The following is a 576,716-nucleotide window of genomic DNA, read 5'->3' as shown; positions in this document are numbered from 1 at the left end:
CCCACCTGGTCTGGGTTTTCCAATGTCGGTTTAAATAGGGTTGCCAGGAATTTAGTGAACAATTTAATGTCAACATTGAGGAGTGAGAGGGGACAGTAGTGTCCAGGGTCTTGTAGGGTTTTGTTCGGTTTTGGTATTAGACTGATGTTAGCCAGTAACATGTCAGGGGGCAGTGGTTCTCCTTTGAGAATGGATGTGAATAGGTCTCGGAGGTGTGGGAGTAAAACCGTTGAGTATGTTTTGTAGTATATCCCTGAATACCTGTCCAGTCCTGAGCATTTATTGGGTTGGAGTAGTGCTTTTTTGGAGTCTTGTGCCATGAATGTGTGGATGGCTTGTCTGTGTGTCTGGAGTTGTTACATGAGGTCAGTGGTAGGGTTAGGTTTGTGGAGGTGTTCCACTCGTCTGAGCTCCGTGATTTGGAATTACAGTTCTGCAAGGTTCTGTTTCTTGTGGGCTGTAACTGCTGCAATGAGACTACCTCTCTGATTACTGCCTTCTGGGCAGTCCACAGAGTCTGAGGATACCGAGCCTTTGTTAGTCGTAAAATAGTCTTGGATGGCTTTTCGGATTGTTTCTCTAATGTGTGGAAAATGGAGGAAAATGGAGGAATGTTGGGTTTAGTCGCCAGGACCATTATCTAGTGTCATGTGGGAGCGTTATGGAAATTGTCACGTCTGCATGGTCCGACCATGTGATTTGGCCGATCGCCGTTTTGTCTTGCTGCAGCAGGGAAGGGAAGGTCAGGAACATGTCGATTCGAGAGTAGGACGTGTGCAGGTGGGAAAAGAACGTGACGTACGCTGTCAGGGGGTGTTGTGTCCTCCAGGCATCTATCAGATTAGTTTTTGTCAGGAAGGATTGTAGTAGTTTATCTGCTTTCGCAGTGGGTGGGGGTTGTGATCGCGGTGATGGCAGCCTCCTTCTGTCGTGTACCGGGGACAGCACCATGTTGAAGTCTCCCCCTACCACCGCATGGTGGGAGGGGAAGAGGCTCAAGTGTGCCTGTAGGGATATCCAGAACTGTCCGTTCGAGAACCCTGTTTTGTTTGCCCCGGGGCGAGTTCGCGAGGTGTGTAGTGCCTGATGTGGAGTGGTAAAGCCCTTTGTTGTTCAAAGTGTGTTTCCTGGAGGAGGATGACATCCATCCGGGATCAATTGGCACACCGTAGGACCCGGTGTCTCTTGGTCGGGTTATTCAAGCCTTTGCAGTTATTTGAAATACAAGTCAGTTTTGTCGACATGTCCACTCCGGCTGTTCTGGCCCCCTCGGGGCCCCAAGCGCTCCACTTTGGGGGGTGTGTGGCAGGCAAGGAGGGGCTGGGAGGTACCAGGGGGAAAGAGGATCCCCAGGGGAGGAGCGAATAAGGGAGCGGGGAGGCGACCAGCGGGGGGGGGGGGGGGTGGGTGTAGGGGACCGGGAGGGGGGAAGGGGTCATGTCTGAGTGAGCTTGGTCTTAAGAGTGGGCGGTGGTACTGTGGTGGGGGTTTAGGTGGGTGGGTTTACCCTGGATAATTGTGTAGTGGTTGTGGTTTGTGAGGGAAAAGAGGAGAAGAGGAGGGCTACTCACATCTACTCCCCCCCCCCCCGTGATGTCTTGTACTGTATACCTGGCACTGATTTAGTCCTATCGCACTGTCTAACTATAACAAACTAATTCTCGTATAAGACTGTGTGGCTAATTATACACACAAACGATGCAAACGGTTTAAAGTGTGCACTGCAGGGATGCAGTGGGGGTTGTGATCGAGGTGATGGCAGCCTCCTTCTGTCGTGTACCGGGGACAGCACCGCGTTGAAGTCTCCCCCATTAGTCGGCTGTCGTGGTGTAGCATCTGATATCCCTTGGGTATATATGGTGGTGTCCATGACGATCTCATGTATGGTGATTCCGTGTGAGCGGTCAGGCTAATGTTAGGGTCGGGTATGTGGGGGGTGGCGTGGAGCTTTTATTTGGCCTATTACCTATTCCCTTTTCGGGAGGCTCGCATCCATGTTCGGGGCCTGGGCGGAGAAGTCAGTCTTCTCCCTGTGCTCCCGTGTTGAAGGGCTCAACGGGTTGCTGCCAATGCTCCTGTGGTGTCTCGTGAGGGGGCATCGTGATGAGTTGTTGGGGAGTGTGCTAGAGGGAGTGCACCCTGGGTCGGGCCAGACGTGGGTTTTAAGGTAACTCTTAGTGATTTGGGCTTTGCGTGTCCTTTGACCACCATGGTCAAGTTCAGGGTACATTAAGCATGTCTCATACATAGTACATGTTACATACATACATATTTCACATAACTTTCTTCCCATGTAAACCCCTCATATCTGTCGTGCCGTGGGATCCCTGGGGTTGTTTCTGTGGCGAGTGGTCTCCCCGTCCCTCAGTAGTCGGCCCCCGGTGTGGTAGTGCCCGGGTTCGGTCAGGTCCTATGAAGGGAGGCAGCCCAGGGAGGGAGGGGGCCCCCACTCGGGGAGGGGGCCCCCACTCATGTGAAATCCATGGCCTGGTAGTATCCCCTATTAACGGAAATCAGTTGTGGTGCCATTTTGCCTGCGTTAAGCATGGTACCCATTGTGGACCCGTGCCGCCCCCACCACCTGTGCTCCTCTCCCATCCCGATGCCAAATGAGATCCTAGGGGTCGAGACGATGAGGGGAGTTAGGTTCCCTTACAGGCTAGGGCCTGTGGCGCCTTGTGCCCTCGAGTCGGGTGGTTCTGTGTGTGGCTACCACTTTCCCCTTGGCTTTACTGGATGGAAGTCCCTGGATGTCATTTAAGAGTGCACTGCAGGGTGGGGTTCCCCAGGTGTTCTACCCCCGTGTGGCTGTGGTATATGGGAATTCTATCAGCGTATGAGGGGTATAGCACTTTTCCCTGATACCATAAACCCGGCTTGCAATTTACTGACAAGTCCGCGGTACTGGTAGATCTGAAGGACCGGGGTGAGAGAAGGGAGTGTCGGAGGCCATATGAGCGGGCTTCTGTGGTGAGTAGTTTGCCCATGGCGTGGGCAAAGCGGGATAGTGGAATAGTGTGGCCACTGATGGGGCTCTTTCATGTTTTTTTCTTGCCTCCACCCATACCAGTGTGGTTATGGCCGGGCTTGGTCAAGTGGGTATAGCGTTTGTGTGGATGTAGGGTGCCTGTGGTAGCGGATGTTTGCGTATTGTTTCACTGGGGAGAGAGAGCTTTAGGATTAAGCGTCCATTTCCTACCAAGGTCAGGCTCCGCCCCCCTGTTTTTTTATTTTTAACACACAAACAAATATAAATGCTCACTTTTGCCAGTGTTTGTGACTATGTTGCTACTAAAAAAAGACTGGACATACCCCATATTGAATACCCTGGCTTTTCTACTTTAAAAAAAATATGTACATGTGAGGTGTGGTTCTGAGATTTATGACAGATACAATGTCACTATTGATACATTTTAAAAATATATATTTTAAAACAGCAATGTCCTACTTGTACTTATAGTCCTATAACTTGCAAAAAAAGCTAAGAACATGTTAACATTGGGTATTTCTAAACTCGGGACAACATTTAAAAATGGGTGTTATTATTTAGCACGGGTGTTATTGGCGGTTGTACATGCGTAACAGATTTTGGGGGTCAAAGTTAGAAAAAGTGTGTTTTTGAAAATGTTTAATTTTTTAAAGACAATTTAATGGCGAGAAAAACAGTATATAATATGTGTGGGTTTAATAAATGAGTAAGAGGAAAATTACAGCTAAACACAAAATGCAATAACAGCCCTTGTCCTTAATGGCAAGAAAAGAAGAAAAACGTTCTGGTCATTAAGGGGTTAAATATATGGCATGTGATAGTCTTAGAATAAGCAATTGTTCTCTTTCACAGACAAGAAAAACATTATATGTGTATGAAATCTCCAGTATTCCTCCTGATACATTTAGCAGAATTATTTTTTTTTAAATATAAACTTTCTATGTGTTTATGTATATATATTGATGATACATTTTTAAGATTTTGGAAATATGCAAAACCTTTACACAGCAGCTGAGATTCTGCTCAGGTTAAAAGTCCATCAGCAAAATGTAAACCTCAGACACTTCTCCAAAGAGTTCCACCAGTGAGTGTAATTATTCACAAAATGCATGATTTGCACTGGTCAACACTGAAACAAGCTTACTATTTATTGAACCGGTTTCTGATTTTATCGCAAATGTTTTGTTTCGTTTCATTGATCGTTTTTGCATAACTCACATATTTTTGCATGTAGCATTCCCAAAGACAAAAATAAACAGTCAACATTCCAATTTTCATTTTAACATAGCACCTGCGTATCTTCAAGATTAAGCATAAGTAAACAATATCCCAGGGAGATAACAAAATCTGTTTCTGAAAAGGTTATTCTCCACCGATTACAAAAACAAAGAATCAATTTGCAAATACAAGTGCATAGACATATATTGATATGTGGCTTGTGATGGGTAGAGGGGTAAGTACTGCTGCACATCTTTCAAACACCGCTATAACACATCATTTTACCATATTCAAAACTTAGACATTGCTTTATCTTGTTTTTAATCAAGCAAAAGTTTGAAGCATTATTATACCGAATTTGAACGTGTGCATTTTGGTTGTAGGTTTTTTTGGTTTTAAAAACAGGTGTGATTAATTCGTTGGAGTAATTATTGTTCAAAATGTACATAGATATTATTGTTTATCCCCTTAAAACCGGAGGGCGTACTATTACGCCCTAATCTAAGCGGCTCTAAACGCTGCAGGGCGTAATAGTACGCCCTCCGTTTTTTTGTTACTTACCCGATCGCCGGCGATATATATTAATATCAAATTACACGTAGACTGATACTGATTATATATATATATAATTATTGTTATATATATATATATATATATATATATATATATATATATATGTATATATAATATAAAAAAATATGTAAATACGAAAAAAATTAAATTAAAAAAATAATTAAAAATAAATAATTAAAAAATATATAGATGTGTGTTATTTCGTTCAAACTGTATTGTGATATTAATATAACTGTAACTGTAACTGTATTGTGATATTAATATATGTATATATATTTATATCAAAATACACGTAGAATGAAATAATATATATATATATATATATATATATATATATACATAAATATATACATATATATCACTATATATATACCTATATATAAATAAAAATATTTATCTTAATTAATTACAATTAGCGGGACCTGCCTGACAACCCTATAACTTTCCAAGACATCATCAAACCTGTACATGGGGGGTACTGTTTTACTCGGGAGACTTCGCTGAATACAAATATTAGTGTTTCAAAACAGTAAAATGTATTAAAACGATGATATCGCCAGTAAAAGTGACATTTTTTTTTCCATTTTCCACGCACAAACAGCACTTACACGGACGATATTATTGCTGTGATACTTTTTACTGTTTTGAAACACACATATTTGTGTTCTGCAAAGTCTCCCGAGTACAACAGTACCCCTCATGTACAGGTTTTATGGTGTTTTCAAAAGTTACAGATGTCAAATATAAGGCTTGTGTTTCATTTTTTTCACATTAAAATTTGCCATATTGTTTACGTTGCCTTTGAGACCCTATGGTAGCCCAAGAATGAAAATTACTCCTATGATGGCATACCATTTTCAATAGTAGACAACCCAAGGTATTGCAAATGGGGTATGTCCAGTCTTTTTTAGTAGCCACTTAGTCACAAACACTTGCCAAAATTGGCGTTTTTTGCATTTTTCACACACAAACAAATACTAACGCTAATTTTGGCCAGTGTTTGTGACCAAATGGCAACTAAAAAAAGACTGGACATACCCCATTTGCAATACCTTGGGTTGTCTACTATTGCAAATGGTATGCTATTATGGGTGTAAATTTAATTCCTGGGCTACTATACAGTCTCAAAGGCAACGTAACCAATCTGGCGAATTTCAATTTCAAATTTAACATGCTATATTTGACCCTGTAACTTCCCTAAACACCATAAAACCTGTACATAGGGGGTACTGTTTTACACGTGAGACTTTGCTGAATACAAATATGTGTATTTTATTGCAGTAAAAGCAAACAGTATTATGACATTGAAATTAACAGTTAAAATGTCATGTAGAACTAAAAAAATAACAACATTTCTTATTTTCTCCCATTTTTTTCATATTAAATTATGTTTCATAGCTAAATATTTAATATTAAATGAAAGCCCCGTTTCCCCTGAATAAAATGATATATAATAAGGGTGGGTGCATTTATTTTTGAAAGAGGTGAGTTATGGTTGGACAGACATATAGCGCAAATGCCAGGTTTTGTTTACGTTTTGTTTTGTTCACAACGTGTACATTTTGCTCAGTCTTTAAGGGGTTAAGATGTACCATTAATTATTTTTGCATTTGGGTTACTTTGCGGATTTTACTAAATAGAAAGCACATATTTCTATGTGATAGAGTGTTTACCAACATATTTAACCCCTTAAGGACCAAACTTCTGGAATAAAAGGGAATCATGACATGTCACACATGTCATGTGTCCTTAAGGGGTCAAAACCATTTCCGCATGATATAAAGAGTTTGATACTGAAGGGATAAGTCTGTGAAACCCAGAGGTCTTCTGCATTCATAGACAATTATATTCGACATGCCTAACCTAGTCTTATAAGCTAGTTACGGATCCTGTTTGTGAGATATTTTTTTTTTTTTTTTTTTTTTTATTGACAATTTATAAAAGAGTTTACATTCTTAAAAGAGTTTACATTCTTAATACAGGGCAAACAAATACAGCCATTTTTCATAACAAGGTTATAATATAATCTGTGTATTGCGGTGCTGATGAACACTTTCTCATTGCATGACAAATTCAAACAAAGTATTACTTGGATTAATATCACATATTGCATATTACCATGCAGATTAATATACTTCTTACAAGCTTTGTCAGTCATTATATTTGTACCAACGTTTCCTATAAATTGCTATTATAGACTTGATCAGGAGATATTTTGGGCCTTAAATAGTTTTCATTGCCCTAATGCTTAATAGTCGTTAACTTGGGGGTGTGGCAACTTGGGTGTGAAAAGGGGAGATCTCAAGAGGAGGGGAGAAGGAGGGGAGGGTGGAAGGGGGGGGGGGGGGTGTCCATTAATATAGTTCTTTTTGTAGGCCTACTTCACGGCCTTTGAGGTGCCCTCGTGAATTTCCTCCAAATTTTAGGGAATAAGTTTACACATTATCCTATATACAGGTTCAATTATACTTTTAGTTGCAACTACCCGAGAATACACTCTTACATTTCTAAGCTTTATGCTTTAGAATATAGTATAGTGTGATCAAGGAGGGGGGATGAGCTATTTTTTGTCGCTGTTGGTACCTATCCCAGGTCTCCCATGCCTCTATCCAAAATTTTTGCGGTAGGTTATTGGATCTGGCCATCTTCTCAAATTTTTTTTGTGTCTTCAATTTGTGCTATACAGCTCTGGATGTGGGGGACAGTTTGTTTTTGCCAGTGTCTACTGATGTGCATCAGAACTGCTATTATTATGTGATATATTAGATATCTTGCGGATTTCTCAATATCGAGTGGTATATACTGTAGGAGGTAATGCTCCGGGGTGTTTGCCAGAGCCGCTCCTGTTATGTCCTTTATTAGATTCTTCGTATCTTTCCACAATGAGCTCAGGGCACCACACTCCCACCATACATGTAACATAGTACCCCTAGTTGAATTGCACCTCCAACACATCCCCGTGAGCTGGGGTTTTATGCGTTGTAGACGGGACGGTACTAGGTACCAACGGTATAGCAGTTTCCTTGTTAGCTCTAGATGGGCTGTGTTAAGTGTGAATTTCTTGTTTGCATTCATGATATAAGACCACTGCTCGCTGGTTAGCTGTCTGCCTAAGTCCAATTCCCATGCTTTCACAAAGTGTAGTGTGCGTGGATCCTGCTTCTGGTGATGGAGACTATACAGTGTGGATATAAGCTTAGTTGGTTTGTTTGTCTGTGTGCCAAGGCGTTCTAGTGTTGTTAGATTCTCCCATCTGTCGCCCGTCGGTAACATGGTTTTATGTTTTTGTAACCAAGAGCAGATCTGTCTGTGTGCAAACCCTGCTGTATTGGGTAAGTGAAAGGCATTATGCAGTCATTGAAATGGGATTATTTCTCCCTGGTCAAACAGTTGATGTAAGTATTTTAGTCCCCTACTTTTCCAGGATGATATGTTTAGTGAAGGTATTAATCCATAAAAGGTGTCTAGAGGTAAAACGGGGGATAGAGTCTCGTTGAGTCCCTGTTCTCTGTGAAATCTATCCCATTCCCGTATTGTTGTTTTCGTAAGTGGTGACATATCTTTGAATTTTTTTCGAAGGCATGGTGGTGTCCAGGCTAAATGCGTAATGTATACAACAGATAGATGCAAATACACCTGTGTGCAGATCAAAACACACACAGTGGGTAATAAGTGAGGGAGAACACACAAAAATTACCCTTAATTAGAAAGTATTGTAGATGAAAGGACTCCTCTCATGTCCTCATAGCAAATACAAAAAATACCAAAACGGCAATCTACAATACAACAATGAGAATAGACATAGGGCAATATTGTTTGCAAAAGTTATGGGTTAATGGATAAGAATGATTTGCACTCACAAACCCAATTTGATTGTAGGCATATCACTAGAATCAATGTAGCGACTTCAGGACCTTGGAACCTCAGTAGCATGCATAGGAAGAATAGAAAATAATAATAGTGCAGAGTATCTCAGTAAAAAATATACATTTTATTATTAACTTATTTATTAACTTTTGCAAACAATATTGCCCTATGTCTATTCTCATTGTTGTATTGTAGATTGCCGTTTTGGTATTTTTTGTAAATGCGTAATGTGTTGGCCTCCAGTGAATTCTGCTTCTACTGTTACCCTGGGGGTTGGGTGGTCGTGTTGTTGCGTCTCAGTTAGCAATGGAGCGAGAATGGCCGATCTATAATAGGTAAGTATGTTTGGAAGGCCCATTCCCCCATGTTTATTTGCTAGGTGCATAGTTTTGGCTGCTATTCTGGGCTTCTTATTGGACCAGACAAAGGCATTAACTAATCTCTGTGCTTCTTGAAGGAATTTCTTAGGTAAACTAATTTGTAAAGTGCGGAATAGATATTGCAGCCTTGGGAGCGTTTTCATTTTCACTACAGCTATTCTACATATCCATGATATGTATTTTCCTTTCCAGCTCATTAATTGTTGTTTGATGGATGTGAGAAGTTTGCCGTAGTTTTCCCGATGTAAATTCCTCTCTAATTTAGTGAATTTTATGGCCAAAAAGGTCAAATAATCCTGTCTCCATTCATATGTGTATTTCTGTTTTAAGGTTGTGTGTAGTGCCGTGGGTGCGTGCAAGCACATTGCTTGTGTTTTGGCTTCATTTAATTTATAGTAAGAACACCTGCTGTATTGCTGTAAGGTGATCTGTAATGCAGGGATGGATGTGGTCGTCACCTGCGCTGATGGGTTGGAGTATAATGCCGAGATTAGGGATAGGAATTGTTGTGGAAATTCAAATTTTTGGAGGACTGTTCTCAGAAAATTCCAATGCAGCCTGTCGAACGCCTTCTCGACGTCCAGAGACATAAAGACTCTGGGTTCGCCGGGGGGCGCCTGACTGTCGAGAAGGTTGTGAAGTTTCCTGGTGCCATCTGATCCCTGCCGTCCACGCACAAATCCCACTTGGTCGGGATGTGTGATGAAAGGGACAAGGTTCGCTACTCGATTAGCGTAAATTTTGGCTAAAATTTTCGTGTCTGTATTTAACAGCGAGATGGGTCTAAGATTTTTGGGTTGGGTGGGTGGTTTTCCCGGTTTTGGTAGCGTGGCAATATGGGCTAAGAGCATCTCTGGCGGCATCACCCCTGTATCTACAATGTGGTTTAGTGTGCGTAGTAGGTGGGGGCAAAGGGCTTGCGAAAAGACCTTATAGTAGTGGTTGGTGAAGCCGTCCGGTCCGGGTGATTTCCCAGTAGGGAGTGAACGGATAGTTTGTTGTAGCTCTTGCAATGTAATCGGTGCTATCAGGGAGTCTTTCTGTTGTTGTGTTAGCTTTGACAGCTGTATTTGTGAGAGGAAATTATCTATTTCTTTTTGTGTCGGTTGATGTGTGTGCGGATCCTCCGCTAGATTATATAGATTTTGGTAATAGGACGATGTTTCAGCATTTATGTCTAGAGGATTGTATACCCTCCCTCCCGCATTGGTAATTATGTATGGGATTTTTGAGTGTGTTAATTGCTGCCTTAGTAGCGATGCTAATTTTTTCCCCGCTTTGTTTCCTTGAGTGTAGTGTTTTAGCTTAAGTGCTTGCAGAGTGCGTGCTGTTTTGTGAAGCAGGAGGTCATTTAGTGATTTGGTAACTTGTTCAATTTCCGCGTTAAGTGCTTGACTAGGTTTTAAGAACTGTGCGGAGTTTAGGTCACGTAGTTTAGTCAGTAGTGTGAGATGTAACTTTTGGGAAGTTCGGTTAAGAAAAGTCGCTCTACTTATAAGGTGGCCTCTAAGGACTGCTTTATGGGCTTGCCAAGATGTGGTAGGTGAGATTTCGGGCTGGTTATTCAGTTTGAAATATTCTACTATTTCGGCTTCCAGTTCCTTCTGAAAGGAGAATGTGTTTAGGAGTGTATCATTTAATCGCCATGGGGCTTTCCCTCTGTGTTTGTAAGTGTCCCGGGTTGGGAGAGTCATTGGGGCGTGGTCCGACCACACTAAGTCCCCTATGCTACTTTGTACTGAGGAGGGCAACATATCTTTAGAAACTAAGATTAGATCTATTCGAGAGTACGTTCTGTGTACTTTGGAGTGGAAAGTATAGTTTTTTTTCATTTGGGTGTGTCGTTCGCCATATGTTGTAGAGATTATATTCTAATAGCAGCTTAGTAATGGCTTTACATTGGGTTACTAGAGATCTATACCTAGGGGTGTTAGGAGATACTGTTGTGTCCATAGTCGGCTGGAGAATATGATTCATATCTCCACATATTATGGTAGCAGCTGTAGCTTGTTGGGGTAGTTTGTTCAACACCTTATATAGGAAATTGCGTTGGTTGGAATTTGGGCTGTATATGCCCACTAAGATGTATGTGGCATTATTGATGTGACAGTGTAATATTAAGTAACGACCTTGGGCGTCCGTTTTTACACTTAGTAACTCAAAGGTGAGCGATTTGTGAAATAAGAATGACACTCCTCTAGTTTTGTATGAGTAAGTTGTGTGATATTGTATTGGATAGTCCTGTTTCCCAAACTCTGGCACCCTCCCGCGTACAAAATGTGTCTCCTGAAGGCACACAATGTCTACTTTAGCTTTCTTAACTTCCTCTAGAAGGACCCTACGCTTATGAGGGGTATTCAAGCCCCTTACATTATGAGAGTATATTTTCATAATGGGTTAATATATAACATTTGCGACTGATACTGAGCTGATTTCTTCTCCCCATTTTCTCACATTCGTACCTGTTTGTGACCCTGAAATGATGGAGGACTTTTTCTGCAGGAATGATAGTATTCCGAACTGATATAAACAGTAGCTTGGGCTGTCGCGTCCATTCGGGACTAGGGGTGGGGGTATAGGGTAACATAAACTGGGGGGTAAACAAAACTAAATATGTACAAAGATAAAACTTGGTACTGGAGGGGAGTACCATGGGGGTGGAATTGGAAACTGCTATGTTTCCGTATCGTGGCTATGGGTCTTTCTCTATCTCTTAAACCTGTAGATGGTAAGACATACTTGAGTGAGGCATACATCAATATACAACAGTCTTGCAGTGTGTCCAGGAAGTGTCGTTCAATACCAATGTAAAGGTAACTAGCATTAGGTTGAACGAGATTAGGCAAGGTTATACACAATTACAAACATCTATGATTGTACTGTCACAGTTCCGCATCATAATATACATAATAATATCTTGTGTAAGTGTTGTCCTGTTCTTTAGGTACCAGGGGCCCTTCTTTAAACAGTATTAAACTATATATCCCTTTAAGAGTGGTGTGTACCTAGCTAGATAGGTAATATCTGGGGATATCAGGTGATTATTGAAGCCTATTTAATATTTTACTTAGGTATTAGTTACAAGACTTTGTGACGTAGCATACTTAAGAAGCCACTCACAGTTACAGCTCTATTAGTGTACTGTCACAGTTTCACTCCATATGATGTATGATAATACCTTGTGTAAGCGTTGTCTCATTCTTTAGGCGCCAGATGGCCCTTCTGTAAATAATATTAAACCATATGTCCCCTTAAGATTGGTGTGAACTTGGATAGACAGGCCAAGTAATATCTGGGAATATCAGGTATTAACAGGAGCCTATTTAACACATTTACCCAGATGCTAAATTCAAGACTGTGTAACCAAATATGCCAAATATAACCACACATAATTGCAAACACTTATGAATGTGCTATCACAGATTCACACCTTATTGTACATGACAACACTTTGTGTAAGCACTGTCTTGTTCCCTAGGTGCCAGAGGGCCCTTCTTTAACCATTATTAAACTGTATGGCCCCTTAAGATTAGTGTGTCCCTGAATAGACAGGCCAGGCAATGTCTGGGGATGTCAGGCACCTGCAGGAGCATATTTAACACAATTACCTAGACACTGTATGCAAGACTGTGTAACTTAACGTGTTAAAGAAACCAAACACGTGTGATCAACTTGAGACCTAATGTCAGTCCTTGGTGACTGTGCAAGTGCGTACATGTGACAATCATTATACTTGCGAATGTCTAGTAGCCTATGCCTTTTGCCAGTCCAGCTGAAGTCGTTTGGAAGGTGAGGAGCCACATTCTTGTCCGCGGTCCATGAGTCCCCATGCTTGCAGTTTGCGCAGTCCCTCTTCAGGTGAGGTTATGACTTAAGTGGTGCTGTCCTTTGTCACTAACATTTTGGTAGGGAAACCCCATCGGAATCTGAGGCCATGCGCTCTTAAGGAATTAGCCACTTGTGCAAACTCTTTTCTTCTTCGCAAGGTCGACGCGGAAAGGTCAGCAAAAATCTGCAGGTTGGGGTAATTTTCCAGTGGTGTCTCTTTATTTCTGCTCGCTCTCAGGATATGCTCTTTAATATGAAAATAATGCATTCTCAGTAGCACGTCGCGTGGGGCAGTTTCTGGCAGGAACCTAGGTCTGGGCAGATGGTGTACCCTGTCTAGGAGTAGCATGTCAGCAGGTATATCTGGGGCATAGGTGTGAAACACACCTCTTACATACGTCTGCAGATTCTCCGGAACAACGTCTTCAGGAATCCCTCTTATGCGCAGGTTGTTCCTGCGGGCGCGATCCTCCAGATCTGTGATTTTGTTTTCTGTAGTTAGCTGTTTTTGCTCCAGTTGTTTCACATGTGAGGCTATGTCATTATGTGCTGTAGCAAATTCCGCCATTTTGTTCTCCATGTGAGAGGTGCGCTTACCAAGTTCCTGCATGTCTTTCCTTAGTGAATCCGCTGTGTGCTGCCAGGATGAGATAAGTTTGCTTGACAGGGTGTCCAGGGCTTGTTGTAAGTAGCTCTTTGTGAGTTTATCAGGATCTCCTGCAGCATTTGTCTCTCCTTCCTCTGGGCTCTCCGTGACGCGGCCGCCATTTTGAGACAAGGCCTGAGCCTCCTCCGTCTCATGGTGCGTTTTGGTGCCGAAAAAATTAAGTTTTTCTGCCTTAGAGGCAGCCTTCTTCCCTCTCTGCTGTGCCATCTTGTAAATTTGATTGCTTTTACCGCCCGATTGTGATGGATGGAGTCGGATTGCGACCCGTGAAGCCGGAGCGAAGGGATCACACGTCCATTCCTCTCGGCGGTTAGCCACGCCCCCCCCCCCTGTTTGTGAGATCTTTTAATATTTTCCATTGTTATCATAAAGCCATAACTGCCAACATGTTTAGAGGATAAGGGATAACAACAAACATTTGGATTCTTGTTACTGAGATGTGATTGTGTGTGGTTGTTTTAAACCGAGACAATTTGAACAAATTTAAGTTTCATGATCTTTCATCATGTTTGATTTGGTGGTCATGGGTCATGTTAGCACTGCATATTAAATATTAGAAAAAGTAATTGCTATTACTTCTATTTGGTATCCTAAATACTAATTGGTCTATGCAGTAGATAGTTTTGTTTGAAAACTAGGGCTCTAATTAGCTTAAGTTATGTTCTGAATTTACTTCACTAGATAATTTGGGAAATTGAGTCTAAAGTAGCTTATTTTAAAAGATGCAGAACTGCTTTCTTTAGAAGAAGATGTAAGTTTGCCCAATAAGCTAAAAATTAAATATCCACATTTCTTGGCTCCAAAAGGATATTTTATGTCATGGCATGATTGAAGCTGTAGAGATAATTGTGGGGCAGAGTGCTTTGATTAGGAGAAGACTACCTTGGATTGAAAGTAGTATAACAATGATCTAAGACTTCTTCATATGTGGAATAGCAATCTTTTTTTGCCACAAACACAGCTATTTTTTAACCATAAGAGGTCCTTGTAGAGCCATGCCTCGTCAAAACGTGATGTGTTTTGACACATGTAAAACAACTGATTTTCTACATATGAAAGATTGATTTTTCACATACCAAAGAGTTTTGTTATGATGGGACTGGTGTCTCTGGACATGTATTCAAAGGCTATTGGTGAGTGCTTTTTACTTTATTAATGAATAACTTGAATTGCAGGCATTCAATGATATACTGTGCAGAAAAAAACTGAGCTGGACTGTTGCTTGCTCCTGTAGTTTAAATAGACAGAGTATGTGACAAACTGCCATTTGCCACTGGGCATTGGAGATGACTGATTGCTAGCCTCCTGCCCTGCGACTATGGCCCTGGGATGTATTGCCCTTTAAGAACTGATTTGGGCTTATGTACTTTTATTGTACAGTGCTGGCCCTTTTAAAAACAGTGTATGGACACATGGAAACTTTTTGGACACTTTTTCTTCCCCTTTGCATCCCTGGGAAGGTGAGGCTCTTCCCCTCCCCCAACTCCATTGTTCACCAGGAGGGCATTGTCCCAGGGACACTGCCAGACCAGTGGGAACTGGTTTGGGCAGGAAAAGCCATGCTTGCAAGTGATAATAAAGGGACCTCAACCTAACTTTTTAACCCCTGGACGGATTCATGTGATTTTTTACATATGTAAAATCAGGGGGTTATACAAATGTATAAAAAGTATGATTTTTCAGCTTGGAGATAATTGAGTAGATACAGTAAGAAACTCAATTATCTCCCAAGCAGAGGGGAGGAGATGTATGGGAGTGCTTGTACTGTATACTACGTGTTTATTGGTTGTTCTGTAAGCCCCTGTGGGCGGTCCTGTATGTGTTAAACCTGCATAAAAGAAGGCCCTTTGGTGCCAAGTAAACAGAGTTCTTCTTGACCCTCAACACGCAGTCTTGTCTCGTGATTGGAGGGTACAGCTATATTCACACTGGGGATTGCTATGCGCTGCATACTCCCTTGAGCTTTAATTACTTAGCTCTTTTGAGAGCTTGCTCCTGTTACACTCTCCTTGGAGGAGAGGTCTCCCACACACGGTCCTGGATGCTGGAGGTTCATACAGGGTGGAAGGATGACGGCGAGACTCCAGTTAAGCTACGGCGGTTGTGGAGTCTGCGGTGGTTGTGGTGTCTGCTGCAGTGCTGGGAGTCCTCAGGAAGCGCTAGGAGCATCCGTCAACAGAAGGTATCCGTTACAGAGTATTTTACACTTCAACAAAAAATTGTTGGGAATTAAGCAAACATGTGCAAGTTTTTTTTGCTCACAGGTGCTAACTTGGAAAAATAGTATACATTTTTCAAATTGGCTGCATTGCACATTAAAATGCAAAATTCCTTATTCCATTTCTGACAATTCCTCAAAGAATGACAAGTGTCTACTGCCTCTCTTTTGAAGATGCTGATATTTATTAGTACAGAAATCTGGCTTACATTTGTTCTCTGCAATGTAAGTTTTTTACTCCAGCTATCCCTACTTTTACCTCTTCAATCTTTTGATCTAACCCTATAAATGCAAGGGACTTGACAGAATGGGACTGGTAGAAAATTGTCCAATTATATTTTCATAGTCCTATTGTAGTGGTGGACTAATGAGTAAAGGCAGCAGGGGCTGTTATTTATCATCTATCTTTGACAATGAAATGCTAGGTCACAGACTTGTTGCTACTTTTTAACAGTCAGCCCATACACACTAAAGTGCCTACTGTAAGTGAGTAGCAGATGTTTACCTACAACCATATTTCACTAGTACTGTCAAAACATTACTTAAACCTGTCAGTAAGTAGCAGTTAATAACTCTTGTTATTCTCTATGGAAGTCACTAACTGCTATTTAGTACATGGTTTCTGACTGGTGTCCAACACTGTTGCTAATGATTGATAACTGCTGCAAACCAAAAAGCTTATCTCTAGTCTTTTGTCCAGTGCGAAGAAGTTAACAGCAAACTCACCATTCATCCTATAAGAAAATACATATTAGCCATATAACATTACACTGAGACCCTAACGCACATATCAGAGCATAGTAAACAATATCAAATAGCAATAACATTGAAGAAAAGGCCAGACAACTTATGTAACAAATACAATTATTATTTATATAAGTAAAGTGCAGTAAATTCAATGGCAGAAATAAATCTCGAACATACATAAATATGTATCTGGCAGAGCTGAAAAAAAAAAAAAGTTTAATGCACCATATACACTGTCATTGTCCTCTGCTAAGGTCAATCACATTCTGAAGTGTGAATGCTCAAGGTGAACATTTTTTACCAACACATTGATTGCTATGGTGAGCATTCAGCTGGTTGAAACCTTTGTGAGCATACCTAATTGGTGGGCAACAGTTAAAATACAGCAAGAAGGTTGGAAACCAGTCAGTAATTAGTAGCTGCAGCAATCTAAAGGCTATTGTTAAAGGGACACTGTAGGCAACCAGACCACTTCTGCTCATTGGAGTGGTCTGGGTGCCAACTCCCACTACTCCTAACCCTGTAAGTGTAATTATTGCAGTTTTCTATAAACTGCAATAATTACCTTGCAGGGTTAACTCCACCTCTAGTGGCTGTCTACTAGACAGTCACTAGAGGTCTCTTCCTGGTCCATAGCACAGGAAACCTGTGCTAGAGCGTCGCTGGACGTCCTCACGCTGTGTGAGGACCTCCAGCGTCGCTCAAATCCCCATAGGAAAGCATTGAAATTCGTTTTCAATGCTTTCCTATGGGGAGACCTAATGCGCATGCACGGAATTGCCGTGCATGCGCATTAGGTCTCCTCGGCCGGTGGGCGGGATCAGTCTCGCCCGCCGGCCGACGGAGCCAGTAGGAGGAGCGGCAGGGGAGGAGCAGGCAGCGACGTGGGACATGTCGCTGCCTCAGGTAAGTGACTGAAGGGGTTTTCACCCCTTCAGTAACTGGGGATTGGTGGGTGGGAGGGAGAGGGACCCTCCAGTGCCAGGAAAACGGATCGTTTTCCTGGCACTGGAGTTTCCCTTTAATAGCTACAGCTCATATCTGTCATTTACTGACCAGTTTGAAACTAGTGTTTTTTCTATTGTCAGTACTAACACAAATATAAAAATAAAATATGTAATATGCCAGCAAACCAGCAATTATTTTATGTATACTGTAGTCTAGTTAAAAGAATAAAGATAATTGTATTTAATTTTCAATAACGTTCTCCATTTATGACACTATAGGAGAAGATATCAATATAAACTAGATTGTATACACAGTGGAATTAAAATTGGTTCATTTGACATGTCCTATGCCTTATGAAAACCTTTAGATAACAAAGCTCAAGCTGTATTTATGAACACATCTAGAAGCAAGTGGTTTAGACTTTCAATTATAATTTGAGATGCTAAATGAAATTATGTTTTATTATAAGAAACCATCACTTTTTGTTAGAACATACCATTGCTTTCTAAATTGTATATTGAGATTTATGTGTCTTTACAGAAGATACACAAGAGAAATTATCCAAAGAGTAATGAAAAAGGGAACAACAATAGGAACACAGTCATAATAAAAACCTGAATTAAATTATTCAAGTTAATTCAAGTGAGAAAAATGATAAAAAAAAAATAGAATTGGAGTTTTATTTTGTACTATTCAGGTGATTGGCTAAAATTCTAATTTCCAAGCCGCCACGTGCAAGAATCTCAGTGATTTGGAGTGCTGTTCCTGGCACCAGAAAAATTGGGATAGAGTTGAGGCTTTTTACTTGGTGTGGGCAAATGAGCAACTTAGTTTGACATGATGGACAAGAGATCTGCCCAATCATGTAGGTTATGTCTCCTTTCAAATCAAGGTAGAAAAGAAGATTGATTCTTAGGAAGCATCCACTAAATGTTGATTTTATTCACAAATGAAGTGACAACTTAAAAATAGAGGGAAAAAAGGAGGAACATTCAAACAATCTATAGTCCAACAATATTTTTTTTCAGACAGTTCTCAATATAGGATGGGTGTGCTACATAGTGTGATTCTGCAACTGTACAGGGTACTATGTCCTTGGAAAATAGCATGGTCTTCTGGGGTATTAAATAGGCACTGTCTTGTGAAATCAATGAAAAATCAATGTCAGTTTGCTGCACAGTCCTCAAAGGAGAAATCAAAATAAGTATTTCTTGCCGGTCTACCAGGGAAAAATGTATTTCCTTTACTGCTGCTAAACTTGCAGCTAAGCAGTGTTACTAGCAGCAGGATACACTATGGGACGAAGGTACACCAGTGGAGGCAGTGTTATGCTCTGGGCAATGGTCTACTGGGAAACCTTGAGTCGTGACACTCATGTGGATGTTACTTTAACATGTACCACCTACATAGAGATTTTTGCAGACCATGTGCACCCCTCATGGCAATGTTGGTCCTTAATGGCAGTAGCCTCTTTCAGAAGAATAATGCACCCTGCTACACTGCAAAAAATGTTTAGGAGTGGTTTAAGGAACATGACGAAGAGTTCTAGGTGTTGCCTTGGCCTTCAAAGTCCCAGATCTTAATCCAATTGAGCATCTGTGGCATGTGCTGGAACTACAAATTTGATCCATGAAGGCCCCACCTTGCAACTTGCAGGACTTAAAGAACGTATACAACGTTGTGCAAGATGACACAGGATACATTCAGATGTCTTCTGGAGTCCATGCATCAATGCATCTGAACAGTTTTTAGCACCACAAAGGGGGACTACATGATATAAGGCAGGTTGTTTTAATGTTTTTGCTTAAAAAGGTATGTGATGTATGTAAACGATAATATATCAGTAGTATAGCAAATCCACTAAGTAGCAATCCATTTTTAAAAGAAACATAAGCCAAGGTGAAACCACTACAATGAAGTTATGAAAAAGAGAGGTAGAGAAACAACAGTTGCACCACCTCCATCACTAATACCATCCCTAGACAAAGCAGGGGGAACAGAGGCACCATTATCTCTGGATCCGACCAGCATGCCTTTCTTTCCTTGATGGCACACTGACTGAAGCCTACGGTGCATGGGTATGGTGGTCAAACCTTACTTTAAACTATACTTTAGCATTGCAGGAGACATAATGTTAGGGCTAGCCAACTCTTGAGGCAGGAGCAAGAAAAAAAACAAAAAAAACAACTTACCACACACCACAGTGGGAAAAAAATCAACAGCAGAGGGCAATCCATAGTCTATCTTTCCACACTAGATTGACATAGACTTCTCGCTTGGGGGAGGTGGGCATTAGCCATTAATTGGGCATTTTCCGTCAGTTTTTAAATAATTTAAGGGCATGACAGAAACAAAATAAAATAAAATAAATGTAAGTTAATTGCTCCTGATGCTGCTGCTGCTCCCATTTTTAACAATTGCCTGGTATTAGAGTGGTTTTGGCCTGCCTAACTGAGTCTTGCCTGCTACCTCTGCAGACACAGCTGGTATAAGCACATAGGGAACTGTGTTTTTCAATACAGTAGGAAGGTTACTACTGTTGCAAACTGGATAAGCTGTAAAGCTTTGTTCTTGCAAGGATGGAAAGCATGAGTGTGTGGTCAATTGCCTACTGACTTTTTCAATTTTTTACAAATTTCCTATTTTTACCTTGAAATTACTCAATTTAGTTTATTAGTATAAGATAGCGAGAGGTAAAATATTACAATCAATCATGATAAAAAAAAAGAAGTTTCTCCCACTTATATATAATCTAATTTTGTCAACTCAGGGGGTCCTTATTTTATGACCTACCTGCTTTACGACGGCTCGCACTTACGACCAACTCTCTCGCGGGGTGGTAAATGCGAGCCGTCGTGGGAATTAGAGGGATTCCCTGCTCTGCTGTGATCTTCTATGTTTGGGGATATTTCCCCGAACATAGATGAACAAAACAGAGCAGGGAATCCCTTTAATGTATGTTCGGGGAAATTTCCCCAAACATAGATTAGAGGGATTCTCTGCTCTGTTGCATTTGTCTATGTTCAGGGACATTTCCCCGAACATAGAAGAATGCAGTAGAACAGGGAATCCCTTAACTCCTCAATTACTGACCAATTCGTTCCACGGCCGGGTCATAGGAACGGAACCTAGTCGGTAAGTGAGGAGTGTCTGTATTGCAAAAAATGCCTCATGTTATGTAACCATTAGACAAGTCAATGTTGTAGTTGTGTTTGTATGTCAGTGATAAGCACAATTTGTGCTGCTTTTTTGGCTATCCAAATTTATTCCAGACTAACAGCAGCTTAAACTAAATTCTGTTTTTTTTATTTTTTTTCTCTTCTGTAGTGGTTCTGAACAAGCAAACGATTTCTCCGTGCACACATCTAAAAATAAACATTTCAACATTGAAAAAAAAGAAAGAAAAATAAAATAAAAATCAAAGGAAACAATACAAAATTGTAGTAACTTAAAGCTGCATATTTGTGATTATAGCCTTAATTTAAGATTTAAGATTTTCAAATGATTTAATACTTTTATATAAACATTTAAAATGTTTTAATATTTTGAGAATTTTTTTAATATTATGATAGTTTTTGGTACATTGATATATTTTTTATCTATGATATATTTTTTGATATTTTAATATCTTGAAAAAAATGTATATTTCTTAAGTTTATACAAAGATATTAAATAATTTGTAAAGCTGATTGAAAACTGTTAAAAATGGGCCTATAAAACATAGTGAGTAGAATGAGTGATTTATATTCTCTTGACAATAAAGGATTTATAATTTACCTCTACTTTTCCAACCAGTAGAGTGATCTTTTGGAAAAAATTGGCTAATGAATTTTAAAAATAGAATAGGAAGTTTATGTGTTGTTGTTTTTTATTTTTTTTTTATTTTTTTTTAATTTCCTAATGCCCCTTGTTTTTTAATGATAATACTCTTGTCTTTAGAATATTTTCAAGCATGTCCCTGGTTTCCCATAGCCAAGTCCCCACTGGAAGTACGGGTAATTATGAGAATAAAACATATTTGAAGCCATACCAATGTATGACACTGTAATTGACTGGCACTCTCAGCCAATCACAGCTGTCCATTGATGTTCAGGCTAATAATTCTCTTATTAGCCATTCCCCATTAGCCTTCTCCATGAAGCACTATAGGTAGTGATGTCGCGAACACGAAATTTTCGGTTCGCGAACGGGAACTTCCGCAAACGTTTGCGAACCGGGCGAACCGCCATTGACTTCAATGGTCAGGCGAATTTTAAAACCCACAGGGACTCTTTCTGGCCACAAAAGTGATGGAAAAGTTATTTCAAGGGGACTAACACCTGGACTGAGGCATGCCGGAGGGGGATCCATGGCAAAACTCCCATGGAAAATTACATAGTTGATGCAGAGTCTGGTTTTATTCCATAAAGGGCAGAAATCACCTAACATTCCTAAATCACAATGGATATGGATTGACACCTGACATATGACATATTGACACCTTGACATATGGATTGACACCTGTCCTCATAGACCCTGATACACACTGACACAGAGCAGAATAGGGACTGTTCACCCTACATAGGATCACTTGGCAGGTATAGATTGACACCTATCCTAAGGATCCCTGATACACACTGACACAGAGCAGAATAGGGACTGTTCCCCTTACATAGGGTCACTTGGCAGATATGGACTGACACATATCCTAATGATCCCTGATACACACTGACACAAAGCAGAATAGGGACTGTTCCCCCTACATAGGGTCACTTGGCAGGTATGCATTGACACCTATCCTAAGGATCCCTGATCCCTGATTTCCCATGGACAATTACACAGTTGATGCAGAGTCTGGTTTTAATCCATAAAGGGCATAAATCACCTAACATTCCTAAATCACAATGGATATGGATTGACACCTGACATATTGACACCTCGACATATGGATTGACACCTGTCCTCAGAGACCCTGATACACACTGACACAGAGCAGAATGGGGACTGTTCCCCCTACATAGGGTCACTTGGCAGATATGGATTGACACCTGTCCTCAGGGACCCTGATACACACTGACACAGAGCAGAATAGGGACTGTTCCCCCTACATAGGGTCACTTGGCAGATTTGGATTGACACCTGTCCTCAGGGACCCTGATACACACTGACACAGGGCATAATAGGGACTGTTCCTTCTACATAGAGTCACTTAGCAGGTATGGATTGACACCTGTCCACAGGGACCCTGATACACACTGACACAGAGCAGAATAGGGACTGTTCCCCCAACATAGGGTCACTTGGCAGATATGGATTGACACTGTCCACAAGGACAAGCTGCAGGCTTCCTGGCAGGGCCCATACAAGGTGGGAGAGCAGGTTTGTGATACCACCTTTGTGATCGGTGCGGTCACAGGCTCAAGCCATACCACGAGCGCACGGAAGAGGTAACCGCGATCTGTGCACCTGCCACTGAAGATTATGATAATTTGCCAGTCCCAGGTCTCCTAGACCAAGAGGGCCAGAGCGGAGACCTGGGAGAAGTACAGTTAGGAGAACGGTTAGACCCCCAGGAGCGAACCCAGGTCCAAAGACTAATCCAGATCATGGGGGCCGCGTTTTCCAACCTACCTGGGTACACTCCATTAACCACTCACAAAGTTGAAACCCTAGACGAGACCCCCCTTTGCCAAACCGCCTATCGCATACCCGAAGCAGTAAAAGAAAATATGCGGAAAGAAATTGAGGAAATGATGCAGTTAGGGGTGATAGAACACTCTGACAGCCCCTGGGCCTCCCCGGTAGTACTAGTACCGAAACGGGACGGCACGACCCGTTTCTGTGTAGACTACTGGAGGCTAAACGATAAAACAACCTCAGACGCCTACCCTATGCCCCGGGTAGACGAGCTCCTAGACAAAATGGCCAGAGGCCAGTACCTCACCACAATTGATCTGTGCAAGGGGTACTGGCAAATTCCATTAGCCGAGGACGCCATCCACAAGTCGGCATTTGTCACCCTGTTTGGCCTATATCAGTTTAAGGTCATGCCATTTGGGATGAAGAATGCCCCGGCTAACTTTCAGAGGATGGTAGATCGGCTACTGGATGGGTTTCAGGAGTATGCCTGTACCTACTTGGAAGATATAGCCATTTTTAGCTGCTCCTGGCCCGAACACCTGACCCACATAGGAGCCGTTCTAGACCGGATTAGGGAGGCCGGACTGACCCTAAAGCCCAGTAAGTGCCATATAGGAATTGCAGAAGTTCAATACTTAGGGCACAGAGTCGGGAACCTTCTACAGAAACCAGAACCCGCTAAAATAGAGGCAGTCGCCAAGTGGCCAACCCCCGCACTAAAACCCAGGTCCTCGCATTCCTGGGTACCGCAGGGTACTACAGGAAATTCGTAGCTAATTACAGCACCCTAGCTAAACCTCTCATGGATCTAACACGTAAAAACCTCCCCAAGATAGAGGTATGGGCCCCAGAGTGTGAACAGGCCTTCCAACAGCTCAAGACGGCGCTCATTACATCACATGTACTTTCTGCTCCTGATCCAACTAAACGCTTTCTCGTCCGTACAGATGCTTCTATGTTTGGATTGGGAGCAGTACTGAGCCAAGTCGGAGCAGATGGCGGCGAGCAACCCGGGGCTTATCTAAGCCAGGAAACTTTTGCCCAAGGAAGTAGATACACTGCCATTGAAAAGGAGTGCCTGGAGGTGGTGTGGGCCCTCAAAACAAAAAGCTGCAACCTTACTTGTATGGACAACCGTTTACCTTACTCACAGATCACAACCCGTTTATGTGGCTGAACAGGGTGTCAGGAGACAATGCCAGGCTGTTGCGCTGGAGTTTGGCGCTACAGCCTTTTGACTATACAAGTCACTATTGCCCTGGCAAGCAAAATGGCAATGCTGACGGGTTATCCAGACAAACAGACCTTGAACAGTGATCTGTGAGTACTCCTCCGGACATCCCCAAGCCGATCCTGGCCTGCTTCAGGATGTCCTGTAAGCCTGGGTACTTATGCACAAAGCACTTTTCCACCTGTGCGTTCAGGGCGGACAGGAGTGCTGGTCCGGTGTGACTCTCTGCTTTCAAGCAAGTCAAACCCAAGACGGCATGACACTGCCGTATCCGGGATGTGGAATAGTACCTGGGGAGCTGGGGGGGTGCCGTTGATGAGGAGCAAAACGCACCAGCAGAAGAGGATGGAGTAGGAGGAGTAGAGGAGGTGGCAGCAGGCCTGCCTGCAAGTCATGGCGGTGTCACCAACTCCTCTGCAGAGCCACGCATTCCATGCTTGGCAGCCGTCAGCAGGTTTACCCAATGCGCAGTGTAGGTGATATACCTGCCCTGACCATGCTTTGCAGACCAGGTATCAGTGGTCAGATGGACCCTTGCCCCAACACTGTGTGCCAGACATGCCATTACTTCCTTTTGCACAATCGAGTACAGGTTTGGGATTGCCTTTTGTGCAAAGAAATTTCGGCCGGGTACCTTTCACTGCGGTGTCCCAATAGCTACAATTTTTTGAACGCCTCAGACTTCACCAGCTTGTATGGTAAAAGCTGGCGGGCTAATAGTTCAGACAAGCCAGCTGTCAGACGCTGGGCAAGGGGGTGACTTTCTGACATTGGCTTCTTACGCTCAAACATGTCCTTGACAGACACCTGACTGTGGGCAGATATGCGGGAACTGCTCAAGGCGAGAGACGGAGTGGCGGATGGTTGAGAGGGGGCATGGAGGACAGCAGTGGTTGACGTGGCTGAAGATGCTGGACCAGGAGGAGGATGGCGGCTTTGAGTTTGTGTGCTGCTTGTACTCATGTGTTGATCCCATAGGCGTTTGTAATGTGCGATCATGTGCCTACGCAAAGCAGTTGTACCTAGGTGGGTGTTGGACTTTCCACGACTCAGTTTCCTTTGGCACAGGTTGCAAATGGCATCGCTGTTATCAGAGGCAGACACACAAAATAAATGCCACACTGCTGAGCTCTGCAATGACGGCATTCTGGTGGTGGACACAGCATGCGTTGATTGGCGTGCTGTCGGGCTGACCCCGGGTGCCGATGCATGCTGTCTGACTCTGCCACTAGCTCCTTGCGACAACCTCCCCCTGCTTCCAACTCGTCTCCTCCTCCACCTCTCTATCTCCCCATCTGAACTTTTGCCCTGTTCTTATTCTTGCCGAGTGGGCACCCACGTGACATCCATGGACACATCGTCATCATCAACCGCTTCACTTGTATCTGACAACTCAGCAAAGGAAGCAGCAGCGGGTACAACATCATCATCATCACACCGTACATATTGAGAGGTGCCCGAAGTTAAGCTGGAGGAGGATGGTGCGTCAAGGTTCCAAGCGGAAGCTGTAGAAGATTGGGTGTCCTGTGTTAGCCAGTCAACTATGTCCTCAGAACTTTTCAAGTTCAGGGTACGTGGCCTCTGAAAACTGGGCATTATTCTAGGGCCAAAGGGAATCACAGCACCACGACCACGATGGCCCCTGCGGGGTGGCCTGCCTCTGCCTGTCATTTTTTTTTTAGATTAGTGGTACTGTGCGTGCAAGCTACTGTGAGACCAGATATGAGTGGCAATGTGCACTGGCAGAGGTTGTCAGAGTACACGCTGTACGCCTGATACCCGCTTGAAGACAACTAACTGCTATTCAATCTATAACAGTGAAAAACTTTTTTTCTTTTTAAATGCACGCTATAGTAACACCAGATATGAGTGGCAAAGTGCACTTGCAGAGGTTGGCAGAGTACACGCTGAAGGCCTGTCACCCACTTGAAGGACACTGACTGCTATTAGCTTACAGTGAAAAACGTATTTGCTCTTTAAAGGCACGCTATTGTGACACCAGATATAAGTGGCAAAGTGCACGCTGAAGGCCTGACACCCGCTTGAAGGACACTGACTGGTATTAGCTTACAGTGAAAAACTTTTTTGCTTTTTAAAGGCACGCTATAGTGACACCAGATATGAGTGGCAAAGTGCACTTGCAGAGGTTGACAGAGTACACGCTAAAGGCCTAACACCCACTTGAAGTACACTGACTGCTATTAGCTTACAGTGAAAAACTTTTTTGCTTTTCAAAGGCACGCTATTGTGACACCAGATATGATTGGCAAAGTGCACGCTGAAGGCCTGACACCCGCTTGAAGGACACTGACTGCTATTAGCTTACAGTGAAAAACTTTTTTGCTTTTTAAAGGTAAGCTATAGTGACACAAGATATGAGTGGCAAAGTGCACTTGCAGAGGTTGGCAGAGTACACGCTGAAGGCCTGACACCCACTTGAAGGACACTGACTGCTATTAGCTTACAGTGAAAAACTTTTTTGCTTTTTAAAGGCACGCTATTGTGACACCAGATATGAGTGGCAAAGTGCACTTTCAGAGGTTGGCAAAGTACACGCTGAAGGCTTGACACCCAGATGCTTGCAGACAACTAACTGCTATTCAATCTATTATAATGAAAAAAAAAATGTTTTTAAATGCAAGCTTAAGCTATTGTGACACCAGATATGAGTGGTGGCACTGGGCAAGTGGGCACAGTATCCACTGTGAGCCTGACACAGAAGCTGGCAGACAACTAACTGCTATTCAATCTATTACAGTGAAAAAAAATGTGTTTTTAAATGCAAGCTTAAGCTATTGTGACATCAGATATGAGTGGTGGCACTGGGCAAGTGGGCACAGTATCCCCTGTGAGCCTGACACAGAAGCTGGCAGACAACTAACTGCTATTCAATCTATTACAGTGAAAAAATTTTTTTTTGAAATGCAAGCTTAAGCTATTGTGACACCAGATATGAGTGGTGGCACTGGACAAGTGGGCACAGTATCCACTGTGAGCATGACACAGAAGCTGGCAAGCAGGCAGGCAGGCAACTGCAATTACATTACACAGAAAAAAATAAATTAAAAAAAAAGCAGACTGATGTTCTAGCCCTAAAAAGGGCTTTTTGGGGTGCTGTCCTTACAGCAGAGTTCAGATGAGTCCTTCAGGACTGTAGTGGACACTGAATACCCTAGCCTAGCTATCAATTTCCCTATCAAATTAGCAGCAGCTACACTTTCCCTCCTCTATCTAAGAATGCAGCTTCAGAATGAATCTAAAATGGATGCTGTACAGGAGGTGGGAGGGTCTGGAAGGGAGGGTCTGCTGCTAATTTGCTGGAGGTGTCTGCTGACCGTGAGGCACAGGGTCAAAGTTTACTCAATGATGACAAATAGGGGGCGGATCGAACCGCACATGTGTTCGCCCGCCGTGGCGAACGCGAACACACTATGTTCGCCGGGAACTATTCGCCAGCGAACAGTTCGGTACATCACTAAGTATAGGGTTAAAATCTTAAAAACTGTTTAATACTAAATGTGAGTGCAGGGGAACTCTAAGCTCTATAACCACTTTAATGAAGTGAATCAGTTATGATGTCTACTGTGTCCCTTTAAGCGAACAAAAAAAAATTAAGAGTGAGCACAAAATACCATATTAAAAAATTTAGTTACTTCTGTAAAACGGTTGCTCACTGCAAAATTATTCTCCACAATGCCTAAGCAATATATAATACAGCCAGCAGAAGAAGCATATAGAAACCACTTTTGAAACAAATCTATTGTTCTAGCCAATTATATTTCAAATATATCAGCAGGTTCCATGTAACATCCATATAACAAAAAAAATGCATATTGTGTAATATTATTAAAGAATCAGAGACTTTATTTGTAAAATAACGTGAGTGCAATTACACAGCACTCTACCAAATTCAGCTTAAAAACAACATGCACAGAACTTCCACTGCCCCACTCGAGTTACTGCTGGTGTTGTGCTCCTTCCTATCAATGTGTTTTGTCAATCTAAATTGCCAAAAATCCCTAATTAACTATTAGAGGCTGGATTTAATCCCATTGTCTGAGAATGAAATTACATTTAATTCTATATTATCCCATTGCCTGTTACACCCTCTGTTATGCAATAAACTTTCCATTAATAAATAAATATATAGCAGTAATACCCAAATGGACAGTGAATTTAATAAATTATTAAACATATCTACTTTTACTTGATGTATATATCATGTTTTTAAAAATCAAGGAATAGTATATATGGTTAATAGTTTATTAGATTATTTTTCTTGGGGTATTACTACAATGGGTGAGTGAAACATTGCCATTTAAGAACAGAGAATTAGGTATATTTATGTCCCATGTTAGGTGTAATTGAAACATAGAAACATAGAATGTGACGGCAGATAAGAACCATTCGGCCCATCTAGTCTGCCCAATTTTCTAAATACTTCCATTAGTCCAATAGGACTTGATTGTGGCCTATAGGCCCATTGCCACCAGGTATGCAGGGATCAGAAAACTGGACATTCTTTGCTTATTGCATAGGTTTGCTAGGGGATTTGATTCTACCTAACCTACTATATGTCCATTACAAGCGCTACGGAATCTGTTGGCGCTATATAGATGGCAATGATAATAATGATGCCATAGGTAGACAGTATACAAAATGGATGGAAAGAATATAGCCCCACAATAAGGTTTTATTGTTCTCTACCATAAACACTGATGAGATAAGTAAAGTGAGGAGATACTTGTCATGCCTCCAGGCAATGAACTTCTAATCATTGCCCTCTCCTTCTCCTTATAACTCTCCTTGTTACAAGGATCCTCTCTTTTTAGAGTAGAAATCACAAGTCCTTACTAGCTAGTAGTTATCCAGTACATAAACATTTTTTATATACAGAATGGAGGAGTTTGTTCATGAACAGATGAGACTATCAGTATTTGAGTTAGTTTTTCCATTGACGCTGACAGAAATATGAGTAAGCAGATGGCAAGTTATACAGGGCATTTGAGCGCTTATAATAAAAAAAAAACCACACACACACAATATGGGTGATAGCTTCAAAGAAAAAAAAATGTGCTTGATTAAGCATCAAAGTTAAATATCACGTTTCATTTGGTTGCAGTTTTAACCCTTTTATATGTTTTTTAGCAAGCAGTAAACCAAAAATAATTATGTTATTGCATTTACAGACTAGGGGTTCCTTTATAACCTTGTTGCTATTTTTTCTTAGAGACCTCCATTACTCATTAAAATGCTCGTCATTGTTAGTGGCTGATTTTTAAATGCAATATTTTACTATCAACAACAGGGAGTTACAGACTGCTGTTTTAAAGTCTAATGTTCTAAAGAGTTGTCTAAAGCAGTGGCCTTTTTTTTATTCAAATAGAGATACTGACAAAACCTGAACTGTTAGTGGTCCATGAGGACTAGGCTGGTGACCACTAGTATAACATACTAAAAGTTGGGAAATTATCATGGAAATCAGTAAAACAAACAAGCACGTTCCATTAGTGGCTCCTCTAATTTAAAACTTTTGTTCCACTTATTACAGCAGAACATTTTCAGAAATCACTCCCATAATTTCGGTTTCTCCTTCTCCACTTATAGTTAACCCTTCTAGTTACTGTTTATCTCCACTACCATGAAAATATTTGATGCAAGTTGTGAAAATATCTGTATGGTGACTGACAGGAGCAAACACTCTTTTTATCTATTTTAAATTTTTTACCTCTAGGATGGAGGTAAATACAGTGTTGTGGATTCATCCATTTAGTTTTATGTTACAGACCTCACAAACATATTATTTATTAAATATGGAGAATAACATAGTATTAAAGCTCTGTGAAGTAATCGTTCCTCTAAATGTCTAGAAACAAAATCTTCCAGTTCTCTACATGTCATATTGTGACGAGACCAATCTCGCCACATTGCATTGGAGGAGCCTGGTTGCCCGCCTGTTACCTCTGGACTATGGCCCTGGGAGATCGGGCCCTTTAAAAACAGTATTCGGCCATACCAGAGTGTATGTCACTCATTCTGGCCCTTTAAATACTGTGAAGGAGGATTGGCACTTTTTATATGGCACTTCGGATGCAGCCGAAGTGCCGAAGTGGCCAAAGTCGAAGTGGGCGCCATTCGACAAAGGAACACGTGGCGGCGGCCATTTTAATTTAGTCGAACGCGGTCAGCAGTGTATGCTAAAGAATGTGTGGAACTAAAATCGGCTACGCAAATACACGAACACCACTGACCCTTACCGTCGCCTCCACTTCGACACTTCGGTTAAAGTCGAAGAACGTTCGACAATTCGAACATCCTGTTGTAATGTGCTATTTGAACGGACCTGTTCGTGCCTTTGAAGGGGACTTAGCCGTTTTTCTGCAGGAAATTGACCGACCACATAGCCCAAATCTATGGAACTGTTTTGGGCAGGAAAATGTGCTTGCGGTCGGTCATAAAGGACTTCCGGCTATCTTTTTATCCACTGGAGGGATTGGTATGAGAGTGTTTATGTTTAAAGTATGCTGAGTTCAAATATGTAAATTTTATGGAGATTGGATGTATGGTTTTAAAGTTACAGGGTATGTGTAAAAACTGTATTTTTACTGTCTGTAATAATTATGTTAAACCATTGTGTAACATACTTATATCACAGGCAGAGGGGAGGATTTTGTGTGTAAATGCTGGAAGTGTCTTCTGTAATGTACGTGTATGATTGGTTATTTTGTAACACCCTGTTGGTGGTCCTACCTAAGAGAAACTGTCATAAAAGAAGGTTCTTTTGGTGCCATTAAACAGACCACTGCTTGACCTTCAACATGGAGCTCTGTCTAGTTCTTGGGGGGGGGGGATTTACTGTATGCGATTAGAGACTGATTGCCAGGAGTGTAAGCTGATTGTCTGCTTTTCCTGTTCGTCTGCTAGCAGCTATTAGTGAGGTTCCAGTTCGGGAGTTGGAGTGCTATTTTGTATCCAGTTCGGGAGTTTGGTGTTCTACAGTAGCTGTGCCTGTGTCTCTAGAAGGGGAAGATCTTCTAAACGGCAGTTTAACCCCTTTTATGCTTGGGGGTGCCGTTACTCATATCCTTTAGAGCAGGGGTAGGGAACCTTCGGCCCTCCAGATGTTTTGGACTACATCTCCCATAATGCTCTTAACATCATAATTCTGGCAAAGCATCAAGGGAGATGTAGTCCAAAACATCTGGAGGGCCGAAGGTTCCCCACCCGTGAATTAGACTTTGCCTTTATAACTTGACTTTTACTAATGCTTTTCAATGTGAAACCTTTTTCTTAAGTGCTGATAACTGACAGTATTCATCCGATTCTGTATAACACACTTAACTACTAATTACAAAAAACTGTGATTACATGCAAATGCAGTAACGTGAAATTGGAGGTAGCAAAAGATGAAAGCAAAGCACATAAATAGGATATCATTTATTTCAAGTAATGTTACTACTTCTGCTGTGAATAATAATAATGACAAAAAAAATGTAATTCGTGACTCAAAGGGTGCAATTTTTGGGAGACCGACTTTAGAATTTGGCAGATGACATTTCCCACATGGTTCGGCTGCTACAATATTTCATAAAAATATTATATTTCAAAATATCACAACAATTGCAACAGTAATATCAAATAATGGCAAGTAATTATTTTTATTTAATGAGTGAAAACTGGAGGAAAAATCTAAAATAAAATAAAATGATTAAACGTCAAATATATAATAAACCTAGTAAATCTTGAATGTATCAGGAAATGGATTACTTAAATAATGTATTTATGCTGGATTTTATTTTTTTTAGATTGATGATATTCATTTTGATATTTTTTTAGAGGAGTCGATACAGGTAATAACACTATGAGTTACAATGTAGACCACAAATGCAAAGTCACAGACAAAAAAAAAAGGAAAACTTTTCATAAAGTTTAACAGATGATCCACAACATGGTACTGCACTCAATTTCAGACTTAGATGCAGAGGTAATGAATTAGGTAATTAATTAAGAATACTCTATAATTAAAATTCACTGCAAATGTCTAAAGATGGGTTTTACATCTGTGGGTTTATGTCCCTCTTGTCTTCTTCCACCTTTGTCCGGTATCCACTATTAGTTTGCTTTTATTTGAAATCAGTAGATAATTGGAAACTGGAAACAGAACCTTAATGTGCATTGCCTCTGTGATGTTATCCAGGGTGAGCAGGACACAAGCTGATGACAACACACATTACATTATAAAAAACAATACAGATTATATACTGTGCCTAGAAAAATCTAAACCTTTATGTGTAGTAACACATATATACATACATGTTTCAGAGGGGCCTTCTGTACGATAATGCCAAATATCTCATAAACAAAAGCAAATAGACAATAGCATAAGACGTATACAAAAAGTGTAAGAAAAGGCTGTATAACCACTCTTAATTTGAAGAAGGTGTTCTGTGCAAAAGGGCGCTTAAAAAGTAATATAGAAATTTTGTATATTATAGATGCTACCACACCCGTGTGGGAATCTCTTAACCAACCAAAAAATTGGAATGGAGGAAAAGGAAAGGTGCTGGAAGGTAAAAACCCTCCACCTAACTCTTATGGTGGAGCGCTAAAAAGTATAAAAAAGGAGTACACTTACCACTATTTATACACTATAAGATGGAATCTATAGCTGAGCTATAAATTAGGATAAAGTAATATAGTGTAGATTGTACAAAAAAGGGGAATTGAAGAAACATATTGTAACGGATCGCCTGGCACCCCGACTTGGTACCTCCGTTAATGGATGCTCCTAGTGCTTCCTGAGGACTCCAAGCACTCTGGCAGACACCATAATCACCGAATCCGAGAAACCTTTAAATTCTCCCAAGCGTATGAATGCTGTAGACCATTGAATAGGAACCATACGAATAGGCTTGTACTCCTAGCAGTCAACTGGAACAGCATACAATAAATCCTTCCCCCAATAATGAGACGACACATCACTTTGAGGTTAAAACAGGAACTCTGGACTGGCTCATCCAGCCTGGCTTTTATTTCCAACTCACACATACAGGCCACACCCAGGGGGAGGCATAAAAGAACCAATGACATAGATGTTACCTCCCACACATCCCCTCCCCTTACTGTGACACATAATCCCATTATGCATACAGTGTAAAATATACTTTTACACAACTTTCATAACTTTAAAACCATACATCACATTCACATAAAAATACATATCCACAATCAATCCATTCAGGGGAACAACATATTATAAAATGGCATGAATCCGACCAGGGGTTCAAAAGTTACTAAAAGTATCTTTTGTTCCTTTCTGGCTGGCAGAAAAACATCCCTACAATGCACCCTGGTTTCCTCCCTTCTGCCCTGGAGTTAATTGGAGAAGTAATCCAATTACCCATGACTAAAGGCAGACTCCATTAACCACATGGTTGCAAAACGACATAAAACACTTTAAAATACATAAAGTCACATTTACACATAACACACAGACATTTCACCTATCCCCAGATAGCTGGGATCTGCACGCACAAAACTACCGAATAGCGCGCAGATCCTACTCACACAGTACAATTGCCATGGAGCTAAAGTCTTTCCCATAGTCTTTCATTATATGAATAGGCTCCATGGTATGGCTATCTGGGGTATCACATTCCCATAAAGTCTGGTCCATAGTCCAAAGGCAAGAGGCGGGCAATCAGCCCCCTCCAAGGACACGTGGCGAGGTCGGTTTCGCCACACTTCTCCCCTTTACCCCTCAGACTAACAGGGTACTTGACCTCCTGCCGGTCAGTGCCCTTGTTAGTCCAGCAGCCCACCCACAAGACAGAAACAGCAGAGCAGCCCACCCACAATAAACAGTTACTACACCTGGGTGAGGGAGAATCTTGTCCAGGTTCAGGTGCCTCACCACGGCTGTGTGGGGGACTGGTAGGCTGCCTTGGTAGGTTGCTGAGGGGGCAGAGACCAGCGGTACTCTGTCCTGTTGCCAGCACTACCACGGGAGTAGTCTGGTTGGAGCCTGGTTGCTGGAGACCGACTGTCTCCCCTTGAGTTACACCGCTCTGCTGCTGGAGACCGACTGTCTCCCCTTGAGTTACACCGCTCTGCTGTTGGAGACCGACTGTCTCCCCTTGAGTTACACCGCTCTGCTGCTGGAGACCGACTGTCTCCCCTTTAGTTACACAGCTCTGCTGCTGGAGACAGACTGTCTCCCCTTTAAATACACCGCTCTGCTGCTGGAGACCGACTGTCTCCCCTTGAGTTACACCGCTCTGCTGCTGGAGACCGACTGTCTCCCCTTGAGTTACACAACTCTGCTGCTGGAGACCGACTGTCTCCCCTTTAGTTACACAGCTCTGCTGCTGGAAACAGACTGTCTCCCCTTTGGCTAAACAGCCCTGTTGTGGGGGGGCAGGACCGACCGTCCCTACCCCCTGTGCTGGAAGTGCAGAGACCACGGTCCCATCTGCACAGGTGTGGGGCTTACAGTCTCCCCTTGGTGGGTTAGGCTGCCGCTGGAGAGAGGGTGTAACAAGCTCCTCTCTCTGAACTGTAACCTGCCGCTGGGGATCTGGGCCGACTGCCCAGCATCCCTGTAGGGCCGGTAGAGAGACCTCGATCCCATCTCCACCTGCCATCTGTGGGTCTCTCCAGGACCAGTCTATGAGGTCCCCTACTTCTGCAACTGGTAGTGAAGCAGGGGGTACCTCTGCCGCGTTTTCCCAGCTATAGGCTAGCAGGTCTGGGTCTGCCACCCAGTTTTCCCGGTCTGCGTCCCTGCTCTGCGGCTGGCAGGAATTTAATAGTTCTACATAGTCCATCTCCAGCTCTCGTTCCATGGCAGCGAAACGGCGGAGGTCTTCTCCCAGTCCAATAGATCTCGGGCCCTGTATCATCTCACCTCGATAATGAAAGATAGCCCAGTACCGTGACTCTGCTGGACTGCCGAAGTCGACATCCTCCACTAAGGCTTTCCACAACAGGCCAGGGCTTGTTTAGTTCTCCCCCTCTGGCTGGATGCCCTCTGCCCTCCACGTCTCTGGCTGGACAGTGCACCACCACAGTGCCCGGTATGAGGCGTCCAGGCTCAGTTCCCTTTCCACGAGGCACTCGAGTTGTCTTACCCGCTGCCCTCCAGGTTGATCTCCCAGAAGTGGCATCCGCCAGGCCATTTGTTCCTCCAACTGGTATGTGACACCAGGAAGGCGCTGCTGCCGTTGATACTGGACTTCCTCCAGGGCATCGTACCATAATTCTTTCCGGGCATTATCTCTACATTCTAATTCACTCTCTTCCTCAGGTGTGTGTGTTGCCCAGGGGTCTACGAACCCCATTTTCCCAAATCTTTGTGTAGACAGGGACGCTGTAGGCACACTAGCGTCGCCCTCAATTTGTAAATCCAAACGTACTGTGTCTCCGAGCTGCTTTACCTCGCACTAGGACGCCATCCCACCGCTTGCCACCAATGTAACGGATCGCCTGGCACCCCGACTTGGTACCTCCGTTAATGGATGCTCCTAGTGCTTCCTGAGGACTCCAAGCACTCTGGCAGACACCATAATCACCGAATCCGAGAAACCTTTAAATTCTCCCAAGCGTATGAATGCTGTAGACCATTGAATAGGAACCATACGAATAGGCTTGTACTCCTAGCAGTCAACTGGAACAGCATACAATAAATCCTTCCCCCAATAATGAGACGACACATCACTTTGAGGTTAAAACAGGAACTCTGGACTGGCTCATCCAGCCTGGCTTTTATTTCCAACTCACACATACAGGCCACACCCAGGGGGAGGCATAAAAGAACCAATGACATAGATGTTACCTCCCACACATCCCCTCCCCTTAGTGTGACACATAATCCCATTATGCATACAGTGTAAAATATACTTTTACACAACTTTCATAACTTTAAAACCATACATCACATTCACATAAAAATACATATCCATAATCAATCCATTCAGGGGAACAACATATTAAAAAATGGCATGAATCCGACCAGGGGTTCAAAAGTTACTAAAAGTATCTTTTGTTCCTTTCTGGCTGGCAGAAAAACATCCCTACAATGCACCCTGGTTTCCTCCCTTCTGCCCTGGAGTTAATTGGAGAAGTAATCCAATTACCCATGACTAAAGGCAGACTCCATTAACCACATGGTTGCAAAACGACATAAAACACTTTAAAATACATAAAGTCACATTTACACATAACACACAGACATTTCACCTATCCCCAGATAGCTGGGATCTGCACGCACAAAACTACCGAATAGCGCGCAGATCCTACTCACACAGTACAATTGCCATGGAGCTAAAGTCTTTCCCATAGTCTTTCATTATATGAATAGGCTCCATGGTATGGCTATCTGGGGTATCACATTCCCATAAAGTCTGGTCCATAGTCCAAAGGCAAGAGGCGGGCAATCAGCCCCCTCCAAGGACACGTGGCGAGGTCGGTTTCGCCACACATATAATGGTCAAACTCACAAGTGTGGAGACAATAAATGGACCTGCTCAGATCACAAACACCTTGGAGTATTAAGGTGACAACCTCCCTCTTTTCTTTGTAAATACACTCAGGAGAAAACACAGGGAGAAAAGGAAATTCTTGGTTTAGCATAAAGTGCAATCCAGTGAATAAAGATAATAATATATACTGCTCACCTGGTTTAGAGCCACAGAGAAACCTGGCTCTAGGTGTAAAAGCTTGTAGCTAAAGGGGGGCAAACCTTCTTTTCCAAAGTCGATGGAAGGAATAACCAATGGGACTTAAGTATCCAAATTTGAAAATGTATTAAACAGCATTAGTTAAATACAAATACAATTAATATAAATACTTGTCCACAAATAGTTCTGGTTCAGACGGTCCATAGGCTTTTTCAATCAGAGTAGTTCCTTCCTGGTTTGTTTCTACCAATGAGGATAAACTGGGATTCAAAATTAGAAACAAACCAGGAAGGAACTACTCTGATTGAAAAAACCCAAGGACCGGGTGAAACATGTCTTAGAGAACCAGAACTATTTGTGGACAAGTATTTATTTTCATTTTATTTGTTTTTAAATATGGTTTTTAATAAATGTTCAAATTTGGACACTTAAGTCTCACTGGTTAATCCTGTCGGTTTTCGGTGATCCTTCAATATTGATAGTTATGGCTCGCTTCAGGTATGATGTGGACCTTTACCGACAAAAGGTCACTCCGGGTCATTCTAAGCTTAGTGTGTCTTTATGCAATCTATAGCTGTATACGGAGCAGACCCTTCCGTTCCCAAATTACTTATAAATACTGTTTTCCTTAACCATTCTAGATGATAACTTGACTATCACTAAAATAATCCAGTGTCTGAAGACCCAAAAGGCACTGTAATAATATTGTAATAAATGAAACAATGACTCAAATAAATCTAAGATAAAAGTGTATTGAATGAATGTTACAGAATGCAAAAATAGTCAGTAAATAATTAATCTTACCAAATGTATTAGTGGCTACAGCATATGTCCCTGTATACCTTTCAGATGTGTGGTGACAGCATGCAGAGTAAGAGTAGATGAATGAATGAATGGATGACTGAATGTATGACTGAATGTATGAATGAATGGCTGAATGTATGACTGAGTGAATGAATGACTGAATGACAACGTCCCACTCTTTCTCCTTCAGTTAAATAGCCATTTTGTCCTCCATAAAGCAGCCCCACCTGTGTAATACTCCCAAAAAGGTTTTCTAACGTGTTGCATGATGTAATGTATTGAATATCTAAGTTTGGGATATACCCTAGATGGCTCTGCCTATAGTTAGCTTCAAAATTAAGTGAAGTGTTTTGTATACATTTGACTGACAACGCATGTGTTTGTTCTAATTTTATTACATGACAGGAGGCTTCCTATTTTGCATAACTTTCTTTACTTATGCCTCCAGCAGCACAAGTCAATCAATCAAAAACTTTTAACCAATCGTAGGCCAACATAGCCTGTATATAAGTCTTTGGTGGGCGTGTCTATTCCTCTTTCTTTGCTGCTTCCGGAAGGCACAGGTCAGAGTACTACTTCTGAAATTATTTATTGACTTTTATTGACTTTTATACTGTTAGAATTTCATTGGTTTCTTCTATTTAATACTGTCAGTAATATAGTTCATTTATTTATTTCTGTACTGTTCCCTCTTGCCCTACCTCTCCTCACCACTGTCTCCCTTTCTCCCTGTCATCTTTCCGCGGCATTTTTACGCGACCGCGTTCGTTTTTTTGTGTTAGGGAGGTAACACAGAGACTTTTCAGGAGGGGGGTGTGGGGTTGGAGGGACTATTCCGTTCAGGGCGACCTTTGTAACGGACGGCGGACCGCGATCATATCGGACCGCGATCATATTAGCGTTTTGGCTCGCGAGACCCACGACGGCCATTAGCGTTTTCCTACGGTCGTTATTCAAACGACCCATCCTCATAGTTTCTAATACTCGTTTTTTCCATACTGTGTATATATACCTTTGTCACATACAATCCTATTAAGGACACAGTGCCTGCAGGCTCATCCCCTGCTGCACATATTTAAAGGCACAGTTCATGCAGGCTCATCCCCTGCTGAACTTCTTAAAGGCACAGTTCACGCAGGCTCACCCCCTGCTGTACATCTTAAAGGCACAGTACTGTCAGGCTCATCCCCTGCTGTACATCTTAAAGGCACAGTACAGTTAGGCTCATCCCCTACTGTACTTATCAAAGTCACAATACAAGCAGGCTCATCCCTTGCTTTCCATCTAGAATCACTAGTGCAAGCAGGCTCATCCCCTGCTACACACAAAGAGTCACTATACTAGCAGACTCATCCTCTGCTATAATACAAGTGCCAGTGCCAGCAGGCTCATACCCTGTTTCAAATCAAATGATACAGTGCCAGCAGGTTTCTTCCCTGCTAAATACACAAGTGTTGTATGTATGCAAGTGACTCACTGCTAGCAGGCTCATCCCCTGCTATAAATCAAGTGTCTTAGTACAAACAGTCTTACCCCTGTTTTTAAAACTAAGTGACTCAATACTAGCAGGCTCATCCCCTGCTATACCATTATATGAGTGACTCACCACAGTTACCACCATCAGATTGGCAAACAATTATTAACTCAGCGGTAGCCGCCTCCGTGGAAAAAGCTATTGGCAGACTGCTCATGCAGAACCCAAAACCTGATACAGCTACTGATCTACCCACGGAAGTAATGGAAGATGTCCTCCCCGGAGACCTCCACGCCATAAAACGGCAACGGAAGGGCACCGTATTGGACACCCAGAGACAAAGAGGCAAAGCTCCAGTGAAAAAGAGCCGCCAGGCAGCGAGGAGAGAACCTTCCCCTCCATACTCTCCGTCCTCAGAGGACGACGATCGCAGTCCCCCTCCATCGCTCGACATCATGGACGAATGGAAGGCGGGGGCTTCACACTCGGAAGATGAAGACTGGCTAGATGTCCAAGGAGAAGACAAGGAATGCAATCAAGACACATACCTTGATCAAGAAGAGGGCACCTTCATAGACCCCCAGGGGACGGCCATGTTCGACCCCCGCACGATCCGACACCCAAGATCGACAGAATGGGGGTTGCCAGATCACCTGGCTCAGTTCATCCACTTCTGGCTGAGGAAGCCAATGGACAAGGAAGTCAGGGCAAGGCTTCGGGCAGAATGCCCAAGACCAACTCTACCAGACAAAATCGCAGTGACCCCAGAATTTGATTCTACTGTATCCCTGTTCATGTCCCGCGCGGGCCGAGACCCGCGGAAAGGGATAGAAAAAGGCCTTAGGGAATCCCAAGACAAGCTCCTTGACATCCTGGGTCCTCTAGCGAAAATGCTATACCTGGCTGACCTAGCCCTTTCCCAAGGCACTACACTGGACGCCCACACTATACGCGAATGGGCACAACGGGCTATTTGTATGCTGGGCAACACCAATGCAGCAATGTGCGCAGAATGCCGCAGAACTGCATTATTGAAAATGGACCCGAAACTGATGGAGCTGGGCAAGAAAGAGATGGGACCGCTAGCGAACGGTCAGCTATTTGGGGACTCATTCATAACTGAGCTCAAGAAACATGTGAGCATCTTCACCACTCTGAATAAGGCTCAGACCTCCATCAAACAAGTATTTCGTAACTCCACACCACGCAGGGGAGTTTTTGCCAGGGCTGGTCGCCAAAGGGGCCGAGCCACCAGCCGATTCTGGCCTACAGGCCCCAGATACCAATCATCTCAAGCATTCTTCCCAACCTCGAGATCCAACTTCCAGCGAGGATCCTTCCGTTCAAGAGGCACCCGCACCCGTGGACGTGGACGCTTCAATGCAGGTGAGCATTCCCGACATACCTTTTCTATATTCGCACATGACTGCAGGCAGACTGTCTCTTTTTTCACAGGAATGGGAAAAGATATCCTCGGACAGCTGGATCCTCAATACAGTAGCCGGTTACGAGATCGAATTCTCAGACACCCCGGTACAGGACTGACGCCCACCACCAATAAGAGCGTCGGCCTTACACACCGAAATCATAGATACGGAGATCCAAACCCTGTTCGACAAGGGGGCGGTGGAACCCGCCCCAGACGATACGGGTTTCTTCAGCAACATCTTCGTAGTCCAAAAGAAAACCGGAGACTACAGACCGGTCATCAACCTACGGCAACTGAACGTTTTTGTCACCTACAGACATTTCAAAATGGAAGGAATCCACCTTCTAAGAGACCTATTGTCGCAACACGACTGGTTCACCCGACTAGACCTAAAGGACGCCTACCTATCGGTATCAATAGCTCGCGTCAGCCGTCCTTTCCTTCGCTTCACATGGAAACATCTCTCCTACCAATTCACCTGTCTCCCATTCGGCCTCAGCTCAGCACCATGGTGCTTTACGAAACTAATGAAGCCGGTAATGGCTTACCTAAGAGAGAAGGGCATCCGCTGCCTAATATACCTGGACGATATTTTGATATTCTGCGAATCAGCACCCAGGCTTCAATCTCAAACGAGATCCATAGTGCTCTTGCTAGAGTCTTTGGGTTTCATCATCAACAGAGAAAAATCTTCACTCCAACCAGCCAAGGTGGTTCAATTCCTGGGATTCGAAATAGATTCGAGAACATGTACCCTCCGGTTACCCACTTCAAAGATTGCAACAATACGGAAAGAGATACGCAGGGTGCTTCGAAGAGACTCAATTCCGCTTCGCCTCCTGGCCAGAATCATAGGCCTTTTGTCATCTTCCATACAAGCGATCTTCCCAGGACCGCTACACTACCGGGCCATGCAACGGGCAAAGGCCCATCACCTGAGGCAAGGACAGACCTACGACCACTGGATCCCAGTGTCAACAGAAATTCGGACAGAACTCCGATGGTGGCTCCTCCACATGGAGGCCTGGAACGGCAGAGCCATATTCGGTCCGAACCCGGACTTCGTCCTGGAGTCGGACGCCAGCCTATGGGGCTGGGGAGCCCACTGTGCACAGGCGTCCACCGGAGGACCATGGTCGGAGGAAGAGAAACTCCTACACATCAACTGCCTGGAGTTGATAGCGGGCTCCTTCGCGATCCGGAGTCTGGCCAAGAACATGTCCAACTGCTGCATTCTCTTGCGCATGGACAATTTTTCGGCAGTCCGGTACATAAACCACCTGGGCGGAGCCAGATCACGGGCCTTGACAGAAGCGACGAGGGACATCTATCGTTTCTGCCTACCCCGCAACATCACGATCAAGGCAGAATACCTACCGGGAGTCAACAACCTCACGGCGGACTGGTTCTCCCGACATTGGAGAGACAGCAGCGACTGGCGCCTGGACACTACTACCTTTCACAGGATAAGACAAGTAAGAGGTCCGCTACACATAGACCTCTTTGCATCACGGACGAACACTCAGCTACCGAGGTATTACAGCTGGCTTCCGGACCCTCAAAGCGAAGCAGTCGACGCATTCCTCCAACAATGGCCACAAACGGGAGCTTACGCGTTCCCACCGTTTTCAATGTTGGCGAGAGTCCTCCACCACCTACGCAGAGCAAGGACTTCTCTACTCTTGATCACACCATTGTGGAAGAGCCAAGCATGGTTCCCGGACCTTCTAGCTCTGTCTCAAGACCATCCGCTACTCCTACCAGTGTTCCCATTCCTCCTAGTGAACCCGGACAGGGAACCTCATCCGTTGATTACACAAGACCGATTGGAACTGGTGGCCTGGAATCTTTCCGGGGATCCTGGAATGTCTCAGGCCTATCGCAAACAACTAGAAACCTATTATGGGACTCCTGGGCACCTGGCACTAGACGCAGCTACCTATCAGCATGGAACACGTGGAATCGCTGGTGCATGGAAAGGGACCTCGATCCCTTTACAGCACCTATTCCCTACATTCTAAATTTCCTGTCAAACCTTTTCTCAGAAGGACGAGCATACCGCTCAATTAATATCACCAGATCCGCCATTTCGGCGGCCCACACCCCAATAGATGGTACACCAGTGGGTCAAAACACCCTAATATGCCGTCTGCTTCGGGGCATCAGACTAGCCAGACCTCCGGCCCCGAAATATAACACTCTCTGGGATGTAGATGTAGTTATCCAATTCCTGAGGAACTGGCCGGACAACGAGGCCCTGTCTCTGAGACAACTATCAGCCAAATTGAGATAGTCGCGGACGTTAGGGCTTTTGACGTAAACGGTTTCACTGTAACACCAGAAGGGGTTACCTTCACGGTGTCTCGCAGGACTAAGACGGACTCCACATCCGTATCTTGCCCTTTTTTTCCGACGGTTCCGCGGCTATGCGTCGTGAACACCCTACTGCGGTACGTAGAGGTTACCGAAACGCTCCGTTTTCACCAATCGGGTCAACTACTGGTATCTTACACTAAACCGTACAAACCCGTAACTACCACTACGTTGGCTAGATGGGTTCGATGGCTCTTATCCCTGGCAGGTGTAGAACCGAACTTCGGGGCCCACTCGGTACGCGGGGCGGCGGCTTCGCGTGCATATTCAGCGGGAGCATCTCTTACGGACATCTTGCGCTCGGCAGACTGGACTAGAGTCCACCTTCAGAGTTTTCTACTTTCGACAGACATCTCACGCATCTTTTTCGTTGTTACCACAGCGTTAAAAATGCAAAATAGGAAGCCTCCTGTCATGTAATAAAATTTGTAGATTATGTTAACGTAGTGTACGTATAATCTTAATTTTAATAATGACAGGAGGCGAGTATTTTCCCCCCCGTAGACATTGGTTTTATTCCCACCCAATACTCGCCATTCAGCATTTAACAGTCAGTTATGACGACCTTACAGACTGATATCTTCATACTGTATGAAATCTCACATACACAGTTTCAGCATAGATATAACTGTAGCTAACAACTCAATAGACTTGTTAATGTAATTCTCAGACTTTAGATATATTAATTAACTAAATTGGATATATAGGTCTTGCATGCGGACAATAGTCCATTTCCACACCTTTCACCTATTTCTGTTTTTTCCAGCATAAGATGATTCGCATACCGGGCGACAACACCTCTCAAGCTTCACTCCAAGCTACATTCGTTTAAAGTTACAGAGTTCCAGTTTAAAGGACACTCCACAACCTGACGTTACAGGATTTCACACATCAAAGAAAGAGGAATAGACACGCCCACCAAAGACTTATATACAGGCTATGTTGGCCTAGGATTGGTTAAAAGTTTTTGATTGATTGACTTGTGCTGCTGGAGGCATAAGTAAAGAAAGTTATGCAAAATACTCGCCTCCTGTCATTATTAAAATTAAGATTATACGTACACTACGTTAACATAATCTACAAATTTAACTTCAACCTTTTAGCTGTTAACCTTGTGGAAATGTCATTGAAAATTTAACTTTTTCAAATCTAAGCAAAAAGGCCTGCAATATTTCATACACCTATTTTATAAAGCTAAATGTGCATTCATATTATATATATATATATATATATATATATATATATATATATATGCACCATACCATATAATACACATATATATTGAAAACTACACATTAAATAATGATCAACACTCCACAAATCCTTCCATCGACTTTTGAAGAGAAGGTTTGCCCCCATCTAATGGGCTACAAGCTTTTACACCTAGAGCCTGGTTTCTCTGTGGCTCTAAACCATGTGAGTAGTATATATGATATGTGGGGGAAACGGCTGTATCTACCCTGGGAATGTATATCACTATACTCCCCTGGGATTATAATCACTTGCTCTGGAAGCTGGATACTGGTCTTGTGTAGTGATGTACCGAACGGTTCGCGGCTAATAGTTCCCGGCGAACATAGCGTGTTCACGTTCGCCACGGCGGGCGAACATAAGCATGGTTCGATCCGCCCCCTATTCGTCATCATTGAGTAAACTTTGACCCTGTGCCTCACAGTCAGCAGACACATTCCAGCCAATCAGCAGCAGACCCTCCCTTCCAGACCCTCCCACCTCCTGTACAGCATCCATTTTAGATTCATTCTGAAGCTGCATTCTTAGTGAGAGGAGGGAAAGTGTAGCTACTGCTGATTTGATAGGGAAATGGATAGCTAAGCTTGGGTATTAAGTGTCCACTACAGTCCTGAAGGACTCATCTGATCTCTGCTGTAAGGACAGCACCCCAAAAAGCCCTTTTTAGGGCTAGAACATCGGTCTGCTTTTTTTTCCTGTGTAATCTAATTGCAGTTGCCTGCCTGCCAGCTTCTGTGTCAGGCTCACAGTGGATACTGTGCCCACTTGCCCAGTGCCACATATCTGGTGTCACAATAGCTTGCATTTAAAAACAAAAAAACTTTTTTGACTTTTATAGATTGAATAGCAGTTAGTTGTCTTCAAGCGTGTGTGTCAGGCCTACAGTGTGTACTCTGCCAACCTCTGCCATTGCACAGTGCCACTCATATCTGGTCTCACAGTAGCTTGCACGCATAGTACCACTAATCCAAAAAAAAATGACAGGCAGAGGCAGGCCACCCCACAGGGGCCGTCTTGGTCGTGGTGCTGTGATTCCCTTTTGCCCTAGAATAATGCCCAGTTTTCAGAGGCCACGTACCCTGAACTTGAAAAGTTCTGAGGACATAGTTGACTGGCTAACACAGGACACCCAATCTTCTACAGCTTCCGCTCGGAACCTTGACGCACCATCCTCCTCCAGCATAGCTTCGGGCACCTCTCAAGATACCACTCACCTGCCTGCCGCCACCACCAAAACTAGCACCACAGCCGCTTCACTTGGTATGTCAGAGGAGTTATTTACACATCCGTTTGAAGAAATGAGTGATGCGCAACCATTATTGCCAGAGGATGTAGATAACAGGGATATGTCTCAGTCAGTCAGCATTACACACATGGACGTACGGTGTGATGATGATGATGTTGTACCTGCCGCTGCTTCCTTTGCTGAGTGATCAGATACAAGTGAAGCGGTTGATGATGGCGATGCGTTCATGGATGTTACGTGGGTGCCCGCTCGGCAAGAAGAAGAACAGGGTGAAAGTTCAGATGGGGAGACAGAGAGGAGGAGGAGGCGAGTTGGAAGCAGGGGGAGGTCATCGCAAGGAGCTAGTGGCACAGTCAGACAGCATGCATCGGCAACCGGGGTCAGCCCGACAGCACGCCAATCAACGCATGCTGTGTCCACCACCAGAATGCCGTCATTGCAGAGCTCAGCAGTGAGGATTTTTTTTTGTGTGTCTGCCTCTGACTACAGCGATGCCATTTGCAACCTGTGCCAAAAGAAACTGAGTCGTGGGAAGTCCAACACCCATCTAGGTACAACTGCTTTGCATAGGCACATGATCGCACATTACAAACGCCTATGGGATTAACACATGAGTACAAGCAGCACACAAACTCAAAGCCGCCATCCTCCTCCGGGTCCAGCATCTTCAGCCACATCAACCACTGCTGTCCTCCTTGCCCCCTCTCAACCATCCGCCACTCCGTCTCTCGCCTTGAGCAGTTCCCGCTCATCTGCCCACAGTCAGGTGTCTGTCAAGGACATGTTTGAGCGTAAGAAGCCAATGTCAGAAAGTCACCCCCTTGCCCAGTGTCTGACAGCTGGCTTGTCTGAACTATTAGCCCACAAGCTTTTACCATACAAGCTGGTGAAGTCTGAGGCGTTCAAACAATTTGTAGCTATTGGGACACCGCAGTGGAAGGTACCCGGACGAAATTTCTTTTCACCAAAGGCAATCCCCAACCTGTACTCGATTGTGCAAAAGGAAGTAATGGCAGGTCTGGCACACAGTGTTGGGGCAAGGGTCCATCTGACCACTGATACCTGGTCTGCAAAGCATGGTCAGGGCAGGTATATCACCTACACTGCGCATTGGGTAAACCTGCTGACGGCTGCCAAGCATGGAATGCGTGGCTCTGCAGAGGAGTTGGTGACACCGCCATGACTTGCAGGCAGGCCTGCTGCCACCTCATCTACTCCTCCTACTCTATCCTCTTCCATAACCTCCTCGGCTGAGTCCTCTTCTGCTACTGCGTCTTGCTCCACATCAACGGCAACCCCCCAGCTCCCCAGGTACTATTCCACGTCCCAGATACGGCAGTGTCACGCCGTCTTGGGTTTGACTTGCTTGAATGCAGAGAGTCACACCGGACAAGCACTCCTGTCCGCCCTGAATACACAGGTGGAAAAGTGGCTGACTCCACAGCAACTGGAGATCGGCAAAGTGGTTTGTGACAATGGAACACATTTGTTGGTGGCATTGAAGTTGGGCAAGTTGACACATGTGCCGTGCATGGCACATGTGTGTAATCTGATCGTACAATGCTTTGTGCATCAGTACACAGGCTTACAGGATGTCCTGAAGCAGGCCAGGATGGTGTGTGGCCATTTCAGGCGTTCCTACACGGCCATGGCGCACTTTGCAGATATCCAGCGGCGAAACAACATGCCAGTGAGGCGCTTGATTTGAGACAGCCCGACACGCTGGAATTCAACACTCCTAATGTTCGACCGCCTGCTCCAACAAGAAAAAGCCGTTAATGAATATTTGTATGACCGGGGTGCTAGGACAGCCTCTGGGGAGCTGGGAATTTTTTTGCCACGTTACTGGACGCTCATGCGCAATGCCTGTAGGCTCATGCGTCCTTTTGAGGAGGTGACAAACCTAGTCAGTCGCACCGAAGGCACCATCAGCGACATCATACCATTTGTTTTCTTCCTGGAGTGTGCCCTGCGAAGAGTGCTGGATCAGGCCGTAGATGAGCGTGAAGAGGAAGAGAAAGAGTTGTGGTCACCATCACCACCAGAAACAGCCTTATCAGCATTGCTTGCTGGACCTGCGGCAACGCTGGAAGAGGATTGTGAGGAAGAGGAGTCAGAGGAGGAATGTGGCTTTGAGGAGGAGGAGGAAGACCAACCACAACAGGCATCCCAGGGTGCTCATTGTCACCTATCTGGTACCCGTGGTGTTGTACGTGGCTGGGGGGAAGAACATACCTTCATTGAGATCACTGAGGAGGAGGAACGGGAAATGAGTAGCTCGGCATCCAACCTTGTGCAAATGGGGTCTTTCATGCTGTCGTGCCTGTTGAGGGACCCTCGTATAAAAAGGCTGAAGGAGAACGAACTGTACTGGGTGTTCACGCTATTAGACCCCCGGTATAAGCAGAAAGTGGCGGAAATGTTAACAAATTAAAACAAGTCGGAAAGGATGCAGCATTTGCCAAATAAATTAAAAAGTATGCTTTACACAGCGTATAAGGGTGATGTCACAGCACAACGGGAATCTAACAGGGGAAGAGGTGAAAGTAATCCTCCTCCTCCCATGACCACGCCACGCTTTTCAGACGTGTTGTTGATGGAGGACATGCGGAGCTTTTTAAGTCCTACGCATCGCCACAGCCCTTCGGGATCCACCCTAAGAGAACGACTCGACCGACAGGTAGCAGACTACCTCGCCTTAACTGCAGATATCGACACTCTGAGGAGCGATGAACCCCTTCACTACTGGGTGTGCAGGCTTGACATGTGGCCTGAGCTATCCCAATTTGCGATAGAACTTCTGGCCTGCCCCGCAAGTGTCCTGTCAGAAAGGACCTTCAGTGCAGCAGGTATTGTCACTGAGAAGAGAAGTCGCCTAGGTCAAAAAAGTTTAGATTACCTCAACTTTATTAAGATGAATGAGGGATGGATCCCGAAGGGACTGACAGTGGGCAATACATTCGACTAAAAAAGGCCTGATGAGATGAGCTGCCTTGGGCTAAAAATGGTCCACACACTGCTGTATTTTAGCTCTGAATGCCGGTTGACTTGCGTGATTTATCCGCCACCAACTAGGGTTCAAGCCGCAATGTTTTAGGGCACTTTCTGCCTGGGAAACAAACATGAATTTTTTTGGCCGCTGCTACAGCAATTACAGCGGCTTCAACATTACCTAATTTTTCAGGCATGTGCACATGCCTAATTTTTCGGGCCTCTGGTGCTGCACTGTGGCTTCAAAAAACAAACCAAAAAAAGGCACATAACAGGGATTAAACTGATAGGAATAGTACTACTTAACACACCACTCCTATCTGGTGGCACATTAGATTGCACACGCAGTGCCCCAAATTTGAAGTAGGAGGACCGACCAAACATCTTTTTCCATCTCCCGGTTCCTAAAATTGATGCCATATACACGTCCCCTGATAGGGCGCCAGCTCGTTATTCTCTTTTTCACTTCACTAGGGACACTTTACTGCACTATGGGCACTTAACCCCACTCTTTGTCTTGCACAGTGTTATTCCTAGCCAGCATCTGTGATGGGAAATCAGGCAGTCATCTAAACGTTTAGATTGAGCTTTAGCTTAGAACACCCTTGAAGGTGTTTAAGGAGATTAGGGCTTGTTTAGATGATTCTTCTTAGACCTCTCTGAGTCTTTATAGCCCTTCTACCTATCCAGCATTTCTGGAAACTAGCTAAGAGAAAGGGTGGCTGTGTGTCTGTGATACATTTAACTTTATATCACCTTATTGACACTTTTTATGACAGCATCACTCCGGTCTCCATACTCTCTGCCTATACCCATCTATTTCGAGGGAATTTCCTTGCCCCTGGCAATTTTATATAATAGGTATTACCATTATTACACAATTAGCCACTATAGGGGAATGAGTATAGTATCCCTTTGTTATTTATAAATGATACAATAAAGAATTTTGTCCATTACTCAATTTACTTTAACAAAGGGTACTAACGGTATTAGGAAGCATTACTCTGCTTTCCCTTTATCCCTCTATTATACACCTATGCTCACTAGGATTTGTAGGTATCACTTTATTATAGTTGTCTAACCTTTTCCTATGCCAGTTTTAGATCTCCTTCTTGGAAGATTATTTCTTTTTTCAGTTTATTAGCATACCTGGGTACAAGCACTCGGTGGGGCTGGAACCACCACCTGACCACATTTCCTTGTTTCTTCCACTCATACCGCTTTTTCCATCTTTGAAGGGGTTTGGCGAAACAAGGAAATACTCCTCTACTCGTAACAGGGATTAAACTGATAAGAATAGTACTACTTAACACACCTTATAATAACGCAGAGAGAGGCAACGCAGAGAGAGGAGTCTGAAGAAGGAGTCAGAGGAGGAAGGTGGCTTTGAGGAGGTGGAAGACCAAACACAGCAGGCGTCCCAGGGTGCTTGTTGTCACCTTTCGGGGACCCTTGGTGTTGTACGTGGCTGGGTGGAGGAAGAGACCTTCAATGACATCAGTGAGGACAAGGAACGGGACATGGCTAGCTTGGTATCCAACCTTGTGCTAATGGGGAGTTTGCTGTTGTTCAAATGGACTGTTTATGTATTTAAAATTTATTTTCCTTATTTTAACAGCAGTTATAACAAACTTTAAACTGTGAGTTTCTAATTATACAATAAGTATTTTAAGTGCAAAAATGTTTTGCTTGTGTCTGAAAACTGGATATTATAAATATATGGATAAATTAATGGGGGAAGATTTATCAAACTATTGTCAACATCTTTTTGTCTAATTATCAGCAAATATTTGGCACAGTTTACTTTTTTCTCTTTCATCTGTTGCTTCTTTTGTGCCCTAACCATTATTTTCCAACTTTTTTAGACAAAAAATAGTTATCTTTTAATTCTCTTCACACTATAAAATGTGTCAGTTTTCAGAAATAGATATACTGCGATAAATTGGCAAAATTTGCTACAACAAAAAAACATAACTTTTTTGATCACTATTAGAACATCTTAACAAATATGATCAAAATAATGATTACATTTAGCTGTCATTTTTTAAAAACACCTGGGATAAATATCTACCATTGTATCATTCCTAGATGTCGAAATCAATTGAGTAATTCATTTTAAAAAATTTCAACAGTTTTAGCACATCAGACACCACCTTACCACTTACTGTGGGAACTATAGATTATGGAAGATAATCATTGTTACGGTTGCATCCAGGCTGGCTGGAAGTTGGACCATAGAAAGGATGCTCCTAGCGCTCACCAAAGGACCATCAGCACCATAGACACCATAACTACTGCGTAGCCACCATAAGTACTGCAGACTCCACGAACCACTGCTGCTGGGCTGGTATCTCGTTGTCTGCTCTGCGCCCTGGACCTACGACCAGGCTCTAGTAGGTGAACCTCTTCCTTCTGTAGAGCGAAGCAGGATCAGGAACAAGAGCTCTTACAAGAGCTCAGTAGCTAAGGGAGTATGAAGAGCATAGCAATCCCTGTAGTGATTATAGCTGTCCCCTACAAACATGAGTCAAGGCTGCAAGTTAGAGGGTCAAGTCATTCTGTTTTATTGGCACCAAAAGAACCTTCTTTTATGCAGGATCCCCTTAGATAGGACCACCCACAGGGTGTTACAAAACAACCAATCATACACATACATTACCGAAAACACTCCCAGCAATTACACACAAAATCCTCCCATCTGCCTGTGATATAAGTATGTTACACAAGTGATTAACATAATTATCACAGACAGTAAAAATACAGTTTTTACACATACCCTGTAACTTTAAAACCATACATCCAATCTCCATAAAAATTACATATTTGAACTCAGCATACTTTAAACAAACACTCTCAAAAATCATACAAATCGCTTCAGTGGATAAAAAGTTAGGTGGAAGTCCTTTATGACCGACCGCAAGCACATTTTCCTGCCCAAAACAGTTCCATAGATTTGGGCTGTGCAGTCGGTCAATTTCCTGCAGAAAAATGGCGGGTCCGTTCGTGCAAATAGCCCATTGTAACAGGGAGTTCGAATTGACGAATGTACTTTGACTTTAACCGAAACGTCGAAGTGGCGGTAAGGGTAAGGGAGGTAAGGGAGGTAAGGGAGGTAAGGGAGGTAAGGGTCAGCGGTGTTCGTGTATTTGCGTAGCCGATTTTAGTTCCATAGATTCTTTAGCATACACCGCTGACCGCGTTCGACTAAATTAAAAAAAATCTTTTGTCGAATGGCGGCCACTTTGACGACTTCGACAACAGTACCAATCCTTCCCCACAGGATTTAAAGGGCCAGAATGAGTGACATACACTCTGGTATGGCCGAATACTGTTTCTAAAGGGCCCAATCTCCCAGGGCCATAGTCATGCGGGAGGAGGCTGGCAAATAGGCTTCTCCACAATCCAGGGAAAGAGGCCAATTTATCATTTAAAGGGCCAGTTACAAATAGCAGTTTGTAACAATCATGCATTTATTATAGTGAATAAAACATACAATAAATTAGCTCCAGATGCTTACCAAATACTAGGACAGGGGTCAGCAACCTATGGCATGTGTGCCATGCATGGCACTCAGGGATGCTGGAGCCAATCTGGTTCTGGCCTATCATGAGTCCCAGTGGGACTTCAGATATTTGCAAGTACAAACCAAGCTGAGATTGCAGGTGGTGAGGGACAATTTATGCATTGCAGCACTTAGAGGAAGCCGCAAGTAGCGGCATGTCGCCTAAACAAATTTAAAATGACTAGTTACTGGGCAGCTAGAGCTGCCCAGTCACTAGTGCAATAAAGGGGTCCTGGCCCAGGTTAAATCCTCAAGCATGCCCCTACCTGTGCCAGGCCCCCCATGTAGTATTCGCATGTCGCCTAAACAACGAGCAGCCAGTGGCATTTAAAACTGGACATAAAAATCTGTAACTTATATAGACGTGATAGAGTGCTATGGTAAGAGTACGTGTAACCAAAAGTTATAGCAAAAACTATAACAATTTTGCAATATAAAAATTAGCTATTTAGATCTAAATAGCTACTTTTTACACGTTCTCTTACCATACTCTTTACACTTCTATACAAGATACATTTATATCCAGTTTTAAATGACAGCAAGCAGCCAAGGGCTGCTCCCTGTCATTTAAAACTAAATATAAATCAGTATTAAGGTAACTATAACAACCATATTGAAAAAAGGGAGATTCTATCCTCCAGCATTCAACTGCTTGTGGCATGCCATGAGTAGGAGCATGCTGTCATTTAAAACTACTTGTGACTGGGTAGCTATTGCTGCCAAGTCGCTAGTGCAATAAAGGGGGACCTGCCACAGGTCCCCCCATGGTGTGGAACACAAATAACTAAAATGGGGGGGACATAGTGCCCCCCCACGCCTCCACCAGTGACCCGCGGGTGGTGGCTATTAATAGAAACGGGGGACCTAATGTCCCCCTGGTCCCCACCCATGAGCGGCGGTGGGGACCCTAATTAATTAAAGGGGAAACCTAATGCAGGTCACAGGTGGTGGTATGGGGGGTGCACTATGTTCCCCCCTGTGGCAGACGTCTCTGCCTTTGAGTTATTATTTAAAATCTAATTCGTCTGTTTGTTCGGCGGTTGCCGGTTGTTCGTATATTTCCTGCTTGCATTCATCAAAAGACGAACAAACTACCAAATGGCAGGACACCCAGCAGGGAAGTGTGCTGCTCGTTAACCTTTCTGCCCTCATTAACACTGCCCTCATTAACCGCAGACACTTCCAACCCCCTGTATGGTCAGCTGGGTGGTTGTCGTTCGTATAAACGAACACGCGGTGGCGGCCATCTTGGACAGTCGAACGCCCAGTGGTGTTTGTCGACAAACCTATGGAACTGATTTCGGACACTTCTTCCCACGAACACCGCTAAAATCACCGACCATCCGTCGCTCTGTTCCAAATTCATACGAACGCCGTGACGTTCGGTAAATTGACAATACAGGAACGGAACTGTACCAGATAGTAAACCCATGGAGCTCATTTGTTTAATTGAACGCCCATGTATAAACTTGAACTCCATGGCGATTGAACTATACGTATAGGATCTGAGCGCTGTTCAGTTATATTGAGTTCTCAGATCCAAGCTATCTGGGGATACGTTGAATGTGGGGGTTCCATTCAATATATTGGGAATTATGTATTTTAATGTGTTTTTACCATTACTGTAAAATGGGGATAATTCGTATAGATCCTGTTTGGCGCTTAGGAGAGTTCGGTAGCTGACTTCGCATTTGTCAGGATGGTAGTCCGGTGCCCGGAACCCAGACACAGTGTCCAGGGGGCGGAGCAAGGACCGGGACCCAATATGCCTGATGTTAAGTGGGAGTCTTCAGCGTGGAGGTGGATTAGCAGGGTCGGGTGCAGGGTAACCACACGCCCCCTGGTGTTGAGCACCAGCGTTTGTGCAGCCACATACCAAGACCCCGAATCAGCTTCAGCGGATACCAGGAACTAGGAGCTTAGAAATTAAGCAGACCTCCCAGGAGCTGAATAGGGAGGCTCTGCAGCAAGATTGTATCCAGTACTAGAAACAAGGCTAGACTAGAGATAGGCACCAAACATAAAAACAAGACAGAACTCGTAGAACCCAGAACCAGAGAAAGATAGTAAGCTAAACCCAGAACATATACACAAGACATGAGGAAAACAAACATAACATGGGCATGACTAGACAGGACTATACATGGACTGGGATACAAACTAAAACCAGACAATATAACATAGGCAAAACAAGAGGAGAAATAACTAAGTACTAGATATGGAAATTATGGGGATTTAGTCACACTATATGATCATACATTGCATAAACCTGCCAACAACGCCAATGTACCCCATATCTGGCAGGTCCTACACTGCCTAATGTATACTAAAACACCCTAAGTAGACATATATAGCACTTACCTGCAAGAAAGGGCAGAAGCTTTGAGCAGCTGCCTGCAGGAAACAGAAAGGAATGATGGAACACAAACAGGTGTGGCAACATAAAACAAACATTTAAAGGAAACCTGGAGACTGGGAAATACAGGGACAAACTATAGGAATGAACCCAGAAATCCCAGCATAAAGAAAACCAGACATAGACTAGAAAACCAAAAAAACAAGGAAAACTAAGCAAGAATAGCAAAAAGAGTACTGGATACCAGAAGCCAAGTCCAGACATCAGAAAAGAGCAGAGCAGATCATAACAGTATTCGCATAAATGTATTGATTTATAAAGTTAGAGTGTGCTTTTAAAGTGCTTCCTAGTTTATTTATAAAGTGCAATATATTTTGTGATAATGATCAATGTTTGTGTCTCAACTTTTGGATTTTCTTCAAGATAATATTTTTTTGAGAAAAATCCCAAGTGGGAACTGAAATGTTTGTTGTTACATCAAAATGCATTGCACATTATAAGTAATAACAGAAGCATTTTGACTTAGGAAGAATTAAGAGCACTTGCGATTTCCCAATGACCTACAATTGGCGTTGACTTGATTAAAGGGAAACTCCAGTGCCAGGAAAACAATCCGTTTTCCTGGCACTGGAGGGTCCCTCTCCCTCCCACCCCCCAATCCCCAGTTACTGAAGGGGTGAAAACCCCTTCAGTCACTTACCTGAGGCAGCGGCGATGTCCCTCGCCGCTGTCTCTTCCTCCGCAACGCTCCTCCTGTCCATTGCGTCGGCCGGTGGGCGAGACTGATCCCGCCCACCGGCCGATGAGACCTAATGCGCATGCGCGCCAATGCCGCGCATGCGCATTACGTCTCCCCATAGGAAAGCATTAAAAAATAATTTCAATGATTTCCTATGGGGTTTTGAGCGACGCTGGAGGTCCTCACACAGCGTGAGGACGTCCAGCGACGCTCTAGCACAGGTTTCCTGTGCTATGGACCAGGAAGTGACCTCTAGTGGCTGTCTAGTAGACAGCCACTAGAGGTGGAGTTAACCCTGCAAGGTAATTATTGCAGTTTATGAAAAACTGCAATAATTACACTTGCAGGGTTAAGAGTAGTGGGAGTTGGCACCCAGACCACTCCAATGAGCAGAAGTGGTCTGGGTGCCTGGAGTGTCCCTTTAATTATTTTTAATATGTACAATTTGGTACATGTGTTAAAGTTTAGATGCTTTTAGCCTTGTGTTTGTCTGTCAGCGAGTGTGTTTGCTAGTGACTGTGTCTGTCACTGAATGCGTGTGTCAGTCTGTCAGTATGTGTCTGTCAATATGTGTGTGTGAGTGTGTCAGTGAACGTGTGTATATTTCAGAATGTGTCTGTCAATGAATGTATCTAATCAGTCAGAGTGTGTCTGTCAGTGTGTGTGTGTATGTGTATTTGAGAGTGTGTGTCTACCAGTGAGTGGGTGTAAACGCGTGCCTGTCAGTAAAAGTGTGTGTTGGTTAAACAGTGTTTATAAGGATAATGCAGGAAAAGGTGGAGCCTAAAGAGGAAGGGGTGGGTCTAACAGGAACAGATGTGCCTTTGAAAGGAAGGGGTGGGGCATATTTAGATTTGGGGGTTGCCCACATTTTGTCATGCTAGGACAGTACAAAACAAAAATACACCATTGTGTTTGACTCTTATAAAAATCCAAGTTTTATGTACACAGAGAAATAAAGCATTAGCACACAATTTCCCATAATGGAGGAAGGTAAAAATCGGATTCAGGATTTTAATGGACTTGCTGACTTCTTTTGTCAAAGTCAAATAAAATATATTTTCTTTTTTATTCACACTTAATACAAATATATATTATATTTGTACTTAAAAAAAATGGTAACTTGAATAAATCAATGACCACACAGCATATAATTTAAAAATATAATTGTACCTTGAAGATCAGGGATTGCTTTTCAGTGTCTCTTACTTGTTCTATAAAGTCACAAAAGATGAAACAGAAATCACAAAGGTTGAGATTCCCAGCATACTGGAAAATATTTATTTTTTCTCTAGTTTGAATGTAATTACATTTTTCATCTGAATTACAAATTTAGGTCTAATTCAATTTTTAATTTCTATGCAAATGAAGTCTGGAAAGTTGCATGTACAGACTGACTTTTTGCATGAGTAAAGTTCTAAAATGAAAAGCTTTGATTATAAAGAAGTTCTGATTATAATAAATGTCGTCCTCCACCATAATGTAAGTAAAACCAGTGTAATGTAATATATAACAGAAAATTAATCGTGCTGTGCATATTTTGTTAATATGAACTTGAAAATATTAATGAGACATTTTAAGCACCATAACAGCTACAATTCATTGTATTGGTCATGATGCAAATAATCTTTGGGTGTCATCTCCAAGGTTGAGTCAAACACTCTTTAATCAATTTCATAAAAAAAAATGAAGGTTCACTCAGCAACCAAACTATCCATGATGCTCAGCAAAGACAGAAGTGATTTTTTTTTTTGCCTTATTTCATTCAACTGTGCAGGGGAGTTGGGGGTAGGGGTGGCTAGCTTGTTTCCAATGCTCTCATCCTATCAATTATATATTAAAGTTCCGAACCCCATTAAAGCTTCAGGATAGGGTTAGAGTCTTACGTGCTAGAAGGACCTTTTTTTATTAACACACCACTTAAAACCAGTTTGACACAAACTGGAAGAATTGCAACAAAAACCTATTTACATCATACCAACTGCAGTGAGGCATAGTGGTTATGGTAACTATTTATCTCAAAAGGAACAGGGAACAGGACAGAAAAATGTATATATTTATTAGATGTCCAACTTATGCACTATTTCTGCATTTTATCACATATTATTAAATCTGCAATTTATCGCCCATGTAAAAGTCTAGCATGTATGTTCAAAAACTCAATTTTGTGATGACTAAATCAAAGTAACTTGCTTTACCACACCCTATGTTACTAAGATCCCATTGCCTACTATGGACAACGAAAAGCATATACTAAGGATTTTTAATGACATAGGAAGTGTTTGCTAGACCAAAAATATGAAATGATCTAATTTTAATAAGCATCTCACTGAAAATCTACCAACACTCTTTGCTGGATTGCTGCAGGCATGATATCACAACCAATTTAACAACATTTGCTATCAACACATAATGGCAAGGCATTGTGCAAACTATTGCTGGAAGATAATGCATATTATGTAAGCCTGTGCATGCGGGACAATTTCATAATCTTTGCCATAAGGGGTAGATGCATGACATCATGATTAACATGATTTAGTGATTGTGTTGTTTTCTATACAGAGCGAGTCCCTTAATGGTTCACTGTACTATATTACTCATCTCTGTTTCTATTTCTTCATTCTAAGCTTTGGAGCCAACTGAGGCTAACTAAGGTCACCAGAAGAAACAGTTTAACATATCCCTTTGTCCTCTCCTTCCATCTGTTCAACTATCATTGTAAGTGGTACAATGCATTATTGCATTTGGCATCACAGCATTATCAGAGCAAATGAGGACCTATCTCATGAAGGTACTATCCCTCATTTAGGAGCATGACTATCGTCAAGTACTAAACACTTTAAAAATTCCCTAGGTTAATTTAGATAAATTTTCTGACTTTAAAATACATCAGAGACACTGGTTAAAAACTTAAGTAAACTTATAACAGAGAAAATATGAAATATAAATTATACAAAAAATATTATTAATTGTAAAACACTCTAGCCATTCTAACAATTTGAAAGCCAAGGTCGTATTCACCACAAGGTCCAGAATTTGTTTTTTTTATTCAATACATTTCTCCTAACTGCTGGTTCTGAGAACATTTTGAACTGTGTGGTGAGTTTTCATTCAATTTAGAATTTTGCTCTGTATTGCAATAAAACATGTGCTTGAAAAAGACATTGAAAGTCATGTTTCAGTATTTGCAGATGACACAAAGCTCTGTAAAGTATAACAATGTGAGCAGGATATTATTTGGCTGCAGAGGGATTTAGATAGATTGGGGGACTGGGCATTCAAATGGTAGATTACATTTACTGTAGAAAAATGCAAAGTTAGACATGTCAGGGTAAAGAATGAATAAGCAAGGTACACCCTAAATGGTAGTGAATTTGGATAACAACACAAGAGAAGGATTTGGGAATTGTTATCGACAGCAGACTAGGCAACAATGTGCAATGTCAATCGCCAATTGCTAAGGCCAGTAAGGTATTGTCATGTATAAATAGGGACATTAATTCTCGGGATGAAAGTATAATTTTACGTCTACATAAATCAAAGGTAAGACCACAACTTGAATATGCTGTGCTATTTTGGGCACATGTTCTAAAGATGGATATTATGGCACTAGAAAAAGTGGGCTCCAAAACTAATAAAAAACTAATAAAAGGAATGGATCATTTTAGTTTTGAAGAAAGGTTAACACATGCAGCGCCTCAGAGGGGATATGACTGCATTATACAAAAATATATGGGACCAATACAAGCATTGTCTGGAAATCTGTTATAAAACAGGACTATGCATAGGATGTGAAGTCAAGGATTTTGGGAAAAAGTAGATTTTGTTTGTCAAGGGAAAGGTGTTTTTTTTTTTTTTACTGTAATAACTATAAGGATGTGGAATTTTCTACCTGAAGAGATTTTTTTATCAGAGTCTGTACAGATGTTTAAAAAGCAATTGGATGAATACTTGCAAAAAATATAATATTCAGGGATATCATTTTTAATTTGTGGGGTAATAGCTTCTTAATACAAGAAGAGGTCTGACTACCATTCTGGGGTCAAGAAGGACTGGGTTTTTTGCCTTCTTTTGGATCAGCTGCAAAAACAGATATGAGAAAGGTTTCACTTGATGGACACATGTCTCATTTCAGCTATGTGACTATGTAAAAATATTTAAATACATTTATTTACTATTCTTTCTTACATGTGTACACATTTTTTGCTTTTGTTAATGTAGGTAGGAGTTGAACTAGTTAACAGTTAGGCATAAAAAAATACACAGATAGGATAAGCACAAGAGTGTCACCTGAGTATAGATATGATAGCAAGCAGCAAACACTAATAGTAAGGGTTACCCTCAACACCCAACTGAAAGATATAGAAAAAAACAATATACACAAAATATAGGTTGCACCAAAATAAAGTTCAATGCTGGAGTCTGATTTCAGCTGGTAACTGTACAGACTTCAATGGCGGGATTATATGAAATAAAAGCAGAAAATAACCAGTGATGGTGCAGAGCATATGGAACTAAGTGCAAGACATATACGACAATAATGTATATATGGTATATCACTCACATTTCAGAGAGCTGTAAAACCAGTTCTGAGATTCACAGCATGCAGCGGTACAATTCCTCCTGATGGATATATAGATCTAGAGCTGGTCCCTCAATGTGTGGTTTTATATATAAAAGATAAAAATGGCAAACAATAGTGCTCACTGTAATCAATGTAATAATGCTTGTAAAAGTAATGATATTCTACTCACATGTAGTGAAGCAGTAGATCCTACTCAGGTGGTAGTGCTTTGGTAGTATAATCTTCACCAGGGATATAATGTTGGGTAGATTCTTTAAGAAGAAGTTTCCTTATTAGGTAAGTTTTTAAGTGACAGGAACAGAAGAAGATAAAAAAAAATAATCAAAGCAACTAAAAGCATAAAAGTGTAATAAATGGACAAACATAACCAGTAATGAATGCTAAATATACTTTATATCAAGGGTTTCTTCCTCAACGCTGGGATTTATGTTATTTATTACCACCAAGGATGAGGAAGAATCCCTTGATATTAAAATAAAATCGATTAACCTAATAGAAAAGTAAATATTTTACCCAACAGGATATAAGTCTGGCCCCCTTGAGTTTTTTTCAAAATCTAGTAACTAAAAATCTAGAGAAAATTAAAAAAGGCAAGTTTGATCAACATCATAAGAGATGTCATTAAACCTGCCAACCTTGTTGGCTGTAATCAATGTAATAATGCTTGTAAAAGTAGGAATATTCTACTCACATGTAGTGAAGCAGTAGACCCTACTCAGATGGTAGTGCTTGGGTAGCATAATCTCCACCAGGGATATAATGTTGGGTAGATTCTTTAAGAAGTAATATCTAAAGTTTCCTTATTAGGTAAGTTTTTAAGTGCCAGGAACAGAAGAAGATATCATCTTAGGAAGAGGTCATTCTTCTTAAGGATATGTATATAACTGAAGCCTTAAAGCAACTTAATGATAATAAGGTATATTATTAACTCCATATATGATCTTACCACTACAATTAAAAATGCATGTACTACGTATCTGGAAAAAGGGATGATAAAAAATATTCTTAAAAAGCAAGCATTCAACTATCTTAATGTTCTTTCCCCCAAATCATTGTCATATACTTCCTCCTATAGGATCAAGAATACAAATGTGTATTCTGACCATATAGTGTTAAAACACTATTTAGGTGCTCCCTTCCCCCTTCCTCCTTAAATAGTGTAAAAAATTTACCTTTATTCCAGCGTATCACAGTCCTCTCATTTTGGCTACACCCCCCTTGGCTGAGATCGTCAATTCTGATGAGGAAAGCATTAGGAGGCTAATGCGCACAGGCGGCAAAACTCTGTGCTGCATCAATTAGCACCTTATCATAGAGATGGATTGAATCTCTAAATCAATACATCTCTATGGGGAAAATGTAACGTCTCCATGCAGACCCAGGAAACACATTTGGCAACCACTTGAGTGAGTGCGCTATAGGTGTCTCTAGGCAGTAATGTAAACACTGTCTTTTTTCTGAAAAGGCAGTGTTTACTTTAAAAAGCCAACAGGGGCAGGTTATAAAAACTAGAACACCTACGATAAGTTGTACTTGTTCTGGTGACTATAGTGTCCCTTTAAAGTAAAGGAAACTTTTATTCCAGGAACATAAGCACCTCAAGGGTGATCTGGCCTTTATTCAAGAGACACAATTCAAGAGAATGTATTCAAGAGATCTCAAAAATCAAAAACGTCCCAGAAATTCAAGAAGTCAAAGTGAGCGTCTTTATGAATAAGTTGGCATTATATGCCAATGACATCATCCTCAGTATAACAGAACTAATCACCACCGTGGCACGGTTACAGACTCTGTAAATTGAATATGGCAATGTATCCTTGTATAAGAATAATCTTAGCAAGACTCAGGCACTGCCTATAGGGATACCTAATGAGATAATTGACACACTGAAACAACATCTCCCCTTTGAGTGTAGAAGTAATCTCTTGCCTACTGTTTATGTATTGTTTTGGTTTTATGTGTATCTTTCTTACCTGCATATGTCTCAATGAAAATTACTTATGGAACTACGTCTATATTGAAGGAGGGAACAGCAATATCATCATCACCAGATTAATAACTGCTGCCATCACATAGACCAGATATTGGGGACACTACTTTGGTACTCTACTTTACCTTTAAAGAAAAGGCTGGATCTGATGGCACCCACAAAGCTGAGCTCCTTTTTATTTGCTTCTCGGGGGAGGAAGAGGGACCAAGAAGCTATAGCGCTTGAACTAGCTGTGGTAAAAATAGCAGCAGTGCCAGTGAAGCTGTTCTATGGCTGGTGGTCATCATGGTAGCAGTTGCTTATGCTACTGTGGACTTTGAGACACCAAATGCTGCGAAAAGGAACAAAAAACAAAGAAAGCAGAGAATAAAACACATTTACCTCCTGAGTGGTGAATTAGACATCACAGGCATGCTAGTCCCACTATCTTGGTGGTGGCGGCAGTGGTGGAAGCAGGGGGTGAGGCAAGAGGTATTAAGACTCTGAAAGGAGTAGATACTACTGGTGATGGTGGATTGAGGAACACAGACACTCCCCATCAATTTTAGATGGTGGGTTTGTTTGTATTATTAAAATATATTGGGATATTAATGTGTGTTGTGTAATTAGTAACACAACATTTTTAATCCCATTCTCATGTAATTCTCATTTTGAAAAATGAGTTGCTGCTTTGTTGATTTACTAGTACTATAAAGCAGTTAATGTCTTTGACTATAAGAAACACAACATAACACAATCCCCACAGTGCACTATGCTTGTATACTTGCACTGCACACAGTGTACTGAACACCCCTTTCCCTCACCCAAAATGATGTATTTTCTACCAACAATTAACAAAAAAAGACCTGTCAAACTTAAACTCAGTGAATCAAACTTGGTGTAAGTGGCATATCAGTAACAAGTAACCACCAGTCTCACACTAGGATCAAGTTAGGCTAGTTATAGCAGAAGCCTAACCAGTCTCACACTAGGATCAATGACCCAGCTATATATCACTCACTGTCTGCTGGTCTGTGTCTACCTCAATAGCTAAAATCAAAGTGTCTAAAACAATCCTGCTTAGAAATATATATATTTTGTTTTACAGCTCCTTCATTTTTCCCTGTATCGGTCAGTTAACCTGTGTATAATATCAATATTTAGTGGTGGTCCCCTAACCACCAATCATCTTTTCATTTCCACCTCTTGATTTGAGGAGATGCAGCTCTCATCATTGGACAGACTTCTTATTCAGCATGGCAAAATAAACTGCTTATTGGGCCTCCCTTCATTTTTTTTTTAAATCAACTTCCTTTCTATTTCATCACCCTTTTGGCATTACATGCAAAACTAATTTTCGTAATGCAGCCGAACATGTAGGGACTTTTGTGTAACAGCCAATTGGCCCAAATCCGTCTAAATCTCAATTTGGATGAAACCAAATGCTCTAGTCTAATATAAACCTTCTACAAGACTTTATGAGTTTCCTGTCATGATTTCTATTAACCGAGAGTGTGCTCTGTATTCTAGTTTTGTATTACAAATATCTTGTTTCTTGATATCCCTGACCTTTTATATATATTATGCTAACTTCTCTGATCCTAGACCATTGCTTGTTTTTGACATATCTGTTTTTGTTTTTGTCTTGTCTGTTTAAAGGTTTACCCTCATAGTAGGAACCAAATTAAAACTGGACAGTCAAAATCTGATAATATGTCTTGGTATCCCTGACCTTTTATATATATTATGCTAACTTCTCTGATCCTAGACCTTTGCTTGTTTTTGACATATCTGTTTTTGTTTTTGTCTTGTCTATTTGTAGGCTTCACCTCATGGTAGGAACTGAATTAAAACTGGACAGTAAAAATCTGACAATATGTCCTAACCTGTATTCATTCTATATAGGTTTGGTAGAGTGAGCTAAATTCTGCATGTCAAAGTCATGGTTGGTTCTTAACAGACAATTTTGCTCCAGTTGTCAATAATCTAGGGACCACTTTGAAATAAGGTAGTTTCATGCAAAATAATGGGTATTTAGTCACATGGTGAAAATATAATTTTCATGTTTTATCTTTAATACAATGGAATGAAGTAAAACAAAGTACAAACACGTACAACAAAATTACTAATGGGATGGAAGATTTTAGTTATGAAAAAAAGCTAGAAAATATCATAACTTTAATTATATATATATATTTATTTATTTTTCGACATGATAAGCTAAATAATAAATGCATGGCCAATACCGACACCGGTTAATTACCAAAGGACAGCTAAAATGATCAGTTTCAAGAGGAGATGGCAGTTATACTTCTGAGAGCAGCTGCTATTTGCTCTTGCTGCCCTTACTGGCATTACAGAGAAGAAACATTATGGCTGAAAAATAAGTAATATGAGTGGTAAATATTTAAAGTTATGCTAAAACATTATAAAAGTCTGCATGTCAAAGTCATAATATTGTAAAGTGCTACGGAATCTGTTGGTGCTATATAAATGGCAATAATAATAATAATAATAATAATAATAATAATAATAATAATAATAAAAGTAAAAAGTAAAAAAGTAAAAAGTAAAATACTCTAAGGAATAGTATCAATCATATAAGATACTTATGAATGATTGTAAATGGCCCTGTTAGTCTGTTTTCTTAAAGGCATATATTTATATAATTTACTTAAAGGGGTATCATCTTTAAAATTCATGAGTGATTTTATAAAAGATTTCTCTTTTTTGTGGGTGTACATACACATATATCGCTTATTACAGAAAAGGGAAAAATAAACATACAAGACAATTTTAGAATATATTTTAGTCAGTCGTCATCCATTGAAAAAAGCCGCAGCAGCAGAGAAACGTGTTTGGAATTGACTCCCATCACTTCTATCCAGTACCTTCATTCAGCAGCACAGCAGTTTTCACAACATCCTGTCACAGACATGACCTAAGACATACTTAGGACGCCGAGCTACTAGCATCAGGTCTCAACTTCAGGATTTTTTTTTCATACCCGTTACAGCTAAGCAGCATTACACAGTTCATAATTTGTTACATATTACTTTCCTGAATTGTTCCCTAAGTATTAGAAATTTTGTATCTCATTAAAGCATTACCTTTTTAACTATGTTGGATTTGAGTCTCTTTTTTTTATTTTATTTTTTTTATATAGTGGGGTATGATGGAATACGGTGAATAAAAGGCTGGATTAGAAATGGACTTTTAAGGATTGTTTTACCTACACTTTTCTATATTATATTTTATATTTTTTATATAATCTCTTATTGTTTATTGTTCTCTGTTTTTGCATACTTGACAGTACCATATTATGACAGGGTGAGATTACTATTGTTTTTTATATCTTATATTTTATTAGGTTCCCTATTTTTCTCTACCCTATATTACTACTTAAGGTAGTGGAATACCTACTTTCTATGTGCTCCACCTTTCTACTTTCTATTACAGAGAAGAGCTTGGGATATTTTCTATAGCTCTCCCAGCATATCAATAATGTGAAAACTTCAAACAGCACCTGCTACCTGAGAGTCTAATTCCCACCAATTTTGAGCAGATCAGGACATCAGTGACGTTGGGTCCACTACATTGGACAGTGTCATTCATATCACAAAATAAGTTTTTTTTTTATTGTATGGTGTGATGTCACCCACTGTACAGTATAGGATTTCAGTACATGATAGAGACAGTATAAGAGACATTATAATATGATCACAAACCAATTATATACATACACTACCAGTCTACGTCCATCTAGGATTGTGCTTTATTTACTGCAGTGTCAAATAAAGGGCAGAAAGGATATAGTCTCTATAGGGCCATGCATATATCAGTGGTGACTGGTGATGTTTTAAGATTGTTGTGCCCCATCCTGCCCCAAAATGGTACTCCTCCCTCTGAATTTTACTCCTCCCTGTACAGTATACAAGATACTCATACAATACACAGAGCTGAGTACAATACAGAAATAACCATACCACAAACAAAGTTGAGCATGGTGGTTGTTCACTGATGTATTGGGGGTGTGTGAGCTCTAAAGGCATGGGAAATCTTGTGAAAATTGATGACAATAGGAATGCAGCATGTTATCAGAAAATACTGGCAGACAATTTACATTCTTCTGCATGAAGGCTGCACATGGGATGCTCTTGGAATTTCCAGCATGACAATGACCCAAAGCACAAGGCCAAGTTGAGCCCCCAGTGGTTAGAGCAGAAAAAAGGTGATTGTTTTGGAGTGGCCATCACAGTCTCCTGACCTTAATATCATCAAGCAACTTTGGGGAGATTTCAAACGTGCGGTTCATGCAAGACGACCAAAGACTTTGCATGACCTGGAGGCATTTTGCTAAGACAACTATTACAAAAGACTGAACACTGTCATTGATGCTACAGGGGGAAATACACAGTATTAAGAACTAAGTTCAAGACTTTTGAACAGGGGGTCATTTCATTTTTTTTCTTTGTTGCCATGTTTTGATTTATGTTTGTTATAACCTACAGTTGAATATGAATCCCATAAGACATAAAACAAATGTGTTTTGCCTGCTCACTTATGTTTTCTTTTAAAATGGTACATATATTATCAATTCTCCACGGGTATGCAAACTTTTGAGCACACCTGTATGTATATATTATATTACACATATTTTTTCTTAAACAGCCCAGAGTCAGTCATTGGGGGATAGGAATCAATCCTTAGGGCTATTGGGGGAGAGAAAAAGTTAATATTATACACTATACACAATACTTGAGAGTGGCCACGAGCTGCTTCTGCTGTCAGCTGTGCTCTCTCTGTGCAACTTTTATGATGGCTACTTGCTTCTCTCTACTGTGGACACTGTAACCCCACCCCCTGGTGCTATCTGCCAGTCATGATCCCTGAATAGAGAGGCCAATAGCATGCACCCATTCACAACTGCCTCTGCTGCCTGAATGGAAACGTAATGGAAATTCCTGAAATCCCTTCTTAAAGGAAACTAGGCATGTGCAAAACCTTCTGAAACAGGGCAGATTTCAAACCAGCCCCATTTTTTAACATGCCAAGATGCTCTCAAGTAAACTTTCCAAACAGCTTCTATGCGGTATGGTCCCTGCAGAACTAAAACTGATTACATAGTTTAAGAGACTGATTTTTTTTCCCATATCTTTTTGGCTTACCACCCTCCTCTCCAAAAAAAATAATTTTAGTGTTTCTAAACTACTGCAAAAAATGTCCCTTGTGCCCCTATGGAGCAGCCTCCACAGGAATATATTTCATTTTTGTTGGTTGTTTTATTTTTTATTATTTTTTTTTAAATAAAACCAGAACTTGCCATAAATGTAGTGTCAAATCATGCTCACAATCTGTTATGTATAGGAATTTACAGCAGGGATTTTCCGATTCCTTATTAGTATTCAATATGATACTGCTTCACTGATTTCAGACTTATAATTGATGCAAATTATTGTAGTGTTTTCAGTTAAAGTCAACAATGCCTACCTTCTAAATGAAAACTGTAAGATTGTCTGAGGGAAACTCGTGAATGAAATTAAGTTAAAAGAGATAGATAAAAATAGATAGATAGATAGATAGATAGATAGATAGATAGATAGATAGAAATGCCAGCTTTGGATCAAATGCATTTAAAAAAAAAAATAAGATGCATCTCCTTGCCAAGAGACTAATGTAATGATCAATAGCCCTTAACTCTAACTACTTTTGACTACACTTCCCATTATGCTTAGCAGCTGGAGTGCCAAAGGTTAACAATCATTGAACTATGTGTACCTGGCAGCAGACTGAGACTGTTTTATACCAATTCACTGACTGTTGCTCTGCTTCATTTGCTTTTTGGCACCATTCTTACAAAAGAAAATCAAATTAAAAAGCAGCAACCGAACTGTCTAAAATCAGAGATGGCCACACTGTCAGAAAAACCTGTAAAATCCTGATTTCCCTGGAAACCTTGACAAAAATAAATCACCAACTCTTACCCAGTTCTATGATGGCCTGACACTCTTTGTCGTGACACTGTCTCGGCTAAGAGTCAGCTCTTAAATATAAACAAAAAAACATATAATGTAACTTTACAAATGGACTAATGATATTAATGCCAACTCTTTTTGTTTTCCTTTTACAAATATAGTTCTGTAAGTCTTTTAATAATATTAGTTTTTTAAAGCCATATATGAATATGTTCAGTTTTTACATAAATGTAAAAATGTCAGATTAAAAACCAAAATGTACTTACAATATATACATGCACCGACTCGGAAAGTCACATATTTTATCAACAAACAGACATAGACATTAACACATGGACTCACCACACAGTGATGCACAAATCACAGTTACCCTCAGCATGCACTGTCGGGTGCCATCGAGGCAGAAGGCATCGAAATTCATCCAACCAGGAAAATAACCCACTGTGTAGATAATAAATACAGACATAATCGTTGTGGCCTGTGGTCAACATGTGCACTGCAGGGTTGTTGCTGGCTGCTGCACAGCCAAACTGTCTTCGCATGAAGAAAGATATATGCCTCCTTCTGTTAGAAACTTATTGCAATGAAAAATAGGAGTTTTCTGGTTTACACAATACATCACAATATATTCTTACAAATAAATAATAGTTTTTATTGCTTTACTATAAAATTATATTATAACATTTCTTTGTTTGTTGGTTGTTTTATTTTTTTATTATTTTCTTTTTCATTATAGTGTCACAATTCCACCATGCAAGATCTAGATTAAGAAACAGCGCACACATAAAAAATACAATTTTAAATGGGGATTTAGTTTCATATGGTCATATTGTGTAACAACCACCAATATTGGGGTACTGTCAAGTAGTCGTATGAATGACACGATATGGCCACATGGTGGAAATGATCCCCCATATTTGTTTGCTGAGATAGGTGATTTTATGTTACCTTAACATTTAAATGTAACATTTAAAAATTTATTTGTATGTATGCGCTGTTCTGTAATCTGTATTTTGTATAAATTGTGGTCTCTATGACCGCACCATTGTTGAGAGAGAAATGCATGTTCCATGTGTACCCCCAATTCCCTTTTTTCATTACCATCCACTAAGTACTGTATAAAGTTTATTCAAACAGAAAAAAAGAACATAAAAATATGTTTACATCTGCCAAGTCTACCAGATTATATGAGCTGCCAATATTTTGGTTTCTTGCAAATGTGTTTTCTTTTCCTATAATAATTCTATGATTCTCCAAGTTGTGTCAACTTAGGGAGATAAGGTCACATTGACAGAATGTGACAGAAGGTGGACAAGTGTACATGAATACAAAAGTATATAGATCAATAATGTATATATATTCTGCACAGACAGTCTGGTAGAATAGGAAGTTAAGTAGCTTTTAACATTCTGGCAGGGACTTTACAAAACTAAGGGGAAATATGTAAAATATGTAAAAACAGTAATAATTGATGTTATTTACTAGATTCAAAAGTAGCTCAGATACAGCATATAAATGAAAGTGGTATAATATAATAAATCTGAATTATACATTTTACCTCTATGAAAAAAACTGTATCTGGGATGTTAGCATTGCTGATTTATAGCACAAATTCTACTTCAAGATTTCTATAGAGAAAAATAACAGTTTACATATTAGATAGTGGGGGAAATAATTTGATCTCAAAGGAGTTTATTCACTTAATCATAAATGCCCCCGTACTGCAAAACCATCCAATTGCAAGGGCATTCGAAGTGAAAAATTTATCAATATCCCGGTTTTACAATTATGACTCCAAATGTGTTAGAATTGTGTCTGAATTTCAACCTGTCTGAAGGAAGATTGAGGTCAGAAATATGGGCCCAGATTTTAATTATCTGAACTATTTGCCTACTATCAGTAGCTAGCAGGCAAATAGTGCAAAATAACCCTCTACAGAGCAAGGGCTAAATTATGTGGCTACTGGCTTGTGAAAAAGTAAAAAATAAATAATAATTATGTTAAGAACACTACTACAACACAATACTCCAACATCGATGTGTCCTTTGCTAATTTTAACATAGGAAAATTTTACAATTAGCGTAAGACTCAGCAATATTAGGGTACTGTGATTTACTGGTGGACTTAACACATTATGTTGATCTGGTAACCAATTACCTATATTCATTTGCTAAGACAGATGATTTTAAATAGCCTTGTAAAATTTAAAACTGTATTTTTTTAGTGTTTCTTAATTTGTATATATTTTGGTGTTTACAGCAGCACCACTGCTGAGAAATGCAAGTTCTGGATGTGCTTCTTAATCCTTTTATTTCTGTAGGTTTTGCTGCCTGCTCATTACAAAGGTCCAACTCTATCAAGATGGGCCTGGTAAATTAATAGAGGGAAACCTGACATCCCCCCTCTTGATATCGATCAACATAAAATCTAAGGATTGATGTATTTCACAAAGGTCTGTTGGCTGCTTTAATTGCAGAGTATGTTCTCGTGCAAACCATTCTATTTATGGACACACAATATTTATTACTCTGATTAAACAAGTGCAGAAAACATTATGCATGGCTACATTTGTAACTATTGTGTTGTTTCCCCTACTAATCCTTTTTTTTTTCTTTTATTTCAATATGTCAGAAATAAATAATTGGTGTTATCTATTTAGGATGTTAATTATTCAGAAAAAAAAGTCTATAGTATTAAGAATTGTCAATTATATTTTGTAAAACACTGTGTGCTTTATATGCAAAGTACTAAACTTTTCCATGGTGTTTATAATTTCGTGCCAATAACAGGTTAACAAGAATAAAATTTTTCAAATTTACTTAAGCCAAATCTGGTCAAAACTTCGTCATTCTGAGCAAATGAGCATCGTTCGGTCAGATCCATTCGATGTCAGGTTTAAAAACAGTCGTTTTCACATGCAAGTAATATATAAAATAAAGATTAAGTAGCCTTATATGACTTTGATAAACTCATCCTTCTCTGCTTTTCTTTGTTCGTTATTACAAGAAATGTGATTTTATTTTGCTTCTTTTTTTTTTCCATTACAAATTTTCTTTCTACATGTTACCTGATCAAAGATTTTCCAGGTTGAGATTTTGTAGTTCATATAGGTCCATCAGTTCTGCATCAGGCATGATTCTTTCTCAAGCACAGAATATTACACTGCATTGTGTTAAATAAATGTATAGCAAGTAATGTTAATGGAATCATAGCAGAATCATCACTGTAATAATATGCCTTCCTTAATCTATCCTGAGAACATTGTACATTTGCTAAGGTGAACTCTTCGATGTGATTAGTTTCTCAAGGTACTTTTTTGAATCCAGAACGGTACTTTAATATGTTCTATGCCTGGTGCAATCATGCTGTATTACATTATGTATATTTATTTGGTAATTGGGTAGCTTTCATTTCATGTAGCATTATTCTACATTCTAACATTAGCTATTCTCAGTATTCTTAATGCTTTCACCAGTAATTCAATACCCCCACATATAGGCTGTTTTTCATGAAAAGCATGAAATGGGAGTGGGGGGGGGGGGGGGGAGAAAGGGTGTCCATATAAGTGGTTTATGATGTTTTCCAAACCCCCAGATGTTATTGATTTGTTTTTCACTTTGTATGAGAGGATAACTGTCACTAATCTTGAGAAGATGTGAATCCTGTTCCTGGATGAGATTAGGAATCACACACTGCACGTGATGGTCCAACTGTGGGACAGTATTGCAAAAACATGACTCGCCTGTTGAATTAATGAGTATTAAAGTTCAGTTCATAAAAGATTTTTTTAAATTCTTTATTTTTATTTTTTATTTTTTTAGTGATAACATGTAATTACAGAGTATAACATGTATTATTTTTAAATTGTATACATACACTTTTAAATAAATGTTACTTAAATGCCATTTGTATCCATTATATAAACATTCAATATGTCTACAAGTAACTGAGATGTAAGTCTGGCCATGCTGTTGTTGTGAGTTGGTCAACACCATACAGCTTTATAGTATAAATCAAACAGGGGGGTTGGTGTAGTGCATTAGCTGTCCTTAAAAAAATTGTTTCTGTAATGACAAGAAGAGAAAAATACAGGAACTGATAGTGTAGTAATATTTATGTAGCGATGAGATGTAGAAAATAGTAAGATGTACACTGAAGTCCAGCTCCAACTGAAACATCTAGAAAGAGGGCCTCTTAGGTATAAAAGGAAAACAGAATGCAATAAAATAGTGTGACATTTTGAGGATTAGGTTCTAAAAGTAAGCAAGAATATAGATGTACACTCAAATGTAATGGAGCCTAGCAGTGGCTCCTAGGAAATAGCATGGAGTGATATTACCCCACTCTGGGGTTGTATAAAAATAGAGCAAAAACATAACCTGCAACCATTGTTGTACCTTTACCATGTTAAATATTGTGTAGAAAGGTGAAGGTGAAGCGCTGATAATATGTATCTTGTGATATAAAGTGCGGAATATAAAACAGTACCTCGAACCTTTTGATAACGCTTAATATAGAAATCACAATGTAGGTATGTAGTACCTTAAAGACACAAAACAAAATTGCCACACATAGTGTATACTGTGATATAAAGGGACAGTGTACAAAAATAGGGAAAATATGCCCACTCACACTTTCAGGAGCTAAAATTATATAGCTCACTGTAGTCGCTTGTAGGGTCCGTAGAGGCGACCCTTTCCCTTCTTGGATGGTTATTCTTTTTGTTCTCTAGATTAAACACAAACATATATGGTGCAATATTGTGGGTCCCAGTAGTGATATCCAAACAGTAAAATATGTACTTACAAACCCAGAGCCCTCCACATCGGTTTTGGTCTAAAGGTGGATATAGTTAAGGACTACAAGCCTTCTTTGCAAAAATAGCAGGAAATGCCAAAGGTGGTATATAAGTAGTAAACAATTTATTAATATATAAAATGATAAAATAATATAAAATACCACTATAATGGCAAAAAAGTCCAATGTATCAAAGTCTCTTTTCCTCACAAGGTCCCCAGAACGCGTTTCGCCGCTCTGGCTTCTTCAACTGGTGGTTTGGGAAAAAATCTTTGTTTTCAATCTGTGTTCTATTGGTTACTATTTGTTTGTGAGATGAATACATGGCTTTAAGTAGCTCTGTTTGTTTCACTATGATTCTACAAGGTGGTTTGTGTGTGTTATGAGGGACTAAGTGTCAATCAGCTTACTTTACATTTATTTATAATATAGTCTTTTGGTCTTGGTGTCTGGATATAAGTAGATATAAGTAGATATGTCTGTTTTACTTTACACATATGGTTCTTGTTAAGATAGATTGATGAAAGCGTGTTGATATTGACCTTTGACCCAGCGTTGCAAGCCAGACTCCCTGAACCATGTATATAGAAAGTCCTTTGTGTAACTTATAGTTTATCGAAAAATATAACATATGGCTTTATTCATAGATTTCAAATAGTTACTAAGCCACCAATTTTTTTATGATAGCCAATTATTAAAAAAAAAAAAAAAAGGCAACCTTATGGGTATGCGTTCTTATTAAAGGGACACTATAGTCACCCAGACCACATCAGCTCAATGAAGTGGTCTGGAAGCCAGGTACCCCAGGTTTTAACCCTTCAGATGTAAACACAGCAGTTTCAGAGAAACTGCTGTGTTTACATTGCAGGGTTAATCCAGCCTCTAGTGGCTGTCTTCCTGACAGTCGCTAGAGGCACTTCTGCGACGCTTGATGCGAAAATCGCATTCAGCGTGCAGAACGTCCATAGGAAAGCATTGAGAAATGCTTTCCTATGGACTGTTTGAATGCGTGCGCGGCTCTTGCCGCACATGCGCATTCTGCTCCACTTGGGAGCTGACGTCGGTAGGGGAGGAGAGGTCACCAGCACCGAGGGAGCCCAGCGCTGGATTAAAGTAAGTAACTGAAGGTGTTTTAATCCCTTCAGCACCAAGGGTGGGGGGACCACGTTAGGGTGGGGGGGACCTAAGGGTAATATAGTGTCAGGAAAACGAGTTTGTATTCCTGACACTATAGTGATCCTATTACTGAATTTAGACATATAAAATATTTTGCAACTAGAATTTCTTTACCAATACTTTTTAACATCAAAAACGATACTATCTTGAACATTGCTGTATTGGTCTACACAGCTGTGTGCAGGGACTTTATGCTATTTTTGGATTGTGTGTATGTTTGAATAAATTCATATTTTTGGCTGCAAAACACTCTGATTCGATTATTAGAACACTGGTGTGACAAACAAAAATCTCAAGAAAAGCTAATTTTCCTACAAACACTGATGCATTTCACCTTCAGTAAGACTTTCTCAAAGTGTTGACACTATAATTATCTTTATACAACTTATGTCACATTAAAAATAAAATAATTTTTTTCACGTGGAAATCCTGGTGGATTTTAAAAGAATATTCATCGGGCATTCCTCTAGACATTTATTCTTAAATTTGAATGATGAGAGCTGCCTGAGCCATAGCCTGGTCACAGTTATGCAAGTTGCTCCTCCATAAAACAATCAAAAATATTTACATAACCTTGTGCATCCAAATATCTTTAAAAATTTTTATATATGGTTCTTCAGAGTTTGTCAACATCTCTGTTAGGATCACTATAGGGTCAGGAACACTAACATGTATTCCTGACCCTATAGTGAAAACCCACCATTTAGGTTACTTGCCCCCCTTCCCCCCCCCCCATAGCCTCCTCAGAATGGGTTAAAATACCTTATTTTCAGCTCTCCACGGGTCCGCCAGCGTTGGCTCCGCCCCTTGGTGACATCATCAAAATGGCCAATTTTTAGCCATACTTGGAGGTGTTCCTAGGGGCAATGTAAACACTGCCTTTTAACCCCTTAAGGACAAAACTTCTGGAATAAAAGGGAATCATGACATGTCACACATGTCATGTGTCCTTAAGGGGTTAAAGGCAGAGTTTACATGAAAATGCCTCAAGGTAACTGTTATACTCACCAGAACAACTACATTAAGCTGTAGTTGTTCTGGTGACTTTAGTGTCCCTTTAAGCGTTATCCCTTCCAATAATGGCACCAGAATATGATAGCAGATCTACAGTCAAAAGGGAATGGTCACTTCCCAGTTTTTTAATATGAAGTTTACTTATTTCTGTAATTAATAAATATGTGTTTGTGATGTTTAATCCTGCATTTGGGCACTTCTGTCTTAGCTCATTTTTATCTTAGCTTTTATGTACTCTATCCTTTGCACTTGTGGCAGATTGCATAAAACGCATAGAGAAAAGAACTGAACAAAGTTTCTATTTCTGCTCTACATGTACAATGCTTGCCCTAGCTTTGCCTTGTCTGAATGGGATTATGATGTAATATACTAAATATTTTTTATACATTTAAAAGAAAATCTTTTTTTTTACATGTTATAAGAGATTTATAATGTTGTAGTCAATGGTGTAGTTCCCTTTAAATGTCTTGGTATGGTGATCAATCCATCATTTAAAGTAAAATTTATTTTAATCTATGTATATATTTTACATGACAAACTAAAATGTGGAACATGGAATGATAAATGAAAGCAGCATTAAAGCAGAACATTCAGATAGATGTCCCAATGAGATATTGATTACTATAGTGTTTGGTGAGCAGATTTAACAGAAGCTAAAACAAAAGAAAAAGTGGTAATATAAAAAAACAGGACAGAAAAAAAAAAAGAATTATGCCGAGATTAATATTGGGAGAAGAAAAAGCACGAAAGACTAACAGAGCATGGGAAAATGAAAATGGAATCCTTCCTAGCAGGAATAATGCATGCTTTGCAGCAAGCAGGCTATGCCAAGAGCTGACACAGCATCACACAGCAAGTGGACTTCAGCGCACATCATCATACCTCCCAAAAATTCCCATTTAGGTTGGACAGTCCCTATATTGTACCCAAACCCATCTGTACCTCTTTTCTATCCTAATGTACCTCTTTTCTAGTAGCTCCATCTTATTGGTGTGTTTAAGTGTGTGTAACAGAGCTCCACAGCAATAATACTCACAGCAATGTGTCTTCAAATACAATAAATGTGTTTATATATCAGTTTGTAAATAAGATACATTGCTATTGTTCTAAATCACATTTTAGTTGCAGCTGTTATTATTAACCACTTAAGGAAACATGACGGAAATATTCCGTCATGATTCCCTTTTATTCCAGAAGGTGTGTCCTTAAGGGGTTAATGCCTACAATTCATCAGAAGAGCTCTATCCCTATCCACACACCCCACTCACAACCCTAAAATTAAACTGTCCCTCTTTGTCCATTTGAAATATTGGGAGGTATGCATCATATTTCCAAAATGCAGGCCAACATCTTTATCTTTGCATTGTTGCTAGTTAATTGTGATGATAATAGGTCTTATTCACTCAACAGTTAATTGTAGTGAATTCAACAGAAATTGCATATTTAAGGGGAAACATTCTCCATTTCAGCCCGTTTTCCCCCATGGCTTATTTTTGGCTACATTTTGCAATGCAATTTTCAATTCTCTGCAATTTACTGTTTAGTGAATAAGCAATTTTGAAAAAAAAATGTATTCTGTATAACAAACTGATTTGTTTTCCTATTTTATTGCAGACATTTAAATATGTATACATATACGGTTAATTAAGATGTGCGCCTAGTGATATTTTGTTAATGAAAGAAGAATATTTATTAAAATCTAAACGATAAAAATGCTTATAACTATTAACTAACAAACTAAAATGTGGACAAACTTTCATTTAAAATTACCAGCTGAACACTTGCATTTCCAGCTGAGCACACAAGCTTCACAATGCATAAAATTGTTTTTGATCTACTTATAAATATAATTTACACAGATAAATTAAAACCTTAATCTCCAGTTAGATAATGAACCTTTTAAAATTAGCACATACATGCAAGTAGGGACCTAAATGGGGTGACTAAACCTTGCATTAAGGCACAAAAGGGAATTTGCACATATGCATAATATGATTATTAGAACAAGATGAAAAACGCAGAGAGAATCAGCTGCAAAAAGCAGATGTATCTAGCTGCATAAATCTAGAGGAAATGAAGTAGTCCCACAGAGAAATATAAATAAAATAATAGTACTTAAACAATGAAAGAATGTGTTATTCAACTTGTGACAATGAAACTAAAAAATAGATAGACAACATATATCCATTCTCCCTAGTGTTAGGTATGAGTATATATAAACAGAATTGCGCACCAAAAAATGAGCTTTAATAGATTGTGCTCTAAGTGTTCTCTGGTATATATAATATAACTCTATCTGGATAAGGAAGAAAAGGACAATAATATAGGGATACAATCCCAATAAACTACCACTAAATAGATCCTCTAAAAAATATAGATACTGAATACCTTCAAAGGGAGTCCCCCCCCCCCCCCAAAATATATTAATATAATATATGGGCTAATATAGTATCAGAAATATATACAAGTTAGACTAATGAGAGGATATAGATATCGTGGAGCTTAGAGTGCCCACGGCATATCTATAGACAGAGCAAATAGTAGAAGTACATATGTAGAAAAGAAAGTAGCAAAAAAAACAAAAAAACTTGCTTGACAGACTATATAGCAGTCTAAATAGCAACAAAGTAATAATGGTATACAATGCACTCGCTACATATACTTAACAAGCTCACTAGTGGTAGAGAAAAAATAAGACTATCTATTTGGACATAAGACAAATATTAACAATACATTATAGTCCCATTATAGTACATTATAAGACGATCCGTGCATTTAAACAGAGGATCCGAGAACATATTACATCTGTTAACCCTAGGAGACTAATTGATACTCCAATCTCAAAACATCTAAAACTCCATCATTTTCCGCAGAAAATATACGCTTTTGCGGAATTGAAAAAGTCACACTTGGCCCAAGGGGAGGCGATCTCGATAAAAAACTTCTACAAAGAGAGAGTATCTGGATATACAGATTAAAAACCCTCTCCCCTATGGGCCTTAATGAGGGTTTCTCATTCACACCCTTTATTTCTGACTAAAAATATGCTTGGTACACTACATGATTCAACTATTTATTACATATTAGTAGTCCTAAACAGTATTCTATGTACATAATTCTTTTTTCTATTTATTTTTCTATTTATGTTGTTTTTCCTTACTTTTAATTATTTTTTATTTATTATTACAATACTTTTCTTATTATTTTGCTGATTTGTAATACTTAGAGCTTAATACCCTCCTACATTATATAGGGGGACTTTACCTGACATCTAATCATTGATTCTATATCTAAGCCTTTGTATTTGGACAATATCATAATTTGTATAGTTCATTAAGCTTTATGGTAATTTGTAAAGTATAAAAGATTGACATACAACCATTATTTATTAATCTGTTTATTTAAATATTAGAGTATCTGTGGTTTACTGCATGTACTTATGTTTATATTTACATCCACTCAAGAGTTGCCTTGTATCAATGCTATATTTTTGCACTATACAAACCTCAATGGATGATTTTTATTGCATAATACATCTAATGCCCTTTTTGGATCCTTGTTATACATCCATCTGCATTGTCCACTTAATTCTATGGTGTCCTGATATTTTTCATATCTAAAGACCCTTTTGGATCCTTGATATACTTTCCATTTAGCTCTATTCTGGTATGAAAGAGGTCAAAATACAGTTTCTCCATTTACGGAGAAATGTGGGAGGAGTCTATTCTTATTGACAAGCTATGTCCCTCCCACTCCCTCTGATGGAGCTAATGAGGCTGTCCCTGTGTGGGAAACATTTGGCCACGCCCCCTATTAGGTGAAGGACTCCTATTGGGTGAGAGATCGTTTGAATAGGGTATTTTAAGCTCTCCACGAGCAGCTTCACATTTGCCTCTGACGGAGGTGCTAGTAAGAGCACTGAAACGCGCGTCAGGCGTTTTCATTGTCCGTTTTCTGGACATCACTTTTTGCCCACATTCTCACCATATGGCACTATAATGTATTGTTAATATTTGTCTTATGTCCAAATAGATAGTCTTATTTTTTCTCTACTACTAGTGAGCTTGTTAAGTATATGTAGCGAGTGCATTGTATACCATTATTACTTTGTTGCTATTTAGACTGCTATATAGTCTGTCAAGCAAGTTTTTTTGTTTTTTTGCTACTTTCTTTTCTACATATGTACTTCTACTATTTGCTCTGTCTATAGATATGCCGTGGGCACTCTAAGCTCCACGATATCTATATCCTCTCATTAGTCTAACTTGTATATATTTCTGATACTATTATATTAGCCCATATATTATATTTATATATATTTCTTGGGGGGACTCCCTTTGAAGGTATTCAGTATCTATATTATTTAGAGGATCTATTTAGTGGTAGTTTATTGGGATTGTATCCCTATATTATTGTCCTTTTCTTCCTTATCCAGATAGAGTTATATTATATATACCAGAGAACACTTAGAGCACGATCTATTAAAGCTCATTTTTTGGTGCGCAATTCTGTTTATATATACTCATACCTAACACTAGGGAGAATGGATATATGTTGTCTATCTATTTTTTAGTTTCATTGTCACAAGTTGAATAACACATTCTTTCATTGTTTAAGTACTATTATTTTATTTATATTTCTCTGTGGGACTACTTCATTTCCTCCAGATTTATGCAGCTAGATACATCTGCTTTTTGCAGCTGATTCTCTCTGCGTTTTTCATCTTGTTCTATATATAACCTGGGGTTAGGCCCCTGGAGACTGCTGGAGTCTCCATTAGGTACTGGGTAAGTCTCCCTATACCAGTAAACGCCAATTTTATTAGGCGCTATATGGTAAAGGTTTACTTCCCTTATCCTTTGTTTGTCTAATATGATAATTACCAGGGAAATAATTCCTGAAAATGCGGAAGGAAGTTCTAAATAATGCTTAATAATGTTTATGCATATTGTTAAAACCTGTGTCTTGAAAGTGTGCCATTTGTATTTTAATACTTAATTTTCCTATAGTTTTATGTAATTTTGTGTCTTTATTTATCTGTACTATATAAAACATCTCAATACAAGAATAAATAGCTCACTGTCACTTAAACTGGATACTAAAGAGAATACTTGTTGTGTTTGATAAACGGATAAACGGATATCCAGACTGACTGATGATGGTCAGATAGATAGATAGATAGATCTATCTTCCTTGTGCCTTCAAACTTTTTTCCTCTCATGTGGCTCTCTAAATTCAACTTCAGTACCCTTACTTACAAATACTCCTTAAAATATCTTCCCTTATTATTAACAGTATTCCTAGTCACTCCTCTTTTAATTACATGAGAAGCAGAGGTGATTGCAGACTTTACAAGGCTGTAGGCATAACTCGATCTTGAAGCCCCCACTAACACACATAATGAAGAAAAGTGATAATTAAAATAACTGCATAAATCACTTTGCACACGCTGCCTATACTGAGATGCAACTCTCAGTCCACTCTGCAGTGCTACTATTATAACACTTAGGATTTCTTTATTGTGCCTACCAAGCCAAACCTACTCACACACATGATTCCAGACACATAAGTACACACTCAAACACATATATATTCTAGACACACTCACACACCAGACAAACACACATTGATTCTGAATGCCAGACACACTGACAAACATACTCACACCTGCTGACAGCCAGGGCCGGAGAGTCCATAAGGATACACAGGCAGCTGCCTCAGGGTGCATCGGCTCTGGGGGTGCAAGATTCGAGTGACCAGCATGAAGGAAGTGCACAGCGCTCCCTTCTACCAGTCACTCAGTGTAGCATGGCCGGGCCGAGCTGAGCAGAGCAGAGGGAACCGTGGTACAGGAGCTTCTGATACCTGTACCTGGCTGGACTGACAGGTACAAGTGAGCACTTATTGTCAGTCTGGACAGGTACAAGAAACAGAAGCTCCTGTACCATGGTCCACTCCGCTCAGCCATGCTGCAAGATGAGGCACAACAGGGAAGAGAGGGGAGAAGAACACGGGGGGGGGGAGGCATTAACGGACAGGGAAGGGAGAGGAGGGGAGGGGAGAGGACCACTAAGGGACAGGTAAGGGAGGGGAGGGGTGGGGAGGGGAGAGGAACACTAATGGATATGGAGGGGAGGAATGGGGAACACTAACAGACAAAGAATGGAGGAGAGGGATGGAGAGGGGAGAGAAACACTAAGGGACAGTGAAGGGAGGGGCAGGACCACTAAGGGACAGGGAAGGGAGGGGAAAGGACCACTAAGGGACAAGCAAGGGAGGCGAGGGGAGAGGAGCAATAAGAATAGGGAAGGGAGGGGGGAGGAGGAAAGGAATACTAAGAACAGGGAGGGGAGGGGAGAGAAACACTAAGGGACAGGAAAGGGAGTGGGGAGAACTACTAAGGAACAGGGAAGGGAGGGGAAAGAAAGCCACTTAGGGACAGAGATGGTGGAAAAGGTAACCACTAAGGGGCAGGGAGAGGATAGGAGACCACTAAGGGACAAAAGCGGAAGAGATCACAAAGAAATGTGGGAAGGGGGGAAAGAGACACACAGCGAGGCCTGAGTTTCCAGTTGTGTATGAGGGTGGCTCCCATCTCGGGATGATGCTGCAGCCTGACTATTGACAATTTAGATTGCCACCTCATACTTTGCATCATTTCATTTTATTTTCTCGGCCTTATGACTACTTAGTATGTATACGTTTGACTAACAGGGGGGTTAGAATTTTATTTAAGGGGTGCCCTCAAAGGTGCAATAGAAGTACATTATACTTGGAAGGCACTATAGGGACATTTACGCTCTTTTTTTTCTGATGCACCCTTCATGTCATTTGCATCTAGACGTCAGATACTTTTTCATAATTTCCCCCAGCTTTTTCCCTCCGAGTTTGATTCTTGTTCGGAAGTTATTTTGTATCCATATTAGTCACGATATGGTCTTCACACATTTTATAGACTTTTTTTAAGACATGGTAGCTAAGATCTAGTATACATACTTTCTTTTTGACTATCTTAATACATCATAATAAATGTTGTTTTATTTTTCTACTTTATGGGTTACCTTCTATCATGAAAGTAATCCTTTGAGTGACCAATCCAATCCAGTGACCACTTTTCTTTCATGCATGATTCTTATGTGTGTTTTTTACTTTATTCATATGGGCTACCTTCCCCCTCCTCCCCCCCCCCCCCCCAACACTCAGGCAGCAACCTGAAACACTTTCCCTATAATACATAATTTTTCATGGCCTGAGTAGAAAGAATGACACACAGAAGGACATGGGGGGAGGGGGAGGGTGAGGTACCCAGATGAGCTGGGGACACAGAAGGGCCTTGGGGAGAAATACACAGCGGACTGGGGGTGAAAAAGATACTGAGGGCCTGGGGGGGAAAAACAGGGGGGCTGGATGTGAAAGAAACACACAGAGGGTCTGGAGAATGGAGAAAAGAGACACACAGAGGGGCTGGGGGAGAGGCAGATGGGCTGGGAGACACACAAATGGGCTTGGGGGAGTAAGACACGCAAGATGTGGGAGGATGCAAGAGTCATACAATATATAAAAATAAGGGAAACACAAAAGGGGAGTTAAGAGGAGCGGAAAAAAACAACATCTTCCCCTATGTACCCAAAAATCCTTGCACCAGCCCTGCTGACAGCCATGCACAGATAAACATATGCACGCCCACTGTCAAACACACATGCATACACTGATGGAGACACACATACACACACTAACAGATACACGTTCACAGACACACACATTCACACACACACACTGACAGGTACACATACAAAGAGACTGACATAGACACACAAAAATGTAAATATTGAAAATCTTAATTTTAAATATTTGCATTTTTTGTGTGTATCTCCTAGTGTCAGCATTTCCCATCTATTTTGGTTTATTAATCTGGATGTTGGTGATGCCCTCAGTGATATATGTATGGGCCTCTAGGCCAAAAACAGCATGATGAATTACACACACAATCTCAGACTCTTCCACACACAACATTCAGCCACCACACATACAACACCCAACCACTACAAACAGTCACATTCAGCCTTGCTCCACTCCACATACAGTTCTCAGCATCCTCTCACTACACACACTTTCACGCACAATACTCAGTCTCATTCACACATATACAACACTCAGCCACCACTCACATATAAACAAGAATCCACAAACATGCCCCGTGACTTTAGGAGGAGGGTTCTTTCCCTGGACCATTTTAATATGGCTCTGGTTACAATGATACTAAAAACATTTTATTCAAATGTACATGTAATTTGAACAGGGATTTGAGATGGTGCACATTTAACTTTGTTTAGTTTTAATTAAGAAAAAAATGACATTAGATGGCAACTGAATTGACTCACTATGATCATCACAGTCAATGTACAGGAAAAGACACTGTAGCATTATAATAATAGTACACCCAACATTGGCAGAGAGAGAGGGGGCTTTGCAACCAATTTGCTTTAGTGAGATTTTTCCAAAAGACAACAGCAACTAAACCTTTATCAGAAAACACCAGGATAACACTCTTCCCATTTTTCCTAGCAAAAAAGTATACCCTTTGCATTGTACTGTAAAAGGCACATCTTTGGACATTTGAAAAGTGTTTAAACCTTTTCTACATACATTAATGCTTTATGAATTCACAATCTCTCAAATAGTGCAGATGGCTTATGCAGGGACATTTATCAATAGTGATGTCCCGAACAGTTCGCCGGGAACCGTTCGCCATTCGCGCGATGTTCGGTCCGTCCCCTATTCGTCATCATTGAGTAAACATGCTATGTTCGCCGGCGAACGGTTCCTGGCGAACTGTTCGGGACATCACTATTTATCCAGTTTCGCCACATGTGTTTTAGAACAGAAGGGTAGAAACAATACAAGAGTCATAGATTCTGCACATGACCAACAAGGTTTAATTCCCAAAGTCCTTTAAGAGATCCCTCTTTACAGAATGCATGTGTCATGGTTGATTATATATTCCCTACCTGTTCCATGTTAAATTTTGTATATATTGTGTATTAATATTGTTTTTGTATTTTATTGTACCCTAATGTATCAATGCAATGTTTTGTGGACCCTGGACATACTTGAAAACGAGAAAAATCTCAATGTATCTTTCCTGGTAAAATATTTTATAAATAAATAATTAAATCTAGTCCTTATCACATGCATTATATTTAAACTTGTTCATATAGAATGTCAAGATTAGAGCTAGATTGCATTGCCTTAAATGCAGAAAATCCCTCAGAAGCAGATGTTTGCCGAATGTCACCTGAAAGCTGTTTCCTCTTAATTATTATTAACGTGGGTTACATGAATAGAAAATATATTTTGGAAAATCATAAGAATGAGTGTCCATTGCCAAATCATGTTTTGACCTTGTAGGCAAGCTGTGTATGAAGATTCAGTAGTATTGCAAAAAAAAAAGACTTAATAGCTCAAATGCTTAATCGAGTACAAATATAAAAATAAAACAAAATAAAATAATATTGTGCATGACAAGACACTTAAAAAAGACAAACAACTCAATTTTATTTTAGAGTGATTTTATTGATCCATTTATTGTCAATTACTTTTTTTTAAAAGTGACCCTCTCTTTTAATTACATAAGTAAATAAAAATGCCACAGCACTCAGATCCATTGTATTGCTAGAAGTCAGTATAACAGCAGTTAACCTCAATATCAACTCTCAGTCACTTGCCCTGCTACAGAAATACACAATTTTAAATTATTTTTATGTTCCATTTTATAAATGTCATAAGTGTTGTTACGATTGAACAAAGTGTACTGTACTTATCCACTCTCATTAAATCAATGATTACACTATTACATGATCTTTAATCGGAACCTGATAATTTTAAGAGTTTTTCTGGCAGTAAAGGAATGGAAAATTTGCAACACCTGCTGAATACATTTCTTGTCCATATTATATTTCCTAAATGTTAAAACTACATTTAATATTTTAACACACAGCAAATAATTTTGAAAGAATGTAAGAGGGCAGCTTAGCATTCACCAATTCTTCATAATTTTCACCAAATGTATTCCTGCCTATTATTACATGAAAACAAACTAAACTTGTGATTATTCAAAATGAATAAAAATGAATCAATACAACATTCTTTTAAGAATATTCTACTTCCTGGAATTTTAGGTCTTTCTGCATTATGAATGTGTATGTAGGTGTGTGTTGCTATAATTTCTTTCTATATTATTGCTAGATTTTTGTATTTTTTTTAATATATATTTTGATATATATTTTCGTGTCTACTGCCTAGCCAAAAAGGAGTCATACTGCCCTAACATAAAGCTAAAAGAAGAGGGATCAATTGTTAAAAATTATAGACATGTGGTTAAGCTGGTTAGAATTCTGCTTGAGTGAATATAAATATTTTGGCTTATGTATGGCTATGAATGTGGACATTGCACATGGCTTTCTTAATGAAAAGGAGCAGATGCCCTTCTTATCCTATTTCTTTTTTATTGTAACCATGCCTTTATTGTTTGTTTGGAGAGTGTTGAAATACCTGCTCTGTAAGGTTGGAAGAGATGAACAATATACTACGTGGTGGCATTTAAGATTCCAAACTTGTTCAACCGAGTAGATCGTGATTGTAAATGCCTATATGCAAAATAGAGATGCAATATTCATGTCAAAACCATTTTTTGTATGATGAGTTATTATAGGCTTTATGGATAATAATAACATTTCAAATTAAGTTAGGAAATGCCATTAAAAAATAAAGAACCACAGACAATGATAATTTGCATTTTGCTTGCTATTAAAATTGTTATTGTTTGATCATGGAAGAAACAAGAGGTCCCATTATAGTCAACTTATTTTTCAACAAATTATGTCATAAAGTTGTAATAAAGAGGGGTTATGAATTGATTACACATTAAAATTTCACCAAAAATGGGAGCAGTGACAGACAAAGACTTTAATTACGTAACTGGCCCTTACTCGGGACCTTGCTCAGTGTTGATGGCTCTCTCCTTTCCAGTTTCCTTATTTATCTTATTATAGAAACTTTGGCATCTTCTTTTTAATATGTCCAGTATATATTTTGAATGCCTTTAGTAATACTGATGTGTGATTTATGTAAATGAATCATGGTGTATTTACAAAGGATACATTTGTTAGTATTTTCATATATACTACTTATTTAACAAAGATTTTCAAATTAACTTTAAAAAGACCATTTAATTATTTAATTAATGATTGTTATGTGTCATTATATATTTCATGATATGCTACTTTCCGGTACCTGTAGGATTTAGTATTTTAGTCAATATATTCTTTGTAATGTAATCAGTAAAGCATATGACAATTGTTAAAACCCCAAAAAATTTATGTTTTTGAGATATCCTGAGTCCACGAGTCCATTGTGCTTCAAGGTCATTTTGTTGTGAAGCAGAACAGCATGTTCTGGCTGGTGTGAAATAACTTGTGTCAGGTACCCCATACACTCCAGAAAGCACCACCGTGAAATGTCAGATAATAGTAAATGGTGTGCCTAATTATTATTATTTTTTTAAACAAAGTTTTTCTTTCAAAAAGTTGTTTTGAAATTGTCAAACATGTGAAATAGTATTTTAGAGTTGCTTGTTTAGTTCTGTGCAGCATGGAATATATATAGGGCATGACAGTATCAGACTTTTGATGACACACGTACAGCCCCCAGTTAAACAATCATCTATTCACTAGACTTGGAGATTCATTTTGGGACAAACTGCAATTCGGCTGCATTTGTGTAGATTGTGTGTTCGGCCAACTTCCCGAACTCCATGCAAAATTGTACCTGTATCACAAGCCAGTCAAAAGCCCAATGTCCGTTTTAGTCCCCAAAAAAAGAGATTATTAATGGGAAAAAATGATGAATAATTGATAGGGGACAGTCACTAAATGTTGATTTTATGCACAGGTCAAGGGAGAACTGAGTAAAATTGGAGCAGAAAAAAAAAGAAAAGAATATTATATATCTGAATTAAATGAACCAATCAGAATAAAATGAACCTCCAAGTTAAGTTTGGGAGATTTCAAAGCTTAGGTAACAACCTAGCACAAGTTTTTTTTTATTTAACTTTCGAATGAGACACTTTCCAGCAGTGTGAGTACCTGTAATGTAGAATGCTTGAAAAGTTTATTAAAATGTGAATTTTTTTATTTTTCTCTTTTTCTTAATGGAGTTCTGTGGACAAAGTTATCAAATGCAACTGCTAATTAACTAGTAAATATTTGACACGGTTCAATACCTATTAAAATTATGACGATATACAGTTCTAAAATAAATAATGAACAAAATAAAAATTGTCAAAACATGTCAAGGACAAATTATAATTACATTTAATATTATTTCAAAATAATTATATCTTCCTCAGCCTAATTGCCAATCTTTTATACATATAAAAAAAGTAGATATATATATGGATAGAGAGTGCTAGAGAATATATTCTCTCTTGGAGGCCTCTTAAAATACTTAAATCCCTGAACTATTTTAATCATGTTACAAAGCTAAAGTTAAATGTTCCATTGCAAAATAAAAACAACTGGTGAGCCAATTTAAAGTATTTTTACATAATTGCTTACAGTGCCCAAAGAATTGCACTGGACGTCAAATTGTGTTAAAATTTTCTTAAAATAAGAGCGAAACGTGAAAAAAAGTGCAGTCAGAAAAACTGTATCGAGGCACATTAGAGTAGCACATTTGTAGGTATCTTGATATGTGAATATTCATTATTTTCTATTTCTTACATATTAGTAGTACATATCAGCATGAAATTTATTACAAAAACGCACATGAGAAACCAAATACTTAGAGAAGTTCCTGAGCATTTTATGGCAACATGAGGGGAATATCCACCTGTATACTTAGTTGACTTGGCACCTTATGGACAGTTGATGTGACATTGCAGTCCACAGCAATATATGTCTTATTTAAATGCACTGAATTATTCTAGACAGTATTAGTATCACAGCTTGGCTTTAGTAGATAAAAAAAAAATTAAGAAGGAACTTGGAGGACATACTGCACATTTAAAACCAACACTATAACCAGCTCTAAATTCTTCTAGAACAAGAGTTTAAAATATTATTGGAATTCCTACAGAGAGCCAGAGGGTCTGATGGTTAAAGAATATTAATGTTACAATAGAAGTACAAAGACTGAAACAGCACAGAACACGGGTAACAATCATATCCTTGGGATTATAAATGAGGCTGAGATATGCACAAAGGAATATTTGTACAGAATATACATGGCAGATAACTGTCAAAGGTAACCTTTAATAAACAGTTTTATGTTTAAAATGTACTGCTTATGTTAAGGTTAATAAAAATAGTTTTAAAAAAGAATTCTTCATAACTAGAGATCATATGATGATAAAATGTGAATTGAATATAATAATGCAACTTGCAAGTGTGATAGAATGCTGTTAATGTCATGCGGGGCATTGAATATTGAGAGTTTTCATTGTTTTGAAATAGATACGGACACAACACATAACTTTACTTCAAATAAAATTAAAACCATGACCAGAGAATCACCAACACTTATATGTTGCAGAGTCTAAATTATTAATTTCTTCTGGACAAAGGTTCTATCAAATTTCATTTTGTCACTGATATATGATATGGTCTGCTATCTGTCATCAGAGGGTTAAATTATATAGTTACTACAATCGTATCCTCTACAGCCAGCTGTAGGGATTATGATATAAGAGTACCCTGGTGTCATTCCTCAGAAATGGTTCTAATCATTTTGCAATGGTTTGACATTTTACCTGTGTCCCAACAGACATCAAGCCTCCTCCGATGGCCAGTGATGTGCATCTGGCCTATGCAGAGCTGCAGTAACTGGAAGACCATCCCACCAGTCATGCACTGGCTCAGATCATTAGCTAGGTGCTAATGAATGACACTCTGTGCAAAGAATATGAACTGAATAGGCCCTAGCCAACCAGGAACTCTTATTCTGGGCTGTTTAATGGTGTACTAATAAAACTACTGAGGGTGGAGTTACATCTCTGACATCATTAAACATTTCTGTATATGCATACTGAAATGCTGTACATACAGACTCCAAGCATAATGACTCCATGTCACTGAATTGGCCATAGTGCTTGATTTAACCCTTTCAAAAAAGAAAGTTTTTATTTTTTTACTCTCTTTCAAAGTCTTTGAATTTTATTTGCAAAAATTAGGTATTTGCTTTAGATTAATTAACTAGCAATATGCATATTTTAATTTTAATAGTATATGATTTGTCTAATTTTCCAGCTTTAAAATAAACCGAACATAAAATAAGACTTGACATTAGCAAGCTCATCAAACGTTCACACGTTTTCTAGATTCAAAGTTCCATTATAACTTTTGGAAGTGTATTTAGCTAAATGAGTAACACATTTGAAAGGGTAGCGTTATGGGTTTTGTATGGAAGCCCAGAGAGGTCATGTATTTTTAATATTTTTCTGACTTATGTTGAGAAAACAAGTTGTTTTATCTAGAAAACACTTTGTTTTCTTGACATAAGTTGTTTTCTCAACATTACATGTCATAAAAATATTAAAAATACATGGCTCACTGGGCTTCCATAGTATTCAGTGCGACATTGAGTGATACAAAAAAAATTAAAAGACAAACTGATATACTATTGTATTTGGGTCCTATGAAATCAACAACTAAATCTCACGATGAACAACAGTAAGTACCCTTTTATTTTTATCATTGATCATTTAATAAATATATTGTAACTTGCTCATTTTCCTACAGGCCTCAGTATTTCAGAATATAAGATAACCATCTATGGTGCACTTAGCAAACCCTGATAAGCCAACCGTTCTCATGTCTCCTGTAATATGAGAAAATTAAACATAAATGTATACATTCCCAATGCTGACTAATGATATAAAATGAGAAACATTAGTGTCCTTGAGGGGACTTGCTATTACGGTTTAAATTACATTTTGCTTTGAAGTCATAGAAGATGTTTCACTAAATTTGGAGTTGCATTGCATAAAAAGAAAAATAATTTCTATATACCAAATCCCACGTCTTATTTTTTGTATAAGTTAAAAAAATTATCCCAATCGAATCCTTTATGCCCTAGTGTGAGACATATTATATCCCCACATAAGAGCATTTCCTACCTTACTTTTCCTTTTCAAAATACTTTTAGAATATGGAGACCTATAGTTTCCAGCTGTACTTAGACACTTAATTATTTTTTCTTTGAACATATTTACAATTTGTAGGAGTATTTGTAAAATACAGAGTAATTGCAACACACCCATCTGGCCTCTGCAGTGTGATCGTTAATTAAAATGGGCACTTATATGGAAAATACGTTATTGGATAAAACATTGAAAATCACCTAAAACTTTTATTAACCTTTCTTTGTTTTCTCATGCTCTATTTCTTTCAAAATGTATATTACATATCTAGCAAATGGCATACAATCTATTTATTTCCAAATAGGGAGAACAGAGATATTGTTATACATCCTTCTATTCCATTAACAATGTTTATTTAACTCCTTAAGGACCAAACTTCTGGAATAAAAGGGAATCTTGACATGTCACACATGTCATGTGTCCTTAAGGGGTTAATGGCAGAAATAATCTATATTTATAGTTGGACAGAGAGCAAATATGGAAGCTCCCAGTTCAAAGATAAATGCGTCAGTTTCTATATTTAATTTTGTTTTTCACTAATTACAAATACATATTTGTAAAATACAGGGAATGAATAAACATAATAATTAAAAATCCTGTAAAGTAACATTTCCCTTTTAAACACCTCAACTAATACCTTAACAAGACATGCAATGTTGTTTTTTTATTTCAAAACTATACTAAACAACTGAAGCTAGACGATAGCTGGGCAAAGGATCAAAGTTCCTATAGCAGCAAAGACATTTGAAACATGCAAATTTATTTTTTTATTTTCATTTTCTATCCCATGTGTCGTTACAGATATCTCATGATTAAAAAAAAAAAAAAATGTCTGCCTGAGATTTCTGGCTGCGGTTTATCAAGTGACCTACAAATCTGCATTTTTAAGATTAGCCTTAATTAAAATTCTAATTTCCATATACGATTAGCAGGTTAAGGCATTGTGGAATAGAATGACACAGACAGAGACAAGGATTTTATGCAAACTAGTCTTGTCGAAATTTCTCCTTTTGTTTCAAATATTTGTATTTTATGTCAATCCAATACCGTAGAACATGTTATGTTTTTCTATAAACAATAGCAATAGTGATTTACTGAACAAGAGAAATTTTGGTGGAAAACAAATATGCCTCCATTGGAGATTTGTAAGCATGTTACAAGAGAAATTAATGTTTTTTAAGTGTACATCTGCACATACCATAACACTTACTATCATTATTTTTAAAAGGGCAATTTATGCGAGCTTACGTCATCTCTTTCGACACAGAAGAAATTTAAAAGTTTAAAGTTTTATAGGATCATTACATACAGTACTAGGCAAATTTTTAAGGCAGACAATAAAAAAGCTAAACAATTTAAGAACATTTTTTTAAATAAAAATGTAATAAGATAAATATAAATGCAATTAAGGTAAGTGGATGACATTTTTAAATCAAATAAATATTTGGTGTGGACAGCATCAATTTTAGTTAAACGTGCACATTTTGGGGAACTAAGCACAGTTTTTAGATAGATTTAGGCAGCCTCAGTTGCTTTTGTCTCTTCATGTAATACCAGACAGACTTGATGACGCTGAGATCATGGCTCTGTGGAGGCCATACAATCACTTCCAGTATTCTAGTATCTAGTTCTTCTTCACACTGAAGATGACTTTAATGACTTTAAAATCTCAAATTCTGCTCACATGTAATTGTAACTAAATTGTCTTTAGGTATTTGGATGAGGACTCTTAATTCTTAATGACTGTAACTGTATGTTTGGGGGCATTGTGATCTTGGAGTTATCTGATGGCTCCAAATGTATTAATTTGGGGCCATCAGATTCCTCCCTGATTGTATTGCATAAGGGATAACTATCTGTCTATACTTTTCAGCATTGAAAAGATCATTAATTCTGACAAAATCCCTAACCCCATTTGCAGAAATGAAGCTCCAAACATGCAAAGAAAAACTTCACCATGCTTTCCTGCAGACATTAATTCTTGTAATGCTCTCCAGCACTTCCGTGAACAAACTGATAGCCAAATATTTTGAATAGAACTCCTGCTGACATTTTTTTGCACCCCAGTTCCTGTATTTTCATACATAGTAGAGTCACTTAGCCTTGTTTCCTTGTAGAAGTATGGATTTTTGTCCCCAGGTTTTCTGCCACTTCTGGGCTGGTGCGGAGGATCTTCTGATTTTGAAGAGAAGTAAGCATGATATGCCTCTGATTAAGATTTTTCTTTATATCCACTCACTTTGCCTTTGATAATTGCTAGAAAGAAACTATTAACAATACTATTATGGAAAGCATTCTTATGTTAAGGCATTTTTTAAAATTCTTTTTTTTTTCTTGTGCATGAAGTAACAGCAAGCGTGCAGAGCCACGACAGCAGGTGCAAGCATTTTCTTAGCATTTCAATGTGTGGCATTTTAAACAGCACTTTTTTGTTTCTTTTAAACATGAAAATAACTGACTTTGTAACATCATAGCTCGTATTAAACATGCTAGGCTAGACATGCATTTGGTCACGTTTAAGATAATGGTAAGGCTTGTGGCATTGCTTTTCTGAGAAGGGTAAACATTTATGCCATAGTGACAGTCGAAAATTTACAAGCAATAGACCACTGATATGAGGAGTATTAACTTAAATGGTCGTGTGAATGAGCCAGTAGGCAAGTGACCACTGGAGTTGAGCAGGACCCTGCGCGACTACAAGGCTCTGTGTGGGGTCTGGTGGGGAGAAGAGGCCAAAAAGGGCAAGGTGGCAGCGGTGTACCGCTGTGCATCTTAGGTCTGAGGCTGCCAGCAGGTTACATGTAGCTGCTGTCTCTTACAACGTCCACGTGTTTTGGGACTGCGGGTGTCTCTGTGCTTGCATGCCAGGATCGGTCTTCCCAGACCCCGGTCTGGTACCACAGCTGCTCGGCACATAACGAGAGAATTGTCGCAGGTACCAGATTGTGTGTTTCAGATCCGCTTTTGTTATGTCTGACGCCCGGGTGAGTACAGCGTTCGTCCTGTTTGTCGACTGCTTAGCTCCGTTTGGTAGATACACGCTCACTCTCTCCCAGCACTGTAGCCCTCGAGTATCTGGCTTTGGGGACCTCCGCCGAGGTGATTGGCTTGGTTGCAGCTTAGCGATACTCCATCTTGTAGGGGTAGATGATGGAGAGTCAGAGGCCGCCGCCATCTTGCAAGGTAAGTCTCGGACGTTTCTAGTGCACCAGTTTCCCCACCTCTCAAGCTCTTCTCAGTGGGGACCGGGATGACCCCCCCGGCCCAAAGGGGGGGGGGGGGAACGGGACGGCAAGCTGCTATGGCAATCGGCGTGTGGCAGTTGGGAAGGGAGGCCTGGCAGTGGTCGTCCACCTCGCTCCCCTCCCGATTAGGCCGCAGCCCTCAAAGCTTCGTTCTTCCACCATGGGGTTCAAAGCTCCCGATCTCGGGGTCCGCTACCTCTCCCACAGCCGTGGGTATTTTGTAGGCTTGTCGGTCAGCAAAATAATCTGCTATTTGTAGCTTAAAAGGCCTGATTGCTCCGGAGCCTCTCCTGCATGCGACCGGTTAGCATGGCGGTCCGGCCCTGCCCCCGTTACAGCATTTTTTAACACCTGCCTAAAACCTTTGCACAGTACTGTATTTAGTAGAGGTCTTACCAATCTGGTAATAGAGAAATAATTCCTAAAAATGCTTCATCTCTCTAAACCTAGACTTCTACCTCTTCATCTTTCCATGTTGTTAGTAGAGAATTTAATGAATTAATGCTGGCCACGGCAGACAGCCTTTTTATATTTTTATTTAACAATTAAGGTTAGGAATCCAAATGTAAGAGTTTAGAATTAGGATAAATACAATTACAATCGAGAATTTACACCATTGAATAAAATATTAAAAAATACTTATAAAACTAGGGTTATCCTTTTTTTCGTGAGATAATTTGGTACATTTTAAATTTATATTAAAGATTTAGCAAACGACATAGTCCAGCTCAGAAAAGATAAAGTTAGGGCAATTAAAACAAATAAAGAGAAGAAAAATAAACTGTTTTTAATTTCTCCTGCTTCTCTCCTTACTGTCTCTTTGCTGACTGCAAGGTGCACAGGGCACAGTTCAAAACAATGATTGACAGGGAGCTAAGATGGAGGCACGCTGTTACACAATAAAGAGGTGTAGAATTCCACACTCAATTTTTATTTTCGTAGCTCACTAATACATATTTGTTAAATCTATAATAGTTAAAATCTGGAAAGTTCCACTTTAAGATTAAACCTATTTACATTTATATAAACCAAGTTAGGTTTCTGTTATATAAATGCAAACTCCAAATTCTTCAATTGTTGACACCAATACTAAGATTAGGGATAAGTAATTGTCATTACTGTTTGACCGATTTCAAAAAATTATGAATAAAATAAATTGTACAACATAAATAAGTTGTAGTTTAAAAAAAAAGAAAAGTTTGATATATCCTTTTCAATACAGAGAGATATTTAGTTATGCTTTTGGATCTCAATAAAAAATCAGAGTGGGATGGTAGGTTGGGTTATTATCCTCTTGTTCAACATCATATATGGCTTGTATGAAATAATACACTTGATAGATGTTTCAACTTAAATTATTACAGGGGTCCTGTGTACATAGATATCATTTGGTAAAATTGATACAGTCTCTTTTAAAGTCTATATTATTAATTATTTAAATTTTAAATTAAATTATGAATCTTTCCAAACAAGTTTAAACTGACTCACAGAACAAACCGTAAATATTGCAATAAAGGAAATAAATAATATCCGAATTAAGTGTAACTTATGATCATTTTGAGATATATATTACAATTTTGAAAATGATGTTACAGTTATACACTGTATATCAGGGGACAGCTCATTCATTACATGTGTACATAGGCTCGTTGACGGATACATTAATACAGACAACTATGCTATGCAGAAGAGCATCTGTGAGGACACAATACACTGGATCTTTAAAGGACCACTCTAGTGCCAGGAAAGCATACTCGTTTTCCTGGCACTAGAGTTCCCAGAGGGTGCCCCCACCCTCAGGGACCCCCTCCCGCCCGGCTCTGGAAAGGGGAAAGGGGTTAAATCTTACCTTTTCCAGTGCTGGCTGGAGAGCTCTCCTCCTGCTCTCCTCCTCCGATCCTCCTCTTCTCCTCCCCGTCGGCTGAATGCGCACGCGCGGCAAGAGCTGCGCGCGCATTCATCCGGTCACATAGGAAAGCATTCATAATGCTTTCCTATGGACGCTTGCATGCTCTCACTGTGATTTTCACAGTGAGAATCACGCAAGCGCCTCTAGCGGCTGTCAGTGAGACAGCCACTAGAGGAAATAGGGGAAGGCTTAACTAATTGATAAACATAGCAGTTTCTCTGAAACTGCTATGTTTATAAAACAATTAGTTAACCCTAGCTGGACCTGGCACCCAGACCACTTCATTAAGCTGAAGTGGTCTGGGTGCCTAGAGTGGTCCTTTAAGTTGATAGACAACAGCAACAAAAGACCCCACCAGGTTCCTCTACTATCAGCTAAGAACTGGAAACTGATAATGGTGTCCACTAAAGTGAGAACTCAAAGTGCATTCAAAGGGATTCAAAATTTAAGGTAAAAGTAGATGACATAAGATTTTGCCAAGTAAATCCTCAATAATGCTATGAGGATACAGTCAACTCAAGAACAGCAGTAGACTTATTTACGTTTTTGCTTGATTGTCTGCATAATATATTTGTTTGTGTTGGACTGCATGACCTACTCATTTTTTTGACTACAATTAAAAAGAGACTGATTTTCCCCTAAAAATCATTCCATGCAGTAGCACACCATGCAATTATTTAAATCCTATATATTTAATATATGCACACAATTTAAATAAATAGAGATTTAAAACTGCTCCATCTCAGATTATTTCAAACCTGTGTAGTAAGGGCCAGACTATCATGCTAAGAGCAAAGGCACACCATTATCTTAACCCTGGTAATGCTTTGCAGACACCACTGGATGAAGAGGAGAGCCTGCATCTACCATACTAGAGTGTCTTTTCTAACTCTTCCCACCTCCCATTTCTACTGTGCCTCTGCAGGCTGAAACAGATCAGGAGCATAAATGAAGACTTCTTAACTTAATCTTCAAATGATTTCTCGAAAGGCTGAGTGGATGTGGCATGAGTACCAGGCAGAGGAAGCATCTGTTTTGGAAATTGCATTTGGAATAATGTAGAGAGAGCACTTCATAGCTAATCAAAGTACATGCAACAGAACTACAATACGTAACAAACTACCACAGAGGGAGGGAATTGAGTGTTAAATTGCATGGATCTTGACTGCGGAAGTGACTCATTAACCTAAATACAATAGTAACTGATATACCCACGTGCACCAGAAAAAAACATGGAACTAATGTTATTTGCAGATGTACAATCAGTCCTAAATGAGGGAGTACAACTGGAAAGCACAAGAGTGGGAGAATAATGCCTGGTTTGTCATAACTCCTTTTATACTGTGAGGTGCAGTTGGGTCACAACTGATGTGACCTGGCAAACTTTGGCACTCCAGATGTTGTGGACTACATCTACCCTGATGCTTTGCCAGCATTATGGGTGCAAGAGCATTATGGGAGATGTACTTCACAACATCTGAAGGCTGCTAATCCCTGGTTTAAATCATGCATCCTACACAAGTACTGTTGCTGATAATGAGTATTTCTGTATGGTCAACGTACTGTTACAAAGTTCATTTCATCTCAAGCTGGTTCAAAGACATGTGAATGAGTTTGATAAACTCCAATTTGCACTGTTTTGTTTTTGTCTTTTAATCTCTACTATATATGTTCTGTGAAAAAATAAATCAGATTCTGTATTTTAATAAAAACTTCCCCAGGGATCTAAAAGTTGTCTTCTATTTCTTTTTTGGACATTAGTTTTTGCCCTTCCGAAGTGTACCCCATGACATTAAATTAAATGCTCTATTGGTGTGGATATTGTAGACTGATGAGCTGCTTGCCTCTTTCCTTTTACTGGTGTTATATATCGATAAATAGCTTTGAATATTATAAATAGTGTATAAAAAGTTTCCTTTTTGCAAGTTTGTGAATCTGCACAAAATATGTCTGCAGATGGTGTTGGCTATAAAAAAAATGTTATACAACCTGTATTGCTCCAGCTGTAATTGTTCTGTGCATGTTGTGCATGCAAGAGCTGAATGTTACCCCAGAATACTGACAATCTAAATAATGCATTTGACAGAAGAAAAATGAATAGTTTTATATTGAATATTTTATTTATTATTTTGAATCAGGACATTTTACAGAATTTTACAATGGATTAGCTAGAATTGATTCCCTGTGAGTAATAAAAATAGAAAAAGGCAATAACCACAGCAGGACGATCTGTAGTGAAAATTGGGTCCTGGGAAAGCCTCAGACTGTGAACCTCACCTGTTTCACAAAGTATATAAATATTTTATTAAATATAGTATAATATAGAACACAATAGACATTAACATTGTAATGGCTATCTGATTACTATGGGTTAAAGATTGCTCATTTTAAGAATTGCATTTTTTTTTCTTATTCTGCACACTTTCTTTAACCACATAAACACACACATACACATCTGCATCAACTCACAAATTATACCTCACTACCTCACTGCACACTCATTTCATTCAAACTTGGCTCACACATGCATACATACTTATTACCTATACTTGCAGGCACACTTTTTAAATTTACGTTGAGATGACATCTGTGTACATATACACATAGATATACATACATATACACTAATCTTACATATACACACAGTGATATTGAATACACTAACATACACAGTAATCTCACAGATACTACAATCTCACAAACAGTCTCATTTCACTCTTAGAAAGCTCACACTGACAAATCCAGTCATTTGTCACATATATGAGCTCATACAAACACTCATCACACCCACATTTACACACACTAGCTCAGAAACACAACACTACTCACTTACATAGCAACAAAGACAAGCACATACAAACAAAAAACAGCAACAAGATAGCAAAATGTGTTACGAAACACGCTGGGGTCCATTCACTAAATGTCAAATTGCAACAATTTATTTTTACAAAATGTAATTTGTTTGCCTATTTATAAAAGGCAAATGTGATTATTGCAACCAAATATATATTTCTGTTCTGCTTAAGTTGTTTTATAAAATTAGCCTAAACTCCATATAATGTTGTGATTTCAGGAAATTGCAACAAAATTCTCTTTACTTCTTTAATCCAATTCTTCTGAAATAGAAAAGAGAAAAGGGACATGCTAAGCTACCATAACTCTATGTAAGCCTCATACTACCCTCAACACCCATAATCCTATAAAACAAAATCCCAATCCTAAAATCCTTCCAAAATCTACTCACACCTTAGCAGCATATTTCTTTTTTCTTGTAGAAGTGAAAATTGGCTGCAGTTTGGTTGAACCGTTTTCAAATAAATATCAATGCAGCAATGAGATCCATTTGAAAATAGCAGGGATCCTTTTAGCTCAATTCATGGAACATTCACTTGATACTGTTTACAATGAATGTTAGAAGAATTTAATCAACCGAAAACTTGAAAATTGAACTACGTGAAAATAGTTTAAATTATGTTAGGAAATTTTTCATTTAGAGAATAGATATCTATTTCTATAATTCATTAAATTAGAGTGTAACACTTAAAGGGCACGGTGAGAAGAGACACACAACTGTGGCGGATTTTTTAGCTGGAAAGTGGAGAAAAATATATCCTTTCCCTCTGCTGCTAGTAGGATGATTTCCCTCTTTCCATATTTCAGCTACCAATAAAAGGATTTCCCTCCCACGCAGAAAAGACACCCTCTTTATGCTATTTGCAATTTGAAATCTCATTATTCTGTGGCAAGCATTTAAGTGAGTGAAGAATAAAAACTTTAAAATTTAGAGGCTATACGCCAGGAGGGGCTGCTGCTTCCTTCCTCCCTGGAATTATTCACCTCTAGGCAGCTGCCCCTATTTCCCTGTATTGAAAACATCTCTGAAATGTACATTACCTACTCTGCAGTCATTTCTTTAAACATATTCAAATATATATCCTTTGGATAACGAACATCTGTAGTCATATTAATGATGTTATTTTCCATTAGTTTGTAAATGATCTGAGAAGAGAGAGCATGTTTTCTGCACAATGTTATGCCAGTCATCCAAGTGTGGAATGGCAAAATCATTTTACTGGAACTAAAATGAGTTGCTATTGTTCTATTTCTATCATTCACAACAAACTAAACACACTTACTTAAATAATATATGCACGTAAACGGACTGACTCTTATGAGACGGTAGATGAATTCTCTCCAGTAGGTCTTAGTTTCCTGGAAATAGAACATTAGATTATGTCTATTTCAATTTGGAAGATTAACTTTTTTTTATGTATACAATATACTATACTAATCTTCAATGCATGAAGCATAAAATTGCTGCCTCACATTATAGTGAACTGATTATTTGGACACATACATGAATGAACACCTGAAACGATTGGAAAATAGACTTTGCTAAATAATCTCTGCAAATAAAAATCATTAACTAGAAAAACATGTGGTAGAACTGTGTACTACTATCATAGATGGAAAACATACCGAATGTTATCGTGTGAATGACATACAATTAAGTACCGAATGGCTGCCAAGTGCTCATAAGAGCTATGCCTACTAGATTTTGTTTTAATAGGCTTATTCACCACACAGGGACTTGAAATGCAATATGCCGTTAGTTCTAACACCATTGGAAGGGTTAACTTTGTCTCAGTCACTCACACAGACAACGCCACAAAAACTATTATACATGCTGATAAAACAACATACCTTTTTTTTTTTTTTTTTTTTACCAATAACAGAGCTAATGGCTTTTACCTGTCTTGATTGTCAGTGTCATAGGGAATGGATTGGCTCATTTTATGTATCTTATCCTTTGGGTGTTTGGTTAAATCATGATATTTTGTGTATTATTCTTTGTATTTCACATTTAAGCCAATGTAGTTTAATTGTGTTAAGGACAATGCGATTTGAGGATACCAACAATATGACACATATTTCACAATAAAAATACTCATTATTTTACTTCTGCTAGGGCAAAGATCAAATATTGGTCTCTTATTGGGTGCTGATGATGGCTATTGATCTAGTACAAAGATGGCTTACCTTTTAAATACTAGCTGTTGAAGACTATGTTTGTCATGATGCTAAGTAAACCATCAAAGACAATATAGTCCATAACATCATTAGTGGAAAGTTTACTGAACTGAACGAGGCACGAAAGGGTCAAAATGACAATATTAGTCATTCTTAGTTACTTCTGTAATTTAGGAATTTCTAAGGTACTCCATTATTACAAAATACTTCCCATATTTTTGCATACATTTCAAATACTTACTTACTGGAAATTAATTTTGGATAGGGCATCTGAATAGCAAGTGACAGGAACATACGATTCCGGTTTACTTGATATTAAAATAATCTGTAGTCTCAGCAAAGTTCAATCGTTGGGGAACACGTGTGTCAAATAAAATATAGTATTCATTGTGTAGTAATGTAACAATGAGCCCAGATAAAAAATAATCATTTTTATTGGCTCTGTCTTTTTGTCAGTATTCTCTGATATGCAAATAAACTGCTAAGTAGATGAATAATCAGTTTGACAACAGAATGCTTTTTGAAATGGACATATTCTTTTCATAAATAAATACCATTTTTGCCATTATTGGCTTACAGGTTCCCTTCTAAATATTGTAAAAGTGTGTTATAGTTATTTACTAAACTGTGAATTGTCACACATTTACCAAAGATCTACAGGTTTTAGGCTAAAATAACCAAATCGGAACAATTTACCATTTTAGCTATGTTACCAGCTCATATAACGTATATTGCGCCTAAAGCTTACATTTCCTGGTGGTATAACCCTGTTTGTATATCCACCCCAATTGAGTTGTTCCCTCTTTTAATTAATAGACTACAATTAACCAGTATCATTTTCCTACCTATGAATCGGTTTGGAACATGAAGCCTGTTTAGCATTTTGTGGCACTTAAGGGTCACAGTGCTAAGTGGATAGTCAGTTCATATATACTCATAGCTAAAAAAATAAAATAAAAAAAAAATAAACAGCAAGTTGTATCTGTACAACATACATTTCGATTTTGGTTGGTGCAGTGTATGCAAAAAATGTTCACAGGTTGTGGTTATTGTACACAGAACATGATGATTTGTTTCAGAACCTACCATTAACAAATGCTCCATCTGAAAGAGTGAGCAATATGACATCCGGTGATTATATTCGCATGTGATCAAGGTGGTACATACGGCCGTGCAGTTGAGTTCTATATGGACAGATAACAGTTCAATGTATATCCAACCAATGAGGTCTCAATGCAAATATGTGCAAGGACTATGCATTGTGCAGATTATTTTCATACAGGTAACTGCAGGATTCAGTGCTACGACATACAGTATTGAGTTCCACCAGAAAGGCCAATGGCTTTAAATGCTACATGGTTCAAGCTACAGTTTTTCTTCTGTTTAAGTTAAAAATATGCCACTTGGCAAAAACCAGTATCAAATTCCACAAGAAATAGGACTTAATGATCCATAATCAGTCATAAATCCTTAAATAACTTTTGACATTTTGAACACCCTTTACAGATGTAACTATTAAAATGAATCATAAAAATATGTAGTCAAACATCAAACAACAAAACAACATGGGGCTATTCAAAATCACATTTTTTTTATCTATATATCACAGTTTTGTCTCCAGAATTAAAAAAGGATTAAAAAAAAATCCTTACAGCTAACAGATGTATTTCATATATTTAGTTTTATATTTTACATTAAAATGTCAGCTTTTAAGCTAAGAAGCATAAAGCAGTCAACATGTTTTTCTTCATCTTGGCTGAGAAATAATAGAGAAAAAAAAGTTTTCTAGGAATATGATTACTAATTAATTATATAAGTATACTAATTTCATCTAGTCACATCTATGTATGTATCTATTGCAGTGTGCTTAAAAGTGGTATAAACAACTAGATAAGCCCTTAACATATCCTCAACAGTAAAATCAGAAGAGGAGAGGGATGAAAAAATAATGTCCATAAATCTACTTCTTAGTTACTCTTCACCTCTCATGCCTCTAGTGTTTACATATCAGAGCTTAAGCACATGTAATGTCCCTCCAACAGTTGCTAGTAACTACGTCAATAACTTTACAACTTCTGTATCATTGAAGAGGATCTTTGCAAAATTATTGATTCCAACTCCCAACCTGCTGTAACATTAGTTAGGGCTCAATTTGTGATTCTTCTAGTTCTTAAGCTGTGGCTCTTTCCATCACTTGATATTGTGTCCTTCTGCTGGTCCAGCCAGTAGCATTTAAGTTTAATGTCATCTCAAATTATTTACAGTTAATGCAAAGCTGTAATAACATAACTATATAACAGAAAATCTGTATTTTAGTAGGAAAACTGGTAGTTTAAGCTTGAAGTCAAACATGATGGCCAACATTAGAGAGCAGTCATTCCAAATGGTGACTGAAAGTTTTGGTTTCAAAGTATATAGTAGATAGGATAAAATCTCCCAACCCTTAACATGTGTGGTCTTGGCATAAGTTGGGTGTTCTTCTGGTCATACCTCCGATTCCAGGCTCGAGAAATGTGCAGATCCTCTTCTTTTATAAAGGTTTCCACTGTGACGTGACCTAGGTTGACATTCTGGTGAGAAGATGTGTCTGTGACATCTCAAGTGGCATCGGCTGAGGTCTTCTAGACTGCGGGAAGTGGGATGAATGGGGGCTAAGTCACAGGAGTGATGATGGTGGTGTGGGTAGGAACAATGGCCACCACGTAGGTGCTCCCAGTCTAATCGCCTTTCAAGCTTTTCATCTGAGCAACTGAAAAATCTTGGTTCTTTGTGGCAATGAGGTGGCAGCATTTCCAAGCTACTGCAATAACAAGAGCCATGACATGTGGCTGGAAGGTATTCTTTGCTTAACTGATGGTATTTTCCCAGTTTATCTACAGACCAGTATCGCATTGGTTTGTGTGGTGCTGATTGTGCCGGGCGTTCCCTAGAAGGATATGTACAGAAGTAATTTGGAGAGTACCAGCAGTTGTGGCCCATTTCTGATTTGACACATGGGGGCTCTCTTTCACACACATCTGAATCAGAATCTGAAAGATCAGCATATTTACTTTGACCTGCATTCATTACAAGAGGATGGGAATGGCTTCGGCACATATGAGACCGGTTTGACTTCTTGTGCAGTAGGGGCTGGGATTCCATGTCAATCTCATCACGACGATGTTGGCAGTCCCTTCCACAACTTCGTTCATCTTCATAGGTGAATCTTGTGTGTCCAGCATAGTGTGGTGCATCAAAAACATCCACACTGCCCTTGTTTTGTCGGTTGGTACTGCTGTTCGGGGCTCCACCACTGTAAACATCACAATCAACCTCACATGTAGTCTTTGACTGATAACTGCTTCCCAAATGATCAAACTTTTTTACTGTTGTTTCAGGTGTACGAGACCCTCGTGCTCCACTAGTTGGCTTTGGTGTCCTATCTTTTCCAGACTGGTAATTCTCATAAAGTCCTCTAGAAACCTTTGACTGCCAGCCTGGTGGCTCTGGAGTATCCTTTTCACGAACTATGGCAAAATAGGAGGGTGGATTTTCCAAAAAGTGTTCTCTTTGAGATTGAGGTGACATTTGACAAGGCCCTATCTTCTTATCTTTTCCAAATGCTTGCCCAGATTCAACCAGATGATCTGACAACCCTTCTGGTTCAATGGGGCCATAATAACGGTGAAAGCCATCAGAAAATGTGTTCTTATGAGGATGTCGGGGAGGAGCAACTTTGTTGTTTGGCTCATGCACAGCACGAGTTGGAGTGTATATATCTTTGTAACAGTTAGGACTTCGAGCATGACGCCACCTCTCCACAATGCGTCTTTCTCGAGGCAGAAAGTTAGAACAAGGTAAAGGAGCTGTGGGTAGTGGAGGTGGGATTATAGGGTTCGACAAGGCTGGTATTCGTTGTGGTGGATAGCAATGATTTAAAGTAGGAAGTGGCTGGTCTGTAATCTTGGGATCTTCAGCACTGCAACAACTATACATACCCTGTGAACAGAAGGAGAATATGGTATCATTAATATGTATATAACACAACTGACAAATATAAAATCCCATGATTTGCAAGGGATTATCAGAAAACACTAAACTAAAATCACAGTACCCATGTATAAAGTATAAGGTATTACAATTTATACTCTTAGAAGCATATTTGATAAATACAAAGATTGTAACATTTTTATATCAGATATTCTTATTTAACATCTAAGATGGTATGGAAAAATGCACATTAACCCCTTTGCTCCTATGGATTTCCTGGATTACGTTGAAACTCTTGTGTAACCTCTTGTGTGATACATAACAATATTTATTTTTGAAAATTTGTATAAAACACCAACTGGCAGGGATATATTATTTTTCCATCTTAGTTCATTTCAAGCATTTTAGCCTCAATTTAAAATTTCAGATTTCATGCACTAAAATTCATTGGTGAGTGCCTAACCGTTTGTGTATATGTTCCTGAATAGCATGCGTTACAGTTCTCATTATATTAAACAGTATATGACCATTACTGGTTTATTTTGCAATCTGTAGCTAAAAACTACAAGCAGGAATTACCAGATAATGCAATATTAGGTCCTGACAGGAGAAAGCAGACACATAAACAAACATACTAATCACGTTTTGGAGAATCAGTTGCAAGCAGGTCGGAAAATACACGTAAACTCACAATGTTTATAACTGTCTGTTTCTCTGTTTCTCTCTCATTATCTGTCCCTGACAGCCTGTTCATGTCTGTCTCTCAAATTCAAATGTTCTTTCAAACTGTCTCTTTCTCTCCTTGTCGCTCATATCATTTGTCTCTCCACTATACTTTGAATTTTATAGTATCAACTGGGTGGGATCACTGTTGTGATGATGTTTGAAATGTGCAGAGAGACTATGGTTTTCAAAACCGTTTTGAATATTCCGAATGTGTTCCTGGATTCACACTTTTAAAGTCTACATATCCTAATCCACAAGTAAAAACGATTAAATAAATTACCCTCTTTGAATGGCAGGTAATAAGTTGTTAATCCTTTTTTACAACTATTCTAAACATTTTAAAGGATTTTAACATATTTTTGCATGGTCACTTTAAAAAGAAGTATCTATCCACACAAGTCACTGTGCAAGCATGGTGTGTATGAGAAACCAGCACTGTTATAGGATGTATTGGCTGTGTATAGGTATTTTAAATATACTCTTAATGTTTTCAAATTACATGTTTATGTTCTCTGAAGTATTTTTTAGTTGTTTTAAAACGTATGTCCCTTCCCTGTATAACAATATAAGTAATTTATAGCTACAATAGTTATACATCTCACAACATAGTGAGATATTGAAGATGTGGATATTATGTTTTTTCAACTATTTTTATATTTTCTAGAGCATACAAATTTAACATGAGTTTAGGTGTTTATCATTACACCCACTTCCTGAGAATGATTCCCTAATATGTGGTATTTATTTCTTCCCCTTTTTTTTCATTATGTGGAGATACTCAGTGAATAACTACTCACCAATAAATGCTTAAATGCTTTTTTAAATCATTTTACTAACTCAATATGGTAATACCGGGCATCAAGGAAACGACACATATGATATAATGTGTGATGTCAGCTCCTGGTAAATACCTAGCACTTGCCCGGAGATAAGATGGGGAATGATATATTGGAAGTGACGCTGCCTATAAGCAATATGTCACTTCCGGTACGGATACACTGTGATAATAGAAATCAGCTGAGAAAAACACAAAGAAGTAAAGTCAGATCCTAATTGGTTGAATCCCACGGAGAACCACCAATGAACAAGAACACAACCATATTTAAAACCGGACTGATTTGGAGCAGTACACACGGATTGAAAAAACCCTTACATGTGGTGAAACGCGTCTCGGAACAAGAATCCATGGTGGACTTTATCAATTTGTTTATTTATTTTTATCGTATTTATTTTAACTTATTTGTGTAGAGTTTTATTCCAATAAATTTATTTATACTTCAAGTCCTTTTTCTATCTTCCTGGAAGCTTCTTCAAAGAAGGGTGGTGTCCTCTTCATAGACACCCAAGCAATTCAATCCAGAGCCAGTTATGCAGGCTCTGGACAAGGTGAGCAATAATTTGCACTTTATACCCCATTATTCAAATATTGTGGTATATACTACACCAGAAGGTGGTTTCCTGTTTTGTTGCTTTTGTCTCGCTTTCTGAGGTAACATTTTGAACAAAAAGGGAGAGTGCCACCAGACGGCACTAACATTGAAGAGACTTGAGCCTGTCCTATTGAGGTTAAATGCTTTTACAGCTCTTTTCCACGTTTCTCTATGCATGTTTTTGGTGGGTAAGAGGGATTCCCACTAGTGTGTTGTAGCAGAACATATATTGATAAATTCTGTATTTTAAGCACCCTCTATCACACAGAAATGTGTGCATACAACAAAAAGATACCTATAAAATACACAGAACTTGGTATACTGCAGAAATACACATACAACATGTAGAGCTGAATAAAATACAGAAAAATAACACAGTGTGCAAATGGTCAAAGCTTTAAAATACTGATAGACTCCTTATTACCTTTGCAGTTGGCAATATAATTAATCTGAAGTGGTAATATGAAGCCAATAAGAGTTGACGTTGTTAACATAAGTAACAATCGTTACAGATTAAAACAGATTAAAATCATAATCAGATCAGTCATCACAGTCACAGCCCCAGTCATTCAGTTTGAAGTCATGCACTTTTCACCTAGCCACTGCATGAGTGTCTTACGTCACATTGATAGAGTGACTGAGCACTTTAAAGTAGATGGTGTGTATGTGCAGTAGGAGTTATTAAAAGTATTAGTGACAGTCACCACTGTGCTTTCCTGAATTTATAAATAATTATATATTTTAGTAAATGGTGCTATGAACCAATAATGGCCCCTGAATAGAGAGGCCAATGGCATGGCTCCCCTCAGGGCCTGCTAGCTATGCTCCCTGAATGGTAACTCAAAATTACTGAAATTCCTTCTTATAGGACACTAAGCATGCACAAAACATGCTGAAACAGGGCAGATTCCAGAAGCATAGATGCTCTTAAGTAAGTTTCTCTAAACAACTACCGATCAGGTGGGTGGGGCCTTGCAGAACTGAATCTATTACAGAATGAAGAAATTGTTTACTTACTACCTTTTCTTCCAGAAAAAAAGAGTCTTAGTGTTTCTAAACTACTGCAAATGCTTTTTTCCACCACATAAAAACTAGTGGGGTGCTAAGCCAGGGTCTTCCATAGAGGAGCCTCCATTGCATCACAGTCCCTTCCTCTCTACTCCCTTGGATTAGCTAAAGTATATCAATCTCTCTGTTAGTCTGTCTCTCAACATTCATCAGTCAGTGTCTATCTTGTACTATCATTCTGAACCACATAATCTGCAAAATAAACAATGAGGACTCTGATCACTCAAGGATGCACCGACCCTGGCTCCAACCCAGCCAGCAACAGCATAGAAAAAATAAGAATGTCCAACACAAACCTTTAAGTCCACAGATACTTTATTAATGTGCCACAGAAGAAAGGTGATGTTTCAGCCATGCACTTTACCTTAATTCTTTGACACCTTAACAAAAGATCTGTGGATTTAAAGGTTTGTGCCGGGCATTTTTATTTTTTATGAACCACACCGTCTCATACTCACAGGGTTGTTTACTAAATAGAGAATTGTCAGAAATTCAAAATGTATTTAAAGGGAATTTCAAATTTACCCCTTAAGGACACATGACATGTGTGATATGTCAGGATTCCCTTTTATTCCAGAAGTTTGGTCCTTAAGGGGTTAAAGGAGCACTGTAGTGTCAGGTATTACTGACACTATAGTGCCGGTGTGGCTGTTTAGGTCGCCTAAATTAGCTCACTTTTTCCTCTCACACCAGTTTTGCTGCAGGGGGCCTTACCTGGCACTGCACTGCACCAATTAGCATCTCCTCATAGACAGGGCCGGAGCAAGGATTTTTGGCTACACAGGCAAAGATGCATTTTGTCGCCTCCTCTCCCCTTTATAAATGGGTCTTCACCTGTGTGTCTCGTAGCCCCTCCTTTTGAATTTCTTACCCTCTTTAACATATTTAAACCCCTTCTTTATTATGTCTTGAATGCATCTTCACCTGTGTGTCTCTTACAACCACCCCCCCCCTGTGTACTTTCTTGAGCCTCTATCTGTGTATATTTCTTTCCCCCAGCCCCTTTTCTGTCTCTTTCTTTTGCCCATCCCCATTCTGTGGTTCTCTCCCCTCAGTCAGTTTTTTGTCCCCCCTCCCCCCACCCCCCTACCCCCGGGCCCATTGTGTGTCTTTTTCCTCCAATGGCACATAGACATAGATATATAGCAACACACAACCATACAGGCAAACAGAATTATTCAGGCACACAATCAAGTAAAACAGAGTCATACAGGCACACAGTCATACAATCTACACATACAGGTACAATCTACACACAGTGACATTCAGACACTGTCATACAGAGACATTCACACACTACACACTGTCATATACACATACAGACACAGGCATACAACTATATACTGCCTGTATCCCGTATATAGTCATACAGATACAGGCATACAGAACAGGGGCGGTCCAGAAATTAATCTCAGGAAGGGCACTGATAGTGGGTTGTAGTGGCTGTAGTTAGTTGAAAAGTTAGGGGGTGTAGTAGGGGCTGTAGTGGGATGACAGGGGCTGCAGTGGAGGGTATGGACTGTAATTGGTGGATGAGGAAATGTAGTGGGGGGATAGGGGTGAAGTGACGGACCGCCTGGCACCCCAACTGGGTACCTCAGTCAATCGCTGCTTCCTAGTACTTGCGAGCACCATAAGCACTGTACTGGAACACTATAACCACATAGACTCCAACAAACCGCCACAGCTTGGTTGGGGATCTCGCCGTCATCCACCTACCCTGGACCCAAGACCAGGATGCAGCTTCCAGTGGGAAGACCTCTCCTAGTCCAGAGAGCGTAGCAGGAACAGCTCTTAGAAGAGTTAGTGATTATACTCAGGGAAGTATTGTGATATAGCAATCCCCAGAGTGAATGTAGTTCTCTTATCCCCCAAACATAAGCCAAGACTTCATGAAGGGGTAAACAAATCTTTCTTTAATGGGAGACACCCTTGGCCTTATATGACAATCCCCATGCAAAGGGTACGCCCACAGGGACCTTGTGGGGGACTGATTTGCAACTTCACAGACCAATAACCATAAGGTTACAAGGCACGACACTTCCACACACAGCACACAATCCCTCCCCTCTGTTTGGGAGATAATTTGATCAGTAACTGTACAAATTCTAATCCAATTATCTCCAAGCACAGAAAAAAAAACACTTTTTTAAAACACCCCAAACATACCCTAAAAATACATAAACCCCAACAAATGTTACATTCCCTGCTAGCCCTGATCTGGGTGACTAACATATCCAAAAATCACCCACATCAGTTCAGGGGTTCAGGAATTTCCTGGAAGTCGTTTATTTGACTGACCACAGGCATGGTCCCATAGCCGAAAATAGTTCCATAGAATCGCGACTAAGTGCTGCTAGAGGACCGACCGGGAACCACGAAAGTTTCATGCCGAAAATAGTTTTAGGGTATTCGCGGCTAAGTCCCCCTGAAGTCTCTGCGCGGTTTTGGTCCATGTGAACAAGATGGTCGCCACCTCGTGGTTGTCCATAGGAATTGCGGCCACCCAGTGGAACACTTAGACCACTGCAATGGAAATTGCAACAATGTATAAATTAAGCTTAACAAGCTCCACGGTTGAGGCTGTTCGGTAGACGAACCATATAGTCTCAATTGCACGAACAGAGCCTGTTTAAAGTATTTTAGCCAGGTCTATTGCAGGGGCCATAGTCACAGGGTAAGAGGCTGGCAAACAGGACCCCCCAAAAAACAGTGGTGAAGCTACTTTCATCACAGCTGCAATTGGGGGAAAGGGGCTGCAGTTGGGGTGGTATGGGACTGTAGTGGGAGGTAAGGATTGTAGTAAGGGAATAGTGACTGTAGTGGAGGTATGGGGTGCAAAAGTGGGATTAGCTGGATGTGGGGAGATAGAGGTTGAAGTTGAAGGGATGTGTAGTAGAGTAGTTAGGGCTATGGTGGGGGCACAAAAGGTTTGGTGAAGGGACAGGGGCTGTGGTCTGTGGTATGGGGGACATGGGTTGAGAGAGGGAACATGAGCTGTCATAGGGGGCACAGGGGCTGAGAGAGGGGACAGGAGCTGTAGAGGGTTGCACAGGGACTGTAGAGGGGGAACAGGAGCTGTAGAGGGGGGCAGGGGCCGTGGTGGGGGCACAGGTGCTGTAGAGGGGTGCATGTGGGCTATAGGGGGCACAGGGGCTGTGAGAGGAGGCTGGGGCTTTGGTGAGGGGTCAGGGGCAGAGAGGGGGCACAGGGGCTGAGAGAGAGGGGGCAGGGGCTAAGAGGGGGCACATGGGCTGAGAGAGGGGGAACGGGCTGAGAGAGAGGGACAGAGGCTGAGATAGGGGGACAGAGGCTGAGAGAGGGGGCAGGGGCTGTGGTGGGGGGCAAAGGTGCTTAGTGAGTGAGAACAGGGGCTGAGGCAGGAACTGTGGTGTGTGCAGAAGGGCTGAAAGACTGGGCAGGGGCCAGGGCTGTGGTGGGAGGCACAGGGGCTGTGGTGGAGGGCAGGGGCTGTGGTGGAGGGCAGGGGCAGTGGTGGAGGGCAGGGGCTGTGGATGGGTCAGGGGCTGAGAGAGGGGGCACAGGGGCTGAGTGAGGGGGGACTGGGGTTGAGTGATGGGGACAGGGGCAGAGGGAGGGGGCAGGGGCTGAGAGAGGGGGCACAGGGGTTGTGGTGAGGGGACAGGGCCTGAGAGAGGGGACAGGGCCTGAGAGAGGGGGCACAGGGGCTGACGGGGGAGGCATGAGTTGTTAAAAGGGGCAGGGGTTGTGGTGGGGGCATTGGTGCTGTATAGGGGTTTTACATGGTCTTTAAGGGGTGACATCATCAGGAGAGGCCGGCCGACTCCACTGGCTGCAGGCTGCAGGGAGAGAGAGGTACATTGAAAAATCTGAGCAACCAGCCAAAGGCAGGGGATTTGGATTTTTGCACCCTAAGGTGGCCGCCTGTGCTGCCTTATGGCCGAACTGACTGACCCTGCTCATAGAGATGCATTGAAGAGTGTGGAGATGCTGAATGCATTGTGCAGCATTAACACAGGAAGCACCTCTAGTGGCCGTCTGAGTGACTGCCACCAGAGGTGTTACTAGACACCAATGTAAACACTGCCTTTTCTCTTTATTTGCTTGTTTCCAATTACCCTGTCTCTCAGCCAGTGAGGAGAACAGTAGTGAGTATTGTTCTTGTAATGTTCTTATAAGCTAAAGTTGTTTTTTTGTAATTCGTGTATTTCTCTACACCTAAATTTCGACAGCAAAGTTTGTAAAGCATAGTTTTCAAGTAAAGCTCATCCTTCTCTTTGGATATATAATGAAGTTAATTTACTGATGCATATAGCAGTGTTTTCTGCAGATAATAGATGTGTCATACAGCTGCTTTATTGATAGCCAGTAATAACTTGCCGTATGTACAGACAAACAAAAACAGAGATAAAGAGTCTCTGGAGAAAGGGCTCTAACATTCCACAACAAACAATTAATAATAACGCTGTCCCCACCAATATTCTTGCATGTAGTGCAAGATTGATAGTTAAGGGCCATTATCCTACTTATGGTGTAGCTCTTTTCTAAAAGAAACTCTCTGCAGATTTTTTTTTAAAGATTTTGTATTTTCTGCATGCTTTTATTGGGGGTATGTGAAAAGAAAGATTGCAAACCTGCTGTCTGCAGCCTTTCAAAGCCTTCCCCTTGTTCCACAGTACAGACATTGCCAAGGAATACTCAAATTAGAGACTTCTGGAGCCACAAGTGCATCTGTACAAGCGGTTATGGCTTTTTTATGCTTCCCGGACCTGTATTACAACTCATTGACAAAGTAGTTGGCAGGTTAGTTGTGCTCCAGTTTATTCGGTAAATTAAATTATAAAGTAATTTAATTTATTGCTTAAACTATTGTCTCCTTCAATTAATCCACTACATGTCCCATCATTACCAGGCACTGCAACATAATAATCAAGCCACAACAGTGCAAAAATGGGGATAAGTGCAATAAAACAGACATTGGAATATATCACATCCAGAATAAAAAAAATCTAGCACAGATTGTACAAAAGTTGCATCCAAAACAACTCAATCTGCAAAACTAAGTCCAGTTGTTGCAAGCCTCCATGCCAGCAATTACCAATAATATTAAACCTGACATTCCTTTAGCAAATAAATTAAGTGGAGAGAGATTTCAGTTCAGAAATGCTAAAAGTGAGTGTCAACTGCTGTTTAAAGGGACTCTATTGGCACCCAGACCACTTGAACTCACAAAAGTGGTCTGGGTGCAATGTCCCCGTACCCCTTAGACCTGCATTGCATATCTTTGCAGGTTTAAAGAATTTTCAGGACTAAGATTGCCTCTAGTGGCTGTGAATCAGACATCCACTAGTGGCACTTTCTGGTGGCTAGGCACTTTCTGGTGGCTAGGCTGTGTGTGTGTGTGTATCTCGCTGTGTGTGTGTGTATATGGCTGTGTTTATGTCAGTGTGTGTATCTGGCTGTGTGTGTGTGTGTATCTGGCAGTGTGTGTGTGTGTATCTGTGTGTCACTGTGTGTACATGTCACTGTGTGTATTTGAGTGTGTGTATTAATGTGTCACTCTGTGTGTATATGTGTGTCAGTGTTTGTGTCCCTGTGTGTTTTCTGAGTGTGTGTATGTGTCACTGTGTGTACCTGTGCCAGTGTGTGTATCTGAGTGTCAGTGTGTGTATCTTTTAGTGTGTGTGTGTGTATCTGTGTGTTAAAGTGTGTGTGTGTGTGTGTGTGTGTGTGCCAGTGTGTGTATCTGTGCCAGTGTGTATGTGTCACTGTGTGTATCTGAGTGTGTGAATCTGTGTATATGTGCCATTGTCTGTATCTGTAAGTTACTGTGTATCTGAGTGTCAGTGTGTGCATCTTTCAGTGTATCTGTGTGTACCTGAGTGTGTGTATGTGCTAGTGTATGTATCTGTGTGTCAGTGTGTGTGTGTATATGTGCCTTTGTGTGTGCCAGTGTATATGTGTCAGTGTGTGTATCTGAGTGTCACTGTGTGTATCTTTCAGTGCATTTGTATATGTGTGTCAGTGTGCGTGTATCTGTGTGTTAAGGTGTGCATGTGTCACTTTGTGTATCTGAATGTGTGGATATGTGTTTATCTGTGCCAGTGTGTGTATCTGTGTGTCAGGATGTGTTTATGTGTCAGTGTGTATCTTTGTGGCTGTGTGTTTATCAATGTGTGTATATGTGAAGTGTGTTTGTGTGTATCTCTGTGTTAATGTGTATGTATATCTGTGTAAGCATGTATGTGGCAGTGTATGTGCATACATCCCAGTAATCAAACACCAATACAACATGCAAACACACCCCTGCAAACACAAACATTACATACAAAAACACTCCTGAATTCAAACACTAAAATTATATACAAACACACCCTTTACTCAAACACCAATACTACACACATGCATTTAAAAGCCAAAACTATATACAAACACAACTCTACATGCAAAAGCAAACATTACATACAAACACCAACTCTACACACAAAAGCACACCTGATCCTAAATACTACAATCTGTTTACTATCTGTAGAAATAATTGTTTATATACCAAAAAAAATAATTTGTGAAAATAAATAAAACATTACTCTGCTAATTCAAAGTTTTGTGTTACTGCACCATTTTTTTGTAATTTTTTTTTTTGAAGGCCACGATGTTGGTACACTTATGTTAAAGGGTTTCCTGGAAAAAAATAATTGGCAACTCAAGTCACAGTCAAAGTAGAACAAATCTGCTAAGACCTCCTTCCTGCATTTAGGTATTAAGTGAAGGCCCTCAACTAAACCTTTTCTGATTATGCTTAAGTAATGTTTCAGTCTACTTCCTAATTGCTCAATTTTGTTAGAGGCTGCTATAAATTTGAGTTCAAGCGTATGATTTATGGATGAACAACTAGTTTTAAACCTTGCTATTCCCATTCAAAAAAATAATAATAAATAATATTGGAAAAACCCCTGAGCAAGATTCAATAAGCATCCAGACCATACATTTAATTATCTTTATTCATGATCAACCTACTGAACAAATTGTAAGTATATCATGCATTCGCCATGATTCCAAATAATTTTAGTGTTACCACGGTTACACAATACAACCCTTTGATTGGGAAAATCATGTTTTACTTCTAATAATTGTATTATTGTTTTTCAAATTTGTTATGATGTTATTGCTTCATGTTATGGCTCAGAAGGAATGTTATCTCAACACTATACAGAGTCGTCTAAAGTTTTTTCTGAAGTTAACTATTTAGAAGAAAATATGAAAAATCTATTTATTCTGTTTTTCTACATTCCCTGCTGGGGTTGGGATATTTTTGTGACAAATAAAGACCCATGATTGATTACACAAAATGAATGTGAAGAATAATTATCCGCTTCCATCCTAAACCCATGAAAAGGTTTAAAGTGGCTAAAATCCTTACTAAAATCCACATCTCGAAGGTAAATGAGTGGAAAACCAGATATGGTCACTAAGAATATTTTGTTAAGCCATTTAGGCTTTGTAATGCACCTACTGCATCCCAATATTTTGCACAGAATGTCTATTTGATGAGTATGTTATTATACACTTGGACAATATTCAGATATACTCTGCTGCCACTCTGGTTCTCTAAGGCAGTGTTTCCCAACCCAGTCCTCAAGGCACACCTACCAGTCCAGGATTTAAGGATTACCCAGTTTTGTCTAAGGTGTTTTTAGAAAAAAAAGAAAAAACACCTTAGACAAAACTGGGTAATCCTTAAATCCTGGACTGGTAGGTGTGCCTTGAGAACTGGGTTGTGAAACACTGCTCTAAGGATCAACAAAATTGACAGAAGAATTTTAAGGAGTGGGACAGAAATGAGGAAGATGGTATTAGATACCTCTGCTCAATCTCATTCTGCATATCAACAGAGAACTTTTTGGAACCGAGTCCCATATTGTGGGTGTCCAGGAAGGAATATATATCCAAAATATTTTTTTTTTAATTATTTGTGAATCTCTGATGGGTTGAGTAGGCTAAACAGGTGAGGGCATTAAAACCAATAAAACATCTTCTCCATATCAAACAAAGAAACAGAGATGAAGGTGTTTCTGAGCATCTGTAACGGATCTCCGTGTACTCCGACCGAGTACCCTCCGTTGATGGATGCTCCTAGCGCTTCCAGAGGACTCCAAGCACTCCACCAGACACCATAAGCACCGCAGGCTGCAGCTATCTACCTGCAGAACGAAGCAGGAACAAGCTCTTACAAGAGCTCAGTGATTATAGCAAGGGAATATGCCTAGCATAGCAATCCCTTGTAGCAGATTCCCCCAATAAGAGACAGGACTCAAGTTGAGGGTAAAAATAGAACTGAGGACTGGAACAGCCAGCCTGCCTTTTATTTGCATTTCACACACACAGGCCACACCCAAGGGGAGGCATAAAACAACCACTGGCATCGATGGTACATCCCACACATTCCCTCCCCTTGGTGTGACACATAATCTTATTATACAGGCAGTTTAGAATATATTTTTATACAACTTTCATAACTCCAAATCCATCCATCATATTCACATAAAAGGCACATATTCAGATTCAGCATACTTAAATCATAAACAGTCTCAAAAATCACACCAATCCCTCCAGTGAATCCAAAGTTACTCGAATGTCCGTTTATGACCGACCGCAGCTACCGTTTCGTGCCCAAAAGAGTTCCCTGGATTCGGGCTATACGGTCGGTCACTTGTTGGCCAAAAAATGTCTACGTCCTGTTCGAAGTGGATCGGTACTTCGACTACGTTGTACTGTCGAAGTATCGTCGATAGTACGGGTCGGCGGATTCGAAGGTAAAATGGCCGCCGCCACGTGGCCCTTTGTTCGATGTCGGCCACCACGAGGCTTTGATAGCTTTAGCGCTTCGTTGGTTTCGGCTGTATTCGAACTGTTAGTTGTGCAAAGTCACAACTCTCCGCAGGATCTCTCAGGGACCATAAGTACTGGGCAAATCAGACGAACCCAATAGGTTTAGCCCAGCAGGATGGGTCTGTCACATGGCTCCCTCCTTGTGGAACACTCCGGCAGACCCGGCTTGACCCTGTGGCGGGTCAACTTGGGGATGACCGGACTTAGAGAGAATAGGGACGTCTATTTGCCGGGATAACCCATCCGCATTCCCATTCTGCTTACCGGGTCGGTAGCTGATAGTGAAATTATAAGGCTGCAAGGCCAAACTCCACCTCAGCAGTCTGCCATTGTCCCCAGAGACCCGGTTAAGCCAGACGAGGGGGTTGTGGTCTGTTACGAGGGAAAATTCTTGTCCGTATAGGTAGGGGCTCAGTTTCTTCAGTGCCCAGACCAGGGCTAAACACTCTTTCTCTACTGCCGCATAACTCACTTCTCGAGGTAGTAACTTTCTGCTGAGATATGCGACAGGGTGTTCTCCGCCATCCTCCCCGACCTGGCTCAGCACAGCCCCCAGTCCATACATGGAAGCGTCTGTGTGGACAAGAAAACGTTTGTTAGGGACTGGGGCAGCCAGGACAGGGGCATTCACAAGAGCCTGCTTCAGGGCTTGAAACGCGGCTTCACAAGCTGGAGACCACAGGACCTGCCTAGGTAAATTCTTTTTAGTCAAATCAGTTAGGGGCTTGGCAATCGTACTGTAGTCGGGGACGAAACGTCGATAGTAACCCGCTGTCCCTAGGAAGGCAAGTACTTGGGTCTTGGTGATAGGTGTGGGCCAGTTAGCTACTGCTTCCACCTTGGCCGGTTCGGGTCTCTGGCTCCCACAACCCACCCGGTGACCCAAGTACTGCACTTCTGCCATGCCTAAATGGCACTTGTCTGGTTTCAGAGTCAGGCCGGCGGCCCGAATCTTGTCCAGCACTACCCCTACGTGTACTAGGTGGTCTTCCCAAGACTCACTGTAAACCGCGATGTCGTCCAGGTATGCACATGCAAATCCCTGGAAGCCATCTAGGAGCCTATCCACCATACGCTGGAAGGTAGCCGGAGCGTTCTTCATCCCGAATGGCATAACCCTAAACTGGTATAGGCCAAACGGGGTGACGAAGGCCGACTTGGGGATAGCATCCTCGGCCAGGGGGATCTGCCAGTACCCTTTACATAGGTCAATGGTGGTCAGGTAGCGCCCCCTGGCAATGCGGTCTAATAACTCGTCTATCCGGGGCATCGGGTAGGCGTCCGTGGTAGTCCGCTCGTTGAGCCGCCTGTAATCCACACAGAACCGGGTGGTCCCATCTTTCTTGGGTACTAGGACTACGGGCGACGCCCACGGACTATCGGAGTGCTCAATAACCCCCAGCCGGGTCATCTCCTGTATCTCCTTCCGCATTCCTTCTCGGACTGCTTCCGGGATACGGTATGGAGGTTGTCGTAGGGGGTTCTGTCCGGGTGTCTCGACCTTGTGTATAGCTAGTGGGGTGTACCCGGGTTCTTGGGAGAATGTCGCCTGCTTCTCCCACAGAAGCTGTCTTGCCTGGGTTTTCTCGGCCGGGCTTAGTCGGTCACCTAACTGTACGAGGCTAGTAAGGTCGGTCTGGGGATCTCTTTCTAATAGGTCAGGTAAAGGTAAGTTCTCGGGGTCGTCGGTAGCTGGGGCACAAACTGCTGCAACATCCTCGGGTCGTTCCTGATACTCCTTGAGCATGTTCACATGAAAGGATCGTTGTACCCTTTCATCCGAACAGCTGGCTATGAGATAGGTAGTATCGCATACCTGAGCTAACACCTTGTACGGGCCCTGCCAAGATGCTTGCATCTTGTTTGCCTTCACCGGTTTGAGCACTAGGACCTTCTGCCCAACCTGGAAGACCCGCTGTCGAGCACCCCGATCGTACCATCGTTTCTGTTTCCCCTGGGCCGCCCGGAGATTTTCCCTTACCATCAGGGATAGTTTCTCCATACGGTCCCGGAGTTCCAGCACATACGGTACTATGGGGGTCCCTTCTTGCTCCGTCTCCCCCTCCCAGTGTCCTCTAATGAGATCTAGGGGTCCACGAACCCTTCTCCCATAGAGCAACTCAAAGGGGGAGAACCCAGTTGATTCCTGGGGCACCTCTCTGTATGCAAATAGCAGATGAGGCAGGAATCGCTCCCAGTCTCTGCAAGTGTCAGTAAAGGTCCTCAGCATTTGTTTGAGGGTGCCATTAAATCGCTCGCAGAGACCGTTAGTCTGTGGGTGATAGGGTGAACTAAGTAGCGGGTTGATGCCGCACACCTTCCACAGCTGCTGGGTGAGCACAGCGGTAAATTGGGTTCCCTGATCAGAGAGGATCTCCTGAGGGAACCCGACCCTAGTAAAGACTTTAACCAGGGCATCAGCAACCGTCTCTGCCTCTATATTAGACAGCGCTACTGCCTCTGGGTAACGGGTGGCGTAGTCTACCACAGTAAGAATATATTTCTTACCGGATGGACTAGCCCTGGCCAGTGGACCCACAATGTCAACGGCTATGCGGGAAAAGGGCTCTCCAATGATAGGCATCGGCTGTAGCCTAGCTTTTGGATGATCTCCCCGCTTACCTACCCGTTGACAAGTGTCGCACGTGCTACAATACATCCGCACATCTCGGTTAAAATTGGGCCAGAAAAAGTTTTGGGTGATTCTATGAGCTGTGCGGTGGGAACCTAGATGACCTGCTAACGGCACGTCATGCCCAATCCGCAGAATCTCCTGCCGATACTTTGCAGGTACTACTAGTTGTCGTTTCTGCGGAGGGGCATTGGGTTTCGGGGAAGGTTTCGGGATCCTGTACAGCCTATCCCCCACCCACTCGTAGTGTTCCCCACCTACTCCTTCTTCCCCAGCGTCGGCCCTGGCTCTGTACTTGGCTAACGTCGGGTCCTCCCTAGTTTCTTTCCCGTACATTTCTGGGGTATCCCAGCCGAACGGGGCCTGGTCTAAGGTACAAGTCGGGGTAGAGAGTCTTACCTGGGTCTCAACAGCAGGTGGGCCGGCCTCAGTGGCACGGGTCTGGGCACGGGTCGTAACAGCGTCCACTGCAGCGGGGCCCATGGGAGCAAAAGCCGAAACCAGGGGGGCTAAGTCGTTGCCAAGAAGAACATCAGCGGGTAAATCCTTAATGACCCCCACATTCACGTGTCTAGCGCCCACTCCCCAATCCAAATGTACCCGGGCCACGGGTAGGCGAAATACTGCACCCCCGGCTACTCGTACTGCCACGGTATCCCCGGTATGTTGAGCTTCGGACACTAGGTGCTTTTGGAGCAAAGTCAGGGTTGCACCAGTGTCTCGTAGCCCACTGGCTTCCTTTCCGTTGACCTTTACACTCTGTCTGTGGTGTTGTCGATTGTCCTGGTGGGCAGCCTGAACAGGGTCCGCCTCATGTAATATGCCCCAGCATTCCTCTTCCTCTACACAGTGGACTGCTGGAAGAGGTGCTGGGGAAGGGGCCCCCGTGGGTTTCCTCCAGGACTGGTTCCTGTTGGCACGGTTCATCGGGCACTCCTGTCGCCTGTGCCCTAGCTGATTGCACAGGAAGCACCGAAGGGGTTCAGAGTACTCTCGGGCGTTAAACCGGGGTGGACATTGGTACTGGGCAGCCGGAGGGGGTGCGGATGGTCTGTTTATGGGAGGCTGATACGTGGCAGCGGCTGGTTGGTATTCCGCTCTGGCTGTGGCCTTGGTGATGGAATTGTCCAGTCTGCGAGCGTCAGTGTACTCATCGGCCAAGCGAGCCGCCTCGTGTAGAGTGGAAGGCTTACGGTCTCGTACCCACTCTCTGACCCCTGTCGGCAATTTGTCGAAACAATGTTCCAATAAAAACATCTGCAGCACCTCTTCTCCCGACACCGCCTGGCATCCCGCCATCCAGTGGGCGGCTGTGCGATGTACCTTGCAGGCCCATTCCACGTACGAGTCCCCAGTTGTTTTTGCAGTGTCCCGGAACCTCCTCCGGTATGCCTCGGGTGTAACGGCATACCGGGTGAGTAAAGCTTCCCTGACGGTAGCATAATCCCCGATCTCCTCATCCGGAATAGCCCGAAAAGCGTCGTTGGCCCGGCCGGATAACTTGCCGGACAGTATAGCAACCCAGTCTGCCGGGGGTACCTTGTGTAGGGCACATTGCCGCTCAAAATCCGCAAGGTACCCGTCAATCTCTCCTTCGGTCTCACTGAAGGCTTTGAAGGCCGCAAATGGCACTTTCTGTTTGTCCCCCGGGTTTGCTGTGACTGGGGCCGCTGCAGTACCGTTTTGGCGTAGCAGGCTGGCCTCCACAGCGGCTTGAACCTGGGTGACGATCTCCGCGGAGGGGTTGGGGCCATAATGGGCCAGCCGAATTCTTACCGCCCGGTCAAATCTTGCCTCCTCGGGGGTTCTGTCGTCTGGGCTGGGGCCATTGGTTCCCTCTGCCGCTGGTACTCCATCCATTTCCAGCAATAAAGCAATAATGTCCCTCTTCTTGAGGTTACTGGCCTGTCCGCCCCTTTGTTCCAATAAGTCTTTTAAGGTAGCTCTTCTCAGGTTTTGGTATTGTAGTTCCATTTTATTCTTGGTCGTAGCGGTTTCTTTGGGCGTTGAAGATCATCCCGTCGCTTGCCACCAGTTGTTACGGTACCACCTTCCGAGCTCCAGACACAGTCGTTAGTCACTTGTATTCCCGGTTCCCCCAATAACGAGACCAAGCTCCATTATGAGGGTAAAACATGAACTGAGGACTGGAACAGCCAGCCTGCCTTTTATTTGCATTTCACACACACAGGCCACACCCAAGGGGAGGCATAAAACAACCACTGGCATCGATGGTACATCCCACACATTCCCTCCCCTTGGTGTGACACATAATCTTATTATACAGGCAGTTTAGAATATATTTTTATACAACTTTCATAACTCCAAATCCATCCATCATATTCACATAAAAGGCACATATTCAGATTCAGCATACTTAAATCATAAACAGTCTCAAAAATCACACCAATCCCTCCAGTGAATCCAAAGTTACTCGAATGTCCGTTTATGACCGACCGCAGCTACCGTTTCGTGCCCAAAAGAGTTCCCTGGATTCGGGCTATACGGTCGGTCACTTGTTGGCCAAAAAATGTCTACGTCCTGTTCGAAGTGGATCGGTACTTCGACTACGTTGTACTGTCGAAGTATCGTCGATAGTACGGGTTGGCGGATTCGAAGGTAAAATGGCCGCCGCCACGTGGCCCTTTGTTCGATGTCGGCCACCACGAGGCTTTGATAGCTTTAGCGCTTCGTTGGTTTCGGCTGTATTCGAACTGTTAGTTGTGCAAAGTCACAACTCTCCGCAGGATCTCTCAGGGACCATAAGTACTGGGCAAATCAGACGAACCCAATAGGTTTAGCCCAGCAGGATGGGTCTGTCACAGCATCCAACCGCACATAAATCAAGCACATACTTGTTGAGTATTGTTATATGATTTTTTTCCTGTGTGGCTTATACAATGTTAAGTTGGATTATAGTGATTTGTCAGAATTTATGCAGATAGGGAGGGATATTGGACTGCAATTCATGGGTGGGACCTTGTCCTCTTTAGAAAAGACAATTATATTGCCCAACTTGACTTCATCAGGAATGTACCATGAAATGAAACATAATTAAACAAATCGAAATTTTATCTAGTTATGTAGATTTTATAATATTGCCAAAGTTGTATGGGCATGCTCAGAGTCTTGTACCGATTCCTTGGAGGAAGTAATTAAACTCTGGAAGCAGCAAGTGATGTTTAGCTGAATAAACTCTCTGTCAGCTCTGCCCAAAATGGGCAATTATGTGTCTTATGTGTCAACTTTTTCGTTGATCTCCTCAATTGAATCCTTTCAAATAGTCCACTTGATTTTGAGGACTAGAACTGGACTTTCATACCCTTATGTAAACAGACAAGGCAATTTAAGGACTCATCATGCTATCAGATATGATTAACAACTACATAGCTTTAAATTGCAAATTGTTTAAAGCCTTACACTATTAGACAGGCAAACATATCACTGCGAGCCTATAGAGTACTTTGTAAACTCATTGAAGGAGTACATTTTTACTCGCCAGGGCTAAATTTTCATTCGTCAACTGCTAGTGGGGGAGTAAAAATGTTGAACCCTGATTATTCCCTAGTTTTGTAGTATCACCTACTGATTTGTCAGTCAGAGGTTTAGGAATAATGAAAAATGTATAAAAAATATCACAAATAAGACAGAAGAAAAATGTATAACCAGACATGTATAGTATGTGTCATGAATTCATATTCATCTGCTCGTTCGTTTAAATCTGTTACTGACAAAAGCAAGATTAAAATAGCTACACGGCATTGACATTACAGTATTGACATGCATGTTGACTTTGCCATTCTCTGTATCAAACTAATGACTAAGTGTTTAATCTAGATTATATTTTATGATTTAAATATTGCAGTGAAGCGTTAAATATGTAAGTAGGAATCACACTCTAACTCTTGAATATTTCATTCATTAATAGAATTAAAAGTTAAAAAGAATGTCTGTAGAACAGTGAAAAATTAACAAAAATCTTTGTGGGTAAATGGTGATATATGCTGACTGACATTGTACAAGTGATTGTCAGGACTGAAAAAAACACCTTTGTAAACACAAATAGTTATTTCAGCTTAACTATTGCAGAAAGGGACTGATCTATCCTGAGGAGAGTTACACAAAACATTTGTCAAATTAAAGGGACACTACAGTCACCAGAACAACTACAGCTTATTGGATTTGTTCTGGTGAATCAGTGCCTTCAGGCTTTTTGCTGTAATCACTGTCTTTTCAGAGAAAATGCAGTGTTTACATTACAGCCTAGTGTTTGAATCATGCTGGCTCTTCCCCTGATCTGCCTCTTTGTCAGTCTCAGCCAATCCTACGGCAAGCACTGTGATTGGATCAGGCCACCACTTCTGATGATGTCAGCAGACTTTTTTTTTTTGAGGCAAACAGCTTGCAGAGTTACAGCTTCTGGCTTGAATACAGTAAGATGTTGCTATATTTATGGAGGCATGAGGGGCCATGGGGGCTAGATGGTGGTGTTAACAGTATAGGGTCAGGAATACATGTTTGTGTTCCTGACCCTATAGTGACCCTTTAACCCCTTAACCCCTTAAGACCGGAGGGCGTACTATTACGTCCTTTTAAAAGCAGCTCTAAACGCCGCAGGGCGTAATAGTACGCCCTCCGGTTTTTAGTAACTTACCCGGTCGCCGGCGGTCCCACGCCGGCGATCGCGGTTGGGGGGACTCCCAGGGAGCCCCCCCGCGGCACATCTTCCTCCTCCGGTCCCTCCCGGTCATGTGAGAGTGAGGTCCTTGCGAGGACCTCACAATCACATGGCCGGTATAGCTGGCTTCTGTATTGCCAGCAGGGGGACCAACTGTAATGACAGTTGGTCCCCCTGCTGGCTGAAAATCAAATAAAAATAATGTTAAAAGTGTAAAAAAAAATTTTATACTTAGATCATATATATATATTATATATATATGATCTAAGTATATATATACACATATACATACACACACATACACCGTCTAGGTGTATTTTAATATTTATATATATAATTATATATATATTAATATCAAATTACACGTAGACTGATACTGATTAAATATATATATAATTATTGTTATACATATATTTATAAATAATATAAAAAAAATAAATATGTAAATACGTAAAAAAAAAATTAAAAAAAAAATTACAAATAAAATATTAAAAAATATATAGATGTGTTTTATTTTGTTCTAACTGTATTGTGATATTAATATATATATATATTTATATAAAAATACACGTAGAACGAAATAATATATATATCTATATACATAAATATATACGTATATATCACTATATATATACCTATATATAAATAAAAATATATGTAATTCTACACATATAGTTATGTAATAATTTTACATAATTAGGTATCCTAATTAATTACAATTAGCGGGACCTGCCTGACCACCCATGCCGAAAGTATAGGGAATTTAATTTGCTAGCACTATATTTAACCCTATAACTTTCCAAGACACCATAAAACCTGTACATGGGGGGTACTGTTTTACTCGGGAGACTTCGATGAACACAAATATTAGTGTTTCAAAACAGTAAAATGTATTACAACCATGATATCGCCAGTAAAAGTGACGTTTTTTGCATTTTTCACGCACAAACAGCACTTACAGGGACGATATTATTGCTGCAATACTTTTTACTGTTTTGAAACACAAATATTTGTGTTCAGCGAAGTCTCCTGAGTACAACAGTACCCCTCATGTACAGCGTCAATTACAGCTTGTGTTTAATTATTTTCACATTAAAATTCGCCAGATTGCTTACGTTGCCTTTATGACCCTATGGTAGCCCAAGAATGAAAATTACCCCTATGATGGCATACCATTTGCAATAGTAGACAACCAAAGGTATTGCAAATGGGGTATGTCCAGTCTTTTTTAGAAGCCACTTAGTCACAAACACTGGCCAAAATTGGCGTTTTTTGCATTTTTCACACACAAACAAATACGAACGCTAACTTTGGCCAGTGTTTGTGACCAAATGGCTACTAAAAAAGACTGGACATCGCTTATTTGCAATACCTTGGGTCGTCTACTATTGCAAATGGCATGCCATTATGGGTGTAAATTTATTTCCTGGGCTACTATACAGTCTCAAAGGCAACGTAACCAATCTGGCGAATTTCAATTTCAAATGTAACACGCTATATTTGACCCTGTAACTTCCCAAAACACCATAAAACCTGTACATAGGGGGTACTGTTTTACACGTGAGACTTTGCTGAATACAAATATGTGTATTTTATTGCAGTAAAAGCAAACAGTATTATGACATTGACAGTTAAAATGTCATGTAGAACGAAAAAAATAAAAAAAAATCTTATTTTCTCCCATTTTTTTCATATTAAATTATGTTTCATAGCTAAATATTTGATATTAAATGAAAGCCCTGTTTCCCCTGAATAAAATGATATATAATAAGGGGGGTGCATTTAATATGAAAGAGGTGAATTACGGTTGGACAGACATATAGCGCAAATGCCAGGTTTTGTTTACGTTTTGTTTCGTTCACAACTTGTACATTTGGCTGCGGTGTTAAGGGGTTAACCCCTTAACGACGAGTGACGGACAAGGTCCGTCACTCAGGGGATTGCCTTAACGACGAGTGACGGACCTCGTCTGTCACCCGTTAAAATTAATCCCAGATCGCCGCAATCGCGGCGATCGTGGGGTTAATGGTGCTCCGGTCTGCCTCTGCATTAGAGGCAGACCGGGAGCACCGGATCCGGCTGTCCCAGTACATGTGCCCGCTCTGACAGCATGCCAGAGCGGGCACATGTGCTCTCTATACTCACCTCCGCCTCCCTGCACTTCCGGGTTCAGTGTGAAGTGCAGGGAGACGGATCAGTGTTGATCCTGCCCCCTGGTGACAAAACAATAAAGTTTAATTAAAATCCCACCCCCTTTACCCCCCCTTTACCCATTTTAATATAAAATTAACCCCTTCCCTGCCAATTGATCACTGACTACAGTGATCAATTGGCAGGGATTACATTTTACTATGATCTGATTTTTTTTTTAACCCCTGAGGGTTAACTATTATTTTTTTTTAACCCTCAGGGGTTAAATTTATTTTATTAATTAATTTAAATATTTTAAAGTTATACATTTAGCTAGCTGGGGAGGGTGGAAGTTAGTGGGGAATTGGGGGATTTAGTATTAGGCTAACTAGGGGTTAACGTTAAAAAAAGTTTAAAAATAAGCTTTAAAAAGTTAAAAAATTAAGTTAAAAAAAGTTTTAATAACGTTTAAGTAAAAAATGTAAAAAAATAAACCCTTTACTCAGTCCAAATAAAAATTAACCCCTTCCCTGCCAGTCGATCACTGCCTACAGTGATCAAAATACAGATCACAGTATTATACTGTGATCTAATTTTTTTTTAACCCCTGACGATTAACTTTTATTTATTTTTTAACCCTCAGGGGTTAAATTTATTTAATTAACTCATTTAAATATTGTATAATTAAATATTTTGCTAGCTGGGGTGGGTGGGAGTTATGGGAAAATGGGGAATTTACTGTTAGTGCTGCTTACTGCTAGTTAGGGGTTAACGTAAAAAAAAAGCTTAGAAAAATGTGAAATCTGTAAAAAAAAGTTTTACGAAAGTTTAGGAAACTTTAAAAAAATTAATAAGCAAAACAAAAGTTTAAAAAATAGTTTTAAAAAGTAAAAAAAGTTTTAAAAAGTAAAAAAAATACATTTAATAACGCTCATTACCACTACACCTGGTACAAGCTAGCGGAAAAATGATCCCACGCTAAGGTTCAAAATATGCCTTTTAAAATACCCTGGGATGTCTTCTTTAAGAAATGGTATGGCTTTATGGGGTATTTGGTTTATATAGCCTGGTAAAATACTCTAAAATGGGACATGGGCACAGCGTAAAAATGTAAAGTTTGAAAAAAAATTGAATGGCTGTGTCCCAAATGTGCCCCTCCGATGTCCACATATACCTGGCAAAGGTACATACGGGGGTATTTTTGTACTCAGCAGACATAGCTGAGCAACATATGAAGTATTATACAGTGGTAGTACACATAAGGTTTGCAAAATATACTGTGCAAACTCACTTTGTGTGTCAAAAAGGCAGAAAAAACGCTTATTACCACTACACCTGGTACAAGCTAGCGGAAAAATGATCCCACGCTAAGGTTCAAAATATGCCTTTTGAAATACCCTGGGGTGTCTTCTTTAAGAAATGGTAGGCCTTTGTGGGGTAATTTGAATTTAAAACCTGCGAAGATGCTTGGAAATTGCACTTAGGCCCGGCGTCAAAATTCAAAGTTCGGTAAAAACTGATATGGCTTGGTCTCCTATATGGCACTGTAGCTTCACGAAATAGTGCCATAGACATACAATGGGGGTGTCCTTTTACTCAGAAGACTTAGCTGAGCATAATTTGGGGGGTTTGAACTTAGTGGCACATATGAAATATACAAAATGCCCAGCAAAAATGCAATCCGTATGTAAAAAATGCACAAAATTATTTTTTACCACATACTTTGGCATGTAATGGTATAAAAATGGGGGCATGTTAAGGCACAATATGCACCTTATGAGATACCTTGGGGTGTCTACTTTTACAAATGGTAGGCCTTTGTGGGTTTTTTTTGAACAGTCAAACTGTTATAATAACCCAAATGGAAGCATAGGCTCATTAAATCCGTCTCTCAAAATTCTACTGTGAATACTGAAAAGGACAGGTCTCCTGTATGGCACTGTAGCTTCACGAAATAGTGCCATAGACATACAATGGGGGTGTCCTTTTACTCAGAAGACTTAGCTGAGCATAATTTGGGGGGTTTGAACTTAGTGGCACATATGAAATATACAAAATGCCCAGCAAAAATGCAATCTGTATGTAAAAAATGCACAAAATTATTTTTTACCACATACTTTGGCATGTAATGGTAAAAAAATGGGGGCATGTTAAGGCACAATATGCACCTTATGAGATACCCTGGGGTGTCTACTTTTACAAATGGTAGGCCTTTGTGGTTTTTTTTTGAACAGTCAAACTGTTATAATAACCCAAATGGAAGCATAGGCTCATTAAATCCGTCTCTCAAAATTCTACTGTGAATACTGAAAAGGACAGGTCTCCTGTATGGCACTGTAGCTTCACGAAATAGTGCCATAGACATACAATGGGGGTGTCCTTTTACTCAGAAGACTTAGCTGAGCATAATTTGCGGGGTTTGAACTTAGTGGCACATATGAAATATACAAAATGCCCAGCAAAAATGCAATCCGTATGTAAAAAATGCACAAAATTATTTTTTACCACATACTTTGGCATGTAATGGTAAAAAAATGGGGGCATGTTAAGGCACAATATGCACCTTATGAGATACCCTGGGGTGTCTACTTTTACAAATGGTAGGCCTTTGTGGGTTTTTTTTGAACAGTCAAACTGTTATAATAACCCAAATGGAAGCATAGGCTCATTAAATCCGTCTCTCAAAATTCTACTGTGAATACTGAAAAGGACAGGTCTCCTGTATGGCACTGTAGCTTCACGAAATAGTGCCATAGACATACAATGGGGGTGTCCTTTTACTCAGAAGACTTAGCTGAGCATAATTTGGGGGGTTTGAACTTAGTGGCACATATGAAATATACAAAATGCCCAGCAAAAATGCAATCCGTATGTAAAAAATGCACAAAATTATTTTTTACCACATACTTTGGCATGTAATGGTAAAAAAATGGGGGCATGTTAAGGCACAATATGCACCTTATGAGATACCCTGGGGTGTCTACTTTTACAAATGGTAGGCCTTTGTGGGGTTTTTTTGAAAAGTCAAACTGTTATAATACCCCAAATGGAAGCATAGGCTCATTAAATCCGTCTCTCAAAATTCTACTGTGAACACTGAAAAGGACAGGTCTCCTATATGGCACTGTAGCTTCACAAAATAGTGCCAAAGACATACAATGGGGGTACCGTTGTACTCAGCAGAAGTAACTGAACACATAATAAAACTTTGTACAGGAATAGCACACACCAACTTTACAAAATACACATGAGAAGTTCTTTGTTATAAGTTTGTGTGCGAAAACCCCCAAAAAACACAATTTTACTCCAATATTTAGCAGAGGTTGGCGGTAAAATGGCTACGTAGAAAGTGTCAAAACAACCTTAGGTAAATAGCCTGTGGTGTCTACTTTATATAAATATATACTTTTGTGTGGCAATTTTGTTTTCTTTTATGGCTATAAAGCTTACAAGACAAACATACCAAATTCTAAAATCGCTCCATATTAAAAGTTTATTTTACTCCTTGTGCTTTGTGACCTGTAACTACCAAAAAAAACCTGAAAATCCCAGACACATTATATATTCTGTAAATCAGAACAACTAAATGAATTTATTTTTAATTACTTTCCTTAACCTGCACTAATTAGGCACACATTATTATTGCAAAAACTGTAAAAAAAATCAAAATTTTTCATTTTTTGCATTTTTCTGTATTTTTTTATAATAAATAAGCATGTATATATATATATATATATATGTTACATCAAATGAAAGCCCTTTCTGTCCTTTAAAAAACGGTATATAATATGCGTCGGTGCAATAAATTAGTCAAATGCAAATTGCAGTTGAACGCAAACAGCAAAAAATTCAAAAAATGCCGTTGTCACAAAGTGAAAGACAAGCTTCCGAAGCTCTGTCCTTAAGGGGTTAAGGACCGGACTGTTTTTGCGATGTTGTACATTTGCGACCAGGCATCTTTTTACACTTTTGTGGTGTTTGTGTTTAGCTATAATTTTCCGCTCTCTCATTTACTGTTCCCATACAAATTATATATTGGTTTTTTCAGGACAAAAGGGGCTTTCTTTACATACCATTATTTATATAATCTCATGTAATTTAATTTTTAAAAAATGAAAAAATATGATGAAAAATTGAAAAAAATACATGTTTTTTGACTTTAAGGTGAAAAATCTTTTACTCATCTACAAAAGCGAATGAAAAAAAACTCCTAAATAGATTAGAAGAATAGAAGTACAAGTAGGATATTGCGGTTTCAAAACATACATTTTTAAAATGTATCAATAGTGACATTGTAACACTAGTATCTGTCATAAATCGCTGAATAACACCCCACATGTACATATTTTTTTTAAAGTATACAACCCAAGGTATTCAATATGGGGTATGTCCAGACTTTTTTAGTAGCCACTTAGTCGCAAACACTGGCCAAAGTTAGCGTTCATATTTGTTTTTGTGTGAAAAAAGTTAAAAACTAAATTGAACGCTAATTTTGGCCAGTGTTTGTGACTAAGTGGTTACTAAAAAAGTCTGGACATACCCCATTTGCAATACATTGGGTTGTCTTCTTTTGCAAATGGTATGCCATCATGGGGGTAATTCTCATTCCTGGGCTACCATACGCTCTCAAAGGCAACGTAACCAACCTGGCCATTTTCAATGTAAAAATATTTGACCCATATATTTGACCCTGTAACTTTCAAAAACGCTATAAAATCTGTACATGTGGGGTACTGTTATACTCAGGAGACTTTGCTCAACACAAATATTAGTGTTTCAAAACTGGAAAATGTATCACAACAATTATATCATCAGTAAAAGTGCTGTTTGTGTGTGAAAAATGCAAAAAAAGTCACTTTCACTGACAATATCATCGCTGTGATATGTTTTGCTGTTTTGAATCACTAATATTTGTGTTCAGCACGTAGAATTTAAATATATATGCATATTTATATATTTGAAGTCTACGTGTATATTTATATAATTATTTATGTCATTTTGTATATGGACATATGAATAGTTCGTATTCTTTTTATTTATTTATATATACATAGATATATATACAATTTCATTCTAAGTGTATTTTGATATAAATATATATAATACAGTTAGAATAAAATTTCGTATAGATATATAATTTTTTTTTAAAAAAGTATTATTATTTTTACATGTTTAATTTAATTTAAATTACTTATTATTTGTATTTTATAATAATATATATATATATACAATATATATAGTTATTATATATATATATTATATATATACGTGTGTAATTTAATTATAAGTGTATTTTTATATTAATATATGTACATATTAATATAAAAATACACTTAGCATGACATTATATACATGATATATAGACATATATTATATAGGTATAATATATGTCTATATATCATATATATATACACATATATAATAATATTTTTTTTATTCACTTTACCTTTAATTTTTTTTTATGATTTTACACATGCAGGGAGACTGCCTGTCAGCACAGACAGTCCCCCTGCAGGCAGACACTAGGACACCTATTGTGACCATGTGGTCGCCCTGTTGGGCGATCACATGGCCAGAGGGGTCCTAATCCGCCATGGGGAGACTGTCTGGGCTGCAGGCAGTCTCCCCACAACGGGAGCACCGCCGATCGCCGCCGGGGGAACGACGGTGATCGGGTAAGTACATATTAAATTTAGGACGGTTCAGGACCGTCGTCGGTCGGCAATGGAAAAATGCCGATGATGGTCCTGAACCGTCCAGCGTCCTTAAGGGGTTAAAGATCAGCCAAAAAGGTCAGAGGAAATGAAAGAAAGTTCAGAGGAAAATAAGTAGAAAGATGTCATGGAGTATAACCCTAACACGCAGAGTTAGGATAGCAAGGAATGGACAAAGGAAATATAAACATATTACCGGGCCTTAGAGTGACCAGACTAAACATTTGACAGACTAAAGAGTAGTCAAAATACAAGCCAAGGTCAGGGTAACAGAGATACAGAGAAAATGAGAACTAGCCAGAGTTAGGGTTAAAGAGAAACTCAAAGTCAGGAAACAGAGCCAAGGTCAATACCAGAAACAATACTATATTACAAGGAACACACTAAAGGGTACTGGGAACAGAAACCACAATGGGGCACAAAATCTAGGGCCAGGTAAGTTTAAATATGATTATGTTTAATTTGATTAGTCCACATCATGCCTGAACCCCAAAACAGGAATGAATGGGGTCACCGGAATGATATTGGCCAATGTACCACAAAATGAAACATAATTAAACAAATCTAAATTTTATCTAGTTATGTAGATTTTATAACATTGCCAAAGTTGTATGGGCATGCTCAGAGTCTTGTACCGATTCCCTGGAGGAAGTAATTAACCTCCGGAAGAATCAAGAGACGTTTAGCTGAATACACTCTCTGTCAGCACTGTCCAAAATGGCAATTATGTGTCAACTTTTTCGTTGATCTCCTTGATTGAATCGTTTCAAATAGTTCACGTGATTTTGAGGGCTAGAACTGGACTTTCATACCCTAACCACGACGTTATACTCCCATTTCTCCTTTAAAAATGTGCTCGCAATGCGAGCAGCGTTCCTAATACTGTACGGGCCGCGTGCCTGATCAGACTGTTCGGCGTGCGCGGCTCGTATGGAGGCAGAAGTGCTCGAGCCGCGTGCAGCTGGATTGGAGGACTGCTGCACACGGACCAGATAAGTAGCGTTACAAAAGAGAAGGCAAGGACTAGGGAAAAAGATTATCGCTCTGTTTAGGTATACCTTTCAAAATTTCAAATGGACAAAGAGGGATACTTAAATTTTAGGGGTGGGCGTGTAGGAGTTGCCTGGAGCAAGGCTGTTATTATATATTTTGGTTGATTTACTAAAAACTAGTGATGTCGCGAACATAAAATTTTCGGTTCGCGAATGGCGAACATGAACTTCCGCAAATGTTCGCGAACGGGCGAACCGGGCGAACCGCCATAGACTTCAATGGGCAGGCGAATTTTAAAACCCACAGGGACTCTTTCTGGCCACAATAGTGATGGAAAAGTTGTTTCAAGGGGACTAACACCTGGACTGTGGCATGCCGGAGGGGGATCCATGGCAAAACTCCCATGGAAAATTACATAGTTGATGCAGAGTCTGGTTTTAATCCATAAAGGGCATAAATCACCTAACATTTCTAAATTGTTTGGAATAACGTGCTTTAAAACATCAGGTATGATGTTGTATCGATCAGGTAGTGTAAGGGTTACGCCCGCTTCACAGTGACAGAACAAACTCCCCGTTTAACGTACCGCAAACAACTGCAAACAGTCCATTTGCACAACCGCAAACTCCCCATTTGCATAAGGTTGGATACCAAGCTAGCCATGTCCCGTTCCTTGTCCTCATTGATGTCATTGAAGGTCTCTCTTCCTCCACCAAGGAAGCGGGAGATGGAAAAAGATGCTTGGTCGGTCCTCCTACTTCAAATTTGGGGCACTGCGCGTGCAATCTAATGTGCCACCAGATAGGAGTGGTGTGTTAAGTAGTACTATTCCTATCAGTTTAATCCCTGTTATGTCCCCTATCAGGGGACGTGTATATAAGGCATCGATTTTAGGAAGTGGGAGATGGAAAAAGATCCTTGGTCGGTCCTCCTACTTCAAATTTGGGGCACTGCGCGCTCAATCTAATGTGCCACCAGATAGGAGTGGTGTGTTAAGTAGTACTATTCCTATCAGTTTAATCCCTGTTATGTCCCCTATCAGGGGACGTGTATATAAGGCATCGATTTTAGGAAGCGGGAGATGTTAAAAGATGCTTGGTCGGTCCTCCTACTTCAAATTTGGGGCACTGCGCGTGCAATCTAATGTGCCACCAGATAGGAGTAGTGTGTTAAGTAGTGCTGTTCTTATCAGTTTAATCCCTGTTACGTCCCCTATCAAGGGACGTGTATATAAGGCATCGATTTTAGGAAGCGGGAGATGGAAAAAGATGCTTGGTCGGTCCTCCTACTTCAAATTTGGGGCACTGCGGGTGCAATCTAATGTGCCACCAGATAGGAGTGGTGTGTTAAGTAGTACTATTCCTATCAGTTTAATCCCTGTTATGTCCCCTATCAGGGGACATGTATATAAGGCATCGATTTTAGGAAGTGGGAGATGGAAAAAGATGCTTGGTCGGTCCTCCTACTTCAAATTTGGGGCACTGCGCGTGCAATCTAATGTGCCACCAGATAGGAGTGGTGTGTTAAGTAGTCCCCCTCATCAGGCATTTTTTAGTCGAATGTATCGCCCACTGTCAGTCCCTTCAGCATCCATCCCTCATTCATCTTAATAAAGGTGAGGTAATCTAGACTTTTTTGACCTAGGCGACTTCTCTTCTCAGTGACAATACCTCCTGCTGCACTGAAGGTCCTTTCTGACAGGACACTTGAAGCGGGGCAGGCCAGAAGTTCTATAACAAATTGGGATAGCTCAGGCCACAGGTCAAGCCTGCACACCCAGTAGTCAAGGGGTTCATCGCTCCTCAGAGTGTCGATATCTGCAGTTAAGGCAAGGTAGTCTGCTAACTGCCGTTCGAGTCGTTCTCTGAGGGTGGACCCCGAAGGGCTGTGGCAATGCGTAGGACTTAAAAAGCTCTGCATGTCCTCCATCAACAACACGTCTGTAAAGCGTCCTGTCCTTGCCGGCGTGGTCGTGGGAGAAGGAGGATTACTTTCACCTCTTCCCCTGTTAGATTCCCATTGTGCTGTGACATCACCCGTATACGCTGTGTAAAGCATACTTTTTAATTGATTTTGGAACTGCCGCATCCTTTTCAACTTGCCGTAATTTGGTAACATTTCAGGCATTTTCTGCTTATAACGGGGGTCTAGTAGCGTGGACACCCAGTACAGGTCGTTCTCCTTCAGCCTTTTTATATGAGGGTACCTCAACAGGCACGACAGCATGAAAGACCCCATTTGCACAAGGTTGGATGCCGAGCTACTCATGTCCTGTTCCTCATCCTCAGTGATCTCTCTGAAGGTATGTTCTTCCCCCCAGCCATGTACAACACCACGGGTACCAGAAAGGTGACAACGAGCACCCTGGGATGCCTGTTGTGGTTGGTCTTCCTCCTCCTCCTCCAAGCCACATTCCTCCTTTGACTCCTCTTCCTCACAATCCTCTTCCAGCGTTTCCGCAGGTCCAGCAAGCTATGCTGATAAGGCTGTTTCTGGTGGTGATGGTGACCACAACTCTTCCTCTTCATGCTCATATACGGCTTGATCCAGCACTCTTCGCAGGGCACGCTCCAGGAAGAAAACAAATGGTATGATGTCGCTGATGGTGCCTTTGGTGCGACTGACTAGGTTTGTCAACTCCTCAAAAGGACGCATTGCACATGAGCGTCCAGTAACGTGGCAAAAAAATTCCCAGCTCTGCAGAGGCTGTCCTAGCACCCCGGTCATACAAATACTCGTTAACGGCTTTTTCTTGTTGGAGCAGGCGGTCGAACATTAGGAGTGTTGAATTCCAACGTGTCGGGCTGTCGCAAATCAAGCGCCTCACTGGCATGTTGTTTCGCCGATGGATATCAGAAAAGTGCGCCATTGCCATGTAGGAACGCCTGAAATGGCCACACACCTTCTTACCCTGCTAAAGGACGTCCTATAAGCCTGGGTACTTATGCACAAAGCGTTGTACGATCAGATTACACACATGTGCCATGCACGGCACATGTGTCAACTTGCCCAAATGCAATGCCGCCAACAAATTTCTTCCGTTGTCACAAACCACTTTGCCGATCTCCAGTTGGTGCGGAGTCAGCCACTGATCCACCTGTGCATTCAGGGCAGACAGGAGTGCTGGTCCAGTGTGACTCTCTGCTTTCAGGCAAGTCAACCCCAAGATGGCGTGACACTGCCGTATCCGGGATGTGGAACAGTACCTGGGGAGCTGGGGAGGTGCCGTTGATGTGGAGCAAGACGCAGCAGCAGAAGAGGACTCAGCCGCGGAGGTTATGGAAGAGGATGGAGTAGGAGGAGTAGAAGAGGTGGCAGCAGGCCTGCCTGCAAGTCATGGCGGTGTCACCAACTCCTCTGCAGAGCCACGCATTCCATGCTTGGCAGCCGTCAGCAGGTTTACCCAATGCGCAGTGTTGGTGATATACCTGCCCTGACCATGCTTTGCAGACCAGGTATCAGTGGTCAGATGGACCCTTGCCCCAACACTGTGTGCCAGACATGCCATTACTTCCTTTTGCACAATCGAGTACAGGTTGGGGATTGCCTTTTGTGCAAAGAAATTTTGGCCTGGTACCTTCCACTGCGGTGTCCCAATAGCTACAAATTTTTTGAACACCTCAGACTCCACCAGCTTGTATGATAAAAGCTGGCGGGCTAAGACTTCAGTCAAGCCAGCTGTCAGACGCCGGGCAAGGGGGTGACTTTGTGACATTGGCTTCTTACGCTCAAACATGTCCTTGACAGACACCTGACTGTGGGCAGATGAGCAGGAACTGCTCAAGGCAAGAGACGGTGGGGCAGATAGTTGAGAGGGGGCAAGGAGGACAGCAGTGGTTAACGTGGCTGAAGATGCTGGACCAGGAGGAGGATGGCGGCTTTGAGTTTGTGTGCTGCTTGTACTCATGTGTTGATCCCATAGGCGTTTGTGATGTGCGATCATGTGCCTTCGCAAAGCAGTTGTACCTAGGTGGGTGTTGGACTTCCCACGACTCTTCTTGGCACAGGTTGCAAATAGCATCGCTGTTGTCAGAGGCAGACACACAAAAAAAAAATGCCACACTGCTGAGCTCTGCAATGACGGCATTCTGGTGGTGGCAACAGCATGCGTTGATTGGCGTGCTGTCTGGCTGACCCCGGGTGCCGATGCATGCTGTCTGACTGTGCCACTAGCTCCTTGCAACGACCTCCCCCTGCTTCTAACTCGTCTCCTCCTCCTCCTCTCTGTCTCCCCATCTGAACTTTCCCCCTGTTCTTCTTCTCTTCTAGCGGGCACCCACGTGAAATCCACGGACGCATCGTCATCATCAACCGCTTCACTTGTATCTGACAACTCAGCAAAGGAAGCAAAAGTTGGTACAACATCATCATCATCACACCGTACGTGTGTAATGCTGCCTGACTGAGACATATCCCTGTTATCTACATCCTCCGGCAATAATGGTTGCGCATCACTCATTTCTTCCAACTGATGTGTAAATAACTCATCTGACATACCAAGTGAAGCGGCTGTGGTGCTAGTGTTGGTGGTGGCGGCAGGCGGATGAGTGGTAACTTGAGAGGTGCCCGAAGCTAAGCTGGAGGAGGATGGTGCCTCGAGGTCCCGAGCGGAAGCTGTAGAATATTGGGTGTCCTGTGTTAGCCAGTCAACTATGTCCTCAGAACTTTTCAAGTTCAGGGTACGTGGCCTCTGAACACTGGGCATTATTCTAGGGTCAAAGGGAATCACAGCACCACGACCACGACGACCCCTGCGGGGTGGCCTGCCTCTGCCTGTCATTTTTTTTTCGATTAGTGGTACTATGCGTGCAAGCTACTGTGACAACAGATATGAGTGGCACTGGTGTGACACTGTGCCCTGGCAGGCCCTGAAACGCACACTGGTGAAGGAAACTGACTGCTATTATATTACAATCCAAAAAGTTTATTTTTTTGTTAAATGCAAGCTATTGTGACACCAGATATGAGTGGTGGCACTGGGCAAGTGGGCACAGTATACGCTGTGAGCCTGACACACACACTGGCAGACAACTAACTGCTATTCAATCTATTACAGTCAAATTTTATTTTATTTTTTTAAATGTACACTACTGTTACACCAGATATGAGTTGCACTGGTGTGACACTGTGCCCTGGCAGGCCCTGAAACGCACACTCGTGAAGGAAACTGACTGCTATTATATTACAGTCCAAAAAGTATTTTTTTGTTAAATGCAAGCTATTGTGACACCAGTGAGTGAGTGGTGGCACTGGGCAGGCCCTGAAACGCACACTAGTGAAGGAAACTGACTGCTATTATATTACAGTCCAAAAAGTTTTTTTCTTCTAAATGCAAGCTATTGTGACACCAGTGAGTGAGTGGTGGCACTGGGCAAGTGGACACAGTATATGCTGTGAGCCTGACACACAGGCTGAAACAAAACAAGATATACCTATACCAAAAAATACAAAAGAAAGTACGCTCATAGGGGATTAACGTTCATATAATGAAGTGCCCCTTGTTTATGTGTCACACTCACAAGATTATGGTTGTTTTCAAGCCCATCAAAATATGTAGATTCTCATGGATCTCCCGTTGTTGAAGTGATGGACATTACATGCAAAAAATGAAAGATAGCATAGTATAGCACTATTTGAAAAAGTATAAATTGCTTTAATGGTTACACTTACAGCATAAAAGATGTAAAAAGGCCCATCAATACAAATCTGTCGTCCAGACAATGCAGAGTAACGAAGTCCTTGTGGAAATCTCAGGCAAGATAACAAAAAAATATATAAAATCAAGTAAAATCAAATAAAGTAAAAAGTCCAGCAAATAACTCTACGCGTTTCGTCTGTTTGAACAGACTTCCTCAGGAGTGATGAAATGCTTCAAACCTTCTGGGTGCTTTGTCCTCCATTTATAGGTCCTCCCGCCGTTTTTTTCAAACCACTCATTCCAGTTGTTATATTCTATCTTTTATGTTTATGCTTATTTTTACTTTTGTACCTCACTTGAATCTTGTTGTTATGTTTTGATGTTCCATCTTGTGTATCTTATTTTAACTTTGGACATCTTCCAATTATACATGGATGATGTCTTCTATAAATAGATTGTGAACAATGGATGTGACTAACCAATATTGAATCACTATATGTGATAAGTTTTCATGCAGATATCACTTTAAGATCATGAAAAGCCATGAGTATCTTATCTCTCTGGAACACATTTCAGAGTGTGATCCTAGTTTTTACATATACCCTTTGATTTGGTTAATAATAACAGTGCTCTGAATGAATTATTAATACCATGTATTTTTTTATTTATCTTTACTTTATGATGACTGCTCAATCTTCGTGGGGGCGAAATGGAACGCACGTGCGTTCCAGCGGGATGCACTGCGTCCGGCAGAGCAGACTACTTCCGCACAGCCGAAATGGATGTGGATGTTTCCGGGTTGGTGGAACGCACAGAGACGCTCCGGAACTCCATATATGGAAAACCATCACGGACTGTAATAAAGGAGATCAGAGACAGCTGATGGGGGAAAATTGGTTTGAAAAAAACGGCGGGAGGACCTATAAATGGAGGACAAAGCACCCAGAAGGTTTGAAGCATTTCATCACTCCTGAGGAAGTCTGTTCAAACAGACGAAACGCGTAGAGTTATTTGCTGGACTTTTTACTTTATTTGATTTTACTTGATTTTATATATTTTTTTGTTATCTTGCCTGAGATTTCCACAAGGACTATTGATGGGCCTTTTTACATCTTTTATGCTGTAAGTGTAACCATTAAAGCAATTTATACTTTTTCAAATAGTGCTATACTATGCTATCTTTCATTTTTTGCATGTAATGTCCATCACTTCAACAACGGGAGATCCATGAGAATCTACATATTTTGATGGACTTGAAAACAACCATAATCTTGTGAGTGTGACACATAAACAAGGGGCACTTCATTATATGAACGTTAATCCCCTATGAGTGTACTTTCTTTTGTATTTTTTGGTATAGGTATATCTCGTTTTGTTTCTGTGTATATTGAGGGTTAAGAGGAATCCTTTTGTTATACCTGACCAACTAAGGGAAGTAATTATTCTTTTACATATATTTCACATACTGCACCTGGGTGGTCTAAATTTGTATTGACACACAGGCTGGCAGGCAGGCAGGCAACTGCAATTACATTACACAAAAAAAAAGCAGACTGATGTTCTAGCACCTAAAAAGGGCTTTTTGGGGTGCTGTCCTTAAAGCAGAGATCAGATGAGTCCTTCAGGACTGTAGTGGACACTGAATACACTAGCCTAGCTATTAATTTCCCTATCAAATCAGCAGCAGCTACACTGTCCCTACTCTCACTAAGAATGCAGCTTCACAATGAATGTAAAATGGATGCTGTCCAGGAGGTGGGAGGGTCTGGGACAGAGGGTCTGCTGTTGATTGGCTGGAATGTGTCTGCTGACTGTGAGGTACAGGGTCAAAGTTTACTCAATGATGACAATAGGGGGCGGACCGAACAGCGCATGTGTTCGCCATCCGTGGCGAACGCGAACAAGCGATGTTCGCCAGGAACTATTCGCCAGCGAACAGTTCGGGACATCACTACTAAAAACAACTTCTGCAACTAAGATATAATTTAGAACAAGAGCAATGTATCTTATTTACAAAGACTTATTTCTAAACACATGTATTGTAGTTTAAAGACACATTACTGTGAGTATTATAGCTGTGGAGCTCTGTTATACACTCAGACACACTAAAAATATGGAGTGTCTAGAAAACAGGAACATTAACGTAACAAAGAGGGACAGAGGGATTTGGTCCCAAAATAGGGATTGTCCCTCCTAAAAGAGATGACTTGGGAGGCATTGTTTAGGTAAAGCTATCTACAGTAAAAAGAACCCCAAAGAGTGTGCTTTAGCGTTCTACCTGAGATGTACAAGGGGTGTATATGGATACCTATTTAATAAAGGTTTAATACAGGTTTTAAAGATTTAATTAACATTTTCTTGCTCTAATCAAAGCTAAGTTTTGTGTTTCATATCTTAATCTCAATACTTTAGCAAATTCTGGCAACCAATTATATTTAATACTTTAAGCTATGGCTTATTTGATTTGTCTTGTGTAATTATTCCAATGACCTAGTGGCAATAATTTAAACATCTGATTAAAATCTAAATACATACCGATACTAGTTTATGAATATCTGCAGAACACTATAGCTTCCCTAATACTTTCTTCAGTATTATGTATATTTTAAAAGTGATGATTTTTTTTTTTAATTAGGTTTAAAGGGAGTCTGTCATTAATTAGGAATTGTTATAGTGTGTTTACATATCCCTTCATATTTAGCAAACATGTTTTTGCTAAGTCAGAAAAATAAAATTAGATGTAAAAATCCAAAAATCTGTTCTGGAACTGGGTGCATTTATCTTGGATCTCTGTCAATAGCATTACTCTTTTCTAAAATTGAATATAGTTAGTGGAAAAGAAAATGCACAGTGTACCCTGGCTGTCTCTGGAATGAGCTAACTGTGATGTCAATTGCAAAATCTTTTATATGAATATTTCAAAAGAAAATGGAGCATCACATTTAAAAATAAAAAAACAAAGGTTAGCACAAGTTCTAGCTGATTCGCCGTTTTTGTCGGTGTCAGTTAAGGGTATGGTGTGTATAAGAATGAAAATGGCATCACAGGACATTTATGTCCCTTTATGTCTTCAACATAAAGTAGAAGGTAAACTCCCACGCAGCAGCTGATTTTTTTATGACTGCTCTCCTTAGAGGACAACTATCATCAAAATTTCACTTTTCATTTTTAAAGGTGTATATTACATTTAATGAAACATTATATTTTGTTTTTATTTTTTAAACAAAGTATATTGATTTTGTTCAATACAAATTCACTTTTTATCAGGCTGAGCAGCCATTTTGTTTCATAGTCTATTGTTTTCTGATCAACTGCTATTAAACCTAACTTGCATGCGGCAACAGCTTCACATAGAGCAAGTGACAGCAAAAGGCAAGTGTTAGGTTGATCAGCACCTAGTCAGATAACGTTAGACCCAACATGGCTTCTCAGACAAAAAACATGAAATAAAAAAAAGAAATATATACACACAAATACACACAGACACACACACACACACACAATTTAAAAATAGTTCTTTCAATTTTATTAAATTAAATAAAAGTCTGAATTTGATGATGGATGCCCTTTAACTTCGCATCTATTACATAGTTACATATATAGTTACATAGTTACATAGCTGAAAAGAGACTTGCGTCCATCAAGTTCAGCCTACCTCACATTTGCTTTTGCTGTGGATCCAAAAGAAGGCAAAAAACCCAGTCTGAAGCGCTTCCAATTTTGCAACAAACTAGGAAAAAATTCCTTCTTGACCCCAAAATAGCAGTCAGATGTCTCCTTGGATCAAGCAGCTATTACCCCACTAATTAGAAATTATATCCCTGTATGTTATGTTTTTGCAAGTATTTATCCAATTGCAGTTTAAACATCTATATAGACTCTGACAAAACCACCTCTTCAGGCAAAGAATTCCATATCCTTATTGCTCTTACTGTAAAAAAAACTTTTCTTTGCCTTAGATGAAATCTCCTTTCTTCAAGCCTAAATGTGTGACCTCGTGTCCTATGTATAGCCCTGTTTATGAATAGATTTCCAGATAATGGTTTGAACTGGCCCCGAATATATTTGTATAATGTTATCATATCCCCTCTCAGGCGCCGTTTTTCCAAACTAAAGAGATTTAAATCTTTTAACCTTTCTTCATAACAACTATCCTGTTGGCGATATACCAGTAGAAAAGCTTGTGAATTAAACATACAAAGCATCTGTTCTTATATATTACTCATATAAGTGGCTTGAAAAAAAGGTAATGAGATGGCAACCTTTATTTCTTCTCATTCCAATCACTGAAGATAATATATCCTGGCAACTTGAATAGCAAGCAGTTAATTTAATTACAGGTGCAGTATCACCAAATCCCTAAAGCTTACCTAAAAAATATCACAAATTTCTAGTTTTCAGCCTGCACATCTATCGTTCCGTATTTGCTTTCTTTATTAAAAAAATAAATTATTTTCCAAGCTCTTCCCATAAAGAGCAGAATAGTAGTTTTCGGTAAAATAAATTGTATTCAAGCCAGGAAAGGGCCCCAGCAATTATACTTTCAAGAAAGCATATGGAATTTGTTTGAACTACACATGTAATTAAATTAACCTCCAACTATTTATTCTGCCTGAAAATATTAGCTTCTATCATAGGATTTGAATAATAATAATAATAATCAAGCAAATCGAGCCAAGACATCCAGGAATTTATATGACACGTTTATTAGATATAGAAGAGCACAGGTATTTGTATGCAGACACAATAAATCTATTCTTTTGATAGATTCTCAGTTTTAGATTTAATCAGCAGGTATGGCCTTGTGTTCCTTCTATCAATGCAATGTAAAAGTATATGTTTCTTATTGCAATTAACATTTTGTGACTGTACAGAAACTGTGAGCCTCCATTCTTACTTGTTATTATTAATAATATTCGCGTGTGCAATGAAATGTAACAGAGTATCTGAAAGCATTATCAAATTTAACAAGTCTGACATTTGCTTAAACCATAGGTTGCATTGCCTGCCCATAAATAATATATGTGTAGTATTAAAGCAACACTATAGGGTCTGGAACACAAACATGTATTCCTGACCCTATTGTGTTAAAACCAGCATCTAGCCTTCTATTCAAGTCTGCAGCTGCTGCCTCTGCTGGCTCTGCCCCTGACCTGCCTGCTGACATCTTCAGAAGTTGTGGTCTGAGCCAATCACAATGATTCCCCATAGGAGTGGCTGAAACTGTCAAGGAGGCAGATCAGGGGCAGAGCCAGCAAAAGTCAAACCCAGCCCTGACCAATTAGCATCTCCTCAAAGAGATGCATTGAATCAAGCCATCTCTACGAGGAAAGTTCAGTGTCTGCATGCAGAGGGTGGAGACACTGAATAGCAGTACTGCACAGTGTGCCGTACACAACCCCAGGAAGCACCACTAGTAGCCATCTGAGCGGTGGCCAGTGGAGTTATCACTAGGCTGTAATGTAAACACTGCATTTTCTCTGTAAAGACAGTGCTTACTGCAAAAAGCCTAAAGGTAATGATTCTACTCACCAGAACAAATACTATAAGATGTAGTTGTTCTGGTGACTGTAGTGTCTGATTAAGTAGAGCCTGTTCAGACGCAGCCAAGCATCAGGACCAATTATATAAACAAATAGTGAGATGGGACAAGGCCCCAGCGGATCTTTACAAAATTGGATTCACTACTAAGTCGAGATATGGGGGGGCGAGGGAGGAGATCTAATTTACCTGATTTGCATTACCCAAAAATGTATACATTTTGCAAGTTGGAGGAAAGAATAAAGAAGTTTATGGGTCTAGATTTTTCATTATCCCCAGTGTTAGTAATTTTATTTCATACTGATATTCTATACACATGTTTAAAAAAATAATTACTAATTTCTCTTAATTAATACTGTAAAATAACTTTTTTTTTGGTAAAAGGAAACATTTAGACAGCCCCGCTTTTTACGAATGGTGTGTTTCTCATAATAAAGAGATTTGAAATACCTTACGCAGTATGCCAAGAGAACAATTGAACAATATAATAAGATATCTCAAATAGGAGATGGGTAGATTTGTTTATAAATTATGTAGAATAACTACTTTGCATATAATCCAGGTAGCCTGGTAGGGCCCCTAGACAACTCTATTGAAATAGTTTATTTTGTTAATTTTTTCAGCACTGATTATTCTCTGATTATTCTCTGGGCCTCCGGTGGTAGTGCCGTTGAGGTGGTTGAGTGTGTCTGTAATGTCTGTTATGTTGTGGTGTGGTTAGTCATGCATGTTTTTTTTTGTTTTTTTAAGGGAGGACGAGTAAATAGGGAGGTATTGAAGGAAAGGGGTAATATGGGATAAGAAGAAAGAGTAAATGATGTTTAAAGTGTTAGGTCATGCAAAGGGAGGGAAAGGGAAAGGGCAAGTAAAAAGGTGGGAAAGGGAAAGGAAAAATATAAAGACGTGAAATGAGGGGGAATTAACAATCCCGTTTCAGAAGGAAAAGGCAAACTTCATTCTCTCTCTTTCCTGCTCCTTATCTCCTAAGCACCCAGTGTTGAGAAGCATCACTTATCTTCTATGCACAATTTTAAGATCTGAAATTGTCCCAGAGATTATTTTTGATATGACCAGCATTTTCACATGATATCAGCATTCATGAATACACATCAGTTCTTCTGCATAGTCTTTGGTCAGATAAACTATGTTTCCAATTAAAAAAAAAGATACAGTCGACTGCCAACATAAAGCAAGGGTAAGCCAAGAGATTAACTGAAAACATGTATTTACTTATATGTGTGAATTCAAGACAAATACAGTCATTTATTGCTTTTTTAAATTATCATAAACAAATGTTGGCAGTTCACCTTGAGAGGTACACAGGGTTAAGGAGTCTAAGATTTTGGAGATGTATAGGGTATGTCACTCTGGAACACATATCCCCCCCAAACAAACAGATAATCCCCCTGTCACATTGCCCACTGCACACTTACAGTTACTCTCACATCACTTCCTCTCACTGACACACAATCACCCTGCACATCCCCCCTTTTCCACCATACACCCTCACCTTGTCACATCAGTCCCACCGCACACACAGTCACCCCGTCACATCACCCCCCCCACGCACACACAGTCACCATGTCACATCATCCCCTAAGTGAGGAAAAAGGTATATATTACATGTTATTTATTTAAAACTTTGTTTTCCTATTTGTAACCTCATTAATTAGGATTTTGTAAGTTTTTCTTTACAGTCAACATTGTTGTTTTTGTTTCCATTACATAACGTGCTATCGAGGCATACTGAAATGAATAATACCGTAAGCATTACTTTCCACGCCACACATATTTTTTTTGCAAACTGCTTGGTAGTGAAAGGGTTAGTAGCTCTTTATATTCCTGATAGTCCTGGTTCCTGCTGGGTTAATAAAACATTATGTTTACAGCTGGTTTACTTGTTCCATGGCAATTTGTGTCATATTGTAGCAAGAGTGTCAAACTCCAGTCCTTGGGGGCCACACATGCACCAGCTTTCCCGGATACACTTTGTTGATTTTGTTGAATCCATGCTAATTAGAAGAAATCTAATAAACTGTTTCTGTTGCCTCTGAGGAACATTTCTGACACTGCTGTCCTCTAGGTCTCTCTCATGTACTCCAAGCTAGTTCAACAGAATTCCAGAAAGTAAAAATGTTAATATATGCAGCAAATTATATTAATTGAAACAAAAATGTTTCAAAGTCACAAAGTGTAGACATGGCATGTTTGAATAGCAGCACTATCAAACTGTTGATCCATTTTAAGTAGTTTTCCGTCCATTGCAATAGCTTTTATGAGGCCAGGATGAAAGTTTCCCCTCAAAATCCATAGATGTTATAAATCAGCTCTGAGACCACAAAAGCATTTCCTTTAGAAGTTACTTCTGAAGAGGAGACTTTTGCAGTCTCAAAGCTCATGTATTACAGAGCCTGTGAAAAGCACTAAAAGGAGAACTTTTATGTTGCTCGCAAAAAGGTATGATAGCTTACAAACATTACAAGCACCTCCAAAACCACTGTGGCTGCTGTTCTGCATGAAAAGTAATTTTGTGCTACAAAAGATACAGATATTGCATTTAAGACTAACGTTTTAAAATTGCTTCTTTCTAGTCAAAAGTTTTGTAATGGAAAGTCAATGTTAAAAAAAATAAAATAAAATCAAGAAGTACCAAGCCAGCTTCTCGATCACTAATATAGATGATTTTTACCCCACTGGTGACTTCTATGCATTACCAGATCCCAGAAGAAACACAATTCATTTTCCATGTATGTTTAATGAAAGGTAAATCTTAACTAAAACGGCATCAAAGGTGACAGAGTCAACGTGTGACATTGCGTCATGGGAGAAAGCATCCAATAAACTTTAAATACACGAGTATGTCAAAAATAGTATAGCATATACTGTCTTAACACTTTTGGTGCTGGGCAAGTAAGGAAATAAGGTTAAGAAGTTTAAAATTTGATGTACGGTATTTAGCTTATGTAGGTGCAAGTTCTACAGACGAAACTAAGTGGGTTCATAGCTGTGTTCTATGAATCAAAAAAGGTGAATGACAGAATACCCATAAGATAAAATTAAAAGTTGCATATACAGACTTAAAATGATAGGTGAACGCTCTCTCTTGACGGAAGAAATTAGTAAACAATTTATTTGTACTTTTTTTAAAGTGGCATGAGGTCAAAACCACAAAAAAATATTGCATAAATTAAGTGTGGTTGGGTAATGCGCAAGTGAAGATGCAGATTATGGGAGCAAAATTAAGTGGGATTATAGGCAAATTACTATATATACAGTGACAAAAAATACCGGCACTCAACCTTGGTTATAATGGCCTTCATGCGTTTCTCAGCAGGTTTTTGTGTGTGTGTGTGTGTGTTTCTGTGTGTGTATGTAGGGATGCACTGCATGTGTGTTCGGATGTATTGTGTGTGTGTGTGTGTATGGATGCATTGTGTGTGTATGTAGGGATGCATTGTGTGTGTGTATGTAGGGATGCAGTGTGTGTGCGTGTGGGTGTGTGTGTATGTAGGGATGCAGTGTGTGCGCGTGTGGGTGTATGTAGGGATGCATTGTGTGTGTGTGTGTATTTAGGGATGCATTGTGTGTGTGTGTGTGGGGGGGGGATACTGTGTGTGTGTGTGTTTGTGTGTGTGTGTGTGTAGGGATGCAGTGTGTGAGAGCGTGTTTGCTGGGTAGGGTAGGGGCTGTGGGGGCTAAAAAGGAGCATTTTTTTAATATTTATTTTGTAATGTAATAAAAAATTTGTTTTTAATATATCTCCCCCTCCCTGTGTCCTATCAGTATCCAGGGAGGGGGCAGCATATTCCCTGGCGGTCTGGTGGTGCTGCAGAGGCTCTCTGCTGGCTTAAGGCTCTTTCCGCGAGTCCGGGCACCATGTGTAAACGAGCTTTGCTATAGTTAACACTGCAATGCTTGGAAAGCCAGGACTCAGCGCGGGGGTGAAGGCAGAGAGCCTCCTCCCCTTCCTGTTGCACAAACTCTGCAAAGACCCAGAGAGGGAGATCAAAAGGTCTCCCTGACCGGGTCTGTGTACTTGTAAGAGGCCAGGGCTCGCGGGGCCAACAGGTGGCCTGGGCCCCTTACAAGTGAAGTGACTGTACCCCCCCCAACTGGCCCACGATTGCAGGGTTTGCAGCTGTGGCCGAACCCCATGGAATGATGGGACCGGTCGCACCTGCGACTCCTGCAACCATGGTAGGTACGCCACTGCCCACCATGGATACAATGGAGGCAGGAAATCAAGCAGTACATAGTTTTCTCCAGAAGGTATTGGTAATGGAGATAATTTTATTAAAGGGGAAGTATAAAACAATTAATAGCAAAAGTAATGTAAAGCTAATCCAAATGGAATAACACTTTCAACGCATTTCACCTTGAGGGCTTTTTCAAAAGTGTGGAGTTCTTCTGGGTCTGTCTAATTTATATAGAGGTTGCAATTAATCCTAAGGAATTTCCAGTGCTGTTTCAGTCTTGTTCCGTCTCTTGTTTTTTCCTGTACCCAGTATTGACGTAATAACATGTTGAAGGTATCTACTAGTCTACTATCTCTGGCTGTCACATATACTAAGACTAAGAATGTATCATCTGTGCTATCATCAGTAGAGTGCTTCCAATAGTTCCACAAGGCTTGAGTGCATTTTTGACATATTTACTAAACCCTTACTTGTCATTACATATTGCACTATTATTTGTATGTATTTATATTTAAAGCTGTATCTCATTGCATATACAGAAGTTTCACACTAATATTATGTATGTATAATTATATATGGTATCGTGTTTGTTTAAAAGTTTTTCTCTTTTTCTTTTTTTTTTGCGCGGTCATCGAGAAAACCTTGTTTTTTTTGTCTAAGATGATATATGCATCACTTGAATGATACCTTAATCACTGGAGTGAAATTTTTATATTTACAGCTATATTTAGATTTCAGATACAATGGTAACAATGACTAAGGATATTAAAGCTGATGTATAAAGTGGTATCATCAAACAATCAGTGACAGCTGGTAAACGCTTACGTCTATGCAGTGAGTTAACTACATCTTTGAGTATAGCAGTTGATTAATTCTACAGCATCTGTTGCATAATGGTAAGCAACCTTTGACTGGAAATATGGCAATGTGTGATTGCTTCTGTCTCCGTCACATGATGAGAATTCCTACCTCTATAAAATGGCATTTGGTAAACGCTGCTGCATTGGCCAGTCCCTTGACAACAAGTTTAAGCTAATTTAATTAAATCAAATCATAAGAGTGTTCTGTGTTTCTGTGTGTCATTTATTTATTCAAATTTTTCTTTTATACTTCTAGATAGCCAATTTTCTATAGATATACCATGCTGCTAAAGTGAAATAAGTTACTGCAAAAGGAAGACTTGTGCCAAGAATATATTCTTAGCATAATTAAACATTCTACATGTAGTCTCCACGTGCTACAAGGCAGCAGGCATAGCAGTGCATTGATTTTTAATTACAAATATTTCACAGCCGTCGCACAACACTGCAAATGCAAGTATTTTAACCACTTCACTCACTGCCTATTGATTTGCTCATCCGTCTGGCAATGAAAGGATTAAATGGGGTTAACACACTCTATACTATAACTGGGCAGGTAGTCCTTGATTAAGAGGACCGGTGATACAAATTATTTTTATATGCCTCTTACCGGATGTCTTTTTTCCCTTCGCATCTCTGTCTCTCTCCCTCTCTCTCCCTCTCTCTCTCTCTCTCTCTCTCTCTCTCTCTCTCTCTCTCTCTCTCTCTCTCTCTCCAGAACGATATAATAATATGTTTTTCTGTTTGTCCTTGTTTCAGGTCATTAATTCCTGAAAAACAGTGACAAGTGGTGGAAAAATGCATATATGAAAGAGGGAGGTTAGAATAGGGGGAAAATGAGTGGAATCACCTGAGAAAGCCAAGTGTGATAAAGAGACACATTTCTCAGGCAGTTGCTAATGTGGTTGGCATTTTAATTACATGATCGCTGTCACGGCAGAGGAAATGAATGCAGAATATTTCAAAGAAGCGGGAGGGGAAAGTCATAGATAACTGTGATGTTTATGCACAGCCTGCAGTCCGATGTAACTCTATAAAGATAACTGAATGGTTGGGCATTGATGTAGAACTGAACAAGGTACACCCTAAAGAGAACAGACTACGAACAAATATAGATATCCACCAATAGTTAGATTTAAAAAGCAGCAGGCTATATGCCATCCCTGCTGATAATAAGGATCTGTTTTAATGTCATACTATTATTATGTAGAGTACCAATTAGATGAGCTGGTGTGTCTTTAAACTGGTTTAAATAACATAGAGAATGATAGAAATTAAAATGTTGGTGTATCAGAATCTATAACCAAGCTTTTAAAATGATAACACTCATAGTAATGTGTCTGTAAACTACAAGAAATATGTTTAGAAATCAGTCTGTAAATAAGACACATTGTTTTTGGTGTAAATTTACATTTTAGTTGCATACATTGTCAGAACTATCCCAACCTTTACCATATCCCCACTCCAAAATTAAATTGGTTTCTTAATTATGGTTGCTTTTTGTAATGCTTTGTAATATACCCCTTCTTAAACTTATTTCTAGATAAATCTAACACAGGAAAACATTCCCTCCAAAGTCATGGTTGGATAGGAATGACACTTTCATGAGAATACGAAGGTTTAAGTGTGATGGAAACATTAACCCCTTGACCACTTTGCATATTAAAATATTAATATTAGTATAAAATTAATTTGAAGCATGGGATGGGTAGTTACCTGTACTGGTAGTACTACTGGTGGTGTAGGGGCACTAGGGTAGCTAGGCCTGTTGTGATCATGGAGCTCTGTGCCAGATTACTTTCAAAGCAACCTAAGAGATTGCCAATGGATTGGTAAGTGAAGGGGAACTTGGTAATAGTGGGCTGGTAACGGAAAGTTTAATGTGCCTCTGTCGGAGCGACCTACATTAGCAGCAGTATCAGCAGCCTGGTCTCATAAGTCTCCCAGGACATACTTGAAAGCCCAAGACATACTTGAAAACGAGAGAAATCTCAATGTATCTTTCCTGGTAAAATATTTTATAAATAAATAAATAATAAGTACCATGTCTCTGGTGACCCTTTAGAGTTAAAAACACTATTTAGCCAGCCCCAGTGCCCCTTGCACCCCTTCAATAGACGTAAATCTTATTTTTATTCCCTACCCCCCCCCCCCCGATCTGCCTCCTTGACTGACATAATTAGAATGGATTATCTCAGCCAATCCAATGCTTTCCCATTGGTAAGTCAAAGTTTGCACTATATTGCATTAAAAGGGATCAATATTATAATGTTTTACTTATGTCAGCTAAACACAGAACAGCATGAGTTGCAACATTAGCTACACCAACCATGCTTTGTATGAATAGTTATTTCAATGATAGAGAGTTACATTAATCAATAACATGTCAAAACGGGCTTCAAATTATAGACTCAACAGTAGAAGGTAGAACAAACAACTACATTAGGAAATAGAGGGCAATGTGGGTCTATTACAAAAGGAACATCCTACTAGATTTAGAAGAAAAGTTGGGATTGACTATTGCTAAACAATTGCGGCAAGACGTTTGCCATAATACAAAAAGGATAGATGAGAAATAGGAATACCGCACTCCCTTTAGAATCAAGATACTAAACAGAATTCAAGGAAGGTCAAACTTCAATCCTGTAGTTGAAAGACAGAGAATGGTCCAGGCACTCAAGGATAAAAAAATAATCAGGTTCATTGGGAAAATGTACAGCAACATTTCAACCTCTCAAGAGGTATTTTTCAAGCTACTATACAAAGGCAACTATATATATATATATATATATATATATATATATATATATATATATATACATAGTACATAATTAACAATAGCAAAACAGGGGAAGGTGTAGGTTTAACAATTAGTTTAATTGGCATTAAAAAAAAAAAAACTGGGGGCGGCGCTTGACTTCCGGTGTAGATGGCGGCGTTCTGCTAGAGCTCCGCACTACCTGGTCCTACAAAAGCGAATATTAGCAACAATTGCAGCCAAAGCCACCCAAAAAAACTCACCCCTAAACCTGCCATCGACGGTGTACCCGGCAATATGGGCGGCGGACGTAAATCCAAGCAGGGGTCGGCAGTGGCCCCGATTTTCAAAACCCGCAGGCCGGAGGAGGAACAAAAGGCCGGAGACCCAAAGGAGTATGACTCCGACTCGACGGCAAGCGATATTAGCCACCACCAAAACACTAACCCTATCACAAGAGAAGACCTCCGTGGATTACTGCACGATATCAAGGCTAATATGGCCGCAGAATTCTCTAAGCATCTGGCGCCCATAAGAGCAGGCCTCACCGACCTCGTGCAACGAACCAGCTCACTAGAAGATAAAATGGCCGACACCACCACCAGGGCAGATACGCAAGATCAGGCCATCAAAGAACTAAGGGAACAAATGAAGCAACTCGAGGATGCCCAGGAAGACCTCAACAACAGGTCTCGCCGAAATAATATAAGAATTAGAGGCATACCCGAAACGATCGACATGGAATCCCTCGCATCCACCATCAGGGAGACATTTTGCAGCCTGCTCCCAGAGGCACCTCCGGCCGAGCTCCTTCTGGATCGTGCCCACAGAGCCCTGCGAGCCCCTACACCAGGCATGGCCCGACCGCGGGATGTGATAGTCCGGCTCCACTACTTTCACATAAAAGAGGCCATAATGAGAGCAGCCAGAGACAACCCCCTCCAAATAGAAGGCCACCCGGTGATGTTTTTCCAGGATCTAGCCCCCAGTACTTTGAGGAAACGAAGAGAATTAAAACCACTCACCCTGGAACTAACGCGACGAAGAATTCGATACGCCTGGGGGCACCCCTTTAAACTCACGGTACGCCGGAATAATCACACGTACACCCTGCACGACATCGCAGATGCGGCCAACTTCGCGGAACGACTGGGCCTACCTCACCCTGAGACCAACCATGGAGAGGGATCCGACCTAGCCCAGACACCATCCACCCGAAGGGAAAGAGATTCTCACCACCAACGCCGGCTACCTCCTGATAACCTGAACCCCAGCGCTCAGAACTGAACACCGCAAACTGACATGAAGACCCCGATCAACACATTGCCACAGACTGTTTGCTCCCACACCCAGAGACTCCAACGCTTGACATACTGAAGTTCACCCAGAGACGATATGCCGACAGCCTCAGACGCCACCGCCACCAGCAAGATAAACGGACGATGATCCCCCATTACGGACACTTAAGTATTCCTTGCTTATGCATGACATGATAATAACCAAATGTATACCCATAGCTGAGACATATCCACGATTCCACCCACTTGCACACTCATAACACCCCCAACCATTTGGGCTTATCCCACCCAGCATCCAATCTTAAGGAATAGCCATAACTATAACATACGTGGGTTCAAAGGGGACACGAAACACCTAAAGCAATATGGTGCACATACCCTGACCCAGGTATCACCGCACCTGAGAGACCAACATCTCAACATTGACTCAATAAGAACAGATTGTGCTTATATCCTCCAATGTATAATTGAATATATCCCCCAGGCTAAATTAGCTGCAGGCGACCCTATGAGGACAGGGTCTAGATTTACTATCCGCCTTATCACTGCTAAAATGTACATACGGTACCAATCTATACGCTTATATGCCAATCCATAAGGTATGCGGTAATTGAAAAAAAATAAAATAAATAAATTTAATAAAAAAAAAAAAAAAAAGGGGACAAACAAACACCACAGTCCTTTAATAAAGCGAGTAATCTGGGGGGGGGGAAATTTAGATCAAATGACCATGATATCAGGATACACACTACCTCTAGAATGAACAAGGTGCAATGGACGCACCACAACATCCACATGACAGCACCTGAGTAAAGCTACCATAAATAGATCCCGTTATGGGAAAGACGATACCCAGGGACACCAGAGAACCGAACTACTCACAATAGAAACATAGATACTTAGCCACACCAAAGCAGCCAGGACAGACCTAATGGCCTAATACCATGCACGAAAGAGATACCATAGATTGTATAGTATTTGGACAACTAGCAGTCTATAACATAAAGGCAGCTCAGTCCCTGCTCCTCCGCAACATGTAAACCACTAAACCTACTTCACCTAAGGGGAGAGCATGTAGAGGTAACACAACTAAAACAAGATGGGAATGAGGCGAAATCACAATACTGACAGGAATGGGTATGGTATAAGAATGCGAAGAGAATGTACTAGCACTTATATAACCATAACTGTATTAATGTAAAGCGATGATGTTCAAATGTTTTTTACTTTATCTTGCTCAGGAACGCTAATGTATAACCAGTGGCCCCCTACCATGGCACCCTAAACACCAGTGATGACTGCAACAATAGAAGACGACCACACTGAGACGCATCGCCCTATGGGAAAGACCCACATCCCTCAAATGACGACTGACTCTGGGTACAGTACACAAACCTACCACTCGCCCCTTGGCGACACACACACGCGGCCTTTCCCCACCCCCCCCGGCTGCCCCACCCTATGGGGGGGCGGCTGGGGGGGGGGGTGATGCCGCGGACATCGACTTGTGGCACACACAACTACGTGCTAATAAGATAACTGCAATGACTTGACCAAAGGACCAGACCGCGACTCTGGCTACCCGCCACCGTAGACCACTACTCTATCCACTACCACTTTTGACCCTTAAGGAGCCGTCAGGCGACCCACCCCACCACCTATTGGCAACGTATAAGACCAATAGACAGGCCCCCTAGGGCCCTTATAGGGAGAACCCCACCTTTAGTCTACTTTTATCCCCACCCCACCCACCCCTCGCCCCTATTCCTCAACCTCCCTCCTCGCCCTATACCCAAGGCACGGGACCCCGGCCCACCTTTGGGCGCGACCACCGCCCCGGCCACTGACCACAGATACTCTACACGTCCAGGCGAATAGTATAACCATATTGGACGTTTAACCGCCATAATGCCCCTCCTACTGAAATGTGTCTCCATCAATGCCAGGGGTCTTAACGCACCCACCAAAAGACATAGCCTCCTACGATGGGCCCACAGGCAAAACATAGATATACTACTCCTACAGGAAACACACTTCACAACCAAAAGGTCATTCCCCCTTACCAATCGATACTATAATCGGAGTTACATGGCCCACTCCCCGACCACAAAAACAAAAGGCGTAGCGATACTACTAAAAACCACTTGCCCCCTGACAGACGTCAGGAGCACCGCAGACCCACAAGGCCGATATGTCACGATAGAAGGCAAACTAGGCGCAACCCCCTACGTCGTAAGCTCGGTTTATGCCCCTTCTGTGCCAGATAGCACGTTCTGGAACCACTACGCATCCCACTTACAAGTCTACACAGGCAAGAGAATGATAATAGGTGGAGACTGCAACGCCACGCATATCCCAGCCATAGACAGGTCGACCCGCGGGGTGCCTACATCTCAACCATCAAGAAATGACGCATACTTTGCACAATTCCTAGCCACACAAACACTAGTAGATATATGGAGAGCACAACATCCATCCGACCGCGACTATACCTTCTACTCGAATCCACACAATACATACTCACGCATAGATCACTTCCTTATCTCTCCGAACCTGACAACCCAGATAACCCACACATCCATAGGTAATATCTCGTGGTCAGACCACGCAGACATAACTATCACCATCCGCATACCAGACCTGAAAAGGCCATGGACTTGGAGGTTAAACCCGATACTCCTCCATGACACCCAAATAAGACTATCACTCGCTCAATCCATAAAAGAATACTTCGACACCAACGCAATAACACTATGGGCTGCACACAAGCCAGTGATCAGGGGAACCCTAATTAGCATTGCCTCTGCGCATAAAAAGAGAAAAATGCAACAGATAACGGACACGCTAACTGAATTACGAAGATTAGAAATGAACCACAAACACAACCCACAACCACAAACTTTGCGCGATCTAACCGCCACTAGAGACCTCCTTAAACAACTCACCCTTACAGACACAACTAAAGCAATGATGTGGCTTAAACAAAAATACTACGAAAAGGGTAACAAAGCCGACACCATGCTAGCCCGACGACTCAAAAAACGCATAGAAGCCAAGAAAATATCCTCCATACGCACAAAAACGGGCACACTTACCGATCTGCCTGACCAGATAGGCGACACATTCCAACAATACTTCAAATCACTATATAACCACTCCCCACACCTTAACCAAGAGACAGCAACATACCAAGAAATAATAGATAAATACCTACAGCGCTTAAAACTACCCACCCTGCCCCAAAATGCTAAACATGCCATAGGGGCTGAAGCGACGGTGGAAGAGATGGCAGCGGCATTGGGGGCCTGCAAACCAAACAAAAGCCCTGGCCCTGATGGATATACCGCCCTCTACTACAAAGAATTTAGCCCATTGCTCCTCAAACACCTCTGCGCAGTATTTAACGCTACCCTGAAGGGAGACCATCTCCCACCGGACATGACGACAGCGAACATATGCTTGCTCCCCAAACCTAACAAAGACCTCACAGAGCCGGATCACTATAGACCTATCTCTCTACTTAACGTAGATCTCAAAATCATGAGCAAGATGATGGCCACAAGACTTAATCCATACCTAGACAAGCTAATACACCCAGATCAGGTGGGCTTTATACCCAACAGGCAAGCGTTAGATAACACACGAAGAAACATTGATCTCATCTGGCTAGCCAAACACCGCAAAATCCCCACCGCAGTGATCTCCTTGGATGCCGAAAAGGCATTTGACCGCCTACTATGGCCCTTCCTCTATCGCACATTAGAACACATGAATTTCCCGAACCCCTTTCTAGCATTCCTACGGGCAACATACCACTCCCCACAGGGAGCCCTTCTGCTCCCCAACATTTCCCCACCTAGATTCCCGATCCTAAACGGCACGAGACAAGGCTGTCCTCTCTCACCCCTCATGTTCGCATTGTCACTAGAACCTCTCCTCCACGCTATCCGCACCAATCCTAGCATAGAGGGAATAACCATCAGGGGCGAAACGTACACGGTATCCGCCTACGCAGACGATATACTCCTCACACTCACTAACCCAGATCACTCCATAGACTCCTTATTGGACACCATAAACGAATACGCTGAAGTGGCAGGGTACAAACTAAACATCGCAAAATCGGAAATACTACCAATACAAATCTCGGAAACACAACTAACTGACCTCAAACACAAACACCCATTCCGAATAAGCCCGGCAGCCATAACATACCTAGGAATTCAACTTCCAGCTGACCTACACACCCTATACGAAAACAACTATACACCGCTATTACGCCAAGCACATGCCGATCTCCAAAAATGGGAGACCTTGGGAATATCATGGCTTGGTCGAGTTACTTCCGTAAAAATGAACCTACTTCCCAGGCTACTATATCTTTTCCAAACACTACCCATACCCCTCAACACAACAGACTTCAAAACGCTACAAAAGGCGGTCGACAAATTCATCTGGAGCGGCCGCAAACCCCGGGTCCGCAGAACCACCCTCTATATCCCAAAAAAGCAAGGAGGCCTAGGACTACCTAACTTCTCACACTACCATGCAGCTGCTCAACTGGCCCAAATCCAACATTGGCACGCACCCCCGCAAACCAAAAGATGGGTAGATATAGAACATACCATATATGGAAGAGACCTTCCATCCTTCTACATGTGGGTCCCAAGACCCCACCGACCCCTGCCCCCCCCAACTGCCCCAGCCATTACCCACTCTCTAGACCTATGGGATAAATTACAGAATAAATTCGATCTATCCTCATTCCTTTCTCCAATGACCCCGATATGGAGAAATAAGCTATTCCCACCAGGGCTCACTCCAACTCAATTTGCCAGCTTCGATCAAAGGGACATAGACAGACTCCAACACCTATATCTAAATAACAAGGTGATTCAATACACGGAAATCAAAGACGCCGACACACTGACGACGTTCGATCACTTTAGGTACATCCAGTTACGAAGCTTCGCCTCAAACCCGACAATCCAGCAAGCAGGCACAGCAACTCTCTCCCGATTCGAAAAGGAGTGCATGAAATGCCCGACCAGACAAGGACAAATATACGACCTATACACGACTTTAGCAACCCATCCCACCCAGGTCACCCTCCCATACATCGCGGCGTGGGAGAGGGAGCTGGGACCTCCAGGAGACAACACAGACTGGGCTGATATCTGGGACGCTACGGCGACCATTTCCATCTGTGTAACACATACAGAACAAGCATATAAGATGCTATTCCGATGGTACCTCACACCCAAACGGCTAGCAATCATACACAAAACACCCGACACATGCTGGAAACAATGCGGCGAACAAGGGACATTCCTCCACTGTTGGTGGACTTGCCCCAAGATCAAACCTCTATGGACAAAGGTCACAAACCTACTGACTAAAATACTGCACAAACCATACCCACTAGACCCATGGGCGTTACTATTATCAAAACCACTGGAAGAACTCACAAGAGCAGAAAACAAACTTAGCGCCCGCATAGCTCTTGCAGCTAGAAGAGCAATAGCGGAACTGTGGTCGACCCCCCGAATCCCATCCCCGACAACTATCACAAAAAAAATATTAGATCACATACAAATGGACAAACTCACATCCTTGCTCCACGACACACCTAAACGCTACCACAAAATTTGGGACCCTTGGATCGAGGGAGACACATCCCTACCTTGGTAACTATAATATAGGAAACAAAAGACTCGAAACAATAGGAACCCCCCACTGCGCAAGAACAGGGAGTAACCCTAAAACCAAAAGAACACCCAGAGCATATCTGACCCCTCCGGACCGGGGCCCCGTGCCTTACCGTACCCCATATAACAGCAGAAAGAGACCCCCATGAGAATGTACTACCTTGAGACCAACCCTCCACTCATGACCCCATCGACTTACCTTTGTACGCTCACCGACTCGGCCACAGACTAATATGCCGACCATGAATACATAAGACAACATAACTACACGGGGACACAAACCGAACGGTAAAACAGGTCAGATAGGGGACCCGACACCCCCCTTCAACCCTATTCAACCCCTCACCTGTTCTACCACCTATACCTATCAAGGTACACAACCCAACACGCATGTTAAATTGCGGAAAATATTGAACTAGAACGTGAACGAACTAGATAGGGCACCCGTACCCCCTCCCTCTACTACTTTTGTACCCCCCCCCCCTCTTAGATTCAGAACAATCTTAAAGGTTACACACAAAGTATTGGTACCCGGATACACAGCAATTAAAGTAACCAAAGACGAATTGTACCTAACATGCTTATACAGTATGACTGTTAATGCCAACAATGTTACGCTTGACACTGTTTGAACCACCTCCCTGTTGCCTCACCCTCCCCTGTACCCTCTACCAACGACAAGGAACATAACCTTTCTTGAAAACAACGAGGTTAAAAACCAAAAATAAGAAAACAGGGTACCCGTACCCCCCCTTCTATTTTTGTACCCCTCCCTAACCCTTAGAATCAGCGCAGCAACAAATGTTGCATGGATAGCACAAAAGTACCAACATACGTGTGATATTGCAACCAATGAAAGACCTTACCTTGCAAGTATATTATGTATGATTGTCATCACAATGGTAAATAAGCTTTATGACCTCTGTAACAATAATTTTATTCCCTTGTTCTTTTCTGTACCCCCACCCCAATGACACTGAAAATATTATAAAATATTATAAACAATGACAAAAATAAAGAATTTAAAAAAAAAAAAAAAAAAAAACTACAAACTAGAGGGTACAGCCAATAGCAGTACAGAGGCATCATATACCCAAGTGGTTAAGATTCAATTAACTTGCAGTAATATCAAAGTTCATTACAATATTAATTGTGTCATTAAAGGGTCACTATAGGCACCCAGACCACTTCAGCTCATTGAATTGGTCTGGGTGCTGTGGCCCTGTCACTTTAACCCTGCAACTGTAAGCATTGCAGTTATTGATAAACTGCAATAATTACATAGCAGGGGTAACTTCACTTCACGCTTCTGGGACGTTGGGTGACCAACGTCAGCTAAAATCCCATAGGAAAGCATTGATTCAATGCTTTTCTATGGGGTAGGCCTAATGCAGGAGCGGCACTCGGTGTGCATGCGCATTAAGTCCCCAATGTTGGCTGATGTCATGAGAGGAGGCGGAGTCTGACCCAGCACCAGGAGACATCGGTGCTGAATTTAGGTAAGTGACAGAAGGGTATTTAATAAGAGTTAACAGAATTAAGAGATTATTGTACAGGAAGGCTTTTTGGATGCATGAATTGGATACGCTTAGCCTTAGATGTCTTGACTCGACTTTACTTTATTTGTTTTCATTTTCGCTTGAGGTTTTATTTATTCTCTAATGAGGGTTTTACAGTTTTTTCCTCTGCAGATTACTATCAATGAAACGTCTGGTGCTGGTTCCTTATGTATACTACCATTTGCATGAACTATTCCAAGAATTAAATTGGTGAACACTGGATATTAATATTTTCAATATCATTTAGTTGCACATCTTTTATCAATGATTCTTTCTAGTGAATTTTAGTTTAGCACATATTATGAATGTAATTACATATACTAGTACCACTTTTATTAATTTATTTTTATTTATAACACTCCAGCACTTTATTTAACCATGCGGCTATTTGAATTAGCACAATCTGTGATTACACTTGAAACTATTGCACTATAATTAGTATTCTTTACTAAATGTAGTCTTTATATTGCAGATGTTTTGCACTTTTTGCAATTCATGTAGCATGCTGTGATCAATTATATTGTACACATTATTTTTCACTGCTATATATGGAATTTTACAGTATGAACTTGGTTAAGGTGTACTGATACATTTATGGTCGATTTTTTTGAAAGTCTAAATATATTTTTTGACAGTTATTATATTTCCTTTCATATGTATTTGCTGGTAGGAATTTAGACCTTATTTTCTTTCTATATTATTTATACACTTATATATCTATTTTATATTACACCTTTTGCATTTTGAACATTATTTTTCTTATTTGGCTTTTTTATTCTTTTGTCAATTTTCCCTTTTGAGCCACAATGTGTTGCCTTTACTACACTCACATGACACGATTTCGCCAACTGATTGTATTACTATACATTTTTTGGGGGGCCCTTTGAACGACCCATATGTGACTTGACTCTTAAATTTGCCCTTAGCGTGGACCATGAGGTGTGATGTCTGGGTGCAACCCCCGACGCTGCGCCTATGAGCCACATCATCACTTAACGTGATGGTGATTGACGTGATGGCGCCGGCCGTGGCGGTCTGGAGGGGTGGAATTTCTCATACGCCAAATGTGGATTTGTTATTTATTCAGGTCTTCTAAACAAATGATTTTTAGCATTTAAAATTGGTGTGTTGATCTTCAGTGTCTTTTTGACTTTTGCACACATTAGGTTAGTAATAATGCAGTTAATATTGTAAATTCCTTTAATGTTACTGCAAATAATTTAATCTTAAACAGTTGGGTATATGATGTCATGTGTTGTCTCTGTGCCGCTATTAGGTATACCCTCTGGTTCGTACATGTATTTTATTTTTAATGCCAAATAAGCTAATTGTTAATGCTGATCCTTGCCCTGTTTTGCACTTTAGTGTTAATTATGTACCACATACGTATATGTTTTGCTTGCCTTTGTGTATTAGTTTGACAAAGACCTCTTGGGAGGTCAAAACATTGCTGTACATTCTCTCTCAATAAGCTTATTTTTTGAGCCTTGAGTGCCTGGACCATCTTATGTCTTTCAATAATATACAACAACAGGGAATTATTTTTTTTACATATACTGATCAGCTACCACATTAAAACCGTTTACAGGTGCGTGTGTAAGATTGACTATATAGTTACAATGGCACTTGTCAAGGGTGGGATATAGTAACAAGTAAGTGAAAAGTCAATTCTGGAAATTTCTTTTTTTGGAAGTGGGAAAAATGGGCATGCGAAAAGATCTGGGTGACTTTAACAAGGGCGAAGGCTAGCCATCTTGTCCAATCACACAGAAGAGCTACTGTAGCTCAGACTGCTGAAAAACGTAATACTGGCCTTGATAGTAAGGTATCAGAACAAACAATGCAGCAGAATGCATTATGGGGAGAATGAAGGCCGACAGAGGCAGTGTTCTCATTTGTTATATGTACTATACTCGGATAATATCATAAAGCTCCTATTTTCACTCTAAAATATCATTATCTTCTACTTTCCACCTAACTCCTTATTAAAAAGGCCTCAGTTTTGAGAAAAATATATAATGGGTGAAGTCCAAGGAATAGCTATTGGATGTTCCATTAATTGTGTATAAATGAATGTATTACCTGCAAGGATTTATGCTAATTCAATCCCACATGGAGCTAGCTGAGTCAGTCAGTCACGCTATATAGCTGAAAAGGAGAGCAATACCAGAAAACCAATGTTGAACTAGAATAATTATCCTTTGTAGGTTGCACATATCCTTAACCTACAGAAGGTTGATTTTATTATATTTGGCACCACTATCCCCTTTGCTGACCATTATAAGTGAATAGTTAACAAGGCAAAGAAAGACAAAACCATATTTTTTCTGCCGCAAGAAACGACAGGATTAAATTCTTGAAGCCTTGCTAGTCTTTAACATATATAACATTGTTCTTGTGATTATGGTAATACAGCACAGATTTCTATAGCATAATAATGCAGAATCAAAAAGCGATTAAAATGAACAAACCAAGTTAATACAGAACATACTGTATTTTCCTACCCAGTTTCTGAAACACATAATTTAATTGTGTTCCGTAAAGATGACGGATAACCACTTCTATCAACTTAAGAAATTCTTGTTTGAAATGAGATAGAGGTTATATAAATACGTCTTGGTGCTGAACTGAAAACCAATATAATAGAACACAAAGGAAGAGCTTCTCTGTGTCTTTATATAGCATTGTTCATATTCCTTAGACCTTCAATGCATTGTAAGGTACAAATGATAAAAAAATAAATCATAAAAGGGTAATAAAGAATATAAATAGGCAAAATAAAGGTCACATAAACAACATTTAGCTAGCAAAGCACCTCAATATATATATATATATATATATATATATATATATATATATATATATACATATATATATATATATATATATATATATATATATATAAAACTTCTCACAGTGCAAATAGAAAAAATACTGTTATGCATCACCTGTATATCTCAAGCTGGACCTTATAAAGCCCCCTTTGGGCACAGAAGCTAACAAGATCATGTTTCCCCAACTATCCCAGGATTCACAGTTTATTATGCAAATGAGCCCCGACAGAAATCCTGTTTCAACTTCATGCTGCATTTCTGCAAACATTATTACGAATGGACACTGTTTTAAAGACAGCTTTTTAAAAAAAAAAAAAAAACTTAGCATGGACTATGATCCAGAAGGATCAGTGACCAAGTGACCAGGAACAATGGACTGCAAATTTGACCTTGTGGGCCTCATCAGCATGGCGCTGGTTCTGGTCTGGAAGCTGAAGTCTCTCTGAGAATGTGGCTCGGTACCAAAAGCATTATGGTGAGACCAAACAAGATAAAACCTTTCCACAGTGCGCACAGAAAAAATATTGCTATGCATTACCTGCATATCTTAAGTTGGACTTTAAAAAGTCCAAAGAGACCATTTGATTTACATTCCATATCTAAAAAAATGACATTTATTGGATTCTTAAGTATTTTTCAGCCAGAGTCAAAACTAGGTATCTGAATCCTGAAATTTTGTCCATTCATCTTGCAGAGGACAATTAGTCATCAATTGCAAGGAGGTCATAGCTTTCACTGGACCACTCAGTCCAGACATTCATATTATTGGTTTCAGACCACTCTAGTTTAGCTTTGACATAATGGTTATGGTCATTATCCTCAATCCCATGTGTATTACAAACGTTGACATATTTTTCTCCCTGCATTTGTGTCTGTCCATCCATCTTCTATTTAATTTGGACCAATGCCAATGAAAACCATCCCTAAACATAATATCAACACTATCATGCTTTACAGAGGTTATAGTATTGTCGGAGTGTTGTGTATTAAACATCATCTTTTGCTTTTAGCTAAGAAAGTTCAGCTTTGTTATCATCAAACCACAGAATCTATTTTCATATTTTCACTGTGTCTCTTACATGACACTATACAAACTCTGAATGGAATTTGTAATGTTTTTTGTTTGTTTTATATGCCTTTCTTCATCATTAAAGCTTAAGTTTTGTATATATTTAAAAGGTAATTCTAAATGTAATTGTTTGCACCAGAGTTTAAGAAGTTTAACAGCTATAGAGGTGAACACTTTTGGAACCAATACATTTATGTTTTAATTTTAATAATTTTTTGTTTCACAGTAAAAAAAATACAAATGTTTTGAACCTTCAAATGTCAGGTTTGTTGTGGAAATATTGTTTTAAACATCCAAACACCATCCTTTTAAATTCAAAGACGTAATGCTACAAAATGAGGAAATACGCACACCTAATATTGTTATTAACCCCTTAAGGACACAGCTTTAGAAGCTTGTCTTACGCTTAATGACACAAGCAATTTTTGCATTTTCTTGCTGTATGCGTTCAACTGCAATTTGCATCTCTCTCGTTTATTGCACCAACACATATTATATACTTGAGACAATTTAAAATACAGACGGTGAGAGCACTCAAATAAAATAAAAAATATAATAATATTACCCAAACACGGACACAATCTGGAAATAAACACAGATAGAGAAAAACATAGGGTAATAACGTAAAAACTAAAACTTAAGACTCTAATACTGGCCTCACTCACATAGAAAGAGCCACATCCCAGGGTAATTCAAAAGGCATATTTTGAACCTTAGCGTGGGATAATTTTTCCGCTAGCTTGTACCAAGTGTAGTGGTAATGAGCATTTTTAAATGTATTTTTTTTACTTTGTAAAACTTTTTTTACTTTGTAAAACCCGTTTTTAAACTTTTTTTTCTTATTAAATATTTTACACTATCTTAACTTTTTTTTACACTTTTACATTTTTTTTCTAAACTTTTCTTTTACCATTAACCCCTAACTAGCAGTAAACAGCACTAACCCAAAATTCCCCATTTTCCCATAACTCCCACCCACCCCAGATAGCAAAATATATAATTATAAAATATTTAAATTAATTAATTAATTAAATAAATTGAACCCCTGAGGGTTAAACAAATAAATAAAAGTTAATCCTCAGGGGTTAAAAAAAATTAGATCACAGTATAATACTGCGATCTGTATTTTGATCACTGTAGGCAGTGATCAACTGGCAGGGAAGGGGTTAATTTTTATTTAGACTGGGTAAAGGGGGGAGGTATTTTTTTTTTACTTAAAAGTTACTAAAACATTTTTAATTTTTTTTTTTACCTTTTTAAAGCTTATTTTAATTTGAAGTTTTTTTAACGTTAACCCCTAGTTAGCCTAACACCAAATTCCCCAATTCCCCACTAACTTCCACCCATGCCAGCTAGCTAAATATACCATTTTTAAATATTTAAATTAATTAATAAAATAAATTGAACCACTGAGGGTTAAAAAAATAATAATTAACCCTCAGGGGTAAAAAAAAATAATCAGATGACATTAAAATGTATACCCTGCCAATTGATCACTGTAGTCCGTGATCAATTGGCAGGGAAGTGGTTAATTTTATTAAAGCAGGGGAAAAGGGGGGTGGGATTTAACTTATTTTTTTTTTTTACACACAGGGAGAGGAGGATCAGCACTGATCCGTCTCCCTGCCCTTCACACAGAACCCGGAAGTGTATGGAGGCGAAAGGTGAGTATGTGGAGCACCAGTGCTGGGATAGCCTGATCGGGTGCTCCCGGTCTGCCTCTAATACAGAGGCAGACCGGAGCACCGTTAACCCCGCGATCACCGTGATCGCGGCGATCACCGTGATCGCGGCGATCTGGGGTTAACTTTAGTAAATGACGGAAATTTTATGTCAACGGTCGTTAACTGATGGACAAGGTTGATGGACAATTTCCGTCCCCGGTCGGGAAGGGGTTAAATAGGTAAAATATCTATTTACTGTGTGTGTTTGTGTGTAGGAAATTATTTTGGAATAACAATAAAATAGCAGAATTATTTTGCTGTACTTACCCGGCTGAATGCCAACAAGAAATCCAGCTTCCCAGAATGTCTCATGCAGTGACGTAGCTTCCAGTATATCAGATGTTCCCATGCAAACACTAGAAGACTCAAACCCATAGCTACAAGCAGCATGTAGAACACTCCAGCCATATTGTCAATATCTAGTTTGCTGCTCATCACCTCTATCTTGTCATTGTGGCAAATGCCAGACAACCATAGTCTTTCCAGCATCTCAATCTCATCTGTCAAGATAAACAAATAGACACAATTCAGAAAATGTTACGTATGAGTGCACTGATAATCAAACTGGAAAAGCTGTGTAAATACTGAATATAGGCAAAAACACACACAAATAGCTTAGTGGCAATCATGCAGACAATGGCTCTAGAAGCAAATTATACACAACTAGTGTTTGGATTAGATGTGACACACAGAAAAAGAGGCCGAGAGAGTGAATAACCTAGAACAGGGATAGGCAGCCTTCGGCACTCCAGATGTTGTGGACTACATCCCCCATAATACTCTCACACCCATAATGTTGGCAAAGCATAATTGGAGGTGTAGTCCAAAACATCTGGAGTGCCAAAGGTTACCTATGCCTGACCTAGACAGTGTCCACCGTCCCCTCTAACCTATGATGAATTTGTTTTCAATAAGTTTTTTTAATGGTTTAATAGTTAAAGTCTTAGGTCTCACATCTGGCATGTTTTTCACACTCCCCAATCCTTTGACATCATCTCTAACTATAATTCAGCTAAGACAGCTAATAGTAGTGGCATCTAATGTTTCCCTAACTTTGTGTCTGTTTTTGAATAGACTCACTTTTCTGCACTATTTCTATTTGAGAACCTCTTTAGAAATGCTTTATTCTGAATTTTGTGACTACAAAAACATTTGAATTAATAATTGACAATATTTTATTTGTGTAATATGTATAAATGAGTGTGTATATTGCTAAGGAGTTGTATGTTACGTTTTTGGCTTACCGTATATACTCAAGTATAAGCCGACCCGAATATAAGCCGAGGCCCCTAAATTTACCCCAAAAAACTGGGAAAACTTATTGACTTGAGTATAAGACTAGGGTGGGAAATGCAGCAGCTACTGGTAAATTTCTAAATAAAATTAGATCCTAAAAATATTATATTAATTGAATATTTATTTACAGTGTGTGTATATAATGAACGCAGTGTGTGTGTATGAATGCAGTGTGTGTGTATGAATGCAGTGTGTGTATGAGTGCAGTGTGTGTATGAGTGCAGTGTGTTTATGAGTGCAGCGTGTGTGTATGAGTGCAGTGTGTGTATGAGTGCAGTGTGTGTATGAATGCAGTGTGTGCATATGAGTGCAGCATGTGTGTATGAGTGCAGTGTGTGTATGAATGCAGTGTGTGTGTATGAGTGCAGTGTGTGTATGAATGCAGTGTGTGTGTATGAGTGCAGTGTGTGTGTGTATGAGTGCAGTGTGTGTGCGTGTGTGTTGCAGAGCCTTGGTGGGGGGTGGGCAATGTTATTTTTTTATTATTATTTTTTATTTTATTTAATTATTATTTTTATTTTTTTGAATTATTTTTTATTATTATTTTTATTTTGTTTCCGTCCCCCTACCTGCTTGATACATGGCAGGGAGGGGGGCTTTCACTCCCTGGTGGTCCAGTGGATGGGCACTGTGTAGGAGGGGTCTGGCAGAGCTGTTACTTACCTCTCCTGCAGCTCCTGTCAGCTCCCTCATCCTCCGCGCCGGTCCGTGCAGCTCCCAGTGTAAGTCTCGCGGCCGCACTATGACCCCGCGGCTCTCGCAAGACTTACACCGGGAGCTGACAGAGGTGCTGAACGGACCGGCGCGGAGTCGGAGGGAGCTGACAGGAGCTGCAGGAAAGGTAAGTAAACGCTCTGCAGCCCCCACAGCCCCCTGTCTGTATTATGGCAATACAAATTGCCATAATACAGACAATTGACTCGAGTATAAGCCGAGTTGGGGGTTTTCAGCACAAAAAATGTGCTGAAAAACTTGGCTTATACTCGAGTATATACGGTAATTAGAGGCAGTGAGAGAGTCAAACATATTTTATGGTAAATACATTCTGATAACAATCGTAGTAGTTTGACTATTACTAGTTTTACTCAATATTAATATACTGATGAAAGTACTGTATAATGATATTAATATTTAATATTTTAAAAATAAATATAGGTCTGCAGAGTTAACAAACATGCTATATGGGAGAATACATTAATCAGTTTATAAATTGAACTGTGTTATAGCACAAGGACACATAAATAATATATGTTCTAACGCAATAAGCAGTAAGGGTTCCTGAAACAGTTTTACAATGTGAGGGCATACACCACCCAAGCAAATATTATTTACTGACAACATCACTAGCTCTATGAAGTCATGTTTAAGGTAACTATGCTATTTGCAGAATAAACTTTGCTCAGCTGAGATTCTGAACAACACATATAAAGGTGTATTAATCTTCTGAAGAATTACATCAGGAATTCATTAAATTATTTATAAAATATTTTACCAGGAAAGATACATTGAGATTTCTCTTGTTTTCAAGTATTTCCTGGGTATCATAAATCATTATTTCCAATCATCAAAGCTAATTTCAGGACAATTTAAAATGTTCTGAAGATCTTTACGTAGAAAAGAATACAACACAGATTAAGAATTTTACAATTCAAAACACCTAAAACCTCTTAGTGGATAATACATTACATGACATAGAAATGGACAATAAAAGGTAGTTCCGATATAATTATTTGCATTGCAGAGAGCTTAAGGTTATGTACCCCTGGACATTGGATCTGAGGACCAGGGAAACACAGACAAAAGGTAGTAGATAGAATAACAGGAAAGAGAGAAGGGGGTAGGGGAATAGGAAATAAAAGGGGGAGGGAACTATCCCAGGGGCCAATCATAGCATTATGTATGTCCCAGAATCTGTAATAGTTCTCTCTAACTCATACATTTTGTTTCATTTTGCCTTAATTAAAAATTTATTTCAATTCACTTTGAATTCTCTCTTTAGTCAATAACCCTGCTTGTGTGAGCTGATAAAAGAAGAAACATTTAAAGAGAGGATAAATTTGCCTTTCTCTGATGCATTTTTTAATTTATGAAATGTCCCTGAAAAACTTAAAAAAAACCTCACCAACAATATAACCATGCTGTAATGGTTATGGTACCAGCACTACCTTGGGTCTCTGTCAGTTTAAGTAGTAAAGCTTTTTACTAACAGTTTGACTTCTTATCTAAAGTGCGCTGTTGTAGTTGTATTTTTTGCAGTGTTCCTTTAAAAATTGGACAATCAGCAATAACTTAAACAGGACATAGTAGAAGGCAAAAAAACATCCCAAAGAGAGAATTAGATGAACTTGATTATGCAAAAATAAACTCAACAGTTTCACTTTAATTGAGTTAATCCTAAAGCTCTTTGATGGCAGGAAGTTTTGCAGAACTAATTGGATTGCTGTGTGCTAAAACATTTTCAAAAATGTCTGGCTAACTTCACCAGGTCACCTGCATGTTAATGTATTTTGCACAATACATTTTGAGAATTACAAAGCCTACATTGTGAGAGCTTGAATTCCTAGAATAAATTAAATGTACACCAGCATGGGACTGTATGCAGAAGGTACTGTCAAATTGACTGTATGCGCTGCCTAAAATAGGGCTGTAGGAAGCTTTTTAGTGCGGTTTCAAGTTAAATACACTACCAAGGCACAAAACAAGTAATATACTGGGAACTGGGTGCACAAAACAAGTACGATGCAATGTGTAGGTTAAGTTTAGTTATTATTATTAATATTATTAATATTATTATTATTATTATTACATACCTCCCAAGTAACCCAATTTAGAAGGGACAGTCACTATTTTAAACCTCTTTTCTAGGAATTCCATATTAATGGTGTGCCTTATTGTATAACAGAGCTCCCTTGCAATAAAACTCACAATAATGTGTCTTTAAACTACAATAAATTTGTTTGTAAATCCATCTATCGGGGTTACTTATTAGAGTAAGAATTAAAGTCTTTAAAGTAAATTTTAATTTAAGGCCAGAGTTTCTCAAATGAAATCATAGCTGCCTTCAATTAGAATTCACTTTATATTCTCTCTTTAGTTAATGAATAACTCTCTATATACACACACCTCACATTGTTCTTGTTCTAAAATGCTACAATTTCTTAGAACAGTCCTGTCCCTGGTGACAAGCCCACTCACACTCCTAAAAATTAAAGTGTCCCTCTGTATCCATTTTTGTTGTTGGGAGCTATGTTAATTTTACTAATAGTTTATTTACAATAATATTACTTTAGCTCTGTAAACCTACCCTTTCTGCCTCTCTCTTTCAACCTGCAGGGTTTTTCCTTTTTTTTTTTCCCCTAAAACACTGTTGTTTAGGAGTTGTAGTTCTGCTTCAAAAGAAAGCTGACAACTGAATGTCCTTTATTTACATTTCAAAATTTCAATAAGAATGGGCAAAATTATTCCTAAATTTGCAAGTTTTGAAACTGAGCAGAATATACCCATGGCTAGTAGAAGGTTATACTCTTAACTGAGATTAAAAGGTTACTCATCCCTAATTTAGATGTTAACACTAGTTACTGCTACAATTTAAGACCTTTCACCTTTCTATTCTATAAGAGAAAAACTGGAATGGAGAGATGAGTGATTTTTGACTTCACAAATGCTGCTAAAGCTCCTGAGCAGCTGGACTCAAGATTAATTTGGATCACAGGTCAGATCTTAATGCCAAGGCCTAGACTGGAAATAAACCTGATTTTTAAATTTATCAGGACACCTGCCTTCTCAGTGAGAGAGATACAGGGATTCATTCGGTCTTAACTATGTATCATTTTTGACATATCCAAAGGACCTATTCACATATTTTATGTAGATATAAAACAAACAATCCTATTTTTTAATGTAAAGATGTTCTAAATTAGTCATAATTCACTTTTGTTAAGTAATGATTATAAAAAAAAGGATACTATAGCCATGTAACTTAAAGGGACACTGTAGTCACCAGAACAACTACAGCTTAATGTAGTGGTTCTGGTGAGTACAATCATTGCCTTCAGGCAATTTAATGCAAACACTGTCTTTTCACAGAAAAGACAGTGTTTACATTGCCCCTAGGGACACCTCCAAGTGGCCACTCCTCAGATGGCCACTGGAGATTTTTCCTGGGTCAGTGCTGCTGAAAAAGCAGCTCAGCCGTTCAGTGTCTCCACGCTCTGCATGGGGACCCTGAATTGTCTTCATAGAGATGCATTGATGCAATATATCTCTATGAGGAGGTGCTGATGACCAAAATGGTGTTTGGCCCCGCCCGCTTGCTGATTTTAGCCAATCCAATGCTTTGCCTATGGGAAAGCATTAGATCGGTTAAAAATGGGCAATTCTGATTATTTCACCAAGGGGGTGGAGCAAGTGCTGGCAGACCCATAAAGAGCTGAAAATAAGGTGGGTTTTAACCCATTCTGAGGGGCTACAGGAGGGGGTGGGGCAAGCCACCTAAATGGTGGGTTTTCACTATAGGGTCAGGAATACATGTTTGAGTTCCTGACCCTATAGTGTTCCTTAAAGTGCAGCAGTTATGTCTAATTATGTATTAATGTCTTTTAAAAGTGTCACATAAGTGGGCGTGACCAGAAGCCATGCTGATCAGATGCATCTGTAAGAGCTCCTCTACATGGGAATATCAGCTTTTTGATGGCTAAATTGACCTGCCAGTCTCATTGCTCCACAATGTCACAGAGAAAAAATCTGAACGCCTGAATCTGCCACAGACATAGACACCCTGACATGCAGCATGTTCCAATCCTCTCTGGATGCCTTATAGGCCAAGCTTATAACCACCTGGCAAACCGGCATGGACACACGCAAATATATCCAGGACCTGGGCACTAGAAGATGAGCAAATACACTGAAGCCCATAACTCCATGACAGATACTATGCAACAAATGGATGCTAGGATGGAATCCTGTGAAGTGCGTATGGCGGATATGGAAGATAGGTCTCGCTGGAATAACGTCCAACTGCGCGGCATTCAGAACTCGTCAAGCTGCAAGACCTACAACAATTTGCAGTGGGCTTGTTCCACAGCCTGGCCCCAGATTTACCAAACGATCTCTTACTGCTGGACAGAATACAGGCTCCAACACCCACACCATCTGCCTGACACTGTGCCAAGATATGTCATCCTGAGAGCACATTACTTCCATGCCAAGGAACTCATCCTGAGAGCCAGCCGCACTAAAAAAGATTTGCAGATGGAATACTCCTCCATAAATATATTTAAGGATCTGTCCGCTGCCCCCTCCCCGGACCAGAAAGACCTACCAGTCGTTGACAGAGGTCCTGTGCAAGGACCATATCATATACCGCTGGGGCTTTCCTGCCAAGCTCCTTATCAACAGGAATGGGACTTACACCACTGCAAAGTCCCCTGAGAAAGGCCTCCGGATCCTCCAACAATGGAACCTATCGACCGGTTCAGTTTCACCGACAACGTCCCATCCTGGAAAGCTGTGACCGGACTGGCAGAGGGCACTGGAGAAGCACAAAGCTTAAGGTTAACCTTGAGCAGTACGAGAGACTCGCACTATACTTTTGTAGATTTGTAGTCTCACACCGCTTCCTTTGATTAATCACATATAACTGTTATCACCAGAACATACTGTTACTATTCTACTGTTCAGTATGCATGCATATTGCCAATATAGCCTGTGGCCCTTTGGCCCTAATGATAGGACCCGCGCCATTTACCATTCGCAACTCAGACCCCACAGACCCCATAGGATCCCTTATATGCTTACTGTTACAGGTTTAGAAAAAAAAAAAATATATATATATAATAAGTGTGCACACGCATGTTTTTGACTTTAAATACTATTACCGTTAGTTACCTAAAATGCAGTTGATAGGCTGTTCTCCATTGTACTTTTATGCCGTAGATATAATGTTCAGAATATTTGACATATTGTTCCGGCCTACCCTACCTATTTTGGGATCCACTAGGCCATTATCCATGCCCCCATGGAACTTATTTCCGCAACACACCCGCTGACATGGGTATTGATGTATATACTTTATTTTTGTTATTATGTTTTTATCCCCCCATGACTACCCTCCCTATGGTACCCACACCTACTCACTTCCGACACACTAACCAAGACCCACTGTATGCAGCCCACCTGCCAACATCATATCAGTGTCCCAAGTGGACCTTCCCATATCAGCTCCAACTGAGTGATCAAACAGGTCATAATATCTCCATCTCGCGGAGAAGCGGGACCCCTCCATGCAGATTCATAGGTTTATTTATGTTTTTGCCATTAGGTACTTTCTCTACTTTGCAGAGCACCTTGTTGCTAGGCAGGATGGCCTGTACAATAATAACCCATATACCCCATTTTCACACACAATACATTTTAGCCAACAATAAGCTTGCTTGGTTTTATATTGAAATTCACTCAAAAAATTAAGCATTTACTTACATTCTATTTTATGAGAGTATACTCACATAATGTCCAAGGTCTTAATACACCCCACAAAAGGCACATGTTCCTTAAGGAAGCAAAGCAGGCACAGGCGGACATAGTATTTTTGCAAGAAATACACTTTGCCAAAGCAAAACTGACTTCATTTGGTATGGCCCACTATCCGATCCAACACCATGCTGCCTACCTTACTAAAGCGAGAAGAGTATCCATATTCATACATAGATTGGTGGCCTTTGAGCTGCTTCTTAAACTAGCCGACCCACAAGGCCGGTACCTTATACTGGTGTGCTTACTAAACGACAAGCTTTAAACACTAGTCAATATCTATGTTCCCAATTCGGGACAATGCAGATTTATACAGCACGTCCTTCACAAGGCTACCCCTATACAAAAAGGTGTCCTGCTGATCTGTGGTGACTTAAACCACATATTAGACCCGTCACTAGACTCCTCTGCTCCAATTGGGGCACCCAGAAAAAGGAGACATGCCTCCCACTCCAGAATAGACATTGGCCTCATTCGAGGCCCTTCACTAAACGCTATATGCGAAAGCTCATATGGCGACATAATATCGTCTGATCATGCTCCCTTTTCATTACCCTAGCTGACGACTTTCAATTTAGAGGCAGTAACCCATGGCATCTAAACGACTCACTCCTACAAGATACATATTATACATCCACATTACAGGAGGAATTACACAACTACTTTGCACGTAACACGGCCAATACTCCTCAATCTGGGAAGCTTACACGTCGGTGATTAGAGGACTCATCATTAGGCTCCTTCCTCAAAAGCAAGCCCAAATCCAAGAACTTACTTTACTCAGGAACTTGAGAGACGCATCCACAGCCCATTTCCTACACCCATCAGATGACCTAGATAAGACTATAAAATGCCTGACCAAACAAATTAATGACATACAACTTCTCAAGACCACCCACACACTCCAAAAACTGTGATCCAAACATTACTCCTTGTGACGAGACTAATCTTGCCACATTGCATTGGAGGAGCCTGGTTGCCCGCCTGCTACCTTTGGTTTATGGACCGGCAGTTAAAGGGTTAATTTTACTGTGCAGAAAGATGTATTTCTCCCTTTCTGCACAGCCATTCGGTAGATGCTATCTACCGAACAAACAGCCGTTTTTCAGCCTCCCCAGAGCTGTTGGAAGCCGGCAGGCGCTGTTAATGGGCCATCCAGAAGCTGGCATGTGCCCTCCATCTACCTCCCTGAAGACGTGGTTTAAGGAGCGTGTACCGGCAATTGACCACCCAGTAGCTGCGGTTAACCGCAGCTTAATTGATTGTTACTGGGTGGTCGCAGTTACACCTAGCCGCTACACGATGCCGGTGTTCTGGAGCTCCCCGGGCAGCCAGCGCTTTTCTGCCCGGCTTTCATGCACCAAACCCGGACACTTTTACGTGCAGGCACCGCTGAACCTCCAGCCCCTGGTTCTAATTCGTACTGATTTAACGAATGCATGTAAATTCTGTATTTTATGTTGGAGGAATGTTTTAACCCAGATAGCTGTGCCATGGAACATATTAGTGTAATTAAAGACTTTGGCTCCATGGCAATTAAACTGTATTTGTGTGGTCTGAGTGCCATTCACCTAATAATGTGCACTCAGACCTGAGCTATCTGGGGATATGTTACATGTATATATTTACTGTACCATTTGTCCCATTATGTATTTTAAAGTGATAGTCTTTCTTTGTGTCCCCACATGTGTAATGGAGTTTTGCCTTTGTCCTGGGAGATAATTAAATTACTTCTCAATTATCTCCAGGGCAGAGGGGAGGAAGCCAGGATGCATTGTGGGGATGTTTTACTTCTGTATGTCCTGAAATGCTACTTGTCTGTCCGTTGTTACAGTCTTCCATCTGGTCCCCTAAGGGAGTGTTCACCAGGTGGGAGACCTGCATAAATACAGGGGCAGGTAGCCCTCAATAAACAGACCACTGCTTGACCCTCAACACGGAGCCTTGTCTCGTTCTTGGGGGGATTCACTGTATGCTGATAGAGACTGATTGCCAGGAGTGTAAGCTGATTGTAAGCTTTTCCTGTTCGTCTGCTAGCAGCTATTCGTGTGGTTCCAGTTCGGGAGTTTGGAGTGCTACCTTATTCCCTTGTATGCAGTTTGGGAGTTTGGTGCATTCACTTATATCCAATTTGTGAGTTTTGGTGATTCTACAGTAGCTGTGCCTGTCTTTGAAAAGGGGATTATCGCCTAAATGATTTTAACCCCCTGTCTGCTGAAACGGTCCGTTACACTCCCTAAACAATAAAGCAGGCAGAATTCTGTACAACAATTTTAGAGATAGACACTCTTCCACTAAAATCCCCTTCATTCTAACTGATTCAGGACAAAAAACACTCTGACCTCAAAACATCTGTAACAAATTCGCAAATTTTTATAGGAAAACATACAATCTTAAAAATCTTTTATCTCTGATTTTAATTTTAAACTCTGGGGGTGTTCAGGAGTGCACTAACTGCACCAAATATGTAATCACGATCAGTGTGATACCCACACATACTCAAATACAGCTCAATTCTCACCCATTCCCAGCCCATAAAGGCAACACATTGAATGAAAATTATGTACAGGTGGTAAATGATGCTGATGATACTCGCCAGAATCTCCCCCTCATACTCTGAAATTTGCTGGAGATGCAAGGCTGATCGTGGCACCTGGTGACAATGTCCTAGCTTTGCTCAATACTGGGAACAGACCCTCTCATTAATTGAAAAATGCACTGATATGAGATTGCCAAACTCCCCTGAGTGTTGCCTCATTTTAATCTTACCAGACATGAATCTTACCATACACACCTCATACCTGATATTCCACATTCTAGTAGCCGCACCTATGTTACTAACATGCAGATGGCTATCTTCCTCTTCCCCAACGGAACCTGAACTGATAGCACATATCACACAAACAAGCAAATTCGAAAGGGCGACTAGATGAACACAAATGAGAAACGCATTTTGACAAATAGTCTGGGGACCACTTAGCACGACCTGACCCTGAACGCCTAGAATTAATATAATCTAAATATAAATAGAGCTTGAAATTTTTATACAGTACCCAAATGCAGGTACCCTCCTTTCACCCCTTTTCCCTATCTCCTTTCCCTATTTGAGGTGCCCACAGGGCATCACTTTGAACGGTAATACTTACTGGTTATACATTCACCCTACCTCCCCAGTTCAAAAGAAAATCAGAGTGCCCGAGCTCATCACATGTCCTACCTACTATTACTGATTAGAGTGTAACTCTTTGAATTATTAACTGCTGTGTATGATGCCATGTCTCACTCTTACAACTATGTTACCTCTTTTTTATCTTTTGGACTCCCGATCCCGCGTGACGTGAGATATGTTAAATCTTTTTTTGATGGGCATAGTATGCTCGTAATGCACCAATAAAATTTTAATTTACAAAAGTGTCACATATTTTTAAAACTTAGTTTTGCTTCTGTCTAAATAAAAAAAAATCTTACTCAACAGCTGATTCACAAAAATAGCATTCACTAAAAAAAAGATGCTTATTTTAAGTGCTAACAAGCTCAATATAATGCCTTCAGACAATCAGTAAACCCTGCAAGACAAAAGGCACTCTTCTCATTAGGGTACAGTGTTATAGGAAATATAGTCTATTGCCATACTCTGTTCTCACAAAAAAAAAGTTTAAAAAAAAAAAAAAAAAAAAACACACCACAGTTAATCTTTGTGATTCCTAGTTAAGATTGCTTCTATTGATTACACTTGGGAAGAAGCATTTTTCATGTACAAAAGCTTTTGACATCCAGAGTCGTAATCCCTGTTTTATTCACGGTAAAAGCAGCTAGGCTGCTAATGGGGATAAATAAGTGGACATGTGTATTTGTTTTGAGACAACTGTTAAAATGACTGAAGATATCGGTGTTCAGTCATTTCAGGATGCAAAATATATATTTCACAAATGACCGAATTAATTAACATTTCCGTTCATACTGTATTTTTAACCGGTTTTATTCATTCATTTTAATGCATGAGAAGCTGCAGCCAGTGCAGCAGTGAGTATTTTCTTATCACAATTAGAGACCACAATTAGAGACCAAAAAATATGCAGTGCTAAAGAGTCTTTTAGCAGCAAATCTTTTATAAATTTCCTAGGAAATTAGACCAATCTAAGACTGCCTGTCAGGTTTTTTTTTACTTCCTACTGTTTGAACATTGAGTAGTTTAAAGCCACCACAAATGTTTGTTTCAGCTCACAATAGAACATAATTTAATAAATGCCCCATTGTGAGCTGAAACTTTGTAATATTTTTTTTTCTCTAATAAATCTGCCTCTGGACCACATTCATGAATTGTCCACAGTCCTTTCTCTTATCACAATGTCATCTCAGACACTAATAATTACTAGATAAGTTAGGGGGATGAACAGAGTTTTGCTTTATTTTTAATGTTTCAGAAAGCCATTTGCACAAAACACATACAATTAACACATTTACACTTACAGAGGTATAGACAAAATTGTCAACTGGATGAAGGACATAACCCATCTGGCTGAGTTGCAGTCAGAGAGAGACACCTGGAATTATTCCTTTCTATTCTGTCTGCAAAAGTGTCCACGTCTTCTAAAAACCTGCTGATTTGTTTATAATTATTCTCTGTCTGTCTCTAGTAGATACTTTGCAAATTAATTTTATGACACCATTCAGTTTCCTCTGAGCCTGATTAATAAATGCAACTCCTTAGACAATGTATTTGGTAATCCATGCAGGGTTCTTCAAGATTTTTCAAAATCCCAATTTGTTCAAATTTGGAACCACTTTACCTGAACACCTCACATGTTCTCACTTTAAATCCCATGATAGGTAATTTCTCAAGTGCACCTGAAGTTTAACAATATTTTTACATATAACAGGAATTATTTTATATATATATTTATATATATATATATATATATATATATATATACAGCATATGTACAGAAAGAAAAAATAATTGTTACCTCCATGAACAGGGCCAAATCAAGAGCCCATTGGGCCTAGTGCTGACATTTATGATGGGTCTTATTACAGAATCTTATCGACAGAAAATACTAACACTAACAGTTATACCTCCCAAGCATCATGTATCTGGTGCTGGAGGAAAACTCACAGGATATAGCTATCAGAAAATATATACCCTATGCAAATCTCTCTCTTTCATCTTTCAAGTAAATCCATACCCCCTAACAGCAGAGTCTGGTGAAGCAGGATTTCGGTGGGTGGGGTAAAAGGGTGGGCCACTGATGTGAATAATGAACCAGAACCGCACAAAGGACAAACATACCTGCAAAGGGAGGGTGTCTGCACAAAGAATTAAATGGTCAGCCTGGTGAGCGTGCACGTCAGGCTGCCTGCCAAACATGGTGATTGACCAACCAAGGCCATAATGTGCAGACAGCACCCTGAGCTTGGCATAAATGCATCTAATGATGCGCTAGCGCTACACTTTCTAAGGACTACCCCCTAGCACTCACTCTGGAACAGAGAAAAGTGTATGTAGTGAACATAGAAGAAAGGGAACATGAGATAGTGTTAGAGAGACTGAAGCACCAAGCGCATTTGCATAGTGACCAAAGTCAGTTTTACCTTAACTAATTTCATTGTCAGCCAGTCCACACCATTTTGGTTCCCCTAAATCCCTCTTAAGTTTCCATACTTGAGCAAGAGCATGTAAAGAGTAGTAAAATAAACAATATATATTTTTAAATCAATTAGCCTATTCCATAGGCACAGGAATGGAGCTTCAGCTCCATCAGCCCCTATGTTAATCCAACCTTGTTAATGAATGATGTTCTAGACAGAGTTGAGCGGACACCTGGATGTTCGGGTACACCGGTTCGGCCGAACTTCGGCAAAAAGTTCGAGTTCGGGACCCGAACTTGACCCCAAACCCAAACCCCATTGAAGTCAATAGGGACCCGAACTTTTGGGCACTAAAATGGCTCTTAAAATGTCCTGGAAAGAGCTAGAGGGGGGAGAACCTACTGTCCTCCCACAAAGCCCCCACCTCTGAGTGGTGGGTGGGGGCACAAAATAAGAATGAGGGGGGCCTACTGTACTACCCCCTGGCCCCTACCCCTACCCCTGCACGGCAGGTGGGGGCGCTACATAACAATGAGGGGGGGGGCTACTGTCCTCTCTCCTGGCCCCCACCCCTGCGCAGTGGGGGCCCTAAATAATAATGAGGGGGACCTACTGTCCAACCCCCCCTGGCCCCCACCCCTAAGCGGTGGGTGGGGGCCCTTAATAAGATGAGGGGGGGACCTACTGTCCTTCCCCCCGGCCCCGAAGCCCTGATCGGTGGGTGGGGGCCCTACATAACAATGAGGGGGGACCTACGGTCCTTCCCCCGGCCCTGAACCCCTGATCGGTGGGTGGGGTCCATAAATAAGATTGAGGGGGGAACCTACTGTCCTCCCCCTGGCCCCCACCCCTTTGCGGCGGGTGGGGGCCCTACATGACAATGAGGGGGGGACCTACTGTCCTCCCCCCCAGCCCCCAACCCTGAGCGGTGGAGGCCCTAAATAAGATTGAGGGGGGAGACCTACTGTCCCCCCCCTGGCCCCCACCCCTATGCGGCAGGGTGGGGGCCCTAAATAACAATGAGAGGGAGGGACCTACTGTCCTCCCCTCCCCGGCCTCCACCCCTGAGTTATCCCCTACATACCCCCCTCACCCTAAAAATAGTGAAGCGGGAATAAAATAACTAACCTGTAAATTAAAATAAAACTTACCATTTGATGTCTTCTTTCTTCTAAAATCTTAATTTTTCAGCCAAAAAAAACCAAATAAAAAAACCCTGGCGTTCGGTAGATTCTCGGATTTACTGAATGAACTCATTTAACCCAGATAGCTATGCCATGGAGCCTATTCGTGTAATAAAAGACTTTGGCTCCATGGCAATTGAACTGTATGTGTGGGGTCTGAGCGCCATTCAGTAATAATGTGCACTCAGACCTAAGCTATCTGGGGATATGTTGCATGTCTGTATTTTATGTAATAAATGTGTATTTTATTGTATTTTACTGTATTTTGTATTTTGTATTTTGCAACCGTGTGGCTAATGGAGTTTTGCCTCTGTCCTTGGAGATAATTGGATTACTTCTCAATTATCTCCAGGATAGAAGACTCAGTGGAACTGGTTTAGGGCAGAAAAGCCATGCTTCATTTGGTCACAAAGGACTTTGATCTATCTTGTGAACCAATGGACCAATTTGGATGATGTAAGTGAATGTGATGCATACTTTTAAAGTTATGAATAATGTGGAAAAACTATATTTCTCTGCCTGTGATAATTACATTACCCATTGTGTAAGGTACTTGTATCACAGGCAGAAGGGAGGATTATGTGTGGGAGTGTCTGAGTGTATTGTACGTGTTTATTGGTTGTTTTCCGAAACCCTGTGGGTGGTACTAATGTGTATATAAGAACAATAAACCCACAGCTCTGTCTGTTTACTGCTTGGCCCTCAACACGGAGCTTTGTCTCGTTCTTGGGGGGATTTATTGTATGCTGTTCCAGTTCGACTGCTAGGAGTGTAAATCTTTCGTATGGTTTTTCCTATTCAGCTGTTTACAGCATTCGTATGGTTCCGGTTCGGCTGTTTACGGCATTCATATGCTTGTCCGGTTCGGTGTATTGGTATCTACAGTGCTGTGCCTGTGTCTCTGGAAGGGAAGATCTACAAAACGGCGGATTAACCCTTTTATGCCTGGGGGTGCCGTTACAGTAGGTCCCCCCCTCATTGTTATTTAGGGCCCCCACCTGCTGCGTAGGGGTGGGGGCCGGGGGGAGGACAGTAGGTCCCCTCCCTCATTCTCATTTAGGGCCCTCACCCACCGCTCAGGGGTGGGGGCCAGGGGGAGGACAGTGGGTCCCCCCTCATTGTTATGTAGAGCCCCCACCCGCCACACAGGGGTGGGGGCCAGGGGGGGACAGTAGGTCCCCCCTCATTCTTATTTAGGGCCCCCACCCACTGCTCAGGGGTGGGGGCCGGGGGAGGACAGTAGGTCCCCCCATTGTTATTTAGGGCCCCCACCCACCGCGCAGGGATGGAACCAGGGAGGGGAGGACAGTAGTTCCCCCCTCATTATTTTTTAGGGCCCCCACGCACCGCTCAGGGGTGGGGGCCGGAGTGGGAGGACAGTAGGTCCCCCCTCATTGTTATGTATGGCCCCCACCCCCCGCGCAGGGGTGGGGGCTGGGGAAGAGGACAGTAGGTCCCCCCATTGTTATTTAGGGCCCCCACCCACCACTCAGGGGTGGGGGCCAGGAGGGAGGACAGTAGGTCCCGCCCTCATTGTTATGTAGGGCCCCCACCCACCATGCAAGGGTGGGGGCTGGGGGAGGACAGTAGGTAGCCCTGTTATTCTTTCTTAGGGCCCCCTCCCACCTCTCAGGGGTGGGGGCCGGGGAAGAGGACAGTAGGTCCCCCCATTGTTATTTAGGGCCCCCACCCACCACTCAGGGGTGGAGGCCAGGGGGAGGACAGTAGGTCCCCTCCTCATTGTTATTTAGGGCCCCCACCCGCCGCGCAGGGGTGGGGGCCGGGGGGAGGACAGTATGTCTCCTCCCCTCAATCTTATTTAGGGCCCCCACCCACCACTCAGAGGTGGGGGCCGGGGGGGAGGACAGTAGATTGGAGTTTAATTTATTTGAATGAATTGCGATACGAACAAAGTCCCGAATTGCGTTCTAACACGAATGGAGAAACTGTTCTCATTCTGTTAGGACGCAATTCTGCAGTTTTGTCAAATGCTTGTTGATTAGCTGCCCTGCAGCTTTTCAAAACGTGCCATTAAATCACTCGAACCTGAACTGTTGCTGAAATGTCTGGGTTCGGGTTCAGGGTCAAAATATCGTAATGTTCGGGTTCGCTCAACTCTAGTTCTAGACTTATTTTCTCATTTCATGCACATGGACCTAGCATCAGAAAAAGAGAGAAGAGTTCCCATTCTACCTCAAGCTTTTTTTCCCTCTTTTTTTTCCAATTTATTCATGGCACAAATCGTATCTAGACAAACCTTTTGTCACAATACTTTAGATTGTATTGTGTTTCACAGAATGCCAAGCTAGAATTTATTCATGAACTGCCCTACAAATTCATTGCTCTTTATCTTTAGTAAAAACGATTTTGTGTCTTTGAGCTATGCTTCAATGTGATATTGTAAGTATGAGAGAAGAAATTCAATTAAAGTATATTACAACAATCATATGTACAAGTATAACTGTAACTAAATGTGAGAAAGGTGTGATATGCATTTTAAATGGATGATTTGTACAGGACAGTGACATTTCTGCTTTACTTAGAATACAGATCGGCATCTACTGAAATATAGTAATTTGTATAATATACCAAGAATCTCCACGGAATCTTCACAGAACATGAATAAATCAAATGTTTGTTTAGACATCATACTATGAGATGTTTATGACATTAACATTTATAAAACCCATGAAAGAAAATGTATTTGAATGTTGGCACCTGGGAGATAGTTGTGTGATAACTCATACCCCTTCTTTGATCCAGAGTCTGTCAAATGAGGATTCTTATACTCCCAAATTCTACTAATGAGTTAATGATTTGGTTTAAATCTTAAAGTTGACAGTGAAGCAGTTTTAGGACTCGGGATGAAATAGTACTAAAAATATGTATTTTATTTTGATTATTATTATTTCTAAAAAACAACCATTCAATGGACATAACTAGAAGTACATTTTAATAATAAATCATATCAGAGTTAATTTATTTTATTATTTATTTAAATGAGCTAATTTTCAGCTTCATTAACAGTTAGTGATAACACAAATTTGCACATTTGCATAAAAAGGCTGATTGTATTTTAATAAACAAAATGAAATAGAAATCCTTTAAGAGGTTTAGATATGTGATAAAAGTTTTTGGAAGCAGTCAAATGAAACGTTTTATTAGATTTCTTTTTTTTACTAATGCATGAACTGCATTTATAAAAACTTTTAGAATTCACTGAAAGACAATGATATCCAAAATAGCTATAGTCTATTTTAGCCATCAATAAAAGGGTGTATATTTTAAAATGAATAGCATAAATTCAAGTAATTCATTTGCAAAGATACATATTTGCTATGACAATATTTGTGAAAAAATTCTAGTTAATACTTAATCTTGTTACATTTTAATTTAAATTACAATTATAATTAGTAAAACTTAGCAGTAAGACTTCCTGCTACCCATAAATAATTGGAACACATTATCATTTAACATTGAAAAGAAAATATATAAAAACCCACACTTCTACCAGATTGTTGGAGATGTGGCAGGGAACTAGGCTCATTCTCTCACATTTTGGGGGAATGGGAGGAGTTGAAACCTATGAAAATAACTTTATCGGATTTGGTAAATCTTATTTTGAAGATACAAACTGTTATTACTGCTCAAATGTTTCATTTAGACATGCCAAAGGTCAATATAAAATTAAACATTCTTATGATTCACATCTTTATGGTAATCAAAATAGTTATGGCTAGAAATTGCAGAAGCATGGGTCCGTTTATTTGGCAAGATATTTGTATACAAGTGGATTATCAATGCAGGATGGAAGCAGGTATAGCAATAAATAAGGTATCCAAAGAGAAATATGATGAGATCTGGGCCCCTTGGAATAGATATCTTAGTTCTAAAACTTAAAATCCCCCTCCCGCCCCCACTGGATAACCACTCTTAGGTAGTAGTTTTATGTGGAATTGTAAGAAAGAGGATAATGTATGTAACTTTCTGTTTTTGATTGTAGTTAGTGTATAATTGTATAAAATTATGGTTTTACTAAAAATATATACAATGTTTAAATTAACTGTAAATTGACAAACCTATTTTTGAAAGTGTGTAGATGGATGAAATTTTAAAATGAAAAATAAAAATTCATATATATAAAAAAAAAGTTAAAAAGTGTTTTTTTCATTTTTTTTTCTAGTTCCTGGACTATCCATTAATAAATCCAAAAAAAGAGTGCCTACCAAACCAATAAGCAGCTAATACATTACTGTCAAAGACGGTGCTATGCATGTCCAGAACCCACTGGCCAGCCGTTTTGTTGCAGTATGTAGGTTCAGAGGCGGCTCTCTAATTAGACGATTTAGGTGGCTGCCTAAATCACCATAGGGAAGACTGATATGTTGGGTCTTTGGTCTATGACCGAGGGCCCGACACAGGACGGGGCCCGGCGGCTTGCCTATAATGCCGCCATGTGTAGGGGTGTATTTACCCTGAGGAAAACAAGGCATTTGCCTTGAGTGGCACTTTTTGGGCCCCCCGAGACTGGCAGCGGCAGCACTTTCCGGGTGGGTGGCTAGGGAGCACTGATCCTCCTATTCAGCTCCCTCGCGTGCACCGCAGTGATGCCGGAGCCGGAATATGACATCACTCCGGCCCTGGCATCACTACGCGGAACATGAGGGAACTGAACAGGAGGATCATTGCTCCCTCGCCGACCGCATTGACCGTCCGGTCACCCAGCAGCCCCACTGGACCCCTGGGAAAGCAAGAATCCACCCCAGCATTCCCAAAGGTAGGGAGGCTGTGGGGGATTGATTTAAAAAAAAAAATGTGAGTGTGTTAGTGTGTGTGTCTGTTAGTGAGTGTGTGTGTCTGTTAGTGAGTGTGTATGTGTCTGTTAGTGAGTGTGTATGTGTCTGTTAGTGTGTGTCTGTTAGTGAGTGTGTGTGTGTCAGTGAGTGTGTCTGTGTGTCTGTTAGTGTGTGTGTGTGTGTCTGTTGGGGAGTGTGTTACTATGTGTGTGTCTGTTAGTTTGTGTGTGTGTATGTCTGCTAGTGAGTGTGTTAGTGTGTGTGTCTGTTAGTGAGTGTGTATGCATGTCTGTTAGTGAGAGTGTATGCATGTCTGTGTCTGTTACTTAGTGTGTTAGTATGTGTGTCTGTTAGTGAGTGTGTATGTATGTTAGTGAGTGTGTATGTCTGTTAGCTAGTGTATGTGTGTCTGTCAGTGAAAGTGTGTGTCTGACACTGAGTGTATATGTGTCTGTCAGTGAGTGTGTATGTCTGTGTATTTAGAAGGCTGGGGGGGATGGGGGGGTTCCTGAGTTTTGTCATGCCTAGGGCGGCACAAAACCAGGATACACCACTGGCCGAGTGCAAGGCCCTTCCAGTCAGTCTGCCCAGGAGAGAGACAGCCTTCAGTCTGCAGCTCTGTCGGGTGCAGAGCTCCAGACAGAGATGTCTCGCGATCGCAGCCAATCAAAACATTGCCTGCCCACCGGACCACCAGGGAATCAATTTAATAAAAAGGTATTTATGACCCCCTGCCCTATCAAAGTCTAAGCTCCCCCCACCTCCTACTCTGTCACAGGTCCCCCACCACTCCCTACCCTCTCACAGCCCCCCTACCGCCCCCTGCCCTGTCACAGCCCCCCTACCAGCCCCTGCCCTTTTTACAGCCTCTCCATCACCCCCTACCCTGTCAAAGCCCCCCTACCAGCCCCTGCCCTATCATACCCACCTACCACCCCCTACCCTGTCACAGCCCCCCACCACTCCCTACCCTGTCACAGACCAGTACCATTTCCTACCCTGTCCCAGCCCTGTCACAGCACCCCCCCACACCCTACCCTCTCACAGACCCCCTACCACCCTATGCCCTGTCACAGCCCCCTACTTCTCCCTGCCCTGTCACTGCCCCCACCACCCCCTACCCTGTCACAGCCCCCCACCACTCCCTACCCTGTCACAGACCAGTACCATTTCCTACCCTGTCCCAGCCCTGTCACAGCACCCCCCCACACCCTACCCTCTCACAGACCCCCTACCACCCTATGCCCTGTCACAGCCCCCTACTTCTCCCTGCCCTGTCACTGCCCCCACCATCCCCTATGCTGTCACAGCCCCCCTACCACTCCCTGCCCTGTCACAGCTCCCCCACCACACCCTACCCTGTCACACACACCACCACCACCCCCTGCCTTGTCACAGCCCCTACCAATCCCTGACCTGTCACAGCCCCCTACCACCCTCTGCACTGTTAATGTATCCAGCCCTGCAAGCTTGTCCTTCAATACAACTACAGCACCTTATACACACAAAGCAAGGCCTCTCAAAGTCTACAGCCGCCACTGTGTAGGTTAGTACTTGGCAGCAATTGTGCTCATTAAACAAATAGCAAAACTGCTGACCAAGCTTGTGAATCTCTATCCTTCTCTATGCCCCGCTTACATAAACCTCTCCATACCCCCTTGTGTGTTAATTGCCTTAAACCTGTGTGTGTTTGCTCCATGATCATAGTGCCTTCTCCTACCTGCTGTGCCCCTCTTCCTGCCTCCTGTATTGTGTGCCGCTTTCCATGTCCTCATTGTGTGCTCTTCTGTCTGCCCTGTTGCATGTGGTTTGTTTAATGCCTCTTTGTGTGTCCCTCTCCTACCCATTAATCCCAAAGATGGCCTTGATAATCAGTGATTATTTTGTTTTCATTTTACACATTATTTTCAAGAATTCAAATCAATATACTAAATTAGTATAGCCATGTCTAAGTCAATGACTTCTTTACATTCTGGCAAGGTCTAGTTCGTCCATAATTTAGGAATGGTCAATTGAATGAGAACATGATAAAGCTCTTAGAGTACACGAAAAGGGAACACGCATGACCTGTCTAGTGTTCCCTAAGGAAACAGCTATAGACCACTAGTCTGAATTCAAAAACATGCAGTGACTACATCATTTTAAAATACATTTATCTAATATACTGTATTTCAAGCATTGACTTCATTCACATAGAATGAGTAATCGTCTGTCTTTTAGTTTTCCTCTTTAGGAAGCCATTTATCAATGGCTATAGTACACTAAAACCGTGATTTGTGATACAAGGCAATGAAAGGTTACAAATCTATAAAATATGGTTTGTTGATGTCTTTAACCCAGGCGTCTTTAGAAAAGGAAAACAACAGTCTATTTTGAATTATGTGTATTCTGTGTCTTAAAAATAATGAATAAATGAAATTAAGAATATAAAAAAAAACTAAAATAAATTAAATTAAAAAATACTACAAAACTAAAATGTCCTTGCTTAGTGCCTGTGGCTCATTCAAGGTTGTGCTGTGATGCACATATGCCAAATGCAAAAGTTGGACAAAATTGATCTTCCTAACCTTTAAGATCAATCTCCCAGCTGTCTTTCTGACAGCAGGAGGGTAGAACTACAGGCTCAAAAGAGTAAAGTACATAAAGCTCATTTACAATTTACTTTTTTTCTGGCCAGCCACTGCTCACTAAAATACATGCTGCTAAAGAGTCGCGGCTGAGAAGTAGTTTGCAGCTGGTTATTGACAGCAACATTTTAAAATGAGTGAGAGGGTGCTACTGGCAACTGCTACTGAAAGTAGGTCATTACGTAGGAGCTTCCACTAGTTTCTATGGGAGCTGCTAATTCCCACTTAGTAAGGTCTGTCAGACTAGTTTACAACACTGTCGCTACTCATTACTAACTACTGCTAACCCCCCCAACAAAAACTTTTTATTCTGACTTTGTGTAAAGAGGTTAACAACATCTTGTTATTAGCGAAAGGCTAAAAAAAATTGTAACCTGGTTAAAAACCTGGTGGTCATATGCAGCCCGGATGAGCTACCATCTGTTCCAACAGCTTATTTAACCCCTTAAGGACACATGACATGTGTGACATGTCATGATTCCCTTTTATTCCAGAAGTTTGGTCATTAAGGGGTTAAACTATTTATAAACAAAGTTGTAAAGGAGTTCTTATAAAAGGTTAGACTTAATTATTGCACCATAACCTGGAGTAGCTTCTGCAAGCTGGAGTAGCTTTAAAGGAACACTATAGTGACCAAAACAACTTCAGCTAAATCAAGCCATTTTGTTGTATATAGATCATGCCCCTTCAGTCTCACTGCTCAATTCTCTGCCATTTAGGAGTCAAATTACTTTGTTTCTGTTTATGCAGCCGTAGCCACACTTCCTTGCATGTGACTTACACAGCCGTCCTAAACACTTCCTGTAAAGTGAGAACTAATGTTTAAACTGTCTATATTGGACAATCTGTTTAATTTAGACTGTCTTATATCCTGTTCTGTTAATAGCTTGCTACAACTTGCAGGAGCCTACTATGTTTGATTAAAGTTATGTTTACAGAGCAGGAGATAAAATGTTTGAAACTGAATCCATTTATTATCTTTTGGTTATTTTACAATGACTATGCTATTGCTCTATGTGTTACTTTCTGTTTTGTTTTGTTTAGTATTTTTGCTGTTACATTCCTGTTCTTTTTTTATTCCTCCTGCTCCTTGAAGTCTCTTCTCACTTTCACAAAACCATCCCTTTTGTGTTACCCACTCCCTTTGTATCTTTTTGATCTGGTTATCTTAACTTAAATGAAGCACTCTCTGCATGGTCCTGTTGCCCAATGTAGAACACAAGCTCATCTAACAACTGTAAGACAGGACATATAAGATTCTTAACTGATTTCAATCAATCTTATCTGATAGAGCACAATTTGTTCCATTACCACTAGTGTCTCTTACTCACTCAATGTTATATGTGGTGTTCAATAGGTTTCAAAATCTCCATCTTTTATCTATATGTATGAATGTGACACACCATCATCTATGCATGTAAATAAATATTATCACAGCTTGAGGCCGTGTTACAGGGTGATAAAATAAATAGCTAAAAATATTTTTTTTCCATTTATTTTGTTTAACCCTTTTAAGGACACATGACGGAAATATTCCGTCATGATTCCCTTTTATTCCAGAAGTTGTGTCCTTAAGGGGTTAAATAATTTCAAAAATGTTTCAATGGTATAAAGAACAAAGCTTTAGAAGACTAACCACAAATTACACACTGTGACAAGATCTTAGCATTACCGAGCCTATAAATATCTTTGTATATCGTTGATCCCATTCAGCTTACATAATCAAAAATTGTCCTCTAGATTTTATCCCAAATTATGTGTTCCATACTGATATAAAGCCAGCTTAGATTTTCCCATACTAAAACAGGTTGTATACCAAATAGTAAAGGAACACACCATCATAATAGAAATAAATACATTTATCAATAATGTTGGAGTGTTGATGAGTCTCCTGGGCCCAATTTCCGATTAATAGCTAGAAAATAGAGGCTTACCATAACAGGAGTGAGATTGTCCACTGGAAATGCTAGCAGAATGCTTGGTTTTATAGGGAGAGGTATTAGCAGTAGAAAGAGAGAAGTGCTCATGCCATTGTACAGAACACTGGTGAGACCTCACTTTGAGTATTGTACGCAATACTGGAGACCATATCTTCAGAAGGATATTGATACTTTGGAAGGAATTCAGAGAACGGCTACTAAACTGGTTCATGGATTGCAGGATAAAACTTACAAGGAAAGGTTAAAGGAACTTAACATGTATAGCTTGGAGGAAAGACGAGACAGGGGGGATATGATAGAAACATTTAAATACATAAAGGGAATCAACACAGTAAAAGAGGAGACTGTATTTAAAAGAAGGAGAACTACTGCAACAAGAGCACATAGTCTTAAATTAGAGGGGCAAAGGTTTAAAAATAATTTAAGGAAGTATTACTTTACTGAGAGGGTAGTGGATGCATGGAATAGCCTTCCAGCTGAAGTGGTAGAGGTTAACACAGTGAGGGAGTTTAAGCATGAATGGGATAGGCATAATGCTATCCTAGACTTAAGATAAGGCCAGGGACTAATTACAAGTATTTTGACATATTGGGCAGACTAGATGGGCCAAATGGTTCTTATCTGCCATCACATTCTATGTTTCTATGAAGGTCTGCTCTCTACACGGGGAGATTATCTGATAATCTACTGGGAAAAGAAAATGTTTCTGAAAGAGAAACAATGGATTAGGATGCAAGGCACAGTCGCGGAAATCACCACTATGTGTTTACATTGCTTTGTATTGAGAGCATTATTACATCCAAAATTCTTTATGATTAACATTTCTTCACACTTTTTGCACCAGCAGCCTTGGAAGAATACACTTCCAGTTGTTTGACTGACAGCTAGTAGGGTATAGTTAAGCATCTTTAATAGGTGCGTTTTTATGAAGTGTGAAACAGGGGACACACTTTCCATAGAGGCTTTAGCCATCACAGACTATGGAGATGTAGTATAACTGTGTAGCTCAAAAAATTTTCAATGTATTCTACACTCTAATTTCATATGCCGTTTTGTTCTCCATTGTAACTAAGGTACCCCTCATTGGGATACACTGACTAAATTGATGGCCAAAGCTCAAATTCGGGGCTTCTCTGTTAACCTACCACACTTCCTGAACAGTGTGCTCACTCCTGCAGCCACTTTCCTTATTTGATCTGCTCTTTAATTTTCATCCTCACTTCTAAAATGTCAGGGTACCTGAAGTCTCTACCTCGGAGGAGGTTAGACTTCCCGACGTCCGTTCTCTCAGCGGGTCTGATTCATCTAATCCTCACAGCTCTCATAGTCATTCCCACGCCGGCCGCGAGAACCCCACTTCCTTTTATGACACGACGCTCAGGAGCCGACGTCATGACGGCCATCACATCCCGACCTGTCAATCTGGTTCGGAACAACGAATCAGGGCTCGGCAAGGGCGGAGCCATGATTTAGAGAACCAGGGTATAAAAGAGGGATGTGGCTAATGGTTCATTGCCCTGTCGTGGTTCTAGCTTGTCTGGTCCCTCAGTGCTCTTATGTTTATCGTTCTATCTGGTTTTGACTCGGCTTGTACTATCGTTCCTGTTTACCTCTCGTGTCCTTTGACCTCGGCTTGTCTCTCGCTTACCTGTCCTCTCGTTCCCTCGACCCCGGCTTGTCTCTGACTATTCTCTGCTTTCTCCTTACGTTAGTCCGGCCATTCTAAGGTCCGGTATACGTACATCTCTCCTGTTCGTACTCTGCGTGTTGGATCCCTGTCCCGATCCTGACATTACGACAGGGCCATGGACCCTGCAGGTACTAACGCTCAGTTTGGTACACCTGACTCAAGGTTTGAAGCCATGGACCATAGAATGGACCAAATGGCTCTGGCGCTGCAGGCATTACTATCCCATCCGAGTAATCAAGCAGAGGAAATTTGTACTCCATCTATCTCTCTTGCTAACACAGGCCTAGAGGTAGCCACAAGGGGAATTTCTTCCCGTGTTACTTCCCCTTTACGGTATGGCGGTGCTCCAGATACTTGTCGTGGTTTCCTAAACCAGATAGGAATTCATTTTGAATTAAAACCCCGCGCCTATCCTACTGACAGGGCGAAGGTTGGATTCATAATATTGCTACTCATTGACAAAGCTCTTAGATGGGCTAACCCTCTGTGGGAAAATGATAATCCAGTAGTCTATAACTATAATGCGTTCCTTACTACGTTTAGGAGAACTTTTGATCCTCCAGGGAGAAAGGCCAGTGCTGCTAGATCACTATTACGTCTTAGACAGCATAGGCTAACCCTTGTGGATTATGCGCTAGAGTTCAGATCCTTGGCGGCAGAGGTCAAGTGGAATGAACAAGCCTATATGGACGTATTTCTGAACGGATTGTCAGATGCGATCCTAGACGAGGTTGCCACTAGGGATCTTCCTGAAAATTTAGAGGAATTAATTTCATTTATTTCTCGTATAGATGAACGCATGAGACAGAGGCAGAACACTCGTGATTTTGGTTATAGATCTTCCTTAAGTCTAACTCCCGCATTTCAGAATTCTGAAACTACTATTCTAGCTCTCCCAGAACCTATGCAGATTGGTAACACTCACCTTTCAGAGAATGAAAGACAAAATAGGAAAAGGGAGGGTCGGTGTATGTATTGTGGAGTAGGAGGTCACCTACGCCTTAATTGCCCTAACCGTCCGGGAAACGCTCGCACCTAAGTTTCTCCAGAGGACAGGCCTTGGGTGTTTCTATTTTGTCCTCTACATATGATTACAGGGATCATAGGCTACTAGTACAGGTTTCTTTAACTTGGGAAAAGGGAGCACTTAAAGCTATGGCATTAATAGATTCCGGAGCAGCTGAAAGCTTTATTGATCAAACTTTTGTCAAGAAACATGCTATCCCATCTCAGTTAAAGGAGACTCCTCTGGCCGTTGAGGCCATAGATGGTAGACCATTGTTAGATCCAGTTATTTCTCGTGAAACTTTACCAGTTAAACTAACCATTGGTATTTTACACGAGGTGGAGATTTCTTTCATGCTTATCTCATCCCCTTCAGTTCCTATAGTTTTGGGGTATCCCTGGCTTAAAAAGCATAACCCTACTATTGATTGGGAACAAGGTGAAATAGTCTCTTGGGGTCAGGGTTGCCAGAAAGGTTGTGTACAGAAAGTCTCACCGTTGTGCCTAGTGGACACACCTAGCAACTCTAACAAGCCCACAGATTTACAGATACCTTCCCAGTATCAGGATTTAAAGGCAGTCTTTGATAAGAGGAAGGCTGATACTTTACCTCCACACAGGTCCTTTGATTGTAAGATTAATCTCCTGCCTGGTACTATGCCCCCGAGGGGTAATGTATATCCTCTATCCGCTAAGGAGAACTTAGTCTGTGAGGAGTACATTCAGGAGAATCTAGACAAAGGCTTTATTAGGAGGTCCTCTTCTCCAGCCGGAGCCGGTTTCTTTTTCGTAGATAAAAAAGACGGCACACTACGGCCTTGCATCGATTATCGGGGCTTGAACAAGATAACAATCAGAAATGCTTATCCGATTCCCCTGATTACTGAACTATTTGATCGCCTGAAAGGTTCTAAGATTTTTACCAAGTTAGACCTGAGGGGAGCTTATAACTTGGTGAGAATTCAGCAGGGTGATGAATGGAAAACGGCTTTCAATACCCGGTATGGCCACTATGAATACACGGTAATGCCCTTTGGGCTTTGCAATGCTCCTGCTGTATTCCAGGACTTGATTAATGAGGTTCTTAGGGAATTTCAACAGGAATGTGTTATAGTTTATTTGGATGATATACTAATACATTCTAAAGAGCCTGAGACTCATCACAAACAAGTCAGAAGGGTATTACATAAACTTCTACAGCATGGGTTGTACTGCAAATTGGAGAAGTGTAGCTTTGACCAATCTCAGGTAAATTTTCTTGGTTACGTTATTTCTGGAGAGGGCTTTAAGATGGACCCTGTTAAACTCCAATCTATCTTGGATTGGCCATTGCCCAAGGGACTCAAAGCCATTCAGAGATTCATCGGTTTCTCGAATTACTATAGGCGCTTCATTAAGGGATACTCGTCTATTATCTCTCCTATTACTAACATGACTAAACAGGGTGCTGATACTAAGACATGGTCTCCAGAAGCGCTTGTTGCTTTCAGTACTCTCAAGGAACAGTTTGCCTCAGCACCGATATTAGTTCATCCAGACACATCTTTGCCTTTCTTACTCGAGGTAGACGCCTCAGAGACAGGTGTAGGCGCTATTCTGTCCCAAAGGTTAAGTTTGAATAAACCACTGCATCCATGTGTTTTTTTTCTAGGAAATTGTCTGGGCCTGAGAGCAGGTATGATATTGGTGACAGGGAACTGTTAGCGGTAATTTGGGCTTTAAAGGAGTGGAGACACTTGTTGGAAGGGAATTTACACCCGGTTACTATTTTGACGGATCACAAGAATTTGTCATATATAGGGGAAGCCAAGCGATTATCTGCCAGGCAGGCTCGTTGGTCTTTGTTCCTTACTCATTTCAACTATGTTCTCACTTATAGACCTGGTTCTAAGAATTCTAAGGCCGATGCATTGTCCCGCCAACATGAACCTTCTACTATGCCTGAAATGGTTTTTTCTTCTATAGTTCCTAAGCGTAATATTATTGCCAGCACTAGCATTAAGATTCACTCTCCGTTACTGGAGGAGATCAAGAAGTTACAACATCTGGCACCCGGACCTATTCCGGGGGACCGTTACTTCGTGCCTCCTAAACTCCAACTGGAACTTATGCAGTGTTTTCATAACAGTAAATTTGCCGGACATCCTGGCATACGCAAGTCATGTTCTCTGATTTCTAAAGATTTTTGGTGGCCTTCATTACGTAAGGATCTTAAGGAATTCGTCGGGGCATGTGATGTCTGTATGAGGACCAAACAACCTCATACGCTTCCATGTGGACTTTTGCAACCCCTAGAAATTCCTGTGAAACCATGGTCCTGTCTGGCTATGGACTTCATTGTTGATTTACCGGTTTCTAAAAGACATACGGTTATCCTCACAGTAATTGACAGGTTTACCAAAATGGCTCATTTTGTACCTCTGCTCAAATTGCCCTCTTCTCCCGAATTGGCTGAAATTTTCGCGAGGGAGATTTTTCGTTTACATGGGATTCCTTCTGAAATCGTTTCTGATAGAGGTTCCCAATTGGTTTCCCGGTTTTGGAGATCCTTCTGTTCCCAGCTTGGTATCAAATTAAATTTTTCCTCTGCCTATCATCCCCAGTCCAATGGGGCTGCCGAGCGCACCAACCAAAAGGTTGAACAGTTCTTGCGTTGTTTTGTTTCTGAACACCAGGACGATTGGGTCGGTTTGATTCCTTGGGCGGAGTTTGCGCACAACAACAGTGTTTGCGATTCTACTCGTTCTAGCCCCTTTTTCATGAATTATGGCTTCCATCCTTCCGTTCTTCCGTCGGCCTCCCCCTCCCAGGGGATACCGTCGGTTGATATTCATGTTGCCAATCTGAGAAAGTTGTGGGATCAGACTCGACAAATCCTTGTTCATAATTCCATGTTGTCCAAACAACACGCTGACAACCGCAGAAGGGTGGCTCCTGTATTCTCTCCAGGCGATAGGGTATGGTTGAGTACCAGAAACATCCGCTTGAAAGTTCCTTCCATGAAATTTGCTCCTCGTTTCATAGGCCCTTACAGGGTTCTGTCTCGGATAAATCCTGTTGCATATCGTCTGGCTCTTCCGCCTGCTTTACGCATCCCGAACTCCTTTCATGTTTATTTATTGAAGCCTTTGGTATGTAACAGATTTTCCTCCACTGTGCCGTCCCCTCGTCCTGTCCAGGTTGAGGGTCAGGAGGAGTATGAGATCAATTCCATCCTCAATTCTCGGATTTCTCGGGGGAAGGTGCAATATCTTGTGGACTGGAAAGGATATGGTCCTGAAGAGAGGTCTTGGGTGGCCCAGGAGGATGTGCGTGCTCCTCGCCTTCTCAGGGCTTTTCATGCTCGCTTTCCGTCTCGCCCCGGTTCCTTCCGTCCGGTGGGCGTTTCTGAAGGGGGGAGTACTGTCAGGGTACCTGAAGTCTCTACCTCGGAGGAGGTTAGACTTCCCGACGTCCGTTCTCTCAGCGGGTCTGATTCATCTAATCCTCACAGCTCTCATAGTCATTCCCACGCCGGCCGCGAGAACCCCACTTCCTTTTATGACACGACGCTCAGGAGCCGACGTCATGACGGCCATCACATCCCGACCTGTCAATCTGGTTCGGAACAACGAATCAGGGCTCGGCAAGGGCGGAGCCATGATTTAGAGAACCAGGGTATAAAAGAGGGATGTGGCTAATGGTTCATTGCCCTGTCGTGGTTCTAGCTTGTCTGGTCCCTCAGTGCTCTTATGTTTATCGTTCTATCTGGTTTTGACTCGGCTTGTACTATCGTTCCTGTTTACCTCTCGTGTCCTTTGACCTCGGCTTGTCTCTCGCTTACCTGTCCTCTCGTTCCCTCGACCCCGGCTTGTCTCTGACTATTCTCTGCTTTCTCCTTACGTTAGTCCGGCCATTCTAAGGTCCGGTATACGTACATCTCTCCTGTTCGTACTCTGCGTGTTGGATCCCTGTCCCGATCCTGACATAAAAGAGGTTTGGCCAAGCAGCCTTCTCATTCTGAGCACTGTATCTGCAGAATAACCTACCAGAATATATATAATATATTACCAGCTTGGTAGTTCTTTGAAACATCTGCATCTGTCTTCCTTCAATCAAAAACTGATTTAATACATTATTAAATTAGTATTGTACTGTATATGTCTATTGTATGTGTAAAAAATATATTTATAGTTATATAAGTCTTATCTTGTACTTGAAAATAAAGAGAACCATTAATATATTCTTCCAGGTAAAATGTTTTTATAAATAAATAAATTTAAACTGTAATTTTTCTGGAATTAACACCAATAAACAATAAATGGAAAAATAATCTTTAACTTGCACTTCTTTTTAAGAACTCCTCCTTCCTTCTGATTGGTGTATAGTCTCTGGGTGATGGATTTCCTCCATTCGTAGTGACTAGCTTCCAGGTTTTGACATCTATGATGACCAGCTCTTTTCCTGCCCAGGTTATTATTCCAGCTGGGTACCTATTGACTGGTAGGACATATGTGTTGATGGCTTGCCATTGAGTTGGGGCTTAAGGTCCTGTCTGACTCCCTGGAGGTACTTGGGTGCTACTATCACCTTTGCCTATATATATATATATATATATATATATATATATATATATATATATATATATATATATAAATATATATTTAATAACTCATTTGGACACAATTGCACGCTTCTTATTCCTATGGATATGCTATTTTATTGTAATTAGAATTAATTCATTCATTTAATTAAAAAAAATTCTAGTCAATTTCAGGTAGGAGTATGTAATTTTATTGAAAAGTGTCTTATGTAGTGATGTCCCTTACGGTTCGCTGGCGAATAGTTCCTGGCGAACATAGCTTGTTCTCGTTCGCCACCGCGGGCGAACATATGCAATGTTCGGTCCGCCCCCTATTCGTCATCATTGAGTAAACTTTGACCCTGTACCTCACAGTCAGCAGACACATTCCTGCCAATCAGCAGCAGACCCTCCCTCCCAGACCCTCCCACCTCCTAGACAGCATACAATTTAGATTAATTCTGAAGCTGCATTCATTTTTTTTATTATAATTTTTTTTGTGTGTTTGAGTTTATTATACATTATCCTCCATAGCCAGTAACCTGTGTTTATTATACATTATCCCTCATAGCCAGTAACCTGTGTTTATTATACATTATCCCCCCATAGCCAGTAACCTGTGTTTATTATACATTATCCTCCATAGCCAGTAACCTGTGTTTATTATACATTATCCCCCATAGCCAGTAACCTGTGTTTATTATACATTATCCTCCATAGCCAGTAACCTGTGTTTATTATACATTATCCCCCATAGCCAGTAACCTGTGTTTATTACACATTATCCTCCCACAACCAGTAACCTGTGTTTATTATACATTATCCCTCCCATAGCCAGTAACCTGTGTTTATTATACATTATCCCCCCACAACCAGTAACCTGTGTTTATTATACATTATCCCTCCCATAGCCAGTAACCTTTGTTTATTATACATTATCCTCCCTGATAATGCAACACTTACAACAATCAAGTAACATACATTCATATAAAATGTAAGTTAATTAGCCAGTCAGTGTAATGACAGGAATGAATAAGTAGATAACTTCCTAATTCCCACGGTATTAGGGAGCTATCTACTAAAAGGCTGAAAGACCTAAATTGGTCTTTCAGCCAAATTTACTAATACTAAGTAAAGATTACTTAGTATTAGTAAATTATGACCCTACTCGCTATACCGCCAGTAGGTGCCTGTCTATTAAACAGTGAGCAGCCTGTGGCAGCTCACTGTTACAAAAAACAAAAAAATAAAAAGGGTCCCCCCTCCCTGAGCGAGTGGGGGCCCTAAAGTAAAAAAAAGGGGGGAAGACCTATTGTCCTCCCCACCGGCCCCCACCCCTGAGCAGTGGGTGGGGGCCCTAAATTAAAATTGGGGGGGACCTAATGTCCTCCCCCCTGGCCCCCACCCCTGAGTGGTGGGTGGGGGCCCTAAACAAGAATAAGGGGGGACCTAATGTTCTCCCCCTGGCCCCCACCCCTAAACGGTGGGTGGGGGCCCTAAATACAAATTGGAGGGACCTAATGTCCTCCTCCTGGCCCCCACCCCTGAGCGGTGGGTGGGGGCCCTAAACACAAATTGGCGGGGACCTAATGTCCTCCCCCCTGGCCCCCACCCCTGAGCGGTGGGTGGGGGCCCTAATCAAAAATAGGGGGGGCCTAATGTCCTCCCCCCTGACCCCCACCACTGAGCGGTGGGTGGGGGCCCTAAAAACAAATTGGGGGGACCTAATGTCCTCCCCCCTGGCCCCCACCCCTGAGCGGTGGGTGGGGGCCCTAAACAAAAATAAGGGGGGGACCTAATGTCCTCCCCCCTGGCCCCCACCCCTGAGTGGTTGGTGGGGGCCCTAAATACAAATTGGGGGGGAGACCTAATGTCCTCCCCCCCTGGCCCCCACCCCTGAGTGGCGGGTGGGGGCCCTAAATACATATTTAACCCCCTCCCCCCAGGTGACTAGGGGTCCAATAACCCCTAGTCACCCCCTCCCCCCAAAAATAAACTCCTACCTACCCCCCTCACCCTAAAAATAATGAGGGGGGGACTGTTAACTAAATACCTGTAAAAATAAATACAAATTAAAATTACCATTCAATGTTTTCTTTCTTCTAAAATCTTATTTCAGCCCCAAAAAGGCCAAATAAAAAGCCATAATAGACTAGGGGTATGGGGACCCCTAGTCACCTGGGGGGAGGGGGGATACATTTTGATTTAGGGCCACCACCCACCGCTCAGGGGTGGGGGCCAGGGGGGAGGACATTAGGTCCCCCCCTTATTCTTCTTTAGGGTCCCCACGCACCGCTCAGGGGTGGGGGCCAGGAGGGAGGACAATAGGTTCCCCCATTTGTATTTAGGGCCCCCAACCGCCGCTCAGGGGTGGGGGCCAGGGGAGAGGACAATAGGTCCCCCTCATTTGTATTTAGGGCCCCCACCCGCCGCTCAGGGGTGGGGGCCAGGGGGAAGGACAATACGTCCCCCCTTATTTTTGTTTAGGGCCCCCACCCACCGCTCAGGGGTGGGGGGCAGGGGAGAGGACAATAGGTCCCCCCCAGTTTGTATTTAGTGCCCCCAGCCACCGCTCAGGGGTGGGGGCCAGGGGGAGGGCATTAGGTCACCCCCCTTATTCTTGTTTAAGGCCCCCACCCACCACTCAGGGGTGGGGGCCAGGGGGAGGACAATAGGTCCCCCCATTTGTATTTAGGGGCCCCATCCGCCACTAAGGGTTGGGGGCCAGGGGGGAGGACAATAGGTCCCCCCCTTATTTTTGTTTAGGGCCCCCACCCACCGCTCAGGGGTGGGGGCCAGGGGGGAGGACAATAGGTCCCCCCAGTTTGTATTTAGTGCCCCCACCCACCGCTCAGGGGTGGGGGCCAGGGGGAGGACATTAGGTCCCCACCTTATTCTTGTTTAGGGCCCCCACCCACTGCTCAGGGGGAGTTTTGCCATGGATCCCCCTCCGGCATGCCACAGTCCAGGTGTTAGTCCCCATGAAACAACTTTTCCATCACTATTGTGGCCAGAAAGAGTCCCTGTGGGTTTTAAAATTCGCCTGCCTACTGAAGTCTATGGCGGTTCGCCCGCTTCGCCCGTTCGCGAACATTTGCCGAAGTTCGCGTTCGCCGTTCGCGAACCGAAAATTTTATGTTCGCGACATCACTAGTCTTATGGAGACTGGGTGAGCATCTAACGGAGGAGGGAAGCGAATTCCACAGGAACGGTGCAGCCCTCTAAAAGTCTTGAAGGCGAGCATCAGAGGTGGGAGTACGGACAGAAAATAGATGTAAGTCTTCAGCAGATTGTAAGGGCCTAGACGGGACATACTTGTGTATTAGGGAGCATAGATAGGTGGGAGCAGCATTATGTAGAGATTTGAAAGCAAGAACCAGAATTTTAGATTGAGCCCTCTATCTTACAGGAAGCCAATGTAGGGACTGACAGAAGGGTAAGGCGTGGGAGGTTTGGGCGGACAGAAAGATGAGTTTTGCCGCCGCATTCATTATGGACTGTAACGGCGCAAGTTGGGAGCACGTAAGACCATTGAGAAGCGGATTACAGTAGTCAAGGCGAGAAAGGACAGTGGAATGAACCAGCACCTTAGTCGCATCTGGCGTTAAGTAGGGTCGGATGTGCGCAATGTTTTTGAGATGGAAACGACAGGATTTGGCGATAGACTGAACATGAGGCTTGAAGGAGAGGTCGGAGTCAAAGAGAACACCTAGGAAGCGAGCCTGCATGGTGGAGCTGATGGTAGCACACATATATATATATATATATATATATATATATATACACACATAACTAGTACTTGTTTTTATAGGGGAACTCTCTGAGACACTTGATGCTAAGAACTGATTAATTTCCCCTGTTGTATAGGTTGTTGCCATGGTAGCCCCATACAGATCATGGAGACACTGAACACCAGTACCAGCACTGGACTAGGAAGCACCTCTAGTAGCCGCCTGAGTGACTGCTACTAGAGGTGTTAGTAGGTACCAATGTAAACACTGATTTTTCTCTGTAAAGGCAGCATTTACAGTGCTCACCCTACAGGTACAGGCTGTAGACACCAGAGCCTCTACAGTAAGCTGTAGTGGTTCTGGTGCCTATAGTGGCCCTTATACAAGAAATAGGTGAGTACATTTTAGGGATTTTTCATGGTTAGGAAAAGTTTAGAAAATATGTAACAGGGTTATTTGCAAAATAATTTGTAGGAATTTGAAATTAAAAATACTAAAGTAAATATATAGATAACTTTTCCAAATTATCTATTGTGTCTTATATGTTGCCATTCAGTTTTCAATTGGCTACAATTTGGGGTTTAATGGTTTGTGCAGGTTTTGTGTTGTCCACACGAATTGACAAACAGACTTAAAAGGGGCTTTATATTGTATTCAACATGTCAACTACAAGTGGATATCAAATCAGCTTTTACCTTTCAAATATGCCAAGCTATAACCTTGCTTTAATATTGCCGGATAAGCTTTTTTATTTAATTTATTTAATTGTTTTAGGTAAACTTTTTAAATAATGTTTTCAGCATGATAAGTTATAAAAAAATATATTATGTATAAAGAAATATATCAACATATTCAAATATTACAAAATTAAAATACATTTCATGATTGTAAATCATTAAAAAAGGTTACAAAATATAAAATTATTTGGAAAGCACGTCCAGCAGTATTAAATAGAAACCTATATAAGTCATCAGTGTTTTATGCGAAAATGCTTACCACCCAAAAACCTGAATGTTATATAAATTAGGTGTATTATATATATATACACACATATACAGAACTGTAACAAGTTACATCTCTACTTTGAATAATTTTTAGTGTTAAGGTTCCAGAAATCAAATGATTATTACATTCCTATTAGCTTCTGAATACCGGAAAACATGTTTCCTGGGAAATCCATCAAGGCTCTACTTATTTCATGATTACTGGACCCTTAAGGTCCACAATATTTTTTTATAGTACAGATGGTCACCTTGTTAGTGTCCAAGATGCTTCTAGCCTAATTACCAGCTTGTGCAGCCAGAGGTGATTTACCAAAGCAATCAGTTTAGTATTATGCCCACTCAATAAAGCCTCTTACTACTGAGATTTGGACCCTAATTTGCAAAATCTTGTAATAGTTGATGGTTGGCTCTAAGGATAACTGGTAAAACTCAACCCTCAAAAATATATATTTTTAATTTAACCTGTCACACAAAAGTTTTGGATATTGCGTAAAGCAATAAATAATTCTATAATTAATGCCTTTTGCAAATTGAATTGCTATGCACAGATCTGATTTACGTATATCTCAGGTCTTTTTTTCATCTTAGAGAAAGTCTCCCCATGGGCATTGCATGTAAATGAGAAACTCAGATAGCAAAAGATTTGCAATTCAGTGTAGTGCAAATTTCAAAAAGCCATACATAAATATATGGTTTCTCATTATAAAATATTTGAGAAGGAATGAATAGATGACAGGGATTCACTTTAATAAGGAGTGTATACATATCACATACTTTAATAAACAATCACAAGTGACAAGTTCATAGGCGTGCGCAGCCTATTGCATTAGGGTGTGCACCCTCAAGCACAAGCACACGCGGCGTGTATATATATATATATATATATATATATATATATATATGTGTATATGTATGTATATATATATATACACATATATACACACACACACACACACAAAGCTGTGTGTGTGCTGTGTGAGGGTGCTGTTAGTGTGATGTGTGTGTGCTGGTAGTGTACTATGTGGGTGAGGGTGTTTGTGTGTGCGTGCTTGTGAGGGTGCTGTGAATGTACTGTGTGTCAGGGTGCTGTTTGTGTGTGTGTGTGTGTGTGCACTTGTGAGGGTGCTGTAAATGTACTGTGTGTCAGGGTGCTGTTTGTGTGTGAGGGTACTGGTAGTGTTTTGTGTGTGTGTGTTTGTTAGGGTCCTGTTTGTGTTTGTGAGGGTGCTGTGTGTGTGGGTGCTGTATGTGTGTGTGGGTGCTGTATGTGTGTGGGTGCTGTATGTGTGTGGGTGCTGTATGTGTGTGGGTGCTGTGTGTCTGTGGGTGCTGTATGTGTGTAGGTGCTGTGTATGTCTGTGGGTGCTGTGTAGGTCTGTGGGTGCTGTGTATGTCTGTGGGTGCTGTGTATGTCTGTGGGTGCTGTGTATGTCTGTGGGTGCGCTGTGTATGTCTGTGGGTGTGCTGTGTATGTCTGTGGGTGTGCTGTGTATGTGTATGTGTGTGGGTGCTGTGTATGTGTGTGGGTGCTGTGTATGTCTGTGGGTGCTGTGTATGTCTGTGGGTGCTGTGTGTGGGTGCTGTGTATGTCTGTGGGTGCTGTGTGTGGGTGCTGTGTATGTCTGTGGGTGCTGTGTGTGGGTGCTGTGTATGTCTGTGGGTGCTGTGTATGTCTGTGGGTGTGCTGTGTATGTCTGTGGGTGTGCTGTGTATGTCTGTGGGTGTGCTGTGTATGTCTGTGGGTGTGCTGTGTATGTCTGTGGATGTGCTGTGTATGTCTGTGGGTGCTGTGTATGTCTGTGGGTGCTGTGTGTGGGTGCTGTGTATGTGTGTGGGTGCTGTGGATGTCTGTGGGTGCTGTGTATGTCTGTGGGTGCTGTGTATGTCTGTGGGTGCTGTGTATGTCTATGGGTGCTGTGTATGTCTGTGGGTGCTGTGTATGTCTGTGGGTGCTGTGTATGTCTGTGGGTGCTGTGTGTGTGCTGTGTATGTGTGTGTGTGTGCTGTGTATGTGTGTGTGTGCTGTGTATGTGTGTGTGCTGTGTATGTGTGTATGTGTGTGGGTGATTGTGGGGGGTGGAGGTGGGGGTACATTACTAAATATCCCCCCTCCCTTCTTACTTTATGTGGGGAGGGGGGATTCTTGTTCCTTGTCCCTGGTGGTCCAGTGGAGGTGGAGGCAGATCAGTTATCCCCCCTCCCTTCTTACCTTATGCCTGGGAGGGGGGATCCTGCTGCTGCTGCCATCCCTGGTGGTCCAGAGCTGTGTGTGTGTGTGGGTGCTGTATGTGTGTGGGTGCTGTATGTGTGTGGGTGCTGTATGTGTGTGGGTGCTGTGTGTCTGTGGGTGCTGTATGTGTGTAGGTGCTGTGTATGTTTGTGGGTGCTGTGTAGGTCTGTGGGTGCTGTGTATGTCTGTGGGTGCTGTGTATGTCTGTGGGTGCTGTGTATGTCTGTGGGTGCGCTGTGTATGTCCGTGGGTGTGCTGTGTATGTCTGTGGGTGTGCTGTGTATGTGTATGTGTGTGGGTGCTGTGTATGTGTGTGGGTGCTGTGTATGTCTGTGGGTGCTGTGTATGTCTGTGGGTGCTGTGTGTGGGTGCTGTGTATGTCTGTGGGTGCTGTGTGTGGGTGCTGTGTATGTCTGTGGGTGCTGTGGGTGCTGTGTGTGGGTGCTGTGTATGTATGTGGGTGCTGTGTATGTCTGTGGGTGCTGTGTATGTCTGTGGGTGTGCTGTGTATGTCTGTGGGTGTGCTGTGTATGTCTGTGGGTGTGCTGTGTATGTCTGTGGGTGTGCTGTGTATGTCTGTGGATGTGCTGTGTATGTCTGTGGGTGCTGTGTATGTCTGTGGGTGCTGTGTGTGGGTGCTGTGTATGTGTGTGGGTGCTGTGGATGTCTGTGGGTGCTGTGTATGTCTGTGGGTGCTGTGTATGTCTGTGGGTGCTGTGTATGTCTGTGGGTTCTGTGTATGTCTGTGGGTGCTGTGTATGTCTGTGGGTGCTGTGTATGTCTGTGGGTGCTGTGTGTGTGCTGTGTATGTGTGTGTGTGTGCTGTGTATGTGTGTGTGTGTGCTGTGTATGTCTGTGGGTGCTGTGTATGTCTGTGGGTGCGCTGTGTATGTCTGTGGGTGTGCTGTGTATGTCTGTGGGTGTGCTGTGTATGTGTGTGTGTGCTGTGTATGTGTGTGTGCTGTGTATGTGTGTATGTGTGTGGGTGATTGTGGGGGGTGGAGGTGGGGGTACATTACTAAATATCCCCCCTCCCTTCTTACTTTATGTGGGGAGGGGGGATTCTTGTTCCTTGTCCCTGGTGGTCCAGTGGAGGTGGAGGCAGATCAGTTATCCCCCCTCCCTTCTTACCTTATGCCTGGGAGGGGGGATCCTGCTGCTGCTGCCATCCCTGGTGGTCCAGAGGAGAGTGAACTCTAGCCCCGCAGGGCTAGAGTTCACTCACGCGAGATCTGAGCGTTGCCGCGGCAACGCTCAGATCTCGCGAGAGGAACCCGGCGGAGCTGCTGGCAATAGCTCCCCGGGTCCTCTCCTGCCTCCCTCACTGCCTGTGAGCCGGTGAGGGGAGGCTGAGAGCAGAGCCGGCGCTCGGATAGCTGCATGAGCCGACAGGGGAGATCCTGAGATCTCCCCTGCCGGTCTCAATACATAGGCGTGCCGCGGGGATTAGGGTGTGCCCAGGCACACCCGGCACACCCCGTGCGCACGCCTATGGACAAGTTACATAAGTATACATAAATATATTACATGAAATATTAATTAAGATCTGTTAAGTATTAAAATATATAGCATTATGTAAACTGAGACAAGCTTTGTCACCCTTGGCAGATTAGATATACACAGAGTTAGCCAGCAAAATGTATACACACTTTCAAAGAGGATATCTACAGACTTTTTAATAAGTTGGACTTTTGAATTACGATTGCATTATATAGTGTGATGTTTTACCCGCATGACTCTAGCATCAACATGTAACCAGGGTCAGTCAAACAAAATGAGTGCCGCGTAGGATCGGTGGTACACTCCAGGTAAAATATTTTTCGGATATATTCCGACATAGGACTGCAAAGTGTCTATACATTTTTGTGGCTAGCTCTGTAGTTTAGTATTAGCTTTTCCGTTCTGGGACAGTTTAGAATTTTCTCCCATTGAACGGAATTTTGAGCTTTTAAAGGAACACTCCAAATACATAAAGCACTTCAGCTTGCTAAGGTCAAGAACATATCCAAAAATGTACATTGGCGCTGGCATGCTTCAAGGGAGGAACAATATTAGTTCCCTCATGTGCAGTGGACTTTTTTCCAGAATTTAATATCCTTGCTGCTGCTGCCTCCAATAGAGTCAGACACATTGTGGTAGATTTATCAAATTGTTTTGTTTTAAAAAGAGGTGTAAAGATGTAAAAGGATGAGTCACCAATAGAATGTGCCTGCTGGTTCCACTTTGATCATTCTCCCCAATATATATTTGAAGTCGGCAGCAACGGTAAAATATATATTCCCCAGATAGATTTCTAACTGTTACAAAACCACAACACATATGCCTATTGGCTGCCAAAGTATTATGAAAGTTATGGATCTACTACAGTAGTATATTTTGTAATTACAAGAAGAGTGAGAAGTAACATAAAATGTGTCATTCATCCTCTGCTAATCAGAGCACTTGATCTCATGTCTACCTCATACTTTATTTGGGCACTCAACTTCAGAAAACAGTAGTACGGATGGATCACAGTAAACATTACATGTGGGGAGATAGAGCAAATGCTCGCATTACTGCAACATACCCCCCAACCTCAGTGTCTGGTAAAACAGGGAAAGTGGGCAAAAGGGGGTGGGCTCGTAATGTTAACTGTGTCACTGGCAGCGCCATAACGGGTGGAATGGATCAGCTCAGAGAATAAGCAGGTTAGACAGGCATGAATGCACTCTAGGCTGACTGCTGGTCATGAATGCCAGTCCACGAATAGGGGGCAATACACACAACACTGTGATAGTACTCTCTGCAGACTCATGGTCCCAGTGTCTAATATTGCGCTTGTGTAATGCTTTCTGGGGACAGTACCCTGGTTTCATACACCAGTGAACAAACCTCAGAATGCATGAAAGGACCCTAAAATAGAGATTGTCCCACAAAAATTGGGACCGTTAAGAGACCTACTTTTAATCCCCATGATGCTTGGCCAATTTAAAGGTAATTTGAAATTTAAAGTAAACAGTGTCATGAGGACCCCTTGCCAAACAGGTACAAAGGATAGTCATAGACTCTTACTCTCAGAGGACTGGTTCTCTATTAGGAGTGGGTCTCATCGTTATGAGGCTTGGCAACCTTCGCTGTATGTTTAACCTTTCACAGACAACTAATTATAATGCCCAGTAGGAGAATTAAACTCTGAATTAACAAGTATACATCAGGCAGAGGCAAACAAGTATATATTTTGATTACAGCAGGTCATTTCCTTTAACAGATCTTCATTAATCACTGATGGAAAATGTATGTAACATGACTGTTTTAACCCCTTAAGGACACATGACATGTGTGACATGTCATGATTCCCTTTTATTCCAGAAGTTTGGTCCTTAAGGGGTTAAAAGTACTACCATCTTGAATGATACATTTTCCGTTAGTGTATCCGTTAAGTGATAAATCTGGTATTGATGCACACTTACTAGAATATGGGCCAAAAAAACACTATTTTATCCATGAAATTGACACATACGCTAGATTGCATGCTCATGGACTGAATCATCAACTCATATTAAATGTATCAAATTGTTCTTTATAATGTATATAGACTCACGTAGACTAATATTGTTCATCATTTCAGAATAATCAATCTCTTGCAATTTAATAATAATAATGATAATAGTAATAATACAATTGAATGTTTTTCTAGAGGTTAAAATATTAGCTTTTTCTAAAGATGTATTTGTTGAATTTTTATTGCTGTTTATTCTTGCTGAAAAAGTGTGCTTATTGTATAAAGCTAAGGAATTACCAGAAAAGAACACGTCTTCAAGAGGAAAAAATGATTACATTGCAAAGTAGCTTTTAAGTGTCAGTCCTTGTTAAATAAAGGTTTGATCAACTAGTGCAACGTATACTTACGGCTATGTAAAGCTGTTCAAAGTAACACCACACTCTCTATTTCTCACATACGCACATAAAAATCAATACACTCATCTCCTGGGGGGAAAAAAATGTATTTCTCTCTTTTTGTCACAATGCCTTTAATGACATCCAATTGCAAAACACATAGCACTATTAGTGCTAATAGTCATAACTGATTGGTCCATTTTCCTTTAACTATTGCACTAATTAAGATTTCATTTAAATATTAAACTGTGAATGAGTCAATCATTTTTATTATTTTTTCCACGTTTTTAATTTTATGCATTGGGTAAGCAATTCTACTTAAGGAGAACGTATAGGCTAGATAATGTACAGACAAATATGCATTTGGCAATAACAGGTTTTTAAAAAAAAAGAAACAAAAAAAACAACAACAACATAAAACCAAGTCAATACCAAACCAGCTGTTTTAAAGTCTTTCTCAGCTTTCTCTTTTAAGCATTGCATATCAACAGATTGATTTAGATCATTTTATTGAAAAGCTGATAGTTTACCATAAAAACTCATTTGCAAGCCTATTTTACTATTATCAAAAATATAAAATTTGAGTCTGGATATACAGTGAACATGTAATTTAGAGTTGGTTGTAAAGCTGTTACGGACTTTACATGCAATTTAGAATTCATATTTACAAGCAGTACATTTTACATGTGCCTTCCACAGGCTTTTTGTTTTGTGTGCAGAAATTATTAGAGGTGTTTGTCCATGACTTTTGCATGAAAATTGCAAAATGTATGCTCACATTTATGTATGAATGTATGTATCTACTTTATCTAACGTTTACATCTAGTTTACCTCTCGTGTCATAAAAACGTTATGCCAAAATCTTTCATGTGTTCTTTACCGGACCCCATGGGGTGAAAAAAAGGATATATATCTATCCTCACTGCAGCCCATGGGGTGAAAAAAGAGACTACTAACTGAGTCTCTCCGGTTTTATTTGAGTTGTCAGTTAACCAGTTTTTATTATTTATTTTATTTTAATGCTGTGGAGTGCTGTTGAGCCCTCGTTGATCATTCTATTTGTACATGCTCAGTGTGTGAATTACAGGCTCATCTTACATACATTATTTTCAGTTTCCTTCCCATTGCCCTGGTCTCACTAGCTGTAGCATATCTGCCAGAAATGAGTGCTTTTTTTTTTTACAAAATTTGAAACTGCAACACAATTTAGTATATGAAATGGTGCTGCAGTTTCAATGGTTTTCTTGCAGAACTCTTACCTAAAAGGAAATAATTGGCAAGCCAAGAAAGATTTTGGTGTAACTTTGCTGTGACACAAGAGGTAAATCAGGGTGTTTGTTTTAGATAAAGAAAACAATGTTAGGCCAATAACCTTATTTGGAAAAATTATTACAGTAAAACTTAAACATGCTTTCAGTGAAAAAATATATAATATTGTGAGCGATTATTAAATATACCTACTGTATGACGTACATAACGCTTGGATAAATGAAAACAAATCTACTCACTCAACAACAAAAAAATCTAAATGTACCAAATATTCACAATACTACATTGCCATTTTTTTGAGGTTTTAGTTACACCTGTCTCACAACTGATGGTATACTTAAAAACAACATTATTCTTTTAAAAATCAGGCTAGTGACTAAAGAAACTTGACCACTTCAGCCCACTGACAAGTGTACAAATATTTTTGGATAGGTAGGAACATATATAGCAACAGTAAATAGAGACACCTTGTCTTATTTAACTCTCCTAGACTCTTTATTTGTGTTTCAGAATGAGCATCACAAGAATTCTAAAAATATAAATAGAATTTTAGAATTCTAAAAATATAAATAAGGTTTTCATGTATTCTACTAGGCCTGTAGGTTGTTGAAGGTACAGCGCCTAACAAATATTTACCCCCTTCTCCACTTGTGTATTTCAACATTGTTTAGTGTTACAACCTGGGATTAAATGGATTACATTGGGCATGTTACCATTTAATTTGCACAGAATATCCAAAATGTTGTGAATTCAATATTTTTGTTGCTGTTGCACATGTAAATTAGACAAACAACATACATTTGTTGGTATCATAAGTACCCTCCCCTGCCAACATAGGCCTTCATAACTCATGTTTGTAGTTATATGTAGATCACCTTCATTCAATTACAATCTCGTATGATCTAAAAATAAATATATTTGTTTCTGAATGACCCCAAAGTTTGTACACAAATCTACACAAACAGCATCATGAAGACCAAGGAGCTAGCAAAACAAATCTGAAACTGAAAGTTCTGGAGAGGCAACAATAAAATGTGCAAACGTGTGTTATAAAAAAAAAAAAATATCCCAAACATTCAGCATCTCCACTAAGAAGAATGGAAAAACTTTGATTGCAATTCTGGCGATCCTGTTTGTTTTTGTTTGTTTTTTTTGTCTTAAAAAAAGTGTGTTGTGTAAATCAAATAGCAAAACTACCAATGCATCCCTTTTAATTCCAGGATGTAATGTTACACAATTTGGAAATATCCCAAAATTTTAAATATTTATACAAGGCACTGAATTTACTAACCCCTCTGTACATTACCATTTCAAATTATCTCTCCGCATTCCTCAAATTAAAATCATGAACTCTTATTCTAGTAGAGAAAGAGATTGCGAGACAATGTCACCAAGTAGCAGGTAAAACATATTTGGGAATACTCACCAAGGAATGTGCACAAGAAGCTTGATCTGCTGGATCATATCCAGCCAGAGAAGTCACTTGCTTTTTATGCAAATTTGTATAATTTCCTTATGCACGAATGGCTGATCTTATACATAAAAGCAATTCAGATCTGAAATGCCAGGCATGCAGCAGAGATTTTGCAATGCCAAACATCCTGTTTATCTTACTATAGACCTCCTCTTTAATGTATGGCTGTTTGCTTTATAGACGTAGCAAGCTTGAGTAAAGAACCTCTTGTTCTGTGTACCAGCTATGTGTCACTGATAAGGTTTATAATCCATTGAGGTTCAGGCACACACCAGCTTACTAGGAACAGCTGTTTTTGGATCTTAGAACAAATAATCCAAGATCCAAGATCTCGTAAAAACTGCTCCAATTAAGCTGATGCTGGATTTTATTGGATTATACTTTCGATTTTAGGAGATTGTGCCAAATCCTGTTTGTGTGAGCACCAACCAGGGCTTAACATGGATGTGCACAGTCCCTATCTTTTATGCTTATTGACAAGGTTTATGAGTGACTAAATCTTATATTTGAGATTCTTGGATTTCTGATTCTAAGAGTTATTTTATAGTATTTCATACTAAAATCATTTCCCACCAGTCATTTTAAAAGATGGTTTGAGACATTCGGGAAATTAGATCTGTTGGTAGGTCTTGGCTGGTATATACTCTACAGTACTAAACCAGCATCAACAGTCCACAAAATTGTAATAAAACAGAACTATAATAATCAATATATAGAAAATTAAAGTTCTCAAAATACACTTAAAGGAACATTGCAGGCACTTGACAATGATGACACTAATGGTAAACTAGCATAAATGCTTAATGCTATCCAGCCAATCGTGTGATAGTTTTGACCTAAAATGTTAATATGTTGTAATCCTACAACAATATGAATAATTATCACTAAAAGAAGAAAAAACTCCATATCGTGTGAGTAAATGTACGTCCAAACAATGCAAGAGTTGGATAAAAGCGGAACGGTCACTTCTCGTGATTTTTGTTAGCGTTATGTTTCCTTATCTATTATATTTAAGAAATATGTATTTGTGAGGTGTGAAAAATAAAATTACATTTAGAAATTAACACCTGTATTTGGCGCAAATGAGTGCCTCCATCTCAGCTCCCTGTCAGTTATAGTGATAAACACTGTCCTCAGCATGGGGGAAGCATACAGAAAAGAGGAGGAATTAAATAATGTTTCTATTTTTTATCTTCATTTGCAATGTTTACTCTGGGTTTCCCTAGTCTGAATCGGATTATGATGGAACTTGCTAAATCTTTAATATATTTGTTAAATAAATCAGAACTTTCTTTCAGTTATGTAAATTCCAAAGAAGTGACATTTCACCTTTAACTTCAGTCTGCTAGATTAGACAGAAAATAAATAAGCAGACAACGGATAGAAATGAGAACAAATGATATGCTATTTAATTCATCTGCAAATTGGAAACAAAAAAAACCTAAATTATTAAAAAACATTATAAATAATATATAGAAAATATTAAAAAGAAAATAATTACCGTCTCCTAGAAATTGTAACAGTGCGAGGTCAATGGGCCGTTTCCACTTGGAACCTTTTTGAAGGGCAATTCCATAGCCTGTGGTAGCAAACACCTTCCCACTGCCGATAGTAACCAGTTTACAGCCTTCATCTTTTCGAGCCATGTAGTTGAGAACAGCTGCATCATAAATGAAAGCATCCAGTTTCCTACAGAAATACAAAAAGGTCATCTTATAAATACATTCATTAAGCAAATTAAACATGAGGAAGAGTCCATCATTCAAATCCAAAAGTCATCGATTTATCTCAGGCAAAAATTATAGATACATAAAAATTATGTCTTTTAGATCTATATACCGTCCATGTGTGACATTTTCTCGTCATGTATGGTTGTCTGATCCGATCTGCACCTTTCATTTTTTGTCTATGTTCCTTTTATGTTTGCAGTGTGCAAACACTTGGATTATTTGCCCACTTTATAACCGTCTCTGGCCACACATCAAATATGTGTCACCTTTATTCTGCTAAGAGTACTTTTTAATTATTAATTTGGATTGATATTTTTCAGATCTTAGGGTGAGATCAACAGGGTTGGTCTCAGGTGGCAAATGAAATGTTTGTGTCCCTGCTTAAACTGTAGAATTATTTCTACAACCATAGAATTTAAAGATCAAGCTTGTGAACTAAAAGAACATTTTTTAGAAAATAAATTCCTCCCCAAAAACAATAGATGAAGAAATATTACATGCAGAAAAAACAGAATAGAGATGATCTTTTAACTTATAAAGACATAAGAAAAACAAACACTCCGGTTTTACCTATAATTTTAGATTTTAACAAAAATAAATAAAAACCTGAAGAAAATAATTAATACACATTGGCACGTGTTGCAACAAGATGAGTTACTCAACAAAATTATTCCAGAAAAACCACATATTACATTTAGAGGCGCACCCAATCTACATGCAAAATGAACAAGAAATTACACTAAAAAGCCCACAAACTCAAATATAAGCACACTTACAAATGAAAAAGGGTTTTACAGATGCAAGAATTGTGCAGTCTGCAGAAATGCTAACTGTAAACTAAAGAAAATTACCTCTTTTAAATCCAACATAACTGAAACGTTTTTTTCAATCAACGATTTTATTACTTGTCACTCTAAAAAGAAGCCTACATATTAGAATAAGTGAACACTGTAGAAACATCAAAAGAGGCTATGAGAACCACTCCATCTCAAAAAATGTTTTAACATATGATAAAGACCCCTACATTTTTAACAGCTTTTGGTACACAAAAACGTGCAAAGCCTTGGAGAGGAGGTGATATTAGAAAAATATTAGGGAAGACAGAAATTAATTGGGTTTTTAATCTTAAAACATAACAACTAGACTGACTGAATGTAGATTTTGACTTATATAATTTCGTTTAAATTTATTTCTTACCCTATTGCTTTATTTTGTTATATATACAGGTTTTTATTTATATTTATTTTAATTTTTTTCTCCAGATATTCCCACTAATTATAGCTTCATTGTATTTGTTTTTAACAATAGTTATCTGATCTCTGTGTATGTACATGAGTTTGTATGTGTATATATGTGTATATATATATATATATATATATATATTTATATGTATGTATACATATATGTCCATTTTTATATATTGATATATTTTTTTAATTCTTATCTGACCTATTCCCTTCTCATTTTACTCTATAACACCTATTATTATTTATATCAATAATATCCTTCATTTGTTAACATAATCTATACAAACATATTAAATTTTAATAATAAAATATTCCCAGTGAATATTTACATATATTCTCATTACCTTGATATCAGGTTACTATGGTAATCCATGATACACCCCTCCCTAGCTGTCAGCCTTAAGACAGTATGGACTTAGTAGTCTGTAAATGGATAGCTGATATGATCAGCTTTCCCTTATTGGCTGATCATATACATTTTGAAATCAGATATATGCAAAGATCTCATACATTTATTCCCCAAATGCCTGCTTTATCTATGCAGGCACCTGGGTTGCTATGGCAACCTAAGCCGCAACTACCCAGTGTGCCGGCCGTGGAGCAGTATGGGATCAGCAGTCCATTAGACCGATGTTATGTATTTTGTCTCCCCGCCCTGACGGGCGATTGCAGTGCAATCAAGGTGTGAGCACCCTGATCCTACTATGCCTTCTGTGCCACTGGTGCCACAGATATAAATAAATCGCACGAACTAGGATCATTACATTTTTATTTTTTTTTAGCCATCTCATAGCCGGTGAGTAGGCATAATAGTCCGAGAAAAGTTCCCATCCACCTATTGCGAGCCCTTTACATGACCATGTTATCGCAACCCCATTGAAGGATCCTGGTTGTAAATCATTTGAGCCTCTTGCATTGAGGACAATTACCATCTTCCCCTGCATTGTGCCATCTCTAACACACTTGCGTAATAGGTGGTTTGCTTTCCTTTATACAGAAGGCATCAAGAGGGACAAATAACGGTTTTGATTGTCTTGCTACCATGTACCGTGACATCTTTTATTATTTATGGTGAGTTATCAAGTGCAGTTTTATTTTGCAACTCAACTGTGCTGGCAAACATTTTGCCACTTAATTGTCAAATCACCGTAACTGCCTCCTAAATATTCATGTTAAATCTTCACTCACCCAGTTTTAAGATTTTGCAGGGCATCCTCCACATGTCGCTGGTTATATTTTATCATGTATGCATGCATGTCTGGGTAATTGCTACGAATGTTCTTCTCAGTGCTGCCATTAGGTACAGTCCCAAACTTCAGTGGAGGATATTGTTCGTGGGGTCTCTGGAACTATTGAGAAATAAAATGTTAATGAAACAACAGAATATGGAATTCCACTGTTGGTTGACTAATGCTTTCAAATACTTTAATAGGAAAATACACCAATGTTTTGGGGACTCCATTGAGGTTAATGAGCAGAACAAAGATAATTTCCTATTACTACAGGGTCCGCTCACAACATAGGGAAAGGAAAGCTACTCAGTAATAAAGACCAAACTGTAAGACCCAAGACACATATATTGTAACATCAACTGTAAACTAGAGCTGAACTAATTGTGTTAATGAAATGGTGTGTGATTTAAATTAATATATTAAGGTTGATAATATGAAATTGAGTTTTTCCAATTAACTTTCACATTGTTTGTATTTTGTGAATGATAGTCATAATATGTATGCATGCAAACTGTAAATATATTTGTTTATCTGTCAGTATAATTGCTTTGACGTTTTTGGTGTACAAGTTACTAATTTGAAGTTAGGACATTTTTAGATGCAGCTCAAGCTGAGATCAGTTCCTACAACGTTGCAAAACATTGATTACCCAACAATTTTCCTGTCCTAAATGTCCCTGACTACCTACCAATTCAATTTCTAAGAATAACAAAGCATTGCAAAAAATCACATGACAAAAACTATATCTGGTAGACTTGGTCATTCAACTCGGGAGAATGCTAATTCGTCCACATATTTATAAAACACGAAGGAGTATTCATGATTTAATAGTGCCTACTAAAATACAAATATGTAAAATTATGATTAAAAAACAGAAATTACAAGTTATAAATGATTTACAAAAATAAACACATTCAAATTTGTGAAAAAATTAGTTAAGCAGATGTTAGAAAGTTAAAGTATATACATTATTGCTGTATTTAGATTTCAAATAGTCTCTTTTTTTCTTTCTGTGCTCATTATACATTTACACTGATCAGTTCATAAAGAACGTAATGCAATAACATTCCTTTGCTTTATATATTAACTTAGAGACGAAATAAATATGAAAAGATATGTGGAAACAGCACAAAAATTTACTACATTTTTTTTCATTTGTTCTAAAAAAAAAATCAAATAATACATCGTTTGATCCATAGAGACAACATAAGAGGCATTACCATGAAATCATAAAATGTAAAATACAACAGACTTATCGTATAATCAAAAATATATTGGCATTGCTGGTACTTGCTAGTTCTGGTTATCCCAATATTAAATTTAAAAAAAAGAAAAAGTGAATGCCATTTCTTAATATATTCCATCAATAATTTAACAACGAATGAGAAAATATGGTCATTTTACTATACCTTGGATGTATATAACAAGGTTGACCTGATGGATGAATCGTATGTTGTTTGTTTGGTACAAAAAAGAAGCAGTAAGTCCTAGCAATAAACTAGCAAAAAATACTCTTACACATCAATGATACATAATGATCAAAACAGATCTCTTGTGCTTTTTGCCTCCTGTTTAATTTCAGAGAAATCATTTGAAACAACTTGTAAAATGCACACGAAAAGACAAGGACATTTCTTTCCTCTTGACTGTCTCTTTTATTGATCCTTAAACTACAAAGAGAAATTACAAGTATCGTATAAAATTGATCTTATATTTTCTTTTTCTTCCAAAAGCTCAAATCTCATTTAGCATTGTGCAGTTAATCTCAATGTACATCTCCCCTTCATAATTAAATATCCACTCCAGAATAGATTAGGGACGAATGACAAGATTCGATTTATTAAGATGAAGTAAAGTCTGCAGTTTCGCAGTTTTGGGGGCTGAATGCTCAGTCCAATGAACAAAATGAAAAATTACGGCTCCAGGGAAAAGGACACAGTTCAAAGGATCCATATGACAGAGACTAATTTTCAAACATTTCACCTACAATGGTAAGGATTAGAGCTGAGACATAAGAAAAACTAAGCATTATCTATTTGAAGGGGCAGCAAAAAATAGCATAAACCTGTTAAAAAAAACATCAAAATTCTTTCAGATCAGATAAGCCAATTTCCAATTTTAATGCACTCACAATTCTAATAAAATGTTATGTCAGTAGAATATTTAAGAGTGAATCTACCTACTGTAATAGTGTTATGTTATCAAACTACTGTGTGACAGCATCAGTTCCTTGAGTAAAATAACTTGCATGCTGATATTCATCTAACAAAAAGTGCATACGTGTAAGTTAATTTGAGCAGGGCCCTCAACCCTATGCACCCAACTTATCTGGTTACAAATACTTGTCTGTTAGTCCACCAATTGTACAGTGCTGTGGAATTTGTTGGTGCTTTATAAATAATAATAATATAATCTTAAGACTTAGTACAGAAATATGAAATAACAGAGCTAAATATTACTAACAGTAAGGCCAGAAATCCAAAATATGAGGTAAAAAATGTAACTGGGTTAGGGCTACTGGAAATACAAATCTAGGTCATAAAACAAGCCTGGACAGGTGTCAGGGTTTGCACCATGCCAAGCAGACTGCCAGGCATGGTCATCACTTCTCAGGGCCTGGCTGAGATTAAACCTGGGTCCTCTGCATCCCAGTCGGTGACCTTACCTTGTCGCCACTTCTCTTATTATTTCTGGTTCTTTTCTCATCCTGTGAATCTGCATCTCTGGGCCTGGACTGCTTCACACCTGCTCATGGTTCCTGATTGAGTGGCTAATAAGGCCCTGTCTTTCCCCTTTCTCCTGGTCAGATTGTTTTGTTATCCTTCGTGGATACTGCTTTGTTCATCTGACTCCTGTTTTGACCCTCTGCCTGTTTACCGTATTTGCCTGATTGCCGCCTGCCCTGACCATTGGTATCGTACCCAACTACTTTCTTGGATACCCCCTGTCTGTTACAGCGTATCCAGAAGCATTTTTCCTGTAAAGCCCCAGTGCACTGTCTCACAACCTTGGAGATTGAGTCTCCTCGGTTTGTGTTAAATTGCAAGGGTGTGCCTTAACTCTGCACTACAGACTCCCATCTCCAGGTAAGATCCTAACAAGTAAACAACTAGGAAACCAGAGAGATTAGGTCAAAATGACAAGGCCAAATAAAAAAACAGAACAACACTGTACGCAATAATAACACACTAATGTGCCAAAACACAGACTAACGCCAGGTTGTACAGCGTTTAAATGGGATCAGGCACTGACGTCATAACACTTCATTAGTTACACATGCTCTCTTGCATTAAAATTGACACATTAAAGATATAAAAATGGAATAAAACCAATTATAAGAGAGACCAGTATTAGAATGATGCTATGAAAAATTGCGAAGCCTGAAAGATGAATCTAAAATGACGTGACCTGTACAAAATTGACGCAGGAGCATCATTTTTAGGTGCACGGAACAGCTGACACAATTGCTGTAGGTGTGTATTCCTGAAATGGATTCATGAGTATAATTTCTGACATAGGGTATTCTTGTTAAGTATTCTTACAGGTGTCAGGTACATCATGCTGACAGCCCATCTGGCTAGCTCTCAAAAGAACAGTGTCAAAGTCCATGGTTCTTTTGACTCCACACAGTGTGTGTATGTCTAATGATGCGCTGCCTGTGGACAATTCATTGGTGTCCACATATACAGGAGACGAGGAAACAAAATCAAGACCGCAGGATAGGACCATAAAATAGGCAATGTCTCATTGAAAGTGGGCAGTTGTTAGAGAGAGGTAGGTGTTAATTTAATAGTATGATAACCCCGTCACATTTTAGTGTAGTTGGTCAGAAATGATTAAATACATAGAAAAGTATAAGAATGGATATAAATCATTCTCTCAAAATTTTACATTGTGTATTGTTGACTTGGGAGCTGCTCGTGATATTATAACAAATGCAAGGTTCCTTCAAGGAGCTATTGGACAGAGACAAAAAGTATATTAACATCATGTGTTGAATGAGTAAAAAAAAGTTTTTGTTTTTTTATGTATATGTTGTAACATAAGATCTGACTATTAAATTAATGATGATGTGTACAAGGTATTTTGTAAGCTAAGGGAATATCTTGCAAACGTACGGCCATCTGCATCTTTTTTAGTAGTATCACTTGTGTATTTTGTAGGCAAAAGTTGAGTTTGTCAGAACATTTGTCAAAAAGAAAAGATCAGAGAGAGAGATGAATTTAGAGGTATTATCGACAATAATTTAGGTAAATAGATACATATTCCTAATTCCAAGAATATATTATTATTCAAAGAAAAATATTCTAAAGTTAAAAAAACACAAAATCAAGGTTATTTACTCGAGTGATAAGTCAGAATGAATTTCAAATTTAAGGTCAAAATAACAGAACTGGGAATATTTTCAAAGACAGCTATGCTTTCAGTTCAGTTATTCTGGCTTTAAGTATGAAATTCACTTTGAAATCACTTTGAATTCTCACTTTAGTAAATAACCCTAAAATATGTTAATTCAAGAAAAGTCACATTTCAATGGAAATATTAGTTTACCAAATTAAAAATATGACATCATAAAGTGAAATAATGTATAAGCATATCTTGCATATGGTCCTTTGTTTTGGTCCTTTTTGTGCAAGATGTGCTATCAAATAGCACGTTCCCAAAATAATTTTACAAGCACAACACATTGCATTGCAAATAACCCTCATAAAATGTATATTTTAAAGGATTTTGTTCTATCACACTGGAAACTGATGAGGCAAAGAATTAGTCCAGAATGGATTCTAATCTTTTTAAATTGTTTAAGTTCATAATAACATTTTATTACTTGTTATGTAGATGCATTGTAATGACTGAGATGAATCTGTGTGAGAATGCGCAGAGCTGCTGTACATATTAAGATGAGTACAAAGCATTTTTAGGATGATCATCTAACTTTATGTTTCACTATAGTTTAAAAAGGAATATTGGCTCCCTTGAGATTTAAAAAGATACATAACTTTCCTTTGGTGTGGAATATTTTATCATTCACAAAAGAACAAACACGGCATGTAAAATGTCACATTTTAATTATTAAAACAGAGATATTGGCATGTACACAGAAAAATGGGTCGGCTTAGAAAAATAGCAGAACTCGGATTTAAACAAAGTAATAGACACTAGAACAAATATAATACAAGCAATACAAGTAATCATGAGATTTCTTAAAGAGCTGGAAAACAGCAACCAACTGCACTTCCTTTTAAATAGGAAAATACACAGCAATAAATGTTAAATATTTACTTGTTTTAACTCTCCTCATTGTCCAAACAAATATTCTATAAATGATGCATGGTGTTCTAAAAAATACTTTATCAATACACAGTCAGGTTAAAAAGGTACTAGAACAATGGGAGGCCTGGCATCCTTTGACTTAGGAGCAGATACAAATGGATGGTATTTTTAGCAGCACATGAAACTAGCAGATCTCAGTGTGGATGGTCCTGATTGCGTGGAGCAATCAATATACATAGATTTGAGAGATTGGGCAGTTGAAATTGCAAGGTTTACATCATATATCCCTACATCCTCTATCCATATGACATGTGCAGTAAGAACTCTGAATGATCAGGATTCAGACCCTGTTTTCCATGGACTCCATTGGCAACAATGACAACTGATATTCATTTTGAATGTCATTATTGCCATCTCATTTCACCATGAGGTCACTGTCAAACACCTCCAGTGACAATATACAAACGCATTGTATTCTGGCAGCTTTATCAGATAATGCTGTAAAATAGTCCAATGAGTTAAGCCAGTCCAAGACTGGAGATCGTTGAGAGCACAGGCCATCTGCCCATGTAAAAACAGTGTGTAGTTTACCCAGGCGCTAAAGATATACATAAGTGGCAGCACTGCTAAAATTCCATGGTGAAATCAATCACACAATTTCGCAATAAAGTATTGAAAACACACAAAACAAAAAAGTGGACAGCACACTAATGTAGCATGCACAAGTGGATAATAAAAGAGATGTGGTAATATATAAAGTTTATATATACCATATAGCACTCCTTTTCAGTGGAGCTGCAAAAAATAAGCACTCACATAGGGCAATACAATCTGTATATAAATATTAAATATGTGTAGACGTCTTTATTGATTTCACTCACATTTCCATGAGCCTGTATATAACTGGCTCAGGTATAACAGCATAGAATTGTATCAGTGCCTTGGAGTGAATTTCTTGATCCTCCCAGGATGTAATAGAAACAGTGGAAATCAAGTTAGAACCAGGTGAACATTTATTAAAACAAGATAAGCATAAAAAAAATTACATACAAGTAGGCAAGATGCTGTGTAGATAAAATCCTGTGGGTAGGGTAAAAGCACAATGCGTTTCGGCTATTCAGCCTTCCTCAGATACACATCTTTCGCACGGTGCTATGCAAGAAAAGGACCTGCATAATTTATGTCTGTTTCCTCACTTCTGTAGAAGACATCCCAACTCAACTCACACTATTTTAAAATTCAGAAGATTGATTTGAGTCTGCCGCCCAGAACCACTTTGCCAGCTCTTCCATACTAGTGGCCTGGTGAGGGCAATTGCCCCCTTGAAATCCTTGTCAGCACCTCCATTAATAGGACATTTGAATATTATTTTTTTCAGGAGGAAGCTTTATTTTAAATTTTTTCAGTACTTTCAAGAAACACAGAAGATTCTTCTAGTACAAGATTATTTGTGACCCAACTGATTGCAATGGTAAAGAAATATGTTATTTTATGTATAAAATTTATTTATTAATATTACAGGCTGCATCCTAAGCAGTGACTGACATTAAAATGTGTATTTATTAACTTGCTCTGGTTAAATGAACATCACTGAAACAGGTTAAACAGATGTCTCTTTAATTTTCTTTTAATTAATTAATTACATTTTCTTTTTGCTCAAAGACATACTAGTGGACTTAAATATCAGGTTGGTATCACAAACCATTCCCATTTTGCCAACAATATAGAAATTCTTAGTCATTATGTATCTTTCTGAAGACTGGCTAGATGTTAAAGTCTATGGCTCTTCCACATGTAGGCATGTCCTATGTGTTATTGTGTAATACCTCTAGTTAGAGTCTGGGTCTCCTGTCCTTGGCCATTTTATTAACAATGGGACCATCTGAATGCTCATAGAAAAGCAGTTCCAATAACAATAACGAGGAGCATTAAATTGGACCATAGTTCGAAGAAAACAATGCCTCCTTGATGATGTTGCAGGAGAGGTGAGCAGTGCCAAGAGAGTCTTGGTATTGTTAGTAAAACCTTCATTTTATTAATATTTTTTTTTAGGGGGAACTACAATAGATTGGGTCAGAGACACTAGGAATAGAGACTTGTATTCGTAACACTATAGTGATCCTTTAAGCACATGTTTTTTTTTAGCACATGTTTTTTTTTACTTTTATGTTTGTATTATTATTTTTAACAAGTAGCATCATCATCCTGTTCAAACAAAGCAAATATTACAGATAAAGAGAAAAAACTGAAACATTATTTAATTTCTCATCTTCTCCTCATGCTTGCTTTCTTTGTGCTGATTGGCAGCATGGGACAGATCTTATCAATGATTGACAGGTAACTAAGATAGAGGCACCCAACTTCAGTATAAAGAGGTATGGATTTCTCCATGTAATTAGTTTTTCTCACCTTACAAATACATATATTTTTTTTTAAATATAGGGAAAAGAAAATCTAGCATTAAATATCCGGAAAAGTGACAGTTCCTTCAATAAAATGAAAACATGATGTTGGTAAAGGATAATATGATACGAATATCTTGGAATTGAAAGGGGTCAGAATACAAAAATCTAGAAACCAAAAATTTTAATTACTCCTTCTGACATATCGTGAATTATGACCATTTGGAATTTATTTAGTAAACATTTACTATATGGAAATGCAAATCAAGGAAAGCATGGGCGAGTAAAAAGCAGGTTAGATGCTGCCAATTGTAGCAATATATTTGCTACCAAATGATCCCTGCAGGCTTTGGTCTATTGTTTTTGCTCCTGTGTGCATGAGTCTAGCACCAATCTCCTATACAATACCAACAGCTTGATATGCACATAACATCATTCATTTCTATGAAAACTTTGATGTGGTGGCCATGTCAACTGCCAACATTTAGTAAAGTTGGAAAATCAATAAAACTCGTATGCGGTCTGTCCGGAAAGTATTCTGCCATGTAATATGAGAAATAAGACATTTAACCCCTTCAGGACCGGCCTGTTTTTGCGATGTTTGTACGTTAAGGACCAGAGCAGTTTTAACACTTTTGTGGTGTTTGTGTTTAGCTGTAATTTTCCGCTCTCTCATTTACGGTTCCCATACAAGTTATATATTGTTTTTTCACGACAAGAAGGGCTTTCTTTACATACCAGTATTTATATTATGTCATATATTGTATTTAAAAAAAATAATAAAATATGGTGAAAAAAAAACAAAAAAACATGTTTTTGGACTTTTACTTGAAAAATCTTTTACTTATCTACAAAAGCTAATGAAAAAAACTGCTAAATAGATTCAAAATGTTGTCCCGAGTTTAAAAACACCCAGTGTTTACATGCTTTATTGCTTTTTTTGCAAGTTATAGGCCTACAAGTAGGAAATTGCTGTTTCAATATATATATATTTTAAATGTATCAATAGTGACATTGTAACACCGTTATCTGTCATAAATCCCCGAAACACACCTAACATGTACATATTTTTTAAAGTAGACAACCCAGGGTATTTAAAATGGGGTATGTCCAGTCTTTTTTAGTAGCCACCTAGTCACAAACACTGGCCAAAGTTAGCATTTATGTTTGTTTGTGTGTTAAAAATGCAAAAAACGCTAACTTTGGCCGGTGTTTGTGACTAAGTGGCTACTAAAAAAGGCTGAACATACCCCATTTGCAATACCTTGGGTTGTCTTCTTTTGCAAATGGTATGCCATCATGGGTATAATTCTCATTCCTTGGCTACCATACGCTCTCAAAGGCAACCTAACCAATCTGACAAATTTCAATAAAAAAAAAAAGTAAAATCAAGCCTTATATTTGACCCTGTAACTTTCACAAACACTATAAAACCTCTACATGTGGGGTACTGTTATACTCAGGAGACTTCGCTGAACACAAATATTAGTGTATCAGAACAGTAAAATATATCACAGCAATAATATCCTCAGTGAAAGAGCTGTTTGTGTGTGAAAAATGCAAAAAACTTCACTTTCACTGACAATATCATCGCTGTGATATGTTTTACTGTTTTGAAACACTAATATTTGTGTTCAGCGAAGTCTCCCGAGTAAAACAGTACCCCCATGTACAGGATTTAGGGTGTCATAGAAAGTTACAGGGTTAAGCACAGTGCTAGCAAATTAAATTATCTGGACTTTTGGCCTGGGTTGGCAGGCAGGTCCCTCAAATTGCAATCATTAAAATTACTTAATTAGGTAAAAATATTACATAAATATGCACGTAGAATTTTAATATATATACATATTTATATATTTGACGTCTACGTGTATATTTATGAAATTATTAATGTAATTTTGTATGTGGACATATGTATATTTCGTATTATTTTTATTTATTTATTTATACATAGATATATATATATCATTACATTCTAAGTGTATTTTGATATAAATATATATATATCAATATCAAAATACTGTTAGAATAAAATTGAATATATATATATAATTTTTTTTATTATTAAAAATTATTTTTATTTTTTGTTATTTATTTTTATTAACATATTATTTGTATTTTATAATAATATATATATACCATATATATAGTTATTATATATATTGTATATATTCGTGTGTAATTTAAATATAAGTGTATTTTTATATTAATATACGTATATATAAATATAAAAATACACTTAGTGTGACATTATATATATGATATATATACATATATTATATATAGGTATATATAGATATAATACATGTATATATATCATATATATATATATATATACACATATTATTTTTTTTACACTGATTTTTTTTTTTTACACTTTATTTTATGATTTTACAGATGCAGGGAGACTGCCTGTCAGCACAGACAGTCCCCCTGCAGGCAGATACAAAGACCCCTATTGCGGTCATGTGATCGAGTGATCACATGGCCGTGGGGTCCTGATCTGCTGAGGGGGGACTGCCCGGGCAGACAGGCAGTCCCCCTGGACCGGGAGGAGAGCTGATCGCCGCCGTGGGACCGACGGCGATCAGGTAAGTTGCCCAAAACCGTTATGACGGTTCAGGACCGTCAGCGGTCCAAACGCACGTTTTGCCGCTGACGGTCCTGAACCGTCAGCGGTCCTTAAGGGGTTAAGATACATTTGAGATACAAGAAACATTGTACATAGCACAATGACGCCTCGGCTCCCCTCAAAGTAGGCATCTTGGGACCTCACACAGTTCTTCCAGCTTCTCTTCAACGGTTCAACACTCTGTAAAATCCTATGTTGGAATCGCCATCAACTGCCATGTTGTATTTACCTGAATCTCCTCAGCAGTTTAAAATTTCTTCCCTTTCAAAGGTGATTTTAATTTTGGGAAATGGTAGAAGTCCCAGAGTGCCAAATTTGGGCTGTAGGGGAGCTGAGTCACCTGGGTGATTTTATTTGCGCTGCACTCATTTGATCATCATCTAAAGCCTTCTGAATTAGCCAATTAGTTTCCATGGAAGAATGTTCAAGCTTAACACACAATTTGATGCAGATTCATTGCTCTACTCGCTCAGTTATTTTGAACGCGATGGCCACACACTACACATGCTCACATAACAGTGTCTAGCACCCGCCATTGAAAAGTACAGTGATGTCGTCATTGCTCATTCATTCACATTCCAATCGACTCTCCTTGGTTGTCAGGTTACATCGATGTCACGCAAAACTTTATATTAACAGTGGCTGGATACTTTCCAGGCAGACCTCGTATATAATATTTAGTAAAAAAAAAAAAAAAAAAATCACCACTTTAAAGTTTTACCTTTGAAATTTGTACCTTTTTAAAAACATTTTTAAATTCAACACTTATGCAGATATCTACATATTATCTCAACATTTCTCAATTTGCCCATCATTCAAGGTTTCCACCAGTGTGATTGAAAGAGTTGATTATCCCATGATTGCCAGTGTAAAAAAAAAAATCTAATTTCAGCATCAGTGATATTTTCTGTACGGCTTTCTGCCTTCCTCCTATTAAGTTTTATATTTAGTCTGCTTTTCATGACTTTAGAAGTTATATCTGGAGAGGTCGTGTGAATAAGGGTATCTGCAATTATGAGCTGTCTCAGATGTAATAACATGTGACTTAGACACTGTTTTAAATAATGAATTTGCATTAATGGTGCATTTTTAATTCTGGCTGACTAACCATTAGCCTTAAATGTTATAATGTGCCTTTCTTCCTTTACAATTTGACTTCAGCGTAAAACAACTGATTGTGATGCCAGCATGCACCTGTTCAGTTACTTTGAGGTTACATCATTTTGTGCAAATTACTTGAGTACAACTCATTAGGCTAGAAATGGATGCCACATTTAATGATAGGCTGCATTTCTCCTATCCAATGTATTGTCAACCAACATCCTCTTTTAGAAAATGATAAACAAATCTGATACAAGGAAATCCCAGTGCTCTTTTTGGACTTATTATTATTATTATTGTAGGCTTGGTAGTCTTATCAAGACACCAAGGATTTCTTCCCCTATATATTTATTTAAATGTGAATCAAAACACGCCAATTATAGTAAAACAGTTTCCCTATGGGATTAGACTGTATCTCTCACTAGAGTTACTTGAAGGTAGTCTCTTTTAAATAGGATAATTTTTAAGAGTCCAAAACAGGAGTAATCCTTGCAGAACTACATATTGTGGGCACAGGTATGTATTTTTTTCAGTAAATCTGTCTAACTTGAAATGGTTAAAAAGCTGTGTTTTTTCCCTCTATTGGAGTGGAAGAAGATATGACAGCTATGTAACAGGACAGTACCTAGGTAACAGTTGTATACAGTAGAAGTGTGGAGAGGAGAGGGAAGGTTTAGCTAGTCCTGAATTTGTGCAGTCTGATTTGCACATATGAGTGAAGTTGTTGGGAGCACCAGCTCAAGTGTAGCTGTACTGGAGGAAGTTCCTTCTAACTGTAGAAGGAACAGCCCCTCTAGTGTGGATGGGGCTGAGAATGAAAGAAAGACTAGACAGATTATTAAGAGAGTAGAAAGGGTAATCTGCTACTCTGAACTTTGGCAACTTGTTTTCTCTGGTGTGCTTTGGTCCAGCATTTTGCTTACAGAGTGGATGGATTATTTGGAGGAAGGGGATGACTCAATCCATACTGATATCAACAACAAAGTCAGAAAAAACAGAGGGTCCTAAAGAATATCTTCAGGGAAGTACGAAGTAAACTGAAGAAAAGGACCTCCAAGGTAATATGTTTAAAGATATTACCGGTGCTGTGGACTACTGTAGAAAAGAAGTGGGGGTTAATTGCATGGCTAAAGTCATGTTATATGAAGGAGAGTTTGGGCTTTTCAGAGCACTGTGCTGATTTTGTACTTGGGTAGAATCTTTATAGCCATGGTGGATTGCACCTAAATTAGTGATGTCGCAAAGATAAAATTTTCGGTTCGTGAACCGCGAACACGAACTTCCGCAAATGTTCGCGAACCGGGCGAACCGCCATAGACTTCAATACGACCGATCCATCCCAGAGTGGAAGAGGGTCCTCAAGAATGGACCAAGGAAGCACACATAACCCGCAGATTGCGGCAAGTACTAACAAAGAGACTCTGGGGCAGATAGCATAACCAGAGGGGGCAGTTAACAAGGAAATGGGGGGCTTGAGAATGTCAATCATGCCCCAACATAGCCAATGTAATATATAACAAAAAAATAAATAAAAAATCAGGGAACTCAAGGGGACATAGCATAGCATGTAAATGGCTGACTACAGCCAATACAGCTACTAAAGGGGGGAGATAAAAATAGGATATAGAAATAGCGAAGGCCAAGACCGAGATGTACAGGCATGGAAGCAAGATGCTTCCTACCCCATTGCGCCTATCACTGGCGCCAGGCCATACACATGGCGAATTGTTTAGTTAATTGTTGGAATGTTTATTTTATTATGTTGTTTTTATGTGAATCACATTGTACACACACTATGGTTATACCAACTCCGCAAACCAGCGAAGTTAGAGCACACTACCCGCTTGGGAATACAAACCCACAATGCACCCCCAATAGGGAGACGCCACCTAGGTCGATGCTGCTGGGAAGGGAGGTGCTCCCAACCGAAAGAGCACTAGCGACACTACCACTCACACCCAAAGTGCACGACCCCCCATGAAAATATACACCCATAACACTAAGGGACTTAACCACCCATCGAAACGGAGCCTACTCCGTAAAGACGTGATTAAACACAAACCTGATGTAATATGTCTCCAAGAAAGACACTTTAAGACCAATGCCCACACACCCCTGCTGTTGCGGGAATACCCGCATCAATACCACGCCACCAACACAAGCAAATCCAAGGGCACTTCCATACTAATTAGCAAAGACATAGCGTTTAACCTTTCCCACCTAGACATAGACAAAGAGGGGAGATATGTCATCGTGAGGGGGACCTTTAATGACATTGAATATACTATAACAAATGTATACGCCCCCAACACAGAACAAAAGAACTTTCTCCACCACATACTTAAGAAAATAGAGCCCGTAAAGAAGGGAATAAAAATTATATGTGGGGATTTCAACCACGCACTAGATGCCATAATGGACACCTCCTCAGTACACTCGGTAGCGAGGATGAGACCACTCAAGAGACAGAGCAAAGCGATAAACAAACTACTAAATGAGCACCATTACTATGATATATGGCGAGCGACACATGTGGGGGAGAGAGGATACACGTTCTTCTCTACCGCACATAACTCATACTCTAGAATTGACGGTATACTAATAACCGGTCAACACTTAGAACAGATTAAGGGATGCACCATAGAACAGATCACCTGGTCAGACCACGTCCCAGTGGTGGCAACCCTAGCCGACATATATGAATCCACACACAGGAGCCCGTGGAGACTGAACGACTCCTTCTCACAGACCCAGCGTTCGTAAAGTCAGTAGAAACGGAACTTGAGCACTACTTTACTGAGAATGCCACAGACCACATGCCACACAACACCATATGGCAAGCGCATAAATCAGTAGTTAGAGGTCTGATGATACAGAGAGCGGCACATCTAAAGAGGCATGCACAAGCACAAATGAGGGAGTGGCAAAAAGAACTCTAGAGTCTAATGACCCAAAACCAACGGGCACCCACACAGGAGCTCAAAAAAACGCATAATCAAAATTACCCAAGATATACACAAACAGGCCCTAGAAAAGACAGGACACCAACTTCACAGACTCAAAGCAACTCAATACTCCCAGGGTAACAAGGCGGGAAAATTGGTAGCTCAACACCTCAAGGCCAAACAAATCAACCAAAAGATTGCATACCTATAAGACATACAGGACTACTTAGACACGATACAATTACCCACCCTCACGCAACTGCAAAAACAGGAACTCACCACCCCTATAACACACAGAGAAGTGAAGGAAGCTATCCTGAATCTACCAATAGGTAAATCCCCAGGACCAGACGGCTTTGCAAACGGCTACTATAAAAAGTTTCACGAAACCCTAATGCCACACTTGGTAAAAACGTTTAATGAAGCCACACACACACAACAACTGCCCACTGAGACCTTGATGGCCCACATTATCACTCTCCCAAAACCAGGAAAAAAAAACACTTGCCCACAAAATTTCCGCCCCATATCCCTGTTAAACACAGATGCTAAACTGTACGCTAAAATATACGCAACGCGTCTCAGCAAGATACTACCACACATAATACACACCGACCAAGTTGGGTTTATAAAAAATAGACAGAGAGGGGACAACACCAGGAAAGTACTAGATATCATTCAGAGTGCCCAACGCATGAAAGTGCTTGTGTCGCTAGATGCAGAAAAACCCTTCGACCGAGTTGGGAGTTCCTGGAAAAGGTCCTCCTTCGATTTGAGGTGCCAGAGGGCTACCTCTCAGCGGTTATGGCACTATACAACTCACCCACAGCAAGGGTTCTGAATGCAGGATTCGTCTCAGACCCTCTTAAGATAATGAATGGATCAAGACAGGGGTGCCCCCTTTCACCACTGCTATACGTGATGGCCCTAGAACCGCTGGTAGCGGCCATAAGACAAAACACATCAATTATTGGAGTGAAAATAGGAGACAGAGAATATAAAGCGAACTTATTCGCAGACGATGTGCTACTGACCCTAACGCAGCCACACATATCATTACCAAATTTAATGGCAACTATTACCGAATATGGGAAACAATCATATTATGAACTGAATGTCACCAAGACGCAGGCCATGGGAATGGGGATCCAATCTAACACGTTAGAGAGACTCAAAGCAGCTTTCCCCTTAGACTGAAGAACAGATCACTTAACCTTCTTGGGTATCAAAATCCCACCCAACCTCAACAACTTACTGGACAAAAACTACATCGCACTCATGAAGGTTAGGGCCACCACACTCAGATCATGGGAAGGGAAATACTTATCATGGGTGGGGAGGATGGCAGCAGTGAAAATGATGCTACTCCCAAAATTCCAATACCTACTACGCACCCTACCCATCGCACTGCCAAACACACACCTAGCCACAATACAGAGATTAATTACCCGATTCGTGTGGGCCAACAAAAAAACAAGGGTGGCATCTGGTATATTACAACAACCCATCAGGAGGGGGGGGGGGCTAAGCCTACCATGTATTAAAGACTATTACAAGGCAGCGCAGCTAGCGACAGTCAAAGCAGCCACAGCGGAGGGGGAAACACCACAGTGGACCAAAATAGAGGACCATTGGATCAATAAACAGGACCTGAGGGACCTTTTTTGGCTCCCGAAATCCATGCGCTCACAACACCTGAACCCCCTACCGACCACTATTCTGACACTTAAACACTGGGATAAGGCAAGAAGCGCCAATCACATGCCTTAAAGTGGGAGTCCCATCCTTAGACACGAAGCAATGGGAAGAGAGGGGCTGCACCACGATTAAGGATCTTTATAAGGAAAACAAACTGCTACCCTTCCCAGAACTCCAAACACTTTACAACATACCTAATAGAGCGCTGTTCACGTACTTACAAATGAAGTCGTTCCTGGCAGGCGAGACAATGCAGAGCCAGGAGACAACACAAACAAACAGCATCGAAAAACTGTGCCTGGCGGGCAGACCCCCTAAGAAAGCACTGTCTACAATGTACACCTCCCTACTAACACTAGACACAGGGACGGTCATGAATTTCCAAACAGCATGGCACACAGAATTGGGATATAACATTGAGGCGGAGGTATGGCAAAGGGCATGCACAATACACAAGGTGAATACACTATGCACAACCCACCTAGAGACCATCCGAAAATTACAATACAGGTGGTACATGGTGCCAGAAAAACTAGCGGCGATATACAAGGGCATGACAATTGAATGCTGGAGATGTAGAGGGAGGGAAGGCTCAATGAGCCACATATGGTGGTCATGTAACAACATAAAACCGTTCTGGAGAGATGTGGAAAAAGTGGTGACGGAGCTGCTGGGTAGAACATGGCCTATAACCATAGAACAAGGTATACTATTTATGATACCAACAACACTAGGCAAAACAGAAGAGAGATCGGTATTCCACCTACTTGTAGCAGCAGTGACCATTATAGCAAGGGCATGGAAATCACCACAGACACCCACTAGAGAAGCACTAATAACACAAACATCTCTCAACTGGAAATATGAACTAATGGCAGATGAACACATAGGGCGAAGGAAGCACACAAGCCAAGCGGGGGAAAGATGGAGAACGTACCTTGACGAACACCCAGTTTAACTAGATGGAGGTGGGGAAGACACAGAGCTGAGGAGGGAAGTGGAGGGGGGATGGGGCAACGATTAGAGGGGACAGGACAACGAGCAAACAACACATACCCAGAACGAACTACACGTATTGACAACAAGGGGACCAGGAGATTCCCAAGCCAACTTATAGACGAAATAGTAATGCTGAACAGAGTATAGGACGGAAATGTGTTAAAGCACCAATATTTGAAAAAATTTAAAATGTACGTGACCCCAATGATGTAACAAAATGTCCTGCATAACCCCCTCTCTTTTATTCTGTACCCTGGCGAGCAGGAGCCAAACACTAAACAATGTGATGCACCAATAAAACCAAGTTTCAAATTGAAAAAAAAAAAAACTAGGGGTAGGGGGAAGGGATTCAGAAATCTTCAAAATGAATCTAGGACAAAATGAGATGAGCTTTAGCTCAGCACAAGGGGTGGAAATGGGAGGGGGGGGCAAAATCAGAACAGATGAGGTATATAATAGTAATACAATTTAACAAGAACAAGTGACTAATGGTGATATTAAATGTATACTTACAAGGAGCCTAAATAAAATGGTAAACTAAAGACAATAGCATACAGTAATCAATATGACATAATAGAAATAACATAAAAATGGTGGGATGAGACACATGACTGGGCAGTTAATGTAAATGGTTACACATTGGTGGTGGGGTTTGTTTGTATGCCAACCATAAGTTAATGCCAAATATTAAGCAAGTGGAATGTGGCAAAAAAATATGTGGAGGGTTTTAGGTAGACATACTCGGGGGGAAAGGGAAATCAATTACCTAATAGTGATGTCGCGAACATAAAATGTTCCGTTCGCGAATGGCGAACGCGAACTTCCGCAAATGTTCGCGAACGGGCGAACCGGGCGAACCGCCATAGACTTCAATAGGCAGGCGAATTTTAAAACCCACAGGAACTCTTTCTGGCCACAATAGTGATGGATAAGTTGTTTAACCCCTTCAGGACCAAACTTCTGGAATAAAAGGGAATTATGACATGTCACACATGTCATGTGTCCTTAAGGGGTTAAAGGGGACTAACACCTGGACTGTGACATGCCGTAGGGGATCCATGGCAAAACTCCCATGGAAAATTACATAGTTGATGCAGAGTCTGGTTTTAATCCATAAAGGGCATAGATCACCTAACATTTCTAAATTGTTTGGAATAACGTGCTTTAAAACATCAGGTATGATGTTGTATCGATCAGGTAGTGTAAGGGTTACGCCTGCTTCACAGTGACAGACCAAACTCCCCGTTTAACGCACCGCAAACAACCGCAAACAGTCCATTTGCACAACCACAAACTCCCTATTTGCACAAGGTTGGATACCAAGCTAGCCATGTCCCGTTCCTTGTCCTCACTGATGTCATTGAAGGTCTCTTCCTCCACCCAGCCACGTACAACACCAAGGGTCCCCGAAAGGTGACAACAAGCCCCCTGTATTTGTTTTTTAAATGTACACTACTGTTACACCAGATATGAGTTGCACTGGTGTGACACTGTGCCCTGGCAGGCCCTGAAACGCACACGTGTGAAGGAAACTGACTGCTATTATATTACAGTCAAAAAAGTTTTTTGTTTTTTTTTAAATGCAAGCTATTGTGACACCAGATATGAGTGGTTGCACTGGGCAAGTGGGCACAGTATACGCTGTGAGCCTGACACACATGCTGGCAGTTAGGCAACTGCAATTAGATTACACAGAAAAAAAAAAGCAGACTGATGTTCTAGCCCTAAAAAGGGCTTCTTGGGGTGCTGTCCTTACAGCAGAGATCCGATGAGTCCTTCAGGACTGTAGTGGAAACTGAATACACTAGACTAGCTATCGATTTCCCTATTAAATCAGCAGCAGCTACACTGTCCCTCCTCTCACTAAGAATGCAGCTTCCGGGGGGGAGGGGGGCGGGGCCTAGCTGTCATGGAGGAAAGACGCACTTCATGTGAGCTCCCTCAATATCTCACTTTAAGCACGTCAAGCACTCGCCTACACCTTAAGCCACCACAATCCCGCACCGGACGTGAAGCACCACCGGGAGAGATCCGACCACCCGACAAAACAAGCTTTCACCACCTCAAGCCACGAACCAGGCACTCAGCCAGAGACTTGCCTTTGTTGTTCCAGGTATCAGGGACTCCCAGGGTCTGCACCTGGTGCCCAGAAGGGATCGGATGAGCACAAGCAGTAAACAGCAGCCTGCCAAGCATGTCCCACTATAGCCGATCCTCCACACCATGCCTTTGATCACATGAACTGCTCTCTGCACATTAACTAATCGTAAAGTAGCAAGCGTTTAAACATGTCATTATTTCACCTCCTAAAGAGTTTATTGTTGTAGTTCCTTACATGCCTTTACCTTAACTGTTCATGTATTATGTTATTCACTAGTCTCATCTCATGGGGCGACTCACACTTGATTTATAACTAGTGGTGGAGCTGCTGATATAAATACACAGTTGATAATGTGCAAGCTATACCCTAAACATGACAGCCATCTTTCACAACAATGTACTGCTATATACTCATACCCTCAGTGCAACTAGCCATGATATACGCACATTCAGCCTAGCATGCTCAAATATAACACACTTCTGTCTAAAAAAATAATAATAATACAATACAAAATGCAGTTTCCGAATGAATCTAAAAGGGATGCTGTCCAGGAGATGGGAGGGTCTGGGAGGGAGGGTGTGCTGCTGATTGGCTGGAATGTGTCTGCTGACTGTGAGGTACAGGGTCAAAGTTTACTCAATGATGACGAATAGGGGGCGGACCGAACATCGCATATGTTTGCGGTCCGTGGCGAACGCGAACAAGCTATGTTCGCCAGGAACTATTCGCCAGCGAACCGTTCGGGACATCACTATTCCCTAATGTTACCTAATGTTAATATTGATGAGGAAGAATATCTGTAAGAGCAAATAGGGAAAGCTGCACATCTCGAAAACATGTTAATTATTGTAGATTTTAATTACAAGGATATAAATTGGGATAGGGGGAGTAGTAGTTCAGAAAGGGATATCAGGTTTTGAACCTGTACAAGCACCAACTAGAAAGGGTGCTTGTCTGGATCTGGATATAGCACATAATTATGATCTTTTGACAAATGGTCAATTAAAGGGGAACTTGGGCAAAAGTGATCACAATATGGTGTCTTTTGAAATAAACTCAATAAAGTAAAAGCACACGGGGTATACTAAAACATATAATTTTAAAAAGGCAAATTTAAATAAGTTTAGGGCAGCTTTACAAAATATTGACTGGCATAAATTCATTAGTGAGAAAGAACCCACTGATGATAAATGGATATATTCAAACAAATATTAAAAAAGGTACACTTCTCAATATATACCATTGGGTAATAAATATAAAAAAACAAACTAATTGAAACCAATGTGGCTTAGTGGGAGGGTAAACCTCTAAATTAAAATAAAGATAAGGGCATTTAAATCAGACAAATCAAAGGCATCCTAGATAAGATGCAAGAAAGCCAAAAAAAGATGCAAAAGGGTGATTAGATGGACTAAAGTAGAAATTGAGAAAGTGATAGCCAAAGAGAACAAAACTAACCCCCCCCCCCACATATTTTATAATAAAGTGTAAATAAAGTGTAAATACACTGAAAACAGAAATTAGTGTGTTTGTTAAAAAGACCAGGAAAATGAAGAATATTGTAATAACTATTTTACATCAATATATTATGGAGGAACCTATGGCTAGAGAGTTTTGATTGGAAAAAATGTGATTGGATGACTCAAGACAAGGTGCTATAGCAAATAAAGAGAGTTACTGTAAACAAAGCCTTAGGTCCTGATGGCATTCACCCATGAGTACTTAAGCAGCTAAGTGTAGAAATAAGTTTTTTTTTTTTTATCTCCCAGGGTTCCTTTCTTTTAGGAATTGTACTGGAGGGTTGGCGAAAGGCAGATATGGTTCCTATATTCAAAGGGGGCTCAAAATAGTTGCCTAGAAATTATAGATCTGTGAGCTTAACTTCTGTGGCTGGAAAAGCATTTAGAAGTGTTATTAAGAGATAATTTGTAGGAATTAATTTGGGGTAAACATTGTTGTTAGCAAAAACCAGCGTGGTTTTAAGAAATATAGGTCCTGTCAAACTAACTTAATTGCATTCTACAAAGAAGTAAGCAGACTTATAGGGATGTGATCTACTTGGATTTTGCATTCAGTATAGTTCCACAAAATATGGTATTGTTCAAATTAAAATAAATTGGTCAAGATGAAAATTTGTGCTCTTTTGTAGAGCATTGGCTTAAAGATAGAGTACTGAGAGTTGTACAAAAATTTTCAAGTTTAAGTGGTGTTGCTCAGGGTTAAGTTTTGGGACCACTTCTATGTAATATATTTATAAATTATCTTGATTGAAATTCATGTTTCAGTGTTTGCAGATGACACAAACCTTTAAAAAGTAATACAATGGGGGCAAGGTATTGCTTTACTGAAGAGGGATTATACTGGGGGAGTGGGCATTCAAATGGCAAATTCAATTTAATGTAAATAAATGCAAAGTTATGAACTTTAGGATAAAGAATGCATGATAAATACACATCCTAAATGGTAGTAAATTAGGAAAAACAACACACGGGAAGGTTTTGGAAATTGTTTTAAACAACACACTAGGCAACAATGTGATATATCAGTCAGCAGTTGCTAAAGTTAGTAAGGTATTGTCATGTGTAAAAAGGGTCTTTAATTCTCAGGCCAAAAATATAATTTTGCCTCTTTATAAATCATTGGTAAGACCACACCTTAAATATGCTGGGCAATTTTGAGTACTATTCTAAATAAGAATATTATGGCACTAGAAAAAGTGCAGAGTCGGGCTACAAAATTAACAAACAGAATGGAACAGTTTAGTTATGCAGAGAGGTTAACAAATGTAAATCTCTTTCGCTTTTTTTTCCAAGTTTGCTGCAAAATTGGTAAGTGCCTTAATATGTTTTTTTTGCATTCTTTTGGATCAACAGCAAAACCAGATGTGAGAAAGGCTAATCATGAAGGGCGCATGTTTATTTTTAGTCTATGTAACTATGTAATGTACGACTATATTTAATATCTTTGGATACACTTTTCAGGTGAATTAATATTTTGTATACATTGCTAAAATCATTTTAATATTTTGATATTGTTGATATATATATTTTTATATTTGATATATTTTTTAATATTTGAATATCTTGAAAACATTGAATATCTTGAAAAAAATATTTTAAAACGTATTAAAAATGTTTTTTAACATATTAAAAATAACACCCAGAGAACCAGAGATGAGTGTGGACATTTTGAGTTATATAAAATTAACATCAAGTTACCAGAATTTTTCTTGGATTTTTGAACAACCTCTCCTGCTGCAATAATAGCCCATACATCCAAGATTGTCAATGCCCCAAAGGAAAAAACAGGATCTTAATCAATGAATATATCCTTGAAAATTGTTCCATTATGGAAAGTAGTATGGTACAACAGCAAACAAAAAGCAGGAAAGCTCAAGGTAGAGGGCTATGCTAACACATTTTATTTCTTTAACGTATTCCTTCAAAGAAGTGAACTCTGAAATGTGCCTTTAAAGTACAAAATGTAAATTTAGCCCTCAACCGGGTGCTATCTGCTCTCCTTTTAATTTTCCCCCCTATTTTACTGCATTTTGACCATAATGGAATAAAAATTTTGAAGGATATACTTGCTCTTGGCTGACTGTATCCCAATATATAGATAGAGTTATTTTGTCTGTACAGAGCCTGCACCTCCAGGACACACAACAGGACCCTATCTAGGTTTCTGATGTACATCAACCACATATCACATGTTTATGCTATTTTGATGACTTGCAAAATGTATATGTTCCACAGATACTGTAGATTGCATGATATATATATATATATATATATATATATATATATATATATATCTTTTTTTATATTTCCAATAGACTTGTGCAAGGCAGAAAATATTTGTTTCATTTGTTAAAAAAAAAAAAAAAAGGAAAGTTCAGGTACACCCAAAGTCATTTTGGCTTATCCGAATGTCATCCATGCAAAATATTCAGGGAAACAATTCTGACAACATAAATATGGTCCAGTTATATATAAGCCAATTACAGTAAACTTTAATCACCAATGTTTATATTTTAAATTATTAGAAGGAATGATCCTAGACGACCCAAATTAGTAATGTAGTTCATTCCAGTTTCTAGCAGAACTAAGTCTTTTGAAGTAGGGAGTCTCACAGAGGTCTTTCATGTAATTTTGAAGATGTATGGCTTAATCCCAATTTGGGACAATTCTTTGAGGCAAGAACATAGCTTTTTAACTCTTGAAGTTTAAAAAAACCTGTCACCAGCATACTATCGAATCCGAATGTAACAGGAAACGACAATCAAATCAGTGAGAAAATGTTGAATGTTTATTGCTGAATTTAGAGTAAAATGGTCTGGAGCTGAAAACTTGATGTGCCTAATGAGACTTTATTAAACATTTACTCCATTAAGATCTTGGTATTTATGGACCACATGCGTGACATAGTATACTATTGCTTATCCACTGACCTCTGAATTCCCTCTCCTGTAGTTTTGAAATATCTTATATGTGGCTTTCAAGCTGTGTGCATAACACAAAACCTAGCCTCTGTGCACAGTATAGGCTGGATACTGGGAAGACAATAAATAAAAAGACAGTTTGATAAGATGTGAATTTTTTTGTAGGGTCAGTGGTCTATTTTATAATAAGTACATGGGAGAAATTAAAAAAAAAAGCAATCATTTATCTTTTCCACTTTTTGGAACTGTTTCAAAGCATGGACCTGGAGTTGCCATTTCAATAACCCTGCTAATCTGGTTCAGGCTGTGTTTCAGTTTTTCACAGCCAATGTTAATGCTTACTGATGTTTGAATGTATAAAATATTCCACATTGAAAATAATGGCTTAAATACTACCAGTAATATTAATCAAGCTTATACTGTGCTTAAAATTCATTCTGCAGGTTGTGCCATACACCTTATGTGACCTAAAATGAGTCAAAGACTTTTATCACATCACGGTTATAATAGTGTGGGTTTTAATGGGTTTAAAAGTTTACAATAACATGGTAGAATCCATTCATCATATTACAACCAACTGTGTGCACTGCATAAGTGCACTCTGTGTGTAAATAAGCAATGGGAACTAACTTTGTTGTGCCTTCTTTATAACGTTATTTAAGACAAACCAAACTGAACATAGCATGCCTCTGGTGTAATTCAAAACAAGGCCATGATTACCAGGCAAGTCTCAATGCAAGGAAAGAATCTCAATACACTTCAAATATACTTTGCAATTTTGGTCAGATATCGGTTTCAAAGAGGCTCTGTCAAATTTACTCGACATAATATATAGGCACATAGGCACAATAGTGGAAGCCAAAGAAGAATCAAAGGGACCTTGTGTACATAACAATCATGTTCCAGACAGTTGAGAGACAATCTAGAAACACACAGGGTTATTCACTAGAGTGAGAATTCAAAGTGAGTTGAAAGTAAATTTCAAATTTAAGGCCTGATTAGCCAAACTGAAAGCATAGCTGAATTAGAGAATTTTTGCAGTTGGGTTGTTTTGATCTTAAATTTGAAATTTGCGTTAAATTCACCTTGAATTCCTTATAGTCAGATTAGGTCCAAGGTCAATATTCCAGAAGAGGGGTCAGCAGTAGGTAAGCCAAAATTTCAGACAATCCGAGAAGACACCACAAGCCAAGATCAGGAAAATGGCAAAGTTATGTACAAAAGAATCACAGGTCACCGCAGTATATATCACCAGAAACAAGATTTCAAATGCTATTTAAATTGTCTGGTCAAAGTTTAAGTGAGGATTACACACACCTTTGTGTCAAGAGAGTGGCTTGGGATCTCAAACAGCATACAGTACCCTTCTGAGTACTCACAACTATGGCAATTTAGAGAGTATAAGGGATAACGTTTTTATGTCTTAGCATAATGTCATAAAGACACCTTTATTTTCTAAAGTGAGAATTCTAAGTGAATTCTAAGTCTATTTCAAATGTTAGATATAGCTGACTTTTCTAGTTTGGCTAATTTTCTAGTTTGGCTAATTTTAACTTCGATTTGACATTTACTTGTTAATTCACGTTCAATAACAATGTTTATATCAAGCAACTAGTCAGTTTCAACTAGCCAGGTTATTTGTTTAATAATTCAGGCAGTTTTATGAATTCATGTATTTACATTGTATTTGTGTGGAGTGACAGTGTGTATGCAAGAGCAAACCTATGTGGGATGTAAGTGTGTGAATTCACGAGTGTATATATTTGTGGGGAGTAACTGTGGGTGCGTGCGGGAATGCAGGGGTGTATCTATCTGTGTAGGGTGTCGATGGTTGCATGTATGTGAATGTGTGGGTGTATATCTGCGTAGAGTTTCATGTGTTTTAACACAGGGTGTCTATGTACACCTTTCCTATTTCATTTATCTCCTTAATCTCTTGTCAAGGCACTTCCCACTGTAACAATTTACAACTGTAACTTGCCCTTAACAATGTCACCTCTGCCTATAACATAGGTTTTGCTATGGAGAATTTTGGTGAATGGAGCCCCACAATTTTTTTTTTTAATTGTTTATTTTTGGTTTGACAGCTGGTACATTGTATATCAACAAAAGTTGATGACATAGAGCATTTAGCACAATATATGTCAGTAAAGAATAGCAGTTGGTGTAAGAGATGCATTGTATAAATGGCAGTGTGCAATACATCCTCCTTCTGTTATTATTATAATTTTTGATTTTAATAAAAGGAAAGGTAATAAAAAACTGTTAAAGCTAAGATAAAGTATTGAATAACCTCAATACATAAGTCCAGGCACATTGTGTTGTGTCTCTAAGCATGTTAGTAAGCAGTTGGGTGTCCTGTTTAATTGGTGGAGCCATATCTCCAGTACAGCTCCTCACGTTAAAGGTGGAGCATTTTTTGCCCTGGATCTCTACAGTTTGACTGCGGTAGGAGAGGAGTAACAGTGGTTTGTTGTTGTTAATTTCAAATTTTACATAAGGAGCTTCTTCTGAAAGCAACTGCCTATTACAAAAACAAAGATCAGTTCCATAGTGTTCTTCCAGGCTTCTAATGAGGAAGGGGTAACTATCAAGCATGAGTGCTAGGGAACAGAACTTTGCTGCACAACTCTCTATTAGTTAAATTGCGTGTCGGATCACATTGAATAACTGGCTATGCAGCTTGTGCTTGTTTCGGACTATACTTTCACTGAGATAACAGAGAGCACCAGCTGGCTAATAGAGTCAGGAAATTATATTGTTCTCTCATGTATACCTACATAAAATAGATAAAATGTATTATAATGTGATCTAAGTTACACACTGTGCTAACAAAATTACCCCAAAAATGTAGAAAAATAATAAAAAAAATTCAGAAGACTTTTACATTTCTAAAATATAAAACCATGCCATATTTGAATTATAGGTTAACTTATAAAAGTGTTATGCCATTGGCAATAAAGTACATTTTTCAGTTAGATCGTTTAGTGTTTTTTTGTTTTTTTTTAGGAATTATTTTCATGACTCAATGGTTATGGGTGCATATATTGCTTTATAAAATAATATGTCATTAGTATGAATTATAAATCCCTTACTTTTTTATCACTGAGTCCAGACACTGTATCGACATACTCCTCTTGGATCATGAAGGCAGCCAGGTTGGCAGTGTAGCTAGCCAGGAAAATAACAGCAAAGAATGCCCAGATGAGTACCATAATTTTGCTAGTGGTGCCTTTGGGGTTTTCTACTGGAACCGAGTTGTTAAAAACCAAAGCCCATAGCAGCCAGATGGACTTCCCAATTGTAAACTTGGAGCCACCAGGACCTGGAAAGAGAAATACATTAACATTATATATTTACCAGGAGGAATATCAACATTTACCACATAGATTAGTTATCATGGTCAGAATAAAATATAGTGCATTTAGCCTTCATATTAACTTGTAAAATGTATTTATTTATTTTTTTCCAATTCTTATTTTACATATCAAGTACTTATTATGTTGACGTGAATATGCGAAGCATGGTGTATCATAGAGGGTTATTTATTAAATGTTCAATAAATATAACCAGCTAAAATGAATCTAGGCCATGCTGGTGAGACCCAAAGCAATGCTTTAATATGAAAAAAATGCCTGAGTATACAATGGTGATCAGACTTTATACCAGCTTAAAGCAGAATTTTGGCTTTCTACTCGAGCCTTTATTAATGCTTCCTAAAGGCTCGAGTAGAAAGCCGAAACCTTTATTTAAGCTGTAGTAAAGTCTGCTCGCCATAACCTCTTTGTGTGCTTAGGCATCTTTTTCATATTGAAGGGTTATTAACTAAAAAAGTGAAAATTGTCATAAACTAAAAGTGAATTAAAAGTGAATTTCAAACTTTAGGTCAAAATAAGTTAAAACAACATTTTTCATATCTGCTATTTTGGCCTAAAATACGAAAATCACTTTAAATTTTCAAGAATTTATCAAATAACCCTCGAAATGTTACTCAACTTGTAAGTCACGTGATTGTATATCAGGTTATTGCTTGCTACCTCAATTTGGTTATAATCAAGTCATCTGTAGAAATCTAGAAAATATTTGCATAGGATAGTGATGCAATTATACAAGAGAATAGATATTATTAAGACAGAAACAATTGCTGACATTTGTGTGAAAACCCAACTGTTGGCATCTCTGATATTCAATATAGAAAGAATATGTCTATCTGGCTTCGCAACTGAAATAGGTAACATAATTTGGTAGCTTGGCTACCTAATTTGTAAATTAATGGATTGCTGCTGAGATTATCTAAATGTCATATTAATTTGCAGATAAACAGTTCTTCTAGCCAAGTCAAAATGGTATTTGTTCAAGCAAACTACAAGCTCTTTGCTTGTAATTAATCTTTATTTAAGATTTAGTATATTAAAGCAAGAACTACTGTAGATTATAATGTAATATCAAGTAAACTTGAGCAGAGAGAAAAAAAAGTGTTTTTAGAATATAGCCCAATCACCCAGTTCTGCACAAAACAAATATCCAAGTAAAAAATCTAAATTCTATCTCTAAAAGTTTCTGTATCTATGCATCAAACGTTGTTGTGAAACGTGTAGAAGTACTGGAAAATATGTCTAAAAACCTAGCCGAGAGGCTGAAAGAAGTTCTCCCAGACTTAATTCATTTAGATCAATGTGAGTTCATTAAGGGAAGGAGTACTAATGATAACACCAGAAAGGCGATAAATATAATTTATCATATAAATCAACTAGATGAAGGTGCGATTATGATGTCCCTCGATGCTGAACAGACGCAGTATTGGGATCCTTCAGCATCAAGGGTACGTTCAGGAAGAGTATTATGCTTTTGTACACTAATCCTCCAGCTAGGATTGCGGAATATATGCTTTTATCAGATTGGTTTAATATTAGAAATGGCACTAGGCAGGGTTGTCCCCTCTCCCCATTGCTGTATATGATGATGATGGAACCTTTGGCTCACTTGATTAGACAAGAAAAATAAATTAAGGGTATAACAATTGGAACATTGGAATGCAAACTAACCTTACATGCGGATTACGTTCTTTTAACTAGCTAGTCCGAAATTTTCTATTCCTAAAGTAATTCAATTGATCGAGAAATATGGTCGCTTTTCCAATTTTAAATTAAATTTCAACAAAACCCAGATACTATTAAACAGAGTATCTACAGATGACTCTAAACATATCAAATCAAAACTTAAATTTTGATTTGTACTCTAAATATATAGATTATCTGGGGATTCAATTATATATGGATCTAGATGAAATCATAAAATTATTATTTAAAACTGGGTGATCTTAGAAATCGTTTTTCAAATGTGAAATAGATGGAATTATCTTGGACGGGTAGGGCGGAGGTAGTAAGATCTTACTTGCTCACAAACTTTAAGTATTTGTTTAAAAACATATCACTCAGAATGAATAATATTGTACTTTGAAATTCAACTAAGAATTAACAAATTTATTTGGCAGGACAAAAAACCCAGAAGAACCTCAGACATTTTATATAGAGATTTTAAAAAGGGAGGTATATCTTTCCCGAATATATTTTCTTTGCGCAATAGTAATATGATAGCACATATTGATATTGCTTGGGATAATTTCTCAAACTCCAGACCGATATGGTTGGAGAATGAAAAACAAGATTTAGGAAAATTAGAACCTTTATTTCTACTCTGTTCAAATATAGATCCTAAGGGTAAAAAAGCAGGTTTAGTTTTACTCAAAACCCGATAACTAGAGACATCTATACAATTTTTTATAATTTAAAGATCACAGCTTTAGAATCACAAAACGTGTCAAATAGGAGAGAAAAGAGCATTAAATGCTTAAACAATTTAGCACCAGATGGGACACTGTTGTCTTTTGATTCACTTCAGTCTAGATTTAATATTTTGCTTAGAGAAGTTTTCAGCTTTCTTAGACTGAAAAACTTAATCTTAAAGAAATCGTTTGTAATGGATAATACTTTCATTGATTTTTTTTAAAAAAAAAAAACATTATAAGCACAAGATCACCTCTAGAGTTTCTGATTTTCTTACCCAATTGCAATTGCAAGAAAAAATCTTACCATGGATTAAATGGGAAACTGAGATAAATATTGAATTGGAATATGAGGTGTGGTTAAAGGCTTTGATAATAGTAAGGAAGAACATTCATAGTATGAATCTAATAGAAACTCAGTATAAACTAACATTGTGTTGGTATTTGTAACGGACCGTTTCGCTCAGAAGGGGATAAAAACCGTTTAGGCGATAATCCCCTTTTCCATAGACCAGCAGCTACTGCAAGCACCAATCTCCCGAACTGCAAACTGTATGAATTCACCAACTCCCGAACTGGAAACACACAAACCCTGGAATCAGCCGAACAGGAAAAGCATACAATCCGCTTACACTCCTGGCAGTCAGCATACAATCCAATTCCCCCAAAAACGAGACGACACATCGGTTTGAGGGTCAAGCAGAATCTGAGGTGCTGGCACACCCAGCCTGGTTTTTATTGCAGTTGTTACAAATACAGGTCCGCCCACAGGGAGGTATAAAACAACCACTCACACATCAGTTATATCCCACATATTCCCTCCCCTTATCCTGAGAGGAAACTCAATTATACAAACAGTTAAAACATACTTTCTACCCAACTTTCACAACTCTAAAACCATACATCACATTCACATAAAAATACATATCCACAATCAATCCATTCAGGGGAACAACATATTAAAAAATAGCATTAATCAGACCAGGGGTTCAAAAGTTAGTAAAGTATCTTTTAAAACCCCTGCCAGCATGGCTTTCCGGCTCAGACCGGTTTTACAGAGCCCTCTCTCCTGGAGACAATGGAGAAGTAATGCAATTACTTCCCAGGACAGAGACAGACTCCATTGAGCACATGGTTGCAAAAAGACATAAAATACCATAAAATACACACGGTTACATTTACTACATAAATTAAAGACATGCAACATATCCCCAGATAGCTTAGGTCTGAGCACATATTATTGAATGGTGCTCAGACCACACACATACAGTTCAATTGCCATGGAGCTAAAGTCTTTCCCATAGTCTTTCATTATATGAATGGGCTCCATGGCATAGCTATCTGGGGTATCACCGCTCACACAGGGCAAGTACCGAATGACCCCACTGTATTTAAAGGGCCAGAATGAGTGACATGCACTCTGTTAGGGCCGAATACGTTTTTAAAGGGCCCAATTTCCCAGGGCCATAGTCCAAAGGCAGCAGGCGGGCAACCAGGCTTCTCCAGTTCATAGTGGCGAGGTTGGCTTCACCAAAGTATTTAATTCCTGTTAGACTACACAAAATGTATTCTAACATAGCACAAATGTGTTGGAGATGTGAAGTTAATGATGGTTCTTTCTTACATATCTAGTGGGAATGCCTTGAGTTATGAAATACTATTAAGTCCCTTCAAAATCTTTTAGTATCTTCATTAGCAATTAGATTTGACTTATCCCCCTTTAGATGTTTCTTTTTAACATTCAGCTTCCGGAAATTATATTCAGAATTGTCTAATTGTGCACTTAATGTTAGCAGTTAAAATATGCATTGCACGTAAATGGAAATCCATAGGCGGTCTAATATGGACAGAGATACTGCATCAACTAGATTACCAATATAGAATGGAGGCAGCCTTTTATCAAGATCATTCCCAATATGAAAAATATCTGAAGCATATCTGAAACATATCTGAAACATTATAGAGAGAATAGCAACGGTTTATTATAGATGGGAACTTACATCGACTCCCCTCCCCCTCTCTAGGTACCTTGAATGAATGATGAGTGAATGATGGTTTTGTCTTTTTAAGTTATTTAATCATTTGCGTGAATATTTACTAAATGATATAGGTACATTAAACTTATATTTAAAAACACACATGAGGGAAAGTTACTTAGCTACTTGTGCAAACAACTTTTGTCTTGAAATTTGCACTTCATATCTAAAGACTGTAAAAGTGTATCTTCGATTTGATAATTTTTTTGTACTCATGTTAATTGTATTTAATTAACCTGTTTATTTTCTTTCAATTGTAATAAAAATAAATAAATAAAAATATATATAATAAATATATAAATATAAAAAATTGGTTTGTTATACACTAAACCACAAGTATACTAACTGTGCATCCAAGGATAATTACCATAACAGTGCACAACTGTCATAAAAAGGAGCCAACAAACCAAGAAAAAAAAAAAGATCTGTTAAGGTCTTGAGCAAGTCCTATAGAGTGGACAAAACATGTTAACCTGGGGAGTGCTACTGTGCTTTTTAAGTGAAGGATTCATTTCCAGTGGAGTGTATTCGCAGTGTGGAGGCACAAATCACCCAGTTCTGCACATAACAAATATCCAAGTCTAAAATCAAAATCCTATCTGAAAAAATTCTATATCTATGCATCAAAAGTTGTTGTTAAACACTAAACCACAAGTATACTAACTGTGCACACAAGGATAATTACCATCACAGTGTACAACTGTCACAAAATGAGCCAACAAACCAAGAAAAAAAAGATCTGTTAAGGTCTTGATCAAGTCTCGTACAGTGGATTAATTTCCAGTAGAGTGTATTTGCAGTGTGGAGGACTTTGTTTCCCTACAGAGGTTTATTTGACTCATGTTTACCAGCTGATGATTGATGTTGAGTGCAACAGAGGGTGGAGTTTGGATTTACTTGCAAGTTTGCACAGATACCACATGTCCCACACAGGGCCAAGCCAATGTTCACCATTGTAGTGGCTGTGCAATTTCTTGCTTGTACCTTCACATGGTGCAGATTATACTATGGATAGCATGCTAGAATATTTAGTTTGCCCACTGTCAGCTAAATACAAGCTTATACCATTGACTGACCTACTGTTTATCTTCCCACCACTACTTTGCTCATTTATGATAACTCCATAACCCCTTAAGGACCAAACTTCTGGAATAAAATGGAATCATGACATATCACACAAGTCATGTGTCCTAAAGGGGTTAAATGGCTACTTTTTATAGTTGATAGTTTAGTGAAATTATATGTATAATGCAGAGCTACCATTGTAAATATAGTCATTTATCTAGAGAGAGAATGTCTGTGTTTATGTGTGCATAGAAATTAGAGGTGGCCACCATCTATGTTTTATAGGCTTTTTTATTTTTTATTTTTTTTAAATGGTACGTGCCTTGAGACATACCTAATGCATCATGAGAACATTGTTGTTTTTTCCACCTGTCATTTTAATTTAGTTTGAATCAATAATTTTAGATAAAATGCTTTACAAGATAGAATAAACACACAACATGCAATTATATTATATAGGAAGATTGAAGAAGCCTATTAGGGGCAACAAATAAACCAAGAATCTTCCCAGAGCATCCCCAACCCCCACTTGGAGTTCTGCCTTTGCGTAACAAGACAACAGAAGTCAGATGGACCATGTCAGGTGGACTTTGAGTGGTGTTCTGTATTTCAGCAGTCATCCATCCCATTTCATGTGTTTATCATTATTGTGTGGATTTAAATAGCAGGATATGCATTGAGATATTTGATGGCACGTTACAGTAGGAAAAATAGGGCAGCACATTTGCTAGACCAACACTTTGTATACTTGTGCATGGGCTAGGGGCCTCCAATCACATATTCTTCAAGTCTCAGGTCATAACTGTCCCATTTGGATATTTCCCAATGGATTGCCAGGATGCCAGATTAAGAGGTATTAATAAATTAATAAATATAATAAATATAGTATGAAATGAGAGTGTGTATGACATTTGTAACACCCTGTGGTTGTCCCAATATCCATTGGGATATGCAGGAAACAGATCCCGCATCTCTTTTTTTTTTACTTTCTTTTTCCTTTTTGTTTCTATAGAACAAAAAAACAGTTGCATTGAGGGTCGCAGCCCTACTTGTTTCTAACTATAAAACAGTATGCAATTCAATGCGTCACACATCACTTACATTTCATTACTTTACAAAACATTACATTACATTAATATTACATTGACACCTTTGGGGCATTTTTGTGGATCTTCCGTTCTGGTCTCAATAAGCTATGACAATAATATAATTTATCTTATTCTAAGTCTTTTGCTCAGGACATGTTACTCAAACTCTCCACTCTCTCCATCCAATATTTGCATAACTCCAGATTATATTTTGGCATAAACATTAAAGCTTCAATCCTTAGTTGGTATAGAAGTTGTATTTTTCATTGTTCAAATTCAAAATTCTTTGAACACTTCCATTTTTGTGTAATAATTAATTTGGCTGCAGCCACAAAATGTACGTATATATATATCTCTCCTTGAATTGTAGTGTTTGTAGGTTGAGTTGTAATAAAATATTATGTGGACCTCTAGGAATCTTTTTCCCTATGATTCTCTCTAATCCACTGAGGACCAGAAACCAGAACTCTTTGATTTTCTCCCACTCCCACCATATGTGCAGAAAAGATCCTTCATCCCTGTTACATCTCCAACAAATCGGAGAACTAGAGTTATACATTTTTACAATTTTTGATGGGACCATATACCAACGGTTCAGCACTTTAAATACTACTTCTAAGATATTTAGGCAGTGAATAATTTTACTAGTTTGTGATAGCACTTGACCCTAATCTGCTTTTAAGATTTTAACATTCAATTCTTCTTCCCATTTTTGAACATTTATATTTTTAGTAGGAGCTTCTATTTTTAACAACGCATTCCCAGCTTTTGATGCAATTTGTCCTACCATTTCATTGTTTAATAATACGCTTAGCATTTCTATACCCTCTACAAGATTATAAAGTTTTTTATCCTCAAATAATGAAACCACTCTTTCTGAGATAAATGAAATTCCTGAGTTAACAACTCAAAAGACTTAATTTTATAACTTATCAATATTTGATTAATATATTTTATACCCTTTCTTAACAATTCTGCTATATCCAGATCCATCATCCGTGATGTAATAACGGAAAGTTTAAAGTTGCTTAGAATTGTATTACCCAAACCGCTACTATATTCAACCTGTTCCATTCAAACATTATCGATCCTAAACACATATTTGAAGCACTCGCTTCTTTCAACTGGCTCAGATTTTCTATCTCGCTCATTTCTGTTTCAAGCATAAACTATCCCTCTTCTTTAGAGCGAAGTAGTTGAGTTTTATATGGATGAAAAAAACATATTCGAAAAATATGTATGATTCACATTTGGGAAGTTTAGTCCACCTTCTTGATTTTTCTGCATCAATTGTTTTTTATTGATTCTCTGTCTTTTTACTTTCCATATAAAATTCACGATATCTCTCCGTATCATATCTAGCCATGGTTGGGGCATTTTTAGGGGGATCATACGGAAAAGGTAGGACCATTTGGGAAGCATTGATCAAATTAATTCTCCCCAACCATGATAATTCAACATGTCTCCATTTCTTCAAGGCGTCGTGGGTTAATTGAAAGGTATTTAAAAAATGTATTTGCATAATTTCAGTTGGGTTTTCCGTGATTATAATGCCCAAGTATGGTAAGTGTTTTTTAGACCAATTAAATTTATAACGTTCCTCTAAATAAGATCTGCTATTTCTCGGTATATTAATGACCAGAGTAGTTGATTTGTACACATTCATTTTATGGTTTGAAATAGAACTATAATCCTCCACTTATTTCATAAGTGCTTCTAATGATTTGACAGGGTCAGTTAGAGTCAAAATCAAATCATCTGCATACAAATTAAGCTTATATTCTTTACTTTTATAACAGAATCCTTATAATGTTATTTTCAAAAATTTCCATTATCATAATGTACAGGATTGGAGATAACGGGCAACCCTGCCTGGTCCCGTTATGTAATGTAAACCAGTCTGCACATATGTTTGGGGCCAACGTTCTTGCCGTAGGACCCTCATATAGCGCTAGGATTCCCCTTAACATCCAACCCTGAATACCAAATTTCTCCAAAGTCTTTCTCAAGAACTCCCAACCGACCCAGTCAAATTCTTTCTCAGCGTCAACCGATAATAGAAGCAAAGGGGCTTTAGTTTTATTGGCAGCGTCCAATATGTCTATTAAGCGTCTACTATTGTCAACTGCTGCCCGCCCAGGTACGAAACCAATTTGGTACTTGTTTATGATGCTATTTAAAACCTATTTAAGTCTGTTTGCTAGAATTGCCAAAAATATTTTTACATCAGTATTTATCAAGGATATTGGTCTTTAACTTTCCGCTTTTGTTGGATCTTTATCTTGCTTTGGGATTGGTAGAATGTTAGCTCTCAGCATTTTTGTAGGAAATCTGCCTATCAAGGCAATGTTATTAAACATATTAGTCATATGGCTACTAATCATGTCTACAAAAGATTTATAAAACAGATTTGAAAAGCCATCAGGTCCTGAGGTTTTCTTGGATTTGAGTTTAAGGATGTCTTCCTCTACTTCTTGTACAGTTATGGGAGCATTCAAATTATTACTATGTTCGATCAATATATTAGGAGTTTTATTATTTGCCATATATTCTTCACCTATATTTTTAGGGGTTGGAAGATTATACAGTTTTCCATAATACATATTAAACTGTTCTCCTATCTCCTTAGGGTTTAAATATTCCCCTTCCTCATCCACCAGTTTCACTATTTTACATGCCGCCAACTTATCTCTTAATTTTTTTGTCAGTATCCTGTCTGCACGATTTCCTTTACTATAGTACTTACATTTTAATTTATTCAAGATTTTTGCATTTTTTTTCCAGGTATTTATGATTAATTTGGTTCTGTAGCTTTTGTAAAATATCTGCGTTTTCTCTAGTGGTTGTTTCTTTATTTTTTTTTATTTTAGCTTTTACGCGTTCGGATTGCAAAGATACCATTGAAGCATTATTTTCTAAATTAAAATTTGCCTGCATACTAATTAAATTCCCTCTCATAGTGGATTTAAAAGCACACCAGTTATTTGAATATGAGGTGACTTTGGGGTCGTTTTCTATAAAGAAATCTCTGATTTGCTGCTTAAATATTTCAAGATAAGACTGATTCCTTAACAAATAGTCATTAATCCGCCAGGAGTCTTTATTAATTTTCTCCCATTGATTTTTCATTGACCACATATTTATACTGTGGTCTGACCAGGAATTATCTAAGATCTTAAAATCTATTAAGTAACTTAAATCTATTAAGTTACCCCAGATCATATCAATTCAAGAATACGACAGATGAACTCTAGAAAAGAACGTAAAATCAGACAACCCAGGATGTAGAGTTCTCCATAAATAAATAAAAAATTGTACTTGTTCATATTACTCCTCAGTGTTGTAGCCATCTTGGCAAGTCTATCATATGCCGGTACTATCTTAGAATTTTTTTTGTCAATTTTAGGATCCAGCACACAATTAAAATCTCCTGCAATCAGACATGTTCCTATTTTATTTGTTTCAGCCAATTCCAAAAATGTTTTCGAAGTTAAGACTGGAGATTCATTTGGGAGATATATGTTAATTAAGATATATATCAGATTCTGCATCTCAATGATGTTGGACAAGTCATACTTATAGAGATTGAAGGGATTTATGGTGTCACATGTTGCAACACCAAATGCTTTTTTTTATCGTATCCATATGCTGTGTGCTCTATATGACATATTGTGAACAAAAAAGTTTTGTGCACAAAAAACTTCATCCATTTGTACTAGTCCCCCAGGCCCAAGGTTGCCATCTCTCCCTGATAGATATATATGATTTTTTTACTTCTTGTGAATGTGAACACACCCCACTTCCCAACCTGGGCAAGAAAGCATGTTTCTCTTTATGAGGATTTTTTTAACCCCTTAATGACAAAAGCTTCAGTTTTCTTGTTTTGTACACTTCAGGCACCAAAGGGCTTCAATGCATTTGACAGATATTGGCCTCATTAATATGCTGTATTTTTTGCCATACTAAAATCTTAATAGTTTTTGCACACAAAAAATGTTTGCAGAATTCTACATGGTAAGTGTGTCTCATTAGCCATACCCTTCATGCCTGAAAGACTTCCTAATCAAAAGGCTCAGCCACAACAGCACTGAGTGAGTTACTTTTAATTCACATTGTGGCTCAGAGAAACTACAAACAGGTAGTGACATCCTTACTATATGCCTCACTGATTGTCCTCTCTTTCTAATGCAGGTTGTTTTGTTGCTCTGATCATTTAATACTGCCAGCTACTGAGCTGTGCATACCTTTTTGATGAGGAAGTCTTATTCTTGAGTGAGGGGGTGTGGCTAAAGAGGCAGGCTTATGGATGGTTCAGCATTCTGCAAAACATTGACTTATTTTATCCAAACACTATAAAGATTTAAGCATACAAAAATACAGCATTTTAATGAGGCCAAATCCTATCAAATGCATTAACCCCTTAAGGACCAAACTTCTGGAATAAGAGGGAATCATGACATGTCACACATGTCATGTGTCCTTAAGGGGTTAAAGTAGTATAAGGGGAAAATCGGAAAATAAATAGAGTTTTGTAAAATTAGATATATGTAAAAATAATAAACAAATAAGAAATAGCACATCTTATCTCTACATAGTGAATGACAGGATCATTCAACCATATGCATGCACCTAGGGTGGAGGAGCACAGAAGCCGAAAAGATCATAGAGACCAACTGTCGGTTTTAAAACACTGTACGACCCAAGGTGCGTGTTTATCGCTGAAGGGTACTGTCATATACTTATGGTAGGAATGAGTTTTTCTAAAAATTTTGAAACATATTTTTTGCACATAGCTAATTTAAAAACAAATCCATTTACAAAAAAATTATAATAAAACAAATTTTGCTGAAACTTTTTCTGTGAGTGTAGGATGGAATTATTCTGTCATAAAATCTTAAGGGATTAAGGTTCTATATTGTTGCAAAGTCTACACATCACAAAAGGAGACTGTCAGCAGTGCATTGACTGCTTTTGTTGTTTTAAATGTTTTACTTTCCCACAGACTGTCAAGCTGTTAGAACTTTGTGAACCTTTTTGATAGAACTTAATGTAAAGGTTTTTACACTTTGTATAATTTATATTTGTGCTATTTGTTCATATACGTATTGAATCAATATAGTACCAAACAGTAACCTTTTGAGCACTAACATATTTTGTTTCCCGGTGTAGTGATGGCACCTTCTTGTGATTGCCTTTCATTACTATGTCCCGTGCCAGGGGTCCTTGAAGTTACTGTTTGGTGACCTCTGTTACATCACTGGTACCTTCCTGTCTCCAGAACAGTCTACATAATCTGGTATTGCCTCAGTACCTAAACAAATCTTCAAAAATGGTTCATTGCAAATCTGATTAATCAATAAGATGCTATAAACTAGTTTCAATGATATTGATCTTGACAAGACCCATTCCAAGCAGGAGCCCTTGGCACTACCCATGTGCAAATAGAAATAATTACAAATTCACAAGAGAATATAATGTCATGTCTTATAGTATTGAGTACAGTCTACTTTTGAAGGGCTGTAATCATTAAATTGAGCTGATCAAATGTGTTTCTAATTTGATCCAGAAAATTGACAAGCTCTGCTTGGGTTTCTCATATGAATAGACAGTTCAATTGAATCATTTCCAAGTTGTATATGCAATTTTTATGCTACCAAAATGATGCTAAAGCAGTGGTGTTATTGAAATTTACATTGGTCCTATCACAAAAAATAAACTTTATTACCTTTTTATATCTTCCCTGAGCAATCTAGTTTTCATAAGCTCTAAAAAGCCCCTACATATTCTTATGTATAACATTCAAGGTGACCGAACTTGACTATAGCAGAGCTTAAAAGACAGACGTCACCTCAAAACCATTTTAATAAAAAACTCCTTTCATCAGGTTTTTAAATGAATTTTTTTTTAATAATGATGCATATGAAAAAAAAAGAGAGAGATAATAATAATTGTGTCCAGATATTAATATCATAGAATAGATCATTTTAGAAAGTGGCAAGGGGGTGGGCATATTCATAAAATAAAGAAAACAAAAAAACATGACAGTACCGCTTTAAATACTTCACAACCAGCAACATCTTCTACTATTTACATAAACATACATTTATACAAGGTATAAAAAAGGACAAGCTCCGCACTTTAAGAAGATAAATACCACCTGGTTATATAAATAGCATATCTAGAATAAACAAAAACTGTACATAGCGTTATACAGTAAAAAAAAAAAAGGGGGCAAAACAGGGAGGGGGAGGGAGGGAGTGAGAGAACTCACAAGACGTCGGTAAATTCAAGCTTGTCTCCCCAAAGAAGGGGTAAAAATACGCCTGATGGTGCTTCAACTTGCAGCTGTAGGTTATAAAAAGGAGGAAAGCCAATAGCGTAATAAAGTAAAAACAACACTGTTAATGATTAAAAATGCACTTACAAGAAGGCAATATGTTCAGGCATATCTCCACCCAAGGTGGACCTTGAAACAGCACACTATTATGGGCTGCATGGAGCAGGAACAACAATCTTCTAATTACATATAGTGACATTTAAGTTAATTGCAACTGTAATCATCTATAAAGTATCCACTAGACAAATTCCATGAAGTCTATTAAAAATAAAGAAATTATAGAAAATTGCCTATTTCAGGTATTTTTAACCCTTGTTCTTAGACTCACTACTTCCTTAACAACTTTAAACTTCCTCCAAAATCTCTGTAATAATTTACTTAATACATTGCTAATACTGGCAAAAAGCACCATATTATCCACAGACTAACCAGTACATTTTTTTCATTATCAACTAACCAGGTAGGAGTTTATCTTAAGCCACAAAATGTTGCTTGTTCTAGCAGTCATGTACCCACTTTTGTTTTCACAGAACCCAATAAAATAATGATGATGATTGCCTTAAATGATGTACTTTGGACCACAAATTTTTTCTTCATCAATATTTCCATGCCATCATTCAACTTGTATTGAGTTTATTTTTATTTCACTAATGCGTTCATGGAATAAAGATAGTGGTATATTTAAAAATTAAATATTTTCTTCATTAATGTCATTTTTGGTAAGCCCACACATTCAAACGTTGATGTTGTGTTCATTTAATAGTTTAAATAACTTTTCAGGTCAGTAGAGGGCTACTGCTCCAGGGACTGAGGCTTCCCTGACAACCTAATGCAATACCAATACTACATTTTCATCAAAGCTATGCATTTTAGTAATGTTTTTACTGTTTTTATCTAGTGTCCATATAGGGGCTATAGAACATTTTAGTCACATTTTGGCCCATCATGTTTCATTTATATTTGGCAAGCAGACTTTCATCTCATTTACTAAAATGAACTAATAAGCTTCCAGTGCAAATCTAACAAGACTTGAACTGATCAAAACAGACTGATGATAGTGTTTTGGGTTTATATGTTATACTTGATATTTACTCACATATTATATTTGTGAACTTCTAATAACCATGAAAAAGTCTTCTTACTCATTTTTCATAAAAAAAAGGAATGAATATAACAAAGTGGGGTCCCATGACTGCCCCTGCCCTTTTACCTTTACTACAGCTATGGTGAGCCATAAAATCAAAGAACATACCAGAGGGCTCAAAGTCCCCTGGCTCAAAATGCACAGAATACCGAGGGGATCAACAAAATACCTCTCAATACAGCTTTGAGTTTAAGGGATCACATATTGCACAGTGCAAATTACAATGTATATTATCTTTTCTTATTAAATAAAATGTCACCCACAATGCAGTGTGTGTGTGTGTATATATATATATATATATATATATATATATATACACACACACACACACACACACACAGATTTATATACTTTAAATTATGAGATACAAAGAAAGCACTTCTTACATTTCAGTGAATAGCAGGATAGAAACAAAACATACATCATATTACAATTATTCCTGTTGCAAGGTGGACAGAAACAATTTGCTAGTGGGGTAATACACGTGTGAAAAACACAAATTCAATACAAAAATCTGAGTGACACTAACTAAAATATTGCATTTCTGCAAAACAAAAAGTGTCATTTCAACCAGTGTTTACAATGGCAGCTAAACCTACAGGGAACTAGAGGTTGTGATGGAATACACGAATATTAGATTCACCTTTAGACCCCCTTTGTTCAAAGCTAAAGCATGACACATTGTATTAGATCTATTACAACAGCACTCCTGATTGAAACAACTGTGTCTGAAATAACAAAAGAAGGAGATTCATTTAAAGGGAATGTGACAACCAAATAAAGCAGGATTTATTTTGATGAGCTTTCACATGTTTTACCTGTTCTTTTGATTGGTTAAATTGCATGCATTTAGAATGATGGCCCAATTAAAAGGTTTAAGGGACATCTCAAGTGGTCTGCATGCAGTTACCCTGCCCTTTAGCTCTTCAATGCTTATAGTATAGGGTTAAGACTGCCTCTAATGGATGTCTACCAGACAGCCACTAGAGCTGCTTGATGCTGTTTTACAGCATTTAATTCCATGAAAAGATGCTGGACCTCTTCATGCAAAGCATGTTCGGTGTCTTCTAAATTCCAATAGGAAGGCATTATGTCAATTCTTTCCTAAGGGGAAGGCCTAAAGCCTGCATGCATCTGACATTGGAGGAGGAAGAGACTGACCCAGCACTGAAGGTGATTGGCACTGGAATCTGGTAAGTGTTTAAAGGGTTATTTATCCATTTCATGGCTGACGGGAATGGGAAGGAAGGACGGCACAGAGGTAGAGGGACACTTTTGTATTAAGAATACAGTTTTGTGTCCCTAATGCTATAGTGTTCCTTTAACTTTTATTCTTAAAGTTAAACCTGTTTCATTTTGTGTGTGACTTAAAATGAGTGCTTGGTCCTTTTAGGGATTGTTTGTTTTTTGTTGTTGTTTGTTTTTGCATATTTCATATCTCGGCATTACTCCCAGTCTGGGAGGACTGACTGACAGCCAAGGCGGTCACCCCTTGGGTAAATTATGCCACCGCGGGCCATGTGATCCCTCTGAAAAAGCAGTCGCATGGCCGCATGAGACGTCCATAGTGCTGCCTGTGGTATCAGGCACTCTCACTGCTGCTGTAAAATAACAACTTTTAGTAAATTAAAAAAAACAAGAAGTACGGTTGGACTGAAAAGTCGACACTGACAAGTTTGATGTATGAATTGCTAAAAAAACGCATCTTCTTCACTATTGCGAGTCCTGTGAGTGCTCTCCATCAAGGAATTCTATACTATAGGCTGGAGGTTGCACTGAGGCACTGACAAGACGGGGAGCTATTGAGTGCGAGACACAAGGGATAGTATATTAATATATACGTATATTATAAAAATACATGTAGAATTAAATTACACACACATACATATATATATATATATTAACTATATATATTATATTATAAAATATAAATAATAAAAAAATAGTAAAATATATATATATATATATATATATATATATATGATTTTATTCTAACTGTATTTTGATATATATAAAGCGCTACGGAATCTGTTGGCGCTATATAAATGGCAATAATAATAATAATAATAATAATAATAATAATAATAATATATATATATATGTATAAATGAATAAATAAATAAAAATAATACAAACTGTATGTATATCCATATACATAATTAAATAATTTCATAAATATACACGTAGAACTTCAAATATATAACTATGTATATATATATATATGTATATATATATATATATATATATATATATATATATATATATATATTCAAATTCTATGGGCATATTTGTGTTATATTTTGACATAATTAAGTAATTTTATTGATTGAATTTGAGGGACCTGCCTGACGACCCAGGCAGAAAGTCCAGAGAATTTAATTTGCTAGCACGATATTTAACCCTGTAACTTTCCAAGACAACCTAAAACCTGTACATGGGGGGTACGGTTTTACTTGGGAAATTCCGCTGAACACAAACATTAGTGTTTCAAAACAGTAAAACATATCACAATGATGATATTGTCAGTAAAGTGAAGTTTTTTTGCATTTTTCACACACAAACGTCACTTACTGCTTTGAAACACTCATATTTGTGTTCAGCAAAGTCTCTTGAGTATGCCCCATGTACTGGTTTTATAGTGTTTTTGGAAGATACAGAGTCAAATATAAGGCTTGCTAATTTTGTTTTTTTATCGAAATTTGCCAAATTGGTTATGTTGCCTTTGAGAGCGTATGGTAGCCCAGGAAGAAGAATTACCCCCATGATAGCATACCATATGCAAAAGGAGACAACCCAATGTATTGCAAATGGGGTATGTCTAGTCTTTTTTAGTAGCCACTTAGTCAGAAACACTGGCCAAAGTTAACATTCATATTAATTTTTTGCATTTTTCACACACAAACAAATATAAACGCTAACCTCGGCCACTGTCAAAGGCATCATAACCAGTCCGGTAAATTTCAAAGTGTAGAAACTGAAAAATGTGCCATGCTATATTTGACCCTGTAACTATCCAAAACATAAAAACATAAACCATAAAACCTGTACATGGGGGGTACTTTTGCATTTTATTGCAGTAAAAACTAGCAGTATTGTGACATTCACAGTTAAAATGCAACGCAGAACTAGCATTTTTTTTAAATCTTAATTTCTCACACTTTTTTTTATTTTATTCATAATAAATTGTGTTTTATATATGAATAGTTCATGTGAAAATAAAGCCCTGTTTCTCCTGAACAAAATGATATATAATAAGTGTGGGAGTACTTAATATGAAAGAGATGAATTACAGTTGAACAGACATGTAGAGCAAGTTCCAGTTTTTGTTTACGTTTTGCTTTGATCACAACTTGTACAATTGAAAATATTTAAACTAAAAAATAATTTTTTAATGGTGACATTTGTTTCCATTTGAAAAATACTTTGAAGAATAATAAAAAAAACGAATATATGCAGTTTGTAAAAATGATGCAGTAGTCAAGAGTTCTCCATCAAGCAGGCCTGCATGGGATGGTGTCATTACACAAAACCAGACATATGAAAGCACGTCTAGAATTGCTAATTAGAATGCAGCTGACCCAGCAAACTTATAGGAAAAGGTGTTGTGGCCAAAGGAGATCAAGGTAGAGATTTTTGACCATACTATATTATATCAATAGCAAAGTACGGTGGTGGTGCGTGCGAGAAAGTTTACCTTTCAGCAGGACAGTAATCTCTGTGCAGTGTGTGTCCCTCCGTACATAGAGTGTGTGTGTGTCCCTCCGTATATAGAGGGATTCTGTGTGCAGAGCAGAGTGTGTCACTCAGAATATAGAGTGATTCTCTGTGCAGAGCAATGTGTGTCACTCAGTATATAGAGTGATTCCAAGTGCAGAGCAGTGTGTGTCCCTCAGTCTATAGAGGGATTCCCTGTGCAGAGCAGTGTGCATCTCGGTATAAAGAGGGATTCCCTGTACAGAGAAGTGTGTGTCACTTAGTATATAGAGGGATTCCCTGTTCAGAGCAGTGTGTGTCACTTAGTATATAGAGGGATTTCCTGTGCAGAGCATAGTGTGTCCCTCAGTATATAGAGGGATTCCATGTGCAAAGCAGTGTGTGTCCCTCAGTATATAGAGGGATTCCATGTGCAGAGCAGTGTGGGTCCCTCGGTATATAGAGGGATTCCCTGTGCAGAGCAGTGTGTGTCACTCAGTATATAGAGTGATTCTCTGTGCAGAGCAGTGTGTGTCACTCAGTATATAGAGGGATTCCCTGTGCAGAGCAGTGTGTGTCCCTCAGTATATAGAGGGATTCCCTGTGCACAGCATTGTGTCCCTCAGTATATAGAGGGATACCATGTGCAGAGCAGTGGGGTCCCTCAGTATATAGAGGGATTCCCTGTGCAGAGCAGTGCATGTCACCCAGTATATAGAGGGATTCCATGTGCAGAGCAGTGTGTGTGTCTCGGTATATAGATTGATTCACTGTGCAGAGCATTCTGTATATCACTCAGATTATAAATGGATATACTGTACTATTTTCTAAACTCAGAATTTTCACAAATTACATCTGAATGTTAAAACTGAGGCAAAAATAGCTGATCTGATAAAGATTCCCTCTGCTATTGTCACAGCATGTTTGTTTGGTTTTTTTCATCTGTTTTCCCATTTGGGTTTATTTTGCAAAAAGAATCAGAGTTTTGTGAATGACCCTCTGCACTCTCATAGTCTCTTACTCCGTCAACGTGTGTATGTGTGGTGTTTGCTGGCTCTGTGTCATGCATGTTCTAGCTGTATGTAATGTGTGTGTGGATGTGGGTGTCTTTATGTGCGGAGTCTGCGGTCTGCATGTGATATGTGTGCCTTTATATATTCTTGATTCATGTGTCTTTTTCTATATTTGGTGCACTCTAATTTTTGCCTTAAACTATTTTATCCCAGTAATGGATTTTAGCACACATGCCTGACAACAGATTAACCTAATATCCTTGACAGTAAATAGATATCCTTTTTCATGGGATCTAGCCAAACCAGAGCATAAAGCAGGCTAGTGAAAAGTCTTATAATCCTCATTATGTATTGTCTCTTCTCTGTGAGATTACATTTGGCAGTTATTGGTTTATCCATTGTGATTATCTTGAGTCTTTGGGTGATACCTAACTCACTTTATCTATACATATAATTAATTTTAACAGTTGGTTTGAACAAGTTAAACGGCAGTCGCTGTTCTAGGAATGCCATTGTATATAAGTTGACTTTTTCTTGACTAAGGCAAGTAAATAGGCTGGTCTCACTGGAGTGGAATGAAAGGAAGCAATAAAGAGGAAGAAAATAGTGCAGTAAATCAGGTGAAACACCAGTTTGAAAAGATAGAGGTGAAGATAGGTATTTAAACACAAGAAACACAAGAGGTGAAGATAGGTATTTAATAGCATAAATAAAGTGGAAAAAGTGAGGTTATAAGCCTTTATGCCATGTTTAAACACCCATGACAAATTAAGGACTCCTGGCATCTACTCTACATATCCTTTAACAAATCCCCTATATAACTAAAGGGGACTTATAGTTAGGGAGTCATGCCTTCACAAGACTGTTGGCTGTAACGGTGATTACTCTCAGCCAGGATTCACTAACACAAGGAATTGTGACTTCTTGACAAGGACATGTCCATCAGCATGAAAACTTGGTATGTGTTCAGTAAAATATGGTGACACTGGTAATTATGGGTGCATGTAATCTGCACATGGAATAAATTAAAAGTGGCAGAGCAGCTTAACTTCCATTTGGCAATGCAATGGCTTACTGGACACCCCTAGAGCTACCATAAAACTGTGCAGCAGGACTACTTTGAACTAAATAATATACAGCACTCAGAACTAGCAAGGCAGCGTAGAAGTACGATTCGCTAAGCATTATGGGAGTGTAGTCTTAAAGGGTGATATGCAAGGAGAAAGAACCTTGAAGGAGAAAGAAGTCACCATGGAAGCAGAATTATTAATTTCATAGTTGTATATACATAATTGCACACGCATTGACATAGAATACACACTTAACAATATGTTCCAGCACACTAGTGAATGAAAAATCAATAAAGACTATACCTTTGGGCAGAAGCAATGAGAGTGCTTACAGACGTATACCTCATTAGATGAAGCATTACTTATTAATAGCCCATAAAATGTTTTTAACAATTGCGTGTCTTTTGAAACAAAAGGCTTGATTGAGGATTTCATTGTACATAATGAAATAATGAAAATAAAATAGAAAAGTGAAATATGCAGTAAATCATTGCCTTGTATGTCATTGGGATGGATAGAATTCCCACACCCTGTACTGTTCCGAATGGAAGGGAGTGAGGATTGCCGGCAGTGCACGCACGGTTACACGCATTCAAGGCCGGAGGTCGTACTAGGGATTTCACAAAGATACGGATGACTTCGCAAGATCATTTGATTGCGCATGCGTGATGGGGTCGCACATTATTTCTAGTGATCAGACACTGATTGGTTAGATGGTACCAGGAAAAAGAAGCAGGTAAGTATTAAAGAAAAATCATATTTACCTGCCCTTTTTGTCTGCAGAATGAGATGAATGTCTCATTCAAAGCTAAAGCTTTTTGAATGAAACAATTGTCACAAAGTGAAGTCCTAATCTCAATACTATTGAGAATCTGTGGTACTATTTTAAAATTGTACTCCAAAGCGCCCCCCCCCCCCCCTGACAACCTGAAGTACCTGTAGAATATCTGCCAAAAAGAATGGGCAAAAATGACTTCAAGTCACTGTGCAAAGCTGGTAAATACTTATCCCGAAAGACTTAAAACTGTTATTGCAGCAAAGGTGTAAAGTAGTTTTATAATACCTCAGTTTTTTTTTTTTTTTTAATATTGACTCAGAACTAACTAAATTTGGCTTTAAAATGTACTTTGTACAAGTTTGTAATACACGTATTGAGTATTTGTGAGTATGTATTATTTGTAATCCGAAAAATAAATGATCACCTTCAATAAGTTTGAATACTTTTGCCAGACACTATAGACACTATATTTGCCAGACACTATAGTTTGTAGGGACAAGCTAAAACCAGTTTCTTATTCCTTCACCCCAGCTCTTCACCTTTCTTATTCCTTCACTACAAATTCTGCATTTACTGGGGTTTATAACGCAGTGGAGTAAAATAACAATCTTACATAAACAGAAACTGTAACTGTTTCATCTCATTGAAGTAGTTATAGTGTCTGGAGTCTCCTGGGACTGAAAATCTATTCAATGTTACACGGTTTTTAAAGCTTTAATGAAATAACCCCAGCAGCCCATCCTCTCTGTGCTCCTTAGACTAATAAGGAAAAATTAGCCCAAGCAGCAATAGGCCAGTGGCGTACATACCGGGGTCGCAGGGGTCGCGGCTGCGACCGGGCCCGGCCCACCAGGGGGCCCGGCCGCCCTGCGACCCAGGTATGTATGTCACTGGGCCAGCCTCTTCTCCTGGGCCTGGTCCTGCGGGAGAGCGAGGGAGCACTGTCTCCTGGGTGCTTCCTCTTCAGCTCCCTCGCGCACCGCACTGATACCGGAGCCTGAAGATGACGTCATCTTCCGGCTCCGGCATCAGTACGCTGCGCGCGAGGGAGCTGAAGAGGAAGCACTCAGGAGACAGTGCTCCCTCGCGCGCCCGCAGGACCGGAAACACCACTGGACCCCAGGGAATCCCCTCAGCTCTCCCACAGGTAAGGAGGCTGGGGGGATTAAAAAAAAAATATGTTTGTAAAAATGTGTTTGTAAGTGTGAGTGTATGTTATTGTGAGTGTGTGAGTGTATGTTAGTGTGTGTTTGTGAGTGTGAGTGTATGTTAGTGTTTGTGAGTGTGTGTTAGAGTGTGTGTTAGTGAGTGTGTTAGTGTGTGTGAGTGTATGTTAGTGTGTGTTAGTGAGTGTGAGTGTATGTTAGTGTGTGTGAGTGTGTGTTAGAGTGTGTGTTAGTGTGTGTGAATGTATGTTAGTGTGTGTTTGTGAGTGTGAGTGTATGTTAGTGTGTGTGAGTGTGTGTTAGAGTGTGAGTGTGTGTTAGTGAGTGTGTTAGTGTGTGTGAGTGTATGTTAGTGAGTGTGTGTTAGTGAGTGTGTTAGTGTTCGAGTGTGTGTGTGTTAGTGTGTGTTAGTCTTAGAGTGTGAGTGTGTTAGTGTGTGTGTGTGTGTTAGTGTATGTGTGTGTGTGTTAGAGTGTGTGTTAGTGTGTGTGTCTGTTACTGAGTATGTTTGTGTGCATCTGTTAGTGAGTGTCTATGTATGTATGTCTGTCACTGAGTGTGTGTCTGTCAGTAAATGTGTGCGTCTGTTCATGAGAGTGTGTGTGTGTGTCTTAAGCACTTACCTTTCTCCAGCACCGGACTCCCTTGGCGCTGGGAATCTCTCCGCCCCGATCCGCCTCTCAGCTCCGAATGCACATGCGTGGCAAGAGCCACGCGCGCATTCAAACCGCCCATAGGAAAGCATTGCTCAATGCTTTCCTATGGACGTCCAGCGTCTTCTCACTGTGATTTTCACAGTGAGAATCGTGGAAGCACCTCTAGCGGCTGTCAGTGAGACAACCACTAGAGACTGGATCACCCTCAGTGAAACATAGCAGTTTCTCTGAAACTGCTATGTTTTCAGCTGCAGGGTTAAAACTAGAGACCCGGCACCCAGACCACTTCATTGAGCTGATGTGATCTGGGTGTCTGTAGTGGTCCTTTAAGTGTATGTGTTTATGCATGCACTGGTGTACATACCGCGGTCACACAGGTCGCAGCCCTGCGACCCGGTGCCCGCCGCCATGTGTTGCGGCCCCAGCCCGCGCAGAGTAAGCGCGCGGGGGGGCCCACGGATCAGTTTTCGCACCGGGGCCCCATGGGTTGTGTGTACGCCACTGCAATAGGCAGATGTGATTGGACAGACTGAGAGCAGCCAGGGACCCTCAATTAGAGTTAAAGGACCACTCTAGGCACCCAGACCACTTCAGCTTAATGAAGTGGTCTGGGTGCCAGGTCCTTCTAGGGTTAACCCATTTTTTCATAAACATAGCAGTTTCAGAAAAACTGCTATGTTTATGAATGGGTTAAGCCTTCCCCCTATGTCCTCTAGTGGCTGTCTCATTGACAGCCGCTAGAGGCGCTTGCGTGCTTCTCACTGTGACCGGCTTTCCTATGTGACCGGCTGAATGCGCGCGCAGCTCTTGCCGCGCGTGCGCATTCAGCCGACGGGGAGGAGAAGAGGCGGATCGGAGGAGGAGAGCAGGAGGAGAGCTCTCCGCCCAGCGCTGGAAAAAGGTAAGATTTAACCCCTTTCCCCTTTCCAGAGCCGGGCGGGAGGGGGTCCCTGAGGGTGGGGGCACCCTCAGGGCACTCTAGTGCCAGGAAAACGAGTATGTTTTCCTGGCACTAGAGTGGTCCTTTAAACTTAAAAAGGGTTTAACACACTGAATGGCGGGCACTATAACCAATTCAATGAGATGAAATAGTTAGAGTGCCTACAGTGTCTCTTTAACTGTGCTGCATCTTTATTCACTCAGGAATCTAACAGAGAAATAACATGTATGTGTATGCTCGATAGGGATTTCCTCCCGAAGTATGTAAATTAGTACATATATTAGTTAAATATTACATGCTGAACCCCTAGTGCATGCATGCGTATGGCACTGCAAGATTTAATTAATTTGCATATTTTGCCAGGCTTTCTCTAGGTTTTAGCAGCCGTCAAAAAGCATAGATCAGATAAGACTTATAATAGAGAGAATCAATATTGCATAATTCATATATTTTACTTAGATATGTTTGAGTGAAATGTAAGATCTCAATGGATATTTTAACCAGTGTTAGAATGTCACAGCAGGTGGCATGGATTACCAAAGTTCCCATTATTTTATCATCAGCACTTCTTTCTTCCAATGACGGCACCAAATCCCCAGTCAGAGCATGGGGATCAATTTGATTTCGTGTTGGTACAATAAAGAATCTAATTTCAAATTATAGAGTTGTGCTACTAATATATATATATATATATATATATATATATATATGCAAATGACAAATTATGGTCAATGCCACAATAAATTATCTATACAATTCATAAATAAAATAGTAATGTGTTTTTCCAAAGCAAATTCAATTGATAATTTGTGTCCCTTATCATCTCCAGTATCATATAAGCCTGAATGTTAAATCCCGAAGCTCCTATAAACTAAATATAAAGTAACACTATAGCACTGTGATTAGACTGTAATAGTTCCCCTGTTGAACTATTTGTCACATTCGCAATTCGTAAATGTTAGTGAAAAACAAATTCTACCCACAGATATTTCTAATGAGATCACAAACTAATTCTTCTTCTAATGGATAATCGTTAACATAGAGACCAATTAGTCTTAAAATTATTATATCCTTTCGGTACAGTCAAGTTTTTTAATTATGGTAATTGATCCCAAGGAAATGTGTCTCCGCTTCTTACACTTCATTCTCCAATTGGCTAGCAGTCCATTTAACCAAAAACATCTGGCACTGTGATAGCTACTGATATCTGTCAATTAAAATCTAGAACTGGGGTGAACAACTTTAGCCGCAAAATTGTGTTCATCTGGTAATGAGGTGGAAACTGATTCTTCCCAAGGGAGGTTTGTGATGATTGTATCCTATTGTATAATAACTACAGACATGCAAAATCGTACTAAAGGGGCTCATAAAGACCAAGAAGACATTTTGTCTTAAGGATGGGAATGGCAGAACATGTCAACTAACTAAAAAAGATTGAGACTCTAAGAGTATAAATAACAATAATTAACATAGAAACAGGATCCTAATGAATTTTACATTTAAAAAGCTGCAGGGTGCCACCTCCACCTAGGGTTATGTATATTTGTTTCTTAAGTTTCAAAGAACATGATATATTTTGAGCAGTTGAGGATATGTATAAACCATAAGTCTTCAAATTGAGTGGTTTTAATAAAGGCTCCAGAATAAAGAGACAGCATCCTTCACATTATCTTCACAGCAGTTTTAATTTTGTTGACTAACAATTTTAGTCCAATTTTAGTCAACTAAAAGTTTTGAGAGTTAGTCGACAAAAACTAGACTAAAACTAAAACAATTCAGACGACTAAAACTAAATTGAAATTTGCAACCAAAATTAACACTGGTGGGTAAGACACATGGGGGAGGGAGGAGAGGAAATTAGACACATGGGGGCTGGGGGAATGAAACATAAGGGGAACTGGGAATTGAGACACCCACAGGGGCTAGGGGCCACAAAGAGACACAGAGGGTCTGTGGAAATGGGAAAAGAGACAGACCAGGGCTTGGGAGGGAGACACAGAGGGGCTGGGGAAGGGGCACACGAGACAGATAGAGGCTTTAACTAAACCCATTAGATATTAATTGTGTCAACTAAAATCTACTGGAGATTTAGTCAACTAAAACCAGACTAAAACAAAAACAATTCAAAAACAATAACTGAAATAAAAGTAATATAAGTAAAACACATAGGGGAGGGAGGAGAGAAAATGTGACACATGAGGCCTGGGGGATTGAAACATATGGGGGTTTAGGGGATTGAGACTTTGTGGAGAAAATGCACATATATCACCCACTATGTGGAATAGGATTTGATAACATAATCTGCTTTGGAAATAAATAATTAAATACATTTTAATAAAAGGAGATGAGCTGAACACACACACGCACACATACACAAAGTGATTTAAACGTAATATTATCGATTATAAAATGTATTCACGCAGAACAGAAGCAGCCATATTATACATATATTAAAGTAAATAAATGGACACTATAAGCATATTGTTCAAATAATTTCCCCTTGTTTAAATGCTTACTTCTTTAAAATGTCTGTATCGTATTGTAAGTAGCAGTTTGATAAAACACTATACCTAAATATCACACATGGAACTAATCATTTTATTTTTCTATGCAAGTGAATGATAATCATATTACATATTGCACTAATAATAAAACATATCCTCTGGGAATCGCAATTGTATAAAACCTGATTAGTTGTGGCGAAAACGTAAATGTAATGCAAAAATGTATTTATTTCACTGTAACATGTAATAGATTTTATACAATTAGTACTGGGAGGAATTCTATTAAAATGCATCACTGGGTTTTGGCCACCACTGTTTTTTTTTCTGAATCTGGGTTAATTACACTCATAGCTTGGAGTTAAAAGGAGTTACCATTATTATTTTGTTAATTATATTAAACCTTAAATGCAGATTTTTGCAGAATAACCTGTTGTTTCGTGTGAGATTTGTCTCACCGTTTACAGCTGAAAGTAATATTCTTGGAATCAGTAAGCATAAATTGGTAAGGTAAATATACCAAGTCTATGTCTGAATATGTATAAAAACATAAAAAAAGTAAAATATAATAATAATAATTTGGCTTAAAAATTGAAATTCCATTATCCATTTTTCAAAGTTGTTGGCATGAGAAATTACATTTAAAAAATGCATGCAAAAATAGCGAGGTTTAAAGGTCTTTCCAACTTGCTGTAATAAAGAATTTATTCAATTTGATTATTTCCGAAAATATATCGCAAATTGGTTGTCGTATAACCACAGTTTAGTGAACAGACATCAATACCTGGTTGGAACATTAGAAAAATACTGTTGCCGTTTTTAAAAATACTTTTATTGGATCAATATTGTCATCAATCTTTTTTTTGAAGGAACACAAAAGGATCAGGAATACAAATGTGTATTTCTGACCTTATAGTGTTAAAACCACCATTTAGGTGGCTTGCCCCTCCTCCCAACCCTCTTAAAAGGTAGTCCTTGCAGTGTTTTTGCTGTAAACATTGTCCTTTCAAAGTAAAGGCTGTGATTACATTGTACCCTATTGACACCTACAGTGGTCACTCCTCAGATGTCCATTGGAGGTGCTTCCTGGGGCAGTGGCCACTATCTGCATGGAAAACTGAACTTTCCCCAAAAAGATGGATTGATTGAATGCATCTCTACGAGGAGATGCTGATTGGCTAAGCCGGCATCTGGCCCTTTCCCCATCTCCTTGACAATCTCAGCCAATCCAATGCTTTTCATTGGGTTGGCTGAGATAATCAATTCTGATCAAGTCAGCCAAGGAGGCGGACACACGCTAGCTGGAGGTACGGTGAGTAAACCCTCCCATGCTGCTGTGCCCTCTCTGTGGCCTGTCCTACCTCCTTGACTGAGATCCTCATAGGAAATCATTGGGAGGCTAGTGGGCATGCACAGCAAAATGTAATCTATCTGACTGAAATAGCTCCTGCAGAAAGACAACATTTTTAGCTGCAGGGTTAAAACTACAGATGTATGGGACCTAGACCACTTCATTGAGATGTCCCTTTAATTGTGCTCAAACTTCCAAATTGCATTACAAATATAAAGTGTATCCTGCAAAAGGAATAACAAATAGCTGAACTGTAAAATAATGGATATAACAATGACAAACTATACTGCTAGATATAAGGTTAGATTGCTGATCCAGCTTCTTCCTGTTATAAGACCTTTTGTTAGTAGACATTTAATCAGATGATCCCTGGCAGGTAGTGGAGGGCTGCTGTACACATGGCACAGCAATTAAAAGGCAAAGACATACTTAACATGTCAAAATGTATATTGCATGTAAAGTAATAATTAAACAAGGATCTCCCCAAAAATGTTAATAAATTAGTTAATGGTTTCTTTTTTTGTATTACTAGTTGTTTAATCCTTGATGAAAACAATCTCAGAAAATAATATAAAGCATGGTTGTTAACACCAAATAGGTTTCTTTTTGTTTGTTTTTTTTTGTTTTTTGTTTTTTGTTTTTTTGCTATGTTGTGATAATAGATTTTTGAATAAAATCAACCAAAATATAATTCCACTGGATTGTATTCCTAAAATTGGAATAGAATAGGCAAAGTGACCTTCTAGTATTACTTTTAGTTGAACCCATTTTATGATGTTTCCATTTAAATTACCTTACTCTCACCAATTTCCTTTCTAGCAGTTAACACTGACCTTTTTTAGAATCATTGATTTACTTATTTTATCCCTCTATTTGCATCACAACATGACAAAAGAGGTACAATAGCAGTACCTACCTATAGGACCATGCCTGACTTGGGCACCACAGGCATTCTCTGTCTGATAAAAGCTCTCCCTCCCCACTGCTTGCTGTATTTGCAGTCTTCCCACGCAGGATAGATGCAAGCTGATGCTACAGGATACTGGGTTATATCTAAATTAAAGGGACAGTCCAGGCACCAAAATAACTTAATCTAAATTAAGTTGTTATGGTGCCAAGAAGCCCCTGAAGGCACTCTTACCTCAAGGGGTTAAACCATTCCTTGGTGATTTAACCCCAAAGATGACTCCTGTGGCGATCTCCACTCCTACACTGGCAGCATCCGGCTTCTGAATTTTCAGATTCAGGAAGCACAAAATGTCACCGGGCAGGAGCGCCGCAGAATGGCTGATAGCGGTCAGTAGTGATGTACCGAACTGTCCGCCGGCGAACAGTTCCCGGCGAACTTAGCGTGTTTTCGTTCGCCGCGGCGGGCGGACACATGCGCAGTTCGATCCGCCCCCTATTCGTCATCATTGGGCAAACTTTGACCCTGTGCCTCTCGGTCAGCAGACACATTCCAGCCAATCAGCAGCACTCCCTCCCTTCCACACCCTCCAACCTCCCTCCCAGCATCCATTTTCGATTCATTCTGAAGCTGCATGCTTAGTGAGAGGAGGGAAAGTTTAGCTGCTGCTGATTAGATAGGGAAATTGATAGCTAGGCTAGGGTATTCAGTGTCCACTACAATCCTGAAGGACTCATCTGATCTCTGCTGTAAGGACAGCACCCCAAAAAGGCCTTTTTAGGGCTAGAACATCAGGCTGCTTTTTTTTTTTTTCCTGTGTAATGTAATTGCAGGTGCCTGCCTGCCAGCTTCTGTGTGAGGTTCACATTGGATACTGTGCCCACTTGCCCAGTGCCACCACTCATATCTGGGGTCACAATAGGTTAATCTTTAGATTTAAAAGAAATAATTTTTTTTCACTGTAATAGAAGAGCAGTTGCCTGCCTGCCAGCTTCTGTGTCAGGTTGGATGCCTTGCCCATTTGCACAGTCAGTGCCACCACTCATATCTGTTTTTACAATAGGTTAAGCTTTAGATTTAAAAGAAATATTTTTTTTTTCACTGTAATAGAAGAGCAGTTGCCTGCCTGCCAGCTTCTGTGTCAGGTTGGATGCCTTGCCCATTTGCACAGTCAGTGCCACCACTCATATCTGTTTTTACAATAGGTTAAGCTTTAGATTTAAAAGAAATAATTTTTTTTCACTGTAATAGAAGAGCAGTTGCCTGCCTGCCAGCTTCTGTGTCAGGTTGGATGCCTTGCCCATTTGCACAGTCAGTGCCACCACTCATATCTGTTTTTACAATAGGTTAAGCTTTAGATTTAAAATAAATACATTTTTTTCACTGTAATAGAAGAGCAGTTGTCTGCCTGACAGCTTCTGTGTCAGGTTGGATGCCTTGCCCATTTACACAGTCAGTGCCACCACTCATATCTGTTTTTACAATAGGTTAAGCTTTAGATTTAAAAGAAATAATTTTTTTTTCACTGTAATAGAAGAGCAGTTGCCTGCCTGCCAGCTTCTGTGTCAGGTTGGATGCCTTGCCCATTTGCACAGTCAGTGCCACCACTCATATCTGTTTTTACAATAGGTTAAGCTTTAGATTTAAAATAAATAATTTTTTTTCACTGTAATAGAAGAGCAGTTAGTTGTCTGCAAGCGTCTGGGTGTCAGGCCTACTTCAGCGTGTGCTCTGCAGACCTGTGCCAGCGTGCTTTGACAGTTGCCAATCATATCTGGTGTCTCTTTAGCGTGCTTTTACAAAGAAAAAAGGTTTCCAGTGTAAGCTAATAGCAGCCAGTCAGTGTCCTTCAAGCGGCTCTGTCAGGCCTTCCTTCAGCGTGTGCCCTGCACAACACTGCCAGCGTGCTTTGACAGTTGCCAATCATATCTGGTGTCTCTTTAGCGTGCTTTTACAAAGAAAAAAGGTTTCCAGTGTAAGCTAATCGCAGCCAGTCAGTGTCCTTCAAGCGGCTCTGTCAGGCCTTCCTTCAGCGTGTGCCCTGCACAACACTGCCAGCATGCTTTGACAGTTGCCAATCATATCTGGTGTCTCTTTAGCGTGCTTTTACAAAGAAAAAAGGTTTCCAGTGTAAGCTAATAGCAGCCAGTCAGTGTCCTTCAAGCGTCTCTGTCAGGCCTTCCTTCAGCGTGTGCCCTGCACAACCCTGCCAGCGTACTTTGACAGTTGCCAATCATATCTGGTGTCTCTTTAGCGTGCTTTTACAAAGAAAAAAGGTTTCCAGTGTAAGCTAATAGCAGCCAGTCAGTGTCCTTCAAGCGTCTCTGTCAGGCCTTCCTTCAGCGTGTGCCCTGCACAACCCTGCCAGCGTACTTTGACAGTTGCCAATCATATCTGGTGTCTCTATAGCGTGCTTTTAAAACCAAAATTTGTTTTTCACTGTTATAGATTGAATAGCAGTTACTTGTCTTCAAGCGGGTGTGTCAGGCCTACAGTGTGTGCTCTGCAGAACTGTTCAAGTGCACATTGCCAATCATATCTGGTGTCTCTATAGCGTGCTTTTACAAAGAAAAAAGGTTTCCAGTGTAAGCTAATAGCAGCCAGTCAGTGTCCTTCAAGCGGCTCTGTCAGTGCTTCCTTCAGCGTGTGCTCTCCAGAACTGTTCCAGTGCACATTGCCAATCATATATGGTGTCTCTATAGCGTGATTTTAAAACCAAAATTTGTTTTTCACTGTTATAGATTGAATAGCAGTTACTTGTCTTCAAGCGGGTGTGTCAGGCCTACAGTGTGTGCTCTGCAGAACTGTTCAAGTGCACATTGCCAATCATATCTGGTGTCTCTATAGCGTGCTTTTACAAAGAAAAAAGGTTTCCAGTGTAAGCTAATAGCAGCCAGTCAGTGTCCTTCAAGCGGCTCTGTCAGTCCTTCCTTCAGCGTGTGCTCTCCAGAACTGTTCCAGTGCACATTGCCAATCATATCTGGTGTCTCTATAGCGTGCTTTTAAAACCAAAATTTGTTTTTCACTGTTATAGATTGAATAGCAGTTACTTGTCTTCAAGCGGGTGTGTCAGGCCTACAGTGTGTGCTCTGCAGAACTGTTCCAGTGCACATTGCCAATCATATCTGGTGTCTCTATAGCGTGCTTTTAAAACCAAAATTTGTTTTTCACTGTTATAGATTGAATAGCAGTTACTTGTCTTCAAGCGGGTGTGTCAGGCCTACAGTGTGTGCTCTGCAGAACTGTTCAAGTGCACATTGCCAATCATATCTGGTGTCTCTATAGGGTGCTTTTACAAAGAAAAAAGGTTTCCAGTTTAAGCTAATAGCAGCCAGTCAGTGTCCTTCAAGCGGCTCTGTCAGGCCTACAGTGTGTGCTCTGCAGAACTGTTCAAGTGCACATTGCCAATCATATCTGGTGTCTCTATAGCATGCTTTTACAAAGAAAAAAGGTTTCTAGTGTAAGCTAATAGCAGCCAGTCAGTGTCCTTCAAGCGGCTCTGTCAGTCCTTCCTTCAGCGTGTGCTCTCCAGAACTGTTCCAGTGCACATTGCCAATCATATCTGGTGTCTCTATAGCGTGCTTTTAAAACCAAAATTTGTTTTTCACTGTTATAGATTGAATAGCAGTTACTTGTCTTCAAGCGGGTGTGTCAGGCCTACAGTGTGTGCTCTGCAGAACTGTTCAAGTGCACATTGCCAATCATATCTGGTGTCTCTATAGCGTGCTTTTACAAAGAAAAAAGGTTTCCAGTGTAAGCTAATAGCAGCCAGTCAGTGTCCTTCAAGCGGCTCTGTCAGTGCTTCCTTCAGCGTGTGCTCTCCAGAACTGTTCCAGTGCACATTGCCAATCATATATGGTGTCTCTATAGCGTGATTTTAAAACCAAAATTTGTTTTTCACTGTTATAGATTGAATAGCAGTTACTTGTCTTCAAGCGGGTGTGTCAGGCCTACAGTGTGTGCTCTGCAGAACTGTTCAAGTGCACATTGCCAATCATATCTGGTGTCTCTATAGCGTGCTTTTACAAAGAAAAAAGGTTTCCAGTGTAAGCTAATAGCAGCCAGTCAGTGTCCTTCAAGCGGCTCTGTCAGTCCTTCCTTCAGCGTGTGCTCTCCAGAACTGTTCCAGTGCACATTGCCAATCATATCTGGTGTCTCTATAGCGTGCTTTTAAAACCAAAATTTGTTTTTCACTGTTATAGATTGAATAGCAGTTACTTGTCTTCAAGCGGGTGTGTCAGGCCTACAGTGTGTGCTCTGCAGAACTGTTCCAGTGCACATTGCCAATCATATCTGGTGTCTCTATAGCGTGCTTTTAAAACCAAAATTTGTTTTTCACTGTTATAGATTGAATAGCAGTTACTTGTCTTCAAGCGGGTGTGTCAGGCCTACAGTGTGTGCTCTGCAGAACTGTTCAAGTGCACATTGCCAATCATATCTGGTGTCTCTATAGGGTGCTTTTACAAAGAAAAAAGGTTTCCAGTTTAAGCTAATAGCAGCCAGTCAGTGTCCTTCAAGCGGCTCTGTCAGGCCTACAGTGTGTGCTCTGCAGAACTGTTCAAGTGCACATTGCCAATCATATCTGGTGTCTCTATAGCATGCTTTTACAAAGAAAAAAGGTTTCTAGTGTAAGCTAATAGCAGCCAGTCAGTGTCCTTCAAGCGGCTCTGTCAGTCCTTCCTTCAGCGTGTGCTCTCCAGAACTGTTCCAGTGCACATTGCCAATCATATCTGGTGTCTCTATAGCGTGCTTTTAAAACCAAAATTTGTTTTTCACTGTTATAGATTGAATAGCAGTTACTTGTCTTCAAGCGGGTGTGTCAGGCCTACAGTGTGTGCTCTGCAGAACTGTTACAGTTCACATTGCCAATCATATCTGGTCTCACAGTAGCTTGCACGCATAGTACCACTAATCCCCCCAAAAATGACAGGCAGAGGCAGGCCACCCCGCAGGGGCCGTCGTGGTCGTGGTGCTGTGATTCCCTTTTGCCCTAGAATAATGCCCAGTTTTCAGAAGCCACGTACCCTGAACTTGAAAAGTTCTGAGGACATAGTTGACTGGCTAACACAGGACACCCAATCTTGTACAGCCTCCGCTCGGAACCTTGACGCACCATCCTCCTCCAGCTTAGCTTCATGCACCTCTCAAGATAGCACTCACCCGGCTGCCGCCACCACCAAAACTAGCACCACAGCCGCTTTACTTGGTATGTCAGAGGAGTTATTCACACACCCGTTTGAAGAAATGAGTTATGCGCAACCATTATTGCTAGAGGATGTAGATAACAGGGATATGTCTCAGGCAGGCAGCATTAAACACATGGAGATACGGTGTAATGATGATGATGTTGTACCCGCTGCTGCTTCCTTTTCTGAGTTGTTAGATACAAGCGAAGCGGTTGATGATGACGATGCGTCCATGGATGTCACGTAGGTGCCCGCTCGGCAAGAAGAAGAACAGGGCGAAAGTTCAGATGGGGAGACAGAGAGGAGGAGGAGACGAGTTGGAAGCAGGGGGGGGGGTCGTCGCAAGGAGCTAGTGGCACAGTCAGACAGCATGCATCGGCACCCGGGGTCAGCCCGACAGCACGCCAATCAACGCATGCTGTGTCCACCACCAGAATGCCGTCATTGCAGAGCTCAGCAGTGTGGCATTTTTTTTGTGTGTCTGCCTCTGACAACAGCGATGCCATTTGCAACCTGTGCCAAAGGAAACTGAGTCGTGGGAGGTCCAACACCCACCTAGGTACAACTGCTTTGCGTAGGCACATGATCTCACATCACAAACGCCTATGGGATCAACACATGAGTACAAGCAGCACGCCTACTCTAAGCCGCCATCCTCCTCCTGGTCCAGCATCTTCAGCAACGTCAACCACTGCTGTCCTTCTTGCCCCCTCTCAACCATCCGCCACTCCGTCTCCCGCCTTGAGCAGTTCCCGCTCATCTGCCCACAGTCATGTGTCTGTCAAGGACATGTTTGAGCGTAAGAAGCCAATGTCACCAAGTCACCCCCTTGCCCAGCGTCTGACAGCTGGCTTGTCCGAACTATTAGCCCGTCAGCTTTTACCATACAATCTGGTTGAGTCTGAGGCGTTCAAAAAATTTGTAGCTATTGGGACACCGCAGTGGAAGGTACCCGGCCAAAATTTCTTTGCACAAAAGGCAATCCCCAACTTGTACTCGATTGTGCAAAAAGAAGTCATGGCATGTCTGGCACACAGTGTTGGGGCAAGGGTCCATCTGACCACTGATACCTGGTCTGCAAAGCATGGTCAGGGCAGGTATATCACCTACACTGCGCATTGGGTAAACCTGCTGACGGCTGACAAGCAAGGAATGCGTGGCATTGCAGAGGAGTTGGTGACATCGCCACGAATTGCAGGCAGTCCTGCTGCCACCTCCTCTACTCCTCCTACTCCATCCTCTTCCATAACCTCCTCGGCTGAGTCCTCTTGTGCTGCTGCGTCTTGCTCCACATCAACGGCACCCCCCCAGCTCCCCAGGTACTATTCCACATCCCGGATACGGCAGTGTCACGCCGTCTTGGGTTTGACTTGCTTGAAAGCAGAGAGTTACACCGGACAAGCACTCCTGTCCGCCCTGAACGCACAGGTGGAAAAGTGGCTGACTCCGCAGCAACTGGATATTGGCAAAGTGGTGTGTGACAACGGAAAAAATTTGATAGCGGCATTGAAGTTGGGCAAGTTGACACATGTGCCGTGCATGGCACATGTGTGTAATCTGATCGTACAACGCTTTGTGCACAAGTACACAGGCTTACAGGACGTCCTGAAGCAGGCCAGAAAGGTGTGTGGCCATTTCAGGCATTCCTACACGGCCATGGCTCACTTTGCCGATATCCAGCGGCGAAACAACATGCCAGTGAGGCGCTTGATTTGCGACAGCCCTACACGTTGGAATTCAACACTCCTAATGTTCGACCGCCTGCTCCAACAAGAAAAAGCTGTTAATGAATATTTGTATGACCGGGGTGCTAGGACAGCCTCTGGGGAGCTGGGAATTTTTTTGCCACGTTACTGGACGCTCATGCGCAATGCCTGTAGGCTCATGCGTCCTTTTGAGGAGGTGACAAACCTAGTCAGTCGCAACGAAGGCACCATCAGCGACATCATACCATTTGTTTTCTTCCTGGAGCGTGCCCTGCGAAGAGTGCTGGATCAGGCTGTAGATGAGCGTGAAGAGGAAGAGGAAGAGTTGTGGTCACCATCACCACCAGAAACAGCCTTATCAGCATCGCTTGCTGGACCTGCGGCAACGCTGGAAGAGGATTGTGAGGAAGAGGAGTCAGAGGAGGATTGTAGCTTTGAGGAGGAGGAGGAGGAGCAAGACCAAACACAACAGGCATCCCAGGGTGCTCGTTGTCACCTATCTGGTACCCGTGGTGTTGTACGTGGCTGGGGGGAAGAACATACCTTCAATGACATCAGTGAGGAGGAGGAACGGGAAATGAGTAGCTCGGCATCCAACCTTGTGCAAATGGGGTCTTTCATGCTGTCCTGCCTGTTGAGGGACCCTCGTATAAAAAGGCTGAAGGAGAACGACCTGTACTGGGTGTCCACGCTACTAGACCCCCGGTATAAGCAGAAAGTGGCGGAAATGTTACCGAATTACAACAAGTCGGAAAGGATGCAGCATTTGCTAAATAAATTAAAAAGTATGCTTTACACAGCGTATAAGGGTGATGTCACATCACAACGGGAATATAACAGGGGGAGAGGTGGAAGTCATCCTCCTCCTCCTCCCACGACCACGCCGGCAAGGACAGGACGCTTTAAAGACGTGTTGTTGATGGAGGACATGCGGACCTTTTTAAGTCCTATGCATCGCCACAGCCCTTCGGGATCCACCCTCAGAGAGCGACTCGACCGACAGGTAGCAGACTACCTCGCCTTAACTGCAGATATCGACACTTAACTGCAGATATCGACTAGACTCAAAAAAGTCTAGATTACCTCACCTTTATTAAGATGAATGAGGGATGGATCCTGAAGGGACTGACACTGGGCGATACATTCGATTAAAAAAGGCCTGATGAGATGAGCTGCCTTGGGCTAAAAATGGTCCACACGCTGCTGTATTTTAGCTCTGAATGACGTTTGACTTGCGTGACTTATCCGCCACCAACTAGGGTTCAAGCCGCCATGTTTTAGGGCACTTTCTGCCTGTGAAACAAACATCAATTTTTCTGGCCGCTGCTACAGCAGCGGCTGCAACAATACCAAATTTTTCAGGCATGTGTACATGCCTAATTTTTAGGCCCACTGGTGCAGCACTGTGGCTTCAAAAACCAAACCAAAAAAAAAATCCTCCAAGATGGCACCAATATACCAGTGGTCTAAGCATCTTCCCACCTTGGCCTAAAAAGGGGAGGTGATTCAACAATTAAAAATCTCTGCCATTTACACGTCCACTGATAGGAGACGCGAAAGGTATTAAACTGATATGAACAATACTAAACTCACCACTCCTATCTGGTGGCACATGAGCTTGCCCACGCAGTGCCCCAAATTTCAAGTAAGAGGACCGACCAAGCATCTTCTTCCATCTCCCTGTTACATAAATCAATGCCATATCCATAGAAATTGTAGAGAATATCCAGGATAGTTTTACAGGGCCAAATCATGTCGCCTGTTGAAAGAGGTGACCTTGCTCGGGTCCCAGGTGTGCGGTTCCTAAAATGGCTGCCATATACATGTCCTCTGATAGGAGACGCGGAAGGTATTAAACTGATATGAACAATACTAAACTCACCACTCCTATCTGGTGGCACATTAGCTTGCCCGCGCAGTGCCCCAAATTTCAAGTAAGAGGACCGACCAAGCATCTTCTTCCATCTCCCTGTTACATAAATCAATGCCATATCCATAGAAATTGTAGAGAATATCCAGGATAGTTTTACAGGGCCAAATCATGTCGCCAGTTGAAAGAGGTGACTTTGCTCGGGTCCCAAGTGTGCGGTTCCTAAAATGGCTGCCATATACACGTCCACTGATAGGAGACGCGGAAGGTATTAAACTGATATGAACAATACTCCACTCCTATCAGTAGGTCCGTCCCATTGTGATTTATGCCCCCCACCCACCGCGCAGGGGTGGGGGCCGAGGGGGGGAGGACAGTAGGTCCCCCCATTGTGATTTATGGCCCCCACCCACCGTGCAGGGGTTGGGGAGGACAGTAGCTCCCCCCAGTGTGTATCATGGGCTTTGAGGACAGGTGTCAATCCATACCTGCCAAGTGACCCTATGTAGGGGGAACAGTCCCTATTCTGCTCTGTGTCAGTGTGTATCATGGTCTCTGTGGACGGGGAACAGTCTCTATTCTGCTCTGTGTCAGTGTGTATCATGGTCTCTGTGGACAGGGAACAGTCTCTATTCTGCTCTGTGTCAGTGTGTATCAGGGGCTTTGAGGACAGGTGTCAATCCATACCTGCCAAGTGACCCTATGTAGGGGGGACAGTCTCTATTCTGCTCTGTGTCAGTGTGTATCATGGTCTCTGTGGACGGGGAACAATCTCTATTCTGCTCTGTGTCAGTGTGTATCATGGTCTCTGTAGACAGGGAACAGTCTCTATTCTGCTCTGTGTCAGTGTGTATCAGGGGCTTTGAGGACAGGTGTCAATCCATACCTGCCAAGTGACCCTATGTAGGGGGAACAGTCTCTATTCTGCTCTGTGTCAGTGTGTATCATGGTCTCTGTGGACAGGGAACAGTCTCTATTCTGCTCTGTGTCAGTGTGTATCAGGGGTTTTGAGGACAGGTGTCAATCCATATCTGCCAAGTGACCCTATGTAGGGGGAACAGTCTCTAGTCTGCTCTGTGTCAGTGTGTATCATGGTCTCTGTGGACAGGGAACAGTCTCTATTCTGCTCTGTGTCAGTGTGTATCAGGGGTTTTGAGGACAGGTGTCAATCCATATCTGCCAAGTGACCCTATGTAGGGGGAACAGTCTCTATTCTGCTCTGTGTCAGTCTGTATCATGGTCTCTGTGGACAGGGAACAGTCTCTATTCTGCTCTGTGTCAGTGTGTATCAGGGGTTTTGAGGACAGGTGTCAATCCATATCTGCCAAGTGACCCTATGTAGGGGGAACAGTCCCTATTCTGCTCTGTGTCAGTGTGTATCTGGGGTTTTGAGGACAGGTGTCAATCCATATCTGCCAAGTGACCCTATGTAGGAGGAACAGTCCCTATTCTGCTCTGTGTCAGTGTGTATCAGGGGTTTTGAGGACAGGTGTCAATCCATATCTGCCAAGTGACCCTATGTAGGGGGAACAGTCTCTATTCTGCTCTGTGTCAGTCTGTATCATGGTCTCTGTGGACAGGGAACAGTCTCTATTCTGCTCTGTGTCAGTGTGTATCAGGGGTTTTGAGGACAGGTGTCAATCCATATCTGCCAAGTGACCCTATGTAGGGGGAACAGTCTCTATTCTGCTCTGTGTCAGTGTGTATCATGGTCTCTGTGGACAGGGAACAGTCTCTATTCTGCTCTGTGTCAGTGTGTATCAGGGGTTTTGAGGACAGGTGTCAATCCATATCTGCCAATTGACCCTATGTAGTGGGAACAGTCCCTATTCTGCTCTGTGTCAGTGCGTATCAGGGGTTTTGAGGACAGGTGTCAATCCATATCTGCCAAGTGACCCTATGTAGGAGGAACAGTCCCTATTCTGCTCTGTGTCAGTGTGTATCAGGGGTTTTGAGGACAGGTGTCAATCCATATCTGCCAAGTGACCCTATATAGGGGGAACAGTCCCTATTCTGCTCTGTGTCAGTGTGTATCAGGGGTTTTGAGGACAGGTGTCAATCCATACCTGCCAAGTGACCCTATGTAGGGGGAATAGTCTCTATTCTGCTCTGTGTCAGTGTGTATCATGGTCTTTGTGGACGGGGAACAGTCTCTATTCTGCTCTGTGTCAGTGTGTATCATGGTCTCTGTGGACAGGGAACAGTCTCTATTCTGCTCTGTGTCAGTGTGAATCAGGGGCTTTGAGGACAGGTGTCAATCCATACCTGCCAAGTGACCCTATGTAGGGGGAACCGTCTCTATTCTGCTCTGTGTCAGTGTGTATCATGGTCTCTGTGGACAGGGAACAGTCTCTATTCTGCTCTGTGTCAGTGTGTATCAAGGGTTTTGAGGACAGGTGTCAATCCATATCTGCCAAGTGACCCTATGCAGGGGGAACAGTCTCTATTCTGCTCTGTGTCAGTGTGTATCATGGTCTCTGTGGACAGGGAACAGTCTCTATTCTGCTCTGTGTCAGTGTGTATCAGGGGTTTTGAGGACAGGTGTCAATCCATATCTGCCAAGTGACCCTATGTAGGGGGAACAGTCCCTATTCTGCTCTGTGTCAGTGTGTATCAGGGGTTTTGAGGACAGGTGTCAATCCATATCTGCCAAGTGACCCTATGTAGGAGGAACAGTCCCTATTCTGCTCTGTGTCAGTGTGTATCAGGGGTTTTGAGGACAGGTGTCAATCCATATCTGCCAAGTGACCCTATGTAGGGGGAACAGTCCCTATTCTGTTCTGTGTCAGTGTGTATCAGGGGTTTTGAGGACAGGTTTCAATCCATATCTGCCAAGTGACCCTATGTAGGGGGAACAGTCTCTATTCTGCTCTGTGTCAGTGTGTATCAGGGATCATTAGGATAGGTGTCAATCCATATCTGCCAAGTGACCCTATGTAGGGGGAACAGTCCCTATTCTGCTCTGTGTCAGTGTGTATCAGGGATTTGACTATCTTTATTCAGATTCAAAAATTACAATTCCAGGGAAAAATTAACAAACATTTACAAGAACATGTTATGCACATCATAGAAACAACGTGAACCTCTTTAAAGCCACAAACTTAAGACAAAAAATACGTACACACAATGTGTAAGGGTTTGAAAGAATATTCTGAATCCTTACATGTTTACTTTATCATTTGTTTGATTTTTGTGAACCATATATAAACTACAAGCAGCGTGAAAACTATAAAAACTCAAGTGGCCATGCTGATCAAATTAAATAGTATGCTTTACACAGCGTATAAGGGTGATGTCACAGCACAACGGGAATCTAACAGGGGAAGAGGTGAAAGTCATCCTCCCCCTCCCACGACCCCGCCATATCTGCCAAGTGACCCTATGTAGGGGTAACAGTCTCTATTCTGCTCTGTGTCAGTGTGTATCATGGTCTCTGAGGACGGGGAACAGTCTCTATTCTGCTCTGTGTCAGTGTGTATCAGGGGCTTTGAGGACAGGTGTCAATGTTAGGTGATTTCTGCCCTTTATGGATTAAAAGCAGACTCTGCATCAACTGTGTAATTTTCCATGGGAGTTTTGCCATGGATCCCCCTCCGGCATGCCACAGTCCAGGTGTTAGTCCCCTTGAAATAACTTTTCCATCACTTTTGTGGCCAGAAAGAGTCCCTGTTGGTTTTAAAATTCACCTGTCCATTGAATTCAATGGCGGTTCGCGCGGTTCGCCGGTTCGCGAACATTTGCGGAAGTTCGCGTTCGCCGTTCGCGAACTGAAAATTTCGGGTTCACGACAACACTAGCGGTCAGTATAAACCTCAAGCCAGTTTAGTTAATGACCATCCTCAGCCAATCAGCCGCCCCCCTGCGTGATGGCACTCAGTGCTTTCTGAATCTAAAAATTTGCAGCAGGATGCCGCCAGGGACGGAGTGGAGATTGCCACTGTAAGCAAATTTGGGGTTAAACTGTTCAGAAACTGAATGGCCTCCTTGCACCACAACAACTTCATTTATAAGTTGTTTTGGTGCCTAAAGTGTCGCTCTAAGTTTGAAGGAGCCTTAACTTTGTATGGCCCCTTCCCATCAGACTTAACACAGTGACCTCTTGTCGAGAGGGAAAAGGATAACGTTCAGAGGGCCAACTCCCATAAAGCTTGGCAGGTACACACAGAGATACACACACTACTACACTCGCTGCTACACAAATACTCATTCGGCTACGTAAGCTATTACGCAGACTAGAACCCACACTGTTCTCAGCACACACACATATACACACAGACATATGCTCTGATGCACATAACCACGCAGCTACACAGACAACCTATATACACACAAATATATACGCATATACTCATTCAGGCACATGCATTCTATATCTGTGTGTATACAAAACATATTTTACCATATTTAAGTAATCAAGTTTTTGCCTTTTTTTATTATTTTTTTTTAACTTTAGAAGAGTGTGGTAATCTGGGAGTCCATGCCTCAGGTGCTTGTGATATAGTTCCGGCCCTGGCTACAGGACAAATATATGTTTCTTTAAATGCTAGATGGAGATGACATGCTGCATTCATTTAAATTAAATTATTTTGCAAGAACACATAAACTATCTAGATTTGGGTCAATGTTACACTGTGTGATTGCAGCACTAAGCTATTTTCATCCTGTCAATTGCTTTTGCACAGATTGTTAACCCGACCACCTCCCTCCCCCTCTTCTCATGGCTGTTTGGATGTGCAGTAGCAATAGCAGAATGCTGTATGCTTATGTATGCTATTTCCTATGTGCATGGCTTTAAGTCATTGGCACTGTATATTATGTAATTTTTGAACTATAGACATTATTTAACCCCTTAAGGACCAAACTTCTGGAATAAAAGGGAATCATGACATGTCACACATGTCATGTGTCCTTAAGGGGTTTTAATGAGATTTTAATCAATGCAGCAAAAAAACAGAATTGATGCAGGGATTTAATATTTAATAACTTTGGTTCTGAGTTACGAGTTGTCAGCACTAACAACCCCCTGGAGTTACAACAACAAGAAAGTCACCCATTTTTAGTGTCTTTTGTGCCAGGGGTAGCATTTCTAATTTGATGAGGTCTACTGACCACACATATAGCTATTGTTGCTCCACAAAATGAGAAGAACATCTACAGGAATAGTATTACCACTTCATCAATTGCTAGAAAGTTTGTGATGATAAAATGCAATTCACCTGTGTGTTTCCTCTGTGACCATGATGCATGTATCTTTGGGATGTTATCTTTCAACATTGGCTTGGAGAGCAAGATTCTCATTGGACGTTGGTAATTGGGTCACTATGTTCTGTCAGTCAATCCGAATGTTAACATGTTTATATAGCGAGAAGTGTCATGAAAGGTACATGTTAGGAATGTATAGCCATGCTCTTTATCCTGCATATGATGCTGGTTATGGATGCAGGTCATGGCTTCCAACTTCATAGGCCAATTTCTAAACCCTAGCTGATAGGAGGTACAATGAGGAAGTAGGACTATAAATGTAATTGAATAAACCATTGGCTGGAGGGACTTCTACAATACCACGATTGTAAGGTGTGCCAGCATGTGTTCTGCGTCACAACATTTTTGTTGATCCATAACGTTTTGGGGAACAGCATACTAATGGACCCTGATATGTTTGTTTTTTTTCGCCTAGGAGAGAGACAAAGGGAACGTGGGAGAGACAGAGACACATAACATTCCTATTCAGGGATACTTTAAGAGTAAAAAAAAAAACAAGCAATCTAACTGACATGGACAATTTCTCCAGTTCGGTTAGTGTTGCATAAAATTAAAAATTCTGCATAAGACTTATTCCTGTCCCTTCCTTTCAATAGCCAGTGGGGCTTGTTCATAAATTCAATACCCAAGACAAAGGTGCCTAAAATTAGTATAATATAACTTCATATTCTGAAAAATATTTCACTCATTTAACACAATAATACTTGTAAGAACATAATATGGTTACTATAACAACTTTATCTCAATTAAGTGGCTGTGGTGCCTAAAGTCCTGGGTGTCTTACCGTAAGGAGCTAAAGCGTTTACAGATGGTTTAACCCCAAAGATGTTTAGATGTCACCTATTTGCTCTGCCCATTTGTCCATCTCAATCTATCACTTAATGCGGACATGTCTGACTTGGCTCTGGTGATTGTCTGAGAGATCAACTGATGCTCTCAGCCTATCACTAGCTTCCCACTGAGAAAAATGCATGAGGAAGTTGTTATGATGACCCATAGTGTTCCATTAAAATAAAAGCAAAATTGGTTCTTAAAACCCCTTAGGGACCAACAACATTTTATACCTTTGTGATAATGTGGTCCGACTGACCTCGTAAAAACATAGAGTCTTATATGTTAGCATCGAAAGCTCTATGGAGTCTCGTAGTCAATAAATATGTAAGGCTTTAAATGTAATTGTACGTTTTTAAGAATCAACCTGTTGCAGTGCCAAAAGCTATCTCTGGTCTGTGACAGTTAAGCATTCACATATTAGGAAGACTCCTCTTCAACCTATATTGATAGATGTTTTGATTGTTAAGGCAAGTGTTCGCTAACTTTAGAACTGACTTTAGACCACACCATGCAATGTAATTTAATAGCATTTGTGAGGAGATTGAAGCTTCCATGCTATAGTGTGTTGACATTAATACATTTTATTAATATGTGTGTGAGGGTTCTGATTGTCTTTGCTATTCTGTTTCCTTAGGTCCTCGAGGTAATATGAATCAAAGTTTTCCTGTTGAACCTGAGGATTACTTAAAAATAATAAAATACAGCTCTGGTTCTCTCTTCCTTGTTTGCCTTTCATCGATTCACATGCAGTCTTTGTCAGTTACTGAAATAATAATTGGAATTTTTATGGCACATTTCACCACAGAGAATATTCTTTCATTTATTTTTGTATAAATTGTGACAAAGACTGGGCAATCGGCCACCAATGAGATAAAAAGAGGGGGGGAATGAAGCAGTAGATTTGGGTAATGAAGTAAAACACATTTTCTGCAATTTTCTAAAGATGTCAAATAATTGTGCATATAAGTTAGGACTACCTTTTGCATCCGGCTAATATACTGCAAGGAAGACACAGAGGAGACATGACAGGATAGACATTTTCATGTACACTATCTGTTCTGAGAACAGGCAGTGTTTACATTGCCCCCTAGGAACACCTCCAGTGACCACTCCTCGGATGACAACTGAAGGTGTTTCCTGGAGCAGTGCTGTACAGTGTGCAGCACTGCCATTCAGCGCCTCCACACTCTGCATGGAGACGCTAAACTTTCCTCATAGAAATGCATTGATTCAATGCCAATGCCAAGCCGGCGTTGTTTGGCACCGTCCCATCCTTCCTTCTTGCCGATTTCAGCCAATCCAATGCTTTCCCTGTGGAAATTATGATGATGTCAGCGAGGAGGTGGGTCGGGGGTGGGACCAGTGCCAGCCAACCTGCATGGCACTGGAAATAAGGCAGATTTTTAAAAACTTTTTAGGAGGAGGGGGGCAAGCCACCGAAATGGTGGTTTTAACACTATTGGGTCAGAAATACATGCTTGTGTTCCTGACCCTATAGTGTTCCTTTAAGCATGGAAAGCACAGAGAGTGCACAAAAATTGAACTGATGGTATTTTGGTTTAGTCATTTCTTGAACACAACATCAATGAAAAATGGAATCATTATTTAACCCCTTAATGCCGTTACGGCATTCTATTATGTCCCGCTTTAAATGGGCTTTAAAGTCGTTGCGGCGGAATAGAACGCCGTAACGGCTTTGAGCCCTGGAGCACTTGGGATACTTACCTTCCTGTCACTCTACTTCAGGAGGACTGCCTGACAGCCCAGGCAGCCCTCCCATGGCAATTCAGGCCCCTAGGGGCCATGTGATTGCTCTTAAAGAGCGATCACATGGCCAGCATAGCTGCCTGTGGATGTGCCTGGGCTTTATTACACAAATAAAAATAATTAAATTATATATTTATATATATACACTAGTACTGGATATTCTTTGCACTCAGGCTGTAATCTAATTAAAGTGCCGGGTGCATTCAGCAGGGGTAACCAAATGTAGAAATCACTGTAGAAAAGCTTGAACTCACGGTCTTCTCCATTTAAAAAGTCAAAATTTATTGAAACAAGTTAAATGTGTCTGTCTGCCTATTTTTATGGTTTTAAATATAATATAAGTCCTGCTTTGTTTGCCCTATCGGAGCACAGCACACTCATTGCCCGATGGGTAGATTCCCCCCATATGGCGTCTCTGGTTGCCACAGCAATCATAGTTTGTAGCTGTCGCCTAGGCAACAGAGATTGTGCCATTACGGCACATAGGGGAGGAGCTTATTCCGCACCCCCCAGCAGCACCCCTACCCACCACAGCACCACCCCACCCCACCCCCCCAGCAGCACCCTACCCCCCAGCAGCACCGTACCCCCCCAGCACAACCGCACCCCCCCAGCAGCACCCTACCCCCCAGCACCACCGCACCCCCCCAGCAGCACCCTACCCCCCAGCAGCACCCCACCCCCCCAGCAGCACCCCTACCCACCACAGCACCACCCCTACCCACCACAGCACCACCCCTAACCACCACAGCAACACCCCACCCCCCCAGCAGCACCCCTACCCACCACAGCACCACCCCACCCCCCCAGCAGCACCCCACCCCCCAGCAGCACCCCTACCCCCCAGAAGTACCCCTACCCCCCAGCAGTACCCCTACTCCCCCACAACAGTACCCCTACTCCCCCACACACAGTACCCCTACCCCCCACACAGTACCCCTTACCCCCCACAGCACAGCACCCCTCTCACACACATACAGCACCCCTCTCACACACATACAGCACCCATCCCACACACACACAGCACCCCCCCAAACACACACACAGCACCCCCCCAAACACACACACAGCACCCCCCCCCCAAACACACACACACAGCACCCCCCCAAACACACACACAGCACTCCCCCAAACACACACACAGCACCCCCCCAAACACACAGCACCCCCCCAAACACACAGCACCCCCCCACACACACACAGCACCCCCCACACACACCCAGCACCCCCCCACACACACCCAGCTCCCCCCCCACACACACCCAGCACCCCCCACACACACCCAGCACCCCCCCACACACACCCAGCACCCCCCCACACAGCACCCCCCCACACACACAGCACCTCCCCACACACACACAGCACCCCCCACACACACATCACCCCCCCACACACACAGCACCCCCCCACACACACACACACAGCACCCCCCCACACACACACAGCACCCCCCCACACACACAGCACCCCTCACACACACACAGCACCCCTCATACACACACACAGCACCCCTCATTTACACATACAACACGCACCCTCCCCCACACACACGCAACCCCCCCACACACACGCAATTGCCGTGTTGGCACTTTAAGGAAAAAAAGTTGGCATGTATTGCGGTTTGGGCACTCGGGCTCAAAAAGGTTTGCCATCACTGGTCTAGATGTTTTATGTCAATTTGTAAAGATCTTGAGAAAAAGATTGCCACTCCCCCTTTCTTCTCTATGTCTCTAGAGGCCCTAACCACTATGGGAAATTGTCTACCAGTCCATTTTATTTCATCTATTTGATGCCAATGCGTCTCTTGAGCAAAGGCAATTTGTATATTTTCTTTCTGCAGATACTCATTAAAGGCCCATCTTTTTTGAGGGAAATTAAGTCCTTGGATGTTTATAGATGCTACTTCAATCAAAGCAATATCTCTTTTTGTTCCAGTATAAGTCAAAAAATCTTATTGGACCGACTCGTTTACTCACCATAATGCCAAACAAACAACAACAGGAAAAAAAACGTATATGCCACAAAAAACAAAACATACAATACCTATTACTCTAATACTGGAAGTCTGATCAAAAGGCTTCCTCTCTACTTCCCTCCATGTATGTATTTCCTACACACCCTAAGTTCTACTGAGAACTTAAGGCGGTTCGCGTGAGCGATTTACCTTAAATTATTCACTATATATTCCCTTTCTTTGATTTTTACCATCCCTTCTTATCTGAAAGTTAAATCTCTTTTTGGAAGAACCCCTAGAGGAAATAATATTAACTTATAAAATGGAAAAGTGGAGAAAAAAAAAAAAAAATTCTACTAAATATCTTCTATAATGATATATACTCAGACTCTTAAAGCTTGACTCGAGATTATTTTTCTTGTTACACTCTCTGTTCTTATTTAATAATTAAATCTAGTAGCGTTATTGTGTACTATATATTAGTGATCTCACCGGGATAATGTGGTATGAATTATCAAAGTTTCAACTTTTTTATTAAACCTATTTTTAATTTATCTATAAATCTATAATTAGTACTTTACTTCCTTAATCCTTTCCCTGCCACAACTACCTATTTTATTTTTATCTTGACTCTCCAGTGCTCTTATCCTTATACTGTCACTTTTTGTTTTACTTTTTCCTCCTTACTGCTCTCCTTAAGATATTAAACCCCCACTACAGTAAGAGTGACTTTCACTGTAAAAACATTAACAAAAACCCAATAGGTTGCATACTTAAATTTTCCTTATAAAACATCACAGTAAGCACCTCAATACAGTGGCGTACACACACTCCATGGGGCCCCGGTGCAAAACTGATCCGTGCCCCCCCCCCTACTGTGAACCTCTCCCCCCTGACTGTGGGCCCCTCCCCCCTGACACATACATACAGACACAAACACATACACACATACACACATGCAGACACATACATACAGAGACACACACGCAGACACATTCATACAGAGACACACACAGACAAATACAGAGACACAGACATACATACACACATACAGAGACACAGACATACATACGCACATACAGAGACACAGACATACATACACACATATACATACAGAGACACAGACATACACACATACAGAGACACAGACATACACACATACAGAGACAAATACATACATACACACATATAGAGACACAGACATACATACACACATACAGAGACACAGACACACATACAGAGACACAGATATACATACATACACACATACAGAGACACATATATACATACACACATACAGAGACACAGACATACATACACACATATACATACAGAGACACAGACATACACACATACAGAGACACAGACATACATACACACATACAGAGACACAGACACACATACAGAGACACAGATATACATACATACACACATACAGAGACACAGATATACATACAGAGACACAGACATACATACACACATATACATACAAAGACACAGACACACACATACAGAGACAAATACATACATACACACATACATACACACATACAGAGACACAGACATACATACACACATACACACATAGACACAGACATACATACACACATACAGAGACACAGACATACACACATACAGAGACACAGACATACATACACAGACATACATACACACATACAGAGACACAGACATAGATACACAGACATACATACACACATACAGAGACACAGACATACACACATACAGAGACACAGACATACACACATACAGAGACACAGACATACATACACACATACACAGACATACATACACACATACAGAGACACAGACATACACACATACAGAGACACAGACATACATACACACATACACAGACATACATACACACATACAGAGACACAGCCATACACACATACAGAGATACAGACATACATACACACATACACAGACATACATACACACATACAGAGACACAGACACACACATACAGAGACACAGACATACATACACACATACACAGACACAAATACACAAAATGTTTCCTACCATGTGTGGGTCCAGTGGTGGCTCAGCCTGATGGGAGTCAGAGTTCCCACTCTGACTCCCTCCTCCTTTCAGTTTCCTCCCACGCGGGTTCTCAGTATGCTGGGAGGAGTGACGTGCGGTCACTTCCTCCCAGCAGTGATGATGTCATCACAGGGGGCCCGGTCGCGCACTTTAAGCGCTCAGCGCAGACCGGGCCCCCTTAAAATCCATGTCCATCGGGTGGCCCTGACAGCATGGGCCACCCGATGGACCCCTTGACATGCGGCCCGGCGGTTTGCCGCACGGGCCGGGGCCGTAAAGTGTGGCAGCTGCTACCCGGTCGCGGGGGGCCGCAGGGCGGCCGGGCCCCCTGGAGTGCCGGGCCCGGTCGCAGCTGCGACCCCTGCGACCGCGGTACGTACGCCACTGCCTCAATACAAACAAACCTCTTTTTTAATAATTAGATGTATATATGCTGCTGCGAGGGCAAAGGAAAGTAGTGACATATACCTAAACTATTACATCTTAACAACTTAAATCTCACGTGAAGTTTTTTGCATTTTTCACACACAAACGGCACTTTCTCTGATATTATTATTGTAGTACTTTTTACTGTTTTGAAACACTAATATTTGTGTTCTGTGAAGTCTCCAGAGTATAAAAGTACCCCCATGTGCAGGCATAGACACACACACACTCACAGACACACACACATACCCATACACTCAGACACACACATACTCACAGACACACATAAACTCACAGACACACAAACACACGCACATACATTCACAGACACACACACATACATTCACAGACACACATACAGACACACACACATACATTCACAGACACACTTACAGACACACATTCACAGACACACACACATACATTCACAGACACACATTCACAGACACACACACATACAATCACAGACACACTTACAGACACACATACATTCACAGACACACTTACAGACACACATTCACAGACACACATATATTCACAGACACACTTACAGACACACACACATACATTCACAGACACACTTACAGACACACATTCACAGACACACACACATACATTCACAGACACACTTACAGACATACATTCACAGACACACACACATACATTCACAGACACCCTTACAGACACACATTCACAGACACACACACACACACATACAAATAATTTTTTTTTTATTACAAAAATGTCCACCCAGCCTCCCTACCTGGAGTGCTGGCGTGGACTTGTCCCTGGGGTCCAGTGGGTCGGATGCCTGTGTCCATCTCAGCCGCGGTGAGGGAGCTGTGTGCTCTCTGCTCCCTCTCGCCGCGCGGGCGGTCTGCTGTAGCTGGGAGCCGGAATATGACGTCATATTCCGGCTCCCAGCATCAGCAAACAGCGTGCGGCGAGAGGGAGCAGAGAGCACACAGCTCCCTCGCCGCATCTGAGATGGACACAGGCATCCGACTGGGGGCCGGAAGGGGGCATTTGGGGGCACTGAGTGCCCGCAGGAACAGCGTTCCTGCTCAAATAAAAGTGCAGGAACGCTGTTCCTGCAGGACTCAATACATAGGCGTGCCGCGGGGATTAGGGTGTGCCCAGGCACACCCCGTGCGCACGCCTATGTGTGCAGGGTTTATGGTGTTTTGAAAAGCTAGAGAGTCAATTACAAGGCTTGCATTTCAGTTTTTTTCACATTGAAATTTGCCAGACTAGTAAAATATTTTTTATGAAATGAAAGCCCTGTTTCTCCTGTACGAAATTATATATAAGTGTTGGTGCATCTATTATGAAAAAGGTGAATTATGGTTGAACAGACATATAGCGCAAATTCCAGCTTTTGTTTATGTTTTGTTTTGATCAGAACTTGTACAACTGACTCCGTCCTTAAGTGGTTAATCTGAGCACTTTCCTTGTATTTTTCATGCAAAAGACACAGGTTATTTGCAAAAACTTCCATGAAACTTTATGTGTACAAAAACCATGCAATACTGGACATCCAAATCAAATTCATTCCATCTCAGAGCTGTAGAGAATTGTTTACCAGATAACCCAATTCGAACACCACTGTGCCCTGTACGAGTGCCATGTTTTACAACTCATAGCAGTATGTTAATTAATACTATCCTACACTATACAGTATTGCTCTCATTTGCTTTATTTGCCAGATATTGTATTTATTCTTCCAATTCAAAATGACTTGTTCTCGAAAAAAAACCTTTCTTATACTTTCACCCAGACTTTCACCCAGTCTCCACTCCTTTCAAAAAATCTTTGAAAACACAATTCTTCAGGAAAGCATATAATTTAAACTGTTAGCAGGTTTTCATTCCCCCCTTCGCCCTCTCCCTCCCCCCCCCATGACTCCTCTCCTGCAACTGTCAAAAATAAACAAAAAAGTTCTCAGTGAATATTTTTCTAGCAACCAATTTCATTACCCCTACTTATACCATTTGTGTCATTATACCCCACTCCCTCTAGCATATAAACTTATGAGCAGGGACCTCAACCCTTCTGTTCCTTTGCGTCCTTTTGTCTTGTCACAATTACATGTCTGTTAGTCCACCCATTGTACAGCGCTACGGAATTTGCTGGTGCTATATAAATAATAATAATAATAATACCATTGTGCCTAGTTTTATACTTGACAAATATGTTGCCCAATGCTCAGACATATGCTACAGTATCACAGTGAGCACATTTTTTTTTCTACACAAAAGTAAAAAAAAAACTCTCAATGGATTTCACATGAGCTGTAGTGGTTATGGTTGAAACATTCTTTTACTCAGAGCTACCAATTTAGGTCTTTACACAACTGACAGACTAACATTAGATATGTTGGTGTTATTTGGTTATATTACATTATCATATTCTACATAACAAATAGTACAATTACATTTTTCAAGGCTTTTGAAAAGAGATTTTATGTTTAAGTATTTATTTTTCTATTATTGATTGAGTACATGCAGTTAAAAGGACATGCCAGGCTAATAAAAAAAAAAATATAAACTAAAATGTAAAAATTAAATATACTTAGCTTTGAGGTCCTTGTCACTGAAGCAAACCTCATGCAGCTTCCTGAATTGCATTCTCCCCAGACCAGGAAGTGCATTCTCTTAGCTGAAGAAAACAGTGGGCCGGTTACGACAAAAAACACCATACTCCAGCAGAATCCATAAATCATTCCAACTTTATTAGTATAAACAACATCGGCATGAGGAACTGCACCACAGGGAATCCTATGAGTAAGGACCTTTGTGCCTGAAACGCGTTAGGCTTTGGCTTCCATACGTAAATGCAGTTCCTCATGCTGATGTTCATACTAATAAAGCTCCAGCAATGTGTGTACTCTGTTGTAGCATGGTGTTTTTGGTGGTAATCGGCTCATTGTTTTCTTCATCTAGAGACCTTCCTCTTTCACCTGGCCAGCAGCAGCAATTTAGTGACCATCTGCCCTTTTTTTCTTGTTAATTGAGTTCTGATTATAATTTTTTTTTTCAATCTCCTAGTTGTTCTTATCTTAGTGTTCCAATGGCTTTTAACAAAAGTGCTGATGATATCACATGGATCAATGGACATTTTAGTATCACCAGTTGCCCCATTCAATTAAACAATGTTCCCTAGAAACAATGAACATTAATTTGTTCAGTTACCACAAAGAACTTAAAAATCCTTCAAGTTCACCCACATTTGTTAATGTTTTTGTGATATCTGTAACATATGTCAACTCCTCTTTCTAAACAATTGTTTTTAACTAATCTTCTTGGCTATTATGTAATTCTGTAGCTTTTCCAATTCCTATTACTAATGGATGGTACTAAATTGAATTTTAAAGCTGGTCACAGCTGCACCCTTATATTTCGACTAATTATGATATGTTTATGATTAACCTCCTGTGGGGAAGGACAAAGAAACAAGATGTGACAGGGATTATGTATATCAGTCTGTCTTCATATACTTTGTTATTTCTCTTAAGAAACCTTTACATTCCTCATTGCAATGCTATGCTCTCACGCAGTAGGTATTTAATTGTGCATTTGTGCAATTATTTTGCAGCTAGTGAAATTACCTCCTGTTAAAATTAGGGTAGGATCCACCAATACTGGAATGTTTTGACAGAGTGGTGACTTAACACTACATGGCTTAGGGTGTAAAAAAAACATTATTTTTTTTTCTTCAATCAGCTTTTTTTAAGAATCCTGGACATATTTGAAACTGTATTCTGCTAGTGTGCCGTTTACTTTTTGTTCATGTGTAAAGTAGAACCAGATTATCTATTACATGGCAAAGGTGGCCATCCAGGGCCAGGGCTCTGCCAAAAAAATCCTTCCTGCTTGACTCTGCATCCCTCAATACAGCATTGCAGGTTTTACCTGAAGATCACCGTAATAGCTTGCTCATGGTCCCAGCACTTCTCATTGACTCAGAGTGATGTAAAACCCAAAAGAGATGTTCCCCCACTGGACTACTAGCTACTAGTGATAACACTCTCTTCATTTCAAAAGGTAAGCAGGAAGAGGACAAAAAAAAAAGGGAAATGTACGGGGAGGCCTCCCGCAAACACTCATCGCCTTCTTCAATACACTTAACACTCAGTCACACACATTCTCCTCTACACACATAATTCATCCACCACACACACACTATCTCAACAGGCACACACAGGCACACTGCCACCTCCTCACATATACAACACTCAACCCTCAGTACACACAACACTTACACCATACATAGCCACACTCAGCCTTCTCCAAACACAAACACTTAGCCACGCTCTCTACACACCAAACTCAAATACCACACACCAAACTCTCAGATAACAGACATGACACTCAAACAACCACACACACATACTTAATACTCAGCTGCCCCCATTCTTAGAACAGAGCCTAAAGCTCTAGGAGGGGACCCCAGTAGGGCATCCTGTATAGGACAATGGGCAATCTTAATCCAGCCCTGGTATTAATTTAACTTTCTGCAATACCACTGTAAATAAATTAGGTTATGAATACTTACAAATGTTCTATCTTGTGAGTAACAATTTTAATATTAAATCTTGCACCTTGGAATATTTGGATGTGTAGTAAGATATCATGTAGTTTTCTTGTCCTAATCAATGGTAAGTGAATTTATATATACTTTGTGAGATTAAGGTGCACAGACATACCTCTTTCTTTTCTCGGGGGACAGCTGTTTGTTGGCAAACTGATACACTATCCCAGGGGAAGGCAATAATCTGTGTATTTTAATTACCTGACCTCACCTTTTAATAAATATTAGAAAACAAATGCTCACAACCAATCAGTTATTCATTTGGTGTACCTTATCTTGTCTGCACATGTTGCCAGTATTGTACGGAATAACTGGTGCACTCACAAATACATCTTAATTCTGTCCAACTGTCGTCACTCTCTCCTCTTTAAAACACTTGAAGATTATAAGCCAGCCGCTAATGCCAGCAGAATTAAGGAAAGTTCTTATCTGGTGTTCTAATTAGCTAATCACTCTTGATCAGTAAGAGATACTAATTGTCCCCTGAGCCTTTCTTTGTGATTGGAGCTTGCTATATACATCAGAACAATTATCTAAAGCAGATGCAAAGTGGAAAAAAAAAAACTTTCTGACAATCAAACAGTCCTTATATTTATTTTAGCAAAGTGCTGCACTGTGGAAGGATTCTGACTCAGATCTGAAACTCACCGCTTCATACAATTCTAAAGGCGGAATAGCAAAGGAAAGAAAACACAACAGCTTCCAGGGAATGTAGAAAGGTAAAGAATACACTTGTTGCTTATCATTTCTGTCTAGCACAGCAAGATAATGGATTACAAAACTGCATATGCTGAAGCTCCTTAAAGTGTGACTTATTCTTGCAAACATCAAGCTGCGTATTTCTGCTTGCTGGGGTTAAATGCCCATTCAAGCTCCTGGCTGACCGTGAAGGAATACCTTCACCATACTTAAAAATGGCATTCAGCCCCCCCAAAAATAAAAAATAAATACATTACCACCTGCTATGACTGTAACATCATTATGGGTAATAGCATAGCACATGTTAGGTAAATAAATAATGACATTTGTAGTTAGGTCCAAAACTATTTGGACACTGACACAATTTTCACATTTTTGGCTCTCTATGCCACCACAATGCATTTGAGATGAAACAACTGAGATGTAATTGAAGCTTTAATTCAGGTGGTTTAACAAAAATATCATATGAAACATTTAGGAATTGCAACTATTTTATTTCAGGGCTCAAATGCAATTGGACAAATTAACACAATCATAAATAAAATGTAATTTTTTAATACATTGTCGAGAATCCTTTGCAGGCAATGACTGACTAAAGTCTGGTACGCATAGACATCACCAAATGCTGGGTTTGCTCCTTTGTGATGCTTTGCCAGGCCTTTAATGGAGCTGTAAGTTGTTGTTCAGTTGTTGTTTGTTCGTGGGTCTTTCTGTCTTAAGTTTTGTCTTCAGCAAGTGAAATGCATGCTTGATCAAGCTGAGATCAGATGATTGACTCGACCATTGCAGGATATTCCACTTCTTTGCCTTAAAAAACTCCTGGGTTGCTTTCGCAGTATGTTTTGGGTCATTGTCGATCTGTAAAGTGAAGTGACGTCCTATCAGCTTTGCTGAATTTGGCTAAATATGAGCAGGCAATATGTCCCTATACACTTCAGAATTAATCCAGCTTCTTCTGTTTTCTATCACATCATGAATAAACACTGGTGACCCAGTGCCATTGGAAGCCATGCTTGCCCATGCCATCACACTGCCTCCACTGTGTTTTACAGGTTACAAGGTATTTTTTGGATCATAAGCCATTCCAAGCCTTCATTGGAAGCCTTCTCCATTCTTTTTTCTTTACATCATTCTGGTACAGGCTGATCTTAGTTTTATCTGCCCGAAGAAGGCTGTTTCAGACCTGGGTTTGCTTTTTTAGATGTTTTTTGGGCAAAGTTTAATCTGTCCACCACTGTTTTCTGTGGACGTCCAGGCCTTTTGCGTGTTACAGTGCTCACCAGTGCGTTCTTGTTTCTCATAACGTAACAGATGGTTGATTTGGCCACTCCTAATGTTCCTGCTATCTTTCTAATAGACTTTTGTTTTAGTTTTTTTTTAGATTAAGGATGGCCTGTTTCATTTGCATTGAGAGCTCCGTGTGGGTTCACAGCAACAGCTTCCAAACGCGGATGCCACACCTGGAATCAACTCCACACCTTTTACCGGTTTAATTGATTAAGTAATAATGAAGGAATATCCCACACGTTTCCAGTTTTTGAGTCAATTGTCCAATTACTTTTGGTCTCTTGAAAAACAGTAGCTACAAATTAAAGAGCTGCAAATCCTAAACCCTTCCTCCAATGGATGTAAATACCCTCAATTTAAAGCAAAGTGACTTCACTTTAACCCCTTAAGGACACATGACATGTGTGACATGTCATGATTCCCTTTTATTCCAGAAGTTTGGTCCTTAAGGGGTTAAGCCCATGTATCCATTATTTAACTGTAACTTGAGTTCATTAAACAGCCAAAATAGCAAAATTGGTATCAGTGTCAAAATATTTCCAGATCTAACTGTATATGTGACCAACAGTCAACAATAAACATCTATCAAATCACCAAAACTATTAACAGTTCCCATTAACATCTTGTGGGACCTAATTTGGGTAAAAGTCAGGAACAATTACATCTTAAATATGAAACCAGTCATGTTCAATCTAGTGACTTTATATTTTAGTAAGCACGTTTGTATATAGCACATACACAGTCTGGGAAGAAAGCACTAAACTGGTAGTAGTTTTTTTTTTCTAAAATAAGGAGCAATCATCATGTAAAACAGTGAATTCACAATTTTGCACTCAGAATAGTACCTGTTTTACCTTCAGAAGTTTTCTTACTTGTTTTTTACTACAGTGAACATGGAGAGTAGTGATGTCGCGAACATAAGATTTTCCGTTCGCGAACGGCGAACGCGAAATTCCGCAAATGTCCGCGAACGGGCGAACCGCCATAGACTTCAATGGGCAGGCGAATTTTAAAACCCACAGAGACTCTTTCTGGCCACAATAGTGAAGTTGTTTCAAGGGGACTAACACCTGGGCTGTGGCATGCCGGAGGGGGATCCATGGCAAAACTCCCATGGAAAATTACATAGTTGATGCAGAGTCTGGTTTTAATCTATAAAGGGCATAATCACCTAACATTCCTAAATTGTTTGGAATAACTTGCTTTAAAACATCAGGTATGATGTTGTATCGATCAGGTAGTGTAAGGGTTACGCCCGCTTCACAGTGACAGACCAAACTCCCCGTTTAACGCACCGCAAACAACCGCAAGCAGTCCATTTGCACAACCGCAAACTCCCCATTTGCACAAGGTTGGATACCAAGCTAGCCATGTCCCGTTCCTTGTCCTCACTGATGTCATTGAAAGTCTCTTCCTCCACCCAGCCACGTACAACACCAAGGGTCCCCGAAAGGTGACAACAAGCCCCTTGGGACGCCTGCTGTGTTTGGTCTTCCACCTCCTCAAAGCCACCTTCCTCCTCTGACTCCTCTTCTTCAGACTCCTCTCTCTTCGTTGCCTCTATCTGCGTTATTATAAGGTGTGTTAAGTAGTTCTATTCCTATCAGTTGATCCTCCTACTTCAAACTTGGGGCACTGCGCGTGTAATCTAATGTGCCACCAGATAGGAGTGGTGTGTTAAATAGTCCCCCTCATTAGGCCTTTTTTAGTCGAATGTATTGCCCACTGTCAGTCCCTTCGGGATCCATCCCTCATTCATCTTAATAAAGGTGAGGTAATCTAGACTTTTTTGACCTAGGCGACTTCTTTTCTCAGTGACAATACCTCCTGCTGCACTGAAGGTCCTTTCTGACAGGACACTTGAAGCGGGGCAGGCCAGAAGTTCTATCGCAAATTGGGATAGCTCAGGCCACAGGTCAAGCCTGCACACCCAGGAGTCAAGGGGTTCATCGCTCCTCAGAGTGTCAATATCAGCAGTTAAGGCGAGGTAGTCTGCTACCTGTCGGTCGAGTCGTTCTCTGAGGGTGGACCCCGAAGGGCTGTGGCGATGCGTAGGACTTAAAAAGCTCTGCATGTCCTCCATCAACAACACGTCTGTAAAGCATCCTGTCCTTGCCGGTGTGGTCGTGGGAGGAGGATTACTTTCACCTCTTCTCCTGTTAGATTCCCGTTGTGCTGTGACATCACCCTTATACGCTGTGTAAAGCATACATTTTAATTTATTTTGGAACTGCTGCATCCTTTCCGACTTGCGGTAATTTGGTAACATTTCAGGAACTTTCTGCTTATATCTGGGTCTAGTAGCATGGACACCCAGTACAGGTCGTTCTCCTTCAGCTTTTTTATACAAGGGTCCCTCAACAGGCACGACAGCATGAAAGACCCCATTTGCACAAGGTTGGATGCCGAGCTACTCATGTCCCGTTCCTCGTCCTCAGTGATCTCACTGAAGGTATGTTCTTCCCCCCAGCCACGTACAACACCACGGGTACCAGATAGGTGACAACGAGCACCCTGGGATGCCTGTTGTGGTTGGTCTTCCTCCTCCTCCTCAAAGCCGCATTCCTCCTCTGACTGCTCTTCCTCACAATCCTCTTCCAGCGTTGCCGCGGGTACAGCAAGCGATGCTGATAAGGCTGTTTCTAGTGGTGATGGTGACCACAACTCTTCCTCTTCCTCTTCATGCTCATCTACGGCCTGATCCAGCACTCTTCGCAGGGCACGCTCCAGGAAGAAAACAAATGGTATGATGTCGCTGATGGTGCCTTCGGTGTGACTGACTAGGTTTGTCAACTCCTCAAAAGGACGCATGAGCCTACAGGCATTGCGCATGAGCGTCCAGTAACATGGCAAAAAAAATCCCAGCTCCACAGAGGCTGTCCTAGCACCCCGGTCATACAAATATTCATTAACGGCTTTTTCTTGTTGGAGCAGGCGGTCGAACATTAGGAGTGTTGAATTCCAACGTGTAGGGCTGTCGCAAATCAAGCGCCTCACTGGCATGTTGTTTCGCCGCTGGATATCTGCAAAGTGCGCCATGGCCGTGTAGGAACGCCTGAAATGGCCACACACCTTCCTGGCCTGCTTCAGGACGTCCTGTAAGCCTGTGTACTTATTCACAAAGCGTTGTACGATCAGATTACACACATGTGCCATGCACGGCACATGTGTCAACTTGCCCAAATTCAATGCCGCCAACAAATTTCTTCCGTTGTCACAAACCACTTTGCCGATCTCCAGTTGGTGCGGAGTCAGCCACTGATCCACCTGTGCGTTCAGGGCGGACAGGAGTGCTGGTCCGGTGTGACTCTCTGCTTTCAGGCAAGTCATCCCCAAGACGGCATGACACTGACGTATCCGGGATGTGGAATAGTACCTGGGGAGCTGGGGGGTGCCGTTGATGTGGAGCAACACGCAGCAGCAGAAGAGGACTTAGCCGAGGAGGTTATGGAAGAGGATGGAGTAGGAGGAGTAGAGGAGGTGGCAGCAGGCCTGCCTGCAAGTCGTGCCGGGTCACCAACTCCTCTGCAGTGCCACGCATCCTATGCTTGGCAGTCGTCAGCAGGTTTACCCAATGCGCAGTGTAGGTGATATACCTGCCCTGACCATGCTTTGCAGACCAGGTATCAGTGGTCATATGGACCCTTGCCCCAACACTGTGTGCCAGACATGACATTACTTCCTTTTGCACAATCGAGTACAGGTTGGGGATTGCCTTTTGTGCAAAGAAATTTTGGCCGGGTACCTTCCACTGCGGTGTCCCAATAGCTACAAATTTTTTGAACGCCTCAGACTCCACCAGCTTGTATGGTAAAAGCTGGCCGGCTAAGAGTTCCGTAAAGCCAGCTGTCAGACACCGGACAAGGGGGTGACTTTGTGACATTGGCTTCTTACGCTCAAACATGTCCTTGACAGACACCTGACTGTGGGCAGATGAGCAGGAACTGCTCAAGGCGAGAGACGGACTGGCGGATGGTTGAGAGGGGGCAAGGAGGACTGCAGTGGTTAACGTGGCTGAAGATGCTGGACCAGGAGGGGGATGGCGGCTTTGAGTTTGTGTGCTGCTTGTACTCATGTGTTGATCCCATAGGCGTTTGTGATGTGCGATCATGTGCCTTCGCAAAGCAGTTGTACCTAGGTGGGTGTTGGACTTCTCACGACTCAGTTTCTTTTGGCACAGGTTGCAAATGGCATCGCTGTTGTCAGAGGCAGACACACAAAAAAATGCCACACTTCTGAGCTCTGCAATGACGGCATTCTAGTGGTGGCAACAGCATGCGTTGATTGGGGTGCTGTCTGGCTGACCCCGGGTGCCGATGCATGCTGTCTGACTGTGCCACTAGCTCCTTGCGACGACCTCCCCCTGCTTCCAACTCGTCTCCTCCTCCTCCTCTCTGTCTCCCCATCTGAACTTTCCCCCTGTTCTTCTTCTCTTCTAGCGGGCACCCACGTGACATCAACGGCCGCATCGTCATCATCAACCACTTAACTTGTATCTGACAACTCAGCAAAGGAAGCAGCAGCTGGTACAACATTATCATCATCACACCGTACGTCCATGTGTGTAATGCTGCCTGACTGAGACATATCCCTGTTATCTACATCCTCTGGCAATAATGCTTGCGCATCACTCATTTCTACCAACTGATGTGTAAATAACTACTCTGACATACCAAGTGAAGCGGCTGTGGTCAGTTTACTGTCAGTTCAGTAAACTTTCCTTGGTGCTAACCTGCGTTTGTATATAATCTCTTGAAGAAAGAGGTGCACTCGAAGGTCTTTCCAATGTGCTTGAAAAAGACCCATAAAGGGTTGAAACGGTGGTCAGGACAGACAGTATTTGTTGATAATAAAAAGCATATTGGAAAGACCTTAGAGTGCATCTCTTTCTTCATTGGATTATATATGTATCTTATATTATTCATGCTACACCTAACATAAATAAAAGAATATCAGTAATAATACAATTACAAATATAGAAATGACCACATAACCATATAATAACAATAGTAAAGTGTATTTTCAAAAGTAGAAATATAAATTATTTAACCATTTATTTTAATTTTTCAAATGTATGACTAATGCATAGCTTTGGAACTCATAGTGTTAAAATCAGGTGTGATACACAAAACAATTACTTGAAAAAGCTTACTGACCAGTAAAGGGATTAGCTATGGAGCAAATTACAAAATGATATATGGATGCATATATTAAAGACATTGAGTTACTTACGCTTTCCTGATTCCAGGCTTCGGTTATATCCAACAGGGCTGAAATACTCAAAGATGAAAACAGTCACAGCAACCACGGTAAGACACATGACAAACATCATGACCCAGACAGCCGGACTGTACGGTTCTGTTAAAAAAGAAGGAAACTGCTAAGTGGCATACCGTCAAATGTGAAGTTCAAACACTGATATTCGTGTTGAATGTTTCCTTTAGAGATTATGTAAAGATCTCCCAACAGTACAACTTGATTATAAATACATTAAAATGAATACATTATTTAGATTGCTGATGGAAGAGTCAACATAAATTATCCCAAGCTGTATAGTACATATAAGTATAGTTAAAACAAATCTTGTTTTTCTAACATAGAAACATAGAAACATAGAATAAGAGCAGGTAAGAGCAATTTGGCCCATCTAGTCTGCCCAAGTATTTAAAGGGATACTATAATGCTAGGAATAAGTTGTATTCCTAGCACTATAGCTCCCTCACTACTTCCTCCTACCGCGTGCCAGACTCCCCCCTCTACAGTGTAAGGGGTCAATAAACCCTAACTGTACTTACCCGATTCCAGAGCCTATGTCCCTCTGCGCTGGGTCGGTGCTCCAGCCAATCCGATATAACCTGACAATGGTGTGCTAATGCGCACTATAAGCCCTCCTCATAGGAAAGCATTGCTGCAATGCTTTCCTGTGGGGAATTGATTGATGTTGGATGTCCTCATTTAGTTATGCATTATGATTTTATTTTAATAAAAAATTTAATTGAGCAAAACAAAAAAAGCAAAAAGTTAAATCTCAGTAGCATTAAGGTTTGTGATTGTTTTTATTAACATGGCATGCTGAATGGCGTAGTACATGTGTTGTGTGACATTTCTGCATAGTTGTCCAAGTGCACTTGAGAGACCCTATTCTCCTACCCAGAATTATTTTTGTGGTTTTATTTTTCTTTTTATTTTATTTTGTATATAACACATCCACATATCCTGTGTGCCATACATTATTCTAGGATGATGTGTATTTTGTCTTTTTAGTTTGTCTATTTTATTATAAAAATGTATTTGCCGATCCTCCATTGTTCCTAGTTTAGGAAACAAACTCTTGTGTAGTAATCAGGCCTGGAAAGCCTTAGGGCACATCAGCCCAGGGCTGGATTGCCAAGTGACTGATGGGGTAGGTGTCCACATAGCTCTCTCCTTCCGTTACTCACTCTCTGTAGCATGGTCTTGTGCAAGAGGTCTTTCTTTTTCCTCTATCTGATCTGGCAGGGAGCTGCTCTCAGAGACGGATTAAGAGCCCACTGGGCATAATTACAGAATCTTATCGACAGAAAACACTAACACAGTTATACCTCCCAAGCATAATGTATCTGGTGGAGGTGGTGCTGGAGGGAAACGCACAGTATATAACTATCAGAAAACACATACCCTATGCTAATATTTTACTTTCAACTTTGAAGTAAATCCATACCCACTAACAGCAGTGTCCAGTGAAGCAGGATTTCAGTGGGCGGAGTAAAAGGGTGGGCCACTGATGTGAATCACATAACCAGAATCGCCCAAAAGGACAAACATGCCCAAAAAGGGGATGTGTCTGCACAAAGAATTAGATGGTCAGCGTGGCATGAATGCATGTTAGGTTGCATGCCAATCATGCAGGATGACCAACCAAGGGCATACTGTGCAGACCGCACCCTGAGCTTGGCATAAATGTGTCTAGTGATGCGCTCGCTCCATGCTTTCTAAGGACTGTCCCCTAGCACTCACTTGTCCACTCCTCTCCTAACCTTCTTACTAGTAGGCAGAAGCTCCTGTTATACAGTCTGGGAAAGAGAAAATGTGTAAGTAATAAGTGCAGAAGAAAGGGGACATATCACAGTGTTAGAGAGAATAAAGCAGCAAAAACATTTGCATAGTGTGCAAAGTCAGCTTTACCTTAACTAAATTCATTGTCAGCCAGTCCACACAAGTTTTGTTCCCCCACATCCCTCTTAAGTTTCCATACTTAAGCAAGAGCATGTAAAGAGTAGTTTACTATATATATATTTTTTTATTTTTTTTTTCAAATCAATGGGTCTATTCCAGGCAAGATTGACAAAAGGGGGATGCAAACATCAAAGACACTAAAAGGGGGTAAGATACACAAAAGGGGCTAAAGGTTGGATAGGAGAGGCAATCGGGGGTTATGTAGCCAATACCCGTGCACCGGCTCTGGATGTAGACCTAATAGAGTGGCAGAGTGGGATAACGTTAACTGTATTTAATAAAGTATTGCTTCTCCATCATAATTTTTTGGAAAATCTGTTTACAACTGTTTTGTACAGAGGCTCATGGAATAAACGTATTTATCTGGTGTGTTAATGCATCTTTACATACATGGATGTATATGCATGAATTCAGGATGTATATGAATTCAAGATAGTATTTGTGTTAAATGTCAGTGTGTAAATTCACAGGTGTATCTGTCTGCATAGTGTAGTAATAGTTATTCCACTCTCTAGGTGGTGGGAGAAAAACTTAAGCCCTGATTTTCATCAAAGTATGCTTTGGAAGCATCGGTTCCTTCTCAATCCAATAGAAGTTCCTACCAACAAGGATGTAAAAAGACAAAATCCTATGTAAATTATCACCATGCCTAAAGTCATTGTTCTTCTTTTTCAAAACTGTTAAAAAATCTCATCTAATTTTTGATTATGTAAAAACAACAAATGTATATATACTTATTTAATAAAAAGTTTTAATATGCCAAGAAATGTTAAATAAAGTTCCATCTTGGAGTGTTAAGTTTGTTAAGGCTTTGTAAAGCTGTTCAGTCTAAAATGCTTTAGGGAAATATTAAATACAAACATATGAGCAATTTAGCTAAAATGTGCTTAAATATAAACATTTTCTAATCTGTTCAATTCTCTAGAACATTAAGATGTATAGTCACATCCCAAGTATTACTGTTCTATAGGGGGTCTCTTTAACCTAATCCCTCTTATCCATTTACATACTATAGGATGTATTCCTAATGCTATTCCATTCAACTGAAAATGTCCTGCAGGGATGGCTAAGCTATAATTATGTATGGCTCTATACAGTTTATCTTGTTTGAAACAAAAAGAAAGATAATTTATAGCCATCAATTAATTTGCACATACAGGAATAACAATTTATTGCATATATCAGCTGAAACACCATACAGCTAGTTCTGTAATTATTTTGCTTTTCTGGTGTCCATGGCTCTAAAACTATCAAGGGAGCCTACTCTGAAATGCCTTTGAGAGTTTCTAGAAACTAAAACCCAAACCACACCAACAGAATAACTATATTTGATTTCTATTTCTATCAAAGGCTTTAAGCTTCAAGATGGCTCTTGCAAACTTTATTAAAAGAATAGGAACATCTGCAGATTTTTTTTTATACTTGATTCAAGAAGTGGAGAGATTAACGGCAATGTTAGATAAAACTGAATAATTTGAATATCATCACTAACTCAACATTAAAAACGCTCCCATGGGTATATTTATATATATAAAAAAAGACAACAAAGCATGAATGTCAACCTAATAATTATGGTGAAAAAAATCTAAATATATCTATAGATGTTTCAGCTTTTGTAAGGTGAGGATAAGTCCAGACATATCATGATTAATATGCTTAAATGGCTCTTGCTCCATGCACCATTGCATATTATGTACTCCATATTATGTACTCCATATTAAAGTAAACTTCAGAACGTTTCTGACTGCTTATAAGAGCATTTAACCCCTTAAGGACAAAACATCTGGAATAAAAGGGAATCATGACATGTCACACATCCTTAAGGGGTTAAGCAATGTGCTCCTGGCTGAATGTCAGGATCATCATTGTGCTTTGCACAATATTGTGTATTTGGGTCTGGCTGGGATCGAACCTGAGTTTCCTGCATCCCAGTCAGGATCCTTACATTGGGCTCCCCGCATCTTTGACTGTTTCTAGATGTTCTTGGTATCCTGTAGTCTGAGCCTGTTTGCCTGGGATTCGCACACCTGTTCCTGGTTCCATGATCATTGGCTGAGTCTTCCTATTTAAACCCCGCAAGTCTGGTTCTCGTTGTCAGATCGTGTTTCCTGTTCCGTTTGGTTTCACTGCTGTTCATCTGACTCCTGGTTTTGATCCCCTGCTCGTCTACTGTTTTTGCCTGATTGCCGCCAGCCCTGACTTCTGATTCTGTTACCGACTACTCTTCTGGATTTCCCTTGTCTGTACTGCGTTCCAGGAAGCACTGGTTATTTCAGCCCCAGTGCACTGTGTCACAGCCTTGGGGATTTCTGTCCTGAGTCCCCTCGGTCTGTGCCGAATTGCAAAGGGTGCCTTAACTCTGCCTGCCGGACTCCCACTGCAGGTAAGATCCCTGACACTGATTAGGCATAGACCTATATAATTTACAGCAGAAATAGATGTTGTGCCTCAGGGTACGCTTGTCAATATGTGGAAACAATAAAAAGGAGATCCAATAGTGTAGTATGGTCACAAATAGATGTAGTAAGAAATAAATAGATAAACTTGTAATAATCAGAGCTGTCAATCAGTTCTAATCTATGGACTTGATGGATGATGGTGTAAGGCTCGTATTGCTACAGCTCCTTGAGATATATAATAAAAAGAACACAGAGAGAAATACTCTATGGTGTAGTAGATTCTGAGATATATATATATACATAATGATCTAAAGGTAGGTATAAGCAGTGACATTATTGAGCCCAGAATGCCTCCTTTGTGATGGTGTGGTGTGGTATATTCTTCACTCTGGGATGCTTATCACTTAAATGCCATCAGCAAAAAATATGCAAGAAAAGAGAACACAACAACATTGTGCACACTGCAGGTATAAATGCACAGATAAGAAATCCAACTTACAGCTTTTGGAGCAATAAGGAGTTGCCCGAGTATAGGTGGTTTTTAATTTCCATCAAATGATATAGCTGGATCTGTGCAACAGGAAAAACAACAAAGCTCCAGGACAAATTATTAAAAAATATATATTTATTGAACACAAAAAATAACCAAAAGAACACAAACTACAATGATGGGTTTTGACCCTTGCAGGAGACCTTTTTTTTTTTTCTTTTTTTTTCCACATATTGCCCGGCATACCCTGAAACACAATATCCATGTCTGCTGCAAGTTACTCCAATGTATTGCTAGGAAGAGGAACTCTAAGCATTACCTTTAGCCTCTTGTGTAGTAGTAATAACAGATTATGGTGGCAAAGCATTACATATGCTTCTTGTTCAGACCATGATAAATCCAATTTGGGCAAAGACCTTTACAGTCCACAGTCTTCTTCCTGTGCTGACATTTTTCTACATAATTCTAGGAAAGAGATAAAAACTTCTGCCAAAGCAAGCAATAGTGTCCTCTAGTCTAATACATGGAAAGTCCTCCAGCAGTAAGGATGTGCGAGGGACATTAGGTGTAGAACGAATCCACAGATCAACAGAGAGGGATAACCGTATATTTGTATGTGTAAAAATGACCATTATTTCTGTATTTATGTCATGTTATATAATCACAAGTTTTATGCTGTATGGTTCCTAAGTGCTGTAACTACAACATGGGTGTTTGTTTGGGGTCTGTAATGTGAGTCGATGATGGGTATTTCATGCTATGTGGTTCCTGTATGGCTGCCATTTGAGTTCTGTATCAATAATATAGGAGCTTTGTATTGGCTGAAATGTGGATAGGAGTTGGGTGCTTTTGTCAATGTGATTACTGTATAGCAGTTATGTGGGTGCTCTTTAATGTGGCCATAAAAAGCTGGTTTACAAACAGTGGATAATGATTTCCTAAATGTACCTTGACCCAAGGATACAACAGCAATAAAAAGAGTTACAACTAAATAGTACTTATTATAGTTTTAGTTCCGTTGTTCTGCAGCAATATAGCAGATTTCTTTTTTTTTTTTTCATCAGTGTATACTGATATTGTATATTGTTTGGTGTCCAAAAAAATTATGTGTGGCTTACATATCTGAACTACAGATATTAACATATCTACATAAATTTCATCACTTTTGGGAAATGGAGGAAAAAATGGGGGAAAACACAAAAGAATACAGAAGCATTAAGAAAAATCCAGATATTTCAGTATTTCTCTCTCTCCCACGAAATCAACAACACAACACCGCTTCAAAAATCATCTCCTTTTTGGCTCAATATAATTACTAGCATGTTCTACCCAATCTAGCTAGCTTTCCATTGAAGACGTGCAGAAGTAATCCCCCATCTATCATATAAAATACCGACAGTTTTCAGTAAAATTAAGAACAAAGTTATTACTTTGAGCCATTTTTTAAAACTTCGGGATGTTCTTTTATATTACTGTTCCTCTTTGCGAGGATTAGCTGTTACATAGCAAAGGAATAAAACTCAAAGAAATGATGTGAGCAGCAAACCAGAAATATAAATACAGCAGTTAGCGCAACGATTCCTTGGTTTTTAACACATTTTCTTTTTGTAATCCCTATCCTACGAGTAGAAATACATATTAATTGCACTAATTGACTTAAGACTTAAGTGTGTCAACATCTACATCTACAGAGATATTATTTTGAGAGAGCACAAGATGATACCTGCAATGGACAACAACTCAAATAGCTTGCCTTTCAGTGGGTCCTCGTTCAGTTCTCAAGTTGTTTTTTGCTAATCTTGTGCTATTACAGAGACAATCTAAACCAACACATCAGACTAATACCACCCAAAAGGTCAGTCTAGATTCCGAATGCAGGGCAGTTTCCTCTGCACAAGAGAAACAGTAGCCCGAGATGATCATTTCAGCCTTGTTAGGCCTCATCAGTGAGGGATAAGTGGATACTCCTCTAGAAGAGTTAAAAAGGAGTCCAGATCTGGAATACCCTTTAACCTTATGGAAAGCAAACCATCTAAAACAGCGGGGCAAGAGAATACAGAAAATTCTGAATTGTATACATTGTTTTGTATTATTTCCTGTATTTGACAGTTATTTAAAATATCTAAAATATTAAACACATACAAATTATATTTTCATTACAGTTTTAGAAAAATAGTCCTAAAAACAAAATGTGAAAGTATGATTTAGAAATAAAGTAAATGTTTGTCCCCGTGTGTGAAATTTTAGCTATTTTACAGGGGAAGAATAGGGTTTCTTTACATGAAGAAAATTCACAGGGATGAACCAGTGAAATAGCTCAGAGGATTAATATACAAATATTAGTACTTGTTCAACCAAGGTTAATAAAACAAGTATCAGTATATTATGTAGTAGTAGCATATGTTATATTCTAAATCAGTTAAATCAGAAGACCCTTATATATTATTAATTATTATTATTATTATTATTATCATCATCATCACTGACTACTGAATCTTTTCTTGTTAAATGAACACTCACTGCAAAACCCCAAAGCATTTCCGCTTGCTGAAGCACTTAATGGGTTATCAAAATTCTTAAAAGTATTCCTTAGTTTTGAGTGGAACTCGTCTTGAGGAATAAACTAGTTATCCTATCATTCAAGAAAAAAATGCACTTTTTTAAAATTGGATGCTGTTTCTGATTACTTTGTGGCCAGCACATAGCTATGCCTCTCAAAGAGAAGCCTTAAAATCTGTGTCCCAATGCTTCTCCATGACAATCAGTGAACTGGCTGGGTTTCATGGGGTCGTACCCTAAATTACAGAAAATTACGAATCCCTCAAACAAATGTTCTACTATAGATGTATTAACAAGCCTTATAATGACCAGACTTAATTTAAGAAAGAAACAAACTCTGTTATAGCCAAGGTAAGGATTATAGGAATACTCAGTCAGAAATTAATAAGGTATGGTGTGTTCATATGATTAGAGACCAATATAGTGGAGGTAAATAAATTTGAGTGCTTATACCTTGGAATATTTATTGATATTGATAACTCACAATCCACATATAATAACACAGATATGGAGTTCCAAATCTTCCCAGTCTTTACTCACTTAAAACAAATAAAAACATGACATAGTGTAAAACTATATACAATAGTCCAATAAAAATAGATATTGCACTCACAAGCAGAAAGCCACTATAAGTGGCCAGAAGGGCACATAGTTAGGTCTGAAAAAACCTCAGTCCCCAGTGTTTCACTCAGTCCTCAGTCCACCTGCTAATTCTGAGTGGCAGGGAAAAGTCTTGTCCTGATATGGGTGAAATAACAGTCTGGAAAAAGATAAAAAGCCCCACAGTGCTCCTGTGCCCCAACTGGTTTTGTCCTGTGGATTTCTTCAGCGTAGATACTGAATGTCCCACCTTATAAACCTCACCAATCAGTGATAATCGGGTCCACATATCTCTCACACATGTTCCCTTTATGCAGTTTCCCAAACCACCAACAAAATGGCTGTTGGGATCAGCTTTGGTGACCAATACTAGACCTAATATGGTCCAGATGTTAGGGACACAGGCCCGACTCCTGGGCTCTATTTAGGTCCAGCATAGTTGACAGTATGCCTAGCATGCCTAAAAATGCCCTCCACTGGAAGGCCCTTCCATAAACATTTTGGGAATGGCAGAAACCAAAAACATAGCCTCCAAGATTCATTCCGGTTTCTAAAAAGTCAGTTGAGCCCATTCTAAGTCGAGATGCAGATATTACCTTGGTTGCTCAATGCACAGTACCACTAGGAATGGATATACAATGTGGGTATGTGGATTGTGAGTTACCAATATCAGAAAATAAATATAAAAGGAATAAGCACTCAAATTTATAAGTCAAATACAAGGTCAATATCAAGATATTAAGAGAGACTTACTATAAGCACTAAACATCAAGACAGAAACCATGATAGATCCCTGCATAAAGGCCAAAATAAGCTTTATATAGGCTTACACAATTGATTGGTCATCTCTGAGTCTCCAAAAAGGAGGGGGTCATCTAGATGATGTAGTCACTTTAAATGTCGGGTTTGACATCAAATAATTTAAACTACATTCAAGAGGGCAGCATCCAAAAGACTTCAGGTAAGACACAGATGTCTACTGACGCAGCTGTCTACTGAATTTGGCCAGAGTGTTCAAGGAGAAGGAACTGTTTGGCACTGAATTGATAGATCATTCAACTTTCACGGCCCACGGAGCGGAGCAGAGTGGGCTTTTGGAGCAGGAACGTTTGTCACACCAGGATCCCATCAGTTCTCCAAATACGTTAAGCTATGGCAAGGGACCCTTTTACTGCTAGACTCTAGGTTAATACTTTTTTAATTTTTATTTAAAAGTACTTGAGTGGAATCTGAGGGGGGCAATGAAGCTTTCCAACACTCCTGTTTTAATAAAAATGTATTTATTTAATAATCTGAAGTGTTCAATTCACTAGCTATTTAATTATGTCTGATGAGATGGTTGTTAGTGCTCTAGCTATGTTATCTCTAGAACCAATTTAAAAAAAATACTAAGTAGGTTGGATCCCATTAAGTTGGGCAATAGTAACATCTACAACCTGGTAGAATGGTTAAAAACTAATGAAATATAAATGTATCATTCCTGGTTAATTAATATACACTTCTTTCAGCATACATGTGAGCATTTCGACAATTAAATTGCCTGTGCTTCATTTGTACAATGGTTAGATTCGGGTAGCTTCAACATAGAAAATAATTATGTTAGTTGCAGTCCAAACCTCTAAAAGAAAGCTGGTAAAATAAAAAAGGTATTACAGCATAAAACATTAACTTGATAATTTAAACAAAGTATCACATCTACAGCTGATTAAACCATTATCAAACTCTTCATTGTGTTAAAAATGTATCTATAAATTTAATTTACAAAGCAGTGGGACTGTGCATTTCTGCTGTGTTATAATGGTATGCTATGGATATTTTGGGCATGCATCTGACTTGCGTGCTATTTTCTGATTCTGCACCAGCTATAAAACATGTTTTGAAGACATAATAAAATGATCAAAAAGAGGAACCAGGTGCAGGATGGGAAACACTCTAAACACAAGAAACAGGCTAATTAAAGTACAACGTACTATATTACAAGCTAATTACTTATTTCCAGTTATTTTAATCTTTATCTGATTTGTTTGTCTTTGTAAATTAACTTTTGAATTAAAGAACAGTGGGACTGTGTATTTTCTGAGGTTGCAAATGAAATTGCATTAATCAGTTATCTTCATTGTTGATATTGTTATATTTTTTTTAGTATATTTACCTGAAAAGTTACTTTTTTTTTTTTTTTGGTCTTTCGTAAATATTTACTTGGTCATTATTATGTTTATGCTTTTATAAAATATTAAAGGCACCTTCCTTTAACTCTTTACGAAGAAATGTTGGTTTATGGAGTAAAACATTAATACTAATGAATATTTTAACCCCTTCCCGCCGTTGCGACGTACCATGCCGTCACGCATTAAATGGGCTTTAAAGCCGTTGCGACGGCATGGTACGCCGTAACGGCTTGCAGCCCCAGGAGGTGAGTTGTACTTACCTCCACCGCGATCCTCTGCTGGAGGGCTGCCTGACAGCCCAGGCAGCCCCCCTCCGGCAAATGAGGCCCCCGGGGGCCATGTGATCGCTCTCAAAGAGCCATCACATGGCCCCCTATAGCTGGCTATGGATCTGCCAGCAGGGGGACTGTTTGAAAAATCAGACAGTCCCCCTGCTGGTAGGAGGTGTAAAAAAATAAAATAAACATGTTTAAAAATAAATTAAATATATTTTTATATATATATATATATATATATGTAATGTCATACAAAGTGTATTTTAATATTAATATAAGTACATATATTAATATTAAAATACACTTAGAATGACGTTACATATATATAATATGTATATTATATATATATAATGTACATATATATATTATATATAAATACGTATAATTAAAATAATAAATAAAATAATAAAATAAATAAAATATTGAAACAAAATTTAATATAAATTATATATGCATATGTAATTTCATTCTAACTGTATTTTGTTATTAAAATATATATATATATATATATATATATATATATATATATATATATATCTATCTATCGGTAACAAAATACACTTAGAATGACATTCTATATATATCTATCTATATATAAAATACAAATAACCGCAAATATATATATATATATATATAGATAAATACATATAATTACATAAAAGACTACATTAGTATACACGTAGAATTTAAATAACTATAAATGCATATATATATAAAAATTCTACGTGTATATTTAAATAATCTTTTAACGTAATGATGTGATTTGATTAATTAAAATTTGATTGACATGCCTGACAACACAGGGAGCAAGTGCAGAGAATTTAATTCGCAAGCACTATATTTGACCCTGTAACTCTCCAAGACACCATAAAACCTGTACATAGGGGGTACTGTTTTACTCGGGAGACTTCGCTGAACTCAAATATTAGTGTTTCAAACTGGTAAATTGTATTATAACGATGATATTTTAAGTAAAAGTGACGTTTTTCGCATTTTTTACAAGCGAACTGCACTTTTATGGTCTATATTATTGTTTTACAGTTTTAAAACACTAATATTTGTGTTTAGTGAAGTCTCCCGAGAATAACAGTACCCCCCCATGTACAGGTTTTATGGTGTTTTGGAAAGTTAGAGAGTCACATATAAGGCTTGCATTTCATTTTTTTCACATTGAAATTTGCCAGATTGGTTATGTTGCCTTTGAGAGCGTATGGTAGCCCAGGAATGAGAATTACCCCCATGATGGCATACCATTTGCAAAAGTAGACAACCCGAGGTATTGCAAGTGGGGTATGTCCAGTCTTTCTTAGTAGCCACTTAGTCACAAACACTGGCCAAATATTCGTTTTTTTGCTTTTTTCACACAAAAACAAATATGAACGCTAACTTTGGCCAGTGTTTGTGACTAAGTGGCTACTAAAAAAGACTAAACATACCCCACTTTCAATACCTTGGCTTGTCTACTTTTTCAAATGGTATGCCATTATGGGGGTAATTCTCATTCCTGGGCTACCACACCGTCTCAAAGGTAACATTACTAATCTGGCAAATTTCAATTGGAAAATGGAATGTTCTATATTTGACCCTGTAACTTTACAAAACACCATAAAACCTGTTAATGGGGGGGTATTGTTGTACTCGTGAGACATCGCTGATTACAAATATGTGCATTTTTTTGCAGTAAAACCTAACAGTGTTATGACATTCACAGTTAAAATGTCAGACGGAAATGCAAAATTTAAAAAAATCTTATTTTCTCACTTTTTTTTATTTTATTCATAATAAATTATGTTCCATATATGAATAGTTAATGATAGATTAAAGCCCTGTTTCTCCTGAACAAAATGATATATAATAAGTGTGGGTGCATATAATTTGAAAGAGGGGAACTACGGATGAACAGACATATAGCGCAAATTCCAGTTTTTGTTTACGTTTTGTTTTGATCAGAACGTGCACTATTGACTCCGTCCTGAAGGGGTTAAACAAATAGATAAATTAAAAAAAATAAATAAAAAATATCAAGAAAAAAACAAAAAAATAAACATGTCTAGCTACAATGACGCAAACATGCTTGTGCTTTGGGTTCTCCGTCAACAAGAATAAATATAACTAGATGCATTAAAAGAACAAATAAACAGAGAACCGTAGCTGTAAGTAAAGAAAAACACACATTGTGCAGATAATAAGAAAAATTGAGATTCTTCAATCTTATATCTTCCCTCTAACTAAGATAACAACAAACGATAAGGATTTGGGAATTGTTATAAACAACAAACTATGCAACAATATGCAATGTTGATTTGCAGCAGTTGATATGGCCAGTAAGGTATTGAAGATGCTGTGCAATTTTGGGCACGTGTTCTAAAGAAGGATATTATGGGATCATAAATAGTGCAGAGGTGGGTTACAAAATTAATAAAAGGAATGGAATGTTTAGTTACGAAAAAAAAAAGGTTAAAGGGACACTATAGTCACCAAAACAACTTTAATTTAATGAAGCAGTTTTGGTATATAGATCATGTCCCTGCAGTCTCACTGCTCAATTTTCTGCCATTTAGGAGTTAAATCACTTTGTTTATGAACCCTAGTTACACATGTGACTTGCACAGCCTTCCTAAACACTTCCTGTAAAGAGGCATCTAAAGTTTATCCTTCATTTATTGCAAGTTATGTTTAATTTAGATTGTCTGATTTCCTGCTAGACCATGCAAGAGCCTCCTGTATAAGATTAAAGTTCAATTTACAGAGAAAGAGATACAATTGTTTAAGGTAAATTACATCTGATTGAAAGTGAAACCAGTTTTTTTTCCATGCAGGCTGTGTCAATCAGAGTCAGGGAAGGTGTGACAATGGCTGCATAAACAGAAACAAAGTGATTTAACTCCTAAATTGTAGTGAATTGAGCAGTGAAACCTGAGAAGCACGGTCTATACACTAAAACTGCTTAATTAAGCTAAAGTTGTTTAGGTGACTATAGTGTTTCTTTGAGTCTGTACAACATAACCAAGAACCCAAATGATCCTCATGCTTTTGAGACATTTTTTTAAACCAACTTTGATGCTACCAGCAAATAAACAGGATCTGTTATACGCTCCATTTGCATCTAAAGAGTTTGTAAAGCTATTTAGTTAGTAACATAAACAGAAAAGCTAAAATTCACAAACTGGATATAATGCTGACTGGAGATAAAAATGTACCTACCAGTGGGGGCACCAACAAGTGCGGGAGGTGTAAAGCATGTAGGTACATACAGAGAGACACTGCAAACTTTTCCAACTCTACACAGACAGACCGCTTCATAACTCACTCCTTTTTTAACTGCTAAACGAAGGGATTGATTTACCTTCTCAAATGCAGCTGTCAAAAACAATATGTGGGTAAGACACTCCGTGCATTTAAATTGAGGATTTTAGAGCATGTAAACTCTGTTAATCCATTGCGACATGCTGATACCCCCATTTCCAAGCACCTAAAACTCTACCATGAGGGTTCCTCGTCTGGACTGGTCTTCAGTGGCATAGAGAAAGTTACTCTGGGGCCACGCAAGGGTGATTTGGACAGGAATCTCCTACAAAGAGAGAGCTTCTGGATCTATGAATTAAAAACCCTGTCACCATTGGGCCTTAATGAAGGCTTCTCGTACACCCCATTCATCTCGGATTAGATGCCCTCTTTTGAGGACTGGCACTGTATATATGGGCACCACGCACCGATTTATTATTGCTTTGGTTAATATCTATGTATCCACTTAGCTTCTCTAGAACCTCGGAATTTGTTTTCCGCTGTATTATTGATCTGGAACTTTGTATAATTTTGTTATGATTTATGATTTACATTCTTTTCAATGCCTATCTAGTAAGTCCCACTAAGAGAGAAATGTATTTATTTTATTTTATCAGTCTGTCTATGTTTGGTTATTAGGGCTGCCAATCTTTTAGACCGTGATATTTCTCCCTTTGGCACTTTTTCTGGTGCTTAGGTACTAAGTGGAGATTTACTAACACCCTATGCATTAAAGGGCCAGGACTAATAAAGCCTATCTGTATATTGCAGAACTGGGTGTTTAGTAACTTTATCCCATCACTTACTTAGGCATGGGAGTAGCCTTTTAAGGCTATTTATTATTAGTTGGAGTTAGTTTATTTTTGTGTTGACACTTTGTTATTTCAGATATTTAGTGGTCTCCTTCTGGTTACATTGTTCCATACCACTGGATGCTTTGGTGCCTACATTTTTATCTCCAGCCAGCATTATATTCTGTTTGTGATTTTTTGCTTTTCTGTTTCTGTTGCTAGTATCTAGGGTTAAGCCCTTGGACATTGCCAGAGTGCCCTCCTGGTGCATGGGATCAGTGTGGAGGTGGTGTTTATTCCTTTTTACACCCATTTTCACATCAATCCCATTTCTTTCTATTTTTTCTATTTAGTTACTACCAAATAGGAAAATTCCCACACCTGACAGTTATACCAATAAGTGTTATCAAATATTTGCAGTGATATATCACTGATATATTCATAGCTCCATCTCAGAGATAATGGACTTTCAATGGCCCTTGAAGCTACAATTACCCTTATACCAAAACCAGGGAAGGCTCACAGTAGCAGTAGTAACTACCACCTGATTCCTCTAATTAATACAGATCTTAAAATATTCACCGAAACGTTTGTTTTGCGACTCCAATTGGGATCAGTTCAATTTGTCAGTCTGGACTTGTACCACAAAAAAAGAACAACATCTGTAGAGAAATTAACATTATCCATAAGGCTAATTCCTCTAAAATGCCAACCCTTTCATGTATTGCTATCATACATACAATTAATTTTGTACCCCAATGGCAGTATTACCTTTTAGTGATTTTACCATGGCAACTTACTGCACTCAGAATGCTTGGTTATTGGATGCACCATTTTAGTATCTGACCCTTAAATTATAAAAACTACAAAAATCTACAAAACTACAAAAAAGGCCTACCTCTGCCCGTATCTCCCCTATATTCTATCTCCCATAATCCCAGTAGACATGGTCCCGTGCCGCCTTTTATACAGCAAAAATCCACACTAGGTTATGATTTACAACAACAACAGTTCATCTCTGATTGTCGAATGCTTACATTAGAAATGCTTAATTCCCCCGAGAACAACTACCTTGATGAAAACAATTCAATATTACCAGCTCAGTTCCTGCATATAGTATAACTACCTCTTCCTGGACAGGAACTTGGTCCATTTGAAAAAGCCTTTGAATAAAATGAAGATCTGTGAAGATAATCCTATCCCAGATATACACTTTACCCAACTCCCCTTCTCTTCTGCATTAGTGTCATGCACTGAGATATATAACTCCAACCTGGGTAGCTCACTCTCAACTAAAGAGTGGTCAAATATCTGATTCTTAGAACACAAATCATCTATACATACAGCAATAAAGGAAATAAACTATACAGTTGTGCTCAAAAGTTTGCATACCCTGGCAGAAATTGTGAAATTTGGGCATTGAGTTTGAAAATATGACCGATTATGCAAACAAATGTCTTGTTTTGAAAGATAGTGATCATATGAAGCGAATTATTATCACATAGTTGTTTTAAATCATAATGATAACAGAAAGCACCCAAATGGCCCTGATCAAAAGTTTACATACCGTTGAATGTTTGATATTGCTACACAAGGGGAAACACAGAGGTTAAAATTACAATTAAAGTTTCATTTCCCACACCTGTGGCTTTTTAAATTACAATTAGTTTCTGTGTATAAATAGTCAATGAGTTTGTTAGCTCTCACGTGGATGCACTGAGAAAGCTAGATACTGTGCCATTGGGAGCAGAAAAGATCTGCGTAACAAGGTCATGGAACTTTATAAAGATGGAAAAGTATATAAAAAGATATCTAAAGCATTGAAAATGCCATTCAGTATGTTCCATCACTTATTGAGAAGTGTAAAATTGGGGGATCCCTAATACCAAGCCAAGGTCAGGTAGATCATGAAGGATTTTAGCCACACCTGCCAGAAGAATTGTTCAGGATACAAATAAAAATCCACAGGTAAGTTCAGGAGAAATACAGGCTGTTGTTTAACCCCTTAAGGACACATGACATGTGTGACATGTCATGATTCCCTTTTATTCCAGAAGTTTGGTCCTTAAGGGGTTAAAGGAGCACAATACAATGCCACAAAAAATATCCCTGACAACACCTTGACACTCCTCACAGCTTCTGGCACACTGTAATTTGGAGTGATGAGACCAAAATAGAGCTTTTTGGTCACAACCATAAACGTTATGTTTGGAGAGCAGTCAGCAAGGCCTATCGTGAAAAGAATACCATCCCCACTGTGAAGCAAGGAGGTGGCTCCCTGATGTTTTGGGGTGGGGGTGCGGTTCATGCAAGATGACCAAATACTTTGCATGGAGGCGTTTTGCCAAGACAAATGGGCAGCTATACCACCTACAAGAATTAGTAGTCTCACAGACAACTATTAGAAAGGACTACAGGCTGTCATTTATGCTAAAGGGAGGCAATACACAGTATTACGAACTAAGGGTATACAGACTTTTGAACAGGGGTCATTTCATATTTTTCTTTGTTTCCTTGTTTTGTTTTATAATTGTGCCATTCTGTTATAACCTACAGCTGCATATGAATACCATAAGAAACACAAGAACTGTGTTTTGCATGCTCACTCATGTTTTCTTTAAAAATGACACATGTATTACAAATTCTCCAAGGGTATGTAAACTTTTGAGCACAACTGTACATTTTCGTATGGTCATATAAAACCCCAGTGTTTCTACACAAACCTTTCCAGCCTGTGCTAAGTGTTGTTGGAGGTGTCAGAGGGAAGAGATCACACTTTTCAATTTTTTCCATATTTGGTGGACATGTAGTAAGATTCACCTCTATTGCCAGGAGATCATGCAACTCATTAGTCAAATCACAAAAATTCCTGTCATGACATAAATACCCTCCAATCTTTTTCATCATAATCCACAAAACCCATAGGTATATAGAAAGTCGCTTGTCTGTTATTGCTTATATGCTGCGAAGACCTAAAATCCACCATTTTGTAAACAATCTTATTAGAGTGATGAATGATCTACCAACATCTGTATCCACTAACCCACAAAAAAAAATATAAACATTTGGCCATATTTGATGGAGGATTTATAAAACACACTGATGCTATTACTGTATATTTATATACATATATTTATAGATATATTACTGTATATTTAATTTATTTCATTAGTTTCCTTGATGGATATGATATTTTTGATCAACATATTTTGACTATTAAATACTATAAGGTATATATACTTTTACATTTGTATCTGAGGTGCCTGCTGTTACACTTTGTTGTACTTATTTGAGCATGTTCTAGTTATTTTGTTTACAATTTCTGAAATTTAATTAAAAAAAGGCATGGATTAGGTGATGGAAAATCTGTAATAAAGTGACCATGAAAATGCATTACATTCTTACTTTATGGATTATAGCACAATAGGGTGAATTTACCGTAAACAATAATAAAAAATGTTTTTAAAAAATCAAAAAATCCTTCATGTTCTTAAGAAGACACATTTTGAAGTATCCAGGTATACAATAAAAGGACTGCAGTCTGTTATTTGTGACAAATAGATTATTATTCAAGAATGTTCATCATGTTCTGTCATTGCATATAGTACTCTCCATTAATCAAATGGAATTACATACATCTGCAGGTGTGGGTGTTAGTAGTCACCTTAACATGAATGTTTGTCTACAGAAGAACAATTGGTTTGAGTGTATTACCATAATGTAGAGACAGTTTAATTAAAAAGTGTTGGAATTCTTTTTTTTTGTGATGTCTAGGACAGTTTTTACTATACTGTACTATAAAGAACTTTTGACTTTTGTCCAATTTTAAGACCTAACTTTCATTGTAGTAAAACTTGCCACATAAGGAAACATATTAAATATAGTCTTTCAAAGATTAAAATAATAAATTGTGGAGAAACAATAACTAAAATAACTATAAAGAAAAGAAAACTTATCACGTCACGAACCCCTTGTACTTCGTATAGTACATTTGTTTGCAAACCCCCGTACTGCTAGAGGCTTGAGTGAATATAGCCCGTTCGCATAGTATGCAAGTTCGTACTCTTCCGAAATCCAAGCAGGTCATGAGAACAATCACTTTGTCATTCGCATACCCAAACATTAGTCGAGACTTGATGAAGGGTACAACTGGAACGGTTTTCTTATGGCCAGATGGCCCACTTTTATACACAGCCCCCCAGCATAGGGTCTCCAGCAAAAACATTAAAACACACCCAGGCGTCTCTGTGTCTGGGAGATAATTGAGTGTACTTTGTTTAACTTTGTTATCTCCCAGGCACTAGAGGTGCAAAATATAAAACATAAAACGCTCTAAGACATACCTAATATTAATAGGGACCCTCATAAATACTATATCCCTAGATAGCCTGGATCAGAATGCCCAACTTGTCAAAATAGCGCTCATATCCTAGGAATACAGCTGATTTGCCACTAGTTTTTGACTGAAACGGTCAATCACTTTCGGGAGTCCCAAAACGAAAAAAATACCGAACGGTTCCCCTGGCTCATAGGTAGCGATTGTTCCCTTGTTCGTGATTACCTTTTCACTGAATAGCGCTCTCTTGGCTTGTCAAGAATAGAAGCAGGCGTTCGGACCAAATCACTGGTGTTAGCGAAGTTGAGTGTCCGACTTATAGTTCCAGATACTCAGCGGCCAAGGCCCGCTGCCTGCTTTTGGGAGACAAGATGGCCGCCGTTTCCAGTGCACATGTTGTTCAGTTACACGAATGGTGGCTGCCCAGGGAGAGCACTTAATCTTGTGGTTTTCTTTGAAGTTAAATGAGCCAGGGGGTGGTCGGGGTTCGGTAGATCAATCTACCGAATGAAGGGAAAATAACTGGGACAAGGAAATACAGGGTTTTGTCACAACCTGTTTATATTTTATTTATGCGAATCTATGTGGTTGGAAATTATTTTCTTTATACTATTGTATGTGCAGAATGTGATATATAGTCACATAATGTCTCTACTAATTCAACTAGTCTCCTCAATATTTCACCGAAGACAAAGTTGAAGGGCATTTCATATAGAATATCATTATAACAAGCCTTACAAAATGTATATTTTTTTTTTTTTTTTTTAATTCTTTATTTGTATTCGACATGGGTGGTGTGAATACGGTCAACCAAGGTTACAAATATGTTATGGTACAGATTACAAATTGTATACATAGGTAAATAGAAATCGCGTTTGTGTCAAACCACCTAGTACTATTGGTCGCCCGTGCTTGTAGGGTCTACTGATCAGGAGGTCCTAGCTATCGGTGGTTCCCCTGTTCGTTTGTTTGCCTTGAGGACTGCTCCCCACTATTTGCTCAGTGACCCTCTGTGGGGTCTGTTCGGGTGTTGTTTCTTAATGGATTCGTGTGGTGAGTGACTTGAGTACCCTGAGAGATCGTCTTATATCACATCGTTTGTGAGTCGAATTTTTGGTTCGTGTCGAACCGTATACAGGAGATAGACAAGAGAACAGAATGAGAGGTGGGGGTGGGAGGAGGGGGGGGGGTATGGGGGAGGGTACTTAGGTTGTGTTGGCCATGTTGAGGTGGTTTATGGGAGATTGGCCAGGTTGGAGTTTTCCCACGGTTCCCATACCTTCTGAAAGGTTTTTAAGGTGCCTCGTAATCTAGCCGTTAAATTGTCCATCAAGTGGACTTCCTTGATCCGCCTTATGACCCCGGCCCTGGAAGGTATGGTTGGTCTGAGCCAGCCGGAGGCCACCGATCTCCTGGCTGCTAGAGTGATTTTGTGGATTAATGTTTGCTCGTGTCTAGGCCAGCCGTCTATGGTTCTGCTTAATAGGAAGAGCCACGGATCCAGGTCCGGAGCTCTAGAGAGGACCTGGGAGACTAGGTCTTGGATCTGCTTCCAGAATGTGCCTATTTGCGGGCATTCCCACCACATGTGGATGTACGTTCCCCTCTGGCCGCATCCCCTCCAGCAGGTGTCTGTTGGGTTTTTTTGCATTTGATTCAGCTTAACTGGTGTGGTGTACCAGCGCAACATTGTTTTTATAGATTGTTCCTGGAGGGTAACACACACTGATGAGGAATGGTTAGCCTCCCATATCTCTTGCCATTCCACACCTTCCAGGGTTTCGCCCAGGTCACGTTCCCATTGATCTGTGTAGGTTAATTTACCCCAGTCCCTGGCTTCGGAACAGAGGTGGGCATACAGGAGCGTAATCATGCCTTTGGGTATAGTTTCTTGGAGGCAAATGCGCTCAAAGAAGGTCTTTTTTTTTCGGGCCGCTGTGTGTATGGTTGGTGTTTTTGCAAAATCTTTGATTTGGAGGTACCTAAAGAAATCGGCTGGGGTAAGGTGGCCTCGCAGTCTCAATGTGTCAAAGGGGATAATTTCCGTCCCCTCATATAATTGACAAATGCGTTGTAGGCCTATCTTCTCTAGATTCCTGAAATCTCTAGCTGTCATTCCGGGGATGAAGGCCTTATTGCGTAAGAATGGTGTAAGGGGCGAGGGGTCGGACGCTAAGTGGAATTTTAATTTGAAGGTGTCCCACACCCTCAGAGAGTTTGATATGGTCGGGCATGTGATCCTAATAGGTGGCCTATGTTCCCTGGGGACCCACATTAATAGCTGCGGTAGATCAACACCCGTCATTAAGGATTCTATGTCTGCCCATTTTCTTTCGCCGGGGGGGGAGTGCCACATCGCTATTTGTGCTAATTGAGTAGCTATATAATAGTAGTAGATGTTCGGTAGGCCCAGACCCCCTCTCGTCTTAGATCGGTACAGGATAAATCTAGAGACTCTATGTCTTTTGTTTTGCCAGACAAAGGTTTCTATCGCCCTTTGTAGGGGCTGTAGGGAGGATCTGGAGACGCGGATGGGCAGCGCCTGAAACAGGAACAGAATTCTTGGCAAGATATTCATTTTAACAGCGTGTATTCTCCCTATCCAGGAGATCGGTCTGTCCATCCACGTCTCCATCTCCCGAATCAGTTGTTTCATCATTGGGGTGTAATTTTGCTCGTATAGGTTTTCTGGTTTAGTTGTCAGACGTATACCCAGGTACTTGAGTGTTTGGTGTTCTACTCTTATCTTATGTGCGTCCTGTATTTGATTCATTGCCATTGTCGGTACTCCTAGTGGGAGAACACTAGACTTCGTCATGTTTACCCTGTAACCGGAGAAGGTCCCAAATTCATCCAAGACCTCACTTAGGGCCCTCATTGAGGGCACCGGGTCGGTGAGCGCAAGGAGGACATCATCCGCATATGCTGATACCAGGAAATCTTTACCCCCCACCCTGATACCTTGTATCCGTGGGTGCTTCCTCAGAGCTTGCAGTAACGGCTCTAACGATAGGGCGAAAAGTAGAGGGGAGAGAGGGCACCCCTGTCTGGTTCCGTTAGAGAGTTGGAAGGGATGGAGCTGGGCTCCTGCTATCTTCACCTGTGCTCGGACATTGCTGTACATGGCTCTTAGTAAGGTCATAAACTGTTCGGGAAACCCGAGCTGAGTCAGTAGCATAAAGAGGTAGGGCCACTTCACTCTATCGAACGCTTTTTCAGCGTCTAGCGAAACGAGTATCGTTGGGGTCTTTGTGGCCACCTGACGCCATATTAGGTCGATGTTTCTTCGAGTGTTTTCGAATAACTGCCTGTTAGGTATGAAACCTACTTGGTCAGCATCTATCAAATAGTTTAGGAATGGGTTCAGTCGTTCTGTCTGGATTTTAGCTAAAAGTTTCATGTCATGGTTAATGAGGGATATTGGTCTATAATTACCTGGAGCGAGGGGGTCCCTATCTGGCTTTGGCAAAAGCACTATGGTGGCCAGTGACATATCCGGATTCGGGGTGCCTCCCATCCGGAACCTGTTGAATACTGTCGTTAGGTGTGGCACCAGTTCTTCACGGAAGGCCTTATAATAACTACCGTCGTACCCGTCGGGTCCTGGGGCTTTATTGCCTTTTAAGGTAGTTATCGCCCGATCTACTTCGTCGGGGGTAATGCCTGCGGCTAGTACCTCCACTGCCTCTCTTGGGAGCGTCGGGAGTCCTAGGTCCCTAATAAACCTAAGGGTGGCGTCTTCGTCCTTTTTCGTCATCGTCTCTGTGGATGGAGAGTGGTTGTATAGGGATTCATAGTATTCCGTGAATACCTCTGCTATGTCCTTAGGTGCGGTTTTAACAGAGTTATCTGGATGTCGGATGGATGCTATGTGTCCACGTCTCATTCTCGGCTTTAGGACTCTAGCTAAGAGGGTATGCATTTTATTGGCACGTTCATAGAACGTGCGTTTGGACCAGGTCATTGCTCTAACAGTTTCATCTAGCATGAGGGTGCGTATGGCTAGTCTAGTCTCTTCTAGTCGTCGAAATGAATCGTCGTCCGGTTGTCTCTTGTGTTGTTGTTCTTGCATCCGTAGCTTAGTCAGTAAGTTCGTCAGGGTTTGGGCTTTTGCCTTCTTTTTAGCGGTCGCTAATTTAATGAGCGTCCCTCGTATAACCGTTTTATGTGCTGCCCATATTGTCTCTGGTTGCAAGTCTGGGGTAGTATTGTATTCGAAATACTCCACTATGTCCTTGCGGACCTGTTCTACAATCTCTGGGTCATTTAGTAGTGAGGCGTTCAACCTCCATGTCCACGGGGAGCTACTACACAAGTTACCAATGGTGATGTGGATGTCGGCGTGGTCTGACCACGATATGGAACCTATGTCAGATCCCGTGACTCTGTCTAGTGATTTGTCGTTGATGAGGAACATATCAATTCTTGAGTACGTACCATGTGGGGCCGAATAGAAAGTGTAGTCCCTCGTGCTTGGATGATGTGCTCTCCACACGTCCACCAACCCGGCATCCGTGATGAACCCATGGAGCAATTTGTCTTGCCCTCCCCTTCCCTGCGATCTGGGGCCGTCCCCTAGCGCACTCCTGTCAACTACGGGGTTTGCTACTGCGTTTAGGTCTCCACCTAATATAGTGAGGCCGTGTCCTAGTGTCTGTAGTTTGGACTTTAAGTCGTCCCAGAATCTTGGGTCAGGTTGGTTCGGGGCGTATATGTTAAGGAGGTGTATCTTGTGGGACTGTAAGGCGCCGGAGGCTATGATGTACCTTCCTTTAGGGTCTGCGTCTATGGTGTCTATGTGCAGTGGGCAGCTATTACGGATAATTATGGCCACTCCGTTGTGTTTAGTGAGGGCCCTGGCTTCGTAAGTGGTTCGGTACGTGTGATCTTTTAGCTGGAACGAGGCTTGTTTCGGTAAGCGGGTCTCCTGTACAAAGGCTATATCAGATTGCATTCTCTTTAGTTCCCTGAATAGGAGGCGTCTCTTGGTCGGCGTATTGAGCCCTTTTACATTTAAAGAAGATAATTTTAGTGACATGTGGGTAGGTTATGGATGATGCCTATGGCATGCCCACCTCTGTTCGCTTCCACCGTATAGCATCCTATAGTGAAAGTCACAACCCCCAGGGTGGGAGGGAGGGAGGGCAACTGGGAGCGGGTGGGATAGGGTGAGGGGGTAGAAAGAATGAGGGGGAGAGAGAGTGAAGAAGAAAACAAAAGGTGAGCACGTACAGTGCTCGGTTGTGGTCGTCTGGACTTATCTGTTGCCAGACTGGTATGGGGTGTACATTTCCCCATCTCGTCTGCGCTCCGCGCTCGAGCGAGGTGGGTATGTATGGCTAACTGACCAATTTGCGCTGTTTGAAATGAACGATTTTGCAATGAAGGATATGAACTCTTGCGTATTTTAAGAAAGAAAGAGAAACAAGTAGGAACAACTGTTCCTGGCCGGCTTGTGTGCCTAGCGTGATGAGGGGTAGGCCGCCTGATCATATTGGTTGCGAGGCAGGCGGCATGGCCCCTTCTGTATTCCTGTATGGTATACCTCATGCTGGCTGCTCGCGCCTGCCCGTAACTTTGTAATTTTATAACTTCATAACATTAGAACTAGGCGTCTGGGAGGGCGGTTCCCTTACTGCTCTGAAACGTCTCGAAAGGGGGCTGTCTCTGTCGGGGTGGGGGGCAGGGACCCCAGGACAGGGGCGAGCATTTTGTTGTTCAGTGGGTGCTTGTTGTTTTTTTTTTTTTTTTTTTTTTTTTTTTTTGGGGGGGGGGGGGGGAGGGGGTGTTTAATCTCCCTGCTACACCCTTTCTTCGTGTCCCCCTGAATTCCATCTCCTTTCCGTTTGTTGTTGTATGAGGTGGTATACTGTGGGAGTATGTGGCTCCCCGTCAATTCCCGCCATCAGGAGTCACCCTCCCCGCTCTCCACGTGTATGCCTGCTAAATCCCCCCTATATTGCAAACGTTTGCCTCCCGCCTCTATTAACTACCCCACTTGTTTCCCGCCTAGAGTTCCGTCTGCCGGTGTGACGGTCAGGCTCTCTGTCCCTCAGCGGTGGTATGTCCTGTGGAGCTGAGGCTGCGGCCGTCCATGCCCATCCTGCCCAGACCGCCGTCCAAACTCGGACCCCCAGGTACGAGCCCCCCCGCCCCCCCTCCCCCCCTCCCAAATGGCCACTGACCCCTTTCCCCAGGGGCCCATAGAAGAGGGGGATACCCTCGGGGGCTCCCACACTCTGGACACCGTGGCTGCTACATGGGCCCTTACCCCCAGCCCCAAAAATAAGTTTAGATCCTCCCTCCTCTGCTTACAAGTCCCCCTTCTCCTCGTTGCGCCATTAGTTACTGTACCCGGTCCGGTCGCTAGCGTCTCCGTCCTCCGACATCCTGCCACTCCGTCGGCATAGGTAAGAGCTCCTCTCTGGTCTCCGCTCCCAGTGACAGTTGCACCGGTATCTGCACTCCAAGGCCTCTGAGGAACTTCTCCGGGTCTCCGCCAGGCAGCAGCACCCGAGCCTCGCCATTTCGGAAAGCCAGCAGCTTGAACGGGAAGCCCCAGGCATACCGGACTCCCGCTTTTCTTAGGGCCTCAGTCACCGGTCTCCATTCCCTCCTCCTTTGCAGAGTACTGGGGGCTAGGTCTTGGTAGAGCTGCAGGGTGGCTCCCTCATGTTGTATCTCCTCTTCTCTGCTTCTCCGCATTAGTGCCTCTTTAGTCTGGAAGTGGAGGAAGCGGATGATCACGTCTCTTGGGGAGTTGGTGTCCTGTCTTCGGGCTCGGAGTGCCCTGTGTGCTCTCTCCATACACCACTGCTCTGCCGGCAACGTTGGTAGCAGCGGTCGAAAAATGGAGAGAAGCACTTCCTGCAGTGGGCCTTCGTTTTCCCGCTCCGGTAACCCCCGCAGCCGGAGGTTATTCCTCCTGGAGCGGTTTGCTGTGTCCTCCAGTGCCAGCTCCATCTCTGCAACTTGGGCCTCGAGTTTCTTCACGTGCGCCACCACTGAGTTATGGGCCCGGGTCGTATCCTCCATGCGATCCTCCAGTTGGGAGGTCCTGGTGCCCAGCGCCGAGATTTCAGTGCGTAGGACGGAGGTGGCCCGTTCTATTTCTCCTGCCAGGTATGTCTGCACTTCTGTCAGCCTGGCTAGGATCTGTGCTGAATCACCTGCCTTGAGGCCAGAGGGCTCCGCTGTGCGTGGTGAGGAGGACCTCGAAGAGAGGCCTGCTCCGGCGCCATCTTGGCTCTCCGCCGGCCCCGACTTTTGGACTGTGAGCATGTCCAGCACCGATGTCCCAGTGTCCGGTCCTTTCTTAGGGTGCTTTTTGGTGTTTTTCTTGTCCATTATGGAATGTTTTTGCGTGCAAAATTCGCTTTTGTGGGCTATATTCAGCGCTAGGGTGCCGGAGCTCTACTCCCGAGCGTCCAGCTTGTTCCCTGGTCAGGCCACGCCCCCAAAATGTATATTTTTATGACTAGCAATGCTTTCCACTACAAGGGTTGAACATTTTTTTATTGTGAATTGTTAGATTTGTTTTATCTTTAATAAATATTTTTTTCATTTAGAGTTCTTGTGATTCTGAGCGTATATCAAAGAATTATCTACTATCCTATATTTACTAAACAGAAAATCTGCAGCATATTTAATAGGGTGACTTTCGAACAGTGAGTGAGAACAAACTCTAAACTCTATTAATTTCACCTTGCAGTGTACTTTACTATAACTATAATTAATCTATTTTTTCTTGAACACTAATAAAAATTGTGGGTGTAAATGTACTTTTTAATATCTTTAATCTTGATCTCTCTGTGTTGTTTCTTACAAAAGAATAAAAAAATAGATCTTGCTGTACCTGTCCTTGAAACGATAGTCGTTAGTAATCTTTGTAAACTGTAACAGATATTAATCCATCAACAAGATATTAAGTAACATAAGTTTTCAAGGCTTTATAGATGTATTATTCATTAAACTTTATTTTATATAAAGAAAGCTCTCAAGACCTCAAAATTATCTCTAGGCTTCAACAAACACTTCATTGAACAGTGTTAGAGATATATGGACATAGCAACACATCAACAACACAGCAAACAAAATAAGGAAATCACAATAAACACTGTTCACACTCAGAATAACTGATGACCATTCAATTTTCCGGAAGACATTGACTATTCTTCAAATAACCTCCTTCTGTGAGGTGGTCGGAGAGTGGTCAGTGATTCTAATACAATCTCAAAATATTGTAATATAAAAAAAATATACACATTATCTCTGAAAAATCGTGTTCCACAATACTCTAATGCTGACATGAATCAATATTGAAATAACAAATAGTTTATGTTTTTCTTTAAAATATTTCCGTAGATATACTTAACAAAGGCCTGCTAGTGTAAACACAACATTTGTGCCAAACTATGGGTTATGACTTAAGTGAATTGCATGTAAAAAAAAAATATATATATTCTAACACAGTGTGACATTGTGTTTTATTTTGTTTATGGGAAACTCTTTTGCAACTTTAAGCCTACATATAATTCAATAATTATTCGAAAAGGGTAAATTAAGTTCTCCACTAATTCAAATCATGTATTTAATAAATAATTCTGCATCATCTGATAATCAATATTATAACTTTTTAAAGGTATAACCTTTAAATAGTCAAACATGCATTGGAACGTGTAGGCATTTCTATTACTGGTACCCATTGCATGTATATACAGTGATACCCGCTGGTGGGAGTGAAATCTTTGCTTCAACCCCGTACAATGTATGGCACTTCTGCCATTGGCAGTAGAAAAAATTGTTAATAATTGTGTAATGTTGTGCTGCATCCTTACACTTGAAAACTATTAAGTATATTTAAATCACAACACAAAGAAACAAAAAAAACCACAACGCACATATACCATGTGATTTTTATGACCTAGTACTTTTTAAAGTTAATTCCATTTTTTCCATAATTGTCTTTCTGCGTGTCTGTTCTTGCCAGTCAAGAATGTATTTTTAAGTATGTTGATTTTGTTTTTTTAATTCTCTTTCTTTTTCTCACAAGCCAGCTGGGGTTTAATTTAATTTCATTCCTTTTTTATTTAAAAAGATGGGCAAGTATAACAAAAACAGGCACACAGCTTGAAGAGATCAGAATTTTAACAATGGACTCAGCCATCCACAAAGGAAGGGCTGTGTACATTCTATATTTGAAAGACTTTACAATGAACCGCATCCCGCATATCTTTGACAAATACTTTCTGTTCTAGAAAATGATTGCATTTGGTGTACTATATTTTTTTCTGTGGTTGTATTTATCGTTAAACGTTTCTAATATATGTCTCATGTGGCACCAGCTTCTTTATAAACATAAGACTTCTGTACAGTGGGAAGAAAATGGTATGGCCAAATCGATTCATATGAGAGAGGAAAAAAAATGTTGAGGACCTAAATTCGTCATGGGGTGTCTCAGTTTGGACAAATTTCACCCATGCAATAAATCTGGGATAAATTATTCGAACAAACAAAAGGAGTGGTTCGTCCGAATAATTGTAGAGCAAAATATATCCATAACTTTGTTATTCATTTATATATATGAAAATATATAGTTATTATATATGTTATTCAGTAAATCTGCTCAACTTGAAAGGATTAAAAAGCATTTTTCCCCTGTGTGCTGCTGCTGAGTTAAGTAGAGGAGTTGTCCTTTAATTTCCACCTATGTGAACTTTTGTATACATATATAAACCCACAACCAACTCTCTAAGCTTGCTCACTTAGAGTAGTAGTTCAAAACCAGGAGGTTAAACCAACAAAGAGTTTAAACCAACAAGTATTTATTGTGAAATATTTACAGTAAAGGGGTTCTAGCACATATAATTGAAGGCAGCTCAAACCAGAGTTTCTCTGTTCTGCGCAAAAGAGAATGTGTATGGTAGACAGAGGGTGTAGTGCCTTAATGTGATCTCTGAGGTAGAAGTAGTCTCAGTAGTAGTTGTATATATAAAAGAGAAAGAATATAACAAAATATAGTGTAGTATATTCTGTACAAAATAGCTCAGAGCAAGAAGAAGTGCCCTTACTGAGTGAAGAGCTCGAGTAGCTCTGCTATGTACCGCATGTACTATGCATATATAATATTCATGTTATGTATATATTTTGCAGTACACTAATTGACAATAAAGTTCAGACCCTTTTGGTTCATCTAATTAGTTTTTCCCAAAATGATTAAAGGAACACTATGGTCACCTAAATTACTTTAGGTAAATAAAGCAGTTTTAGTGTAGAGATCATTCCCCTGCAATTTCACTGCTCAATTCACTGCCATTTAGGAGTTAAATCACTTTGTTTCTGTTTATGCAGCCCTAGCCACACCTCCCCTGGCTATGATTGACTGAGCCCGCATGAAAAAAATACTGGTTTTACTTTCAAACAGATTTAATTTACCTAAAATAATTGTATCTCAATCTCTAAATTGAACTTTAATCACATACAGGAGGCTCTTGCAGGGTCTAGCAAGCTATTAACATATCAGGGGATAAAAAAATCTTAATTAAACAGAACTTGCAATAAAGAAAGCCTAAATAGGGCTTTCTTTACAGGAAGTGTTTATGGAAGGCTGTGCAAGTCACATGCAGGGAGGTGTGACTAGGGTTCATAAACAAAGGGATTTAACTCCTAAATGGCAGAGGATTGAGCAGTGAGGCTGCAGGGGCATGTTCTATACACCAAAACTGCTTCATTGAGCTAAAGTTGTTCAGGTGACTATAGTGTCCCTTTAAATGCATGAAATGTATCTAAACTGAAACACCTCGTGGCCGAATGTCAAACCTCTATTCTCAAAATAAAATTAGAACGAATCAAAGCTAAACTAATAAGCCTAACAGTTTTTTTTTCACAATACACATGTCTACTGTCTACTGTCTCAAGTAGGATAGCAGCTAAGCAAAATGCTTGGCATAAAAATTGCAATAATATACAGTTGGCAAAAAAAAAAAAAAAAAAAACATCCAGCATCATGATGGACTTAAACATTTCACTCTTTCAATAGATCCTACTTGTACAAATAAAAGGAATAGATTTTTAAAATCACTAACAAGGACATTAAGGGCAGGCTTTATAAAGCTGCAGCAAACGTTGTACAATCCAGGGCCAATATATGTCAAATCGTAAGGGGGAGATTATCTGACAAGAATCCAGTTCCAAGCATGTCTTCAAACATTTAAATAGAGGAACTCTGTCTCCATTATGCCAGCTTGTTCTATTTCCTGAGTTGGGTATTATCTTTTTATTTTATTCATTAAACTACTTTGTCACATTTTATTATATGTAATTCTCGCCTTTTTTTGATAATACATAATCCCTTTCCTCTTTGTGACTTATTATTCTTCCCTTTATGCTAATTTCCACATTTTTATATAACACAGTATGTAAAATCCTCTGACAGTGAATGATGACCTTGGAACCACAGGTGCTGGCTGAGCATCATGGGAAATCTAGTTCACAAACATCTGGGGTGCCAAGATAAGCCATCACTGTCCCGCTGTACTTAATTTAACGGCTTGATCAGTGCCGACATTTTTCTTAAGTTATCATGAATTGTTACTTGCCTGTTACTTTGACCTGACAGCTCTGTAAAACCTGTAAATGGGATTTTACAGCATATAATCAAGCACAGACACAGGAAGGTCTTGCAGACAATCAACTCATACAATCCTGTAACACAACCTATATATACCTACATATTGGTATTATGCAACATCGTGAATGGTCAAATATTATAAACTAATATTTAGCTAAGAGTAAAATATTCACATCTGCAATTAAATATGTATGCAGTTGTCACAATGTGGATATCTCAATGTTCTCCACAAATTTATAATTTATACCTATAAAACATAAAACATTTAGCTGCAATGTTATCAAATAAAAGTGTGTTAGTGTTGTTCCATAGAAATCAAGAAACAGTATTACTTACAGTAGTAAAATAAAATTCTAAGTCCATAAAACCTAAGCTCAAACATAGTCCTGGCACGGTGTATACTAATCGGTTTCTAATATGAGCCTGATTAACATTTATAGGGGTCTAAAGGTGCCATAGACCTATTACACGTAGGAGTGGAGTAATTATATTCACATAGGACAGAAGCATTTTCTGTCCTATTACCCTATTACAGATTGGATTCTATGTGCACCATGACTCATAGGACATGCTGTGACCATGTATATTGCTCGCTTTTCCAGGGTATTTCTCTAAGACTGCTTGTGAAGACGGAATCTATTTGCTTTGAAAATGTATAGACCCAGTATAATTGTTTAACTCCATTTCCATTTAGTCCCTAATTCAGCACGGTCATATGGTGCATATCGTACAACTCTTAGCAAGAAAAAAAACATGTTTATGATGTGTATGGCTGACCAATAGTAATTGGCTTTGTTCATATAAATATTATTATTATTATTATATATAAATATATATATATTTTTTTGTAAATATATTTTATTTAGTTTTCTTTAGTCATGCAAGAAACATATGAACAACATGTACACAATTGGACTCACAGGTCCGTTATTGTAGCAACAGGTTGGCTGCGCAGGGACGAAAAGTAATATGCAATAATAGTAGAGTTCAAGACTCACAGGTTCCTTGCCTAAAATTATAGACAAAACTAACTTGGCTAGCAGTCATAGTATAATGTTGCAAGTTGGTGTGGTGGCTACCTCGAAATGAAGCACTGTTCCCCTCTGGACTGCCAGGATGCCACCACATATTCCATAGCCCAAGAATCTCCTGTGAGCAGGAAGGTAAGATCTACTAATGAAGTGCATTAGCTGGACCAAAGGAGGGATAGGGTGGGGGTAAGGAAGATTCTAGGGGGAATATGGTTGGGAATTAGCCTGTCGTGGAAGGTATGTAAGTAAGGGTGTGAATGAGAGGGTGATAGTGAATGCCAAGGAAAGAAAGTGGAGAGAGGCCTCCGCATCTTATTCGAAGAGATTAAAGCAGACTTTGAAAGTCTGCTGTGTTGGTGGTTAGGAACTAATGTGACCATTTCTTGGTGTAAGAGGTACATTTGTCTATTGCATTGAAATTAACAGACAGATCAACAGAACAGAGTTCCTCCATCCTCTCAAACCATAATTGCCTGCTGCCTCCATAACAACAGGAACAATTGGTTTGCTACATTAAGTATTCCAATTGTAAGGGAGCTAGAGGTGGCTGTAGCAGGGTGGTAGGGTGGTGCAGCAATATGGGTGCTGGCTGGAAGGCAGGTGGAGAATCCAATCTTAACCCCCTATTTTGAACTATTGTGAATTGAAAAAATATTTGCAAAATTCAGGCTAAAAAGGCAAGCTGTTCCTATAGCTGGAGTTGGATAATTTTTCCAAATAAAAAAATAAATTTTGTCTAAATTTTACAATTTGTTTTTTAATTCATTGCAGTCTGTTTTTCAGTAAAGGAACCAAAATGTGCAGAATTGCATACATGTCAGATTTTAATTTTGGAAAGTATGTACAATTTATGTGTGACCAGTAGGTGAGAGATTTTGCTTACATTTGGCTGCACACAGTTATGATCAATCCTTTCATTCAATCTTTAATCTTCATCTACCATCTGTTAAATTAACCTCTTAGGGACACTTGACATCTCTTACCTTTACCAAAAAAAACATGAAGTTTACACACCCTTTAAAATGCATATCAAATATTAATGTATTCAGGACCCACATGCTTTGCAAGACTCAAAGCAAAGTTAAATAGTAACAAAATATTGGGAATTCTCCAAAATTAATTATCTTTTGTTTTGTGCATGATTACAGTATTATTATGTAATTGTGATTGATATCAACCCGCTTGCAAATTCCATTTGAAAATAATAAACAGGTTTTGCTGCTTCACACTATCAATAAAAATGCACTTTATTAGAAATGAAATACACATCTCAGTGTAATAGTTCAGCCATACTAAACTTAATTTATATTGAACACTCAGATCCTTATACTGCAGCATCAATTGAAACGGCTGAACAATTTTTTTTCAGTTACAAAAACAGCTTTTAAAAAAAAGAACCTGTAATGGTTCATCTTAAATATTGCTCTTATGAAAACTCGGCATAAGATAAGTTAATTATTATGGTGCATGTTTATGTTTTATTTTATTACCCCTAGAAATCATTGTTGCAGGGAGGCTGGTCCACTGGCTCACAAGGCAAAATGTGTATTTAGGTTTACATGGCACCTCGGGCAGAAAAGTATTTTGCCCTCCCCCGAACTGTAAAAAAAATATAAACATTTTTGTCTCCCTCTGCACCACTCCTAAACCCCTTTTGTTAGTAAAAGTACACATACATACTGACTTCCGTATGCACATATTCATGCACATCTATATTCACAAGTACTTACATTCATGCACACACATACATTCATATACACAGACATTGACTCATATACACATAACGATTCATATACACACTCCTAATTACATCCATACACACAGACACACACACACACAAACACACACCATTTTTATGAATAATACAATGGTACAATTTTATTTTATTTTTTTTAAAACAACAAGGCATCAAGTTATTAACTTGACAGTGATAGCTGGAATGGAACCTCATCCCTGGATTTCAGTGGGATGCAGATGGTATCAGTCTCTGTAGTACTGATTTCCTAGCTCCTTGCTGCTCTTTACTGTTGCCGTGGCTGGAATTACATCATATCTCGGCTCCAGCAACAGCCAACTGCCTATGACTGCCAAACTTCACATGTGGCAACAAAGACTTACCAGCTGCCACTACTGAAAGCCAATTACTATGTATTGGCTAATGACTTCCATAATTTCTTATAGGAGCCACTGATGTCTACATATCAATTTGTCTCCAACTGGTTTGCAACCCTGTCGTTAACCATCACTGGCTGCAGTTAATCCACAAAACTTAACACCAGCCTCTTGCCTAGTGCAAAGAGGTTAACAAAAGCTATCCCTAGAAATCCCAAAGGATAAATACATAAAGGAAATTACTCAAGGTGAAGAGTGTGAGAAATGTGAATAATGGGATTGAAAGGTGGGAGAGGCAGCAAAATATATCTTGTGCAAAGAGTTCTGCCCATACAGCCAGAAATCCTTGTTTTGGCCATGGATAAAATTACTTGTAGAGGTCCTTTAGAAGTTGTGTGTATGATGCTTATATTTTATATAAATCTGAAACATCTTGATGATGAAGAGATTCCATACTGTTTCCATTTGCTCTGTACATGCACACATTTGATTAACCTATCTACCCATAGCAAACAAACACAATAACTGTGAAGTTCAACATTTTGAAATGAAAACATCATTTTTAATTTTTTATTATTTTTTTTGTATTTTTCAAATTATGTTTTAGTGGTAAGATTATCATGTGATAGAAGTATGAATTCATGACAAAAGCACACACACACATATATATATATTATTTTTTTTTCAGATGATGGCCACCAGTAGCTGTTTGCTAACACACAGAAATTAAGGCACTAAACCTATGGCCAAACTTACATATACCATACACACATCAATGTTGACCAACTAGAGAAAAAGCAAATGTAAAATTTTTGCACTTAAGTCTAGAATATAAATCCAGCAAAATCCCTACACCTTGTTATTTTTGCACACATTAGCGCACAAGGCTAAGAAACGTAGGACAGATTGAAAATTATAAACAAAAAGGCATATACTATAGCAGTGCTGCACAACCCTCTCCTCAAGGCACACCTAATAGGCCAAGGTTTAGGGATTACCCGGATATGTCTAAGGTGTTTTAAAAAAAAAAAAAAACAACAAAAAAACTAAAAACAATATAAACATTTTACACACACCCGAGTAATCCCTAAATCCTGGAATGTTAGGTGTGCCTTGAGTAGAGGGTTGAGAAGCACTGCACTAGAGTGTAGGAGACAGAGTTACAGTGAGTTGCAGACACTAGTTTGTATATAATGTACACAATACATTCAAATTGATATATACATAAAAGGAAAGGAATTGGGAGAGAAGACCTAGTTAGGACAACTTATGCACAGATAAATTCTACATTCCAAACAAAAGATTACCCTCTTCTGCCTCTGCAGCCACTGAAGGTTCCAATAACAACCGACGTGTCTGCTTTACCTTTTTATTTTTTTCACTAAAACTAATTAACCGATATCTCTGTGTCTAGATAGAATTAATTATATAATGAATAAAGACAGTCTAGCTATTTCTGCTTCTTTTTTTATTTATCATGCTGACAAAAAGACACAAAGAACATTCAAAGCACGTTCAAAAATTAGAGGGATACAATTAAGCATTGCTCTTTTAGAATTATTATATTCCATTTCCATTTTGCTTGTTTCTGTTTATTCTATGAGAGCAACATTAATATACCAAAAGGAGATACAAACTTTATGCTGATCCTTTTCTCTGTTTTTCCTTTTTTAGAATTAAGGATTCACGTAAGAGCTTTTTTTTTCTTTACCTCCCACCCTTCCACCCCATTTTAATAGGTTTCTCTAATAAGAAAGATGATGAATGGCCTGTGTGATTGAATTAGCTAGTAGAGTGGCAGTGACATGTAACGAAGAAGGATACAGTAATCTGTCACATGCTTTGAAAGAGAAATATATGATTCCGAATCTTGATTCCTTAAGATTTTCTCTTGTGAAAAATATTTTAACTGCCATATGTATATGTAGTTATGTCAAGAAGAATGATGGAAGATCCATTTGTATACAAAATTACAATGCAACATATTCAGATCAAAAGAGTAGAATTGAAGAAAAAGAAAAAAAAGAACAGAGCAAGCACTAAATGAGGTCAGAACACCTATTCTTTAGACACATTCTTAACCATGGATGGGTGGAAGTACCCAGAATAATCTTCTTTAACCTCCCTGGCGGTATGATTATGTCAGGAATTTTGTACCAAAAGCGGTACCATTTTTTTGCATGGAAATTTGGTGTTATGTATTGTAGGCCAGTAATTACTTTCTTAAACCTGACCAAAAGTACTCTCAGATGTGATAAAGTTTGAAACATAAAATCATGAATTATAATCTAATAAATAATACAATTTTATTCAATAATGTAATAAATAATGAAATTTGTCAAACAAAGAAAATTCAGTAAACATCCTGGGTGTGGTAAATTTTGAAACATGGGACGGCACATAGACCGACATCACAATCAGGGCAATGGAATCTGGTTTCCTTTCGGATTTTTTTTCCATTGCTATCTCGCTTTGAGCAGCAAACTACGCACATCCTTGTAGGTGCTGTCTTTTTTGCGGTTGGCGGGATGTAATCCATAAAGTGACGACCAGTCAGGCGTTCTGGGTTGAAAACGTCAACAGCATGACTCCGCCACCTTCCAGATAAAGTCAGAATGAACAAGAGGCTCTTTCCTTTGTGCAGTATATAGGCATTCCAGAGGCATTGTTCCAGTAGATGCCTGAAGATTTTTTTGTAATATTTTTTGTTGTTGTTTCCGCATAGCCGGATAAAATGTCATCGCCTGATCAGCTCTATCAACTCCTCCCATGGTGTTGTTGTAGTCAATCACAAGTTGTGGCTTCATGACATCTTTCCCACCTCTTGTGTGGACCATGGCAGTGGAGGTGTTATGCACTGTACTCATTAGGCATACTTCTTTTTTGTCACGCCAACGCATTGCCATCATCTTTCCTTTCTGCCAGGCAACCATTTCTCCTGTTTTCAGTTTTTTCTTGGCAAACATAGATGGCAGGTCACGTCGGTTGGCCCTAACGGTTCCATATCCATCAGTCTTGTGTTTTATCAGAAACTCGTACAGCTCAGGCGATGTGTAAAAGTTGTCCGTTGTCACACAATACCCCTGATTCAGCAATGGCTCAAGCAGTGTAAGGACTGATGACGTTGCCATCCCATAGCCGCTGTACCTGGGGTTGAATTGTGTTCCTTTACCAGTGTATATGATGGAATTCCATATATAGCCAGTGGCACACTCGCAGAGCATATAGGATTTTATTCCAAACCGTGCTCTCTTGGATGCGATGTATTGAATCCAGCTGAGGCGTCCCTTGTAAGCCATCAGACTTTCATCAATGCTGATGTCTCTATCTGGCACATAGGCCTGCTGGAATTTTTTTAGGATCATTTGGTATACTTCCCAGATCTTCTTGAGTTTTGGCGCTGGATGTGTGGCTTCGTCAAATTCCTCGTTGTTGGTGAAGTGCAAATTCTTCATTATGAGGGAAAATCGGTACTCGGACATGATGGTGCCAAAAAATGGGGTTGCCAGCAATTTATTGGTAGTCCAGTACCATTTCTGCTGGGGTTTCCCCACCACCCCCTGAAGAAGTATTAGCCCCAGAAACTTCCAGATGTCCTCTTTAGTCACCGGTTTCCATTTTCTGTTCCTGGAAAACTTGCTATGCAGAGTAGCTGATTGCTGCTCGTTGTAGCGATTTGTCTCCGTGACAATCTTTTCAATGACGTCATCTGTGAGAAATAATTTTAGGTATGCCAAAGGATCATTGTGCTCAACGTCTACCTTCATCCCAGGTGATCCAGTAAACGGAAATCTTGGCGGCGGTACCTCATCCATACCGCAATCAATAAGGCACCAAGTGCGCACATCACTGAGCTCGGGTGCAGAATCGTCGCTGTCGCCACTACTCTGGTCACTGTCAGAGTCGGATGACGAATCTTGCCACGAATCGCTATCGCCGTCGCTCAATTCTGCGAGGGGCTCTGTGTCGCTGCCGCTGTCACTCATCTGATCCAAACCCGCTTTGGAGATGCTAAAGTGACGCTTTGATGCCATGGTAAAAAAAATATTTTATGGGCAGAAATTACAGCAAAAAGGGCAGGCAGGGCAGTGTAGGATGATCTGAGGTGATACTGTGTCAAATCTGAGGTGATACAATGTAATCTGACAGGATTTCACTGTATCACCTAACTTTGTGTGTGTGTCACTTTTAAACTTTTATGCATTTGAATTACCCGCCCAGTTCCGCCCCCATGAGCCTCTGCGGCTCACAGAGACGGATCCGGGAGGGCAGATGGAGGCATCCGCCGGGGATCTCACCGGCAATCACAGCGGGGACATCGCTGGATCGCAAGGAGAAGGTAAGGAGACTCGGAGTTATCTACCCCGAGCGTGACTCGGGGTTACCGCTTCTGGCAGCAAAAATTAACCCCGAGTCACGCTCGGGAATACCGCTAGGGAGGTTAACACAAAATATTTCAAATCACTAAACGGTCTCTCTGAGTCTACAACCACACCTCAGTCTCATAAAAGTCATTGTTTGTGTGTTTTTCTTATTTTACTATGTAAAATTGTAATTGTATTTTTCATTCTGCACGGGACACACTTCTATTCTTCCTAGTAAAAAACTTTATAAATGAATAACTTCTAAAATAAAACAATCCAGATATTTGTGTATGAGTCACAAACGTGTAATTGACATATATAATTCCCCAAAGAATTGCAGCTTGAATCGAGCTTGTGTATTCAATTGACAAGTATGTTCTTGGGTGGAGAAAATTATTAAAATCAAAACCCTTGGGGAGTATGTTTCCCCTGTCACAATGACATTATTTAGAAATAAACACACATTTCCGTGACTGTCTACAATTCAGATAAGCCAGGCAAGAAAGCATAGAGGTTAAAAGCTAGCAGCGTAATGCAGTCTAAATTAATGTAGACTAGAACTACAGAATGGAAACGTGTGGATATATATTCCATGTTATCTTTAGGCCAGATCCGTGACTAAGTTACGTTGTCTAGAGTATGTCACACTAATTTACATAGAAGATGAACCATATTTTTATGTTTGTCAGTAGTTACCACCCCAGTACGCTCTTTGGGATTTAGCTAAATGCTCACTATTAACAAAAGGGGTAAAAATGTAGTATTATTTTCATCCTAACTAGAGGAATAAATAAAGTGAAATCATGTTTATACACTGTTCCTCTTTGTGGCATCTTTGTAAAGCCCTTGCACTCCTGCTGAAATCACAGTTTAGTTTGACGGTGCCAGTCCTTGGCTCACACGATACAAAACAAGCAAAGACGTGGCTGCACTCAGGGTCTTTCAAAGTAAAGATTCTTTATTGCTCCCTTTAGGAAGGGTTCCCATTACTGTGTGAGACATGATATAGTCGACTTTTACTTCCCGGTTCGTGACTGAGGAATGGTCCTGAGGAAGGTACCAAACAGGGACTGAAACGTCAACTAGAATATATATATAAAAATAAAAAATAGATATCAGGAAGAGCAGAGGATGGACTGGAGATGGGTGTTACAAAAAGAGTAACTCCCACAAAGATCTGAAGATGGCAGTGCTGGAACAGCGGTGAGGTGAGTATATATCAAATATTTACATTGAATACACCACTTTTCTTTGTGGTATGTGTTTCAATGTGCATTGGGCAATTTAAGGTAAGTAATTGTTCCATCACAGGTTCACTTCAAGCCTCCTAGCAATAGCTGGATAAGTTACCCAAATCTTTGTTTATGGGCTAGGCCCTATATTTTGTTTCTGTCATTGCATGTTTCTAGATAACTATTTTGTTTTTCTCATTTCAAATGGAAGTAATTTGATACCATTAGTTTCAAATGATAATTTTTCTCAATAAAGTCGTAACATCGATAAAGTATTTATGCCATATCTGTGAAGTATTATGCATTTGATTCACTCACTAGTCCTTATCATCATTTGTATTCATTTATTTTATTGCTTACATAGCATCATCCACTAGTTTTCACTGTACATCAAGCTGTGGCTGTATTGACAAGATATTTTCTTCACTACCGGATGACCTTTCATCTAAAAAGCTTTACAATAATCAATACAGCATTGTATGACTGTTCTATCGAATCTGCCAAAGTGCTTCATCAGTTCTTTTATTGTTTCAGTAACACTATAACATTCACATTACAGGATTCTATCTACTAGCATGAAATGCATTATTGATATTTATGGTATATGATTATTATCAACAATAACGGTATACAAAACTAAATCAGCGATCAGCAATAATTTTAATTGTAAAGTAATTGTTTTTGTACTCCCATTAATATGGTCACAGACTTGGAAGGCAAAAAGTAAAAGTTTTTATTACATATATAGATACACATATACATACAGTATCTCACAAAAGTGAGTACACCCCTCACATTTTTGTAAATATTTTATTATATCTTTTCATGTGACAACACTGAAGAAATTACACTCTACTACAATGTAAAGTGTAAGTGTACAGGCTGTATAACAGTGTAAATTTGCTGTCCCCTCAAAATAACTCAACACACAGCTATTAATGTCTAAACAGTTGGCAACCAAAGTACACCCCTAAGTGGAAATGTCCAAATTGGGCCCAAGTGTCAATATTTTGTGTGGCCACCATTATTTTCCAGCACTGCCTTAACTAGAGCTTTACAGGTGGCTACTGTAGTCCTCTTCCACTCCTCCATGACGACATCATGGAGCTGGTGGATGTTAGCGATCTTACGCTCCCCCGCCTTCTGTTTGAGGATGCTCCACAGATGCTCAGTAGGGTTTAGGTCTGAAGACATGTTTGGCCAGTCCATTACCTTTATCTTCAACTTCTTTAGCAAGGCAGTGGTTGTCTTGGAGGTGTGTTTAGGGTCGTTACCATGTTGGAATACTGCCCTGCGGCCTAGTCTACAAAGGAAGGAGATCATGCCCTGCTTCAGTATGTCACAGTACATGAACTGTAGCTCCCCAGTGCTGGCAGCACTCATGCAGGCCCAGACCATGACACTCTCCCCACCATGCTTGGCTTTAGGCAAGACACACTTGTCTTTGTACTTCTCACTTGGTAGCCGCCACACACGCTTGACACCATCTGAACCAAATAAGTTTATCTTGGTCTCATCGGACCACAGGACATAGTTCCAGTAATCCATGTCCTTAGTCTGCTTGTCTTCAGCAAACTGTTTGCGGGCTTTCTTCTGCATCATCTTTAGTAGAGGCTTCCTTCTGGGACGTCAGCCATGCAGACCAATTTGATGCAGTATGCGGCGTATGGTCTGAGCACTGACAGGATGACCCCCCACCCCTTCAACTTCTGCAGCAATGCTGGCAGCACTCATACATCTATTTCCCAAAGACAGCCTCTGAATATGACGCTGAGCATGTGCACTCAACTTCTTTGGTCAACCATGGCGAGGCCTGCTCTGAGTGGAACCTATCCTGTGAAACCATTGTATGGTCTTGCCCACCGTGCTGCAGTTCAGTTTCAGGATCTTGGCAATATTCTTATAGCCTATGCTATCTTTATGTAGAGCAAAAATTATTTGTTTCAGATCCTCAGAGAGTTTTTTGCCATGTGGTGAACTTCCAGTGACCAGTATGAGAGAGTGTGAGAGCGATAACACCAAATTTAACACACCTGCTCTCCATTCGCACCTGAGACCTTGTAACACTAACGAGTTACATGACACCGGGGAGGGAAAATTACTAATTTGGCCCAATTTGAACATTTCCGCTTAGGGGTGTACTCACTTTTGTTGCCAATGGTTTAGACATTAAATTGCTGTGTGTTGAGTTATTTTGAGAGGACATCAAATTTACACTGTTATACAGGCTGTACAGTTACTACTATACATTGTAGCAGAGTGTCATTTCTTCAGTGGTGCCACATGAAAAAAAAATATTTACAAAAAATGTGAGGGGTGTATTCACTTTTGTGAGATACTGTATTTACATGATTTGCCCATTAATTCAACAGTTAAATCATATTTTGGAATTCCATACTACATGGATGACGATATTGTCCATGCAGACAAAACTAGGTAATTCATATCCTTGTTTACCAGAGATGAATAGGAGTTACACTGCTGAGAGGCATCTGCTGCCATTTTAATGCTTTGTCAGCTGCAGCCCAATATTATAACTCCAACTAATTTCAGGCAGACCAGGGACATTAATGTCCCCAGTGTTGCTCTTACAGTAAAGACTCATCCTTAACCTCTACACTACCCTAATACACTGCATTATTCTACATTATCACTTGAACGCTAACCCCTACACTACCTTAGAAATACTACTAAACGTAGGCCAGTATATTACACTAATGCTAACGTTAACTCCTACAGTAATCTAACACTTACACTGAACCTAACCTAAACATATAGTAAAATTTAAATGATACATAATGGAAAAAGTGTATATTAGGGGAAAACAATGTCATCTTGAGGTTACGGAGACATTCTAGAGGCAACCTCTCAGTGACATTGTTTTCCTGTAGCACAGTGCTATTATATACCTATATTGTTCAGCATATACATATATACATAAACATATATTTAAATATGAAAAAAAAACCACACACAATATTACCTAGAAAGGCAGATGGAGAAACCGTCCCATTGCTCCTAGATACCATTACACTGATTCCTGTCTCCACAAATGGCACTGAGAAGTCAATGATCTCTGATCGCTCTTCATTTATGGTCAGTGAGCCAATGGCCATATCTGCCCTCTGGTAAAACACCTAAGAGAAAAGAGAAGTAGAAAGGATGACCATTTTTGATCGCAAGATGAGTTTTTGATGACATCTTATTATTCTTAAAGTTGAGCTATAGCTATAATTATCAACTTGTAAATTTCAGTAGCAATTTCAGTAGTTTCATGAATGTGCCATAAATAAAATAAATACAAAAAATAAATCCAGTGGAGTGTTTCTTTAAATTAGTAACAAAACTATTAACAGTTACAGTGGAGGCTTGTCAATAGGGCCACTAGGGCAGTGCCCTACAAGTCTATATGTGGGGAAGAATTATTTCAGAAGTTTAGAAACACACACATTCTTTTTCTGGAGGGCAGAGTGGTAAGCCTAAGAATTATAGGAAAAACTTTGTGTCTCTTTAATTCTGTAAAATATTTCATTCTGCAGGGCACACAATACAAGCAGAACAGTACTCAGTGCGTTTTTAAATATAGTAGATATACAGATAGACTTGTCTGGTTACAACTACATGTCTGTTCGTCCACCCATTGTAAAGCGCTGTGGAATTTGATGGCGCTATATAAATAATAACATCATAATAATAATAATAATAATCTAAGGAAGCTCAGGGGTGACAAAGGGAGGGTGACATTTATGACAGAGCACTGTGCCAAGCTGGGAATTTTAAGCAGACTTTGAGACAGATAAATCAACCAGTTACTTGGTACATGGGATGCCTACCGTACTTTGGCACAATATCATGGCCCATGTACCCACATTTGTTTTGCTTATTTGTGGGTTTTTTTTAGTAGTAATATTATGCTGTGTTAATTTATTTGCTTATATTTCAATTTCAATACAAGGAAAGGGACGATGCTACAAAGGTCTCAACTTAAGACAAAATATGAGACCCTCTGCATCCCTGGGTATAAATGTAGCAATGTAGAAATCAGTAAGAAAGTAGATATATGTGTATGTGCTACCTACACCACAGCATAGTGTAAGGTCATAAGGACCCAAAGAAATACAAAAAAATAAAGTATATACAAAAACCTCTGACTCTCCAAATGGATATAAGGGGGGAAAAACCCTAACTGCTGAATCTTTAGAGGGAGAGATACTCTTAGAATAAAGCTTTATTGGAGTGAGGCTTATCAATAGATATCAATCCCAGCAGAAACCCTTAATATATCCACACAGACTATGTCCAGAAAACTGGTAGGAATCCAAAGGAGTAGAAACTCCAAATACAATGTACTGGTTAGGCACACACACTCTATATCCCTCAAAATGGGTAATATGAGAGATAGGTTCCTGAGGTACAACAAAAAAGAGAGTAAACAAATAAAAAGATTCCATATATCCCAGTTGTCAAATACCAGACATGCAGCATATAAAATATAGAGAGAAGTAGGGGGAGGAATTAGAGATAAGAAAATCAGTTCAAAATGAACTAATAATGTAGATTATCAAGCCTCTCTCCCTGTTAAACTAGCTAGATAGAGATAGTGGTAAAAGAAAATAAAGAGATAGTATAGGGTTATCAAATCATAATCATGCTACACAGTACATGGAGCAAGGATTGTCCAAAAAGCCATGATTTGAAACCAGAGACAAAAACGCCCGACGCGCGTTTCAGGTGCGTGGTAAGTTGCACCTTCGTCAGGGGCCAATTCAATGATCGTCCAGCCTCACTTAAATATGAGTGGCGCCAAAAAGGACTACCTACCCTTCACCAATCCTGTCCGTTGATCGCTTTGGCTCCAGGTGATGCTGATGTGTGGAGACACGTGATCCCAGAATGACAGATCTGTGACGTCAGTAGCCCACGTGGTCGCAACCACACGGAAGCTGATTGGTTGCTAATACGAAATGGGCTACATACAGATTTAACCCTAGAAGCTTGGATGAGTGATGTCCAGAAAGGACTATATTACAATGTCCCACCTCTAGGGGCGGAGTTATCCCGCTAATATCTAGCGAACTTCTAAAAATATAGCAACTCCTATCACATACAGGCATCCCCAGATAGGATCACTGTGCCATACAGACACAGGGGTCCTGAATACTTAACATAATAGCTCCAATGTAACAAGAAAGGCGAGGGGGGGGGGGGATTTTGATGAGTAGGATACATATGCATACTCAGAGGGGGTGCTAAGACTAACTTTAATATAACCACTAGCCATATATAATATATCCAATATAATGGAGGTTATATATAATATGTATAACCACCAAGTGTATTAGGTGATAAAACGGTACAATGCCCCGATATTTATAGAGCTAGCTGGACAACCTCCTTCATGAGTCGCAGTCCTATTTTGAAAAAGGTAAATAATAAAGAGTGAATGTGATAAATATAATAATAATAAATAATGAATCGTATAAACAAATATATACAAAACATGAAAAATGTTGCTACAAGCGCTAAGTAGCAGAGATTCGGTGTATCAGGCATATATACATATTTACAAATTTACAGGTGAATGAATAGTTCTTCATCCAACTTCTGCAGGGATTAGATCAGGTTAATCCGATATAAAGGACGTATATGAGAAACCCTCATTGAGACCAAAGGGTGATAGTGTTTTCAATTTATAGATCCAAAAGCTCTCTCTTTGTAGGAGCTTTTTGTCTAAGTCACCACCCCTTGGCCCCAGGGTCACATTTTCTATACCGCAGAATCGAATCCCATCAAGGGATCCACTGTGGTGTAGTTTAAGGTGTTTCGAGACTGGTGTCTCAGTCATTCTTCTCGGATTTACCGAGTTCACATGTTCTCTTATTCTCAGTTTAAATACGCGGGAAGTTTTCCCCACATAAAGTTTCTTACAGGAACAGGTGAGTAAATAGACTAGACCTTTCGATTGACAGTTGAAGAAGGTATTTACGTCAAACTCCTGTGAAGAGGAAGAGTTTGTAAAGGTCTTGGAGGGACGGCGTATGAAATTACACGCTTTGCACCTACCACACTGGTAAGTACCTACTACTGGGGACTTTAGCCAGGTTGGATTTTTAGGTGTATTTTTGAGGTGTCTAGGGACAAGCATGTCTTTAAATTTACGTCCTCTCCTTGCAGTGACTGAGGCGTGGGGTGTGATCACTTTATGTAGATGGGGATCTTGGTGCAAAAGGGGCCAGAATCTTTCCAGTATTCTCATGATTGGGTGCCAGCCAGCATCAAAATTCCCTATGCACCTGATCACTTCTTGTGATGATTTTAAATTAGACGTCTCAGAAAGTAGATCTTTACGATCGGCTAGTAGTGCACTTTTGCATGCGTATTTTATGCATTTATTTGGATAGCCTTTTTGTTTAAATTGGCTTCGTAAAGATTTTGCTTTTGATTTGAAATCCTCTATAGTCGAGCAATTACGTCGAAGACATATATATTGTCCAGTGGGAATACCCCTCTTAAGGGGTGGAGGGTGATAGCTCTCCCAGTTCAGTAGGTTATTAGTGGCTGTTGGTTTACGGAAGAGTGTGGACTTCAGGTGTCCATCATCTGTCAACGTAATGGTAATGTCCAAGAAATTTAAACTCTTGCCCCCAATTTCACTTGTGAGTCTCAAATTGATGTCATTCTCATTCAAATTGATGTCAACTCATGGAAGAGATCTGTGGTGTCTGTCCAAATTAGTAAGACATCATCAATATATCTCTTCCATAGTTTGATGTGTCTAGTATATTTGAGCATCTCAGTGCTGAACACTGTCATTCTTTCCCACCATCCCAGATAGAGGTTGGCGTATGAGGGGGCACAAGCCGTCCCCATAGCCGTTCCCCTTATCTGGTGGTAATATTTTCCTTGAAAAATAAAATAGTTGTGTGTCAGGATGAAATTAATCAGATCATGCACGAAGATGTTGTGGAGAGAGGAGACTATAGGTCGTGCGTCTAGAAATGCTTGAACATGTTTTAAACCCACTTCATGTGGTATAGAGCTATAGAGGCTCTCAACGTCAAGACTACATGAGATGGCGTCTTCCCTAAGCAAAGTTTCCTCAATGATGTTTAGGGTATGTTTCGTATCTCTCAGGTACGAAGGGAGTTCTACAGGCAATTTGCGCAGGAAATGATCAACATATAGACTGGCATTTTGAGTTAAGTTACCCTTGCCCGAGACAATTGGTCTCCCACATAGCTCCGGTTTTCAATTTCAATGCTATGTTTATCATTTTAACAAAACTCTAATCGCACCAATAAATTTGTATGAACTACTTTGATGCAATTAGATATACAGCTGCTATATGTGTGCTATTATAAAATAATTAAGGGTGGCTTAATGGGGAAAAATGATTGTTTGCTAGGGGCAGTCACTACATTTTTATTTTATTAAAAAAATCAAGTAAGCTGTGACAAATAGAAGGAAAAAAAGGAGAAACAGGTAGAAAAAATAAATCTATATTTAGATATTACATATTTAATAAATATATAGTATATAACTTTAAAAACATGGAGTTGAAAAAAGGTGTCTAACAGTCTACTGAAAAATGTCTACATAATATTTATATTTTATATATTTTTTGCAGGACATCGATTTTTGCTGTTTTTTTTGTACTGAAATTCTGCCAAGTCAAACCAACATATTGCTAAAAAAACAGTCCGAGCCGAAATGAATTTTGATGCCGTGCACTAGTCTATTACTTAATTATCGGTAAACATAACATGTATATTGTTAAGCAAAACAGTACTTCAATGCAGTCTATTAGGGATAAAAAACAGCAATCCTGGTCTAATGATTTCTTCAGCTTCAATTACGCACCTCCAATATCTTTGATTGAAAGGCAATTTGATGGCAGAACTCCCTGACATGTCTTTCTTATTTACAGCCATGTTGGATACTTGAAAAAGCTTATTAACATTACAATCACAGATGATGCGAAATCCTGCCACAATTCTATTTTTTTCTTTTCTTCAGAGGTGCAGTGATTCAAGGCAAGATTTATAAGCTCAGCATTCACAAGTCCATTCCAGGCAGGTAAATGAACCATTACATTTGCAGGCTAATTAAATAATGTCAGGCCAAAACTAATTACAGAAGAGGATGGTTTGTACCATAGAGGTTATCTAATATATGGTTGTTTTAGGCTTGAGGGGCCTATATTTTAGGTAATTTTGAAGTAATTACAATACATCAGTCAAATTACTAAGATCTAATGAACACCTGGAGTACCAATTTTAATGTATGTTACTCCTTCAGCGTGTGCAATATTCTGATTGAAATACTAGATTTTAGATTTTTTCATTATATTGTGTATTATAAAAGTTCTCACATATTGTCTAGGTTAGTAGCTGTCAACACTTTTCTCAAGGCATACATCCTTGCAAGATTCCAAAGGAGGTGTTAACTAAACGGGTCAGTTGAGCAAAAATGTTTTAGGTCATCATTGTTAAAAAAAAATGATTTGGGGGCTATAAGGAGTAGGTTAGCCTACAGCCTCTCTGCACTGTAAGGGTTAATAAACCCTTACTGTACTTACCCCATTCCAGCGCTGCCTCCTGTGACGTCACCCAATGGGGGGCGCTAATGTGCAATGCTTGGGGAAACAGCAGATGATGGATGTCCTAATGCAGAGCGTGAGGACGTCCAGCGTCAATTAGGCGACCAAAAGTCACCTAGCAAGAAGGAAGTGCCAGGAATGGATGCAGATGTGTGTTTAAGGTGGTGATCACTTTGGTTTATGTATGTGCTTATGGTATGTATATCTCTCTTCTCATATACAAACTAGAATTTCACCTGGCTTGCTCTCTGCAAAAATGCAAACATCTTATGATTAAACATGTTCTGGTCACAAGTAAAGGAAATATACAACAAAATCAAAATACACTGAACAAAATTATAAACGCATCCCTTTTGTTTTTGCCCCCATTTTTCATGAGCTGAACTCAACGATCTAAGACTTTTTCTATGAAGATGCTGGATGTGGAGGTCCTGGGCTGGTGTGGTTACAAGTGGTCTGCAGTTGTGAGGCCGGTTGGATGTACTGCCAAATTCTCTGAAACGCCTTTGGAGATGGCTTATGGTAGAGAAATGAACATTCAATTCATGGGCAACAGCTCTGGTGGACATTCCTGCAGTCACCATGCTCCCTAAAAACTTGCAACATCTGTGTCATTGTGCTGTGTGATTAAACTGCACATTTTAGAGTGGACTTTTATTGTGGCCAGCCTTAGGCACACTTGGTGCAATAATCATTCTGTCTAATCAGCATCTTGATATGCCCATCTGTGAGGTGGATGGATTATCTCGGCAAAGGAGAAGTGCTCACTAACACAGATTTAGACAGATTTGTGAACAATATTTGAGAGAAATAGGCCTTTTGTGTACATAGAAAAAGTCTTAGATCTTTGAATTCAGCTCATGAAAAATGGGGGCAAAAACAAAAGTGTAGCATTTATAATTTTGTTCAGTGGATGAACGCAGACTGGATATTGACATTGTCAAAGAAAATTCTGTTAAAAAAACTGCAAGATTTTTAGTGCTGTGTTGCAAACAAGGCAACATATTTCAAAACATGACTTGTATATAAAAGAAGATACATTAACTGATTATGAACAGTCAATCCAAGACAATAATCACTACAAAATAAACACTTTAAAGAGTTTATGGGAAAAAAAAAACAACTAAATATCTTACAAGTTCAGGTGCACAGTGCAGACCTATAAATCATGCATGCAATTTTAATGTTAAATATGTAGATTTTATGTGTTTTTTATGTATGTGGATACAATAATTAAACACGTTAATTGTGAAATAAACTGGTATAGCCTTTCAAATCTAATACAAGTCATTATTCCTGTATTACATTGCAAGCAGCAGTGTGTTTTAATAATCTGAAAATATATTCATGATTTGCATTAATGCTGCTCATTTTATGCATAAAGAATTCATAATTGCATTATAGTTACACATTTGAGATCCACATGCACGCACGCAAGAGTTAACCCTAAGGGCACGTAATAAACAAAGGTTTATGTTAGTGATGTTCCATGTCTTCAGATGGACAGATACAAATATATAAAGCTAAACGTAATTTATGTGTACATTAACCAGGTTAGTTATTTCAGAATGTAGCATAACCATAGATGCTTTTGCTTAAATTGGAAATTTTGACAAATTGTTATTCCTTACCTTTTTAGTTCATTATTTGCCTTGTGTCTTGTAAACAAGAAATATTTGGAATGTAGTAATACATATAGCTCTGTTTATAATTAAAACCATTCCTCTTTAAAATCCAGGAATGTCCTTATAGAAATGGCTTTTATGTTATATTTTACTATGTAGTACAAATCTGTTCATGAAAGTTTTTTCTTGGGCGATCAAATGCATTAAAGGGTTACAATAGTGTTAGGAATACAAAGTCCCTCCCCGAGGCATAGTAAGAGTTAAAGATACCCTTACTGTACTTACCCAATTCCAGCGTTGATGACAATCGGTGCCGATCAGCGCTCTGCCCCCTCCAACGTCACCCATGTGTGGGGGGGCTTATATGCATGTGTGGCAAACGCTGTGAACATATTAGGCCCTCCCCAATGGAAAGCACTGCTTTACTATGGGGAACTGACTGATGCTGGATGTCCTCATGCAGATCCGAAAGTCGCCCTACCACCAGGAAGTGCCTCCATCTGATTGACAGCCACTATAGGCAGTTTTAGTCCTGAAAGGCATTTGTTGACGTTTTTCAGGGTTAATGGGACAGGGACGTTGCACCCAGACCACTTCAATGAGCGGAAGTGGTCTGGTACCTATAGTGTCTCTTTAAATGTCTTAACGGCATGCTTCTATACAGGAATATAAGTGACGGATGTGGCGAAACCAACCTCGCCACTGGGCCCTGGAGAAGCCTGTTTGCTAGCCTCTTACCTGCTGACTATGGCCCCTGGGTTATTGTATTTTATTGTGCGACTGCTGGCCCTTTAAGCACAGGGAATGGTATTTTATTGTACTGCTGCTGGCCCTTTAAGAACTGTCTGGGGACATATTGAGACTTTGGGTAACAATACCCTTTAAGACTATGGCCCCTGAAAAGTATGAACTTTTATTGTGTGTGTATGGCCCTTTAAGAACCGTCTGGGGACATATTGTGACTTTGCTGAACAATACCCCTTTAAGACTATGTCCCCAGACCTGTAAAATAACTTGTCCCTGGCTCTCTCCCACTTGGTTCAGTAAATAGGGCTTACTGAACCAAGTACCACACAGGCGGACCACCCAGAAGTTAAAGTGTGCAGGCAATTTACCTCCCAGGCTGTGAGGTTACTGCAGGTTAATTGCCGAGCGCTGGGTGGCCGCCATTCGACAGCCGAACACGTGGCGGCGGCCATCTTAGGTCATTCGAATGCGGTCAGCGGTGTATGCTAAAGATTCTGTGGAACTGAAATCGGCTACACATTTTGCCGAACACCGCTGACCCTTACCTTCTCCATCATTTCGTTTTTCAGCTCCAGAGACTAAGTCCCGTTCGAAATGGGACTTAGTCGTTTTTCCGCATGAAATTGACCGACCGCACAGCCCAAATCTATGGAACTGTTTTGGGCAGGAAATTGTGCTTGCGGTCGGTCATAAAGGACTTCCAGCTAACTTTTGAACCACTTGAGGGATTTGGCTGATTTTTGGAAGGGTGTATGTTTAAAGTGTGCTGATTCTAAATATGCATATTTTAAGAAGATTGGATGTATGGATTTAAAGTTATAGCACATGTATAAAAACTGTAGTTTTCCTGGCTGTATAATTATGTTAACTGGTTATCTGAGGGGAGGGGATGTGTGGGTTGTACCATGTATCTGACTGGTTATTTTATGCCTCCCCCTGGGTGTGGCCTGTATGTGTACAATGGTAATAAAAGCCAGGCTGGATGAGCCAGTCCAGAGTTCCTGTTTTACCCTCAAAGTGATGTGTCGTCTCATTATTGGGGGGGAAGGATTTATTGCATGCTGTTCCAGTTGACTGCTAGGAGTACAAGCCTATTCGTATGGATCCTATTCAATGGTCTACAGCATTCATATGCTTGGGAGAATTTAAAGGTTTCTCGGATTCGGTGATTGTGGTGTCTGCCAGAGTGCTTGGAGTCCTCAGGAAGCAATAGGAGAATCCATTAACGGAGGTACCAGTCGGGGTGCCAGGCGATCCGTTACAACGGAATAGAGCCTGGGACAGGTTTGAGGTAGAAAGTATAGTAAGGAAGTCCAATTAATGCAGTCAACACACAGTTCTAGTGAGCAAAGGTTAACAAACAATAAACAAGAGACAAGAGAAGGTCAGATAATTAGAATTACTGTGGACAGTAATTAGCAATAACAAATAACACAGGGACATCTCATTGAAGATCTGATAATTGCCATAACCATCCACAAGCATGACATGCAAGAACACAATTAATTTACAACCTTGTGTACTATTGCTGTCTCACCTAGGGAGGCGTAGGATCCCAACCAATTCTGCACATTACTCTGAAAGGTGTGTGATTCAATTGATCAAAGTTGTATTCTGATTGGTTGCTTGAGGCATCTCGACAATCACAATACAAATGGAATACAAATAATGGTAATTGATCAGAAAATCTAAAGATATGGGTAAATTAATTCTTATTCTCAAATATAATGTAGATTTTCTGAGCCAATAAAAAGGAAAACAAACATGTAACAGATAGATAGATATAGATTTATATGTGGGCGTGCATATATTTTCCCCAGCTATGCTCTTTTACATAAACAGAGCATAAACTTAAAGGGACACTCCATGTCCGAAATACAAAATAAAAATTACTGCTTACTAGACATTTAGTTATGCATTTTTTTCATTGGGGGTATATATAATAAAATATTGCAAAGGTTCTCTTGTCTGAGTCATTTGCAAGCCCTCCCCTTCTTCCTCAGCCAAGACTTTCTGTTGCAGTCCAATCACAGACTTCCTAATGCAGCTCAATGAGAAATATTGGGAAGGCAGGTGCTTTGGGCAATTGCCTGTCTCTTGGGTTTAGCTCCACTGAGCTATTCAAACCAGGAAGTAACAGGACCAGTTGTCCAATTGACAGCCAGAGAAATTTAACAATGTTTATTTATCAGGTTTATCAGACTGGAATATTAAGTATGTGGTATACAGCTGAATACCTAAAACCGGTTTCTTTTTTTGTTGTTGTATGTTTTAGGTATTCAGCCGTATCCCACATATTTCATATTCCATTTTGTTTTGTAAGAGGTCACCAGCAGGGAAGTGACCCCCCAAAGTTGTTAACACAAAGTTAAGTGTTTATTATCCCTTTGTAACACTAATGGGTGGTTACAGGGAATATTGGCACTGGCTATTTATCAAGGTGTCTATTTCTAATAAAATATGCAATTGTTGTGAAATGAAAAAAAAAGACACACTCTCTTTACTTATAAAGCATTTCAACAAGCTAAAGTGCTCTAGTGGTCTGGAGTGTACTTTGAGCACTTATATTCATGCAAAAAAAGTAGTACACAAGTAAAATTTGACTTGGGAGTAGACTGAAAAGAAGAGATTTTTAAATTGGAAATGTGTTCATTTCCCATTATATATTTCAGGACCAGGGACAGCAGATAAAGTATAGCGCATAAGCAGTGCTTACAGCTATTGCATTGACAGGTTTTCATGAGCAAGTAGTGTTATACAAATTCTGCTACATAAAGTTAATATATGTATGTGCTGATAAAATACTATTTAAATATAATACAGAGTGAAAGAGTCATCTTTTCCTCCTTAAACAATTCCACATTGCTTAACTAAAACACAACACATCAGGGGTAGGCAACCTTCTGCATTCCAGATCTTGAGGACTGCATCTCACCTGGTGCTTCACCAGCATTGTAAATGTTAGAGCAGTATGGGAGATCAGAAGGTTTTCCAACCCCACAAATTGGTAGCAGATGCATAGATGAAATTATATAGTAAATTTACATATTTCAATCTTTCTATGATTTGCTGTTATGCCTTCTGTCTAAGCAGCCACTCAGTGGCGGATCCAGAGACTGATATCAGTAGGGGCACTTTTAGATTATTTAAAGAAATAATCCATGCACAATAACCACTACAGCTCTGTGTAGTGGTTATGGTGCCAGGAGTGCCAGGACCCCCTCCCAGAGTAAGTAGTCAAAACATTTAAGAACAGTTTGACAGCTTACCTGGGGTCTGCTGGGATATGGGGCTGCAGTAGGGCATAGGAGCACCTGGGCAATGAGTGTATAGGGGCTGCATATGTGTGTGTGGTGCAATGTGTGTGTGGGGCAGTGTATATGTGTGTTGGGCAATGTGTGAATGTGTATGGTGTGTGTGGCGGTGTCAGGATTGGGACAGGGATCCAACACGCAGAGTACGAACAGGAGAGATGTACGTATACCAGACCTTAGAATGGCCGGACTAACGTAAGGAGAAAGCAAAGAATGGTCAGAGACAAGCCGAGGTCGAGGGAACGAGAGAACAGGTAAGCGAGAGACAAGCCGAGGTCAAAGGACACGATAGGTAAACAGGAACGATAGTACAAGTCGAGTCAAAACCAAATAGAACAATAGACATAAGAGCACTGAGGAACCAGACAAGCTAGAACCACGACAGGGCAATGAACCATTACACACATCCCTCTTTTATACCCTGGTTCTTTAATTGATGACTCCGCCCTTGCCGAGCCCTGATTCGTTGTTCCGAACTAGATTGACAGGTCGGGATGTGATTGCCGTCATGACGTCGGCTCCTGAGCGTCGTGTCATAAAAGGAAGCGGGGCTATCGCGGCCGGCGTGAGAATGACTATGAGAGCTGTGAGGATTGGATGAATCAGCCCCCCTGAGAGAACGGCCGTCGGGAAGTCTAACCTCCTCCGAGGTAGAGACTTCAGGTACCCTGACAGTACCCCCTCCCCCTCAGAAACGCCCACCGGGCGGAAGGAACCGGGGCGAGACGGAAAGCGAGCATGAAAAGCCCTGAGGAGGCGAGGAGCATGCACATCTTCCTGGACCACCCAAGACCTTTCCTCAGGACCATATCCTTTCCAGTCAACAAGATATTGCACCCTCCCCCGAGAAATCCGAGAATCGAGGATGGAATTGATCTCATACTCCTCCTGACCCTCAACCTGGACAGAACGAGGGGAAGACACAGTGGAGGAAAATCTGTTACACACCAAAGGCTTCAATAAAGAAACATGAAAGGAGTTCGGGATGCGTAAGGCAGGCGTAAGAGCCAGACGATATGCAACAGGATTTATACGAGACAGAACCCTGTAAGGGCCTATGTAACGAGGAGCAAATTTCATGGAAGGAACTTTCAAGCAGATGTTTCTGGTACTCAACCATACCCTATCACCCGGAGAGAAAACAGGAGCCACCCTTCTGCGTTTGTCAGCGTGTCGTTTGGACACCATGGAATTATGAATAAGGATTTGTCGAGTCTGATCCCACAACTTTCTCAGATTGGCAACAGGAATATCAACCGACGGTATCCCCTGGGAGGGGGAGGCCGACGGAAGAACGGAAGGATGAAAGCCATAATTCATGAAAAAGGGGCTAGAACGAGTAGAATCGCAAACACTGTTGTTGTGCGCAAACTCCACCCAAGGAATCAGACCGACCCAATCGTCCTGGTGTTCAGAAACAAAACAACGCAAGAACTGTTCAACCTTTTGTTTGGTTCGTTCGGCAGCCCCATTGGACTGGGGATGATAGGCAGAGGAAAAATTTAATTTGATACCAAGCTGAGAACAGAAGGATCTCCAAAACCGGGAAACAAATTGGGAACCTCTATCAGAAACGATTTCAGAAGGAATCCCATGTAAACGAAAAATCTCCCTCGCGAAAATCTCAGCCAATTCGGGAGAAGAGGGCAATTTGAGCAGAGGTACAAAATGAGCCATTTTGGTAAACCTGTCAATTACTGTGAGGATAACCGTATGTTTTTTAGAAACCGGTAAATCAACGATGAAGTTCATAGCCAGACAAGACCATGGTTTCTCAGGAATTTCTAGGGGGTGCAAAAGCCCACATGGAAGCGTATGAGGTTGTTTAGTCCTCATACAGACATCACATGCCCCGACGAATTCCTTAAGATCCTTACGTAACGAAGGCCACCAGAAATCTTTAGAAATCAGAGAACATGACTTGCGTATGCCAGGATGTCCGGCAAATTTACTGTTATGAAAACACTGCATAAGTTCCAGTTGGAGTTTAGGAGGAACGAAGTAACGGTCCCCCGGAATAGGTCCGGGTGCCAGATGTTGTAACTTCTTGATCTCATCCAGCAACGGAGAGTGAATCTTGATGCTAGTGCTGGCAATAATATTACGCTTGAGAACTATAGAAGAAAAAACCATATCAGGCATAGTAGAAGGTTCATGTTGGTGGGACAATGCATCGGCCTTAGAATTCTTAGAACCAGGTCTATAAGTGAGCACATAGTTGAAATGAGTAAGGAACAACGACCAACGAGCCTGCCTGGCAGACAATCGCTTGGCTTCCCCTATATATGACAAATTCTTGTAATCCGTCAAAATAGTAACCGGGTGTAAAGTCCCTTCCAACAAATGTCTCCACTCCTTTAAAGCCATAATTACCGCTAACAGTTCCCTGTCACCAATATCATACCTGCTCTCAGGCCCAGACAATTTCCTGGAAAAAAAACCACATGGATGCAGTGGTTTATTCAAACTTAACCTTTGGGACAGAATAGCGCCTACACCTGTCTCTGAGGCATCTACCTCGAGTAAGAAAGGCAAAGATGTGTCTGGGTGAACTAATATCGGTGCTGAGGCAAACTGTTCCTTGAGAGTACTGAAAGCAACAAGCGCCTCCGGAGACCATGTCTTAGTATCAGCACCCTGTTTAGTCATGTTGGTAATAGGAGCAATAATAGACGAGTACCCCTTAATGAAGCGCCTATAGTAATTCGAGAATCCGATAAACCTCTGAATGGCCTTGAGTCCCTTGGGCAATGGCCAATCCAAGATAGATTGGAGTTTAACAGGGTCCATCTTAAACCCCTCTCCAGAAATAACGTAACCAAGAAAGTTTACCTGAGATTGATCAAAGCTACACATCTCCAATTTGCAGTACAACCCATGCTGTAGGAGTTTATGCAATACCCTTCTGACTTGTTTGTGATGAATCTCAGGCTCTTTAGAGTGTATTAGTATATCATCCAAATAAACTATAACACATTCATGTTGAAATTCCCTAAGGACCTCATTAATCAAGTCCTGGAATACAGCAGGGGCATTGCAAAGCCCTGAGGGCATTACCGTGTACTCATAGTGACCATACCGGGTATTGAAAGCCGTTTTCCATTCATCACCCTGCTGAATTCTCACCAAGTTATAAGCACCCCTCAGATCTAACTTGGTAAAAATCTTAGAACCTTTCAGGCGATCAAATAGCTCAGTAATTAGGGGAATCGGATAAGCATTTCTGATTGTTATCTTGTTCAAGCCCCGATAATCAATGCAAGGCTGTAGTGTGCCGTCTTTTTTATCTACAAAAAAGAAACCGTCTCCGGCTGGAGAAGAGGATCTCCTAATAAAGCCTTTGTCTAGATTCTCCTGAATGTACTCCTCTAAGACTAAGTTCTCCTTAGTGGATAGAGGATATACATTGCCCCTCGGAGGCATAGTACCAGGTAGGAGATTAATCTTACAATCAAAGGACCTGTGTGGGGGTAAAGTATCAGCCTTCCTCTTATCAAAGACTGCCTTTAAATCCTGGTACTGGGAAGGTATCTGTAAATCTGTGGGCTTGTTAGAGTTACTAGGTGTGTCCACTACGCACAACGGTGAGACTTTCTGTACACAACCTTTCTGGCAACCCTGACCCCAAGAGAATATTTCACCTTGTTCCCAATCAATAGTAGGGTTATGCTTTTTAAGCCAGGGATACCCCAAAACTATAGGAACTGAAGGGGATGAGATAAGCATGAGAGAAATCTCTTCCTCGTGTAAAATACCAATGGTTAACTTAACTGGTATAGTTTCACGAGAAATAACAGGATCTGATAAAGGTCTACCATCTATGTCCTCAACGGCCAAGGGAGTCTCCTTTAGCTGAGATGGGATAGAGTGGTTCATGACAGAGGTTTGATCAATAAAGCTTTCAGCTGCTCCGGAATCTATTAATGCCATAGCTTTAAGTACTCCCTTTTCCCAAGTTAAAGAAACCTGTAATAGTAGCCTATGATCCCTGTAATCATATGTAGAGGACAAAATAGAAACACCCAAGGCCTGTCCTCTGGAGAAACTTAGGTGCGAGCGTTTCCCGGACGGTTAGGGCAATTTAGGCGTAGGTGACCTCCTACTCCACAATACATACACCGACCCTCCCTTCTCCTATATTGTCTTTCATTCTCTGAAAGGCGAGTGTTACCAATCTGCATAGGTTCTGGGAGAGCTAGCATAGTAGATTCAGAATTCTGAAATGCGGGAGTTAGTCTTAAGGAAGGTCTATAACCATTATCACAAGTGTTCTGTCTCATGCGTTCATCTATACGAGAAATAAATGAAATTAATTCCTCTAAATTTTCAGGAAGATCCCTTGTGGCAACCTCGTCTAAGATCGCATCTGATAATCCGTTCATAAATACGTCCATATAGGCTTGTTCATTCCACTTGACCTCTGCCGCCAAGGATCTGAACTCTAGCGCATAATCCACAAGGGTTAGACTATGCTGTCTAAGACGTAATAGTAATCTAGCTGCACTGGCCTTTCTCCCTGGGGGATCAAAAGTCCTCCTAAAAGTAGTAATAAACGCATTATAGTTATAGACTACTGGATTATCATTTTCCCACAGAGGGTTAGCCCATCTAAGAGCTTTGTCAATGAGTAGCGAGATTATGAATCCAACCTTCGCCCTGTCAGTAGGGTAGGCGCGGGGTTGTAATTCAAAATTAATTCCTATCTGGTTTAGGAAACCTCGACAGGTATCCGGAGAACCGCCATACCGCAAAGGGGAAGTAACACGGGAAGAAGTTCCCACTGTGGCTACCTCTAGGCCTGTGTTAGCAAGAGAGATGGATGGAGTACGCATCTCCTCTGCTTGATTACTCGGATGGGATAGTAATGCTTGTAGCGCTAGGGCCATTTGGTCCATTCTATGGTCCATGGCTTCAAACCTCGAGTCAGGAGAACCAAGCTGAGCGTTTGTACCTGCAGGATCCAAGGCCCTGTCGTAATGTCAGGATCGGGACAGGGATCCAACACGCAGAGTACGAACAGGAGAGATGTACGTATACCGGACCTTAGAATGGCCGGACTAACGTAAGGAGAAAGCAAAGGATGGTCAGAGACAAGCCGAGGTCGAGGGAACGAGAGAACAGGTAAGCGAGAGACAAGCCGAGGTCAAAGGACACGAGAGGTAAACAGGAACGATAGTACAAGCCGAGTCAAAACCAAATAGAACAATAGACATAAGAGCACTGAGGAACCAGACAAGCTAGAACCACGACAGGGCAATGAACCATTACACACATCCCTCTTTTATACCCTGGTTCTTTAATTGATGACTCCGCCCTTGCCGAGCCCTGATTCGTTGTTCCGAACTAGATTGACAGGTCGGGATGTGATTGCCGTCATGACGTCGGCTCCTGAGCGTCGTGTCATAAAAGGAAGCGGGGCTATCGCGGCCGGCGTGAGAATGACTATGAGAGCTGTGAGGATTGGATGAATCAGCCCCCCTGAGAGAACGGCCGTCGGGAAGTCTAACCTCCTCCGAGGTAGAGACTTCAGGTACCCTGACAGGGGGGCAGTGTGTGTATGGGGGCAGTTTGTGTGGGGGCATTGTATGTGTATGGGGGCTGGGAATGTGCGTGTGGCAATGCGTGTGTGTGTGGGGCAGTGTGTGTATGGGTGGGCAGTATTTATGTGTGGGGCAGTATGTGTGTGGGGGCAGTGTGTGTATGGGGGCAGTGTGTGTGTGTGTGTGGGGACAGTGTATGTGTGTGTGGGGACAGTGTGTGTATGGGGGCAGTGTATGTGTGGGGGGGCATTGTGTGTATAGGGGCAGTGTATGTGTGTAGTGTATGTGTGTGTGGGGCAGTGTATGTGTGTGGGGCAGTGTATGTGGGGGCAGTGTATGTGGGGGGCAGTGTATGTGTGTGTGTAGCAGTGTGTGTATGGGGGGCAGTGTGTGTATGGGGGGCAGTTTGTGTATGGGGCAGTGTGTGTATGGGGCAGTGTATGTGTGTGTGGAGGCAGTGTATGTGTTTGAGGGGGCAATGTATGTGGGGACAATGTGTGTGTATGGGGGGCAGTGTGTGTGTGTATGGGGGGCAGTGTGTGAATGTGTGGTGAGGAGGGTAGGGGAGCTTTTTTATAAAAAAATTTTTTTTTAGAAAAACAAATACATGACCCCCTCCCTTCTTAACTTTACTGAGGGAGGAGGGGGACATTTCTTGATCCCTGGTGGTTCGGTGGGGAATCCCTGGTGGTCCCAGTGGTGAGAGTGAACTCTAGCCCGAAGCTCCAGGGCTAGAGTTCACTTTTGTGATATTTGGAGTGCCATGGTAACCGCGGCAACGCTCGCGAGAGTAGGACCCGAAGGAGCTGAGGGCTGAGCTCCCAGGTACTCTCTCACTCCCTCCCCTGCCGGCTGCGAGCACGGTGCCTGCGGACCAGGGAAGAAGATCTCTGAGTGACCAGGCCATTTTTCAATTTTCTTACCGTTAAGGACCATGGCTGTTTTTACATTTCTGTGGTGTTCATATTAAATGCACCCACACTTATTATATATCATTTTGTTCAGGAGAAACAGAGTTTTGATTTCATATCAAATATTTATACATAAAACATAATTTAATATGCAAAAATATTTTTTTAGTTCTGCATAGCATTTTAATAGTGAATGTCATAATACTGTTAGCTGTTACTGCAATAAAGTAAGCTTGCCGGCCAGACACCACTGAGGATACTTATCCTTTTTATTCGTAGCACACCAGTGCAATCACAAGCAACCCACTAGTCCTAGTGTTTTAGGTACCCTCTTCCTTAAATTTGTCTATTTTTTGCAAATGCTAGGCTGATGTTTTAATCATTTCTCCAGTGTTCTTATATATACAAATGAGGCAGCTTGATCTCTTATCTCTACTTATGCATTTATACATGCCTTTCTATTTTACTGCGCAATCTACCTCAATAAAATAAATCACAGTGACAAAAAATATACAGCAAGTCAGGGGAACACCTACAATATAAGCCTAGAACATTCTACCTGCAATAAGCTCTTCCACAAGTCATGTAGTCTTTTTACAGCATGTGTGAGAAGATGACAGGTGAGTAAGCTGCTGTTCCTAGTAACATGATGGAAAAGGCGACAGGAACATTCACAAGAAAGGGGAAGGTGATTCCATCACGTGAGCATTGTCTGATAGCTGAAGGCTACCTAAAGATTGCTGTCATCCATGTTCATCACTTTATGGCCAGTCTACTCATCTTACAGCTGGTATTGCCAGCCAGATCATACAATACACCCACTTCATCTCTACCTGGTTCAAAAAAAATGTCAAGGATAGTTACTAAAGTGAGAATTCAAAATAAAATTTAAATTTAAGGCCAGATCAGCTGAACGGAAAGCACAGCTGACTTAGAGGAATTTTCAAGTTAGGATATTTTAAATTTGAAATTAATTTTAAATTCTCACGTTATTAATTAACCCGGTGAATTTAACCCTGTGAATGTTCTCCAGTAGTCACCACATTTACCTAATCTCATTGCAATAAAAAAAAAAATCCCACACCTTAAAAATGAGAGGAATGGGTGATTCACAGCATGAATACCTCTGCCGCAACTTCATAATACTATTTTGTTGACAGGGATGAGAATCTCAAAGAAATGTTACTAGCATCTTATTAAATTCATACCACAAATAGTGCAAGCTGTTCTGGGAGTTCTACTGAGTAGTAGAAAGGCGCACATCAGAGTTCAGTTTACATAGATGTCCATCAATTGCAAATTCCTAAAAATATTTCTTAGAATGGACAATGCTGTTTTCGTATAAAAATATCTTACTGAAAGGTATATTTATACGTCTCTATATTTATTGCTGGAGGCTTTCTATGAAAGCAAAATAACAGCATTATCAATAATGCAACATTTATTCTGCATAAGGCATAGGCAAAAAAAAACATTTCAGTCTTGGACCTTTATCAAGATTAAACAAGGGTTCAAATGATGACATTTGACGTATGTGCATGCATTCTCCATTTTTTAAGCTCTATTCTGCGTGATCCCAACATTATTTACTGATAGACAGGTAGATAGAAAGAGGTAGACAGGCAGGCAAGCAGACAGAAAGGTGGACAGACTGTCAAAAAGACAGGCAAGATAGTAAGAAAGATAATTAATGACCCCACAGAGACACATTGACAAATTACAAAATAATAAACCTTAGCAAGCACGTCCATGCTAGAATGTAAATATCTGAATATATACACATGTGCATCTTGTATAATGTGCATACACTTAGAATTTGTTTAGATTAGGCAAAATGAGCTATGCAGAATTCAAAAGATATAAATCCTGTCTGGTTTATGTTCAAGGAACTCAAGGTGTTTTTATTTAGAAAGATTAATATGTATCACTATGATGATAAGGGTAAAGCTTCCCAAATGCCTGAAGATATATCTCGCACCTAAGTATGGCTTAATGATTAGCTAGGACAACAAATTACACAGTGCTCTAAGTAAAGGAACATGAAAAGTACGCATTCACAAACTGCAAAATGGACTCAAAAATGATATTCACACTCACAGGATATAAACTGGCTACATCATTACAGTTTCCATAGCAGCAAGGAGGCATGATTAGACAAAGATGTGGACGATTTCAGTCAAAAGGTTATTAGGCCATTAATAAGGGTTCCTGACTGCCCCCTTATGATATATTTTGATCAACCAACCTAATCGAACAAGTATAATCGTTCATGTCTTTATTGAGTATTAACCATTCACAAGGGAAAGTAAGTGAACACTTGGATTTAATATCTAGTTGATCCTCTTTTGGCAGCGGTAACCTCAATCATGCATTTCCATGTGGCTGATAATTAGACCTGCACAACGTTTCTTTTTTTTTTATGATTATTGTCTTGCTGCATCACACCACTTTTACTGATCTTTAGCTGGCACACAGCCACTCTGATATTATCCTGTAGGATATCTTGATTAACTTGGGAATTAATTTTTCCTTTGATGATTACAAGTGGTCCAGGCTCAAATCATGATGCTCCCTCCACCTTGCTTAACATTGGGATGATGTTTTCATGTGGTTCCCTTTTTATGCCATACTCAGTGCTGTGTGTTCTTCCCAAATAACTCAATCTTAGTTTCATCAGTCCACAAAACATTTTCTTTGTAGCATTGTGTAGTGTGAAAGTAATATTTGGCATACATCAGAAGTGCAGTAATGTTTTTTTTTCTTTTTGGAAAGCAGTGGCTTTCTTATTGGTGTCCTTCCATGGACCATGGTTGTTCATGGTTGTTCAATGGTTTCCATATAATAGTTCCGATGATTTCTTCAAGTCTTTAAGTGTAACTCTTGGGTTCTTTTTTAACTGAGAATTGTGAATTGTGTAGCATGCCATTCTAAGGAGAGTAGCCACTATGCTAAATTATCTTCATTTAGACAATTTGTCTACAGTCGACAGACGAATAACTAAGCTCTTGGAGATGACTTTGACACTAGGTTTGCCAATTTGAAATCATTAGCCCAGGCTTTACAAACTTTATCCAACTTATACTGTGAATATTTGAATGATATAATCAATATGTGCAAGAACAAAAACTATTTTTTTTAGTAGTTACAGGAACACTATAGTCATTACAACACTTTAGCTTAATGAATCAGTTTTGGTGCGTAGATAATGCCCTTGCAGTCTCACTGCTCAATTCTCTGCCGTTTAGGAGTTAAATCACATTGTTTATGCAGCCCTAAGTATACCTCCCTGAATGTGACTTATGCAGTCTTTCTAAAAAAACTTCCTGTAAAGAGTCTTCTAATGTTTACACTTACGTTATTGCTAAATATGTTTAATTTAGAATTTCTTATCTCCTGCTATGTTAATAGCTTGGTTGAACATGCAGGATCCTCCTGTGTATGATTAAAGAGCAGGACATAAAAAACTATTAAAGTAAGTTACATCTGATTGAAAATTAAACCATTTTGCAATGCAGGCTGTTGCAGTCACAGCCAGGGGATGTGTGGTTAGGGCTGCATCAACAGAAACAAAAAAGATTAAACTCATAAGATGTAGTGACTTGAAACTTTAGAGGCATGATCTACACAATAAAACTGCTTCATTAAGCTAAAGTTGTTTTGTTGACTATAGTGTCCCTTTAAAACCAATTGTATTTGTTGATTACTATAACTTAGTTGGCTATCAAGCCAGATTTTAAGACAATTTTATGCATAAATGCAGTAATTTCTAAAGGGATCAATTTTTTTCTTGCAGATACTTGCATTTCATCCATTATCAACCGACATTGCTCTGACCTTGGGGCTACTACATTAATTCAAAGAAATACTCTTTAATTAGACTTTAGAAAATAAAATGTTAGCCAATCTTACAGCAAGAAAAAAATTATAATTACATCCATGCCTAATATTAAAAAACATGAATGCCTATCATAGACACTTGTTATCGAGGGATTTTACCAACATCAGCATTAGATTTTTGACATGGGTGATTGAATATTAATCAATTAGCATCTAAAACGAGGATGTCTAAAGGGTAAATTATCAGATATCATAGAACAACAGCTCTTATGATGCTTTTCCAGATTAAAGCATCATAGGAGAATTTGTTCTTTAACAGCCAGCTGGGAATCTCCAGTTTTTCTATAATGTATTTACTTATTTATTTTCAAAAACACAAAAGCATAAGTAGTATGAGAAATTAGAAATAATAAAATGTGAATAAGGCTAGAGATATTATGTATCAATGTAACACTTAAATACACCCAGTTCTTTTATTACCCCCTTCCCCCCTTATGTTACATCATCCACATATAGCATATCAACTATTGGGGTGACAGGATAGCAACATGGAGAAGTCGAATAGGAAACAGATCCACGGTACGACAAAGGCGACAGGGGGCTCCATCCCCAGATTCAATGCTGATGTACGAGGGGAGCAAACATAGACAACCCATTGCAAAAATGAGCTAGTGACAGCACTATACCTTTACTGTTGAAAATAGTATACTGTGGTAATAATAGTCTAACAACATAAGTACATGTTAATGGAAGAAATCATATCTCAAGCTATATTTCGTGTATTGAAATGTACTGTAAATCGAAATGCACATGTAACATCAACTGCATAATTTTACCTTATGGATTGTGTAACATTAACTCTGCTAACCTGTCTCCGATGTATCTCCAATGTACATAATGTGTGCTATATCATATGTATTATCGATAAAAAACCCAATAAACTATTTTACAAAAAAAAAAAAAAAAATGTAAATGAAAATTGTACCCTATCTTGTTAATGTTAGCGTAGTGAGCATAGGACAAACCATTATGCTCTTTCTAGTGGAAAAAATCCTTATTTGCCAAGTTTTTAATTTCTATTCAGACACTCCAACTTAAGCCTTGCTTAAAAATGGAATATTCCATGGCAAAAACTAGAAAAAGGACACATGACAGCAGCAATGTGTTCTATATGATCTTCTGTTTTATTTGTGGTTTTCCTGTTCTCGTGACCTTTCCAGTCTATCCAATTGACTCTGCTTTTGACTTCAGGGCTGAGGAGTTTTCACAAACAGAGACAACTTTATACATTTGGCTCTTTGCTGTCACTATCCATCACATCATGCTGAACTTTAACGCCATCATTTTAGAACTTTGGTTGCCATAAATGCAGACAAGCTTTGCTTTTGTGTGTGTTCCTATATTTAGCAAGTACATTGCCTTCATCTGTAAGAACATTTCCCTGGGTCATTTAAAAAAAAAAAAATGTATGAAATCTTTGGTGCTCAGAGGTATAGACAATCTGATATAGTTTTCTCTAACCTTTCAATAATAAACACTTATCATAAAAAAGTGGTTAATGAACTTTTGAAATGATATTCACAGGAAAATGTATACAGTCTATTTACATAGGAGATCCTCCAATTCAGATCTATGGAACGTCGAAAAGAGTCATCCTCTAAAATCCACCTTTTCATTTTAATTTAAGTTTGTTCGACTGACTGTAGGTTAGTTCAAGACATCTGCTTTAAGCCACTCATGCTAACCCTATTTATTAATATCTGGGTATTGGATGAAAATTGACAGTTTACGTCAGCAATGCAGATTTGATCCAACATTGAATGCCCTCTGGATACTAACTGGATGTTATGTTATACTCCTTGACAGACTATTAAATTGTTGACTACTGAAGAGGCAAAAAAAAACTGAAAAATATTTGTAATATATGTTAGTAACTTTTTTTTTTGCTCTTTACTGTACCTTAAACATTAAATCCCAAGGAGAAACATTCTCTTTATGAATGAAGAAAATTATGTTTAATCACAGTTCTAAATGCTTGAATGTGTTAAAATTATAAAAGTGAGTCAATACGTGCTAGCATGTGTTACATAGTTATTATGTGTTCTTAAAGTCATTAAGTGATAAAAGCTGAAAATTATATATTTTCAGTAAATTATAGAAATAATGAGTGCAAGAAAAATGTAAGTTAACTTATTACCTGTTACTGTGAATGAAAAATTGCAATTTCACCATTATACAGATCATTGTCATGTGGAAAAAAACAGTTTTCCTCCATTAATTCACAATAACAGGTAGAATAGACATACAGATAGAAGTAAATGAAATATAAAGAATGTGAAATGTATATAAACATCACAATAAAAAAAGAAAAAGATCCTACGCTAAGGTTTAAAATATGTCTTTTGAAATTCCCTGGGGTGTCTACATTAAGAAATGGTAGGCCTTTGTGGGGTAGTTTGAATTAAAAACCTGCTAAGATGTTCTAAAATTGCACATGGACCCAGCGTCAAAATTCAAATACTGGAAGAAACTGATATAGCTTGATCTCCAATGTGCCCCTTCAACATCCACATATCCCTGAAAAAGGTACACATGGGGGTATAGCTGAGAAACATTTTAGGTGTTATACTGCCGTAGCACACATAAGGATTGCAAAATATACAGTAACATCTCCAAGTGTGTGTCAAAAAGGCAGAACAAATGCTAATTGCTACTAGACTTGGTACAAACTAGCAAAAAAATTATCCTACACGAAGGTTTAAAATATGCCTTTTGAAATACCCTGGGGTGTCTACTTTTACAAATGGTAGGCCTTTGTGGGTTTTTTTTAACAGTCAAACTGCTATAATACCCCAATTTGAAACATAGGACCATCAAATCCGTCTCTCAAAATTCTACTGTAAATACTGAAATGGACAGGTCTCCTATATGGCGCTGTAGCTTCACAAAATAGTGCCAAAGACATTAATCAGAGGCATTGTTTTACTCAGAAGACTTAGCTGAGCATAATGTCTGAGCTTTGATCATAGTGGCACATATCAAATATACAAAATGTCTACTTTTACAAATGGTAGGCACTGTATGGTAGCTTCACGAAATAGTGCCAAAGACATACAATGGGGGTATCGTTGTACTCAGCAGATGTAGCTGAACACAAAATAAAGTGTAGATGAATAGCACACACCAACATTACAAAATACACATGAGAAGATCTTTGTTATAAGTTTGTGTGTCAAAAAACAAATAACAAAACAATTTACTCCAATATTTAGCAGATATTGGCAGTGAAATGGCTATGTAAAAAGAGTCAAATTAACCTTAGGTAAATAGCCTGTGATGTCTACTTTATATAAATATATACTTTTGTGTGGCAATTTTGTTTTCTTTTATGGCTTAAGCTTAAAAGACAAACATACCAAATTCTAAAATCGATCCTTTTACTCCTTGTGTTTGTTGACCTGTAACTAACAACAGTATTTTTCCTTTTTTTTGCATTTGTTTTGTATTTTTGTTATAATAAATGAGTATTTATATATGTATATGTTACATCAAATGAAAGCCCTTTTTGTCCTGTAATAAAAACAGTATAGAATATGTGTTGCTGCAATAAATTAGTAAAATGCAAATTGCAGTTGAACACAAACAGCAAAAAATGCATTTTTACTGCAATTACTTGTGTTATTAAGTGCAGGACAAGCTTTTGAAGCTGTGTCATTAAGGGGTTAATCACAGGTCTTCTGAGAGATCTTTTTTTATGAGGCATGATTCACATCATCATCTATTTTGTCTATTACCTATTGGTGAACAGATACTCCACAATTAATTAAAGGTACTTACCTAGAGCAACAGTACATTTATTCTGATGGAACTGAGTTCCCAAACAGAGATTTTATCAAGCATGTATAATGAGGATGTATTTACACTTCAATACATACGTAGAGGCTATATTGGTTTCATATGCTCAAACAGATGCACAAGAAAATCCAATCAATATATTACATTCCACTTTTTGAAAGAAGTCTGCTAAAGTACTAAAAGGCACAGGTGGGAGTAATCAATGCTGCATACCTTGATAGGAACACGTGTATTTGTAGACTTTTAAGCATGTTATATACAAGTGTGTATGTATTGTCGCACAGGAACACTTTCTCTCACCATGAGTATCGACATTTTCTCTGTCAAGCAGGCTTGACACAGCCAGTATAGCTATTAGCACTATTTTATAAAATTCAAACATTGGATGTATACACTTACCTAAATACTCATTCAATACGAAGAAGAAAAAAAAGGAATCAAAATGCAAAAAAGTTACTTGTAGTAATTGAACATACAGGAACCTATATCATACTGGTTATACTTACATATGTACTTACCTGAGATGAGGGGGTGAAAAAGTAGCCATATAGACAGATGGACTACTGCAGGTCTGTATTTCAACAGCCTAAACTGCTTAAACTATATGCTTCCTTAAAGGGAAACTCCAGTGCCAGGAAAACAATTGGTTTTCCTGGCACTAGAGGGTCCCTCTCCCTCCAACCCCTCAATCCCCGGTTACTGAAGGGGTGAAAACCCCTTCAGTCACTTACCTCAGGCAGCGACATGTCCCACGTCGCTGCCTGCTCCTCCCCCGCCGCTCCACCTTCTTCCTCCGTCGGCCGGTGGGCGAGACTGATCCCGCCCACCGGCCGAGGAGTCCCAATGCGCATGCGCAGCAATGCCGCGCATGCGCAGCAATGCCGCGCATGCGCATTGGCGCACCCCATAGGAAAGCATTGAAAATGAATTTCAATGCTTCCCTATGGGGAATAGAGTGACGATGGAGGTCCTCACACAACTTGAGGACGTCCAGCAACGCTCTAGCACAGATAATTTGTGCTAGGGACCAGGAAGTTCCCTCTAGTGGCTGTCTAGTAGACAGCCACTAGGGGAGGACTTAACCCTGCAAGGTAATTATTGCAGTTTATAAAAAAACTGCAATAATTACACTTGCAGGGTTAAGGGTAGTGGGAGTTGGCACCCAGACCACTCCAATGGGCAGAAGTGGTCTGGGTGCCTGGAGTGTCCCTTTAAGCACTCCATATCCCAGTTGTCACCATCACTGGGGGAAGGTGTTATATCAGACCCTGCACATAATGTTATAAATAAAAGTGGCACGCAACTTATGACTAAGCGTTGTTTACTAGGTCTTCCGGAAAAGTGGCTGGACCTTGGCTTGGACTTATACATCAAACTGACAAATGTATCACTTCAAGGAGAGAGGTTAGGTCAGACATCTGGTCACTGAAAGGAGTACACCCATTAAGGCAACATGTATGCTGGATCTTCAGGGAACTATGTTAAGCATAAAATAAAAATCCAAACCTGCTAAACTAGGCTACTTCCTAACTGCTGTGAAAGACACAAATAAAGACTGCTTGATGGGGAGGGCATGGTGTTGAGATATAAACCTTTGGTACTATCAATGGTGTCCATGTCCATGGTACAATAAAGTTGTCGTCCATCCTATACCTCTGTTGAGTTTTGGAGCTGTAATTCTCTAAACACATGTGAACTGTTGTTCCTCCATTACTGTGTTAATTTGCCTGGTTAACCTAGCATTAGTATACAGATTGTAAAACGCAGATCAATTTATACCAATTTTTTTGGTTCTATTCCATGTCCTTTCCTGTGTGAGGAGGAGTTAACCAATATGTTAATGCTGTTGCATGTTTGATAAGGAAAATTTGATGAAGAATCCAGATTTAAAAACTTTGTGTGTATTATTTAAAAAACTGTTTAGAACCTTTTATAGAATATGTTGTACATACTTTATGGATATTTTTGTACTAGTAAAGATCTTTTTGATAGCTGAGGTGTGCTAGAGTCCTAGTAAGGTAACAGGAATGTACAATTTATCACCCATCATTTATAGTTTGTTATTCTACTTACTATATCCTCACTGTGGTGTGGTCTTGTTATTGTCTTTATAACCCTAATTATGACAGAAACAACATCTATAATTTGAAGAAATCAACAAGTGGTGTATTACCTCCCCAATCATGCCATTCCATACACCTTCAATCTTCTTGCCATGCTTTCCATTAGTCACTAGATAGAGATCGTAGGTAAATCCAATGGTTTTTGCAAGACGCTTAAGAATATCAATGCAGAAACCCTTACAACATTGCTTGACAAAAATGATAGGGTCAGTCAAGTGGCTGCAAGAGACAAAGAGAAAAAAAAATATTTTTTATTAATAGTTTGCCCAATCTAGCACTTGTAACAAGCTTCATTAAAGTACAATCCAAGGGCTTCACAATGTATGTGCTCAGTTGTAAAATTTATTGGTGCTTAGAGGATGCAACAAAAAATAAATGCAACGTTTCTGCCTACTCGGCCTTAGACCTTAGTCAGGCCGACAAGGCTAAAACTTTGCATTTATTTTTTTGTTGTTTTTTGAGCACCAATACATTTGACAACTGAGTACCCACATTGTGAAGCCTGTTGTTTGTACTTTGATTTTACAGTGGGGAACCGCATATCCCTCTTACAGTCACAGTGCTGGTGAACCAATTCTAGTTATTACCTAGGGCAGGGGTTCCCAACTCCGTCCTCAAGTACCCTCTACCAAGCCAGGATTTAGGGATTACCCTGTTGTGTCTAAAGTGTTTTTGTTTTTCTTCTAAAAACACCTAAGACACAATTGGGTTATTCTTAAATCCTGGACTGTTAGGGGGTACTTGAGGATTGGGTTAGGAACTACTGACCTAGAGTACCACACCACCCTATTTATGATACAGGCTTAATAAAAAATTATACCAAATCAGATATAATGAAAATCATTTGTTCAGGTCACAGTGGAAATAAATAAATCATTTGAGTATTAAAAATATATACATTGTTAACTTGCCAAGTCTACAACATTACCAAACTGAGACAGAACCCATGAATTGCTTCATTTTTCCTGGACAATGTGTATCTACATGGGGTATCACTGTATTACCTTTAGCTGCCTCTGTACAAAATTGCTGCTTTGACATGGTAAATTGCTACTTCAGCTGCCTATCACTTTGAGATGCCTTACAGAAAAATTAGAAAATTCATAAAATAAAATTTGGCATGTATAGACAAGAAAATGTCTGAAAAGATTTACATCCTGTATGGACACAGATAGAAGGGTTTTATTTTGCTTTTCTTTTCTCTCCAAGTAAATGCTTTATATATCAGTTTGGTGATGTAGTAGATTTGATACACACACTATATGGGGAAATGATCAATTTTCATTTTGTTAACCTACAATTAGGAGCCACTTCTAATCAATTAGCTATTACTGTAGCAAATCCTTGGCTAATACTGTAGACAATGTAATTAATCTCAATGTATTAGACACATTGAGGCCATACCCAGGCATTATATATATATATATGTATTTTTTATTTTTTTTCCAAATCATATCTCTCAGTACATTATTTTAAAATGTTTAATACATATTTTTTTAGTTTACATTTGTGTTTTTATTCTGGCTCTTTATGGAAAAAGTAACCTTTGCCAGCAGACCCAGGTAAGTTTTCATACCATAAGCATATGGTTTGACTACTTACATTAGGTAGTGCCAGGGCATTCCTAGCAGCATAGCCACTACAGATTAAAGGTTCACTATAGTCACCAGAACAACAACAGCTTGTTGTATTTAGATACCAGAAAGTTGGAGTGCGCTAGCAACTGCACTGGAGTCAGGGTCTTCTCTGAGTACTCTGAAAAAATATATACAGTATATAGTGCAGACTATCTGTATATACAGGGTATACAAGATTAAAAGTATATATGGGGATCAACTCACATGGACCAGAGCCCTATCACCCCTGGCTCTGGGTTTGAATTGCTCCAATGGAGAGGGATGCCTCTTCATTGGAGCAAAACAGGATACTCTTCTGGATCAGATGTAATATCTAGGCAGTATAAACACATAGAGAGGCAGGAGCCCAAATTGAATAGTATCAAACACAGTATTTATTTAAACAAAAGGTTAAAAACTCTTACTTGAAGTAGTGGGTTTGCCAGCAATAAACCCACAACTAGATAAGCAGGAATTTACACACAAAAACGATACAGCTTAGACACTTCCTGGTTCCGGCTGCGTTCCGGTCACGTGACCGCTTGGACCGCCTCTCTCTGATGTCAAACGTACAGATAGTCTGCACTATATACTGTATATATTTTTTCAGAGTATTCAGAGAAGACCCTGACTCCAGTGCAGTTGCTAGCGCACTCAAACTTTCTGGTATCTATTGCTAATTTGTGTCACTGTGTGTCACTTGGGGGTAGTGCAGCAGCACTGCAGATATTCTTAAGCGCTTTGACTCCATCTGGTTTTTCAGCTTGTTGTATTTGTTATGGTGAGTAGAATCATTCCCCTCAAGCTTTTGCAGTAACCACTGTCTTTTCAGAGAAAATGCAGTGTTTACATTACAGCCTAGTGATAACTCCACTGGTCACTCCTCAGATTTCTGCTAGAGGTGCTTCCTGGGGTAGTGCTGCACAGTACTGCCATACACTGTCTCCACCTGCATGCAGACACTGAACTTTACTCATAGAGATGCATATATTCAATTCCTCTCTATGAGGAGATGTGAGTGGCCACGCCTGTGTCTGGCTTGTGCTGGCACTGCCCCTGATCTGCCTCCTTGACAGTCTCAGCCAATCCTATGGGGAAGCTCAGAGAATCACTGCTAATTATGTCAGCCAAGCAGACAGATCAGGGGCTGAGCCAGCAGCAGCAGACTGCAATACAGGTAAGATTTTGCTATATTTAGCGGGGTAAGGTGGGGCCACGGAGCTAGAATATGGTTTTAACACCGTAGGGTCAGGAATACATGTTTGTGTCCCTGACCCTATAGTGTTCCTTAAGTAATACCAGATTCCTCCTTGAATCAGTTGAGAATGGACCATTTTATTTACACAATGACCTGAATAGCAATTTTCCTATAGACCTCAATAGAGGAATTGCTATTCAGTAAGCAGAGTAAACCCTTATTCTAAAAAATAATCCAGCCCAATGTTAGTTTTATGTCAGTATACATTCAATCTATGCATTATGGTAGCTTTCTCCTCATCCATGATTATCCTTACAATGGATTGTAGATGCAATTACCATACTTCCAAATGATGTTCACAAAAGCCAACATACATCTGGAGGCATTATTTATTTATTTATTTATTTATTTATTAAAAATTCTTAAGAAACGCAGTCTTATTACCCATAGGGTCTCGATGTGCATACCAGCAATAAAACAGACACAACAATATCCAGCAAACAACAGCATTATAATCACATGCATTTGAACCAGCTTAAAAGTTTCATGTCATCCCATACGCCTGAGCAAATAAAACTGTTTTTAAGCTCCGGCGAAACTTCAGTAGATCATTCTCAAGTCTTAATGTCAGAGGCAGGGAGTTCCAAAATTGCGCTCCCTGAACACTTTTTCTTTTTAAAATTTGGAATCTTCAATAAGGCTAAATCAGCCGATCTCAAGGATCGACTGGGAGTATAGCGTGTGAATTTATCCTTCAGATAGTCTGGTCCCATACCATGGACTGCCTTATATACCAAACAACCATTTTTAAACAGAACCCGTTCACGAACGGGCAACCAGTGCAAGGCTCTTAATGATGGAGTGATATGGTCATTACGGGCCACACCCGTAAGTAGCCTTGCAGCTGCGTTCTGTATCAACTGTAGCTTGTGTATGATGTTCTGAGGCAGTCCAATGTACAGAGCATTGCAGTAGTCCAATCGGCTACTGATGATGGCGTTGACCACCGAGATTTGATCGGAGGGGGCAATGAATCTGAAAATAGACCTCAGAAGCTTCAGGTGGTAGTGGCAAGAGCTTACCACCTGATTAATCTGAGGCTTCAGTGTCAACCTGGAATCGAGAATGACTCCCAGATCTCTGACCTTAGTGGCAGGACTCGGAGATGGAGAAAACGAGTCCGGCCATGAGGGAAAGATACTATTCACCTCCTGGTTACTGAAGATGATGCATTCAGTTTTGGAGCCATTAAGTTTTAAATAATTGGCTCCCATCCACGACTGGATATCCTGTAGGCATGAAGAAAGATTGATTTGATCCTCCTTTTTCTTGGCCAGGCGAAAGTACAACTGGGTATCGTCGGCATAGATATGATAGGGAAGCATGTGGCGGCGGATGATATGGGTCAGTGGCCTCATATAGATGTTAAACAGGATTGGAGATAAAGCCGAACCCTGGGGGACTCCACACGTCAGGGAGATGTTAGAGGAGTAAAATGTCCCCAATTTTACCCTTTGAACCCTGTCGTGGAGAAACGAGGTCACCCAAGCTAGCGCCCTGTCATCCACACCAGCCACAGTAAGTAGCCTCTCTGTCAATCTATCATGATCGATGGTATCGAAGGCCGCCGATAAATCCAGGAGTACCAGGGCAATTTCCTCCCCTCTGTCCAAAGCCCACAGGAGATCGTCGTGGACTTTAACCAGGGCAGTTTCTGTCCCTCTACCAGGTCGAAATCCCGATTGGAAGTCATCCAGAATGTGATTAGATTCCAGGTGAGGCTGAATTTGCCATACCGCCGCTCTCTCGATGATCTTGGCCAAAAAAGGCAAGGTGGAAATAGGTCGATTGTTGCTCAACTCGGAGCGTGGCACAGTTAGAGTCTTCAGCAGAGGGATAACCACAGCCTGCTTCAGAATGCCAGGAACAACTCCGGTGGCAAATGACATACTAACAATGTCTGCAATATAGGGGGCCAAAGCATCAGCGGCATCCTTCACCAGCTGAGCAGTGCAGGGATCCAGCGATGAGGACGATGCCCTGAGAGACTTGAGGATGAACAGAATCTCAGATGAACTAACGGGTTTAAAATTCGAGAACATCGAGCCATCATAGGGTGTAAAAGTTTCTGCATCAGGTTCCAACACTATGTTGCTCCTGATTAGATCAATTTTTTGTTTAAAAAAGTGAGAAAGGGATTCACAAAACTTTTGAGATGTTTCTTCTTGAGGAAGCGAACAGTTAGGATTTGCTAGGAGGTTTGTTGTGCGAAAAAGCTCTGCCGCTGAGTTTTTCGCTTTTGTAATCTTATCTGTGAAATATTGTTTTTTCGTATTTTTAATACTAGATTTATATAATTTTAAAGATTTTAAATATTCCAATTTAAGGTCGGTATTGTAATCTTTTCTCCACCGTTTTTCAGCTGCTCGACATCGCCATTTCATCTCCCTGGTTGCCTGATTAAACCAGGGAGGGTTTTTATCTGCTTGTCTTACTAGACAAGTTTTTTTCAAGGGGGCTAGAAGTTCTATTGATTCTACGATCACTGAATTAAACAGTAAGATTTTCTCTTCTACTGTGTGGGAATCATGAAATTTAATAGGGTCCATTTTGCTGGAAAAGGTTGTGCTAAGAAGAGGTCCGGTGACTTTGGAAATGTCTCGAACCCATGAGCATATATTATTTCTTTTTGGGATGTGGGGGATTTTCTTCATTTCAACACCTACTGCCTCAAACTTGATCAAATTATGATCACTCCAGGCCGTGGGTTGAGGAGTGGCAGTCGAGGAAATCAACCCATTGTGGAAAATCCAATCTAGTGTATGTCCGGTTCTATGTGTAGGGCCGGATACTGCTTGGTTATACCCTATGGTTTTAGCGTAGAGTATTAAACTCTGGGCATGAGAGTCCATAGGAGAATCAGCCCATAAGTTAAAGTCTCCCAAAATGATGGAGGAGGTAAACTTAAGACTTATAGTAGTTAGCAGTTCAGATATCTCCTCCATAAAGACGGGGGTACTAGTATTAGGCGGATGATAAATAAGAGTTAGGCCTACCGTTTCCCTCTCAGTGCGCTGCCATAGGAGAGAGAGATATTCAAATGTGGTGGGGGATGTCACCTCCATCTCAATTTCACTGATTTTAAGGTGTTCTTTAAAAATAATCGCAATCCCCCCGCCTCTTCTTGTGGCCCGATTACACATAAGTATGTGATATCCAGGGGGGGCCAGTTCATCAAGACAAGGTGGGGTTGAGGGAGAAAACCATGTTTCTGTTAAAAACAAAAAATCAAGGTTGTTATCCTTAATTACAATATTGATGGCCTCAGCGTTCTTAATTGCTGAGCGAGCATTCAATAGAGCACCCTTAAAAGACGGGCCATGATTACTCTTTAGAGTATTATTAGTCTTGCTAAGGTTGCTAGCCAAATTAAGAATAGTTTTAATCTGGGAGCTTCCATAGTGAGATAATATTTTATTTTTCTTTAATTTGAGGGCAGTACGAATATCTATTGGGCCATTAGTATTTAAAGCCTTCAAATCAGAGGCAGAGTAATTCAAGTTACTCATGATGCTACAAGGTTTCATCAACTGAGGCACAATCTGCAGATTATATATAACAATAACAGATAACGACCAGGTTTACCAATTGTCAAAAATATGCGATCTTAACTTTTAGCAAAAAATGGTCAATAGCCAACAATGCGTAGAGTAACACTTACAGTTGAAGACAGGCTAAAGTTACCAAAATAAAATAAAATAAAAATAACAGCATTAAAAAATAAAATAAATAGATAAGCAATAAGAAAATAAAAATGGGGGGATAATTAATAAAAACAAGTAAGAGGTAATTAAATTGTCGTTGGTCCGCCCGTCAAGCCCGTCCGGGGCACGGACGGGCACAGACGGGCTTCCCTCTGGCGCGCCTCCAGCACCCCTTATTTTTGTGTGGGAATCTACATTGAACCAATTGAGATATAATTTGCAATCTTTCAACACTACGCAGATAGGATCAAAATAAAGGCTAGAATAATGAAAATGTTAATTTGTGATTTACCAAAATGTTGCAAGAATCCTTTTGCTGTGACGTGCCACAATGTCACATTTCCACGACAGCTGCACTTTGAACTCAATAGAATACAAACTGCAGATATGTTCTGCCAAGATCCAATAAAAATTGCCACATACTTGCATTCGATGAATGCTAAAGCTGGTAACTATTGGAAAAAGTGTAATTTTTCTAGCTCAGCTCAATGACTTTGGGGAGAACACAAATGGCTCCTTTATGCAATGATTGTACAACAAAAACTGAAAAAGCCACATGACAGTGATTCGAATTCCTTGATTACTGTAATGGTGTAATTGTAATTGAGGATGCTATGACATGATACGTGACTTTTCTATGTCAATATTCCTATATATCATAGTATGAATCATCATCTTGCTAGGAGCATACATGGAAACAGTTAAACAATTGTTTTTTTTTTGTTATTTTGCAGCCTGGTATGCAGTGGGAAATACATGCAACACTGCTCTAAACTGCTGAATGATTTTCATCTGACGTGTTGCCTGTTTTAGAATCAAGAATACGTTTTATTAAAGTTACAGTTTAATTCTGTATCTCCAATATTTTATCATGGATTCACAAGTTCTACCTTTGATTGAAAAAAAAAAAATCATGGAAAATTAATTCTAGGTATTTTTCTTGTAAAGCCAAGCAGGAAGCTTATTTGCATTTATTTTTAAAATGCACTTTTATATAGTACATTTAGCTAAACCCTAGCATAGAAATATCATCATTGTGTCAAATGCCTGATTGAATGCTATGCTGGTTACATGAACATGGTTGTTTTCATGATCTCCCCAATATTCAATATTAAAAAAACACATTCAGGTGACAGATGTTCTTGAAAAAAGAATATTTGTTTTTTTTTTACTATTTATTTAAGAGTATATTGGATATTGTTGGATTTCTTTTATTGTACACTAAAAACACTAAACATTAAAAACAGGATGCAATATTATATATTTTTATAAACATTCCTTTCTATCATATCTTGGGTGCTTAATTAAGAAAAATGCAAACTTGCATTGCCTCTGATGGCCATTCACAGATACAGAAGAGCATTAGTCTGGCTTTTACTAAATGCCTCTCTAACCTCCTAATACTTTCGGGAATCAGAGACGTAGCAGCGGGTAAAGCAATGATGCCCACTTTTTTAGAAATGGGTAACATGCAGCTTTCCTGACAGTCTCTACATCATTCCAGTATTTCCCCTCTAGTCCAGTCAATATGAGGGTTATGCTTGGTCAGCCAAGGGAACCGTAATACGATGGGACAAGAAGGGGAAGCGATTATCTGGAAAGTAATGTCTTCCTTATGCAAAGCTCCTATCGTAATGCGAATAGGCAAGGTCTCATGGGTAATAAGAGGTTGAGATAGGAGTCTCCCATCAATAGCCTCAACCGCTAGAGGTGATGATCTCTCCTTGACTGGTATGGTGTGTTTTTTAACAAAATACAAATCAATAAAGTTACCAGCCGCACCTGAGTCAACCAGGGCTTTTCATGAAAAGCCCTCCTCATTGCAAAAGGTGGAAATATCAAGGAGAAATCTTCTTTGGGAATTACTAGAGGACGTATCCATTACACCTAAGACCTGTCCCCTTAAGGTTCTTAGGTGCAGAAGTTTTCAGGATGTATAGGACAAGCATCTCTCTTTCTTGCCACACTATAAGCACAGACCCTCTCTTCTCCTATACTGTTTCTCTGCCCCAGACAGTCCTGTAACCCCTAACTGCATAGGTTCAGGTTCAGACAGCGTCGAGAGGTCAGGGACAACAGGTTTGGAGTATCAAGTTGCTAGTAACATAGTCAAATGTTTCGTTCTGTTTCTAGTAATTTCCCTGGTCCTGAGTCTGCATCACATAGGTAACAAAGTAGTTTAACCCCTTAGGTAGGTCTTTGGCAGCAATTTCATCAAGTATAACTTTGGATAATCCTTTTTTAAAAGCAGCGATTAATCCATTGTTAGTCCAGTCTACCTCAGATGCCAAGTTACTAAATTCTATGGCATAATACGAGATAGACCGGTTCCCTTGTTTGATATGCATTAGGGCAGTGGAGGCGTCTTCCTCTCTGCCTAATGGTTCAAACGTTAGTTTGAATTCTGCCAGGAATTCATGGTAACAATGAGCGATATTTTACTGTAAGGACAGTAAATGCCATTAACCACATTTTTATGTGCGATGAATACGTGACACACTGTTGACGAGATGACCCTTCTGTACCCCCAACTATATATTGTGACCCACACAGTCACAATGTTGTATTTCTTTAAAAATCACAGTGCTTTTATTAATAGGTATGGTCAATGAATCTATTTAAATAAAACAAACAAAAAGAAAAGCCTTGCTCTTTAGAGAACTAACTTACATTTGCAACTAACTGGGCGGCTTACCTACTGCCAACAAAACAAATCATTTTTTTCTCAGTATTTTCTCAGATTCTATTGGAGAGAAATGCAGTCTTACTCACTACTTGTGTTCTCTCTCTCTCCGGATCCTTGACAGGGACATTTAGTAGCAGCCTTTTGCTGCTATTACCTAACAGGTGAGAAACTACCTAGGTGATCCAAAACTCAAAGACTGGATTCCTCACCTGCTGTGCTGTACATTAACTGACGAGTGGGTCACTGACCCTCCCACCTCTCCAAATGTTCAACAAATTCTATAGCTCTGTAAAAAAGTTGGACAAACAGACATGTATTTGCAACAAGATGGGCTGGTCACACAGGGACAGAGGGTGTTGAGGGCCGTGCTCAAAGGAGATTACATTCTAGAGATACTATATATATATATATAATTTTAAATACATTTAGAAAAAATGCTAATCACCTCTTATTCCTGCATCTATTGGTTGTCACAAATTATTTGTTTCATTTATCTACCTACTCCACAGAATTTTTGAATATTAGGGTATTTAAAAATTAAATGTAAAAAAGAATAATAATTATAGGGTATGCTGCACAGCACTCAAAAAGAAAAATGAAAGCTTTAACCCCTTAAGGACCAAACTTCTGGAATAAAAGGGAATCATGACATGTCACACATGTCATGTGTCCTTAAGGGGTTAATCAATATTTTCCAACTTTTTTATTAAATTAACATATAGTAAGTAGGTTTTAATCTCCTTGTTTTTATGAAAATGTATTGTAGTGATTCAAGTAAATCATTGATTTCATCCAGGATTTAAAGTGAATTGGGAACGGTCAAGATTGATAGCTGAGTTGGAAAAATAGTTATGAGAATTCTTGCAATTCAACTATTAAAGTCTAACATTTGCAATTCCTGTGTCAATTCATGACAATGTGTGGTATAGGGAATAACTGGTTTATAACTTAGTTTCCCTTTAAGAACCTTAATTGACACTTTCTACAATTGTTAGTATAAATAAAGTTCAGCTATAAATTCATGCAAACAGTTCTGACAAATGCATAGTGCTTGACGAAACAGTTTAAGAGCGTAAGGTATGGCTGCTGCTGTGGAAAAGATTGATTGATGCAATAGATTTATGCTAAAGTTTATCACACTACAGTAGTTCTTGGAAATACACACATCAATGATCCCAAACTACAGCAATAAAATGGGAACTATAGGAGAAAGGGAAAATAATTTTAAGAATAAGTGCATAATCAATGAGAGAAGATAGGCAAGTTAAAGAGAAAAATAAAATAGCTTCTCATTTGGAAGAATATGGCTGGACCCATGGTAATGTAACCCTTTTCTTTTTCCCCCCTTAAAAGCTACTAATTTGTCACATACTTGTTGTAATCTACATCCCAAAATTTGCTATTAGTAAATATTGTAGTACTATTTTTTTTTTATTATTATTATTTTTTTAATATTATGAGATTGTTATATTATTCACCAGTGAGGTAAATGTGGAACATAATTGTAAGGAGTCCAGTCCATGAATAGTCCTGCATCAAAGCTGTTCTTTATTAATCCTTTAGTTAATCGTTTTTACCTTGTCTCTCTCCTAACCAGTTTATTCATTAACTTTTTTTTCTATATTGTTCCTTTTCCTTTCCTGTATGTTCCTTTTAGTGTCACCAAAACATTGAATTCAAAATAATTTGAGCATATCTGTGAATTTATCTGCGTTCTGCAAAACATAATTATATGATAGTACTAAAAATAATGGATTAGGATCAGCTGGTGGTCAATCTATGAGTACTAGCTTTTTGGTAATCCACCATTTATCATGAGGAGTTTTTGAATCTTGACATCCATTGTGTCCAGTTCCACCCATGGCCCAGGTTATTGTCTCAGCTGGGTACCTGATGACTGGAAATGTGAATGTATTCGTAGCTTGTACTTGTCATTGAGCTGAGAATTCAGAACCTGTCAGACTCCGTGGAGGTAAATTGATGTTGCTATCCTCCTTCACCTTCTGGGACTCCTTTAGTTCTGACTATTTTCCATCTTTTTGCTTTCATCCACCTACATGTATAGTCTGATCAACATAACAAATTCCTCACTGCGTATACCAGTGAGTCAATGTCCCACTCATTCTCAGCATACAGTGTGATGTCATCTATAGAGAAGGTGGCTGATGTCAGCTTCATTTTTGAATCTGTATGTGTTCTTCATGATGATCTGGCCAAAGGGGTTGAGGCCTAAGCAGCCTTGAGGATAGCATATGATTGTGGTACATGCCTCATTCGATGTTCACTTGTGCAGTTGTTCTGGATTGTATTATTGTTCACCATTTCCCGTTGAATTCTTGTTGAAGGTTCTTAGTGTCTTGTTGACCTTGCATAGAGACAAGCATTCCAGGATCCATAAGTGTGGCATTGTGCTGTAGGCTTTCTTGTAGTCAATCAAGGCCATGCACACGCTGGTCTTTCAAGTTTCTGAATTTAGTGTGACTGCTTGTTCTAACAGCCAGCATCTGGTGTTTTGTGAACCTGGTGCTATAAATGGGTTAATTTGTGCTGCTAGGTATTAATGCAGCATTGTTAGTTTTTTTAACCACTACGCGCAAATACTGCCAGGTCCTGGTGCTGACCAGCTCTTCATTTTGTCTTCATGTTGTCGTTATTGGATATCTCCTACTGTGATGGTGGCAGGATCCTGTTCTCCTGTTCTGAGTGCATGCAGTGGTCTGCTTTCAGGTCTAGTAGCCTGTCTTGTTATGTTATATGTTAGTCTATACTTCTTTCGTTCCTATGATCTCTCATTACCGTTTATTCTCTGGTGAACAGGGCATTTATTAGTTAGCCTCTGTTTCTCCAGTATATCTGCTCAGTCTGGTTGCCAGTGCTGCCAGCTTCTGGTATGGGGATACCCTTGTATTAACTCAATAGCCAGGATCATTGATTCTTCCAATCCTGCTTACTAACATCCTTATGAGTTGACTTTACCTTAGTCTCCGTGGTGAGCATTGTTTCTCTTCTTCTGATCTTCAAGCATTTGGAGGACCATTAATGATGTGGCATATATGAACTTGTTGGTCTCTACGGTGGTGTGTAATGGGATTGTAGATAGTGCCCCGTTACCTGCTGTAGATATATATTTTCTTTTTGTTTTTTTCAATTGTTTTAGGATATTTGAGCTCCCTCTCATGCATATTTTTGTCGATGGGAGCCTCTAGCCACTTCTGATGGGGTCTGTGACATATAAGAGCTTGTTGGTCTCTATGATGGTAATGGTTGAGATTGTACATAGTGATTCACTACCTGTTTTAAGCATACTGTCTGGTGGCAGTTTGGTAGTCTAGTCTGGTGGTCAATGATTGCTAACTTTTCTATCGTCATGTCTCCTGTATTTGCAGCTATGCCATTTTGGGGCGCAGAAGCAGCTTGTCAACCCTATGTAAGTATAGGTGTGGATACGTGAGGGCCTTTCTCTTCATGGCTCAGATATATGTAAAATCTTAAACATATTTTTCTTTGCAGCATGCTATTTAAGTCACCTTTATGTCATCCCCTCTGAAAAGTTTTTTACACTTTTGATCTTCATATAACATTTTGAACATTTAGTTGAGCGTGTATTTCAGGAATTGTTAATTGACCATTTAAAAAATGCATGGCTGAACTTGGTAAGCATTTCTAAGGCTACCCCTGGCACACATATCGATCTACATTTACAGGCATTGTGTATCCCTCAGCTTTGGAAGATATATTTTACGTGTGCATTCCCAAGGTCATTTTAAGAAACTCTTTCTATAGACCCCCCGGAATGTGCTATTTTTGTTTTCTATTAATTCATATACAGTTTTTAAAAAGATTCAAACACTGTATGATTTATGATAGAAGCTTCTTCAAAAAATAAAAAATTATGATAGACAGACACAGGAGGGGACCATATTACAAAGAAAATAAGCGTAAGATCAAGAGATTATTCACTAAAATGTGAGGGTTTGATGTGCAGTAGAATTCTAAGAAAGCTTTTCTTTGAGGAATAGCTTGTAAATTGTAAATCAGAAAAAAGGACAGATGTGGAGGAAAGTAGTAATATATCAACTCAACACAAAATTTTAAATCTATTTTGCATGTTTAGAATATCTTCTTTTTTTTTTTTTGACGAATTTGCCGATTTATTTAGAACAATCCACCATGGAAACACGACTTCTATTTCAAATATATTTGGGCAATGCCTGCAGGTTGACAATGGCTAAAATAAAACATTCACAGCAATTAGTGGATACATATATGTATAAGGAAGTAGAATATATATACATATATGTACCTGTGTATATACAGTACATATACATTATATATATATATATATATATATATATATATATATATATATATATATATATATATATATATATATATATATATACATTGTAGTAGCTTGCACTCCAAGAAGACTTTTGTAGTGCCCTGTGCTGGTTGTGGCAAAGGCAAAGGTGTCCTGATGAAAGCTCTATGTTGGAGCTGAAACGTTGATATTTTATATGGAATAAATAAAAGCTACATTTTACTACTTCAACCAAGTCCCAGGAGTGCGATTGTTTCTACACCCATATATATATATATATATATATATATATATATATATATATAGAGAGAGAGAGAGAGAGAGAGAGAGAGAGAGAGAGAGAGAGATAGTGGATGCAAAACAATGAATCATGTATAATGGGAAAATAAAGAAAATAACACCATTAAGTTGTTCGCAAGACATCTTCATAAAACACAAGTTTGAAGATAGTATCAGCGTAGTGGTTAATGTAAGAAATGTGCAATCCACGTCTCCGAACCACTATGGCAGAAAAAAAATTGGGGCAGGGCAGAATTTAGTTCATGTATCTGTACGACTCAGTTAAATTTAAGTACTGAAAATACAAATCACGCAAGCAATTTAGACAACAACAAACAGCAGGAAACATGGTGACTATGACTATCTTGACATGTAAATACGAATATAATATTGCCAATTTGCAATGCTAATTCTAAGTTGCCAAAATGAGACTATTATATATCTGGACTAAAAAAAAGAAATTAGAAGTGAGATAACCTGATTTTGTAATGACTAATTGTAATTGGGGAGTAGGGGTAATTTTTATGGGCAGCAACCCTAGAAGGGAGATCTTTCCAAGATAGTGAGAAAAATAGAAGTAAGGGCTGCATCAATTATTATAAAAAACTATAATGAGCAGTGAAAATCCCAACATAAAATAAGTAAAAATCCCAACATATAAAATAAGTAAAAAATCCAAATATCAGTAAAAAAAGTTGAATAAAAAGGATCTTACTCAGATCAAATATAGAATAAAGTGCTTAAATGGGAGTAATAGCCTCAGTGTCTTTTTCCAGATGAATCCATTCATATGAAAGACAAAAAAAACAGATAAAAAGAACCAATAGTGCAATATAAATGGTCCAATATGTATATAGATGAAATAAACGGGAATAAACTCACATTCAGTAGAGCTATAGCTAGCTCTAGTGTGAAGGGCATACAACGGTATAAACCCTGTTTATGGGATATGTTATGGGTTTCTTCCATCTGGGGTATGGTCCACACTCAAGAAAGAGGGTAAAAAGAGACAACTAAAAGTGCTCACTGAATAAAAAAAAAAACAGTATATATAATAACTAAACCACTATTCACAAGCAAAGAGCAGGCTAACTTCTTCTTGGTAACAGCGCTGGTGGTATTATCCCCACCTTGGATTTCTTGGAGTGCAGGATACTAAAAAATGCCAGATAAAAATCAAGTGTATAAAAAAGATATTTGGCACAAGGGAAGTGACCAAACAATCTTTATTACAATACACAATTAAAAATCCACAAACGCGTTTCGTCTCAGGGCTTCGCCTTTTCCATTTTTATAAAGACATTTTTTTTTTGTTTGGGCTTAGTTTGGGCTTGTAGAAGTCAGTTCTTCCAAGATTGTAGCATGTGGTGACTCGGAAATCAAAACTTCAGCCCAAATTGCAGTTCAGCCCAAAATTAATCTGTGTTAAAGTAGGATAGGGATTAATGTATAGTCTAGTAGGTGAATGTTAGGCAGCGAACTAGGGGAGTGTTAGGGGGAACACTTTATTGTAAGGGCTGCCGGAGATTAGTGGGAGTTACAGTTTCAGGCAGCAGCTATTTCTGTTGCATAAAATAACAACAGATGCCAACTTAGTAGTAAAACTCACTGATCTCTCTCCTGCGCCAAACGTGAAGTCCATAAAAATCAAAAAATATGAGAGCAGTAGCTAGCTGCTAACCACCTGACACCCCAGTGGAATTTTTGTGACCACATGTAAATATTGACATTCCTGAGAAACAGCAATGTTTTACATTGTCTGAGAAAAGGAACAGGACCTATGTATCAAATACACTATATTATGATATAGTGGTTTTGATGCTATTGTTTCCATTCCCTTTAAAGTTATAGGGGGAGCTTTATCTGAACAAAAATGCTGCTATTTTGGGTCAAACTGCTAAATGTTGAGAGACATTCTGTTGGTTTCCATGGTGATTGCTCCTTATGTTGACATCAGGGCATCACCTGTATGCCATGATAAACATACCCTATAGTGCTATAAAACGGTCCTAACTATATTGAAAAAGCTCCTTTGCACAACATAAAGATCACAGGATAATTGTGCTGATAATAATCTGAACATAACAGCATTTCCAGGACAGGTAAAAACAACTCACAACAACCAATGCCACTTCCCCTTTCCCCCTCTACTGCTTTCTTAATTTTCGATCAGTTGCTCATTGCAATTTTTGCTTTCTAGGTTCTTCGGAGATTAAACCCCCCCCCAAAAGAACAGTAATATTAATTGGAAGATATTATCTGCGAAACTGAGAATAATAAATTAGTTAATTTCACAAATGTTTGATTCTGTGGAGGATTTCAGTCCCTCTTGGTCTGTGAAACCAGAGGAAAAGGGTCTGCTTAGTCTTAAAGCTTTTTTTATAGTTATAGTAATGATTTTCTTTTTGTATGTTGATATTGTGTAGTTTAACAAGTAAGAATTTAGAGAAAGACATACAATTGCATCACTGATAATCTGATCTTTTTTATCCCTGGCAAGTTTATGATACACATATATCTTGATTAGATGGGAAATGATGCAAATTTAATGCCAGATGTGTTTTAATTTACATGTCTATAAACATGGTTGTAGGATAATGATAGTTAACGCCAGTGCTGTCTCCTGGTTTTGTACTGGTTTTGACGCTCCCCCCCCCACCACCCCAACCTTCCCCCCTGCCCCGCCTTCTAAATACACACACACACACATTCACTGACAGATACGCATACACTAGCTAACAGACATACACACTCACTAACAGGCACACACACACTAACAGACACACACACTAACAGACACACTCACTCACACTAACAGACACACACACACACACTAACAGACACACACACACTCACTCACACTAACAGACACACACACTCACTAACAGACACACACACACTCACTAACAGGCACACACACACTCACACACACTAACAGACACACACACACACACTAACATTAACACACTCTTTTTTTTTTATTTAACCCCCCCAACCTCCTTACCTTTGGGAATGCAGGGGGAGGGGCTTCTTGGCGGGCGGGCGGCGCTGGTGAGGGAGCACTTTCCACTGAGCGCTCTGCTCAGCTCCCTCCCACGTATGACATCATATTCCGGTTCCCGGCATCACTCTGCGGCGCGTGAGGGAGCTGAGCAGAGCGCTCAGGGGAAAGTGCTCCCTTGCCAGCGCCGCCCGCCCAACCGGCTTGTCAGTTAGCCACAAGGCTAACAAGGCATTTGCCCTGGGCATTTGGGGCAGCTTTTTTTGCCGCCCCCTGAAAAGTGCCGCCCAAGGCAAATGCCTTGTTTGCTTCGCGGCTAATATGTCCCTGGTTAACGCAACTACTATAAAACGTTGTGACTGTCAGTGCATTGTGGGTAAAGTAGTGCACATAGCATCATGATCAATCAAGTCCATAAACAAAAAGTGACAAGCTCGTGCCATCATTGAAAAATAATTCACAAATTCGCACAATGTCAAGGTTTGAAAAAAACGTTCAATGTGTTCCTTATTTGATTACCATGAACTGGTCTCTATGTAACCATTAATAATAAAAGAACATGATATTAAAAATACATAAATAAATAAATAAAAACACATCATTTTCTTTATGTTTTATACATTTATGCATTATCTTTGTTGGGATTTTTTTTTTTTTTAACTATGTAGAGTCAGTAACTTTGGTAGCAAATTCAGCCACATTTTTTCTGTTTCTGTTCATTAATATTGCACACAGACATGGACATATCTTTGCACATTGCTCTTTCTAGAATTCCTAGAAGTCATTGCTATTTCTGGAATATCTTGCTTGAACTAATCATTTCATTATCACCACCCTGCTTCTTCTGGCAAATAACTTGTAACTATTGTGCGTGACAAATTATACATTAGTATGTGCTACAGTGACAGGAATCTTTCATATATCAGACTTCGATTTCAAGCGAATTGCGATTTTGGGTGATCAACGGGTTGTCCGGATTTCATATGTTTGAAACGCCATATGACCAAATTGCAAAACAAACAATATGGACAGGTTTGTTTGTTTCTTGATTCAGAGTTCTGACAGTGACACCAAACAAAAATGATTATTGATGAAAAAAAAGATGATTGATGGTTAGAGATCAGCCACTAAATATTGATTTTATTCACAGATCAACTGAGAAGTAACAAATAGAGAGTGAAAAGTAGGAGCAGTTAAAAAATACAACAAATAAATAATCTCTATATTTTTTATAAATATATAAAATATAAAAATATAGACTGTGTACTTGTAGTCCTTTTTTTACCTATATTGGTTACTTCTTCTCACATGATCTGTCAAATAATTTTCACTCAAGTGCTTCTATCGGTGTATTGCAAAATATATACTTATATGATGCTGCATACTGAATGGCCCAAATTCATGTCTTTTGGTTCGTCCAAATCCTTTCACCAAAACAATTGCATTTCATGTAAAAAGATATGTGCGACCTGAAACTCGCATGGACGAATCCTGAATTGATCAAAACAATACATTTTTAGGTCAACCCAAATTTTTTTCACCATGCTCAAATCTATCATACACATAGACTGATATTAAAGAATATCACTATACATGTTAATTTCTATGATGCGTGTGTTATCCAACCAAATGTTAAATAACAGCTCACTAAAACATGTAATGTTTTGAAAAACTTTTATATTTGTTTGTTTTTTAAAAAACATTTTAACAAAAAACTGCAATACTAGAACAAAGGGTCATGATCTCGACTTGGAGGGTATCAATTTCTGGTGGCAATGTGCATAAGCATTTCTTTACAGAAAAGGTACGTAGTCTATAGAATAAACTTCTAGATTTCAAGAATACTTGGTATAATCCTAAGGCCTTAGGTCAGATACAATACAATACAGAAATGCAAATCAAGAATTCAGAAACACAAATCAAGAATTCACAGGTATTCTTAAATTACTGTTGATCATATTTCCTTTTCAGTGAATGTCATATTTTAGAAGTACATCCTGTATATATTTGCTTGTCGATAAGATTATTATATCAGAAAGACAAATAACTTTATTCTCAAATAAAAATTATCAGGCTTAGAAGCCATTCTGACATATTATAATCGTATATCTGGAGTGACTCTCAATCATTTTTCATTAAAGTATTACATTTGGTGATTTAGCTAATTATTAAATATTGGAAACTGAGATGCCTTGATTCTTAAGTCCATAGTTTGAAAATTGCTGAGACACTTCAGCCGCTGAAGTTCACATAATTGAAATAATATTTGCAATTTCCTGGTTAATTCACAGTTTACAGAGAATAGATAAAAAATGTTATTCAAACATAGAACAAAATACAGATTAGGGAAAAGTGCACACACACAAGAAAAATACACTTTTCAATTTTACAAGGCTACTTAAAATCACCCATAGAACAAGAATGCTTTTTCAAAATCATTGATGTAGACACTTGTTCCAGAGCTTTTGGTCCCCAAACCAGTCATCAAGGCACACTAGTAGTCTAGGTTATGTCCTTACCCACAATACAACTGAATTAGGAATAGAGTCACTTTAATTTTAGGCGTGTGAATGAGGGTGTAGCCCGCCGGCAAAACAACTTATGCAACTAAAATATAATTTAGATCAAGAACAATGTATATTTTTACACTAATTGCTGGACAAATTTATTGTAATTTAGTCAGATTACTGTGAGTATTATTGCTGTGGAGCTCTGTTATACAATCAGACACACCATCAATATATCACTCCTAGAAAATAGGGAAATATAATAGAAAAAAGCACAGATGGATTTGGAGGGACTGGTCCCTCCTAAATAGAGACATTGGGAGTTGTGTTTGTGTATCTCATACATGTGCTTTTCTGTTATCTACTCTACTGTCAATGTCATGTAGCACTTCCTGCTACCACAACAAGAGGACATAGTCTTAAATTAGAGGGGCAAAGGTTTAAAAATTATTTCAGAAAGTATTACTTTACAGAGAGGGTAGTGGACGCATGGCATAGCCTTCCAGCTGAAGTAGTAGAGGTTAACAGAGTGAGTGAGTTTAAGCATTCGTGGGGTAGGTGTAAGGCTATCCTACATTTAAGATAAGGCCTGGGACTAATCAAAATATTTAGAAAACTTGGAAGACTAGATGGACCAACCGGTTCTTATCTGCCGTCACATTCTGTGTTTCTATGAATTCACTAGGTTTCAGTAAGCCCTAGACTTCTTTGAGTATCTACCGTCTATTATTTGGAATAACATGAATCACATGTGGCTAAATAGTCACATGATTTTGTGACATAGTCTGATAAATATAAAGCATGTTAAAGTAACACTAAATTCAAATATATGAAGAAGGGATACAAAACAAATGGACTGCGAACACGGTAAGATGAGACATTGTTCACAAGCATACAGGAGTCTCAACTCTAGCATTGCAGATGAATTATCACCTATGTCAAACAGAAAATTCCATAGCACTAATTAATTAAAGTTGTGTTTCAATATAAATATGATTACACAAGCTATTTTATGATAAGCAGTAGATATTATCACACCAAAGTCATAGGATCGGTTTATTTAAAGTGCATCCTGGCTATGAAAATTCTCTAAAAACGTGTCAACTCTGCAGATTTGATTAGCATGTGTAAATTTTCCTCTCCTGCTTCGTAGGCTTGTATACATTGTATAATATTTGGCTCATTATGAAAATCTGACTTCTCTACAACTTCATATATAATGTGATAGCCATGCTTACATTTTTGTTTCCATTTAGACACAAGTAAATCTATTTGTACTGGATTGTGTATTGATTTTAGCCCATGAGTAGACCTCACACTTCAACAGACTTATACAGAACTCTTGGAATTAAGACTGAGCGAGCATACGTTTACCCTACATGTCAGATGTTGTTATGTGTTATGTGTAATGGTCCAATTAATTACAACTGCCCCTTTCCTGTATGGCTAGTGTGACTCTTCCTTTGTATAACAATCTGTCTTTCCTAGAAAGATCGGATTTATAGCAAAACACAATTGCCAGCAAATATGTCAAGGTCTGTGTCCCATTTAGTTATGCATTTGGGTTTGCTGTACCAGCACAAGTTAAGTATTTAAAGGGCAATTAGCATATGTTATACCTATAAAGACCCATTGAGTCTTAATTACTAAATAGTGATTTGTGATGACTTTATATGAATGGAAAATTGTGGAGCAAAACGTAGGCAATAAATCCCAAAATAGAAACAGTGGCACAGTCCCAGTAAAGCTATTTTGGTTTAGACGTTGCATTTTACTTGACACCATCATTTATTATTTATTGTGTAATCCCTCGACTGCTTAAATGGACTCTCCAATTTCCAAATACAAAACAAATCTGTATTTACTATAGCAAATAAAAGTCTTTAAATATTGACTTAAATAAGCCTATAAACTTATATTTATATAAATATTTTTTGAGTCAAATCATTTTTTTTTACAACGTTCTTACAATTGTTCTTTAAACCACACCATTACAAATAATTTGTTATTACTATATACATATAGTGTTTACGAGAAAGTGTGCTTACTGACTTTTAACAAATCTGACATTTAAAAAATCAGTATAATCACTGGTGCAGTGTGGTAAAATGCAGCTTCTCTCCAAGTACCATTTAAATTCAATGAACACACAGGGTCATGTTATAGGGCCCTCCCTGGGGAATGATGTAGAATCACATATATTCCTGCTAGTTTATAGGATTTGTAGAGGTGTACCGTAAACTGGACAGCATACTAACCCTTTGGCTGCTTCTAATTCATGATGATAATGTTTCATGACTGAGAAATGGGTGTAGGAAGTGTTGGAATAAGGGGCCGTACGAATCTCCCCAGAAAAACTAGTAGGGGAGGGGGGATGATGTGGGTAAGATTGGGGGAATCTTATCCCCTCTCATCTCCTTACAATGTTTTCTGGAGAGATTGTTTCTGTTTGTCTCCTTACATACTCCCTGCTGATAGATGGTGAAGCTTTTTAAATCTTTTACTATTTAAAAAAAATATGAGAAATACAAACAATACATAGTTTAAAGGAATTGGTTATGGTCTCTACATTTTTTTTAAATGGAAAAATTATAAATATATTTTATAAAACAAGGAGATGCAAATATTTCAGTGGAAATCAGTTGCATATTTTTATATATATATATATATATATATATATATATATATATATATATATATATATATATATATATATATAAAATACATTTTGTGAGAAATGAGATATTGAGGTCAGTAAACTTAAAGGTACACTATAGTCTCCCAGACCACTTAATCTCAATGAAGTTGTCTGGTCACAGTGTCCCTGTCCCTTTAACCATGCAATGTAAAACATGTGATTAACTGCAATGCTTATATTGCAGTATTAATTCCTCCTCTACAGGCACTTTTGCTGCACTGACCAAGTAAAACTCGGTAACTAGACATGGAAGAACCAAAATAATGTTTTTCCTGCTATCCTATGGGAAAGTTTGAATGTGCATGCAGCACTCTCTATGAGAAGCATTTGATTGGACCATACCATAGGAGGCCTTGCCGCTTCAAGAACACCATGGATGGAGGAGAGGTGAACATCAACCAGGAAGCCTTGGTGCTGGAAACAGGTAAGTAAAACTTTGTTTTCTATTTTTTATGCAAAATGGGAATAGATTTGAAAAATAGCATGGTTTAATATATGCTCCCCAAGGGGTACATATTTGTTAGTAATGGTACTCTTCCCTAACTTTCTTTGGTTCCTACACTGATGTGTGGTACATTCTCACTTAGAATATACATAGGAAAGGTAGTTTCTATGCGCAAAGCATGGGTTTCTTGTAAATGCACACCTACTTGTAGGTTTCATAGTTTGTATCTTTTTCATATTGAAAAGACTGCACATGTATTTGTTATGACATTATATCAAATGTGTTTTAAACCAGAGGTGCGTGGAGTGATTTCATCGGGACAGTCCCAACTTTCAGATTCTGTCCCACCATTTATACTTTCTGTACATCAAGGAACTGTCCCTAACAGGGCCGGTGCTAGGATTTTTAGTTACACAGACGAAGATGCATTTTGGCGCCCCCCACCCTCCTTAAAAAAACAAAACAAAAAAAAGCATCTTCACCTGTGTGTCTTTCCTCCCAAGCCACAGCCACACAGGCATCATTTTTCAGTCACACAGTCAAAGTCATACAGGTACACTGTCATTCAAAGACAGAAATAATCATACAGAGACATACAGACACATACAGTCAGAGACATACAAGCAGAGACATACATGCATACAGAGACATGCAGGCATATAAAGACATACATGCATACATAGGCATACCGTCATACAGACACATACATACAGACAGGCATACAGAAACATACATACAAAGACATTCAGGCACATACATACATACATACAGAGACATACAGGCATAAAGAAACATACATACAGAGACATACAGGCATGCAGACAAATACATACATACATACAGGCATACAAAGACATACACACATACAGATACATGCATGCATACAGAGACATACCGTCATACAGACACATACATACATACAGGCATACAGAGACATATAGGCATACAGAAACATACATGCAACGATATACAGGCATACAGACACATACATACATACAGAAACATGCATACAAAGACATACAGACATACAGAGATACACAGACACACACATACGTACATACAGAGACATAAAGGCATAGTTACATACATGCATACAGAGACATATATACATACATTCAGAGACAAACATACATCCAGTTACATACATGCATACAGAGACATTCAGAAACATACGTACAAGACATACAGGCATACAGACACATACATACATATATACAGAGGCCTACCGTCATACAGACCATACATGCATACATACAGAAACATGCATACAGAGACACACAGACACACACATACGTACATACAGAGACATAAAGGCATACAGTTATATACATGCATACAGAGACATATATACAGACATTCAGAGACAAACATACATCCAGTTACATACAAACATACATACAAAATTACATACTTACATCTGTTAAAGCGTGTCCCTGGGGTGCATGCTGTCCGGCTCTGTGGAGTCCTGTCCTGCAGCCCAGCCTCATCACTGAGCGCCAGCCACGCTGTGTGATCCACAGGGAGCAGGGATATGATGTCATGTCCCCGCCCCCTCCACACAGCCTGCGGCAGACAGCAGGGTAGGAGGTGGGCGGGCGGAGGCTGGGATCCGCAGGCGGAACGGTAAGGGCTGCACTCGGCCACGCTACAAGTATTAACCAGCTGGAGGGGAGCGCAGTGCGCTTCCCTCCTTCCGGTCACCCTGATTTTGCGCCCCCAGGTCCGGTGCGCCCTAAGGCGGCCGCCTGGGCCGCCTTATGGTAGCGCCGGCCCTGGTCCCTAACAAGCACAGCATGAGCGCATCATTAGATATGTCATTAGGAAATTGTGCTCCCAGCAGGTTCTGCACTCAGTGTACTGTCTTAAATGATGGACAGGTTGCCTGGTGTGCATTCTCACCAGGCTAACCTGCCAGCAATATGGATGAGTCCACCCCTTTGATGGAAGAGCTATTAACTGGATCACATCACTGGTGTCCCCTTTACTTCTCTATTACCTGGATGCAGGTGTTGGGAGGTATGTGGTCTTATAAGCAGAAGGCTATTTAAACTGACTTCCATTAGGCCCTGTGAGTCACTGGGCATACTTTTTAGCTTCTGTTATCTCTGAAGAAAGAAAATGTAATGGATCATATTTAAAACAAAACAAAAAAAGTTTCTTCTAAAAGGTCAAAATGTGTTTTAACAATAAGGGATTATAAGCAGGCTACATGACTACATGAAAAGAAGGCTATATGAAAAGTAGCTTTGTTTACTCTAAATACATTATTACCATCTTCATGGAAACCTAGCTGCACACTGCTGCTTAATGGCCAGTTCTCCTTTAAGTAACAAAAAATGCGTACTTGCCAAAAAATCACAGCAAATAAAAAATGCATCTTCCTTGTTTATGTCTATGAATTTCCCATTAAAACACTGGCATGACTTCACACTTTTCTTTCTGCATCAATATACGGATGATATTGCAACTTAAATCATTTCTCTGTCCTCTTCACTGAAGTATGTGTCTATGTAGAATTCCTTCATAAATTTTAAATATTGCATATTTAATGTCTTCAGTGCTTAATGATCCTACAGTGGAACAGGCCCCTCTAGCAGAAAGGAAAACAAAAGAACTACACAAAATTAAGAAAGAAGTCTGCAAGGCAGGTTTTACAATTATAAAATAAGTCTAAAATGTGAACATTTTGGTAATGTATCGAACTGTATATTATAGGGAATTGTTTTGCTAGGATCAGTTTGTGCTTTGTTTTTCTTGGCTTTACAGTATCGTCAAATATTATTCTAATCATTCTTTTTGCAAAATCTTTATCATAGACAGGCACACAAATATTAAAAGTAAAAATAGCTTTAGGTTTAAGAGTTCTTAAGGACTAATCTATGCTATTTATTATACAATGTGAATGTGTTTACTGCTTTTATATGGTTTTAAAAGGTATATAAGCAACATTTTGAAAAAAAAGCCTAGATTACACTTGGTTTGTTATTTGTTTTCACAACCAGATGGGAAACGATAGGCAGGGCCTGGAGAAGTTGCTTCAAGACACAGCAGACTCTGTAAGTACCTCATTTAATTAAAGTGGTTATAATGTGTGGAGTCCCCTGGTGATTTCCTTATTATGTTATTATGTTATGTTATTATTTATATAACGCCAACAAATTCCCCGGACATACTTGAAAATGAGAGAAATCTCAATGTATCTTTCCTGGTAAAATATTTTATGAATAATAATTCCGCAGCACTTTACAGTGGGTGGACAAACAAACATGTAGTTGTAACCAGACAAGTTGGACACACAGAAACAGAGTGGTTGAGGGCCCTGCTCAATGAGCTTACATGGGGGGGGGGGGGGAGTGGGGTAAAGTGACACAAATGGTAATGATAGTTTTAGACTAATGAGAGCTGCAAGATAGGAATCTGTCGGGAGCTATTAACAGTTTAATTGATATGCTTTTGTGAAGAAGTGGGTTTTTAATGATTTTTTGAAGGAGTGGAGACTGGGTGAGCTTCTAACGGAGAAGGGAAGTGAGTTCCACAGGAATGGTGCAGCCCTTGAGAAGTCTTGAAGGCAAGCATCAGAAGTGGGAGTACGGACAGAAGATAGACGTAAGTCTTCAGCAGAGCGTAAGGGCCTAGACTGGACATACTTGTGTATTAGGGAGGATAGATAGGTGGGAGCAGCATTATGCAGAGATTTGAAAGCAAGAACCAACCAGAATTTTAAATTGAGCCCTGTATCTTACAGGAAGCCAATGTAGGAACTGACAGAAGGGTGAGGCGTGGGAGTTGCAGGTGGACAGGAAGATAAGCCTCGCCGCCGCATTCATTATGGACTGTAATGGCGCAGGTTGGGAGCACGTAAAACCACTAACAAGTGGATTACAGTAGTTAAGGTGAGAAAGGACAGTGGAAGGGACCAGCACCTTAGTCACATCTGGCGTTAAAGGGACCACTATAGGCACCCAGACCACTTCAGCTTAATGAAGTAGTCTGGGTGCCAGGTCCAGCTAGGATTAACCCTTTCTTCTATAAACATAGCAGTTTCAGAGAAACTGCTATGTTTATAAAAGGGTTAATTCAGCCTCGAGTGGCTGTCTCATTGACAGCCGCTAGAGGTGCTTCCACACTTCTCACTGTGATTTTCACAGTGAGAAGACGCCAGCGTCCATAGGAAAGCATTGAGAATGCTATCCTATGGACTGGCTGAATGCGCGCGCGGCTCCTGATGGAAGTGGCAGGATTTGGCGATAGACTGAACATGAGGAGTGCAGGAGAGGTCGGAGTCAAAGAGAACACCTAGTGAGCGAGCCTGCGTGGTGGAGCTGATGGTAGCACAGTTGACTTGGAGGGAGACAGACACAAGAGTAGCAACACTTGAGTGAGGAAAGACCAGATTTTCAGTTTTGGTCAAGTTGAGTTTAACCCCTTAAGGACACATGACATGTGTGACATGTCATGATTCCCTTTTATTCCTGAAGTTTGGCCCTTAAGGGGTTAAGGAAGTGGGCAGCCATCTAGTTACAAATAGCAGAGAGGCAGTCAGAGACACTAGTCAAGAGGGATGGGGAGAGATCAGGGGAGGGCAGATAGATTTGTGTGTCATCCGCATAGAAATGATATTGGAAGCCAAAGGAGCTAATGAGTTTACCAACGGAGGCGGAATAGATAGAGAACAGTAGGGGACCAAGGACTGAACCTTAGGGGAAACCAACAGAGAGGAGTTGGGGAGAAGAAGCAGAGCCAGAGAAAGAAACACTGAAAGAGCGCTGGGAGAAGTAGGAGAAGCACCAGGAGAGAGCAATATCTTGTAGACCAATATTGCAGAGGATGAGAAGAAGCTGTTGATGACCAACATTTAACAGTGTCAAAAGCCGCAGAAAGGTCAAAGAGAATTAGGATAGACCACACTACCCAGCTAATGGAGGAATGTGTAGCAAAATTATGTTCTCCAACACCCCTTCCTGTATGTTACCCCCTCAGACTTAGTAGCATTGCAGATAACTAGAATGATATTATAACTATTTATTTTTATATCAGGTGGCTGCTCCTGAAAGTTTTTGCTTGATGTAAAATTTATAGTAAAATTACACTAATACCCTTCTGCCCCAGTGGTGGAATGTCCAGGCTGCAGTTTTACTTGACAAGAGGGGTCCAGGCCAGGCAGGCTCCCCTTCCAAAACTGTTTATTAGTAGTTTGCAAATTCAGTAATATATTATAGAGTAAAATTTGTGAAAACCTGGGTGGTACACTGGTATAGTACCGTCCTGGTAGACACGGGGTAGGGAGAGGAGACAGGCTATACAGGATATGGCAATAAAGTGCAAAGTAGAGGATACAACAGATTGTGGGCAATGAATACAGTAATAAATTCAATAGTAAGATCAATACATGTACCATATCTCCTACTACAACTGGCGAGTTATAAAAAGCCCCCACCCGAGGCTAGAAGAAAATAAGTTAAATAGCAAGAAGTTGTTTCACTGCTTGAACCAGGAATAGGAGATAAATGGTATTAAAGGAATAAATCCACTTAGTAAAGGCTAAACAAGAAGAAAAAAGGGGTATATTCACTAAACAATTTAATATTTAAAATGCAAACATGTTATATCAAATCTTAAATAAGACTAGATGATAAAAGAATAAAGGAAAAGGGTAAAATATTTCGCAGTTTTCTCAGTTCAAAGTCCTCCACTAAGTGATTTTTTTTGTGAGGTAGTCAAGTTGTTATCGTCCTGGTATTTAACAATGTATCAGCTTAATGAAAGTATAGTGAAGTAAGCCCTACTATGGTAAAAAATCTGGAGATTTGCTAATATCCAGTATTTGGCATCAGCATTAATATAACTTAAAAATTGTGATTGTTTGTATATTCCAGATGATTATCTCTGGGTCAGGATCCCATGGTGGGCTAAATCTATAATAAGAATAGCAGAGACATAGTGTTTTTTGGTAAAACTTTTATTTGAATAAATGTAAAATATATATTTTTTTACCAGAGAGCACTATGTCTCTGCACTGAGAATGTATGTGTGCTTGTCAGTGAGAGTGTATGTGTGTCTGTCAAAGAGTATGTGTGTCTGAGTGTGTGTCAGGGTGTGTACCTGTGTGTCAAGGTTTATGCATGTGTCACTGTATCTGAGTGTGTGTGTGTGTGTGTGTGTGTATTAGTATGTGTGTATTGGGTGGTGGGGGGGGGGGGGGTGTTTGTGTGTGTGTGCCAGTGTATATCAGTGTGTTTGTATGTGCCTGTGTGTGTGTGTGTGTGTATGTCAGTGTGTGTGTGTCAGTGTGTGTATATGACACAGTGTGTATGTGTCAATGTGTGTATCTGAATGTATGTATGTGCCAGTGTGTGTATCTGTGAGTGCAAGTGTTTGTATATCACTGTTTATTTGTGAGTCAAGATGTGTATATGTGTCACAGTGTGCATCTGAGTGTGTGTATGTGTATCTGAGTGTTTGAATCTGTGTGTCAAGGTGTGTGTGTCTGTGTGTCATTGTGTATCTGTGTACCACTATGTGCCAGTGTGTGTATCTGTGTGTCAGATACATACACATACACACACACACACACAGATGCACACTGACACACATATACACACACTGGCACATACAAACACAGATAAACACACCTTGACACACACTGGCACATAAAAACACACACACTTTGACACATAGATACACACACATTGACACACAGATACACACACACACATAGATACACACTGTGTGTCAAGGTGTGTGTATCTGTGTGTCAGTGTGTGTATCTGTGTTTATCTGTGTGCCGCTATGGGCCAGTGTGTGTGTATCTGTGTGTCAGATTCATACACACTGACACACAGATACACACACTGGCACATGCAAACACTGATACACACACCTTGATACACAGACACACACAGGCACTTACAAACACATATACACACAATTTCACACACAGATAAACACACATTGACACACAGATAGATACATGCATACACACACACAGATACACACTGTGTGTCAGTGTGTGTATCTGTGTGCCAATATGTATCAGTGTGTGTGTATGCTGCTGAAGTGTAGAAGCACAGGGTTATGATAGTGTGATCATGATGTCATAACCTTGTGCCTTGTACTATACAGGTGCGAACCACTGGAGAAGCAAGGGAGCAGCATGCAGAGGGTAAATGCACACTGGATGCCTGCTCCCTACATCTCATCACAGTGAGAGTTCTTGTTTGAATGATTGTTACTCATGAGTGGGAAACACAGTAAAGTGATGTTCCTGATGTGAGAGAGGTGACCTACATCAGTGGGTATACTTAGTGGGCCAGATGCTACCTCACAGTGACTCAAGTACCTCCAGTGAATTGTATATCATCCACATGAATTATACAGCCATGAGCAAATCCCACACACACAGTTATATTCATTTAGCCCTCTCCCCCCCCCCCCCCCCCCGCACACAATCATATTCTGCCATGTACACACTCAAACACATTTAGCCAAATCCAACAAAAAACACATTAGGTCATACACCACACGCAATAACATTAAGTCATACATCACACACAATCACACTCTGCTAGCCCTAATACACAATCACTTTTAGTCAGCCCTCACACACAAACAAATTCAGTCTGCCACACACATTTAATGACATTCAACTAGTTCCACACACATAATCACAATCAGCCAACTCCATACATACATATCACACTCAGCCAACCACTATAATTACACTCATGTGCATTACATAGAGAGGAGTGAAAAAGGGGACCACAAACGCCCTGTTGTTCCTAAATATGCCTAAGCATTCTTACTTTCAAATGAGATCTGTGGCTAATGAGACCCACATCTGTGGCTTTAGCCCTGAAAACTCGGTCTAGCAACACTTACATTGTTAATCATTTTTTAATGGTTTATTGCTAAACAAGTATCCCAGCAGCTCATCCCCTCTATGCTGCTTGGGCTAATGAGGAAGCATTAGCCTGTGCAGCAATGAGTGACAGTGATTGGCTTAGTATCAGCTGAACACTTTCATTTTGCCATTTTACTGTGACAAGAAACCTTGCCCATTAGAAAAAGAGTTATATGAGTGACAAACAATTGCCTACGTGACATATATGATTTCCATGATGTATCCGAGCTAAACCCGAGAAACAATCAAAATACTGCTAGTTCTTTTTCTACTGAATACACAAATATTCCTGGAGAGGTACAAGCAAAGCTAACATTTTAAAGCTATATTAGAATTCCTCAAATATGCTTTTTACCAACAATCAACGTACATTGAAGCTTTAATATCCTTTTAAGCAGCACCTAGTAGTTTTTCACATATTCTTTATTTTTTATTCTTTTGCCTTATAAGCAGAACTTTTTCTCATATCATATCATCTTATAATCAAATCAAAATGAAAATCTCAAAATTGTATACATCTAAGTTTAATCTGCAGATGTATAAACAAATTCCAGTCCTACATTTTCACTTATTGCATTAAAAACACTGCCTGTGCAATTTGGTACATTGTCATACTCTTTTCATAACTTGCAATGTAATCCACAATGACATAGTCACTCTCATGGATATTTGCCTTTGCAATGCTGTCTGCAATGCAATAGTAATTTTCATACTAATTTGACTATTAGTTATATACATTGTAGTGATATTATTAAATTCATAGAAACTTTGTTGATGATGGTAACATGAACCTTTTAACACAAAATTTAACAGAACATATTTCTGCTTAAAGCAGACCAAATGACGTGGCGTTATATACACTGCTCAGCCAAAACATTAAAACCACCTGCCTAATATCATAGAGATCTCCATTATGCTGCCAAAACAGCTCATATGCATTAAGGCATGGACTCCACAAGACATTTGAATGTGTTATATGGTATATGGCATCAAGACATTAGCAGAAGATCCTGTAAGACCTTCAAGTTGCGAGGTGAGGCCACCATGAATAGGATTTGTTGTTCCAGCACATCCCACATTTGCTCAATAGGATAGAGATCTAGGGAACTTGGAGGCTAGGTAACACATTGAACTCTTTGTCATGTTCCTCAAACCATTCATAAACAATTTTTGCAGTGTATCAGTATAGGGCACACCATTGCCATGAAGGGATGTACATGGTATGCAACAGTCTCTGGGTAGGGGGTATGTGTCAAAGTAATATCCACATGAATTACAGGCCCCAAGGTTTCCAAGTAGAACATTGCCCAGAACATAATGCTATCTCCACCAGCCTACCTTCTTCCCATAGTACATACTGCTGCCATCTCCTGCCCAAAGTAAACAACACACACGCACTAGGCCATTCACCTGATCCAAAAGAAAAAAAAATGGACCAGACATCCTTCTTTCATTGATCTATGGTTCAATTCTGAGGCTCACATTTTCATTGAAGGTCTTACTTAATATGTAAAAAATACAAGCATTAAAGAGAATTTTAAAGACTCTCATGAACAAAAGCAATTTGAGATGAAAATGATAACACGTTCAACACCAGAAGTGAAGGACTTAATGTAGACTCTGACTATCTGACACACTACCAAGGCCTTGTATAGACACACATCTTAATGTCTTGTATAGTTATTTTTCAATACTTCTGCTTCACCCCTATTTCATCAATTTATGTATATGTCTGTGTGTATGTGTGCAGCTGTATATTTGTATGCCCTGGCAAATGAGTCTGGTTTATTGATGTGGTATTAAAAAGAGTGAGCTGAATAAAAAATAAAAAAAATTACAACTCAGAGTGAAAAATGTCTGAATGTTTGACTTTAAAAAAATAATCAATTTTTAAATCCTCACTTACTTTAAAATCAATAACTGGAATTTTAAGCAGTAGGTTTAAAATGGAGAAAATTAAGCCTCTGGAACGGTAAGGAAAGTACATTGGAAATGAAAGATTAAAGAACCTGTATGAAACGCAGAAAGTTAAGCTTATCACTGGGTTTGTTAAACATATAGAGGATAGATACTCTACTTGTCAGTTTTGTTAAGTTGTTTACGGCAAGGCACAGAGTCTCGGATGCACGTTCCAGTTGCCGGATCAACACTTTCAACAATAACAAAAGGGCGCTCTTCTAGCGTAGCCACTGTCAGGTGCTGGTCATCATCAACAGGCTGCAAAAACTTGCCGTATCGAGACCACACTGGGTATTTCATCCGCAAATCTCCATGTTCCCAGATTCCAACCTGGAGACAAAAACACAAATGGCATAAGTATTTTAAATATTGTATCAACATTCTAAAGTGAAAATTGTTTGTTTGCAGTAAATAATTCTTATTCCAAAATATATTCCTAGATACAAGACAGCAGATGTGATAAAATTAAAAGGTGATACAGCAGAATGAAATATACATTTGTATAATTAAATAACACTTGGCAAATGTTACGGATAGACCCAACTAATTCTGAAAAGGACCCACCACACACCTAAATAACTTTAGTTTGCTGACATACTTTATGTTTAAAGAGTGTATCCTCTTTCAAAGGAAGAGAGATGGAGATGAGAAGATAAGAGAAGAGAAGAGAAGAGAAGGAGTGAGAAATGAAGGGAAGAGAGAAAATGAGAAGGGATGGGGAAAGGAGAAGGAATGGGAAATGGTCGGTTAGCAAAAGGAGAAAAGTGCATTTGTCATAAACTTAAAGGCTTTATTTTTATTGACTATTTGGGGAATTTTAGGGTTGCACAACAAGATTTTTATACATTTATTCTTATTTACTATTTTTGGATAAACTTTTCAAGTGACATCTATAGAAGTAGAGCATTTATGGGAATATTTGTATATAAATATTTGAAAAGCTTATCAAAAAAATATTAAATCACTTGGGGCTGGAGGGGTTGTGTGTGTGTGTGTGTGTGTGTGTTAATAGAAATGTGAAATAATGAATAGGAATACTTTGAATAATGAAAAAACATTTTCATCAAAATACTAAAAACACTGTCATTTTTTCCCATCTAAATGAATTTCAAATAAAATATGTAGACCAAAAAAAGCTTACAACTAGTTAGCTACTTTTTCAACCACTCACTTTATCTAAATGTGCAAATTAGCTTATTGTTCTCGATTTAGTAGATGGTCTTTGATGAATTAATTACAGCAATGCTTTGATTTAAAATAAAACAAAAAATAGATATAAAAAATAAAAAATAGAAAGTTTTCGAATTAATTTCAGTACATCTTAACTTTAAATCTTGACTTCACTCAACTAAAATTATAAAACAAATTATGAGATAAACTATACTCATATACTATTACTATGGATCTAACAATTGTAATGCACACGTGCATGTGGTTGTAAAATGTATGTCTTTAAAATGATTTGCTTCATATTAAAAGGATGTTATAGAATCAGATTAAAGTCAAACCATTTACAGACTTGCATCTTTTTCAGTCTAGATTATTACGTAACTATGTCCTCGATTTAATATTTTTGGATAAGCTTTTACAATGATTGCAATATGTTAGAAAAACGTTTCAAAATATTTATATACAGAATAACCAGTCAATGATAGCATGACATATTTAATATAAGTATTTGCTGTTTCTACCATGTGTTTTCTGAGATGTGCGTTCACTATTTGTAAGTTTCCAAACAAAGCACAATCTCTACTAAAATATATCAGAAAAAATATATCATGCACAAAAAACATTGTATAAAAGGAAATAATTTTTCCTTTGTTTGTTAGGGGGCAATATTTCCAGGGCAATCTGAGGCACAGTTTTATTCACACTCTGGGCTAGATTTATGTTTTAGGTGCCTGCACATGCAGAGTTCTAACGAGCCCCCTCCTTCCACCCACCCCTAAAAAAGGCAGATAGAGTAAGTTTAATAAATGTATTAACTGGACATTGCAGTAATACTGACATAATTAAATATCCCTAATTAAATAAAGTGGCTGGACCTAATGTCCCCCCCTGGTCCCCACCCATGACCGGCAGGTGAGGACCTTAATTAAATAAATAATGGGAGGGACCCATGAGCGGTGGGTGGGGGCCCTAAATGACAATAAGGGGGGATCTATAGTCCTCCCCCAACCCCCACCCATGAGAGGTTGGTGAGGACCCTAAATGACAATAAGGGTGGTCTATTATCCCCCCCCCGGCCCCTACCCATGAGTGGCGGATGGGCGGGTGGGGGGCCCTAAGTGCTACCTATTGTTTCCCTTCAGGTCCCCACCATGAGTGTGTCCTCCCCCCACAGCCCCCACCCATGAGCAGCAGGTGGGGGCCCTAAATCACGATAAGGGGGAGACCTATTCTCCCCTCCGGCCCCCACCCATGAGAGGTGGGTGGGGGCCCCAAATGACGATAGGGGGGACCTATTGTCCCCCCCATCCCCCACTCATGAGTGGCGGGTGGGGGTTAAATATAAAAAAATCCCCCCCATAAGTGACTAGGGGTGCCCAAACTACTAGTCACCCCTCTCCCCAATAAAATTAAACCCTACCTACCCCCTCACCCTAAAAATAGTGAGGGGGAACAAAAAACTAAATGCCTGTAAATAAATAAAATGTATAGTTACCATTAGATGCCTTAAACCTTCTTTTTTCAGCCCCCAAAAAGGCCAAATAAAAAGCCATAATTCCTGTTGAACTTTGAAAAAAAAAAACAGAGAGCAAAAACAAAAACCACACACAGAAAAAAGAAAAACATGACGCCAAAAAACAAATATCCATCTTCACACAGCAAGGGCACCGCAGCACAGACTGAGCTCAGCAGGGCAAAGAAAGGCTTATAAAGCCTTCCCACACCCTGCAATGACTCAGAGCACTCTGATTGGTTGATTCCAAGCCAACCAATCAAAGTGCTCTGACAGGTAAATGAGGAGACTGACAGGTAAGTCTCTACATTTACCTGTCACAGCACTCTGATTGGTTGGCTTGGAATCCAACCAATCAGAGTGCTCTGAGTCATTTTACACAGCATGGGAATGTTCTTTGGAATTTTTAGGTCTCCTGATTATTTATTTAATTAGGGTCCCCACCCGCCGCTCATGGGTGAGGACCAGGGGAGACATTAGGTTCCCCCTTTTAATTAATTAGGGTCCCCACCTGCCACTCATGGGTGGGGACCTGGGGAGGACATTAGGTGCCCCCATTATTTTAACCCACCATTCATGAGTTGGGACTGGGGGGGAGACAATAGGTCCCCCCTTTTGTTACTTAGGGTCTCTTAATTTACCTGTCACTCTGATTGGTTAGCTTGGGATCAACCAATCAGAGTGTTCTGAGTCAAATTGCAGGACGTGGGTAGCCTATATAAGGCTTACCCCGCCCTGCAAAGCTCATTCTGTGCGGAGCCTACCCTGGGTGAACATGGATTTTTTTGCAGCAATTATTTGGGAAGGGTGTTTTTTGGGGGTATTATTACACTTAGCCCCCACCCATCGCCCAGGGTGTTGGGGCAGGGGGGAGGACAATAGGTCCCTCCCTTATAGTAATTTAGGGTCCCCACCTCCCGTTAATGGGTGGGGGCCAGGGGGAAGTACAACAGGTACCCCATCCATTTTCATTTAGGGCCCCAACCCGACACTCATGGGTGGGTACTGGGAGGAGGACAATAGGTTCCCCCCTTTTTGTAATTTAGGGCCCCTAACCGCTGCTCATGGGTGGGGTTCGGGGGGGGGGGCAGTAGGCCCCCCCTTCAGTTAAATAGCCCCCACTCGCGCTGCATGGATGGGGACTCGGGAAGGGGGATACTAGGTTTGTACTTGTTTTTTAGTAGTTTTTAGTTGTTTAGTAGACATGCCCCTACTCACGATATAGCGAATATAAGCAGAATTTACTAATACAAAGTAATCTTTACTTAGTATTAGTAAATTTGGCTGAAAGACCAAGATACTGTGGGAATTAGGGAGTTATCTACTAAGCGGCTGCAAGATGCACGAATCAGATCGGAATTTCATTCGTTCGAATGGAATACCGATCTGACCAAAGTCCCAAATTGCATCCTAACATGAATGAAGAAACTGTTCTCATTCTGTTAAGACGTAATTCGGTAGTTTCGTCTAAATGACAGGACGTTTTGGGAATACTGACAGGAGGCATTGCGAGATCACGGAGGAAAGGTAAGAATTGGGGGGAAATTCCTCTGACCACACGAAACGGAGCACTCTTTGCTCCTCCGCTGGTCAGAGATGGTCAGGTGTAGGAAACCTCCATAAGACAAAGTAATCCCTACTTTGTCTTATGTTTTAAAGAAGACTAGAGCAGACAGGAATAAATGAAGAACAGATCCTGACAGAGGAAGAGATTAAAGAAAGGTAAGTTCGGCATGACAGTGCTGCTTTCATTTTCCTTTTTTTCTCTACTGGTTAAATTTTTGATTGATAAGTTGATGTGTGAGCCAAATGCACAAAAATTGACCAACATGTGTACTGTAAAAATATAAAAATACAAACTTACGGTATTTATATTATTGCAGTACACTGGCCCATTTTCATGCCATTTTTGGTTTGTCTGAATGATTCCCAAAATATTTTTTCATGAACAACATTCGGCAGAGCTGAATTGTCACAAGAACGAGTGTTGGACATCCTGAACAGAATTTCAGTTTCTGGAAAAAGTAGCCTGCTTTGCACAAGTCTAATTATTATTACAAGATTGAGATTAACACACTGCAAGCAAGTTGATTATAATGTACTGCTTGGATTCTAAAATTTCTAATAACATTTGTCTGGCAAGAGTTCATATTTTTCTCCTGTGTCTATGAGAGTAAGACATCAGAGGGGAGAAGTAGTTCCTGAATCTGGACAATCCTGTGGGAATCTGGACACCTGGAAGGTATATTTCTGAAGACACCAGTCACTTGCTATTTGAACACAGTGTGAGTTTTATTACAATAACTGCTGTAGGGTGACTTTTGCTCAGCCCTGTAGTGGCTGTAAAAATATCTTTGAAAAGCAGTACCATGTCTTTTTATATATAGCAAATATCTTGAAGCCTGCTGATCTCAATTTCATCCTGCTTTCATGTTGCACTCTCTCGTCGAGAGCCTAAGGTAGCAGGTATTATAATCCTTTATTCTGTTTTAATCTTTCTATTTTAAACCCATACTCCTTATTCTAAAATAACCACAAAAGAGCACGTGAGCCTCAAAATAACAACTCACAGCAAGGAAAAATGCCTGGCTTTCAATAGTATTTCCGTAATTAATAACATATTAAATGACGCAAGCACTCTATCACGCAGTTCAAACAGGCTATGTTTGAATGTCAACATGGCAGCCTGGCATTACATCAATTTGTACTGGAAATAATAATCCGAAGAGGCTGACAGAAGGTTGCAGGTACAATTTAGTAGAATCACCTTTGCTGTGTATCTGTAAATGTTCCGGTAAATATAGCTGTGGTTCTAACAAGAAGCAATCAATCAAAATTAGTTCACCATGGCTACTGTTATTCATTGTGGCCCAATTTCATTTTGTTTTCATGTGGAATAAAATGTAAGTGAAAAATAACATGGGCTGCAAATTCTTGAAATGAACACATCCCCATGAAAAAAATAGAATGGCATGAATTAAAAAGGCATACATTGTGTGCATGTGTTAACAATTTTTAAAACTGTTCAATAATTTGGAATGTATTTATTTAAACAAGTGTAATTATATTTCCTACTTACTTTGCTTAAAAGAAAAATCCAGATACCATAACAACTAGAGTACGCTGAAGTGGTTATGGTGCCATCAGTGCCCTAACACCATTCTACAAAAAGGATGTCAAACTGTTTGAGTGAGGTTTGACAGCTTACATGGGTTCCATTTGGTGCCGAGTGGCTGCTTAGTCTGTATCCAGTCTTTCTTTGAGGGACAAGACAGATTTCTCTCCAGAATAAAGTATAGCCAATGCAGGACCATGCTTACTGGCAGAGTGGGCTCTGCAGGTACTCTCAGCTAATTCATTAAAGTCGGCCCTTCTTTGCTTTGTAGAGCAATCAATATTCTACTACTGGAGAAGACAAGATGCAGGGGATGCAGCCATGGGTGCCGGCAGAACCTCGGTAAGTTGTCAGGCTTTACAAACTTTGAGATAATTGAAAGACCAATTTAGGGGATTACACAGTTAGAAGTGAAACACTGTTACAAATCTCAACCTACAATAAAATTGATTAAACAAGCAGTTAGAGTAGAAAAACTCTCTCCGTAAGAACAATAAAAAATATACACAACATAAACTGCCAGGGCATTAATTAAATAAATAATGAAGTCTACACAAAATGATGTACTCTCGTGGTGTCCAAAATTTAGCAGAGTGTAGAAAGCAACTAAGTAACTTGAAGCACAGTCACCATTCCAGGAACAGTCGCAGCAGTAACACTGCTGCAGTGAATGGATCCTCTGTTCTTTAACCCCTTAAGGACACATGACATGTGTGACATGTCATGATTCCCTTTTATTCCAGAAGTTTGGTCCTTAAGGGGTTAAACAGTGTTACTACTTGTTTGGAGGTAATAAACCTCAAAGAAAATGGAAAAATTCCATAGAGTAGCAATGTATTTTATGAACATTTATATCACTCAGAGATATTTAAGAGACAAGGAAGGGTTACCGATCAGACGGCACAAGCACAGTCACTGCAGGTCAAGAGCAGACAATTTATTTCCAAAATACGCCAGTCCTTCTCCTCACCTATGAGGCTCATGAGTGAGAAATTAAACAACCTTAGTCCAAGGATTTTATCTTTTCTAAGACAAAGCTGCCATTATCGTCTGCTTTTATCACAGCACTCCGTTATTTCTTAAAGATATATAAATCTAAAAATTCAATCACAACTATAAAAGTGACAAAATCCCAAAATGAAACATAGAAAAGTAAAACAAAAAATAATACGTTCTAAGAAACATTTTCAAAACCGGTATACTCATAAAAACATTGACAAATACATCAATCCATTTGTATTACCTATTGTGCTATATGAAAAACAACTAATGTACAAAGTATTCAATTTAAATTCAAAATAAAAATGATAAAGGAGAAAAAAATATTTTCTTAGGAGGTCAAAGAGAAAAAAACGTTCATTTTAAACTGTTTGAATGCATTGTTATTAATTAGAAATTCTAGCATAAATTACTTATTAAATCTAAAGTTTTTTCAAGCTAAACTAAAGATAATAATAATTTAAATAACATAGAAGATTAGGCAATTATCATTCTAATCCAAAACATTTCCTGAAAGGATAACCTGGCAGCTAAATCACCACACCTCCATTAATTCTTAACGAATTGAAATTAAAAAATTAGGGTACCCAATCGTGGAATTTTTCAAAACATTCACAAACCAAAACCTTTACTCAATATTTTCAATATGTTTGGCCAAACATGCTTTTAGTGATATTTAAAGCGGCACTGTCTTGCCGAACTTACCTTTCCTCAATATCTTCCTCTTCTCCCCCTCTCTCAGGATCTGTTATTCTTTTCTTCCTGTCTTCTTTAGTTTTCTTTAAAATCATAAGACAAAATAGGGACTCTTTGCCTTATGGAGGTTTCCTCCGCTTGACCAGCTCTGACCAGCGGAGGAACAAAGTGTGCTTCATTTCCGCTGGTCAGAGCAATTTTCCCACAATTCTCACCTTTCCTCTGTGATCTCGCGATGCTTCCTGTCATTTTAGCCGAAACTACCGAATTGCGTTCTAACTGAATGAGAACAGTATGTTCGTTTGTTTTAGAACGCAATTCGGCACTTTGTTCGTGTCGGAATTTAATTTGAATGAATGAAACTCCGATTCAATTCGTGCTGTGGCTGCATCTTGCAGCCGCTAAGTAAATAACTCCCTAATTCCCACGGTATTAGGGAGCTATCTACTAAAAGGCTGAAAGACCTAAATTGGTCTTTTAGCCAAATTTACTAATACTAAGTAAAGATTACTTAGTATTTATAAATTATGCCCCTACCACGAGAATGGGCATGTCTAGTAAGCAGTGAGAAGCCTATGGCAGCCTATGGCTGCTCACTGTAAAGAAAAATAAAAACCTATTGGCCCCCACCCCTAAACGACGGGTGGGGGCCCTAAAGTAAAATAAGGGGGAGACCTATTGTCCCCCCGCGGCCCTCACCCCTGAGTGGTGGGTGTGGGCCATAAATTACAATGGTGGACGACGACACCTACTGTCCTCCCCTCGGCCCCCACCCCTGGGCGGCGGGTGGGGGCCATAAAGATAATGATGGGGGGGCCTACTGTCCTCCCCCCGGCCCCCACCCCTGCACGGTGGGTGGGAGCCATAAATTACAATGGGGGGACCTACTGTCCTCCCCCCGGCCCCCACCCCTGGGCGGCGGGTGGGGGCCATAGTGATAATGAGGGGGAGGACCTACTGTCCTCCCCCTCTCCGGCCCCCACCCCTGGGTGGCGGGTGGGGGCCATAATGATAATGAGGGGATGGGGGGACCTACTGTCATTCCCCCCACCCGGCCCCCACACCTAGGCAGCGGGTGGGGGCCATAATGATAATGAGGGGGGACCTACTGTCCTCCCCCTCTCCTGCCCCCACCCATGGTTGGCGGGTGGGGGCCATAATGATAATGAGGGGGGGACACCTACTGTCCTCCCCCACCCGGCCCCCACCCCTGGGTGGCGGGTGGAGGCCATAATGATAATGAGGGGGGGACCTACTGTCATCCCCCTCTCCGGCCCCCACCACTGGGCGGCGGGTGGGGGCCATAAAGATAATGGGGGGAACCTACTGTCCATCCCCTGCCCCCACCCCTGGGCGGTGGGTGGGGACACTAAGTCAAATCCCCCCCCCATCAAGGTGACTAGGGGTCCCCAAGCCCCTAGTCACCCACCCCCACCCAAATAAAAAGGCCCCCTCCTACCCCCCCTCACCCTAAAAAATAGTGAGGGGGGGAATAAAATTACTAACCTGTAAAGTAAAATTAAACTTACCATTCAACGTCTTCTTGTTTCTAAAATCTTTATTTTTCAGCCCCAAAAAAGGCCAAATAAAAAACCATCATACCCGTCAAACTTAAAATAAAATAAAAAACCTGAGCGCAAAAAAAAAACCTGACGAAAAAGAAAAAACTCGAGCGCAAAAAAAATCCATCTTCATCCATGGAGGGCTCCGCGCAGACTGAGCTCTGCAGGGCGGGGGAAGGCTTATAAAGCCTTGCCCCGCCCTGCAATTAGGCTAAGAACACTCTGATCGGTGGGTTTAAGCCAATCAGAGTGTCCTTTGTCGCTTTACACAGCGTGGGAAAATTCCAAAGAACTTTCCCACACTGTGTAAAATGACACGGAGCACTGTGATTGGATGGCTTGACATCCATCCAATCACAGTGCTTTGTGTCATTTTACACAGCGTGGGAAAATTCCAAAGAACTTTCCCACGCTGTGTAAAATGACACAGAGCACTGTTATTGGATGGATTTCAAGCCATCCAATCACAGTGCTCTGTGTCATTTTACACAGTGTGGGAAAGTTCTTTGGAATTTTCCCACGCTGTGTAAAATGACAAAGAGCACTCTGATTGGCTTAAACCCACCAATCAGAGTGTTCTTAGCCTACTTGCAGGGCGGGGCAAGGCTTTATAAGCCTTCCCCCGCCCTGCGGAGCTCAGTCTGCGCGGAGCCCTCCATGGGTGAAGATGGATTCTTTTTTTTGCGCTCGGGTTTTTTTTATTATATTTTAAGTTCGACGGGTATAATGTTTTTTTATTTGGCCTTTTTGGGGCTGAAAAATGAAGATTTTAGAAAAAAGAAGACGTCGAATGGTAAGTTTAATTTTACTTTACAGGTTAGTAATTTTATTCCCCCGTCACTATTTTTTAGGGTGAGGGGTGTGGGTAGGGGCCCTTTATTTGGGTGGGGGGGTGGGTGACTAGGGGCTTGGGGATTTGACTTAGGGCCCCCACCCGCTGCCCAGGAGTGGGGGCTGGGGTGGGGGAGGACAGTAGCCCCCCCATTATCATTATGGCCCTCACCAGCCACCCAGGGGTGGGGGTCGGAGAGGGGAAGGACAGTAGGTCCCCCCCTCATTATCATTATGGCCCCCACCTGCCGCCCAGGGGTGGGGGCCGGGGGGCGAGGACAGTAGGTCCCCCCCCTCATTATCATTATGGCCCCCACCCGCCACCCAGGGGTGGGGGCCTGGAGGGGAGGACAGTAGGTCCCCCCCTCATTATCTTTATGGCTCCCACCCGCCACTCAGGGGTGGGGGCCGGGGGGAGGACAATAGGTCCAAGGTTGGATACCAAGCTAGCCATGTCCCGTTCCTTGTCCTCACTGATGTCATTGAAGGTCTCTCTTCCTCCACCCAGGAAGCGGGAGATGGAAAAAGATGCTTGGTCGGTCCTCCTACTTCAAATTTGGGGCACTGCGCGTGCAATCTAATGTGCCACCAAATAGGAGTGATGTGTTAAGTAGTACTATTCGTATCAGTTTAATCCCTGTTACGTCCCCTACTAGGGGACGTGTAAATAAGGCATCGATTTTAGGAAGCGGGAGATGCTTGGTCGGTCCTCCTACTTCAAATTTGGGGCACTGCGCGTGCAATCTAATGTGCCACCAGATAGGAATAGTACTACTTAACACACTAATCCTATCAGTTTAATCCCTGTTACGTCCCCTTTCAGGGGATGTGTATATAAGGCATCGATTTTAGGAAGCGGGAGATGGAAAAAGATGCTTGGTCGGTCCTCCTACTTCAAATTTGGGGCACTGCGTGTGCAATCTAATGTGCCACCAGATAGGAATAGTGTGTTAAGTAGTACTATTCTTATCAGTTTAATCCCTGTTACGTCCCCTATCAGGGGACGTGTATATAAGGCATCGATTTTAGGAGGCAGGAGATGGAAAAAGATGCTTGGTCGGTCCTCCTACTTAAAATTTGGGGCACTGCGCGTGCAATCTAATGTGCCACCAGATAGTGGTGTTGTGTTAAGTAGTCCCCCTCATCAGGCCTTCGGGATCCATCCCTCATTCATCTTAATAAAGGTGAGGTAATCTAGACTTTTTTGACCTAGGCGACTTCTCTTCTCAGTGACAATACCTCCTGCTGAACTGAAGGTCCTTTCTGACAGGACACTTGAAGCGGGGCAGGCCAGAGGTTCTATCGCAAATTGGGATAGCTCAGGCCACAGGTCAAGCCTGCACACCCAGTAGTCAAAGGGTTCATCGCTCCTCAGAGTGTCGATATCTGCAGTTAAGGCGAGGTAGTCTGCTACCTGTCGGTCGAGTCATTCTCTGAGGGTGGACCCCGAAGGGCTGTGGCGATGCGTAGGACTTAAAAAGCTCTGCATGTCCTCCATCAACAACACGTCTGTAAAGCGTCCTGTCCTTGCTGGTGTGGTCGTGGGAGGAGGAGGATTACTTTCACCTCTTCCCCTGTTAGATTCCCGTTGTGCTGTGACATCACCCTTATACGCTGTGTAAAGCATACTTTTCAATTGATTTTGGAACTGCTGCATCCTTTCCGACTTGCCGTAATTCGGTAACATTTCAGGCACTTTCTGCTTATACCGGGGGTCTAGTAGCGTGGACACCCAGTACAGGTCGTTCTCCTTCAGCCTTTTTATACGTCCCTTAACACGCACGACAGCATGAAAGACCCCATTTGCACAAGGTTGGATGCCGAGCTACTCATGTCCTGTTCCTCGTCCTCAGTGATCTCTCTGAAGGTATGTTCTTCCCCCCAGCCACGTACAACACCACGGGTACCAGATAGGTGAAAACGAGCACCCTAGGATGCCTGTTGTGGTTGGTCTTCCTCCTCCTCCTCCTCCTCCTCCTCAAAGCCACATTTCTCCTCTGACTCCTCTTCCTCACAATCCTCTTCCAGCGTTGCCGCAGGTCCAGCAAGCGATGCTGATAAGGCTGTTTCTGGTGGTGATGGTGACCACAACTCTTCCTCTTCACGCTTATCTACGGCCTGATCCAGCACTCTTCGCAGGGCACGCTCCAGGAAGAAAACAAATGGTATGATATCGCTGATGGTGCCTTCGGTGCGACTGATTAGGTTTGTCACCTCCTCAAAAGGACGCATGAGCCTACAGGCATTGCGCATGAGCATCCAGTAACGTGGCAATAAAATTCCCAGCTCCGCAGAGGCTATCCTAGCACCCCGGTCATACAAATACTCGTTAACGGCTTTTTCTTGTTGGAGCAGACCGTCGAACATTAGGAGTGTTGAATTCCAATGTGTCGGGCTGTCGTAAATCAAGCGCCTCACTGGCATGTTGTTTCGCCGCTGGATATCGAAAAAGTGCGCCATGGCCGTGTAGGAACGCCTGAAATAGCCACACACCTTCCTGGCCTGCTTAAGGACGTCCTGTAAGCCTGGGTACTTATGCACAAAGCGTTGTACGATCAGATTACACACATGTGCCATGCACGGCACATGTGTCAACTTGCCCAAATGCAATGCCGCCAACAAATTTCTTACGTTGTCACAAACCACTTTGCCGATCTCTAGTTGGTGTGGAGTCAGCCACTGATCCACCTGTGCGTTCAGGGCGGACAGGAGAGCTGGTCCGGTGTGACTCTCTGCTTTCAGGCAAGTCAACCCCAAGACAGCGTGACACTGCCGTATCCGGGATGTGGAAAAGTACCTGGGGAGCTTGGGGGGTGCCATTGATGTGGAGCAAGACGCAGCAGCAGAAGAGGACTCAGCCGAGGAGGTTATGGAAGAGGATGGAGTAGGAGGAGTAGAGGAGGTGGCAGCAGGCCTGCCTGCAAGTCGTGGCGGTGTCACCAACTCCTCTGCAGAGCCACGCATTCCATGCTTGGCAGCCATCAGCAGGTTTACCCAATGCGCAGTGTAGGTGATATACCTGCCCTGACCATGCTTTGCAGACCAGGTATCAGTGGTCAGATGGACCCTTGCCCCAACACTGTGTGCCAGACATGCCATTACTTCCTTTTGCACAATCGAGTACAGGTTGGGGATTGCCTTTTGTGCACAGAAATTTTGGCCGGGTACCTTCCACTGCGGTGTCCCAATAGCTACAAATTTTTTGAACACCTCAGACTCCACCAGCTTGTATGGTAAAAGCTGGTGGGCTAAGAGTTCAGTCAAGCCAGCTGTCAGACGCCAGGCAAGGGGATGACTTTGTGACATTGGCTTCTTACGCTCAAACATGTCCTTGACAGACACCTGACTGTGGGCATATGAGCAGGAACTGCTCAAGGCGAGAGACGGAGGGGCGGATGGTTGAGAGGGGGCAAGGAGGACAGCAGTGGTTAACGTGGCTGAAGATGCTGGACCAGGAGGAGGATGGCGGCTTTGAGTTTGTGTGCTGCTTGTACTCATGTGTTGATCCCATAGGCGTTTGTGATGTGCGATCATGTGCCTTCGCAAAGCAGTTGTACCTAGGTGGGTGTTGGACCACGACTCGGTTTCTTTTGGCACAGGTTACAAATGGCATCGCTGTTGTCAGAGGCAGACACACAAAAAAAATGCCACACTGCTGAGCTCTGCAATGACGGCATTCGGGTGGTGGCAACAGCATGCGTTGATTGGCGTGCTGTCTGGCTGACCCCGGGTGCCGATGCATGCTGTCTGACTGTGCCACTAGCTCCTTGTGACGACCTCCCCCTGCTTCCAACTCGTCTCCTCCTCTCTGTCTCCCCATCTGAACTTTCCCCCTGTTCTTCTTCTCTTCTAGCGGGCACCCACGTGACATCCACGGACGCATCGTCATCATCAACCGCTTCACTTGCATCTAAAAACTCAGCAAAGGAAGCAGCAGCAGGTACAACATCATCATCATCACACCGTACGTGTGTAATGCTGCCTGACTGAGACATATCCCTGTTATCTACATCCTCTGGCAATAATGGTTGCGCATCACTCATTTCTTCCAACTGATGTGTAAATAACTCCTCTGACAGATCAAGTGAAGCGGCTGTGGTGCTAGTGTTGGTGGGGGCGGCAGGCGGGTGAGTGGTAACTTGAGAGGTGCCCAAAGCTAAGCTGGAGGAGGATGGTGCGTCAAGGTTCCGAGCTGAAGCTGTAGAAGATTGGGTGTCCTGTGTTAGCCAGTCAACTATGTCCTCAGAACTTTTCACGTTCAGGGTAAGTGGCCTCTGTACACTGGGCATTATTCTAGGGCCAAAGGGAATCACAGCACCACCACCATGATGGCCCCTGCGGGGTGGCCTGCCTCTGCCTGTCATTTTTTTTTCGCTTAGTGGTACTATGCGTGCAAGCTACTGTGACAACAGATATGAGTGGCACTGGTGTGACACTGTGCCCTGGCAAGCCCTGAAATGCACACTCGTGAAGGAAACTGACTGCTATTATATAACAGTCCAAAAAGTTTTTTTTTTTTTTTTTAATGCAAGCTATTGGGACACCAGATATGAGTGAGTGGTGGCACTGGGCAGGCCCTGAAACACACACTAGTGAAGGAAACTGACTGCTATTATATTACAGTCTAAAAAGTTTTTTTTTTTTTTTTTTAAATGCAAGCTATTGGGACACCAGTGAGTGAGTAGTGGCACTGGGCAAGTGGGCACAGTATACGCTGTGAGCCTGAAACACACGCTGGCAGACAACTAACTGCTATTCAATCTATTACAGTCAAAAATTGTTTTTGTTTTTTTAAATGTACACTATTGTTACACCAGATATGAGTTGCACTGGTGTGACACTGTGCCCTGGCAGGCCCTGAAATGCACACTCGTGAAGGAAACTGACTGCTATTATATTACAGTCCAAAAAGTTTTTTTTTTGTTAAATGCAAGTTATTGTGACACCAGATATGAGTGGTGGCACTGGGCAAGTGGGCACAGTATACGCTGTGAGCCTGACACACACGCTGGCAGACAACTAACTGCTATTCATTCTATTACAGTCAAAATTGTATTTTTTTTTTTTAAATGTACACTACTGTTACACCAGATATGAGTTGCACTGGTGTGACACTGTGCCCTGGCAGGCCCTGAAACGCACACTAGTGAAGGAAACTGACTGCTATTATATTACAGTCCAAAAAGTTTTTTTTTTGTTAAATGCAAGCTATTGTGACACCAGATATGAGTGGTGGCACTGGGCAAGTGGGCACTATATACGCTGTGAGCCTGACACACACGCTGGCAGACAACTAACTGCTATTCAATCTATTACAGTCAAATTTTTTTTTTTTTAAATGTACACTACTGTTACACCAGATATGAGTTGCACTGGTGTGACACTGTGCCCTATTCCTCAAACCATTCCTAAACAATTTTTGCAGTGGGACAGCATGCATTATCCTGCTGAAAGAGTCCACAGCCATCAGGGAGCAACACTGCCATTAAAGGGTGTACGTTGTCTGCAACAATGTTTAGGTAGGTGGTACATGTCAAAGTAAAATCCACATGAATGCCAGGACCCAAGGTCCCAGCAGAACATTGCCCATGTTGCATTACTTACTCAATCTGTGTGCCGACTGGGGTCCGGTCGCACAGCCAACGTCGGAATCTTACTGACTATAGTTTTTCTTTGTCTCTGTTAAGCATTGAAATGCAACAATGCTTAAAAGTACTAAAATGTATACAGTGCAAAAAAACAAAATACATTATAAAAAAAAATACATATAAATTTGAACATAGTATCAAATGGGAAGGAAACTAATAGTATCAGGAGTCACTCAGCTTTACAGATACAATTGTCCATGGGTATTTTGTTTTAATGGTTTTTAACAAGTCTCTAATGTCCATAAAATATAGTGACAATCTGTGATCCCAGGAAGTAGCTGTACACCTCAATATCCCTCAAATAGAACCGGACATGTAAAATAAAATAGACGAAGAAGGGAAACTAATATAGACAGCTAAATGGGTAACGTTCATATATATTTATTTAATCCACAATTCAAAATAGTAAAATGATTTGTGATATATTAAAAAATATATATTACACCTAAATTCAACACCTCACTGGCTAATGCGGTTTCTAATGAAGTTATTTGCGAACCTCATGCAGCTCTCGGTGTCCCGATAACTGCAGGGTTGCTAATAGAGGGTTCCTCTCAGATGTCATTTCTGTCCAGTGTTTGTGCAGAATGAAGTTTGTGGGATCAGTGTTATGGTTTGCCATGGAAACCCCCACTTTAATTTTGCCTCTTGGTTCAAGAGGAAGAATCAATATTAGGATTAATACAAAAATAATTATTATAATTATTTTTTTTTCTACTAAAAAGCAAGATAATTTAAAGTATTTATACTAGAGATGGTTCAAAATACATAAAAAATGATTTAAAAATCCAGATCTCTATGGCGACTCCTAAAACAGGTCTCAAGACAGGACATAACCAGATAAAGAGCAAAAGGCATGATGTCATTTCAAATAACATTAGGAATAAAAGACATGATTTTATTTGAAAACTGCATTATGAAGTGACTATTTGATTATAACATACATAAGAAACTTAATACTGGAGTTGGTTCTAGATACATATAAAAATGAATTATTGGGTCTCCTTGACAACTATTAAAATAAGAATCACCAAATAAAAAGGAAAAGGCATAATGTCTTTTAAAATAGCATTGAGGGTCAAACACAATATTTACTTAACCCTTTACGGATGGATGTAATTTTACATGTTCTGATCAAAACAAAATCAAAACAAACCCTAGAATTCAAGTATATGTCTGTTCAACCTTAATTCACTTCTTTCATATTAAGTGCACCCACACTTATATTATATATCATTTTGTTTAGGTGAAATGGGGCTTTCATTTTCACATCAAATATTTAGATATAAAACATATTTTTATGTGACTAAAAACAAAAATATTTTGGAAAACTAAGAAATATTTTCTTAGTTCTGCATAGTATTTTACCTGGGAATGTCATCATGCTGTCATCTTTTACTGCAAACATTTTTACATATTTGTGTACAGCGATGTATTTTGAGTACAGCAGTACCCCCCATGCACAGGATTTACGGTGTTTTGGAAAGTTACAGGGTCTAATATAGGACTGTTCCCTTTCCAGTTTTTACACATTGAAATTTGACAAATTGGTTATGTTGCCTTTGAGGACGTATAGCAGCCCAAGAATGAAACTTACACATATCATTTGAAAAAGTAGAAAACCTGGGGAATTCAAAATGGGTTATATCCAGTAAGTTACATTGTAAAATATAGGGTTTCATATTTTGCATGTGGTCCTTTAATGTGATATTGTTTTTCTGTCCAACTGACATTCTGCAAGGCACATGGGCATTGCAAAACATATATAGCATTTGGCATGTTAAGAAATAATTAATTTTAAAGGGTTTCTTGGAGTGATTAGATGTGATTTCTTGGATTCCATTCAAATATGGTCTTTTACGATTTTTAAATGCACTCCATTGGTTGAAAGGGAAGAAGCCCTTTTTGCTTATGGGGTTCATCTTGGTAGGGTTGGTATGACCTCTTACTAGTTTCTTCTTTATCTCTGTATATACTCTAAAAAATATCATGTGTCTCTCTGATTGTAAGTAAGAGAGTGTTTTGTCTTTCTTAAGTGCCAGTGTTTTTGATGATTTTCTTCAGACATGCACTTTTGTTATTATAATCCAATATAATATGAGAGAAGCATTTTCTTCTTCAGTCTCTTTTATTTTTACTTCAAAAAAATTGAATCTTTCTATTTCATCCACCTTTTGTTTGGCAGTGGACAGTTCCAGAGAACATAGTTTTCTGTAGACATTTTCTCTCAATGGTCTTAGCTTGTTCGTGGTACATCTGGATATCAGTACATTTACAAAGTATTCTTATAAATTCATTGTATGGGGCATTTCTGATGTCGGGTGATGACAGCTATTCTTCAAGACTAAACTATTTACATCTACCTCCTTTAAAATGTTTTTTTCCCACAAATATTCACAGGTCAAGTAATTCAATGTATTGGTTGCTACAAGAGGTATTCAAGTGCACTCACCAAGTATTCTTATTTAAGGATTTTAAGAATTTGGCCAAATCTTTCAGTTTTCCTTCACAGATAAAAAAAAGATGCCATCTATGCAGTGTTTGTGAATGTAGTAAATGTTTTTACTCCATACATGTTGGTTACATATATGTTGCTCCTCCTAATCACACATGAATAAATTGGCAAAGCTCTGGGCAAATGTTTTCCCCAATGCTGTGCCCTTTTTTGTAAAAGTCTTTGCAATCAAAAGTTCTTGTTCTTGAGGATGAATAGAATTCCTGCAATAATAAATTGGATTTGTGCATCTTCCAGCTCTCCTCTCTTCCTATGTGTATTCCATACAGCATCACAACCCTGTATGTGATCTATGATTGTGTAGAAGGAAGTCACATCAGCTACTACCAGAAGGTAATTGTCTAGCCATTCCACAGAAGCTAAATCTCAGATCATGTTTGTTGTGTCCTTCAAATGTAACTTCACTCTAGTCCCATAGGGTTTGAAAAATAGCTCTATGTACTGCGAGCGATTGGAGGTCTTCCTGGCGTTTATTTTCAGACTTTTGTAAATTTTAGGCGTTGTCAAGTAAATAGAAGACTGAAGTTTTAGGGTGTAGAATGGTAAGATAGTTAAATTATGTCTTCTTAAGGATTTCTATTTTCTTAGCTCTGTTAATAATGTCTTAAGTGCATTGGTCATCTTGTCCAGGTGGTCTCCTTGGAGGATTTCATAAGTCTCACAGTCACTGTTGGCTTCTTCCAAGTAGTACACCTTAGACATAATAATGATCCTCCACCCCCTTATCCTCTGGTTTTATTGTTCAGTGTTCTTGGCTAGATCATCTAGAGCTTCTGTTTCTCATTTGTTTTTAGATATTTTCCTGAGTGCTTTTTCCATTTAAATTTTTTTATGTCATCAATGACCAATTTCACAAAAATTTTCATACCAGTCAAGATCAAATTGACAGGGTAGGAGGTAGATTTTGGTTTAATATTGCCGTGTTGGAATGCATTTATAGGTGCATTTTTCACTGGATACACCTGGGTTTACTTAATATCGATGGTAGTGTCAGACTTATTCAAATGGTTGCTAGCAGCAAATTTAAAGCCTCTATTTAAGGTTAAAATGTTAAAGCTGAGTGACTTCTGGGTATATTTCACATTTGATACTATGTTTAAATTTATATCTAAACTTTTATATGTATTTTGTTGTTATTTGCACTGTATACATTTTAGTACTTTTAAGCATTGTTGTATTTCAAGCCACTTGTTTTATAGGAAGTCATTTGTGGTATTACAGTTTTTTTACTTATTGAGCATAAGGATTTTTAGGGACACAGTGACTATTATTTTTATTGCTTTTAAATTGGTAAATAAGTTTTTAGGTTTTCCTATTTTTACAGTAATTCCTAGCAGACTTGTAATTTTTTTTTATCCCTTTTCCCCCTAAAATTCTTTGTATTCTTTCTCCTGCCCTTCTGTGTCATGGAGTAACACTTCCGGGTTCGGCACTCAGCTGTGAGGAGCCGGACCCCGCCCCCCTCTGACACAGCTCTGATGGTATTTAGAGAGACTGGGCCAGAGGGAGGGTGCTTGGTGATTGATTGTGTGAGCTAACGTCTGAGCTGGCTCCACGAGACCGCGGGCTCCACAGGCTCAGCTACCGGGAGCTACTTCCACCAGACTTACCTCTCCACAAGCTCAGACAAGCCGCTCCAGCCTTTGAGCAAATGCAAGGATTGCTACATGCCATATAGGATTACTGGAGATCGGATACTCTGCTGCTTTACAAGTGGACCCTATCTCTGAACTATTGGAGGACTACCCATATTAACCTTAAGTATATCTTTCAGCTAATTGTCTACAATACCATTTATTAATTAACTAATGCTTGCTTACTCAAATCTTCATTGCTACAAGTTACTAATCTCATGAAGGACAACTCCCATCATGCTTATTCACTATGAACTGTTCTTGCTTTGCAAATATTCTTAGCTACTTGAATATTGTTCCTATTGATGATTATTCTCATGAACTAATGTTACTTAATGCATCTCTGAATAAATACCTAATAATGTTAGGTGTTGTTGATTACTTGCACTTCTTCCTATTGGATTATTGCCTAAATGCAATTCATTTAAGTTTAACACTTATTAAAACTTCGGTTGAATCAAGTTACCAGTGATTCTCTCTTTTCTTAAAGCTACGTTATTGATACTTAAGGATTCTCCATTTCTTCACTATTGTAATTAGGGAGATTACAAGCTGCAGTTGAGTTCCAATCCAAATCACCCCTAGTAGCGTAACATTCTGTTTCCTCTTTGGAGCTAAACTTTACCAATGACTTGAACCTTCTTCTAGGGATTTGCATGGGCAAAAAGTTTGGTTCAATTCAGTTCGAAAATTCGGGTAAGTAAAAAAAATGTGTCTAAAAAAAATGGCATTCGGTTCAGCACTTCCAAAATTCGGGACTTCAGCAATTCGGCACTTAGGCGATTTGGCAATTCGGCACTTCGGTAATTTGGACCCTAACCCTACCCCATATCCCTAAACCTACCCTTAACCCAAGTCCTAACCCCTAAATCCTAACCCTAAACCATTTTCACTAGCCCATTTATCGTGCTTCCAATACATGATATTCAAAAACTGACTGTTCTCTTGCTGCCTTATATATACCACCCTTTGACTTTGTAGCAATGTAATTAATGTTATTCACTTCACATATCAGTGATTTTAATGTTGTGGTTGAGCAGTGTATATATGAGAGAAAAATCATGGAATGTCTTGGGAAACATATCAATATTACAAATTCATCTTTTCTTTTTTTAATTACAACAAGGTTTTTCTTATTTGTGACTTCATTATCTGGTAAATTATTTTTTTAATGGTTTCTTTTCCAACCTAAAGTTTAGTTTGTGATTCCATTAAATGATGGGTCATATATGCATACTGAAATAAATAAAATACATTTAAACATTATTTTCCAGAACAACTAAATTACTTGAATACTAGGGGTGTTTTTATGCAAGATGCTTACTAGAAAAGGGCTGAATCAATGAGTTGTTATGCATTATATGAATTCTACATTGTGGGGCAATAAATATCATGTTCTACCCATCAACATAAAGAAGTAATATGTGTCCAGAAATCATTATTGATCAACACTCAGGAGGAAATCAGACAAGCTACTTCTCACTTATCAGCAATACTGTCAAAGTACAATATTTCCTATAAATAATAATAATAATAATAATAATAGTAATAATAATAGCAAAGTCTTTAACCAGGAAAGGTACATTCAGATTACTATGGTTTACAAGTGCGTCCTAGGGATGTTACTTTTCCCTAACATAAATAAGATCTTTGTAAGTGAGCGATAGGCACCCACCTGGACAGCTATGGAAGGGAAAGCATGATTACTACATACTCTTAGGCTTTCCCTGGGTTGGCTAACTTTTAAAAAGTTGCTACTGTCAGCATTACCATACTTACCTTGGTGGTCAGCCAATCACATAGCTGTTCAATTCAGCGGATCGCCTTCTTGCACACTTCAGTGGCATCGGGCAGCCTCCCTGATGCCATCCACTGCTCCCTTGCCTCCATCTATGACACAGTACTAGCGCACCGGCATCATGGCATCATGGAAGTGGTATTTTGACAATCTTTTTAAGGTTTGGAGGTGCGCCAACATATCCTCAACATATAAAAGGTCGCCTTGCACAATCCCCTGTAGTTGTGTTTTGTGTCCCAATAGTGCATTTTGATTACTAGGGATGTGCATGGGGAAAAGTTTTGGTTTGGTTCGGCATTCAGAAATTCTGGACTTCGGCAATTCGGATCTTCGGGACTTCTGTTCAGTTAGGCACTTCGGAATTTCGGCACTTCGACACTTCGGAACTTCAGCAAATTCGACTCTTCGGCACTTCAGAATTTCGGAACTTTGGCATTTCGGAATTTCTGGACTTCGGAACTTCTCTTGCAGCCGCTTAGTAGATAACTCCCTAATTCCCACGGTATTAGGGAGTTATCTACCAAAAGGCTGAAAGACCTAAATTGGTCTTTCAGACAAATTTACTAATACTAAGTAGAAATTACTTAGTATTAGTAAATTCTGCCCCTACCCGCTATACCGCAAGTAGGGGCATGTCTATTAAACAGTGAGCAGCCTCTGACAGGTAAATTAATACTGAAGTCCCTGAGGAAGTCCTAGCATTGAATGAAACGTGTAGGAGGTGGTGATGACACTGATTGTTTTATACTTCAATGTAAGTTATTACATTTATTTTTAATATACTCTGGAAAGCGCACTTCAATTTTATTCTATTTTCTCTTAAGCATATATATCCCAGTTCATCTATGGGGGGATATTGACGGTTCACTTTAATACACAGTTATACGCGATGTTATTTTGCTTATTTTGATTTAGCAGATCATCCCCTATTTTTTTGCATACTTAACCTTGGCTTGTCTTTGACCTCCCTGTTCACTATTTCTGTTAAGGTTTGTAACGGAACCGCTGGCACCCCAACCGGGTACCCTCCGCTGACGGATGCTCCTAGTGCTTTCCGAGGTCTCCAAGCACTCTGCCTGACACCATAACCACTGCAGACCCCACGAACTGCCTGTCAGGATCGGGACAGGGATCCAACACGCAGAGTACAAACAGTAGCCAGATACGTATACCGGACCTTAGAATGGCCGGACTAACGTAAGTAGTACAGTATAGAATGGTCAAAGACAAGCCGAGGTCGAGGGTAACAGAAGACAGGTAAGCGAGAGACAAGCCGAATCAAGGGTAACAGAGATAAGCAGAGTAAGGTAAACAAGCCGGGTCAAAACCTAAAGGGATAATAGAATACACAAGCACTGAGTGACTAGAACAAGCTAGAACCACGACAGGGCAATGAGCTAATGAAAGAAGCTCTGTTAAATACCCTGTTCAGAGCAGTAACCACGCCTCCGAGGCGTCCTGATTGGTCCTGCAGCAATTGACTGACAGGTCGTTCCGGGGGAGTGTCCTGATGACTACTTCCTGCCTAGATGCTGTAAAAGGCAGTCACTCCCTCGCGGCCGGCCTAGCATGACCGGATAGACCGCGGGGAAGGGAGCCATCAGACCGTCTGGATGGAGGAACAGCTAAGTCTCTACCTCTTTCGGAGGTAGAGACCACAGGTACCCTGACAGTACCCCCCCTCTCAGATACGCCCACCGGGCGGAATGAACCGGGACGAGATGGGAAGCGAGAGTGATACGCCCTGCGGAGACGGGGAGCATGAACATCCTCCTGAGGTACCCAACTCCTCTCCTCAGGACCATATCCCTTGCAATCAACCAGATATTGTACTCTCCCCCAGGAGATTCGAGAATCAATAATAGAGTTAATCTCATACTCCTCCTGACCCTCCACCTGAACGGAGCGAGGAGGGGCTATTGTGGAGGAAAATCTGTTACATATGAGTGGTTTCAGCAATGAAACGTGAAATGAGTTCGGGATGCGTAAGGTATTAGGAAGAGCTAAACGATACGCAACTGGATTGATACGGGTCAGCACCCTGTAGGGTCCAATATAAGGAGGAGCGAACTTCATGGAGGGCACTTTTAAACAGATGTTCCTCGTGCTCAGCCATACCCTATCACCTGGAACAAAGACCGGAGCCGCCCTTCTACGTTTATCAGCGTGTTTCTTGACCAACATAGAGTTGTGCACAAGGATTTGTCGAGTTTGATCCCACAACTTCCTCAAATTGGCAACATGAACATCAACCGACGGCACCCCCTGGGAAGGAGAATCCGAAGGAAGAATAGACGGATGAAAACCATAATTCATGAAGAAGGGGCTTGAATGAGTAGAATCGCAAACGAGATTGTTGTGTGCAAACTCAGCCCAAGGAATCAAACCGACCCAATCATCCTGGTGTTCAGAAACAAAGCATCGTAAATATTGTTCAATTTTCTGGTTGGTACGTTCAGCAGCTCCGTTAGACTGAGGATGATAGGCAGAAGAAAAGTTTAATTTAATACCAAGTTGAGAGCAGAAGGACCTCCAAAAGCGGGAAACAAATTGGGAGCCTCTGTCCGATACAATTTGAGAGGGTATCCCATGTAGGCGAAAAATCTCCTTGGCGAATATCTCTGCCAATTCGGGAGAAGACGGGAGTTTAGGCAGGGGAATGAAGTGTGCCATCTTAGTAAACCTGTCTACCACGGTGAGGATAACAGTCTGTTTTTTAGAGATAGGTAGATCGACAATAAAGTCCATGGCCAAACAGGACCATGGTTTTTCTGGAACCTCCAAGGGGTGCAGGAATCCACATGGAAGCGTATGGGGTTGTTTGGTTTTAGTACAAACTTCACATGCAGCGATGAACTCCTCAATATCCCTCCGTAAAGCAGGCCACCAGAAGTCCTTAGAGATCAACGCGTAAGTTTTGCGAATACCAGGATGTCCCGCCATCTTGCTATTATGTAAACACTGTAAAAGTTCCAGTTGAAGAGCAGGAGGAACGAAATGACGGCCCGCAGGAGTCTGTTTAGGTGCTAGATGTTGCAACTTAATGATCTCGGCCAGTAATGGAGAATGAATCCTGAGATTCGTATTAGCAATGATATTGCATTTCGGAACTATAGAAGAAAGAACTGGTTCAGGTACAGTAGAAGGTTCATATTGGCGAGATAATGCATCGGCTTTAGAGTTTTTAGAACCAGGTCTGTAAGTCAGTACATAATTGAAGTGAGTCAGGAATAAGGACCAACGAGCTTGTCTAGAGGATAAGCGCTTAGCCTCCCCAATATAGGACAAGTTTTTGTGGTCCGTCAAAATCGTAATAGGGTGTAGGGTCCCCTCCAACAAATGTCTCCACTCCTTTAAGGCTTTAATGACTGCTAACAGTTCCCTTTCCCCGATGTCATATCTGCTCTCAGGCCCAGAAAATTTCTTAGAGAAGAAACCACAAGGGTGTAACGGTTTATCCACCCCTAACCTTTGAGACAGAACAGCCCCAACTGCTGTCTCAGAGGCATCGACCTCAAGCAAGAAAGGCAGAGTCGTATCAGGATGGACTAGAATGGGAGCCGAGGCAAAAAGTTCCTTGAGAGTCTTGAAAGCACCAAGAGCTTCCTTAGACCAGAACTTAGTATCAGCCCCTTGTTTGGTCATATTGGTAATAGGCGCAATGATAGAGGAGTATCCTTTAATGAAGCGCCTATAGTAGTTGGAAAAACCAATAAACCTTTGGATAGCCTTGAGTCCTTTGGGCAAGGGCCAGTCTAAAATAGATTGGAGTTTTACAGGATCCATTTTAAAACCTTCCCCAGAAATCACGTATCCAAGAAAGTCTACCTGAGACTGATCAAAACTGCACTTCTCCAATTTGCAATATAGACCATGTTGCAGCAGCTTGTGTAATACCTTTCTGACCTGTCTATGGTGAGTCTCAATCTCCTTAGAGTGTATTAGTATGTCGTCCAGGTAAACAATAACACAATCATGCTGAAACTCCCTAAGTACCTCATTAATCAAATCTTGAAATACTGCAGGAGCATTGCATAGTCCAAATGGCATAACAGTGTATTCGTAATGGCCATACCGGGTATTGAATGCCGTCATCCACTCGTGACCTTGCTGGATTCTCACCAAATTGTAAGCCCCTCTGAGATCTAACTTGGTGAAGATTTTGGAGCCCTTAAGACGATCAAATAACTCGGTAATTAGTGGGATAGGATAGGCATTTCTGACAGTTATTTTATTCAAGCCTCGGTAATCGATACAAGGTCTCAGCGTGCCATCCTTCTTCTTAATGAAAAAGAACCCAGCCCCGGCCGGAGAAGAAGACCTCCTGATGAATCCCTTTTCTAAATTCTCCCGAATATACTCCTCTAGAACCGAGTTTTCCTGAACAGACAAAGGATATACATGGCCCCTCGGAGGCATAGTGCCGGGTAGAAGCTTAATCTTACAGTCAAATGACCTGTGTGGAGGCAAAGAATCGGCATTCTTCTTGTCAAACACTGCCCTTAAGTCTAGGTAAAGGTCTGGTATTTGTCTTTCTGTGGACTGAGTAGGATTCTCCGGTATGTTAATATTAGCTAATGGAGAAACCTTGCACAAACACCGATCCTGGCAGCCCTGGCCCCACGAGAGTATCTCTCCTAACTCCCAATCGATATTAGGGTTATGCTTTTTCAACCATGGGTACCCCAGAACTATGGGAACGGAAGGAGACGAAATGAGCATAAGAGATAATTTCTCCACGTGTAGGATACCAACATTTAAATCAATGGGTATGGTCTCACGAAAGATAACAGGGTCTAGTAGTGGTCTACCATCTATGGCCTCAACGGCCAAAGGTATCTCCGTTAGCTGGGATGGGAAATTGTTCTTACTAGCAAAGGCTTGGTCGATAAAATTCTCAGCAGCACCGGAATCTATCAATGCCATAGCCCTTACTACTTCCTTCCCCCAAGTTAAGGAAACTGGTAGCAGAAGCCTGTGATCTTTATAATTAGGAGTAGAGGACAAAATAGAAACACCCAAGGCCTGTCCTCTAGAGAGACTTAGGTGCGAGCGTTTCCCGGGCGGTTAGAACAGTTCGAGAGTATATGACCCTTGGCTCCACAATACATACACAAACCCTCTCTTCTCCTGTGCTGTCTTTCCTCCTCAGAGAGGCGGGTATACCCTATCTGCATAGGTTCAGTAAGCAAAGATATCGTGGAGTCAGGACTTGGAAAAGCGGGAGCTAACCTAAAAGAAGGTCTCTGGTTCCTCTCTCGAGTGTTCTGTCTCTCTCTTAGACGTTCATCTATACGAGAGATGAACGAAATTAAATCCTCTAAATTCTCAGGGAGTTCTCTGGTAGCAACCTCATCAAGGATTACATCAGATAGGCCATTCAAAAATACATCCATATACGCCTGCTCATTCCACTTGATTTCTGCCGCCAGAGACCTGAACTCTAGTGCATAATCCACCAGTGTTCGGTTCTCCTGTCTCAGGCGCAACAGTAATCTGGCTGCATTAACCTTTCTACCTGGAGGGTCAAATGTTATTCTAAAAGCAGCTACAAATGCGTTATAGTTATAAACTAATGGGTTATCGTTCTCCCATAGTGGGTTGGCCCATCTCAGAGCTTTCTCAATGAGTAGGGTGATAATAAATCCTACTTTTGCCCTATCTGTAGGATAAGAGCGAGGTTGCAATTCAAAGTGGATACTAATTTGGTTTAAAAAACCACGACACTTCTCAGGAGCCCCACCATAGCGTACCGGGGGGGTAATGTGAGAAGAAGCACCCACTGTGGCTACCTCTAGACCTGAACCGACAGGAGAAACAGGGGTATTACGTATCTCCTCTGGTGGGTTATTGGCACAAGCTAATAGAGCCTGTAGCGCAAGCGCCATCTGATCCATTCTGTGATCCATGGCTTCAAACCTAGGATCAGGAGCAGCCAGCTTACTGTTTGTACTTGCAGGATCCATTGGCCCTGTCGTAATGTCAGGATCGGGACAGGGATCCAACACGCAGAGTACAAACAGTAGCCAGATACGTATACCGGACCTTAGAATGGCCGGACTAACGTAAGTAGTACAGTATAGAATGGTCAAAGACAAGCCGAGGTCGAGGGTAACAGAAGACAGGTAAGCGAGAGACAAGCCGAATCAAGGGTAACAGAGATAAGCAGAGTAAGGTAAACAAGCCGGGTCAAAACCAAAAGGGATAATAGAATACACAAGCACTGAGTGACTAGAACAAGCTAGAACCACGACAGGGCAATGAGCTAATGAAAGAAGCTCTGTTAAATACCCTGTTCAGAGCAGTAACCACGCCTCCGAGGCGTCCTGATTGGTCCTGCAGCAATTGACTGACAGGTCGTTCCGGGGGAGTGTCCTGATGACTACTTCCTGCCTAGATGCTGTAAAAGGCAGTCACTCCCTCGCGGCCGGCCTAGCATGACCGGATAGACCACGGGGAAGGGAGCCATCAGACCGTCTGGATGGAGGAACAGCTAAGTCTCTACCTCTTTCAGAGACCACAGGTACCCTGACACTGCCGCAGCTTGGTTGGGGTCTCGCCGACTCCACCCACTCTGGACCCAAGACCAGGGTCCAGCTTCCAGTAGGTGGACCTCTCCGAATTCCAGAGAGCAGGAACAGGAACAAGCTCTTAGCAGAGCTCAGCGATTATACCCTGGGGAGTATAGTGATTATAGCAATCCCCAGAGTGTAGTTCTCCAATCCCCCAAACATGAGCCGAAACTTCATGAAGGTACAAGATGATCTGAGTTGCTAGCACACCCAGTCTGGCTTTTATTACAGTTGTTGCTAATACAGGACCGCCCACAGGGAGGGATAAAACAACCAATCATATCACAGTTACATCCCACATATCCCCTCCCCTTATCCTGAGAGGAAACTCAATTATACATACAGTTAAAACATACTTTTTACCCAACTTTCATAACTCTAAAACCATACATCCAATCTCTATAAAAACATATTCACAATCAATCCATTCAGGGGAACAACATATTAAAAAATGGTGCGAATCAGACCAGTGGTTCAAAAGTTAAGGGAAAGTCCTTTGTTACCAAATGAAGCATGGCTTTTCTTCCCAAAACAGTTCCACAGAGTCTCTATCCTGGAGATAATTGGGAAGTAATCCAATTATCTCCAAGGACAGAGGTAAAACTCCATTAGCCACATGGCAGACAAAGGACAATAAAAGACGTAAAAATACATACTGTTACATTTATCACATAGAACCTACACATTTACAATTTACCTAACACATAATAGCATACATAATATTGAAGACAGCCTGAATGCAATCTGCTACACAGTCTTAAAGGGACATTGTTCCTAAAAGTCATAATATGTCCACGGATGGTTTTTAAAGGGCCAGCAGCAGCACCATACAAATCCAATATGCCCAAAGGTTGCACCTGAAGGGCCAAATCTCCCAGGGACCATAGTCAACAGGTAAGTGGCTGGCAATCAGGCTCCTCCAACAGCCAGGGGTAAAGGGCAGCTTGTCACCAATAAACCCAGTGACAAAAGGCATTTCGTCACAAGGTTATTAAGCCCAGGGCTGGTATATGTACATTCTTTATCTGGCTTTCTACTCTGTATGTTGGGTTTATATATAAATATATACTGTGACAGCTACAATGTTTTACAAAGTAATGGCGAAGAATACAGAGAGTAGGTTTCATCACCCGGTAGCAGAAAGATTGATCAAGGCTGATATTTTTACCCACCCTCCCTGGGTATCTGTGTTGTGTGTTTTCAGTTTTGCTGCTTGTTTTAATTTTTTTTTTATCTCCTTTATGTTATCAAAGACCAGCAAATACCTGAGAAGTAACTCTGCCTAATGTTGGTTTAGAGAGTCGTGGTCTGCATGGAGGCTGAATGCAGACTGCTTCAGACTCTGATTAAAGTAAAAATTTACATGTCTGCCAGTACACACCCGGCAGTTGACATGCTGTTTTTTGATGGTTGCTGGCAAGTTGTGTAGTACAAATAAAGCTGTGATTTATGCCCTATCCAACATAAGACGTTGTTAGTCTCATTATTATTATTATTATTATTTATAAAGCACCAACAAGTTCCGTAATGGTGTACAATGGGTGGACTAACAGACACGTATTTGTAGCCAGACAAGTTTGACTCACAGGAACAGAGGGATTGACACAAAAGGTAAGGGTAGGGTAGAAAAGTAGGTTGCTAGGATAGTATTCATCGAGGGCTTAGTGTTTTGTTTTGATGACAGTTTCGGGAGAGGAATCAGGGTGCGGGAGGGAAAGCTGTTCACAGTTTATTTGATATGCTTTCCTAAAGAAGTACATTTTCAAAGATTTTTTGAAGGAGTGGAGATTGGGCGAGAGTCTAACAGAGAGGGGAAGGGCATTCCATAGGAAGGAGCCCTATATCCTAGGGGAAGCCAATGGAGGGACTGATAAAGGGGGGGGGGGGTTGCGGGCAAACAGGAAGATTAGCCTCACAGTCACATTTATTATAGACTGTAAGGGGCAAGTTGGGAACATGTAAGACCACTGAAAAGTGGATTACAGTAGTCAAGGTGAGAGAGGACAGCATCATGGACAAGCACATTTGCCGTATCAAGGTGTTAAATAGGGTCGGATGCAGGCAATGTTTTTCAGATGCAAGCGGAAGGATTAGGTGATTGATTGGACATGAGGCGTGAAGGAGAAGTCTAAGTCAAAGAGAACACCTAGGCGAGTCTTAGAGGTAGAGTGCATGGTAGCACCATTGACTTGGAGGGACACAGACAAGGGAATAACAACACTTGATGGAGGAAAGACCAGAAGTTCTATTTTGGACAGGTTCAGTTTAAAGAAATAAGCAGCCATCCAGTTTGAAATAGCAAAGAGGCAGTCAGAGACATGAGTCAAGAGGGGTGGTGAGAAATCAGGAGAGGACAGATCTGCATAGACATAATACTGGAAGCCTGAGGAGCTGATGAGTTCACCAAGGGAGGCATTGTAGATTGAGAACAATAGGGGACCAAGGACAGACCCTTTAGGAACATTAACAGAGAGAGATTGGGGAGAAGAGGCAGAGCCAGAAAAAGAAACACTGACTGAGCGCTGGGAAAGGTAGGAAGAGCACCAGGAGAAAGAAATATCTTGTAGACCGAGATTACGGAGGATGAGAAGAAGCTGTAGATATTTAACAGTGTCAAAAGCAGCAGAGAGGTTGAGGAAAATTAGAATAGCGTAGTGGCATTGGAATTAGCAGTGATAAGATCATTGTGCACTTTGTTCACAGCTGTTTCAACAGAGTGACGAGGGTGGAATCCAGATTGAAGCGGGTCAAGCAGAGAGTTGAATTCGAGAAAGTCTGTCAATATGCATACACAACTCGTTCAAGGATCTTGAAGACAAATGGCAGTAGCAAGATGGGGCAGTAGTTGAACGGGGAATTAGGGTCAAGGTTGGGCTTTTTCAGAATTGGGGTTACAGTTGTATGTTTGAAGGGTAGAGAAAATATGCCAGAGGAGAGGGAGAGACTAAAAATTTTAGTGAGAGGCAGTGGAAGAGAAGGAAACAATGTGTGGATGAGATATGAGGGAATAGGATCGAGGGTGTCAGGGTACCTGTAGTCTCTACCTCTGATAAGAGGAGAGACTTAGACGTTTTCCCATTCAGAAGGGCTGTTTCCTCCGTTCCTCGCGGTCCCTCCGGTCGGTTACACGCCGGCCGCGAGGGATCCACGCCCTTTTATGACGTGACGCTCGGTAGCCGACGTCATGACGCCAAGCCGGCTCGACCTGTCACTCAAACCCTGAACACGAACCAGGACTCGTCGGGGGTGTGATTACCTCCTAGAACCGGGGTATTTAATAGAGCTTGCCGCATTTGCTCATTGCCCTGTCGTGGTTCTAGCCAGTCTAGTCACTCAGTGCTCTTGTATGTCTATTGTCTCTTTGGTTCTGACCCGGCTTGTTTGTATCACTCTGCTTATCTCTGTTATCCTTTGACCCGGCTTGTCTCTCGCTTACCTGTCTTCTCGTTCTCTCGACCTCGGCTTGCCTCTGACCATTCTCTACTTACTCCTTACGTTAAGTCCGCCATTCTAAGGTCCGGTATACGTACCTACTACACTTTGTACTCTGCGTGTTGGATCCCTGTCCCGATCCTGACAGAGGGAAAAGGTGGTGAGGTGGGAGAAACGGAGCAGAGTAGAAACCTCTTCTGCTGTAGCAGGTGCAAATGAGCGTAGGACAGCTGTGGGAGTGTAAGTTGGGGAAAAGTTCATAGTGGATGGAGAGAGATGAGAGATCTCTTACCTGATTGTGAAAATCTTTTCAGTGAAGTAAGTTGCTAAGTTTGTGGGGGTCAAGTTGGTAGGAGGAGGAGGCACGACAGGGTGAAGAAGAGAGTTAAAAGCATGAAACAGTTGTTTGGGCTCATGGAAGAGTGTGGTTGTAAGTGTATTGAAGTAGTTTTCTTTTGAAGAGGAAAGAGCCAGACTGTAAGAGTGCAGCACACATCTATAGTGGAGTAAGTTAGACGCAGTGTGAGACTTTCTCCAGCAGCGTTCAGCAGTTCTCGAACATTTTTGGAGGTATCGGGTCAGCTTCATGTGCCAGGGCTGTAATTGGGGACTCTTAGTGCATTTAAGTGTAGGAGGTGCCATGATGTCTAGTTGAGAGGAGAGAGTGGAGTTGTAGAGGGAGGTTGCAGTGTTAGGGCAGGTGAGATTTGAGATTGGTGAAAGGAGACTTTGGAGGTTGGTGGAGAATTGCTTTAGGTCAAGACAATGGAGGTTTCTGCAAGACTGATGTGGTGAGGTTGAGGTACTTTGGGTACGGGGTATGCAGAAGTTCATGGACAGCAGATGGTGGTCAGATAGAGGAAGCAGGATTAGCAGTATCAGAGGGGTACAGCCAGGTCTCAGTGAGTAAAAGAAGTTTGAAAGAATTTGATATGAAGAGATCGTGTATGGATGTTGATTTTATATTGCTGCAGATGGAGCAGGCGTTCCAGAGTGCACACTGAATATTGGTCGATGGGGATAGACGGCATAGTATTGGGATGAGGTTTGTGTGGTTTCTGGTTGACTTAGTGTCAGTAGACCAGATGGCAGGCCCTGGTTGGGAGAGATATCACCAGCTGCTAGAAGCAGGAAGAGAGATAGAGACAGAAGGTGTGAGCAGGTTTTATATGGATGGAGTCTGGTTTGAGATCGAGTGCGAGAAGGATGGAGAGAATAGAGAAATGGGCATGAGATGAAAGAAGGGGGGAGTTCAGCACAGAGGGGTTAATGTGGAGGTTGTTGGGAGGTTGAGGAAAGTAGGTGTAAGGAGAAATCTTGATACTGAGGGAGAAAAGGGGGAAAAAAAGAGGAGGCCAAAATAGAGCATTACTCAGATTTATGCACTTCCAGAAAAAAACATGGAAATTGGGAGCAGGCCAGGGAAGGCACAGAGAGGAGATGTATTGATGTAGAAAGCTGGGCTATAGTGTAACAGGCAGAGGTGAGGAAGATAAAGAGTGAGGGTTAGAGACTATAGAAGTGTGCCGATTATTTGATTTGCAGCTGTTATAGCTGATTATCGCGATTAACAGAGTTCCACAGCAATAATACCCACCTTAATGTGCCATTAAACTGCAATACATGTGTTTATAAATCAATAAGATACAATAAGTTCTTTATTGCTTTATAGCTTTTTAGTTGCATAAATTATTAGAGAGAGTCATCAAACCTTGCTCTGAACAGCCCCAACATTGGCCATTTCCTTACTTACATCCATAAAGTTTAAAGTTTCCTTCTTTGTTTATTTGAAATGTTGGAAGGTATGTGCTTATCAAGCTGTTTTACCGCTCTTACCTTTTCAACTTATCTTCATTTTCTCCACAGACCCTAAATGTTTATCTTTTTGCTTCAGCTCTCTCTCAGTAGTGTCTATTGGCTGCCAGCCAGTCTTACTGTTTTTTTTTTTCCTTCACAAAAATGAGTGCCCTGCGTTCCCCTATGGATGAGTCACTATTAAGTATGCTATCACAACTTTATTTAAAGGACATTTTATGAAAGTTTTCATATATTTTAAATTCAGGGTTCATTTTTAAGCACATATTCAAATTACCAAATGAAACTTTCGCATTTCAAACCTCAAAGTATTCTGAAAAAAAAGATAAATACACACTCTATGAATTAAAAAACATGTTAAATTCCTTTTTTTCTTTTTAGACAGTTACTTTGGAGCATGCTTGGGGTATTTTCCAAAAAAAAACATAGTGGACTTGTCTATTAAATATATCACCCACTTTTAACTAAGGCTGGTATAGTAAACATGGTATATCATTATTTTTGCTTGTTTACAGAAAAGATTATAAAATAGCAGATGATAAAATGCCATTAATTAGAAGAACATAAGATTTTGGACCCCATCTCAGTTTAATAGGTCGTATATATTTAATCACCCCCAATGTTATACAGGGTGCTTCTAATACAGATGTAAGCAAGTAGAACAAAAACTGGTGTTTATTTACAAAGCTTTGTGCTTTACACTTAAAATGATAAAAAATGGCAATGAATAACAATAAAAACACTTGGCAGGATGGTACTTTATATCTCAAAAATCTAAAACAGCTCTGCCGAAACACTACATATCAACTTTATGAGTCAATTACAACGGTACTTATTTAACTGTGCGGGTACTGATAAGTCATCATTGTAAGGATTTGAACTTGTAGAATTTGATCAAGCATATAGGCAATGGACAAAACAATAGATTTCTAGTTAAAGGAACATGTTTGAAAATAAAGAGATCTGTCGTTCTGAGTTGCATTTTGTTACAGTTTTCATCACCTTTAACGTAAATTTGATGAGGTTTTTGAAAAAGGTGATATGTAAACATATATGGTATGTAATTTGATGTGCAAATACATATGCATTTCTATTCACGAATTACAAACCCTAATGAGCTTTTCTTGAAAATTCTTTGCTCCCATACAGTACATCAGCTTAGGTATATATTATAATAATAATAATTAGCTTTAAAAAAATTGTTTCAACTTGAATATTTTCTACCCAGAAGCATGAATTGAATACTTTGTTATGACAACTGGGCCCGCATTGGTAATCAGTAAAATTAGTAATATAAAAAAAAAAAAAATCCTTGGAGAAAACATCATTTCAACTGGTAGAAGACTAGCAACTTTGTAAACAAATAGAAAGAAGGAAAGTTAGGAGGAAAGAAAGAGAGAGATAGAGAGCCCGGAATATTAATAAACAAAGGGAAAGAAGGACAATTAGAATGAAAGAAGGAAATGGAAAAGGAAAGAAAGTGAGAGAACAAAGCAAAGAGAGAGAGAGAGAAAATAGAGAGAGTGAGGAAACCAGAGAGAGGGTGTAAGAAAAGAGGGAAAGAGAAAGAAAACGTATCTTTATTGTTTTCATTGATAAAAAAGAAAAATGAGAAAGACAAATGCCAGTTTATAAAAGTAGGAAGAATATGATAAATAAACTATGGTAATAGATGACCTGCTGCCTATTTTGAAAATGAGTGTAATGTCCAGAATAAAACTTTAATTTAGTTATCCCTAGCTATTTCAAGATTTCTGTAATAGAAAGGTTTTATGTAAGAATACAGAATCATCTTTAACAAAGAAAGACAGACAATCCCTTCGCCTCCCTTTTGGACCACCGAGAACCACATGTACTTACCACCTCCCAGCTCCTCTCCTTGTTGAGAGCAATCACCACAAGTGCAGGATTGATGAGGTAGCCATCTTCATTAAATGAGAAGTCCTTTCCTCCCCAGGAGATGTTCATAAAATATCTGTCAAGAGAGAATGTCAGCAGTAAGCAAATGCATTTAGTATTCTGTTCTTGAGTCCCTGTGAGTGATTGAATAATCTACAAAACTACTGCAAAAATAGCAATCTGTTCTTGTCTGAAATAAGTAATTAATCTACTTCTATCTAATATGCTGACTAAATAATACCTAACAAATCTGCTAAACTCACCGGTAGAGGAAAAAGAAGAATTTAACCTTTTGGGCACTGTTGAGAAAGTCTGCTGAACACACAAACTTAGCAATGTTTTACAACTTTTTTTCTTAAACATATTTGTAAGAGCAATTGCATATTTCTAATGCAAAGCCAAAGTTCAGGGACACTTGAGGGTAGAAAAAGCTTGTTCCATCATGTAGAATTAGATCAATTTGAACTCATCTTTCTATGCCCCTCTTCCATGCTCATCCCACCTTTAATTTGCCTTGTCCTTACCTACTAAAGCATACCATAATGGAAAAAGTTTCTATGGAAACTTAATTACTTGTATTGAGGATATCCCTACAAATTATAAGTCATAAGCACTAACCCTGGAACCACGTGCGTGTTGACTATATTTCACTTAATGCTTGGTCAGTGTGGTAGCAGCGAGAAAAGAATGAACTTTAATGATATAATCAAAATATGTATAAAAATGTTATGCCCTTAAGTTTACTCATAAAAAAAAGTACTGCCATGTATAGGTCAGGATAGGGTACAGGGAAGCAGCACCTTCTGGGTGTCCTCACACTTGTATGGGGGTGAGTAGTGATGTCGCGAACATAAAATTTTCGGTTCGCGAACGGCGAACGCGAATATCGGCAAATGTTCACGAACCCGCGAACCGGGCGAACCGCCATAGACTTCAATAGGCAGGCGAATTTTAAAACCCACAAGTTGTTTCAAGGGGACTAACACCTGGACTGTGGCATGCAAACTCCGATCCGCGGCTGCAAGATTCCCACGGTATTAGGGAGTTATCTACTAAAAGGCTGAAAGACCTAAATTGGCCTTTCAGCCACATTTACTAATACTAAGTAAAGATTACTTAGTATTAGTAAATTCTGCCCCTACTCGCTATACCGTAGGTTCTTTGGAATTTTCCCACGCTATGTAATTTTACTCATAACACTCTGATTGGTGGATTAAGTAACCAATCAGAGAGTTATGAGTCAAATTACACAGCGTGGGAAAATTCCAAAGAACTTTCCCACGCTGTGTAAAATGACACAGAGCACTCTGATTGGTGGATTTCAAACCAAAAAATCAGAGTGCTGTTACAGGTAAATGTAGAGACTTACCTGTCAGTCTCTTCATTTACCTGTCAGAGCACTATGATTGGATGGCTTAAACCCACCAATCAGAGTGCTCTGAGCCTAATTGCAGGGCGGGGCAAGGCTTTATAAGCCTTCCCCTGCCCTGCAGAGCTCAGCCTGCGCGAAGCCCTCGCCGGGTGAACATGGATTATTTTTTTGGCGCTTGTTTTTTTGTTTTTTTTAATTGCGTTGGTTATTATGGTTTTTTATTTGGCCTTTTTTGGGGCTGAAAAAAGAAGATTTAGAAGAAAGAAAACATCAAATGGTAAGTTTTTTTTTTTTTTACAGGTACTTAGTTAAAGGTTATTTTAATTATTATTATTTTTAGGGTGAGGGGGGTAGGTAGGGGGTTCATTTTTTTTTGGTGGTGGGAGGGGGTGACTAGGGGTTTGGGGACCCCTAGTCACCTGGGGGGACGACACTTTTTTTTTAGGGCCCCCACCCGCCGCTCAGGGGTGGCGGACAGGGGGGAGGACCTTAGGTCCCCCCACTTTTTAGTATTTAGGGCCCCCACCCGCCGCTCAGGGGTGGGGGCCAGGGGGAAGACCTTAGGTCCCCCCCTTTTTAGTATTTAGGGCCCCCACCCGCCGCTCAGGGGTGGGGGCCAAGGGGGAGGACCTTAGGTCCCCCCCTTTTTAGTATTTATGGCCCCCACCCGCCGCTCAGGGGTGGGGGCCAGGGGGGAGGACATTAGGTCCCCCCCTTTTTAGTATTTAGGGCTCCCAGGGGCATGTCTATTAAAAAGCCTGTGGCTTCTCACTGTTAAAAAAAAAAAAAAACATTAATTGTAAGTGGCATTTTTCTTATTTTACCTCACCACCTATAGAATATACTACACTGTATTCTCTTTTCTGTCCTAATTTTTTCCATACTGACTCACAACCATACCAAGTTTGATGACACCCAGAAGGTGCTGCTTCCCTGTACCCTTTTCTGACCTAAACCTAGTTACTGCCAGATAGAAGAGACTCTGGTTTGGGAAGTACCAGCTGCCATACCCGGATCTAACAAGCGCTAGGAACCTCACTATCGCACGTATTGGAACTGCCATGTATACATTGCACTCTGATTTATGTTTTATGTGTGGTAGGACATATCATTCATAGAAGTGTATATGTGCAGAGTCCATGTCTGTAGATACAGTAGTGTGCACATGTGTGTGTGTTAGGTAATACAGACACTGTAGCAAGGTTTTATTTTAGGGGTATCAATTGATGGGTATTGGGGAAGAAACCCTTCCACACATATAGCCTATAGTCAATCTCTGCATTTCCCTGTGTTTGTCACAGTTATGCTCTTCCTAAATGGTCTACTTAAAAAAAGAGTGGTTTTCATAGCTTGCGATATCATTATACCAAGCAAGGTGTTAATGAGCATACCTCCTGCTCCTAATGTGTAAAGCACAAAACACAGGGACTGTTGAGGGATGAGTGCCTAATGAATTAATAATAAAAAACTAAATGCTTTGATCACTAACAAGGAATGAACCTTCACTCGCTATATGTGTTCATTTATTTATTTATTTTTTTTGTCAATTTTTTTTTTATTGAAGCAAGTGGTAACACCATACAGATAAGAAAAGTCATGGCAAGTGTAAAACAGAGTTTCCAGAAATACAGCATGAAAAACTGCTCAGCAAGACTGTCTCAGTTTACAAATTGTTTATAACATATAACATCAGACTAAACTAGCATGTCTGAATGCAGACTACAGGTAGTCATTAAGTCGTAGGATAAATGTAAGCTCTATGACATGGTGATTATCATATAGGTATACTCATGCTAATATAAATCATGTTAAGCAATCCTGCCAGCAAGTGTATTGTAAGTAAAGCATTTTGATGTAGTGAAATAGGGAAATATAAACACACATATTAAGGTACCACACTGAATAAGTCACTGGCATACCCGTGATATCATTGCTGAATTATTTGAAAATCTTAAATAAATATGCGTATAACACCAAGAAAGAGAAATGCAAATAAAACAAACATATACATAAACAAATAGCTTGAAATGGCTATAAAAGGTATGATGGCAGTTGTTACACAAGGGTGAGTCTCTATGGTATGAGCTGTAATAGAGCCCTGTGTGGCAAGTTAAAATTCAACCTATTCCCAAGGTCAGTGGGCATAAATTAATAAACGGAGGGTTGGGAAGACAGCAGCTCCAAAGGTGCAATACAGGGCATCTCTCTCTTCCGGGACATATTACAGGACTGCATCTTCAATCCACAGAATTGAGCCCTCATTGAGTCCAAGTTCTTACCCCTACAGGTAAAACAGAAGGCATGAGTGTTACGTAGTTGCCTAAGGGAGTTGGTCATCGTGACGAGACCAATCTCGCCACTGTGCATTGGAGGAGCCTGGTTGCATGCCTGCTGCCTTTAGACTATGGCCCCATGTTGAAACTCTTGATTTTCCCCTGCAAAGACACGAAAGCCAGGTCATTCTGTGCTTGCCCTGTTTGAGCGGTGATACCCCAGATAGCTATGCCATGGAGCCCATTCGTATAATGAAAGACTATGGGAAAGACTTTGGCTCCATGGCAATTGAACTGTATGTGTGTGATCTGAGCGCCATTTAGTAATAATGTGTGCTCAGATCTAAGCTATCTGGGGATATGTATGTACCTGTTTTATGCAATGGCTGCACAGTTATATATTTTTATGTATTTTATTGTATTTTGCTGCCATGTGTTCAATGGAGTTTTGCCTCTGTCCTTGGAGATAATTGGATTACTTCCCAATTATCTCCAGGATAGAAGACTCTGTGGAACTGGTTTTGGGCAGAAAAGCCATGCTTCATTTGGTCACAAAGGACTGCGATCTATCTTTTGAACCACTGGACCAATTTGTATAATTTTGACATATGTTTGTATTTGGAGTATGCTGATTCTGAAAATGTATTTTAGTTTTATGTGAATGTGATGCACACTTTAAAAGTTATGAATAATGTGGAAAAACTGTATTTCTCTGCCTGTGATAATTACATTACCCATTGTGTAAGGTAACTGTATCACAGGCAGAGGAGAGGATTTTGTGTGGGAGTGTCTGAGTGTATTGTACGTGTTTATTGGTTGTTTTCCAAAACCCTGTGGGTGGTACTAATGTGTATATAGGAACAAAAAAAAACACAGCTCTGTCTGTTCCTGCTTGATCCTCAAAATGGAGCCTTGTCTCGTTCTTGGGGGGATTTATTGTATGCTGTTCCAGTTTGACTGCTAGGAGTGTAAACCTATTCGTATGGTTTTTCCTATTCTGCTGTTTACAGCATTCGTATGTTTGAGAGCATTCATATGCTTCTCCGGTGGATTGGTGTCTACAGTAGCTGTGCCTGTGTCTCTGGAAGGGGAAGATCTACTAAACGGCTGTTAACCCCTTTTATGCCTGGGGGTGCCATTACAGTCATCTATCTGTGTGGACAATGTGGGAGACAAGTGTCCCTGATGGCCCTCGGCATCGCCATAAGTGAATGCCTCAATAAAGTCCGATCACCATCTGGCCACCACTCCTCAGATCTGTGCATAGTTTGATTTTTAAATGTCCTAATTTTTTTTCCTAAGCACTTTGCAATCGACAATTCTAAATAGTTGAAAACTGATACAAAATAATTCCAGAATTATATGTAAAACATTTACAAACACCAAAAACAGCGTTATATCATGAAAAATATTTTCATTGTAACATCTAATAGAGAATGCTCTAGTTTCCTCTGGAACAATTCCATGGCAAGGAATATGTGTTAGAACCAAAAGTTTTATTTCTTTAAACATCAATGAATTCTTGAAGTTCTGAATAAAATAGAACAGTTAAGATATTAATATATTATACTGCTTATTCTTTATCACGCTGACAGTTGGTTTAAGGTCATTCTAGAAAAATGAAAGATCTTGTTGTAATTTTAAAGGGACACTATAGTCACCTGAACAACTACAGCTTAATGTAGTTCAGGTATGATCTATAGCTCCCTGCAGGCAATATAATGTAAACACTGTATTTTCAGAGAAAATACAGTGTTTACATTGATTGATAGGAAAACCTCCAGTGGCCGTCACTCAGACGGCCACCAGAGGGACTTCCTATCATGCAGGGCCCTAAAAAGGCCCATTACACATCAGACGTATTAAAATACGTCTGACGTGTGCAGGAGAGAGAAGGCACTGTGTGTGCGCCTTCTCTCTACAGCCTGTCAGCAGAGGAGGGGGGTGGGAAAAGACCGCGAGCTGAGCTGTCACTCAGCTCAGCTCGCGGCCGCGCACACCGCGCGCATGCGCGGTAGTGCGCTAAGGACTTCAGAGGGAGGCATGAATGCCGCCCTCTGAAGTATGTGCACATGTGTGGCGAAGCCGCGCATGCGCACAAGGGAGCAATGACGCTTCCAAATGGAAGCGTCTGATTGCTCCCTGCTCGCGCCCGCCTATTTCGTCATTTTGACGAAATAGGGGGCGCGGCTTCACGAGGCTCCCGGCGCTGGAACCAGGTGAGTAAAACGGGTTGGCTGGAGAGTCCCATTAAAGACAAAAATGAAATGTGTTAGTTTATAATTTATTTAAAGGATCACTATAGGGCCAGGAACCCAAACATGTATAGCTGACCCTATAGTGCTAAACCCACCATTTATGTGGCTTGCCCTCCCTTTGCCCTCCTATTAACGTTTAAACTCCCGTTATTTCCAGCGCGGCGTGGGTCCGCCTGTTCTGGCTCCGCCCTCTTTGTGACATCATCGAAATGGCCAATTTTTAGCCAATCCAATGCTTTCCCATAAGGAAATCATTGCATTGGCTAAATACAATGCATCTCTATGAGGAAAATTCAGCATCTCCATGCAGAGCGTGGATATGCTGAACAGCAGGGCTGCTTACTGTGCAGCCCTGAGCCAGGAAGCCCCTTCAGTGGCCATCTAAGGAGTTGCCACTTGGAGGTGTCCCTAGGGGCAATGTAAACACTGCCTTTTCTCTGAAAAGGCAGTGTTTATATGAAAATGACTGAAGGGAGTTATTATACTCACCAGAACAACTACATTAAGCTGTAGTTGTTCTTGTGACTATAGTGTCCCTTAAAAAAATAAAATAATAGAAGAACTGCAAGTGTATCAGGCAAGTCTGACATGATGTACACATGGCTGATCTGAGTTGCAAGTGAGTTTTCTAGCAATGATTTACATGTTTTTTTGTTTTTTCAATGTTAATATTTTCTGTTGGGCTTTCTAAACCCAGTTCACAAGTTCAAAGTGTTCCAGGATGGCATATCCATCTCAATTGAGGTTTTAGGTTTAATCACGATGTCCACAGGGAATCAACACATTAAGTAAATTCTTCCCAGTATCCTTAAAGAAAATATAGATGAGTCATATTGTCCTATTTTATATTATTTATTTATACCATTAGAAGCATGAGTCACAAAAGAGATAAAAAAAATTTAACCAGTCCCACTGGGAGGTTCATTTCCAGTATATAACAAAAAAGTCAATAACTTAGCATGGAGTTTTACTGTATGAAAGCCTGGTAATGACAATATTTGTGACTTATGCACTTAAAGGGTTACTTCAACCAAAAATGAATACCACCCCAAATAAAAACAAAAACAATGTTTTAACCCCTTAAGGACACATCTTCCAAAGTAAAGGCCAGCATGACATAACATTTCCATCATGTGTCCTTAACGGGTTTATAAAACACTGGTTTAGGTCAGAGTAATTCTCTAATATGGTCCACCCCCAACAACCTCCACACTGAAAAAAAAGAAGTTAGAACTTACCATTATTTCAGCACTAACTCCGAGTTCTCCCAACAAACCTATCCTCCTCTGGCAATGTCACTCTCCTTTGAAGGAGAGGAAGGAAAGTCAGGGGAAAAAAGGTTGTGGTGAGGACTTGGGAGGCATGTCACTATTGATGGTGGGGCATGCTGCTCTTGGTCGTCTGTTGACAGATTCTTTGCGCATTGACAACAGATGTCCAGTATGCACAGAATTTACATTAGACAGCCTGTAACTCTTGTTCTGGGCTGGCCAATTATGCTCTAATAACACTACTGGTGGTGGAGTTACCGCTTCAGCAACACAGCACTATATGTCGATATGTTCAGTGATTGAAAGTAAAATGCTGTCCATGCAGACTCCAAGCACCATGACCACTTTACATAACTGAAGTTATCATGGTGCTTGGAGTACTCATTAAACCTATTTTACAGGCATACATAGAAACCTGAACACAACCACCAAAGAAAAATCATATGAGTGAGATATTGGATATAAAGACAAATATTTATTGGGCGACTAAGTCTTTGATAGAAGCACTTACATTGGGGAAACCAGAAATTAAAGTAACCCAGGTAAGCATAACAAGTTTTTGTGCTTTATCTAAACGTTGAAAAACATGGAGGTTTATTACAATATACCATTAGATTGTCCCTGGCACTATACCATGGTAATATATTTTCCTGGCGTCATTCCCCTGGTGTAAGGGGGCAAATTGTTTTTAAAAGTTTGTGTTACCTGGGTTCTGCTGGGTGTCAAGTCACAATGAATATCAGTAAAGCTGGATCCAGCCAAATGCTGACACTGCTGTTCATTCATTGGCTGAGAGCTTCAGCTGAATACTCTCAGTCAATGAATGACCCAGTAGCAAACCCAGTATTCTTGTTCCTACTTGTGAGTGAAAGCTGAATCTATATTAAGTATCTCAGTATCTTACTCCTGGCACCAGTTGGCTGTAGTGGTAACAATACCTGGAGTATTCCTTTAATGAGACAAATAGAATTGCAAGTACTTTCTTTCCCTCCTAGCAATGTGTATGCTTAGGTTAAGTTTATTTTGCATTGCAAAACATATTTTAAACCATAAAGCAAATTACATACATTTCTTTCTCCAGCATGAATTTTCACCCAGGAGAACTGATTTCTCTGCCAGATTACACTCTGTCTCTCTGCTCTTTCCTCACTCCACATAAAACTTTTGAAGGTCAGACTTCATAGTAAATATATAAAATGAATACATAGACATATAAAAGAGCTACTGTATATAAGCAATATTCTCTTATGTTTATATACTAACGGTGAATTCAATGTATCAAATAATTGATATGGTTTGCATTTTTTTAATTGGCTAATTAGTGAAGGGGTTAATAGCTATTCAAGACTCTCTTATGTCTAGATAACTAGCTGAAGTCAAGCAGGGTGGAGATGGGGGAATTGGCAAGATTAGCAGACACAACATGTTGTTCAAATAGAGTTGAAGAAACAAATGGTAACATAGAAACATAGAATGTGACGGCAGACAAGAACCATTCGGCCCATCTAGTTTGCTAAATGGGAGTATTTATGTGTCTATGTTTCTATGGTAACTTTAAATGTCTGCTTACTAATGCAAGAAATGTAAGAAATTGGGGGAATTTGAGATATTGGCATACTAAGAACAGTATGATATAATTGGGATTCCTGAGACTTGGTGGGATGAACAACTTGAATGGGCTATTACTTTAACCCCTTAAGGACCAAACTTCTGGAATAAAAGGTAATCATGACATGTCACACATGTCATGTGTCCTTAAGGGGTTAAATTACTTTATTTCTATTACTTTAAATGGATATACATTACTTAGGAAGGGCAGAATAAAATAGAAAAGGAGGTGGGGTACGTCTTTACATTAACCTGATTTGAAGCCAAGTGTTTGTGGAAGGCTCAGAAATATGTAGAAGGAAACAGGGGATATACATTAATATTGGGCACAAGCCCCCAAACATTAATTCTGATGGGAAAGAACAACTGCCATCTCAAATTTATAAAGCTGCACAACTGGATAATGTGTTAATCATAGGGAATTTGTAATTATCCAGACATTTACAAATGTCCGCCACTGACCAGTGGTCATTGGCGGAACCAGAGCCTGATCTCGGGAGAGGCACTTGTAGATTATTTAAATAAATAATATATGCACAATAATCACAACAGCTCTGTGTTGTGGTTATGGTGCCAGGAGTGCCGGGTCTCCCTCCCAGAGTAAGTAGTCAAACCGTTTAAGAACAGTTTGACAACTTACCTGGGGTCTGCTGGGATATGGGGCTGTAGTAGGGCATAGCAGCAGTGGTGTGTGTGAGTGGTGCAATGTGTGAGAGTTGCAGTGTGTGTGGGAGGGTGGGGGGTGCAGTGTGTGAATGTGTAGGGTGTGTGGGGCAATGTGTGTATGGGGGCAGTGTGTGAATGTGTATGGTGTGTGTGTTTAGGGGGACAGTGTATGTGTGTATGGATGGGGCGATGTATGTGTATGGGGGCAGTGTGTGTCTATGGGTGGGCAGTGTATATGTGTGTGGGGCAGTGTGTGTTTGTGGGGGGCAGTATATGTGTGTGTGGAGGGCAGTGTGTGTATGTGTGGAGGACAGTGTCTATGTGTGTGGGGGGCAGTGTGTATGTGTGTGTGGGGGCAGTGTGTGTGGGGGGGCAGTGTGTGTATGGGGCAGTGTGTGTATGTGTGGGTGGTAGTGTGTGTATGAGGGGCAGTGTGTGTGTGTGTGTATAGGGGCAGTGTGTGTGTGTGTGTGTGTGTGTGAGGGGCAGTGTATGTGTATGGGGGCAGTGTGTGTGTATGGGTGGCAATGTGTGTGTGATGCAGTGTATGTGGGGGGCAGTGTGTATGGGCCAGTGTATGTGTGTATGGGGGCAGTATATGTGTATGTGAGGCAGTGAGTGTATGGGGGGCAGTGTATGTGTGTGTGGGTGCAGTGAGTGTATGGGGCAGTGTATGTGTGTGTGGGGGCAGTGAGTGTATGGGTGAAGTGTATGTGTGATGGGGCAGGGAGTGTATGGGGGCAGTGTATGTGTGTGTGGGGGCAGTGAGTGTATGGGTGGAGTGTATGTGTGATGGGGAAGTGAGTGTATGGGGGCAGTGTGTATGTGTGTGGGGGGCAGTGAGTGTATGGGGGAAGTGTATGTGTGTGTGTGGGGGGGTAGTGAGTGTATGGGGGCTGTGTATGTGTGTGTGGGGGGGGGCAGTGAGTGTATTCGGGGCAGTGTGTGTGTGTGAGGGGCAGTGTGTGAATGTGTTGTGAGGAGGGTAGGGGGGCTTTTAAAAAAAAAAATATTTAATAAAAATAAATACATTTATGCCTCCCCTCCCTTCTTACCTTTACTGAGGGAGGAGGGGGACATTTTTCGATCCCTGGTGGTCCGTGGGGAATCCCTGGTGGTCCCAGTGGTGAGAGTGAACCACAGCAACGCTCTGTGCTCACGAGAGAAGGAACCGAGGAGCTGCAGGCTGAGCTCCCGGGTCCTCTCTCCCTCCCTCCCCTGCCGGCTGCCAGCAATACGCCTGCGGACTGGGGAGGGAGATCACTGATCTCCCCTCCGGTCCATGAAGGCACATTGCAGGGCTGGCGCTTGGACAGTGCCAGCCCTGCATTAGCCACCAGGGGAGAGCCTCGGGGGGGCAATATCCCCATTGCCCCCCCCCCCCCCCCATCCCCTGGATGCGCCAGTGCTAGTGGTACTGTTAAAGTTAACAGGTCTTTGGATCCAATAAATGATAAGTTCATGTCAATTAGTAGAAGTGCCAAATGGAAAAGATGATTGTCTGGATCTTATTTTCAAACTGGGCTGTTCAAAAAACAACTTCATTTTATAAAAGCTTAATTCAATAGGATAGCATTTTACAACTAATTGGCTGGCAGGAAATATTCACTGGCAAAATCACAGGAGATAAATGGAAGCTCTTTAGGCAAATTCTACAAAATAACTTGTCTCAATACTTAACTTTGGGAAACAAATTTAAAAGAAGCAAATTAAAACCAATGTGGCTTGGTACAAGGGTAATTCATATGATGAATATAAGAAAAGGGCATTTAAAATATGTACATAAGATAAATCAATTGAATCCTAAAACAAATTTAAAAATGCCAATAGAGCTTGCAAAAGAGCAATTAGATTGGCTAAATTTGAAAATGAAAAGTTCACAGCCAAAGAGAGCAAAAAGTTTAAGTACGTTAATGCCAGAAAATTAATAGTGAAAGTGTTGGTCCACTGGAGATGGATGTAGATTTGCAAATCCTTGTAACAATAGTCTGACAGCAAACAGGTGATTAGTTAACACAGGATAAAATGCTTCAGAAATTAATGTTAATGTAAACAAAGCCCCAGGGCCAGGTGGTATTCACCCATATGTGCTTGCCTAGCGTACGAATATCCATGCCACAGTTTTTATTTTTTAGAATTCTTTTAATTCAGGAACTGGAGAAAAGCAGAAGGGGTGCCTTTATTTAAAAAGGGTTTAAAACCTGTAAAAAGTTGACCCATGAGCATAGCATGATAATATTCAAGAATTAATTTTGAACAAAAATATAATTTTATCAACATGGTTTTATGAGGCATTGAATACAGTTTTACACAAAAGGTTATTGGAAAACTGAAATTGATTGGCTTAGATGGAAAATTGTATTCTTGGATAGAACACTGTCTTAAAGATAGAGTGCAGAGAGTAGTTGTAAATGGAAAATGTTCAAATTGGACAAAAGTGGTAAGTGGTGTGCCTCGAGATTCTATCATAGGTAAGAAAATACAGTCTAAACATAATATAATTTCTTTACAGAAGGATTTAGATAAATTGGGTAACTGTACAGGCAAGTGGCAGATGATATTCAATACAGATAAATGCAAAGTAATTAAATGAAAAGACCTTTGAACAATTATAGATCACAAACTAGGCAACAGTATGCAATGTCATTCTGTAATTGCAAAAGCTAGTAAGGAGATTTCATATATAAAAATGGATTTATGATTAAAGCGATCCAAATATTATTTTGCCTCTTTACAAATTAATTGTAAGGCCCCACCTTGAATATTCGGTGCAATTTCAGATAGCAGTTTTAAAGAAGAAAATTGCAGAAATAGAAAAAGTGAAGTGGCGACCTACAAAACTAGTAAAGGGATGGAAAGCATTAGTTATGAAGACAGGCTAAACAAAATTGCAATAGTTTTCTTTAGAAAAATGCACCTCAGAGTGGAATTTGATTGCTCTATACTAATATAAAGGTTCAGTGCAAACCATTATGTGCTAACCTGTTCATTAGTTGGACTACTCAGCAGTCAAGAAGTTACCTGTTGAGCCTGAAAGGAATTTTTCATTGCTTACTGCAGAGAAAATGGTTCTTTACAGTAAGAACAATAAAGATGCAGATATTTTTGGTCTAAGGAGGTTGTGTTATCAGATTCTTTAGAAAACGTATATTCTAAATTCTTTATATAAATTAAAAAAAAAACAACAGAATACTCAAGAAAATCACTGATATGCATGTAAACAGGTTGTTGATACAAGGAGAGATTTGATTGTCATTATCGAGTCAAGAAGAAATAGTTTTTTCCAATTGTGGGCTAATTGAAAATAACTATGATTGGGGGTAGGGGGGTAGATGGGGGCCTTCTTTTGCATCAACAGCATGAAAGAATGGTTGAACTTGATGGACCTTTATCAACCTAGTCAACTATGTAACTATATTCAAGAACAATACTAAATGAATAATGTGTCAGATAGCAGGAAAAAAATAATTATTTTAGTTAGCACTTCATCATAGTTATTTCTATAAAGATGGCTAACCCTATTAATTAGCATAGTGCATTCACTGGACTACACCAAAGAGTGTCCAGGTTATATGTATGGGGAGCAGAAGAGGCCACAAAAAAACAAATTATTTGTAAGTATTCATTTGTACTACATTTGTATGAGTGTTCATTTGTATAGGTGTTGATATTTGATTTAAAAATGTATCTGATGCACTTCAAATGTTTTTGTTGTTATTCTTCTTTGTATCTGTAGATACAAAGGATTTATTTTCTTATTGAAATTTAGTATGCTTATCAAAAGCCGGCTTCACATATTGGCCTCGATCAAAATATATTACTAGATAATTAACAATAATGATGTCATCACAATCAAAATTGCACCGTTCTGAATTTTATACAACGCTTTCACATAATCCATTTGGTGAAAAAGGGCACTATACCATATGTTCAATTGACAAGGTTCCGAAAAAAAACACTCATTCCAAGGAAAAGTCATCAACAGTGAAACTAAAACATATAATTAATAATAAACACAGAGAATGCTTTTGAAATAATCAATACCCAAATAAATATAAAAGTGTGTGCACATGAACAGCACAAAAACCACAATAAACATCACCATACTTATAATAATGATTCCTCATTCATCAACCAATGCAATAAAAATGAAAAAAAAAATAACTGAAATAGCAATAAAAGGTAGCACAGCTGGTAAGATGACAAAAACACATATATGCTCTACCTCAAATATCTTTTTCAAAAAACCTTCAAGAAGCAAACACATCAATGCTCATTCACAAAAGGTACTGATGCAAATACCACATTTGATCATCATAACTACACTATAAAAAGGATACTTACAATCAGGTCCCATACCAATATGACCCAGTCTGGTTTATGATCATTGGAGAGCAACAGCTATATTACCATGGAGTTATGGTCGCCGCTTCCATCTGGACACTGAAGACTCAGTTGAGCAGCAGTTCATCTGCTATTGAGGAGGAATAGCATATGGATTGGTAATATAATTGCCCCCATTTTTACACTCTTTACCAAATGAGGAACAAGTAGAATGTCATGCAGACAAATAAAAATTGGAAAAGTAGCACAACAGTAACATCAACACAAGAGAATTATCTTATGCATTTCTTGATGCATATCTTATGCATAAACCATTCCTGGGTTTAATCACAAACTACTTTTCTGTTTCATGTTTGGTTTGTTTGCATGATATTCATCTTGTTTTAATGGACTTCAACCAAGAGAAACTTTTTGCATTTGACCGGCGTGCTTCTACATGTATAATTTGTTTCCATTTTGTGTTTGTAGTAGAAGCCGTTATGTTTACAATTTGTTTTGTTTTATTGATAGTTGAAACACCTGGTTCTATGGATTATTACTTACTTGCCTCTGTTGCTTTCTCTTATTTAAAGCCACTAAATAGTACCATGCAGCTGTTCTGGGATTGTTTCCTATGTAATAATTGTGATTTGATGATCAAATTAATATTATTATTGGTATTTAGAAAGTGCAACTATTCTGAAGCGCTTTACAATATTATAAAAGGGGGAAAATGTAACAATAAATGAGACATTTACAAATTGATACAGGAACAAGAGGTAGATAAGGTCTCTGCTCAAACAAGATTAGACAAAGTGGGGTATAAAAAACACAATAGGGCAGCAAGGGGGACAGCAACCAAACAAGGTGGAAAGATAGCATAACTGAGGTGAGAGTGGAGTGTGGCTCTTTAGGAGAAAACAAGAGACAGATATGTGACAGTAACTGTGGAAGGCTATACGCATTTCTAAACAGATGGTTTTTTAGGGACTTGTCAAGTGATTGAAGACTAGGAGAGAGTCTGTTTCATAGGAAAGGTGCTGCCGGTGAAAATATCTGCAAGTGCAAGTTGGCAGTAAGGGTGCAAACAGGAGACACGAGAAGGTCACCGGCAGAGCAGAGAGACTGAAAAGGGGCATGCCTACAAATCAGTGATGAAATATAACAAGGGGGCTTGAGTTTTTGGAACTTTATAGGTAAGGGTTAGTTTTTTGAATTGACACCTATAGGATAAATGACATGAGAGAGAACACCTTCTGATATATACAGTATTTGGCCTATTTTAGTTGTAACCTTCTTACTTGGGCACTCCTAATATCCTGTTATAGGCTCACAACCATTTAGTGTCAAATATCATCCATAAGGGACTTCATAAGCAATATGATAGATCCTATTCGATAACGTCTTGATTCTCCAGAATGAGTCACTACATATATCCTGGTATTTATATACATGAAACTCATTTCATAGAGGGCTATGCTCCTAAACATAATAATCACATCAACACACAAGCTATATTAGTAATAACTCCACTGTAAAAGCCAAGAAGCCACTATCTTCTTGCACAAACACTTGATAGTACTTGACTGACCCAATACTTTCAGGACAATTACTCAACTGAAATATTGCCTCTTATAGTGTTTGAAGCATGCTGATACATTACAAAAGACGACTTCCTCCCAAGATGCACTAAACCAAAGAAAACACAGACTTGTGCACAGCTAGAAAATTCAGCTCAGAAGAACCTTTTTCCCCAAAAACATAACATTTTTTGGCCACCCAAAAATGTTGGTTCGTCTTGGCTGAATGTTGGTTCTTTGGCAGAATTATGGTATCAGAAAACTGATTTGAAATCAAATAAGATAAACCAAAAGGGAGCATAAATGGGCCAATCAGTGTACTGCAAAATATGAAAATTATGTATATACACTGAAAAAAATTATAAACGCAACACTTTTGTTTTTGAGCCCATTTTTATGAGCTGAACTCAAAGATCTAAGACTTTTTATATGTACACAAAAGGCCTATTTCTCTCAAATATTGTTCACAAATATGTCTAAATCTGTGTTAGTGAGCACTTCTCCTTTGCCGAAATAATCCATCCACCTCACAGGTGTGGCATATGAAGATGCTGATTAGACAGCATGATTATTGCACAGGTGTGCCTTAGGCTGACCACAATAAAAGTGAAGGTACTGTCCTCTAACCATGAAATATCTGTTTTACCATCAATTATCTCTTTTTTTTTTTGCGCAATGGGTGGAATTCAGAATTACTTCAAAATAGATAATATTGTAGATGAAATACAAACACTCAAACTTGCACAAAAACAGACTCCTCAATTCTTCTTATCAAAGGTAATTACTGAGGTCAAAATCCTTTTTCTAGATTAAATCCTTCTTTTACAAGCATGGTTGATAAAAATAAAACTCTGTCACAAGATAGTGGACATAGTACATAAATAAGATTACAAGAGAATAATTAGCTTAACGTGTATAGTCACAAAGCTAAACCAGGAGATGCAATCTTTCTTGTCTTACTGTATTCTTATATCTTTAAAATGCAGGTGCAGTATGGTCCATCTACACAACAACGTAATACATCAATATGACCGACATTCTGATTGCGCATATAATATATAAAATCCTGGTATTCAAAAGTGGCTGTCTATGAGTGTTTGAATGTAGCTGGGAGACAATGTGTATATGCACTCATGTCTATGTATCCAAAAACAAAAAACAAAGTAAATAAAATGCAACTAAAGACTTTCATATTCTACCTTTTTAATATGAAAGCAGAATAATTAATGATCTAAACAAAATCAAGAGAAAAAAAATTAAATGAGTCACAATAAAAGTAATATACAGAAAGATTTTAAAGGATCATAAATATAAATAATCATGATTAACTTTACAATGGGGGTGGAGCTTACCTCACCGATTTACAGAGGAAACCTATAACCACTGCAATAAAATTGAGGTGAATCCATTCAACCTGTACTTGGGGTTCTGTGGTGAACACACAATACCTTACTCGGGATCCTCCAACATCAAGAGACCGCGGAGAGACACTGAGGCCTGCAGGTTGCTTAGCTGGGGAAGGGCGGACAACTTTCCCATGCTTAAGTTTACTGTGCAGGCTACGCTCACTCCATCCCCTCCCCCTTTGGACTGTCGGGGGTTATCCTGGTCCCTACTGGACTGACTTATACAGCCTTTCGTGGTACTGCAGATAGCTTTAACTACTTACCTTCAAATGCCTAAACTTCCCAAGATGGCGGAGAGGCCTTTCACGATGGTGCAGAGCCTGACACTGACCTATGTTGACACAAGCAGCCTTACTGGGTGACTGTAAGCCATATTTTAGAACTTTTGGGTCCAGCGCTTGGTTCCAACTACACTTATACCTCAAGAGCAAGTCCAACTAGGACAACACCAATTACCTGACAAACTACCTATTTAATGGACTTATGGGGGGATTGGATCAGGATGCATTTTGATTGTGTTGTTTTATTTTATTGTGTTGTCCCTGAGGAAGAACACCTGGTGTAGTAGAAACGCATTCGACTTTTTATATATCTTTTTATATTATTATTTTTTGTACCATTATGGACTTTTGTGTCCTGAATAAAATTCTATTTTTTTAATCCTGATCTCTGAGAAGTTTTCCCTGGGGGGGGGACCAGAAACTGCTGACAGCAAGAAAGTAGAGGAGGTCCGCAGCCACAGGTTCTCAAAATGACGGATTCAAGGCGTTTTATACTTTGACATCTTGTGAGTGCAATCAGTAGCAAATAGATGATTTGTATATTACAGTACATCACTATTTGTTATAATTTTTTTTTGCAGATATACAGCTGTATCCCTTATTTGTATGTTGTCACAACCTCCTTGCATGCCTACCTAAGCGGCGAATCAGTAGGGATTTGACCTTATACCATCTCACGCTACGTGGGGGAGGCATGTCCCACCTACCACAACGAAGGGGGGCCACACTCCATTGGCTGAGACAGGGGAGAATCACACTCTGTCCGTCACACCAGCGGAGACCTGCACTCCAACTGCTGCACAACCAGAGACCCTCTCCCCAACTAACGCACGGTGGAGAGTCGCACTTCAGTTGCTTCACTAGAGGAGAATTACTGTGAGCCCGCGGAACTTGGGGACCCAACTTGTCTGTATTAACCCTCAAGCTGGTGATGTTAAGCAGCCAGCGATTAAATGACCCTGGAGATGCAGTGAGGCCCTGCTTCAGCTCCGTTCGTCCACACTCCTCTGCGGATTGCCATACTTTCGATTGTGCCTGCCGATGATGGCAGTAGGCTAACATTTAGGCTCCTATCGTGAACAGGCCTGCTATTAATGTGTATGAATTAGTGAGAGTTCTATAGACACTTTTATATTGTCTTTGTCTATAATGTCTTACTTTGCTTCTGCTCAGCTATCTGCTCTTTATAGCGCCTTTCCTCATTTCCGGTAGAATACTTGTTGCATGAGAAGCATGTTTTTCATAAAAATTCACCTATGCAAGGCACAGTCTTTTTCATTATGGTTACCTAGCTTGTGCATACATTTGTTTGATATTCAATTTCACCTTAAAAAATGGGAAACCCACACTCTTTTGGTTCAAAGTATGCATTTACCTTACCTAAAAGGTCTGATTAAGATTGCAAAGCAATATCCTGATATACATTTTGTTTTTATAATTTAAAAATGTATGCAGTTGACTCTAATGCCATGATTCTGTTTCCTCCTGCATTAATATACTGTACTATAAATACATACATATACTGTACAGTTTAGGGCTACTAAACTGGTTCATGGATTACAGGATAAAACTTAAGAGGGAAGGTTAAAGGTTCTTAACATGTATAGCTTGGAGGAAAGACGAGACGCAGGGATATGGTAGAAACATTTAAATACATAAAGGGAATCAACACAGTGAAGGAGGAGACTATATTTAAAAAAAGAAAAACTACCACAAAAAGAGGACAGTCTTAAATTAGAGGGGCAAAGGTTTAAAAATAATATCAGGAAGTATTACTTTACTGAGAGGGTAGTGGATGCATGGAATAGCCTTCCAGCTGAAGTGGTAGAGGTTAACACAGTGAAGGAGTTTAAGCATTTTTGGGAAAGGCATAAGGCTATCCTAACAATAAGATAAGGCCAGGGACTAATTTAAGTATTTAAAAAATTTGGCAGACTAGATGGGCCGAATGGTTCTTATCTGCCGTCACTTTCTATGTTTCTATTTATGCCTCCAGTGAATACATGCATGCATGTATTCATTGAGGGTATATCTTAAATGAGCTTGCAAAGGCAGTCTTAGTAAGCCCTCCCCTTTTTTCCCTATTGAAATAACCAATCAGAGGCTTCTCATTGAGAAGCCTCTGACTTGGTGCTCACAGGCGCGCGCACGTCTGGAGCTGGTATGAGGTCTGTGAGAAAGGAGGAGGCAAGCACGGTCAAGAAAAGTGTGCCTGCCACTTAAGTTAGCTCAGGGGAAGAAAGGAATCCTCACTGGCTCATAGAAATCAACACTTTTATAAACTGGGGTGTGCTTTAGGGGTGTGGAGTGATCCTTTAATTAAAAGCAGTAGATGTGTGCATTCAACCTAATTGAGTTGCCCAATTTTGTGTTGTTGTCGAGTTGTCTAAATTTCAAAATGACCATATCAAGAAACAAACAAAAAGGAGAATGAACAATGCTTAATGATTTAGAGTTCTGTCGGTGACGCCAACAAAGAAAGATGACTGATGGAGAAAAACATGGTGAGGGACATGCACTATAAATAAGGGAATATAAAATAGCTATAGGAACTCTTCCTTCTTGCATTTTCCTCGGTCTGAAATGTTATTAAGAGATGGAAGTTAAGAAGAACCTATGTCATGTCAACAAAATTATCAGAAATATGTGGAGTTTAAGTTTTACTACTAAACACCGAGTGTTTAAAAGAACACTCTTATGTTAAAAATAAATATATCTATTTTTAATGTTAGAGTTTTCTTTTTTTTCTCAGACTGTTTAGGCCCTCTTGTTATAATTATTATTTTTTTTATTAAAATCATTAGCTCGGAGATCGGACAGAATCCTTGTTGCAGATGAGAAAGTGGCGTGTTTTAGGCAATTATTACGCATTATCTTATAAACAACCGGATGTAGGGGTTTGGTGCTCGGTGTCACTTTAACATCTTTTCACATAGGAAATCAACAATATTTGGTATTATGTCATGGCTTCTCAAACCTTTAAATCATCCCTAAAAGCTGTAATTAAACTTAGTATCAACTATAGCAGAACACTGGGGTTGCACAAGTAGCTCTGCTAGACCTGTAACTAAATGACGGTGTTAGTTTCATCTATTGAAACTTTTTCTAAAATCTTTTTATATTTGTAAGTAGGTTTCTTCATTATTTTTTTACCATCAAACACAGTGTTCAATATACCTATGTTTTATTTTGTATATACATGCTCAGGGCACCTGTAAGAATACTAGAATGGGGTCATGCCAGCATCACAGCAGAGCCACATTTGGTTCATTAATATGTGAGTGTACATTCATTTCATATTGGCATTTGCTCATTAAGAACCTACTATACCCCAGAATGTCTTTCTTGTCTGTTTTATTAAATATTCTGCTGAGAACTCACACCAATAAGGAGTGACATTAACTTTCCCCCACAAGCAGATATTATACTATTTATACAAATAAGGAAGGTGTAAGTGCATTGGACCTTTTTTTTCCATTCATCCACATATCTGCACATGCTACACTATTGTATGCTTCATGTTGTTTGTTCCTGCTTTTCATAATCCTCCTTTATTTTGGGGGCATAACTTCCACCCTTTCTGCAAATTACCCTATCATTGGCCAGGAAGATAGAGTCCTGGTTTAGCTGTTCTACTAGCCGCCCTTACCAATGAAACATAGTGAAGTGCCTAACCATCTATTCCTTTTGTATGCAATGAAGCATATTAGGTTAGGATACATTTCCTGCACACGTTTCTTCTACAACTAAATTATATTTCTTTACAATACCCTATTGTTTTCTCATACACCTGTTTCATATTTTCACAACTACATGGTATTAGCAGTACAATTACAGCCATAGCATATACATATTTTCTTCTCTCCTGCTCTAGGTCATTAAAGGCATGCAGCACTATTGCCTGGCTACAAAATATATTTGACAATAAATATTAGGTCCTTGAGTTGTAAGACACCTCTAGAGAACAAGCAATGATTTGAACCAGAGTTCTAAAGGGACAAAAAGGTATAAGATATTTATTTGCATCCCCCCCAAATTCTCAAGAGCATTTATGTAACTAACGCTTGAGCTAGGACCAAACATATATCAAGTCATGAAAGCAGTGGCATACATTATATATGTATTACAATGCTTGTCATTGCAGATAGAGAGCTGGGACATTCAACCGCAGCAAAGAGCAAGAAATAATAGAGTGATATGCATAGAAAGGAATGCCTGGGATGTTACTTGCATGCTAATCACCACAGACTGCTCAGTGAGACCACACCATCTGATTTCACTCTTAAATCATGTGAAAATGACTCTTCCGTCAATAAGCCATTCCAGTCCATCCACTCTTTCTGTGCTTTTCTTGCAGATACGTGTTGTTATCAAAATAATGCACAAGCTTTTCTGAAGTAGTTATATGACTCCGTTCACAAACCCAATTATTTTCACCAGTTCCATTGAACTGCTTCATGTACATTACCTTATGTTGATACAGTGAATTGGGGTTAAATACACAATAGCTTAATTATATCCATTATTATGTTACTTTATGATGTTTTGGCATTAATTGTGCGTTTTGCTGTTTGAAAAATAAAGTTCTTAGTTCTTAGTTCTACAAAATGGGGGGATCACTGCAAGGTATGTTAGATAAACACTGTTTTTTCATTGATTTTAAAGAAGGCAAGTTAAGAAAAATAATTTTTAGCCACCTTAGTGCAGTTACTTATTGATAGTTACTTGTAAAAAAAAATCCTCAAATCCAACTGCAAATTATTGAAAAAAAATATATAAAATGCTGTCCTCATGGGCAGATTTAACAATTCCTAGAGATTTGTATTTTGCACTTGTGTAAAAGAATATTTTTAATATTCTCTAATATTTATAAATAGATTTACATCATAGATGCACTGAGAATAAATGTGTGATCTGATCCCATCAAGAACAGAATTCATGGTTTAACATCAGAAAAGACAGAAAGTGGGATGGAACTTGTATATTACATGGCTTATATGACCTTTCATCGATACGATTGAGAGAAGAAGAGAGTGGAGCTAAAATGAAACCAGGTGTGCCTCTAAACTGTTCTATGTGCTAATTTAACTTTCATTTATTTTTTTTAATTAATATTTAGAAAATTAATATTTTCATGGTTTAGGTCAAAATGTATTCTGTGCCAAGTTCTTCATTTTATATTTGCTCACTGTAAAACTAGTTCAACAGGTCAATATATGTAATTAGATTTTTTTTAATTTTCTTATATAGATTTGCCAAAAATATTATGTTTGATATATAGATATATACGTGTCTCTGGGTACTGTGTTTGAGGGTCATATCCTGCATACTTCCCAAAATACTTCCCAAAATTAGAGAAACACAACGGTTGATGTTATCAGCCATGAAAGAAGCATGTAACCCTAGCGAGCAGAGCTACTATTGCTGGAAATATGCATACCACTGTTAAAGCATGTTTTATATGGGCAAAAATACACTAGAAGAAAAAAAAGTTACCTGCGCTCTCTCCTTAATCCCTATGTATTTTTAAACAAATGGAGGTTTTTTAGTTACTTCCAATGGCCATGAGAGGAAAAATACACTAGAGAAGGACTTTGGCAATTCAGGTAACATTGGACGGTGGTATCAAATTCGGACTGCTCCTCCATACACTGGAGAAGCCTCATGGTAACATTGGATGGTGTTCTCAAAACTCGGACTGCTCCTCCAGACATAAATCTGTGTGCAAATATTATTTTAAGAAAAGTTTGCACTGGCTTATCGAACATGCTTAAACATTCACATTTACAATATGTATGCCAAGTATCTAGTTGTATGACTGTATGTAGTATGTCTGTGTTACTGCACTTTGCATGTGTGTGAATGCATTATATATAATTATGCAGTCATACACATATCTATATACATGCAAAACCCATGTGCAATTACAGAAACACAAAACTGCATTACACGTTTAGTCACATACAAATGTAAAGAAAACAAAACACACACCGTATATGAAGGCATCACACATACACGCAGACACACATTAAAGCACTTTGCATTTTGATATGTCTTCACAGAAATTACCTTCTAATTTGCAAAGGGCATGTGCAGCTCTTACCAGGGTATTTTGGGGTTTAGAAAGAGGGATTCAGAGGAAGGGGCTAGGCTGGGAGCAAAAGAGTGGTTTGGGGGAAAACATCTACAGTAGCAAAAGGGTTAAAGCCTCACTGATAAGGTGTATTTGTTATAATTATATCCATTCAAGTGCAGCAACGTACGTTGCCAATAAATGAATTCATAAGTACACATTGCCGGATTAATTTTCAAGCCATACTGCTTACTTCAATAAATGCCAAATGTGCACCAAACACGATATTGTGATACAGTCCACGCAGTATTTTCAACAGCTGTGACATGAGCAGGGTGAATGTAATTTATTTTACCCCGCTAAATGCAGAAACAGACATTTATTGCTATTTATAGAAGAAAGCACTCACATACAGGTTTTCATATATACGTTACAGGTATAGTTTTTTTTTTTTAATAAAAATGTCCCTTTAATATCTGGAACATGATTGATCTCAGATTGAAAATACTTCATTAAAGCTTGGTTTCTAACAAACTGCAACAAAAGAAAAGGGAATAAGTATTAAAAAAAATATATATATATATTTTTAAAGTATTATCAATAGGGCCTGGCCAATAACAGTGAGCTAGTATGAACTGGCAACCAAATTGCAAAATATAACACAAATATGTATGAGATACACTCAATCTTTTACCTCTTGTGAGTATTTCAGTAGTATGGCTTGCATGAGTTTTATAAGGGATACGAATTTATGTATGCTTAGCATGTTGATATGATATAGATGTGTGATGCTGTTAAATAGCACATCTAGGAACGCCAGGGCTGCATCAAACCCTTTGCATTTCGCCGCAGTGATCTGATGTAAAACTCTTTTTTTGGGTGTTGAAGTGAAACTATACTTTCACCCAGTCTTATCACGTTAATTCCAAAACATGAACCAATGGCTTCTTTAGAAACCACATCTTTTAGGCATGGAAGGCTGGGCTGAGGCTACTTTCATAATAACTATCCCATTTACCTGGTGCCTTCCTATTTCCAAAGGGGAAAATCACAGGGCAGTGGATCAACTAACTGTTTGGTAAAACAGACAGATAGATGATGGATCTCTCCTACGCAAGGGGCTGATAGTGCAACTATACTTCCTTCCAATCATATTTATAAAAAAAAAAACAATAAACACCCACCATCACCACTGCCACACATCCTTACATATTAACAAGAGAGAGTGAGTTGAGAAATAATTTGCAATATGAAGATAAAACATGTTTACCTAAAGAAAGGGAGAATATTTATGACATTTTCTCATCTCACATTTGTTCATGTGTTTTCTTCAAATGTGTAACATTTGTAGCGAATTAAATTCTACAGCCCAATGATTCAAATCATGTTTGTGATACCTGTAAAACATGACTGTCACAAGCCTTTAATGGAAATGCCATTCTAGCTTCCAAACCCGACTTGAGCTTCAGAAGAGTTGGATTCCTAGCTAATTTGGGATAGTATCCATTTTTCTAGTAATACATCACTGTTGAATATCCAGGTGTCTTCGCAGAAACTTCATATGTGACACTCTACTGTGTAAGCAGTTTTGTATTTTTTTTTGTATTTTTTTTATTTTAAAGGGACGGGTGTAGCGCAGAAATTAAGTATTGCACAGTTATATTAATAAAGTGAATAAACAGTGAGCTTTTATTATGCGGAAAAACAATTACAATGTTAGTGTACTTGCTCTATTATTCTTAATGCATCTGTGAAGAAAGAAAAATATATATAGTGGTAAAGTGAGAAAAGTACAGATAAAGTGATGTATTTAAACTTGAAGGCATAAGCACACAGAGTACATTACATTAGGATGTACACCCAGAGTAAATTACTTTTTTTTTTTTTTATAAAATATTTTAACAGGATGGATACATTGAGATTTCTCTCGTTTTCAAGTATGCCCTGGGTCCACAAAACATTGCATTGTTACAATAAAATACAAAAACAATATTAATACACATGTATATAAAATTTAACATAGGAGAGGTAAGAAATATCTAATCAACCATGTAGGCATGTGCATGGGCAAAAAATTTGGTTCGGTTTGGCACTTCCGAATTTTGGGACTTCGGCAATTCGGGACTTCAGCAATTCGGCACTTTGGTTCGGTTCGGCACTTCTGAAATTTGGGATTTCATCAATTTGGAACTTCGGAATTTCAGCCCTTCGGTTTGGTTTTGCACTTCCGAAATTCGGGACTTCGGCAATTCTGGCCTACCGGACTTCAGCACTTCGGCACTTTGCACATTTGTAAGCATCCCCCTCTTGCTATCACAACCCCTTACACATCTGTAAGGCTCCCTATCCCTAACCCTACCCCTAACCCTACCCCAATCCCTAACCTTACCCCTAACCCTACCCCTAACCCTACCCCTAATCCTACCCCTAACCGTAACCCTACCCGTAACCATGCCCCTAACCCTAACCCTACCCATAACCCTAACTACCACAACCATTTACACATACAGGGGTAGGGTTAGGGGTAGGGCTAGGGTTAGGGGTAGGGTTAGGGGTAGAGTTAGGGGTAAGGTTAGGTGCCTGGACTGCCACCACAACCACTTACACATATATAGGGCTCCCAGTGCCAGGAATTAGCTTATTGGTCTAGATCCCTGTCATAATTCATGTAATTTGCCCTCCCTCTCTTGTTTTGCCACTTTTCAGAAATACAAAGCACTTCAGCACTTCCGAAGGTCGTTCCATAATTGCGGTGCTCTGTAGGAAAATGAGGATTAAGACGCTTTATTTTTGTATTGAGACAGACTACATAAAGTACTGGTACTGGATTGGAGGTTATAGGAGATGGGAATAGCTGAGGAGAGCATTCTGCTCAGATAGGGTGGGAGCTTCCCAGAAAAGCTTTTAAATAGTGATGTCGCGAACATAAAATTTTCTGTTCGCGAACGGCGATCTTCCGCTAATGTTCGCGAACGGGTGAACCGGGCGAACCGCCATAGACTTCAATAGGCAGGCGAATTTTAAAACCCACAGGGACTCTTTCTGGCCACAATAGTGATGGAAAAGTTGTTTCAAGGGGACTAACACCTGGACTGTGGCATGCCAGATGGGGATCCATGGCAAAATTCCCATGGAAAATTACATAGTTGATGCAGTCTGGTTTTAATCCATAAAGGGCATAAATCACCTAACATTCCTAAATTGTTTGGAATAACGTGCTTTAAAACATCAGGTATGATGTTGTATCGATCAGGTAGTGTAAGGGTTATGCCCGCTTCACAGTGACAGACCAAACTCCCCGTTTAACGCACCGCAAACAACCGCAAACAGTCCATTTGCACAACCGCAAACTCCCCATTTGCACAAGGTTGGATACCAAGCTAGCCATGTCCCGTTCCTTATCCTCACTGATGTCATTGAAGGTCTCTTCCTCCACCCAGCCACGTACAACACCAAGGGTCCCCGAAAGGTGACAACAAGCCCCCTGTATTTTTTTTTTAAATGTACACTACTGTTACACCAGATGTGAGTTGCACTGGTGTGACACTGTGCCCTGGCAGACCCTGAAACGCACACGTGTGAAGGAAACTGACTGCTATTATTTCACAGTCAAATTTCTAGTTTTTTTTAATGTACACTACTGTTATACCAGATATGAGTTGCACTGGTGTGACACTGTGCCCTGGCAGGCCCTGAAACGCACACGTGTGAAGGAAACTGACTGCTATTATATTACAGTCAAAAATGTTTTGTTTTTTTAAAATGCAGGCTATTGTGACACCAGATATGAGTGGTGGCACTGGGCAAGTGGGCACAGTATACGCTGTGAGCCTGACACACACGCTGGCAGGCAGGCAACTGCAATTAGATTACACAGGATAAAAAAAAAGCAGACTGATGTTCTAGCCCTAAAAAGGGCTTTTTGGGGTGTTGTCCTTACAGCAGAGATCAGATGAGTCCTTCAGGAGTGTAGTGGACACTGAATACACTAGCCTAGCTATCGATTTCCCTATTAAATCATCAGCAGCTACACTGTCCCTCCCCTCACTAAGAATGCACCTTCCGGGGGGCGGGGCCTAGCTGTCATGGAGGAAAGACGAACTTCGTGTGAGCTCCCTCAATATCTCACTTTAAGCAGCTATCAGCAAGCGAATTTCACCCCAGAAGGGGATGACCCAGCAATGTTGCTCCTACCTAACCGACCCGACATGCTTAATAGCGGTCAGCAACTCGGCAGAGTCTTACTTACCTCCGCGTGGCAAGTGTGGCCTGGTGCTCACCGGGCGGGAGAGGCGGCCAATCTCCCGATCCTGGGATGCCCAGGAGCAGCTACTTCCCGGCAGGAGCTCCATTACCCCCCCCTCGGACCGGTGGGGGTTATCCCGGTCCACCCCTGAGAGGCTGTCTGGAGCTAATGGACGCACAGAGCACAGCCGCCCAGGCTGACATACTCATCTGCGACTCTCCCAATATGGCGGCAGCCGCGTGTCCTCCTGGTACCAGCAAAGCATGGCAGGATATTGAGTCTAAGCTGGACAGACTCTTTAATCAATTTTGGAAGCAAATAACAAGCAGGAAGCCCCAACAAGCTCCACCACAGCCCCAACAAGCTCCACCACAGCTAAGTGAAGCAGTCCCCATTAAAATCCACCGACGCAAAAGGTGTCGAAGACGGGACCGGAGGCACAAACAGAAATGCAGAGCCTGCCCTACGTCAAGCACTCGCCTCCACCTTAAGCCAACACAATCCCGCACCGGACGTGAAGCACCACCGGGACAGATCTGACCACCCGACAAAACAAGCTTCCACCACCTCAAGCTGCGAACCCGGCACTCAGCCAGAGACTTGCCTTTGTTGTTCCAGGTATCAGGGACTCCCAGGGTCTGCACCTGGCGCACAGAAGGGATCGGATGAGCACAAGCAGTAAACAGCAGCCTGCCAAGCATGTCCCACTATAGCCGATCCTCCACACCATGCCTTTGATCACATGAACTGCTCTCTGCACATTAACTAATCGTAAAGTAGCAAGCGTTTAAACATGTCATTATTTCACCTCCTAAAGAGTTTATTGTCGTGGTTCCTTACATGCCTTTACCTTAACCGTTCATGTATGATGTTATTCCCTGGTCTCATCTCACGGGGCAACTCACACTTCATTTATAACTAGTGGTGGAGATGCTGATATAAATACACAGTTGATAACGTGCAAGCTACACCCTAAACATGACAGCCATCTTTCACAAAAATTTACTGCTATATACTCATACCCTCAGTGCAACTAGCCATGATATACGCACGTTCAGCCTAGCACGCTCAAATATAACACACTTCTGTCAAAAAAAAGAATAAAAAAAAAAGAATGCATCTTCCGAATGAATCTAAAATGGATGCTGTCCAGGAGGTGGGAGGGTCTGGGAGGGAGGGTCTGCTGCTGATTGGCTGGAATGTGTCTGCTGACTGTGAGGTACAGGGTCAAAGTTTACTCAATGATGACGAAAAGGGGGCGGATCAAACATCGCATATGTTCGCCATCCGTGGCGAACGCGAACAAGCTATGTTCGCCAGGAACTATTCGCCAGCGAACTATTCGGGACATCTCTAGTCAGGATAGATGCCTCTGGAATGGGAGGTACGGGTTGAGATGGTACGCATACCAGTGTCTCGGGGCCAAATAAGCATTTCTGGACAAAAGTGTCTGATGGGCCTGGGCAGTCTTGTCCATACAGTGATCCTATTCTTAAAATCTTGCCTCATAGGAGGCCATTTGCTGTCCTAAGCCTGCAGGGCCCATGGTCCTATCATAATGTCATGATGTAATACCCCAACACGCAGAGTTTAGGATAGCAAGGGACAAGACTAGGATATAACTTATTACCTGGACTTAGAATGGCCAGACTAAACGTCAGACAGAGATAAAGCGTAATCAGAAACGAGACGAGGTCATGGTAACAGAGAGACTACGAAAACGAGAACAAGCCAGAGTGAGGTAGATGGTAATCAGTCACACGGGCAAACAAGACAGGAAAGGGTTAAAGATAAATTCAGAGTCAAGAACAAAGCCAAGTCAATACCAAAATAAACAAAATAGATAAAGGAACGAACTAAAGGGTACTGACACAGAAACTACTATGGGACAAAGTGGATAGGGCTAGGGAAGTTTAAATATCCTTTAACATTTGATTGGCCCACGTCATGCCTACGCCCCCAAAACGTTTGTGTGTGGGGGTGCTGGAATGATGTGGGCCAATGGGAGCCTGAATCAACTTTTGGCTCCCGCTGCCCCTTTAAGAGCGAGCTCGTGACTCGAGCCTGTAACCGCTTGTACTCCTATTTACTGCTATAACGTCTTAAAACCTAGAATTTAGCAGGGCTAACCATACAGATATCTTAGCTAAAATTTTGTATAGTCGGTATAGAGTTTCTCTATTTAAAATACATAAATAATTGAGAATACAATAAAAATAGGAGTTGGAAGCAATAACTTTGTCTTTTAATATAGTTTATTGAATATAATAATCCATCAATAAAACATAAAGCAGAGTATATAAAATTAAATGAATAAATGCTTGCAAAAGTATTAGTATAACATACCCTCCTGCATATACAGGTAATCTCTCAGTATGTCACCTCCAGAGTCGGTCAGTAAGTCTCTACCTAGCATTGATTATGCATGTATATATAGTATAGCATTTCTAATTACTACTGGTAATGTATGGGTTAATTAATCTTAGGGTTAAAAGCAGTTCATATATTAAAATAAAGGAAAAACATACTTAACAGTCTAATGTCACCCTGATCAGTCTTATGTCATAACCCAGACATCTTTAATCTTTATTTGGACTAGAGGTTAGGTTGACATACACCTTAGGGTTGAAAGCAGTTCATATTTAAAAATAAAAGAAAAACATACTTAACAGTCTAATGTCATAACCTAGACATCTTTAATCTTTATTTGGACTAGACGTTAGGTTGACATAGGCAAAGCCTTGATTTGTTATTGCATTAGTCTAAGACAAGATGGAGTAAACATGTTGTGTACTGTAAATAGGTAAAAGGTTATTAGTTAAAGAAACAGTTGCAGTTTAAAGAAATACGATTTAGCAATGTGTATTATACCTACAATTGCCCATCACACCCTCCTGATTAAACTGAGGGTTTCTTTGAAGGATATCTTTTTTTTCTGTGCTTAACACTTCCCTGCTCATGTAAGGGAGGGGACTGTGGTGAATAGGACACAGTGGAAGGGACAGGAATGAAACAGTTACAATCATATGTACCTGTTTGATTGCACATTATGTCATCGTGATCAATATGTAAATAATAAAATTCACCCGGCATGTAATGCGTTATGTCATTTTGAGTAAACTCTTTTCTCATGTCAGTTTTCCAAATTCCACCCCAGCATTTGTTAAAATTACGTGTACACACCATAACTGTTGTGATCCCATATGCACCATGAGAGACAATGTTAATATGACCAATATCTTTGATTAAAGTATATAGCTGAAAAATCTCTTTAACTCGATCCACACATTTAATGGATGGTTGGTTGTAATGAGTCAATAGAGCTGTTGTCTGACAGAAATTTAAGAAGGTCATCAAATCCCTCGGTAGAATGTTCATGGCTGGATCCTGAAAGGAGAAGCATGTCAAAGTCATCAATTGCCTCTTGTAATCCAGGTTTCTGGGGTGCATTTCTGGTGGTGGTGATTGTTTTGGAGCATCTGGATACCGGGTTAGTATTGGTAACAGGTATTCCTTTAACATCATTGGTTGCCATAAGGACACTGGCACCTTTGGTCTTGGTATTTGTCTTTGCATGTTTCCTCTTCCGTGATACATTTTTACACCTCCTATAATGTGTATAGATTGGATATATGTAATGATAATTGTTCTGATATTTCTTTATAGAACAAAAACCTTTGTTGGGTCTAAAGATATATGGGTTATTGGAATCAGCAAAATATTTATGGCAATTCCTACATTGGTATTTAAAATAATATTGTCCTGGTATAATTTCTTTAAAAGTTAAGATTGTTCTTTTATGCAAAATCTCTCTAGATCTTTTTGGTATAGTGGATAATTGAAAACAAATGAATTTTATTCATGTTTCTTTGCCCTGTGAGGGAGAAAAGAAATTATTCTCCAAGTTACAATTAATAAAAATATAATAATTATAGTTATCATTATTGGTTTCAAATACCAAAAAATACTAAATCCTGTTCCTATTACCCCTTTAACAAAATTTGCAAAAGAATCAGCTATGCTTTGAACAGTTTTACCAATTGAAGGTAAAATAGGAGTCAATATCTTACCAAGTTCTTTCAGCCAATATGGGAAATCTCTCTCGTGGGCTTGAATATTGAGAAGAGAAAGCCTAACCCTTATTAATATATCTTGCACTTGCTCATGGGTGGAGCTTAAGGTGATCTTGAATTGTTGTAAGTGAGCCAAGAAAGCACTCATGTATGGAAGTTTTAAAGATATTGGGGGTATATGTATTTTAACGATATCTGTTAGTTTATAATTTTGTAAAGGAGGTTTTAACAATCTTCCATAACAGTAAATGTCATAATCCGTGGTTACAATTAATGGCTGTAAAGCAGGTAACTTGCAATCTGAATAAGGGCTCATAATTAAATAAGAGCCCTTTCTTAAAGATTCAAAATACAGATAATCATTTTGTATTGGTTCTATATTAAGTAAGCAATCAGCTGATGTGGCAGGATTATTTCCACAAGGAGTCTGTACTTTTATATCTTCACATATTACATAACTTTTTTCTTGGCATCTAGAAACAGACAAATAATATATCTGATCACATGTCTTTGATATATATTGATATGGATGTTGTATTGTTATTTTTGCCAACTTTTCACCTGTTTGTAACAGGTGACCTATATTATCAAGCTTCCAATTCGTAGTGTATATTTCACCTGGAAGAGTTAACTCATAATAGATTTTAACTTCCCACTGGCTAACCTTGGCATTGTTTAAATGTTTTGTTTCTCTGATATCATAAACAAAGGTCTGTGAAATGTGCAATAACACTTCAATTTGTTTCTTAGTTAATTTTAACTTTTGAAGCACTTTAGTTATGTTAACCAGACTTGTATCAATTAAACCATTTTGTAAATTTGATCGAATATCAGAAATCTTCTGATTTAACATAGATATTTTCACACTTTCTTCTAGTGTAGAAATGTCATATATTAATGCTGCAGTAAGCGTTATCAGGTGGTCTTTAAGAATCAATATACCTTGACGTAGCAATTCATCATTTAAATCAGAATAATGGGATACAACCTGAATAGCTTCGACAAGTAATTGGCCAGTATGTATGATGGAGTTTGTATTAGTTAACAAAGTCCTTCTTCTGCGAGACACACTTCTCATGTTACATTCATCTGGATCACTATTTTGTATATTTTTATATGTAATATCTAAAAATGTTTTATTGGTAGGCCATGCTGCGATTGCAAATGGCATCTCTGCAACATTTTGTGAAGTACAGGTCTGAAACTCACAAGGTCTATCTTCATTAGCAATTAAAACATGCATTTGCGTTTTTATACCATTAATTACAATATCTGTATTATATATCATACTGTCACTGACACATTTCTGATACAGGGAGTATACTGAATAATTTGCAATACTTATCGGTTTTCTCTCGATGCACCACATTCCTGGAAGTCCAGAATATAGCAAAAATCCTTGGTCTATGTTTTTAGGGAGCCATTTAAAGTTCTGATTGGTATAATTGTACCAGAGAGAGCATGGGGCACAACGATAAATTATATCTGGATTAGAACCATTACAGATTCCTTGCTTTATTAATGTCTCTGTAGTTATATTACAGGAATTCCTTGCTTTGCAGGTATGTACATAATATGTAGAATTAAGGAATGCTGCAAATCGGGGTTTAGTACAAGTGTCCCATGGTGTCAAATCTCTAAAAAGCTTTTGTTGACCATTTATATTCCATTCTTTCGTCAAGGCTTCTGCTTTTAGTAGGCCTGTCTTGTTGTTGCCCATCAATTGCTGCAAAGTTTCTATCATTAATTGATGTATTTCGTCTGAATTCAGATTCACGCGCCACCAAGAGTCATTATAAAGTTCATTACTACAAAATATGGTTCCAGTATGGTTTCTCACTCCACCAGGATATCTATACTCCTCTTCTTCTGCTCCTTCCCAGTAACCAATTTTTTCTGAATTGTAAGTAAAAATCTGTGTCTTATACTGAGAGGTGCTTAGATAATCAATTAGGTATTCTTTATATTGTATTCCATCTTGAGTAGTACCTGGGCGTGGACAGTGATCAGCCTTTATTTCTGATTCCGGCCATCTTCTGTTTGTCTGGAAATTAACATAATAGCAATGTACAAAAGTAGCATAGTACATCTTTTCAGCATAAGAAGGCTGTTTGCGATAGTCATCCAATGGTAAACTATATGGCAAAGTCTTTTCTTGAATCACCTTCATGTGTGCATCCAAAGTTTATTTGACAAGCATCTGTCCCGTCTCGCTCCTAATTCCAGCATCTTTAGCCATCACTGCTGAGTCTAGTATTAGGATTTGAGATAGTCCAATCACCTGTTTCTTGTGTATAATCGGTTTTGGGTATGGTTTCCAGTAGGTTCCTTGTGGAATACCAGAGTAAGCCACATTGGCTATTACTTCGCTGTGAATTGTATCTCTTTTCATAAGATGGTTCCTGGAGGTCATCCTCACGATCACGGAACTTGTATTGTGTGCAGTCCAATTCAATACAGGAGCTTCTTGGTTGTTAACATAATCCCAGTGCAGTTTCAAAACGACTACTAGGGTTGATGTTAGCATGATAATGCTGCAGATAGTAATAAAGAGACACCACATCCAATTCTTTAGTATCCATTTGCTTCCATCTTTGCATTTCTTTCTTACTGTATTCCATAATTTAAGTACAGTCTGTGTTTCTGGTAATGATGATTCAGGTTCCAATTCTTCCATATCAATTGTAAAAATATAATCGTCTGTCCGTAGATCCTTCTCCTTTGCAAGCATCTGGTCATGAATTAGTCTATTGCGAGGCTGTGAGACGGGTTGCTTTTCCATTCTCTTTTGCGTTTCCCTTGCTTCCTTCGACAGTATCCATTGTGTCAGGGTCAATGGCTCTGTGGACATTTTGGAAATGCTTTGCTGGTTTTAAATTATCAATGCTTACTGTTCTCTGTTGGCCTTGTTGGTTCTCTGTAATAAAAGTTCTCGGATTTAGAATCGTCACTATTTTCACAGGCTTTTTCCAGCGTGGTCGCAGGGGGCGTACTGTATGGACCCTCTCCAGGACGAACTGGCCAACAGTAGGAACCCAAGTAGTAGGTGACGGATTGTGGTGCGTCGTGGGTCGAGAAAACAATTCTCTAATTTCCTCTAACAAAACCAGCTGTTCTAATCTCCCTGGTGCAGAAATATGTTCAGTAAAAGTTGTGTTACAAGGGACACCATACAACATTTCATATGGAGTTTTACTATTAGTAGTATTAGGTATGTTGTTAATGCCCAATTGTACTATAGGAATAAGTGGATACCACTGTGTGGGGCGAGCAACTAGCAACTTGGTTAATAGTCTTTTTACCTCAGCATTTTTCCTTTCCACAACCCCACAACTTTGGGGGTGGTTAGGTGCACTGATTTCCCAAAGTAACCCAAACGAGGTTGCCCAGTTCTGGGTTTCTTTTGCAGTAAATGCAGGACCACCATCCGAGTGGATGGTCCTAGGTTTACCAATGCATACTAAGGAAGTGAGACTAGCAATCGTGGTATTAGAGGTTGCACTTCGCACAGGGTACAACCAAGTAAACCTGGTACATGCATCAACACATACTAAAACATATTTATAACCATGGGATGGTGGCAATGGTCCAATATGATCAACATATAACAAGTCGAAAGGTACATTGGGTATTGATTTTTCAATAAATGGTACGACTGAATGATTCGGTCTATTCACTAATAAGCATTGGTTACAATTACCAATAACATGAAAAACAGTCCTTCTCTTATTGGGCCACCAGTATTTCTTTTTTAGAGTAATAAGTACATTATCTCTACCCAAATGAGCTTGTGCCAATCCCGAATGAGCCTCTAGGGCAAGTTTTTCCCTCTCCTTTACAGGGGGAACAATGAAGTTATTACCATCAATGGTTACTATACAATCAACCCCTTCTAGATGATAAGAGTATTTGGTAGGATAGCCAGGTGGATTAAGTCTGGTCTTATCCAGGCAAGCATTTAACTCTGCATCTACTTTGAGAGAAAGGGTATGTTTCTGTGATCTAGTGACCACATTAACAGAATAGCTGTGGCTGACACTCTGCGCCAAAGTGTCTGCCAGCTGGTTACCAACTGTATGAGGTGAAGAACCTAACTTCCTGTGTGCAGGTTCATACACAATTTCAATGTCAGGTTTCTTTTGCAAATATGCATCAATTTGTTTCCACAAAGAAATATGTTTCAACGGTTTACGTTGTACAGTAAGAAAACCATTTGAGCGCCAGGCTGAGAGGTCTTGTACAGTGGATCTTGCGAGATAAGCTGAGTCTGTCACTATCAAAACCGGTCCCACTATTGACAAACTTTCCTTTAATGCATTTGTATATGCATATATTTCGGCATACTGTGCTGAATGATCACCTATGGGTATTGACCAAGTCTGATCTACTTGTCCTGGCACACATTTTACAATACCGCAACCTGCAGATTTTTTTTTGTTTTCGGCTAAAGAGTTTACAGCCGACCCATCTGTATAAAATATAGCTTTATAAAAATCATTAGGGTGTGTCTGCCTTTCCCATTTATTTTCAGAATCTGATGAGGTTGGTAGATCATCTAATGTTGGTAGTGTTTTGTCATGAATAAAGGTCAGTTGTGGATCTTCTAGCAGAGCATACTATTTGAGCCAACGGCCTTTTAGAGCCTTTCTTTCTGTAATCGTTTGTTTTTGCAGAGCATTTAATGAAGCAACAGGTGTATATAACACAATCTGTTGTCCTTGAGCTATGTCTCTTGATTTTAATAATGTAATCGAAATAGCTGTCAAAACCTTTTCCAGAGGAGTATATTTTAATTCAGTTTTAGTAAAAACATAAGATAGTAGACATAAAGGAATCACGTCATTATCATTATATAAACGTGCATATGCTACATGTGGGGAACATGTGATTATAGCTATGAGCTTTGTATCACAGTTTCGTTGGGCAAGATATGATGTGTTATTCACAGCATTAATAAGAGCTTTTAATGCCTTGTCATTTTCTGTTGTCCATTCAAAAGCAATTTTATTGCGTTCGTTGTTAATTTCTCTTGAGATGGCTGAGTTTAATGAGACTATCAGTTCTTTATAGTTTGGAATAAAAAACATTGCATAATTTAAAAGGCCAACAATACAATTTACATTGTGAACATGTGTAACATTGTTATAGGGAATTTCTTCTATATTCTGCTTTAAATTAACATTATCACATTAAACTATAACACCGACCTAGTTGCACTGAATCGTAGCAACCAATCGTTTGAGCTGTGTTTCCGTTGGATTATGCACCTTCGTGTTTGTCATTGTGTTTTTTTTTAACTAGTCTCTTTGGATTGCACTTATCACATTTTCTTATTTTCCAGGTTATGGGCTTGAAAGTCCTGGTTAACGAAGGCTGGGACTCTTGCGCTAATAGCTATAACATCTGCTTGGGGATTTAACTCCACTTGTTGCAAAATAAAAGCATTCATGAAGATAGAATTACTGCCTCTCTTCCTATTGAATGATGCCTAGTAGTGAGTGTTAGAATGCATTAAAACCCTCCAGTGGTCATAATATTCTTCTTATAAAAATCCTAAGGAAGGCAGTAAAAAATGTCCCATTGTTATACTGTCAATATAGTCCAACGGGTGTTAAAGAAAAATAAAAGAAGGTCATTTATTATTTGGCTGGGACGAAAGGGAAAAAATAGGCAATCTTTTGTGCAGCAGTGTTAAAATCAATAATATTGGGGGGAAATTGATGAGTCTGCACCTGCTCAATTAATCAATAAAGTGTCCAATACAATAGAATGTGCAGCTGCCGAATTAAAATCATTCTTTATTCTCCATACACAGATATTCCAAAAAGCAGATCTTGAAAACGTACGTATGGGCAGGAACAAAACACATTGATCAGGAACTGGGCCAATTAGTGACATTGTGACATAATGTGACAATGCATGTGAGTTAATGTGACATTACTTGCTATTCTATGCTGGGTATATTTAATTTTTGAAAGAATAAAAATATAATAATACTGCAGCAACACCTTCTATTGCATTGGATACTTTATTGATAAATCACCAGAATTTACATGTTATGGTAGGATTTGCGCTCCATTTTTTCCTACTTCAGATTGGGATAATCTTGATGGTGGTGGAAGACGAAAATCATACCAGCCATTATTACTGGCGATAACTGATATTATATCTAGTACAAGAGAATCAAGTGAAGGGCCTGGAGATGAGTGATATGGTGATCTGTCAGGTGGTATATCAAAAAGCACAGCCATTGCTGATGTACTTGCTGGTTTAGAACTAAAGCCTATAGTTACTAGTGTAGAAGACGGTTGTATAAAGATGGGTGTTATAGCTGCTGGTGGTATCAATACAGGGCACTTGGCAATTAAAAATTTATATTAATGGTAGCTGTTTAGGAGCTGTATGTGCGTGTAAAAGTGTTTCTGAACTGCAATAATCTCTACCATTGCTAAAGTATATGTTGCTCTGTTTATATTGCATATATATTGGAATTAATACATTTTACACTCTTTATTTCCTTGTGAAATACTCTTTAATATCTGGAGTCTTAAAAAAAAAAAAAAAAAAAAAAAGGCAAAGTTATTGGCAACCTTTTACAAAGTTTCCCTTTTTTTTTTTTTATATTTTTTTTTTTTTTTACTTTTTTTTTATTTTACTTAACAAACTATTGGATTTTGTATGCTAAATTTGTCACGCCAATCCGTATCCAATACATAAAATATATCTATTTGATTATTTTAGGCATTCTGAATATCTCATGAGGATTATTTCTCCTCTGTTTTAACAGAGGTAAGCTACTGTATAGAATGAAAATGTAGGATTCATGAAGCATTCTCATGAAATCTCCAATAGTATAATTAGATTTTCCATGAAACAGCAACACACCCTTATTACTGCACAATGTTTAAACCTTAGACCAGGCATAGGCAACCTTCGGCCCTCCAGATGCTTTGGACTACACATCCCATGTTCCTTTGCCAGCATTATGAGTGTAAGAGCATTATGGGGGATGGAGTCCACAACATCTGGAGTGCCGAAGGATGCCTATCCCTGCCTTAGACAGTTGTAGAAGTTCATGCGGCAATATTATTTGCCTTAAAAATCTGCTCCCTGATAGATTTAGCACATAGGAGTTTCTGCAGCATGATAAGTGTGAGTTTTCTTCAGGAAAAAGTTCTGTATTATATTACATGTTATGTACGTACGTATCCATCTATCCATCTATCCATCTATCTATCTATCTATCTGTTAGAATACCTAACTGTTATAAGCAATAAAGCGTTGCTATCCCTTTAAATAGCAATCACTAAAATTCTTAAGTAAATACAATAAAGTGTGGCATGAAGCAGCATTTGTAAGCATAAAATACTGGTTTATAGTATCTTAGTGCTAATGATTAGTTAGAAAATGCATGTTTTCTAATATCAGAGAGAGGTTACAGCATACTCAAATTATTATGAAATAGTGGATTACTCACAACTGCAAAGCAACGTGTTTCCTTTGAACAAAAAAATGTGACCTGCACATGATGAGGGAGGCTCAAGATAATATATGTTTTTGTACTTTATATATACTGTATTATAAATAAAATAAACATTGCACATTCCCATGCATGCTATAATTACTTACCCCCCATAATTAAACTAAATGCACAGTAGGCTTAATAAATCATTAAAGTCGAAAAAGATGCAATGCACTTGCAAGTGAAGAAGTGAAACATTATAACATTGCCCAATACAAAACCTACAATGATGTTTCTGTCAATAAAATGATCAATAATAAAACAAGACAGATCCATTAGAACAGTACTTAATTACAAATAAAATAAAGCACATAATCAAGATAACTGCATGCTTTTGACTACAGTTGGGAGCAGCAGGCCAGTATGTCCATGTCTGCGAGTGCATGTCACCACTGATAATGGCATTTATTTTTTAAACATCTTTGCTTGTCGGGCGACATTGCATTTTGTATTCAGTTGAGACATTTCTGTGGTGCCGAGAGGGACATTCTAGATCAATAGTGTTTACGTCCTGTGTTGAGTTACCAACCACTGTGTAGATAAATGTACACTGGAGATTGCAGGAAAGGAGATGAAAGCTAGATATAAACTCTGTGACGAAAACGGAAAAGTTAACATACAGAGTAATCTGCATCACAGCAGACAGTAAATGAATATTCAGGTCTTCACACCAAACTAGATGCTTTGCAACACACTCAGAACAGACAGAAAAAGCCCACACACCTATATTGTTAATTCTTCTCTAAATATCACTCATCACTTGTTGGTCAACAGTGTCCATTAAAATAACTCCTATGGTTAGGGGTCCACAGGCTTTAAGCCTGCATGTATGTTGTTCCCACCCTGTGTGTTTGTGTGGCTGCAGTACAAAGCTGGTATATGACACCGGACCTTACCCAGTGGAATAGAATATCTGGTTAGTTGTACTTCCCTACCCAGAAAAACTTACCTCTATGCTCTCGCTCTCATTCATTTTAGCTTACTAGACTAAGGATATAGCACTTTAAAGAACAGCAGCTGGGATCTGGACGTTACGGGGGATTATGTTCTTGTGTAAATGTGTAGTCTTCATTATCCTTTGAGATGACATCTGACAGCATTTGCTTATTGTATGCAGCAATATAGTTGTTTTACATCCTGCTGACACTTTGAATATCAGTATACCAACCTTGGTGGGAATTTCTTTCAAATACCACTGACATTTTACATGTTGTATACAACGGATGTCCTCTGTGAGACTTATTTAGTTTTGGGCAGATAGTCTCAATTTAGGATTACAAGATTTGCAGTATGATTTAACCACAAACATCGTATTGCACACACATACTTAGTTTTCTGCAAACAGATGAGCAAAAACAAGTTCTATAACTGAACAAAACAATATTATTTGCTTTTGGAAATAGTCCTATTATTCGTACAATTAGTGTACAGTGGAATTTTAATATTTGACTAATTCTGCTTGTGCTTAATGAAAAATCTTAGTATGTTGATTTATTAAAAACAGATTCTATGATTTTTATGTTCATCTATTGTTTTAGGAATAAAATAAAAGTCAACAGTAATTATTTTTTAATTATAAAACATTTAGTTTCTGTAATTATTAGAATTATTCATGACATTTGTTTTGGGAGACCCAGCATAGGCCTATAATATGCTGCCTACCTTGTAGATATAAACAAATCTTCAAAACAAAAATGAAACAATACAGTTATCCTGAGATTCCTATTTTAATGTGGGTTAGACCTTGGGCTTAGTTCTGTTTACACAGATTCCTGTGATCCCTGACTTTTCTGATGCCATGACATTGGCTTGTCTTAGGGTATGTGCAGAAAAAAAGTGCGCTGTGCCTTTAAGTGTTAATTAAACAATTTTAAATCAGTTTGTACAAAAATTAAAAAAAAAAGCATAATAAATACGGTGCAAATATAATAGGTTATATACTCAAGGTGCAAATATATTAGTTCCAACGTTTATATATAAAGTGAATTTGTGCTTTTAGTGAAATATAACCAAAGAGTCAACTTACTCCTCACAATATAAAATCAGCTGCAGATGAAGGAGTAATTTTTAAAACGCTCCACATATAAATAAAGGGAATAAAAAGACAATATAGTGTAAATCCATATGATGAATACAAATCGAAATAACAGATAGATTGGCTACTCACAATGGTAGAGCAGAAGGAAGTCTGCTCTAGCTTATGATGCTCTGAAATCCTTTCAATAGGATTCTGTAGAAGTCGGATGGTGTGCTTTAAAACAAGCAGGACGGCAACAGATTCAAAAGAAGACCTTTATTGGTTCAAAATAATATAAAAGAAATCACCCCTCTCCCTGGAAAGATTCGATTGATCTCCACACACTCTGGACTCGCGGCATGCACTTGCGGTCTCTCCGGTGTTAGAATACTTCCGGGAATAGGAGGTGCTAGTAACACGTACTGACGTCGTGTCTCCGAAAAACGTGATGACGCGTTTCGCCTTGGCGGCTTCCTCAGATCACGTTCAGGTGGTTGCCGTCACTCACATAATATACCCATCACTGTGGGCGTGGTTTCTTTTTAAATGCACATAAAATGCATTTAAAAAGAAACCACGCCCACAGTGATGGGTATATTATGTGAGTGACGGCAACCACCTGAACGTGATCTGAGGAAGCCGCCAAGGCGAAACGCGTCATCACGTTTTTCGGAGACACGACGTCAGTACGTGTTACTAGCACCTCCTATTCCCGGAAGTATTCTAACACCGGAGAGACCGCAAGTGCATGCCGCGAGTCCAGAGTGTGTGGAGATCAATCGAATCTTTCCAGGGAGAGGGGTGATTTCTTTTATATTATTTTGAACCAATAAAGGTCTTCTTTTGAATCTGTTGCCGTCCTGCTTGTTTTAAAGCACACCATCCGACTTCTACAGAATCCTATTGAAAGGATTTCAGAGCATCATAAGCTAGAGCAGACTTCCTTCTGCTCTACCATTGTGAGTAGCCAATCTATCTGTTATTTCGATTTGTATTCATCATATGGATTTACACTATATTGTCTTTTTATTCCCTTTATTTATATGTGGAGCGTTTTAAAAATTACTCCTTCATCTGCAGCTGATTTTATATTGTGAGGAGTAAGTTGACTCTTTGGTTATATTTCACTAAAAGCACAAATTCACTTTATATATAAACGTTGGAACTAATATATTTGCCCCTTGAGTATATAACCTATTATATTTGCACCGTATTTATTATGCTTTTTTTTTTTAAATTTTTGTACAAACTGATTTAAAATTGTTTAATTAACACTTAAAGGCACAGCGCACTTTTTTTCTGCACATACTATTGGAGTGGTTTTAGAGTTATTTTCACTTTTATTAGTGCTTGCTAGCCTTTGTTGTGATATTCTAATTATTTTTATTAATTGTACAGCGCCATTTTTTTACTTGATTTTTTTGTACTGTTGCACCTTGTCTTAGGGTATACAATAATCTCTTAAAATTTACTTTTTCTTCTCCTTACATTTATTTTATTACTCATGGCCAACCTAAGGACCACTAAAACCTGTGTGTGTCCTGTGTTCTGTTTCAATTACTCCTACTCAGAATTTTGTCTAAACTCTAAGTTGGAGTTAATCTGTACCCTAACAATCATATAATAATTACCAAGCACTAAATAGCAAAATACAGTACAATCCCGTATGCCTGACAACGCAGATAGTAGCAAATACTATACATACCTATGAGAAAGTTGCCGAAAATATATATGCATGAAATTCTTTTTACAGAATATCCACTGCTTGTCCAGAAATAATTTACAACTGCTTAGCAAATGCAACTGGAATTTTGGTTACATTTTAATATCTGTGTGCGAGATTTCATCAGGATGATGCACAATCAAAACTATGAATATTTACTTGGTTGACCATAGTCAGACGCGTTTTAGTGAAACAATGATAACTGAAACAGTTGATACCGGGGTTTGAATGTACCACATAGATATACAATAAGGTATTTCTTATATATATTTATTCATGAATTATAAAAGAAGAAAAAAGTGCAACTATTCAATGTCACAAAATGCAAAATAAAAGCATTGTAAACAGGCATTTGAGGCATAATAAGCATTGTAAACAGGCATTTAGCCTTAAAAGAAGCACACGATGGAAGATATGTAATATTGCTAGAGGTGGACAATATTTACACTTAAAGTTAAGTTACAAATGCACCAAATATCAGAAACTCAGTTATAAATGGCAATACTGGTAACATATAGCACGAGTACTTAAGAAACTAAGTGAAGAAATAAGTGAACCTCTGTTTTTAATCTTACAAGATTATTTTCTTTCAGGAAGTGTTCCGGAGTATTGGAGGAAGGCAGATGTGGTTCCTATATTCAAAAAGGGTTCAAAATCCTTGCCTGGAATTTATAGACCTGTAAGCTTAACTTCTGTGGCTGGGAAAATATTTGAAAGGTTATTAAGGAATATATTCAAGAATTCCTTGAGAAGAACATGGTTATCAGCAAAAATCAGCACGTTTTATGAAGCACAGGTCATGTCAAACTAACTTGATTGCGTTCTACGAAGAAGTAAGTAGAAGTATAGATCAGGGTGTTGCAGTGGATGTGATCTATTTGGATTTTGCCAAGGCATTTGATACAGTTCCACACAATAGATTAGTGTTCAAACTCAAGGAAATCGGTCTAGATGAAAATGCTTGTTCTTGGGTAGAACATTGGCTTAAAAACAGAGTACAAAGAGTTGTCATTAATGATAAATTTTCAAGCTGGACAGAGGTGGCAAGTGGTGTCCCTCAGGGGTCTGTTCTGGGACCCTTTCTATTTAACATGTTTATAAATGATCTTGAAGACAGCATTGAAAGTCATGTTTCAGTGTTTGCAGATGACACAAAACTCTGTAAAATAATACAATGTGAGCAAGATATTACTTTGCTGCTGAGGGATTTAGATACAAAACAAACAGAATATAGGCGCTCACTATAGTGTAACAAGTGATATAAGATGGGCAGCAGTGATCAACACAAGGATTCCCCACCTTATGAGAAAACAATAGTGAACAACAATAAAAGAAAACCGCGCCCTTATTATGATACGAACATACGTACTCAAGTCCTTATGGTCATACAGTTTCAACGGTATACCTCAAAAAAAGAAGAATATACAAAATAATAGTGTAACCCTGTAGGTAATCCAAAAGTAATAAAGAAATATATGGTTATACACTCACATTTGGCAGAGCTAAATACAGAGCTCTGCTTTTTTAGCGCATAGACGGAATGATCCCCGTCCTAGGATAAATATGAAGTGGTCCACGTCTTGATGGTCTCAAACAGAAAAAACAGACAGGAAAATCCACATAGTGTAGTAAATACCAATATGGGTGACAAGTGAATAGAAAATATCGTACTCACATTTACCAGAGCGTACCTCGCTCTAGTTAGTAGCGCATAGGTGGTATAATCCCCACCAAGGAATAAAGATGAAAACCAGGAACAAAATATATCATGGAAATCTCAGAGTAGTAAAAAGTATATTATAACTATTTATTATACATATAAATCAATAAAAAACAGAATGCATAAAATACTCTATGAGAAAGTCCATAAAAAATCCACTTTACGCGTTTCACCTATGGAGGCTTCTTCAGAAGTGTGGGCCACACTTCTGAAGAAGCCTCCATAGGTGAAACGCGTAAAGTGGTGGGGATCATACCACCTATGCGCTACTAACTAGAGCGAGGTACGCTCTGGTAAATGTGAGTACGATATTTTCTATTCACTTGTCACCCATATTGGTATTTACTACACTATGTGGATTTTCCTGTCTGTTTTTTCTGTTTGAGACCATCAAGACGTGGACCACTTCATATTTATCCTAGGACGGGGATCATTCCGTCTATGCGCTAAAACAGCAGAGCTCTGTATTTAGCTCTGCCAAATGTGAGTGTATAACCATATATTTATTTATTACTTTTGGATTACCTACAGGGTTACACTATTATTTTGTATATTCTTCTTTTTTTGAGGTATACCGTTGAAACTGTATGACCATAAGGACTTGAGTACGTATGTTCGTATCATAATAAGGGCGCGGTTTTCTTTTATTGTTGTTCACTGAGGGATTTAGATAGACTGGGGGACTGTGCACTCAAATGGCAGATGAAATTTACTGTTGAAAAATGCAAAGTTATGCACTTCGGCATAAAGAATACACAAGCAACGTATACCCTTAATGGAAGCGAATTAGGGATAACAACACACGAAAAAGGACTTGGGAATTGTTATAGACAACAAAGTATGCAACAATATGCAATGTCAATCAGCAGTGGCCAAGGCCAGTAAGGTATTGTCATGCATGAAAAAGGGCATACATTCTCGGGACGAGAATATAATTTTGCCTCTTTATAAATCACTGGTAAGACCACATATTGAATGTGCTGTGCAATTTTGGGCACCTGTTCTAAAGAAGGATATTATGGCACTAGAAAAAGTGCTGAGGCGGGCTACAAAATTAATAAAAGGAATGGAACATATCAACTATGAAGAAAGGTTAACAAATTTAAACCTATTTAGTTTAGAAAAATGTCGCCTCAGAGGGGATATGATAACATTATACAAATATATTCAGGGCCAATACAAACCATTGTGTGGAAATCTATTCACAAACCGGACTTTACCGGAAGGCTGAACTTGATGGACGCAAGTCTCTTTTCAGCTATGTAACTATGTAACAGAAAACATATGTAACGGAGCACCCTGTACCCCTGGCTGGGTACCTCCGTCAAGGAACGCTTCCTAGCTGGAACAGGGGACAAACCGCAGCACTTCTGCCCACAGTCACTGTGGCTTGACTGGGGCCCTAAAACCGCTCCTTCCAGGAGCCGAATGGGGAATTAGCTTTAGTCCCTACAAGGATTTTCCCTGTTGAATCCCCTGCAAGCTAGAACAGCAGACACAGGAGTAAATCGTCTTTCCCTCCAATAACAGGAAGATACACAGTTTTGTAGTGTAAGCTGGAATAGATTTTAATGGAGGCACACTGGCCTTTTATGCAAGTTTCCCAACAAGGACGACACCCAGGTGGACCTTGTTGGACACAGGGACACAAAAGGGAACAACCAATAAAACAGAGTCATACAGTGAGACACTCCCATACACAAACAATATAATCCCTCCTCTGTGCTTGGGAGATAATTGATTCAGGAACTGAACTAATCAAAACCTAATTAACTGCAAGCACATAAAAAACATACAATTTTATGAAACCCCAAAAAGTACCTTAAAACACACGAAACCCCATAGTCATATCACTTGATAGCCCGATCTGGGTGAACAACATATCCAAAAATCATCCAGATCGGTTCAGGGGTTAAGGAATTTCCTGGAAGTCATAGTTTTGACCGACCGCAAGCATGGCCCCAATGCCCAAAACAGTTCCAGGGAAATCAGTGCTAACAGTCGGTCAAGTTCGGTAGTCTTTTACAGGTTTCCCTGCAGGGCCCATAGTCTGTGGGCATGAGGCTGGCAAGCAGGCCCCTCCAAGAACTCGTGGCAAACTCGCTTGAAAAGCGAGCCAGTAATAAGATATTCAAATCAAAATGTAGATATCAGGGTCAAAAACATAGTTTTAGTTAAAATCTTTGAGGGAAGACCCACTAGATTTTTTAGGATCTAAGCATTTATTATCTGAACTAAGGAAGGGAGATAGGTTGAAGGTAAGCTAAGGGGTTCCAAGCTGAAGATAAACAAAGCAATTGAGCATTGAAAAAGAAGGGTAGCAGTGGCCATTAATGAACAATTTTTCTCAAAGGAGATGAGTATAAATACTGGATCCAATTATTTCAGCTAGAACTAATACCATAATGTTATAATACTGAAAATAGAAGTGACCCATCTACCCTGTCAACATATTTCTCCTCGTCTATTTAAAGAAAAAGACTAAAGGATTTAGAAGTGTGAATGGATTAAAGTACATTTTGGTAGTATTATCTTTAGTTTATCTGCGTGAAACCATTCAAACCTAAAAGGGTGAACTGAGTGGACGATGTTGGAAGCAAAGAACAAGGATTTTGGCAAAAGATTTTAAGGGCAATGTTAAATAAAGAGTTACAGTCACAACTGCCAGAGGCCTGGGAATTCTTAGGTTTAAGTAAAAATGTGATGAATATTTCTGATAGAGAGGTTGGGAGAGAAATTAGTAAAAGCCTTAAGACACTTGGGATTTAATTATTTAGTAAAAATCTTATAATATTTTAAGTATAGCCATCTGGGCCAGGAACTTTTGCCAAAGGAGTAGCTTTAACTGTGCACCAAATATTGATTTATTTAGTTGTCCAAAATCACACTAAAACATTATTTGACATAAACTGCACTACTTGATCTACTGGTCAATACATTATCCCTGAATTCTAACCAACATCTTTGCTGGCAACTCCAAACACATTTGAGAGTCTCTAGCAGGTTTAGAAATGTAAATGTTTTAATTAAGAGTGCAGTATTTTATTTATAAACTTGTATATTATATACATGTGTACATATAAACCGAGTTTACGTACACTCATGTTTGTATAGGTCTATGTAGGTTGGTTATAAGAATTAGAACTGTAAAAAGTATAAGTCTATGGCATGCAATCCATTTATAGACTAACTGTGGTAAAAAAACAGATTAGTTCTCTAGTATTGAGAAATTACTATTCCAAAAAATACCTACATAGGAAAGGGAACACTATCGCGTTATAAATACACATTTGTATTCCTAACATTATAGTGTTCCTTTAAGTATTTGAAAGTTATACTTCTTAACAAACCAGTTTAACAGCTCCTCTGAGAGCAATACGGCACAAAAGCTGTTAATAACACTTAAAGGGACTCTCCAGTGCCATGAAAACAATCCACTACCGATACATGTGTGTTTTTCTTTGTGTGTTTTTTCTGCTTTTAATTGCTTTTCCTTTCATCTCTGTGGTGGGACTCATATAGGCAGATGGTGGGCCACACACAGGGTTTCACATACTCCCGCTCTGAAACATAAATAGTTCAGTTCAACCCCACTCCCCTTACATAAATGCCCACCCATCCCTAAACCTCTAACTAGCCTGCTCATGCCTGATAACTCTGGTATCGTTCGCTCATACACACTAAACCTGCACAAGTTTTCCCAATCTCCTCACACATGTCTAGCCTGACTGAATAATTTGTCTTTTTGCATGGCGAGGTCATACCCATTACTTGACTGCATGTCAGTTATGTATCTAGACTCTCTTGCTGTTTGCAAGTAATGCATGTACTTTTCTGCACTACAAAAATAAAGAATAAAAAAAAAATTAAAAAAGGAAGCTCTCGGGATTTGTAATATTACGTTTACTTATCCTTATATTTAAAAATATGTATTTCTGAGGCATAAAAAATAACATTAAATGCAGAAACCCATATCTATTTTTCCTGCAAATGTGTCCCTCCATCTTGGCTCTGAGTCTATCATTGTTACAAACTCTGTACATTGCATCTGGCAGTCAACAAAGAGAAAACATACAAAGAAGAGGAACAGTGAATCAATGTTTTTGTTTTTCTTCTTCATTTGTAATGCTTGCCAAGGCTTGGCGTGGAACAGTCTTAATAAGTAATTTGATAAAGCTTTTACAAATAGTTACGAGGCATTTCCTCAGTGTCCTGTTACATGACATCACGCTGTGAATTCTTCTCATAGCGAACCACTGGTTTCAATGGATCTCAATGAGAAGTATCCAATTGGTTGTGTGCACAAACCTTCCTAAGAGAAGCATTGAATTTGACCAAAGATTAGTTGGATGACCTCAGAAGAGGAGTGGTAGCTGCAAAAAGGAGATTGCTCAGCACTGGATGATTAAAGCACAGGTGAGTAAAAATTACATATTTTAATTTTAAAAAAGAGTGGCATAACATTTCCCCCATGAGCATTTTAACATAAAAAAGACTGTTCCTCTAAGATAATTATTCAAAACAAATCACATTGAACTCATTATGTCCAAAGTTGTCCCAGGAGCCTTTTTTTCTATCTATCTATCAACTACCTATCTATTTTTCCTTAATGCATGTTTTTTTTAAATCTAATTTATACCCTGAAAATTTCATATACTTTTAGTAATTCCAGCCCTTCTTTTTGGGATTAAATGTATATAAAGAATCCTCTGCATCTCCTTTTTCAGTATTGTATAATTTAATTAAATTGCATTTATTTTATTTTTTTGTATATCGTCCAGTCTGACAGGGTAAAATGTATCTGTATTATTCCTGTCTATATAATAAATATGCCATTTTTTTTTTTTTTAAATTATGGATTTAATTTCCCCTTAACGATGATGATTTTGGACTTAAGGGCATGATTCCATCTCCCTCCAACATCAAAGATGGACCCCACGCTTATAAGGACTTAAAATCGTCATCACGTAATGACGTCAGATGCAACGGCATTCCGCCGAGCGTCAGAAGAGGAGCGCCGGAAATGACGCCATGCGACCCCCGTGAACCCGGAAGTACAAATGAATATGCGTGGAAGAAAGGCAGAATCCGGATATAAAAGAGAGGAGTGGAACTAATCAGAATTATGCACTTGAAAAATACTTATTCATGAGTCGAAACACGTTGTACTAATTGATTGATTTATTTTAAAGTACATTGTTTTATTTTGCTGTGATACCTCCTACACTACTGCCCAATAAATTGCTTTGCACTTATTAAAGTCTGGAAGTTACATCTTTGAAGAGAAGCAGAACTTGGGAGCAGTATCCGGAGGTTTTATGTATTGAAGAGTCCTGAAAGTCGGAGCCTGCTATTAATAGGCTCAGCACCATGTGAGTTCAACCAGTTAATCCATTATATCTGTCTATTTTTAAACAAATTGCATGATCTGTATTGTATGTTTTATTACAGATATCTAGCTGCCAAAATTCACTGTTCAGGACTCTGCAGTGGTAGCATTTTACCATTTAAGTGTTAGCTCTCACCTATTCACTTCATTAGAATGAAATTGATGTTTTGATGTTATGGAATTTACAAGCTCAATAATTAAATTATAGTACTAAACTGTTGATACATTTTTAACTGATACTTACCAGACCAGGAAAAGGTTTGAATAGTATTCTGATGATAGCATTTCTAGATGTCATACCCAGGGCCGGATTTAGATGAAAAGAGGCCCTAGGCTATTCAATTTATGAGGCCCTTTCACCTCCCATTTTTAAGTTTGTAAATTACACCAGAGACAATAAAATACATAATTACTGTGATATATATCATTATGTTAAATGAAACATGTTGTGATTGGTACTAACCTTTATAAAAAAAATGTGGCACGGATAATAAATAAATAAAAAAGTCGAGATGAGGAGGGGGGGGTGATTGTGAGAGGGAGGGGGTGATGAGGAGAGGGGGGGTGATTGTGAGAGGGGGTGATTGTGAGAGGGAGGGGGTGATGAGGAGAGGGGGGTGATTGTGAGAGGGAGGGGGTGATGAGGAGAGGGGGGTGATTGTGAGGGGGGGTGATTGTGAGAGGGGGGTGATTGTGAGAGGGAGGGGGGTGATGAGGAGAGGGGGGTGATGAGGAGAGGGGGTGATTGTAAGAGGGAGGGGGTGATGAGGAGGGGGGGTGATTGTAAGAGGGAGGGGGTGATGAGGAGGGGGCTGATTGTGAGAGGGAGGGGTGATGAGGAGAGGGGGGTGATTGTGAGGGGGGGGTGATTGTGAGAGGGAGGGGGTGATGAGGAGAGGGGGGTGATTGTGAGAGGGAGGGGGGTGATGAGGAGAGGGGGGTGATTGTGAGAGGGGGTGATTGTAAGAGGGAGGGGTTGATGAGGAGAGGGGGTGGTTGTGAGAGGGAGGGGGCTGATGAGGAGAGGGGGGTGATTGTGAGAGAGAGGGGGGTGATGAGGAGAGGGGGGTGACTAAAAAAATTACCTTAAATCCCTGGTGGTCCAATGGGGGCTGCCTGGTGGTCCGGTGGGGTCCCTGGTGGTCCGGTGGCCCTCATTTCCGTTCTGCAGCTCCGCAGAGCTGCAGACCATGGATCTCGCGAGACCCAATCAGAGTGTTGCCGTGGTAACCCGCGGCAACGCTCTGATTGGGCAGTGCACGCGAGATCCATGGTCTGCAGCTCTGCACATTGCAGAGCTGCAGACCGCCGGTCTTGGCGATCGCAGCAGGAGGGGCTTTGCAGTCTGCCCCGGGCACCCCCCTAGTAAGTGGCACCTGGGGCGGACCGCCCCCCCCCCGCCCCTCCCTTAGTATACCATTGGTCATATCATATGCGTAGAATTTCTCCTTATTTTCGGTTCAGTGTTTTAGTGTTCACTGTTTTTAGAACAGTGTAATTTTAATTTTGCTAACAATTTGAATGTAGGCCCCTCTTGATCTTGAGGCCCTAGGCTGAAGCCTAGTTAGCCTATAGGAAAATCCGGCCCTGGTCCCTGCAACAAGTTATTATTAGGACTATATATTAAATAAAGTCTCTAGTGCATTCAACATATGGATATTTAAAAGTCAGGAAGTGTCTGAGAAAGATTTTCTATGGGAGTGTAATCTGTGTAAGTTATTTATTATTTAAGCATTTTGTAAAATTCACTCTGATCAATGACTTCTAATTCCAGTTTTTTCTTTAACTAAAGACACTTGTCACAAAGAAATGACAAGAACAAAGACAGAGAAACAGATGGAGGTTAATGATTTAGCACAAAGTAATGACATAATATTGATTCTTTCCAACAGTATTCTTATTGTGGCTTGCTTTGCAAAATATGGTCAAAATATTGTATATTCTTATTTTCTAGAAAACATGGATTACAGTCCAGGATACCATATGCAAGTGTTATACAGCCCATTGTTGCATTCTAAACCTTGTTATCCACAGATAATTTGCCAGCTTTCTATAGATATATATCTTGAGCCACAAAAACAAGCATTAATATCATGTATTTTTTAATAATTATAATAATAATTTACAAAACACTTGTCTTGATCATCTTGATCTAAAAATTACAATGCTAGTTTGTATCTGTCAACCATGTTAATGTATCCTGGAAGTTATATTCTACTAAATAAATAGAAACATTAAACAAAAAAAAGAAAGAAAGAATATTAAAGCCCAATACTTTTTTAATCTAAGCTTCAGATTTTAACCATTCAATTACCTTTGGTTCCTTCCAAGAATATTCTCCTGTCTCTCTCCTAACCACTGTAAATCTGCAATACATATTAGCGGAACCCATCTGTCAACAAAGCAAACTAGTTCCTCTGCTTGAATTTCTAAAAGCAACTTAATGCTGTTTTGTCAGAGGGGTTTGGATTTGTATTCCTTCTCCTGTAGAGTTCTCTTGAGTGATCCTAAACTCCACATCTTTACCATCAAACAGCACTCTTCCCAAAACATGGCGCAGTGGTATGATTGCAGGTAGGCAGAGGTTGGGATTGTCTAGGACAGGCATAGGCAATCTTCGGCACTCCAGATGTTTTTGACTATACATCCCATGATGCTTTGCCAGCATTATGGGTGTAAGAGCATTATTGGGGATGTAATCCACAACATCTAGACTGCTGAAGGTTGCCTTTCTCTGGGCTAGGAAGTTAAAAAGATTAGAACATCAGGCATGTCTCACTTTGGCATAACATAATGTTCACCCACAGGTATGGGCCAGGGGATATTGGACATCATAAAGGTGTCAATTAATCATTTTGATCAAGATTACTTACACACTTTAAGAGAAGAACAAAACATAAGGTCCCTATAGGTTAATAAGAATTTAATTCCTAATCACAAAGCACATATGACAAAAAAAAGAAGAGTGTTCCACGCAAACACTTTTATTTAGCATTAGATCATTGCAAAGGCAATAACAGGGTAGTAACTCATTTTATTATAACCACCCCCACCACGGTTCACAATGTTGAGAAAGGTGAGGAAACTGTGAGCTCTTCAATTTTAGCTCGGTTGCTGAATTGTCCAGCTTGTTTTAATGCATTATTTGTCCTTTAAATTAAATACAAATTTTTTTCCATAGCAAAAGCAATGCTGTCATCGAGCCTTTTTCCTTAACCCCTCTCTATTAATCAATTTTCAAACAAATCATCACCAAGGTTTTTGTAAATAATAAGCAAATGTGCCTATTGCTTATAAAGAAGGAAACTTTCATAAATCAATTACAGAATAAAAGTTAATGATCAGTAAATGCATTTCAAAAAATACAAATGTAACATTTTGCTACAGTCCAGTGCTCCATATCTGCAAAAAATATCCAATTATTTGCCCTATCTTTACCACATTTGCCAACACGACTCTGCGCCATCTGCTGATGCAGAGTTATTCAATAAAGTGAGAATTGTCAAGAATTCAAAGTGAATTCTTTGTTCAAAATAGCCAAACTGCAAGTGTAACTGACTGTGTGGTGGGTGTCAACTGCAATAAATGACCCTTAGGCTGCAGTTAAAACTTCAGTCATATTGGTAAGTGCTATTGGGACAAACAACCCATTATATTAATCTGCCCTTTCATTTTAACAGAGATCTGATTCAATATGAAACTACACCAGAGGTCTCCCTCTGTAAACAGTTCCAAGATGGTCATTAGCAATCAACAAAATATGAATGAATGTAGAAGCGTAAAAGAGTGAGGAGATCTTAGTCCCCTCCCTTTTCCTTGTCCACAGCGAAAACAAAAAAGTGTTGTCCAAACTCTATCTCTCACAATTTCGCTCCCTGAACAACTAGAAAACACTCTATGTGGATTTCCTTAACATTTAGTTATTTCATCAGGAAAGTTTGGAGGAGCAGAACTGTCACCTGGCTTAAATTCAGCCATTCAGAATAATTTTTTTTTTTACATTTTCGGATGAAGTGGTACACCAAAACAATCTTTTACACCAACCACAAGTCTCCAATTCACTCTGAATTGACAAAAAAAATCTCACATTAGTGAATAGACCTGCATGTGTCCTATTGTCACTACATTGCTGTTCTGTTGTCTCATAAATACCAACTATTTCTAAAATAGCACAATAATCCAGAATTGTCCAGTGTATTCCAGAGTGCCCATTACCCCCTTGATCGTATTGCCCACATTTGACATAACACCGCCCTCTTACCTTCCTTGGTGGGGATTATACCACCCAGGCTTGATACATAGAGCGGTTAGTCTGTTCATTCTGTTGTAAGTATATTTTTATTTACCTTATTGAAAACTTTTGCACCTAGCTGAGGAAGCCGATATTGTTTTGGCGAAACGCGTCCTGGGAATTGCAATATTATCAACATTATCACCTTTATGCCCATTGTATTATATATATAGTCATTATATTATATTGTTTTTATAGTATATTTGTTCTTATATATTGTAATTGGCCATTACAATTTTATATCTGTAATACTTAATAAATATTTTTTGAAGTCATTTGGGCTATTGGTTCCTGCTCTATAGGAGTGTAGTCCTTAACTACACATCGTGCTGAAATTGAGCCTAATAAGTGGCTCCTTATGTGTGAGTATAATATCTATACTTCTTTCTTATGGAATATTGGTAACAGACTGTACTGTACTATATACCTTCTGCTTGAGCTCTAGCTACATCGTGAGAAAAGATTGAAGTTGAAGAAGGGGAAAGGTCGCCTTTACGGACCTGAAAGCGTATACTCCTGAGCTTGGCTATAAGCTCTACAATATGTGAGTGGTTCTATACACACATTTTACATTTATATATTGAATCACAGAGTTACACTATGAAGATTTAATTTCTTTTTCAGAACACTTTAAATAATATCATCTACCCTGTGACCAGTTGGGAAGTGAATACTTCTAAGAGTTTGGACTTATTTGTATGTAGCGCTACACCTTCCTTTTCTGTATTTGTATTTTGTGTATGTGGGAAGATTACACTTGGTGTTACAGCTGCTATTACTAGTCCTTCATATATATTTGATCACACTAAGTTTTTGTAAAGAAAGCGCCAGTATATATTTTGTATCTATCTTATTGATACTTACCTATCTATATAGAGAGCACTATTGGCTGTTTTTTTGTCATTCCATATGATCTACCTCATCGTTATTCAGTTGTGATGTACCATCATTGTACTGTGTACCAAAACCAGAGGAATATCCTGCAAGTGGGGATTGTATACCACTGCATGCTATTTTACCTAGAGCTGGTTATAGCTCTACCATATGTGATTTGACCTCTTATCTAAGTGTCGTTTGTCCTACCACAAACTACCATATTGCACTATTGGTTTGCCTCTTTTTCTGCTTCCTTTTCATATACTGCTATTAAGCAAAGCTACCAAGAAAGTCCCATACAAGGACTAGAAGATCTATTGCCACCTTTGAGACTTTGCTTTACCATTTGGCATTTTTGAATATTTCAAGTTTTATAGTGGACTCTTTTTATTTCCTGTGGGTTTTGTATTGCTCTTTTTGCTTTTATTGCTCTTATTAATATGTACTATTTTGTTTGGAGTATTTTTCTTGGCGCTATCTTTATATTGTTGTTTGACTAGTAACATTGACTGCCTAACAATCAAATTCAGAAATGAATTGATTATATTTCAATTAAAGTAGAAGGAATAGTAGGCATATGAAATGTAATATGAGAATATTACGTAATATGTAATATGAGAATAAAAGAGAAATATAATAACATTGGCATTTTTTGTTAGCCTCTACATTATTAGTAGCAGAAAAACATATTTGTTTTGCTCAATAGCGGCAACTGTGTGAATTTTGTGAAATGGTGTTTTTATTATAAAGAGCAATATATTTTTAGTTGAAAAAAATGTTAATTAGTTTTTAAAAGCAATGACTTTTCTGTGTGAAGAGCTTCATCACGGACACCAGTGAGCAATTGTTAAGGGATAATTACATTTTTGGTAAATTATAAGTATTCATTAATTGTAGAAAAGGAAAGGAACATGTATTCATTTATTTTAAGTACAAAGCAGATTAATAACAAAAAAATGTTTATTGGTAGGATTTATTTCAGACCTCTAAGGGACTAAGTGGATAATTGGGCTAAGTTAGCAAGCAAAAACATGTTAATCAAATTAAACGCCAATGCATTCCAGTTATTCGAAAGACAATCAGGGTACCATTTCATTAAGTATCCTTAAATATCCCTACCAGTCTGTAAACTAAGCAATATGAATATTAATATGCTTATACTCAGTCACCCTGCTCAAATTGCATTAAATGCCGGAGGAGTTTGGGTTTGCCTAAATAGTCTTTAACATAACATAATTCATTTAAAAAGGTGTGCCTGGAAAGCTTACTAATCTAAAGACTGTCCTCATCTGGAAGAAATCTGTTAATGAAATCAAAAATCAAAACATCTCAGTCATTGCCGAACAGCTACATTTAAAAATTATAGAGTAAGGGACATATCTGTATGGCGAAAAGCAATCATTATACTGGTTTCAATAATGACTGTTCTTAATTCAGTATTTTGCAACAAAAAAAAAAGCTCCCGTCTTGCCATGATAAATATGGGTTAAGATTAGCAAAGTATGGTAAGATCTCTGATCAGCCATTTCTCTGAAATTAAGGAGAGCAGATTTGCAGGAAATGCTTCCTCTGTCTATCGCCCAAATAAAATATCAAAGATCCCTTTGCCAGTGCATACAAATTGAAAGCTACAGTAAAGGGTATATCACGTTCTTCATTTGGAAATCATTTTTGTAGTAGAAATAGCATTATTTATTAGAATAAAAAATAAGTAAGAAGGTATGAGTTATATATAAAGGAAACACAATAAGCTTTTACATAACAATATCATAACTATATCAGTATGGTTCCTTATATATTAACCTACCTGAGGTTTTTGAGACCACTTATGGTTTGACCTTGATGTTTTACTTCAGTTTCAAGGACATTTCCTCCCAAATGTTACTCCCCTGAAAATTACTCCAAACACATTTTAAAAATTCACCTCTAGATTGTATTAATCTTGATTTCTCTAATATTCAGCATATTTATTACAACACAAATGCATTGTGCATTGTGTTTGAAATTCACTTTGAATTCACTGCCAAGAGTAAAAATGGAGCTTAGAAAAACCGACAGGGAGCTTAGATGGAGGCACCTAGTTGCACGATAAAGGGGGGTGAATTTCTACATGGGACAATTAAGCATAATAGTAAAAGTTATAATAAGTGATGTTCTGCTTTAAGTCAAAATAGCTTAATCGCTCTAATAATAATAATATAATAAAAGCTGAATTTAGAACCTTCTCCTTTCTGGCAAACTAGACTAAAAATTAGCAATTTCCTTGCCAGTTCCATAAAAATTCCCAGTACTTAAAATAACAAACACAAAAATGATAAACACAACTCTAGTAGTGATAATCTATGCAAATATTAATTAATTACCTGTGCAGGTTCTCATTCATGTGTGTGATATTGGGTGCTCTACAATCATTGTTGAATTCTGGTATAAATCCATAGTCCTTGTACAAAGCTTCAGCTCCCTTTGCTATTATTGCAACTCCATTCTGCACTCTGCGGTGGAGGTCATCTTTCCATCCAGCGGATAATACTGTGAAAAGTCCAACAGGAAGATGCTCTGGCATGTAATCTGTGCCACCTAAATTGGTTCCCACCATGAACCAGATATAGCCTGGTCCAGTCAGGCCTGCCTCACGAGCCGCTTTGAAGACACCATCAGCTTCTTCCCTAGAACAGTAAAGCAGACGCACTTGAACCGTTATTTCTCTCAACTGTCTTCTAAGTTTGACACCACTGGGATCATCTGTTAGATTGAGCGTTAGGACACCGCGGTGCTCCCAACCAATAAAACTGCTGTCTGTGAGCAATTCAATGTAATCCACAAAGTCCTCATAGCCAGGGAACAATGTTGTTATCACTGCAAAAGCTGTCCAATCATATTCCTCTAAGACTTCAAAGATGACTTGTAGTTGCTGCTCAGTAGAGGCACCAAGCTGAAGAAAGGTAGATCCTTTTTCCTATAAAGAAACAGAAATATAAGCAAAATGTGAAAAAAGCAAGCTTATAGTTTAACAGTAAGTAGCCTATAATTTATGCTGCTTTAAACACTTTTTGTTAAGACATCAGGAATAGTCTCCATGAAGGGGGAAAACCACAGGCACCGACATTAAAACTCCTTCTAGCATTGAGAATTACTGCTTACTGTTACTGTTTTATGGCAGCCATCACGTCACCCTAGTACCTAGTATCAGATAGGTTAGTAGGCGAAGAATTCTATTTCCCCACTTTACTTTTCATTCTATCCCCCATTTCTACATTCTAAATATTTATTTAAAACTCTTTATATGTGGCAGTTGCCTATCACCACATTGATCACCCTTAATTTTTCTTTCATTTATTCTGTTCTCACCTGCTTTTAGAGAGGAGACATTACATCAATGGAAAGTTTACACAGCAAATATATGTGTCAATGTTAAATCCAAATCATAGGTTTACTTCTCCATTCCTCATTACAAAAAGTTGGTTCTGCTATATTGGCAGTGTCTTCATTTTATGAAGTCTAGTTGTTGGCACATGGAGAAACAAAGAGAGTGCTGATTACTGAGGGCACGTCCTAAGTAAGATTGAACTCCCACTGCAATTATATGGGCTAGTGTCTCTGTTGACAATTCCTGTGGGTGCTTATAGTGATGTAGTGACGTATTGTTGAATATATATATATATATATATATATATATATAATTATATATATATATATACTTGAAGCAAATGCAAACAGATGCCAGTGGCATCCAAATGCACAAATGATAGAGTATAATAGGATTGTTCACAACTAGAGAAGACGCTGCAGGAATTATCCTCGAGTCTATGAATCAAAAGTCTTGCCAAGTAACAAAATAGGCTCCCAGGAGTAACGGGTCCAGAGGCCCTTATATCTCTAGCAATGCATGAAATTAGTTTCACTGATCTTTAGTTACACACTGTTGTCTGACTTTTAAATATTCACAGGGTGATATCTGGTCTCATCCACAAAACTAACAATGTCAATAGGGATGTTAGACTGGGTATCACTTTTAAAAAAGAAAAAAAAAAAACGTTCTTTGTTACTCTCCTTTGCAGTAAGTAAAGAAGGCCCTAAAACTGTCTACACCTGACACAGTTATTCAGGAGGGTCTTTCCCGGTGGTTTTATTGAATGTTAATAGCAAAATTAGCCTTGCAGATCAGTCATTCTGGCAGCAGGACATGATCGAGGGAGAGTGCATTGAGTGTATGTGTATAAACTGTCAGAGGAGAACAGTTTGCCCCCAGACCATTTGTGAAATATTAATGGAGCAAAATTGTCTCTTAGTCAGACTAAGATAAAAGAAGATAGAAGGGGAGGAGGGAAGCAAGCTACAAAAGAGATTGTGAAGTAGAGAATGAAGTACGTATGGAGATGGGAAATAATATGCAAAGACAAGAAATAGAAGATATGTAAATGAAAGAGAGAGAAATGATTGAAGTTATGAAACAGCAGAGTAATTTCACAGAGTAAGAAAAATGAATAGATCATGCATAATATTGGCATAAGAAGAAGTATATCAATTTAAAATAAGCTACAGTGATTAAAAGAGATGAGAGGCTGGGCTAAGTAAGTTGAACATTTTACAAAAAAAGTACATGGAAAAACTGCAAAGTAAACTGAAAAAAAGCCAAATAAAATTAAATGGGTGTGATAAAAAGATCAAAAGAAAAGCAGTATTATTTCTTTTGGTACATGAATCTGCAACATGTTATCTGCTACTGGAGTCTATTCTACAAGAGGTTTAAGTGAGATTTACTGTTGATATGGCTATGCAGCATCACAGACCAGCAGCAAGTGAATGAGGCATAAACAATCATCATGAAGAATTAAATATAACAATTACTTAGTCTTCAAGGAATCCTCTTTCTGAGGGTTCAAGGACAACATATTCCAAAGGGAGCGTGTGGCAGTTTTTTTATAAAGTGCTTAATGTAATGCAAAAAAAACAGAGGATTAAGATAGTTTAAAGGTTATAGAATGTCCCCACTAGCATTACCAAGCTGGATTTTATAAAAATGTAATAGTGTAAAAGTTTGATTATTTTTATTAGCGCTCAAGGTGAGCAACAAAGTAAAAAAATATATCTATACAAGGAATGAATTGCTTGTAGAGCCTTTGAATTATTTTATGCAAAGTTGTTATTGTTATTCTAATAACTATTTTTAGCCTCCTTTGCACTCTTCATAAAACTCTTATGGTTATACATAACCTCCTGATTTTGCCAAAATGTGGTCAATCAGCCACAAAGTTGAGCCTATGTCTAATGATTCTAAGTTGCCGCTCCAGAGACACCAACGAGAAAAATACTATTGTACAAACTCATTGTTTGATCAGGGACTGGAAATCTGCATGTCATAACAGGTGACTAACTACCCAGCCAAGAACCAAGTCCCCTAGCAACCCAGATTCGCTTGGACTGATGTTATAATACATCAAGTCATAATTTCACAAAACAGGGCAGCCAATTTTGCACATTTGTGCTACATTTTAGACAAAATGATTGCTTATATAGTTGTAATAATAGGAACATGTACTTGAAAAAAGAAACGCTTGAATTTTCCCATCTTAAAGTTAATGCAACTTAGGCGGTTATTCACTTATCATTTTAAGCCTCTAATATTGCAACTCAATATTTATCATACTCGCCAATGATCACATTGCCCTACTATAATCGGTGATGAACATTATTGCTTATCTTTTTTTTTCTTACCTATTCTTACCTACTTACATGTTACCCCTATGCCAATTCTTATATTGGCTTCCTGGACACGAAAGTATCCAATTCAAAATACTAATGTTTATTTAGAAAGCTCAACTACACAACTCTACTCCTCATAACATATCCCCCCTGATTCAGGTTCAAATAACCTTTTCTTGATCTTATTTATCAGCAAACAGTTCTACTCTGATTGCACTTGCATTGCTAATTTTCATCTATAGGTACAGATACTTTGTGTACCAATTTTGAATTCTGTGACTGGTGCTAAAGTGGAACGGTCAACCTTTTAACCTTACTAAATGAATCTAATAAAAGTAGTAATAAATAGAACACATGTAATTGGGGGCCCGTTCAAACAAATAGGTAAATAGCTGATATAGCCTTTTTAAATAACCAGTATTAGCTTTACCTATGTGTATTGATGTCATCACATGTATTAAGGATATGGACATATGAGGGTCTAGGGTCCTATTGGTGATGATGGATATCATCAAAAGCATATAATCGATCATCTCACATCATGATGAAATTGATGCCATGCGCAAGGTATAATCAACTTCGGACACCTACATTGGTCCATCTATTGAATTTGTACTCAAACTTCTAAAGCTCACACTTTCATTAAATCACTTCAGATTTGAAGATAAATTCTATGTGCAATGATCAGGGACTTCAATGGGGGCTGCAAGGACTCATATGTATGTAAATGCCTTTATGTACCTATATGAGACAACAACACTGTTCCCTAACCCTGTGTTGTTTTCCCTGAAATATGACAGTACAAACATTGAAATCTTGGACCTGTCAATTTTTACCAAAGACCATCATTTAGGCTTTCCCCTATTCCACAAAGACACAGATCGGAACACCATTACATGCCAAATATTTCATCCTAAGGCTTTATAAAACTTCCTCCAAGAGACCAGTACCTGTTACGTGTCAGTTACAAGAAATGAGGGATCATTTTCTACAAAGAGGCTACAAACCACAGGCTTTGGAGTAGATTGTTTCAGACACAGATTTGTGTTCAAACCTACCACACTGAGTCCCATTGTCTTAAGCAAGTGAATAAACACTGGTAAATGTTTACCAGGGACACTAAATTTCCAGAACAATTTCATCACTGAGGCTACAGAAGAAATGCCAATCTACATGATAGGTTAGTGGACACAGACCAGATCTATAAACAAAAACATATAACAGGTTTAAATGTGGGTTGCCACAGGTGTTTGGGTTGTGTCACCTGTGGGCACATGATGCTGGGCAATACTTTTAATCATTCATATACTGGTAAGAAATATGATATTAGCCATAGAATCACATGTACAACCTGGTTTATCATCTATAAGATTGCCTTCCCATGTGGTCTTACATATGTGGGCAAAACCTCAACCACCCTGAGGGAACGTATACATGGATATCGGTCTTCTATCTGCATGGCCTTAACACACTGACATATATATGACATAAAACACACACACTGACATAAAACACACACCCTGACACACAGATGCACATATATATATATATATATATATATATATATATATATATATATATATATATGTCCGTGTGCTTCTGTGTCAGTGTGTGTGTCTGTGTGTGTGTGCACACATCTTTGAATGTGCATCTGTGTGTCAGGGTGTGTGTTTTATGTCAGTGTGTGTATCTGTGCCATGGTGTGTGCATGTATCAATGTGTGTGTCAGGGTGCATGTGTGTATATGACGGTGTGCATGTGTATGAGTGTGTGTGTGTGTATTTGTCGGTGCGTATCTATATATATGTGTCGGTGTCTATTTGAATTTGTGTGAATGTGTCAGTGTATTTATATGTATCTGTGTGTTAATGTGCATGAATATCTGTGAGCAGTAAAACATCAGCACAACATACAAGCACACTCCTGCAATCTAACGCAAATATTACATGCAGTCACACCCCTGCATTCAAACCCCCCAAAAATATACAAACACAAACTTTTGTTTAAAAAGAAATACTTCACACAAATGTACATCCACATTTAAAAGTGATTACATTCAGACACACCCCTGCAATAAAACACAAACATCACAGGCAAACACACCCCTGTATTAAAACACAATAAATGTATACGAGCACCCCTTCAAACACCAACACTGTACATTACACTATAGTGCCAGTAATTGCCGCAGTGCTGTACAGATATACAACCTAGAAATTTTGACTTGGGGTGCCTTGGAAAAATATTGAAATATTAAGGGCGCCTTGAACCTAAAAAGTTTGGGAACCACTGCTATAAGCTGACCTTATCCTGAAATCCAATGCCCCCATCCTTGATCCCTTCTCCCTTTTTGGTTTGGGCATATTTATGTTTTTCTTCTCTTTATCTCTAGTCAACATTAAACTGTTACATTATAACTCTGGCAAATTTTGGGCTGCCTATGTGTGTTAGGCGTCTAGCCCATTCATAGAAACATTGAAAATTGAAATGCCTATCTTCCTGGTATATTATTAACAGTTTTATGCCAGAGCTTTGCTGGGTCTATATATCCACAGTTTACTAATTTGGACACTACTTTAATTATATCATTGTATATAACAAATTATGTTACAAGTTGAAGACTGTACAGACATCAGGTGTCGTGTACATATATTAACAACATACTTTCATTGACAGTGCCCTTATAATTAGGTATGGTACTGTCAATGAAAGTATGTTGTTAACGCAAATATTATATGCAGTCCCATCTCTTCTGCTGCCCCTTTGTTATAATTCTGCCAGTTAAAAAGCTTTGAATTAGACTGAACAAGGTGGAAGCAGGGGCAGGCTCTTTCACAGAAGAGGAGTGTTTGCAAAGATTGCCAAGCATGGAAGGATACAAATTGCCTGAGCCAGCCAAGGCAGCTGGGAGGTAAGTATTAAGGAAGTGCTCGCCCTGCTGTCCATAATATAGTTATCTCAAGCGCACAATATAGTAAATTGTGCTTACACATTAAAAAATATTGTGCCCACAATTCAGTTGAAGCGTGTCTTGTGGGCACAATCTACTGAACTGTGTGCACGAGAAAGTCACGATTTACAAAAAATATTTATCCATCAGATCTGCGGCTCCATACAATTCTATTTTGGAGACGTTGGTAGTTTTATATCAACAACTTTGTGTTCACAAGTCTTGAAACATAAATCTTTCAACTCTAATACGTGCAGACTTTTTTTCATTACATTTTCCCTCACAATACAACTGACATGAATATTATTTCCCACACAGAGTTATACTCCCAGGAAATTGTTGAATAAACACACAGAATGTAATCATATTTTACTACGAGTGTTATATTTATTAATCTAAAATGGATCAAATAAAGTAAAGCATAGACTCCAGTTGCATTATCATGACTATAATATATTTTTGTAAGTTGTTTTTCTGTTTTTAAATTATTTATTTCTAACACTGACAGGTATACAATAAATATTTCTACACATTGTCAGGTGTTTAATTAAAAAATAAACACAGTCTATTATATGTATTTGTTAACAAATATAATACTGTGCCCTGCTTATTTTTTCCTTGTTTGTTTCAAGAAATTTAAAACATAATAGACGAGATAGAGATATAGGACAATTTGCTTTTTATTCATCAAAAATTATTTATTTAAAGAAAAGGATAAAGGTGTCAACAAAAAGGACTTTGAGTTATTGAAGGAATAAAACACACAAATCATGATGAAACCATTTTAACCCTTTCCCGACATTAGCACATGTTATGCCATCCTACAAAAGTAGGGCTTTAACGCTGTTAGGGTGGCACAGCACGCCCTAACTATCAGTCAGGCCCTTCTTCCAGGCCAATCACTTGCCCTCATCGCCAGATCCAATCAGGAAAACCCAGGCAAGATAACTTATTTTTTAGATGTTATTTTTTTTTATTGCAGGTACATATTAAAACTGAGTCTTGGAAGATTCATCATGGGTAATTTAACAAAGCAATCACAAATTTAGCGAGAAAAATCATTAAATTTTTTCATCAACTCATTATATTTGACAAAGCCCATTTTCATTTAAGCAATAATGGTGTTTCTGGAGGACAGAAAACACACGGATAATTCATCAGCACCGATTGCACTCTCCCAAATGCACCGTCTGGTGCAAGGTGACCTCGCAGGAAGTTTTTGGGCAGAAATGTGAGTGCTAGACCCTCAAACATTAAATAATGTTATGAACAATGCAATCAAAAGAGCTCAACTTTACGAGGCAGCAAATCAAGCTCATTTAAAACATATCATCATCTTCTGCACCTAGTGCAAACAAACAAAGCTCAATACATTAAGCATTCAATGTATACAATATCACTAAAGTCGAATCATAAATAAAAATGTTCTTGACTTGAATATATATAATTTTAATCTACGTGTATTTATATATTAGTAATATATGATTTGATTACTTTATTAATTTTATATTGAAGGGCCAGCCTGACAACCCAGGCTGAAATTTAATTTGTAAGCCCTATATTTGACCCTTCAACTCACCATAACCTCACAAAACCTGTACATAGGGGTAGTGTTGAACTCGTGAGACATTGCTGAACACAAAAATTTGTGATTAAAATTAGCAGTTAAATGAATAATGACAATGATATCATCAGTGAAAGTGTAGTTCTTGTCTGAAAAATGCAAAAAAACAAATGTGAAAGCTAAATTTCTCAAGGGTTTGTGAGTAAGTGGCTACTAAAAAAAGACTGGAAATACCCTATTTTGAATACCCTGGGTTGTTGGGGTAATTTTCAATCCTGGGCTGCCATACAGTCTCAAAAGCAACATGGTGTCATAGCTCCCAGCTCATGATCAGTGTGGCCAAGCCGAAATAGATACAATTTACTTACCTGGGTCGTGGCGGATTGCCGCTCGAATAAAAATACATATACGTCCACAACCAAGATTGCGCCGACATGCGTGTGACAACTCGTCATCAACGCTCGCACACATTTTGGGGTCAGAGGTCACAATCTGGCCAATCAATAATTAGAGAGGCATATTTAACCCCTGAATTTATTTTCATCGGTGCCCTGTTGTGGTTTCCACTAGTTGGTTATCAGAGAGTGCCTTCTTGTTCATGACCATTTTTGGTATTTGAAATTGGCTTCCATTTTGACTTTCACTATTTCTGGTATCCTTGACCTTTGGCTAGTTTTCTCGATCTGCCTCTTTCTGTGTCTCTGACCTCAGCTTGTTTTTTGACTATTCTCTTTTACGTTAAGTCCGGCCATTCTAAGGCCCGGTATATGTTGTCTTTGTTCATTTTCTGTATTAGTATATGTATTAAAGCTCTGCGTGTTGAGTCATATAGTATTTGTGGCATTATGACAGGGCCATGGACCCTGCAGAACTATGCCAGCATATGGTAGCTTGTGAGCGAAGGGTAGAGGACATAGATCATCACATGGATCGGCTTTCTCAAGTGTTACAAACGCTGTTAATCTGCAGTGCAAATCTTCATCCAGAAGAGAGGCAGGAAGTTTCCCCCGCACAGGTGTCTGTGGTACCTATTGTATATAAGGCACCTTCTATCTCCTTATCACCTCCTCCTAATTTTGGAGGTGATGCACAAGAATACCAGGGACTTCTTAAGCAGATCGACTATCATTTTAAAGCTTCGCCTGCGACTTCTGATTGAGCAAAAATTGGTTACTTAATGAATCAGTTAAAAGGAAGAGCCTTAACCTGGGCCAATCCATTATGAAAACGCAACAAGACTATTGCTTATAATTATAAAGAATTCCTTACTGAATTTAAGTTAACATTATAACCATTGGGGAAAGAAAAGAATGGTGCCAAAGCACTATTAATTATTAAACAAGGTAACCGCTCTGTTGCAGATTACGCTACTTAATTTCGAACTCTTGCTTCTGAGGTAGATTGGACCAATAATGGGTTAATTACTACCTTTTCTAAAGGGCTATTCAATGCTATGCTCGATGAGACTGCAGCTAAAGAGTTACCAGAAAACTTAAATGACTACATCAGCTATATGATGCATATTGACAACCGTCTCTGAGACAGGGAGAAAACTAGGAATAAAACCAGGCGTACTAACATGTCTCTTGCACCTCGTTTCTCTACTTTTGTTTTACCACTCCTTATTTGCCTATAGAACCTAAACCAATGCAATTGGGGGTTATAAACCTGTCTGAGGCAGAGAAACCGATTAGGAGAAATGAGGGTCTCTGCACTGTGGAAAGAAGGGACATCTGTGGAATTCTTGTCCGATGTATCCGGAAAACTTGCGCACCTAAGAATCATCTGGGGACCATTCTTAGATGTGATGTACATGTCCCCTGGTATGCCTCAGAGTAGATTTCTCCTTTTTATTACCGTACAGTTTAACGATTGAGTCTGGCACTGCAGAGAACTTCATTGATGTACAGTTTGTTAACAAACACACCTTCTCTCTCAAGGAGAGATCCACACCTTTGGCCGCTGAGGCCATAGATGGTAGACCACGTCCTCAACCTCTTATTACACAATAAACATTTCCTATCACTGTTATGATAGGGGTTTTGCACAAATAACACACCACCTTGCAGATTATTTATTTCCCTTTTTGTCCTATTCTTCTTTCCCATGACTTATGAAGCACAATCCTCATATTAATTGGGTCAAGTGGGAGATCCTGGAATGGGGTGAGGAATGTAGAAATAAGTGTATGGGACCTGTAACTAAGATATTAGGTACCGTTAATCCGCCTACTGCCACTCCTCTTTCTACTGAGGTTACTGTACAATATATGAAGGTCAAAGAAGTATTTAATAAGGTACATACTGTCACGTCCTGTTCCGTTCTGTTCAGATGTCTGGCCTTGGCTTCTGGTATCCAGTACTCTTTTTACAATTCTTGTTTAGTTTTTCTTGTTTTGGGGGTTTTTCTATTCTATGTCTGGTTTTCTTTATGCTGGGTTGTCTGGGTTCATTCCTTTATTCCGTTCCTGGAATTACTAGTCTCCTGGATTCCTTTAAATGTTTGTTTTTTGTTGCCACACCCATTCCTTTGCCATTAATCCTTTTTGTTTCAGTCTGTTCCTGCTTGCAGTGGTCTCATTTCCTTTGCTTCTTTCTTTGCAGGTAAGTACTGTGTGTGTTTTATTGTTGTTTATTTAGTCATGCATATCTAGGCAGTTAGGACCCGTCGTAATTGGAGTACTTTGGTGCAGTGGTGGAATGCATGCATCTTGGCCATTTATGTATGTCTAAATCTCCAATATTTATTACATATATAGTACTTAGTTTTGTCTCCTCTTGTTTTGCCTTGTATCGGCACTTCCAAAATTCTGGACTTCAGAACTTTAGTTCGGCACTTCCGAAATTCAGGACTTCGGAACTTTGGAACTTCGGTTCGGCACTTCCAAAATGTTGTTAATTCGGGACTTCGGTACTTCTGGACTTCGACAATTCCGAATGTCCGAATTGCCAAAATGTGTCCAAATTTAAATTTGGACCGAAAAGAAATGCACATGTTTAGTTTATACTGATGCTTTACCTCCACACAGATCATATGATTGCTCCATAGAGTTGCTACCCGGCACTATACCCCTAATGGAGAAGTATATACCTTGTCTCCGCAGGAGAGTAAAATCATAGAGGACTACATACAAGAGTCCTTACAAAAAGACCACATACATAGAACTTCTTCTCCAGCGGGAGCAAGTTTTTTCTTTGACTCAAAGAAAGAGGGAGATCTACGGACATGTATAGATTATGGGGCTTTAAACAACATAACCATTAAAAATACTTACCCCATACCACTCATTACTAAATTAAATGACAGACCCCAAGGTGCCAAAGTGTTTACAAAACGCGACCTTAGGAGTGCTTATAATTTGGTAAGAATTAGGAAGGACATGAGTGGAAAACAGCATTTAATACAAGAAATGGTCACTACGAGTATTTATTATAAATAAATCACAAAGAGTTCGGTGTGCAAAGAAAATCGCTTCAAAGTAAACTTTAGTATGTAGCTGCTCTTCAACACCCGTGAGGGGATACCTTCCTTCCCTCACACTAAAAATACACCAAATCTGATTAACAAGACATGGTCTCGCAATCAGTGAGTGGAGCGCTAAATGATAGTCATATGATCGCTTACCCCTTACTATATGAATATATAGATCTTGATGCAGAGTGACATAAAAAGGAAAAAAAATAAAACAATAGTGTGCAGATGGTACTATCAAAAGTGCAAATGAAGTAAGTAAATACACTCACAATATTCAGAACCTGAGGATAAGGCTCTATTATAGTGCAGATGTACTTTTACAGGCAGCAGATGTGCCTTTACAGGCAGGTCTGTTCATTCCACACCAGGTTTTCCCTCAAGCCTGGTCCTGCCTGTCTCCAGGGTCTCCCTATTTCTGGTCTGGCCATTCTAAGGCCCTGTATACATTGTCCTTTTTCTGTATTAGTTTATGTTACATAGATCTGCATGTTGGACCCAGCAAAACAATCTGGCACATTTCAATGTGTAAAATAGGAAATGGCCAAACTCTTTATTTGACCCTGTAACCTTCCAAATACCATAAAATCTGTACATGACAGGCATTGTTGTTCTTGTGGCATATCACAGCATACACATATGTGCATTTTTGTGCAGCAAAACTAACAATATTATGACATTCCCAGCTAAAATGCCATGCAGAACTTGGAAAATAAAATTTCTTAATTTCTCCCACATTTTTAGATTTTATTCATATTAAATTATGTTTTATATATACATAGTTTAGATGAAATGTAAGCCCTATTTCCCCTGAACAAAATTATAAATAATACGTGTGGGCACACTTGATATAAAAGAGGTAAATTATGGTTGTACAGACATATAATTCAAATTCTAGGTTTTCTTTTGGTTCAGGATTTGGATAATTGCCTCTGTCCTTAAGGATTTAAGAATGGCAAAGAATTATGCATAGATATATAATAATTCATTCACTGCCTGCATTACAGCATTCCATTTTTTCCTGGTATGACAGAAGTGGACAAAAAGACCTCTCTGGTTGTAAAGTATTTTTTCATAAATGTTATTTTCTTACAACTTGATACAAATCTTATACAAGTGGATATTAGCGTATTGTAATAGAGAGAGCATTTTAGATGTTTTTTAATTTTAATTTTCGATTTCCATACTAACCAGAGCTACCAAAATGCTGGTAATCACTATTCTTCTGGCATTCAGAAAATACAATTGTAGCAGAATGAACGTTATAGTTAGACATGTGCAATTCGTTTTGGTCCGCATGTGAATTCGGACGAATTTCGGGCAATTCGGACATTCGGGTACTTCCGAATAGCTGCATTGCTGAATTGCTGAATTGCCGAATGGTTGAAGTCCCGAAATTCCAAAATTGCAGAATTTCCGAAGTGTCGAAGTGCCGAAGTTCCAAGTGCTGAAGTGCCGAAGTTCCGAAGTTGCCGAAGTTCTGAAGTGTTGAAGTGCAGAATTGCTGAAGTCCTGAATTGCCAAAGTCCCGCATTTCGGAATGCCGAACTGAACCAAAAATTTTCCCCATGCACATGCCTAGTTATAATACCCTTTTTCATCCCTTTGTTCGTTTACCGAACCCCCATCTGTGTGGTCCCTGGGTTCGCATCATTTAACAACTGAAAATCTCTGGCTGTTAACCTCAAATTGCTTGTAAAAGAAAGTGTTTCCTCCGTATTACCAAACGCACGTGTGCAAACAAACGGCGGCCATTTTGTCTCTCGAACGTGGGCAGCATTCGTGCGAGAACTCCTGAAAGAAGACCGGTCAAAGACTTAATTTCTCAGGAACTGTTTTGGGGGCTTCACCTCGTGGCCGACCAGTCAAAACTTCACTCGAATGGTGTTCCTAAACCACCAAACGTGTCTGAGTGATATTTTGTCAAAGTGGGCGCTCAGATCCCAGCTATTCGGTGAAGTAACGTTGGTGGGGTTCTGAAATATTAAAATGCTGTTTATAAATATTATATATTTTCTGTACCTGAGAGATAATTTAATTAAAGAGTTGTTCTTACTCAATTATCTCCAAGGCAAAGAAGAGGAGCCTGTGAACTGTTTACTTGTCCCTTGTTCCCTCTCAGGTCCATGGGGGAAAACCCCTGGAATATGATTTAAGAAACCCCTTGCATGGGGAGTTGCATAAAAGCCAGGTCTGGCTGAATAAAAATCAGTTGACTCCCAGAACTGTATGTCGTCCAGTTACTTGGGGATTTTGTCTTGTATGTTGGATTGCTTCCTCAATTACAAGGATTGAATAGCGGTGATCTTTATGTTGAATATTGGAACTACGCTACAATGATGGAAACATTCTGAGTAATATAATCTGAAGAGTCAACTCTCAGCATGTATTTTTTATTAATTAATGTATTTATTTTTGTGCAGTAGGGATGTGCATGGGTAAAAAATCTATTTGGTTCGGCACTTCCAAAATTCAGGACTTCGGCAATTCGGGACTTTGGCAATTCGGCACTTCAATTCAGTTCAGCACTTCTGAAATTCGGGATTTTGGCAATTTGGGAATTCGGCAATTCGGCACTTTGGGACTTTGGCATATCAGGACTTCAGGACTTCAGGGCTTTGGGAATTCAGGACTTCAGCAGTTCCATAACCCTAGCCCTACCCCTTGTCACATATACATGCGCACATAAAAATGTGGTTAATGGCATTTACTGTCCTGACAGGAAAAGTTGTGCCAATAAACATTACCGTCCTGACAGGAAAAGTTGTGCCGAGCAGCAATCATGCACATGGAAACCTGGTAATTACTTTTGGGGTCAAAGGCTGGTCATGGCCAATCAAATCCACAGGAGGGTTTGTGCTGAGCAACAATCATGCACATTGAAACCAGGTAATTTCCTTTGTGGTCAAAGGCCGATTACAGCCAATCAGATCCACAGGAGGGGTATCTAAACCTAATTCTCCTCTTGCTCATTGACTGTCATGGTTTCATGCCTATTGTTATCCGAGAGTGCGTTCCTGATCTTGATTTTCTGGTATTTGACTTTGGCTTTGTTTTGACTTCCCTGATATCTGGTATCCTTGACTTTTGCCTTTCCCTCATCTTTGTGTCTGATACCGTGTCCCTGACCTTGGCAAGTATTTTGACTATTCTTGGAGACGTTAAGTCCGGCCATTCTAAGGTCTGGTTATACCTTAGTCCTAGGTGTGACACAGTACTGCGAGCTGGATCCACTTGTAATCCTGACACCCCTAACCCTACTAGGGTTAGTTGTAGGGCTAGGGGCAGGGTTAGTGGTAGGGTTAAGGTTGGATTCCTGTCATCATTCTCTTAATTTTCCCTCCCTCTCCTGTTTTGCCACTTTTCTGAAATCCGAAGCACTTCGGCACTTCAGAAATCCGGCACTTCCAAAATTTCGCACTTCCGAAATACGGCACTTCCAAAATTCGACAATTCAGCACTTCGGCAATTCGGTTGGGTTTGGCATTTCCGAAATTTCCACTTGCCTGATATATTTTAAAACCTAAAAAATACAGACTTTGTAAAAACCCAAGTACTTCAATTAGAAAACAAGAATGCAATAAAGACGCAAACAACCAACAAGAATGATAATCTGCTATCTTCATTGCAATAAGTTTAAACTGATCTTCCAGTTAAATTACTTTATCTAAAAAGTCATTGCTGACCTCAACATGGTGCTTCTATCTGCTGTTTAAATACAATTTTACCCCGGTAGCAACAGCTCAACATATGATGCTGTTATTGATTAGTAATAGCTAGAAAAATAATAGACTTTTGCGAGGTGAAACATTTTAATTCTTACAAAACATTTGATTTGAAAAAAAGAAATTTGGATCTGCAGAAGTTAGTTCATTCCACTGTTTGTTTCGGCCAAATTTCCCTAAAAAAAAAAGATCCAGAAAGGTCATATGGACAACCAGAACCACTGGAAAAATGCAGTATGAATGTACTGACATATAGAAAAACACTGCAATATTACCTGGCTTTGTAAAAGTAACCATTTTTGCAATGACAGTTATGAATTGACATAACTAGATTATTACATATCAGGATTATTAAAGAAAAGTAACTGAGATAACTTACTTTTATTATGATTGATTGTAATCGTTTTCCTTTTGTTATCTTGTACAGGGTGGGCCATAATTCTGAGAAGCGTTTGAGGAGTCAATAACTTTGTTATTATGAACCAATTTAAAATACTATAAACAATGAATGCTTAACATATGGAGATTTGTTTGACTATGTACGGAAGATGGCATATTTTAAATGAGCTCCATTTGCCACCTCGCAAAGTTGAGCTCTTTCAATTGAGTTGTTCCTAACAGTAGTTAATGTTTGAGGCTCTAGTACTTGGATTTCTGCATGGATATTCTCCATGAGCATTGCACACTGCTGTTCCATTCTTTCCAGCATGTCTGAAGAGAAACATAGAAACATAGAATGTCACGGCAGATAAGAACCGGTTGGCCCATCTAGTCTGCGCAATTTTCTAAATAATTTCATTAATACCTGGCCTTATCTTATAGCTGGGATAGCCTTATGCCTATCCCATGCATTCTTAAACTCCCTCACTGTATTCCATGCATCCACTACCCTCTCAGTAAAGTAATACTTCCTGATATTGTTTTTAAACATTTGCCCCTCTAATGTAAGACTATGTCCTCTTGTTGTGATTCTATCTCCTCCTGTTGTGGTTTGAGAAGTTCCCCATGTGCAGATATCTTGTCACAGATGGTGCTTGGGATCCCCTCTTTTCTCCTGCTCCTGCCTCAAGAGCTGGCAAGCCCTCACAATATGGTGGAAATGCCAAGTAATCCTTTGGCAATGTTCAGCAATGTACATCTTGCAGCATTCACTACAAGATGTAGGATGTGTTCAGAACAGTGTCCATCCACAAATGAATCATCTCAAAGAGTTTTCACTGTGTTAGCAGCTTCGTCAGTGACCATGAACCCAATGTGCAAATTAATGTCTTCTTGCTCACCCAACCAATTTCTCACCATTCTTCTGCTTGCCTGCAATATGTTTGTTGAAATGTGTTTTTCCTGTCACTTTAGCATGTATCAGGAGAGATCAATAGCCCTGCTGCCCCACAAATCCACTCCCAGTCTAACATGCTGCTAAGGTTGGACCTCCACCACTGCTGCCACCCTGCCCATACAATGGGGACTGCCACTATTGTGCCATCAAGGAGAGGAGGGCATTCTGGTCTCTAGAAGCATTCCATAAATCTGTAGTGAAGTGCAACCACTGACTTACAGCCTTAGTCAGGTGCTCCTTTACAAGTAGCACACAGGAATGCTTCAGTGATTGGACTATCTTCTTGATGAAGATGGGGTTGGCTTAGCATATTTGGAAACCTTTTGTAATACTCTTGTGAGAAAATTATTTGGAACCCAACCGCTGGTGAAAAAACAAATTAGATACTGTCACTTTAAGAAAATATTTTTAATTTAAGAAAATAAGTTTAACCTTGGCAGCCTTCTGCAGCAATAATGTTTTTAAATAATAATGCATGAAGAATGGGACTCTTGATTAAGTGTAACTTCACAAGAAAAATAGTAATTGGTTGCAAATGAAAAATAAGGAATGCTTAATTAGCACCAAGCAGTAAAATCCATTAAACTTCAATATAAAGTTGACAGAGCAGGTGATTCCTGTTGTACAAAGTAACAGTCTTTTAACTTGAAGAAATAAACTTGATAATGAAATATGTCCTGGTATGTGAAGTGGTTGTAGTCATTAGACTCAAATAATAAATATTAACATTTAAGTAATTTGGCAAATGACATTCAAAAGAGATAGCTAGGAGAATCCCTGAAGGCAGACTTTAGTATTCCATATCTTTCTCACATAACTTAATGTAAGAACCAATTCATAATTGCAATCACTGGAGAACGTATCTTTCCTTTCCTGAATGATGGGAGTTGAAGTCCTTTCCAGAGTAGAATAAAATATGGTTCCTTGAAGTAAGTGGAGAGAGGCAGGAATCTGAAGTTAAGTCTGTTCCTTGAGAGGGAGAGTGGAGTATAGCAAAGCCAGGATCAAAGCCAGAGGTTCGGTACATAGGAAATAGTAGTAGTAGTGGTGAGAGCACATCAAACACCAAAGATTGATTGAGCACTTTAGATGCGGTTGCGGCTTCCGTTTGAAGGGAAGTGCGTGACATCAGATGCATGGGCAGAGACTGATCAGCAAAACCGGAAGTCATATGGGTAATGAGACTGATCATTTCATACAATCTAAACTTTCCCCATAAAGAAGCATTTGGAGGCTAGAGCACATGTATGGCAAAATGCAGCACTGTTCCAATCAGGTGGCCTCTCTATTTTGTTGGAAGCATCTCTAGAAGCTGTCAGTATAACAGTTAGTCGAGGCAAATTAACCCAGCAAGTTTTTCAGGGGTAGGGTTTAAATGGAGGAAAGGAGTTGGTTACATGGCATCCAGATCACTTAATTGAGCCTACAGTGTTTCTTTAATAGAAGTTCCTTTTAGTGGAATTGCAGTTGAGGCAGGATATATGCTATTGTCTCTACTATTTGTGCCTGAAATACTGCTCAATAGTGCTCTCTATTAAGCCAGTATGGCCATAAACACTGAAGCATGATTTAAGGTAATGCACATTTTGATTGGGTGATAATTCAGCTCCACCATCCACATTTTACTTTATTACAGTCATGGAGTGATGTTTGTGTTATGTTATGATATTTCTCATATTTTGTACCAGGAAATGAAACTTCAGTCTGGCTTCCGCCCTCTCCACTCTACTGAGACCGCTCTTATCAAAGTGACTAATGACCTAATCTCTGCTAAATCCAAAGGTCACTACTCCATATTAATTCTCCTTGACCTCTCTGCTGCCTTTGACACAGTTGATCATGCTCTCCTCCTTCAAACTCTTCAATCACTCGGTCTCTGTGACTCTGACCTCTCTTGGTTTTCCTCCTATCTCTCCCAACGCTCATTTAGTGTCTCCTTTTCCAAGGATACCTCCTCCCCTCGCCCTGTCTCGGTTGGAGTTCCCCAAGGCTCTGTCCTTGGTCCCCTTCTATTTTCTCTTTATACTGCCTCTCTTGGAAAACTTGTTGCCTCTTTTGGATTCAACTACCACCTGTACGCTGATGACACTCAGATATACCTCTCCTCACCGGACCTCTCCCCGGCCGTCCTGCAACGTGTCACTGCTTGCCTCTCTTCCATCTCTGACTGGATGTCGTCACGCTTTCTCAAACTTAACCTCTCTAAAACTGAACTCCTTGTCTTTCCTCCTCCTAATACTGATCCTCCTCTCTCACTCTCCCTTCAAGTCAGTGATATCCACATAAGTCCATCCCTACAAGCGCGCTGTCTTGGCGTCATACTTGACTCTGGTCTCACCTTTGAGTCTCACATCCAGTTTGTTGCCAAGTCCTGTAGGTTCCAACTCAAAAACATAGCCCGCATCCGCCCCTTTCTTACGCAAGATGCTACCAAGGAGCTTGTTCATGCTCTAGTAATTTCCCGCATGGATTACTGTAACTCTCTCCTGATTGGGCTCCCCAAAAGCCGTACTGCCCCGCTACAGTCTGTAATGAATGCTGCAGCTAGACTGATTTTCCTATCCAGTCGGTCCTCTCACACCTCGCCCCTCTGCCAGTCCTTACATTGGCTCCCTGTATCCTATCGGAGTCAATTCAAAGTGCTAACCCATACATTTAAAGCACTGAACAATTCCAGCCCCTCTTATATCTCTTCACTGATCCAGAGGTATGCCCCTCCTCGTACCCTCCGCTCTGCCCGCGACCACCTCCTGACCGCTGCTCGCACCCGTACGGCCAACTCGCGCTTGCAGGACCTCTCACGGGCGGCTCCTCTCCTTTGGAATAACTTGCCTACTGCCATCAGACTCTCCCCTAGTCTTCAATCATTTAAGAAGGGCCTTAAAACCCATCTCTTCAGAAAAGGGTATGGCCTCCCAGAGTAATCTCTCCCTTACATACCTGTCTCTTGCTCTCTCCTATGGGATAGTGCTTTGCTCTCTTCTCCAGCTCTGCTTCACTCCTACCTGATATTTCCTATCCTAATGTTTCTAATACCCCACCTCCTATAGACTGTAAGCTCATTTGAGCAGGGTTCTCTTCAACCTATTGTTCCTGTAAGTTTTCTTGTAATTGTCTTATTTATTGTTACATCCCCCCTCTCAAAATATTGTAAAGCGCTACGGAATCTGTTGGCGCTATATAAATGGCAATAATAATAATAATAATAATAATAATAATACAACAATTAACCTATTAACTTTTATACATTAAGTCTGAAACAAATCTCCAAAAATAAAAAAATAAAAGCATTTACAGTCACAACATTTACTTTGATAGCCTTTGGTGTCTTAATATAAGTCTTGAAGAGAAACAAAAACTGTGAACAGTATCTACCACCTACTCCTGACGTTCCACATATGTTTTGGAAACCCATACATCTCTCCATTTTTATTCTCTTTCAAAAGCCAACCCCGTTCGTCAGTTTCAGGACACCTCAACCAACTTGCTACTACTGGTTTAAATTGGGATTGTTTCAGAATTAGCTTTTTGTAGTGGAATTATTCAAATCTTGTCATGGTGTGTCTTCACCATAAAAGCATCTTTCTGGGGGAGCTAGCTGCAGACTGGAGCAGATGCGTCTTGTTGAGCTCGGTGCTGATTACACACAATTTACCCAGTTTTGTGGTGGAAATTGGGTACTCACCAGTGTGAAAATTGGACTCATATGCTGGGAAACCAATATGGGCCAGAAAACAAAAAAAAAACAAGAGCTGAAAAAAGGCTCAACTAGTTGTGACATTGGCGATCTCTTGCAGAGCTAGCAGAGGGCCGCATGGGAGAAAATGTCATTGAGAGATGAAGTCTTCTCGTATTTCTCTGAGGACGCCTCCTTTGATCACAACCCACACCCAAAGTCAAAGCTACATCAGCAGGGGAACCAGTCACAGCAGACATGTTAAAACTGACTATGGCTGAACTTCACCAAAGTATCACTGCTGATATGGCCTACTCCAAGGACGCTCTTGAAGGTACCAACATGAGGCTCGCACTCTTAGAGGCCTCCAATAGTACCATGGTGGAACAAAAAGTGTCCGATCTCCAGGGTCAGCAATGCCGCGCAAACAAGAAGATCGAGGTAATATAATCTGAAGATTTGGGGGATACCGGATAATATAGGACCATCTGACCTACCACATTTCCTCAGGCGCCTGTTCACCACCCTGCTGCCGCCTAAACAGGCAAAACCCCTAAGGCTTAATGGGTTTTTCAGACTACCAAAACCGGCGAATGCACCTGCCACAGCTACAGCAGACCTGATCATCAGGGTCCTGTCCTTACATGAGAAAACACAATTACTGGTGGCTGCCTGGGGGCAAACCTCACTCACCTTTGAAGGCACCAAGGTTTTAACAAAGGACACTCTAGTCTGGCAAAAATCATTCCAACCACAACTGCAACACCTATGTGTTAGGAAAATCCCCTACTGCTGGGGTGTACACAGACTCCTTTTCTCACATCTGGGAGATACTTACAGAACCCGGAACCCACAAGACCTGGACTCCTTCTGAGTACTCTAGCCCTGAAGATGCCACAGCAGAATAAAGGATGCCTGAAACACCTGTATCTGTCTACAGAGGTGGACTTCGTACCTAACCAGACTGAACTAATGCACCTTACAAGGGGGAGCAACTACCTGAGAGCCCTGTGAGGTTATCCCATGCTCCGCCACTGTCAACTGGGACTCTGTTAACGTAACCGCAAACATACGTGGAAAGTTGCAAGCATATATTGTTTTCTTATTGTTTTGTATTTAGATATTTTGTTTTGTTAATGATTAGCCTTAGCTAGGTGTACAGGAATCGTCTTTAAGATTTTGGTGACATTTTCTTGTAGCCTGATTTGATACTAGTTACCTAGTACTGACAGTCCATTCTCAAGCCAATCAAGTACATATCAAAGTACATATCAAGCCAGGAGCACACATATTCTAAACTCCCTACTGGGATTGTCTCTAAAACAAGTCGTTGAGGAGCCAACTCGTAAAGAGGCCATACTAGATTTAGTGTTAACAAATGGAGATTTGGTATCCGATATTACTGTAGGTGAAAGTTTAGGATCCAGTGATCATCAGTCAGTGTGATTTAATATAAGAACAGTGACTGAGTCACACCACACAAAAACTAAAGTTTTAGACTTTAAAAGTTGCACTACTGAAGGCAACAGAAAATTGCATTAGGCTTGTCAGTAAAAGCAAAAAAATCAAGAAACCACTGTGGTACTCCGCAGATGTGGCCAAAATAGTAAAAAACAAAAAAGTTAGCATTTAGCAATTATAAAAAACACCAGAGTGAGGAAGACAGAATGATCTATAAGATTAGGCAGAAAGAGGCTAAGCAAGTTATAAGAGCTTCCAAATCACACACAGAAGAGAAAATAGCACAGTCAGTAAAAAAAGGGGACAAAACTTTTTTTAGATACATAAATGAGAAAATAAAAGTAAAACAAGGATTAGTTAGATTAAAAACAAAAGAAGGAAGGTATGTAGAAGAGGATAAAGGTCTAGCTGACTGCCTCAATGAATATTTTTGTTCGGTATTTACAGATGAAAATGAAGGAGAGGGACCTCAGTTAAGAAAAAGGATAAATGAGTCATTTATTACACGTGAGTTTACAGAGGAAGAGGTTCTATTTCAACTGTCAAAAGTAAAGACAAATAAGTCAATGGGACCTGATGGAATACACCCAAAGCTATTAAAAGAGCTTAGTGGTGTACTAGCAAAACCATTAATTTATTTAACCAATCATTGATAGCAGGAGTAGTCCCAGAAGATTGGAAGTTGGCGAATGTTGTGCCCATTCACAAGAAAGGTAATAGGGAGGAGTCGGGCAACTATAGTCCAGTAAGCCTTACTTCAGTAGTGGGGAAAGTGATGGAAACCATGTTAAAGGATAGGATTGTTGAGCATCTAAAAACACATGGATTTCAAGATCAGAGACAACATTGGTTTACTTCAGGGAGATCATGCCAAACTAATCTTATTGATATTTTTGATAGGGTAACTAAAATTATAGATCAGGGTGGTGCAGTAGACATTGCTTACCTAGATTTCAGTAAGGCTTTTGACACTGTTGCACATAGAAGGCTTATCAATAAACTGCAATCTTTAAGTTTGGATTCCAATATTGTTGAATGGGTGAGGCAGTGGCTGAGTGACAGTCTACAGAGGGTTGTAGTCAATGGAGTATATTCGAAGCTTGGGCTTGTCACCAGTGGGGTACCTCAGGGATCTGTACTTGGACCCATTCTCTTTAATATTTGTATTAGTGATATTACAGAAGGTATTGATGGTAAGGTATGTCTTTTTGCGGATGATACTAAGCTATGTAACAGGGTTGATGTTCCAGGAGGGATAAGCCAAATGGCTAATGATTTAGGTAAACTAGAAAAATGGTCAGAGTTGTGGCAACTGACATTTAATGTGGATAAGTGCAAGAGCAGCAGGAAATGCTAGCAGAATACTTGGTTGTATAGGGAGAGGTATTAGCAGTAGAAAGAGGGAAGTGCTCATGCCACAGAACACTGGTGAGACCTCACTTGGAGTATTGTACGAGTATTGTACGCAGTACTGGAGACCGTATCTTTAGAAGGATATTGATACCTTAGAGAGAGTTCAGAGAAGGGCTACTAAACTGGTTCATGGATTGCAGGATAAAGCTTATCAGGAAAGGTTAAAGGATCTTAACATGTATAGCTTGGAGGAAAGATGAGACAGGGGGGTTATGATAGAAACCTTTAAATATATAAAGGGAATCGACACAGTAAAGGAGGAGACTAGTTTTAAAAGAAGAAAAACTACCACAACAAGAGGACATAGTCTTAAATTAGAGGGACGAAGGTTTAAAAATAATATCAAAAGGTATTACTTTACTGAGAGGGTAGTGGATGCATGGAATAGCCTTCCAGCTGAAGTGGTAGAGGTTTACACAGTAAAGGAGTTTAAGCATGCATGGGATAGGCATAATGCTATCCTAACTATAAGATAAGGCCAGAGACTAATGAAAGTATTTAGAAAATTGGGCAGACTAGATGGGCCGAATGGTTCTTATCTGCCGTCACATTCTATGTTTCTATGTTTCTATGTTTACACCACATTTACCCAACTAAGGCCCACACACGAGTACTAGTTATCACATTCCCAACCCTCTCCCCTCCCCCCCCCCCACCTGGAACTAACTGACCGTCTTGATATGTGCTCTCCTAAAGTCACAAGAGGGGGTGTAACCCATACCTCACATAAGTCTAAGCAAACATAATAGTAGTGTGATCAGCTTATATGTGATCTGGGGAGACTACTATGCTGATCCTATATAGATTAATTAACGCGTTATTATAAAAAAATGAAATTCCACATGCTTCAAGATTGTTGTCCAAGCAATGTTTATATGACTGCTATTATGCATAATTTTGGCATTATCTTACTGTTTGTGATGTATAAATGTGGAATGATAAATAAATAATTAAAAAAAACATAATTCTAAACAAATGCAGGCATTTTTGAGTATGTTGTCTCAAATAGTATTCAATCCACATTCTAAACATTTACTTGATAGTCTAAAAATGTCTGCCAAGGTAAAAGAGTCTTGCTACTATATACTATTGGTCCTAAATGCAATATATTATTTACCAGTCTTCTTTACTTTGCATCCTCTCTATAATGCTGGGACACTTTGGAATAGAAGTAACATGAAGTGTTTCTTTTCCGTAAATACTTTTAACTAAATCACTATGATAGAACAACCAAGGTCACTTACTGGACATGATGGAAAACCTGTCATATTACTATTCAAGATAAAGGGGGAGATTTGTTATGTAGATACAACAGATATACATAGCCTCATACATCTTTTAAACAAACTTGAGTATAGCATTTTCTAGGAATTTTAAATTATACATGGCTAGATTTATAGTATCCGCCCACCCCTCTTATTTTTTGAAAAGCATTAGTGAGACATTCTTACTTAATATACCTTAAGCGTATTTCCACATGCCGTTCTAGCATTACAATTTCTAGAGTATCAGTTCCTGGAAATCCAAGACTCAATAGAAAGATTACACGTTTATTGATAGCAACAGCAGCTCACTTTATATTCTGTACAAAGTAAAATAGTGTGTTCATACCTTGGGTGTCAAGACAATTGCAGAACCTCCATTAATGCCAATGATGGGCATTGCTGTTTGTGCAGAGATGAAATCAAGTATTTGGGCTACAGACTCCGTTCTTGTGTCATCTTCAAAGACAACCCCATGAATTCGAAGGCTGGAGAGGACATCACAGATCTGAAGGATAAGGCTCCGAGGGTTTGTGTCATTAAGAATTACAGATATTGGATTCACCTCCATAGTAAAGTTGCGAAATGCAGTAGGGGCAAAGCGAGCACTCTCAGGTGGATAGGAGGTGCCACTGAAAATTATGGCCACATTAATTATTTTTGGACTTTCCTCTCGAAATTCTAAAAAAGGACTGGCGCATGCCAGGGCCATAAAAAATAGCATCCTAGCAGCTGGCACAAAGGCAGTGTTCACAGCAAGTAGAAAACACATCTCGAAGGGTTTTGGTTTCAACTCTAAACAAAGAAAAGAAAAACAAAGAAACACATAATTAAACTATGAAATTCAATTTCCAAAGGTTGTGTTTTCAATATTTTATTTAACATTACTTATAGTTCCTTTATTATGTTGCTTTAAAATGTTGAGCATATATTCAAAGTTCACATTTTACAGTATAGTTTTTATCGAATCATTCCTGCTTTTGGATTTATAAATCACCATTTGAATGGTTTTTATATAAAACATAGATCAAGATCTAATGAAATATTTATGAAATATAGTAGCAAGAGGCTTAGGGGCACACCAAAATCCCACATCTTAATGTAATGGTGATGATGCATAAATGCAGCCCTTTTTCTTGAGCATTATAAATTATGAGTTTCTGATACATGGAATGTTTACGTTTGACTGAAAACATGTATGTTTGATAGAATGCTACTAGAGCTTCTTCCTCCTTACATCCTTTAATTTTTGAAAGACTTCCTGTTCATTGTCATCATCTACAGCATGATATCTCTGAATGCTGTCAATACTTCTTAAAGAGAAACCCTGAATTTGGTGCTTCTCACAGGAAGTATTGGAATAGCAGATCACTCAATTGCAGCTTATGTGATATGTGTCGTCAATGCTTCTCTATGGATCTGTGTGGACAAAGGTATTTAGGATTGATGACTTCACCAGAGGTAGGTCATCTGCTTTGAGGAGTCTGTCTCCGCTCTTGAATACGGTAATGTTAATGTCAATTTTAATTATTTTTTTTTTTAAAAGTATGTGGGGGAAGCAATAATCTAAACATACACAGGTATGTTTAGTGGAGTTTGGTGGAGTATATTTAAAGTAAAACATAGAGAGAAATAGTCTGTTTGAAATCAACTTGCAACTTGTAGTCAGAGTTAAATTTTTTGTTCTTTTCACAATATCGAAGGAGAAAAATATAAAATTAATTTGAGAATGTTATATATTTTAGACATGTAATAATATATACATCAGAGTGCAAACTTCTAAAAATAGAGAATTATTATTTCTTTTGCAAATATATTAAAAAGTGCATGCATAAATAAATAATGAAAAATATATACATGCAAGATAAATAACAATGTAGTAATATACAGTATAAAATTGTATGTTTACAGTGGCAGCTGATTTGTACCTTTAGAAACTCACTCTTGATTAAAGGTAGGTGATCAAATGCAGAAAATTATTAAGATTCTGGGTCAGCAGTTTGAGATCACCTAAAGGAAGAGGTGAAGAGAAATGGAGTCTGTAGTTGTTTATGTTTATATATTTTATTTGTGCTTTAGGTAAAATGTATGTGTGCCATTTGTCTCCCAGACTTGAATGAATAAACACAATTATTACTATATAAATACTGCAATTATATGTGCACTTACTGTCTACTTATAATTCACTTGTTTTCCATTTAGCTCTTTTCATACAGAGCCCCGTTCTATAGTGAGCGTTGTTGCAAAGCCATCATTTGTCAATGTTTTTTGCTATTCTATTACCACTACCAAAATATTTTTTTTTATTTCACTGACAACAAATATTATATGACAATATGAATTGGGACCTCTCCACACTATTGCAAGTGAAATTAATTCACGGACAAAAAAATAATAATATTAATAATGACATTCTTCAGAGAAAAGTGTACCAGTAGCTGTTTAGGCACAGCACTGGTCTAAACATATGAACTGCAAGCATGTATGCAGGCAGGTTGAAGACTGCTGATTGAGTCATTGCCATCTACCTTTCCATTACCTCGGAAATATTCAAAAACTACACATATCACATAGTGAATGCGATTTATATTATGTGCACAGTTCTAAAACAGAAATGCAGAGCTTACGATCAGGCAGCAAGAATGCTTTGTTCTGGCTGTTCAATATAAATGTGAACAATAAAGAAAGAAAACTTGTGTCCCTCAATACTCTCTCTCCTTCCCACATAGAAAGCTTGGGAGTGATAGGAGTTTGTTTTAACAAAACAAAAAACAGAGCAGATATCAAAATTCCATATAAATAAACTATAAAGCATCATAAGACAATTTTAGTCGAATTTTAGTCAACTAAACTTTTTGAGATTTAGTCAACTAAAACTAAACTAAAACAATTCAGATGACTAAAATACAACTAAAACTAAATATAATTTTAGTCAAAAGACTATGACTAAACCTAAATTTAAATTAACACCGCACAGAGGGGCTGTGGAAGGGGCAAAAGAGACAGACCAGGGCTTGTGAGAGAGACACCTAGAGGGACTGGGAGGACAGAGACACAGAGGGGCCAGGGAATGGCAAAAGAGACAGATTGAGGTTTTAACTAACCCATTAGATTTTAGTCATGTTGACTACTGGAGATTTAGTTGACTAAAACTAAAACAATGCAGATGACTAAAATACAACTGAAAGTAAAATGGCTTTTTAGTCAAAAGACTGACTAAAACTAAATTGGAATTTGCTGCCAAAATTAACACTGGTATACACAAACAAATTCACAACAAGTAAACAAAGCATTTATTTTTGAACTGCTGAGAGTTCCTTAATGTGCGAGAGACCTGGTACTTGGGGAATTTCTTAACAGCAGGATCACCATTTCATACTAGAGACTCTCGAGTCACTTGTGTTGCTAAGGTAGTTAACATACTTAAAGTAGTTGAACTACTTTGTGGTGGCTACTAAAATATGCAGCCGGTTATTATTGGGTGAGCTCTTGATTATGACTCAAAAGTTGCTTGAGCCCATAATTGGTAATTTTTATCATTATGTTGTATAATCCTTCTCTCACCACCAATACTTCCAATTGGTATCCTTTTGAGAGAAATCCACTCTGCGTTGTGTTTTAATAGTGAATGTAATATCCCCTGTGTCACCTCTTCCAAGAACTAACATATATCTTTATCCCCTTGTCCAGATAAATATATGACTAGCACTACTAAGGTATTCTACCCGATATTACAAATAAACAGCCAACACCATAGTTCTTACCAGAGAGAAATCTTTACTTAGAATCTGCCCAAATAAATATTACAGAAGAAGAATGTTACAGAGTTATAGTATTACAGAGTTACAATACATTCATAACACTCATACATTCCATCTATCTAATAATATCGGCTACATTGTGTATGTGCTGTGAGATGTTGTGTGCAGCATGTGTGTCTTACCAAACCTAATCTAATGTGATGTCAGTATCTTCTATTTTTAAAGGAATTGGTTCCCATGTTGTAAATAGCAAACTCCTCAGCTCAATTGATATGTAAATGTGATTTACTTTCCCAAGGCCCAAAGTGTTGTCTATCCTGTTATTTTATTTAAGTGTTAACTTTCCCAGCCATCCCTTTTCCTCTAACCTAAGGTGTGATTTCCTAGATAGAGACTATAGGTGCCTTTCAGGTGCTGTATCTTTCCAACTATCTAAACAGAAACTCCCTTTGAAGATAATTCCTGACCTCCCATACACACAGACTTAATCAAGCACATATTAAACAGATATATATATATATAATATTTTCCCCAACAATCAGGCTCTATTTTGCCAGTTGATGTGTAAGCGATGCCTCCATAAGTATCTAATTATATTTACCAAAGATGCTTGCTGGCACTCCTCAATCACTTTAGATTTAAACATTGGCAAAGCCTCTTTGATTGAAGCAAAGATTCATTCCTGGTAGGATAGTGTCTGCTATTCCTTTAATTACCATATGAGGGGATGGTGGCACACATAGGTTGCAAATTAGGTGAAGTGATGGCATAGATGAAGCTGCAGAGTTCAGTGGAACTAGTTATACAGACAATGCTGCAGGCAAAGGTGGTGGTGATAGAATAGCAACATTCCATCAAAACTGGAGCATATCATAAACAGAGAGTGTTGCTGGTATCATTTTAAACTAGAGCAAAACCCATTCTTCATTCAATGTTGTTGTGCTCCTGAAAACAAATTAGGAGACATGGAGTCTCTATCAACAGGTTCCAAAGTGTCATAGTCTCTGCCAGTCTGGGGGAATGAACAACACCGACATGCATACTCAGAGCTCAATGTATCCTATACTACAAGGGAAGACATGTTAATGGCCCTTAGGTGGCCATGCTTAACATATGAAAGTATAGAATACAGTCTGAAGTATAATAGAGAGTAAACAGGGACATGCTGAAGTCAAAAAATACTGAATAGCAGGAAAAGGTTTAGATTGAGTCAAAGTTAGAGATTCCAGATGTCAGATTAGTCTAATATGAAATTGAGACAAAAATCTTCCATAATGCTCTTATAGCCATAATGCTGGCAAACCATTGAGGTAGTCCACAACATCTGGAGCAGCAAAGGTTTATTACCCCTGCTCTAGGGTAACTGATACCATGACAGTGCAAAGAGGAGTAGTTAGCGGGGCCTAAATAACGCCACATCTTTTAACACAGGCCTGCATTAATTATGAGGCAAAAAATGTACATGACTGATGTTGTTGGATTGACATGGACCGCCGTTGCATCAAAAAATTATGCGAGCTTGCCTTGTTTATCCACCTCATAAAAAAATGTAATGTATATCTGTCCTTCCTCTCCTGTCTCTTCTGTCTTTTCCTCAACCTTCCTTTCTTGTTCCTTTTCAATTCAACCCACATCGACACTCACTCTCAATTTTAACCAGCAAACATTCCCATTGTAAAGTATTGTAAATTAAATATCTACTTTGTTTAGAAAACACTTCATGAAAATGGATATGACAGGTGATAATAATAATTAAAATCTAGATTGTATTCTAACTGCCCCATGTAGTAATATCTGGCTCAGTCCTGTGCTCTAGCTCAAAGGAACATGAAACACAAGCAAGCTATGTCATCAGTTCTACGTTTTAAGTAGTATTTAGGTGCTGAACCTGCAATACTGCATATACTTGATTGGTCAAAAAAGTTTATTTTCATCACTGCTATTTATTTGTTTGTTTTTTGTTATAGAAATACAAAGCTGTGCATGTACTCTGAAAACTTTATGTACAATAAATGTTACATTTATACATAATGGATCCTGTGTAGAGAGGTCCCGAACAGTTCGCCGGGAACCATTCGCCGGCGAACATAGCGTGTTCGCGGTCGCGAACATGCGCGATCTTCGGTCCGCCCCTATTTGTCATGATTGAGTAAACTTTGACCCTGTACCTCACAGTCAGCAGACACATTCCAGCCAATCAGCAGCAGACCCTCCCTCCCAGACCCTCCCACCTCCATGACGAATAGGGGGCGGACCGAACATTGCGCGTGTTCGCGACTGCAAACACGCTATGTTCGCCTGCGAACGGTTCCCGGCGAACTGTTGGAGACATCACTAATCCTGTGTTTTAAGTAACCCAAAAATATAAATAAATATAAATAATAGAGTTATGGGAGCGTGGCCTGACTCTTCATGGGAGCAGTCACATCTTCAGCTAGCTCCCTAATAGCTGACTCAACTACAGTCAAATCCACTCAATTAAACTATCCAAATGGGCAATATAAAGAAATATCTGTTACCCTTAGACCCCACGGACCTGGGGGCAGGCGAAAAAGCTGGGGACCAGGACAAATACTTCAGAGAGAAAGTGAGAGTTGTCGTCAGACGACAGTCAAGTGGCACTATCTTTGCCATGCAACTCTCCCCCACACAGCCCCACGCCCTCAGAACAATCTTCTGTCTCAAGGATGTCGGATATCAAAGACATCCTACACAACCTGCCCTCAAAGGACAACATAGCTGCCTTGCTGGCCCATTTAGAGGCCTTACTACAAGACCAGATCTCATATCTGGCATTGGAAGTGTGGCAAGTCAGTAACAGAGTGGAGGACCTGGAGGAAGATAGAGATCTAATCTTAGACAAGATCCACAGATTGGAACAATGGCATTATCTAACGGACTCTAAACTTCTACACAACATGAAAAAGGTGGAAGATCTGGATAGTAGAGGTCACCAGAACAATATTAGGGTCCCGGGCCTACCGGAGTCATATGAAGATACGGAAGATCTTCATGCCATTCTACAATCTTTATATATACAACATACTACACAGGCCGACAGGCACTCTAATCCTACTAGAGTGGTTTGGCCTAAAGGCTTGGCGCAAGATACTTTTTGTGATGTCATTTGCAGGGTCCATTATTATGCCAGAAAGGAGACTATCATGAAATGTTCAAGAGATGCATCGGCAATTTTATACAACAATGCCAAGGTACAGCTTATACCTGACCTGTCATGGATGACTCTTAGGGGCAAAAGGGCACTATGGCCAATAACCCAGGCACTGCAACACGCAGGAATCAAGTACTGCTGGGAATACCCATTTGCCCTTATTGCGACACACCAGGGCGCACAAGCCACACTTTCCTCAGCAGTGGACATCTCAAACTTTACCAAACAATTGGGTATACCAAACATGAATATCATGGACTGGAGACAGTTCCACAACCAGCACTACCACAATGCCCCAGATGGAAATAGACAGCAGGGAGAAAAAGAACCACAGGAAAGACACTGTTGGACTCACCTTTCACCAACACCTTCCTACAGGATCATGAAGGGATTATGCAGAAGACTCCATTGATGAGAAGTTCCAGGATTCCTATGCATCAAGAACTCTAAAGCCTAACTCTCCCGTGAAATGGAAATGACGCTACTATATTTCTCAGGAGAGGTAGTAGAATTGGCACTTCTCTCACCAAACCATTTTACTTTGTTTTAATGACTGTTTACATTATAGACTTGTTATACGGTATTGTATACGCCAAATTTTTGTAAGCAGAGGTTAACTGTGAAATGAGTCCTGCAGCCTACATAATTTCCCTTAACAGAAAAAAGACATATGGCGCTAAGGGAGTTTGTCCGATTTGGTGCCTTTGCCCAAGACACGCATCTCAGGGCTAGGGACGCCCCCATCCTTAGACATCCTAAATTCTCCCATGTTTACTACAACAACTTCACCAGAAGTAAATCAAGAGGGGTGGCCATCTTGATAGGAGCTAACGTCCCCTTCACTTATACGAAGCACATTGCTGATGACTCAGGGAGATATGTTATAATTCAAGGACTCGTTGGATCATCCCCCATAACACTTGTTGCGGTATATCTCTCGAATAAACATCAATGTCGAACCTTTTGTAAAATTATGTCTATCGAGCAAAACAATAACATGACAGGTACACTAATCAGTGGTGGGTATTTCAATATCTCATTAGACGCCAATAAAGCCAGCACTGCTATAAACGCTACACATCTTACCACCTCCAGACACCAAATGAGACATATCATGCATACACATCAACTGGTGGACTGCTGGAGAGCATTCCACCCCTCGACTAAGGACTATACTTTCTTTTCCACCTCCAACCACACATATTCAAGAATAGACTATTTCCTGGCTTCCCTTCGAGACCTGACACTAGTGACGGACGCCTCAATTGGCGCCATAACATGATTCGACCGTTCCCCTGTTTTCTCAGAATACTTATACCTTCCTTACCACGCACTAGAGACCAGTGGAAACTGAACCCTAACCTACTGCAGACCGATCAGATTCGAAAATCTATCCTTACTACAATGACTAACTATTTTAATGAAAACAAGACACAAGATACCTCTCCTTATACTCAATGAAAAGCTCATAAGGCAGTGGTTAGGGGGGAAGTAATCAAGTGGGGATCACGCGCCAAAGAAGAGAGAACCAAGAAAATTACCAAACTCCTAGAAGACATAAAAAAGACTGAAGAGGCCCACAAACACAATATATATGACATTGATTACCTAAACCTTCTTTCACTAAGATCTGAACTTCACTCTCTACTACAAGACAAGACGAAAAAAGCTATGCAGTGGACAAAACAACTATATTACACTCAGGGGAACAGATGTGACAAACTTTTGGTGCAAGCCCTAAAACAAAAGCAGACACTGACATACATCCCAAAGATTAGGAAAGCAGACGACTCAATATCCCAAAATACAGAAGACATAGCAGAAACATTCCCTGAATACTATCTTTCACTGTATAACCAAATAACAGATGGGCCTTCTAATACTGACAAGATAAAAACATACTTAAATGACAAATTCGACAGAATCCTCCCAGCCTCAGCGTTGCGCTCATTGGACGAGCCAGTCACAATGGACGAGCTTACGCTAGCCATCAGATCAGCTCCGAATTACAAGGGCCCTGGCCCAGATGGATTCTGGGCCACATACTATAAGACCTTCCAGACAGAATTAGGCAAGCACTTTTAAGAGGCCATTAACTCAATTTCACCGAATAGAATAATCCCCAAGTCCAACCTGGAGGCTAATATCACCTTGCTTTCCAAACCAGGGAAAAATTTGAAAAGACACTCGAGCTACTGCTCGATATCTCTCAATAACGTAGATGTCAAGATTTTTACCAAAATGTTGGCCTCTAGATTAAGAATCTCCGACCTTTAGTACACTTAGTTAAGCAAACCATCACACCAACACTATTGCTGTCAGAGAAATGTGAGATTCTAAACCTGAATCTCTCAAACACTCAGGTCTCTGGCATCAAAAGGGCTTACCCTTTCCAGTGGGCTAAACAGTCAATGAAATATATGGGGGTACACATTGCAACATCGATTAGGACTCTATACTCAGCAAACTTTCCTAGCTAACTATTCTCCATAGAGAAGGATCTAGACAAATGGGCCAAACCACACTTTAGATGGATGGGATGGATTAACATTATCACTATGAATGTCCTCCCACGCCTTCCATATCTCCTAAACACCCTCCTGAATGTAATCCCACTGAAATTTTTCCACACGGTCCGAACCATGCTCACAAACTTCATATGCGCAAGGAAATGGCCACGCATAGCCTGCCATATAATAACCAGACCTAAGGAGAGTGGAAGGTTCGGCTGCCCAAACATACTTCAATTTCATCAAGCCATACACATGCGACGAATCCTAGAATGGTCCAATATCTAAACCACAAAGGACAGGGTAAGAATAGAACAGCCTCAGATAGATTCACCTCTGAAGGCCCTACCATGGTCAATCACAGCCCCAGGGGACAGGAGGCTCCCAGAGGAGTCGACCATTGTAGCCACTGTCAAAGTATGGTAGAAGCTACAACACCTTCCAGATTCGCACCTACTCCCTCACCCGAATACCCAATATCCCACAACCCTTTATTCCCAGTGGGACAAATGGGTCAAGTAAGCAAACCCCTCCCCCAGCGACAAATACTATATATGTACAGTTAGATAGCATTGTGTCCACTGCAGGACTAAAGCCATTACAGGCGATGACTGATAAAAATTACCCCACTCTAGCCCAGGCATTCCAATATCACCAAATCAAACACTTTCTGAACTCTAGAGGACTCCTAAATTGGAAGCCAAGAGAGGAAACCATGTTTGAAAAACTTTGCTCTACACCCAACACCTAAAAACTGACATCCCAATGTTACGGCCTAATTCAATCCCAAACGCACAAACATATGCCTTACTTCACGAGAACAGGGATGGACTGGTTTAAGAACCAGTTTGAAGGAAGGGATTGGGTCAATATTTTTACAAAAGCAATGAGAACACATTCCAGTGTACCCCTACAGGAAATTAATTTCAAATTCATCTCACTGTGGTACGTAACCCCCATACGGGCACATAGGTTCCATCCCCAGAACTCCCCATTGTGTTGGAGATGTGGGAAAGATACAGACACCTACCAACATATTTGGTGGTCTTGCCCGAACATCTTAAGATTCTAGAGGGAGGTAACACAAATCACAGAGTAATTATGTGGCCTGAAACTAGCCTTCAACTCAAAGAGGATCCTTTTCTTTCACATCTCTATCTCAGCAGCAAAATGTTAACATCCCCTACTCTACATTATGCTGACAGCAGCAAAATTGGTCATAGCTGGAAAATGGAAGTCACCCAATAGGCCAACCAAGAGGGAATGGTACTAAAAAATAGATAATCTTCACAAAATTTACTTCACTATGGAAACCCTGGGTACAATACTTGAGAGAGAGAGAGCATAGACATGGAGGGTAGAGCAGGGCAAGATGCACACCCTCCCCCAACAAGATATTATCAAGCAAACCATTCTCACACAAGTCACTTTTATGTTCATGTTTAGGTTCTATTTTATTTATCATTTATTATGTTTTTTTCATTATATTGAAATTCAATTAATAAAGGCAGCAGCTTGACAGCTTAGCACCCATCCGGTGCCGAAATTATTCTAGAAAAAGACACAATACATATGGAGACATGTGCAAAGGCTTTGGGATTATAATTGTTTCCTAAAATGCACCATGGCACATGTAACTGTAATCTAACTATCTGTTAAAATTACTGAATTGTATTGTACAATGATCATTGATTTTCAAAAATGTAAAGCCATGTCTGTGACTTAGTGAACTGTTAACAAAACCTTGCTGCAAAAATTGTTTGTTTATGTATTAAAAATTCTTACAAAAATAAAAGTGGAGATTAATTCCACCACAGGTGGACTCAGAAACTTTTCAACCCAACACAGGTTGAGGCTTGACAAAGACCCCTGTGTGGGGTCTAAATCTTGTAGGGTCCAGTTTCGGTAGAGTAAATCTCTTTCACGTTACTGTTGGCGTTGCCACCCCAATATTACTATTGACCAGAAGCCACTGACAAAAATGGAAAAGAGTCTGTACTATTAAGAATGCTAGGTCACTTTATTACTTTTCACTTAAGTTATGCAGGGCTTTCACAAACTGAAAGATTCTTAAATGTAAAGTCCAAATCCCTGCTTACTGCTCCCTCCTCAGTATGCAGCATCATTTATAGCAGTTTTAAGATATTAATACTGAAGAGAGCATCTTGTCTAAAAAGTACTGACCTTTAAACTTCCTTAAAGCTGTAATCAAAGATTACATTAAGAGCATTACATTACATTACATTAAAGAGCATATTAGGCTTACATCTACAAGGAGCTGTTAATTATATCTACTAAGAGTTATAAGAAACAAATCAAATATCCAGCTAGCATTTTAAGTTATTTAAGTTATCTCCCCAGCCACAACATCCACCTGAGTGGTGCAGATAAATCAAATAATAAAAGTCCCAGATATAATGTTGGTTCCCTTTCATTAGTTGCCGTGAGTCCCCTATAATAATATGAGAGAAATAATTTGCCCACTTAAGAACAACACACATGGTGTTAATCGTGGTGGTATTGTTGTGGGTGCAGGATTTTAATGCAGTGGGGTGAAGGGTTAATACAGCAGGTGTGGAGTCAGTGGCGTACACATGACCCATGGGGCCCCGGTGCGAAAATTGATCTGTGGGCCCCCCCGTGTGCTTACTCTGCGCGGGCAGGGGCCGCAACACATGGCGGCGGGCACCTGTTCGCAGGGGTTGCAGGGCTGCAACCCCTGCGACTGCGGTATGTACGCCAGTGCATGCAGATGCGCACACACACTTAAAGGACCACTACAGAAACCCAGATCACATCAGCTCAATGAAGTGGTCTGGGTGTCAGGTCCCTCTAGTTTTAACCTTGCAGCTGAAAGCATAGCAGTTTCAGAGAAACTGCTATGTTTCACTGAGGGTTAATCCAGCCTCTAGTGGCTGTCTCACTGACAGCCGCTAGAGGAGCTTCCGCGATTCTAAGACACTGAACGTCCATAGGAAAGCATTGAGTAATGCTTTCCTATGGGCGGTTTGAATGCGGGCAGGGCTCTTGCCGTACATGCGCATTCGGAGCTGAGAGGCGGAGGGATCCCCAGCGCCAAGGGAGTCTGGCTCTGGAGAAAGGTAAGTGCTGAAGACACACACACACTCTCACGAACAGACGCATACATTTACTGACAGAGACACACTCAGCGACAGACATGCATACACACTCACTGACAAAACATACACTCTCACTGACAAACACACACTCACTAACAGACATCAAGCAGACTCACTAACACACACACAAACACACTCAGTAACAGACACACACAGTAACACACTCACTGACACTCACTAGCAGACACACACTCAACAGACACACTCACTGACACTCACTAGCAGACACACACACTAACACTCACACTAACACACACACACTAACTCACACTAACACACACACTAACTCACACTAACACACATACTCACACACACTAACACACACACTAACACTCACAGTAACACTAACACTCACACTAACACACACACTAACACTCACACTAACACACTAACACTCACAGTAACACTAACACACACACACTAACACACTAACACACACACACTAACACTCACACACACACTAACACAGTAACACTAACACACTAACACTCACAGTCACACTAACACACACACTAACACTCACACGTGTTTTTTTTTTAATTTAACCCCCCAGCCTCCTTACCTTTTGGAGTGCTGAGGGGATTCCCTGGGGTCCAGTGGTGCTGCTGGGCTCCTGGGCGGCCGGTCACTGGGCGGGAGAGCAAGCTGGCCGGCACGCGAGGGAGCACTCTCCCCTGAGTGCTTCCTCTTCAGCTCCCTCGCGCACCGCGTAGGGATGCCGGCGCCGGAAGATGACGTCATCTTCCGGCTCCGGTATCAGAGCGGTGCGCGAGGGAGCTGAAGAGGAAGCACTCAGGGGAGAGTGCTCCCTCGTGCGCCGGCCAGCCTGCTCTCCCGCCCAGTGACCGGCCGTGGGGTGACAGCAGGGCCAGCCTTGGGGGGCCCCCAGGAGAAGAGGCTGGCCCAGTGGGTACATACCGGGTCGCAGAGGCGGCCGGGCCCCCTAGTGGGCCGGGCCCGGTCGCAGCCGCGACCCCTGTTACCCTGGTATGTACGCCACTGTGTGGAGTGTATAGATATAGGTTCATGTAATACTCAATGCATTCAAAGACTTGGTGTCACAATGTGATTTATAGAACACATGGTTTAGGTTGGACTTAGGGCATAGCAGAGGCTATAGGAGGGGCTCAAGTAAATATATGAGAGGAGGCATAAAATGTACCCTTGGATTGAAACCCCTGGTCTTTTTGCCACCTAACAACATCTCTGCAGACAATTGATAAAACCGACTGTAAAAGTTTAAAAAGAAATGTTAATTAAAAAAATTACTGAATTAGCCTTTTTTATGAACATTTCAAAATAGTCAAAGCATTCAATTCTTAAGAACTTCAAAAATTATTAAATACTGAGCTGATCACCAAAGCACCTTCAACCAAATATAAGAATATCGGATGTATAAATGCTGCAGAATGTTACAAAAACATATAGTTTTAGGATACAAAGATACAAAGATATATGTGTAGCTCTTATGTAGGCATATAATAACATCTTAAGAGGACACCCTAGGCACTATAACCACTTCATATTATTAAAATGTAGTTGTAGTGCCTGGGAGTTCCTGGTGCTGTTCCTTCTTTAGTGTTAAACTGGTTCCAAACAGTTGAATATATACGAAGGGTCACCAGCCGTCCACTGCCTGGCTCCACTGGAGGAGGTAGGAGATTACACTCCATCCTAGCCACATTAATCCATACTAGTCTTTGGAATTTGGATAGGCTAGAGTGTCCAACTGACTATCAATCTATCAATGTCGCCCATTGCTGAGGTTGGTTGAGCTAATGTGGAAGTTGAAGGTGGCCGGAAGACCCTCATTTAATTTTATATCATATGAAAACAGTTTAACACTGAATGGAGTGATGGTGCCAGAGGATTTTCCAGGCACCATAACCATTTTAATGAGATTAAGTGCATATGGTTCTAAATCTAACAAAGATGTGCAAAAGCCACAAAATAGGCTTCCAAACAACAACAAAAAATTATTAACTCAACAAATCCTTGTAGAGTACTAAAATCGGGACATAATGAACTGTCATCACAGTGTATGCCATTCTATTTGTTTGTATTCCTTGCATTGTGCTTGTGTTTCTTTAGGATAATTGTGTATGCATTAAATACAGCATTATCATAAATCGTTTTACCCTGTGACCAATGTAATGTATTACATGCGAGAAAAAAAGTGAAAGGTCAGATCAATAGGCAAAACATAATTAATATGATATATGTTAGTGTGTTTTTAGGTAATCAAATTCAGTTATATAAATTTATCACACAAATAGTTGCAGCATGTGTACACTTTGAAGCAAAGAAGTATAAATGTTTAACCTGTTCAGTGCCAAAACGCATTAATAACATATTGCCAGAGTCTGTGTGCGGCATTTGAAGGGTTACTCTATTTGACACCATCAGGGAAATGACCTTGTAGCATCCCTAGAGTAACACATTTTCGAGCCTCATTTATTCGGTTAGTGTTTTTTTTTTGTTTTTTTTTTCTAGAGCTCTCACAACTGCTAACCACCTTACATGAGCATTTCTTTTAAGACAGCTATTTGCGTGAACATGATCTTCAAGTCATGTTTCTCTTCCATTAATGTCTTTAAGATAAGGCCAGATGGATTTGTAGAGCAGACAGGAATTGCTGAATGTACAGACATTTATAATTATTGAGTACTGATCCAGAGAGCGTTGCAGCACATTCTGTGAAAAGACATTATTTTTCTGTTTTTTTCTTTTTTTCTAACTCTGAAACAAGTACAGCTAATATTTCTTGTGTTTTCTTTGTCTTTCTCTAAATCATTTTAAACAAATCACTTGCAAACTGTGCATAGATAAAGTATGACACCAGGGAATATAGCTTATATTTTTTTACATATTTCTTTTTTTTTAATTATTTCTTTACATTACATGGCAATTTGTTTGTGATGCACGCAAAACGAAAATGTTATTATAGACAAGAAGAAATGTGTTCAACCTCATTAACTTCTTTTGCTACAATGTGAGGGAGCCATTAGTTTATGAGAAATAAGTTTTTTTTTTTAAATTTGGAGATGTAAAAAAACGAATTTAGCACAGGCACTAATTAATTTGTCTCCCTCCATTGGAGTTAGTGTAGGACTCACCAATATTGAGGTACTGTGGCATAGTGGTGGGCATAACACAAGATGGCCATATGGTGGAACTGAATCCCCATATTTGTTTGTTGAGATAGGTGGTTTTAACTAAATGCTTAGTCCTGCGCCTCGGGGTCCACCGGCATATGCTGAAATACGGCTACCACAATGAGCAATGTCTCTGCATGTCGAGAAGGAAACCACTGCCAATCAATCAATGAGCCACTCTCTTCATACATACATCTATTGCACACTGCACACCCTTATTCAGTTTCTCACTATCGTCCTGTTCCCCTACCATTCAGCACCATAGACAGCACTTACATCTTGATTTTGTTTGTGGAGATCCTGTGTGACTCCTGTCTTTCGATCAGAGCAGGAGTTGAGAATGAGAAGAATTATGCACTTACACTTGCGATGGGCACATTGCAATGCAGAGAATAGGCATTGGAGATCTTTTAGCAGAAGGAAATTTGCCCAATTTAATTGGACAACATAATTTAAGATCCTGTTTAATAAAGGCAGAAGATCTTTAGGGCAAAAATGTGATGAATGGATACGTGGAACATTTTATAATGTTGAGGTTAATTTTTTTTTCCTGTTTAATAGTCACTTCTTCAGTAAACCCATGCACTAACTAAGAACTATACTCAGCCACACTCTCCAAAGTCCTGTCATGCATGCTTGGACCATATCCTGCTAATCTGACATAATTGATGATGCACCATGTTGTAATGAACGCTCTGGCGTCATTATTGATGCTACCCAAGCGTTAATGCAGAGTTGTGTTATTCCTTTTTTTTTTTTTTTTATGAGTCAACCTATCCATAATCAGTCACCTCATTCCTGCTTCATTTTTGTAGCAACTCAAACTAAATGTTGGTAGCTGTCTAGTAATATTAGTGACATGAAACCAGCATCCAGCTGCACAGCCTCTGGTAGACAGGCATGAGATGCAAGACATTTATGTTAAGCCATGGGCTATAAAAACCCTTCCTGCATATGCTTAGGTGCTTTGTTGAGGTTCTTGCTGACCCAACAGCACATTTCTTGCTGTTGTGTTATTTCTGGTATTGACTTTTCTGATTTTCTTGATCTCTGTCCTCCTGAGGTTTTGGCTTGTCTTTTATCTGGTTTCTTTTGCCCTGACTATTCTCTCCGTTAAGTCTGCAACTTGAATACAGGCTTTCCCTGATATCTGCATGTTAAGATTCCTCGCTACTGTGACAAGTCCCAAAATCCCTAGCATATGAGTTACTTCCAGCAGTTTATTATTTATCTTCAATAAAGTGGGTCAAGTAGCCTTCCCAAATAGTGATCCATATCTGTGGCTCAACCTACCAGAAAATACAAATAACAATCCTTCAATCTAAGAAAGTAATAGTTTCCTTCTTCTAAAATCAAACCACACATGTGACTATTACTAACATATGTCTACTGCTGTTAGATATGTTTAAAGCATGTACAATGTATAATCTTGCTGTATAATTCTGTTTTGAGCATTGTAGAGTGTACACGGAAACAGGAGTGCATTATATCTAATAAAACATTTCAATTAATAATTACTCACTGTGCTGCATACTGAAGTACTTTTGTACTCCATTATACAGTGCAAGGCTTGACTTATTGTGACAGCCATCTCTAAGTAACACAGGGTACATACAAACACAGTGACAAGTCCGGAAATACATCAGTTAGTATACTGAACAAATTACAACAGCTGGTTTAAATAATCTTACTTATGTCTGTCAATTAACCTCCAGACACATTTGTTGTTCTTAGCAACTACCAACAGTGGGATAGATACATTGCTCATAATAAACACACTAGTTTTTTATGATGGACTTTGTGGTATTAAAATATGTTCCATAGATTCCATTATGTATTCTTGCGCATGGATGACACTGAAGCCATTAGAAACTGACCTACCCCCAAGGTATCGCTGTAGAAGTAGACATGTCACTTTTGGGAGATTATTTGCAAATAATGCAAAGAACCCAACAAGTTGCTTTAATGGAGCAATACAATATAGATGATTTTGGGATGTGCACATTGAAATCCCTAGAATAATTAAACCTATCTCTGATACCTTTTTCATTGACACACATTAAAGCAAAAAAAAAAAATGGCAACACTGGAAAGAAAATAGTTTATATAGAAGAAAAGATTTGACAACACGACTCATTGTTTAGAATATGAACCTGGGGATAAGTAGATTTTTTTGAAAAGCTTCATGTCATATGTATTGTGTGAAACATATTATGTCATCTGTAGTTACATAACAAAAGAGGTTTCAGACCATATCAATATTTCTTTTTTTCTCGCATTGAGTCTCGCAGTAGGTGGCAAAACTACCTTTTTCTCCTAATCAAATTGCTTAGGATGAAATCATTTTCTCAACCTCAACAATTCTACATTATACAGTGTATTTTCACTGCCATCCTATAGATTAGAAAGCTATTCTGCGAATGATGGTGCTGCACAGACATAGGCTGACCTTTTTGTTCATCTGTCATAAACATATTTATTTTTATGGAAATCACTTTCATGTTGCAGAGAAAAGATGTAGTCCACAATTCTAAAAATTTTTTACATGTATAAAATATACTTTAGTATCAAAAGATTACATATGTCAATTTGTCTTACACACAAGCTTATTCATATTCTCTGAACAAAAAAGAGATCAACACATGAAAATAATATATAAAAAAATAATTTTACCAGTGATATAGTAGTCTTAGGGTTCTGCACATTATCTTAGCTGTACTCTTATCAACAGAGATCACGAATGTCCCACCTGGAATCTGCTGAAGACACTCTGCTAACTTGATGACACTTTGCCATCACATTCTATGTTTCTATGTTGATGGTTTCATACCTGAGTGCTCCTATCACCACTAGGACTACTGTTGCCTTCACATTTCACATAGTTTCAAGCTTCTATTTAAGTCCTTGGTATCTGTCCACATTCTCATGTCCCTTCTTCTTAGTCTTATGATTGCTGGGTATTGCAATATCCTCCACCACTGCAGTCTTCCATTCCTTGCCCATCACCACAATGTCTGTTTGGTTGCCCAGTACTTCCTTGTCCATTTGGATATGGAGGTCTTACAGGATCTTAGTCCTATAATTTTCAACCACCTTCTCCAGCAACCCCACATTCTGCACAAATGTTTATGTACACAATTCTGTACACAATTGGTGGATTGAAAGTAACCAATCAGAGAGTTATAAGTCAAATTACACAGCGTGGGAAAATTCCAAAGAACTTTCTCACGCTGTGTAAAATGACACAGAGCACTCTGATTGGTGGATTTCAAGCCAACCAATCAGAGTGCTGTGACAGGTAAATGCAGAGACTTACCTGTCAGTCTCTTCATTTACCTGTCAGAGCACACTGATTGGATGGCTTAAACCCACCAATCAGAGTGCTCTGAGCCTAATTGCAGGTCTTTCAGCCTTTTGGTAGATAACTCCCTAATACCTTGGGAATTAGGGAGTTATCAACTAAGCGGCTGTAAGAGAAGTCCCGAAGTGCCGAAGTCCCGAAGTCCCGAAATTCCGAAATGCCGAAGTTCCGAAATTCCGAAGTTCCAAAGTGCCGAAGTTCCGAAGTGCCGAAGTTGACGAAGTTCCGAATTGTCGAAGTGCCGAATTGCTGAAGTCCCGAATTGCGGAAGTCACGAATTTCGGAATGCCGAAGCAAACCAAAAATTTTCTCTATGCACATGCCTACTTGACACTCATTAGGCCATGACCTCCTTCGTTCTGGCTGATGTATTGTCTCTGGGTGCTAGATCATAGACAAATTCCTCCATTGATAAAGTCAAGGTGAAACATGTTTGGAAATATAGTTTTTAAGTTTGAGACATCAGCTGAACTTGGACCGCTGAATTTGCAATGAACATGATAACATCCAAACTGGAAATATTTCTCACTTATTGCTACTAATGCTCTGCAACAAGTGAGACACTAAACAGTGCAAGATCAGAATAAGAGCTTTTCTAAGGAGTGTTGTGCTGTTAAAGTTTTATCGAATGTGAGAGTCCAACTTTTTATTATTTCTGTTTTTGACACCAATAACACCAATGGCTCTATGTGCCATTTCTATTGTCTCCCTCCTCCCTTTCTTTTTATGTATGTATGTGCATATGGCCAAGTATAAGAAGAATTGCTCCACCAAAGATACAAAGTGAAATGTATTATATCATTGTAAATTTTAAATAACTTTAATTTTAAAGTATATCCTGAAATTCCATATAGGAAGTGTGTTCTTTTTAAATTCTTCAAAATTCCTTCATTTCTTTAGGAGTAGTTTTCCGGGTCCTGATACCCTTAATGTCCAGCTTTCTTGGCCAGGTTACTATCCAGTCTGAGCATGTGATAGCTGTCAGGGTATTGATGGCATGGATCTTGTTATTGCCATTAAGCTGGGACTTCAATGCCTTTTTGACTCTCTAGGGGTACTTGGAGGTTGCTGCCCTCCTTCACTTCTCCTCATAGTTTGCATGTCTTTGTGGTATCCCCAAGCACTTGTGGCCATTCTCTGCTGGTGCTGATATACTCTTCATATAGGTGCTCACTGTTGGATATCTCCTACTGTAATGGCGGCTTTTTCCTGGGAGCATGCAGTGGTCTGCTTTCAGGTCTTATAACCAATTGGCCTTTGTGTTATATGATGTTTCTTTCTCCCAGATGTTCTCTCAGTACTGGTAATTTTCAGCTCTGGGTGGGTCTTAGGTGGATATATTGTTGAACTTCAACTGCAATTACACCTTGGATGGTTCTTTAACAGGGAATGTATTCTTTTAGGTTCTCTGATGTATCTGCTGAGTCAAGATGCTAGTCTAGTCAAATCTTGCATGTTTCCATAGACTCTGGTATGGGCATACCATGGTATTTCCTCAATAGCCATCTCTGTGTAGTTAATCTGTCTTACTAACATCTTTATATGTTGTGTTTATCTTGGTTTCCAGTCTTAGTCTCCATGGTCGGCAGTGTTTTTCTGTAGCATAAATGTAGCATAATCATGTAGTCAAGCATTTGGACTCTAAACTCTAAAAAGAAAAAGCACGTGGTATATACTAAAACGTATAATTTTTAAAAAAACAATTTCAATAAGATTAGGGCAGCTCTACAACATATCAACTGGCATAAACTCCTTAGTGAAAAATAAAACTGAGGATAAATTGAAGCTCTTCAAACAAATATTAGAAAGGTACATTTCTCAGTATGTACCATTGGGTAATAAACATAAAATAAACAAATTAAAACCAATGTGGCGTAGTAGAGAAGTAAAACAACAGATTAAAAATAAGAAAAGGGCATATAAAGCATTCAAATCAGATACATCAGAGGCATCCTATATAAGATATAAGGAAGCCAATAATTCTTGCAAAAAGGCAATTAAAGTGGCTAAACTAGAAAATGAGAAATGTATAGCCAAGGAATTCAAAACAAACTCCAAAATTTTTTTCAAGTACATCAATTCTTAAAAAATCAAAAAATGAAAGTGTAGGTACACTGGCAACAGAGATGGGTCTAGTAGCTGATGAAGACTAGGAAAAGGCAGACATTTTAAATAACAATTTTTCTTCAGTTTATATTAATAAGGATCCCATGGCAAGAGATATGCAAATGATTGCTGCAAAAAACTTACAAGTAACTTGTTATTGGATGACTCGAGACAAGGTGCTACCGCATTTAAAGAAAATAATGTAAATAAAGCTCTGGGGCCTGACGGTATTCACCTGCGAATACTTAAGGAGCTAAGTAGGGAAATATGTGAACCTCTGTATTTAATCGTTCAAGATTTTTTTGTTTCAGGTATTCATTGGGAAAAACTTTGTTATTAGTAATAATCAGCATGGTTTTATGTGACTTAGGTCATGCCAAACTAACCTGATTGCATTCTATGAATAAGTAAGTAGAAGTATAGATCAGGGTGTTGCAGTGGATGTGATCCTCTTTGGATTTTGCCAAGTATTTGATATGGTTCCTCACAAGAGGCTAGTCTTCAAACTAAAAGAAATTGGTCTAGATGAATATTCTTGTTCTTGGGTAGAACATTGGCTTAAGGATAGAGTACAACGAGTTGTCATTAATGGTACATTTTCAAACTTGACAAAAGTGGTAAGGGATGTCCCTCAGGGTTCTGTTTTGGGACCGCTTCTATTTAACATATTTATAAATGATGTTGAAATAGGCATTGAAAGTCATGTTTAGTGTTTGCAGATGACACAAAACTGTGTAAAGTAATACAATGTGAGCAGGATATTGCTTTGCTTCAGAGGGATTTGGATAGATTGGGGGACTGGGCACTAAAATGGCAGATTAAATTTAGCGTAGAGAAATGCAAAGTTATGCACTTCGGGGTTAAGAATGCACAAGCAATTTACACCCCAAATGGCAGTGAACTATGGATAACCACACACGAGAAGGATTTGGGAATTGTTATAGACAACAAATTAGGCAGCAATATACAATGTCAATCTGCAGTTGCTAAGGCCAGTAAGGTTATGTCATGTATAAATAGGGGCATAAATTCTCCGGATGAAAATGTAATTTTGCCTGTTTATAAATCGCTGGTAAGATTACACCTTAAATATTCTGTGCAATTTGGGGCACCTGTTCTAAAGAAGGATATCATAGCACTAGAAAAAGTGCAGAGCTGAGCTACAAAATTGATAAAAGTTTAGTTACGAAGAAAGGTTAAAACATTTAGATCTCTTTAGCTTGGAAAAACGGTGCCTCAGAGGGGATATGATAACATTATACAAATTTGTCTTACCATGGACTGATGAACAGCAAGGAGATACTTTAAACACCCTTTCCAGCTTTATGCAAGTAAACAATTCTTAACCGTAGGTCTTCTGAGAGCTCTTTTGTGTGAGGCATCATTCAAATCAGGGAATGCTTCTTGTGAAAAGCAAACCCAGAACTGGTGTGTGTTTTTTATAGGGCAGGGCAGCTGTAACCAACACCTCCAATCTCATCTCATTGATTTGACTCCAGTTGGCTGACATCTCACTCCAATTAGCTCTTGGAGATAGAAACATAGAAACATAGAATGTGACGGCAGATAAGAACCATTCGGCCCATCTAGTCTGCCCAGTTTTCTAAATACTTTCATTAGTCCCTGGCCTTATCTTATAGTTAGGATAGCCTTATGCCTATCCCACGCATGCTTAAACTCCTTTACTGTGTTAACCTCTACCACTTCAGCTGGAAGGCTATTCCATGCATCCACTACCCTCTCAGTAAAGTAATACTTCCTGATATTATTTTTAAACCTTTGTCCCTCTAATTTAAGACTATGTCCTCTTGTTGTGGTAGTTTTTCTTCTTTTAAATATAGTCTCCTCCTTTACTGTGTTGATTCCCTTTATGTATTTAAATGTTTCTATCATATCCCCCCTGTCTCGTCTTTCCTCCAAGCTATACATGTTAAGATCCTTTAACCTTTCCTGGTAAGTTTTATCCTGCAATCCATGAACCAGTTTAGTAGCCCTTCTTTGAACTCTCTCTAATGTATCAATATCCTTCTGAAGATAGGGTCTCCAGTACTGTGTACAGTACTCCAAGTGAGGTCTCACCAGTGTTCTGTACAATGGCATGAGCACTTCCCTCTTTCTACTGCTAATACCTCTCCCTATAAAACCAAGCATTCTGCTAGCATTTCCTGCTGCTCTATTACATTGTCTGCCTACCTTTAAGTCATCAGAAATAATCACCCCTAAATCCCTTTCCTCAGATGTTGAGGTTAGGACATCTCTGATCACTGAGATGTCATTCGTCTAGGGGTTCACATACTTTTTCCACCTGCACTGTGAATGTTTACATGGTGTGTTCAATACAAACATGGCAACATTTCATTCTTTGTGTGTTATTAGTTTAAGCAGACTGTGATTTTCTATTGTTGTGACTTAGATGATGATCGGATCACATTTTATGATCAATTTGTGCAGAAATCCATATCATTCCAAAGGGTTCACATACTTTTTCTTGCAACTGTATGAGCTTCTTGATCTCTGCAATGTTGTTGTTTGGAATTTCAGTGCTTTATTCGTGATTGCAAGAATATTGTCTGGTGATAGCTTTCTAACAACCATTTGTTGTCTTCTCTGGTTTTTGATGACTGCTAGTTTTTCTAGGATCATGCCACCTATATGTCAAACTATGCCATTTAGGGGCACATGTGCAGGTATCTTAGGTTCTTCTTTCTCCTTCTCATGTGATGTTCTTTTGTGTAGTGTCTCCAACTCAATTTTCATATTTGTTTTTTCTGATTTAAATGATGTGCAACTGGCTGTTTTGCCGTTAGTGTAGATCAGTGTTCCCAAGTACCCACATCAAGTACCCACATCAAGTTTCTATAGAAATTGAAAAATTAGATTGCTTCAAGGACATAGGATGGGATTTGTCTCATTGTATTGCTGTTATCCATTGTAAGCTCAATTAGAGGAGGCACACATGACTTCTTTTTTCATACACGACAAATGTGTCTCGTTAAGTTTATTCAATCTACTTATTGCCAACAATATTTTGATCATGTAATTCCCACTGTATTCCAATAACATCTAAGAATGAGGAGCAGCAAATGAATACAATTGGCAAAACACCATTGACTTGTGCCTACGACAAGAAGAGGACATTATAGAAGAAGGAATAAAAAAAAGAAACAAAAAAATATTTACCGTATGTTGCTTAAAATACAAAGTCTGACAGGGTTCTAATAGATGGACATTTTTCTTTTCTTGTTCTGCTCAATCAATACTTTCATTTGCGTGCAGATTTATGACTTGCACATTTGCTGAATCAATACAAATCAATTGGTTGAAAATGTAGATCGAATTTCCACACATCCATCTGGACTATTTAGTCTCATCTAAATGTATGCATTCTACATAATATATTAGCATAAAGTTTGAAGTTTCATGTATTACAATAAAATAACAGTAATTCTGGAAAAACAGATAAAGTGCTTACCTATTATATGTCAAAGAGCTTGTAACCAAATTTACTTGTAACAGGAATCAGTTTCGCATGAACAAATACTTGCTAATAGTAAGACTGACAGATGATGCACAACAAATGCTAATTTTGAACTATGTATTAGACAACACTTTTTCTGGGGGTAAAACGTTTGTAAATCTGAATCTATTAGGTAAACTGGTGGCTGATTGAATCTCCGTAGCCATAACATTGCATTCATCTATGAACACTTAACCCAACTCCCTTTGGCATGTATGCTCCTTGAGCATGGGCCTCAACCCCTCTGTTCCTCTGCGTTCAACTTGTCTGGTTACAATTAGATGTTTGTCAGACCACCTATTGTAAAGCGCTGTTAAATTTGTTGGTGCTATATAAAAAATAATAATAATAATAATAATAATTATGTTGATGAGTTTGCCCATTTAATTTGTGTTAAGATTTTTCTATATGTTAAAGATACATTTTTATCCATCTCCCAGTTAAACTTAAAACTAAATGCAGAAATTAAAATCGAATGTAGAAATCCACGTCTTTATATTGCAAATTGGTGGCTTCATCTAGGCTCCTGTCAATCATTGAATCATTGTTATAAACTCTGCCCTCTGCACCTGTTAGTCCGCACAGAGAACGCATACAAGAAAGAGGAGAAAGGAAGAATGGTTCTATCTGTTCTTCTCATTTTCAATATTTTACCTGGATTTGCTTTGCCGTTATGATGTGACTTTTATAAATTATGATTATTTTGTATGATTTAATGTGCTCGTGGTTTATTTATTTATTAACTTACTTTTTTAAAGTAATTTATTAAATCATTCATAGAGGTTTAAAAGAAAATGGGGCAGCTCATTAACCCCATGTGTGACACGTCATGATTCCCTTTTATTCCAGAAGTTTGGTCCTTAAGGGGTTAAAAAGAAGTTTAGCACAAGTTATAAATAATTGTCAATGCTTTATTTAATGGTGTACATTTCAGAGAAATGACAGCATCTACGTAAAGCGGAATGTTGCTGTAATTTTATAGATATTTATCAAAATAATAATAGTAATAATAATATTAAAAATAAGATTATTTACAAGAGTCATCCATTACTGTATATTTTGCTTAATAATGTTTTTTTTTTTCTAATCCCAATGAATTCCAGCTGCAATGCAGAATAATGAGGAGAAAAATGTTAGTGAAAACAAATTTTCTTATAACGTTTTCAGCTTAAATGACTGACAATGTTATTTATTATGTTCTTGCATTAACTGTTAATTATGTCATCAATTGTACCCACTGATTCAGGAGATAATATTTGTGTTACTAAATGCCTAATGGTTCCAGATATGAAAGTTTGCACGTTCTAATGCTAACCTAACCTTATTTCTACAACGTAAAATAAATTGTAACCTTACTCTAACCTAAAATGTAAACATTTCAAATTGAAATACTAAGCCTAACCAAAATACTTAACTGAATACATTGAGTTAGAATCCAATGTCTAAAAATAAATTCCTAACATCAAACCCGTAGACCTAAGTCTATACCTTTAAATATGAATACTTGATCGAACCCCCTAAAACTTGGCATCATTAATTAGGTAACCTAACCTTGGAATTATTGAATTTGACTCCTATTACAAAGCCCCAATATCTTATGCCACTATTGGTCTAAACCTAATTGTTTAGAAAATTACTCAAACCTAAATTGTCTTAAACAAACCCTGTTTGCCTTTTTAATCCTTATTGGCTATTAAACTTTACTGCATGGCAGTTTATTTCTATGCATAACCGACAAGACATACCACATCATGTACAGGACTCTGTTAATAGGTATAAAAATATGTTGGCCCTTGTTTAAGTAGAATCTGACTGTGACCTACAGAGGACATTAGCATTGAGAAAGGGCTGCTGCCCGAAACGTTTGCTGCTTAAATTTTGTCCTCAAATAAATTGTGGCAGCACCTGGGTGTGCACACCTATACTGGATGCGCAGGACTCTTGTTTGTTTTTTGGCTGACCTACAGAGGATATGTAAGTTAGCTAAGCTGGTATAACTCAATACAGTCTTAAAACAACTAAAATGCCTTATTCAAAGTCTTGGCAACAGACAGCAAGCCTACAACAGAAAGAAACATAAACTACCACTTAATTTATAAGCTACCATTTTCAGATTTAAGAAAATATATTTTTATAGTATTTGCTTCTCTTTACGGCATAATTCCCAGTACTTTCATTATGCACCAGAATATTCACATAGTTATTAAGGAATTCATATAATTGTGTATATTATTTACATAAAAACTAAATAGCTATAGATGTACTTGTATACATTCTCCTATAGAAAATTTTATTGATTTTGATTACTGATTCAACACTTAAATCATTTCAAAATCTATTCATTACAAATTGAAAATGATCCTATTGATCTTATCTTGGAAAATACTCTGTAACCTTTTTTCTGTCATTTTTCTCTAGGGAAAAACAGCATAAAGTTTATAAGTACGAACTTTATATTACAGTGAAATGGGAATTTACTTTGATAAATGACCCCTCTGGGAAGTAACAATGGCCTTGAGGGATGCTGGATATTGCCCAAGAAATTCTGGGAAAATATCCAGACAACATGCTGCTCTATGAATACTTAACACAACACTATTTGCATAAACGAGATGATATTTTCATTTATGTTCTTTTCACGAAAGCAGAAGCCATTATTCTTTAGCATATGGATTGAAAATTAAAGATAGTCTAGTTCAATACGACAGTTTACCTCTTCATTTCCGATGGGGCTTTTTTTCTGTTATGTTAAACACAATGGGAGAATTTATTAAGACAAAACCATTCTGAGATTGCTCTTTATTTAGAACTTTGCACCAATATCACCCATGGTTTGGCGTTGATAAATTTACACCAATATGAAAAGTTCAAAATAAAGATGAAGCAGAGATTGTCAAGCACACTGTTTAAAAATAGCTAAACAAATGAAATCAGGTGTAGATTCCGTAGCGCTAGATATATTTATTTAAATATATATATATATATATATATATATATATGTATATTTTTTTGAATGTTTACTGCACTTAGTTGAAGGCTTTTCACAAGCACTTTACCTAGTAATTTGGGCTTTTTCAATGCCAATTAAAAAAAAAAGCTCAATGTGACTGGCTGGAATGAGAAGACTTCATAATGCTATTTAAAGGAATAAATATTTATTTTATACACATAGACATGTTGGTGTTATAATACCTGTTAGCTTGACTAAAGCCACTGTGACATCATGGTCGATGCCCTCTTCTTCGGGAATCCCCTATTAGAATGGGAACAAGTCATTTTGACACCAAGAAATGTATTGATGCTCATGCCTAATAGGACTGTATGCAGTTATGGTATAATAATTATATTAATAATAATGACAGCGTATGCATAGATTCTGGCATTACACAGGATAATGAGTTTAGCTACCTGGTATTGCAGTCATTGGTACACTTTGGCTCATTCTAAGCATCCTTTGGCCATATGTATTGTTTAATACTCAGCTTAAGTAAACTGGCATTCCATTATAATCTGACATTCCATTATAATGGCCCAGCTATTTTATCCGCTATTGAGTACTTCAGGTATCCCTGACCTCAGCTAGATTTCTGTTTACAATATCTGTCTCTCTTTGGAGATCCTTACATTAATTTCGATCCCTCTAGGGAACTGTAATCCATCTGCTAGAATAATGATCTAACTTTCTTTCCATTTGGTATTGAAATGTTATATACTAGATGGGTTCCTGGCAGATTTTTTATTTTTTTTTAGATAAATGATATATTGTGATAATTTATAATTTTTGTGTTACTTTTTACATGCTTTTCCGGAAGGACTCTTGAGTCGAAAAAAATTCAACCGTATTAAGGTTAGAAAACAATTATACGTTTAATTCATATTTGCGTGTTTTTTTATTTAATTTTCATGTATAAGTGGGATTTATTGCATAATTAAAGTGGTGGTGTTTATTTTTCTTGAAAAAGAAACAAAAAGGACAACAGCGTAACTATCATCCAAACAGGAGTCCAAATGGTAAGTTCCATTAACAATAACTGACCTTTCTGCACAATGTATGGTAGCCTAAGGCAAACACATGAGCTAATGGAGCTGGTAAGTAATGAGCAAGAACATTGTCTTATACAACCATAAACACAGCGCATGATGCTGGTAATTCTAGTCCTTCATTAAACTGGTTCCTTGTAATTAATTTCCTCTCCCATCAAAACATTTCTAATTAGGGGCAGAGTGGAGAGAGCAGTTGGGATAAACCAGGTTAACGACCAAAACCAGGGCATTGTAATATGCTACTAAATGTATATTTTTATACAGTGTACATTTATCCATGTGCACCAAAAATACATTGGATGGTGAACATGTTTTTCGTATATCATATCAATTTCATAAAATATATGACAAAAAAAATATTATTTTAGTTTGTAGAAATCTTTTCATTTCTTACCTCTATACACTGTTAACTATTTTGTATTGATTTTGTAAAATGTCTTTATATATTGTATAAAGATTTTAATTGGTTAAAGAAAGTAAAGTAAAAAAAATGCAAATCAATAAATTACATTGTAAATTCAGCATACATTCTAAATTACATTTTGTTGAAATTATAACGTGACCCATTTTCAAAGAAGTGCAAGCAACCGGTTCTATCGATTAAAATATGATGTGATTTCAAAGAAGCACATAAAATATTTTCCCCTGAGTGCTTTATTTATTTTTAGCCTGGATCTTTAAAGATCATGAGTGAACCTCACATTTGACATGTAAATGCTCCGAAGTTTGTGGCCTGAATAAAATTCACAGTTTAAATCAGCAGAGCATTATAGCCATTTACCAGGAGTCACTAGTTGCTGTAATAAGCAAATGTCAGTATAGATATTGTTAAACATCTGAAATCTCTATCATAAGCGTAAAAAACAGGTTCCATTTAGATTTTTAAGGCATTGTTACATATTGTTCCAAATGTTCAGATTTTCTTCACTACGGGCTTGTTTCCATACTTTTAAGTAAAAACCAGGCATAGGCATGCACATGTCAACAGTTGGTAGATATTTGTGGCTAAAACATCAGGTTTCTATAGTATTAAACACCTACATGTTACTCACGTCAGCCTCCATAAATTCTGACCACAACATATTATTTTGTACCTTGCATGATATACATCAAGAATAAGGCATATTTTCAGATTAGTTGACACAGCAACTTTATCAAGACACTACAAAAAGTTTCACTCAATACATGTCCACTTGACCTATGATCATCTGAGCAAGATGTCCATAGTGTTTTTTTTTTACACACTGGAACACATTTATAGGTATTCAATTTGTAATCACTCATGCTTATAGACTGTAGAATATTTGTATTTTATTTTTAAATTAGGATGTATTGAGAGTTTGCTCTTAACATGTCTTTTTATTTTTACTCATCGTTGAGTTTCATTTTTTGCCAGATTGCCACAGGTGGTAAACCCTTAGGTCTCTACTACTCCCCAGTCAGTAAACGTCACGTTTTGTAGAATGTTAACTGCTGAAAATGACTAATCATAGAAACACACATTTTAGAGATAACTTGACACAAAATTATTGAGACATGCACAGACAAGCTATTTGTTAGTAAGTGAATGTATACTTCACTGACTGGTTGTTATTTTTTTTATTTATTTTTTAGGGAATTATGTTTGTTATTTTTGCTTGTCTACGGCTACATCCAATATTATGAAAAGATTGCTTTTAAAAATATTTATAAGCTCTGACACGCATTGGTGATAAGAACTCCTGTGGAAGTTGAAAATTGCCAATTTTCAACAAACAGGGAATTCTGCTTTTGACAATCACTGTATTTTTCAATGGATAGATAAGATCTTCACTGCACCATCAGTATCAATTTGAAAAGAATACAAGAGTCTCTCACTGTGAAAGTAAGGGAGGATCTCTTTAACTTTAGATATCCAGCAGGAGGTTGGCACTTGTGCTGTTTGATAGAGATATGGGGCAGGTGTAGCCTACACATATATGTACTATTTTCAAAAAATTCTAATTGAATATAATATTTGGTTACATTAAAATTGTGAATGTTATTTAAAAGAGTAAGCTTCTTTTTAACCCCTTCCTGACTGCGGATGTACCAGGTATGTCTGACAAAAAATGGTCGTTAATGCCCTTAGACGTACCTGGTACGTCCGCGGCAAACTATCCACTTACCTGATCGCTGGCGATCCCCCGCCAGCGATCATGATGTGGGGACTTTCCTGGCATCCCAGGCAGTCCCCCTGCAGCTGATCAAGCCCAACCGGGGTCACAGGGTCCTCACGATCACATGGCCGGAAAAGCTGGCTTGTGCAGTACTTAGATTATATATATATATATATATATATATTTAATCTAAGCACTTTTATATACACATACTCAATCCATTATTTTAAGTGTATTTTAATATTAATATATATATATATATATATATGTGTGTGTGTATATATATATATATATATATATATATATATTTATATATATATACATACACACATATATATATATATGTATATATATATATATACATATAGCAAAAAAATTTATGTATATATATATACATATAGCAAAAAAATCATAAGGTTCACTGGATTTGAAAATATATTACTCGGTTTATTGTGCAAAAAACAGTGAACGATCGACATTTCGACCTCTAAAAGGTCTTTCTCAAGATCCGAACTTTCAGAAAAGCATCATGGTGGTTGTACAACAGGTAAGGATCTACCCTCACGTTCAGGGTGGGGTGGGAAAACCATTTCTTGCACCAGGTTTCTCTCTACATTAGTTCTGACTCTCTTTAATGTCATCTATCTGCTGATCTAAGAAAATAAGTTTAACTATACCAGTGCTTTATCAGTGTATGGGATCTTTGGAGCAGATATACAGTACATCTTGACTCTCTGGAGGCCTGTTTCACAATATAAATACTTTGATATTGATATTGTGCAAGGTTCATTTTCAAAGAAACCACACAAGACCTGGGGCATATATTTCAATACTGAAACATATTGTACGGTAATTAAATGAACACTCCAAACACCATAACCTGAGCTCGGACTTAGAAACTACTGTTAGCTATCTTGAACTAAGCACTGCAATCCATGGCTAGCTTGGATGAAAGTGGCTACCAGCCTTAGCTTAGACATACAGTTTCCTGCTCTCTGTTAGACGTAGTGGTGGCAAGGAATGGCAGCCAATTGTCCCAAGGAAAAGTAAAGTAAAACCATTGTAAAATAGTTTGGCTGCTTACATTTGGGGCGAAGCAACGGCACTCCTGACACCATATCCACTACATAGTTTTTCAGTAGTTCTGATGCTTGGAATGTTAATATTTTTTTTTATATGAAACATTACCAAGTAATAGGTTCACATCTGTCTTCAAAGAGATTTCTTCTAGAAGGGAACTGTGCAAGTTATATTCTTAATGATAATTCTCTGCTGGATTCCTACTGGCTTCACGATAGGAATCACAGGCAACAGATATCTTCATGCACAGTGTGTTCATAATTTGTATTTCAGAAAATAAAGGTATCTTTGGAATACTGATCATGGAGCTTATGCAAGCAGTTCTTGATGTCATTGCTCTACTAGAAGCATAGATGCAGTAATGGCAGAAATATAAAAACTGAAAAAAACAGAGTTTTCATGTAAAATGTCCTTCTGACAACAAGCACTTTGTTTCATCTGCTTTGCAATAATCCAAGTAAAAAAGTACTTAGCAGTTCTCCATCATAATTCATATATTATAACATGTAAACACTTTAATTCTCCTAGAGTGGCCTTCGATAAACATAGTCAGCACCTGGACAACTCTCCAGTGAGCTGAGAAAATAGCAATATGCTATTTCTTTTAATGGAACTCAGGTCTGAATCTAAAGTTGGTAAATTCTCTGTAGTATTGCGTTTGCACAGAATTCATATTCAATAGACAGATGAATATTATGCAAGGGTACAGCTTAAAATTGGAAAATGGAAAGATTTCAAGTGGATCTGTCACCTTTGAGATTTTCGTGTCATTAAATTTACTTTTAAAAACTTACTTTACTTTTTATCTCTAGTTTTCTAAAGTATAATGATTTTGGTAACACTAGAGTTGTTAGCTAGAATCTATTTTGTCTTTATAAAATTCAGACTTATTATTCTTTTTTTGATTCAGATGCTGAATAATTGTTTAATCACCTTTATTGAACTCACCTCCCTTCTTTTCGCTGCTATTTCTGAAGTTGCCAGGATATATCAGCTTCCATCAAAGGATCAGAATAAAAGAATGGGGAGCAATAGTCAAACAATCGGGTCAGCTTGCCTGCTCCCAGAAAAGTAAGAACGTTATAAGGTAACATACCAATTTTAAGGATAATATTGTTCAGAAGAATATCCCTTTGGCATGTTCATTATATTCAACTTCTCTATGGTTCACTCCAGAAACGCTAAAAGCATAATCCGAAAAATAAAAAATAATAATATTTTTTAATCCTACAGTGAATAAAATGCACATCTGGAAGGATAAAAGATGTGGGATATTTTTTTTAGATGTTTAATGGAAATAGGAAGTTAAACATACAACTAATTTTTATTACATTGTGCCACAGCACAGTCCCATGGAAGCTCCTAGTAGTAATTATTACATATTGTATATTGTGTATCCTATGCGTTGGGTTTTAAATTGTCCTTTCTAGATAGATATATGCATTTACATTATCTTACGATATTCACAGGTCTTTTATATTAAGATATATAGATATTATTAATATACATTTTGATTGTTTTATATCAGAAAGTAAATGCTATTTCACTGTCAATGCATTTATTGGAATACCCTGTCAGTGGGGAAAACCAACTGGATCCTTTTCTCTCACAGGTACTGAGATTGAGAATTGTACGGTGACACCCTGGATTTCAGGCATTATTGAAGTAGGGTTTAGAATACTCATTAATTATTTTGTTTATTTGGTAAACTTGTGTGTTCGGTTTCAAATAAATTGGAATGCATCATGAAACAATGAGTTGTGTAATTAATTTCATGATTCATCGGTGGCACACAAAAAACTGTTGACTGATGGAAAAAAAATGATGACTGATGGTTAGAGGACAGACACTAAATTTGTATTTCCTTCGAAGATCAAGTGGGAAGTGACCAATAGAGGGAAAAAAAGAAGAAACAGTAAATATATCTATTGGTTACTTCCTTTCTCGTATGGGGCTCCAGACAAAGGGGATTGTTTTTTAAATCATAGGCATACTGTACTGTATCTCTTGCACACAACTTAGTAGATCGCGTCCACAAGATAGTACATAGTGTCCATAAGATAGTTATGTTGTGCACACACTTTAACTATCTAACTATTTCATGCACATGATCTACTACATCGTATACACAATCTAATAAATTGTGTACATGAGATAGTTATATAGTGGGCAGGAGGGCCAATGTTTCGGTAAGCACCTACCTCTTAATCATTGGAGAGATGGCTAATTCTACCTCTGTGTTGGAGCCCAGCCAGGTACCATAACATGCTGAGGCAGCAGAAGGAAAGGTAGGTACATATTAAAGGACCAGACCTGTATCCGACTATATGGTTATCTTTATACTTATCTTTTACCTATATCATGCCCATGGAATACATGAAGCAAACCATCTTGTGGATACGATCTACTAACTCTTGTACATGAGATAGCACAGCATGTACTTGATATTAAACAATTTCCATGTCACTTCTGGGGCTTCATAGAAACCAATACAATGTATCTCAACATTTAGCATTTGATATCCAGCATGACACTATTTTGCCAAATCTCCCCTTCAGGTTTTATAGTTAAGTGGAAAAGTACTTTGTTGAAAGTCCTCTAACCAAGAGAATATTTTGTTCTCCCCTGGAGATATGCAAGTAATTATATGCTTGGACTGCCAAACATAATATGTATCTACATGATACAACTCATTTAACCCCTTCAGGACCGCTGACGGTTCAGGACCGTCAGTGGTAAAACGTGCGTTATGACCGCTGACGGTCCTGAACCGTCATAACGGTCTGGGGCTACTTACCTGATCGCCGTCGGTCCCACGTCGGCGATCAGTGCTCCACCCGGTCCAGGGGGGTTGCCTGTCTGCCCGGGCAGTCCCCCCTCGGCAGATCAGGACCCCACGGCCATGTGATCACTCGATCACATGACCGCAATAGGTGTCTGTGTATCTGCCTGCAGGGGGACTGTCTGTGATGACTGTCTGCAAGTGAAAAACCCAAAAAATAAAGTAAAAAAAAAAACAGTGTAAAATCAGTGTAAAAAACAAATAATAATATGTGTATATATATATATATATATGATATATATACATGTATTATATCTATATATAATATATGTATATGTATCATATATATAATGTCATATTAAGTGTATTTTTATATTTATATATACGTATATTAATATAAAAATACACTTATATTTAAATTACACATGAATATATACAATATATATATAATTGCTATATATATGGTATATATATATTATTATAAAATACAAATAATATGTTAATAAAAATAAATAACAAAAAATAAAAATAATTTTTAATAATTATAAAAATAATATTTATATATGCAATTTTATTCTAACAGTATTTTGATATATATATATATATATATATATATATATATATATATATATATCAAAATACACTTAGAATGTAATGATATATATATATCTATGTATACATAAATAAATAAAAACAATATGAAATATACATATGTCCATATACATAATTACATAAATAATTTCATAAATATACACGTAGACGTCAAATATATAAATATGTATATATATTAAAATTCTACATGTGTATTTATGTAATATTTTTACCTAATTAAGTAATTTTAATGATTGCAATTTGAGGACCTGCCTGCCAACCCAGGCCGAAAGTCCAGATAATTTAATTTGCTAGCACTGTGTTTAACCCTGTAACTTTCTATGACACCCTAAAACCTGTACATGGGGGCACTGTTTTACTTGTGAGACTTCGCTGAACACAAATATTAGTGTTTCAAAACAGTAAAACATATCACAGCGATGATATTGTCAGTGAAACTGAAGTTTTTTGCATTTTTCACACACAAACAGCACTTTCACTGAGGATATTATTTCTGTGATACATTTTACTGTTCTGATACACTAATATTTGTGTTCAGCGAAGTCTCCTGAGTATAACAGTACCCCACATGTAGAGGTTTTATAGTGTTTGTGAAAGTTACAGGGTCAAATATAAGGCTTGATTTTACTTTTTTTTTTTATTGAAATTTGTCGGATTGGTTAGGTTGCCTTTGAGAGCGTATGGTAGCCAAGGAATGAGAATTAGCCCCATGATGGCATACCATTTGCAAAAGAAGACAACCCAAGGTATTGCAAATGGGGTATGTTCAGCCTTTTTTAGTAGCCACTTAGTCACAAACACCGGCCAAAGTTAGCGTTTCTTGCATTTTTAACACACAAACAAATATAAATGCTAACTTTGGCCAGTGTTTGTGACTAGGTGGCTACTAAAAAAAACTGGACATACCCAATTTTGAATACCCTGGGTTGTCTACTTTAAAAAAATATGTACATGTTAGGTGTGTTTCGGGGATTTATGACAGATAACGGTGTTACAAGGTCACTATTGATACATTTAAAATATATATATATTGAAACAGCAATTTCCTACTTGTATTTATAGGCCTATAACTTGCAAAAAAAAGCAATAAAGCATGTAAACACTGGGTGTTTTTAAACTCGGGACAACATTTTGAATCTATTTAGCAGTTTTTTTCATTAGCTTTTGTAGATAAGTAAAAGATTTTTCAAGTAAAAGTCCAAAAACATGTTTTTTTTTTTATTTTTCACCATATTTTATTATTTTTTTTTAAATACAATAAATGACATAATACAAATAATGGTATGTAAAGAAAGCCCATTTTGTCCTGAAAAAAACAATATATAACTTGTATGGGAACCGTAAATGAGAGAGCGGGAAATTTCAGCTAAACACAAACACCACAAAAGTGTTAAAACTTCTCTGGTCCTTAACGTACAAACATCGCAAAAACAGGCCGGTCCTTAAGGGGTTAAGAGAGACAGACTGATATATAATGTCACCTGAGGTAGATGTATGAAATGTTTTAAAACAAAGCAGATATCATTCAAAAAAAGAGAAGATGTTTCCAATAGTAGTAAGGAAGGAGACCTGCTCCCTTTGGTTATGTATAGAATACAGGACTTTGAACCAAAGAAATATCTCTGATCAGTTTACTCTCCAAAGTATGTAAAATGTGTTGACCATCATATCATGTAGTATATTATTCAGTGTTTTGGAACTTTACTCCTAATATTCAGGTGTTCATAAAGCATGGGAGTTGTAGTTTAGCAACATCAGGAGGGCCAGACGTTGGAGAACCTTAGTGGAAAGTGCTGAAGACCATTAAGAATGACTGCTGAAAGTAATAGATCATTCACAATCATAAGGACTACACAAGTGCACGTTTGCTTGAAGCCAAGCAGATCATAATATATATAATATATATGAAAAATTTATCTTGTTAAAATTGAATCAATACGAAACTTGGTTCAAATTAGGAATACTAAGTACAATGCTTATTTTTTGGCATTTAATATCACACTCTGGTAGAAGCAGTATACATGTATTAATCTAAGGAACTTCTGGAAAAAAGGTAGATCACAAAGTCTAAAGAACTTTCCATTAACGCTCAAAAGGCTGCTACAGAAGCAAACCTACTGCAAAAAAATAACTTCACACTTTAAGGACTAAGAGCTAATTAATCTTAACTGTTATAAAAGCATACAGCTGCATAATATTAATTTGTTTTATTATAATTGAAGATTATTAGCACTAACGTATTCAAAAGCACTTAATTACAGAAAGGAAATATGTAAAAGTAAAGAAGGACTTGATTAAATAAGCTGGGCATTTGCATGCCTCTTAAGTATAATATATATATGAGCTAAACTACCAGGAAGTAACAGGACTAGTCATCCGACTGACAGCCAGGTCAATTAATAAAAGTGCCAATTTCTATTGAAATATGCAATGTTTAAGTGTTTCTTTAAAGATGTTGAGTAAAGAAAAGAGAACCAACTTGTATAACCAATTGGACATATAATATTATGATCTGCTATAAAGACATTCGACCAGGTGACAAAGTACACCTTTGTTACTTTCCCAAAAAAGTGCCTTGCACATAGAAGGATGTCATATTTGAGATGTAGATATAGATATATTTTCTAAACTTCCAGAAATTCCAGTGTACAGAATCCAAGAAGGAGAAAAATGAATTACATATTTGGCTCTACTGAAGAGTTTACCAGTGGAAAGTCACATGACATTATAAATTCAAGAAAGAGGATGAAAGATGATTATCTAGGAGTTGATGAAAATTTCAAAATTACAACGAATCCACAGTTGGCATCTTCTAACAATTTCCTCTCTTCTACAATGTATATATGGGTCCTAGTTGTGTTCCTAATCTCTCTTCCAAAGCATCTAGCATTAAGAGAAGACTGGGACCTTATAACTATCGCCCCTCCTCAACACCTGAGAGGAAATTAAGATGACTAAAAATATTCCTCTATGATTCAATATGTGACCCACATTTATAATCAGTTATACACCTTTTCTAAAAGGAAAGAAATGTTTCAAGCTTTTGAGATATATGTTTTTCTAGGTATGATATCAATATCAATATTAAGAGATAATTTTCAACAAGTTATTATCTTATGTTATCTTAAGGTTGCTTATTATATGATTTTGCAAATACAAAAAAAGACCAACAGCCAACATAGATAAAGAAATTAAGTCTACATTAAACTTGGACCTCAGAAACACATATATTCTGCTGTAAGACTTGCCTCGTTTAATGTTTGAAGAACAGCTGTCTCTGGAAATTGTGAGCATTGGAAACACAATAACAATTGTTCTGATCTGACATGACTAAGTAGAGGTCAATGGAAGAAGAAGAGATCAGAGGACAATAAAAGAGAAGATGCCGTGGGTAGAAGTAAGATAAGGAGACTCTACAATCTCTACACCTAAGCTGGGTTGTGTAGTGGGCACCTGGAATTACTGTTCTAAGTATAAAAGTATGCCAAAGAGAATATCCTAAAGTGATCTCCTTTCGTGCAGGGATATTCAGATATAGGCATTACTAAGTGCTGAAGCCAAAACTGACTCTTAAGTCCAAGATCCCTATAGCTAGTGTAGGGAACATAAGGATTTTAGTTGATTTTTTTTTTGTGTGCAGAGTATATTGCTCTGTAAGGCTATTAAAGAGAAATGGGTGGTGCCACCCAAGTAACTGTCAGAAGGATGTTCTGGAGATCAGAACTTTAATATACACCCCTCTATTAGTTAGATAGCATGGCGGTATTACATTGAATACAAATACATCATCTTTGGATTTTATTTATAATTATGCTGCATAGACACAGTTATTGAAGTCACCAACTACTTAATTTTGAAGTCATGACAACAAAAGCAAATGGAATATATTCACTGACATATACACAGTCACATAATTTTGTTTTGTTTTGTTTGCTTAGTTTTATGTATTTGATGACACATTTATGTTAGAGAATAGTGACATGTTTTTTTTTTCCAGGTTCAGTAAAATACATATCAGGCACATGTTGACTGAAAAATAAACCAAAAATCAAAAGTGCTGTTCTATGTATTAAATTAATTGTCAAATATGTATGTAGCTGTAATCTAACTGTGTAGGTATATTTCCTGCTGTCAAACAAAATATCAGTAGTGCAAGTATTGCATATTCATACAAGAGTAGTGAATATAAAGCCCTACTCAGCCTTCGAAATCCCACAACGTCTGGTATAAAAGAAAATGAATTTGTTACAAAGCCAATGGGGGTACACATAGTGAATAAATAACACATAAAAGCAAGTATTATTTTCTGAGACACTTCTTAGCAGTGACATGTATAAAAATAATTCATCTCAATTGACATATTTAGTTCAGATCTGTTGGAACCAAGTGTAGAGTTTAATAGTTACAATAAAATATTTTTATATATTGTGCTTTTTCTCTTTAAAGTGGATTCAAAGCAATTCTGTCACTATAACAGAAACTATAGCAGATAATGTTGAAAAGATAATGTCTGGCTTTGTGGTTTATTCACCTGTCCTTGGTTCTTTTGACTTCATGGTGCCCCCTCCTCATAATGTTTGTGCTGGCTGTTGGCTGAGGCTCTTTTTCCAAATTACTGAGTCAGCTAAATGCAGGTTTGCATATATGTTTATATCCTTTCTTTAGCATACTCCGGTGGGGCTGAAGGGGTTAAAACCCTTTCAGTCACTTATCTGAATCCGCCCACACTCCTCTCCCACTGCCAGCAGCCAGCGGAGAGATCTGATGCGCATTAATCAATGCATTCCTATGGGGAAACTCTGACGCTGGAGGTCATCTTGCAGAGCGTGAGGACGTCCAGCGTCAGACAATGGACCAAAAGTCTGCTTCGATTCTGGAATCCTTCTAGTGACTTTCTGGTAGGCAGCCACTAAGGGCAGACTTAAAGCTGCAATGTAAACATTGCAGTTCTCTGGAACTGCAATGTTTAACATTGTTACTAACGACCTAATTGCAGCTAAATCCAAAGGCCACTACTCCAGACTAATTCTTATTGGCCTCTCTGCTGACACTGTTGATCATGTTCTCCTTCTTCAAACCTTTCAATCCCTTGGTCTCTGTGACACTGTCCTCTCGTGGTTTTCCTCCTATCTCTCCTAATGGTCATTCAGTGTCTTCTTTTCTAATGATACCTCCTCCCTTCGTCCTGTCTCAGTTGGAGTCCCCCAAGGCTATGTCCTTGGTCCCCTTCTATTTTCTCTTCACACTGCCTCTCTTGGCAAACTTCATACCTCACCTGGATTCCACTACGACCTGTACGCCGATGACACCCAGATATATCTCTCCTCCCTGGACCTCCCCCCTGCTGTCCTGCAATGTGTCACTGCTTGCCTTCCTTTCATCTCTGACTGAATGTCCTCCTGCTTTCTGAAACTCAATCTCTCTAAAACTGAGTTTCTTTTCTTTTCACCTAATACTGAGTCTCCTCTTTTGCTCTCCCTTCAAGTTAGTGGTACCCACATCAGTCCATCTTTGCAAGCGCGCTGTCTTGGCGTTATACTTGATTCTGGCCTCACCTTTGAGCCTCACATTCAGTCTGTTACCAAATCCTGTAGATTCCACCTTAAAAACATAGCCTGCATCTGCCTCTTTCTTACACCAATGACCTCGTCCATACTCTGAATCTCTCGTATGTATTAATATAACCTTAATTGGTACAAAAGCCATATTGTCCCACTTCAGTCTCTAATGAATGCTCCCACCAGACTGATATTTCTCTCCAGTTGGTCCTCTCACACCTCACAGTTGGTCCTCTCACACCTCACCCCTCTGCCATTTCTTACATTGGCTTCCTGTATCCTATAGGAGTCAATTCAAGGTACTAATTTACACCTATAAAGCATTGAACAATTCTAGCCCCTCCTCCATCTCTTAATTGATTCATAGGTATGCCCCTTCTCGGTTTCTACGTTCTGCCCATGACCTTCTTCGGTCCGCTGCTTGCACACGTACAGCCAACTCACGATTGCAGGACTTCTCGCGGGCGGCTCCCATCCTATGGAATAGCCTGCTTACCACCATCAGACTCACCCCTAGTCTTCAATCTTTTAAAAAGTGTCTTAAAACCTATCTCTACAGGAAAGTTTATGGCATCCCAGAGTAACTTCTACCTCACATACCTGTCCCTTTCTCACTCCTAAAGGGCCACACTCTACTCTCTCCTCCAGCTCTGCTTCACTCCCAACCTTTTTGATTGCTATATCCTGTCCTATTGTGTTTTATACCTCACCTCCTATAGTCTGTAAGTTTGTTTGAGCAGGGTCCTCTTCAACCTATCATTCCTGTAAGTGTTTTGTAATATTCGTATTTATTGTTAAAGGGACACTATAGTCATCCAGACCACTTCAGCTCAATGAAGTGGTCTGGGTGCCAGGTCCCTCGAGGGTTAACCCTGCCTGCTGTAAACATAGCAGTTTCAGAGAAACTGCTATGTTTACATTTCGGGTTAAGCCAGCCTCTAGTGGCTGTCTTCCGGACAGCCACTAGAGGCGCAGCTGCGAAGCTGGAGGCATATTATGCCTCCATCACGCAGAGCGTCCATAGGAAAGCATTGAAAAATGCTTTCCTATGCACACTTTGAATGCGCGGGCGGCACTGCCTCGCATGTGGATTCCGCTCCGCAGACGTCAGACGGGGAGGAGAGATAAGGTAGCCCGGCAGTGGAAGAAGGTGAGTAACTGAAGGGGTTTTAACCCCTTCAGCACCACGGCAGGGGGACCCTGAGGGTGGGGGCACCCTCCGGGTACTATAGTGTCAGGAAAATCGATTTGTTTTCCTGACACTATAGTGATCCTTTAAATCTCCTCCATTTATAATATTGTAAAGTGCTATGGAATCTGTTGGCGCTATATAAATGCCAATAATAACAATAATTATAATAATAATAATTAATAATATCCAGAATTAGTAAAAAAAAAAAAAAACAACATATACACACTTCTCTAACTCGTAATGTATCTCCCTACTTGGATAGTTTTCTCTCTTTGAAATTGTATGTTGCTCTCATGGCTATTTCATTAGGGAAGAGTCTACTCCTAGATGAGTACACTGCTATGAGTACTGCTAAATATTATAAAATATTTGCTAATGATTTTGCCCCACACATATTTGCAAGGTTTTATATCTCTAAGCCTTTTCTTTCTTCATCACTATCTGAAGTTTTGATAATTCCTAGCCGGGGAATAATCCCCTGTTTATGTGGAAGTTATAGACCCATTTCGCTAATTAATGTTGACCTGAACATCTTTGCTAAAATATTTGCTCTCTGCTTGCAACATTTAATCAACCCTGATCAGCCAGGTTTTATGCTGCATAGAGAGGCTAAAGACCTGACCAATTTTGACAACACTGTCACAATCTCAGAGCTCTTATCCAGTCAATCAATATTACATTAACCAGGTCTACGTTTGAACATTTATGCACTGACTCCAAACCTTTGTATCAACATGTCTGTTTTACATGCCTAGAAAAAGGACACAGTCACTTGGGGTCTCCCGTCTTGTTGTAGGTTTTCATCTAAAGACCTTGATATAACTTTATCGATAAAGCTTGGTCTGTACTCATGGTTACAATGCTAAGCTTTTCCACAGCCTTGTCTATGCAGTCTGCTCATGTCAAGCTTCTTTGTAGATGACAAGTGACCCCACAAGTGCTACACCATGTATCAACTGTTAACTCCAGCTTATGCTGGAGATGCCAATCTGACGTGAGCACTTTTGCTCATTTATGGTGGCACTGTAGCCTAATTAAGCAATATTGGGTGAAAATGTCTAATTTAATTCTCTGTTAGACACCATGTTGACCCTTAATCTTAAGTCTTAAATCTTTCACCACATTGTTTCACCTTTAAAAAAATACACTTGCTTAACGCAGCCAAAGTTTTAATACCACAGTACAAAGAAAATCTTCATGCACTCGCAGTGTTCAAAGAACAGGCATTCTTCTTGGATCAAAAGTAGTGACAGAACAATGTTTCTACCTTCTACAAGGTCTTTTGATCCAATAAAACTGCTTACTGCTTAAACACTGTAAGTGTCTGAACATTACCTTTTCGTACTGTGACACATTTTGGATTTGCTGGACCTAAGTCAATTAAGGACCAGGTGCTCACTTGGAATTGAGTGAGGTTCCATTGGTCAGTTTTGGTAATATAAAGTTTCAATATTATCACATAAAATATAACCAGATACGTTCTCTCAATAAATTAATTGATAGGTTGGAGGCACTTAAATGATAGAGACAAGTTACTCTCGTCACACTATCTTTAGTCACACTATCTTTGTACCTGGACCCCTTGACTAAGATTTCTCCGGTTGAGGGTGGAGTGTTGAGAGTCGTAATGGGTTTATAGAATGTTTACGCCTTTGATTTGTTTGCTCTTTGTATCTATCTAAATAGGTTACTGTCTTCCATTTGGGATAGGTTTGGTAATGTCACGCTGTCAGGATCGGGACAGGGATCCAACACACAGAGTACAAACAGTAGCCAGATACGTATACCGGACCTTAGAATGGCCGGACTAACGTAAGTAGTACAGTAGAGAATGGTCAAAGACAAGCCGAGGTCGAGGGTAACAGAAGACAGGTAAGCGAGAGACAAGCCGAATCAAGGGTAACAGAGATAAGCAGAGTAGAGCAAAAAAGCCGGGTCAAAACCAAGAGGGATAACTAGAATACACGAGCACTGAGTGACTAGAACAAGCTAGAACCACGACAGGGCAATGAGCTAATGAAAGAAGCACTGTTAAATGCCCTGTTCAGATAAGTAAACACGCCTCCGAGGCGTCCTGATTGGTCCTGAAGCAATTGAGTGACAGGTTGTTCCGGGTTGGCGTCCTGACGTCGACTTCCGGACGTCATGCTATAAAAGGGAGTCACTCCCTCGCGGCCGGCTTTGCATGACCGGATAGACCGCGAGGAAGGGGGAAATCAGACCGTCCGGATGGATGAACGGCTAAGTCTCTACCTCTTTCGGAGGTAGAGACCTCAGGTACCCTGACAGTACCCCCCCTCTCAGATACGCCCACCGGGCGGAAGGCACCAGGACGAGAAGGGAAGCGAGAGTGAAATGCCCTGCGGAGACGGGGAGCATGAACCTCCTCCTGAGGTACCCAACTTCTCTCCTCAGGACCATATCCTTTCCAATCTACCAGATATTGTACTCTCCCCCGGGAGATTCGAGAATCGACGATGGAATTGACTTCATACTCCTCCTGACCCTCCACCTGAACAGAGCGAGGAGGGGCGATCGTGGAGGAGAATCTGTTACATACTAGTGGTTTTAGCAAGGAAACATGAAATGAGTTAGGAATGCGTAAGGCATTAGGCAAAGCTAGACGATACGCAACTGGGTTAATTTGAGTCAGTACCCTGTAAGGTCCAATATACCGAGGAGCGAACTTCATGGAAGGCACTTTTAACCGAATGTTTCTAGTACTTAACCATACTCTATCGCCTGGAACAAACACCGGTGCTGCCCTTCTACGTTTGTCAGCGTGTTTTTTAACCAGCATAGAATTGTGCAGAAGAATTTGTCGAGTCTGGTCCCATAACTTCCTTAAATTGGCAACATGGACATCCACCGACGGTACCCCTTGGGAAGAGGGCTCCGAAGGAAGAATGGAAGGATGAAAGCCATAATTCATGAAGAAGGGGCTAGAATGCGTAGAATCACAGACGAGATTGTTGTGTGCAAACTCCGCCCAAGAAATCAAACCGACCCAATCATCCTGGTGTTCAGAAACGAAACAACGTAAATATTGTTCAACCTTTTGGTTGGTGCGTTCAGCAGCTCCATTGGACTGAGGATGGTAGGCAGAAGAGAAATTCAATTTGATGCCTAGTTGAGAGCAGAAGGATTTCCAAAAACGGGAAACAAATTGGGAACCTCTGTTAGATACAATTTGGGAAGGTATCCCATGTAAACGGAAAATCTCCCTAGCGAATATCTCCGCTAATTCGGGCGAAGATGGGAGTTTAGGTAAGGGAATGAAGTGAGCCATCTTAGTAAATCTGTCCACCACAGTGAGGATAACAGTCTGCTTTTTAGAGATAGGCAAATCAACAATGAAGTCCATAGCCAAACAGGACCATGGCTTTTCAGGAACCTCTAAAGGGTGCAGAAATCCGCATGGAAGCGAATGCTGTTGCTTGGTCTTGGTACAAACCTCACATGCCCCAATGAATTCTTTAATATCTTTACGTAACTCAGGCCACCAGAAATCTTTAGAGATCAGAGCATACGTCTTGCGAATGCCAGGATGTCCAGCCACCTTGCTGTTGTGGAAACAGCTTAACACTTCTAGTTGGAGAGTGGCAGGAACGAAGTGTCGATCCCCAGGAGTCTGTTTGGGCGCAAGATGCTGAAATTTCATGATCTCGGCAAGCAACGGAGAGTGAATCCTGAGATTCGTGTTAGCGATGATATTACCCTTAGGAACTATGGAGGAAAGGACTGGCTCAGTTATAGTGAACGGTTCATATTGACGAGACAAAGCATCGGCTTTAGAGTTCTTAGAACCAGGTCTATAAGTAAGTACATAATTAAAGTGAGTGAGGAACAAGGACCAACGAGCCTGCCTGGCGGATAAGCGCTTAGCCTCCCCAATATAAGACAAGTTCTTATGATCCATTAAAATAGTAACAGGGTGTAATGTCCCTTCTAGTAAATGTCTCCACTCCTTTAAAGCCTTAATGACCGCTAACAGTTCCCTGTCGCCGATGTCATATCTGCTTTCAGGCCCAGATAATTTCTTAGAGAAGAACCCACAAAGGTGTAACGGTTTGTCCACCCCTAACCTTTGAGACAGAACAGCCCCAACTCCCGTCTCAGAAGCATCGACCTCGAGTAAGAACGGCAGAGTCGTATCAGGGTGGACTAGAATGGGGGCAGAAGCAAAAAGTTATTTGAGAGTCTTGAAAGCAACAAGAGCCTCCGTGGACCAGGTCCTAGTATCAGCCCCTTGTTTGGTCATATTGGTAATAGGCGCAATGATAGAAGAGTATCCCTTAATGAAGCGCCTATAGTAGTTGGAAAAAACAATAAACCTCTGAATAGCCTTGAGTCCTTTGGGCAAAGGCCAATCTAAAATAGATTGGAGTTTGTCAGGATCCATTTTAAAACCTTCCCCAGAAATCACGTAACCAAGAAAGTCTATCTGAGACTGGTCAAAGCTGCATTTCTCCAATTTACAGTATAGGCCATGTTGCAGAATTTTGTGTAATACCTTTCTGACTTGTCTATGGTGAGTCTCAATCTCCCTAGAGTGTATCAGTATGTCGTCCAGGTAGACAATAACACAATCATGTTGAAACTCCCTAAGTACCTCATTAATCAAATCTTGAAATACTGCAGGAGCATTGCAAAGTCCAAACGGCATAACTGTGTATTCATAGTGGCCATACCGGGTATTGAACGCCGTCATCCACTCGTGTCCATGCTGGATTCTCACCAAATTATATGCCCCTCTGAGATCTAACTTGGTGAAGATTTTGGAGCCCTTAAGACGATCAAACAACTCGGTAATCAATGGGATAGGATAAGCATTTCTGATAGTTATTTTATTCAAGCCTCGGTAATCAATACAAGGTCTCAGCGTGCCATCCTTTTTCTTAACGAAAAAGAACCCAGCCCCGGCAGGAGAAGAAGACCTCCTAATGAATCCTTTCTCTAAATTCTCACGAATATATTCCTCTAGAACAGAGTTCTCCTGAACAGATAAAGGATATACATTACCCCTCGGGGGCATAGTCCCAGGTAGAAGCTTAATTTTACAATCAAATGACCTGTGTGGAGGTAAAGAATCGGCATTCTTCTTGTCGAATACTGCCTTTAAGTCTTGGTACAGGAACGGTATCTGTTTTTCTGTGGACTGAGTAGGACTACCAGGTGTGTTAATATTAGCCAATGGAGAAACCTTGCGTAAACACCTCTCCTGGCAGCTCTGACCCCACGAGAGTATCTCCCCTAATTCCCAATCGATAATAGGGTTATGTCTCTTCAACCATGGATACCCCAGAACTATGGGAACAGAAGGGGACGAAATGAGCATAAGAGATAAATTCTCCACATGTAGGATACCAACATTTAAGTTAATGGGTATGGTCTCACGAAAGATAACAGGGTCCAGTAGTGGTCTACCATCTATGGCCTCAACGGCCAAGGGTGTCCCTTAACTGGGATGGGAAATTGTGTTTAGTGGCAAAGGCTTGGTCGATAAAATTCTCAGCAGCTCCGGAATCTATCAACGCCATAGCCTTTACTACTTCCTTCTCCCAAGTTAAGGAAACTGGTAGCAGAAGCCTGTGATCTTTATAATTAGGAGTAGAGGACAAAATAGAAACACCCAAGGCCTGTCCTCTAGAGAAACTTAGGTGCGAGCGTTTCCCGGGCGGTTAGAACAGTTCGAGAGTAAATGACCTCTGGCTCCACAATACATACATAACCCTTCCCTTCTCCTGTGCTGTCTCTCCTCCTCAGAGAGGCGGGTATAGCCTATCTGCATAGGTTCAGGAAGCAGAGAGGCCGTGGAGTCAGGGCTTGGAAATGCGGGGGCTAACCTAAAGGAAGGTCTCCGGTTCCTCTCTCGAGTGTTCTGTCTCTCTCTTAAACGTTCATCTATACGAGAAATGAATGAAATTAAATCCTCTAAATTTTCAGGAAGTTCTCTAGTAGCAACCTCGTCAAGGATTACATCTGATAGCCCATTCAAAAATACATCCATATACGCCTGCTCATTCCACTTGACTTCTGACGCCAGAGACCTGAACTCTAGTGCATAATCCACAAGTGTTCGGTTCTCCTGTCTCAGGCGCAACAGTGATCTGGCTGCATTAACCTTTCTACCTGGAGGGTCAAACGTTCTTCTAAAAGCAGCTACAAATGCGTTATAGTTATATACTAACGGGTTATCGTTCTCCCATAGTGGGTTGGCCCATCTCAGAGCCTTCTCAATGAGTAAGGTGATAATAAATCCTACCTTTGCCCTATCTGTAGGATAGGAGCGAGGTTGCAATTCAAAGTGGATACTAATTTGGTTTAAAAAACCACGACATTTCTCAGGAGCCCCACCATAACGTACTGGTGGGGTAATGCGAGAAGAAGCACCTACTGTGGCTACCTCTAGGCCTGAACTTACAGGAGAGATAGGAGTAGTACGTATCTCCTCTGGTGGGTTATTGGCACGAGATAATAACGCCTGTAGCGCTAGCGCCATCTGATCCATTCTGTGATCCATGGCTTCAAACCTAGGATCAGGAGAAGCAAGCTGACTGTTTGTACTTGCAGGATCCATTGGCCCTGTCGTAATGTCAGGATCGGGACAGGGATCCAACACGCAGAGTACAAACAGTAGCCAGATACGTATACCAGACCTTAGAATGGCCGGACTAACGTAAGTAGTACAGTAGAGAATGGTCAAAGACAAGCCGAGGTCGAGGGTAACAGAAGACAGGTAAGCGAGAGACAAGCCGAATCAAGGGTAACAGAGATAAGCAGAGTAGAGCAAACAAGCCGGGTCAAAACCAAGAGGGATAACTAGAATACACGAGCACTGAGTGACTAGAACAAGCTAGAACCACGACAGGGCAATGAGCTAATGAAAGAAGCACTGTTAAATGCCCTGTTCAGATAAGTAAATACGCCTCCGAGGTGTCCTGATTGGTCCTGAAGCAATTGAGTGACAGGTCGTTCCGGGTTGGCGTCCTGACGTCGACTTCCGGACGTCATGCTATAAAAGGGAGTCACTCCCTCGCGGCCGGCTTTGCATGACCGGATAGACCGCGAGGAAGGGGGAAATCAGACCGTCCGGATGGATGAACGGCTAAGTCTCTACCTCTTTCGGAGGTAGAGACCTCAGGTACCCTGACACACGCATCCACTTGCCCACATGCCCTGACCTCACGTTCGTGTGCGCCTCCCTGGTCTCTTTGCCTAGATTACTCGGCACCATGGATTGGCGGCAAGCCTCTTCCCTTTCACCTATAGCAGTGCAGAATCTCGTTTGTGACTCGTGAATCTGATGAGCGAGCCTCCTTCGCTTTTAATATCTAATATAATTTTGTTTTGTTCCATTTACTTGACTTGTTATATATTGAGTCACTTATGTACTGTTTCGTATGATGCTATGTAGGTATTGCGTGATCCTTATTTTTTTGCAATCTTTTGCAATGTTAATCTTTTTTTAGTATCTCTCTTTTATTTGAAAAAGCAATACAAATTTATGTATCAAGAATATAGCAATTGTGGGTCCCTCCATTAGTTCACATTTCCTCCCTGTTGTTCCAGTAGTAGTGTTGTATTTTTGGTAACCTACTGGTAATAATATGATTACTTTTTCTGTTTTGTTTATTTGTTTTTATTACAAGATTCAGGATATATTTTGTGCATATATTTGGAGATGTAGACAGTTGTATTGATGGCTTAAGGTTCTTTATGTTCCTTGCTCTTTCTCATTCTTGTTCATTGGGAGTCAGAACTAATGGAAGTGTACATTTATTTGGAGCCACCAAGTGGTATGGGAGTTTTCATCTGGTTTATTGCTGATCTTTGCTGAAGCCATGCTGTGTTTTTAATTTAATTTTATTGAATTGAATTTAATTTTATTGAAATATGCGCTGTGTAACGTTATCTGTCCAGCTCCCTTGTATTTGCTGTAGATAGCTTTGTATATTTGTTTAAATAACCATTATTTTCATTTGTACTTGGAGCAAGGCTGTTCTTTCATTCCATACATTTAATAAGATTTTGTCTTATTAAAAATGTATTTTGCTTGTTCACTATCTACAATGAGCCTCAGTATCACAGCCATATATTATAGCCTAATTGTGTTATGTATGTTTATAAGAATATGATCCCAATACCTCTAATGAAATACTATGTGTAAATATTATTCTTGAAAGGTTTGTCCTGGCTTTGCCTTGTCTGGACTGGACTTTATAAATTGTTAAATGTTTGAAGGGACACTATAGTCACCAGAACAACTACAGTTTATTGTAGGCTGCAGGCTTTTAATGTAAACACTGCATTTTCAGAGAAAAGGCAGTGCTTACATTGCTGTCTAGGGCAGTGGCAGTCATTCACACAGCCACTAGAGGTGCTCCCTGGGTCAGTGCTGCACAATGGTTTAATACATAGCTAAGAGAAGATGATGATTACTGCAAAAAACTTGCAGATAACTTGTAATTGGATGAGTCGAGACAAGGTGCTGCAGCAGTTAAAGAAAATTAATGTAAATAAAGCTCCGGGGCCTGACGGTATTCACACATGAGTAGTTAAGGAGCTAAGTTGGGAAATAAGTGAACCTCTGTATTTAATCTTTCAAGATTATTTTGTTTCAGGTATTGTACCGGAGGATTGGAGGAAGGAAGACATTGTTCCTATATTTAAAAAGGGTTCAAAATCCTTGCCTGGAAATTATAGACCTGTGAGCTTAACTTCTGTGACTGGGAAAATATTTGAAAGGCAATTAAGGGATAATATTCAGGAATTCATTGGGAAGAACTGTGTTATTAGCAATATTCAGCATGGTTTTATGTCAAACTAACCTAATAGCATTCTACGAAGAAGTAAGTAGAAGTATAGATCAGGGTGTTGCAGTGGATGTGATCTACTTGGATTTTGCCAAGGCATTTGATACGGTTCCACACAATAGGTTAGTCTTCAAACTAAAAGAAATTGGTCTAGATTAATATTCTTGTTCTTGGGTAGAACATTGGCTTAAGGATAGAGTACAACGAGTTGTCATTAATGGTACGTTTTCAAGCTGGACAAAAGTGGTAAGTGGTGTCCCTCAGGGTTCTGTTTTGGACCTGTTTCTATTTAAAGGGACACTCCAGGCACCCAGACCACTTCTGCCCATTACTCCTAACCCTGCAAGTGCAATTATTGCAGTTTTTTTATAAACTGCAATAAGTACCTTGCAGGGTTAACTCCACCTCTAGTGGGTCACTTCCTCCTTCATAGCACAGAAAACCTGTGCTAGAGCATCGCTGGACGTCCTCACGCTGTGTGAGGACCTCCAGCGTCGCTCATTTCCCAATAGGAAAGCATTGAAATTATTTTTCAATGCTTTCCTATGGGGAGCGCTAATGTGCAGGCGCGGCATTGCCGCGCATGCGCATTAGGTCTCCTCTTCCGGTGGGCGGGATCAGTTTCGCCCACCGGCCGACGCAATGCAGAGGAGGAGCGTCACGGAGGAGGAGACAGTGGCAAGGTTTTCCTGGCACTGGAGTTTCCCTTTAATGCAAATGAAACAAGGCGGGCACACTCGACTTAACAACAAAATAGCCCCAGGAAAAGGCTAATGTAATGAATACTGGGTGCTCACCCACATAAGGCTCTATCCCCTAAAGAACCCAAAATACATAACAGTGTGAATAGAGTAAGGAGCACAACCATAAATCTTTATATATATGAAAAAATCTTTATTAAATTGGTATATACTATAGGACTGTCTCTTTAAATATTATCCACAGAGATACAAAGTCATGCTATTCAAAAGCATTTACCAGAAAAACAATGTTATAGGCAGATATAAACGCTCAATGCGTAATAAATGAATGAAAGAAATATCATGCAAACAGTCCACTATAATACTAGTATAATGAAAACCCAGACATATAAAAAAAATGCAACAAACCATACCAAATTCAGTGAGAAGTAGGGACAGAGTCAATCAAAAAAAAAAAAAAAACCCACTGTAGTTTCCCTTTAACATATTTATAAATGATCTTGAAATAGGCATTGAAAGCCATGTTTTAGTGTTTGCAGATGAGACAACACTTTGTAAAGTAATAAAATGTTAGTAGGATATTGATTTGCTGCAGAGGGATTTAGATAGATTGGGGGAATGGGCACTAAAATGGCAAATTAAATTTAATGTAGAGAATTGCAAAGTTAATGCACTTCGAGGTCAAGAATGCCCAAGCAACATACACCCTAAATGGTAGTGAATGAGGGATAACAGCACACGAGAAGCATATGGAAATTTTATAGACAACAAATTAGGCAGCAATATGCAATGTCAATCTGCAGTTGCTAAGGCCAGTAAGATTTTGCCATGTATAAATAGGGGAATAAATTCTCGGGATGAAAATATAATTTTGCCTCTTTATAAATGGCTGGTAAGACCACACCTTGAATATACTGTGCAATTTTGGGCACCAGTTCTAAAGAAGGATATCATGGCACTAGAAAAAGTGCAGAGACGAGCTACAAAATTAATAAAAGGAATGGAGCATTTTAGTTATGAAGAAAGGTTAAAACATTTAAATCTCTTTAGTTTGGAAAAACAGTGCCTCAGACATGATATGATAACATTATACAAATATATTATGGGCCAGTACAAACCATTATCTGTAAATCTATTCATATTCAGGGCTATACATAGGACACAAGGTCACGTATTTAAACTGGAAGAAAGGAGATTTAATCTAAGGCAAATAAAAGTTTTTTTTTAATAAACACAGACTTTGTTACTAGACTGATCATGATTTGGGAGCATGCCAGGTTTCATCAGACTACATTACTCTCTGTTCAGTTAGTGGTGTATAGCTCTATATGCCTCACATCTTGCTCTGTTCCATGACCAGAGGTTTGACCAAGTCTCCTCTCTTGTCCTCTCCATGTCCCCACTAGGTTGCCCTCTGTACAAAGAGAACTGGACATTTCTGAAAGATGACTATATATTCACACATATTGTGTATGGATTAAAGGGTTGGCAGTGTTTGTAATTTGCATTCATCTGTTAGGATATACATTGCAGATACAGTAACTAATTAGATATCTACATTTACATGATCTGTATATAACTTAGTAGTGTACTAGCTTCACATAAGATAATACAGACTAAAATCATACTTTTGCTCTTGGCTGCTATTAGAAACAGATGGCTGCAGGAATCATTTCGTAAAGTGACCTCAAGTCTAGTCACTGATCTGATAGATCATTAATTAGATCTCAGTGCTAAACACACACTACATGACCAAAAGTATTGGAACCCACCTTGTAATTATTGCATTCAGGTGTTTCAATCAGACCCATCGCCACAGATGTATAAATTCAAGCACCTAGCAATGCAGTCTGCTTTACAAACATTTCTGACAAAATTAGTCGTTCCAAACAGTTCTGTGAATTCCAGTGTGTTGCTGTGATAGGATGCCACCTGTGTAATAAGTCACTTTGTGAAATTTTATCCCTATCAGATAGTCAACTGTAAGTGGTATTACTGGAAATTGGAGACATTTAGGAACAGACACAACTCAGCCATGAAGCAGAAGACCATGAAAAGTCACAGAGCAGGGTTACTGAATGCTGAGGCACATGATGAGGAAAAGTCACCAATGTTAGCTGAAGAGTTCCAAACTTCCACTGGCATTAATATAAGCACAAACACTGTGTGGCAGGAGATTCATGGAATGGGTTTCCATGGCTGAGCAGCTGCATGCAAGCCTCACATCACCAAGTACAATGACAAGTGTCGGAACGAGTGGTGTAAAGCATATCGCCATTGGACTCTGGAGCAGTGGAAACATGTTCTGTAGAGTGACAAATCATGCTACTCTGTTTGGCAGTCTGATAGACAAGTTTGAGTTTGGTGGATGCCAGTAGAAAGTTTCCTGCCGGGCTGCATGGTGCTAACTTTTCAGGGGTTGGGCTAAGCCCCTTACTGTGAAGGGAAAACTTAATGCTTCAGATACCAAGACATTTTGACAATGTTATGCTTCCATCTTTGTGAGAACAATTTGGGAATTTCCTTTTTGTATGAAAGCATGACTGTGCCCCAGTGCACACAGCAATGTCCATAAAGACACGGTTGGATGTGTTTGTTGTGGAAGAATGCCTGACCTCACAAATGCTCTACTGGATGAGTCAAATAATCTTGTAGCTGCAAATGGGGGACAAACTATATATTAATGTCTATGTGTTTGGAATACAGTGTCATAAAAGTTCCAGGTGACCCAATACTTTTGTACATATAGTGTATCTCTAATTCCAGAATTTGATCATAGCATTAAATCATTTAATTTAATTGGGGTTTTTTCTAAGATAGAATGTGTCAGTTTGAGAATGTCTGGCTGAAATCATCAGAAGTATTGATCAAAGTCAATCACAATGCTTTGGATTGGCTGAGAATGTCAAGGAGGCAGATCAGGGGCAGAATATATCAGTAAAGTTCAGTGTCTCCAGTGTCTGTGCAGCACTGCCCCAGAAAGCACTTCTAGTCGCCATCTGATGAGTGACCAGTGGAGGTGAGCAGTGGAGGTATCCCTAGGCTGCAATGTAAACACTGCCTTTTCTCTGAAAAGAGAGTGTTTACTGCAAAAAGACTGAAGTGAATGATTATACTCACCAGAACAAATACAATAAGCTGTAGTTGTTCTGGTGGCTATAGTGTCCCTTTAAGGATTCTGTAAGGGGATGCACCAACCGTGAAGAATATGTCATGGTGTCAGCATGTTCTTAAATATTGCTGGGGTTCCCTTTTACCTTAAATGCTAACTATAAGGGCATCACCATTTCAGTATCTACTGTTGGAGATGTGGTGTCTTTTGTTAAAAGTTTTAACATCCTATATACTTTTTGCCTACCTTATTTAGTTCCTTTACCTCAACATCACAAATGTCCTCAGTCCTCAGTGTCACACGCTGCTTCTTCTCAACATTCCTCTAGAAGCTCCACAACTATTAAATTAAACTCTAGAGATACATTTACTCCCCCTTTCCTCCCACCCCACCCCTAGTCTGCGCTTATATTTTGGGATTCTTCTATGATGTGCTATTGCTGGATTAAAATATAACATGTTATATTATTTCTTTTCGGGACTTCATGGAATACTAACATTATATCTATAATATTTGGATTACATCTTCCCTGATATAATGTATATACTTCCATTGTATTA

General features: G+C 39.7%; 1 protein-coding gene across 1 annotated transcript; it reads right to left on the bottom strand.

Annotated features, from left to right (window-relative positions):
* Nucleotides 1-101,924: 101,924 nt before the first annotated feature.
* GRIN2D (glutamate ionotropic receptor NMDA type subunit 2D) lies at nucleotides 101,925-522,179 on the bottom strand. The gene is made up of 12 exons (XM_063436111.1): nucleotides 521,749-522,179; nucleotides 497,202-497,794; nucleotides 439,832-439,946; nucleotides 404,790-405,001; nucleotides 372,348-372,516; nucleotides 344,730-344,883; nucleotides 302,493-302,618; nucleotides 241,178-241,407; nucleotides 214,446-214,606; nucleotides 211,782-211,969; nucleotides 165,748-165,980; nucleotides 101,925-104,062 (listed from the first exon to the last, which is right to left on the bottom strand). The coding sequence occupies exons 1-12, from the start codon at nucleotides 522,169-522,171 to the stop codon at nucleotides 102,569-102,571; spliced, it is 4,098 nt and encodes a 1,365-aa protein (XP_063292181.1). The 5' UTR covers nucleotides 522,172-522,179; the 3' UTR covers nucleotides 101,925-102,568.
* Nucleotides 522,180-576,716: the final 54,537 nt, after the last annotated feature.

The sequence above is a fragment of the Pelobates fuscus genome, chromosome 11, assembly GCF_036172605.1.
Source record: "Pelobates fuscus isolate aPelFus1 chromosome 11, aPelFus1.pri, whole genome shotgun sequence".
Classification (NCBI taxonomy): Eukaryota; Metazoa; Chordata; class Amphibia; order Anura; family Pelobatidae; genus Pelobates; species Pelobates fuscus.
The sequence above is the reverse complement of the archived record's forward strand: the minus strand, read 5'-3'. Positions and strand labels throughout refer to the sequence as shown.

Bases quoted from the DNA above. Each gene is read 5' to 3' on its own strand.
- GRIN2D (XM_063436111.1), bottom strand. From the start codon at position 522,171: ATGTGTTTTCTACTTGCTGTGAACACTGCCTTTGTGCCAGCTGCTAGG. The intron at 302,619-344,729 runs GTAATATTGTGT...CTTTTTTAACAG, and splicing joins TTCTCCATCTGCCTTTCTAG to AACCGTACAGTCCGGCTGTC. The intron at 165,981-211,781 runs GTAATTATTTTC...TTATCTTGACAG, and splicing joins GTTACAATTTCTAGGAGACG to ATGAGATTGAGATGCTGGAA.